At 35.5% G+C, this 576,716-nt stretch overlaps 2 protein-coding genes and 1 non-coding gene across 13 annotated transcripts; 2 read left to right on the plus strand and 1 right to left on the minus strand.

Annotated features, from left to right (window-relative positions):
- The first annotated feature begins 36,603 nt into the window (after positions 1 to 36,603).
- Trnaa-ggc (transfer RNA alanine (anticodon GGC)) lies at positions 36,604 to 36,680 on the plus strand. The gene has a single exon. It is a non-coding gene; the product is annotated as a tRNA-Ala (tRNA).
- Positions 36,681 to 190,414: 153,734 nt separating this feature from the next.
- Tes (testin LIM domain protein) lies at positions 190,415 to 231,446 on the minus strand. Of its 2 annotated transcripts, none has more exons than XM_047560778.1 (7): positions 231,246 to 231,446; positions 208,171 to 208,256; positions 198,914 to 199,166; positions 197,693 to 198,028; positions 196,574 to 196,789; positions 196,037 to 196,195; positions 190,415 to 191,628 (listed from the first exon to the last, which is right to left on the minus strand). In XM_047560778.1, the coding sequence occupies exons 1-7, from the start codon at positions 231,270 to 231,272 to the stop codon at positions 191,440 to 191,442; spliced, it is 1,266 nt and encodes a 421-aa protein (XP_047416734.1). In that variant the 5' UTR covers positions 231,273 to 231,446; the 3' UTR covers positions 190,415 to 191,439. The 2 variants fall into 2 exon arrangements, with proteins under 2 accessions (XP_047416734.1, XP_047416735.1); XM_047560779.1 differs by lacking the exon at positions 231,246 to 231,446 and adding an exon at positions 230,872 to 231,042.
- Tfec (transcription factor EC) lies at positions 231,033 to 438,185 on the plus strand. Of its 10 annotated transcripts, none has more exons than XM_047560781.1 (10): positions 231,033 to 231,209; positions 267,349 to 267,467; positions 311,040 to 311,092; positions 312,036 to 312,275; positions 402,310 to 402,561; positions 423,293 to 423,407; positions 425,495 to 425,551; positions 429,021 to 429,096; positions 431,841 to 431,988; positions 432,869 to 438,185. In XM_047560781.1, the coding sequence occupies exons 4-10, from the start codon at positions 312,087 to 312,089 to the stop codon at positions 433,247 to 433,249; spliced, it is 1,218 nt and encodes a 405-aa protein (XP_047416737.1). In that variant the 5' UTR covers positions 231,033 to 231,209; positions 267,349 to 267,467; positions 311,040 to 311,092; positions 312,036 to 312,086; the 3' UTR covers positions 433,250 to 438,185. The 10 variants fall into 10 exon arrangements, with proteins under 10 accessions (XP_047416737.1, XP_047416740.1, XP_047416736.1 ...); XM_047560784.1 differs by lacking the exon at positions 231,033 to 231,209 and adding an exon at positions 231,252 to 231,562; XM_047560780.1 differs by lacking the exon at positions 231,033 to 231,209 and adding an exon at positions 262,800 to 262,886.
- Positions 438,186 to 576,716: the final 138,531 nt, after the last annotated feature.

Here is a 576,716-nt window from a genome sequence, read left to right on the forward strand (position 1 = left end):
GTAATGTTTGTTTTGGCAGCTGAGAAGCAAGTTAAACTGTGGGTAGGATTTTCATCTTTTCAAGCCAAATATGGTCAGTTTTTAACTCTTAACAATGGCCATCTATATATAGGTTTCTACTTATAGCGTAACTTGAATTTATCACTTGTATAAGTCACTCTACCATGGGACAGAGTCGGGTTTTCTTGCCCTTGACCCTTTCTTGGGCTCAGCGCTTGTCCCTTCCTCTCTGAGACCAGCTCATAACCAGTTAGGCTAATGGATAGGGATCTTTGGTAAGATAGAGAAAGGAGACAGGAAATCTGTGCTCCCAGGGGCCCGGTGGTGTCATTGAGGAGAGTATACCAAGCTACTATTTTCCAGGGTGTGAGATGGGTGAGGAGAAGCACCAACAATAGTGAGGCCATCACTGTCCACAGGCCTGAAGTACAGGGGAAGGGCTGGTGACCAGAACCCAGAAGCTGCCTGACTCTGTACAGCTACTGTAAGGCCCTGGGAGATTCCTTCTCTTTCCATGGACTGATCTAAGGGTGCCTCCAAATGCCAAAGCCATCTAGAAGATGAAGGACTGGGATACCCTAGATGCAGTGCATAATGCCAGCTCTCTGAAGCAAAGAACAGGGTAGGGAAAGATAGAGAATATATCTGAAACACTGCTAGAGAATGCCCAACAGGGTGACTCTTTTGGTTAACTTTTTTGTCACTGTGACCAAAAGATCTGAGAAGAACAATTTTAGAGAAGGAAAAGTTTATTTGGTGATCACAGTTCCAGAGGTCTCATCCACAGATGGCTGGCTCTATTGTTCTGGGCCCCAGGCGACACAGAACATCAAGGCAGAAGAGCATGACAGAGCAAAGCAGCTCAGGACAGGAAAATCAGGAAACAGAGAGAACATCGTGCACCAGGGACAAAATGTATACCCCAGAAGCACAGCACCAGGGATCCACCTTCTCCAGCCACGCCCTACTTACCTACAGTTCCTTCTCAGTTAATCCATTCAAGTGCTTTCAAAACCCTAATCAGTTCACCTCTGTAACTTTCTTGCATTGTCTCACATGTGAGCTTCTGGGGTCACCTCATATCTAAACTATATCTAACAGTGATGACAGCAATACTTATAAGCCATTAAGTATCAAAGAAAATTGTTCTCTTGTTCCTGAATTGTTCCTAAGTTTCTAAGGAGATTAGGGTGTATTTTGGAGTGAATACTTTTATCTCCTCCACATCAGTATATTGAGGCTCCTACCTCCCATACAATAGCATTAGGAGATGGGGACTTTGGGAGGTAATTAGATTTAGATGAGTTCCTGAGGGTAGAGATCCATGATGGACTAGTCCTCTTCTAAAAATAGGAAGGGACACCAAGAATGTCCTCTCTCTTTGCATACGATGACACGGGGGGAAGGTACCACAGGGAGGACCCACAGGAGGGTCTTCACCAAGAGCCTGAATATGACGGAACACTGATCTTGACCTGGAGCCTCTGGAATTGTGAGAAAATGCTCAAGCCCCCTGGTCTGGGGCATCTTGTTGTGACAGCCTGAACAGATGGAGACAAGGATTTTGGAAGTCCTAGAGCTGTCCTCTTCGGGACGACTTACGGTAATCTCTGTCTGAGAGCCAGGGCCGTGGGAAAGCTGAAGGGGCAAAAAGAACTTTGAGACAGACAGTGTAGTCTGATGAGGGAACTGATAGAAAAAGAACTGAACTCTTCATTTTCTCAGGACTCTGCTTCATCACCCAATTCTATCTCATAACAGAATCTTCCTCCTCATCTTTCTAAATAGTACAGGTGTAGCTATAAGATTTCACACACACACACACACACACACACACACACACACACGAATGCATTTTCTGAGTATTGATCATTAACTTTATTGAATTTTCACCTACAAGACAGGCTATACTTCAAAGTGTTTAGAAACCGTTCCTCCATCCATATCACTTTGAAGTCTTATGCCATGGTGTTGAAACTATATAATTCAAGACTCTATTTAATTTTTTTGATTCTATTCATGTAATTCTTCATGTTAAAATTTAATACTGTTTCTTGCAGTGTATGTATTTACAAATAGATGATTTTAGAAGAAATGACAAGCAAGGACATATGATTTCTTGAATAAATACATGACCCTTTATAATGTTTTTCTAGAGAAAAACAGGTTTAATAGAAATGGAATAGAGAAGAAGGGAGAAAGGTATATTTGTGAGGATGTACAAGCAGGACCTCTTGTGCAGTGGAAGGATGTGACTCCGAGGCCAGAGACAGTGGAGTATCAGGAGCTTTGACTGTTAGGCTGTTGGTGGAAGAACTTATTTTGTTTAAAGCAAAGTATCTGGAAATTTTCATTCAGGAGAAGAAAAGTGTATATATTTGGGGAATAACTATTCAGTCTTATTTTAAACTCATAAAAAAGAACAGGTGCAAAACCTGGAAGCAGTGGGAGCCGTAAATGCACATTCTGGAATCATGAAAGCAAAGCCATTGTTTGCTTGGAAAGCATATTACAAGACAGAGAAGCTACATAATGATGAACTGACAGGAAACAGCAAGATGCAAATCATGTTGAAGTGTGAGAGAGAAGCAACCTGAATAAAGAATGTCTCCTGCACATTGAACGATGATATTAAGCTCACAAGGCTGCATTAAAGAAAATAAAAAGAAGGTAACCAAAGACAATGAAAAAAGAGCTAAAAAGACAGAGGTGAAAGCAAAATGAAACTTGAGAAATTAGGGACTGAATTTTAAGAACAGCAAAGAGCAAGAGTGGTTTAAAGCTGAATTTGGTGCAAGATGATCAACAAAAGTTGATCTGTCATTTTGATTGGAGAATGGTGGCAAGTTAGCCAATGCTAAGAGGAAGTTGACCTGCCAGGTCATATCTGTCAGGGAAGAAGAAAAATATGAGGCGATTTAAGCCCTTGACAAATGAAGAGGAAGATAGGGATGAGAGCTAGTGTTTAAAAAACGATTTAGTTTTTGAGCTATAATCACACATAGTAAAGTACACAGATCTCAAGTATAGAGTTTAGTGGATCCCAACTGGGTCTAATCAAGATGCAGAACATTGACATTATTCTAGGTTTCCTGTGCCCCTTTCCCATCTCCATACATTCTCCACTGCTAAGGAAATGATGGTTTGCATGGTGACTCTTATCACACACATTAGGTTGGCTGATTCTTGGACCTTGTACGAACGAAATCCTATGGCACATGCTCTTTTTGTCTGGCTTCTTTTGCTTAACACATTTTTGGGAAGTGTGCCTGTGTTTTTTTAAGAAGAGCTGTGTTTGAGTCCCAGCTCAAATACTTGGGTTGTGTGACTGCCACAAAGAATTCAAACTGGCAGGGATTTTTATCTGTTTTGTTCAGTGTCCCTAATTGCCATTCCTAATTGCCTAACTAGAACCTGATACAAAGTAGGTGCTAATTTCTCAATTACAAAATTAAAATAAAAGGAATAATTTATGTACATGCTCAAAGGAATCAGTGAGGCACAAATAAGGGGAACTATCAGGAATGAGGTGTGGATTCAGAGAACAATAGCCAAGTCCCCCTGACTACATAGGAAATATGAGTAGTGCATTTTCATGGTTGCCCCAGCCCTTTAGAAGCAGTACTCCAAACTGCATTGCCAATGGGATGAGAAAGACCTAATTTAACCTAGCAGCTGGTCCCAAGAAGTGAGGTAGATGAACAGCGAATCCTAAGGAAGAATGGTAATCTGGATGTGTGGGTTGAGGAGAAGCCAGTCTTCTCGGGTTAAAATAGGGAAATAGGAAATGGCTGGAAGAGACTTATGTATGCTTTATATGCTTTGCACTCAGTGAAGCTAATTGAACATTGAATATGCTTAATTATATTGAATTTGAATCTTTTTTTTTTTTTTACAATGTGGCAAAATAACCATACATTTAAAAATACTTGAACGTGCTGTACTAGAATCTGGAGAAAAGGTGTCAAAAAGAATTAAAAGAAAAAAGATCACAGATCCATTTTAGTGGTATGAAAAAAGTGCTCCATGGAACCTTGTTGAATAAGAATCCCTAAACATGTAAGGGAACTATTTGTCATTGTCTTCTCTTTTCCTGGTTTTTTTTTTTTTTTTTGTTGTTGTTGTTGTTTAAGTTCTACAGGCATTCACTTATACCCACCTAGCTGCATTTTCCTAAAGATTGGTTTATATTTTATGTGTTTTGTTGACATGTTTGTTAACCCCCAAAGAATACGTTGAAACTATCTGCAAATACATATTTGATCATGTGCTTTTGGGGGTTATATTTATGTACTTTGGGGTTTTGATAAATGATCTTACAAGGCAAAGTCACCTGATCATGCCCAGGAACAGAGTGTTTCTTACTATGCTCTTGAACTCCCATTACTGGGTGAACTTAGAGTGCTTGTGTTGGTGACCATGTTTTTCTTGTCAATTATTTTGGTTTTTAGTATGATCGTACTATGCTTATTCACATTTGGTGTGGGAGGGAGGTTGCATATGATCAAGCATGATATATGCAAGTATGGAAATGTCACAGAGAAATTCATTAATCTATGCAATTAAGATGCACTAATTATAATAAAATAAATATAAAGAAACATCATAAATGTCTACTTTATTAAATCCTATGATTTTGATTAAGTCATTTACTTGAAAAAAATGACTGCAGTTGTTTTTTAAAAGGAGCAGTTTCTATTTACCATATCATGAACTGGGCATAGTTGGTACATTCCTGTAATCCTAGCTACTTAAGCTGAGGCAGGTAGATCACAAAAACAAAAACAAAATAAAAAAAAAAAGTCAAGACTCTCATTAATAGAAGTGTTATTTTAAAAGATTGTTATGAATTGTAAATATTCTGCAAGTTGTGTAAATACTTTGCAAAATCGATGTTAAATATTCTTCATTTCTTAATATCATGGTAGAGAATAGTGTTTAGCTGCTTTTATTCCTGGAATTGTAGAATTTATTATATGGTTCTCTAAATTTTTTTTGATACATTTTCTTTGATATGTTTCCACCATTACTTTTTTGCCTTCTAACTTGTGTATGCTATAACCAATTACAATTGCTTACTTAACAATAACATCTTACTAAGTATATGAACTGCTTACATTAAGTATCTTAAAATGGTAATCATTTTAGGATATTTTAGAATCTGGAGATTTTGAAAATATAAAAGATTTAAAAGAGAAAAATACTTTAATTATTATATTATGTGAATGCACAGATATTATTTTGATGGCCTCTGAAATTTCAATGAATATTTAATGCCTTATTAAAGGATGTTTTTTCACCATCTGGATTTGGATGTAGGTATTTCTGGAATATGAAACATTCATAACTCTCCTCCCAACTCCTCTTCAAAATATAGAAGTACACACACACACACACACACACACACACACTCACATACACACTTATCCAAGCATGAGCACACACAAACATTTGCTGGTATGCATGAAGCTTCTGTTTGCTATCAAATTCTGAGTTTCATTGAGAGTAATGTCACAGGAAATGGGCCAAGAAGGAGGATGGAATAGGTGTCATGGCACATTTTCCAATCCAGATTTTTGGATTGGAATTAAGCCTTTGGAGTTGGAAGGGAAAAACTAGATGTTGGAAGGACTGCTTATATGAAAGTCTTTGAAAAGTTGTGGATATGTTGGAGCAATGCTGTGTCCTATTCTCCAAGCCTCTTCGTGGAATCTAATCCTGCTTTAACATACTGAAATTTAATGGCTTCAAGAGCTTTAGGCTTCAGTATGTATGGAACAGATTTTGGGTTCCCCATCAGTGAGGGCAGTTGCCAGATTATTCAGTAAGGCTCAATGAAATGGGGACAGTGGATGTTGGATGCTATCAGGCAACTACAGCTTATGGATCTTGGCCAAATGGAAACACTGGGAGTATTAGAATTAATCAAAGAATGCTTTCAATTTGTTAGCATTCTCAATAGAGCCAACACAATTTGGATATGTGTCTATGTATGTATACACACTGGTGAAACAAAGTGACAATTTGGTTGTACTATAATATGTTTATGTGCAAGTATGTAATCTAAAAATTGTGAATTTTTTGGATTAAGACAATTATTGTAAAAAAAGACTCTTAAATTAATTAAATTAATTCCAAATTGTTTCATGAAACTATTGAGCTTGATGTAGTCACAGATGACTGTCTACAACCAATTATAACATGACAGTAAATGCCTGTTGAAAAATTCAAGTTGTAATTACAAACATTGCTTTAGGTAGCAATTTCTGAAAGAAGCTGCCATATAAGCCCCACCTAGTCTAAATCTACACTTAGTATATCGTCCCACTCAGGAGTAAATCCTGTGCCAGAGCTGTCAAAACAAGGTGTCAGAGACCAGCTCTCACCTCCCATAATAAGAAATTAGACAAAATGAACAAAATAATAATGTGGTAACAGTTTTCCTGGAACAAAGACAAGTGACCCACTCAGCACCCATGTGAGCATGTGTAACTCTGTCGCAACTCTATAGTACAGAACACCCAATCAGAATTCATGCTACCATATAGGGGAGACAAAAGGACTAACACATAAAAGGGAAACTAACAAAGGGTATATAAGTCAGTGCCCTTCTGTGCTTGGGGCTCAGCCTTTGGGTGCACATCTGCTGGGTTAGTGCTGGCACTAACACTTCCTAGCTGAAACCCTGGTGTACCATTTCTCTGTGCAAGAATCTGGCATTATTTCTTGGGGGCTCATGTCTGGGATTTGGAGACAGTGATTTCACCTCCCTTGTTGCCAGGGTGTGAGCCCTGGGATGCTGGCAGAGCTGACTTTGTCTGGTGCCAGTGGACCAATTGATCCATAGGGAAATAGCCCTCTTGGTGTGCCTGGGGCAAGGACCCCAGGAGCACAGAACCTGGGGGGACCTAGGAACCAGCGCGCATTCCTCACAAAGTACAAATTGGGATCCAGAGGCACCTGGAGAAACTTCTAAAGTATGGAATCCTCTGACCTTGCCCAGTTGTCCTGGAACATTCCTCTCTTGCCAGTTCGGAAGTCAGAAATAGATGATTATTGACTGGTCCAGGATCCATGAGCAGTAAACCAGGCCACCATTACCCTACACCCAGTTGTCCCTAACCTCTACACGCTCCTGGGTCTCACTCCCCTGAAGCTGCCTTCTTCACATGTTCGAACCTCAAAGATGCCTTCTTCTGTACCTGCCTGTCCCCTTAGAGTCAACCAATCTTCGCCTTCCAGTGGGAAAATTCTGAGAAAAGAGACACAGTCCAGCTGACATGAACTAGATTGCCTCAAGGATTTAAGAATTCTCCATTTTCAGCACGGCATTAGCTTCTGATTTAAAAACCTTCCCAGGGGACCAACATAGCTGTAGGCTGATTCAATATGTGAATGACTTACTGCTGGCTGAACAGACACAGGAGGATTCTATGGAAGGGACACAGTAAATCCTCACCCTCCTATGGGAAGCTGGCTACAAGGCTTCAAGGAAGAATGTCCAAATATGTCAAGAAAAAGTAAAATACCTCAGTTTTCACCTATCCCAAGGGCCACATCAACTCAGTCTGTCTCTTTAATTATGATTCTGTCAACCTGGTGCCAGTTTGGAAAGTTCCTTGGGGTCATGGGTTTCTGTAGAATCTGAATATGTAACTTGGAAAAATCCGTTTATGAGTCCACAGAAGGGGGAAAGCGAGAACCTTTGTTAGGGAATGAGTCCAACAAAAGGCCTTTGAGGGGATTAAGCAGGCCCTCACCAACACATTAGGCTTAGAACCCCCAGACTTGTGGAAGCCTTTCTTCTTGCATGTACAGGAGCGTAATGGTGTTGCAGTGGATCCTGACCCAAATTCTGGGGTCATGGCATTGCCCAGTGGCAACCTCTCTAAACAACTTAACCCTGTTGCCAGAGGTTGACCACCTTGCCTATGAGCACATGTAGCCAAGGCCCTCTTAGTGTCAGAGGCTGACAAACTAAGGCTATGGGCTGACAAACTGACTGGAATGAAGAGTCCAAGTGCCACACTTAGTGCTGACATTAATGGAGTATAAGGGACAATATTGGCTGATGAATGCCCGGATGATCAGATATCAGGGAATGCTGGGTGAAAACCATGCATCCACCTGGAAATAGTATGACCCTTAAATCCTATGCTCCCATGGCCAGGTCAACCAGATCATGACTGCATCCAAGTCATGAACCAGGTATTTTCCAACCAAGCAGATTTCATAGACCAGCCTCTCAAGGATTCCAATGCTGAGTACTTTGCTGATGGTGGAAGTTTTGTGGAAGAGGGAGAACACCTTGTGGGCTACTCTTTGGTGGCGCTAAATTCCACTATGGAAGTGAAACCTCTGCCAAAAGGAACCTCAGCATAAGAAACAGAACTCATCATGCTGACCTGAGGCCTTCAACTGGCAGCAGGGATACTTGTCAATATAGACACAGACTCTAAATATGCCTTCACTACCTTCCACGTGCATGGAGCTTTGTATAAAGAAAAGGACCTAATCAATTCAGGAGGAAAAGACATAAAATATGGCAAAGAAATCCTTGAACTCTTAGATACTATATGGTCTCCTGAAAAGGTGGCCGTCATGCATTGTCAGGACATCAAAGGGAGGGTGCCAAGGTCACTTGGGGAAACCATAAAACAGACCCAAAGGCAAAGCTTTTGGCCTCCAAGATGGCAACAGAACCCACAGCTCTGGCTGCTACCCTATTCCATAGCACATTGGCAGAACGGGACCCCAATTACTCACGACATGAGAATACCTGGTTTAAAACTGAAAATGGGAGCTACCTCCCAGGCAGATGGTGGAGATTTGAAGATGGCTGAATAGCAATTCCAGAGGCCCTAGTCCCAGCCATTATCAAGCAGTTCCATCAGGAGACTCACACCGGCTGGATGGTGCTTGAGGCCACATAGAGTCAACATTTCTACATTCTCCAGCTCTCCAGCTTAGCCTCAGTGGTATAAGAACAGTGTGAAACATGTGTCTGAAATAACCAGCATAAGGGATTTAAGCTCTCCCCTGGGGTGCACAGTGTTCGAGGGGTCCATTTGAAAATATAGCTGTGGATTCACTGAGCTCCCGTGGGTCTGAGGTCATAAGTATTACTAGTCTTTGTGTGTACTTTCTCAGGCTGGATGGAAGCTTTTCCTACTCACTCGGAGAAGGCACATGAAATGGTCCCATCTCTCCTAAAGGAAATCATTACTCAGTTTGGAATCCCAATCACCATGGGATTGAATAATGGGCTGGCACCTATGGCCAAGGTGGTGCAATTGATGGCAAAGGGGCTGAAGATCATCTGGAAGTTACACTCTGCATAATGTCCCCAGAGCTCTGGGAAGGCGAAGCAAATGAACAGAACTTTAAAGTTACAATTAAGCAAACTGTGTCAGGAAACCCACCTACACTGGGACCAGGCATTGCCAATTGCTTTTTTGAGGATTAGGTCTAGCCTTAGTAGACAGGATTCTCCCTTTATGAGATTCTTTATGGATGCCTTCCTTCAATTATAAGGGATATATAAGATCTCAAAGAATTAGGCAACATTACACTGAGGCAGCAGATGCAGGCTCTTGCCTCAACTCTGATCATTATACACCATTGGGTTAGGGGACAACTACCTGTGACCAGAAGATGTCCACCTCTTTAAACTAGAAGATGCTGTATGGATAAAAGAACGGATTGTCTAAGCCCCAAAGCCTCTTTGGAGGGGTCCTTTCACTGTCATTTTATCCATCCCTACTGCAGTGAAGGTGGCCAAGGTGGTCCCCTGAATACATCACAGCAGTGTAAAAACAGCTTCTCATGATGGAGTGCATTCCTGAGCCAACTGTACCTTGTAAGTTGACCATCTGAAACAAGCGAGCCACCCTAAGAGACCCCCGAGAACAGTGGCCCTGCTTTGTCACCCCGGAAGCTGACTAATCTATGCATAGCAAAAGCTTGGGAAATCAACTACCTGCCAGGATCAACAGACTATTCTTGTTTCTGATGTTTGTCTCTTCATTGTAATGCTTTGCCACTGTCAATCCTCACCCTCTCTGTTGCTGCCATTTTAGCTTTAGTTTTCACTGTAGGATTAGCAGAGACTGCTCTGGCAGACCTGCACTGGTTTGAAAAGCTTCTTATTTTACCTCTTTTTGATAGGATGTTTCATTGCTATTGTCTGTGTCTAACCTGGACCCTATTTATAGACTTAAGTCCTTCATCCTGTGACTCATGCCTTTGTGTGATCCAAAGCATCACCACAACCCTACTTTATCATACCATTTCTCCTGTCAAGGAGCAGTTTCAGGGACCTGTAAACATAATAGGACTACCTGTTCTATCTGCCAATAGGGAAATCAATACACACGTTTTGACTCACAGTACTCCCCAAGTGAGGAATGGCCACAGATCTGAAGCAGCATCCAGGTTTATTGTTTTTTAGTACTGTGTTTACCCATGGTGTCTCATGCAGAGCGTGGCTCAGAGATGGAGCTTATCCATTCATCTGTTGAAGGGCATCTAGGTTGGTTCCACAATCTAGCTATTGTGAATTGAACTGCTATAAACATTAATGTGACTGCATCACTGTAGTATGCTAATTTTAGGTCCTTTGGGTATAAACCGAGGAGTGGGATAACTGGGTCAAAAGGTGGGTCTTTTCCAAGTTTTCTGAGGATTCTCTACACTGCTTTCCAGTGGGGCTGCACCAATTTTCAACTACACCAGCAAGGTAAAAGTGTGCCTTTTCCCCCACATCCTCGCCAATATCTATTATTGTTTGTGTTCTTGATAATAGCCATTCTAAATGGAGTAAGATGAAATCTTAGAGTTGTTGTTTTAATTTGCATTTCTCTAATTACTAGAGATTTTGAACACTGTTTCATATATTTATTAATCACCTATATGTCTTCTGTAATGTGTCTGTCCAATTCCTTGGCCCACTTATTGATTGGGTTCTTCTTTGTATTTTTGGTGTAAAGTTTTGTAAGTTCTTTTGAAGAATGGAGGAACTTTAGATTATGTAGAGGGAAATGAGAGGGAGGGGGGTATGAAAAATGGTGGAATGAGACAGACATCATTACCCTATGTACATGTATGATTACATGAATGGTATGAATCTATATCCTGCACAACCATAGAAATGAAAATATGTAACCCATTTGTGTACAATGAATCAAAATGGTCTGCAAAAATTTTTAAAAATTAAAAAAATTAAAATAAAAAAGATGGAGATTAATAAATGTGAACCAAGTTCGTGCCAAGACTAAAAATATGAGACTAGACATAGAGTTATTATAAACATGATCATTGTAAAATGCCAGATTTGGAACCTCTGGAAGGTTATGAGAGCTTCTCTTCTCAAATCCAGAATCTCATGGATCAAACATACATCACTATTAGAACTGCAAATACAAGGACAAAAATTCATCTTTCTGGGAGTGTGTTACTTAGACTTTGGCATTTATTTATATTTAAGCAATTTTTTACTGAGGTTTTACTGCATTATGCTCATGTCCTAGACAAAAAGTCAAACATGTCTTTTGATTTTTCAGTCACCTTAGATCATAGATACTTGATTTTGGTATATAAGTATTTTGTAATGTTCCCTCTCATTGCTTAATTTTGATGAGAGAAAATAGTTTGCTTTTTCTTATTTTTCATTTTGTCTAACAATAACTGTATGAAGTAAATTAAATTGAGTTTTTACATATGGGCGGAGAAAAATTTTAATGAGCAATTTTAAATATGTTTTGCATGTGGCCAACATATTTAAAATCCTCATTTGCTTTTTACTTTAATCTTGGATGTAAGAAAGGCATCATAGAAACAGAATCTTAACAGATGAATGGTCTTCACATGTGGCTTATGAGCACAGATCACTAATACCAACTTGTTTATTATTTCCATCTGTTATGGAAACTTTGATGAATAAAGTGAGAACATGAGACAATTGAAGCTTTCCCCCAAATAAGCAATTTATATCATGGTACAAAAACTAAACATGCAAATATATTTGGGGCATATCACTGTATTAGTCTGGTCTTGAACTTTTTTTTCTACCTACATCAAAATCCTCTGATTAGTTCAATTGCTAAAACTAGTGAAATGGAACTTCTAGAAGGTGTTATTTAGATATTTAATCCTGGTAGAATCATGAAAATTAGATAGGCTTTTTATTCAATACCAGTATGAAACTACAAGTTTTAACTAGTAAATTTAGAAAATGGTAATAATTGAAAATTTTTAATTTTGTATTTTTGTTCTGAATGTATTTATTAATTAAAGAATCTTGGACAAGTTCCACATTGTCTATGAGTTTGAATTTTTGCTTGTGAAATGTAAAAATGTCTGTGAAACATAAAAGCATCTCCCATCTTAACCAATCCAGTTAATAGTTATTGTCTCCTTTGTTCTAGGCATTTGGTTGCATAATGAAGGAGAACTATATCTTCTGAATCACATAATTTCCCTTTTTACCTAATGACATTTGTATTCTCTTCTGTAATAATTGATATCTTTCTAATATGGGGTAAATTAACTCTCTCAGTTTCAGAGTGCTATCCAGGATCTTGACAATCTATTGACATTTATGTTGCCTTAGGGATTATTATTTCCTTTTGGGACCAAACTGAACAGTGCATAGGGTTATTTGTGTGTGTGTTGCGGGGAGGCGTATTTTCTTGATTAACTCAAATTGAAAACAATTGGTCATACAACTCTATGAATCATTGGAACTTTTCTAAATTTTTGGATCTATGAAAACTATTTTTTCTTAAATTAGTAAATGCTATTTTTTGAGTCTATCATGTTCTGGAAAATCAAGCTATTTCTGCTGCTTGTAGTTCCAAAAACATGTCCAAGGCAAACTACTCATCATAGAATCATAAAATTATCCAGAGCCTTCCTGTACAGTAATACTCTGTACCTGGAGGCCTGAAGGGAAGAATTTTAAAGGCCATGTTGAAGTCCACTGCCATCATTTCTATTGCCCAAAGAAAGGAAGAAAGTGAAAAAGAATTCCCAGTGGAGACTCACTATATAGTCTTGTCCACACATCTGTTATGAAAAACAATACATTCTTCCATTACAGACCTTTTAACAGGTTAACAGTTGACCAACTGCCATACTTCATTGGTCAGAATAGAATCAGACATCACTATGTCACAATAGTCCTCAACAGGGGCTCGCTTTACTCTCTCAGGCAGTGTTTTAGAGGTCCTGGACTTCGGGTGAACCTGCCTTCCTTCTTCACCTTGAATAGCAAGCTCAAATTGATAACACTGAGCATACAGAGATAGCTGAAACCTTATATTTTTCTCAAATGCACTTAAAATTCTAATAAACACAGTACATTCCCATGTTCAAAAACACAAACAGAAGAGTTGATAAAATAATCAACTCTTTGCCTCCTTTATTTGTATATGTAATTCTGTTCCCCTGGGGAAACAGTTGTTTTTTTTCCTCTTTTAAATTTTCCATCTTAAACTTCTTTGCTAGTTAATGTGGTCCACCTACATGCTGTCTAACATGTCACTCTTTCTGATTTTCCATTGAGATGTTATTTACTGACTCTGGTATAATAGTCAAGATTTAGCTGGATCACCCCCTGCAAGCCCTTTCCAACCCCACCTCCACCTGCAGGTTTGTGACAGCTCTAATTATGACTTCATTGGGTATTTGGTCATTTACTTATTATAGATGGGATCTCTAGTCTGCTCAGTTCATAAAAGTGCATTATTGTCCCTAGTCTTGCTTTAAGTGCTCTTTCCTGTTTCCATCTCCCAAATTACATCATTAACTTCTCAGTTACACTTGTCAAGGTTAAAAGCATTTGCATTCTGTTCTGTTCCTGTAATTAACACCTTCCTGATATATTTAGATAGGTGGATTATATTGAAAAATGAACATCTGGTCCGTGACAATTTTTCTGGCCAATTTCACTAATTATCCCACCTCATTCCACATTTTGTCTCCTGAAAATTTCATTGAAAACTGTTATTTGCTGATGGTACACCTTTGGTTCCTTTTGTTTTTGTGACTTTTTGTTTTCTTCATTTCTTTACTTTTAGCAAGGTCTAGAAGAAGTAAGAGGATAAACAAATGACCTATGTCTACGCTCTTGCTCAAGAAGTTTCTTTCTAATTTACATTTTCTTTTGTGGTGCATGTGCAATAAAAGTATTGTATGAGCAATAATTTAGCTAGATCTCTGTGTTTCCAGGAATGCACTATGGGAACCATATTTTACACATATAGTATTGTCTTTCTATTTCCATAGTTAACATTTTTATTACTGCTTTAAATTTAGGCAGGACAATGTTCTAATCCAAAACAGAAACAGCAAATTGGAAAGGCAAACATATAAGTTTAAAGAAGCACGTAAAAACTGACCACTGATTTTAATTCAATTTTTCTACCCTGAAACACTTTAAAAATATTGAAACAAAACCATTTTCTCTTAAAGTATTGTCATGATATTTTGATACTTTATTTAGTCTCCTTTTCCATTACAGTTTATGATACTCCTGGCAGGGAATTGTGGGTTTGATATCTTCATCTGCCTGCAGGATAAGATACTAACATGCTTTCCTCTTGCTTCTGCCTTCTGTAAAGCTTGGTTTGCAGTTTTAATAACTCCTTGGAACAAGTTACTATACAACATAAACATATATTCCTGTTTATTCGGAGTGGCAGATTTGTTATTGTTGTATTATAAAAACAATTGTGATTCTAGATAAAATACATTCATAAATTAAGACTAAGGGATCAACTTAACTATAATGTAAGGTCCCAAGAATTGTGCTTCACAAAATTTATATAGCCTAAAACAGTTGTCTCTAATAAAAGCAATGTCTGCTCAATTCCCTTTTATAAGTATGTAAAATTATACCTCCCCCTTTGCTTTCTGAACCCTAACAGTACAAATTTTTTGAGTATTCTCATTATAGATTTGGGAGGTCTAAGTCATCCCTCCATGCATCCTCATGCCGTCATGCCACCTGCCTGGGATTGGATTGAAGGTGGCCTTCTGAAAGGCTGGTTCCAAAATAAGACAGGTAGTGCATTTTAGTGTGAAGGAATCTGTCTTGGAGGTGAGGCAGTGAGACCCAGTCCTGGCTTAGTCCCTCACTGGTTGGGTGAACATTGACCTTGAACACTTGACTTACCTTATTCACTGAATAAGGAATACCTCATTCACTGAAATGGGAATAACAAGACAACCAACTTCACAGAGCTGCCAAGAGGCTAAAATAAATCAATGCACACAAAACTGCAAAACGCTCACCCTTGTTAAGCATACATTAAGTGTTATTTAGTTTTATTCTTACTGACTTGACTTGTTAATGATTCAAAAACATTAATCCTGTCTGAGCACACAGGAATAATTATGCATGAATTTCTCCTTAAAATTTTGAGAGTTTAGAATGCATTTTGAGGATAACTTTTCAATGTGAGAAAGTTTGCCATGTTTTACTTTATAGACATGATTTGTATTTTAGGATTTAGGAATTGTTTACAGATAGAAATGTTAAGTCCAACTTTTTCTTTTCTCTATTAGGCTGTCAAGTTTGTATATAGCTTATTTAGATCTGAGTCCCTGTTTTTGTTACTGTGCCTTCGGTAGCTTAACAGAGATTTGTTTCATAAAACCAGAGACTGCAAGTTAAACCTGTTTAACTCAAACTTGACATAACAAAAAAAAAAAAAAATCCTGAATTTCTAAGAAGGAAGTTTGTGTAACTTTAATTAGGCAAATGAGAGAAGGTAAGTAAGACTTGGGGAAACATTGAAGATGCGATTTTAGTCCTGACTCTTTCACTACCTTTTGTTACAACTTAGGACACTTTATTTATTCATCATTTCATGTGTGTTTATCTATACTATGTTCCAGGAACTAGAGAGAAAAAAATAGAATCTCTTTCCTTAGGAAAGAGATTGGAACATTTTGGAAAGGTTGACCAACCAAAATCCAGTGTCTGTGGCGATATGTATAAAATATGAAATAGGATGCTCACAGGTCTCCTGGTGAAAGGAGTGTTTTCCCCATACATGGGATACCTAGGCAGGGGTGTATTCAAGTTTAGTGGTACCTGAAGTTCAAGCAAATTTTATTTGAGGAGATATGGACTCATTAAGAAAAAATGTTTAATTAAGTACCTGGCTATGGAAGGGAACTGTGAAGGTCCTGCTGTTCCAGCTTCATTGACAACATGTAAAACCACCACTAAGGTCAGGGGGGAAGTGTAGGAAAATATGCTAGGAGTCAGAGACTGAAGAGGTTGTTTTGTGTCCCAGTTAGGGACACAGGCTGTGAGCGGTGGAGGGAGAAGTCATTGGAGGAAGAGGAGACAGGGATGGTATCATGAAGGGTCCTTTGTATTTAGGACCTAGATGTTCTTTCTCTAGGAGTCTGTCTGAATATTATGGGCAATAGCTGAGGTACTTTTTTCCCTTTTAAAAAATGTTCTGATTAAGCTAAAGTGATCATAATAAAGTTTGCCATTTTAGCTGTTTTCAAACTTGCAGTTCAGTAGTGTTAGGTTTATTTACTTTGTTGTGCACTAATCTCTAGCACTCTTTTTTCATCTTGCAAAACTGAAACTCTATAAATAGCTCCCGATTGTCTTGTCCCTCCAGCCTCTGTAGTTGACATAGTACTTTCTATAAACTTGACTACTGAAGGTCCTCATGTAAGTGGAATCATACAGAACTTGTCCCCTGTGACTGGCTTATTTCACTTTGCACATTAATATTGTACCATATGTCAGAATTCTTTCTTTCTAAATGTGAATACTATGCTGCTGTATGTGTGCGCCACATCGTGTTTATCCATTCATCTTTTGATGGACACTTGGGTTCTTCCACCTTTTGACTATTGTGAATAATGCTGATATGAGCAGGGATATACAAAAATGTCTTTGAGATTCTGCTTTCACTTCTTTTGGGTATATACCTGGAAGCAGAATTGCTAAAGTATATGGTAACTATTTTAAATATTTTGAAGAAGTACCACGTTGTTTCTCACCATTTCCATACCATTCTACATTTCCACCAACAGTGCACAAAAGTTCTGATTTCTCTGCATCCTCACCAATACTTGTTAATTTTTTTTTTAATATTAGCCATCCAAATGTGTGCAAAATGATGCAACTGAAAGATTTTAAGTAGTTTAGAGTTCAATAAAATATGTTTTCTTGGGAAGATCATGGAGGTAGCAGTATGGAGAAGGGAGTGGTGGAAATCTAAACTTGAAGCAGGAAGAAGAGCTGGGAAAGGATTTCACCTACTCAGTGTGAAGGAAAAGGAAGGTAGAGAGAGCAGGATGAATTCTTACCTGTTCAATCAATCAGGCAGATGAGAGGGTACTGCCTTTGCTGGGAGGCAATAAAAAATTAAGGGAGATGGGCATGGTGGAAGGGGATACAGAGTATTGATTCAGAAGATGGATTGGAAGAGGCAGGGAAGGTGAGATGGGGCAGATAGGAGAGTAGGATCATGCGTGAGAGAAGACTGTGCTTGCTTTGAAGACTCAAGGCAATCAATACCTTTAGGTTTTAAAATAAATGACAACCCTGTGCAAGCTGACTGATTTCAGTGTCCTCCATATGGACATTTTGAAAGCTTCCATTACTTGATCTATTCTAAATGTAATTGGCATGAAGGAATGTCTGAGTACCATTGACATCCTTTCTATTTCAAATTTTCATAAGAAAATGTTTATGAGTGTTTAAAAAGAATTGATTTGTTCCTAGAATTTTTCATCTTATATTCAAGGACTGGCTTTACTTTTGATCTTGTCTGGTGGCTCCTTTAGTATGGATTAATTTGTCAGTGGGATGTATAAGAAAGGCAGCTGGTGAACAAATTTATCCCTTCTAATGTATTTCCAAATTTTGGATTACTCAATGTCCTTGGAAAAAGGTCCTCATGAGTTCATCTAACACAATGCCAAAAGAAGTCCTCATGTTTTTAGTTTGATTCTTCAAAGACACAGCATTTTTTCATTTAGTATGCATCATCTTAAATATGCTTTTCCCTATTATAAAGAGGGGCACATTATTTTCATATATAAATATGGGCACTGAGATAAAAATTATGTAAGTGTGAGAATATGTCTTTCTGGTGTGTGTTTTCTAGTGGTTCATAACATGAAATTGTAAGACTCATTAAGTTAAGCCTTTTATAATAACACGAATTTTAACTTTATGCTAAACTTGTCTATTTGTGTATTTTTTTATGTCTTAATTTTTTAATGTATGAAGAGGACTGACTGACTATAGGCCAGATTGCAAAATGGAATTCTGGGAAAATTTACTTTCTTTTGGTGTCCTACTCCTCGACTCCCACATTCTTGGTGGCCTTATTCTTTTGCTTCTATCCCAAGCCGAGTCTTTGTACCAGTGCCCCATGCCATACCCCTTGGACCCATGATGGTGCAATGATACTAGGTCTTACTCTTCTAAGAATACTTTCCTCCTGGACATTATCTTATATCAGCAACCTAACAAGAGAAAACAGTTTTATTGAATGTAAAAGACTAAGAGCTGTTAAGTTTGCTCCCGAGATATAATCACATTCTTACATATTAATGCTTGGAAAGAAAATGCTTTCCTCATTCTAGTGAAGAACTTGCTGCCTGAAATGAGGATGTATTTTTAGCTGGAAACACTTCTACTTATAGCATTATATAGCCAACATTGAATTACATGTGTGGGACTGTGTGTGAAGTTTAAATAAACTTAGTTATATGATATTCGGACAGGGGTACAGAGATTGGTGTTAGCACTGCTAATAGTATGTGCCTGGGATTTACAAGGAATCAGAAAGAGAACATTAAGTTATAAGCACTTCCATGTTTTCTCTTTCTGACCACATCTGTAACAGAATTCTGTATTTTCTAACTTGACTTTCTTAATTTCTGGGATATGCATTGTATCTACCATCTCGATTCCTGGCCTTTTGTGGCATGGAATCAGAGAATTGGGAAAGGGAGAAGCAAGGCAGGGGCATTGGTAATGGAAGTATTTATTCAAGGGGAACAAAGAAATAATTGAGGAGAAAGAAAAAGAATAATAGAAAGGTGGGGGCTGGATTTTAGTCAGAGTTGTAAAGAGGAGAGACTGAGAAATCAAGACAGAAAGAAACTGGATATAGAGGACATGGATAAAAAGGGGGCAAATGGAATTTGAAGAAGGTTTGCTGTAGGTAATGATTGAACAACTTTTCTATCTTTGAAAAGATAAAAAAAAGTTGAAATTACCTTGTACAAATGCATTATTATTATTATTGTTATTTTGTATCTGGTATTTTTCTCATGCTAATCTGGAATCAACCATTCCTCCAAGAATTGACATTTACTCTTAATGAAGAATGGTGTTTCAAAACCGATCTGGGTGCCGCATGTGCTTCTGCTAATGTGGTACCTTGTTCCTTGACTCCTTCAGCAGACAGAGCTAGAAGTAGGTCATATACACAGTGCTCCCCCACAGGTACCTATATGTACAGTATACCCTACATCTAATTCTATTTTTATCTATTTATTTATAATTAAAAGCTTGAATTCAACCTGCACCTCTAGTTCCAATCCAAAACCATGGGGTTTGCTCTAGCACTCTCCCTTGCCAAGTTCAATTTCCCTTTTCCAACAGTGAGAAACATGGCTTCCCTTAGGCTCACAGTTTTTGCTTATTGGATCAATCCCCTTGCAAGTAACTAACCTGACTATGTGTGGGCCAATTTGCTATTCTAGGCCCCACTTCACATTGTGGCTGCACAGGCCCTTGCCTAAACAGAAAACTGAAAGATTTCAAGTAAAACCAAGCAAAAGTTTCACAGACCCCTTAAAATTATCCATAAGTGTTGCATTTCCTCCAGTGTCAACATTCCAAGACAAAAAATATTTATTGCCCAGTTTTCCTTGCTGGTTGAAAATCCCATGATGGACAACTTTCTGTTCTTTCCATTACAAATGCATGCAATTCAGATAATTATATAGACCTTTGACATGGCAGGAAATATATAAAGTACACATAACACTGTTGCATGAAGAAATGCTTTCTAAATTTTATGAAATCATTTGAAACATGACTTTTAGATGCCACCTGTTTGTGTGTGGCCACTTTTTCCTTCTGTACATTTTAAAGTCACGTCCTCCAAGTCAGGATTATTTCTGGAGGATGCCAGTTTTGTGTGGTGATCACCTGAATGTAGGAAAACTAGGAGGTTGTGTGTTTTTCTTCAACCCCAAACACCCCAACCACTTCTGAGTTAACTGTATTAGTTAAAGGAATATAAATCTTTACACTCCATTTAGCAATGAACTGAAAGAAGCTGTATAATGTTAATCTAGGGAATTTATTTTCTAATGTATCCAAAATGGACTCTCTGTATAATATACCTAGGTGTAAGGGGACTTCCTGAATTTATAGAATCTTTTTTTTTTTTTTTTTTTTTTTTTGCAGTGCTGGGGATTGAAACCAGGGCCCTGTGCTTGTAAGGCAAGAACTTTACCAATTGAGCTATCTCCCCAGCCCAGAACCTTTATATGTTTGGCAAAAATTTGGGAAATTATCATTCCCTTTACCTCCTCCCTTCTCATATTTTAATTGTATATATCAATCTATTGATCTATTAATTATCTCTTTCCTTTAGCTACTCTCCCACAGACATTTGAGGTGCTGTTAAATATATAAAATATTTTTGTCTGTTTTTCTTCAGACTAGATAACTTTTTTATTATTTTACCTTGAAGTTCACTGACTTCTTTCATGTCTAATCTGCTCATAAACTAATCCTGTGAAGTTTTATTTTAGCTACGTAGTTTACTGTCATAAAATTTCCATGTGGTACTTTTTTATCGTTTCTATTTCTTTGCTGGAATTCTTACTTTTTTTTTTCATTCATCGTGAGCATATTTTACTGTATTAAGGATGGTTATATTACCTGCTTTAAAATTCTTGTCTGCTAACTTCAACATTTGGATCATCTCAGGATCTGTTTCCACTTTTTTTTTTTTTTCTGTTTTGAGTATGCATCATGTTTTCCTGTTTCTTTTCTGAATCCAGGAGTTCTGAATTGCATTCTGAATTTATGAATGATATCTTCTAGAGACTCTGGGATTGTCTCATATTCCTTAGATAAGTGTTGATATTTTTATTTTACTTTTTTTGTACCTTATACCTGCTAGGCAGACACTCTACCACTGAGTTATATCCCTATATCCAGTCCTATTTTTAGTTTTAGCAGGCAATAAATCTACCTAGACTCAGACTCCCGTCTAGGTAACAGCTGAAGTACCTACTCGGTTCTTATAGCCTAAGCATGTTGTTTGGAATCTGTCCTTGCACACATAGTTCAGGATTTGGCCAGAGGTTAGGGTCATTTAGAAACAGAATTTGGAGCTCCAGCCCACTTGCTCTCTCTTCTTTCCAGAATTTCTCATTCCCTTTTCAGCTGCTGTGGTCACTTGAACTCTGTCCTCTGATTCCTTATATCAGAAAGACTGTAGGATTTTATCAGAGTTCTGAGCACCCAGCACTGAGTCAAACTGGGCCCTACTGTCAGGCAAAAAGGCTGTAAAAACTTGGAAACTCACCAAGTGCTAATGCCCTCTGCAGATTCTCCCTCATGACCAGATTCTGCTTGCTATGGATAGTTCTCCAATATATATATATATACACACACATATGTATATATATATATGTATATATTTACATTTTGTTCTGTGTCCAGTTGTTACCTGTAGGAGGATTAATCCAATAGCAGTGCCCCAATACCAGAAAAAGAATCATTGACAGAGCTGGAGGAATTCATTTGCTTCTAGAACTAATATTAGATCCTAAAAGGGCAATAACAAATTTTATGTGTTCAATTTATTCATTTAACAAGGAGTTCATCCTTCATTACCAGCAGTTGCTAAAGTTCTAGGAATTGCAGTTATGCTCAGGTTTAGAGTTAGCTGATTTAACATGTTTGCGTATTTACTCTGGTTGTTGTAGTATTAAAGGGTGATTCGAGGCACTTAAACTTACCTCCTTTTTAATTTAATTTTATTTTTTGAGCAATGTAACATGTTGAAACAAGAAGTTTGGTTTAATATAGGGTTTTTATATGCTATTGATTTGTATCTCCATAACAGTGATGTCCAAAATGATAGCCCAGTCCCATGTAGTTATTTAAATTTAAAATAAAATATCTGTTCCTCAGTTATACTAGCTATATACACAAAATACTCAATAACCACATGAGGCAAGAAGCCACTCCAAAGGATAGAGAAAAATAAAATATTTCCATCATCAGAGAAAGTTCTCCTGGAAAATACTGCTCAACAGAATGTACTTCGTAAAGCAGAGATATGAATTTATCGGGAAATGTGTTGCTTTAGTTTTTCAATGTTTGTTCAGTTTCTGTACCAGAAATCCACAAGTATAGAATTCACTACAAGCCACATCTGGATGAACCAATGTTTACTCTTTTCATCACATTATTTTTTTCCATTCATATGACATACTATGCAGACCACCATTTTGTTCTGCTTGGTTTTAAAGACAGTGATAATTTGAATGGCATCCACTTATTGTGGACTTAGGTATATTACAGACCCTGTGATCAAGTACTTTATCTCACTTGGTCTTTATAACAATTCTGTCATAAATGCTATTTGGATCTCCATTTGATGGGGGCAGGGCGGTGGGAACCAAGACAAAAAGTCTAGGTAGCTGGTTTGCACTCTCACAATAGGTGAGGAGCAAAGCCAGGGCTCACTTGCAAATGAGTAAGGGTAGTAAACAAATATGCACTTTTGTAAAAAAAAATATTCCCTGTGGGAAGCTTTTCAAATACTAAAAGTTGAAAAAGGCATTGTTTTTCTTTCATGAACAGAAATATAGCACAAAAAGAGTTAAACAGGAATTAGTCACATCTTTTTAGATTCATCAAAAACCAGTTATGTATCATGCCTTAGTCATCTAAATTCCTGATCTAGGAGTGTTTGTGGAAAAATATTCGTACTCCTATCCCTCCTTTACCTCTCTCAGATTCCAAGCTTCCTTTCCAATTATCAGCTTCTACAAAACAGAGTATCTTCCTAACACTGGCCAAGGTCTCTTTCCAGGCCTAGCCCACCCCATTTTTTATCTGGTCCCCTGCCCAACACCATTTTTTATTCTTGTAACAGTTTGATTTTTTTGTTTTTATTTACTATTTAAAGGTGATTTGCATTATAAGTCTACACAGAACATGCACGTCTATGGCTTAAACTTCTTAATTCTACATGGAAGCATCTCCTAGACACACTTTTTTTTTTTTTTTTTCATTCACAAGTTGTCATGCTTTTTCTGAACGTGGACTGATTTTACTTTGGACATTGAGTGCTCCTCCATCCTTACACTTCCTTGTTTTCCTTTACGTTTCATGAAAACCTTTTCAATGCTCTTGGAGCTCGTTGATTTAACACTGGAGTGTGTCCTTTTCTAAGGAAGTGACTCAGGAGCAAGGAAGTGCAGCGATCTGGATTCTGACTGGGTGCAGAACCATTTTCTTGCCTTTTTTTACCTTTCAAGTGCTCACCTTTTGCTGTTGTCACTGGCGTAGGCTTCATCAGCCCTTTCTGGAAACAGAACGGACTGACCACCTACACCTTCAGATCTCTAGAGGAACATATAAGAAGAACATGTTTCACCCAGCGAAGGCCAGCAGGACATTATTATTGGGACAGACTTTTTTTCAGACGTGAATAGTGTAAAGAAGTTCTAAAAGAACCACAGAGATATTAATAAAGAGAATTCAGTATGTTTTTTTAGTACCTAAAAAATCTGGTAACAGACATACGAGTAGAACAACAAGGACTTTACAGGGCCCTTTGGCCTCAAGGAAATGAAGTGAACTTGACCCCAAAATGTCCTTTGCTTATAATATAGTTATCATCTAAGAGAGGAAGAGTGCAGGAGATCCTAAAGGTTCGAATCATTGAACTTCATTTGTATTTTGGGACAATAGCAGAGATCCTCCTAAGTCCCTCATGAACCAGAAATACAATAGTTCCAGAAACATGCTAATTTCCTTTGATATACAGCTGCAAGGAGCTCTTTGAAAGAATTTTCCAGCCTTACTTATTTTGGAGAGAAGCAGGATGATTATCCACATGTGGCTGAAACAGGAAAGACTCATTTCCGCAGCATTTTCCCAATCTGCTCTTCAAAGGGAGTGTGAAAATATTTTTGTAAGGGATTCCCTGGGTTTCCTAATAGCTGAAATTAGTTACTCTACATTAAAGTGTTACATTTTTGTCATCCTGGGTGGGGAGCATCTGTGTTTCTGTGAACTTACTTTTTTTATTTAAAGGAATTTTTAATATTTACTTACTGACTGAGCGTTTTAATATGTAAAATCGTAATAGATTTTTGTGAGACTCTCAGTAGATGCATTTGTTGCTTCTTGAAAGATTCAGAGGAAAAGGTCACCTGGAACAGAAAAATTGGGATAACCAAATATTATTTCTGTTTAGAAGTGAATTTCTATGTCAATGTAGCTTCTTTATACTTCAACTTTGTTAGTAATAAACTTTTGTTATTTGTATGATAAGGAAAAAGAACAAGGAAATCAACACCTACCCCATTTTACCCATGAGACAAGAAAGGAGTTAACGACTGAAGGACTTCAACCTTTCCCCTTCTCGGTGGTGTGTTTTCACCATTGTGAGCACCATCTAGATCAGCATTGCCAGCAGAACCTTCTTGGTGGTGAAGACTTGCTCTACCTGGGTGGCCCACTACCCGACTAGCCACACCTGGCCATGGGCTGCTGAGCATCTAGCTATAGTGGATCTAGCATGACTAAGGAATCGGATTTTAAAATTCATTTAATTTTAATGAAAATTTGTCTCACAATGTATGATTTGTGGTTTTCTTAGTGGACAATTCAAACCTTGATATGCTATCATTCAGGATTACACAAGACTGCTTATCTATATATATTCTTTGGATATTTGATTTATCTATACCAGATATGTCTGTCAAATGGAAATTTATACTTGTCAAAAGTAAGGATGTAGGGGGAAAGGCACACTCTTACATTGCTGGTGGAGTTGCAAATTGGTGCAGTCACTCTGGAAAGTAGTATGGAGAATCCTCAGAAAACTTGGAATGGACCCACTTTTTGACCCAGTTATCCCACTCCTCGGTTTATACCCAAAGGACTTAAAATCAGCAAACTACAGTAACACAGCCACATAAATATTTATAGCAGCTCAATTCACAATAGCTAGATTGTGGAACCAACCTAGATGCTCTTCAACAGATGAATGGATAAAGAAACTCTGGTATATATTCACAATGGAATACTATTCAGCCATAAAGAAGAATAATATTATGGCATTTGCAAATAAATGGATGGAATTGGAGAATATCATGCTAAGTGAAATAAGCCAAGCCCAAAAAACCGAAAGCCAAATGTTTTCCCTGATAAGTGGAGAATGATATATAATGGGGGTGGGGAGTGGGGAGTGAGAGAAGAATGGGGGAACTTTAGATTATGTAGAAGGAAATGAGAGGGGGGGGTGTGAAAAATGGTGGAATGAGACAGATATCATTACCCTATGTACATGTATGATTACACAAATGGTATGAATCCACATCATGTACAACCATAGAAACGAAATGATGCACCTCATTTGTGTACAATGAATCAAAATGCAGTCTGTAAAAAATTAAAAGATAAATAAAAAAATAAAATCTGAAAAAGAAACTGCTATATGATAGACATTAAATCGGTTGCAATTATTACTTTAAAAAAAGTAAATTAGAATTTTTCTACATTACTACTAAAGGAGAAATTAAGAACAATGCAGTTAAATATCATGGGAATTTTAACAATCTATGCCACAAGTCATTGTCCTTGATTCTAATATTTCAGGAAAGTTCACGTGCATGTCAGACACGTGAGAGCCTTGGCAACAGTAGCTGGTAGGAGATGGGAATCAGCTAAGAGTAAGCAGGATAGAGACTGGTAACTCCCAGCTGCGGGACCCAACCCTGTATGAGTAGAGAGGGTTTTTGGCAAGATCGACCTTGATTTTAATGGGTGTCATTATGGGAAGGAGTTATAATTAGGAAAGCTATGTGTGACAATTGGAAATAGTAGACATTATTAGGTAGGGAGGTTGGTTGCAGAAGGACATTATGATTTTTATCAGGAGCCCCTAAACCAATGGAAGAGAGTCTGTCTCCTTAGGGAAAGAATCTGGTAAGAACTTCATGACTCTAGCCTTGTCAGGCTGAGTTTTGGGATAGGAAGTGGGTAGTAACCAGAAAACCAGGGTAGGATCCAGTTATATGAACCCAGGAAAGGGTAGGAATGTTAGAATTAATATCCTCAGGAAGCTTCCCATGGGTACAACAGATACCAGAACCATAGCAATAAACAGCCCAAGTTTCCTGATTTCCACAGTGTGCTGGTTGGAATTGGCTGATCTACAGATGGAAGAATTCCCAGTCATGTGATATTGGGAAGACAGCATCAGATGCATAAGGACATTATGATAGTGACTCTTAAGAAGGAATATTATGATTCTTCTTGTTTGGAGTCCAAATGAATTCTCAAAATAACACCAAAAAGACAGCTTTGAAACAAAACTAGTTCTCAAATTCCTAACTATTGCTTCAGACCTTTTTTTTTTTTTCCCTGTAAGTACTTTCTTCTGACATTTAACCTAAAGAAAATGACAAGTTTGTAACAGACAGAGAAAGATTCTAAAGCACTGTGGTGTACCTATGCAAACAAACAAAACAAAACATAAACTCCCCCCAAAACAAAAAAGCACCCTAATAAACATTTCCCAATATCCATAAGAAAAATTAAAAAGACACTTCTCCTTCAAAGGTAAAGTGATAGAACATAATACTAAGAAAAGAACATTCATTGCCCTGAATTTAAAGAAACAAAATCCCAACAGAATTCAGAGCATGCCGGATTCTTCAATAAAAATGACAATAAGAAGAGAGGACCTGTGTTTGTTTAAACAATTGAAATTAATTTCCCAGATTACATTACACGCCATTACACATGCTTTATGTTTCCAGACAGAATAAAATAATGACAATTGGGCACAAAAAACCATAATAACCAGAGCATTCATATTGCTCATGTTCAAATCTGTCTCCAACTATCCGTGCCATTGAGTAATCTGTTATTTAGCCTCAGCATGCCTCAGTTTATTCATTTGTAAAATGGGAATTAAAACACGTGCTTATTTCATAATGTTTTCACAAGGGTTAAAAGAGTTAACATATATCAGCTGCTTAAGAAGTACCTACTATATAGTAAGTACTAGACACGTAAGAACTAGTATCAAAACAACTGGTCATTCGAATTTATAAATAGGAAATCTCAATCATTGTTTCTGGTAGGCGCAAATGTTTTTTTGTAAGTTAAGACAGAGTCAGAGAAAGATAAGGGCTCAACATTAAGGAATAGCAGAGGTCTTGGGGAATAGACTAGGCTATAAATAGAATTCATGCTACTCCCAGAGGCCCACGGACATCGTTCCAGAACATATTTTGACATATTTGGCCAGTACAATGATGCACATTTTTTGGTGTGGAGGGAAGGGAGGTGGTGGCAGTGGGAGAGAAACGCCATCTATATTGCTAACGGCCAGTTCATCAGCGTTTTAAAAATGTAAGTTTCATGAAGAAAGAGACTGTATGCTTGCTTAACTCCTGTATCTCCAGCTCTCACTACAGCACCGTGCACATTGGGTACACTCTGTTAATACCCACTGGGTGAAAGAAATTGGGTGTTGTGGAGAGGGTGGTCTCATGGGTTAATCTGAACGTTGTACTAGATGACCTTTCAGGTCTTCCAACTATGAGAGGATGAGATTTCATGTACGAACAACACTTGATAGTTTAGTTAGGGCCAAAATGTCTGGCTATGAAGCTAATGTGATTTCCTGGGATTCTACACATAGTTTGCTTTACCCACATAAGAAGTACTGTCCACTCTTTTTAAACATTAACATAAATATGCTAGATGACTTTAATATAGCATCATGTTCTCAGGATCAAGGTGAACCGACAGACTGGTTATGTCATTCCATACTCCTCTTTATAATCTTTCAAAACCTTCTAAGAAATGAAGTAGATATATCTAGTGATCTACATCAGTTAAAAAAATTTTGGGCATGGACAGCACTAGGATACATTTCATCTCTTTGTCCTTTTTCCAGTTCAACCTACCTCCCCTGTGGGACCAGCACTAATTTGATAAAATTTCTTCTTATGGCACTTAACACATTAGGTCTGAACTTGCTGACTTTGCTCACTCGGCTTGTGGAGACTGAGGCACCTTGTATTTCTGAGTCAGCGTGCCAGGCTGTGTCCCACCTCTGTGGCTACACATTTTGTAATCCCATTCCTCTTCATTGACAGCCATGGATTCCCCACTGCCTAATACCAATATGCCTGGCAAATTCCATTTCATCCTGGAACACATCCTTCTCTCTAATCCCTGCTTGCTTCCTTGCCTTGATCTACCACATACTTTGCTGCATGATAGCGCTTATCACAGTGCCCTGCAGTTGTAATTTTTTCCTGAATGAGTCCCCAGGTTTCAATGATTTAACTTAATTATGGAACTCAGAAAACCACTCCAATAAGGATGCCTTGAAGAGAGAGATTGGGTCTCTTTTGTTTATTATAACCTAAAAGCTTAGAATAATATGTGGCTTACTGCAGTTATTATTAAATAAATGTATATATCCAATGTCTTTCATATAAAAGGAATTTAATATGGGCTGAATGACTAAATAATACAGAAGTTCTAGGTTCAGGGGCAGAGGATGCCACTCAGTGGTGGACCACTTGCTTAACAAGCATAAGGCCCTGGATTCAATCCCTAGCATCAATCAAGCACGCACACACTGCTTTAGGTGCCATCCTAGATCTACTGGAAGTTCATGTTTCATCTGAGGAGTTAATTTGGCTATAAAGTTCACAGTGAATTTGCAAATGGAAACACTATCGTGTATGTTTTTGATAATATAATATAAATAATTGAATAACAAGATTCTTTAGGTGTAGGAATGAAAGAGGAGTTTTTACAATGTGCTAGGCACTGTTTTAAACAACTGCTACATATTAATTCATTTTATTAATTCATTATTACCAACTCATACCATTGTGAAGTAACCATTATTGTCAGTCCCCATTTTGTAGATGACAAAACTGAGTCACAATGAGTCTTAATGACTTCTTAAAGTCAAACAACTAAGGGGTGCAGATCTGATTGTCAGTCTAGGTAGTGTGGTTCCAAAGTCCCTTTTAAAAATCTAGATATTAACTACTCCTTTCTGTACTTTAGTCATTTTCTCTCTTAACCACTTCTACCTGTGGTGATGGTTTTAGTTGTAAGTTACAGAAAGCCCATTTCAAAATCACTTAAACTACGTAACCAAAATGTCCAGAGAAAGCTCAGACTCTAGGGATAGCTTGGCCTGGCCTCTGATTTGGTTCCTTGTGATTCTCACAGCTCTGCTTTCCTCAAGATGTCTGCCTCACCCTCCAGTAGCTGGGCAACCTGGTGGGAAGTGGGCAATAGTTTTTCCAAGTACTACCATTTAGTGGAAGAATGGTGTCTTCAGTTGTTCCTTGGAGGAGAAATCTTCTTTCACAGAAGCCCCTGAAAATACCTCCCTGGTGTCACAGATGGAAATTAGGTCTTCTTCCCTCTTGTACCAATGGCTGTTGGACAGACTCATGCAGGTGAGTTCAGGCCTGTCCTACCTCCTGGTCCCGTGATCCAATCAGTTTTCCCTGAAGGATGCAAACTCCTTGAAGGACACATGGACAAGCAAACTGAGGTGGTTATCACTATGAGGTAGTGGAATGGGTGCTAGGCAGGGAGCCTGGAGCTCTCTGCACCTCTCCTTTAGAGGCTGTGGGCCCTCAGAGATAAGATAACATCACAATGCTGGCTAGAAACCCATTTTTTTTTTTTTTTAAGTTCTATACTCCTAAATGAAATTCTAGAAGAACCTTTTAAAATCTTATCTTGCCAGGCTCAATGGGATTATGGCACACACGCCCATAATCCCAGTGTCTCAGGAGGCTTGAGGCAGGAAGATTGTGAGTTCAAAACCAGCCTCAGAAAAAGTGAGGTGCTAAGCAACTCAGTGAGACCTTGTCTCTAAATAAAATACAAAATAGAGCTGGGGATGTGGCTCAGTGGTCAAGTGCCCCTGAGTTCAATCCCTGGTACTACCCCCACCCCCCACCTCCCACCACCCAAATAGTCTTTATCTTATTGGAATTCTTCAGGAAAATTATCATTTTTTTTCTAAAGAAGGTTTTACAAAATACAAAATAAGACTACTAAGAAATTGGAATATTGTGGTTTATTGTGAAAGAAAACAGTTTGGAGATAGAACTGATAGCTATCTAATTCTCCATGTATGTTTAATTATATTTTATAAAAAAACAGTATAGAATATTACTGTTTCATGTAATACAATTTGCAACATGGCTACTTTAGATTTTATTTTTATTTTCACTCTGAGTCCACATGCAACTAGGTTTCTGTGAAAAATAAGTGGTTGGGACACATAGCAGAAAGTCTTTTAATTAGTTCATTGCAATCTCAATCCTCTGTTTTACTAAAATTGTGTGTTCCTTCTTTAGCACTGATCTGAGGGTTAACTCCAATAGACATTTACTCATGTGCTTATTCATTCTGTATTATTGAGAGTCAAGGTATAGAATGCACTAGGTTATAGAATGATAGGTACTTACCAGTTCTTGCTGTATGTGAATTTTCTGTGGATTCTTAGGATTTCTTTCCTGAGAGTTTTTCTTCTAATTCTGTTCCTCCCTCTCTGACTGAGCCTTCTTACTCCCTGCCAGTAGAACAAATTTTATAAATCTCAAGTTCAATTATATCTTATTTCTGCTTACATAACTTTAGTAACTCACCCCAACTAGAACGACGATTATCAAGAATACAAACAACAATAGATGTTGACGAGGATGTGGGGAAAAAGGTACACTCACACATTGCTGGTGGGGTTGCAAATTGGTGCAGCCACGCTGGAAAGCAGTGTGGAGATTCCTTAGAAAACTTGGAATGGGACCACCATTTGACCCAGCTATCCCACTCCTTGGCCTATACCCAAAGGACTTAAAATCAGCACAGTACAATGATGCAGCCAGATCAATGTTCATAGCTGCTCAATTCACAATAGCCAGATTGTGGAACCAACCTAGATGCCCCTCAATTGATGAATGGATAAAGAAACTGCTATATATATACAATGGAATATTACTCAGCCATAAAGAATAATAAAATTATGGCATTTGCAGACAAATGGATGAAATTGGAGAATATCATGCTAAGTGAGATGAGCCAATCTCAAAAAAACCAAAGAATGAATGATCCCGCTGATAAACAGATGATGACACATAATGGGGAGTGGGAGGGGGGCAAGAATGGAGGAACGAGGGACTGTATAGAGGGAAAAGAGGGGTGGGAGGGGTGGGGGTGAAGGAAAAAATAACAGAATGAATCAAACACTGTTACCCTATGTAAATGTATGATTACACAAATGGTATGCCTCTACTTCATGTACAGAGAAACAAGTTGTACCCCATTTGTTTACTATAAAAAATGATGAAAAAAAACCTTCCTGAGATCTATAGAAAAATATTCAATATCCTAAAAATGGCTTAAAAATGTTTTCACCAGATGAGTTCCTAGCTTGTCTCAGGACTCACATGGTCACCTCTAAACCTGCCCTATTGAGCTCTACTGAGCTTAGATGGAGAATTTTTCTCAATTCCTTGCCTCTGTACACATGGCCCTTCTTTCTGGGATATCCTTTCTGTTTTCTGTACCTTGCTCATGCCTCAAGAACTAGCTCAGACATTATTCATTTTGTAGCTACTTCTGAAAAACCTCTAGAAAGATCTACTCATCCTTTATTATGGGACTCTAATAACCTACTTAATACATCTCACTGTAATTTTTTTAAGATTTTTTTTTCTCTTGTGGTATAGGGATTGAACTCAGGGTTTACTCATGTGAGACATGGGCTCTGCCACTGAGTCACATCCCTTCACTGTGATTTTTTTACATGCCTCACTCATGAAAAAGGGATGAAACTTACTTTTGTGACCCATGGGCCTGGGCACATGCTATCCAATAAATACTTTGAGTTATCACTTATCAATGTACCAACCTGACCAATATATTGACCAATAAATGTTTTCTTTCATTGTTTAAAAAATAAATAGTTATTTCTCTGGGCCAGGCACTGAGTTTATATTCAGCCCTGAAATGTAACACAAGGGAGTTCACTTATTCTTAATAATTCAGGTGCTTTTTGGGTAGTTGGTGTTTATTTTGGCTTTGGAGACCTTTTATGGCACATCAAAGTAAGAATGGTCATTGCCAGAAGCTGATTGTGTGCTATTAATTTTTCCTGTTTATAGAAATTTCTTGATAGGGCAAGATGATTTGATATTCTTCCAATATTGCTTTTTGAGATTCTGGCAATACAGTGCTAAAATATTTGACATTTCCTTCTTCTCCTTCCAGATAATTCTTATAACTCATGTAGTTGAATATAATAAAATTTTAATTTTTTTCGTGTTTTTCTACACAGATAATTGACTGTAAAAGTCGTAGGATAAAAAAAAAATCTTTATTTTGAATTACTTGACCTTCAGATTATAACATCTTATTAGAAACCTCATGTAATTACCCCAAAGTTCTCTGACATGCAAATCTCAAAAATTCTCTTCTCAAAAGAAAACTCATGGTGCACTTAGTGTTTTTTTTTTTTTTTAAGTTCCATTGGGATACTAAGTCCTAATTCTGAATCCATCAATGCATGATGCCTTTATTCATTAATATTCTTATTTTAAATATGCATGGAAAATGAAAAGGCTTTGTTACTTTCCCTTCATAAAAATAATTCCCTATAAACATTACAGGGAAATATTGTTTGGCGACATTTTGAAGGTGACTCAATCATTTTTTAGTTCCTATGAAATGTATTCCTCTTCCTTCTAATTAATAATTTTGGAAGCAGAATGGGACTTGCTTCACAAAGTTCCATGATGTATTTCATTGTAATAGTTTTCTTTCAAAAAGAATCTTGAAACTTCCTTCTTTACAATTACTGGTTCCACCGAAACATAAAGAAATGCTCTCATAACAAAATTATTATGACATTATCAAGTAAAATTAGGACAACACATAGCATGCTTTTGGAGAAGTTGGAATTTTTAAAACAACCAAAAAGTAGGGCTAATGCTGAGTAGTCACTTCACTCAAGAATATAATTATCCCCTGTTCATCAACGGGAGGTCAAAGCCAGGTGGTCTGAAGTTCGAGGTTAAGAAGAGAGATTAACTTCCACTTCCTTTATGAATAGATTTGAAATTCAGTGCCGGTTGGGTTTTGTGTTTGCTAGTTCTAAATGTTGAACATCTAGAGTGTGACCCTTTGGTGCTCTTCTCTGCCAAACCCAAAGGAATGTGGTTCTGCAGTAAGAAGTGAAGAATGAGACAGTGAAGAACAGAGTGTGACCGACATGATTGCTTTCCATTGTCAGTGGACTTGGTGACAGTCCTTAGACTGCACCTGTGTCTCTGAGAATTGGACTGAGGATCTTAACAGTTCATCCATCAACTTCAGCACAGGCCATGTGAACCTCTCCTGAACTGACCAACTGGCCTACAGAAAGGACTTGCTTTGCTGTTCTGACAGTTGACAAACTAGCAAATCTCACAGATCCAAGTTTATGATTCCAATTGCTTCAGATTCTGAGTAAAGACACGTTCTCACTCAGGTCTCATTGCAGAGACAAGAACCATATGGTAAGATGGCACAAGAAGTATTAATTCATGGGGAGGAATAGTTCAAAACACTTTCTTCCTTGTCCCGTGCACTACCACCCTCTCCCTGGGGGGAAGTTAAGGAAGGGAGTACCCTCTGAAGAGACCACACAGGTGAGAGAAAAAATATCTTCTTAGCTTCTATAACCAAAAGACACCTTAGGGTGAAACCCTAAACATATGATGTAGGACCACTGCCAGAGAGATAGGTCTATCTTTCTGCCCTTCAGAATTTCACAGGAAGTGGAGGGTATAGGAAATAAGTAAGTAAAAAGTACCGTGGGAACAAGTGTTCTACTCCTTCATGTCAGGAGTCTGGAGTGTGTGTGTGTTTGTTTAGTGGGAGGGCAATCACTAAGTAGGAATATGAGAATCAATCTCATGCCCCATTACTCAGCTGGAATTTTGGAAGGCTGCAACGCAGCTTCCTAGTTGGGGCACACACTCCTACAACAAAGGACCCTGGGAGGGTGTATACACATAGGAGAAGTGGCAGGTTGGTCAGGAGGTCTAGGGCCTGGGAAGCCAGTAAACAGAGATTTTAGCGTATCTTGTCAGCAAAGGATGCAAAGGACTGGCAGTGCTAAAATCAGGCGAATGTCAAAAGAGAGCCCACCCACTGGTAACTGCCCTGTTAAGTAGTATATGCTTCATACATACTTTTGGGTCCCACAAGAGTCAAGTCACATTATTACCCAGCATGCCCCCATAAGACAGTGCGAGGGAGCCTGGGAGACTCCACGCCCTGCCACCACCTCAGGGCAGCAGTTCTTTGCTACCCACCCTCTTTACTCCATGAGTGTGAGTTAGGGATGACCCAGGAGTGTATGTACCTTGAATGCAAATGAGCAAAACATTGGGGTTGGTGAACAGGAATTACTGGATTGAACTGAGGAAAATGGAAATGGACTAAATTTGTGTTTGAAAATATGCAGAAAAGGGAGCTCATAATAAATTGTTAGAAAAAACAAAGTTATACTTTTGCACCACTGAGTATTTTGTGGAATGAAAGACTCAAGCACATAGAGAATGATAATTGGCAGAGAGCAAGAAGGCTCTCTTGGATCTTGAATGCGTGTGTGTATGTATACATATGTGTGTGTACTAATATATATACACACATATGTGTCTCCTGTGTGTGTTTATTCTAGAATAATTAGATCTGGGAAGCAAGGGTTTTGTGGAATACATGAATTTATGACAGGAAAGCTGTCAGGATCTGATTAAATCAAGAACATTTTTGTAAAAATATGTGGAAAACTGTATTTACTATAACTGAGCCAGATATTCCCCTTTCCTTTCCAGGGCTTCTGCTGAAACATGACGGGGTTTAGTAGTGTTTTCTTCCCATGACGTAGGCTATTGAGTATATGTGTTGGACCTACTGACACACAGACATACACAGTGAGACAGACTGACTGACACAGAGAGAGATGAGAAACAAAGAGAGGGACAGAGACAGAGAGGTCCTAGGAGCAGCAGAAGCACCCCAACCCCAGAGATAAGCCAACGACATTCTGTATTCTGTACCCTGGTAGCATGCACCACCATTTTTACATGATGACAGATTCAAATGTCCTGTGCCTATAAACACAGAGAAGCATAATAGACAAAAAGTTTTTCAAATATCTCAGGAGTCACTTAATAACTAAGAAAAGGCAAACAGAAGAAATGAAACTAAGAGAAAACACAAAACTTTAAAATATCATTAATATCTTCATAGAGATAGTATTGACACCAAAATAGACAGGCAGACCAATGGTACAGAATAGAAGACACAGAGGCAAACCCACATAAATACAGTTACCTCATACTAGTCAAAGGAGCCAAAAACATACAATGGAGAAAAGATGGCCTGTTCAACAAATGATGCTGGCAAAACTGGAAATCCATATGCAGTAAAATGAAATTAAACCTTTATCTCTCACCCTGCACAAAACTCAACTCAAAATGGATCAAGGACTTCGGAATTAGACCAGAGACCCTGCACCAAATAGAAGACAAAGTAGGCCTGAATGTTCATCATGTTGTCTTAGGATCAAGTTCCTTAACAAGACTCCCAACGCATAAGAAATCAAAGCAAGAATCAATAAGTGGGATGGACTCAAACTAAAAAGCTTTTTCTCAGCAAAGGATACAATCAATAATGTGAAAAGAGAGCCTACAAAGTGGGAGAGAATCTTTTCCACACGCACTTCAGATAGAGCACTTATCTCCAAAATTTATAAAGAACTTACAAAACTTTACACCAAAAATACAAAGAACCCAATCAATAAATGGACCAAGGAACTGGACAGACACTTTACAGAAGAAGACATACAGGTGATTAATAAATATATGAAAAAGTGTTCAACATCGCTAGTAATTAGAGAAATGCAAATTAAAACAACTCTAAGATTTCTTCTTACTCCAATTAGAATGGCTATTATCAGAAATGAGATCTTTAAAAATCACCTTACATTAAAAATCGTTAGGAAATAAATGTAATTCTGGGGTTTCAAACACGGTTTCTTCTCTGCAGAATTTACATGGAAACCAGAAGTCACTGTTATTTCAACAGGATATATTAAGCACAGGATTATATTCTCCATATCATTTTTCTATAGATGTGGGTTTGAATAATGGATTAAATATGAGATTTTTGTAAGGGAAAAAGTACCTAAAATGGAGTCTAATTCAAAATTCAAGATCAAAAGTGGCAAGTAGGGCTGAGGAGATAGCTCAGTTGGCAGAGTGCTTGCCTGGCAAGCAGGAGGTCCTGGGTTCAATCCCCAGCACTGCCAAAAACAAAACAAAACAAAACAAAACAAAAATAGTGGCAAGTACAGGAGGTCCAGAAAGTTGTAGGGGCCCAGGGCAGTTCCCCTAAAGGGAGATTTGTCCCTGGACAGCTCTTGAAGAATCTTGGAGGTGGTTGGGAGGACAACCCTTCCCAAAGGCTGCTACTTCTATGGTTGGAGACTCCTTACCTTTCTTCCTGTTTCTTTAGCTGTTTCTGACAGCTCTGCTTTTTACTGTTTGTTCTTTAGGTCCTACATCTTTTCGTCTCATTTACTCCTTGGCTTCATTTACTGGGCCCCTATCTAGGCACTTTCCAGGCAACACGGTAACTTCATGCCATTTTTCCAGTTCAATGCCTCATCCATATTTATTCATTTTACAGTGTTAGCTACCTCCTGGAATGCTATTTTAAATTTATCTTTATGATTATATTACTGAGTCATACAACTCACAGCTACAGAGTCTCTTAAGGTTATGGTGACATTGGCTTTAAGCCCAGCTAGGGGGAAAAAATGCCTTGACTTCCAGTGAGCGGAATTTCTGAGTCACACATCCTTGACCTGCTTCTCAAATGCAGATGCATCCTCAGATGACGAGAGTCACTCTGAAGAGGCATTTCCCTGTTTTGGTCAAGTATCTGCAAAACAATTAATTGATTATTTAATTTACTCAAAAGGTGTTTTTGTCTTCATGTGGTGTTATAAGAGGCCCATTCTGGGAGGACTTGATGCATTTATCACATAGTATTCTAATGAAAGTTGGAAATACTTGTAAAACTTTTTAAACAACTATTAGCCAGGTTTTCACTTTCTGTTCTCTAAGGAGCAAAGTACTATCAATATACTTAAGGGAGAATCCTCTTGAAGTTGACTACATGATGCTTTCATTGTGACAGTGCTCTGACTTCTCTTGAAAGCCAAAACTCTTCAGTGAAATTACATTATGGACACAAAGAAAAGATGACCGGAAGACACATTAACCAGCGGAAGCAGGCAATTTTTTTTGTAATCTAGGCAAAATTTGAATTTAGAATATACCACATACTACCAAAAATAGGCATCTAATAGCAAATTTGTAGCTTCCTGTTCTATTGGTACATATTTTAGATCTCATATGTATCCCAGAACTTTATGATGAACAGCCCCAGCCCCCCTCACATGAAAGCCCTCAGACTCTGGCATTTCTGTTCATTCAGCCTAGACCCACTAATGTCTGCTGTGCATCAATCATGGTGCTAGGCACTCTGGGTGCAAAGATGAATTGGATGCACCTCTGTCACCAAAAGCTCACATTCTAGACAGAGAAAAACTCACAAACAAAGAACAAACAGATAATTAGGTTATTGGTGTTATGGAAATATTCTTTTGGGAATATGAAAGTACTAAGATAGAAAACTTCATCTGACTTGGGGTTTTAATGAAAATTTTTTGTTGTTCAAAATAATGGAGGTGAGCTAATTAGGTGAAGAGTGGGAGGGGGCTGTTCTGGAGGGTGTGGACTGCATGCATCAATCCACGGAGACAAGATAGTATAGTGTGTGGGGGAATTGCAAAGGGGGTCAGTGCAATAAGGGAAGGTAGGGAGCACTTAGTGATGAACCTGGAAGGATGGAGGGACATCTGTGCAATATTAGCTTTAACCTTTCCCTGGGAGGTGGGTGATTAACATATTCATATTCTATTTCATATTTTCCCCATCTGTATGAATATAGAACATGGGCTGAAGCCTGTCTCTGAAGCCAGGAAATGATAAAATGTTATGGTGAGGATGGAAAAGGGGAGTGGATTGGAAATATCTTTAAGATGTTTTATTTGGAGGCTGTGGTTATGGTTCAGTGGTAGAGCCCTTGCCTAGCACGTGTGAGGCACTGAGTTCAATTTTCAGCACCACATATAAATAAATGAATAAAATAAAGGTCTATCAACCTCTAAAAATATTTAAAACAAAAAAAATGTTATATTGGCAGGACTTGGCATTTATACGTGGATGTAATGCAAAATGTGGAGTCAGTCAAGAATGACTGAGATTTTAGGTCTGGGTGACTGGTAGATAGTAGGTATTTGAATATGGGAGTTTTGAAGAGAAGTATGAAATGGGATATTAGTTTATGTTTCATATATACATTATTTATTTATTTGTTTATTTATTTTGGTAATGGAGATTCAATCCAGGGGCACTTAACAACTGAGCCACATCCCCAGTCCCTTTTATTTTTTATTTTGAGACAGGGTCTCACTTAGTTGCCTAGGGCCTTGCTGAGTTTCTGAGGCTAACTTTGAATTTGCAATTCTCCTGCCTCAGCCTCCCAAGTCCCTAGGATTACAGGTGTGTGCCACCATGCCTGGTTGCATGTATGTTTTAATAGACTTCATCACAAAGAAATTGGACACTTCTACCCTGTGTTCTGATATAATTTCTAGATGATGATCACTTTGTTCTTAATGATCACGATTTGAGGAAAACAAAGTTATTCTTATACCCAACTCTCATACACTTTTGGTGTAAATGTACAATGATTCAACCACTTTGGAAAACAATTTGGCAGTTCTTTTACCATATGGCCTACTCATTCTACTCTTAGATATATCAAAGTGAAATGAAAACACAAATCTAGGCAAAATGTGTATACTTATGTTTGTAGAAGATTTACGGGAGACAGCCTGAATGTTCATCAACTGATGGATGGATGAACAAACTGGTGTATCCAAACAATAGAATACTACACAACAATAAAAGTGAACTATTTATACATACCACAACATAGAGGAATCTTCAATAATTATGCTGAATGAAAGAAGCCAGTTATAAAAGAATATGTACTACATGAGTTTATTTATGTGTATGAAAAGATAACTAATACATAGCAACAGAAATCAGATCACCAGTTGCTTTGCAGGGAGAAGGAAGAGAGTGCAAGATAACAAAAATACATAGGCAAACTTTTGTAAGCATAGAAATATTTATCATTTTGCTTGGGCGATAGCTTCACAGATGTATACAGATGTCAAAAATTTCCAAACCTTAAATTTTAAATATATGTAATTTATTGTGTATCAATTATGCTTCAATTAGACTACTGAAAAAGAAAGAAAAACCCTACTTGGTTTCTAATGAATAACTACTTCAAAAGATACTATATTGAAGTCTAGGAATGAGAGTATGTGAGTTATGTTCCCAAGATGGTTACTTATAAAACCTTGGTCAAAGTAGAAAGACATTACTTTTTGAGAAAAACACAGGCTTTGCTAACAATTTTTTTAAAAGTGAAAATTGTCTTAGGTGTTACAATGAATTTAAGAAAAGCATATTATACTAGTACATTAGTCACTTTCTAATAAATTATAAGTAAGGATCCTTTCCATGTGGGCTGTGGCAGGAGGGTGGCAGGATGACAGCAAGTGTCCTTTGCTTTTATTTTCTCTTTCTTCTCAATTTTCAAAAGAAAATTTGGACCAATGACATTTTCTTAAAGGACCCCAGTTGTGGTTGGAGTGGTGGAAGGTGTGGGTTTTAGAGTGTGTCTCTTAGAACTCATATTCCAGCTCTTTGATTCACTCACCTCTGGCAAGTGAATTAAACTCCACAACCTTCAGTTTCCTCACCTGGCAATAATGGTAGCCTGTGTCTCATTGCTATGGACCACAGAAGATAACGCATAAAAAGCACTCGATATAGTGCCAGGCAGAACACACGAAATGTCAGCCATCATTCAAAAATCCTTGACAAGTTCCCACTGACAGAGGGAAACCTGGAATTGAGCAACCTGAAATGGCAGGGGGCAAAGAAGGGGGTTAGCAAAGACCATTGTAAAATTATACTTTGGCGCATTTCCTTTATTTAGAGAAACAATACCACACTGCTGGTGTAAACTCAGAGAAACAAACATGGAGAGAAGGAACAATGTGAGAAATAATAAAGAGACTAGCTAACACTCTACAAATAAATAAAACATTCAGAAAAAGACATTGGAAACACCATTATCTGTGCCACCAATGAACTACTTACAATGAAGAGGACTTGCTTGGGGATTACAGTTCGAAAATAGACGCGATAGAAAGAGAAAGAAGAGGGTACAGAAGGTGGGCAATTCTTGTTGAGCCCCTGATTCTACCCTTGCCTACTCATTCAATAACAGCCCAGGTAGAATCTGGAAGAAACAAGCAGCCTGTGTTGCAGGCCAATCATTTATGGTGATTCTCCCCACTTCCTTTACTCAGTTACCTTTGAATTTGATTTACCATCTATGTACTCTTGAGTTAAAATAGATGTCCCATATTAATACAAGTATTTTCTTCATGAAGCTGTTTCTCAGAAAAACTTTAAAAGGTGAGGCTGAATTCCTTGCATTTCTTTTGTCTACACCCTGATTTCTTTGGCGTAACATCAGTTCTTAGGTTCTGGACACTAAAACATATGCTAATAATCATTGATTAGACGAATCTGGTGCACATCCCCAAAACTGGCTTACTTCTCTACAAAGGAATGATAAAGAGCAAATATGAAAATGTCGATCATCTTATTTATATTATGAAATGAAATATGTTTGGATAATTGCTCTAATCTTTCTCAGTGATAGAACACTATTTTGGTTTGATATTTCAATTCTTATTATTTCATATTTATATTTTTAAACGCATAAGTTGATTTAAATTTGAGATTTCATTTTGGAAAGTTTTGGGACCCTCTTTATATCCTTCCCTCTTTGGGTGACATTGATCCCTATTGATGGTATTTTTCTTATCTGCCTATGTTATAGTTAAATGTGGATGGTCCAGGTGGAGCTCTTGCTTCAACACAGGAATTATTTCCTTTGTGAGCACCTGTGATGGACTAGTAGCTACTGTGTGAGTTCTGTTTTGTTTTGAATTCTCTTTTTAAATGTCAATATCTTTTCTATGAGCTTGTCTGTTGCATCTGCTTTGGAGGAAATTTTAGAAGATGGATAGGTGCTTCCAGGAATGATGGTTTTTCTAGTTCATTCTGCCCCAATTCCCAGGGATGATAAACTTAGCAGTCCTGTTGTACTCATCTGAAGAAAGAATTTTGGGGGAAAAAATAACCCAATTAATAAATAAGCAAACAAATTATACACTTTTCCAAAGAAGAAATATAAATAGCTGACAAATATATTAAAAAATTTTCAACATCATTAGCAATTAGGGGAATGCAAATCAAAGTACACTTGAGATTTCATTTCACACCAGGTAGAATGTCTGTCATCAAGAATACAAACAATAATAAATGCTGGAGAGAATGTGGAGAGAAAGGAACATTTTTACACTGTTGGGATTGTAAATTAGTATAATCACTATGGAAATCAGTATGGAGTTTCCTTAAAAGACTCAGAATGGAACCACCATTTGATCCAGCTATACCACTCCTCAGTATTTATCATTTATCCTAAAGAATTAAGTCAGCATACTATAGTGATGCATGTGTGCCCACGTTTATAGTAACACAGTAGCCAAACAATGGAACCAGCCTAGGTATCCATCAGCAAATGAATAAAGAAAATGTGGTATAAATACACAATGGAATCTTGTTCAGTCATAAATAAAAATGAAATTATGTCAATTGCAGGAAAATGGATGGGGCTTGAGATTATTAAGAAAAATAAATCAAACTCAGAAGGTCAAGGGTTATATGTTTTCTCTCATATGTGGAAGCTGGAGAGGTAAAAGGGAAAGAAAGGTGGGGGGTTACGGCATGAAAAAGAAAGGGAGATCAATAGAATAGAGGAAAGGGATGGGAGCAGGAGGAGTAGAGGTAGCAGGGAAATGCTGGGGAGTGATATTGACCAAGTTGTATTGTTATATTGTGTGCATGTATGAATATGCACAAACAAATCCCATCATTATGTACAACTACAATGCACCAATAGAAAATGTGAAAAAAAAAAAAAAAGAAATGGTTTTGGAAAAGAAGCATGAAAAGATTTGGCACTAAAATCATCAGGAGAATGTATAAAAATTAATTTTCTTTCCCATGTATTAGGCTTGAGTTATAATTACGATCTTTACTCAGGGCACCTTGGAAGACGAAATGATGCCCCAAATTTGTACTAAATATATTTGTAAATGCATACATAATTTAATTTGTTCAGTTGATTTATGTGTGATCTAAAGATACACCTTTCCTAGAGAGTAAGGCATGATTTTCTTCTCCACTTCCATTCCCCTTCATTTGGTAGGATGGAATATAAACTTTTTTGCATAATATAATAACAATTTGAAATTATGCTATAAGGAAGCAATGTTTAGAAGAGAAAAATCTGTTTCTTGTACATGTTACCATGAAGATCACAGGTTCCTAAGGACTCATGCAAGAATGTGCAGGGCCTGCAGAATATGATTCTAGACAGACCAAGGAACCAGCGGGGAGAGTACAGGAGTTATACAGGCACTGGGACTACTCACAGGATGACTATTATGCATGTAAATGTGTATTTCATGTGTTTCTTACTTCCATTTGTATATAAATTATGCTAACAAAGAATTTTACTCTTTAATCTGTCTTACTGAAGATCAAGGGTAGGATTGGTGTTGGGCAGATAAGAGAAAACCAAGTCTTGTACATAATTAATTGTACATAAAAATATTTATCCAAAAAGATTTTTTTTAATGCTCTAAAATTTAAAAAATGTATTAATGTCATATTTTAACTGTGCAACTCATTTAAGTAGTATCCTTGTTTGTAAATAGATTTTATACAGAATGATACGTGGTTCAAATAGATACAGACGCTCTAGGTTACTTTACCCGGAGTGCACCCCTCTCCTTCACAGTCACCCCTTTGAGGAGTGTTTTGTTTGTTGACCTAAAATTCAATAAGATAAGATTCATTTCTTTTCTAATACAAGATGCTGGAATTGTTTGCTCTGAACACAAACACAATAACTTATATCAAGCAGGCAGAACAAACATTTGCAGACTCTTGAAAAGGATTGCATGGTTCCAAGTCTCTCTGACTTGAAAGAAAAGCTATTTTGTTATTGTAAATATTGACAATAATTAAGTTGTTTGGCATTTGGTAGGTGGTTCTAAATCTGATGACTCTATAGACGAGTCCTTAAGTAAATGAAAGGTTAAGGCACAGACCAAATCAAAAAAGGATTTTCTCTCTGTGTAAGCACGCCTCTGAAAGGAACATGAGTTATGTTGCTGATCTATATCCTTTGAAAATGTTTTTCAGCTCAAGTTGCTGCAAAAATATTTTTTTCCTTCCCACTGCTCCACTCCATTACACTTTTTAATTAAAATTACCTGAAGGTCAATTGATCAACTTATTTGAAACCAATGAATGAGGGAAATAATGCACCAACTACAACAAACCCCTCCCAAGCAATACTTGCTGGATACCATGAGAGCTCTGTCTCTGGAATAAGTCACTTCTACTTTTTTTTGAACCCTCAGCCTTTGCCCAGCACACTTGCCTCCAAATGGTTCAGTGAATGTGGAGAATACATGTGTCCCCCTGTCCCATGGTCAGCAGGACCACTCTCTTGTTCTTTGCCCACCATGCAACATACGGTTCCTGCAAAGCATCCATTTCTGCTCTTTGGGCATCTAACCACATGAGCCCTCAGCCCCGGGTATGCATTTGTAGGTGCCTAGAGTGAGTTCTTGAAGTTTAGGTGTTTGTAAAAATGTCCCTGAATTAGAAATCAGGAAACTGTTTACGACCTTGTCTCTGCCTTTCAGTGGGTCATTCAGCTTCTGGGGCTTCTGGATCCTCATCTGTAAAATGAATTTAATGTGAGGTGAGTATTAAAGTCACTTCTGGATCTAATATTCTTTGTTACATAAAACAGTTATTTCAAGGAAGAGAAACATAATTGAAAAATTTTGATGCCAGGATTATGGAACACTAAATTGCATTCATTTTGCATAAATACTATGAAAATCCTTTTGTATAAAAAATAAGCTCTTGTTAAATAGTACTGATGCCTTGTTTTTAAAAAACTTTAAAGGTTTTTAAAAGAACTCTTTTAATAGACAAAATTGTGCATTTTATCTTTCCCTAATAAATTCTAATATATTTACTGAAAGTAAAGGGGCTTAAAAACTTCATATAATTAATAAATTATTCTAAATTAATGAAAATCTTCCTCAATATAAATTAGCAGAAATGAATGTGCTAATTTATTTTGTTCCAGACTGAAGACTGAAGGCTGAGGAATACATAAATAAGCAAGCAAAATAGAGGCCATTGGAAAAAGCACATCTGTCCACCATCATCACACAAAAAGGCACTTTGTGTGGTCCTGAGAAAGATTACACAGCATCTGAAGGAGGAGGAAGCTCTGAGAGAAAATCAGAGAGAAAGAGATGAATAAATAGGGAAGGAAGGCTTCTGTGAAAAAAATCAAAGACTGGGTAGGTCCAGCTGGAACTAGAGGAAGAATTTAGGCAAGAAGGAAAATCATGGACAAATAGGGTTTTTAACTGGATGTTCAGGCTTCTAGACACCATCTGAAATTGCAGAAGGAAAACATAAAGTGATCATGGGATGTGATCAGGGTAGTGATGTTGTGTATGTTGAAGAAATTATGATGAAGAAATGAACACGATGATTTAGGAAGTAATCGTTTTTTCATTCATTTTTTTAAAACTATGATTTAACATTTGAATTCCTAATTATATGACTATAACTTCTAGTAGCTAGATTATAGCAACAAGAGTGACTGAACAGTCTATTCATAAAAAGTCACCTAGGAATAAAACCGTTGGCCCACAAAACACAGCATGCTCAAATTCTATGAAGTAGGGAAGAACTCCCAGTTTCTAAGTGGACAGTGATACTAGAATTTGGAAGGCTAATAAAATGCATGTGCTTTTCAACAGCTATGACATTTTTCCTGGGTAAAAAAAATAAGAGCAAATGGATAAATTTGAGGATGGGATTCCTTTTGTAGCAGATGGTTGGCTTGCCCAACACTTAATCTAGTCTTTTCTTTTTTTTCCCAACTCTAGTTAAAGAGACTGCAAAGTGAAGTAATCATTTTCTAGCTTTGTTTAGAACTGAGGAAGGATATGAAACTAAGGAGAAGTAAATAGATGTCTGTCTCATTCTCTCTTCTCTAGTGGGGACATGTGCCCTAGAGCTGTGGTGGCTACCTTATGACCATGGGGGAAAGGACAAATTGACTTGACAGTAGTCATTACATTGCTGAGCCACTGAACCAGTCTTCAAACTTTGACTATGTAATAAAAAGAATTCTCCATTTGCTTAAATTTCTGCTAACCAGTATTCTTCTAGAAAATAGATGATGCAGCTCAATACACCTTCCAAAGAAGCAGATTCTGTTCTACATTTCTGCATTAGGCATGAGATCACTTTGTGCGAGATGAGACTTGTTTTGCTTCAGTCTTCTTGTCCTGCTTCCTACGAATGTATACAATCTCCTCCCAGGACATTTTGGGAGATGGATACATGGGTTTGCCGAACTCACTCTGCCAATCTGTGCAATGGAAGGAGGAAGGGTAAAAGCTGGTTTCAGAAACCTAAGCTCTTTTTTCTGAGCCATAGACTAGGGTTATAGAACTTGACTTCTGTGTCTTCCTCCTCTTCTCCCTCATTTGGTAGGACAAGCAGACAAACAAATAACTCAGTGCTTCTCTCTGCCTGAGGATCCCTGCTCTGTATGTGTGTGTGTGTGTGTGTTCATCTCTGTACTTTCTTCCCTCTCATGACATAGAAAGGCAGGGAAGGTGGGAATGGAGCACCATAATTGGAAGGAAGGAAAGTTCTTGAGAGGTCTGCAGTAGGAAAGGGACTCCAAGTTTGCTTCAAACTGAAATAGTAAAGAAAAAGGCTCTGTGTAGAAATAAATGCATAGCAGCCTAATGTCCTGGGGAAGGAAAATGGGAGAGTTCACAAGTAAAGGGAGAAGAAAGTGTGGAAAATTTTTTCTTATGGGTTCATTCTCTCCTCTAGTCACTCAGATTATGTTAGCCACAAAAGTAACTGGGCATGAAATGAAATATGTATACCTCAGATTGTTAATAAGCTCACTACAACAACCTTTTACTCTCTAAAGCAACTTGTGACCTCATACGTATCTTAAATACACACAGTTTAAGAATGAAGGTACAATATACAAAATATCTAATTACCAAAAGAAAGAAAGAAATGTGTACATGAAGGATTTATCAACTTGCTCACTTAGTAACTTTTAAAAAATAACCTATAAAATCTGTATAAATAACCTGTAAAATCATATTATATATCCTCAATATACACAATACAATTTAACTATTTATTTTTGTAGTGCTGGGATTAGAACTCAGGATCTTGTGCATGCTAAGTAGATGGTCTACCACTGAGCTATTCTATGGTTCAAGAATTTATTTATTTATTTATTTTTAAATATTTTATAATTTGTTTAAATAAGTAGTAGGATATCATAGGCATTAATAAATTTTAATACATTATAAAATGTAAAAGAATAAGACAATAACAAATTTCTCTAAAGAATGACAAGCCCCATAAAAAATTAAACTGACATTATATATGACTCAGATTTTGCATTATTCTGTTATGCATAACTAATTAAAACAAATTTTAAAAAATTTTAAAGAATTTTTTTTGATAAAAGTAAGTGTAATATATAACTAGTTAATTAAAAAAAAAGAAAGAAAGAAAAGGAAAGGAGGAAATGTGTGAATGGGACATCATGTAGCTATTCATTCCATGGAGTTAGACATTCTATGAAAGGCAGATTATTGATTCTATACAAGGAATTGAAATTATTAATGGAAAATAGCTGGCCTACTAGTCCACCCCACAAAAGGGAGAATAAGTTATAATGGAAGTGGACATCCATCTTCTGTAACATCTGTGAAGCCTTAGCAGGGGTGTCCACATTGCCACTGTCTTCTGAGGTATTGTTCAATACACATTATGAAATCTGTGACAGAGACTGTGGTTGGCACAGCACAGAGATTTAAGTACGAAGTGATCGAGGATTAATAATATAAATGTTATTAATAATTACATTGTGACCTTACATCTTACTTCTGCTGAGACAAAGTGGCATTGAACTATATTAATGTAAAACAACTGACTTATTTCACTTAACTCCAAAACACACTGAAGGAGGCCTTCCTTACTCATGAAGGCAATGTCACTTCTCTTGCAAAGAGTTAAGTCCCAAAGATCTGAATTGGATATCAGAATTCCTCTATTAATTTTGAAATTTGAAACTACCTAATCCATATAGTCTAGAGAATGGAAACAATTTCTAATTTGAATTTTGGGTTTCTGTCATTGAAGTGTAGCCTCAATGATATTTTGGAAATTATTTATAATTAATTTATTAACTATCAATATCTTTTTAATTTTTTTTGGTACAGAGGATTGAACCCTGAAATGCGTAACCACCAAGTTACAATCCAAGCCCCTCTCCTTTTTTAAATTTTTAAATTTTTTTGAGGCAAGTTGCTAAGGGTCTCATTAAGTTGCTGAGGTTGGCTTTGAACTTATATCCTCTTGCCTCAGTCTTCCAAGCAGCTGGGATCACAGGCATGCACCACCACGCCCGGCTGCCAATATCCCTTTAAGAGAAGATTATGTGGATTATTGTAGTCACTTATATTAGGAGTTAGAGTGAGGCACTCCCTGTTTACACATTGGTTATCTGTCATCTTTAATAGTTCTTCTTGACTATCATTGACTGCAGAGGGAGAGGAGATTTAAAAGAAAATAACCCACAACTTGAAGAACTCTGCTATCAGGATAGCATACGTATTTTCCCAGAATGCAAAATTGAGAAAGGGAAATACAAAGCTTGGTTAGTATTCTGTACAGTTCCATTTAGTGTGATCTAATTGATGGATTTTCCATGGACTCCCCGGAGACTGAAAAAGGTTTGACTCTCAGGAAACTTTTCTTGTGTTTTATTTTTTTTTCTTTCAATTTTTCTTTTCATACTTTCCAATCATCATTCCCTATTAACATCCTCTATGGGACACCTTAAGTGATTCCTGGTTTTATTTTTTTTATAAGTTTTAACAGTAAACTTTTCTAAAATAACAATTTTAAGTTCACTGAAAAATAGCACAGAGGATTCCTCATTCTAATGGCATTTATAATCTTTATACTTCCTCAGTAGTTGCTATCCTGCCAACTACTACACATTTTCTTAATCTTTACTCATAATTTAATTTTACAACATTTTAATTCTCATGAAGCACTTTTTAAAAAATATGTCTCTGTCTTTAAAATACTAGATCTGAATGTGTAGTGTCCTTAGAATTATCTACAGAGTTCAATTTTACAGAAATTGTGCTACCATGATAAAATCTGGAATTTCATGTGACATTTCACAATTATATTTAACCATGGGTTTGTATTTAAGGTCATAAACATTTGTTCTTACATAATTTGCTTCAGCAGAATTCCTCTTGAACCAAGTACTTTGTCTTTATATTCTTTAAAATAACTAGTTTTCCCTGAAGAAAGTCGGAATTGTTCATTTAACCTTGTGCCATGTGCGTCCTCTGTATCCAAAACAGGCAAGTTCACACACCCTGAACCCTCAACATTCTTGACATATTTCATACTGCTGCAGGCACATTATTTCTGGGATTTCCCCCTTGACGTATGCAGGGACAATCCTGGGATGTACTTCAAGGAGTACTTGTTATTCTTTACAGATGACAGCAAGAATCTTGTACACAAGAAAAAACTCTGCTTAAGGAAGATTTGAACTGTTTGCTCTAGTGGTAATTTATCTGAGAAAATATGAGGCTTTTAAAGTATCCAGAAGGGAATCTCTTCAGTCGTCAGTTGTATCAGTAGAATCAGGACTCATTTTTTAAAGGATTGTAGTATGTGCAAGGGGCTTGAATAAAATATACAACTATTAGTGGTCTTTGATCTTCTTATTCTAGTTGGAATAATATTAGTCTTATACTTCAGTGTTCTAGGTTGACGGCCATGAGATTTGGGAAGAAAAAAATTGGATTAAATGGATTTCCCCATTTCAGGAAATGATCAGTGAGTTTTCTTGGTGGGTATTTGTTCCCTCTTCTCCTTAACCCACCAGTGCCATAAAGGAGCCTTGCCATAGGCAGGGTTGAGCCTGTGCCCAGGACCTGCCTCTAGACCTTTGGTAGTAGCTACCAAATGTGAAGGGTTTAAGAGGCCCCTTTGAAGATGTCACCATGGCCTCTTGATCTGAGGCATCTTTTATGATCCCTTTTGAGATATTAATTCATTTGGCTTGCATATGGTGAAAGAAGAGTATATATTTAAAGCAGATAACCCTAAATAACATAACTCCAGAATTCATCAGGAAAAATAAAGTAGCAGAGATCTTAAGAGTCGGACACATGGTTTTAGTGGACTATATCCTTTCATCTGAGATGCTATAATTTAGATCTTAAATGTTCTCCAAAGGCCCACGTGTTAAAGGTCTGGTGCCAACTTATGGTACTATTTGGGGGGTTGGTGGAAAATTCAAGAGGTGGGGCTTTATGTCATTGGGGATGTGCCACTAAAGGGGATAGTAAGATCCTTGTCCCTTGCTCTTCCCCTCTTTCACTTCCCAGTCAAGAAGTGCTGCCTCATTACAGGCCCCAAAGCAGTAGAACCAACTGATAGTGGATGGGGACCTCCAAAACTGTGAACTAAAATAAACCTTTTCTGTCTTATAAGTTGACTATGTCTGGTACTTGTTATAATGAAGAAAGCTAACACATGAGAGTTCCACAGAATTAAGCTTTATTATAAAATGTATAAGTATAAATTAATATGCATAATATAAATATATACAATGTAAACATAAATACATATATAATATACCTACACACATTGTATACATACTGGATAATAAGCCTCATGGAAAGCTTCCTTTGGGCTCTAAGCATTTTAAAAATCTAGTCTCTGTGTAAAATATTACTTGCTTATTCATTGTGTGTTTCCCAAAATGACTACTGTCATCTCCCAGTGGTCATTAATATCCTTCTCCAAAGGTACCATTTGTCAGAAATGGTGAACTGTGACCCAGTATAAATGGGATGAGGTATTTTCATTGGTTCCTGTGGTCAACCATGGCATGTGCTGCTCCCAAGGGGAGGCAGACGTCTATTCAACAGAGTTAGAAAGTTTCTAGGCTCCAAGTGTCAGACCAGGAGCAGAGACACAGCAGTTTCCAAAGGAAAACTAAACAAACCGCTGATACATCAATCTCCTTTTCTCTTCTGGTACATATTCTACCATATCCTTATTTAAATCACAATCTCTCACCTTTGTTTGAACTGAAGCCTGCATTCATTTTGAGCCAATAAAAACTACAAGAAGGAAACATCTGTATTGTTAAGTAAGTAAAACAACCATGATAGTCCGGCAAAGTGACAATCCAAGTTAAGATTATATGGGGAAGGTTTTGTCTGTTAATATTTTCAAGGCAGAATAGAATTTGTTTCTACAACTATTAGTGTTGTTCCTAATTTGTATCTGTACTGCCTTTTTATCTTATGACATTTTAAGTACATAATATTCCATGAAACTTGATCTTTGTAGCAAATTGATGGGTAGACATGCTACATAGATTTGGTTTAAGACATAAATAATTAGTAGAAGAACTGATACAGGATCCTAGAAAATTTCTTATAAAATTTATTTGCTTGTGCTAGAAAATATTGTTAAATTCTGATGAAGTATGTTATTTGGGAAGTTCTTACTGACTTGCTGGTAGGGGTTTTAACTGATACACAAGCTTCCTGGAAATAATAAATAGTAATTAGGTATTTGTACAAAGACCAAGCTACAAAGAACTTCTCTGAAGCATTACTGTTACTTAAATAATAATAGAACTAGCATCTGTAACAAAGAAATCCAAAAGATATCTGACTCTACACAAAGAAAAGTATTTCTTATTCACACAACTTCCCAAATGAAGTCCATGATGAAAGTGTTTTCATGTTATTATTCAGAGACTGAAAGGCTTTTCATCTCATGGATTCCTTTACTTTCTGAGTCCTCAAAGTCCTCTGAAGAAGGACCTCTGCCTTTGGTTGACCTACATGGAAGAGGAAACACGGAGGGCATATGCAAGATGTTTTATGCTGTGTCCTTGTAAGTACACAGGTCACTTCTCATGTTCCATTGATCAAACACAATCATGGCGTCCCAACCACACGAGAAGCTGGGAAATGCACTCCAGCTATGCTCTTAGGCAACAGAGAAGGTAGCATTTGATGAACATAAAATAATCTCTCTACAACTATAATTAGGAATAAATTTAAAAATGAATTATAAAATGTCTATATGGTAGAATACTGAGCAATTATGAAAAAATATTACGATATGATACAATGAAAAGGTATGCTTGAGATACTGAGGAGAATACTTTACAAACTGCTCTTGGCACATGCTTCTTGTTCATAGTTTGCACGGTCATGACTTGTGGTGGCCCTTAAGTAACTGAACCCGACAGAGCAGAACTTAGGAAACACCATCATCTCAGTGAGGTCTACCTCCTGTGCGCCCAAACTTCCTTTCTTTTGTGCGTACCACCTATGTGCTTAGTAAAGGGACCATGGCATATAGAAAGATTTTACACTCAAAAATATATTAGATTTAGGTCTGAATATTGATTTTGTCATTCATTAACTGGATTAACTGAACACAATTAATCAATTTATATAAGTTTCTTTTATTTTTATATGGTAGTAATAGTGGTAGTATTAGTAGAAGTTGTAGTAGTAGTAATAATAATAATCTATTTTATAAGGTCATTGTGAAAAACAAATGAAATTATTTATGTAATAGACTTAGCAAAGTGTTTGACACAGCAGCTATGTTTTAAAAATCTTTCAAATAATACAGTGATATTGTTAATTTTATGATAACATGCAGCAAATCAGGTTACTCCAAGGTACATAGCAGTTTGTTAAAAACATATTCAACTGGATTATAATTTTCACTGCTTTTTCCTTAGCCTCCAATAGTTCAGTATATTTCTTCTGAAAGTTTCTTTGTCTTAAAAGTCACCATATTCTCTCTCTCTCTCTCTCTCTCTCTCTCTCTCTCTCTCTCTCTCTCTCTCTTTGTGGTGCTGGGGATTGAACTCAGGGCCTCACACATGCTAGACAAGTTCTTTACCACTGAGCCATTCCCCAGCTCCAAAGCCACCAGATTCTTACAAACCTTCCAAAGTATATATTATGAGCTAGGAATATTTATTCCTAGTTTTTGAATAAATATTTAATTTTAATTTTAATTCTATCCAACACTGGGCAGTGCTTCTATTCTCAACTGAATTCTGTGAACTGCCTTCTAGAATTTTACATTTTGGCAGGCCCATGGGTTGCCTACAACACAGCCATCCTCTCCTGACTCTTCAACATTGGCAAGGTTTGCTTCCTAGTATGGAACCTGGAGATGTCAGACTCTGGCTGTTACAGTCTTTCTTGCAGCCTGCAGCAGGGACATGTGATTCAATTTTGTCCAGTGGACTAGAGGGAAAAGCCAGTGGGGTAATCTCAGAAAGGTCTCCCTCCTGGTGGTGAATTGACTATGGTCTCAATTGGCTAAACTTCCTCACATCCAAACACTTTACAGAGTGGCATTGTGGTTTTTCTTGTCTGGAGGTAAAGTCTACTTTCCCATTTCTTGATTTTAGGCTGATCTCATGTTCTAATTTGGGCAACAGAATGTAGCAGACATGATGGACACTGTTCTGAAGTCTTGATCCAAGAAACCTTGAGAGATGGTGCTAGGACAACAGAGGAGGGAGCTTAGAAGACACTCTCCCAATACAACAATTCAACTGGTGAAAATTAAAAAAAAAAAAAAAGGAACAATCATTTAGTTTCTTGAAATTGTCCTGAAAACATATAGCACATGGAGGAATGGAGGAACATTTATTTAAAAAAAAAAAAAAATCACTTAATCAACAAAGACAGCAGTCTGTGGAAGTTCAGCCATTGTTTGGAACCATGAAGTTGGAAACACTAATTCTGAGAGGAGAGGTGAGAAATACAGATCCTTGATAACTTAATTGAATGAATTACTTGTCTCTTGGACTACTTACTGATTTCTTGACATGTGAACAATAAATTTCCTATTATTTAAGTAATTTTAGTCTGGACATTTCATTTTTTTCAAAATCATATGTTCGTGAAATAGAATTGATCCATGGCAAAGGCAAATGATGTAAGTTTTGTGCTTGGTGAGTTCTTTCTAGAATGCTATCCTTTGCTTCCCTATGACCTCCGTTGCCTGTAACATGCTTCCTCACCCTATGCCCACCCTCCCTGATGCAGAGGTGCTCTTTCTGAATGTTCCCACCATCAGTATTTATCACACATTAAGACACTGTTGAATAAGTGGTCCTCGATAGCTCAAGCAAAATTACTTGTTCTCAAACATGTTCATTTTAGTTCTTGTCTACTGGGATTTACCAAAGTATATAGCCGGGGATCACAAGGCAAACAAGAAACTTGTCAGGGTCCTTAGATAAGTTCTAAGGACATTAGGGTCCTTAGTATCGGACTCCAAAATTAGCACAATCTGTATTGAATACATTCTAGGTTGTATATTATTCAGCCCACTCAGACTGTTCCTGAGAAGAAATCACTTTCAGGAAACATTTTCCAATTCTTTAAAATTTATTGTTAAGTTTTATTCTGTCTTTTTTTTTTTCTTGCAGAAGCAATCACCATCAAAAGAATGTGGATGATGGTGGGTGAATAAATATTTGGCAATCTTTCGTATTAGAAAATATCAATCTATTTTTGGTATCTGCAATACAGAAAGAAACTGTATTTATGAAATAAAGTAGTTCTTATAACAGACAAACAGCAACCACCTTCTTGTTTCTAGTAAATTGAGTTTTCTAAGGTGCTATTTCAGTTTGCTCTTCAATTAATAAAAAAAATTAATAAAGACTTAAAAAAACCACAAAACTCCTACTAAAATAGTCAAGTAAGTTTGAGAATCCACTTCATTTCTTATTCCTTTTGTGACTTGCTCCTAGTGGTTCTTACCCCGTGTGGAATGCTTTGCAGTATCCGTCTTCAGAATATGCCTCCTGAAAGTTTTGAACTTGGTTGTCAGGCCTTTCATTATGTAACTGTGGGGCAGCTCTCTGCAGTTGGCCCTAGGATTAGGGCAATCTTAAATTTGATCTACTATTGTTTCCTGAGGCCAATTTGCTCTTCACGCGTTGTATTTCACTAACAAATGTATGCTGACAACAAAAATTTTGCAGGGTACAAGAAAAGTAGGAGCCAGGAATTCCACAAGCAACTCAGAAACTGGAGTGAAGGATCTGACCCTTCACATACATCTATTTATTAGAAAATAGGCTATTTGCAGATTTAAAATGCCTAGCATTTGTGCTATATTATCCATCCAGCCATATTTAGGTGGTTGGTGCATAATCTACACCATATCCTAAAAATCAACACTAAACTTGGGTCAGAAAAACTCAAGTTCAGGTCTTTTTTGTATTTGGCATGAGGTAGGAACCAGTTAGAAAAGGCAGGCTAAGTGATGGAAAAATCCCTTTAGAGGTCACAGGAGAGTTTTATTCAATAAAAAGATTTTCATATTTTTTCCTATGATTTTGGAGAAATAACCCTTATTTTGTGAGATTCTACCAATGTGAAGGAGAACCGGGGAACTGATGCACAAAGGTGTTGCTTCATAGTACTAAATTTAACTTTGAAATGACTAGGCTTTTAACCCTGAATCATATACTTTCAATTTTTCACAATACTTAAAAAAAAATAGCGATGTTACTCTTTCACCTAAACTGAATAGCATGGTGCACAGAGGCTGGCCCTGGCCTGAGCAGCCGCTGTGTCTAGAATTGAGCCTTGCCGTAATAGTGTCAGTTCCCAAGAGGTGACAACCATCTGTGACTGAGAAAAGATTTATTTTCCCAGTATCTGGTTTTGCCACAGGGACACAGGAACAAGTTGGAAGAAAAGTACAAATTTCTTTACTCTTGCCCCAATGGAGCCAAAGCATAAACAATCTTGCTTTGTATAATTTTGTCCATAAACCTAATCTCTGTACCTTTATAAAGATCTAAAATTATTATGACTTCATTAATTATGAAAACAATTATAGGCAATGCTAAACTAAAGATATTTGTTAGACTAAACAGAGTAGGCAAATAAGAGGTAATAAACTACGGATAGATAATAAAGATTTGGAGGCCAGTAATAATGAAAGTGAGATTGCCGGTGAGCATTAGATGGCTACATGTATAGGAGAGCAAAGAAAATAACAAGCTGTAATGGAATGGAAATTTGGGTACAGACCAAGCAAAGCGCTCCCAGGACCCAGGATTTTAGAATGTCTTTTCTGGTACTTCTTTGAGAGGCAAAATGATACAGACGTGTATCAGGAGAAGAGTGTCATTCAATGTAATTTATTTTGTTCCCATCTCCGCAAGGGTGAGGTAAGCCCTGAAAATGGTGGGCAAAGGTGATTGAAAGAAGTGTTCTTTAGTAAGAAGAAGGAACATCTGATTATGCAACAAGAACTAACCCAGTTGTCTTTTTGGTTTTTCTCTTATCTATGAGAATCCAAAAGCATTTTTTAAAGAAGAAATATATAATATCTTTTTAGTTCTGGGGAGTGAACTTAGGGCAGTTTACTTCTGAGCTACATCCCCGGTTCTTTTAATTTTTAAGAAAATTTGAGAAAGGAACTTGTTAAGTTGCTGAGGCTGGCCTTGAACTTGCCATCCTCCAGCCTCAACCTTCCAGGTTGCTGTAATTTCAGGTGTGCGCCATTGCGCCTGGCTGCAGCATATTATCTTTGATCAAATCCTTTGATCTGGTATTGAGAGGAGTGCCCCTGAAATTTCTGTGGGAAACTTAAGAGAACACAACATTTGTGGCAACTTGGGAGAACTTCCTCCTATTCTTTAGTGCTGATCTCACAACAAACTATGAAACTATTTATCAGGCATTTTTGAAGGAATTGAAGTCATTTGAAGGCAATATAATGTGAATTTGGGGAATGTAGTATATTTAGCAACACTGGAAATGTACAACTCTAGGGAAAAAATAGGCAAATACAACTAAAGGGTTTCATCTTGTATACCAAAAAGAAGAGAACTTTCTGTTTTTAATTCATTTCCTTTATAGCATGTGACTTCAGACCATTAGAGAGATTATTTATAACAACATCTACCATTTTCCAGCTTATTTCATTAAAGCATTATGTTAATAAGTCCAAGATCAGATTCATCCCTGAGTGAGCCAATAAATTTACTCTGGTTTGGAACCAACAACTCCACCCAGGTTCAGTCAGCTATCTTTCAAAACTGATCCATGGAGACTAGTTAAGTATAGGTGGATGGATCACTTCAAATTCATTCTTATCACCCCTGTGAAATCCACTCATACCCTATGACATGTCAAGAGTGACTCCTTCATAAAAGGATAGCTTCTTAGTGTGAATGTTGCAAAACCCAGTGGTTGAGCACAGATCTTTCAGACAAGTTATCTGAGTTTATATACTGGCTCCAGGCTAGGTAGTCATGTGACTCTGAGCAAATTACTTAAATAACAGGGTGAGGATTAACGGAGATGATATATTTAAAGTTCTTAGGGTAGCCTCTGGCATTTTAATAACTGCTCAGTAAATGTTGCTACATAAGGTCTATTGTGTTAGAAAGCAACTCCTCAACCATCGTGAAGGGTTTGGAATTCAATCACAGTTTTGTTGTGACCCTGTCTGGGCTTGACATGAAAGCTGGTTACTGTGGATTCAACATGGACACTGTCTCTGGCAGGCCTGGCTCTGCATTCCTTATGGAATGTACTAAGTTGGATGTGACTCGCCACCAGCTAATTGCGATTTAAATGAATGCAAATGGAAGCCCAGACTTCTATCCCACAGCTGAGTGAGTCAGGGATTCCAACACAGCACACTGCCTGTTTATGGAATAAATCATTGAAAGCTCTCTCTGTGTGGCATTTCCCAGTTTTACCTGAAATCTGTTCCTGAAGCCAACGGTGCTCTGAGAGAGAGGGTGTATGTATGAAGAATTTAACCATGAAAAATCTTATCTTAATCTTTTTCACAAGCATCCTGTGTCTTGACAATCTCAGGAATTTTACTGGCGGGTTGTCATGAGCCTTCTGTTGTAGGGTTGGAATGCACTAGTGGATGAGGCAAACAGATGTTGGGGATCAAAGATTTTCCACTTTTACTGAGAAATCTGAAAAGATGAAGGAAAATTAGAATCACCATTGAGGGGAGTAACTGTCCAGATTCCTTATCAGTTAAAACTGTTACTTGAAACAAAAGTTTCTCTCCAAATGCACTATTGTGTTTTATGTTTAGAGTTTCAATAGTTCTCAGGATTTTATGGTTTAAGATGCAGCTGCAATTTTGCAACATAGACTATAGTGTCTTAGAATACTGATTTTTCATCATCGGCTTGATTTCTGAACAGTTTGTCTCTGCAAGTTCACCACAGGTGAACCAAATTACACCGAGATGTATCATATTTAATTTTATTTGCAAACATCTCTACGTAGCACTACTAAAGAGACTTGAAACCCAGCCGAGTCCCAGAAATTCCAGGACCTTTTCTTTTTAATTCTGTATCACATAGATAGTGCTTTTGGAGCAAAGATAAAACACAACTGTACACTTACCATTTTATTTGCAGTTTTCTTGCTAGGAGTTCATTGCCACTGTTCTTCAGAATATTATTGTTCAGGTCCTTTCTCTTTTGGTGAGCAGAAGGTTAGAGTACAGGGCAAGGTGCAGGACTTTTCACGATGAATAATTGGTCAGATAATTGGGAACTGATAAGGGTTGATATATGGTGTGATGATGTCTATGACCTTTTCCTGGGAATCCACATGTTACCTTCATGGCAAAAGGGACTTTGCAGATATGGGTTACACAGACGGAACCAATGTAGTCACAGGGTTCCTACAGATGGAAAGCTGAGTGAAAAGAGTGTGAAGGTTAGAGAAGGACACAAACTACCGAAGCAGAAGCTGTGAAGCTGATCGCTGGCCTGATGAAGGAAGGGGGCCACTTGCTATGGAGTGCAGGCAACCTCTAGAGATTGGAGCAGGTAAGAAAAGGTTCTCTGAAATCTCCAGAAAGTAGACAATCCCCTTTATTGATCTATTTTGGACTCCTGACCTCTAGAAGTTAAAGACTTAATTTGTGTTGTTTCATGACACTAAATCTGTGGTAATTCGTTGTAGCAGAAACAAAGAGGTAGAAGCCAGTTCACAAATTGTCCTATTGAGAATCCAGAGTTGAGAACTCAATTACTCTGCTACATGGAGAAGCATCTGGCAGCTATTGCCACTCAGTGGCTAGAAAGGTTTCTAATAAATGAGTCCATTGCCACATGAATCCTCCACCCTTCCTGTCTCTCCCTGGTGTTCTTACTGTTCCCGCCTCCTGAAATGTCTCTCATTATTCTTTTCAGATTCTTTTCAAGCTAGAAACTCACTTATTTTCGATACATGATTATCTCTTGGTTCTGCATTGTAGTCACTTAGTTGAAAGAAAGATCACCTGTCTTGGTTTAGCTAAGGAAAGAAACAGTCTTTAGATCAGAAGCATTTTAAGTGCACACAAGACCCAAATTTAAGTATTGCATAGAGAAATTTCAATTCAATAAATATTTGTGCACCACTGCTGTTTTAAAGATGTGGGATTGTAAGAGGGGATATATAAACAACAAGATCTACTCTCGGAGAGCTCACAATCCTTTGAATATGACAGGCGAGGACGTAGGAAGACAAGGTAGTATATGGTAAGGCCTATAAGTGATAATAAATAGAAAGAATAGAACATTGGCATCAAAAGGACCCAGATTTTTTGTATCACATATGTACTAACATACACGTTTTATTATTTTTTATTTCCTCATAATAATGAGAACTAAATTTTTATCTTAAAAATGTGCAAATTAATATCTACTTAACAGATGACTCAGTGGAAGATTGATTAAGTCAACAAATATATATCAATTATACACTATGTACTGGACATTATTTGTGAATGAAAAAAGTCTCAGTGTTCATACATCTTAAATTGTAGCAAGAAGAAATATACAATAAATAAATAAATCACTTAATGAAATAATGCTACAATTTTTGAAAAACAAGATATAGAATCCCTGGATGCCTGGGGAAGCAAGGGGAAGGGAAGAGACCTATTTCCAACATCAGTGCACAATTCCTGATGTCAAGTGCTTATTATAGAGACAAAAGTCCTATCATTTGTGTGAAGGATTCCATTTTGTGGATTTTACCCAATTGAATGGAGGACTTAGGAGTTGGAAAGATTCAACAGGAAGGGATGGCAAAGAAAGATCAGGAAGCTGAGGGAAGCAAGGCATACAGGCATACAGATCCCAAAGTATGTGTTACTTCTGAGAAAATGCCTAATTTCTGATGGGAAAATCCCATCGCACGCCATGTTTGGGTTCCATTTTACTCACATCACTTGGAGCTTTGACCTGAGGCTGGGAAGCATTCTCTCCTCCAGTGAGTCTGCAAATTGCCTCTGTAGCTTTTCATCCTTTGGCCAGCAGTGAAAGTTTGGGCCAATTTGTTGACCCAGGAAACTGGACCACCAGGCAGGCTCTCAGTAATCAAGTTTTATCTGCATTTCCTTTGTAACTTTCCTTTTCTCTCTTTTTAAAAATCTGACTGTTATTTCCAGCCAAAAGAATCCCTCCTTGATTGCCAGAGATATCTGCTTGTTTTAATAATCTTAATTTGCTAGGTTAGAATTTCCAAGACAAACTCAGCTTGAGAAAAAAAGCAGGGGGTGTGGGGAGAGGAGGGAATCGAGGGCAGGAGAGGGCAGGGATGCCTCTGGCTTACCGCAGGATGTACAGATTCTCTTACCAAAGGAAAAGCAAACAAACAGGCCCATGGCCTGAATCCTGGGTTCAAAGCCAGGGCTGTTTCAGACAGCAGGGAATTCCTAAATGTTGACTGGTGCGGCTACCCTACGTGAGCGTGCTAAATAATTTCCTGAACCTTAATTTTCAGTTTTTCGAATTTTATTTTTTTTCCACAGGCTTTTTTGTTTTTTTCTTCCTTGAGAACCAAGGTAGATTTGCTATCTCAGGAATGACCTTCATATCTGAACAAATGAATTCCCCCCATTTGAGATTTTCCCTTTTCTTGTCCTCCAGCTTTCTCCCCCTTCAAATTTCTGTCTCTTCCTTTCCCTATTAATTTTTTGAAAGGATTAACTGCTCATATTTCCTCCATCGCCTTACCTCTTAATCAACTGTTCTGGCAATCTGACTTTAGCTTTCTGAAGTATACTGAAATTGTTTTCTCAAATATCAAAATGTTACCAATTTTGATGACTTGCTCAAAACTATTTTATTTTATTTACCTCCCAGCATCATCTGAGACCCTGTTCAGCCTGTAGGTTTATTATATTCTTTTGATTTTTCTTTGATCTCGATATGTATCTAGTAAAATTATTTTTCTTCTCTTTTCTTCATCCAAATGTAGACATTCTTTTTGAGACTCCATTTTTGACCTTCTTATCTTTTCTCTTTTTTGGCATTTTTTTTCCTGTTTAAGTAGCTCTCAACTTTCTCCAGGAATCTAAGTCCAAATCCCCAGTGACTTAAGAGACTTTTCTTCTGTGTTGTTCATCAGCTCTTCAATTTTAGCACATCAAAGATGTGGTTCATCCTGTGCCTGTGATGCCTCCAACAGGTATTGAAACAAAAGTCTCATAATTAAGGCATTTCTTTCAAGCAATATAGATGAAACTTGATACATGCAAACAAGGTATTTAGGACACAGCAATTGTAGTACTTTTTCATTTTATCTTCTGTGGTAATGTTTAAGGACATTTGCTACACTTTTTTTTAAAGAGTGATTTGTGATCCAATTCACTCTTCAGTAGATGAATATAAGAATTTAAGATGGTTTGAAACCCACTTCTAGTTTGAAACCAGCTTCTGAAAGGGGTCATCCTTACCATTCTCTTACGGTGCCTCACTGTACTTGTTCACATACCAAGCTTCTAAGTTCCAAGTTATCTTAGCCCAAAAGGTATTTTTATTTTTTTGTTGTAAGTTCTTTCATGAATATCACAATTCTTTTTGCAGCCTGGGCAGGACTATGGTAATAATGAATATTTTAAAAGATTCTCCATTAGCTTCCCCCACTCTCACCACCACCTGGGATTTTATTGCACAAACACCAAGTTCAGTGATTGTTTTTCTTCCCAGGTCTCCAGCTGCTGCCCCAGTGGTGCTGCGTGAGGCTTCAGTGGCTTGTCCCAGGCAGGGTTTCCTGTCAATAGCAGAGAGGAAGCTGTGCTTTTGGATGAACCCTCATTGTCCAGGGCTGGAACAGTGATCAGCAGGCAGTGATAAGGGCTCTTTTCAACCTAGAGATCTGATCTGCGGGAGTCTGACTAACCTTGTTAGGGAGAAGAGGAAAGAAGGGGCGGTCACAGAGTGTTGGGAACATTACTTGCCAGCCTCTCATATCCTAGCAACGGAAAGAATATAAAACACACTGAGTGATCAGAAAGCTTATCTTGCCAAAGCTTTAGATCTTGGTGCTTTGTAAAGTGAATATAAAATTACATCATGATATCAATTCCAAAAAGAGGAGGAATGAATAGACTCTTAATTTTCAATTAAAAATCAGGTAATGCAATGTGTTCTAGATTGTGTTCAACTTATTTTTATTCTTTTATTTTGGATGAATTCATGAGCTTAGAATGTTCCATTTGAGACCATGCCAGAATCTCCTTCTCTTTTACCTTTAGATATTCATCACTCTTTTTTATCTCTCTTTCATTTTCTTCAAGGGGACTTTAACACCTAAAAGGTGCTTCTTGAATATCTGTTGAATAAATACTTGATATAACAAAAATCATATTATCATCTGGTCTTTTGTTTATCTGGAAGTTGGTGTAATTATGATACTTTCTCAGTTATTTTAAAATTTGCTTTTAATATGTAAAACCAAAACCCTTTCCCCATGTTTCAGATGACAAGAATTAATAGATCTGTGTGTGCGTGTGTGTGTTTAGATGGTGAATCAGAGACCTAGGGAGGGAACTGGTTTGAGGATAACAATTGTCTCTGCCTTTGGTTGCTCTTTCCACTGGCCTATGATTCTAAAATAGAATAAAAAGATTCCCACTGTTTAGGCAACTTTCTTTGTATGGAATATTAAATTAGTGATAACACAGAGAGGAAAATTGAAGGGACAACTAAAAAATTATTTGGTTTGTCTTCCCTGCCCAGAGGTTGACAAATAGCATGATTTCCACAGTCAAAAACATTCAGATAGAACTTGCTGACTTGTTGAGTGACATCCAAAATGCTATCACAAAATTTTACTTAAGTTTAATAAGAGCTAGAATGGGTTTTTGAGTTCAGGTGAACAGGGATTGAAAAGTATTTTCTAGACTAGTGTAAGAAAGCAAAATCATTCAAAAGAAAACAAAGTTTTGCCAAACTTGTGGGTGCATGGTTGTAATTCTAGCTACAAAAGGGCTGAGGCAAGAGGATCACAAGTTCAAGACCTGTTTAGGTAACTTAGTGGGACCCTATCTCAAAAAGGACTGGAGATACAGCTCTGTGGTAGAGTACTTACTAAACATGTGTAAGACCTGGTTTTGATTCCCAGCACCACAAAACAAAAAATGAACAGTTTTATTTCTTATAATCAAGACATTTTAAAATGAAATATTTTTAACTCTTTCCATAGATAGTGAAATGTAACTTTTAAGGCTTTGGATTTAGATAATCTGGGTTTGAATTCAAGGTACAATATCTCAAAATTTTATTTAATCATTCTGAGTTAATAGTCATTGCTTTTACAAAGGTCAAAATATAGATGAACTATAATGCATTATAAAGTGTCAAATATAGCAGCTATGGTAGATATTAAAAATCGATAGTGTAATTATTCAAAATTAACTTAATTTTTGCTATCATTATTAATGTAAGTATACATATTCTTGTTTTCAGTCACCAGTTTTACCTTTATTTATGGTGCTACAAATTTAAGTCCTAATATTTTATTGATCAGTGAATATCATCCTTCCTGATATTCTGGCAGTCATTCAAATTGCTTATGTGGGAATACAACATCATTGCAAAAGAATACTTTTCTGTCATGGGAATGGGAAGACCACAGAGATGTGTACTAGTTATGTGATATTATTTATTTCTGTCAGTGGTAGAGCATACTTCACTTGAATCTTCACCACAAAAGAGCATCTTAGCTGTAGAATTCTACACTCACTCTGTGTGTGTGTGTGTGTGTGTGTGTGTGTGTGTGTGTGTGTGTGGTGTGTGTTTTGCAGGTAAACTAAACAGATATATGTCCTGATCAATGAGGGAAACAACAGTACTAAATTGTTTAAGGAAAATGTGTCTAAGTGTTGGCGAGTTCCAGAAATATACCTATAGGATTTAACATGACAAATATGGTGCAATACCAGCATGGCGTGACAGATTCTTTAAAGCCAAAAGCTTTCTGAAATTTTAGTTGCAAATGATTAGTAGAAGGCATCTAAAGCAGAATTTGTAGTATGCATCTGAAGAATATTCTGAATATGTTCTACTGATATTCCACACTTTAGTGGTATGTGTTTTCAAATTCATTTAAACCTGACAAATTAAAAATGTTAAGATCAAATCTATAGCTTTAAAGTGGTGTCATAGGGATGGGGATATAGCTCAGTTGGTAGAGTGTTTGCCTTGCATGCACAAGGCCCTGAGTTGAATCCGTAGCACTGAAAAAAATAAAAATAAAAAAAAATTATGGTGCCATAATAATGTTAACAGAATGTATGCAAAGTGACCAAAATTGGTGAATATGGTCTCTGGGGGGTGACAATTGAACCATATCAGCAATACATCTATCCTGTCGAGGATATATGTAGACACCGAGTAGGGCTGAGATTATGTGCTCAGGTCAGGGGTGTTGGATTGTGTATGTATATTGGTCTCTCTCCTTACAAGATCTCCTGACCTTCCTAACAATCTCTCCCTTTTCCCACTCCCTTACAAATACCATAGGGCTACTATGTTGTGCAACTAATGACACATGTGAACATGCCTTACTTTTTGTTAAAAGTCCAGTTGTCATTTATTAGTTTTTAATTATATACAATTATCTTGTGCTGATATTTATTTTTCAAATTGTATAATCAACGGAGAAAACAGATTCTATAACTATGGGTTATTTTCATAAAGATGACTAATAATACAATCATGTTGTGGGGTAAAAGCTTTCTGGTTTTATTATTCTTACAGTACTAAGACTTATCAGCAGAGTTATTAATTCTTCCAGATGGAAGCAGTCTATTTTTAGGCACTAACTACTTAAGGTCAGGGATTCTGCCTTATTTATCTCAGTTTCCTTAAAACCTATAATGAGTATTTGAAGTATGTTTGTTGAAATTTAATATATTTTTTTGATAAATACTAGCTCCATCATATCTTGGAAGTAGAGCAAGGAGTTGCACAAATAAGTTTTCTGGATTTAGATGTCAATTGTTTCTATTTGTTTTCAGGAGAATGTAAATTCATTTTATGTTATAGTTAGAATACTATTATAAGCTGGCATTTTTAGTTTTTTGAAGCCAAAGAAGGAAATTTGGCTAACTCATTAGTACAAGTATATATTCAAATTTCAAAGGGACAATGTTGTGTTACTACCAAACATATTTGTTATTTGAAAAAACACACATTGAATAGACTTATATGTTAGTTATCCAGAAATTACAATAACAATAATGCTCACTTTTGGCTAGTACTTTACAATTTCATGTCTAGTCTCATTTTATCCAGACAACAACCCTGTGAGATGTGTACTTTTATTTCTCTTTTGCATAAAAATAAACTGAGATGCAGATAGTCATGTCCTGCACTGTGGCCTCTTTCATAATCTGTCTTGGGTTGGGTTTATGAGTCCATCTTGTCTGCATAAAACTTATTGTGTACTCATGACTTGTCTCACTAGTCCTGGGCACAGGTTTTTCTCCAGAGGATGTGGGACCTGCTTGAGTGATTGAATGTGCCTTTGCCTCTCTGGCTTGGGACAATGACACATGACACATGGCCTGGTGTGTGGAGAGTAGCCTTGGGGCCCATGTTTCATTCAGTGTAGGTGGCTTTCATCACAGAATTTGTTCTTGAACCCCTGAAGTAGGTATACACATCTCTCACTAGTCTGGTCCTAGAGAAAATATTTATTTAGTACATTATTTTACTATTAGCCCACTAAGTTACTAATTTCTGCTAATGTGGGCTTAGGACTGGCCAAGACGAAGTCTGAGAATGGTGGGGACATAGAGATGGGGGCTGAAGTTCAAAAGGCTGGAGATGTCACTAAGTTTACTCCGTGGAAATAAAGAGATGAGTTTCTATATTCTCTTTTCCCTCATTATGATCAATCATGAGATACGGGCTTCTTCTCAATTAGAAAAACTATGACTTTTTTGAGTCACTGATTTATAATTGCTAATTAAAACTGGATGAGATTGACAGATGTGGGAGTAGTGAGCCCTCTGTCAACAGAGACATTTAAATGGATTCTCAGAGATGGGAGCCATAATGACATAACGGTTATTTCTAGATTCCTAAGCCAATAATTCTGCTTCTGTGAGTCTAAGCATGGTTTCTCTATGTTTCTATGAAAGAATTGACCTAAAATCTTTATTTAGAATGTTATGAGAAGTTGACCCCAAGAGAAAATCTCATGAGAATTAGAACACTGTTGCTCACATTTTTTTTTAAAAAAAGCCTTGTCAAGATCAGAATGCAGGGGAAAATGAATGCCTGCAATCCGACCTAAGCCAAAATTGGCTCTTCTTCTTGGTGAAATGGGTGGTGCTAATTCTCAGAAACTTAATTTTAATTGAATGTGGCTGGGACGAAGAATTTTTTTTCAAAGGAGTTTTTGAAATGTTTTGCCTTTTTCCCCATTTGGCAAAATAATAGGATTCACATTTAAATTTTTTTTTTTTAAAAAGGAATTTTGGCAGGAGTTAGTTTGTCAGTTTATATTTAGGGTTGGTAATTGGTTGTAGAGATTGCATCAAGAACTTGCCAGAAAGCTGAAGCCATTGTAAAGAATGTATTATTCTTTCTGTCATGGTAAAATGTGACAATTTCATTTAGGATAGGTAAGGTTCTATGACATAGATGACTCGTTGAAGGATGAGTAAAAAGTAAAACATATGGACTGAACCAAAGTACAGAAATTTTTCAAAAGGACAAAATATTTTACTGTGCAAATTTAGTGACTTAACACAACACAAATTTATCATCTCCCAGTTCTTCAGGGCTAGGAGTCCAGGTATGGTTTGCTGGCTCCTTTTCTCAGGGATTCACAACCTACAGGAAGGAGTTGACCAACCTACAATTTCATCAGGGGCTCCAAGTCTCTTCTAAGCTCCCTGATGGTTGGCTGTTCCTTGAGGGCTGAGGCCTTTAGTCCCAGGGAGTGCCCAGTAATTCCTGCTAGATGGTCTTTCCTATCTCATGGCAGTTCTATTTGTCAGGGTCAGCAGGAGAGCTGTCTCTAAAATTTTCTGATTCTTACCTTTAGAATTTCTTAAAATGCTCACCTAGTCAGGTCAGGCCCACTCATGATTAACTTCCTGTTGATTAACTGAAATTCAATTGATGAGAAACTTTAATAACATCTTCAAAATCTCTTCATATAACCTCACCTATTCATAGGAATGACACGCATTCACATCTCGCTCACACTAAAAAGGAGGGAATTACATGGCATGTGCACATGCAGAGGCAGGAATCATGGGGACTGTCTCAGAATTCAGTCTACCTACCACATACTCTCTTTTCTAGGAGTGATGATGGGGTAGATTGCCTTAGACCCTTGGTGGAAAGAAGCAGAAGTCATAATAATCTCATGGAGAAAGACTGAAAGCCAACCATTCTTAAAATGCCTCACTAATAGTATTCTAGTTAAAATAACACAATAATGGTCTCATTTGGTGATTAGCTTAACTCTCAATGGATTCACTCATACCAAAGGAAGCAGTAGACCAGTAATGGCAATTTAGTTTCACCCTGAGGATAAACTGAGCAGATAGAAAGTATCCAGAACTGCTGTTTTGAGATTGAGTGTAGGCTCAGAAGAAGCAATTTCTGATGAGGCAAGAGAAGTACTGCAGCAATGTTTTTGTCATCTCTTATTTACATGATGAGCCATTTTTTCTTGGTATTTTTAACCTTAATTTCAGATCTATAAAGATAATACAAATGATCACTTTCAATTTTGATTGTTTTTTTTAAACATCTTGGAAAAAAGCTTGCAGAGATTAGTTTTCAGGTAAACTTAAGATTAAGCTGATTGTAAAATGTAAATATTGAAGGGATGGATATTTTTGTTTATTTAGTAATTTATGAAACATTTATGGTAGACCTACTTTTGGGCCAGAAACCATTTATGTGCTTTAAGATATAAACAAATAGGTTCAGTGTAAAGAGTTTCATGAAGTAGACATCATCATCTCCATTCTTATATATGTGACAATGGAGGTGATGTGAGGTTAGGTAATTTACCCATGGTCACACAGTAAGGGGAGGAGTTGTAATTCAACCCTAGCCTTACTACAAATATCATGAGGTTAACCAGTGTGCTATGTTGGACAAATATGAGTATTTGGGGAATAATAGAGTTACATTTTATTTCCATAGATAGTACTAATAACAATAACTCCACAATTGTTTTTGAATTAGAGATGAATTGCTTCATGCAATAAATCTTAAATGACTTAACGTGTACCAACCACTATATTTGGTTATGTAATGGGAAAGAGTTGGGAGATACGGAAACATGGAGATAAATTAGACATTTTATAAATAAGTGTATAATCATACCATCTAGATAGATGATAAGTAAATAAATATATACAACAATTGGCAAAATTTAAGTGCCATAAGAAAGTTATAGACCAAGAGCTATGGGAATTCAGATGCATATAGGGCAATTGGAAGAACTGAAGCTCTTTGGAAAGCAATCATTTCTCATGGTGATTCCAAGTGCAGTGCAGCAATACAGAAAGCCTGGGGTAGAAAGTGTGATGGGGTGATGGGGTAATTAAGAAGCACCTCAACTAAGCAAGTGGGAAGAGGGGAGATGCTGGTTGAAGAGTGGCCAAGAAGACAAAGGTGGTCAGTAGAACATCATGGTAATCACCTGAAGGAAGGAGGGGCTGGTTAAAAGGCTGAATACCACAGAAAGCAGAGGCAGAGGTTCTTAGGCATTGGGTGTGAGAGTTATGGTTTGGTTGTGAGATGTCCCCCAAAAGCTCACGTGTGAGATAACGCAGAAATGAGAGTCATAACCCATCAGTGAATTAATCCTCTGAGAGGGATTAACTGAATGGTAACTAAAGTGGTAGAGTGTGGCTGCAAGACGTGGGAACTGGGGATGTGGCTTTGGGGTATATATTTGTATCTGGCAAGTAAAGACCTCTTCCTCTGCTTTCTGATCATCATGTGAGCTGTTTCTCTCTGCTACATTCTTCCATCATGATGTTCTGTCTCACCTCAAGCCCTGAGGAATGAAGCTGGCCTTCTATGGACTAAGACCTCTAAAACTGTGATCTCATAAACTTTTCCTCCCTAAAATTGTTCTGGTTGGGTCTTTTAGTCACAGTGGCTAAAAGACTGACTAAAACAGAAATTGGTACCAGGAGTGGGGTCATTGCTGTGACTAACTTGACCACATGGTTCATAAGTATTTGGTATTGATTGGAGGAATTTTGAGATGCTTAGCAGTGCAAGATGGAAATGCTTTAAATTGTTGTAAGTGGAGCTTAATGGCCAATTCCAGTGGAACCTCAGAAGATCCGAATGCCAATGGAACTGTGGACAGTGAAGACAGGGCTTAAGAGGGTTCAGAGAAGGACTCTACTGGAATTTGGACTAGAGGCCATTATTGTTATGTTCTGGCTGAGAAGTTGTCTGCATTTTGCCTGTGTCCTGAGACTTTCTGTGAGGCTGATTTTAAAATCAATGGACTTCCTAATTTTGCAGAAGAAATTTCTAGATAGGATAGCATTCAGGAAGTGACATGGTATTGCTGGCAGCTTTTAACCAAGTTTATTGTAATATTCAGGTGCAGAAAGCAGAGCACAAAGATTTGAAAAACTTGAACTTAAAAGGCAGGAATAAAACTGAGGCTAAGGAAGTTGCAGTTGTTAAAGACATTATTGCCACTGAAGAAATGCGAAAGACTTTGACCAGAGACATAAGAAAGATGGCTTGAGGGAATCTCAAGCTGAAGGGAGTAAAAGTGAAAATTCTCTTGAGAAAAGATCAGTGGGCAATCCTTCTTATACAAGAGGCCTAGGAAGTTTTCTCGACATGCTCAGACCCCCAAATACTCAGAGCCTGCTGCAATCATGGTCCCTGGAGGCTTGGCCACTGCTCAAGATGGCAATAGACCTTGGCATCAACCACATGGTGCTGGTTCTGCAGGAATGCAGGAAGCCGAAGTTAAGGTGTCATGGAGGCTTCCACCAAGATTTCAAGGGAAGGCCTTGGAAACCAGGCAAAGTGTAGCAGGGTTAGAGTCCCTGCAGGCACTCTCTAAGAAGGCAAGCCAAAGCTGTAGTGGAGACCCCCAAGATTAAGAAATACCAGGATGTGGAACATTGTCCTAGGAAAGCTTCAGGAATTGAGCAGAGACAAACCAACAGAAAGGCCACTTGGGCTACAACCAACAAGGTCACAGGGGCAGAGCTGCATAAGCCCTGTGGAGAGGACATCATACCATATGCTCCAGATGCTGGACACAGAACTACAGGACTGGTTAGCTCAGCTGAATTTCTGTCTTGCTTTGGTTCTATCCCTTCTTTCTATGCCCCTATTTTTGTGAATGGATGTGTTTACTCTGGACCTTTATATATTGGATACTAGTAAATTGTTTTTAATTTTACAATGCAATTGCTTACAATGCAAGATTGCCTTGAACCTCAGAGAAGACTTTGGACTTGAACTTTGAACAATTTCAAAACTATTGAGACTGTGGGGAATCTTGGAAATGGACAGAATGTATTTTGCATTGTGAGATGTTGTGAGTTTTGGGGGGTTTGGGTAGAATGTTATCATTTGGTTGTGAGTGTCCCCCACAAACTCATGTGTGAGACAATGCAAGAAGTTTTAGAGGAGAAATGATTGCTGAGAATCTTAACCCAATCAATGAATTAATCCCCTGATAGGGATTAACTGAGTGGTAACTGAAGTGGCAGGGTGTGACTGGAGGAGGTGGGAATTGGGGGTGTGGCTTTGGGATATATATTTGTATGTGGCAAGTGGAGACCTCTCTCTTTGCTTCCTGATGTCATGTGAGCTTCCTCTCTCTGCCACACTCTTCCACCATCATGTTCAGCCTCACCTTGAACCCTTAGGAATAGAGTCTGTTGTTTGTGGATTGAGACCTCTGCAACTGTGATCCCCTAAATAAGCTTTTCCTCCTGTACAATTGTTATGGTCAGATGTTTTAGTTGCAGCAGTGAGCAGTGAAAAAACTAACTAAAACAGAGAGCTAGGAAATTTCTGAGCCAATTTTGTGTGGGAATGAGGATAGAAAAAGATGAAATTCTTTTCCAAGTACTTTTCTCAATGTATTTGCCACTCCTGTCCCCTTCAGTTCAGAGGGCACGTGCGTGTCCTTGTATGGTATTTTGAGAAGTCACAGCTCACTTTTAGAAAATAGATTTCTCTTTAAATGGAACCCTGTTTTTAGTGCTAAGTTCCCTTTCTAGTGGGCAGATATTTTCAAGTAAACTTGATTTGTATGGCAATTTCTTTCTTGCCAGCTCTATAACTTGGTAAACAAAGGGCTCCTGACCTGTTCCAGGGGTTCAGGTGCACACCTGGTATCCAGGCTTCTGTAGGGAGGGTGCATTTGGTCCTCACTGGTCTCCGACTTGTGCTGGCGTGGGCTGAAAGATGGAAATTATCCACTTGGTTGTTGGTATAGTTCCACTGCATCCACTGGGATGTCAGAGTACTGTGAGCTCCACTATCAGATCCATAAAGTTCAGATCCACACTATGCTTCTCTCTGCTATCCTTCTCCACCCTGGCTACTAGTCCCATTTGCTATCAACAGTTTACTAATAGAACTTTCTATTCCTCCTCTAGGGAGCTCAGAAACTGTCAGAGGCTCACGTGAACTGTTGAGGGCCCAGACATGCTGGGTGGGGATGGTGTTTTCTGTCTCAGTTTCTCATTCCCTGGAACTTCTCTGCTGTGATTTCTACCCTAAGGGTGCCAGATGGCATCTCCAACAGACTCATCAGTTCCTTGGGCTTTACTCTTTCCCCAGAGCCTCAGATGTGTGTGGCTGGAGTGTCCAAAAGCACTTCTCATCACAGCTGGTCCCCAACCCAAGGGCACTGGGAATGGAGCCAATTCTCAGAAGCAGAGGTTTCTAAACTTTCTTCCCCCTCTATAACAGCCCTACACACACACACACACACACACACACACACACACACACACCCCAACCGATCCTTTGTTTGCAGGTGTAGAATTATGCAGATCTTCATATTTTTCCTTTTCACTTTACGTCTAACAAAATTGATGCTAGACTTAGTCACCCATAGAGATTTGTCTTGTGAGTTTCAAATGCTCACATGGTGTGAATTTGAATCCTTGGCTTTCATTATGACCCCTGCCACGAGTTTCAAGAGAATATTTGGTGCTAAAGCCAGAAATTCCCCTTTGATTCTGCAAACATAGTGTTGCCCATGCCTTAAGGCAAGGGTGTCACAGGTTTAACAGGCGAGGGCCAGGGAGAGAGTGTGTAGAGAGGCAGCTGGGAAGTCGGGTGGCAGAGCTGTTGGTGAGGAGGGTGCAATGCCAAGGTTTGCTGGACCTGGGCCACTGTCTCATATTCTCGCCCTTTAACACATTTGTGTCACATATGAAACTGAACTGTTAATCTCTAGCAAAGCTTCCCCTTCACTCCTCCTATGAGGAGTTTTTAAAGGACCCAGGGACTTTTAGCCTAGAGAACATTGGAAATTGCTGACTGGTGTTCCTAAATGCCTATTAAGCATTGTTGGGTAGGGGAGTCACTCAAAGGATAGAGAAAGGGAAATAAAAATGATTAAAAAAAATACAAAGATAAGGGAGAAAATTCAGAAAAGGCTTCCCAACTATGAGAAGCACAGATATTGAAAAAATAATTGTGTGGTGCACACAGTAGATGGTGTGATAAGAACTAAAAGGTCAGCACCTATTCCCACCCCTTTGTCCTTTGCCACTTCTCTATAGACTGATGGGTTAGCTACCTGAGGTGAATTTCCATCCTCTCTTGCAGAAACAGTTGTTGTTCAACCTGATTCCAACCACTGAGATCAGGGGAAGTCTAAGGATCTTCTAAGAAAATTTTTGTTTTCTTGACTAAAAAAAAGTCATAGCTGGAGTCACCTTTTCTGTCTTCTTTCTGGTTTGAGCATAAAAGTGATGCCTGGAACTGTGGCAGCCCCCTTGAAGACAACAAAAATATAAAGAGGTCAAAGCAGAATGACAGTAAGAGCTGCAGCACCACGGGCTGCTGTCTGGGACCCCTCAATTTCCTGTTCCCCTAGAAATAGAGCCCTCCTTGTTTCATTCATGGTGGTAGGGTTTTCTGGGACTTGAAACAAACACAATCTAATGAACACAGCTGCTCATTGCTACCACTCTTTTGTTCTTTAGTTCTTTCTTTACATCTTTTAGGCAATCCTTCTTAGATCCTCTAGGCAATCCTTCAACATTTTAATCCTGTTACAAGTAATAATGATTTATATTAAAGGTTCTTGTTTCAATTACCATGTGATTTTTTTCTTCCTGATTAGACTCAGAGTGAGACAACCTGCTTAAAAAAAAAAAAAAGCAATCATATTGATGATTATATGTTGGATAAAAGGTCAAAGTCAAAACTGGGATGAGAGCAGTAACTTGAAAACCAGGATGGATATTTTTCAAGGTTGTTTTTCTTGGCTGATCTCTTTTTTCTTTCTTCTTTCTCCTTCTCCTCCTTTTCACTGTCTCCTTTTTTCTTTGCTTTTCTAACAACTTATTGAACTTTTTCTATGTGTTACTATGCTAGATAGCATTGAGGAAATAATCAGTACATATAAAAATACATGCTGAACGTTTCTGCATCAAAAAAATTGGCTAGATGGATTGTCTCAACTTTGGAGGCAACTTAATAGATGGGATTCATCAGGGGTCTTGAGAAAATATCTTAAAGTTATTCGGTTCTTCTTCCAAACAGTTGTGACCAGCAGTTGGGAAATATGTACCAGACATTTTTAGAAACTTGGACAAATGATCCTTAATCAAAAGTCACTTAAGGAGCTGGAGTTATGGCTCAGTGGTAGAGCACTTGCCTGGCATGTGCGAGGCCCTGGGTTTGATCCTCAGCACCGCATATAAATAAATAAAATAAAGAGATCCATTGAAAACTAAAAAAAAATATTTTATAAAAGTCACCTAAGTACATCCTCCACAGTGCCAGGGTTGGTTGGTAACAATTTACCTCTTACATGGGTAGTGCTGTATAATTAATAGTATGGATTGGTTTACTTAGTGAGAGTGCCCTAGTATCAAATACACATGCAGTGAAAGTCAGATATACAAGAGAATTATCATTTCTAATCTTCTGTAACTGAGATAATGTTGCCCTATAGCCCCCATCCATGAGTTTAATTGTGGATTGGGTGGAGGATGGAGGAAGTGGATAGGAGACATAAAATTGCTAATTTGCATTATCTTAGTCTCTCCCAGTTTAAAATAATCTTACTTGGGGTTAACATAGTCTCTTTTTGGTAAGTGCTCATCCTTCAGGGTTTATCCATTTCATATAATGGAGTCTTCTTTCAAAGGAAGCCTAGGTGACTTAGGTCATGAAGGCAAGGGCCTCTTGTCCAGGTACTATCTCCTAGGATAACAAATCATTTCCAAGTTATCAAAATAAGAAGGTGCTATGGTTTAAATATTCCCCACCCCCAAATTCACATTGGAAACTTAATCTCCAAGGCAACCATATTGGGAAGTAGGGACTAGTGAGAAGTGAGTGGGGCATGAGGCATGAGATCTCATGACTGGATTAATGGAGCCATCGCAGGAGGGACCAGTTATCTCAAGAGCAGCTTGTCATGAAAGCAAGCCCAGCTCTCCATGCTTTCTCTCTCACACACACTCACTTACCCTTCCACCATGTTCTGAGGTATCATGGAAACCCTTCTCCAGATTCTGGTGCCTCTGCTCTTGGACTTTCCAGCCTTCAGAATCGAGAGCTGAATAAATCTCTTTTTTTTAAAAAAATTTAATCACCTAGTCTGTGGTATTGTTATAGCAAAACAAAATGGATTATATAGGAATATAATGCTGGATGCAATTAAGTTACTATCTAAAATCCCATGTTCATAGGAGCTTTTGAAAATTACAAATACATTGTCCTGACACTTGAGAATTCAAACTGTGGTTATTTCTTTGTTCATAAGGCTCTAGATTATAACAACAACAACAAGATCCTGGTCTATTTTAATAGTACTGGCTGTGAGATTCACTTGTTTATATTCATACTCACATATCTCATTATTTGAAACATGTTATTAAATTTAAATACTTTTTCTTGTTACCTTAATCTATTTTGGGAAAACAAAGAAAGTGTTTACATATTTTATGACCTATAAGAAAAAGTCAAGCCAACACTCACAGCAGGATTTTGCTGATTTTTGGCAATGCTTAGGGCATTTAAATGTGAAACACGATAAAATTAGTAGTTTTTTTCAATCTCTGTTTTTAAATAAGAGATTATGGATACCCAAAAGAATGAGACATCCCATTTGCAAATTACATCATTTTATGGTGAGTGGTGGGAGAAGACATATCAACTCACAGAAAACAAAGAAGATAGAAGCAGCACATAGAAAAAAAAATTAGACAACACTGCCTAATTTTCTTAAATACCTGTAAGACCTAATAAGTTTTAAAGGGGTGTTTTTTAATACGAAAAAAAAGGCTTCTCTTTCTCTTTTGCTTTATATTCGAAGTTGAAATGTATATTATCCATATTATCATCAAATGTTAAATGCTTTATGTAAAAATTTATTTAGACATATTTTTCTTTCATTCTGAATTTAAAAGATGTTATTTGTGAATTATAAAAACTGTAAATGTCCTTTTGAAAAGAAAAGGTTAACTAGACACAACTGAGACTCTGGCCAAGGTTGGCTGGTGGCTGGTGTCAGTCCCAGAGTCTGAGTACTGGGAGCATTCCTGCCAGTTCCTTAACGCATGAAGCTGGTTCACTGCGCCTATGCTGCACAAAAATGAGCTTTGCGCCAAACACTTGCTTTCCTTCTGGGGGCTCTGGAATTTTGGCACAAACCAAGCAAGGGGTGCCAGTACTACGAGCCCCAAACAAAAATCTTGTAGACTGAGTTTAGTGGGCTTCCCTGAGCAGTGATGTTCCACACCTGGTCCTGCACTTTGCCGTGGAGAGCATGCGCAGCGTGCCCTCTCATGGGATGTGGGTGAGCATAAGGAAGCCGGGCACGTCCATTCTTCTGGGCTGGGCGTCTGCCTTTTCTCCTTGTGATCCACTGTATCTCCTAACTGCAGTGCTGTTATATGTCTTAGCTGTGAGGACAACTATGTGCTGTGTTCCATGAATCTGTTTAGTGAATCTCTAAACTTGTGATGTCTTGGAGACCCCCAACACACTTTTGTAACATTTTCCAAGTTTTAAAAGAAACAACAGAGTTAACATAAAAATAGAAAAGTGGAAAATGTGCTATTACTGTGGATTCACAGGTTTTTTTTTTTCAATCGCAAAGACTGAATAAATTTTACCACATCATTCTGATAAGCAAATAGGTCAAACTTTTCTTTCTCTAAGGTTATAACGGTATTATTTCATAGTCACAAAATGTGATAGGACATCAGAGATATCTCATTTCGATATAAATGCTGAATTTAAAAAATGAATGTGCAAAATTTTAAAAAGAAGTTCTCTTGTATGAATGATATAAATTTTAATCCAAATAAGGTTAAGATTGGCCCTTTATAACCATTCAGCCCAGAGGGAGGAAAAATGTAGCTGGGCTGGTAAATGTGCAACAGCTGGCAAGCCTCTGCTGCCAGCTCTTATTTTAGATTACTCATAGTCCTGGCTCTAAGAAATGCAGCTCAGAATCTCAAAGAAGCTTCAGAAGGGATTTTTGAAACTTCATTTCTTTTTCATTTTCTTGGGCTCATTAAGTTCTTGAATGCAAAAGGAAGTGTGACTTAAAAGAACCTACGGTGGATATGAGGATGAATACCAACCTGGAATAGCAGACAGCTGTGCTGCTTGGTGGAATGAGGTCTGAGCTGATGTCTTAACGTTGCCAGTTTCAACTATTGTGAAAACTTGCCATTGACTAATTGAATTCTGGCTGATTTAGAAGGAAAGCCCGAAAGCCAATTAAATAAATCCAAAACAGTTATAGTCCCTGAGCTGTCTCAAAGTACCTATTTATAAGTATGCTGGGGCTTGGAAGACATTTTAAAAATGTTAGTAATTAGATTTCAAAATCCTATGGATTTATTATTATTTCATTGAAAGGAATAAATGCATTATAGATTTTTGCTGTAATAAGAAATGGAAATTAACAATAAAAACTCAGTTTGTGTAAGACATAGGGCTGTCTCTGGCCAGAGACAGTTTACCCTCCCAGGACACATGCCGCCTGTCTCTGTTCCATCCTATGTTGATATGCATTATTAGTATTAAAGGAATGGATGACCATTCTCCATGAAAACCCTACTTGAGTACAAATGGGAAAGTCATTGGCATTCTTAGTATAAAACTTAGGCCTTATCTTTCTTTAGGGTTTGAAGATTTAGGTATAAGAACCTCCTCTAGCACTCTTATTGTACAATTAATTCAATCAAACAAATATGCCCACAATTATCATGGGGGGAAAGGCACCATGGCTCTCTCATGCTAGCCCAGAGAAGGTGCACTTACTTCTCCTCTTTATGAGCTAAGAAGTTTCCTGTTCAATGAATAGAGAAATAGAGCGCTTTTTTTTTTTACCCCTAAAGGAACACATGGCACAATACAATGCTTACACGTTCAATTTCATTCATATTGTTTCTCCCTAGAGAGTTGCAGTTCACATAGCTAATTAAGATTTTTCATAAGATGGTTCAATGACATTGAGGATATGCGCGTGCACACACACACACACACACACACACACACAGAGATATACCTTGAAATATGCTGTTTCCAACAACAACAACAAAAAATAATAAGGACAGATCTTGCTTAAGCCAAATTGTCATGATTTAATGTATAAAACAAAAGGAAATCACTGGGGAAAATGTCTTTTTACAAGTTAAAACCTCTATTTCTCTACTTCCCTTTTTTTTTTTTTCCCTTCCCTCATCTTCTAGGTAAAGGTTTTATGTAATTAAATGTTTAATTATAAAATCATACAACTGGATTCCAGAAACTCATAAGAAAATTAGTCTTTTCTCTCACTCTCCCTCCCTCCTCCGCCTCTGTCTCTCCACACACACACACACACACACACACACACAATTTGAATTCTAATTTTTTTCCTGTTTAGAATTTTGGAGTCCAATCTAATTCAGTTTGTTCTCATTTGAACTAATTATATCTGCAAAGACCCCTATTTATATATAAAGTCACATTCTCAGATTCTGGGTAGAGATGAATTTTGGGGGGACACTGTTCAACCCATTACAGCCATCAAAGATGCATCTGTAAAAAATACTGCAGTGTATTCTAAGGCAAGCGAGTTGCAGATTGCATTTTGGGAACACTGAGCCTACATGCGCTTCTCTGATGCAAAGTTGGGGGTGGGGCACAGGCAGGTGGGCCCAGGGACTCCCTGGAAGCATCAATGCTGCAAAGACTGGTCTTAAGGACCAGCACTGGTAAAGTCATCATTTAATTGAATTTTAAGACAGCATTAGCTCTCTAGTCTCAAGGAATCTTAAGTAAAGAAAGATTTCACCCTGAATTATAGTTCAACAGTGTTGCCAGACTTGAAAACTGATAGGAATAAAATGAGACCTTAGTTGTCCTGGGCCTCAAGAAGGCAGCTGGGCTATAATGCAAAAGAGCAAGCTCATCCAGACTCCTTTAGGGAGAAACTGAAAGGCAATATTGTTAGAAAGTGAAGCTGAAAACCCTGAGATTGCTCCTGACACCTCCATCTAGTCAGAAACCTCTGATGGTCAGGGTAATACATCTTTATTAGAAATTTGGTCATATTTGGAAGATATATGCCAAAATATCTCAGACAAAGCATTAATATTACCAAAAACACCCCTGTTTTTATTGAAGTGCACTGTTGCAGCATTGTACAATAAGTCATTTAATAGTAAACATGGTATCAAAGAACAAAGAATTATGACTGTCTATTCAGAAACTGAGTTATTAAAACAGAAAATAGAAAGGTTACCTACAAAAGATGAATGAAGGTAGATTAGTTAAAAAATAGTCCCTAAAATAGCTTAGATAATGTTTTATAGGTCTTTATTTGGTAAGTACATTGAGAATCTTCTATTTTGAAATATGTGATGTATTACTAACTTTATTCACTCTTCTCTGCTGTAGGCCACCAGAAGTTACTTCTCTTCTCTCACTGTAACATTTTACCTGGAATCAAAACATCACTTTGGCTGGGCACAGTGGCGCACGCCTATAATTCCAGTGGCTTGGGGGAGCCGAGACAGGAGGATCGTAAGTTCAAAGCCAGTTTCAGCAACAGTGAGATACTAAGCAACTCAGTGAGAACCTGTCTCTAAATAAAATAGAAAATAGGACTGGGGATGTGGCTCCGTAACTGAGTGCCCCTGAGTTCAATTCCCCATATGTTGTACCTCATACACAAGTACAAATTTAGGTTTTAATCAAAAATAGAGTTAATTGAAAAGAAGGGTCTTCATTTGGAAAGTCTTTATGCCAAGTTTGTAGACTCCTATGATGAGTCAATAATTTATAGACAACAAATACTTTATTGTTCTGGCAAAAAATCTTACAATGTAAATTGCTTTTTGGAACTATATACAGCTGTAAATAACTTTTAGTAATCATATACATAAATAAAGAGATAGATACCCTTTTAAACTCTCTCCTACACGTGGGCATTTATAATGTTTATAAAAATAATTAGAATAGAGATGACATGGTTGTAGCAGATTATGCTAAAGAAAGAGACTGCAAAGCAGAGGGGCAGGGATGGAGGGAGAAGGCCTAGTGGGATGGTGGTATTTGCTTCTCAGTGTCTTACCCTTGATTCCATCTATCCTTGATCATGTGCTGTCACAGGATGGCGAAGGCAAGGATGAAGTCAAGGACAAAGGAAGCCCTCCTTGGCCAGCAGAATGAGGCTGAAAATAGCAGTGATCTTTCAAACCACAGAATCAAAAAGGGGTCCTTGCTACATCTTTTTGTTTGTTTGTTTTGTTTTTTGCCTAAAGGCAGCCGTTAATTGTTCATGCCACATTCTAAATTGCCAAAGATAAAAGTGTTTTGCTCACAGTTCTTTAGTATCTGACTCAGTATTAGGGTTCAGAATTATCACATGCTGACACAGTTGAATCTATTTAAAATGCTTACTAATGTTTTATTGACTGAAAGCTTGAAAAAGAACAAACTACCGAGGAAAATACAAACTCATTGAACAATTCTCGCGGGTTTTTTTATTACCTTAAGTTGCTCAGCATCTTTGTACCAATAAATATTGTAGGTACTTAATAAATACAACAAGATGGAGCAGTATAACGGGTATAATGAAAACTCATAATTCAGACATCTACCTTATAACTTGCTCAAAAAGTTCTTCATACAGTGTATTTTAAAATGTCCCAGAAAAATTTGAACAGATATTTTCTATTACTTGGCAACTTCTGTAGATCTCAATTTAAAACTTTGCAAAATGAGCAAAAATAAATATTCAGCTGTCTTAAATGATACTAAAATTATTTACATTGTGTACCTTTGTATTCAATCTAATGAAGTCATAAGGTTTCCTTGGAATACTTTCTCCTGGCATCTCAGAGTGCCAATTAGTTCACTCCGAGTGGCAATGTCTGGCTCCCCTATTTGTTCATTTTATGAAGATTAAAAGGTGTCTAGCATGTAGTATGTAGTAGGTTCTCAATAAATATTTTTTTAAATGAATGAAAAAAGGGAAAGAGGAAATGTGGTGAGCAAAGAGGATCAATATTGACTGAGGTTTTACTGAATGCCAAACACCAACACATCCTGAACAATTCAGATTTTAAACTAAAAATTAAAAGAGAAAGCTAAAAAAGTAACAATTTGAATATATTTGTTCTGAGATAAGAATTTAGGGTTACAGAATGAAAACTGAGACTCAAAAAATAAATGCCCATAAATCATTGTAATGCATAACAAGCAACGTGTGAGCAACCAGTCTGTGTTCTTGGGCCCTTAACCTTGCCCACAGCTTGTCGATGGGCTGATGAAAAAAGCAACAAAATAGCCAGATAACCAAAGGCATCTGCAGGCAACCACTCCATTAGGGAGCGGGCGAATTAAAGACTTTGGTTACAGAGATGACTGGTCGGGCACTGGGAACAAATTACGAGTTTGTTTGAATTATCTCAAGGCTCTGAGAACTCTCCGTGGTATCTCTCGGATTTGAGACAGCTCAGTCGTTGGTGACTCCCAAGGAGAATTCTCTGTCTCAGAATTTATTGGTTCAAATAGCCTTAGGTTCCAACGCCAGCTGCCTGGGGGTGGAAGAGATGTGGGTGTGCTCAATAACCTTAGATACCCCCTTCCCGGAGGAGGAAGAGACATCGCGCAAGCTGATAAGCCCCAATTAAGCTGTTCCTGCTCATGACCTCACTTTTATCTCAAAGAAATCCTTTAGATGTTTAAACCTATGTAATGAACATGTGGAGCCTTGTTCTTGGTTCAGCCAGACCCAATCAGGGTGGGCTCTCCCACCAGGACCTGCTCTTATCTAAAGTTGCTTGTTTGTCTTTATTTCCCTTATTTCTTTATTTCTATTCCACTGCTACCTATGTTCAGAGAGCTGTTCACACCCCGCACGAGTGGCAGTATACTCTAGTCCCATTATAACAGTAAAACACACACCCCTGGGTGGAGACTTAAGATGCTAATGAGACATGCACTATAAGAAGTAGCATGATTAACACATGCTAAGGCAATACCGAAGTGCAAGGAACACTGCCGTGAAATGCTTGACCCAACCTGACTGCACCTCTAATCCCACCCCTTAGCTACTGTCCCTCTATGAATGTTAGAACCACAGTCCAAGGTGGGGCGACTCAGCCTTTGAGATCCACACTAACTTTTTCTTGAGTGTACACTTCTTTTTCCAATAAAGCTCTCCCTTCTTCTTGAATGTCCTTGAATTATTTTCTGTAGATGGCATAAGGAACATGGAAGATACAAGTAGAGGTCTCCTCTGCCTCCAGAGAGACTTCTTCCGACCCTCTACAGTCACAGTTCTTGGTATAAAATAAAAAAATACTAATAAAACAAAGCTAATAAAGAGAAAAACAGACCATAAAATTTAAAAAAGCAAAGACAATTCTCTTTGGAGTCACGATTGTTTTAAATTTGCATAATGCTATGCATTTATAGATTATAATACCTAAATTTTCTAGTTTGTGTATTTGATGCTTTGACATCTGGGGATCTTATTGATCCTGGGGAACTTCATGTCCCAGTGCTGAACAATTCTTAAAGCTAGCAAATGACTCCCTTGTAAACTGAATTAGTCTTTAAACACCAACAACTGATCCAGTCCCGGCCACCTTTATCAGATTCTTGCCCTCTGTTTACCCACATAATCACCCAGGGCAGATACCAGACAACTAAGGAAGGTCACACCAGAGCCTACTGATGTTATTCAAATTAGTCGATTTCTTTATCCTGCCATCCCACTGAAACCACAGTAAAAGCACTTCCCACCTTTCCTCAAGGCTCCCTCTGCCTCCTGAGGAACCTGATGTTTCTCTGAGACTTGGCATGTTACTCCCTGTCTTGGAAACTGTGAGTAGCAAGCTACCTTTTCAATGGCAACCACTTCCTGATGTGTTGTTCTTACGTATCTGAATAATAATAAAATTTATGTTTTAAAACATAAATTTGCAAAATAAATAATGTAGAAATTCTATTAAGTATTGAAAAAAAGGATAAGTAGGTCATATTATAATCTGTTAATTGATATTATTTGCCTAATGAATTAATTGAAGTTTTCTAAATAATTGCAATGAGAAAGACCTCTCATTATTATGAAATTTTATTTAATAAGATTATTAGCCAGGTGCAGTGCCTCAGGAGGCTGAGGCAAGAGGATTTCGAGTTCAAAGCCAGCCTCAGCAACAGCAAGATGCTAAGCAACTCAGTGAGATCCTGTCTCTAAATAAAATACAAAATAGGGCTGGAGATGTGGCTCAGTGGTTGAGAGCTCCTGAGTTCCATCCCTGGTACCACCCCCCCCTCCAAAAAGATTATTACATCTAGATTTTCAATAACTCAATTATTTTACTATTATGACTCTCATTTTAAACTTTTCTTTAATTAATTTGAGTGGGTATAATAAAACTACTAAACCAACAGTTTGAGATAGTTGTTGATAATTCCCTGTGGGAGGAGAGGGTTACTGCACTCCAGTGAGGACAGGTGAAAATAATAATGACATAGTGAAATAATAGTGTACTGTGCAACAAATCCTGCCTAAGTGGAATTTGATGGGCTTGTGGATCATAAAGAAGGGGATTACTAATTGCCTGGGGAAGTCAGAGAAGGCTGCAGAGATACGGCATTTATGAGAAGAAAAGCAAGTTTAGAAGGTAATGAAATGGGGAAAAGTCACTCTATCCCAGTGCTATTTAATCTCAAAACAAAAGGGAAATAGTAATGTGATAATTAGTGACATACTGTTGCTTTTGCCAGCAAATTTTTCTCATTAATATTACTTTGCAAAAGACATTCTTAGCTCTTCAGCATCAATAAAAGTTGCTAAGAAAAAAGAACCTTGCTTTTGATATGTCATGCACTGAAGCAGAGTTTCAAGCTATTTGTAGATTTAATAAAATGCCAATGCAGGTTGAATTATCTTCAAGGAGCCATCTTCAATCAAGCAGCTAATATCCTTGTCCCACAAGACAGATCCTTGGACAAAATGACTGTGAGACACTGAATGACATCTTACTCATCCATAAAATCACATTAGTAAGATAAATATAGGAAGCACTTTCAATCTCACAAATGTATACCATTTGCCTACAGTGATGTGGTATTTAAAGCTCAGGTTAGGACTGACAGTGCTGAAGTTCAATGTGGTATTTTAAAATGCTCAGCTACAAGAAATGCCAACAGCAAAGATAGGATCTTCTGGGTCTCTTTCCTGGCATGAGGATGACCATACAGTTTTAAGCAATGTTGCAAAAGGAAAAGGTTACAGGCAAAAAAAAAAAAAAGAAAAAAAAAATCCTACTCCATTTCCATTTTGTGAAGCTGTTATGGGGAAATGTTAATGTTGTTTCTAAGAGCTTCTCTAATTTTGCAGCTGAATTCTTTTTCACTTTGCATTCGGACTCACACAAATCACTGCGATTCTCTGTACAATAAATCATTTGAAAAGTGTAGAAAGTCAATGAACTGAAGGAGATACTCATTTTTATCAGAGGGAATCTAATACTTTTTACCTACCTTGTGCAAAATGAAGCGTATCATTCAATTTCATCACTAGCAATGTTAATTCAGAGGGGGAAATGTTAAATATTGCAACAAGGAGGTGGTTTGGAAGAGTTTAAAAGAAAACTACCAGAAAGAAAGTTTGGGAACTTGGTTTCTTGTTGGAATTCTGTGATTTCACAACTGATTTTCTCCAGTTAATTTATGCTCACTGTAAGGAATCCCATAAGAGTAAAATCATGGAAGTTAGACTACATGGATTCTAAAAATCTCTTTCTTATTGAAAGATCTATGATATCATTTTTACTCGAGGTTATGGCCAGGTAAGAATCTAATACTGTTAATACTTGACCTACGAACTGGATATCTTTGCCTCATAGCTTCCTTTGTTACATAATTGTTAATGAGGTAATAATAGTTAATGTTTCATAAAAAATGCCTTTTAATGCAAGTGACATACATTATCATTCTAAATCTTTTTTCTTATTTTTTACAGACTACATTTTGATTCATTGTACACAAAGGGGGTACATCATTTCGTTTCTATGGCTGTGCACGATGTAGATTCATACCATTCATGTAATCATACATGTACATAGGGTAATGATTTCTGTCTCATTCCACCATTTTTCATACTCCTTCCTTCTCGTTTCCCTCTACGTAAGTTCCTCCATTCTTCTCTCACCCTCATTCTAACTCTTGAAAAATTCTGCAAAATGAGTACCTGGTTTTCCGCTAGATTCAATTATCTAAGGATAACTGGAGAATACATTGGGTATAAAAAAGAAACCATTATATCTGAGAAAAAAATCTAAAGCCCTTATATTGCATGCCATAGTTGAGAAATTATTACAGTGGTTAAAAAAGCATTTGCTAGCAGTCCACTTGTCATGCAGCGTATAACCCTAGCAAACTCTGAGATCAATCTGGTGAAAAGGGAACAGAAGTCAAAATCTGTGTCAGCATCTGATGCAAGACATTACTACACAAAGACAAGATAAATCAAAGATTAGGAACTATTGGCACTATACATCTAGTTTTATCTTTTCCAATCTTAGAAAACAGATCCTATTATTTTATACTTAATTCATGCTCCTAAATACAACTGCCTATTCACCGGACTTTCTGAATTCATATTTTCTTCCTAATTCCTAAGTGATGCTCATTATGTGCTTGAAAATGTTTTAAATACTACTTTGTTTAATTCTCATGTCACGTTCCAAGACAGATACTATGATCACCCTCATTTCATACATGAGGAAACTCAAACCAGAGGTGTTTAACTTATTCTTGGACAGAGTTAGATAATTGTTGAACTGGGATTCAAGTCCTGCATGCATGCAGGAAAACTTTATAAGCTTACCCAGCTTGCTGAACTACTGTGATGAAAAAGAACTGTTCACTTATATTTGTCTGGTTTGGGGGATCTCATGTATAAATATAGCACTGTCATTATTTCCCACACATATCATATCTTTTTTTTTTTTTTTTTTTTGACGGCACTAGAGCTCAAACCCAGCGCCTTGACCATGGTAGGCAAGCGCTCTACCACTAAGCTATCTTCCCAGGACCCTCATATCATATCTTTTGGTGCAGATTATATTAGAGTTTTGGTCATTTTATAAATAAAAATTTATATCAAAATGGAATCAAGGAATTTAAGTCTAAAGTCTTTAAGTCCTACAGTATGCTTTTGTGAAATGTGTTAGAGATCAAAAGCAGCACAAGTTAAAAGAAGCACTGACTTTATAGTCATTCAAAAACATTGTCGCTAATGGATAAATAATAAAATTGTGCTATTGTATCACTTTATTAACTTCAAAACATTGTTATATTTTTTATGTTAATATACTTCAGGGACATAGTAAAATAATAGGTATGACTAAGTATATAATCATCCTAATGAAATATGACAAAGCTTTCAGTCTTTTATAAATATTTGACAAGAGATGGAAAAGATTATTTCTAATAATTCTTTGAATTCATTTTCTAATCTGAGCAGAGGTGTCTTTTGAGAGTCAATAGGTTATGTCTTAGAATGTATTGTTGACTGATGGGAAACAATGATAGGGAAATTACCACAGGAAGACGTGCCCTTAAATTTCATGGAAGCACATTTTTCAGATAACCATTTGATATTGTTTCTAAAAACCTGGAAAAAACTCACTATTCATCTAAATGATTGTTTTGTAGCCCAAATTTCAGTGTGGACTTCTGTAAAGGATACTTTCAGGTATGTCATAATGTCAATCTGTGGAAATGGCTTGGTAAAATGATTCTTAGCTAATTTTCCAAGTAAATTCTCCTTTTTCTGCTTATACAGTACTTCTAATGTAATGGACATGTTGAATCATAGGAGTGGTGGTTAGAAAGGAATGATTTCCTGTCTATAAAAAAGTAAAATATTAGAAATATGTGCATATGGAAAAATAGTCACTTGAGTTTTTATGACATAATATATAAACCATAGCTGACCTATTTTTTTTTTTCAAACTGTAGTCACTACCAGGCTTTCCAGATAATCCGATCCCAAAGAGCAGACTTAAATCTCCAATGCTTAGAAATGCACGTCAATATTTTCTTGACTGTTTTTCAAATATTTTGCAGAGTTTAACTTTTGGGTTTTGATTCTCAAGTACACACACAAAAAACGGATATTTTATAAAAATCAACAATATTAACAATGTATTCTTGGTCCTTAGCCAGCTAGCAATGTTTGAGTTATAAAAATATATTCCTATATTTTGGTCTGAAAATATCTGACTCATACTTTATTGATAACCTCATCTGCCACCCAGATTATACCAAGTCAGATTTTGAGAGAGTTATTAAATACTACTATGACTACTGCTGTTAACAATAAAGAGAAAAATCACAACTTTGATAGTATGTTCCAAATATATGCAGTGAAATAAACTGGTTTAAGCTTTTTTAAGGATAAGGATTGATATATTCTGTGTTCAACATTAAGACTTTGTTAGTGTAAGAGCACTTAACTGTTTAGGTCTCTTTGGTGGGCTAAGTTAAAAAAAAAATTAAATTTGTATGTATCTACAAATGAATAAAATTCCTAAGATTATATAACCAAGCTGGAAATAAAAAGGCAATTCTATTCCAAGATGGCAAATGTTTGTTGGGCATCCCACCACTTTTCCTTTGTGGTGCTCATGGCAGACATTACTCATTCATCATGGCCAGAGGCAGCTTCAGACCTTTCCTCTAAGCAGTGTTCCAGACAGCCACCATCAGCCAGAGATGGCAAAGGGAGAAAACCTACCTCATGGAAAAAAATTGATAGATAGAACATGGAGTCTTATCACCCAGACACCTCTCATTGTACCTATAGCCAAAGCAAAGCCATTCTTAACAAATTAGGTTGAAGGGAATGAGCCCTTCACTTTTAACAAAGAAAACAGAAGGAAAAGATCCCTCAAAAGTTTTTCATCTTAATTTTTCTAAATCATTTGGGATGTAGAGAACCAGAAAAGGCATGTCCCTATGTGAAGCAATTTGTTTTGGAAAGGGAAGTCAGCCCCCGGGAATTCCCTCCCACAGGAAGCATGGCCTTGCAGCTGAAGGGATGGGCCATGCACAGGAAGTCTGCTGCTCCAGTGTTTCCATGGGTCAGGAGGGCCCAGAGGGGGCCCAGAGGGGCCCCAGAGGGTTTCTGCTGTGGACGGTTTAGCCTGGCTAAGAATAGAGATGAACTTGTGGTGGCCACTCTGAAAATGATTTCCCCTGCTCATACTGATTCAGTTTTAGGGATGCCTTCTCTTCATAATTTAGATATTCTTGATTATAAGTTTCACTGGTGGGCACAATAGCAATTGAAAACAGCTATTAAACTTGAGAATTCTTTTTTAATTTTTTTGTATGCACATGAGAGGAATAATATAAACCTACTAAAGAAAGAAAATAGTACTTGACCTATACCAAAATATCCAATCCAGACAAACACTATAAAAAAGTATTAAGTTTACACATTTCATCAACACTGTTGGGGTGCAGTGCAGTAATATTCTTGATATACAATTTAATGTAAGCTTTCAAATGATAGTTGACCTGTTGATTGGTTGACCATAAAAGCTTTAGACTTGAAGTTTACTAAAATCCTCACATGTAACTTGAGAAATACATAAGATTTTCTATCAAGAAAATCAGAGGGTAAGAAAAAAATATTAGGATAAGAGTGTACTTTAACATTATAATAAGGTAATCAGATTCAAAAGTTAATATACAAAAACTAACAGCTCTTTTTTAACTTTAGCAATGATCAACTAGAAAACAAAATAAAAGGATATAATTCATAATAACAATAAAATATATCTAGAAATAGAAAACATGCAAGACTTTCATGAAAGGGTATTTAAAAACCTATATAAATGAAATTCTATTACATATTTTTAAATAGGAAGACTCAGCACTGTAGACATTGACAAGTTGGTTCTCAAATATATGTGAAAAAAACAGCAATGATTAGCAAGTTAATTTTTTAAAAAGAGAATAATAATGAGACTTGATTTACTAATCATCAGAACATAATATACAGCAACTAAACAGTATGTTTTGTCATAGATACAGACAGTACTAGGAAACACATTTCTAGGAAAAGATAGAAAGGCAACCCAGACGTATACTGAAATATAGTTTATAATAAAAGGGGCATATCAAATTAGTAAAGGTATTCTAGATTGCTCAACAAATTTCATTATGACAATTGTCTAGCCTTCTAGGAAAAAAAAAATTAAACTCACAGTTGACATCAAAAGCAAAAAGGACACATCAGAGACCTTAAAGATTAACTGTTAAGAACAAGCTAGGTATGGTGATACACACCTGTAATTCCAGTCATTCAGGAGGCTGAGGCAGGACAATCAGAAGTTTGAGGCCAGCTTCCAACAACTTAGGAAGACCCTGTCTCAAAAGTGAAAGGCAACTGGGGATATAGAGTTCAGTGGTAGAGCATTTGTGCAGCATGCACAGAGACCTGGGTTCAAACCCCAGTGAAGAAAACACATACACCCCCACATACAAAGAAAAATCCTACACAAATTATTAAAGTATTTGGAGAAAATATAAAAACAGTTTATATCTCCAGGGGCAAGGGGTGCTTCCTTAAGTAATACACAAAATTAGCAAATCGTATGAAAAAGTTTAACTTGGACCTCAAAATTTTTCTATGGGACAACCATAAAAATGAACTTTAATGATAAGCTTCAGACTAGGAGAAATGTTTACAACATATATAGAGCACCTACCTAGGAGTAAACAATACACAAAGAACCAAGTAAAAATGAGAAAAAAGACATTAAGGACCATTTACAGAAGAAACACATATGATAAAACATATATAAAATAAGCTTTATTTAACAAAATGTAAAGTAAGCATAATCTTTGACCTTGCCAGTTACTAATAGGAATCTGTGCTACAGAAATATTCATTGCCACTAAGACATATTTACAATGTTTCTCTCTATTTATAATCACAAATAAGTAGAAACAAACAAAATACTGTTAGCAACAGAGAGAGTAAATTTCAGAGTATTCCATTATTACAACCCAAGTAAAAATAAGTTGTAATATAACATAATCACATATAAATATATATGACCCATAGCTGTATGAACTATTTTATTTTTTATACCATTGCTTTTGTGTGGATTATTTTTTCAAAAAACAATACTATATTTATTTAAATTGTACAACCTAATATTTTGATATAAAGAGACATAGTGAAATGATGATGATGATAGAAAGATATTAACACATCCTTCTCACATAGCTTCATTTTTAATGTGCGCAGTGAAAGGACCTGAATTCTACTCTTTAGTCATGTAGCATGAATAAGCCCAGAGACACAATGGACTGTCTCTTTACTGTGAGAAAATAGCCATGTGTTTCTTGTTTGGAAAAGAAAGAAAGAAAGAAAGAAAGAAATAAAGAAAGAAAGAAAGAAAGAAAGAAAGAAAGAAAGAAAGAAAGGAAGGAAGGAAGGAAGGAAGGAAGGAAGGAAGGAAGGAAGGAAGGAAGGAAGGAGAGAGAAAGAGGTAGCAAAAATCACACAAGCATGCACACACACACACACACACACAAAGAGAAGAGTATTTAGAGAAAGTCAGGCATGGGGGCTGAGACCCTTGCTCAGATGATAGAGGACTGTTTCAAGCGGGAGGGACAATCACGTGTTCATTGCTAACTTGATGTGGGTTTCTCTGTATGTACATTTCTCTTGACCTTGGGCTTTGCTGCCAGTTTTTCTTTTCGAGGGGATGTTGAAATGGACATAAAAGGAAATTCTTAGAATATTCAGATCCTTGTTATGTACAAACTGCATTGTTGAAAGGGGTCTTAGATATGACCTAATGCAGCTCCTATACTTCACATGGAATCTGATTCCTGGGAAGGCCAGGAAACTTTAATGGGAATTTCATACTTCTCATGCTTGAGTCACATCCCCTCACCTAGAAACCTGGAAATTCACTACCCCTGAAAACCCAGTGAATAGGGTGGTACTACTTCCCCCATTTTTAAGGCAACAATATGAGAAGACAAAGGCAATTTCATTAAACAAAATAAATAAAAATATTTTACATTTTTCAGCAGATGTTGCCATCTGATGACTCACAAAAAGTGTTTTCCAATGTTTTTTCAATTCTCTATATTAGGATTTTCTCATCCAAAAATGCAGCTGCATTCCCTTCTATTTACTCTATCCAGCCCCACAGTGGTTGGTTTATCTCCCTTGGTCAAATCACTACAGAAGGGTAGTGTTGGTAGTGTTGGGATACTTTAGACAAAGAATTTTCTGCTAGTAAGGTCCTGTGTGTTCCAGGAGTCCTTGAAGAAATTCGCCAGTCTTGCTGGATATTGACAAAGAAAGGTCAGAAGTCCCTCCTTCCGGTTTGGTGATTTCATAAAGAATACACTGCTTTGGCAATAATGTGCCAAATATCTTTGCTCAGAGTACATCTCGATTGCATTCGGCTAAACTGCTTCTTTGTACTCAGACGTGTATCCCCATGAGGGCACCGGCTCACTTTTAGACCCTTCCCTGAGCCTGTTCTGAAATGGACTGTTGCTCTGACCCTGAGTTCTACATTAACCCCCAACAGGCTCTCAAGTGTCTTTTATTTCAACTGACAAATTTACATGGCAGAAAGGCCATTGGTAAGTTGTGACTCTTCTCTCTGTAGCTCCAAGATGGCTGTCCTTGGGGGCCTGTGTTCCATTCTTCTAACTGGGCTTAGCATACTGTAGGTGCCCACTTAAAGTCTAGGCCCCTCAGGACACGTGGAAGATGGAAGAATGACTTTCACCTTCCAAGGTCTCCTCTCATCTAGAAATATCTGCAAAGATCACGAGAGAGCAGGAACCTTCAGCTCTCAGACTCAAGGCCAATGTAACGGCTTTCATTGCTGAAAATTTCATATGAAAATGGAAGCCATGCTGGAAATGATTTATTACTTTCTAAATTCTTTAATGTTCTATTATCTCTACGTATTTATGATGAAAGGAAGGACTCCCACTGGCTACCAGTGAGTGAAAAATATTAATAGAGCTAAAGAAGTCACAGCTAATATTCAGCACCACCATTGACAGTCCTATTTGTTTGATGTTGGGACTCTTGGGCCGCCGGAAATACACCTTCTGTTTATGCTTCCAAATGTTCCTTTTATCTCTAGATAAAAGTGTACAGGGGAAGTTGCCAAAATTAGTGTACCTTTTGAGCCCAGGCCACGGTTGAACTTAGATGTAAAAGAGATCAAAGGTTTCCATTCTGATCCAAATAGCTGCAGCCCAGCAGCATGGCTGATGGCTGCACACTTTCTGATTCCGATCATCTCAGCAATACTTTCTAGGCTGCAAGGCACCAAAAGAGGCAGTGTGTACGTCTGCTTTTGAAATGACTGCCTGCCTTCAGGATGTGACAGAGAAATGCTTGCTAAGACTTCAGTACATAATCTAATGGGCAACTCCCAGGGGCTCCTGAAGGCAGCCTCAGGGTGTCTCTGCGAATGGACAGTTTCTCTACTCTCCCCAGCACAAGCAAAGTTTGTTTTGTTCATGATGCCTCATGTTTACTTTAGGTGAAGCCACACTGTTGAACATTCTTCTGAAATGAAAGCAACTCTCTAGCCCTCCCTTTTTGCTTTCAGGTTCCTAGCTTTGCAGACCCTCCGACTGGTGTTCCTGGGGGAAGTGGTGTTAGGGGGCAGTGGTGTCCCTGGGGGAGTAGACAGAAGACCCTTGGATTCTGGGTATTGATCAGATCCCCAATTATTTGACTATCCAAACCAGAACAATTTTGTGACCGAAAGAGCACTTTTAGTAATTAAACCTGGACTACACTGAGACTGTCCTGGAAAATTAGGGTTTATGGACACCCTGTGTGTAGGGGATCAGGAGATTTCTGACACCTAAAGACTCAAATCTATCATTCTTTTCCTGCACATGATTGGACATTTGTGGTCATTCCCTTAGATTATTATAGATGATCGTTTTTCTGCTCCAGACAGCAAACATAGCAGTAAGAAAAAAAAGGGAATAAAAAATTTCCGTATGACTCAGAACACAGCCCCCTTGTTAAATAATATAGCTCCAGAATAGATTTTGTTGCAAAGAAAATGTTCTGTGCAAATTCTTTAAAGAAGTCTTTCAAATGGGTTATTTTTTTTTTCTAGGATGCCACCACCCACTATTTATAAAGAAAAGTCTTCAAGTGGGAGTGGCAGCCCCTCAGGCCATTTCTACCAAAGAGATGCACATTCAGTACCCACCACACAAAAACGTCCTTGTAACTACACTCCACTATTTTTTGTGTCTAGCATATTTTTGTCTTCAAACTGCAGTTGTATTGCTGTGTTTCCTTTCTGTTTGTTTTACCACTTCCCCTCTAAATATTTTGCATCATCCTGGAGATTTTCCCAAGTTATGGCCTGCTCACTGGAGGGCCACATTCTTCTGATTTGTGGCATTACGTCGTTGCCATGGCAGGGGTTGTTTTCCATGGGGGGACACTTTTCTGACCTCTTTTCCTCCTCTCCTCTGAGCACTCAGATATTCAGAGACAGCAGCCCAGATATGGCTTTCTCTAATCATAAACTACATTCCTGGATTGTGAACTTTACTTTGCTCCACTTTCAAGATAGGGAAATATTTGGCTCTGTTTATTTCTTCTCAAACTGGGTAGTGCCCTCTTGACTGTTATGACTAATCCACTTGTCAGGGCTGGAATCTCCTAACAGTTCTTTCCTCCAGGTAAATCACATCACTCAAACTTGTGAAGTAAAAATGCTGCAGAGGTCAAAGGGTGACCTTGTGGTGGTCAAAGCCTGTCCATTTGACAGACCTCTGTTGACCATGAGGATTTTTTTCCCAAATGAACAGCTTAGTCAGAACCTGACAGGTTTTGCTCCCTCACATTCCTGCAAAGGAACTAGCTTGGGGAGAGATAAGATCCATTGTCGACACCCTGATTATGCCTACCTTTTTATTTGTTAAATGTGGAAATTGACTTCATCCCATTAATAAGAGCAGGAAACAGTTTTTGTTTTCTCTTTGTAGGAAAACATGAAGTAACAGTTTTATCTTAATTTGTCAGGCATTGCCCAAGAGACTACAGCCATGTGGGCTGGTAGCCAAAAAATTGCTCTAAGGCCCAAGTATTAACACCCAGATATAAAAAGAATGCTAATTGGTTTTCCAGCTGAAAAATAATAAGGAACATGGTGCCAAAAATGCTGTATGCCATGGAAACCCCAAGTTTATACAATAGGGCCTGATCGCAATCTGGGGTCTCCATTTGTACCCGTACATAGAACTAAACAAAGGGAGGTGTTTCGCTTGTCTGCCTTTGTAGAGAGCATGCCTCTGCTCCAGATCTCAGCCCGGTGTTGCACCAGGCTTCCCACAGTCCGCCTGCCAAATCTCCAAGTTTTTTCCTGGCTGCCATTCAGGAAAGTACAGCTCCGTCCATCCACAGCATGGAAAGTTAAAAAGGCCTTGCTTGGATACGCTGAAATACATACAAACACCGCTTGACGTATGGAGGGGCTGGTTTTGCACAGACTGCTTCTGCTGAGGAGAAAGAACGTGAGACTTTTAAAAGTCATTTTGGTTAAGTGATTGAGATATTGGCTGGAAGAAAAAAAACCTACTGGAAAAAATTTTTTTGAAAAGCAAATTCAGCACTGTACTTCATCTTAACAATTGTCCGCTTGAGGTTTTTCATCAGTTATCTGTGTGCTAGCCTCCACTATATGGAGCAGGTGGGATGGGGTCGGTCCAGTGTAGAGCCATCTCTAACTTAAAGACTGGGCTCAGGATCTGGAGAAGAGGCTGGATAGCTACTGAAAATCTCCGTGAAGATTCCTGGGAATGAGCTGGAATGAGTTGGTCTCTGGAGTCATTGGCCCTAATGGCCTGGGACTGGTACTCTGATGCGTATTTGCTAGTTAGTAGTTTTGCCTATGGCTTCAAACTGTAACCCTGGAACTATCTTACTGGCAGGAATGTGCCTGAATTGAAAGGATTTTATAATAGTTATAACCCTGCTCTCAATATTTATCATTAATATCACTGCAGAGCTCACAGTATTTAATATTACTGGTAATGCATTTTAATTGTGATTAATACTGAAATACACTAGCTATCTGGGCACCAGTAGTGTCCATAGACTATGACCACTATTCTAGTCACACAGGTAAAGATGCTGCCAAATTAAAAGATAGTTTAAAAACTAAAAGTATTTTGATAAAAGAAATAAAACATATTCTCACAAGAATCTTCTGTTAATTCTCCACCTGATTTGTGAAACCCTTCAGACCCCTCCAGTGCCCCTTCATTTCAATTCTCTGAACTCTGATTGCTCCTGTCATTTTCACGAAACAAGTCACACATATGGAAGGATCACAAGTCAGGTGGGCATCAAGTTGACCCACTCAACTAGCTCAAAAGAAAGAGAAAGTATTATCAACCTTGTGTCCAAGAAAAGGGTTTTGCATAATGTGAACTGGAAACCTTGACTAAAATAGGTTCCATTGATGTGTACAACATAAATTATTTTTTCAGAAGCAAGCAAGCAATTGTCTATTGGTTGATATTATTTTCTTTTGCTTATAGCTTTTTGTTTGTTTTTAGTAGAGCATTTCCCCTATAGCATTGAGGTAATGTGGAATATTTAAGAATTTAGAAGGCATTTATTCCAGAATCCTATGCATCAGGACTTTTTACCTGCAGGAGAAGCCAAGGAGAAGAAGAATACTATTGAGCTAGTATTGGTGGCCTTCCCTCTGGTTCATCCAAACCAAATAATAAGTTTCCCAGCTTTCCACATGTGTCTGGGTCTCCTTGAGGACAATCTTGCCTCTGTGGTTTTGTGTTTGCTTTTCTCACCTGGAGTGAGCTCCTTCCTCCTCTCCATCTTCCAGGATCCTATTTAATCTACATCTGATTCCTGAAGCCTCTCAGACCCCTCCATACCCTTTGGTTTCCGCTTCTCTGAACTTTCACTACTCTGTCATTCAGGAAGCAAGGTACACATATGAAAATTCCTAACTCATGAGAATTGAACTGGAACCCAGAAGAAGAGGAGGACGAGGGAGATGTATCTTTTTCTTTTTTGCAAGGAGCAGAGACCCATTCAGCTAGCTAAAAATAAGGAGGACCTATTGTAAGCCTGAGTCAAAGAAGAAGGTCTTGCATGATGTGAACTGGAAACCTGCCAGAAGCTGAGGCAGATTTCTCAGACTTTTAAGGTTATATGGTACCCCTCTGACTTTCTCAGGAATATCTACTTTCATTCTGCCCTTGTCTCTTGGCCAAGTTTTCCTGCTTTATCATTTCAGATTTTCTTTCAACTATCGGATTTTTAGTTCAACTATCCCCAAATAACTGAATTAGACTTAGGCTCTCAATTCCAAATTTCAAGGACTTTAACTATCTCATTGTGTATTTAATATCCAGCCATTTCTTTAATCAGCATGGTTGGCAAGACAGGGTCTGTGAGGTACCCGTAGCTACCTAAGCCCACTCCTACTGTAGCATGTGGGCAGAGGCTTTCAGAGAAGTCCAATGGGAGTAGGTTGACACTCGAAAAGACAGGCACTATCTGTAGAGATGTGTTATTCACCCAAGGAAAATTCCTTAAGAGTCAGGTGTTGATTTCACTTTACCTGCTTCCATCACTGTGTTTAGGACAGTGCTGGTCAACTTCCACAGTGATCCTTAACCTCAGTTGGACCTTAGATTCCACTGATATATTTTAAAAGCATTTCAGTATCTTGCCCTCCCTGTTACCACCACCAAAGATTCTGGTTTCACTGATTGGGGGATGGCCTAGACACCAGACATCAAGACTGGTTAGCAGTCTTATTCTAACTGAGGTCAGGGCCACTGAGAACCTTACTGCTGTGGGTGAAGAAGTGACTCCCCTTGTAACTGAAAACATGGTGGAACCTGAAGACCTATGAAATAGCTTAAAATGATTGTTTGGCCTTTGTTGTAGGGTAACTGTAGATTACGTTTATACTGTTTAAGGTAGGGTCAATACCAGTAATATTGGTAACTTTAGAAAGAGACATTAAAATGTTTGGTTTACTATTTTTTTATTTTCTCCCATTACTATTACATATTTCATTAAATGTGGAAATCAATATTTATTTATGCAAGACTTTTTTTTTCATCACATAATCAATCAATACATCTTCAAACTATTGTTCTGTTCCTGGATTCTTTGAAACCAGAGTCTTGTATTTCTAGAAACAGTTTTAGATTATACTTATTTTAGTTTTCAGTGATAATTCTAAATGCAGCATTTGAAAAATTAGAACTGAATCAGGTTTACCTTCAGAATGACATGGAACTGATTCATTGCAGACACTAGATAGAGATGCTCTTTCAGTGCATCCTGGTGGCCGAGCTTTGCCTTAGGCCTTAGAACCAATGGACGTCTTTCACTGTTGAATTCCTTGGTGGAACAGTCCTGGAGCTCTTCAATATGTGAAACCAAGGGGATATTTCAAGTTAATTGACTCAATTGCTGGTTCCTGCATGAAAAATACTGTCTTTCTTGTCTGCCTCTGAGACCACCTCAAGATGATTGTTAACAACCTCTGTAAGTCAAGCCACCATGTCTTGTGAACACATTAGGCACTGATTTTTACATAGAATATGAATTATAGGCTTTTATATCTCCTACTTCAGTTTCCTTATATGAGAAGGAGCTATGTTGCCAATTCAGCTTCAGTATGCCTATGGAACGCCTAGTAACATTGACCCCTTTGGCAAAGGGTCTTGAGAAAGAATATTGTGGAAACATTACCAATATTTGACACAGCATAACCAGACTTAATTTACCTCTATTACAAAACAGACCCATTTCAGTACTAACATCTTAGTTATCTCAGAGCATCTTATTGTGAACTCTCTGGACATGAGAATCTATCCTTGCGTTTACCATTGTGTGTGTCCAATCAACACCCAAGATAATGTGAATTGTGATGCAATTTCTTAAGATTCCTTTGAGACTGATGTGAACAGATAATTATTTCTCTAGCAAGATATCAGTTTTACCTAGAAAGAGCAGAGGTATCACTCCTGTAGGCTGAACTGGGGTTGATATAATGGCACTGGCTGGCAAGTAGTCTGGAATATGCCATTCCTGTGTAGCAGACTGCTTTGACAATCTTGGCACAAAGCTGTACTTGCTTGATGGGCCCAGCAGTTTTAAAACAATTCATGTTCTTACATATTCATCTCATTTTTCCCATCTGATTCTAGAACCTTTGCATTTGCCAGACTTATCCAAATCAAACACCTCCAAAAGGAGTGGTAAACTCCTGCTATAACACTATTTTGTACATTGTTGAAAATGCTGAACTTGTTGAGCACACAGAGGGTACAACTCAGCATTGTAAAAATTGCTGTATTGAAAATCTAAATCTGAAAAACTTGACCATCATGGGTGAAAACTGTACTTCTCTCCCGCAAGACCTTCAGGTATGCTCACAGAACTGGAACAAAAGAGCTAAATGAAAGATCCATTGTGGGCACCACATACTTTCAGAAGAATAACATGCTTTTTCTTTCAAAGATTTTTTATTTTGTTGCCTCCAGCTGTAAATTTCCACCACCATATGAATTCTAGGGGGCAAATTTACTGGCAAGCTTTCAAGGTGCCTCCAAAACAGCACCTTAAATGCAGGCTCCACTTAGGTATTAAGGTGGGGGTTGTCCCTAAGGGCTTTCTAGAATTTCTTATTGTTATTCAATTTAACTTTGAAGAGCAGCGTCTCTTCAAAACTCACTTTTGGATTTAATAACTCATTTTTATTTATCTACTTAATTTATATCTTCTACCAAAGATATAAGTACTAAAAATGGTCCTGACTCAGAAAACTTTCCTTTTGTAGAGAGAGAGTAGAGAAGTAAACACATCAAGACCATGCTATCTGGTAAGAATTAGATCCAGAATTTTGTGGGAAAATGGGACATCTAACCTATACTGGATAGGGTGGAAAAACTGTGGTGGCATGGTATAGTGTTGGGAAGGTATCTGGAGGTGATTATCTTGAGTCTTACTGGGCAAGTGGAAGAGAGCCTGATTAAAAATATGGAGATGGAGAAAAGAGGAAGACAAACAACGGGTGTAAAGTCAAAGGAGTATGGGGCATTGAGGAAGGGACCCATAGCTCCATGTTATTGGAATGGAAGGTACATGGGCGGGGGTGTGGTGGGTAAGTGGCTCTAGAGAGTAAGCAGGCTAAGTCAGAAATCAAGTTACATTTACGTTAAGGATGCTGAAGTTCTCAACATTAAAGAATTTTAGTGACCCCTTTTTCCTGTGACCCAGATCATCTAGTTGTGTGTGGAGAATGGACAAGATGGACTATCTGAAGGTGAGGAGACCTATTGCAATTGTCCAACTGATGAAGGTCTGACCTCAGGCACTGACAGTGCAACAGGGAAGAGGGTGTGGACTACAGAGTATTTGGAAAGGTGCAATTGACAGGACTTGTGCTTAAATAGATGTGGTGAGAAAGAAAGCACAAACAAGCCTTTGTGAATGGGGTCTGCATTGCTGTGAAGACCATCTATTCCCATCACATCTAAATTCACTGGAGACCAAAATGGAATGTGTTAGTCAGCCCTGTGTTTCTGTGACCAAATATATGTGACAAAAACAACTTAGAGAAGGAAAAGTTTATTCTAGGATCACAGTTTCAAAAGTTCAGTCCATGGCCAACCAGCTCCATTCCTTTGGGATTGAGGTGAGGCAGAATATCGCGGCAGGAGGACCTGGTGGAAGAAAGCTCAGCTCATGGCAGCCAGGAATGAGAAAGAGGGATGGGGAGAGAGAGAGAAAGAGAAAGGAGCAAGGAAAACATGTAAATCCAAAAAGCATATCTCTAGTGACCTACTTCCTTTATCCTTACTCCACCTGCCTGTAGTTACCCAGCAATCCATTTGAATTATTAATCCCTCAAATAGATTAATCTGGTGAATAGATTATAACTTTCATAATATAATCATTTCACCTCTGAGCATTGCTATAGTGTACAATGCATGAGATTTTGGGGGTACCCCTCATACCCAAACCATAACATGGAGGAAATCAAAGAATAACAACTACAAACCAGTGTAATCACTGAACTCATAACCCCATGGTATGCATATCACACCCCTCTTCTACATCATATGCTTGCAGAGGTCCATGTTTGAGGTTACTTCCAAGTTAATTTTTAATTTTTCTCATGAGAAATCCTCTCTAAATGACTATTGGAATTCCCAAATCTATATTTCATGTGTAGACATAGGGGATTATCCTTCTGATACTTTTTCTTTTGTAGGTAATTTGTTCTTTTCCCAACTCAGAAATCATGACTTTTTAATAACCATCTCCATAGCAAAGACTCATTGAGTATGTCAAGGCAGCCAGCATAATTTTACCTACTTACCAAATTTACCTTTTTTTTTTCTTTTTTGGTTCTTCTGTCAATTCAAACTAATATTAAAATATTATTTGAGTTTCTGAATAGCCATCTTACCTTTAATGAATTTTTCCCCATTCTGCAAGAGCAGATGTCCACATGTTGTGAAGAAGAGTGTCAGTGAGTTGTTAGCTATTCTTTTGTTGAGAATCTGAGATTTTCCTTTGTTGGAGTGAGCAGCTCTGGTGAGCAGGAAGGAAGACAGGCAGAAACATGGCAAATGCTCTAAGTACTATCTATGCAGAAGCTCAGTAAACTTCAAGTCTTACCTTTTATAGATTAAATAGTAACAGTGACTTTACCCCCACTCTATATCCCAAGTTGTAGGTGTCTAAAGAAATGGAACAATCACCCTGATGAAGACTATGGTTTCTTGCTCATTCATTTAGGAGTCAGATTTTACACAACTTCAACGAAGCTCTGAACACAGGTGTAAGAACAAAGACTGCTGCACACCAGAAGCACTGCAGGGAAGCGCAGAGGCTAAGCCTACACCTTTATGCTACATTTTGCTGCTTCATATCTTATGTATCTTACATAAAACTCTTAGCCAGCTCAGTTATCTGGTTTCCAGGCCCAGAGAATTTAGAAGTGCATTAGAGGCAGGCATTCTGGCAGCAGCAGACAGATTTGAGAACTAACAACTTGATAGCAAAGGAAAAGCATACAAATAGATTGTAGATGCTGACTTGTGCTCAGCATTATAGTATGATGCAAGAAAACATAGATAAAGTTCCAGACCACTGTTATCAAGGAAGATTAAATTATGACTTGTATATTTTTATTTAAAACACAGTTATTTTTCCCAGGAAGATTATCATCAAAATTTGTGAAAATAGAGTGTAGGAATTCAAAGATATTCATTACTTGAAAAATAAGTAACATAGAAAATGTTTCCTTCTCCTATAGTTTCTGATACTAAGACTTTCATAGAAGTCATGAAGGGACCATAAAAATGAGTGTCTCTCTCAGATGCACTCCTAAAACTGCCCATCTCACTTTCTAGTTGCCACACGATTTCCTTTCTCATCTGTTAGCCTCATCTTTTTTATTCAAATCATCTTTGCTTTTCCTAATCTTCTGTGTTGATGTTTAAGAACCTATTTATTTTCTCAGTGATCAGAAATTTTAAAAGAAATCATTTCTGCTCTTCCATTTTTAACTAATTTTAAACCATTTGTTATGGTCTGGACCTGGAATAGCCTCCAAAAGTTCATGTGCTGAAGGCTTGGTTCCCAATGCAGCAATGTTCTGAGGTTGGGCTCTTGGAAAGTGATTGGACCATGAAGGGTCTGACGTCATCAATGGATTAATTCATTGAGGGGTTCATAGTGCATGGCATTACTGGAAGGTAGTGGAACCTCTAGGAGGTGGGGCCTACTTGGAAGAAGTATGTTCCTGGGAGAATGCCCTGGAAGAGAAGAAGAGTATATCTCATCTCTCTGTCTCTCTGTCTCTCTGTCTCTCTCTCTCTCCTTCCAAGTCACAATGAGGTGAGTAACTTTGCTTGAGCTGCCACAGTGATGTTCCGTCTTATCTCAGACCTAGAAATAATGGGATCAGCTGACCATGGAATGAAACTCTGAAACTGTGAGCCAAAATAAATCTTCCCTCCTCTAAATTGATTTTCTCAGGTATTTTATTAAAGCAACAGAAAACTAAGTAACACATCTTTGCAATAGTTAACTGGTACAGAGAGAATACTTACCACAAAGATCAAAGAATACAAAACAAACAAGAAATTCCAAAATGTTTACATGTTTTGTATCGATTAAGATATTGAAAAGAAGTCAAGAGACCTGATCACTTGGAAAATGATTTCTATCATAAAGAATAAAGCTTCATTTTAATACTCAAGCAAAGAGAATTTCCCCCAAATTGTCAAATTATATCACCCTACTTTTGTAGTCAATATTTCTACTATAAATATTGTGGATAAAATTTAAGTTGAAATTAACATATCAATTTACTCAAAAGTTATAATTTTACAGAAATGAGACTTAAAGTATAAAATGGTCTTAAAATGACTCCTTTGTCATACATGCAAAGTTTGTATGTGTAACTTTTGTGATAGAAATAGATAATTATTAATTTATATGAATAACTATTGTGTTGGGTTTCTATTTTAAAGTCTGGGGAAAATCTCGTACTGGTAGTCTATTGGCTACCATATTTGGAAGTTTTCCCCAATGTCTCAAAATATCAGAAGGAGCATGTAAGAGAGAAGATGACCACAGTTACTCTTTGGTTACTCCTAAGTGGCCTGAAAAATGTCTTCTGAAATCTTTATTAAAATGCCTTTTTTTTTTTTTTTACCCTAACCCAGGGTGTCTTAACCTCAGCACTCTCCATATGTTGGACTGAAAAACCTTTACACTGCACCTTCTAGTACATTTAGCAACATACTTCTAACCACAGGTGCCAGCACCAAAAATGCCTCTTGGCATGGCCAAATGTGCTATTTACACATGTGGAGGAAGGTGTCCAGAGGTAGAAGAGGAACAAATTAACCCCAGTTGAGACTCCCTCCCTTAAACGTGAACTCAATTCATTGAATTAACATACTATTATCTAATGCTTTTGAGCCATAATATCCTAGAAATATTTCTGCTATTACTTAGATAACAAAAATGGATATTGTTTCCTAACCTGTTTTCTCAGGAGGTCAGTTTGATTCTAACTTCATTACCTATAAAATATCATGGTTGCACTGAGTCCAAAGATAACACTTACGTATTTGATATCCCTTCATAGAACATATACTTCTCCCATCTCATTATCTTTTCTCTTCATGAAACTTAAGCCTTTTCTGTCACTGATCTGTGCCTAGCTGATGTGCATTTACATATGTGATGTGACCATGTATCATGGTTTGTTGAGAGAGGTCCTGGAGTATGCCTGCTAGTCTAGCATAATTATTAATTGTCAGCCCCTAAAGTATCCTAATTTGGATAATCATAGTCATCCTTTTATACTACTCTGGAACAGAAGACATATTCCTTTTAACTTTGGTGGAAAAAAGTGTGGGATACAATTCTATTGAAATAGAATATATTAAAGTGTTCATTTTCTTCTTTCCTACCCCATTTCCCTATGCCATTAACCTGAAGGAGAAAGTCACTTAGAATGGAAGACTACTTGAGAACAGACTAGACATTTGAACATGTTCCTGGAGGGCAAAGAAGCTGGATGCTTTAACAGATGAGCCAGAATGAAGCCAGCAGCAACCCACAGCTTGTGATGGAGAAGGATGCCTCAGGACTATTGCCCTTCTTTCTGACATATCTCTGAGGAGTTTCTGTATCCTTCTTGCAGCAGGTCTGCCAAACAGAATATGGAATAGATTAATTAATTGGGGGACTATCTGTATAACAACTAATTGAATTGCAGTCTTGCCAAATGAAGAATTAATGGTAGTTCGAAACTCATCCCCTCTGGGCTGAAGCTATATAGGAAGACTGATCTCTAAAGTAATGGAACAGTCTTGCAATGAGTAACTTTTCATATGGGTTCTGGTACTCCAGATCAAAAATGAAGGATGATAGGGCCCCCAGTTTGCATAACTTTCTCCTCCTCTCCATCCTAAAGTGAAGACTACCATACACGATGGGGAAGTAGAACTTCAGAAGAAACTCATGCCAGCTACAAATAGCCATCAATTTATTCCTTCATTAGCCATTCTGAATGATCACTAAGGGCCACCACTTATTAAGGAAAATCAATAATGCAACAAGCATGATCAGAGTAAACAGAGTGAGCAGCTTCAAAGGAAGTAGAGAACATAAGTGGAAACATTTTTTAAAAATGCTCTTAATGTCTTCAGAAAGATAGGACTAGATGGTGCAGCCTTAAAGTAAGCCTAGGCTGTTATAGATAATGAGCACTAAGGGAACAAGCAAAAGTTTCTGGAAATTAAAAAATAGTTATTCAAATTTTTTTAAAAATTAAAGGAAATGATAGAAGATAAAGTCTATTAAATATTTCAATATGTACAGCAAAATGTGTGGAAATTAAACAACAAACTCTTGAAAAACCCAATGGATCAAAGAAGAAACCACAAAGGAAAATTTAAAAACTACTTAGAAATTCTTGTAGATGAAAATATAACATATCCAAACTTATGGGACACAGCTCAATCGGTGTTGGAGGGAAATTTATACTTATGTATGTTTGTGTTAAAAAAAAACAAGACATATCTCAAATCCACAACCTAACTTTACAACTTAAGAAATTAGAAATAGGAGAACAAAAAAAAAAAAAAAAAACAAAACAGAAAACCTCGAAGACATCAACAAATTTCTAGAGACATACCCAACTTAAATAAACCAATTTCAAGCAATGAAATAGAAGAGGTCATCAAAAGTCTACCAACAAAGAAAAGTCCAGGACCAGATGGGTTCTCAGCCGAGTTCTACAAAACCTTTAAAGAAGAGCTCATTCCAATACTCCTCAAACTATTCCATGAAATAGAAGAGGAGGGAACCCTCCCAAACTCGTTCTATGAAGCCAATATCACCCTGATACCTAAACCAGACAGAGACACATCGAGGAAAGAAAATTTCAGATCAATATCCTTAATGAACATCAACGCAAAAATTCTCAACAAAATTTTAGCAAATCGCATACAAATATATATTAAAAAGATAGTGCACCACGATCAAGTGGGTTTTATCCCAGGGATGCAAGGTTGGTTCAACATTCGGAAATCAATAAATGTCATTCACCATATCAACAGACTTAAAGTTAAGAATCACATGATTATTTTGATAGATGCAGAAAAAGCATTCGATAAAATACAGCATCCCTTCATGCTCAAAACACTAGAAAAAATTGGGGTAGTGGGAACATTCCTTAACATTATAAAGGCAATCTATGCTAAGCCCATGGCTAATATCATTCTAAATGGTGAAAAACTGAAAGTGTTCCCCCTAAAAACTGGAACAAGGCAGGGATGCCCTCTTTCACCGCTTCTATTCAACATCGTCCTTGAGACTCTAGCCAGAGCAATCAGACAAACCAAAGAAATTAAAGGGATACGAATAGGAAAAGAAGAACTCAAAATATCCCTGTTCGCTGATGACATGATTATATATTTAGAGGAACCTGGAAATTCCACCAGAAAGCTTTTAGAACTCATAAGTGAATTCAGTAAAGTAGCAGGTTGCAAGATCAATGCTCATAAATTCAATGCATTTTTATACATAAGTGATGAATCTTCAGAAAGAGAAATTAGGAAAACTACCCCATTCACAATAGCATCGAAAAAAATAAAATATTTGGGAATTAATCTCACAAAAGAGGTGAAAGACCTCTACAATGAGAACTACAGAACACTAAAGAAAGAAATTCAAGAAAACATTAGAAGATGGAAAGATCTCCCATGTTCCTGGATAGGCAGAATTAATATCGTCAAAATGGCTATACTACCTAAAGTGCTATACAGATTCAATGCAATTCCAATTAAAATCCCAATGATGTACCTTACAGAAATAGAGCAAGCAATTATGAAATTCATCTGGAAGAATAAAAAACCTAGAATAGCTAAAGCAATCCTCAGTAGCAAGAGCGAAGCAGGGGGTATTGCAATACCAGATCTTCAACTCTACTACAAAGCAATAGTAACAAAAACGGCATGGTATTGGTACCAAAATAGACAGGTAGATCAATGGTACAGAATAGAGGACATGGACACAAACCCAAATAAATACAATTTTCTCACACTAGACAAAGGTTCCAAAAATATGCAATGGAGAAAAGATAGCCTCTTCAACAAATGGTGATGGGAAAACTGGAAAACCATATGCAATAGAATGAAATTAAACCCCTATCTCTCACCCTACACAAAACTCAACTCAAAATGGATCAAGGACCTCGGAATCAGACCAGAGACCCTGCATCTTATAGAAGAAAAAGTAGGTCCAAATCTTCAACTTGTTGGCTTAGGATCAGACTTCCTTAACAGGACTCCCATAGCACAAGAAATAAAAGCAAGAATCAACAACTGGGATAGATTCAAACTAAAAAGCTTTCTCTCAGCAAAGGAAACTATCAGAAATGTGAAGAGAGAGCCTACAGAGAGGGAGAATATCTTTGCCAACCATACCTCAGATAGAGCGCTAATTTCCAGAATCTATAAAGAACTCAAAAAACTCTACATGAAGAATACAAATAATCCAATCAACAAATGGGCTAAGGAAATGAACAGACACTTCACAGAAGAAGATGTACAAGTAATCAACAGATATATGAAAAAATGTTCAACATCTCTAGTAATAAGGGAAATGCAAATCAAAACTACCCTAAGATTCCATCTCACCCCAATTAGAATGGCGATTATCAAGAATACAAGCAACAATAGGTGTTGGCGAGGATGTGGTGAAAAAGGAACACTCATACATTGCTGGTGGGGTTGCAAATTAGTGCAGCCACTCTGGAAAGCAGTGTGTGGAGATTCCTCAGAAAGCTTGGAATGGAAACACCATTTGACCCAGCTATCCCACTCCTTGGCCTATACCCAAAGGACTTAAAATCAGCATACTACAGAGATACAGCCACATCAATGTTCATTGCTGCTCAATTCACCATAGCCAGATTGTGGAACCAACCTAGATGCCCTTCAGTTGATGAATGGATAAAGAAACTGTGGCATATTTATACAATGGAATATTACTCCGCAATGAAGAATGATAAAATTATGGCATTTGTAGGCAAATGGACGAAATTGGAGAATATCATGCTAAGTGAGATAAGCCAATCTCAATAAACTAAAGGACGAATGATCTCGCTGATAAGCGGATGAGGACATATAATGGGGGGTGGGAGGGGTTAGCATTAGGTTTAGGGTTAGGTTTAGGGTTAGGGATAAGGAGAGCGGTAAGAATGAAGGAAAGAAGGACTGTATAGAGGGAAAAGAGGGGTGGGAGGGGTGGGGGGAAGGGAAAAAAATAAACATCATTGCCCTATGTAAAAAAAAAAAAAAAAGAAAGAAATTAGAAATAGGAGAACAAAAAAAAAAAAAAAAAAAAAAAAAAAAGAAATAGGAGAACAAACTAAAGCCAAAACTAGCAGAAGGAAGGAAATAACAAAGATTAGAGCAGGGATAAATGAGAATGGAGTGTGGACATAACCTAAGGACAATATATGCTTGTTTGAAAATGTCATAGTGAAATATGTTAATTTGTGCATTAATATGCATTTATAGATATAATAAAGAGAATATATAAATGCAAAAAAAAAAGGGGGACAGGGGAAGAGAAGACAAATGACAAATTCATGGAAATACAAAATCTACCAAGACTAAATCATGAGGAAATTGAAAATATGAATAGACTTATAACTAGAAAGAAGATTGAATCCATATTAAAAAATAGCCCAACAAAGAAATGTCCTGAACCTGATGGCTTCACTGGAAAATTCTATCAAACAGTTAAAGATGACCTAACACTAATTGTTAATCTTTTTTTTTTTCCAAAGAAAAACTGAAGAGAAAGGGCCACTTTGTAACTAACTCTCCAAAGCCAGCATTATCCTGATACCAAAGTCAGACAAAAACACTACAAAAAAGGAAAACTGCAGACCAATATCCCCCTAAACACTGAGGCAATAATTGTTGACAAGATGCTAGCAAACAGAAACCATCAGTGAATTAAAAGTATTATACAACAGGATAAATTGGTAATTATTTCTGGAATGTGAGAATCATAAAAACATAAAATTGATCAATATAATATATCACATTAACACAAAGGGGGAAATCACATGATCATCTCAATTGATGTGGACAAAGCATTTGATAAAATTCAGCACCCTTTCATGATAAAAGCTCTCAACAAATCAGGAATCAAAGAAAGCTACCTCAACATAGTAGAAGCTGTAATTTAATACCCACAGCAATCATCATTCTCAATGGTGAAATACTGAAAGCTTTTGCTCTAAGATCAGGAGCAAGGCAAGGATGCTTGCTTTCAGTTTCTCTTTTACATAGTACTAGAAGTTCTAGCCAGAGCATTAATTAAGAACAGGAAAGAAAAGGTATCCAAATTGGAAAGGAAGAAATACTTTGCTTGTGGATGACATTATTATAATGAAAAATTTTAATGATTACACATACATACACACAAATACAACTGTTAGAACTAATAAATGCTTTCAACAAAGTAGCAGGATATGTAAACTAATAAAAATTAGTTACATTTGAACAATCTGAAAAGGAAAAATCTTCACTTTCATTGGCATCAAAAAGAATAAAGAACTTGGGAATTAACCAAGGTCAAAGACTTGAATTATGAAAACTATAAAACATTGCTTAAATAAATTGAAGAATACATAAATAAATGAAAACACATCCCATGTTCATGGATTGGAAAACTTAATATTATTAATATGTTAATACTATCTAAAGTGATCTACAGATTCAAAGCAATTCCTACCAAAATTCCATTTTTTTTTCAGAATTAGAAATATCCCTCCAAAATTTGTATGAAATATCAAGGGACCCCAAATAGCCAAAACAATCTTGAAAATGAAAAACAAGCTGGAGGTTTCACATTTCCTGATTTCAAAACTTAGTCCAAAACTATAGTAATCAAAACAGTTTGGTATTGGCATAAAGACAGGCATACAGACCAATAGAATGAAAGAGATCTCAGAAACAAATAATCACATATAGAGTTAAATGATTTTTGATAAACAGTGCCAAGACCATTCAATGGGTAAAACTCTTAAACAAATTGTGCGGGAAAACTGGGTTCCAAGTTCAAAAGAATGAAATCAGAACCTTACCTACACCATACACACACACACACACACACACACAAATACTTCAAAATAGGTCAAAGACCTTAAAAAATCTTAAAAGAGGGGGTTTTTCAAGATGGCGGACTAGAGGGCAGCTGCATTTCATGATGCTCCAGGACGCAGGATTCAAAAGAGGAGATAGTGAGAGTCTTGGGACCAACTCAAAGCCGCCGGGTGAGTCTGCCCCATTGGGGAGGCGTCCCGGATAGGGCGGTAGCCCTGGAATGCAGGGAACTTTGTGAAGTAGAGTTGCCCAGCGAGACGCCCCTCCCCCCTGCTGGAGCGGTAAACACGGACAACTGGGAACATCGTAGAGGTGGCTGCTCAGCACAGCGCTTGGACTTGGAGCAACCACTGGGGCTCCGGGCAACTGCCTGAGGAGGAGCTGCGTGGCAAGCTGTTTGGACTCAGAGCGATCGCTTCTGAACACCGGGGGGTTGCCCAGAGGAAGAGGAGGAGGAGCGCGGCGGGTCCCTTGGTCTAGGAGTGACTGCATCAGAGCTACAGGCGGTTGCCAGAGGAGGATTTGCGTGGCGAGTTGTTTAGAGTCAGAACGACCGCTTCTGAACATCGGGGGGCTGCTCGGAGGAAGAGGAGGAATGTGGCAGGTCGCATGGTCTAGGAGTGACTGCATCAGAGCTACAGGCGGTTGCCAGAGGAGGAGGCGAGTGGTGAGTTGTTTGGACTCAAAGCGACTGCTCCTGAACACCAGTGGCCTGCCTGGAGGAGGAGCGCTGTGGGTCGCTTGGTCTCTGAGCGACTGCTCCTGAACACCCGGGGGGCTACCCCGAGGAGGAGGAGGAACAGGGCGGGTCACTTGGACTCAGAGTGACTGCCTAGGGCTACAGGCGGTTGGCGGGAGGAGGAGACGCGAAGTGAGTTGCTTGGACTCCTAGTGACTGCGTCAGACCACCGGGCGGTTGTCCGGAGGAAGAGGTGTGTGGCGGGTCTCTGGGTCTCGGAGCTATTGTATGGGGCTCCAGGTGGCGGCTCAGAGGAGGGGCCGCATAGCCAGGCGATTAGGTGCAGAGCAGGGTCCCAGGACCTAGGTGGCTTCTTGGTGGAAGAGCTGCACAGAGACACGCCTAGGGGTGGAGCGAAGTTTCCAGGACTGTGAGCAAGATTCTCTGAGGAGAGGCAGCCTAAGGAGACTTGCCTGCGAAAGGTGAGACTCCCAGGCCCAGGAGGTAGGTCCGGGCCCCTGGGAACGTTGCAGAGGAAGACAGCCCAGCCCAGGCGGTAGTTGTAGATTGAGGGGAACCTCTAGGAGGGGAACTGACCAGCGAGACGTCCCCACCGAGTGACTCTTCCCGGCCGGGGGAGGTTTTCCCACAAGAACGGTAAAACCAGAGACACAGGCCCAAACAGGCCTTGCCTCAGCCCGCAGCCTACTTCCCCTTTGGATGATCATTGGTCAACAAGTGGAGGCACCTCTGCCCACTATCAGGGAATATACGCCACCTGAGGGTCACCACCCCTAGAGAGGCAGCTTCCTTGTGGAGCACCGCATTTTCAACTTCCTCCAAGACTGCAGGCTACTGAAGGATAAGAGGGGATACACTAGCAATCTTCAGGGACATTATAAGTCTATAGAGGAAATCTGCAATATCTTAATGACCCACTGATTCCTGAACAATATGAGAAAACAAGGGAAGAAAATGCCCCAAACAAATCTAGATGTTACATCAATAAAATCCAACAACAGCATGGCAGAAGAAATGACAGAAAGGGAGTTCAGAATGTACAGGGAAGCAAACGATGAGATGAAAGAGCAAATGCAGGCATTGAATGATGAGATGAAAGAGCAAATGCAGGCATTGAATGATCGCACCAATCGACAGTTAAAAGAGCAAATACAGGAAGCAAAAGATCATTTCAATAAAGAGTTAGAGATATTGAAAAAAAAACAAACAGAAATCCTTGAAATGAAGGAAACAATAAACCAAATTAAGAACTCCATAGAAAGCACAACCAATAGGATAGAACACCTGGAAGACAGAACCTCAGATATTGAAGGCAAAATATTTAACCTTGAAAACAAAGTTGAACAAACAGAGAAGATGGTAAGAGATCATGAACAGAATCTCCAAGAACTATGGGATATCATGAAAAGACCAAATTTGAGAATTATTGGGATTGAGGAAGGCTTAGAGAAACAAACCAAAGGAATGAACAATCTATGCAATGAAATAATATCAGAAAATTTCCCAAATCTGAAGAATGAAATGGAAAATCAAGTTCAAGAGGCTTATAGGACTCCAAATACACAAAATTACAACAGACCCACACCAAGGCACATTATAATGAAAATACCTAACATACAAAATAAAGACAGAATTTTAAAGGTTGTGAGAGAAAAGAACCAAATTACATTCAGGGGGAAACCAATACGGATATCAGCAGATTTTTCAATTCAGACCCTAAAAGCTAGAAGGGCCTAGAACAACATTTTTCAAGCTCTGAAAGAAAATGGATGCCAACCAAGAATCTTATACCCAGCAAAACTTACCTTCAAATTTGACGATGAAATAAAATCATTCCATGATAAGCAAAAGCTAAAAGAATTTACAAAAAGAAAGCCAGCATTACAGAACATTCTCAGCAAAATATTCCATGAGGAACAGATAAAAAACAAAGAAGCAAATCAGCAAAGGGAGGAATTATCCTAAAGGAACTGTCAAATAAAGGAGGAACCAAGGTGTGTCAAAAAATAAATAAATAAATAAAATTTTAAAAATGAACCAAATAACCAGGAATACAAATCATATCTCAATAATAACCCTGAATGTTAATGGCCTGAATTCATCAATCAAAAGACACAGACTGGCAGATTGGATTAAAAAGAAAGATCCAACAATATGTTGCCTGCAAGAGACTCACCTCATAGAAAGAGATACCCATAGACTAAAGGTGAAAGGATGGGGAAAAACATACCATGCACATGGACTCAGCAAAAAAGCTGGGGTATCCATCCTCATTTCAGATAATGTGGACTTCAAGCCAAAGTTAGTCAGAAGGGATAAAGAAGGACATTTCATACTGCTTAAGAGAAGCATAAATCAGCAAGATATAATAATCATAAACATCTATGCCCCAAACAGTGACTCATCCATGTAATTCAAACAAATCCTTCTCAATTTTAGAAACCAAATAGACCATAACACAATAATACTAGGTGATTTTAACACGCCTCTCTCACCACTGGACAGATCTTCCAAACAAAAATTGAACAAAGAAACCATAGATCTTAATAACACAATCAATAATTTAGACTTAACAGACATTTATAGAATATACCATCCAACCAAGAGCGAATACACTTTCTTCTCAGCAGCACATGGATCCTTCTCTAAAATAGACCATATATTATGCCACAAAGCTAATGTTAGCAAATACAAGAAGATAGAGACACTACCTAGTATTCTATCAGATCATAATCGATTGAAGTTAGAAATAAATGAAAGAGTAAAAAACAGAAACTACTCCAACACCTGGAGATTAAACAATATGCTATTATATGATGAATGGATAACAGAAGATATTAGGAAGGAAATTAAAAAATTCTTAGAGATAAATGAGAACAAAGAAACATCATATCAAAATCTCGGGGACACTATGAAAGCAGTATTTAGAGGAAAATTTATTTCATGGAGCGCATTTAATAAAAGAAGTAAAACTCAACAAATAAACGACCTAACACTACAGCTCAAAGCCCTAGAAAAAGAAGAACAGACCTACACCAAAAGTAGTAGAAGACAGTAAATAGTTAAACTCAGAGCTGAAATCAACAAAATTGAAACAAAAGAAACAATACAAAAAATAGACAAAATAAATAGTTGGTTCTTCGAAAAAATAAACAAAATTGATAAACCTTTAGCCACACTAACAAAGAGAAGATGAGAGAAAACCCAAATCACTAAAATTCAGAATGAACAAGGAAATATCACAACAGACATGACTGAAATACAAAACATAATTAGAAGCTATTTTGAAAATCTATACTCCAACAAAATAGAAAATTTCGAAGACATCAACAGGTTTCTAAGGACATATGAACTGCCTAAACTGAATGAGGAGAACATACACAATTTATTTTTTTATTTTTATTTTTTTATTTATTTATTGTTTATTTATTTTTTTATTGTAAACAAATGGGATACATGTTGTTTCTCTGTTTGTATATGGCATAAGGCATACCATTTGTGGAATCATAAATTTATATAGGGTAATGTTGTTTGATTCATTGTTATTTTTTCCCTTTCCCCCACCCCTCCCACCCCTCTTTTCCCTCGGTACAGTCCTTCCTTCCTCCATTCTTGCCCCCCTCCCTAACCCTAACTCTAACTCTAACACTAACCCCTCCCACCCCCCATTATGTGTCATCATCCACTTATTAGCGATATCATTTGTCCTTTGGTTTTCTGAGATTGGCTTATCTCACTTAGCATGATATTCTCCAATTTCATCCATTTGCCTGCAAATGCCATAATTTTATCATTCTTTATGGCTGAGTAATATTCCATTGTATATATATACCACAGTTTCTTTATCCATTCATCAATTGGTTGGTTCCACAATCTGGCTATTGTGAACTGAGCAGCTATGAACATTGATGTGGCTGTATCTCTGTAAAATGCTGATTTTAAGTCCTTTGGGTATAGGCCAAGGAGTGGGATAGCTGGTTCAAATGGTGGTTCCATTCCAAGTTTTCTAAGGAGTCTCCACACTGCTTTCCAGAGTGGCTGCACTAATTTGCAGCCCCACCAGCAATGTATGAGTGTACCTTTCGCCCCACATCCTCACCAACACCTGTTGTTGCTTGTATTCTTAATAATCGCCATTCTAATTGGGATGAGATGGAATCTTAGGGTAGTTTTGATTTGCATTTCTCTTATTACTAGAGATGTTGAACATTTTTCCATATGTTTGTTGATTTCTTGTAGATCTTCTTCTGTGAAGTGTCTATTCATTTCCTTAGCCCATTTGTCAATTGGATTATTTGCATTCTTCTTGTAGAGTTTTTTGAGTTCTTTATAGATTCTGGAGATTAGTGCTCTATCTGAAGTATGATTGGCAAAGATTTTCTCCCACTCTGTAGGCTCTTTCTTCACATTGCTGATAGTTTCCTTTGCTGAGAGAAAGCTTTTTAGTTTGAATCTATCCCAGTTATTGATTCTTGCTTTTATTTCTTGTGCTATGGGAGTCCTGTTGAGGAAGTCTGGTCCTAAGCCTACATGTTGAAGCTCTGAACCTACTTTTTCTTCTATAAGATGCAAGGTCTCTGGTCTGATTCCGAGGTCCTTAATCCATTTTGAGTTTAGTTTCATGCATGGTGAGAGATAGGGGTTTAGTTTCATTCTGTTGCATATGGATTTCCATTTCTCCCAGCACCATTTGTTGAAGAGGTTATCTTTTCTCCATTGCATATTTTTGGAACCTTTGTCTAGTATGAGAAAATTGTATTTATTTGGGTTTGTGTCCATGTCCTCTATTCTGTACCATTGATCCACCTTTCTATTTTGGTACCAATACCATGCCGTTTTTGTTACTATTGCTTTGTAGTAGAGTTGAAGATCTGGTATTGCGATACCCCCTGCCTCACTCTTTCTGCCAAGGATTGCTTTAGCTATTCTGGGTTTTTTTATTCTTCCAGATGAATTTCATAATTGCTTGCTCTATTTCTGTAAGGTACGTCATTGGGATTTTAATTGGAATTGCATTGAATCTGTATAGCACTTTTGGTAGTATGGCCATTTTGACAATATTAATTCTTCCTATCCAAGAACATGGGAGATCTTTCCATCTTCTAAGGTTTTCTTGAATTTCTTTCTTTAGTGTTCTGTAGTTCTCATTGTAGAGGTCTTTCACCTCTTTTGTGAGATTAATTCCCAAGTATTTTATTTTTTTTTGATGCTATTGTGAATGGGGTAGTTTTCCCAATTTCTCTTTCTGAAGATTCATCACTTATGTATAAAAATACCTTAGATTTATGTGCATTGATCTTATATCCCGTTACTTTCCTGAATTCACTTATGAGATCTAAAAGTTTTCTGGTGGAATTTCCTGGTTCCTCTAAGTATATAATCATATCATCAGCAAATAGGGATAGTTTGAGTTCTTCTTTTCCTATTCGTATCCCTTTAATTTCTTTGGTCTGTCTAATTGCTCTGGCTAGAGTTTCAAGGACGATATTGAAAAGAAGTGGTGAAAGAGGGCATCCCTGCCTTGTTCCAGTTTTTAGGGGGAATGCTTTCAGTTTTTCACCATTTAGAATGATATTAGCCATGGGCTTAGCATAAATGGACTTTACATTGTTAAGGAATGTTCCCACTATCCCTATTTTTTCTAGTGTTTTGAGCATGAAGGGATGCTGTATTTTATCAAATACTTTTTCTGCATCTATTGAAATAATCATGTGATTCTTGACTTTAAGTCTATTGATATGGTGAATTACATTTATTGATTTCCTGATGTTGAACCAACCTTGCATCCCTGGGATGAAACCCACTTGATTGTGGTGCACTATCTTTTTAATATTTTTTGTATGCGATTTGCTAAAATTTTGTTGAGAATTTTTGCGTCGATGTTCATTAAGGATATTGGTCTGAAATTTTCTTTCCTCGATGTGTCTCTGTCTGGTTTAGGTATCAGGGTAATGTTGGCTTCATAGAATGAATCAAACAACATTACCCTATGTAAATTTATGATTCCACAAATGGTATGCCTTTATGCCATGTACAAACAGAGAAACAACATGATGTATCCCATTTGTTTACAATTAAAAAAAAATCTTAAAAGAAAACATAGGGCAAAAGCTTTATGACATTGGACTTGACAAAGATTTTTTGGATATAACAGGAAACAAAAGAAAGAATAGACAAATGGATTCATGAAAATCTTAAAATCTTGTGCATCAAAAATCATTTTCAACAGATTAAAAACCCAACTCACAGAATAAGAAGAAATGCGCTAACCATGTGTCTGATAAGAAACTGGTATCTGGACTAAAGAAACATTCTAAAACTTAACAACAACAAAACTTGATTCAAAAATGGGTAAAGCAAGAATATATGTTGGAGAAAAGACAGACTTTTTAACAAATGGTGCAGGGAAAGCTGAATAGCCATGTGTAGAAGAATAAAACTTTATCCTTATCTCTCACCCTGCACAAAAGTCAACTCCGATGGATCAAAGAAATAAGGATTAGACCAGAAATTTTGCAATAGCTAGAAGAAAACAGTGTCAACACTTCAACATATAGGCACAGGCAATGACTTCCTCAATAAGATTATTAAAGATCAGGATATAATACCAAGAATAAATCAATGGGAGGACTTCAACTTAAGAAGCCACTGCATAGCAAAGGAAACTAGAGCGTGAAGAGAGAGAGCACACAGAGTGGGAGAAAATCTTTGGCAGCTGCTCTTCTGACAGAGGATCAATATTCAGAATATATAAAGAACTCAAAAAACTTAATACCCAAAATGTCAAATAATCCAATTAATAAATGGCAAATGAACTAAACAAACTTTTTCAAAAGAAAAACTTAAAATGACCAACAACTAGAAGAGAAAATGTTCAACTTCTTTAGCAATCAGGGAAGTGCAAATCAAAACTATACTGAAATTTAATCTCGGTTCATTTAGAATGGCAATCGTTAAGAATACTAGGAATGATAAGTGCTGGTGAAGATATTGGGAAAAGGAACACTTATACACTGTTGATGGGATGTGCATTAGTTTAACTACTATGCACATCAGCATGGAGGTTCCTCAAAAGATGGAATGAAATCTCCATATATCCCAGCAATACCACTCCTTGATATTTTTCCTGAATATGATAGCGGTTCATGCACAACCATGTTTACAGCAGCACAAGTCACAATAGCCAAATTATGGAATCAGCCTAGGTGTCCATCAACAGATGAATGCCCCCCCCCCCCCAAAAAAAAGTCACAGACACACACACACACACACACACACAATGATGTTTTATTCGGTCACAAAGAAAGAAATTGTCATTTATAGGAAAATGGATAAAATTTATGAGCATCAGGCTGAGCAAAATAAGTCAGATTCAGAAAGTTGAGAGTCATGTTCTCTCTCATATGTGGAAGCTAGAGAGAAAAAAGTAAAAAAAAATTTTAAAAAAGGTCCTTATGAAAATAGAAGGAAGACCAGTAGAGTTGAGGAAGGGGATCAGAGAGAGGGAGGAGGGGGATTGAAATTGATCAAATTACATTACATGTATGTGGCGGGCGAGACCCTGGGCCCAGGGTTACCCACATGCATCCAAGATGGCGACTGGCAGAGAGCCAAAGGGCGTGCTGAATGCGCCTTGAGAAAACCAGGAAGCGTTTACCATTGGCTGTATGATAATTAGTTCAGCCGCCTAGCGCGTGGACAGATATATCTTACATGTATGCTTGAGCTCGTGATCGCTTGACCTTTAATAGGATTGGATTGACATATCTGATTACAATTGCTTATGCATGAGACTGCTTATATATTGAGGGTGTTATCCGAATAAAGCAGGAGCTGCTTCATGAACTTCTGAAGAGTACCTGTTGTTTGTCCCGCTGGTCGGCGGCAAGTGGCAAGCGGCACATGTACTTATGAATATGTCACAATGAATCTCACTACTATGTATAATCATAATGCTTTCATAAAAATAAATAAAAATTTGTAAATAGGCAAATTACATGAATAGACAGTTATCCAAAAAAGCTAAAAATGGCCAATGAGCTCATGAAAAAATCAGTATTTCTAACTGGTAGAGAAATGCAAATCAAAAGTGTAAGGAAACAGCACTTCATACATGACATTGTAAATGTTATTTTCCAGCATCAACAAATCACTTATAGACATGGTTTTAATGATTAATTATAGATATACAATAATAAAATATAAATGTGACCTGAGTCGCTACAACTGTGGGAGACTATTCTCAGTGCAGAGGTCCTGAATGTTAAAATCCTTGCTGATGAAGAAACAAGGATGCCAGAGAGATGGGATGGGAGGAAGGCTGAAGGGGGCGGGTCACTGAGACAATACCTGGGGCCTCAGTTGAAACAAGAAATGAAATTTCAGTGTATTATTGAACAACACAATAACCCATAGATGAGCTAAAAGATTGTGTGTGTGTGTAGTGAAACAAAACTCAAGAGGGACCAGGAGAGACGGAAAGCAAAGTGTTTGCTGAGTACCTTGAACTGGAAATCAAAAGATAGTCCTTAAACTGGATGAATCAGAAAATGTAAGTGTATCAGTCAGTGGAAAACCAAAAGGAAACAACCAGAACTAAAAACAGAAACTGGGAAGAGATGAGTAGCATCGGGTAGGACGGGAAGTGGAACATTTATTATCATTTGATTTTGTTTAATGTGTGTACCTATTATTCTATAGTAATAACAACAACAAAAGTAGGTCATCTATTTTTTTTAACCACATCATGGTTGTGTGGTACTCAGTTGCCCTAGCACATCTCCAGAGGGACATAGGCAAATCACACACAAAGGAAACAGACCTCAAACTATTTCAGGTGGTTATGCTTCATGTTTTCTTTCTCCAAAAGAAGTTGAAAATTATTCAGACATAAAGAAGAATAATATTATGGCATTTGCAAATAAATGAATGGAAATGGAGAATATCATGCTAAGTGAAATAAGCCAATCCCCCAAAACCAAAGGCAGAATGTTTTCCCTGATAAGTGGAGGATGATATATAATGGGGGTCAGGGGGTGGGGAGTGAGAGAAGAATGGGGGATCTTTAGATTATGTAGAAGGAATTGAGAGGGAGGGGGATATGAAAGATGGTGGAATGAGACAGACATCATTACCCCATGTACCTGAATGATTACACAAATGATATGAATCTACATCATGTACAACCATAGAAGAGAAACAATGAACCCCATTTGTGTACAATGAATCAAAATACAGTCTGTAAAAAATTTTTTTAAAAATTAAAAAATAAGAAGTTGAGACATGGATGCTATTTTGTACTATAATTTTGTGGACCAATTATCAATGGACTATAATTCCCATTAGGTACAGAACTCTCTTTTTTTCCCTTTGGATATTGGTGAATTTATTTGTCTCAGAATTTACTGTTAACACTTCAAAATCTTTATCACATTTTACTTCCTAAAATAAACAACATATACATTTCATTTGCACCTCACAAGAATTCTGCGACAATTCAGGGCAGTTTTTACTTTGTCCATTTTGTACATAGAATAAAGCTAGGTTAACTACTCTGTGGTCACTGAGAAAGAGTAAGAGCTGGCCCTAAATTTTGTTTTCCCTACCTTGCCTGTCTTTTAAGTTGTGGGGTGGAGGAATAACATTAAAACACACAGAAGTTTTTAAAAATGTAAAAAACACATTACCAAGGAGGAAAACTAAGCCACCACAAACAGGAAATCCTTGTGAATACCTCACCTATAACCTTCCTCACCCTGAGCACTTGTTCAAACTGAACAATACAGTCGTTAAAAAATGTGTAACTCAGAAAAAAATAAAATAAAATAACTATTCAAGGGAACTTCAGAAGCAAAAAGAAACAAGTTGGCGGGAAGAAAAGCAAAAATACAAAACAAAACAAAAAACAGAATTACATTAAATTGGTGTGTTTGCCTATGTTCTACAGAATCCTATATTCCAAGCCCTGTATTCTGAATACTTGCCTTTGTCCTATGAGATATATTGTGACTTATAATTAAAAAGGATTGTAATGTTTTAAACAACAGGGTATGATTAATTTACTCACCCTACCCTGACATTAATTAGGTGTTTCTTCCTAAACTCAGGATCTTTGTAGAAGTGGGAGTGGGAGGTGGGGAAGTAGGATAAATGGGAAAGAATAGAATAGGAACTAAAATTTATCTTTTAATATTATTCGAGTTAGTTTAATATATGTATATATGGAGAATATTTATTAACTAATAGATGTGAAAGCCCAGGCCAATGGTTTCCTTCCCATAATGCTGTCTGATTTCTTTGAAGTCAAAATTTAATTTTAGATCTGAAGTTCTACTTTCACAGCACAGAATTTCTCTTTCTTTCTTCCTTTCTTCCTCCCTCCCTTTCTCTCTCTCTCTCTCTCTCTCTCTCTCTCTCTCTCCTTTTTTCTTTTCTTCTTTTTATTGGGTGGGGGGGATTGAATTCAGGGTTAAGTTGCCCAGGCTGGCCTTGAGCTTTTGATCTTCCTGTCTCAGCCTCCCCAGTACCTGGGATTACGTGCATGTGCCACTGCATTCTGCTACAGCACAGAATTGACTTAAATTGAACGTGAGTTTTTTTATCAACTCCAGTTGCAGGACTTTCCTTTTTTTCTGGCTCACTTGGCATCAGTGTGGATATTTGATGAAATCTGCCTAAATTCTGGCTCTTCCCACACTGACTCAGTTTCCACTAGAACAAGGTGGCCTGCCAAGCTGGAATGGACAAGATGTGGTGACTCACAGAATTATTTTTCATTTATTTCTAAACAAGTTAAGTGCTAATGCCATTGATAAGAGAGATTTTAGCAGCCTTATCAGTTTAGAGTGAGGCAGTTCCTCTTCCTTCCTCCCCTCTACATCCACCCCCAAATCAAAAGACCTTCACCCAAGAGAAACAATCTATAAAAATTTTAAAGGTCTACTTTCAGTTTGAGTGTTGGTATTTAATCACAGAATAACTTGGGATTTATGGTGCTTAACCACATGTTTACAGAAATACTGTTTTTCTTGACAATAACCATTGCTCACAGTAGGAAGTGCCCCTTTCCTGGGTACCTAGCCATGGACAATTCAGTTGCAATTTAACTTAAAGCCTTCACTGATTGTTTTAATCTCAGTGACATAAGACGTGTGCTAAGAATCAATTTATATCATGCTAGTTAATTGGCATGACAAAATATATGTAACAATTATATGACTATCATTGCATCTACAAATACAAATGCAAATGAACAGTAGTGAAGTTTATTTCTTCCACAGGTCACAGTGCCTTTGGAAAAAAGTGGACCGTCTGCTGTAATAGAGCAGCATGATTCTATTATTTTCAAAACCCTTTAGTGAGACTAGTAGCATTTTTAAAAAAATTCTGAATGCAACTTTATTTGAGTTCAGAAGAGTGTGAATTTAGGGAAAGGGAAGAAAGAAACAGTCCAATATTTTTTCTGTGTTCAATATATCAATACGAACAGTATCATCTTTAAGGTTATTTCTTCTAACAGGTTTCTTTCTTCTGAATTGGTCTATCTTGGTAACTTTGAAATATGTGTTTGAAACACTTAAGCTCATACTTAACTCATTATGCTAGTTGATTTCTGTCTCAAAGTATTTCTCCAAAGATTTTTTTCTTTTAGAAAATGAAAATTGCTGGTGGAGTTGCAAATTGGTGCAGCCACTCTGGAAAACAGTGTGGAGAACCTCAGAAAACTTGGAATGGACCCACCTTTTGATCCCGTTATCCCACTCCTTGGTTTATACCCAAAGGACTTAAAATTAGCATACTATGGTAACGGTCACATCAATGTTTATAGCAACTCAATTCACAATAGCTAGATTGTGAACCCAACCTAGATATCCTTCAATAGATGAATGGATAAAGAAACTGTGGTATATATACACAAAGGAATATTATTCAGCCATAAAGAAGAATAATATTATGGTATTTGCAAATAAATAAATGGAATTGGAGAATATCATGCTAAGTGAAATAAGCCAATCCCCCAAAACCAAAGGCCGAATGTTTTCCCTGATAAGTGGAGAATGATATATAATGGGGGTGGGGGGTGGGGAGTGAGAGAAGAATGGAGGAACTTTAGATTATGTAGAAGGAAATGAGAGGGAGGGGGGTATGAAAAATGGTGGATTGAGACAGACATCATTACCCTATGTACATGTATGATTACATGAATGGTATGAATCTACATTGTACACAACCATAGAAACAAAATGATGCACCCTATTTGTGTACAATGAATCAAAATGCAGTCTGTAAAAAAAAAATAAATAAATAAATAAAAAGAAAATGAAAATTCAATTGAAGTATGCTTAGAACTGAGATAGCTAACAGCACAAAATTAATGCTATGTGTTTTATCTCTGTAGCTTCCCTGTTATCTTAGTATGTTTTGTGTTGTTATAACAAAATACCTGAGGCTGGATAATTTATAAATAGAAGTAGTTTATTTGGGCTCATGGTTCTATCTAAGTTTGGGGGGCCACATCTGATCAGCTTTCAGTGAAAGCCTCATGCTGCATTGTATCGTGGCAGAGAAGGAAGAAGTGGGCACACGCAGAAGCGGAGCAGTGTTTGAGAGATACCAGGTCCACTTTATAACAATGTGGTCTTGCAGTAACTAATGCAGTTCTGCAAGACCTGACTAACTCCTACAGATGTAATCTAGTCTCCAGAGGCCTAACCTGGATTCTCAAGACAGATATCAATCCACTCATGAGAGCCATGTTTCCATGACCTAAGCTCATCCCAACAGCCACTTCCCAACACCACCACACTGAGAATAAAATTTCAACATGAGTTTTGGTAGTGACAAACCATATCAAAATCATAGCACCAGCACAGGCCAATGCTTCCATAGCTTCTGGCAGCTGGGAGAGACCATGTAGATAATTTTACCAATAGACTATGACATCCATCACTTCTGGAACAAGGTACTTCGATAGCAGCTGTCCTGCCTTTTGCTTCATTTGATTGTTGATTCTCATGGCAACCTTGAAATGTCATGTGTTGCTGAGGACAGCCCTGCCCTTGACCTAGCTCTCTGTATGACTACATAAAACAGATACATCTTGGTCCCAACGCAGACCATGAACTCTGCATTGGATTGTACATGGAAAAAATTTTCCATTGTGCTAAGCCCCTGAACAATTAAGATTTTTTTCTCTTAAAAGAGCTAATGTCTCTCTAATATCCTCTCCATTTTTCTTATACTCTTATAAGTAATTTAAGAGAAATATTGTTAATCTCAATATTACCTGCTAAGGTAATTACAGAAAATTTTGACTATGTTTTATATTTATGATAGTTTGGAAGAATTAAATATTGTTATTGCAAAAACTGATATTTAAAAAGAAAATTAAAGAAAATAAAAATAACAGTTAATGAAGTTGTATATATTTGTCTTTCAACATGTGGAGAAAATGTCAAGTTGCAAGTTTCTAGTGTTTTACTCTGATAATACTAGTTAAAATATTGTTTTACCTTTATCACACAGAAGCATGGCATCTTCTTACGAATTCTAGAATAGTGAGTGTGAATTAAATAGCATCTTTCACCATCATTAAATGTTCTTTAAGATTACATTATTCACATTCGATCTAAGAGAATAAATGTATAAAATTGCACTAAAATTTTATTGAGGTAATCTATATGTTTATCTATTAATAGAATTCCAAGAAATACATCCTTCAAACAGAAGTAGGCCCAGGATTCTACATCAACATTCTCTGGTCAGATTTATCTCAAGCAATTTAATTAGTGTGGCTAAAACTATGTCTGATATTCTAGGCAATAGAATTTGACAGATTCCAAGTTGTTTAGAATAAGCAAAATAGAGTTTTTCATTTGCTTTTTAAAAATTTTAAGGATTAATGAAATAATTCGCATTATTTTTTATTAACTGTTTCTCAGTGATACACGTCACTTATATGATGTTGGACCCTCCCATTGGGTAGAATTATGAGTGCTGTCGATCGAGATCTTTCACAAGGAGATGCATGTGTCTTTCAACTAGAAAGAGTTGGTTAGCAGGAACAGTGATCTTGCCCTGTTTGCAAGTTGATGACTCAGTCTATCCCAGTTTCACACAGGTACTGGCAGAAGGAACAAAGCTCCTGGTTCAGAGAAAAAGGACATTATGGTGGCACAATAAGTGGATAAGCTTCACGTTTACATTGATCCTCCTTTGCCTGAAATTCCCTCCAAGTTGCTATGGAGAAGTCCTGGAGGACAATTACAGATGGCAGCATTCTTTTACAGCTGAGAAATCTCAGCCTTGGTGAATCTGTCTTCTGATGGGAAATAAGCAAACTTGCCTGATGTTTGCTCTGGAAGGGGCCATTATCTTTATTATTAAAGATAATGAGCAAAGGTAGCCTCTGACCTAGAAGGAGACCTACCTTTATCTTCCAAGGTTGTTCACTGTACAAACATCCTTGAAAGGATAAAGTCAGGCAGTCCTCTGCTCTGGCTGGGGAAAATGAAAAGGGTCAGAGAGAACTGTCTCCCTAAACTGGTTCGGACTCAGGAGACTGACTGATGTGTGAGTATCTTCCCATGCCGGCTTTATCCTCTCAGGAGATCATCTTTATATGCACCCTATATTTTTCCTTCCTGCACTCTTTCTCTAACACATTACCCAGAGTTGAAACCAGTGTCCCCTAAATCCCTCTTTTCAATAAACCAATGTGATTTGGTCTACTGCAAATTTTAGTTCTTGCCTTTGTTTTTTATCTATTTACTTCATTTCCCAAAATGAAGAAAATGAACTTTGTATTTTGACTCTTTTTCTTCAAGTTTTGTTCTCTCTGAGCATATGGTTTGAGATAGTTGAGGACAGGAGGCATATTAGCCCTCAATTTCTTTTGTTCTCTCCTTAATATATGTATTTTTGATGTAGGGTCTCACTGTGTTGCCCAAGCTGACCTGGAACTCATGATCCTTCTGCCTTGGCCTTTGGAGTAGCTGGAATTATAGTCAGACGACACTGTGCCCAACTCCTATTCTCTGCTTAAACTCCAGCCCCATTTCATTTTCCCTGTTTTCCTGTAACTGGAATGAGGGGATGCAAAGGGTCATGTGGCACCATGACCCTTCTTCTGTGGGTCAGGTGAGGCTGGCAGTGGGTCTCAGAGCAGAGGGAATAGGGCACAGAGTGGGAAATCAGGTCAAAAGCATCTATGGTGGGCGATGACTATACCATAACTTATTTATTAACTCTCTAATGCTGAAAATTTGTTCATCCTTACTTTCCCCTACCATTAGTAAGTTGTGATTCTAAAAAGTCATTGAAGCTAATTCACATTTTTCTCCTTAAGATTAATTCCTAGAAGTGGGATTGTTGGTGCAAAAATTATTACTTTCTAAAACTTCTGATGTATACTGAAATTGTTTCCCAGAAAGTTTGTACAAATTTATGCTATCTCCAGTCACTTAAAAGTACAAAATTTCCTGTACTCTCACCTGGGTCTGCTAATTAAATATATAATAAGAGAGTTTATTGCTTTTGTTTACATGTCTCTAATTCCAAGTAAGATTGAATCTTCTTCAATAGCTATTATCCATTGTGTTTTTTTTCCATGTCTTTCACTATTCTTTTGCTCTTATTGTGTTTATCTTTGTCATTGGTTTTAAAATGGTACCAATCCTTTACCATACATGTCCCAAGTATCTCCTCAGATTATGGTTTGCCTTTTGAGGTTTTATACCTAGATTTTTAAAGCATAGATATGAGGTGATTTTTTCAAACCTGTGATTACAAAGCAACAAAATTTAAATTTGGGCAGGGGACATTCTTCTTTATAGAGTTATTATATTTATTTTTTCTATGCAGAGTATGGTGAACCATATGTTTTATCTTCTGCCTTTAGGAAATAGAGTGACTATTGGTGAAAAGCTATGAAAGCCAAAATACAGGCAGAGCAAGAATGGTACTTTATGCACAGATGATGTTATTGATGTGTCAACAGATTTGTCACCTAAAGTCTAGATAATGTTGATCTAGGATCATTTTATTTTTCCTCATTGGGATAAAATAACAAGGAAACAAAGTCTGCTAATGTAGCATGAATTGCTACCATACTGCCTGTGGGCCTCTGCTTCTGAACCTCCCTGCAATTTTCCAAAGGATATGCAGAGGTCACAATTTCATTGAGAGCTGACCAGAATTAACTTCTGTGTGTTATGTGAAAATTGGCTCAGCAGCTAATGTGTACTGGGAGGTATTATTTCTTCCAAGAGATAGTTGGCTGAGAGGCTGCCAATTTATGTGTTTCTATGAAGCTTTTCAGAAAAATAAATTATTTTATGTTTATCTCCAAGAGATAAACATCCACCTCCCAGCCTTCTAGCCCTGTCTGAGAGATGCCACTGACATATCTTTATCATTTTCACTACCATCTGACAAATATTATTCTGATTTTTGTTGTTGTACTAAAGGTTTACTTCTCTTGATTTTATAGTCTTATCTAGCATAGGATAGATAAGTAAATAAGAGGATGTAGTAGTTTAATTCAATTGCTATTGAAAGCTCACTCGGAAGAATATATTTTAGGTGGACACTGCCCAGTTTATTTCTGTAGATGACTCGTTTACCAGAAACTTCCTCTAAGGCCTCAAGCACAACATATCCAAACTGTGGTGAACTAATTTCCAATGAATTCCCCACTTCTGTTTAGTCTTCTTGTCTTTGGGCAGGCAAAGCCTTTGGCTTGCATCTAACAAATAAAATATGGGAAAAGTGATGGAATTTCACTCTTTTGATTAAGCTGAGTTGCTGGGACAGTATACAAGCCTCTGTCTTGACAAAATGCAATTAGAGATTCTCCCATTGGCCTTGAAGAAACAGATGGCCATATTATGTATGAACTGCCTACAGAGAGGGTTTGGTGGCAAGGAACTATCTCTAAGACCTGAGGGTCAGCCAACAACTGGTGAGAAGCTAAGACCCTCAGGCATACACCCACAAAGACATGAATTCTTCCGGAAATCTGAAAAGACTTGGGAAAGTCAATCTTCCCCAGTCAAACATCCAGATGAGAATACAGACTGGCTGACATTCCTGCTGGTGGCCTTGTGAGCTCCTCAGCATAGGGCCTAGCTGAGTCACCCCCAGGTGACAGAAATCTTAAAGGAGATAGTAAATGTGAATTGCTTTAAACTGCTAAGTTTGTGGCAGTCTGTCACAGAGCATATAAAACTGACCCACAAACCTAAAGTGATTACTACCTTTCTCAAGTCTCTTGTAATTTTCTTTTTTATTAGCACATTTCTTTTTTCAGAGGAATTCATTGTTGATTCCCAAAGTTAAGTGGTTACTGCCAATTTTATATCTAAACCATTTCGGGTATGATTCCATCTTTCCACGTCTTCTTTCATATCTCTGGTTTGTTCTCTCATTCCTTCTCATCTAGACAGCCACAGATCTCTTCCTTCATGTGGCTCTCACTGTGCCCTTGTCCTAGGCAATGGTGACACCTTTCTCTACCCAAAGCTGTGCTTGCCAAATCCTCTCCTGCAGATAGCAGTCCCAGGAAGCATTCAGTATAGCACAAGCTCCATAAGGGAAAGACAGGTGGCTTTTTTGTCCTTGCGTGCACGGCTTGGAAAATAATGAGCACAGATCAGAATGCTGAAAATTGAGAGTATCTAAATAAAAGCCTGATACTTTTTGCTTTAGGTTATAAGAGGAGTATAATTAATTATATTTGTACAGCAAGAGCTTTCAGAGCCCATCAGAATTTCAGAAAAGATGTGGGGTTTAAGCAGAGTGCCTATGATTCTCACTTGAGGTTTCCTTTAAGCACAAAATCACCCTGGCTGAGACTATTCAGGCAAGGTGACAGTTGGTGGATGAGGTCTTGGATCTTGCAGGAAAGTGAAAATCAGATAACCAGCAGTTTCCTCCCTCCTGCCCCTGCACATGCTTCCTTTTTAAATATAATGGATTGGAAGCAAATTTGGAGATAGTGAGGCTGAATATTCTTGATTTTGTTGTTCCTATTGTTAAACCATTGCAGTTTGCCATGTCCTTTAACCCTGATTATAAAATCTCAAAGGGAATTCGATTCCATGTGTTTTTGGTTAGTTTGCATTGAATTATCCAAAAGTTTTGTAAGAACAATTTGGAGTCCAAAAACCTTTAGAAAACTTCTTTTTAAAAATGTTTTAAGCGGTGATGTGTTAAAGAAAGGGAGTTTAGGATAGGTAAAGGAGAGTGAGAAGAGGGAATTTTAAGTTAGAATCAGGATCACGAGAAAACCTCCTCAAAATGGCAAAATTAAAAATATAATCTAATTAAGTTTTAAAACATGGAGTTTATTTTGTTTAAATGTGTTCTAAGTGTAGCACATTATAATTGTCTCATTTCTGAAACTAATCTCTGCTTGTAATAAATATCCACATTTCATAAGTATACTGTTTTTATATATATATAAAATACTAGATTTAAAATGCCTTCTGTTATATTTCTAGATTAGGGTTGAATGCCTGGTCATATCTACTGATTATTAACGGAATCTTTTCTCCATTAAATGAGTCGCAACATCTTCCAAAGACAGACACAGCAAGGAAGCAACAAGTGATAGAGGGGTTACCAGCAAAAGTGCTCTCAAAGGATTCAAAGGTTGTAAGTTGAATTCCATTATGTGTGCACTAATATCTGCTGAGTAAATTTGAAAGCTAATGAGTGCATATAAAAATAAAACAAGTTTATAGCATTGTTACATTTTGAGAAGCACTGCAAGTGAGTTGTTCTATATAGAAATACAGGAGGACTAATGATAATAATTCAGGCTCACAAACTCCTTTTTTGTCCAATTTTGGGCAAATTTGAGCATCTTATATCTGTAGTTGAGAATGCTAGTGTGCATAGAACTCGGAGTGTAGGTTTCCCCCTTACTAGTCCTGGTGATCACAGGTTGTAGTTTTTTGGTCCAAGTTAATCTGCTGCATATCACATCTGAGCATAATGACAGATTTTGTGTACACTGAATATAATAACTTAAAATAATGAAATGAAATTGTCTTATGAAGCATTATTTCACTTTCTGAAAGTTGATGCCAGCATGCATTTAGGATTTGAGTGCACACGTCTCAGTTCACAATCTTCTACCCTTAGTTTCAGCATCACCAACTGCATTCAGCACCTTCCAATCTGAAACAAAAGGCCATATCGCCATCATAATAGAATTAAATTGTAATGGAATTTATGTTTACTACATCCTATGATGGGCCAGGATTTTATAGAACATACTTGATTCCTTTGGGAAGCATGTTTATTTTTGGGTTTCTGAGCAGATGCATTTCTGCAGTTGAAAAGCAGCTTGGCAGGAAGCTAGACTCTGAAATCTAGCCATTTTAATAAGAAAATCTAAAATAGAGTTATAAGTTCTTGACCATCTGTTAGCGCTTTTGTAGAGAACATTATTGCCTAAGGTGGGAAGGAAGAATATAATGAATCCTCAGGTGCCACCCAGTTCTAAGAGTCTGTTGTTGAAGCATATTCATTTACTATTTCATGCAAATTGTAGTTTACTTTGGGACTAGATGTGCATAGCTATGCAAAGATCTGTTATTCGAGCTGCACAATCCCTGATGTTCAAAATGTGGAAGGTGCTATATTCCCCGTGCAGCTTTAGAGTTGATGGTTAAGGTTACCCTAAAATATAAGAGAGCACCCATAAGTAGTTGGGAGTGCTACCTAATTTCTCTCTGCAAACTTGGAATTATTTTCATTTGGTAAAAATGGGCAACGGTTATTTAAATTTAGCACAAATTACATGTTCCAGGGAATGTAAAGAAGTACAAAAGGTAATAGTCACTTTTAAATGACACAGAAAGAAAGGAAAAGCTAATCATAGAAATAAGTTTCCATTTTAATGAATGAAAATTAAAAATGTAATCTTTATCAAACTTTTTTTTTCAGTACTTACATTTATTGATGCAGGTACACTATTGTTGAGTCAGAACGAAATTAAGAGTAGTAAACACTAATTTATCACGTACTAAAACAATATCAGAAGCGTAGAGCAATAGGGTTTCTGTTCTTTTCAACAGGCCATGTATGACCCTATTAGGAGATGTTTTAAAGGCGTTTCTTAGCATTTTGAACAAAATATTTGTACTCCCTACTGAAAATAGCTTAATATGAAGTCCCAGAGGAATCCTGTCTGCCTTTTAAAGTTGCTTTTAGAGTTTGGCTTGTCCCTTCTAAATGCATAGCGAATATATAGTCTAGCCTCAAATTCAATTTTTGGAGAAACAATGTATTTCCCTTCCTAAATAATGGATCTTTGCTAATTCTTTCAGTACAGGGCATTTTGCTACATTGAGACTATTTGTAAATCCATAGTTTTAAGTAATGAATTATAAATATTACTCCTTCTGTGATTTCTATTATATTCACTTTAACTTTCCTTTCATATTAAAGACACATACACTCTCTTGCTGCCTTCCAGTTGCTAGTCTGACCATTGAACGTGTGACCTCAAATTCTAGCTACACCACTTATCAACTCTGTAACTATCAGCAAGTCACTTACCTTCTGTAATAATTCACTTCCTGATTTGTAAAAGAGGATCATAGTGGCAATAACCAGAGAGAATTGCTGAGGACGAAAAAATTTGACAGTGAACAGTTTGCAGCATAGAACCAGGCATGTGGAATGCTCCAAGAAACCATCAGCAATTTTTTTTCTCATTATTTATTAATTCCTTTCCTGGATTCTATTAACTAAGTCATATTTTTCTAAAAGTGATATGCTCTCTTTTTACCTAACAAAACATAAATCTTATGGAAGTAATAATTATAGACAGAATGTTAATTTACCAGCAAATGCAGGATGTGCTGAGGCTATTATCTGGTGAATGCAGTTTGTGTAGATAGTAAATCTAAACAACTTAGAATCTACTGTGAACATTAAAAATAATTTTTTTAAATTCCAAAAATAAAACTGGTTATTACAAGATACAATAGCAAACTTAACCTCTGAAATTTTTGAATAAATGCTTGATTACAGTTCAGCGTAAATGTAAATGCTCATTTCGATAGGATATCAATTTATTGAGGTAAGTAAATATAAATAAAATGAGCACTCTGAGAAAGTGTGTTTCACATATTTTTAAAAAATTCTTAAATAAACTAATTCAAACATGTGGTCCATTATGCATCAAGTCCTGCAAGACCAACCCAAAGAAGATGGGAGAAAAGGGAATTATCATTACTTCAGTTTCTGCTGACCTTTATCATTATACCATATGCAGTATTATCTTTTTTGGGGGGGGGGCAGAGGACCAGGAATTGAACTCAGGGGCACTTAACCACTAAGGCACATCCCCAGCCCTATTTTGTATTTTATTTAGAGACAGGGTCTCACTGAGTTACTTAGTGCCTTGCTGTTGCTGAGGCTGGCTCTGAACTTGTGATCCTTCTACCTCAGCCTCCCAAACCGCTGGGATCACAGGCGTGGGCCACCATACCCAGCATCTTTTGTCTTAAAACTACAAACCGATCTACAAATCTTAATTGACTCTATGCTTTCCTCCAACAACCATCCCTTTTCTGTTTCCTTTTATGTCTAAACTCCTCCCTAAGACTATCCCAACCTAACAGTTTCACTGAAAGCTCTCTTGTTGAGGTCACTAGTAACTCTTACATTGCCAAAGCCAATGCCACTCTTTGACTCGGTTTATTAGTTGGTCTCTAGTCTGCTACTCTGTCTTATCTTTTGATCTCTAAGCAATGGAAAGATGCAGAGTTAGGCTTCAAGTACTCTCTCTTTACTGTCTACCTTCCTTCTCTAACCCCTTCATCCAAGCCCCTGCTTCTAACCATCTCTATCTACAGATGACCCTAAATTAGGCCTCTAACCTCAATCAACCATGAATTACAGATTTGGATTTTCAATGGCTGGCCTCATATCTCCACCTAAATGAAATACAGGAATTTAAGACTTATTTTGTCTCTAAGGACCTTCAAATCTTCTCTTCCTAAAGTTTTCTCCATCTCAGACTGTAATATATTATTATGATCCCTTTGACAAAAAAAAAAAAAAAAAAAAGAAAGAAAGAAAGGAAGGAAGGAAGAAAGAAAAAAAGAAAAAAATTAGCAATCTTGAAGTTAACCCTTGTATTCATTTTTCTCTTGTGTTCTACATCCATTTCCTTAGCAAAGTCTTTGGCCCTACCTTCTAAATATACCAGGGTTAACTATTTCTCACCACCTTCACCACTACCACTTGCGCCTCTTAGCTTAAGTAGTTAGCTAGAGATGAGCAGGAAAGGGAGAAGAGGGTGATTGTAAGAGGGGCATCTATAAAAGAGCCCCTAACTGGCAACTGATCCAGAGGACTCAATACCCATCACACAATGCCATAAAGATGTCAATTCCTCCCTCGCCTCATGTCACTGAGGCTACAGGAAAAATCTCTCTTAGGAAGGTAGGAAGACCATTCAGAGTCATCCAATGGCAACACCAGTCTCTCTTCCCCCACATTCCACCAAGGGGAGCCTTCCTACTCCTCCACAGATTTCCAGACCCATATCATCTTCCCAAGGTTGTGCGTGCACCCACAAGCTGCCCCGAGGATCAATTGACCTTTATATGACCTTCCACCATTAGTGCTAGGCTCCAAAGGGTAAAGTGACTCAAATATGTAGGTACACCCCCTCAGTTTTCACAAATGTGTAGCAGCAGTGCAAGCACCAGGCCCAAAGAGATGTGGCCACCAGCCACTCCAAGATCTCATGCCCCTGCAAACTCCCACCCTTACCTGACAAAAGCCCCAAGTCTAATCATTTCGACCTCCCTCTCTCTCCCAGATAATCTCACATTTTCTTGCCTTTCCCTCACTTTGCAATAACCTGCTGCAGTTACCATCCCTGTCTTTTGCTGTACTTCTGTTTCTACTCCAGGTAATTGCCCCAATCTTAGACATCACACCCAAGGACCGAGGATCACTCCACAGTTGACTCTCAACCTCAGGTAGCAATTCCATACCACCATCATCTCTCACTAGGATTATAAAAATAGCCACCTGCTTGACGTAAATCACACTAAGATACTCATCACTCCTGATTACCATGGTTATATGCTTCTAATTTTAATTACTTTATAATGAAAAAGGTCACATGCAAATAATCAGTAACTGAATAACAGGAAGTTTAGATCACGGTACTTTGGGGAAAAGATAAGGAATAGTTAGAAATGAGTTTCATGCATGGATAAAACATGAGCTCATAAGGCAATGTGGGTTCTTGGTCTTATGATTGATTAAGTGGTGTCCAGAGCAGTACCCAGTCAGGGCTAATTATCTACCACCACTGAGGCTGAATCTTTCTGAACACTCTGTCTAATGATCTGTGAATTAGGAAATTAGCAGTTTTTCCAGTCTGGTTAGTAGGAACAGGTTTTGTTCTGGGCATATCTTTCAATCTATTAGCATGATATATATAGATATATATCTATATATCTATACTCACATATATATGTAATATTATATATATTATATCTTTTATATCTTTTTTGTGTGGTGCTGGGTCTTGAACTCATGTGCTTTATCACTGAGCTGAATTCTTGGCCCCATGACATATCTTTTTATTGTACGTGTCCTCATCAATTTCTATAAAAAGATTTTATATATATCCTTTTTTAAGATTTATCCCTTGGGATTTTACCTTTTTTATATGTTCATATTTTTTCTATATCTGAGAGTTTTATGTTATTAAATGTTTTAAGTCTGAACGTGCTGCTTTTTTTTTTTTTTTTTGTGGTGGTGCTGGGGATTGAACCCAGGGCCTTGTGCATAAAATGTGCTGTTTTAAAATTTCAACTTTAAATTTCTCTTTCCTATGTACTAGAACACGAAAGTTTTGTACATTGACCTTGTATTTTGGAAGTTTGTTTGTAGGTTCCTAGGGATTATTTTTATGTAGACAATCGAGGACGTCTAGTATAACAAGAGGTCAAAAATGATGAAAACAGACACCCTTGTTTTGCTCCTGATCTCAGGGAAAAGCATATTGTCTTTTTAAAATTGTGATTCTACCTATAGATTGTTTGCTTGTTTGTCATAAAGGATGCTTGACCAGGTTAAGAAGTTCCCTTCTGTTCTTAGATTGCTGGGAGGTGCTATTTTTATGATGAATAGATTTTGCATTTTGCCAATTGTTTTTGCCATACCCTTTGAGATGATCTTTTTTTTAGTATGATGAATTTCATTGATTGACTTTTAAATGTTTAATCTTCTCTGCATTTCCATAATGAAACTCATTTATTCATGATGTGCTATTCCTTTTACATATTTAAATTTAATTTTTTTAATAGATGTAGAGCTGTTCTGACTATTTTTCCTCTACCTGGAGTTCCCTCCACTCAATGCCCAAGGTCCTCTCCTACTGCACAAGATGAACTGCTGGAAGTCTTTGAAGATTGGCTCATTACTCATTTGCCCAAACCTTTCCCTGAAATGCTCTCTTTTTCAAGATTTTCTTTCTTGTTCCCATAATACCCTGTGCTTGACCATTGTTTCAGTCAGCTTTTTCACTGCTGTGACTAAAAGACTAACAAGAACAATTTTAGAGGAGGAAAAGTTTATTTGGGGGCTCACAGTTTCAAAGGTTTTAGTCCACAGTCCATTTCTGGAGACTTGAGATGAGGCAGAAGAGTGGCAGAGGAAAGTGTTTCAGTACATGGCCATGAAGTAGAGAGAGACTCCACTTGCCAGATACAAAATGTATACCCCAAAGGCACTGCCCCCAATGACCCACATCCTCCAGCCACACACTATCTGCCTTCAGTTACCATTCAGTTAATCCCATCAGAGGATTTTTCTGGTTGGATTAAGTCTCTCATAAGGCCATTATTTCTCCTCTAAATGTTTTTGCATTGTCTCACACATGAGCTTTTGGGGGACAACTCACATCCAAACCATAACGACAATTACTGATTATATTACACTATGTTAGAATTTTCTCTGTATGTATTTTCTTCCCAGATTATACAATCAAAGACATGGACTATATTTTCTTATTATCATATTCTTGGTACCTATATGAAGAAATCATATACATATATTTATATGCATATACCCATCACACATATATGTGATTCATTTATATATATATATTTACATGTATACATGTTTATGGTGCACATATATGTATATGCATTTATATCTATGTATGCATATTTTGCATATATATGTAAAAGTGACTCTGTTTTTACCAATTTCTTAAAATGAAATGAAAACTGTCAGAATCATTATTAAAGTCACTGTTCGAACTTAACCTTATGAGATTTAGAAAACATTTGGGAAAGTTTTTGAGCCCATGAAGCTAACTCTTGTGAGGAAAGCCAGGTTCAGAGCAAAGCCAATTCCACATTTTCCAGGACTTAATTGAAAGAATATAGAGGGAGATATTTATCAAGTCTGTTATGATTATTGGGTCACCTATATACTCATGCACAAGTATCTAGTTTTCTTCTGTATTTCTTTGGGTATTTTTTAGCACTTTCCTTTCTGAAAAACACTGGGCACATTTTAATACCACAATTAGTCATGGATGTGGTGATTCATCAGGTTGGCTTATAAAGTGAAAGCAACCTTGCCCTTCCTAAGCATTGACTGTTGGCAACACTCTTCCCTCCTCTGAATCAGACATGTATTTGTTTGAGTAATCAAGAAAGAACTGTCTGTCTTATGACCTTAGAGGCTGGTGAAAGGGAGCAACTGAGTGTTTTTGGCATAGGAAAGTTAGCAGAACAATGCAAATCTGTAGACAGAGAGCCTCTTTGCTTGGCTGCTTCCTCTGGGCAGACTTGAATGTCACAGGATTCTCTGATTGTCAACAGGATTTTTCATCCTCTGCAGAAAATATAAGAAAAATGAATTTCAGGTCTTAAAAAAAAATTCTTGAACTCTCTCTGCGTTCATTTTGTTAAATTCTCTACCTTCTATTAAGACCTGCTGTTTTGCCAAAATGAGCATTTTGAATCTTACTGTGATTAGAGCCAGTAAAAGACAATTTTAGTACATGGGTACCACTGGGGGAAAAGCACACCAAATATCCGGCTGGGGAATGAATGAATCAGCTTAATACAAATGAGGTGAGGCAATTAGACCACACAGAGACGATGTTGAAACCTTTTCAAAGATGAGTGAGAGGAGCGATAGCCTGGAAGCCCAAAAGCAAAGTATTCCCTTCTTGTAATGAATTCACTTATCCTATTTGCCTGTTCAACAATGGTTTTTTTTAAAGATACCAGTTGAAGAGAGTGCAAATATTTGATTTTCAGGATGGCTAATAGAGGAGTTACATGAGGGTCTCTTGCTCTCAAGTTCTCAATCTCTCTCTCTCTCTCAATCTCTCTCTCTCTCTCTCTCTCTCTCTCTCTCTCTCTCTCTCTCTTTATTAGGGAAATGTGGGGGATGTCATTAGGTCTGATAGAGGTTTAAACCACAATGCAGAAAAACAAGCATGCAGAACCCTTCCTCTCCTATGTTTGACATCCTTCAAATTTACGCCCTTTATCTTGAAGTCCTCAAACAATCTACAACATTCTTTGGCCCTCCTGGGGAGATCAACTCCATTAGTAGAGCTGAGCTGATGACACGCCTTCTTTGACTCATGTTCCCAAGTGATCTCATTCCAGATATGATTTTGGGGACAGTTATGTGTGCTGTTATGATATCTTCCTAAAAGGAAATTATTTTCAAAGTAAAGTCACTGATAAAATCAACTCAGGAAAATGTACTTTGCAAATATGAAAACATGGACATTATTAGAAGCCATGCTACAATAATACTGATGATTACTTTTACCAAAGAGTAATATTAAATAGAATTTATGGGAGGCTGTTATTGTGAACTAAGCTCCTGCACTAGGCCAAACTAGAATGGAATCACCAGGTGCCATTTAATCAAACTGAAGATGAAAGATGACAAATCTGTCTTTGTTTCTTGTTTCTGTTTTCTTCAACTTTTTCTGCCTAGATAGCCCACCTCTCTTGTCAGCTCATTTCTGTGCCTAATTAATAGATGGGATGATGCCTAATTCAAGAATTGCTATTATAAGCCAAGTAGACCACTCAACTAAATTTGTTGAAATTTTGCCTTTGAATAGTTACAACAGAACAGTGATGTATCTTGAGAATGAAAGAGCCTCAATTTGAGAAATGTAAGACAAAAAATGCTTTATATGACTACAGCCAAGAGTACTGCCTACGTGGTTACTTAAAAGAGAATTCCTTTCATACAATGAAACACAAAAGGGTAATATAAAGAAAACAGGAGTTAATGTTATAAAAGGGGACAAACAAAAATAAGTTTATTATCTTACACCAACAAGGAAGCATCTCTCTTTCCCTGCTGAACATGCCAGCTCCGGCTCTGGCCACCTTTGCTCCCTGCTCCCCAAAGGAGTGCGCCAACCAGGGCCGGCTCTAGGGGGAGCCCTAGGGAAGGTAAGTGACTCTCAGCTCTGCCCGGGACCACTGTTCTGACTAGCTTCTTCAGGGTTTAACTGCAACTCTAAAGCCACATCTTCCATTCACTTTTTATGGGCCATCTTTCAGTGGTTCTGAATTCAGGTAGGAAAGGGAATTGTTGTCTATGGATTCTGTTAAAGCTCCAGGAGCTGATTAAAATAAACAGAATTAGACAGGAATAGTGGTGCACACCTGTAATCCCCGCGGCTCAGGAGGCTGAGGCGGAAGGATCATGAGTTCAAAGTCAGCCTCAGCAAAAGCAAGGCACTAAACAACTCAGTGAGACTCTGTCTCTTAAAAAAAAAATACAAAATAGGACGGGGATGTGGCTTAGTAGTCGAGTGCCCCTGAGTTCAAAATACAAAACAAAACAAAACAGAATTACGTGAGATGCAAGAGGTGTACCTAAGTACCAGAAAAATTAAAGACAATTTACTTTCCAGAGAAGAAACAAAAACCATAGAAAGAATGCAAATTGAATCTCTTCACACTTATTTGCTTACACTGATGTATGACGTAAGAAAGGCCCAGCACAGAGGGAGCACAGGCTCCACCTGAATGAGCATCAATTGACCAGAGAACAACCAGGACTTCAAAAAAGCCTGAAAGAAGAGAATTATGAATTTTGCTCCTCCTTCCTCCTTCTAAAAGAAAGTAACTACGAATGTTCGAGAGGGAGGCCCGACAGTAGACATTGTGAGGCCATGAAGTAAAATCAGATTCCAGACTGTGTGCACTTGATTCCAGAATTTAAATGAGGATCAATTACAAGACAGCATGAGAGGTGCCATAGGCTGTGACAAGTGGTTCAGAAACTTCCCAGTGACCGAGAGAAGGTGCTGTCTTTGGGAAGGAGAGAGTCTCCTTCAGAGATCAGGAGGAGAAACTAAGGTTCGTTAGAGGCTCAGGGAAACCAGGCACAGATACTGGGAGTGGAAAACATTTGGCCAAAGATGGACAAAGCAATGCAAGTTCAGATGTCTGGTGGGTGTTATTTTTATTTAGATCAAGAAAGAACATGATGACTTTATCCTTTTTATAAATTGAGCACTCCTTGTTTGAAAACTGCTGCTTTCAATGTAAAAGGATTCATCAAAGACTTAGAATGAATGAAAAGTTCTTAACTAAAGAACAAGGACGGAGATGCTGATACCTCCAAAGCCACTTTCTCTTCCAAGTGTGACTTCTTCTCCAATCTACACCTTTTCTCCCAACCACTGACCAATTTCTGTCAATTCCTACTGAAGGCTTTCCTCAACTCCTTCAATTTCCATTCTTCAGCAGACTTAAGGCATCTCTTCTCAAATTTAGATGACTGACCCAGTGTTTAAGAACTTAGAGCTCTACAGCCAGAGACCTGTGTTTGAAAGCAATCTCTGCAATTTACCATCTGTACAATCTTGGATCAGTGTTATGGTTTGGATATGAAGAGTCCCCCAAAAGCTCACGTGTGAGACAATGCAAGAAGGTTCAGAGGAGAAATAATTGGGTTGTTAGAGTCTTAATCCAACCAGTGATTTAATTCCCTGATAGGGATTAACAGTGGTAACTGAAGTGGTAGGGCGTGGTTAGAGATTGGAATTGGGGCGTGGCTTTGGGGTATATATTTTGTATCTGAAGAGTGGAGACTCTGCTTTCTGATCACTGTGATGTAAGCTGCCATCCTGCCTGCCAGGATGTTCAGCCTCACCTTGAACCCCAAGGAATGGAGCCGGCCTTCTATGGACTAAGACTAAGACCTCTGAAACCGTGAGAACTCAAGTAAACTTTTTCTCCTCTACAATTGTGCTGGTCAGATCCTTTTAGGCATAGCAGCGAAAAAGTTGACTAAAACAGTCAGTGTTCAAATCTTGCCTAACCTTGGTTTCTTCATAGATAATATTCCACAAATATTAATACATGTTGAACCTACACAGAACACTTAAAAAAATAAAAAGTGGTTATGATTACTCACCACTTTTCTCAGTCTCTAGCATAGTACCCCCACACTACATTCCAACTGTCTCTCTGCATACTATCTGTGTGTCTGTGTGCAGACTAAAATAAACTGGAAGTACAATTTCCAATACCTGCTACATCATGAGGCCCTATAAATGATTGCTGAACACATTCAGAGTGACCATACCTCATTCTCTGATACTGATGACTGTGGTTATATTTTAGAGATGGCATGCTAGGGAAATATCTGTCAAAGTCAAAAGATAACATTGCTTATTCTTTTTAATTGGTTATATTCTCCAGTCAACATTTTCACTAAGTCAGACATACATACTTTAAAAGGAATCAATCAGTTATTATTATTATTATTATTATTATTAGTTTACATCAGGAAATAAAGAAAACAGTTGCCTTCATTCCCTATAAAACAGTCTTTCATACATGTAAACATCCACATTGGCACCCCCTCATCCTCTTCTTCATAAAATAAATCCATTTATTTGACTATTTTAAATTCTCTTTTCTCTTCAGGACTTTTTGTAATTGTGATCCTGAAAAATACCGTGTCATAAAGCATAAAAATAGTGAAAAAAATTGAAAACTTTGAAAGTGACTCATTTAACACCTAAAGAAAGGAAAATTGTTTAAAAACAGACTGATTCTTTGAAGACCCACATTTATTCACAAATAGTGGTCTTCAAAACATTACAAGTGAGTAAGATATTAGTATTTTCAACCAGTTGTACTAATCCTCCTTACTCTTATAAAAAAATCTATGTCCAAAAGGTCAAAATACTAAGTGAATATTTTAAGATCTTTAAAATGTTTTGCCTTTGGCATATTAACTACATTTAAAAAAATCTGACCCAAGAAGAATTAACATTAAGTTCACTATAACACATTTTAACACAGTGAAAGTCACAGACTGCTCAGATTCTAATATTAGGGAAAAGGCTACATAGTATAAAAATAATTTGTTTCAGAAAAATCCATGTACGACACTGCCTTTCCTAAAGAAGAACAATGTCTTTATAAATTCATGCACCTAAACAATATCTTAAATATTATTTTTGACATTGAAAAATATTTGTGATGTAATAGAGAATTGAAAAGTTATTTTTCAAATTGAATGTTCAATATGAAAAAGCTTAAAGCAAGATATAAAGTATATGCTGTCTTGACATCCTATAAAGTCGGGAGAATCTTGAATAGCCTAACTACAAGTTCTCCTCCTCACTCTTCAGACTGATAAGGTCCTGTAGCTAATCAGCCCTCCTTATCAGAGACACCAGGCACAGTTCCTGCTCACCCCTGAACAGTGAGTTTCATTTCTCTGACAGCCCATACTATTATTCAACAAGTCGGTCACATCCTCCTATTAGTACCAGGGTCACCCACCCTTTAGATCTGCAAGACTTGCTTCCCACAGCCCTGGCTTGTTTTGCTGTAGTTCCAAGTGCCACCTTCATGTTACCTTGCATACAGTCCCCTTTCTCCAGGCTATAAGTATATGTGAATAATAAACCACAGTGGATAAACCCAGAGTTGGGTGCAATATAACCATAGGGCAGAATCTTTCTATAACCAATGGAATAAATAAAAGGCAATCCAACACTATCCCAAAACTTTTAAGTAACCCTTTTATAGTAGGTGAAATTCACACCAAAATGTAAGTTGTCACAGTCAGACATCACTTTCTTAGCTTTCCTTCTAACTAGGATGTTCATGGGTGACAAGTTTCCATGCAGGCAGCTTTGTGAGACCTTGACCTGGAACACAGGGGATAAGACATCCAATCACTGCTCTTTGGATGAGGATGGCCATAGTGGTATCTGGAAATTGATGTGCAGCAGTGGTACAGGTTTTTAAATTCAGTCCCAAGCATCTTCATGGAGAGTTGTAGTATTTATGAAGGTTGCAGTGTGGAGTTGAGATGTGGCAAGAGTGGCACCAGTAGATATTTTTCCACCCTGAATTGCTTCTCACATTGGGGATTTTTTTCCACCACCCCAACCCCCCGCAGTGCTGGGGATTGAACCCAGGGCCTTGTGCTTGTAAGGCAAGCACTCTACCAACTGAGCTATCTCCCCAGCCCCCTGCTTCTCACATTGGATCTCTGATCCACAGGTCCTATGAGACCTAGTATTCTGTGATCTATTTCTTATTTACAGTAGTATGAGTTGGCTCTATTTACAACTTAGTATTCTGTCCAAAATAATAAATGGGGATCAGATGAAATTACAAGCATCCAGATTCTTAAGGAAATGGAAATCTGAGATCATTTGACCTGCTTACGTCTGAAGGCCTTCAGGATAAAACTGTCATCAGATAATTGACTTTGCCAACCCATGGCAAGCAGTGGCAAAACAACAAATTAAAATTTCACCCATGTTTGCTTGGAATGATGGACTCTAAGAACTAAATAAATATCCAGTGCCATGAAATAGTAGGATTACCTGAGAAATGCAAGGAGTGTAGTGGAGGTTTCTTGGTGCACTGGAGAACTCAGAAAGATAATCTGCTCAACATGCAAAATCCTAGGCGCCAATCATACAGGAGTAGCTGATTTCCTTGATCATATGAAATGGTCTTCGAAAATTTCCTGTAATGGAATACTAATAACTGAAAATAAAACTAAAAATTTTATCTTCATGGTCACCAGTTACACAATCAGTTTAACTTGCAGTCTTGCTCTCATGTAAAAGTTTGGGCATTTCCTGGGCAAGAGGAGAGACCTATGGAGAGTTAAAATAGAGTTAAATGGGAAGAGTCAGATTTTCAGAGTACATAAATCTTAAATTGCACATAGTTCCTTGGTAAGCAGAGGCACACCTTATTCCCTTGTCATGTGCCTGCTTGGTTTGCTTAGGGCTTGTAACACCCTTGCCTAAGACCTTGCAAAGGAAATCCACCTTTATTCATGTCTGCTTATACCACCTCTCCTGGCTGGCTGTATAATCAGAGTCAAATACCCAGATACCAGCAAGTCTCAGGGGTCAATTTCTAATAAAAGAGGCAGGAAAAAGTTTATGCACTAGATCATTTGAAATGCATTATTAATTTGTCATGGCAAAAATCTAGAGCATCTATGTGTGAAAGAATTTGAAAGAGTTAGACCAAAATGGAGACATAATTTTAGATGATGCTGAATTTGCTGATTTAAAGCCCTTATCAAGATTTCTTTACTCAATATCCTAACTCAAGCAGCTGGTAATGTCATTAATTCTTTTTTTTTATTTTATTTTTTATTGTAAACAAATGGGATACATGTTGTTTCTCTGGTTGTACATGAAGTAAAGGCATACCATTTGTGTAATCATACATTTACATAGGGTAAAGGTGTTTCATTCATTCTGGTTTTTTTTCCTTCACCCCCACCCCTCCCACCCCTTTTTTTCCTCTATACAGTCCCTCCTTCTCCGTTCTTGCCCCCTTCCACCCCCCCATTTTATTATTATATGGCCTGCAAATGCCATAATTTTATTATTCTTTATGGCTGAGTAATATTCCATTGTATATATATACCACAGTTTCTTTATCCATTCATCAATTGAAGGACATCTAGGTTGGTTCCACAATCTGGCTATTGTGAATTGAGCAGCTATGAACATTGATGTGGCTGCATCACTGTAGTATGCTGATTTTAAGTCCTTTGGGTATAGGCCAAGGAGTGGGACAGCTGGGTCAAATGGTGGTTCCATTCCAAGCTTTCTGAGGAATCTCCATACTGCTTTCCAGAGTGGCTGCACTAATTTGCAACCCCACCAGCAATATATGAGTGTACCTAATTTAGCTGTTTTTTTTTTTTGTTTTGTTTCGTTTTTTTGCTTTTTTTTTTTTTTTTTTTTTTTTTGGCTAAAGCTTGGAGTTATCTATAGTCTATATACTAAATTAAAAGGAAAGGCCTTGAATTAACTTCTTGTTTTGTAGATGAAAGGAATCATATAGATCAATTTACAGGATTATTTCCAGTAGAATAAAAGAAGATTCTAATATTTATGCCTATTTTCTCACTTTTTTGTCACATATCCATTAAAACATTTTAGCAAACACCTCCCCACCATCACTCCCATTTTCCTACTATTTTCTGTGGGGAAGTTTTGATGGTACTTAACTTTAGATTACAAAATATCAAGGGAAGAACATGGTGGAATAGAGAAGGAATGAGTATTATGGAGGAATTCTAACTTGGAATCAGTTGTGTTAACTAATGAGATTGGGATTCTTTCAACACAGAATGAGTGTATTTTATTAATATGATAAATAGTTGCATAATATTCAGAAAGAAAATATTGTTTGGAATTCAAATATGAAAGAAGAATCAATATCATTGTTGGGTAGCAAAGAAAAGGGAATGGATGACTTATCTTTTTAAAATTCCTTTTCCACCTTTTTTGTGGTTAACTTATATTTGTAGCTGACCTACATTTTCTGGATACTTTTTATGTATTTTAGGAGGTCATAACTGTTATTTCCATCTTCTTCATTGCTAGAATTAAGGCATGTGATTCAATCAGATATAGCCATGAAAGTTATTAGATGAATTAAAAGTATTGCAGGCAAAGAAATAGAGAATGTGAATCTTTATTTCCTCATGAAATAGATTGTTTCTAATTTGAGAGTGTGGACTGAGATCTTTTTAAACCAAAAGGTAGATACAGAGTAAGGAGGAAAGGAAACTAGATTTTATCCATTTCCAAAGTTGGTACCAGCCTTTAGGAAAATAATTGATAGGAGAGTTAGGGTGATAGGGTGAGAAATATGGATCAGAGATAAGACTGTTTCTGTGTAAGCATAATTTTTTCTTGTTTTTGTTCAGATTTCTACTTCTTTATTCCTTTGTAGAAGAATTTATTTGGAAAACATCAGTTTGTTTTAGCTTTTCTATATAGAAGCAGCAGAAAGAACTGTGTGCTGTAGACAAATGATCAAAAGTGCGGCATAACTCATGTCAACAATCAGTACACTGGACTTTGAAGAGGGAGGCACACCCATAGAAGGGCAGAGGCTGCAGCCTTCTGGAGCTCTCTTCTGCTCAGACCTTGGGAGGAATGGCTTTGTTTTAATGAGGGAAGCCAGCAACCATCAAAGGAGAAAGATTTAATATTTATCAGAGTATTAAGACACAGTAACCCAAAAGTTACTGGAAAGTAATTTGCAGGGAAAAAAAGCAAGATGAAAGCTTTAATAGGGATCAACATAGTGTTCAGATCTGGTTGAACATGCAGCTTTATTGACTTTTGAAAGCTTTTGAAAACAAAATATGCACAAAGGAAAGGACATATATAATAAATGAACCGATCAATGAGTTTTTGCAAAATGAAGACATGAAACTAGCACCCCAAATCAGGAGCAGGGCATTGACTACATCTCAGAGACCTCCTGTTTCCTCTCCCCATTGCTATCCACCCCTCATTCATAGTCACAATTTTTTAATTTAATACATTATCAAATATTATATATTATGTTTTAATCATATCATGTGAATAATCATATTAATTTGACTTTTGGAATTGTATATAAAATGAAATATACAGTATGTATTCTTTTGTATCTGACTTCTTAATGTATTTTGTGAAATTCATCTATAATGTTGTATGAGATTGTAATAACTTATTCTCATTTCTGTAAAACTTTGAAGTGTGCAATATTGAAAGGTATATTCTATTATTAATGATCATTTGGGTCATCTGCAACCAGATACATTATGATGGGCATTCATGAACGCTTATGTATACAAACATGCAAACATTTTTCTATTGGGTATGTATGTGAGAATAGAATTGTTGGGTCATAGCATAATCATAAATTAGCATTATTAATAGCATTATTAAGTGTATATTTCAAATAATATATAAACATGTATTTTTTAAACTTATTGAGGAAATTATTTATTTACTTTTACAAATGAGAGTGATGTCATTCATGTCTAAAATATCTTTTAATAAAATTGGACTTACCCATCTTCTCTGTTACAGTCAATTTAAATTTTGTTTCCTTTGTTTTTCAACTTGCACCACCACTGATAGGCTCAATTACCCTTAGGTGATATGTAAGTCATTACATTATCTTTTTTTTTTTGGACACAATAACTTTATTTCATTTCTTGTGGTGCTGAGGCTCAAACTCAGTGCCTCACAGGTGCAAGGAGAGCATTCTACCACTGAGCTACAACTCCAGTCCAAGTATAATCACTTTATTTATTTTTATTTTTATTTTTACAGATTGCATTTTGATTCATTGTATGCAAATGGGGTACAACTTTACATTATTAATAGATATGAGAATTTTTTCTTCTTAAAAAATATATCTTCTATAATCATTTAATAATTTGTAGATGTCACTCACTTACTTGACAGACATTATTGAGTGTCTACTGTGTACTGGATAGTACACTACTTGCTGGAAATACAGCATCAGACAAAAGAAAGTACCTACATTCATGGGGTCTCCATGCTAGCGGGAGAAGACAGACAATAGTGACTTGAATAGCAATATGAAAAAAACTGAGGTGGGGAATATGTGACTTGGGGAATATGTGACCAGGAGCAATATGAATGTATGCTGTTTTAAATAGTGTGGTCTGAGACAGCCTCCTTGAGAAGGTGACATTAGAGCAGAGACTTGAGAGAGATGCAGAATTTAATACCTGGGAGTAAGTCAATGAGTAGGGAGAACATAGAATTTTACAAAGTGGCCAATGTGTCTGGAGCTGAAGGAATTCAGGCAGAGAAGGGGGATTGAGGTCTGAGTGGCAGCCAAGGGTAAGAGTGTGTCAGGCCTACAAGCTGAAGTACAGCACTTAATTTTGTGGAGATGGAAAATAATTGGAGGATTTTGTGCTGAGGAATAACATGATCTGATTTATGTTTTAGAAGGCTTGTTCTACATTCTCTAGGAAGAGTGGATCCTAAGGAGTAAGGGTGGAAGCAAGGAGATCCATTAGGGAGCTTTTGCAAATGACTCAGGTACAGGATGATTTGCAGGCATTAGGTGGTGGTAACATATTTTAGAAATACTTGGTTGGTGAATTTAGTAGAATTCATAGACAAATTGGATTTATAGTATAAGAGAAAAGCAGAGATTATGAAAGACTTTTGGAAATTTGACCTGAGTAAGAAGAAAAATGAAATTGCAATTTACCAGGAAAAGAAGAGGGGGAACATGGGAGTATAAGGAGGGCTGGGTAACTGGGAAGAACCAAAACATGTTAAACTTGAAATGTCAAATAAGCACTCATGTAGGCACGGTGGGTAGGCAGTTAGGTGTATAGCTTCAGAGACCCATTTTTGCATTGAATAGTAAACTTGTATACATGAACATCTCTGAAATGAAAGGTGAGAATTTGGGGGTTGTTTTTGTCAGGATGCATACATTTTACCTATTCTCTCAATTTTAGAAGCACTTACTGCCCACGTAGTCTAGATAAACTAAGAGAATGTTAACTTACTTTAAGTATTAAGTTCATTCAGAGTCAAACATGAGTGTGATCTTGAGAATCACATAATTCAAATCCATCTTTTGTTGATGAGGTAAAGAACTCCACAGAAAACCTTGATTCTTGAGGTAGATTGATATTGACTGAAACCCATTTCTCTTCTGAGCACACAATTCAGCCATCTTTCTCAGCCTCCCTTGACATGTGACTGAGTTCTAGCCAATTGAATCTGAGATAAAGGGATGTATGCAATTGCCTGTAAAAATCATATAAATAAAATGTACAATCCCATATGCCTCTCATTTCCCCTACACCAACTGAATAAAAAGGAAACTTTGGCCCTGTGGAAGAAGAGAGGTGGAGCCCTGAAAAACCAAAATAAGAATAAACTCCTATTATGTTAAGCCATTGAGGTTTTCTCTATTGTGTGTTATATCATCTTGACTTGAACTAATTCAAGATTTTTGGTTTACACTGAGTAAAGGACATCAATACGATATGATACAAAAGAAATATGTGATCATTTCTACTTGCTTTTAGCAAATTCACTATTTAAAGGAGACTTAAAAAATCCAAATGAAAGAGTAACATATGTAGTAGATATATAACACAATTTGCTGCCAGATTATAACATTTTATTTGGTTATATATAAGAGCTTATCCCTTTTTTCCAGTGGTTATAGCATATGAAATATAATACGTTACTGACCAGGTCATGCAATGACCCAGTTCCTTCAGTTTAAGTTGCCATATATAGTACCATATATCACTGTTACTTTTGTACAGTTAACTTTCTCTCCTGGCAATTTTAATCACTATTATATGCTGAATTTTTCCTCTTTAGGAATAACCTCTTTTTCTTTTAAGTACTACCAATTTTCTCTCCTTATATAGCCACTTGTTGAAAACTCTGAATGAACCCAATTGCTCACCTTTGCTCACCACCATCCAAGTACCACATTCTCCTCTTTACACACGTCTCTGGCAGTTCATATTTAATTCTTTTGCCAACTCCTAACCAGATGTATAAAACCTGGAATTCTAAAATAGCAACCTATGTCCAACATCTTCTCGCTAAATACTTGCCCTAGGCAATGTTATCCATTCCAAGGCTTTAAATACTATCAATACACCCGTGACTAACATATAAACCTTTTATGGCTATTAACTGTTGGACACCTCATTTAGTTACAGGCATCTCCCATATAATATGTCTACAACTGAACTCTGGATTTCTCCCTGAAATCTGTTCTTCAATGTTGTCCTTCCTGTGCAAATGCTCAAGTCAGATATACAGCCAATACAGTAGGTTGAATTGTGGTTCCCTCCGCAAAATAAGCCCACATCTCAGAATCTGTGAATGTGACTTTATTTGGAAAAGGGGTCTTGGCAGATGTATGTAGGAAGAATCTCAAGATGGTATCATCTCAAATTATCTAGGTGGATCCCAAATCCAGTGACAAGTGTCTTTAAAAGAGAAAAGCAGAGAGATAAGAAGTGAGATCGGTAAGAGAAGACCATGTAAAGACGAAGAAAATTGGATTTATACAGCCTCAAGCCAAGGTATGCCTAGAACCATCAGAAGCTCAAAGAGTTGAAGAAGAATTCTTTCCTAGAGCCTTCATCAGGAATAGGGCTTTGTTAACACCTGAATTTTGGATTTCTGCTTTCCAGGACTGTGAGAGAATGAATTTCTGTTGCCATGAACTATCGTGTTTGTGGTAATCTGTTAGCAGCAGACTCGAGAGCCTCAGAGCGATTACCTGGACACTCCTTTTTCTGTCATTGTTCTCACTTACTCTCATCTACTCCATCACTTCCACTTGAAGAACCAGTTGAATAATTAGACTTTTCAAAAATTTCTCTTCAACCAATTTATCACTTGATTTTAGTACATGCCGCCATTACTTCTTGTCTTGTCTACTGTGATGGGCACCTATTTATCTCCCTATTTCTCCTCTTGTCTCCTCCAATCCATTGTCCATATGATAGGCACTTAAAAAATTGTACGAATATGAAACACATTCTTTTGACAATGTAAAATAAATCTTTTCATTTCCCTGTTTAAAACGCTTCCTATTACAACTGAACTAAATCCAATAGCTTCAGCATGGCCTCCAAGCCCACATTATCCATCTCCTGCCTTCCTCTTCAAACTCATACGTCTCACCTCAGCCTCTGTTCCTTCAAACTGCCCATCTGTCTGTTTCAGATCCTTCACCCAGACCATTTCTTATTCTCTCTCTCTCTCTTTTTTTTCTCATTGGCTTCCTTTTTTACACATACCATTTCAACCGCTTAGAACGTCTTTTTTTTCTTTTCTTTGCCTGACAAATTTATATTCTTCTTTCTGTGTAAATGACATTTACTAAGGAAGGTATTCCCCAATTACACCTGATTTGAAACTCATTTTTTACCTATCTTACGTTATATGTAAGTAGTTCCTATCCACATGTCATCCCAATTTCATTGCAAATGCTGGTAAGGCAAAATATTGGCCTGGTGTGTTTCTGTATCCCTTAAAACAGTTATTGATTTCAATTTATCAGAGCACCAAATTTTATTCTGACAATGAATGGGACTTCTTGGGTGCCTTACAGTTTTTCTTTAAAAACCTTCTGCTTTTTAAAATTACATATTTAGGTCCTGTCTTACTCTTATCGCTTCTAATGCAGAATTTGGCTCTAGTGAAACTATTGCTAATGATCCAAAGTCTGTGCCTGCCTGGCAAGAGCCTGTGGAATTTTGAATTCACACTTTAGGAAAATTTCATTTTCCCCTCATATTAATTGTGATGTCAGACTCAAAACATTTCCTAGCTACAGCGCAAGATGTTTCCTTTCCCCCTACATTCCCTCTCCCTACTCTTATGTTATGGAATTAAAATTATGACTGGTGCTAAATCCTTTAATAAGTATGAAATTGTCATGGAGTATCCTCTGACATACTTTAAAAAGAGAATATACCAATTCTCACTGAACCTGTAGAATATGTAAATCAATAAGATTGGCACCTTTTTAAAATAAAATAAAATTAAACATTTGTGAATATCAAACTTAAAAATTGTGTATTCATCTCTCACATTTTTGTGAAGGATGATTTTTTTCTTGACAGTATAGAGATGAGAGAAATGGTAGTTCTTTAAAAAAATGTAAAGAAGAATAGTAGAAAAATTTTAGTTAAAGTCAGTTTAGCCAGGCCAGTGGCACACACCTATAATTCCAGTGGCTCAGGAGGCTGAGGCAGGAGGATCGAGAGTTCAAATCCAGCCTCAGCAACAGCAAGGTGCTAAGCAATTCAGTGAGACCCTGTCTCTAAATAAAATACAAAATAGGGCTAGGGGTGACTCAGTGGTTGAATGCCCCTGAGTTCAATCCCCAGTACCCCCCACACACCAAAAAAGAAAGTCATTTTAAATTAAAATATATGGGGACTGTAACAGAGTGACTTAGCCGTGGTTGCCCTCATTGCCCCAACCCACTTCCTTTCCATGTATTAGTTAGCTAGTAAAAGAGTCTGAAAAAAAGAAAAAAAGAAAAAAGGAAAAACAACAAATCTCCCTTTACAATTTGTTTTGACTTTCCTACAGGTCAAAGGAGACAAAAATTCTGGGAGGCCATTGTCCTGGACTGAACTCCTGCACTGCACCCCAAAACAGACCAGACCAACCCAAAACAGTCATTCATACCAGATACTACCAAAACTTTTGAGGAAGCAGCTAGATCCCCAAACAGAGAAGTTTTTCCTGAAAACAGCAGATTACAGTCTACCTGAGTCAGCAGCATAAAGTCCCTCTGTTTTAATCACTATCAAAAAGTCACCTGAAGTAACCTGATGTTCAAAACTCAGTTTTTTTCTTATTGATTTGTTTTCTTGTTCCATCTAACAAAACTCACCACTCACCTGTTGCCTAGTGGGGGTCTCATTCTGTTTTATAGAATGGAGACTATCCTGATTCCTTAATCTTGCATAAAAGCCGGTTCAAACTATGACTAGATTTCATTGCAATTTTGTCTTTTGACCTTACTATGGATTGGAAGCAAGGCCTTTTATAAAATGGGTTTTAATGGATTCAGGGAACTTGATAGAAAAGATCACTTATTTCTACTTGGTCCATGCAATTCCTTTAATATATTATTGCTTGGTGATTTGCCAAAAGTAGCAGAGAAAAGCCTCTAGCTACACACTTATTCACTATTTTGCCAAAGGAAGTTTCTTAGATGCTCAGTGGTAGAAATACCAAAGGGTGAGGGTCTGAGCAAATTGTCTTCAGGAGAAGAATGTACCGTTTACTATTTGTTGTACTCCCAGACTTCTAGAAAGGCTTAAAGCACCACAAATCCCTTTAGTTTGAGTTGTTGCTGGTAGTATTGGGTCAAACAGTTCTGTTCTATTAGTTGATTATGCTTAGTCCCAGGCACAGTGGGTCTGTCTATTCCCAGGTTGGCCTGCTATTGATGTGTTCAGAAATACTCAAGTCATGTTTACAGTGTTTTTTTTTTTTTTTTTTTTAATCCTTCTGACATTCTCTAGCTGTCTGCCTTGATTGCTCAATCACTTCTGCTGTTGATCTGGTCTATTTCTGCTAACACAACACCTGGTCCCGGGGGTGGTCTGCTTGAAGTCTGAATCATTAAACAAATATTTATTAAGCAGTTGCAAGGAGCCAGACCCTGGACTGGTTGCTAAGGACGCAGAGTTGAATAACATTGTCCCTCCCCTTGAGTTACTCAGAGTCTAGTAGGATGGAAACAGTGATCTATTCCTCTCTTTTGATAAATTTCTTGATAACTAATATTGATAGTTTTAGCAATAAATGAAGTAAACAAATAAAGCATAAGATGCATCCTAAAAGTAACAAATAAGATGGGATGACATGTCTTAATGAGACTTAAAAAAGACATATTTTAACTTAATTTAGATTTGGGTCAAGTTTTAAAATTATAATGAATTATAGTTATACATAATATGGTGGGGGTCATTCTGACATATTCATAAAATGCATATTGTATGATTTTCTTCATTTTAATTCCCAGTACTTCCTTTTCCCCTCTGGTCTCTTTAAAAGACGCTATGGGATTCTCTGTTCCACCCAATATCTGAGTCTGGATTTATCGCTCAGTGCAGATTTCTTACCCAGCACTAAGCAATGTTACCTACCAATTTCCTTTCTTCCTTCCCTTCTTTTTTCTTTTTTGGTACTGGGAATTAAACCCAGGGATGCTCCACCACTAACTGAGCTATACCCTCAGACCTTTTTTATTTTTATTTTTTATTTTTGTTTTGAGATAGGACCCCACTAAGTTGCTGAGGGTCTCACTAAGTTACTGAGGTTGCCTTAAACTGGTGACCCTCCTGCCTCAGCTGCCCAATCACTGGAATCATAGACAAGTGTCACCTGATGTTTACTTCTATTCTCTGTTGGCAGTTGTCCTGGTCCTCAGTACAAGGGAAGCATCATTCTCTTTTGCCTCCAAGCATTTCTCCTTTGAGCTTTATGCCATAATGAAATGACTTTGTGATGTTTTCTCTTCCCTTCCAGTCCCTTCCTGCCACCTGAAGCCCCTAGCTCTTCTGCCTTATTCTTACAGATTGTGTCCTATTTTCTGGTTTCTAACTCTCCTTAAAAAAGACTTGGCTTCTCCACCTACTGCTTCAAGGCTATAGTTATAAAAACACTAATTATTTCTTCCCCATATATACTCTCTCCTGAGGGAGAAAAAACTCAATCAAAAGTTCCCAGAGACAGCAGCTCCATTGTCATAAGGTCTATGACAACAACTGATTGTACCAAGACTTCAAAGCAGGCCAAGTGGTATGTGATATCTTAGGGATTTGACATGGAGACAACCCACATAAAGTAAGAGTGGGGTGCTCATAGGAACACCATAGAGTACAGGCTGGAATCAAAACCACAGTTGACTAAGACCATACTGTATTATTTACTTTGGTGTCACTATAATGAAACACCTGACCACTACTTATGAAGAATAAGAGGTATATTTTGTTCACAGGTTTGCATGTTCAAAGTCCAAATGGCCCCATGCTGGCTGCATGGCTGTGTCACCTCATGACTTGGATAGCAATGGTAGAAGCACTTTGGGAGCAAATAAGTGATGACATCTTAAACCAGAACAGAGGACAGAAGAAGCCAGGCTTGCTCCTTTTATTGCAACTCTCTGATAGGAACTCAAGGGATCACATGAGAACTGCTTGTCAAGAGCGTGGCCTCAATGATAAGGACCTCCTGCTGTACCCCATCTTTAAAGATTCCACATCACTTCTCAACACCATCATCCACGAAACCAAGCCTTTAACCAGAATGGAACATGGGAGACACTCCGGCAACACCCAATCCATAACCGGCGTAAAACTAAAATAGCGAGAGAAACAGAGGAGTCTCAATAAAGGCCGAGAGGGAGATTATTAATCTTTAGAGAGAGGTGAACTAGGAGTGGGGTAGAGTGGGGAGCAGAGGAGGGGGAGAGGAGAGAGACAAGGAGAGATTTTCATATGAAATGTGAAACAATGGGAAGGTATGTGGGTAGGAATCATATGGTTTTGACTGTAAGGTTTTCCTTGACCTACACAGGTCATTTGTTCCCTTTGTGCTGTGAGCCCTTTTAGGGGGACCTAGAATAAAATATAATCGAGCCCTGGAAATCTAACTATAGGTTTCTATTTATATTTCTAAGCACTGAAATAAGTGCCTCATATTTTCCTGCAAGGGTTTTCAATTGCCAGATGGGTGGGAAGGTATTGATACAGAAGAAATGAAACCCAGCACAGTTTGTGCCCACTGCTCTGATTTCCCATTACTTATTAAAAAGTGACAACTTCAGTCATCAGCTCAAATGTCATTTCTCCCACAGACAAACTAAGGTCTTTCTGCTTCTCTCAAAACCCTTATCATCTGATGAGGTAATGGGGAAACCTTCTTCATAACTGGGGGAGGTAAAGGGAGGTGGGGACACAGTGATTGACAGCTTCTCCATTCTCTTTATTCATCAAACTTCTTGCCATTTGCCTTGAGGTGAGAGGTTACTAAAGAATGTAATCTTCAAATGTTTCAACACCGCCTTCTTTCATCACTGGGAGTGTAAGACTTCCAAGAAAACACACTTTCTGTGAGGCTTGAGGCCAATACAGTTTAGGGGGACATGTTAAGAATCCAAATACAATATTAGGAATGAATGTTTACTTAGAAGATGAAGCGAAATCAAAACTAGTTGCGAATTTTGAAAAGTTTACAAACACCATAAACCTTAGAAAATTTAAAAAGCATAATGTTTATATTAATTAACTACCTGACATGTCTCTAAAACACACTTTTCTCTATGATTTTTGAGAAAAGTGTACTCTTCGATCTCTTCATTCACCAGTGATTTAGAAATGTAGAAACCTTGTTTTCAATAGCTAGATTGGAAGATATTTCAATTTTTGTTCTGGCATAGTTAATTAAAATTTTGTTTTTACTATTAGTTTAGAAGTTCTTTCCACCTTCCCACCTCCCTATTGGAACTGCTATGTGAATTTTTGGAATTCTTGTAGAATTTGGGAAAATCATTGTTAAGATTCTTTCATAAATGAGCCGCAAGATTTCATGGTGTTTCAAATTTTCTGGCTCAGAGAATGATGTTAAATACTCTTTTGATTGGCATTATTCATTGTCTGTGGAGGGACCTGTGCAAGTGTTGGGTATTGAAGTTTAATCTTTGTTAATTTGCAATAAATTCACAGTAACTTACTGATATTGGAAGAACTGCCTCTCTTATAGATATGCTTTGTTTTCAAGGTATGCATAAGATTCTTAGGCACTTTGAGAAATCCAGCATCCATTAGCCTGTTTATATGGGAATGTTGGTTCAGACAAGCCCGAAATGAAAATTACTAGAAAATAGCAAGGATGATATTCATATTTTGAATTAGTTTATTAACCATTTCCTTTCATGACTTAGTGGACCTGGCTTATAGTTGTATACTTATACTGAGTAAAACAGATTCACAACTTCAATATGTTTGGCTTACTTTCTACTTTGAGTAGAAAGAATTGGGGAATTTGCAGTTGGACAGAGAATTCTGTGTACCCTTAGGACATGACAGAAATCCTCGTATGGAAATGTTTGCAAAACTTCTTAGTAGAAACTTCAAGTAATATTAACTTGTAAGTGTGCTAAGTGACTTCTTATGGTTATGATATCTTCTTTCTGGTGATTTTGTTTAAAGTTTTATTTAAAAGAGAGACAAGATAGATGACTTTAATCTTACACAAAGGTCTTGAGTGTTTTGTATGAAGACTGTCAACATAGGTCTTTCATAATATGATTCATTTTAATTTGAGGGACTTCATTAGCTCATCACAAAAATATTTTCAATGATAATGACAACTTTCTTTAAATCTAGACACATTGTAGAAACATTAAAATAATTGTGTTTAGAAAAATTGTTAGGCAAATATTAGATTATTTTAACAATGCTTGCCTAGATTTCAGCCACCAGGGAATGGTGATTATGGGTTTTGAAAAGTTCTCATACAGTTGCTGGAGGTGATAATAGGCCCAAACTTTGTGTAGTTGCCAGAATTTCTCTACAGAGCACATTTAATAAAAATATGTCGACAAAAACAACCACAATAACAATACACAATATATAACACAAAAAGCTGATTGATGTGATGTGTAATATGTCACACATGTAAATAAAGGGTTTAGGCTTTTTCTGAGTGTATGTCCTTCAAAAAAATAAGGATTGTCTTAACCTCAGCCAGGAGTATAAATTATATATAAGTATAATTATATGTAAGTATAAATTATAAATTATAAATAAGTATAAATTCAAGGATCACATGAAATCCTTCATTGGTTCTGTGTCATATTTCAGATAATCTATAAAATCATACAGTCTTTAAATCTTGCATAATAGTTAAAATAGTTTGAACTAGAATTTAATAAATCACATGCAGTTGATTCTGCTGTGCTTACATAATTATTTGTACAACTTCAAAGGAAGTAAACATCAGGTCCCAAGACCTGAACATTTTTTTGTGAGAAGAATTTGTAAGTCCTTTTAGCACAAATAAATATGAAACGCTCCAGTAAAAAGAGTAGGATATGGTGAATTTTTATCAGAAATCCTCCTTTTCAGTTATTCAGGAAATTCTGTGTATACATTAGGTATCTAAAATAGTTCATCGATTATTTTAATGGTTTAATAGCTCTTCCTTAATGCCAACGTAACATAATTTTGTAAATTTAGCATTTTTTTAATAAGAAAAAGTAATTTGGAAGCATAATGATGTTTTCATAATCTTTGATTTAAGGTCTCAATGTTTTAAAAATAAATCTACAACAATCTCTTACAAACACTTCAAACTCAGTGAAAGATGAAAGCTAAACAAAGAACAATACTGTTATGAGTCATGTATTCATCAAAATGGAACTGGGAAGCACTCTCGCCCAGGCACGCACTGCTGGGTTGTAGCAGAGGCTCGTGGAAGGAGGCTAAGGCTGGGTATGGGTGCTCCCTGAGCTGTACCTGGGAGCTCCAGGGTACAGCCCTTTGTGACAATGGCCCGAAGAGTGGATGTGAGTGAGGCCCTTCCTGCAAACCTCCCACATCAGAGCACAGTGGAACTAAAATGCTCCATCTGGATAGCAGAGGAGGAGATGGCAGAGTGAGTGGATTCACAGCCTTTCTTTCTCCCAGTACTTCACCTAAAAAGAAAAAAAGAAAATTAAAAATTCACCAGCAGTGGCATAATGAAGAAAGTTTACCCCTCTTTCCACAAAATTTGGAAAACAATGACCTGAGAGAGTTAAAAGAAGAAATACCTTCTTTGAAAAGATCCTGTCTCTCTGCCACCCTAAACTGTGAATGGTTTCTATTCTTTCTCCAAAACCAGAGTCCTTAAAATGTCTTCCTTGGAATGGAACCACCATTTGACCCAGCTATCCCACTCCTTGGCCTATACCCAAAGGACTTAAAATCAGCATACTACAGAGATACAGCCACATCAATGTTCATAGCTGCTCAATTCACAATAGCCAGATTGTGGAACCAACCTAGATGCCCTTCAATTGATGAATGGATAAAGAAACTGTGGTATATACATACAATGGAATATTACTCAGCCATAAAGAATAATAAAATTATGGCATTAGCAGGCAAATGGATGAAATTGGAGAATATCATGCTAAGTGAGATAAGCCAATCTCAAAAAACCAAAGGACAAATGATCTCGCTGATAAGCAGATGATGATACATAATGGGGAGTGGGAGGGGGGCAAGAATGGAGGAAGGAGGGACTGTATAGAAGGAAAAGAGGGGTGGGAGGGGTGGGGGGGGAGAACAGAATGAATCAAAAACTATTACCCTAGGTAAATGTATGATTACAAAAACGGTATACCTCTACTTCATGTACAAACAGAGAAACAAGATGTATCCCATTTGTTTACAATAAAAATGAATTTAAAAAAAAATGTCTTCCTGGGTTCTGTGTGTCCTGGCTTCCGCCACCACTGACCTCCTTGCCCACCATTCTCCTTGCTGACTCCTTGCCAGCCATGTTGGCCTCTTGACCCTGCCTCAAAAATGGGTTTCCATCTGTATTCCTCTGCTGGACAGTTCTTCCCTGGCTATCTATATCATCTACCCTTCTACTTTCTTTAGGTCTGTGCTCCAATATCACCTTTCGGAGGTCATTGCCAGAATAGCAGCCCCTCACTCACTGGGGTACTTAGTGTTTTTTTCTTCAGAATACTTACTTTACCTGACCGATTATGTTTTGTTATTTGTTCAACATTGTCTTGTCCCTAACAGAAGGGAATATCCCCAGGTTGTGCACCTTGTCTGTTTTGCTTACTGCTATAAACTGAAAAGGGTACTTGGTACGGCATTGTTACTCAAAAGACACATGTTGAAGGAGTGAGTGGATTCTGGTGTGGCACAGTGTTCTGGCCCTGATCTAATTTTTCAGGAATAATAATCTCTTAATACTGTGAATCCACAAAGCTGTGATATTCTTCACCAGCAACTTCCATAAGGAGAGAAGTGAACTGAGAAGGTACCCTTGGAAGGTCAAGAGAAAAATACAGGAAAGGCTTTTGTGGGTCTACACTCACTGTGGTCTCACTGTATGAGAACCTGCTCATTTCCAGGGCACTATGACAAGGTGTGTAGAGCAGGAGAAGCCTGCAGGAGTTGCACGTACCCCTGGCTAAGTGCAGTAGGCTCTGACACTGTAACAGTATTTCAGAGCAGAAACAAAATACATGGCTTCATTTACACCTACCAGACAATGTGAAGAATGTGATATCCAGTTTTCAAAATCAGGCCCAAAGGGTCTTACCAAGAGATGGGGAGGAAGAGCTATCAAACAGATTTTACCAAGTTGTCTCAGTAAAAATGACCAAGATATAGAAATGTGACCTGTCAATCAATGGATCTATAGACCTATAGATTGATTAGGAACATGGCAAGCAAAGACAAAAGGGTGAACTCAATCTGAGAGGAAGATAACTTCATGTGTGTAGCTTAGATTTAGTTAATAAGAATTAATAAATATGGAAATTAAAACATAAATATAACTTGCAAGAGGAAAATGGCGCTAAGAGCAAGATTACTGCATTTAACAAGCACATTTTAAATCAGAACACTACTGTATAAGAAATCAAGTAGAAAAAGCAAAAGCAAAGAATACATATGGCTAGAAATCTCACTTCTGATATAGTGGGAGAATTTTAGATGATCACAATGCTCACAAAGATTACACCAAGTAGAGAAAGGATGATGGTATGCGGATGAACAAACAAAATTCAAGGTAAGGATTCTAGGTGTCACCACAGCAAAGCCGCCATCAAAAGGGATAGGAAGTTATTTAAACACATCACAGATGAACATTTCTTCTGAAATGAAGAAAGAATAAAGAATGCAGTTCACAAAAAAGTGATAAAGGATAATTAATGTTTAGACCTAGGTCATCTGAAATACTTGAACTTCAAGAAGAGGAAGAATTCTTTGAACCTCGAGAAAACCAAGGATATTGAGACAACAGCAGGAATTGAGATCGATTTTGACTTCTCTAGATTTAATATTCAATTTCAGGGGGAGAGAAGAAGTCTGCCAAGATCTGATGTCAGGGATTTAACCAGAAATATTATATGCTGCCAAAATGTTATTTGTTTATAGAAGTAACATGCAAATTATCAAACATGGGAGAATTTGGGGAATATAGAACCTACGAATCCTTGAAAAATCCTACATGATATTAATGTTTAATGAAATTGGAAATTATTTTTTGGGACAATTAAAGTTCATTTCTCAAAAGAAAGCTTAAATGGAAGCCTGCTCCAAAACCAGAGAGCAGGCATCTGTAATTGTAGTATGAATGAAATTAAATACCTGGCTTCTATTCCCAGCACTGCCATTGGGCCTTCATGTTATCTTAGCAAGTCACTCTGCTCCCATGGGATATGAAGAGAGGCATTAGTTGACTTCTACAGATGTTCTTAAGGTCAACATTGCTATGAAATAACGAGAACACAATTTGTTTCACATATTGTGCCAATATATTTGCAAATAGAGCAGAATTAAAACTGGTTGTACTCATTTTGAGAGGTTTTCAACATTTTATTTGTGAAACCAAGTTCTAAAAATCTATTCAGATTTCAAGGTGGCAGGGATATTTGCATCAAGCCAGTGGGCACTGTATCTTAATTTCGATTTTCAGAACTCTTACTTTCTAAATTCTAAAATGTACAGATTCTAAGAAAACTGAAAAATGTAAACTAAAATCACGGCAACTTGGAAAAGACAGATTAGTCATTTGGGAAAACAGCTCATAAACAATTTTATCTGCAACTTTAAGTATGTTTTATAATTATTTTCTTTTTTTAAAATTCACCTCCCCCAAATATCATGAACCATTCCACCTCTTTATAAAGAGATGTACGGTTCATGCGTCCATTACCACACATTCTTGACTTCACTCATCCCATCAGCTGGATCTGAACCTTAACAGGCCCAGGAGGCCAGCCTGACCCTCAGCTTAGCTCTAGGCTGTCACTAGCAAGTGGCAACTTGGAACTCAGCTTGGTGGCCTGCATCGCTCACCTGGAAATTGGCTATAAGCCACTTGTATATCAAACTTCCGTCAAGGGCCTCTGAATTAGTCTGACTACAGGTCCACAACTTGAGATTGCTTAACTGGAGGAAAAACAAAAACTGAATTTGTGTGCACATCATTCTCCACATGTATTTTACTGCCAGCTTATTGACTATTGTCACTTTTTTTACCACCTTAAAAAAAAGGATTCTAATTCGTTACACATGACACTAGTTGCCACCTAAAATTGAACTAACAAAGTTAAAGAAAATAAGTCCAACATCTAATACCTCTTGCATTTTATTATGTATCAAATACTTTCAAATATGCCTTATTTAACTTTCTTAATAATTTGGTTGAGCAGATATTATCTTCTCATTTCTAGTTGGAAATTGAGGATAAGAAGGGTTAGAGGACTTGCCTAAGGACACACAGATTTAAATGGGAGTCACACTTCCACCCAAATGATATCTCTTCAGTTTTTGCTCCACAGAAGTGCTAGATAATGACCCCAAAAAAATAACCAACTGCACTGTTTCTCAGTTCTGTCCACTGAGAAATCTCTGTCACCTAAGGAACTTGGCATGTCTATCAACATCTTGACCTCAACACAGAGAGTCTCATCTAATTGGGTGTGGAGCAGACAGATGAAAATAAGTTTTTAAAACTCCTGTGATGAGTCTAACATGTTGCCAGAGTGAAGACTCACTGATCTATTCTTTAAAAAAAAAAAAAAAAATTGGTTCTTTTTAGTTTATACAAAACATTAGGATTCATGTTGACATAATTATAAGAGCATGGAATATAATTTTCTCTAATTTGGTTTCCAGTATTTCTCCTTTCTCTCCCTTCCTCCCTGCCCCTGATTTTTTTTTTAATAGTTAGTGACTTGTGGATATACATAGTTGTGATACTGTGGTATATTCATATATGTACACAGGAAAGTTAAGTCAGATTCATTCCGCTATTCTTCCCTTATCTCGTGCCTTCTCCCTTCCCCTCAGTCCCTTTCCTCTAGTTCACTAACTTTTCTTCTATTTTGATGGAACCTCCCTCCCCCTTCCCTTTCTCTCTTTTTTACTTCCTTATTTTGAACTAGCTTTCACATATCAGAGAAAACATTCAAACTTTGACTTTGTGAGTCTGGCTCATTTCACTTAGCATGATATTCTCCAGTTCCATCCATTCACCACAAATGCCATAATTTCATTATTATTTATGATTCAGTAATACTTTATTGTGCACGTATAGCACATTTTCTTAATCCATTTGTCTGTTCTCTTTTATACTTACTAAACTTAACTGCTTTCAAAACAAATATGTCATGAAGGGATGGGGGCTGTAATCAGCTAATTCAGTGCTATGATAAGCACTTCTGCAGCCCAGACTTGCATGATTTATTCAAAGTCATTATTTGTAAAAATGCAGATTTTTTTTTTTTTGCAACTTACACAGGACCTGCTCTTGGATCGTTAAGTCAGAGTTCCTACCCGTTAATTGCTAGCATATGATCCAGAAATTTTAACACATTATATTAATCATTTATTCTCAGATCAGAAATATTCGCTCTAAAATTTTAGGGACTAGACCAATACAGGGACATTCAAACCCTACAGAACATCAATGTTCATTTCTTCATGGAAAATGTGGCGGTTAGGAGACCCTCCATGGGTTAGGACTCCCTGAGAGCTGAGCAAAGTAATAGCCAAATCCCTATGAATAGAGACAGCAAAGGGGACTTTGGTACTGGGTCATGATGAGTCTCACCATTGCATAGAGTGAAAGGTCCTGGAGGAATTCTCCCAAGTTTCCTGGATGCTATTGCAGTAGGGACAACCCAGAGCAAAGCCACACTAAGTGATACTGAGTCAGACTTTTGAGTCAATTGGAAAGTTGTTCACAGAACATTCATTGAATTAGAGGAGGAAAAACTTCATAGATTACTTAATAAAATCTGCTCACTTCCCAAATGAGAAAAAAAAGGACAATTAGACAAAACAAGTAATTTTAAGTAGGTACAAACTAGTGTAGGGTTCTAATTTCAAAGTCTGGTCAACTTTTACCATCCCACACCATGCCAGTCCCTGGCATTGTTTGTACATTACAAAGTCTTCCACTTGTCCTAATTCTCAAGTTTCCTTTTTCTTCTTCCATTGTTTTTTCACCAGTTGATCCTTTAAGTGTAGAAGCCGAAGTTCTCCCCACCAGGAGCAAAGTACCTTGAATGAAAATATGGCCTCCAGCTAATGACACGAACTGGTGGGTTCACCACCAAGCTGCTCTTGCCTGAGCTCCCAGGTGAACGACCTCTTGGGCTTTACTCTCTCCTCCAGAGAGGTCAACAGACCCTGGGCCATTTCAAAGGAGAGCTGAAGTTCCAGTCCAAGGAAGCACTGGTTCTTCTGCACGTGTTTCTGAGTGCACGGCTTGTTCTTTCAGTGACCTCCCCAAGAGTTTCTGGAATGTGAAGATTGCTTTCCTCTGAAGAAACCACTGGCCTACATACTTTTATTACCAAAAAACAAAACAAAACAAAAAATATTACAAGGGGTACTGCTGTAACTGGCAATATAAGGTCTTGGACTGCTTCTTAGTTATCTTTCTGTCTGTACTTTACCCACATACCTGAGGGGAGTGGTACAGTTTTGGAAGGAAACTGTGGGCACGTTAAAATAAAGAAAGTGAATAAATCAACAAATTAGTAGACTGAAGAATAGACATTAAACTATAAAATGTGTACTTTAAAAAAAAATTTTTTTAGTTGTAGATGGACACAATACCTTTTTTATTTCTTTATATGTGGTACTGAGGATCAAACCCAGTGCCTCACACATGCTAGGTGAGCGCTCTACCACTGAGCCACAACCCCAGCTCCTAAACCAGGTACTTCTATAATGAGCTTTTTTTCAGTTGTAGTCTTATTTTGAAAACACTCTTATTTCTTGAGTATCTGTATTTTCCCATTTCTAACACTCTTGTTTTCTCTTAAACTAAACCATTTTTGTTCACTTTACTCTTTGAGCTTTCAAATTGAGGAGCAGTTTTTATTACCAAATCATACTAATGCTGGTTGTTAACAGTGAACAATCCATATATGGTTTCCAACTTATTTGGGTCTAGATTTTAATTTATTTTAATTTTTTCCCTCAAATTTTCTGATGATGGAATAAGATTTTTTTGATAAGATTAAAATGAATATAGGGAAAGGATGAGAGAAACAGAAAAAATATTTCAGAAAAGTATTATTTTATATTGCTGAGTGATATTTCAAAAAGAAAAGCCCAAAGGACATTAGTAAGATCAAAGCTGTGTGCTAATTAAGTAGACTTCAAAGAAAGCAGCAAAAGATAACAGAAAACAATTTTTTATTTCATATAATTATAAAACATTATAACATTTCTAGTTAATGTTTTAATGTGAATAAGTAGTTATTTCCTTAGATTTCTCTCATCATCTCCTCAGTCGCTGTTACATTTAATCTTCATTCCTAACATGCTAAGAAGAGAGGTAGAAAAGTTATGTTTGTTTCTTAAATACCTCCATACCAAAGTGCCATGTGCCATTTCTACCTGTAATCCATTGATTATGACGGGTCATGTTGCCCATCTCAACCCTGAGCGAGGCGGGGGAGGGAGGGAGCATCAGTGGCCTGCCATATATACACCAGGGAGTTGAAAAACAGATCTCCACAGTCCAACAAATCTGTGTTCCACTCTGCCTCAAACTCAGCAAAGGAGATTAATTTTCATTTATCATCAAAATCAAGTTCTACCATCCCCTATCTCCAATCACATTTATAATCATGTCAAACACCTAGCTTTTAAATGGATCCTTTTGCTAAAGAACTTGGTTTACTGTTTTTTATTTTAGGTGAAAACAGTGGTGTTCAATAAGTAGAACTGAATATTATTCTCTCCCCTCCCCCACCAAAATCAGAAGGAATCACTGGAAAGAAAAATAGGAGAGACATTTATTTTATAATATATTCTCTTCTTTTTAAATTTGATGGAAAAAATACACAGAGAGAAAAGTGCATGTAAGTGTGTAGTCCAGTGAATTTCCACAAACTGATCCCACTTTGTAACCAGTCCCCAGATCAATCTATAAAACATCAACTCATGGACAGCCCAGAACCCTCTTCTAAGTCTAAAACCTCCAGAAGGTCGCACTGTCCTGCTTTCCAACTCCCAAAGCAGATGTGTTCACTGGACAATGGGACCGCACAGCACTTGTGCTTTATGCCAGGCTTCTTTGACATCGTTGTGCTGTTGGGTTGCTTACTCTTAGCGCTAATGTATTCAACCATGTGAATTCAATTATGTGAACATAATCACACTATTAAATCTTTCAAAGTAATTATTAACAATATCTGTAGATTTTGGTTCGTTTTTGACCACCAACCCTTATTGGCTGGAACATTGAAAAATATTTTCCTACTTAACTAACATACTGCTTCCTTTATGTCTTCTTTTTGTCCCTTATGTATGTATTTGCTTCATTTTGTGACTTATTATCATTAAATTTCCATAAAGTTTTTGCAGGCTCTGAGGCAAATCCTTGCTCATTCTCTCTGTCATTGCCCCCCCCCTTTAAACACACACAAAACATACACACCTTTTTTTCCCCGTTCTTATCTCATACAATGATTCTAATTTTTTCACACCAGAGTATACTAGAGGGAATTTGGAAGCATACATATGTCACTTCTTGAAAAAACTATTATGTATTTCTTTATTATACAAAAACATGAAGATACATGTTTTTATACAAAAACATGAAGTATTACTGAAGAAGTTGACACTTGCCTTCTTATAAAACTACTAAATCACTACAACATTTTTTTCAAAAGAGATTTCAGTTTGCTTTGGTGAAACTTTTCTTTTTGGTATCATATTTTTTATGCCTGAAATGGGTCACAGGCTTCCTGTTCAAGTCTTATTAACAATGATCTCTGCAAACTCTAAATAATCATCACTGCCAAGACCCTTTATTTTCATAATAAAAATAAAGCCTCTAAAATACTAAAATAGTTAAAATAATTTTTGAAAAACTCTTGCGGCTCTTGCCTTTTCCTAGCTGACAAGTGTAGCATTGAAATTTCCCTTTTTAGTGCAGAATAATTTTTTAATATCAAATATTTCAAAATAATAACAAAGTTACTTTCTGGAACATGTCTGAGTGTTAGAGAAGAAAACCCAACATATATGATACTTTTAAAAGGCACAGGGACTGAGAACAACAACAACAACAAAACCTTCAATATACAAGAAGTTAGAACTGTGGAGCCACTGCCCGGAACTACCCCATTTCCAGCACTGACCTGGAATGTCTTCCTCTTTCTTCCTCTCTTGGATCCCCTCCACAAAGCTCACCTTAAGTTTTTGAACTTCTTGAATATCATCTCCTCTAGCAGCTTCATGAATCCTATTGTGCAATTGAATGGTGGCCTCCAAAAGGGAGGTCCATATCCTACTCCTAGAACCTGCAAATGTCACTTTACTTGGAAAATATTTGCAGATGTAATTATGTTAAATATTTTGGGATGAAGAGATCATCCTGGATTATCTGTCTTTACAAGAATTACACAGGGCCGATATCTTTGCCCGTTCAGGTTGCATGTAATAAAATGTAGACATCAAGCAGCATATAAACAGCACAAATTTATTTCTCACAGTTCTAGAGGCTGCAAATCTGAGATGAGGACGCCAGCATGGCTGGGTTCTGGTGAGGGCCCACATCCATGTTGCAGAACATTGACTTCTTACATCCTTCCTTTTTGTACCTTCTTATAAGGGCACTAATTTCATTCATGAGGGGCCCAGCCTCAGAACTTAATCACATGCCAAAAGCCCCACTTCTCAGTAACATCACGTGATTTTAACGTGAATTTTAGAGGACACACACAATAAATCCATAATCTCAGGTGACAAAAGAGGAAGAGATGGTGCAGCCTTGGGGACAGATACTTGACAGATGTAGCCACAAGACTACAAATCAAGGAATGCCAAAAGTAGACAGAAACTATTAAAGGCAACAGTAGGTTCTCCTGCAGAACTTCCAGTAGAAATGCAACCTGCTGACAACTTGATATCAGACTTCTGTCCACCAGTACTGCAAGACAATTATGGTTGTAGTTTTAAGTCACTGACTTTGTGGTAATTTGTTACAGCAGCCACAGGAAACTAACACAGGGCCCTCATGAGCAGGGTGGCAGGTGTGGCCTTCACTGGGCTCCCTGCCTGCATTGCCCACAGTGTGCACTGGGATGCGCTCTGCAGAGCCCAGAGGAGGCTCTGCCATCCCTGGTCTTGCAAAGCTCCCCCAGGGCTGAAGGGGTGAGGATATGGTAGCATCTACTGCAGCCCTCTCTCTAGACACACTGTACTGGGGGAGCTCACATTGGGCTACAACTAGAAATAAATTCATCCTCTGGTTGTGATTTCATCTAAGGTTACTGACTCTGGGTTGGAAAGATAAATCACTTTCTATGAAAAATATTTTTCATTTCAGTAGGGAAAAAGTAGGTTTGTGGTGAATCAGTACTAGAAATATCACACTTCAGAGGATATTTCCAACTTTGATCTGGGCCTCTATTGAAAACATTCTATGAGCATGATACAAAAGACCCTGAAGGAGGCGGGGGTTCGGTTTGAGAAACCCTTCACTGCCTTCTCTATTTGGGTTTGGAATTATCCTAAATTCACACATTAGTCTATTTGAGCTTATTTTTTTGTTAAATCTCTGACATAATTGTTTTTGAGGAGGTAACAAAAGTTGTGAGACATTTTCTTCAGTCTACTGAGGTCACAGTCTTCTCCACAACTCCTTCCTCTGCAGTCTTAAGTGCCACTACTCACTCAGTTCGTGTTCCTCTGTGCACAAACTTTCCTGAGCATGGCCTTAGAGTGTCTGTCTTCTAACCGCTGGAAAAAAATAACTGGACATCCAAATGAGATTCAAAGAAATATTTTATTTGATTCAGATAGATTGCATTAACTGTCCAAGAGGGCTGACTTCCTGAACATGCAGCATCAGGAGATGAGTTTAAATCATGGTTAATTTTCTTTTAACAGCTGTTTCTTAAGTGACCTCTGTTCTGTCGAAACTGTTCAGAGGAGTCTATGCTGAACATACTCCACAAAGCATTTTACAAAGTGTGTACATCCTGAGCATTTTAGTGTCTTGTATAAGGTGGAATTATCTCCCCTGTGGAATTGAAACAGGGCTCTATAGTAATATTCAATAATCTGCTTGCTCTGCCATAGCCTTGAACAATGTGGTGATTCCTAACTACAGATGACAATGTTAAGGAACTGCAGTAAGGATTTTTCCCAGGATGACCTATGGGCATTGAAAGATTTTACAAAGAAAATGCTAAAATAGATTGGTTAATTAAAAATTAGTTATTGACTAGCTGCTAGATATGAACTATGGTGATGGACTTCAAGTTTCCATTTGTCTTGGGTAGCCAGGAAAAGAGGGAAGGCAGTTTCCCTTCTTCTAAGGGAGAGCATGGTCATTTTGAACAGAACACAGGCTGAGCCATACTCAGCTTCTGGAAGTTTCCCAGGGTAATGGCAGAGGGAAAGCTGTAGCATCACTGATGGCATCCATCCTGAAGCTGCAAGTGTATAACCTGTGCTGATGGAATCCTCACCTCCAAGAAAAGCTGTCTGGATTGTGGTTAGGAAGCATCAGGACTGACCCATAGGATATAAGTAGGTGCTGGGCAGATTCTTAATGATACCGAAGATCGGCTCTTGAAGGAAGACAGCACTGCTCCTCTGGGTACATAGGATTCACTTTCTTTTGGCCGATGTATGTGACACATAATGTGGTCAACATTCTAAAAACTGTCATTGCTCCATTTTGTAGGTGGAAAAACAAAGCACAGGAAGTCCAGCATTTTCTCCAAAATCCCAGTTCACAAGGAGCAGAGTGGGAGGCAACCAAACCCAGGCAGTCTGTCCTGACACTGGGCTTGATATAGTTTGATTAACATTTAAATCCTGTGATGACAGTGAAAGAATTTCTCTGCTTTTATTCAATGATTGCTCCAAGGAATGCAAATAAATTGCACATGGGATATTTACTTGTTCGAGTCAGCTAGTATCACAGGGTGATGAGAGGGTATCTATGGCATTTTACAACAAACAAGAGTTACCCCAAAATATCCAGCATTTGGCTTTGGAAAGGCTGACACTGCCTATGTACACAAGATTGAGATAATATTTATTTCAGCAAAACATTTGGAGTCTGTTCACTTTTATACACCGAGGTTTGGAAAACCCGACATTTGCTTAGCCGAGCTGGGGTAATCTATTTAGGCCTTAGCGTTCTTCATTTTCTAAATTAGAGTTTTAGAATTGAAAAGAAGTCTTTATTAAAGCAAGTGTTGTTTTTAGGGTACTGTCGTTCGTCTTCACAAAACTGTTATCCCAGTTGACGCCTGGAACACAAACTCTTGTAGATTATGACGTTTAAGGAAGTTTCAAACCATATGACTGATTTTTCTTAAGGAATTTTAGAGCCCCATCTCATAGGTTATCATTTTCAATTAAATTTTGAGACATAATACAAAACTTTCTTCATTACCTTTGATGTCTAGAATACTGTTGTGGTCATTGATCCCTAATATCAATTAAGAATCAATTACTTAGTGTCCATAAATTTTTCCCTTCACCCAAATAGGTGGCCAATTTTAACATTCCTCATATTTGCTTTATCATTCTGTGGATATATCTGTATGTGTGTGATATCTATATTCATATAAAATACATATTGTATGTTCATACATTATATATGTTTTTCTGTTCCTTTTAAGGTTATAGGACTCATGTCAATTTTTCCTTAAATATTTCAGTGTTATTTTCCAATAATAAAATCATTCTCTTACATTAGTAAAAATTTCAGAATTGTAAAAATTAGCATGGATACAGTATTTTCTAATTCATAGTACCTATTCTAATGATTCAATTTTTTCTCTTTAGCATCCTTTATCTTTCCTGTTTTGCTGGTACAGGATGCAATGAAGAATCACACTTGACCTATCTTCTGAGTCTTTCTTAATCTGAGCTAGTTCTTTGACCTTTCTTGGCTTTTCTGACATGGATATTTTTTGAAATCAGTGGAAGTCCATTGATTTCACAGAGAGTTTTTAGATTAGTTTCAGTTTCTGCATCGTTGTTCATGGCAGATAAGTGGTGTCATGTACACATAGTGTCATGTCCCTGCCAGTGTGTAACATCAGGAACCCCGTGATATCTTGTCATTGAGTTACTTTTGATCACTTGGTTAGTTCATCATCTAATTTATCCCCCTTGTTCACGTCTATGCTCTCTGTGTAGACTAACCCTTTGGTGCAGTTAATTCTGAAAATCCATCACATTCAGACTTTCCATTCCCATGAGTTTTCCCTAGATATTAGCTTTGCAATTCTGTCTCACTTCCAACCCCTCTTTCATAACCCTGGCAAAGTTTCATTTCTGAAATATAGATCTGGCCATGAATCTCCCTGAGACCTCCAATTCTACTCTATTGCTTGGAGTAGCATTTCCCAATTGTCTTATGTAGGACACTAGCTCTTCAAAATGTCCTGCGCTGAAAAAGTTTCTTCTGCTCAAAAAAGCATGAGAAATTTTATCTTTTTAAAACTTATTTCTTTCTTTCTTTCTTTTTTTAATTTGAATTTTTATTTTTACAGACTGCATTTTGATTCATTGTACACAAACGGGGTACAACTTTTCATTTCTATGGTTGTACACCATGTATCAACATGTCTGTATGGTCATATATAATAGAATACTGAAGATTGAGAAATTCTGCAGATAAGAATTGCAACATTTCTCTGACATACTTGAACAAGAAAAACATTTGTTTGCCAGTTCACCATAAGCTGCTTAAGAAATAAGTGCTGTATGAAGTTAATATTTAATCACCCTACAGCCATACTCACACCTTCCTCTCTTCTTCACCTGTTCCAGGTCTGTCCCTCTCCCTGCCAATTTGCCCTCTTCCATCAGTCGGGGCTGCTGGTTCCTTATCACACCCCTTACCCATCATGCCTTGCTACTCACAAACCATGCTTCTGTTTGCATGACTGTCATGTGAAGATGTCTGGAATTCTCTTTTCTGTTCCACCTCCCACCCTCTCCTGGGTCACTCTCTTGTTAAAGACCTGGTTCTGATGTTATCTTTCTCCTGGGAGCTGCTCTGCTAGCCTCTACTCTACTGAGGACTTACGTTGTATGTCTTAGTCAACTGGGGGCTCCTATTATAGTTTACAAGCAATAGAAATTTACTTCTCTCAGTTCTGGAAACTGGAAAGTGCAGGATCAAGACTCCAGAAGATTCAGCGTCTGGTGAGGACCCACTGCCTCACAGACCCCCATCTCCTCACATGGTGGAAGGAGTCAGGAATCTCTCTTGGGCTTTCTTTATGAGAGCACTAATCCTCTTCAGGAGGGCTCCACCCCTATAACCTCCTCACCTCCCCAAAGTTCAGCCTCCTAAGACAAGCACCTAGGAGATAAGCTCCTTGGGGTGAGTATTGAAACATGAATTTGGGGAGGATATAAGCATTCAGACCATATCCGGGGTAATTACTTGTTTCTGTGTCTGCTGCTTTCCCCAGATTGAGCATTTGAGCTCAGGAGTTTCTCCTATGCTTTGCAGATATCGTGGTATTTGGTAAACTCTGAGTGGTGACTATTAAAAAATTAACCAACACAGGCTTGATGTTTCTCTACATATTTTCAGACTATTTTACGGTGAATTTGTTTACATCAATTATACTTGGGGACCATATAAGATTACTGATCCTGAAAGAATCCTGTTGTTTTGTATCAAGCAAAATTGTAAATGTCTAAAATAGGCTATTTATTTTTCACATTCTATTTTTTACAACACTCACCTATATTTGGAAATATGTGTTACAAATTATATGAGGGAAATAAATTGACTCTGAATACAATCAAAATCAGCCAATCATAGACATACTTCCATTTTAATTACTCTATAAGAGCTACGAATTAAAAATGTATGATTATTTTATTTTAGTTAATTCATATTTTTGTGATGCAGAGAATTGAACCAAGGGGTGCTTTACCACTGAACTACACCTCTAGTTCTTTTATTTTATTTTGAGATAGGGTCTTGATGAATTGCTGAGGCTGGCCTCAAACTTATGATCCTCCTGCCTCAGCCTCTCAAGTACCTGGAATTACAGGCAAGTGCCACTGTGCCCAGCAATAATGATGCTTATTTTATTGCTTAATAACCAGAGAAAACTTTGTGGCATATATGCATTTTACATTTTTGAAACACAATAAAGTTCTCTATAATTTGGGAGAATATGGGAATTCGATACACTTGGCTTTGGGGCGCAAATTCCCAGCTATGGTTTCTAGTTTTCCTTTTCAGTCAAAATGACTGTATTAACATACTTTTTAAAAATTTCAGGTATCAGAGTATTTCCTCAGACTGAAAAAAAATTTGGTGTCATGTATTGAGTTTCTTTGAAATAAAATTTAAAATTGATAGGTAGTCTTAATTTATTTGCTAGATTAATACAATATTACTGACAAGCAAAAACAGATTTTCAACTTATTGTAAACAGGTAAAGAACATTGTGGGAAACAGTGTTCTCATGTCTTTTCTATGATGTTATTTATTTTATTATTATTGTTGTCGTTCTCATTGTTTGTGTAAGGAAATCCCACGAAACCATGCCAGACATGGGAAATCACATAAGGGAATTTATTAAGCAAACAGAGTGTCTCCCTGCAGGGTAAGAGAGAAAATGAGAGGAAAAGAGAAAGGAAAGAGAAAGGGCACATGCTAGAGAGAGTGGAAAGTGAGGAGGAGGAAAAGCAAGTGTGTAGGAGAGAAAAGCAAGAGAGGAAAGATGGTGGTTGAATTCTGGGGGGGCTAACAGGGGACCAATATCGGAGAAGGATACTTGCAAGCTGAATGATGAACCAATAGCTAGCTAGGATGTTCACAGACTGACAAGTGGTTGGGAGGCGGGGAAAATAGTTGTACCTGATGGGCGGGAGAGCAGCTTTATACATTACAGTTTGGTACTGAGTTTGAACCCAGAAGCACTTTACCACTGAGTTTTAACCCCAGGCCTTTCTTTATTTTGAGATAAGTTCTCACCAAGTTGCCCAGGTTGGCTTTGAATTTGTGATCCTCCTGACCCTGCCTCCCTAGTAGCCTGGACTTATAAACACCTTATCTTGTAATATATTTTTAGCCGTCTTGCAGTTAAGTATGTGAATGGTTCAAGAGAATTGGTGGGAGCCTTTGTTATGATACTGGCGTGTCTTCCACTTCCGCTCACCTGAACCCACCGCCTTTATTATCTTTACAGGAAAGCTGAGTCATCTCAAAGGATCAAGACAAGGACTCTTTCCTAATCAGCAACACCAGAGTTTGAGCCTGTGCAACTTGGTTCCTATCCTTCTGGAGACAGTGTTATGCGACTGAACTTTTCCATAGTAGGAGAGACACAGATTTTTTTCCGTATTGCACTCCAATTTCTTGAGAATGTGTTTGAAGTCAGATGTTGAACTAAACTCTAGATTACTGTCTTCTATTTCAAATACATTCCATACAGATTATGGCACAAGACTAGCATATATCATTCAGTCTCCCTGCCCACTGTGATTCATCAGGAAACCCCTTTTACTGGCTGCCAGCAAATCAAGAGCTTGTGATACCAGGGTTTGGGGGAACAGGGTGGGTTTGGGCCAGGCAGGAACACGGTGTGCATTCCAGGATCCCAGTTTGGCAAAAGTGTGCAGTTTACAATCACAAACAAGGTAGAGCTGCTGAAGCCAAAGAACTGCCAAGAAGGCTGATAACTATTAATAAATGAGGTCAAAAAGTGCATGATTCTCTCCCTCCCTCCCTCTCTGTCTTGTTTCTCTAATGTGTTTTCAAAGCAGAAGCATTAATTGTAAATATTGCAAAGTTGCTCATCCATTGTTAATGGGCAAGCCACTGAAATATCTCTGCAGCCACATTGTTCTGATCCAACCCCCAAATCACAACTAAACTTGTAAAGCTCAAGTATGTGATGACTTGAGTCAGCATTACCATACAAGGCAGCTTTGAATTCCTCGTGGTAACCTTTTTATTGCTGTTTTGAAGTTTCCCAAGCACTGCCAAACTTCTTGAACTTTGTGGAATGATTATAAACTTTACAAAGATAAACCTTGATTCCACTTTGAAATTCTGTTAAAGAATGCCAAAATTATATTAATAATGTGTGTATTTCCAAATCAAAGACCTGGGGGTTGGGCATGTGGCTCAGTGGTAGAGTGCTTGCTGAGCATGCACTAAACCCTGGGATGAGTCCCCAATGCCACCACTAAGGGGCAAAAGAAAAAGAAAAAAAAAAAAAAAAATCAAAGACCTGGAATACCATTTTGATTATTCAGTATTTGTTGTAGTGTCATTGGACAACTGACAAAAGGGATCACTGCAACAGCTGTGCTGGTTTTCAGAAAAAAAAAAAAAAAAAATTATGCAACCCAGAAACAATGTTTGGGCTGCAAAGCTGGTCCCCGTGTCTAGGTTGTTTGTAGATTCCTAGGATATTTAGAAAGCTACCCCTTTAAAACCTCCAAAACATTTGTTAGAAACACTTCATAATGTAAGTATGTTTCCCTTGGCACCCCAGCAGCACGGGTCTTGTTTTCAGCTCACACAGAAGGATTCTGAGGAGACAGAGAAAAGGGCTTCACCTTGACCGCTCTGGCTGGCTGCATGGCCCTGAGTCAGTCCTCCACGGAGCCACGCAGGCAGAGGAGTGCTTCCTGTGAGCGACAGACCAGAGCTTCTGGAAGACAGAAAGCAGGTGGAAGAAATCTCAGGGAACGCGCAAACAAGCAAAAGACACTAGTCTTAATGTGGTGCCGACTTAGTGACCTGGCATTACTCCTGTGCAAGACATGTGTGCCTTGTGGCAGGATGGGGGTGAGGGGGTGAGATGCAAATCGACTTTGGGGCATGAGTGCCAGGGTGGAATTCTTGTCCTTTTGCTTCCCAGTCTTCTGGGCTTTGACCAAATCACATGATCCCACAGTCCTCAGTTACCTTATTTGTAAAAGAAAATAATGTAAGTTCTTACCTGGAAGGGTTGTCCTGAGGATGACATGATGTGTTTATGTATAAAGCAGCTGAAATGAAACAGTGACCTGGCCTACTGTTAAAGAGAACATCAAGAAGAAAGAAAGAAAGAAAAGCCATGACTATAAATGGACTTTATTAAAAAGATAGTTTCAGCCAAATTTACTCTCACATGTTAATGTTTGCCCAATACTCACACACACACACACACACCCGAAGTTATTCTAATGGTTTTTTGTTGTTGTTGTTTTGGGGGTTAGCAGGGATTGACTTCAGGGGCACTCACCCACTGAGCCACACCCCCAGCCCTATTTTGTATCTCACTGAGTAGCTTAACGCCTTGCTTTTGCTGAGGCTGGCTTTGAACTGGCGATCCTCCTGCCTCAGCCTCCTGAGCTTTACAGGATTACAGGCATGCGCTACTTCACTCCGCTATTCTAATGTTATTATTTCTCCATTTGGCAAACTCCATAAGCCCTTATCTCTTGAATGGAGATAAGTAATGGAAATTCCTACTTCATTTTAGTAAAGAACCAAGACTCATTCCCAACCTTGAAGACTGTGGATCTTCATCTGCACATGTGCTGTTTCATGTGGACCATAGAAATGGGAAGGGGGTGTGTTCAATAACAGTTGAGTGTTGATGGTACTTTCACAATAGTGCCTTCCAGAGATCTTGCAAAAGCTGTGAATCCCGTAGGGTATTTCCTGATGGAAAACACTGGGTGGAATGCCATTTGGTGGAAAATACTGTGGGGTGTGGAAAATCAACTCAGAATGAAAGTTCTGGATATCTCTGTGGTCCTATGCTGACCCCCCCCTTCTCTGACCCCATTTAATACCCATTAGCAGAATTTTGGAACAAGGAAATATAAAATATGCATGGGGAAAAAAAAAGTATTATATGCCTTTGTCAAACCGGGCTGGCAGGACTCATTCCTGCAGAACAACCCTTAAGAATCCTTCAGTCCTTTCAAACCACTCCTAAGTTACATGAATTGCAATTAAAAGAAAATAATTCATTTTAAAATTTGATAAAAAATTTGTGGGAAATCATGTAAAGCACTGATTATGATTACTTTCACATACCATGTTTTTATAAACTTGAGGACTAATCATTGGGTTTTTATCTCTATTATTCTGTTTTTTTTACAATGGATTGCTAATTTGTTGATATACCTGTTTTATGAGATATGAGACTGTGGACTTCTTGCGGGCGAGCTCTACAGTACAAAATTTTATACCCACAGTATTTGGGAGCTTATGTGTGATTAATATATATTCATTCATCTTCCTTAAATAAATGTCTTTTGTATCAGAACTTGAAGAATAAACAAGGCCCTGTATTCTAAGTTCTTTCCCACTGAATTTTCAGCAGCCCTACAGGTGTTTCTCTGTCAACTAGAGTGCAGAGGATTCCATTTGTCCAGCACAGGAATTCAGGATCTGAAGACTCCCCAGAGAATACTGGCCTTCTGCTTTCTCCATGACCACAGTGCTTCTGGAACATGCCGTCCTATAAACAGTTCCCCTCAGGTTTTCTGAATCTAGATTATTATACATGTTCCTGCTGTTTGTACACTCTCAAATAGAAGTTATCTTCAGGTTATTAAGACTGTACATCTTAAGAAATTCCTTAAACAAGGGGAGAAGAAAGGTAAATGAGAGAACAAGACAATTAAAATTTAGTATTCTAAAGAATGCATTTGCATGCATAACAAATTGTATGCATTTGTACGAATGTTTCAATGCATATAGAAAAAATTACACATTTTTCAGTAATTCTTTATGCATCAAACAATCACGTTTAGTAGGTGTTACAGACACCGTATATACAAACCAAATGTGCCTAAAATTTAGTATTGTGAAACAGGCTTTCATTTTACTTATGGACTGCAGTCCTGGAACTTGGATGGAACAATTCCTGTTCGGCTATCACTGCTGATATGAAGGGTTTCAGGTGGAAGGCTTGAGGCTTGGAGCTGAAATTGTTTGAAGGATTGATCACATAAACAGTGCTGGTTCTGGGCTGGGAGCCTCAGCTCCTCTTCACATAACATTTCCACATGGACTTTCTGAGGGGATTCTTTTGTGTTTCTTCCACTGTATGATCACTGGGTTCCAAGGACAAGCAGACAGAGAGAGAGAGAGAGAGAGAGAGAGAGAGAGAGAGAGAGAGAGAGAGAGAGAGAGAGAGAGAGAGAAAAGAAGAAGAAGAAGAAGAAGGAGGAGGAGGAGGAGGAGGAGGAGGAGGAGGAGAGTGTTAGTTCATGCCTGTCGAGGTTGTAGTACATTTTTTGACCTTGGCATTTTGTTTGGCCAAGTAGTCACAAAGTCCCACTCAGGTTCAAGGGCAGGGAAAATGAACTCTGGATGTTGAATGGCAAAGTTTCAAAAGAATATGTAAAGCCAGAAATATTTTTACAACCATTTTTTAAATGTATTGTGCCACAAAAGGCTTGATATTCCCATTTCATAGATGAGAACTTGAGGCTGAGAGCTTAAATGGTTGTTCACATTCCCATAACTGGTGAGTGGAGAGTTCATGATCCAACTCTGTGGACTTCTGCCACTACCTGACAACCATGGAGAGCCAAAACTTCATGTCAAACCTCATGACAATTAGTGAAGTATATTTTTCCTTCAGTTGTAATTGTAACTAAAATATTACTGTGAGGCCTCTTGCCAAATACTGTATTTTAAACTGAGAACATCAATAAGAGCAAATTAAAATAAAATTCCAAGTTTCCCCCTGAATAATGAGTTAAGAATTTTTTTAACTTTGTACATTTAAATAGTTTCCGGCTTATGAAAAAATTGCAAATAGTATTACAAAGAATTTCTATTTACTCTTCACTCATCTTCCTCAACTGTGAACATATACCATACTTATTCTATTGTTTTCTCTCTATGGTGTTTTTCCTAAATCATCTATGAATAAGTTGCAGATCTGATGCTCTTTTACCCACAAATACTTTAATACTTTTTCTAAGAAAAGGACCTTCTTTTATATAACCATAACAGAAAAGTAACATGGATATGATGGTGTGATCCAACATATGGACCTTACTTGAGCTATAATTTTAAATAACAATCATGGGAATAGAATAGAATTTTCCTCCAAAAAAACAGCAAGTTCATATACTTCCTTTTATCTTTTCACAAAATGGACAATACTGGTGTTCAAAGGAGTAACTACTACCATGGAGAAGTTCATGCTATTTTGGATACAGTTTTTTTTAATGAATAACAATAACTTATTTTTGATTTTTAAAAAGCTGCATGAGTTTGCTTTCATTAATGGTCCTCTTCTCAATCTATAAGATGAGAATATAAGACTTCTAACCTTTTGTTAGAGTTTAGATGTAGTATCCCCCCAAAAGCTCAAGTGCAAGACGATGCAAGAAGATTTGGAGGAGAAATGGTTGGGTTTTGGGTTATAACCTTAATATAATCAGTGAGTTAATCCCTGATGGGATTGACTGAGTGGTAACTGGTGGCAGGTAAGGTGTGTCTAGAGGAGGTTGTTCATTGGAGGTGTGGCTTTGGGGTATAGATTTCTATCTGGCAAGTGAAGACACCTCTCTCTTTCTCCTTTCTGATCATCATGAGAGACACTTCCCTCTGCCACGCTATTCTGCCATGATGTTCATCCACACCTTGAGTCCAAAGGAATGGAGACCGCTGTCTATGGATTGAGACCTCTGAAACCCTGAACCCCTAAATAAACTATTCCTCCTCTACAGTTGTTCTGCTTGGGTCCTTTAATTATAGCACCAAAAACACTGACCCAAAATCCTTTCTAGGATGCAAGTGAAATTTGACAGAACAGTTCATTATTTTTATTTTTAATTGATTTGCATCTTTTAAAATTTTTTTTTATTTTTACAGACTGCATTTTGATTCATTGTACACAAATGGGGTACATCTTTTCATTTATGTGGTTGTACATGATGTAGATTCATACCATTCATGTAATCATACATGTACATAGGGTAATGATGCCTGTCTCATTCCACCATCTTTCATACATTCCCTCATTTTCCTCTACATGATCTAAAGTTCCTCCATTCTTCTCTCACTGCCACTCCCCCACCCCCATTATTTATCATCTGCCACTTATCAGGGAAAACATCCTGCCTTTCATATTTTGGAATCGGCTTATTTCACTTAGCATGATATTCTCTAATTCCATCCATTTGGCAAATGCCATACTATTATTCTTCTTATGGCTGAATAATATTCCATTGTGTATATATACCACAGTTTCTTTATTCATTCCTCTGTTGAAGGGCATCTAGGTTGGTTCCACAATCTATCTATTGTGAATTGAGCTGCTGTAAACACTGATGTGGCTGCATTACTGTAGTATGCTAATTTTAAATCCTTTGGGTATAAACGGAGGAATGGGATAACTGGATCAAAAGGTGAGTCCATTCCAAGTTTTCTGAGGATTCTCCACACTGCTTTCCAGAGTTACTGCACCAACTCCACCAGCAAGGTAAAAGTATACCTTTTTCCCCACATCCATGCCACCATCTATTATTGTTTGTGTTCTTGTTAATAGCCCTTCTAAATTGGAGTAATATGAAATCTTAGAGTTGTTTTAATTTGTATTTCTGTAATTACTAGAGATGTTGAACACTTTTTCACATATTTATTAATCACCTGTATATCTTCTGTTAAGTGTGTGTTCAGTTCCTTGTCCCATTTATTGATTGAGTTATTTGTATTTTTGGTGTAAAGTTTTGTAAGTTCTTTATGAATTTTGGAGATTAGTGCTCTATCTGAAGTGCATGTGGAAAAGATTTTTTCCTACTCTGTAGGTTCTCTTTTCACATTATTGATTGTTTCCTTTGCTGAGAAAAAACTTTTTAGTTTGAGTCCATCCCTTTTATTGATTCTTGCTTTGATTTCTTGTGCTTTGGGAGTCTTGTTAGGGAAATCTGATCCTAAGCCAGCATGATGAAGACTTAGGCCTACTTTGTCTTCTATTTGGTGCAGGGTGTCTGGTATAATTCCTAAGTCCTTGATCCATTTTGAGTTGAGTTTTGTGCAGGGTGAGATGGTTCTATATTTAGAAGATCCAAAAAACTGCACTAGCAAACTTCTAGAACTAATAAATTAATTCAGCAAAGTAACAGGATATAAATTCAAAATGCAAAAATCTAATGCATTTCTATTCATAAGTGATGAATCCTCTGAAAAAGAAATTCAGAAAATCATTCCATTCACAATAGCCTCAAAAAAAATACTTGAGAATTAATCTAACAAAAGAGGTGAAAACTACAGAACATGAAAGAAAGAAATTGAAGAAAATCTTAGAAGATGGAAAGCTCTCCCATATTCTTGGATAGGCAGAATTAATATTGTCAAAGTGGCCGTTCTACCAAAGGCACTATATAGATTCAATACAATTCCAATTAAAATCCCAATGACGTACCTCATAGAAATAGAGAAAGCAATCATGAACTTCATCTGGAAGAATAAGAGACCTCAAATAGCCAAAACAATCCTGAGCAGAAAAAGTGAAGCAGGAGATATGACAATACCAGATCTTAAACTCTACTATAGAGCAATAGTAACAAAAACAGCATGGTATTGGCACCAAAATAGATAGGCAAACCAATGGTACAAAATAGAAGACACAGAGGCAAACCCACATAAATACATTTACCTCAAACTAGACAAAGGAGCCAAAAACATCCAATGGAGAAAAGATAGTCTGTTCAATAAATGGTGCTGGCAAAACTGGAAATCCATATGCAGTAAAATTAAATTAAACTTCTATCTCTTGACAGTACACTTAATAAAATGGCTATTTCTACAAATGAAACTGTAGCTAATGAAAGTAATGAAAGTAACTAGCTAACAATGTTAATGAGTGTAGAATGAAACCAGCAAATGGAGAAGTTCTTTCAAACCTGCATGATTCCATGTAGTATATTTGGATTTCTCTTTTCTTTTTATCTAGCTCCCTCTGGATTCCTGTAAATGCTTTATTCTTCTTTGATGGATTTAATGAATGAATGAATGAAACTATAAATTGGTAAGTAAGCAATATGTCAAATAGTTAAACAAAGATGAGGAGTAATGGTTGGGAAAGGAAGTTAATGGAACTTCCTTTAATGAAAAGGAGAAAGGAGGAGGGAAGCAGGGAATGGGGGGCATGTTCTGGTCTGTGGCATGGCTTATGTGCAAATGAAGTTAATGGGCACAACAATTTGCAAGGTTGGATGAGGGAGACACAAAAATGACTTTTCTTAGTAGTTGATAAAACCCCAATAACCTGTCAACTAGAACCTGAGACTTTCGAAGCTTGTTCATTGCCTAGGGAGGGAGGAAATAAGGAATTGTGTTGCTCAACTAAACATTGAATAACACAACCATTTTTTTGCAGTGAGTTGTCAGATAAGCAGATCCTTGATATCCTTTGCAGTGTAATGTGTGCAGAGACAGCTTCAATGAGGTGAGCATTAGTAAATTTGGTGCTATGAAATTTTAAAGCTCTCAGACCTTGCAATGTTTATTGTGGAAGTACCAAAGTGACTGGTATAAGTTTTGGTTCTTCAGAAAAGAGAAAATACACTCAACTTGTCTTTATCTGGACCTAGAGTAACATGTAAATTATTTCAAAAGTATCTTTGAAATGTCACATTCCATAAGAGACTGGGATGTTTTATGAAAAGCTAACATGGGATGCTAATATAACTTTTATCTAGTGACTTCTTTGCGTATATCTCCAGCCAGATGTTCTCCTTGAGTATCAGATTTCCAGTCCCAAATTGTCTGCTGTATCTCACCACTTTCCTTAACTTTGACATAATCTAATGCAAGTATCATTTTCCTTTCATCATACCTCCTCCACACAATGGGTTTTCCATTCCTGTTGCTGTCCCCACAGATCTTCCAATTGACTTCTCTGCTCCCTGACTTTCAATCCTACTGTGACCAGATCTCTTAAATTCTATTTTTGCAGCATTTCTATTTATCCATCCACTTACCTAGGAAAACAGTGAAAATAACTTCTCATATTAGAGAAGATATTCCAACATCACAGGATCCCACTTGAGGGATCATTTCCATCATCTTCTGTCTGGGATGGATCTTAATTACTTTTATGTTCTTTCACCTGCCTATCTCCTCCAAGAGACTATGAAGATTAGAGAACAGAGGTCTCTCTTTATTTACCTTCAGTTCCCCAATAACACAATGTAACACATGGCCTAGTTAAGGGATATTTGTGGAATGAATACATGGTCTGCCCTCATTAGAGAAGGTTAATTCCTACAATAGACAACTCTAATATTAGTGGCTTAAAACCAATAAATACACATTTCTTGCTTACATTTTGGTCTAGTAAGAGACATGAGGAAGGTAGAGGCTTCTTTATCTCTTGGCACCACCATTTTGTAGGGACTTTTGAGTTGTAATGGCCTGGAAGGGAACTACATTACATGTGTCCAATAGGACACATGCCCTATTGGCAAAATCCCAATTACAAAGCCCCTCACAACTTCAGGGAACGCTGGAAAATACAGTTCCACTGGAAGTAAGTTTGATGATCATCTGGCCAGTGCATGGCATACTATCCTCCTAACTCTCTACTATTTTCAATGATAGTAGTCATTTTGGAGAGTGTCTTTTTGGTTTTACTTCCCTCATTCCCACTGTGTACCCCAAACCCTGAAAAAAGCAAATAAAATTCATTTGGGAGATTTTGAACTATTGTGCTTAGATTGCACGACTCTACCCTTGGGGTAAAACTGTTTTGTCATGTGTGAAACAATTGGAACCATTTGGTTTTCTTTCTGGAGAATTTTGCAATCCAAGCCAATAGGCTAGTCAGCTTCTCGGTATAATGGGATTTATAACATGTGAGTGCAGAAATTTCAGGGCACCCATCTTTTATTAGGCATGTACACTGAAGACAGAGAAATGTGCCTACAGAGAAAGAAAAATGGAGCCAATGTTCAGAGAGGAATCTGGATGAGAGTAAGATGGAGAGAAGGGTGATGGCTGTACCTTCTTAGGCTGAATACTTCCTATCCACCTCCTGTGTATCTAAAATAAATAACTTTTTTGTTACTTTGGAAAAGGTAAAAAAGTAATCCTAACCATGAAGACCCCTAATTAGGTGAGGATCTAATTCCATAAAGAATTTGAAGCAGACAAAATGAGAACTCATAGAACAAAGTTGTCTGGAAATGTAACGGTTGCTACATTAGCAGAGGGACAGATTCTGCTCACAGCTCCCTGAAAGTCAAAATAAAAAATGAAATACAGTAGTCCTCCTTTGTCCATGGCTTAACTTTCTGTGGTTGCAGTTACTAGTGATCTACCAGGGTCTGAAAATACTAAGTGGAAAATTCTAGAAACAAATCAGCTTTAAATTGCATGCCATTCTGAGATATGTGATGAAGTTTCATGCTGTCCCACCTAGGACATGAATCATCCCTTTGTCCAGCATATCTACACTGTAAATCCCACCTTCCCATTAGTCATTTAGTCTTGGTTATCAGAGTGACTGTCATTGTATCACAGAGCTTATGCTCAAGAGACACTTACTTATTTTACCTAATAATGGCCCCAAAGGACAAGAGCAGTATGCTAGTTTCTTGTCACTGTGACCAAAATGCTTGACAAGAACAACTTAAAGGAGAAAATGTTTATTTTGAACTCACAATTTCAAAAGTTTAATACATAGTGAATTCCATTGCTCTAGGCCCAAGGTGAGACAGAACACCATGATAGAAGGTTGTAGCAGAGGAAAGCTGCTCACCTTATGGTAGCCAGGAAGCAGAGAAAGAGTAAGTGGAGTCAGGGACAAAATATATTTTCTTCAAGGTAAGCACCTCTGTGACCCACTTATTCCAGCCATGCCCTACCTGCCTAGAGTTGCCACCTGGTAATACATTCATACTATTAATCCATAAAAGGATTAATCCATTGACTAGAGTTTAGCTTTCATAATCTCATTATTTCATTTCCTGTGTTAACATAGGCTCTTTTGGGGGACACTTCAAATCCAAAACATTATAAATAGTAATGATGGCAATATGGATATGCTAAGAGAATCCAAAAGTGCTCCCTCTAGAGAAAGGGTGAAAGTTTCCGACTTAGTAAGGAAAGAAAAGCATCCTAAGTTGAGGTTGCTAAGAACTATGGTGAGAACAAATCTATTTGTGACATTGTGTAGAAAGAAAAATAAATTCAGCTTAGTTTTGCTGTCATGCCTCAAACTGCAAAAGTTATGACCACAAAGCATAAAGTGCTTAGTTAGGACAGAAAAGGCAGTGCATTTCTTTCTGTATGTATAGGATAAACACAGTATATGTAGGATTTGTTACTATCCACAGTTTCAGGCATCCACGGAGGTGGGACCCTGGAATGTATCCCCTGCAGATAAAGGGGAGGGGAGCTACTTTGCAGTTGTTTCTCTTACTCTCAATTTCAGATAGAATATCTATGTTTTCCTTTGGGGAGTGAAGCTATGTATTAGCATTAAGATCTGATAGTGATTTCTTGGGCAGTGGGATAAAAATAATTCTTATGAAAGTGTTCCTAGACTAAGACCATCATAAAGGAACCCAATTCGTACATGAAAACATAAAGTAATGCCAGGAAACTTAGAGGAAAATTTTTAAAAATCAAATAACAACAATAGCAGCAACAACAATAATAATGTATTTACAAGGTACAATGGGTTGTTTTTATATACACTGTAGAAAGATTTTATCAAGTTAATTAACATATTCCTCTTCTCATATACTTATCATTTTTGTGGTGAAATGTTTAAAATCTACTCTTTTAGTAATTTTTGAAATACATAATGCATTATTAACTGTGATCACCACACTGTGCAATCACTCAGTCTTATTCCTTCTGTCTACCAAAACTTGGAAATGTGATATGTGCATGTGACAAAATTTTAACTTCATTACATGTACCATGCAGTCCCTTTTGATCTAATATTTTTATGTCCTTCTTTGGTTATTTGTACACCCTCTGTCCTTGAGTCTCTCCCACCTACCATTTGGACTGCTGATTTGTTGAATTCTTTACACCATGTCTCTTTTCTCTAGAAGGTAAAATACCAGGAAGGCAAGGATCTTGTTTTGTTCTCTACCTTGGTCCCAGTTCTCCAACCGTTCCTGACACACAGCAGAAATACTCAATAAATATTGATGGTTTGATTATGAGAATAACGAATAAATGAAGGAACATGGAGAAGTGGAGATGGCTACCTGCAAGATAATAAAAATTGGGTAGGATTGAGTTCTGCAAACTTGGGCAGAGAGCAGCTAGAGGTATGAAGGAGAAAGGCAGAAGAGAAAGGGGAATTTTATTAAGTATTGTTGAGGGTAATATGATTGGTTCCTTGTATTGCCATTTTTTTGTCAATGGAAGTAATTGATTTTTTTTTAAATTGCTATGTCTACAGAGCTATGTTTCTTTGTCTACTCCATGTCTTAGAAAGTTGAACAAATGAGTTTCATCTCAACTAGAAATTGCTAATCTGGATTTCATGGCTTATTTAGGTGTTGCTTAATTCATTTTCTTATTTGCCATTTGTGCAGTGTATATGATGAGGTATGTCCTCATTGGGTGCTAGGGAAATAAAAATGAATACAATTGTAGTCCTTCACTAAGTGGGGCCATGATATTGGAAAGCTAGTAGTATAGGTCAAGACCTTCATGAACATAGGATGGGTCCTAAACCTGGGATAAGACAGGACCATGGATTAACTTTTTGAAGTTACCTACCTTTGCAAAATCACAGAGGTATGAAAGACGCTACTAGCTTCAAGACACGAAACATTTTGGTATGTCTAGATGGCAACGTGTGAATGTGGAAGGGGTATGAAAACAGGCTGGATCACTCAGATGCTTTAAATGGGAATAGAAATGCCACCTTTGTCTGATACTCTGGTAGAAGAATAGAGAATGGATCAGAACAATATTTCTCAAAGTGTAGATTCAGACTTTTAGCATCATCATCTCCTGGAAATTTGTTAGGATGCAAATCCTCGGGCCATTCCCAACACCTGTGCAGTCAGAAACACAGGTGAGGTCTAGTAATCTGTTCTCCAGACCTGGGTGCAGTGATTCATGCATGTAATCCCAGCAACTTGAGAAGCTGAGGTAGGAGGACTACAAGTTGAATGCCAGCTTCAGCAATGTACAGAGACCCTCAGCAATTTAGCAAGACCCTATCTCAAAATTAAAAAAAAAAAAGGACTGGGGATGTAACATAGTGGTGAAGTACCCCAGATACAATCCCCAGCATCAAGAAAAGGGGGTGGGGGAAGATACCCACTGGGTGATTTTAATGCATACTAAAGTTTGAGAACCACTGAATTAGAACAAGGGTGAGACTACAGACAAGAAGACCTTAAAGGAATTTACAGTGTACCTGGTGAGAAATGATAAGGTTATGAAAAGAAGTTTGGGTATGGTAAAGGAGATGCAGAGATAGACTCAAATAAGTGTTTCAAATGGTCAGATAAATCAGCATGGAATAAATTATCACTTGTGTGAGGGTTGTATTTGGTAGAGAAAATAACAATGATTGAAACTTAAAAATGGGAATGAGATGGTGGGAGGAATAACCCAAGATAAATCCTAACCAGTCACCCAAGTCATCACCTTGTCTCTTGCTCTTGAAACCAAAGTTTTAAAACTCGATTCTTTGCTTCTGCTGGCAGGTGAGACTGGAGTTTCCTGGCTTCCGTTGGCGGGAGGGGTTTGCATAAGTCTGCAGACCTCGGCTACCGAGAAATTTGGCAGCTCTCAATTGGCAGCTCTCAATGGTGAGCCATGCCCTCCAGTGTTGCAGAGACTTCAGCAGCTCACCCTCAATTTCTTCTTTCCCTGTTCTTGTCTTATAAATTTGAAGAATGAGATTCATGTATCAGGATGAGTGAGTGTATGAGTAGGATTTGTTGAAGGAAAAAACCAAACAGAACTCTTGCAGTGCGACAGGGGACTGGATAGCAGGTTTTCTCCCTCCCAGTGTGTCAGTCTAGGGGTTTATATGGCACTTGGAGTCACTGCTGTTGGTGCAAACTTACGCTAAATAGGGTTTGGAAAAGAAGTAAGCTGTTGGTTAACTCTTGAGTTCCATCTTCCATTTGGGTCTTCCCCACTTCCATTTTCTCCCAGCAGGTCAGAAAAAAGGAGGTTGAGGTTGGTGGATGCTCTATGCTTGCAGGTTCTGGGCTCCTGCAGCAGGTATCTGCATGGTACTCTGGCCTGGCTGTGGAAGGGTGATAGGTCAGCACACGTTGGCACACAGTGCCTCACAACCTGCATGTCTGCATGGTGGGCTCCATCGGCCTAAGGCTGTGCTTGCCTCCCGTGCTCCAACCCACCCAGGCCCATTCTCCTGCTGCACTGCTCTGCACCCAGGGACCAGTAGGCTGGTTGCACAGCTTGGCAGTCAGGAAACCACGTCATCCTGACTCCACATCATTGCTGGCTCTGAAGTAGATTTCTGCCTAAGATCTCATCTCATCACGAGCCAAAAGAAACCCCAAACTTCAGAACCACACATACGTGCATACTGTGTCTAGGTGTAGACTTCGCTTCTAGACGATTATTCACCATTGCTGTATCTGTCATTTGCCAATCCAGCAGTCATTTATCCTTTTCCATATCAGAAAATAATTCCCCACCCTAGGTAGCTAGATGGCCAGTCCTCAGGGTATGAATGATTGACTAAATCAGTCATGACTACTCTGTTTCCTTTTGCCTTTGATGGGGATGAAAGCATGTGACTTAGCTCTAACCCATGACATGGACGTGTGGGTAAGTCTGCTGGTTCTGGGAAGAGTTTTCCTTCTCATCTAGAGAGTAAACATGTGTTTGCCTCTATTCTCCTCTTACTTTGGTGTTGTCATGTGAAGGAGTGGTGCTTGGATGTTGGACAAACCTTAGAATGGAAGGTCACACAAAGAGGACAGCAGCAAAGAGGGATTCCAACGAACTTGCCAAACTTGGGCTAGCCTGCATTTTGTCTTTAAGCCATTCTTAGTTTTTAGTCACTTATTGCCAAAAGCATTCTGAATTACTGACCTTTCTCTAGGAGACTAATAGGACTAAACTCAGCATACCTCCCAGCCCTGTTTATGTTCTGCTTTAAGAACATCCTCATCCGACCCAATCTCTTCCCACACTCACTTTACCTCTATACCCTTTGAGATCCAACTTCTGTGAACTGCAGACGCCCTTGTATTCAAAATCTCTTTATCTCCTTGCTGCAACAGACACCTGGTAATCACCAAAGTTTTGTTTTTGTTTTCTTTTTGTCGACTTTCAAGTAGAGGTTATTTTTTTTTCTCCCATGTAGGCATTCCACAGCACCTGTGGGGGTTGGTGTCTTTCTCAAGTTTCATTTCTACTATTTTGTTTGTTTGTTTCTAACAATGACAGCTTTTTGAAATATAGTTCATGGTCTCAGATATGTCCACCCATTTCTAACCTTAGTTCCCATCTTTTATAAATTCTAGAACACTCCTTCACATTCTTTGATGTTAAACAACCCCCATTCTTGTTTTCTCTGTTGCGATTCTTGACCTCAACATATTCACTGATGTCCAACACTTGTGTCTATTTTTTCTTAACCCTCTTGTCCTCCATCCTACCCAGCTGTAATTGTGGGGAGGAGGAGAATAGGACTTGACCAGAAGGTATCTGTGTAGACTCCTAAACCCAGTCCTCCTTTGAATCATACCATGGTGCCCTCACAGTCAGTAAGTATGGAGAAATTGGCTTCCACATCTCTGTATTCAATAATGGCTGACTCTAGTAATGATAACTGGGTACAAGTTGCTTTTCTTATTGTCTGAAGGTCAAGATATTCTGGGGAAAAGTATCATGGAAGAAAAATCAATAGCAGCCTTTAAAAATGTCAGCATAAAATGCCATTCAAAACAAGTATAAAAGGTTAATGCCATTTGGTTTTGAGTGTTTCAAAATATATTGTCAGATGAATAGGAACTACAATGACATGTTCCCTATGAAAGGACAAAATAATTAGCCAAAGCTATTTAAACATCTGTTGAAAATATGAGTCTCTTAAGCCAGAATGTCTTTCATGTTTTGTGCTCAAAACACCCATGTCCCCCAGGTGCAGTGGTTCCTTATCATGTATGTGAACATTCAGTAAAAATCGCCAGGTTGGCATCAAGCAGTTAGATAACTGGAGGTCAGTAAAGGACAGAGTGTCTTGTAAGAAATTGGGTAAAGTGTTTTGATTTAGAGACAATGATGGAGTCATAAGTTTTGTAAGGAATTAAATGAATATCCAGAAGACAAGTTCAGATATGCCAGGGCATCTTGAGACAAAGGCTTCATACTGATCTTGGGTGGCGGTGTCATTTTGGTAACCATGGTGAAGTCAGATGAGTTTAAACACTAAGTGTAGGAAATTGCTTAAGGATGAGTCAATAATGAATCTCTGGTAAAATTGGGCTGAAATCCTTCGAAGTCAGACTTGGAAATATATGTTTGAATTCTCAGTCACGTAAGTTTCAGCTAGAGTTGATTAAGGAAAAACAATCCTCAGTCCCTCATTTCTAGGGGAAAAAAAGATAAAAGATAACATAAAACATATGAAGGCCAATAAGTCTCAAGAGCAACTCAGATTTCATAAGAGCAGTAACAAAATCCACTGATTTCTCAGAAATTTATATCCAAGCAAAATTCTTCCACTTAAAGATTAATAGGATAGGTGCAGATTATATGGAGTTCCTGATTAATCTTCTAATGTGGGCTAATTCTTCTAATAAGGATTATAAATGTATTACCACAATAATATGCTTCAGCAATTAATGTGTCAAAATCTTTTGAACTTTCTGGATCTCAGGAGAGAATTATCCCCTTTCCCCAGCCAACCCTTTTCTGTCAAGTACCTACTGCTGTTCAGGGGATAGGAAAAACAGAAGTCATCATTGTATCTTGTAATATCCAAGATGGGACAACTCTTCTCTGTTGTGCCATCAATGGTTCCGCACTGTGGCATTTTCTCCCTTCCAATGTGAAGATCTCTATTGCTTACTGCACAGATGTTGTTAAATGCTCATATTAAACATAAAAATAGAAAATAGAATTTATATGGGGTTCTGATGAAACTTCTATCATTTGATTCATGGGAAATAATTAGAATAAAAGGTTATCCTACATTATCTACATTTGGAGAAATAAAATGCACAGATCCAGATTATCTTCCATGCAGAGCAGTTTATTTCTTCCAGAAATGGCCTAATATACATGCAATCTTTTGGGTAGCAAATGATGGATTTGGTCAAATTTCTTGGGCTTCTATATCCCTAATGCAGCCTGATTCTGTCTCAGCCTCAGGCCTGGGGCCAGGCTGGCCAAGAGTCGTGTCATTTGTGTGAGGGATTTCTTCTTCCGTTTATTCTCACTTAGCCACGTTTGGGAAAGGTAAACTGTTGAACTTCATGCACAAAATGTTGTGAAAAATATATCTATTATTATTTAAGATAAAGGAAAAAAGGTAAGCATCAAGTAATATTTATACACAATGGTGGGTATTTGTAATATTTTTAAAAATTTATTTGTGGATGGACCTTTATTTATATGTGGTGCTGAGGATAAAATTGAAAGCCTCACACATGCTAGGCAAGTGCTCTACCACTGAGCCACAAACCCAGTCCCTTGTAATATTAGCTTTTAAAATTGCATGCGGAATTAGAGTACTTCTTTCTGTGTGGTAACACATATTCAAGTTGCAAAAGAAAACTTTTCCATGGTTGGAGATGGTGCAGAGAGAATGTGTCTATCTGTATGTACACATGTGTATGTGTGAGTACAAGAGATAAAGAGAAGCACTATCTAACGTGAGCTACAAAAAATAAAACCAAATTATTCTGGGATTATGTCAGAGAAAAGTACCACGTCCAGTAAGAGAAATACTTCAGACTGAAGAAAGCAAGCAAGCACTCACCATCTTAGATTATTAGGAAGAGAATACTGTTTCCCATTTACTTTGTTTCTCACAATAGGTTGCCGTAAAAGGATTTCTTAAGAAAGTGAGAGTTACAACTCAAGCATAAGAGTAATATTGTCAGTATTTCCCGGAAAAGTTTCCCCAACTTCAGTTAAAATATTTTTTTCTAGAAGAAAAAAAAAAATAAAACTTTTGCATGACCTGAAAATAACTGAAATGTCCTGATTTAAAATTTCATAAAACTTAACCCTTCCTAAGACTTCTAAAATGAAGTCTGGTTTCTTCTCTTCTGTCAGAACCTTTTATTCTGAATAGTTTTTCTCCTTGGAGACACTGCCCTCTACTGTACCAGACACTTAACTGCAGAAGGATTATTTTATTCAAAAGGATGTGGCCGGGGGAAAAAAAGACAGTTACTCAAGTGCAAAACTTTATTTTGTATAATACACATATAATTCATTACATTTAATTTTCATAGTGAATAACTATGTATGGAACTATACAAGGAAAAATAACATCAGAAATACCTAAGGATGGAAGTATATAGGCAAAGACATTATATCTACGAACAGGTTTAAAAGTATCATAAGACAGTATATCCATTGGATAAGACTGAAAACCATGCAAAACATTTATTCAAACCATGACAGGCAAGTGCAATCATTACAAGTTATAGTTTTCTGTGTACAAAAATGACATATTCTTTGGATTGAAAACAACATAAATGAGTAGCATGGCTTTTATGCCCGAGACAAAAATCTACAAAAGTTAAAAAGTGTGGATATCATTATGTCATATGTGATAATAAAAAGGCCACAGATGGAGAGCTTCAGTTTACAAAGAAAATACTGAGAGGCAGGGCAAATAAAATACACAGAAATGCAATAAAGAAAATGCCATCGCTGCCTGAACCAGGAAAGAGCAAATGCATAGGCATTCAAATACCAGCTCCACATATTGCACTGCATTTCTATTTTCTCTGTCAAAAAGAATCAACTGTGCATCAAATATAGAGCCTTGGCATTAGGGCAAATTTAATTTCCTTTTCACTTCACACATGAAGGAAAGAAGAAGTAGAAAACTATGAATGCTCATCTTTCCATTAAGGAAATTAAGTTTTAAGAGTTTTTAATATACTGCGTTTGGCACCAAGGGTATAGGGATTTGAAGGTTAATTATAGCCAAGCTTCCAACACAAAGATTTTATATTTGGAAAGCTAAAGTTATTTACCATTTTAAAAATCAAATGCTTAAAGCAGGTTTTTAAAGTTGAGACAAAAAATTTAAGGAAAAAACAATACAGAAAGATACTGAACAAAATCTGGTTCTCTTTATAGTTTTGTTTCCCCCTTTATTATTATTTTTTTTTTCAAATTGCATTTTACAGTAGAAATGCAGACCACTTTGGATAGGTATGCTCAATATTGCTTGGCTCTCTCTTCTTAAGACATCATTTTCTTGCATTCTATTGAACAGAAAACCATCCCTTCTACGGGCATGAACTTCTGCCCAATGAGGCTCTTGCTGCAGCAGGAGCACAGAAAGCACTCTGTGGTTGCGTGCCAGCTAAAGCTGTTGTAGGTCACCCGTTGCACTTCTGGATCGATGGCATTGTGGCATCCTTGACACACCTGTTCAGGAAAAATACAAGTGAGGAGAAAAGGGTGAGAGATCAAACTACGACAGTAATATTTTCACACAATGAACATGTTTCTTCAGATGGTAAATTCAAATTGAGAATGACCACCTCCGAAATACACAACTCAGAATGAGTGATCTTCTTGTTAGCCTTTTTAGGTCAATAACCTTTAATGGGGGTATAAATGCTGAGCACTGTGAGAAGTAGAAGATGAAGGCCAGATTCATCATTGTTGCTTGGGAGATGTCCCCATGGTGTTATAGGTGGTAAGTCTTGACAAGTTCTAAAGCAGTACATTTTGACGTATTCTATTAGACTGAACATTAGTAATTATAAAGAAGTTCATGAGATGATATTTCCTCATGCATTAAAAGCTTTGAAATGGTAATTTTACCAGTCTTACTATCACACTGAAGATTAACACCACTAATTCCTAGATAGTGAATTAAAATCATGTTCAAAGTAATTAAGGACTCAATTAAAAATACTGACAGTGTTGAGAATAATGAGTTTGCTTTAAAAATACAACTTGTGGTTAACTAGCTTCTGTTCTGTCATAAGATCAGTTGTAATATATGTAAATCTAATATTGTATTAGATTAATTGTATTGTATTTTACTAATACTTATATCCCCCAAACCGTTCAATATTATGCTATACTCAAATATACATAAGATGTACACATACACATGGCATCCACACAACACATAATTTTCTTAATTGAACATGTATGGGAAGAAAATAAAAACTAACTTATTGATACCTTTAAAGCACTGGAAAGTTCATGTGGCTTTTTATCTGTTTTCAATGAATGTGAAAATATAAAGTCTTTGTGTCAAGAATTTTACAACAAGAACCAACAGGATTGTCCAGTATATGATAGTGACTAATCCTAGTCTCTTAAGGAATTACTGAGTGACAAGGAGTGGGAATGAGTGGATTGAGTAGGGTCATTTAGCCTGAACCTCCTTAGCTGAAAAGATTTTAAAATGTGGCTGCTGCTAAGTGAATAAACAGGTTTAGGCAGGGAAAGGAGGCCTATTACATAGTCACTGCAGACCTGCAATATATTTCCCAGAATTTTTAGGCCTACACTGCTTCTAATTCCAGAGATTAGAGTTCTGTAAATCTACAAATTATATCAACTCAGTCTTCCCTGGAAAACAAGGGAGATTCTTTCTTTGCATGATGGATACACTATTCCTGAATATACTAAAGATCAATACTATAATTACAAGCATACTCCTAATTTGTAGCTGCACTATATAAGTAAATGCTTTTGCATATATTTAATTTTATAGCTTTATAATTCATTCAGAATGTGATCTTATAGTTTTCTATATTTTATATTAATCATTCAATATTTTTAAACTTATTCACACAAGTTTATTTCATACAATGTTTTAATTGCTACTTTTTCTCAGTTGTGTAGTACTATTTTTGGACCTATTTATAATGAAGTAAAACACACATTTTCATTTTGCAGAAAAAAATATACCATTTAATTGTATGTGGAATCAAGGAAATTATTTAGGTAAAAAAATACACAAATGGTATAAAGGATTTAGGGTCTGTGGTTATATAAAACTTAGTTTTACTAACGATTTGATCACTAATAATTTCTTACCAAACTCTTAAATATAATTCCAGACAATATTTGTAGATCCCTACTTGTTCAAAAATCTCAAAGTTGCTATACACCAGGGGCCTTGGTGCTGTAGAAATCTTTGGGGAGATGATGCCCTCCACCACTTTCTTCCTGGCATTATATTTGCTTCTTAAACCTCTCATATTTCAAAGTCTTTATTTTCTTCAATTTCCATTCTTTTGTTTTATGTTTGTATTTTCAGTGCTGAGGATTGAACCCAAGGCCTCCTGCAAGCTAGTCAAGTACTCTACCACTGAGCAATACCACCAGTCCTTTGAGACAGGGTCTCCTTAAATTTCACAAGCTGACCTTGAACTTGTGATCCTCCTGCCTCAGTCTCCTAAGTAGCTGGAATTTCAGGAGTGCACCACCAGGTCCAGCTACTTCTTTTATTTGAATACAGGATGTGAAACTGCTAGTGACACTTGTAATACACTCTGGTAGGAGGGTCCTGTGAAATCTCATAGATGTGAATCCTGGGGTAGCCATGGAATTCTAGTGACTATGCAGAGACAAACTAGGTGCATATCTCATTTTCTTCCTTCCAGGTAATTTTTATCTCAGAAATGTCCTGTTTAGAGTTTAGCACATGTCTTTAGGTCTAAAAATAATGTGTATATTTTTCTTCTCTTTTATTTAAGATTAAAAGACCTAAGCAAATCAATGCTCTGAACTAAACAATCTTCAAAATTTTACATAATACATCAAGATGCATGTACAGCAATCTTTGTTGTTAGATGGAATTTGTTGAGATGATTGATAGATATGCTCATTTTAATATCAGGAAAAGGTCAATGTTATATCTTACTGAGAAAGTAAACCTTCTTAAAGAAATGATGCCTATTATAAAATTAAATAATTTTGGAAATTTAAAAAAATTCTATCTGTAGTATTTTCCTTCCATTGGTTAGATATAATGCTTAAAACAGTTGCATAAAGAACTTTCCTCTATTGAAACATTTATTCAACTCATATTTATCAAGCACCCACTATGTTGTTCTAGTATTTGGAACAGAGAAGAAGCTCTCAGCAAGTTTATGTTCTAGTCTGGAAAACAATATTATACATCTGACAAAAAGAAAAAAAAAATACTATTATGATCTCTCTCTTCCACAGAGAAACAGTTGCAAGAATACTTGTAGATGTTTTTAGCTAAATATATTAAACCTCATAGTGATTTAACATCTTGTTGCCAGGTAAAAGGAAAGTCCATGGTGATGTCAAAGTAAATGAGAAACATTAGAAAACGAGTCAGCTAAACATTTCCCAAGTGTAGACACTGGTGATGTGTAAATAAAAGAGCAATCTCTCGAGCGAGCTACTTACAGTCTAGTGGGGGCAGACAGGTGAGTGAGAAGTATCAACAACCTCACATACCCTCCCCTCTATGGGAACATGGAATCTTGCCAGAGAGAAAGGGGTGGTAGCTTGGAGCAGGCAGTAAGAAAGGTGTTATGAAAAAAGGTAACTCCTCGATTGATTCTAGAGAAATGTGCAGGCACCGTCAGGTAAAACAAGGAACAGGAGGACATACCAGACAAACCAGTAAGAGTGAGCAGAAGACAAAGAACAATGTATGAACTAAAGAAAGCAGATAATAATGTGGAAATATATAATCTGGGCTGGATAACAGTGACAGGAAAGGCAGGACGGAGCCAGATTTAGTAAACAAAAGCATAGTGATCACATTTGCATTGGAAGATTGTTTCCCATAATTATAGAAGACGGCTTTGAAGCAAGATGAATAACAGAAGTGGGGGACAGATTTGAGACCACTGTGATAATCAAAGTGACAAAAAACAAATGTCTGAAATGGAATAGCTGTACCTGCAATGAGCTGAGATACAATGAGGAGGCAGAGCTCACAGAAAACAAATGACTATATCTGGGGCAACAGGTTCAAATTGGCTGAAAATTGGCAGTGACATCAAAACCACTATCTTTTTTCAATTTATAGTTTAAATAAGAACTATATAAATATGTAATTTTATTCCTTAGGCAGGAGTCTCCCCTGCCTGATGACTTACAGGGACATTTAACTATTACATTCTCCTACATATAAAGAAATACAGTCTATTCTGATACTCCTGGCTTATAAGCTCTACCATATATGGTCAACTTTTTACCCTTTATCTACATTGCCTATCTCTTGGCCATTATACAATAGCAACTCTGTGGAAGCAGAGTATATGCAAGAAAAATTATACGCTCACATTAAGTAACAATGTTTGGGTCACAGAAATAAATCTAAATCTAAATTTTGCTATACTAAATCAATTCAAAGAGGGTTAAAAACAAAAACAAAAACAGGCACTGTACAATCTCCAGGTAGCGAAAACAAAGTTTTAGTGGGTGGTCCAATAACAAACAGAAACCACACATGTTCAGAGAGCTCAAGTTATGAACAGCTGCCAGAAACATTTATTTAAGTGTAATCTAACCTGAACCCAGGAGAATAAATCAATCTTATTTCCATTAAGGATTATATTTTTTCCATGAGGGTTTTATTATCTAGCAGCACTTATAAACTACACTGTAAACACACAGGTAGAATGAACTATTTTGAGGTTGTTTGTAGTCAATGCAGGTACTGTTTTGGAACTGCCTGGATTTTAACACCCTGTGATAGGAACCACATGGTTTCTGTACAAGAGGAGTGCTATCTGCCTCCCATTTATGAAAGGCTTTAAGAGAGGCATAAACTCAGGCCCTCAGCAGGCTGAAGCAACCATAGCCCTACAAGGCTTCTCACCACAGCATGATTCTTCACATAGCACGGCTTGCACACAGGCTTGTCATTGACCATTACATATATTTCCCCCGCTAGGATGTTGTCACAGTCAAAGCAGCAGAAGTGTTTCAGATGCCAGTTCTGGTTTTCTGCCTGGGTATACTCATTGCTGAATATAAGCTGGGAAGAAGATTAAAAAATAAGATGAGTCAGGCATTTTTCTTTGTGCTACAGATAACAAACAAAGGTAGGTTCTTTAAACAAGGCATTTAGATCTACAAGCAGATCAAATACTTTCTTGGGACTTAAAGTTTGAAAATAATAAACTTGAATTTGTGCTTCACTTAGTCCAAATCAATTTTTTGTTTCTAAACAGTCTTTCATCAGTAAACACAAGTAAGACAGACATCCAGAATGCATGAAGTCGAAAGTTTCTTTCATTAAACTTCTCTAGATGTAAATGAAGCAATCAATGTTTGGTTAATTTCTGCTGCCTTCTAGTAAAACAGCCACAGGGGGCAAGGGGAGCCTATATGCAGGTGGCCCCATAGAACAAACCTCATCACAGCCAGCACATCGTGGTTTCTCGCTGTCACAGTAATGTCTGCCACAGTATAGCTTCCCATTCTTCCAAAAATAAATCATGTCGACCAGGAGTTCACAGCAGGTGCTGCAGACAAAACAAGCTGGGTGCCACAGTTTGTCGTAGCCAGCCCTTTCAGCATAGATGGCTGGGTCACCTTCCTTCATACTCTGTTTGCAGCAATAGCAGGACTAAAAGAGAAGCATCCAAAACAATCTGGTCATCAAAAGACATAGTTTCCTCATCAGTGTCAGCAGGAATTCAGAGCAACGATTTCAAGAGAAATAATATCTACTGAAATTACTAACTAGTCTTTCTAGATAATAAGGTATTAATATTTCTGTGAAATGGAGTCTTTTAACTTAATTTAGGCTGTTCAAAGCTATGCCTTTTTGCCCTATGTGTAATAGAACATTGTTTCCTGAATTAAAGTCACTTATGGAAAAAAGCTAATAGTAATTTTCACCTCAATTTTATATGAATTCTCTAAAAAATGATTACATTAAGAGTTTATTAGTAATTTTTTTTCAGGACTGAAGCTTATTAGTTGATGTGTCAACTGGATCTATGAAAAATATGTTCCATTAAGTTTGGTTCTAAGGCTTTGCTCATTTGTGTCATACCTGCCTTCTTTCTACCTTCAAGTCATTAGACAAAGACTTCCTTCTCTGGAAGCAACTTAAAATAGAAACGCTTGTTGATACTGCCACATAAATTTAATCACGAATTTTAGGCATGTTCCCACAAGCAAAAGTGAATTAACCTAAGTATGTATTATTCTTATAGGACGAGATAAGCAAATAACATAATTTCACAATTCTGTTTTGGCATATTATATTCAAGCAGACGCCAATGTCAACTACTGTGGATACATAATATTCATGATTATCCTTGGTGACAGATGACCAGAAAACATGGCTTTAGACAGAAGTTTCAAACACAATGACTCTAAAATAAGTCCAAATTGAATTTTCATTTACCATTTATCTATTCCTTTTGGAAACAGAGAAATGGCCCACCAAAAAAAATTCTAAGAAAGGGAAAGGACCTGTAAAATATACTAACCGGGTAATCAATGTGACCATTCTACTTACATATTGTGTTTTTTTGTGCTCTGCAGATTTGTTCTCCATGGGCCCTGCTGCTGCTGGGGTGTTTCTGTCCCCGCCAGGAATGTACATTTTGTCAGGGCCTTGAGTGTCCATTTCACAGGGAAGTTTGACATCTCCTACTCCCAAAGCCTCGTTCTTGTATTTCTTCACAAACTGTTCCATCTCCTTCACCTCTTTGGGAGATAACTCATGGCACTTGGAAGGGTCCTGGTCATGTGCAGGGAGCTGCTTTGCCAGCTGCTTTTTCCGGTACTGTGCCCCCTCCGAGCCTGCCACTGGCTGCTTATCCTTGGGCAGCATCTGCATGTACTGCCTAGCCTGAATGACAGGGACCAATGTTAAAAGGGATAAGTCCTGGTGACTAGGCAGTGCAATCTTCTATAACACATATAAGAAGCAAGTTACTTAAGAAACAAGTGGGTTTTATCCAGTGTTAGCAGTTTACCCTCATAGTACAAGTATCTTGAGATGCTAGCACATTAAAAAAATGGTACGCTAGCTAAATGGTTTTGTTGGGTAATAAATACATTTTTATCAATGAAATTAATTTTTTTTCAGTTTGTAAAAATATTTGGATTACTACTGTTTATGTGTGCTAAATATAATTGAAAAAGAACACAAACTTTAGGCAAACTTGATCAGAATGGTCTAATGGTCAGCAACATTTTTATCACATAAAATGTGATGTTATCATGCGATCCACTTTAATGATATAACTAAATTCCTAAAAGACTTCCAAACGCTTCACCTAATTGTCCTGATAGTAGAAGGAGCTTGATACAAATTCACAATTTTCGGCCTTACACAGTAAAAGAAATATAATGTTGAACATTTTTTGTTCAGTTCTAACAATATCGGAAATTCTATTCTTTAGATATCTTCTATCATCTTACAAGAAATCTTAATTTACTTGAGTGGAGGAGTTACTAGATTGATACAAAACATCTGATTTCATGTAATTATTAAGATTGTTAGACCACTCTTTAAAAGAGAAAACATATCTAGGTAGTCAAAGTAATTGCAAAAGGGGTTTAGTCTTATTTTCAAAAGATTCTAATAGGGGTCAGAAGTCAAAGTAATAAAAGTCACAGAGAAGTAATAGATGTGGGAGTTATGTGAGGCTGATTAGGTCAGTAAAGGAATTGTTCTAAATAATAGTCCCGGAACTTGGATAAAGAGACTCCTCATGCCCCTATTATTTACCAATGCTTGATTCTGGACAGGAGGAGCCCACTCATAGGTAACAGTATTGATGGAGACATTCTTCTTGGCAGCAACTGGATTGGTCAATATCATAACATTGCGTTTATACATGGGAATTCCATCTGATTTTAGCTTTGCAATCAGGGTGGTGTACTTGGTGTCTTCAAAAAGTTTTCCCACTTTTCGGTCCTCTTCATTGCTCAAGAGGACATCATGCTCTTCTTGGCCACACTTGCAATTACGACATATTTTTCTATAATTTAGGAAACAAGTAGGAAGTGTTAAAGTACAACTAGTCAATAATAAAGTATTTGCATACATTTATAGTTCACAAAATACTTTTAAACACATGCAATATAATGGTATGTAAAGGCAAGTCCCTTTTTTACAGGGAAGGGATAAGTATCCATAAATTTAAGAAAGAAGGAAACATGAAAAACCTACTATTGCTTTATAAACTTCAATAAGTGAGGTTATGGCTAAAAAGTGAAAGATCAAGGAGGCAGGTCTGAGGGCAAACTCACTGGGTGCATCCTCACCAAAATAAGTAAATAAATAAAGCCACCAAAAAATTACCACATCAAAGGATTTCAAATTTTACTGCATGTTAATATTTCAAGTTTTTTTTTTTAAGTGAGAGGGAGATTGATAACTTTTTTTTAGCAAAGTCTATAATATTATTTAGGTTTATAGCCTTTCTCATTTCTTTTTCTGTCTTATTTCCAATTTCTTTTCCTCTCCATTCCTTTCCTATCATTTTCCCTTCCATATTTCTTCTTTCCCTTCCTTTTTTCTTTCTTTAAATTCCACAAGGGATACTAGTACACACTGAAAAAAAATGGGCCTAGTTCTGACCTTTGAGAACTTGCTAGTGGGGAAAGAGACATTAATAATCTCTCTTACCCACATACACACACTCCTATAAAGTGCATTTGTGACAGGAAAGATAAATAAAGGTTACCTTGAGACAGTACAATTTTGATTTGAACTAGGTGAGGAAAGGACTCCTTAAGAAAGTGACATCTAGGTAGAGATCTGAAGGATGTGTAAAAACATAGGTGCGAACTTTGTATGCATGTGTGTATTTGGGAAGGGGGAAAGAATGAGAAAGAAAAAACCCACTCCCAACATTCTGGTAGAAAAGAGGAATATCTCCAGTAATCCTGAATTAGAAAGAAAAAACCCTTAGGTCCCACAACCAGAGAAGGCTGGTATGACTATAATGAAATACAATGGCTGATAACAACACCAGAGAAGTAGGCAGGCATGAGCTCATGGAGGGGCTTGTAGGACACATCAAGGAATTTGGCCCTTCATTATACAAGCAATCATAAGAAACTGAAGGCTTTTAGGTGATTCGACAATATTATAACTATAATTTTAAATATTGCAAAGCCTGCCCCATGGAAAATGGGTTTGGATAGAACATATATGGAAGAAGAGAGACCAGGTAACATGATAATTGTGCATGCAATTTGCGAAAATGTGGTTCTTAGTAACAGGTTCTTGGTAACAGCTATTTCAGGAATGGAATTTACATGTCAGATGGGCTAATGTTGTGGTCCAGGTAAGATGGATTATAGCTTGGAATAGGGTATTTGATGGTGGAAATGAATAGATTTTAGATCTTCTTGAATATAAAACTGAACTTTGTGTCAGATTTGGATGTAGTGATGGCTTTTCAAAAAATAAGCACAGATTTTTGAGATAAGTATGTTGATTGAAGGAATATTTAGTTTATGAACATAATAAAAAGAACAAAAGATTTGTGGTAAGGAATGGGGAAGATTGATAAAAATCTTCAAAACTAAATTATTGATAAGTATGAAATGCCTATGAGATTATAAAGATATCAAGCAGACAACAATATGTAAATCCAGTATCCAAAACTAGCCTGGCAGAAAATGCAATTTTGGGCACCAGAGAACAATACATATGCATCTTAGTTAAGCAGATCACCTGTGCCTCCTAGACAAAGTGTAGAAGGAAAAAGTTATTCACAGGTATACTGACTGACTATACATAACTGTAATGCATTAAGCACTAAAAGAGTTTAACTCACTATGTTCTATTGTGTTAGGCAGGATGCCTATACAAATCTTAAATTGAGCAAATATACCGCTTATGATAACTTTGAAAATAAATACTATGTTTCTAGAGTTCTTTTGAGAAAGTAATAGGTGAATATGTAATATAAGAAATTAATTAATTAAACCATTTTCTAGAACAAGGTTATCATTTTATCTTGAGGAATGCACTGTATTTCAAATTATCAATATTCCAAGATAAGACACTGGGACAATATGTACTGCATAGTAATTTGCAGTGCGCTGCACTGTTGCTTGACTTATGTTGTATTTTGGAAAAAGTGCTCGAAAGGCCCAACGAGGATTTTTCAGTTGGGAGGAAGGTAGTTCTACATGTACTTGAAGTGGCAGAGAATCCTAACCACACTGTTTTTTCCTATTTACTGGTTATGACTTATTGGTATACATTCAAAATATTGGATTCCATACTGTAGGTATCATGAGGTTTGAAAATAAAGTACCCTCTTAAACCAGCATTGTTGAATAAAACAAACAAGAGGGTCATAAGATTATAGATTTGGACACAAATGAAATTCTCATTATAAAATGATTAAATAATAGTCATTGTTGGGATGAACTACAGTGGAACCACTTGGCACAGTTCAACAATGGGAAAAAACAAACAATAGAGTCAATGTGTCTCAATAAAGGTAGTAGGTAGCTATATAACAACTTTAATGGTGGGGTGGATCAACACAACTGGTTGATTTTCAAATATTTCACTTCCAATAGAGGTAAAAAATGGCATTGGCTTCTGTTTACTCAAGTAATTGATATGTGTATTGCAAATGCATGGATTATTTATAAGTCTGTGAACAAGGAGAAGATCTTGTAAATTCGTTGGATTTCAAAAGGTATCTGCTTAGCATATTAAAACAATGCAATTCAAGAAATCATCAGGAGGAAGAAAGAGTAGCACTCCTGAACCTGCTGCTGTCCAAGCTGATATCAGATTTGACATGAGAAGCCATGTTATTCTCAAATGTTAAGAATGACAATGTCAAAATCAGTCATGTTGTGCAAAAAGGACAATGTATTGTCAAAAATGTAACCCTGTTTGAAGGGTTTTGTTTCTAGTTATCAAAAATAATTCTTGAACAGGGCAAGAATGTCACTTCTTTGTATACTGTGCAGTATGTGAAAGGATATCATATTGCAAATGTCCTGTTTCTAGGATAGCTTATATATGTAAAAGAACTACAATGTTCTAGTGTCCTATTTATTTTTGATGATAAAAAAAAGAAAAGCCCCAGATGATGATTTCCAATCTATTTTAATACATCTGTGTCAAGTTTGTTAAAATATTCACAGAACTGAAAATTTGGGACATGATGGGTAAGTTTTTTGGATTTAAAATTCATATGAATCATGGGATTTCTCTACATCAAAAACAAGAAAAATGAACAACTAAATACTTAAATAAATCTCTTTGCCAAATAATAAATTATCAAATAATCATATTTTTTGTTTTCTTAGAACTCTTTTCAGTATAGAAATGGAAAATATTAGATCTGACTTGTAAACATAGAGGAGGAAGAGGGAAAGAAGGGAAGAAAGAGAAAGAGAGAAAGAGAGGGAGAGAGGGAGAGAGGGAGAGATGGAGAGATATGGGAACATGGAGAGGCAAACTACTTTCCTTGTACACACAATAGCCAGGAATCTTTATTTGGTAATTTGTTGAAGAATTATCATATTAGTATAGCTGTAAAAAAGTCTTACATTTGGTTATCTAATACTCCCATCTAGTGGAAAGGAGCATATTATACAGTATGGTCTTTATTTTTGTTCAGTTTCCAAAAATAATAGAATTATTTACCAAACTATCACACTGCTTTTGGATCAGTTAAAAAAATTATACCTTCTTGAGGGAAAAGAGGTGGGCGTGGCAATTTAATTCCCAATAGATCCTTAATGGCATGCATGGTGGTAATTAGTAAAGCAACTGCCTAAAGGATCAAGGATATGTGATGAATAATGGACTTAGGGAAGAGTCAGGTTTTAGAATTTTAAAAAACCAACAGTAAAAGACACAGCAAGGAAATAGCCTGCTGGTTTCTAAAACATGAACTATGAAAAACTGTAGCATGTTTAAATAAATTATATTTACTGTGAAAGTGTTAAATATAAAGGGTTCTACTAACCAATGATATAAGATCCATCCCTACAACTGTTTTATTATTTATCTTGGCCATCCTTGGAAGGACTCATATTCTGAAGAAGACTGTTTCCCTACTCACCCCTTTATTCACCCGATATATATTTATTAAGCAGGTAAAACAGATTAAAGCAACAAGTCAACAGCAGCAGAGATGAGGGAAAAAGAAACCACTAAAAAGTCATACCATGCCCAATTATCAGTTTTCTAAGTAGGGAAAACCTATAATAGATTTATTAACAATTTTAAATCTGGACTACAGTGTAGCCTCTTTTGTACCCTCACTTTCATGTGGTGAGCTGTGGAACCAGTGCTGGTAAGAATCTGACTTGGGGTCAAAGGTTTCGTTGAGTTGTAGCCATCCCCACTGCAGCAGCACATCCTTCCACTGCCCTACACCGAAGTTCCAGTTCCACAATGAAAAGAGCCACCTACGAACCACTAAATGAGAAAGAAACCTATAAACTCAGGACCAGGTGTTAAGAGTTATCCACCATGGAAATGTTATTACAATGTATTTAGTCTAAAAAATTTTTTAAAATCTTTTTCTTGTGGCCTTGGTCTACAGTGTCTTGTATGTGGGAGTTGAGAGGTAGCAGAACAAGGGATTCAGAAGTAAGTTATTTTAAAACAGCCCCTTTTTTTGACTTTTCAAAAAGCTGTATAGATAGACGGGGAAGTTCTAAGGTATGGGGGAGGAGAATCTTTATACTAAAAAGTTATTTGTACAGCAAGTTTTGCGCTTAATAAACACATACACACTAACATTAACAGGCATAATAAGCCAAAATTCTATATTCAAAACTTTATGTAACAACTTGAGAGTTCTTGAGTTAAATCTGAGGGAGAGAGAACCAAACTACCCAAAGTACTGCCCCAGAAAAATACAGAGATTTATAGCTTCAAGCTAAAAGAAGTCAAGCAGGTATCCTTCAGCCTTCAGAAAGAGAAATGTTTTTTTTTTTTTTTCCTGGTACCACTATTCATAAAAATTATTATTTTTCCAGGGCTAGTAGCAGAAACCAGAGTGCTCTGACTTGCAGCCAGCAGTCATAGTGATTTAAAGGAAGGCCATGGCACTGTTACAAACCGTAATTTAAGAAGGCTGGAAGCTGCCCTTTTGTAACAGGGATATACATATATGGACTTGAGTGTGGGCCTCTGTTATAGAATTCAACACAAGTATTAATCCATTTATGGTGGGGAATTTTTACTTTTCGGCCAGCACTAAACCAAATAGAAATTCTGAAAAGACATATGCTGTAATCAAGTAATACTTTATTTTGTAAAATGCAACTATTTTATTGGAAGAATGATTAAATACAGGTAAGGTAAAACAATACTTCTATTACTTATAATGATAAATAATCTGTGGTTGCCATTAAACCTTCAATATTAAATAATTGGGTATAAACTCCTTGAAATCTTGGGTTAATAAGACATTTCATAAACAATTATCTTGGAAGCATACCCAATAGAGAGCAGTTCTTACTGGGTAGGAATCAGGCTCCCTTAACATTTTTTTTCCTCTATCTCCTAATCCTGGAATATGGAAGAAGTACAGTTAAAGGACCTCTCTATTGTCCATAAGGATATCTATGTCACAAAAATCACTTCAGAGAAGACAGACTGGTGAAGTTCAAAGTTCATTGGTCATGAAAGTGAAAATGCATTCGTTTCTAATCTGCCATATGGAAAGTTGGTGATAGGGAAGTTTTGCAAGCTTTGGATTCAAATTCAGCTCTGCCATCTATACTATACAATAATACTAAGTCATACATGAAATGTGTATTAGGAGGAATTAGGTATAAACAATACATAAAGTGCTGTGGAAAGCAGAATTCTATGTGGTCCCTGACCTTTGCTCCTGGCATTATTCCCAAGATTATGTTACTTTATATGGTGAATGGGAGATTATTCAGGTGTGCCTAATCAAATCACTCAAACCCTTGAAAAAGCATGACTTCTTTCTCTAGCTGGCGGCAGAAGAGGAAGTCCAGAGAGATTAGAGATACAGAAAGGATTGTAAGCACTGCTGGCTTTGAAGATGGAGGGAACTGTATGTCAAGGAATGTGAGTGATTTATAGAAGCAAACAGGTACCTCAATCCCCCAGACACAAAGCATCAAATGCTACCAACAGCAGGAATTAACTTGGAAGCATGTTCTTCTCTGAGCTTCGAGATAAAAGCCTATCCTGGCCAATACCTTGATTCCAATTTTTTGAGACCCTGGATAAAAAAAAAAAAAATCAAGCTAAACATTCTCTCTATCCCTCAAAGCTTCTAATGTCTCACTTCATCTTGGACTTTTCAGTCTTCAGAATTATGGGAAGACAAATTCAGGTTTAAGCCACCAAATCTATAGTATTTTGTTATGGCAACCCAAGCAGACTAATACAGGGGGCAAGGAATGCTCCTTAGAGGTAGTCCTTGATCTGAGATATTTTTGGATCCTGGTGGTGAGAGGAAGGTTCTGTCTAAGCAAAGCAAACATGCAATAAGGCACAGTAATTTCAGGGAAGAGCAAGCATGAAGCAGTTAAAGCACATGGTGCTTAGAAGAGAAGTGAGAGAGGATGGAAAAGCAAGCAGAGGTGAAATGCTAAGGTCTGCCATCAAGGGGCAAAAACTTTGCCTGAAGGATTAAGATCAGGGGAAACCGAGGGTTCTTAAACTCTTAAATATATAACAATACCCATTTTCAACACATTATCCTTGTAGTTCTGTGGAAGGCCAACTGGTAAAGACATGGAGGCTAATTTAACTCTTATTTTGTAAATATGAAGTTCTAAGAATTTCTAGAAATTAAAGATTATATAATGTTGGAGGAGGAAGGCTACATGGGCAGGGACTCCAGGTTCACCTTAACCAGGGCAGTTCTGTGTGTTCTATATGATTAGTACAGAATATTTTACTTCAAATGACTATTAAAAAATGGCTGCATCTGGAGGTCATCTGGAGGTCAAAGGCATCACCCTCTGGTCTTTCAGTTATGATGAAAAAGTCAGGGAATGATCAAGAATCCTAATGGAAAAATGAGCCTGGAGTCACGCCAGAAAGATGACAGAAACTTAGAACTACTAAGAAACACCATCTGCACAGCCTACATCAATGCCAGTGAGGCTGAGGCCAAGGTCCAGGTGTTTTATGCTCTTAGATTCCCAGACTATACCTAGTTTATTAAGTCTGTGTGATAAAACTAAAATAAAAAGGTGATCTTCATGCCACAGAGAAATGCTCTTTATTGACATTTTTTTAATCTGAAAAATATCAGATTACAGTGATCTGTAATAGCAAAATATATACCAAATGAAAATTACTATAAGCTAAAGTTCTGCTATAGAGGAAAGGCGATTATCTCTTAAGAATGAGCTTAAAAAATCGCATTAGCAGTTTCTAGCGACTGCATAATTGAGCTAAAAAGATTATTTTAAAGTCATAAAGTAAAAATTATGCCCAGCAGAGGGCACTGCAGCCCTCTGCAAAGTTAACTGGTTGGCACAAGAGAAAGTGGTGTGCAGAGTTAAGATGCGAAATACAATCAGCTTTTGTGTCCTATTCTATCTGTGGGTTCCATATCCATGGATTCAACCAACAACAGATGGAAAATATTTTGGGGAAAAAATACATCTGTACTGAAAATGTATAGACTTTTACAAATTGTCATTCTTCCCTAAACAATGTAATATTTACACAGTGATGACACTGCATTAGGTATTACATGTAATCTAAATATATATGGGTGTGTAGATTATATGCAAACACTACACCATTTTAAGTAAAAGACTTGAACATCCATGGATTTTGCTATTTGCAGGGGCTGGACACTAAGGGACAACTGTATTCTAATCCACAAAAACTATTTTGTGTTCAGTGATATTATCTTTTTAGAACATGGCAGATGTATTACAATGCAGCACGTAGGAGAACTACTTAAGTCGTAATTTTAAAAACTTCCTAGAAAACTCTAGCTTTCTAAAAGAAATGTATCATCATTTCTGGGAAGACTGAGATTCCTGTTGCCTTCACTATTTAGAACAATTGTGTTCGCTTCTTAAGACTTATTAATACACTAGCTTTTAAAGAACCTAACATCCCAGATAATAACCTGTTATATTCTCTTTTAACTTACATTGTACATAACTACAATGGCTGATGAAACTATTCTGGAGAGTTCTAAGAAAATTTGTATTACAGAAGTAGTTGTTAAATGTTCATTGTTACAAGGCAGCTGACATTCTAATATTGTATAGTTGATTTTTTTCTCTTTTTCCCTTCTAGTAGGCTGATTCTAACTAACTGCGAGAATACATGTGAATTACAATCATGGTCTTGACAGTTATTAAGAACATTTATGTTCTTCATAAGAACATGTTTCAAATACTGGTTTAGATTTACATGATATACAACACTACTTCAAAAAAAAACATACAAAATTTATTTCACATTCACATTTTTGATCCACTCACCTTATCGTGAGGATACATGCACTTTTTCACACTAAGAGAATGGCAATAAAATGTTTTTATTTTCTTTAAAAAAAAAAAGTGAAGTGCTTGAAAAACAAATTTGCTGCTGGAAATTCTGAAGATACCAAAATTAAACATTTTTTTTTCCTGGTAACTAGGATATGAATGTACAATTCAGTTTTCATATTTATCACTGATTGCAGAGAGATGAGATGTGAAAAGTCAGCAACTGTTAAGAATAATTATTAATAAATAGTCCTAGAGAATCAGCCCAAATTTATTTACCACTCAGAAAAAGCATATTCAGCATTTTAGACTCAGAGAAAATCTGAAAAATAGCAAATAAACAACTTTAAGTATAGTTCTTATGGTTCAATTAACTCAATCAAACATAATGAAATGAAGACATAATCACTGTATTTTTGTTGCCTCAGAAAATAACAGATCTGCAACTTAGTGACTGTGCCTGAGAACATGCAGGCTCACACCATCTGTGGAAGTTCTGCCAGAGTGTACGTTACTAATGCTGTAGCTTCAAAACATTACCTCCAGAAGTGCAGTTCAAATCCTTCACATTTTTCTTTGCATTTTAAACAGGGAGCTCCAAATCCTTGCTCATGACCTAAGCCCATCTATTAAAGAAGAAAAACAACATGGAACTTTTATTATGTTTCTAAAAATCTAAAGAATTCGATAAATTGTGTTTTGATTCCACTTACCATTCCTACTAATATAACTGTCAAACAAATGTTGTATGAATATCACTTTGTTTAGTCAATGATGACACCCAGGTATGTAAATGGCAACTCCAAGTACACACATAACATACTTTATATTCTTATTGCTTTTTATCATGAAGTGAAAGGCATCAAAATACAACTCTTTGAAAGATTACAAATACTCCAAGTCACAAAGTCATAAATTCATGTCTTTGGTCACTATGCACCCTGGATACGGTAAGTACTTGGAATACTCAGAGAGCAGAACTTAGAAACAAGCCTGGGCCCAAATGACACATTTTGCAGTAAACAAGGAATATATTAAAGATTTTAGGAATCATAACTAAAATAATGTTATTTTGTATTGTGACAAATATAATAGCAACAATATTTATTAAGTGACAGGAATACCATATTATTTATCTTATTAAAATCTTGCAAAACCTATTAAAGGAAATGAAGTAGGAAATATTTTTCTCCATTTTAGAGATGATGCAATTGAAGCCCAGAGAGATTACAAAATTTCTTTAAGATCAAAGTGTCAATAAATGGCAAAGAAGAGATTTGAGTCCTGTTCCTTCTGACTTTAAGGCCTGTACTCACATGGGGGAGAAAGAAAGGGGGATATACTGTTGCCCTTATTATAGCAAACCATTATTTTTTTTCTGTGCCATATTAAACAATACCAAGGATTCTTGGTATCCTACTGACACATGCCTAATAAGCAGAAGAGGCTGGGGTACAGATAGAGGAAGGACACACACAACCGCAATGCAAGCATTTCTAGCCAGCTACTCAGAATGAAAAAGATCACTCGGCTTTGCAGCATCACATCAGCAAATCATCAGTGACCAGATTATTCCATATTTTAAATGTCACATCAATGACTGTGACAAATTAGTTACCAGTTTGTGACCTGGAGCAGTAATTCAAGTTTGATAAATACTAGATCTTTCTCAATAGCACCCCCCCCCCCTTTTGTAATTTACCAAGCTGTGATTATCACTATGCAACCTAAACCACATTGTAACTTGTTCCTTGGAAGATCAGCCTGATGTGTCCTGACAGTTAAGAAAGACCTTCCCTGTTTTTCTACAGAAAATGACCACATCCCCTTACTATGTATGGGCACATTCAAAACCAGTGGGGTCCAATGGCTGTTTAGGAGAACGATGTTATTTTTAAGTCACAAGCCCAGTTGTTACAGAGACCATAAGACACTATCTGAAGTCTAAGAAATCAGTCCAACATCCAGCATTAACTAGACCTCAGCACGTTTATCAAGTCTACACTATCAATTTTCAAAAGTATTAAAATTTTCTAAATTATATGTATATTTACTATCAGCACTAAACCTACTTTTTTAAAAAAATAAAACTGTGTCCTATTACTGATGACCACAGTTCATAATACCAAACACAATGAGTTAAAAGACAGAGGGAAACTAGTTAATTGAGTTTTCGGGTCTTTTGTAAGTGAAAACAATTAAGAATTTTCTCCATTAAAATATCTGTAGTGAAATGAAGAGCAAATCTAAAAGGGTGTGTATTCTTTTTCAACTTGTTCTAGTTTTTTATTATAGGAGAGTTAATAACCCTGGATTCACCTGGTGTATGAATTTGTTTCATACTGTGTTCTTTTCATCTCTTAATCCCCAAAGAAAATTAAGATTATATTATGGAAGATTAATCATACAACCACATAACTTAGCTTAAATTAGTGGCTTTTAAATCCTCATGAGTTCCACAATAAGAAATACATTTTATCTCACGACAGGCTTATACACATACAAGACACACACACACACACACACACACACACACACACACACAAATACATTTATGTATGCAAAATACTATGTATGTGTGTGTGTGTGCGTGTGTGCGTGTGTGTAAAATTCTGAGATTTACTGGCTTAGATAATATCTAGAATTAAGTGTACTTTTTCTAGAAATAAAGTTGCCTACCTAAACAAATTATTCCCCTGCTTTCAACCTGAGTCACACACACTATACACATACAGGGCTCCTTCTCTATTTCTCCTACTCTATTTCTGAATACAACTTAAAAGTTCAGCTAATATAACTAGAACCTCCATTACTCAGCAGAGCTTTTACAATAAGGCCTCAGTGTAACTCACTGCAGACTGATGAAGTCAACCCTGCAAAGGAACAGGCTGTTTTTTTCCTACTCACTTTTTATCTTCTTATCAAAGTTACTAGTTTATTTATAAGAACTGGTGGCATTGCATGAGTATCTGCTATTCTTAAATGTTCTATGCATTCTTATTCTGGATAGGACTGAGAATCCTCCTTGTGTGAGAGATCAGGAAACTAAAATTCAGAAAGGAGAGATGATTTGCTCCTGGCTGCATAGCTAGTCAAAGGTAAACCTCGAAAAGTAGACAACTTTCTGAGAGCTTGATAACGGAGTGGCTTGTATAAGTTAGGGAAGTGGAGAAAGTTTTTGAACAAGGGATGCCTGAAATGAGATTCAAAGGATGAGCAGCATCTAACAGCCCAAGAGAATACTGTACATTTGACAGTGAGGGAATATCACACTCAAAGGCCATAGTGGAAGATGACAAGAGGGAAGCACTACAGGTGGAAGGGACAGCCTCTGCAGCAGGAAGCAAGTTTTGTTTTGTTTTCCTTTTTCCAAGGAAGAAAGTAAAACTCCTGATGCATTCCTTATTATGTCTGGGGCTTCCAGGTTCAACAGAAGAAAGATATCCCTAGAGATGGGAGGAGACTGGTAGGGGGGAAGCCCTAGAAAACAGCCATGCAATGCTGCAACTGGTATTGCAGGGTGGGTGGGGAGTAGGGACACTTCCAAGCTCTGCTGGCCTACCTTTACCTTGGCCAGTAGCCCTCAGGGCAGTTGGGTAGGGAGCCTGGGGAGCAGTGACCTGGAGAAAAGCAGTAATCCGAGAAAGTGGCTCTGTAAACTGCCCTTGGATGGTCAGAAAGCATTGTTAAAGGGTTCTTTTACTCGGTCCTGCTTGAAGGCCAACTTAATCTCCATACAGGCTTGGAGGTTTATGCATGCCTGGAGAAAGTGCAACTTTCTACCTTTCCAAACTCACATACTTTTATCTTCCCCACATGCTCAGACATAAGGAATGAGAGGACCCTGGAAATACCACAGATGGCAAGAGAATAAAAGAGAGTGGAAAGAGGTCAGGGCAATATGATATTTCTCTCCTAACCTAATTGAAGTAATCTTGATTAAAAACAAATACATGAACAAGAACACCTAGTTTTCAAAAACACTGTTAGTAACTAAAGCAATTAGAGAGTTTCAGACTGACGAAGGACTTATTTTCCTAGGAAAATTTCAAGAAGAGAAATTATTTTATAACTGTAAGTGCAGAGCTACAAAGTTTAAACCTCATTGACAACCCAGTACTGAAGATCTCTTATGCCACACCAGGAGAAAGCTTTTCTATGCTAATCCTCTTTATTAACCTCTATTAGAATAAAAAAAACACAATGCAACTCCAACAAAAACAACTTGTGATTCAAACTCTACAATCTCCCTGTTCAGTCAATTTTCCAGACTGAATTACAATGTAGAATGCAGAGGCTAAATCCATTATAAACTACATTGTACAGTAGCAGACATACCTGTACAGGTGTGAACAAAAGTTCTACTCAGCTCCCAACTGAGCTTCTCATTGTTTTTTTTTTTTTTTTTTTTTTTTTTTTTTTTGCGGTGCTGGGGATTTGAACTCAGGGCCTTGTGCTAAGCACTCTACAAACTGAGCTATATCCCCAGCCCCTCAGCTCCCAACTGAGATAGTTACATTTCTACTAGTCTCCCCTGGCTTTGCAAATATGTATCAGATGAAGGAAAACACTAATTCTATTCTGTAGTTTCAGAGCCAGATCTGCCCCAGACAGCTTGTTAAATCTTATTCCCAGACTTCTGGGAGCAGTGTTACAGCATCTGGGGTTCCCAAACTCTTTACAGTTTCTTCTTAGTTCAAGGATGTGGAGCCCAATCTGCGTGAAGAGCTCCACCCATTTCTCTCCCTCCTTTACTTTGTGTTCAGGATTCCCTGACCCCAGATTCCAGGATTCTCCTCTCTTCATCCTCAGTACAGACTACATCATCTGGTTAAGGGTCCTTCCTTCCTCAAGAGCGGTAGCTGTTATTCGTGCACATCCATATCTTATTGGTTAGTTCCTGCCCAGGCAGGTGTGTCTGTGTTTGAGAATACATGGTGAGGAATAAGAACTAGGAAGGCATTTGTTTTAGTCAGTTTTTTCGGTACTGTGACTAAAAGATCTGACCAGAACAATTTTAAAGGAGGAAAAGTTTATTTGAGGGCTCATGGTTTCAGAGGTCTTAGTCCACAGAAGGTCGGCTCCATTACTCAGGGCTCCAGGGAAGGCAAACATCATGGCAGAAGAGTATGGCAGAGGGGAGCAGCTTGCATCATCAGTGTCACGAGCACGTCGTAACACTTGCGGCCTGTACTGGATCGGGAACCGGGTAGGAATAAGATAACACTCACGTAGCCGGTCGTTGGTCCTCAGATGAGGTTTTATTGATGCTCGGTTCACAGCAAACGGCAATCAGTCAACGGAGTAACAGCATGCAGCGACCAGGGGCCTTGAGCTGGGGAGCACTATCTTGTCACTTGTCAACGGGACATAGTGACAGACTCTGTCGGTGGAGTAGTGCCCGCTCGCTCCTGATCAGTCTGCAGTTTATATAGTCACATCAAAACAAGTTCACACATTACCTAATTTGTTTTTCAAGTCCTGAATTCTGCAAATTCATCTAGTAAATATTTTTACCAGTTTTACCATTAAAACTAATGTAAATTTGGTGTAAACAAACTGCCAAATGTTTTTCTCAGTGACTGCATAGTCACTGTGTGCGTCACTGCTCGTGACTTTACTTATCTTAACGCTACACACACATTTTGTTTTGATCTATCACAGCAAACAACATGTTTTTTATAAGTTTCACAAAATGGGGTCAGAAAGCAAAATGGGAGTTGTTTGGTTCACTTCAGCAATGTTCCATACAATCAGGAAGGAAAGAGAGAGAGAGAGAGAGAGAGAGAGAGAGAGAGAGAGGGGGGGGGGGGGGGGCGCGCAGAGGCACCACTCTCCAGATACAAAATATATACCCCAAAGCTACACCTCAATGCCAATCTCCTCCAGCTATACCCTATCACTTCAGTTACCACTCAGTTAATCCCTATCAGGGGATTAATTTACTGATTGGGTTAAGACTCTCACAACCCAATCATTTCTCCTCTGAACCTTCTTGCGTTGTCTCACATTTGAGTTTTCAGGGGATACCTCACATCCGAACCACAACAGGGTTGTTTAATGATATCCTGGTGCAAGCGAGGGATTGGGAGGGGATGCAGAAAATGGTGAGCTGAGAAAAGTGTAAGCTACTCCTCAGGTAAGGCAAGCTCGATGTTTAGACAGTGAAGACTAGATCCTTGAACTAGGGTAAACACCAAGATAGTGTGCCTGTATGAAGTACCAATGTTGGAAGAATTAGTTATACAAGGTATTAAGGAAATTATCAAAAATTACATGGTTAGAATACTAGAAAACTAACAAAACAGAAAACTCTGAAAGAGTAGAAAAATCACTAGAAAAGTCAGGAAACTCTGATCTGGTCCCAGAATGCCATGGCCAAGTTCAGTGATTTTAAAATCATTTTTCTTCTCTGGGCTTCATCTAAATAAGGAAGGGATAAATTTGAATTTTAAAAAAAATTTAATTCTAAAATTCTGACTGAATCTTAGATTATCACCCAGCCTGGTCAAATTTAATCACTAGAGAATGATTATTTGAGAAAGCTAATATATTAGCAGCTCTTACAAGTCAGAATCATTTGGAATTCAGTTTGGAGGAGCAGTCTGTAAAGTACACAAAGGAAACAAAAGACGTAAGCTGAGAGGGGTACAACGCAGTTCTGTTGTACATTACTATTCACCAGCAAATGTGATCCGGTATTCCCCACAGCACCAACAGTTGGTGCCTAAAAACACATGTTTTTCATAAGCACACAAGTACCAAAGCTGTCCACCTCATATAATTTTAGTAACACAATCTGGCCAGCATCAATACAAGGATATGACAGATTAATTTTTCTTCTACAGCATGCAAAAGAAAACAGGTCCTTTGGATTGACTATATTCGGAGAAACCATAGTAACCCTTTGTGAATACCTGTTGAGGTCCTCTGCAAAAGCCAAAATGACTCTACATATTTACCCTGAAACACTAGTCAAGACAAACGGAACTTTTAAAGTATCCCTAACTACAAACTTCAGAAACTGAACTTATATCCCCATGATCTGTGTCTCCAAACGCCCCCTTCTCCCTGCTTAATTTAGAGCAAGAAATGGGAATGGAATCAATTTTTCCATATTCATAATTCCAAGCAGTCAAATAAGCTGGCAACATTTCAGGTTACCCTTCTGACCCAGAAGAGGGTATTGTATGTCAGATACTTTAAAGAAAAAGGGAAAAAAGCATTCAGAACATCTGGTATTTCAAACACGGTCTGAGTTGATCTGGAGATAATTTGGATCTGGAAGATATTATGCAGTATTCAGGGTGAGGTCATCTGATTCATGCTGTTTTCATAACCAAATTTCCCTCTGGCGCAAAGAATCATATGTGGTTACTAAATAAGCAAGTGTTACCAAGATTCTTTAATCACCTTGGAATGAAGCTGACTAAGGTAGAATATATGAAATAAACATATTCTTTTTCTCTGGGATTGTGTGTGTCAATGTGCATGCGCACTTATCTACCTATCAAATACACTTGCATATATATAATGCATATATATTCACATTACATTCATAAAGAAGCATTTCAGATCTTGCCCACATAGATTAATATTCTAGACGAAGGATCTGCATTTCTAAATCATTCCTCTTAGCACATGGCTCTTACAAACCTAGTGGTATTGGTGAAGTTCCTCATTCCCTAATCAATATATTTTGATTAATCTGTGACACAAAATTTTAAACTGTTTGAAAATTTTAGTTCATACTTATTGCCCAATCTCTACTAAGATTTTATCAAAAGAAAGAAAGGGGGGCTTAAATTACGCAAGTTAATAAAAGAGACACCCTTCAACTTTTGTAGTTTGCTAACTTTCCCAGATTAAAATTACAAAAAATAATTTATTGGGATTAGGAGGTATAATTAATCATTCCTAATAAAGTTTTCCCTCCCTCTTTTTCCTCCCCTCTGCCTGTTTCTCTCTTTACTTAAAAATCAAAAACTTCCTATTTCTCAATGGAATCTGAAAATAATGAAGAAAAAGTTGCTGCCACTCACCTGGTCACTCAAGTGGGGACCTGATGACCTTATCCATGTGTAGGCATGCTTATTATGCTCTAAATTCTGGAAATTATAGTCTGCTCCCTCATATCCACTCCAGTGCTCATGTTCCATCCAACTCTCACTATGTCATCTATACTCCTGATGGCTCCCTTTGTATAATATCATATTGCTGTTTCCAAAATTATAATAAAGACTAAAGGTGAACATAACATTTCCCTTGTCAGATGTTTTTAATGAATTCAATGAATTCTACTTTTCTCAGCATGGCAGAGAAGGTCCTTTAAAACCTGGTACCACCTCCCTCCAACCACATGCCTTTACCTTCCTCACACCTCACCCCAGCTGCTCTTAGCTTCCAGGGACACTCTTTCCTTTTTCAGGGTCTCAGCTCACTTTTTCCATCTGCCCAGATTCTACTCTTTATTTGGTTTACTGGCCTGATTCAAATGTTAATCACTCTTCAATTATCCTCAGCAAAATTCTTCTGATTTCCACAGATCTTGGTACAAATCCAATGATCTTGTCCTTCTTTACTGCAGTGATCGTTGGCACATCAATTTACCACCAACTGTCTGTTTTTTGTTCATATTTGAATCCCTGATGCCAACTACAGTGCCTTAGATTTACAGCAACTTTAGAAAGTTTTATTTCTTCATTTTAATTATCATGGACTTCACCTCAAGGAACTCCCATTGCTTTTCACAACAAGGACTCTGGAAGGGGTAAGCTGATATTTACTGAGAATTCATATTGCTGCCAGACAGGGTTCTGAGTGTTGTACATGGATCATCTCACTTTATCCTCGTAACAATCCTAAAACAATCCAAGGTACTACTATTGTCTGTATTTTCATTCAGATGGAGGAACTGGAGAGTTGTGCCTGTTCTTAACCACTACTGCCTAATGACAGGTCATAACATGGAAGAACTCTAAACAAATATGATTTAGTGAATCATTTTTAAAAAAAATAGGAATAGAATTCTTAACTGAAGACCAAAGGTTTACAGAATAATCAATTAACAGTCTTTAGTTGTCAATACTACGTATCCAGGAGCAAATGAGAATAAAATCTTCACTGTAGATCCTAGGATTCATTTCCCTCCCTTTAGCTTTTCCATGTAAGAAGTAAAAAGCCGAAAGTCCTATATGAATCTCTATCATGAAATCCTCTGTAAGCCAAGTGGGCTGAAACATTTTTGTTCACACACAGTAATAAATAATCACAGACTTTTCTGTTAGGAGAGAAAAGAAAATCAGTTATCTTTCAGCATAACTATTTTGTAATAAATCCTATTCTGGAGATACTGGGTCAATCTTCCTGAAACTTTAATGAATTAAAGTAAAATGATACCCACCCAATATGCCTCTATTTTTCTTAAGGCAGTACCAGAATGTAGAGAGTGACAGAGGGCCTGCCACCAAGGCAATCTCTGTTGGCCTGTTAAATATATATATATATATAGATATATAGTTGGCTCTTAACTATAATACTACATTCTACATTTCTTTTTTATTTCTCCAAAATGAGACTTTTAAGATATGTAATAATCTTAAGAGTAATATTCCTCATCTATAACTTCTCTGGAACAATGATTTTGATCTGAAAGAATGTCAGTTATTCACTAGCCAGAAGCTCCTCCTTCCCAGACAAACCCGAGGCTGATTAGAAGGCACCCAAATGTCTGCACACCACCTGGCCCCAGTGATTAATTCACACATAAGGATCCTCAAAAGAGTAGGGTGTGAGTCAAGACAACACTCTAGGTTCTGATGAAAAACAGGTCTTCTTAAACGTTATAACAAGAGAAAAGAATTTTTAAATAAGAAGTAAGACTGAAGGAACAAATTATATCTGTTGAAAGATCTTTATTCAAAACATGTAGTCTTACCATTACTACCCTGATTTCTCTGCTGTTATATGGAAAAATCTATATATTATCTGGTAAGTCAGGCTATATGAGGCAAAAATGAAATAGCATTCTTTCATTTTTTCCCAAATCACTGAAGTTTTAGATTTATAATATAAACTTCTTGTGTTAGTTACAAACTACCCCAAAATAAAAACACTTATCATCTCATAGTTTCAGTGGGTAAGGAATTTGGGTGTGGCTTAACTAGATGGGCTGTCTCAGTATTCCTCCAAGTCTGCAAGCAGCAGTCAGCACTGGTTGCAGTCATTTTTAGGCTTATCCAAGGGAAGACCCACTTTTGTGCTTTCTCACATGGGCCCATCCACATGGCTGCCTCAAGACATGGTGGTTGGTTTCCCAGGATGAGTGATCTTCACTAAGAATATGGAAGATGGAAATTGGAGTTATTAATCTTGGAAGTGACATTATCACTTAAAATGTATTTCATTTTTGGCAGCAACTGACCGGGTCCAGACTATACTCAAGGGTAGGGGAAGACACAAGGGTATAAATATTAGTAAGGGGAGACCATCTTTATAGGCTGCCTACTGCATTCTCTTTCTGTTTGGGTTTTAAATACAAAAACTAAGTGCTTTATGGCAAGGCAGACTTGTTATAAATGAAGAAATGCTTATCTACCACCTTGACTTTATTTTTCTGTTTAATATTAAAATGTCTTCACTCAAATGGGCATAAAAAATGAGAAATTTGCTTCTTCCTTGTAAATGCTCTCCTTCACCACAATTTGTTGTTTGTTCACTAAGGACCAAGAAACAGTTTTCCAAAAGTCAAGGGAGAAGATGATTTTCAGTCCCTAAATCTCATTTAATTTCTCAATATATATACATTTATACACACTTATGTATGCACATACATAGACACACGATCACAAACCAGATTATGAAACACTAAAAAATATCAGGGTACATTAGTAAGAAATTTCTAGAAACAAATTTATGAGAAAATTTCCACAATTTTAATATGTTCTCCTTAAAAAACACTAAAATAAATCTTATTACGTAATTCATCTGGAGATGAAATTAAGTAAAAGAAAAAAAATACAGTACTTCTTTATGATAAGGATGCTAACTTCCTGTTTCAAATTACATAGTATTTAAAATCTGCAGTTCTTACCTTCCCAGTACTACTTACTTGCTTACTGAAAACAATGTATTCTCACAATATTAATAAGGGCAATATAATTTATACCTTTTGGCTTTTTTTTTTTAAGGCTTCCACTGTTAAGCAAGATGATGATAGGAAAAAATGTCTTAAGTCTGCTTTGTTTATGCTGGTTTCTCACAGACATTTTTTCAAACTGAATACTATAAAATTAACTTTTATGCTGTTGAATAAAGGAAGTCACTCAAAATATCCACCAATAGAATACCTCTCCTATGAACTCAGAAAAAGCCTCCTAGTAAATCTATTACTGAGAAAGACATCACAATCAACAGGCTCTGACTCTGTCGAAATGGCTTCTTAATTAGGATTGGTTCCACGGAAGGACAGAGCAATGACATTGCTTACACATGCACTCAAAGTCTCCTATGTATTAGCTATAAAAGGGATTTTGAAAATCTGATTCTAATCTGTAGGAGTTCCTTAAAAGAATGTGAATCACAGCAAACATTCCTAATCTGGTCTTGTACCACTACAAGATTCACAGTTGGTTCTCAAGAGTGGTTACACACACACACACACACACACACACACACAGAGTGGGTACACAGATAGTGGTACATAAGAGGCCTTTATTAAGATGCAGTACCCCAAGTATGAATACTGTCATGATTCTTGTTATAATTAAGAACTACAGTATACTTTCTTCAACATTTTAACACACTAGTGGGATCATGAAGAGGGCAACTGCATAAGGTGATTTGTTGCCTCGTATTCCCTATCTCATCAGAGCACATGCAGAAAAGAACAGATTACAGATGTGTTTTCACATCTGTAAAAAATAAATAAAATAAAAATGCAGAAAGTCTTGTGATGTTGGCTGGAAGACTGGAAAGCTAGGCCCAATGGAGAGAAGACACAGAAAATGGGGGAAAAGGAACAAAACGACAATCTGCTCATTCTCTACTTTTGCCCAGGATTGACATGCAGGGGCATTAAGAACAAAAACAAAGTTTTACAGCACAGATGGGGGTCTTGGAGACCAGGAGAGAATGGATGCAGAACTCTAATGCCAGATCCTTGATACAGATCCTTGCTTTATGTATTTACTGTCTAGCCTTTCCACACTATCCCTGGAAAATTGGAACTATGCTGACACCATGTTCTTTAAAAACATAACAGACTTAACTAACTCTTGATTAATTCATCTTCTGATTTTTTTTTTTGAAGGACTGGAGAAGTGATTTGAGGCTGGCTGCGGGTGTGGCTTACTGGCAGAGTGCTCAATTAGAAAGTACCAGACCCTGAGTTCAGCACCACCATAGGGGAAAAAAAAAAAAGAAAGAAAGGGAAGTGGTTTGGATCACTACACATTTTGTCCTATATTTACAGACTACAGTACAAGGACTTCCTCACTAAAGAAGGTACACAAACATCATTTTAGTTTTGTCTAGTGATTCAGGGAAATTGGACAACTTTCAAAACACGCATATACCACTTATTTACAACTAGGGTAAAATCTCAGTTGAATTTAATTTTTATGTTGATGAAACCAACAACAAAGAAATCAAAATTGGATTTACTAGAGTAGAAAGAGGGTCCATTCTCAAGCTACCAATGATGTTAGAGAATCTAAAGTAACCTGAGTCTTGATTCTTTCACATGTAAAGAAGGTAATTCAGAGTGAAAAAAGCCTCCTCTAAGATTTCTTCTATACCTTTCACTATGGGAAGCTGAAAAGACTTAAATTTCAACAATAGAAGGGTATCAGTTACAGTTTGGTACTTAGCAAACCACATGTGTTAGTTACCTTTTTTTCATCACTGTGATCAAAATGCCTGACAAAAAGAACTTAGAGGATGAAAAGTATTAGTTTGGGTTTACAATTTCAGAGGTTCAGTCCATGGTCAGCCAAATCCATTGCTCTGGGTCTGAGATAAGGCAGAACATCATGGAGAAAAGGTGTGACCAAAGAAAGCTACTCACCTCATGGCAGCTGGGAAGCAGAAAGCAAAAGAGAGAGGAATCAGGGACAAGATAAAGTTCAAGGCCACACCCCTAAACTTATTTCCTCTAGTCATGCCTCACCTACCTATAGTTACAACCCAGTAGTCTATTTAAATTATGAATCCACCAAATGAATTAATTCACTGATGAGGTTACAGCTTTTATAATCTAATAATTTCACTTCTGAACATTTCTGCATTACGTAGCACACTAGCTTTTATGTTGACATTAAAGATCCAAACTTTAACACCACACTTAAACAGTGGCTTAAAACAACAACCACTTATTCTATAGTTTCTGATGATGCTATTTTGCTCATACTGTAGTTTGATACTGTTGGCTGGGTTCAACTGGATGCATCTTCTGGACAGTGCTGAGCTGACTGCATCCTTCAGAACCACTGGTTAGGGGAGCCTCTGCTGAGATGTTTCATCTTTGTTCCATGTGCTCTCTCATCCTCCAAGGCTGACCTTCGCTGGTTCACAAGGTAGCAACAGGGTTCCAACAAAGTAGGTAGAAGCAAGCAAGATCTCTCAAGGTCCAAGCTTGGAACTCACACTTGCCACTACATTCTATTGGCTCAGGTATGTCACAAGGAAGTTCATATTAAAAGGGTAGAATAACAGACTCTAGTTTTTAATGGGAGGTACTAAAAAGAACTGTGGTATTTTTGCAGTTTGCAGTAGAAACTCTGAGGAAGATTTTGATTAGAAAACATACCAATTCCCTATAATAAATCACGATAGAGGATAGTGTTCAATTAGTGCTTCATCCAGAGAATGTGATATAGCTTTGACTCCTTTGTATGGCTATTTGCACATGGTATGTACTCAGGTTCAGGAAATGACTTAATTATAATTTTTAATTTCATCATAAAAAATGAAATCAAGTAATCTGCAAATTAGTAAAAGGAAAACAATTAAATCCAATAATATAATACATTCCAAAGTTAATGAACTTGAATTTTAAATGAATATTTCTTTGCCTTAAATTAATATCTCCACCACAGCCTCACAATTACTAGCAGGGATTTCTCTTCCTCTTGACTTAGATATGTGACTACTTTGGCAAAAGAGGCTTATAAGTTGCTCTTCCAGTTGGGCATGCCCTCTACTGCTCCAGGATTTTGCTTTAGGTACTCATTGATCTTAGAAGGTTGACTGTTATGGCAGCAAGGTGATGTCAATGCAAACGTCTGAGCCAAGCCTACACAACAGCAACTAGACTTCAGCATGAAGTTTGTGCTTATCAGCAGATGGATACAAAGCATTAAAAAAGAATCAAAGTTAAAGAGCGAAGATCCTCAGCAGTGGGCTCTATACTAGTGTAGGGGTATGTTTCCTCAATTCAAACCTATGCCTTGGGAAAGGTAAAAATTACTAAATTACTACAACTCTTCTACTTCTTTTTCTTCTTTTTTTAAAGACTCAAATGGAAAATGCCAATGGAAAGCAAGGGTTTATTGACTTTTCACTCATGTACTTTTAGTTCATGGTATGTATTCTTCCTGTGCAATTCCTCCTTTGCCCAAGGAAATCTTATTTATTCTAAAAGAGTTGTTTTCTCAATAAAATACTCTCAGTCTACCCAATTAAAGTTAATTACTTATGCTTCTGAGACTTTATAATAGTTTTTTGTGTTCCAATTGTTGCGGTGCTATTCAAAGGCAGTCCTCAGTGAGTTACCAGTCCATAATGAGACATGTAAAAAAAGCAGAGTAAGCAATTAAGGACTATTAAGCACTTTGATGAAGTAATATTATGTCTGTTGCCTTTAATAACATTTAAAAAAATTGATCCTGTATTTGTCTTAGTAATTCATTTTTCTTGTATTTTTCAAATATCAGGCCATGATGGATTTTTCTTAAAAGGTGACTCCTTATCAAATAGAAAAGAAACACTATATTATACCACTTATTTCATCCTATCCAGCATTGTAATCAATTTACATATCTAGCTTACCTATGTTTTTTTTCCTCCTTCCTACTTTTCCTTCCTTCTTTTTATAACTACTGAAAACCAACATCACAAAGTTTTGAAGAATACAAGCTCATTAGGTGATGCTAATAGGAATGAAGTTTAGATTTCTATAGTCTTAAATTTAATCTACAGTTTAAATATTCTCTATGAAAAACAAAGAGTACCTTTCATTGAGTCCCAGTTATTTTTATTGCAGTTCAACCTCCTATGAAGGCAAAAACAGACCCTTTATCTTTGAGACTTATTCTATCAGGCTGTCATGAAGATATGCTCAGATAAAAACAAAAAATCCACCTTAATGTCTGCATGATCACTTTGCAATACAGCTTATCACTTCCTTATCACACAAAGCAAGGAAAGTTCCTGTGGCTTTGACTTATTAATGAACTCCCTTCCAAGGCATTTAAGCTAGGATTCAGCCCTCTTTTTTGCTAGACTCACTGTTCAAATAAGAAGCTATGCAACAGATACCCTGAAACTCTTCTCACAGTTTTTCTAGGTGGTTAGAATGTCACTATGATAAACATACAATGAATCATTCAGTGTTTGAGGATGAGTCAGAACTTCAGAGACTAAATACACTTATAAAGAAGTAGCATTGCTGTCATTTAGCATATAAGACTGCAGCAATCTCCACCGGCTGACTTCTCATAAAGCTTACTGCCCTGGAATACAGCAGTGTCCCATTCTCAGAAGACTAAGCAAGGATCAGAGAAAACGGCAATTCTAAATTTTATTGTTCTTCTTTTTTGAATATGACCAATATAGAAAATTAAGGTCATACATCACTTATCTCTCTTATTTGCTATTATTTTAGTGGGAAGTGAGGTAGATAGGGCACTTGGGAAAAAAAATACATGAAACTACTCTAAATTTGATTGCAGCTCTTTCATAGGAGAGTCAAATATTATAGCTGGGTAACTGAAAAGTATGATGTCTTTATTTAATTCTCTAATAACAGTGTTTGAGATAACTTTAATTCATGGATACCTAAGGAAAATGGTGAAATTACCAATTACCAAATTATTTTTAAAATCGTGAAAGTATGAGGTTTTGAAACTGCTTTTAATTTCATTAATCTTTTGTTTCTCTACTTTCCTCTCCTTAAAAAAGTTTATTTTGTAACTCATAATTCATACAATATTCCTGAACATTTCACCATCTTGTAGGGCGCAAAATAATTTCCTGTATATACAGCATATTAATGATCTGATAAACAGACTTTAGAATTATATTTTCAGTTACCATGGCAATAGTTACCAAACAAAAATTTGTTATGACTGCAAACAGGAAATCCATGAATGACTCTTATAAGGCATTTGTAATTAGGAAGACTCAGCTTCTATACTTCATAGGTAGTTAGCCGTAGTTATTACAGTTTTATCCATTTGTGATCTTTTTCACATTCTAATACATTCATAGGTAGTTAGCCGTAGTTATTACAGTTTTATCCATTGGTGATCTTTTTCACATTCTAATACATTAATATTGCTTTCTTGTTTCTTTTCCATTGACCATTTGTTTTAGTCAGTTTTTTTATTGCTGCAACTAATATACCTGACATGGACAGCTTAGAGGAGGGAAAGTATTTGGGGCTCATGCTTTCAGAGGTCTATGTCCATACATGGATGACTCTATTGCTCTGGGCTCAATGTGAGGCAGTGCATCATGGGGCAAGGACATGGCAGAGGGAAGCTATTCCCCTCATGCTATGATGTAGAGAGAGAAGAAAGGAAGGTGCCACAGGAAAGATGCACCCTTTCAAGGCATATCCCCAGTGACTCACCTCCTCCGGCTGGCCCCACCTGCCTACAGTTACCACCCAGTCAGACCATTCACCAGGATGATCTAAATTAGGCAACAGTTCACAATCAATCCAATCATTTCACCTCTGAACATTCCTGCATTAACAGGGGAGCTTTGGTAGGACACCATGTATCCATAACAGCATTACTTAAGATAACTGAAATAATTCCTAATTACAAGGTTTGAAAAACCTGGAACGGACGCCCAGGAATCACCACCAAAACTATCCATGGCCTATGTTAGAAAGCTAGTGTACTACTGACCTATAAAGACTTCACTATTAGATATAAATTCAGTTGTGCTTACTTTTAATCATTTATTTTCATTTACTTTTTGTGCTATCATTCCTCAGAAGAGTGAAAATTCTGTCTTTTTTGTTCTTTACTATACTATACCTGTCTAGAACAGTGTTTGATATATTAAAAAGAAAAAAAAAGTATTCACAAAAGTTTTTAGAGAAGAATCTTCTTTGGGGAAGATAACTTTTAAAGACAATAAATGAACCAATGCTCCTTTAGTTTTCATTTTTCCCTAAGTAAATACCAAGGAAAGTAATATATCACTCCTAGGCTTAATTGGTCCCACTACTAGAGTGGTTTATATCTAATTAAACTTAACATATTCAAATACCCTATAAATGTTATGAATTGACATAATTAAGTACAAACCCATTGAAAATTCACTAAGATTTATGGGAAAAACATTAGTATGTTCTGTAGGTTTCCTCATGAAATCTGTTGACATATAACACATACATTAAACCATTTCATTTACATATCTTTGTATTATACACATATTTTAGATGTTTGTGGTTTGTGTGATTTTTAAGCACTGTGGCACTATACTTTGTAGAATACTGATACAATTTTCCACAAAGAGTCACAGGATTTAGAGAAACCGTAGAAATTATCTGATTATCCTGTTGATTTTTATAGATATGAAACTGAGATCCAAATGGCTAACACCACAAGATACAGCAGACTCAGATCTATTAACTGTCATCACAGGGCAATGTTAAAGATATATTGATAAAGGAAGTGAGAAGGCTAAGAACTACAACAGCTAGCTTTTCATACATACAGATGTTTTCATATACTGGGTATTTATTTATCTTTCCTAATTTCTAAACACTGTGATTTGATTTGTAGAAACAAAACAAAAACATATTCAAATTAGCATGTGGCAAAGTTGTAGTCTTAGTTTTCAGAGAAAAAAAACAGGAAATAGCCTTATTTTTCAAAATATCATTCTCTTTCCACTAAGAAAAACCTATTCAATATCCCCTGTTTGTACTCTGATGGTCCATAATATTAACTGCATTGCTCATAACTTCCTTGAGAGCCTCATGAAATAGCTGATCATTCTGGTGTTTTCCAATGCTTCTCAATAAATACTTTTGTATGCAAAATGGCAAATTAAAATAAAATAGTTCTTCCAACACTAAGACTAATTTTAAAAAAGCAACTGGTCTATTCTTAACTCTCTGGTCTACCATTCCAATGACACTGTGAACATTGTGCCATTACAGGGAGGTTTATCCTATCCATGCTATGTTGAGGATTTCTAGCACTGTGGATTTCAGAAAATAGAAGACTCCTCTAAAACTCACCCAGGAGTGCCCTCTACTTCCAGATGCCACTGCCTGAACTCTCAAAACAGTCAAATGCAGGGTTCACTACTGCTTAGGACTATATTAAATAGCTAGAAAAATAGCATAACACTTGCTCCCTACATAAATTGGGGAGGTAAAAGAATCCTAGAAGATACAATCTAGAATATTATTGGAGCTTAAACAATTTCTTTGCCTGTAAAGTTGCCCAAAAATTCTTTTTCACAATACTTTTACTCTTTTATACTTAATCTCTGTCGAAAAGGATCAATGGCAACTTACACTAAAAGGGTATACATATGACATAAAGTATAAATAAAACAGAACACTAACAGGATAGTAATTTTATTGGAATAGAAATCAGTTCCTCAAATACAATTCCTTTAAACAAGTGAAAATGTTGAAATGTACCATACTTTATTTCTCTTTATATAATAGTTATATTTAACATATTTAGTGAGAAAAATGGAGGATATATAAGACTCAGAGGCTAGGTGGCATGACAGAGGGAACATCGATTCTGCAAATTGTATTTCAAGTTCATAACGAGGTTCTCCACTTTCAAATTAAGCTAACTGAACCTCAGTTTCTTCATTCTAAAAAGGTGCCTAAATTCTATTTCATATAAGATTGTTTTGAACAGTAAACAAAATAACTATGTAAGTACTGGAAGATAAAAATTTATCTCTCGGAAAGTTTGCAATCTAGGTAAAAAGGTGAACTACAAAGGTAACTACAACCTAAAGATGAAGAGTAATGAGCATCCTAGGAGTCACAAATAAAATGCTTTGGGAATTTAGGGAATAAGATTTGCCTTTAAGGTGGGAATTTGAAGGAACATTTCCTAGAGAAAGGTGTGGTGTCATGCATGAGACCTTGAAGAACAGGTAAGATTTGATATTGGAGATGGAGTATGAGCACAAGCAATGTAACAGGGTGACATGATGTTACACAGTTATTAGCCAGTGGAGCTAGAAAATTCTATGTCTACTCCATTGGATGGCATAAGGGAACAAAATCACTAGAAAACTTACTAGTTTTATTCAAAATAATCAGATTAAGTAAGAGAAAGTGACTTAATATTTAATCGATGTAATGTATCACACCATGAGTTAAGAGAGATAAAAGTCCAGCTAAGGACCACTGTACTTTCTTCTGCACTTGAGAGTCAGAGCACTCATTCAAACACAAAGCCATGAGTATGCTCTGTCCTCACTTGGTTCTCAGTCTTGCCAATGACTCTTGCTGCAAAAATGGCTTCAGGCAGAGAAATCAACTATAGATTTCAGCATCTAGGTCATCATGTATGTGCCTTTTCCACTTTAATCAGAGGCTGCCTAAGAGAAAAGACTCATTCTAATTTCTAATAGAAAGACTCTTTGTGGTTCAGTACTTTTTCCAAATGTAATCACTTGAATTCACTATGCTTTTTTGGCTAATGACTAAAACTTTTAAAACATACTTGGATGTGGAAAGTGGGAATTTCTAGTGACCTTTAATCTTTAAAATGCATTTATTTTTAAAAAAGTAAAATCAATGAAAGAACGGTTCTAAGAAAAGTATGCAAGATGTTAGGAAGTATCAAATAAAAAAGGTCACAAAAGAGGCAAAAAAAAATCAGTATGGTAAAATTTAAAGCCCTGCAGCAATTCCAGGCAGTATAAGGGAAATTACTGGAGTTCTCTTTCTCTCTGGTATGTTTTTAAAGGAAAAAAGTGATTCTCACGGGAGAGTAACACAGAAAGGAAAGAGGAAAACAGCTGGCTGTGGGCCATGATTTACCATTCACCACAAAATGAGACTCTCTTTCTGTTTTTCAAAAGCCATTGTTATGTTTTCTTTTTCCAAACAGACAGATTCTACTTACACAAAGTCAATTAGATGAGAGATGAGAGAAATAAGGAAGAGATCGAGAAGAATAAATCAGAAGACAGGGCACAGATGTAATAGTCAAATGCTGTTCTAAAATAATACTAAAACAAAAACTTCGTATAATCAAACTAGCTCTTACATCCTAGCAACAGCTCACTTACTTCAAATAAAATATAGCAAAATCTAATTATAAAATTATCTTTTTGAAGGTGGTGTTTAATGGTAATTAATCCAAATTTGTAAGGAAGATATGGACAAGTTCTCTTTTCATAAACTTAAAATCCTATAATAGTATCATCCACCTAGGTCATCATGTGATAAAAATAACCATCTTTAATTTTTTTTTACAGAAAATGTTAATGAAAAAAAAATAAAATTTTTCATCTGCCTGAGGAAAATTCTTTATGAAACCAACAGTGTAATATAAGGGCTTTAGAAGGAAAAATGCCACCTCTTAAAACACAAGTCAAATTTAGTTTCATTTAAATGACTATACTTTGTTTCCAATCTGCCTTTCTTCAGTGTACCAGTATTTTTCTTGTATACTCAAGTCAAAAAGGGAGAGCTGAAATCTATATAGGTACAAAAATAGGGTAAATCAATGATAATTTTATAATGTGGCTTTTTTCAGGTGTGTTAGAGAACAGTTTCTAAAAAAATATAGGTTGATTTTTGATATTATGGTTAAGACTGTGAAATATATTCATGGAATCTCCAAACTGTTTTGTACTGGGAAACTTTCTGTCCCATCCACTGAAAGTCAAGTGTATCATGAGTCCTATGAAGGAAGAGAGAGCATACATTTGGCAGTCAAACTGGACACCTTTGGGGCAATTCAGTTGTTTCTAATTAACTGGTTGAGGACTCTGTTCTAAGAATCACTAGCAATGACAAGGTTGTGAAAGGGATTTGTTAATGGCATGGAATTCTCTCTAAAGGTTATATTTAAATCTGTGAAATCCTGGGCTGGGGTTGTGGCTCAGTGGCAAAGCGCTTGCCTAGCGTGTGTGAGACACTGGGTTTGATCCTCAGGACCATATATAAATAAATGAATAAAATAAAGGCCCATCAACACCCCCCAAAAATCTGTGACACCCTCCTTCTTGGGACAGGAGTGGAGAGAAGGAAGATTACAGAGAGGGTTAAGATTCTTGGTCAAAAAGATATTCTTTTAAATTAAACAGGGAATGGAGAAGGAAAATTACATCATAAGTCACATTTTGAAACTTTGAAAACTATAATAAATAGTATCTGGATTTTTCCTTTGAAAGAATAGATAGAGATCAAATTATTCCCACCCCACCCCAGCGGTGGAGATCAAACCCAGGGCCTTGCACATGCTAGGCAACTATTCTATCACTGAGTTAAATGCCAAGTCACATATAATTCTTAGCTCTGGACCTCTCAAAAATTATTCTTTGTCTCGAAGAGTCTTTAAAATACTTTTGAGTGCTTTTTTTTTTTTTTAAATATAGCATTTTAGGTTCACAGAAATATTGAGCAGAAAGTATAAAAATTTCTATATTCCCTCTTTCTCACACAAGCACAGCCTCCCCCACTACCAACCATACATTAAAGTAGTATATTTAAGAAAACTGATGAAACACACACATCACTATCTACTGAGTCCATAGTCTACATTAGGGTTCATTCTTGGTAAATTATACATTTTGTGGATTTTGACAAACATTAAAGACATGTATCTACCATTATAGTATACAAAATAGTGTCACTGCTGTAAAAATCCTATGCTTTGCCTATTCATCCCCAGGATGTTGACTTTACAAAGTAGTTTTTGAATCAATATTTACAAGCAAGGCAAGGCACCCCAAATTTTAGACAAGAACTAAATCAAGTAGTTTTTACACACATAAAATCAAAATAAGTGCACTGATCAACAGAAGGCTAATGGCACATTAAACACATGCTTTCAAGTGGAAATCAAATTAGTCAAAAAAATGTTATCTAAAAGATATCAAATAGGAAGAGAATAAAAAACAATCACACTATTCTTAAAATTTGTTTTCCTATTCTTGGATTCTCTGTGGAGTGCTTATTTTAGTCACAAGGGACCAAAAAATTTATGCTCAATGTAAGTTTTTACTGGTCAACAACTTCCTAAACTAAAATCTTGCTCTTACATAGTTTCAAAAATTCTGACCATAAAATAGAATTAATGCTCTGGTCAAAAACTTTGTCTTTTATAAGTCAAAATAATGCAACCATAATTGAGCAAGAAAATAAAATTAGGGTTTGTTTTCTTTTTTTTTTTTTTTTTCTACTTTTCCCTTTCTCACTCTGCACAACTTCCTTCCCTATTTGATAAGGGACAGCTAACTTAAATTCACTGCAGGATAAATATGAACTTTTTACACCGAATGTTACACTCGAATATGACATCAGCATTCTTTTTGAGTCAAAGTCTGGTCCCCACCCTTTCTCCCAGGCTACCTAGGGCACTCCATACTCTGGGAGCTGCTCAGGTAAGATTCTGAAGACCGGAATCATCCAGCTGGAAGCCTTCCCCAGAACTGAGCACTGATGACAATCGCCCTTTGCGGCTAGCTGCAAACCAGGGGAAAAGTTTTCTTTGAGAGATAACTTCGCTAAGAAGGAGGCACTGTGCTTTGGTAATGAAATAACCAAAAAAAAAAAAAAAAAGAAAAAAGAAAAAAAATCATCACTTTATAAGTTATCAGCAGTGGCGGCTGCTAAGGAAGTGCATTAAATCAACACTCGCTCACTTTAGAGAGCCTCGGGCAGCCAAGTTGGAAAGGGAGGAGGTCAGGTAGTCAAAGGCGCATCAACACTCCTAAACCACAAAGGCTTGATAAAGTTCAATTTCCTGAGACAGGAAGAAGAAGTGTCACGGTCTCCCCAGAACTTACCCTAACCCCATCTTTTCCTTTTTGGGGAGGTACAGGCGTGGCTGAAACATTTTCAGGAAAAGTTTCAGACACCTCCAACCGTTGGGCGTGGTGAGACCTGGGAGCAATATCCCGCGCCCGCCCGCGCTCGCGCTCCGACTCGCTGTCGCTCCCGGGTTTCGGGAGTTAGCGAGGCTGCCTGGCACCTCTACCCAGAGGGCCCTGTACCTGGACCCGAGGTCCTGGGGCCGCCGTAGACAGGGAGCGGGCTCGCGCCGGGCGGGCCGCGCGCCCCACCGCCGGCGACGGCCAGGGGGCGGCGCCGCCCGGGGTTCCGGGACGCGGCACCGGCGGCGCAGGTAAGGCGACCGCTGTCGCCGCCGGCGCCTTCTTACCTTCTTCATTTTGGTTTCCAGGTCCATGTTGGTGTGTCAGACGGGTTCCTTCCTCCTGTCCGGGATCTCACGCCCAGGCTTGGCTGGCCTCCGCTATACTGCGGGCCCTGGGGGGATGTGCCGGGACTCCGGCGCCGCTACCGCAGCCACTCACCCGGCGCCGTCGAACTTCCGCCGCCCAGTCCGCTGCAGTCGGCCTGCGGCGGGGACCGGGAACAAAGAGGAGCAGGCAGCCAATGGCAACGGGGCAGCGCCGGGCCGCCGCCAATCACCGAGCGCCGCACGCACCTTCGCGGCCCGAGCGCAGTGCGGGCAAGGTGAGGGGCGGGGCCGCGTCCGGGGCGGCGCCCTGCGGGTGAGCTCAGTAACCCGCACCGGGTCTCCCCTGACCTGCCACGCACGTGTGCAGACCCGGGGCCCTCCTGCCGCTGGCTGCAGATGAGCGCTTTCCATTTTGGCAGTTTGTACCTGTTTGTAGGGGACCCTTGACTTGTGTCAAAAGGAGCAGTTACCCCTATACTAATTTGGTTTATTTTCAGGGGAGAGAGGAAAACGAGATTGCGGAGATATTAGGGATTCCAGTGATGGGATTTAGGCTCCGATTTCACTGTTGAGTTGTGGAAATGACCTTTTCTCAAATGCTTTTCTCCAAAGTCCCAAACACTGGCAAGGGACCTTATCTTGAATCTTTGATGCCAATGAAGATGGTTAATAAGATTCGTTTTCTTAGCATCCGATTATTCCAAAGTGAGGATGATGTGAATCACTTCAGAAGCAGGTTGCGTCATACCTTTGAGAGTAGAGGCTTGTCCTTTGTCCTACTATGTGAAATACTGCAAGGGGGCTCTCATTTCCCTTGCTTCTCTGAAACCGAGTTTCACAGGTATCGCAGCAACATTGGAGTCCCAGAGCTGGACCTATTCTATACCCTCTTCAGGAGCAGTTGCAATAAATATCATCAGATTGTTGAGTCTGGAATGAAACTCAGACATTATTTCGTCCAACAAAGCATTGATTTATAATACTCAAGTTTTTCTTATCCTATTATTAACTAAAAATTGAATTACCAAAATGGATAGTGATTTTTTTTTCTTTTCATTAAGTTGAAGTAAAATTTTCTTATCTCTTTCCCAAATCATCCAGAGAAGTTTGAGCCCTTGCATATTTTGCCTAGCTCTCATGAACATGAGGTCTGACTATGACAAGGCAATTCTCTTCATTCAGGGAGGCTTAACAGATAGAAAGTGTCCAGTAAAGCAGTTTAAATAAGATATCAAACAAATATTGTAACATAAATTTTGTGTCGTTTCATGGAGTAGCACAGATGACCGGGAAACCCTTTTTTCTAATCATCAAATTCTGCTTCTCTCCCTGTCTTCCTTCCCAGCCCTCCCAGCATCCGTTGTGTGGGTAGCATTGTCAAGGGCAGATGCTGAAATTTAGTGATTTCCATCTGGAGTCAATCTGTCAATTATGGGAAATTATTTATGTATTATTTATAAATAACTTACAAGAAACAACATTGAGGTACGTAAGTGTTGACTAGGAAAATTAGATTACAAGTCCTAATTCAGTTATTCAAGTGTTAGGATGTAGAGATATTAAGGAGGTAGAACTGGCACAGTTTGATGACTGGATGTAGCTGATGACAGGAATGAATAAAAGAAGTGCAAATGGTTTTAGCATGATCATCTTTGTGGAGGGCTCAAGAATAGAGAAACTGTAGGATGAAGGAAAGGGTTTTGTTTAGTCATGCTTTGTGTGTGTGTAAGACAAAGGGTGTTAAGATAAAAGGTATGATTTGGAAATTGGGATATTAAAATGAAGTAACCAAATATAAACCTAAGAGATGAAATATGTACTGAAATGGTGGTTTAGGAGTCAACATTATTTACATAAATAAATAATTAAAAGCTATGGATAGAAAGAAGCACAGCTTGGGAGGTAGAAAAACAAAGAGAAAAATATCAAAGACAACAATTGAACAATGTAGAACAAGAAAGGCACAAACAAGAGATGAAGGCTAGTCAAAAGGAAAGAGGAAAAAGAGGAGTCAAATTCCAATAAGCAGAAATGGAATTCAAGGAATTAGCAAACAGTGTGAATTGTAGAAAAGGATCAAATGTGCACTGGATTTAACAAGAAGATCATCGATGTGTTTGGAAAGCATATCATTGGTGGAGCTGTGGAGACTGATATTACTTCGTATTTCTCCCTTGGTGCCTACCAGAGTGCTTTGGTCAAAGTTGAATTTGGCTCCTCCACAAAAATAGAAGCATCAGCCTAATAAATAACCAACTCTGATGTTCCTATCACGTAGAGAGGAAATCAAAAATATCAGATAATACTAAGGAATGTTCTTAAGATCTTCATCTTTAAAAAGTAAGTAAAAATACTAGATTTTACACACATGGACACACACTAAAAAGATCTTTATATGGGCCAAACATAATATTTATTCAGGTTAAATTCAGTCTGTAGGTTATCAAATTACAGTCTCTGATGAAGGAAATGTGTTAAACATATACGTACCCTGCACTGTAATGAACATTAGAGAGATAAAAACATATGTAAGACATTTCCTTCATTCTTCGGTTGCTTACAGATTAGTTTGGGGTGGCAGGCATGTAAAAGTAATGAAGTGTTACAGGTAGATGAATGTGCCAGTGGAGGCAGGGAGAGGGTGGTGTTGGGGTTTGTAAAATCTTTAGAGAAGGGTATCTCTTGGCTGAGTATTGGAAGATGAACAGTGTCTTAATTAAAACTCACTTGATTGTAAGAAGTAAGAACCCTCTTCACCTAATTTAATAGTAACATAAAACATGGTATTTCATTTTAAGAATACATAGATGCCTTGCAAAATTCAAGACTCAGGCAGCTGAGTTCATTTGTGACTAGAACCAGGCACTTCATAACATCTGGAGCCAAGAGAACAACTCTTTCTCTGATATCATGCGGACTCTCATCTTGATATTCTGCCAACATCAGCTTTAGTTATTCCCCTTTGCAAACTCATTTTTGTTTGTTTTTCTGCACTCACAGACATCTCATAAAAGCAGTTTCAGCTCATGAGTTGATATCCCCTTAGTTTAAGCCAAAGGTCTAGAATGGGTTTCCAACCCCTCCAAAAGAAGGACTGTTTTCGTCTTAGCTTGGTAAATGTGAACCTCTGACCCAGTCAGTCGGAGCTTGTGCCATTTCAGAAACATGGAGAACAACACAGAATGAAGCTTAAGCTGACAGGTAGGGCATCTCACAGAGAGGGAGTGACGAGAGTATTCTAAAAATCCCAAAAAGACATTTGCTTCTGTTTCCAATATTATAAAGAAATAAAAAAGAAGCTTAGTAAATAAGGGGAAAAAATTCTGGGCACCGGAGAACTACTGAACATTTTCAAAATAATTTACACTTTAGAAAGCTTACTTGTGCAAAAATTTGTACGTGTTCTTTTGTTGGGAGGAGTAGGAACAACAGATAAATAGGACAGATCTAAAGAAGAGAAGATTGATTAGGTGATTATGGCCCAAAACCATGTGAAATATGATGAGGGCCAAGTTAAGGCAGTGGCAATGGGTATGGAGTGTGAGGGCGTTACCTATGATACCAAAGAAGTAGGAAATATTGAACTTGATTGATTCTGGAAGAGAGGGAGGATAAGAAATCTATTAGGATTCCATTCTCCTATCTTTTAGGAATCTGGTGGTAAATATGGTAGGTGTAACTCACACCCTACACCTGTTTTCTAAAGGAAACAGAAGAGGAGAATGACCTCTCATTGAGAAACCTCATGGGTTTAGTTTCATATGTACTACTGATTTTGCAAGGTCATTTGGTTTGAGTTTGGTGACCAAAAGAAACACCTCGATTGAAGATAACAGATGATTATAAATACATATAAATATATATCTCCACACACAGAGTGAAGATACTATGAATACCAAAAAAAGAGTGTTATTGAAAAATTTTCTACATTAGTTGAAGTAAGATTTCAGGAAAAAGATGATGACGCCTTTCTCTTCAATTACTAATGTGGTCCCACGAGGCCTCTCTGTGTTGTTCCCTGTCGGGCAACAAGGTCCAATGTACCTCCTCAGGGCCCGCCTGAGGAGAATACGGGGCCGAGCAGGATGATGAGTGTCGGCTGCAAAGGAAACACACCAGGGCCGGGAGGTCTGTCAGCGCACGAGGCACAACAGGAACCTCATTTATTGAGGAAATCACACAGCTTTTATGTAGGGTGGGGGCTAGGCGGGAACCAATCAGCTTAAAGGTCAGCAAGGCATGGGGGGTTCATGCAGGCGAGAGTCCCATAGGACTATATGGCAAGCACGAGCTGATCACATTGGCGGAACTATTGTTAACCAATCCCTGACGGTGGTCCAATTTATCATCATTAACTATTGAAACTGCCTTTGAGGCTTGATCTAGCTCGCTCGCCAGGGAGTAAGGAGTTAGCCTGAGTTAGTTAACGTGTCATTAGTCCCAACATCTTTGGAGAGGCAATCACTTATTAACACTTGTCATGGGATCTCCTATGTGAGCCTGGTACAGCTATTATTACACATTAGCAGCTTGGATAAAACCACAGGTTGTCCTATAGGGATATTTCAATGGAAAACAGGTACCAAACATATCTCAGAGTAAACCAGTAGTTATCATTTTGACCAAATTGAGGTTTGACTAAGTAAATAATGGATAAGCCACATGATAGAATTAGCAGAGCTACTGAACAATACTTTAGAATTTTTGTAATAGCAAACAATTATAATGTTATAGGAACAAATCGGAACACAGAATTGTATATACAGCAGGCTTACAAACTATGCAAAATGCCATGTATAGGAAACAAACATGGGGGAAATACACTAAAATGTCAGGAGTAGTCTTTGATCGGTATATTCATGCCGATTTCTTCTTTTTAAAAATATTCCATGATGTTATGATTTAGATATTGAGTGTCCACCAAAAACTTATGTGTGAGACAGTATAAGAAAGCTTACAGGTGAAGTTATTGGATTATGAGTGCCTTAATCTAATCAGTTTGTTAATCTTTAATCCACTTATAGAGATTAACTGGGTGGTAAACTATAGGCGGGTGGGGTGTGGCTGGAGGAGATGGGCCACTTCGGACTTTACTTTGGGGTTTACATTTTGTCCTTGTTGAAGCAGAGCTGTCTCTGCTTTTTGGTGGCCATGTCCTGATCTGCTTTTCTCCACCACACTCTTCCATGATGTCCTGCATCATCTCAGGCCTAGAGCAATGGAGTCAGCCATCTAAGGTCTGAAACTTCTGAACTATGAATCACAAATAAACTTCTCCTCCTCTAAAATTGTTCTTGAGAGGTCTTTTGGTCACAGCATTGAAATGGTTAACAAAAACACATCATTAGTATGATATTTTCCTTAATGTAAAAACTTATTTTAAGAATTTGTTATTCAAAGCATTTCGAGGAGACAGGAAAAGGGCAGTGTAATTTTCAATCCTTCTGAATATCTACACTCAAAATTAAAAAAGATCAACTACTTAGCAAAACCAAAAAATGTTCCGGGACAACTTTTACAAGAAAACTAGGTGACAAGCTCTTCCATAAATGCCAAAACACAGAGTTGAGGACAAACCACCAACAGGCACAAGACACACATGTATACCAAAACAAAACAAAACAAAATTTGTGGCAGGGAGGAAAAGAAGTAAGGGTGGTGTCTGAGGAACAGGAGAACTGAAATGTTCTCTTCCAGGCATTTACTAGAAAGCATTTCAGGCCATTTTTATGATGGCAGTTGACCACATAAGAAATGAAGGGCTGCAGATTTAAATTGTTAATACTAACCACCTTTGAATGGAATTTGTGCCGTCTCAGAACTGACCTTTGGGTCCCAAAGTAAGAAACTGCTTCCAGAGAAATCAACATTGAGTATGAGGGGGAGAAAAGGCAATGGAAAATGGTAGTCTAGAGAAGCAGCATCCAAGAATGATAGCCATGGACTGATGTGGTTAATTTTTAACTAGAATATTTAAATAAAATTAATAATTTAAACTTCTCCTCAGTCACACTGACCACACTTCACATGTTCCACAGCTAGATGGGATTTGCATCAGGAAATCCCCAAAGTGCTGCTATATTTTTTAACGCTTCCTAAGAACAAGGGAGATTGAGCTCTCTAAAGTTGCATGACATTTTCTAAACCTTATCTCATTGCAAAAGTTTACAGAAACTTTTCAGGGTCAAATTCCATTCAAAGTTACCATAAGAAAAAAGGAGAAAAGGAACAGAAAAACATCACTACACAGAGAGAGCATCAGAATGATATCTCCAAAAGAACAAAACTGTGAGCTATTATTTTAAAACAAGAAACATGAAAACATTATAACAAACCACACACATCAGAATTAGAAGAACTCAAAATTGTGGTGATAGAACACAGGAAAGAATTCAAAATGAAGAGGAAAAGGAGATAAATGAAGAATAAAGTAAAAAAATGCAAGAGTCAAAAACTGATAATGCTTAAGAGTAACAGAGGATAAAAAAAATTTTTTAAAGAAAAAAAAGTATTCCAGAGAAATTAACAAATATTGAAGACAGACTATAAAGCTGGAGCTTGTGGATTTTAGGAGACCCAGAAGAATATCAAACCAAAAGAACAAGAACAAAAATATATCCCAAACCATAATCTACCAAAACTTACCTGCATTTTAAAAAATTTAAAACTAGATATTGAAAGTTACATTCCATACCTGAAAATATCAACTCAGAAAATCAACATAGTTTATTACAGTTTAATAAAATTATGGGACATTGAAGAATAGGGGAGAGAACCCCTTTTGTTATCTAGATTTTTTAAAGCATATGATTTATAAAAAAGAAAATTACCAAAATTTTCTATAGCAGTTCTCTAGATCGGAAGAAAATAGGGTAAAATAAGACATTCAGGAAAGATAGATACTCTGAACCAAGCATTATATGTGAAGTGACTTTTGAGTATAAGACACACGTTTTATCAACATGTAAAGACTTGGGAAATATTATTCCCATGAACTCCTTCTGAAGAATAAAGAATGATCTTCAGACAACCAAGAGATATTAATACGAAGAGGTAAGCATTAAATTATACTAATTTCCATGGAACTAAGATGGAGCAAGAACTAATACAGAACATGGAGTGAGCGTAATGTATATTAACTCTATAACCTGATACTATAGAGCTAATATAAACAAAGTGGGAGAAAAGCATATAAAAATTGAATATATTTCTTATGTTCATATTGGTGGTTAATATTAACATTTTAAATCTGCTGTTATGCATGTAATATGAAATAAAATAGAGTATAGTCTAATTTTATCATTTCCTGTAACTTTTCAAAACTGAACCCTATATATAGAGAAAAGTATAAGAGGTAAAACTAAAACCCTAAAACTGAAATAGTTCTCAATTTGATTCTGTCTAAATTGGTACCTCCTCACTCTATTTATCTATCTATCTGAATTTACTAACTCTATTCCCAGAAAAGGGATACAGTGACTAATCCAGTAGTGATAAATATCTCTGGTGTCTTAGTGTGATCTTGAAATAGCATTTCTCAGTAAAAGAAACTCGGAGCTTCTTAAGAAAATGGCTGATCACAGGTCTAGAATAAGAAATGTTTAAAATGGGCCTAGGATATTTGTGACAAGAACAAAAAAGCTATTAAAAACTACTGGTATCATGTCAAAAGTAATATAACAAATATGGTGGATTGAAATTTATGAAATATGTTTAAATCTATGAATTCATAATAATATTAAAATAAACTACATGGACCATCTTCAGAGAATGATAGGGAACCAACAAATTAAAAAACTTAGCTGGGTGCAGTGGTACACACCTGTAATTTCAGCTACTGGAGATGCTGAGGCAGGAGGAAGGCAAGTTTGAGGCCCATCTGGGCAAATTAACAAGACTTTGTGTCAAATTTTTAAAAAATAAAAATAATAAAGAAAGAAAGAAAAGGATGGAGGAGGTATCCCGGGGTAGAGCAACCCTGTGCTCAATCCCCAATACCACACACACACATACACACACACACACACACACACACACACACACACACACAAAGTACATGTAAAATAGAGGAAAAGAATCAAGGATTAACCATTTATCCTGCCTTTCTGATCTGAACTGTATTACATATAATGGAATATTAGAAATAAAATGTGTCTGAAGTATTCCAACCAATAAATAAGTGATAAATATTAGCATTTCATAATTCTTAATGAGTTAAAAAAAACTATCACTGGCTATTGGTATCATAAAAAAGAGAGACAACCAGACATTATGTGCCAAATACCTCTTGAAGGGCTACCAAAGGGATAACACCTGACTCTCTTCCAATCTTCATATCCAACTGCCGGTTGGCAGGAAATATCATGGATGGGAGAACATATTGAACTGCACCAAAAATGCCTAATCAGCAAAATTCAGACTGTTTCCATTATTTAAGATGAGTAAGAATAAGACCAAATCATAGTATCCAGGGATGCACATTTGAATGATGAAACTCAAAAAAAAAATATGTTATAGTTACCATAAAAATCAGGATAATTGTTACTTGTGGGGTCAGAAGTTATGATTGGAATGGAGTACCTTGATTTCTTAGGTACTTGTCCAATTTCCTAGAATAAGGAGTCCACAGAAGGGCTAATGGTTAGATTATTATAAACAGAAAATAATAAGTGTCAATTATGTCCATTATTTGGCTATTTATGAGTTTCTTATGTATTAGTGTATAAACCATTCTTTTAGATGGAAGGCAACCCCACAAATCTCTGTGAGAATATCCTTTTTAATCTTGTGTTTCCAGTGTGAGAGTTTCATGGCTACCACATTTAATATTCTTAGAAATGCTTTCTTTTAAACATGGATTTCTATGTGGCACACTAGTGGTTAGACTATTTTAAACAGAAAATAATAAGTGTCAATTATGTTCATTATTTGGCTTCTTATGAGTTTCTTACGTATTAATATATAAACCATTCTATTAGATTGAAGGCAACCCCACAAATCTCTTTGAGATTATCCTTTTTTATATTGTGTTTCCTGTGTGAGACTTTCATGTCTACCACATTTAATATTCTTAGAAATGCTTTCTTTTAAACACGAATTTTCTATGTGGTACACTTAAGATCTATAAGGGGTCCTTTATTCAAAATGTTACAAATGAGTCACTATGTTAGATATTGCTGAGTTCTTAACATAAGCTTTTAACTATCGTCTTGGGTTTAGTCTTTATCAGGAGTCATTTCTTAATTCTTAATTTAAAAATCTTTGGCCATATTGTAATGTTGGGCAAGAGAAACAGGTTTATCTCAGAACCTTCATTTTTAACAGTTCATCTCTCCTTTCACATTTTACTATAGACAAGAAAAATAAACCATCTGACACTTCCAGTAGTCTGCAATACCATGTTTTAAGCACATTTTCTATTTTCTAGATCACTACAGACAACAGTTATGGCAAACTTCATGCCACCATATAACTAACAATTGCTTCTTTTCCTAGCTTCCAGTAGCATGTCCATACTTTCCTTTAAGCCTTCACTGATAGTCTCCTGGAGTCCTTTTGGCTTCAGATAACTCTCTGCTAGAAATCACTTAGCTTCTTCTCACTTCTGTCAAATTCCTCATAGGGTGGCAGCTGGGTTCCAGGAGTGGACCTCCCAGGAAAGTAAGATAGGTGTGCATGGCATTTTTCTGAACTAGCCTCATAAATCTCATGGCATCACTTTCTTTAAATGCTTTTGGTTAAAGCATTAACAAAGTTCCACTTAGGACCAAGGGACATAGACCTTGCTATGCAATAGGAAGAGTGTTAATACCATATAGTAAGTAAGAATGTAGTATAGGAGACATTTTTGTGGCCATATTTAGAAAATACAGTCTACCACACTTGTTAGTTGAATCTTGGCATCTCTATCCTGTAGCCTCATTTTTTATTAGCAACAAGTTCAGTCTCTGTGTTTATCTTCTGTCTTCAATTTAAATACCTATTTAAGGCTATTTAAGGGACTCTGAACTGGTTTAAGCCAGTTGAGAATTCTTTTTTTTTTTTGGCTTCATGTGACAATGAGAGAAGGTTGGAATTTCCTTTAAGGATTACTGAAGAGAGATTTGAACTCTCTCTCTCTCTCTCTCTCTCTCTCTCTCACTCTCTCTCTCTCATTTTCTCAGCATTCCAGATTTATTATCTCAGAGTAGTTTCTCCCATGTCATGGAAGACATGGTTACATATCTTCCATAACTAGACAAATGAGGCTTCTTTTTTTGCAAATTCAAGTTTGAAAAAAGTGCTGGGAATGATCTGTGATTAACCAAGTTTGCTCATTAAACTAAGGAGTCATGTGGTGTTTGATCCTTTACAATCAGGCAAATAGTGGCACAAAATACTCATTTTCTACTCTAGATGCAAAATTTTATGTTTGTTTTGATCAACAAACTATAGCACAATAATAAATCTATTAAGATTTATTTTTAACTTAAATCCAGAGCACAACATAAATCATTTAGAAATGATTTAAATAGCAGGAAGAAAGGAGGAAGTCTGTTTTTCCCATAAGTAGATGATAAATATTAGCAATGATGTTGAGTATGTACTTAATACTCTTTCTGACAAAATGTGATGAAAAAACAAGATTATAAAATAAAAGTATGAGACATTATAGCATTCAAATTTATCAAGGTAATTGGCTGGGAATTTCTGTGTATTTTGGAATGGAGAATTTCACATCATCTTAAAGCAAACATTTCATTTGTGGACAAATGCAGTGTTGAATGGTATTTGTGAAATTACCGTCTATGGCAGTATGTTCCCTAGGTAGAATGATACCTTTTAGAAATAAGTAATAGACTTGAATGTTTACTCAGAAATCAAAATGACTGTGGAAATGTTCTGTGAATAAAGAACCATGAGAACCCTGCAGATTAAATAAATTATTTATTAATAAAATAAATAACATTGAATCTTAGAGTACTTTAACTATTATAGAAATTGATTTTCTGAATAATGTATAATTATATTATACATGATTTTTTCAGTAGGGAATCGGTACAGTGCATTAGTACAGAAAACAAATGTTGACTTGAATGTGCTATTTCTACAAGACGCAGAGCTCACAAACATTTAAATCCTTTATTAATTATATCACAAAACCTTGTCTTAAAGGGATGTACTACTTATAGTAAAATAGTAATTTTACTTGGTAACAAAATCATTCTTCTAGTTCACTAAATTATCAACATAATTTTTTTTTTACTTTAAAAATTAGAGAGATCTCATTTTTAAAACTGCCTTTCCATGTTGTCCCATTTCCTGGGAGCTCAATATGTTATGGTTAATGAAAATGTTGTACTTTTAAGATTGCCTCTTAACTGTAATATAAATACGAGTCTCTGGTAAGCCTCAGTGTGATCAAAAGCTACTAATTTATTTTTCAAAAGTTGAATCAGTCCTAAAAAGGGATGGCATCAGCCTACTGGTGACTATTTTTGTGTAGCTCTTGCTGTGATAGTTGGGTAAGAAGGAAAATCAATTATAGTTCTGAAAGAGATGTAGATTCCATTCACTTAAAACTCAGGCTTTTAATCCCTGGATAAAATCCTAGCCAGGAATGCATTTTTAAAGACAAAACATTTGCTTCTGCCGCTAAGAGGATGTAGCAACTTCTAGAAGCCTATCATTTAAACACATGGATTAGTCAAAATAATGATGTGAAAGATATGCCAAATAAGGCCAACATGTTCTCTTTGGATCTGTGAAAAACTAAATTGTGCAACAAATTTTCCATTATATTTCATCTGGTTCTGATGGATCACAGAAGTAGTATCAATGTTCCTATGTACATGAAAAAGTCCAAGAGTGTTAAAGGCAGATGAATTAATTGATTTGCTTGCTTTGGTTAAGATTTTGTCCCTCTGTGACCTTAGAAAATAAAGACCTATGCATATGGTCTAAGACATGTAGAATTTTTTTTCATCTTATTGATTCTGATTTTGGTGAGTCAACAGGAAATAATTTGTTATTTTCAGGTTACATTTCTCTGTCATCATCAAGACACTAATTCCATTCAAGTTAATTCAACCTCATTTCCTCTCCTAGTCAATGTGGCAAGTAGTACGATGTATCTCCTTTTGCTCAAGTCTTAGTGGGAAAAGAATAGGTAAGAAATAGAACACAGTTAAATACTAATTAATTATTTAATTAATGCAAGTGCTATAGACATTAAAAAATAGGGCACATACAGAATGTTTATATCAACTCTACTCATTATAGCAAAACACTTGAAATAACCAAAATTCCCATTATCAATGGAGAAGATAAATAACTTACTATATTCTCATATTGGAATTCAACATTCAAAATGATTATACAGCTCTGTGTACCAACATTGATTAAATTATATATAATGTTTGATTGGGGCCATTAGGTAGCTCCATGTAGAAAATTATCCATTCCTTTTACCCTACACTGATATAAACTCAAAGATTAAAATGAAATCATTTAAGTACAAAAAGAAAACACATGAATGAATCTCTTTGTAAATTTGGATTAGGAGAATCTTTTCTAACTGCTTCAAAATGCAGAAGTTACTCTAGAAGTGGTAAAACCAATTACTTTAAAAATTTTTTTTGTGTTGCAACTATCACAAACAACGTCAAAAGACAAATGTCAAATCAGAAGAGAAAATACTCAGAATTAGTAAGCTAAGATTGATTTTTAAAAGTATCAATAATCCAAGAGAAAAATGTGCAAAGAACACAAACATCTGTGTTCCACAGAAAAGCTAGACAAATATCTGTAAACATGGGGAAAAAAATGTATTGTACCAATATCAGAATTGCAAATTAGAGTGACTTATTTTTTTCTCCTAATTATCCTATAGTTTATCCTACAGAAATAGAGGAACACATTAGCAAGGACTATGATATTACTTGAACAATGTGTTAATCAAAGAGGAGAGCATTTCCAAATGTTCCTTAATAGAGGACTACTCATAGAAACTACAGTAAATGCACACCAAGGGATGCTATGCAGTTATGAGAAAGGATGAGAAGGTGCTTTCTGTGAGGATGTAGGTAGACCTATATGTGATAGGATATGTACCCTTTTAAAAAAATGAGGGAAGAAAGAATACAGTTGTGTTCATTTATGTTCAAAAGATTCAAGAAAACTAATAAGAGTGACTACCTATGGGGAGAATTCAGAGGAATACATAGGGAAGCTGTAATAAGGGAGAAAGAAAAGCTTTTCAGTTTATTACATATTGATTTTTATTGTTTGGGTTTTGAAGCATACATATAACATCTGTTCAAATTAACAGACCCTTGATGTTAAGAAGAAAGAGCAAAGTACTATAGAAGAATAAATACATATGATTTCTCTTATGTGAAGTTAAAAATACACAACATAACAATTTATTATTTCAGGATATATACGTGGATGATAAATTCTCTAAAAAAACACTGAATGATTAACACAAAATTCAGAATAACTGAAGGAACACAGGCAGGTAAAAAATACAGAAAAGTGAAGAATAAGCAAATCGGTAAATCTTCCTTGAAAAAAGTGAGAATTCCAGTAAGTATAATTCATATTTCATAAAACATTGCATACATATTTTTATTGTTTTATGGTGTGCAAAAACATCACATATGCATGAAGTCATATGAAATTCAGGTAGGCAGAGAAATATGACAATAGGCAATCAAAATGATAAAAACAGCATAGCCAAGGCAGAGGGTGTGAACACATTCTCTTACAAGACCTTGAGAGATCTGCCTTACTGGACAGTTGCATAGGGTAGTAATGATTACTAGACCTAGAGATTCATAAGGTTTGATTATAATAGGATTAAAAGCTTATCTAAAAGGTCAATAAACATTTGTCTACTAAGACAGGTCTAAGAAATATCAGAATTGAACACAGCTACACTTCCTTGGTCTTGCCTAATATTGACCCTGACCTTCAACTCATCACTAGCAGTCAGCTGTAGGCCTAAACAGCCCCATGCCCAGTCAGGTAAATTCTTTGATTATTCACAAATGTATTGTTTAATTTCTACGTATTTGTGGATTTTCCAAATTCCTTTCTGTAACTGATTTTTAATTTCATTCACTGCAGTTGAAGAACACACTTTGTGTGATTTCAGTACTTTTACATATGTTGAGACTTGTTTGATGGAGGAACAGATGGTCTATTCTGAAGAATGCAGCATGTTTATGTTTATATGTATGCATGATGGTGCACTGAAGGTCTTTGTGTCTCTGTTCATTTTTTTCATTCCTTTTTCTTTATGTAACCCCAGACTACATAATCTTGAATTACCTATCCTCATGTTCTCTGACTCCTTCTACCTCCTTAAATCTACTGTTCAATCCCTCTAGTGAATTCTCCTTTTTGATCATTGTATTTGCCAATCCCGGAATTTCTCTCATTAATAATTTCTACTTCTTTTTTTATATTCTCTACTTGGTGATACATTGTTTTTTTTTTCTTTTTGTTCCTTCTTTAGATATATTATGCTTTCTCTTTAACATCTTTAAAGTGTACAATTTAAAATTTTTGCCCAATAATGTTCAACTATATCAGGACTTCCCCAGGACAATTTTTTCATGACTTCCCCCACACCCCACCCATATATTGGTTATTACTGTTTGATTCTTTCCATGTATCATAATTTTAGATGAGAACTGGGCATTTTAAATAATGTGGCAGATCCAGAAATCATATCTCCCCCTCCCACAAAGGTTTTTGCTTTTGCTGTTTGTGGTTATTGATGTTTGTTTAATGCCCTTTCTGACTCAATTCTGTAATACCTATATTCTTAGTAATATGTGAACATTGATGTCTATACTTGGTTATCTTTTAGAGATCAGCTGATCACTGAGCAGAGATTTTCTTAAATTCCTGAAAGCAGTATATCCCCCAGTCTGCTGAGGAGTTGTGTGACAGAGCATGTCTTACCACAGAGACAATCTTCAACTCTGCTATAGCTTTCACTTCCCACTTGCACAGAGCCTCGAGGTTAGGTGGTAGTGAAAACTTAGAGCTTACTCAGGTCTGTCCTGAGTATTCACATAGAACCATGCTTGCATGTGACCTTCTAGAGTACCAGAAATATGGCAGAGCTTTTCAGAGCCAACAGTGAACATCTTATTCTCAAGATTTTCTTTTAAGCTTTTTTGTTAGCTTATTGTTTTTACCAACTGTCTTTTCCCACTGCAGGCAGCCATCATGTTGAACAATTGTGTCTGATTATTTTCAACAGATCCTCTGGGAGCAAGGTTGTTCACAATGGGTTGACTTTGAGTCCCATTAAATAAAGACAGCCTTGTGAGTGGATACTCCAGGTTACCACCAGAGAGTTCTGCTAGTTAGTTCTCTAGGAATGGAACTTAAAAGGATGTACAGTTCCATTTCCTCTTCTAATGCTTTCCAGGTTACAGATTTTCACTGTTATTGCAGGCTGTTGATATTTAAGGTTATCACGGAGCTAGGTTTGAGAGGAGGACAAGTTAGAACACCACACAACTTGTTGTTCACATCAAGATTCAGCTGCTTTTGTTCAGTATGTTTCCCCTGGAAAAATTAATCCTACACTTGATTAATTTCTACAGTTCAAGAAGAGTTGACTGTGATAATTTTTTGCTCTTATGGAGAATGGGATCTTCAGAAGTCCTTACTCCATCACAGTTGTTGATATCAACTTATCAGGTTACCTTAATAATATAAAGAAAGATAGGAAGTAGTTTGGGGAGGGAATGCCAATGAAATTAGTTGTTGGGAAATTCATTATTTAGAAAATGCAACATTTCTACAATGATGTAATAAACTTACATAGTGTGATAATACTGAAAGCTTTGAAGGGGATACTAGCCATAGTGCTTTTATTTAATATTTTTAATACCCCATCATTTGTCTACCCCTTATTTTGTCTTCTGAAACAAAGTAAGGAATTGAAAGGAAGAAAACAGCATTCAGAAAGTTTCTAAATGTTCTGTTCTATGATGGGAATTTTCCAAATAACCCATTTTCTTTTACTGAAAATGATAATACTTTCCAGAAAGGAAAACTTTCTGGGAAACCTTTTGTTTCTGTTTTCATATGACAAAGCCCTATTGATAGACAAGGCAAAGAGTACTTAAAAAACCAGAAAATACCATTTTATTACATCTAAACTAGTAGAAATAATCCCACAGTGACTACTGAGTTACTGATGGGACATAATTTTGTTCATACTTCAATACAATAGGCCAGGCATAGCCTCAAGACCACCTGGTTGATTTATGAGCAATGTAAAACACACACATGCACACACGTTTACATTCCGTGATAATTGATTACGGTAGGCATATTTGTTTTCTGTTGCTACTATAATAAATGACTTCAAGTTTGATGGCTTGAATAAATGCAAATATATTATATTATGATTTGGTAGGTCAGAAGTCATAGAGGGGTTTCAATGGGTTAAAATCCAGGCATCAGCAACAAGTATTCCTTTCTGAAGTTCCCAGGGGAGAATATGTTTCTTTACCTTCTCCAGCTCCTGCAGACTTCTTGACTTCTTTGGCTTATGTATTCCTTGCTCTATATCCAAAGTCAGCAGCTTAACATCTCTCTGACCCTGATTCCACCATCACAGAGCTTTTTCTAACTACAGCTGGGAAGGTTCTCTGCTTTTCGGGGATCTGCCAGGATAATCCAGGATAACTTCCCCACCTCAAGGTCATTAATCTTAATCATATCTGCAATCTCCCTTTTTTCATGTCAGGTGACATGTACACAGGGGCTGGGTATTGGGACATGGGTACATTGAGGGGACATTATTCTGTCAATGGCTGTAGATATAATCTGTAAATTCTAAAATTTTAAAGTACATTATATGCAGATTCCAAAGAAGAAAACTGTAACTTCTAACAGATTAATTCATCTCCCTTTTAACCCTGTAATCATACTGTCTGTAACTAAGAATGTTATCAGACATTAAATGCTTTCCAATATGATGCCATATGTCACATACAGTATCACCTATGAAGTAGCCCTGTTAAAAGTGTTTAAATCTAATTCAGTCAATAGTTTTAACCTTCAGTTTAGAGAAAAACAGGTGATAGAGGATCAATTTAAAGACTACCACAAAGAAATGAATAGAAAAATCAAGGGTATGTAATATTGTACATGAAAAAATATCTCTTTGACATATCTCTACCATAGAGGAAGAGGAAGAGTGAACATAATTTGCTTTAGATTAAAGGACACAGAACAAACAAAGGTAATGAATGGTTCTTGATTAAACCTTGGTTTGAAAATTAAAGACATAAAACCTAGAAAACATGTTTTGGAGGCAAGTGACAGTCTTTAAACATGAACAATGAAGTAGATAACATTAAGAAATTCTCTGTTAGGTGAGTGACAGTACTGTAAATATGTAGGAAAGTGCTCTTATTTTCTGGAAATGCATGCTAAAGTAAATCGACACACCATCCTTTGTAATTTATTTTATAATGGTTCAGAATAAAACATATATAGAAGAAATAAATATGACAAAATGTGACTGAGGCAGGATATGTGGATGACATTTTGCTAGTTTTACTTTTTCTGTATTATTAAGCATTTTCATGTTAGTACAGATTTTTAAAATCTAACCTCAAACAACGCACATATAAAACATGCTCAACAGCATTATAACTACTAGAAGGCAATTAAGTTGTAATTACAGAAGTATTACTTCAGGAATAATTAAGATAAGCAAAAAGTCATTCAGCCCAATCATTTCTCATTCTAGCAGTGGATTCCTTAGAAAACCAGCTTTCTTCTTATTTTCTTTTAGAAAGTATAAAGATAATTTCTAGAATGACAAAAATAGAACTATGATAACATGATTTTATTTTATTTTTAGAAAATCAATATGTTCTCAGTGCCTAATACAATACCTGATACATGGCTTTTTATAAATGTATTAAGGGAAAAATTTTGTGCAATGTCTATTTACTTTCAACAATCTATTGATCAACAGATCTTTGGGGTGTCATTAAACTTTACACAATCTATACATCAGACTCCAGTATGTCCTTGGCAGACATCCAATTCCAATTCTTGAGGTATGGAGAGTATATTTTATTCACAAATCATGTGAGAAGATACTACCTGGAGATCAGTAAACCACAGACTATGAGTTACTTGAAGAAGTCACTTGAAGTCACTCATCTGAACTTCAACTTAATCAAGATCATCAGGCATTCAATAAACTACTCTCATGGGATGCCTGTTTTTGCTCAACAGATGTCACTGCGGGAGAGCCCTTATAATGACAGCTAAGAAATCCTAGGTGAGCCCACTAGGAAGTTTTTGGAAGACCCCTGGTGGCAGTATAGAGGAAAAACAACTCACCACAAAATTTTTGTTTGTTCTAATTATACATGACAATAGAATGCATTTTGACACATTATACATAAATGGAGTATAACTTCTCATTCTTCTGGTCATACATGACATAGAATTACACTGATGGTAATAATGTCTGATTTATTCTACCATTCTTCTTACCCCATGCCCCCTCCCCCTCCTATCACTCCCCTCTGTTTAATCCAAAGTACCTCTATTCTTCCCTAGCCCCTCCTCTTATTGTGAATTAGCACCTGCATATCAGAGAAAACATTCAGCCTTTGGTTCTTTGGGATTGACTTATTTAGCTTAGCATGATATTCTCCAGCTCCATCCATTTACCAGCAAATGCCATAATTTCATTATTTTTTAAGGTTGAGTAATATTTTGTTGTGCATAAATACCACATTTTCTTGATCCATTCATCTATTGAAGGGTACCTAGGTTGGTTCCATAGTTTAGCTATTATGAATTGAACTTCTGTAAACATTGATGAACTCACCACAAAATTTGAGTCCAGTGTGGAAAAGCATAAATGGAAACTGAAACCATTCCCTCTGAATCTCCTTTCACATCTGTGACATTTGATTACATTCTTTCTCTCTTTGAAAAGTTTGTATTTTCTTAGAGGTTTTTTTATGCCATTCTTCTCATTTATATGACCTCCTTGAATAATCATGTACAGTCACCAAATCATATTTTCTCTAAGTTTCTCTATTGAGCCCCATGTCTGTATTTCCAATTTTCTGCTAGATATTTCCATTTAGAACCATGAAAAATGAAAATTTGATGCCCAAACTTGCTAATCATGCATTCCCTATCTTGTGAAATGGTACTGCAATATAGCCAAGCTAATTGGCATATACTTTGATAGAACCTCAAGGTTCAAAGAGTCTGCACATTTGCTATGTACCAGACACAGTGGTAGGTACTGAGAAAAGGAAAAGAAAGAGTAACGAAACAGATCCTTTAATATGACAGAGTAATGTATATACTACTTTGGGAGTTCTGAGTTCTGAGGAAGGAGATCTAACTTAACTGATAAGGAAAGATTCAAGATGGAGGATTCTTAGAAGAAAGTACTATCAGACTATTTTTAAGAGACAGTAAGACTGTGCCTGTGTTATGTCTGAAGTGTGTCTCCTCCACCAATTAATATGTTTAAGGTTTGACTAATAATTCTATTATGTTCTTAGCACAATGACATTCTTTTGGAGTGTTTTCTTGAGCCCTCTTGCTTCAGAGGCACACATGGGGGCAGCTAATCTTGGTTAGAGTTGGAGTCAGGGCATCCATGGAAGTTGGTTCCTTGTAAAAGCATAAGTCTTTGGGTTTCTTCCTCTGTGATATTCAAGGGAGGACCTACTGTTCTAACTGTCCAAGGCTTATGGTGCTCCTCTGTTTTGACTAACTTGGAACTCACTTGGGGTAAAGTGGTGGGTGTGTTCCTCTCTTGTGCCTGACAGTGGTACATGGACATAGGTATTGGTCAGTGCTCCTTTGTATACAATATGTTAACTATTCTGTTTGTCATGTGCAAATATCAGACTTTTTTTCTTCTTTTGCATTCAAAAGCCAAGAGTGGTTCTCAGGGTGGGAAGGTGGGAATAGGATGGTGAGGAGAAATGCTTTGGATGTAGAGTTTGCACACCAGAGCTTCAGCTATGGTGTGGAAAATCCTCTTGGAATTGGACTAAGAGAAGAACTTTTATGAAGTACATCATCTCAGAGCCGAGGAGCTGTGTTGGTCCAGGACCCACCTAGACACCTGGGTGGGGCCACTTGTTCCTCTGGTCTAACTATCCTTTGAGTGGGAAACCCTTATATTTTCTGTGCATTCAGTCCAACTGCCATAAAAGGGAGATCATACTGCCTGTGTTTGAGGATTTCTTCCCCTGTGCAGGCAGCAATAACTCTATAGGCGCTTTGGGTCCTTGCACTTTTCTTTTGCCATTTGGATCCCTTTCTGCTACAAGTCAGTATATTGATGAAGATGGGGTCAAGTGGAAGATTTCATACCTAAACTTTGGGGATGGACTCAGGGCCTCTAAACTCCTAAAACTGGAGATGAAGGAAGTGGGTATCTTTGCTTTGTTTATGAACTTTTAGACAATAGAGTAATATTGATGATACTTTATGGTGATATACATGCTTTAATTTCTAGTCCAGAAGAAACTTTGTAGACAGAACAGAGGATTTTTGCTCAGATAACAGGAGATTGGCAAGAGAGATGAAGGCTACGGCTTGATATTTTTGGTGTTGCAGATGTTTATTGATTCCAGGTCAATTCTACCTATTGGAGCCAAATTCATAAAAACGGAAAATGTCCAACTTAGCATCAACACATGTAATTGACCCTAAATCTTTGGATTGAATTGAGAATTAATAGTTTGCTTTTTTTTTTTTTTTAAACTCAGAAGATAGTTTCTTCTACTAATCACTAAGTCTTGAAATTCAATATAACACTAGTCTCAGTGTGTATGGAGCCTCCTCTGTTAGAGACAGTTGAATGTTATTTCTGTATGTGAGGTATAAGTTGTTAAACTTGACATAAAGTTCAAAGACTTTTAAAACTTAACAATATGGAAGAACTTTGCTGCCACCTAATGGACAAATAAAATATCTTTATTCTGAATAAACAATTCCTTTTTACCACCCTGAGCATTTATATACAACTGCAACAATTATTTTAACAAACATGAATTGAAAATATTCATTTCTCTCAATTTTAATGTTCTTGGAGTGTGCTTTGTATATATGTGTTGTGGTGATGGTACACTACACACAATAAGTGAATATGATAGAATATGAAATTCATGTGATTAGTTATTTGTTTTCTATGATTTTATTTCAGTTAAATTTAACAAAGCCAATGACTTAACACATGAGTTTAATACTGAGCCTTTTTGTTTAAAAACTTAGGAAAATTCTAATAAACTTGAGTGAAATGAAGAATAAGTCATAATAAGAGGGGATGTTGGGGAAAATAAATGGGTTGAATATTATATGAATAAAAGCACACTGTGTGTGTGTGTGTTTATGTGTGTATATGTGCGTGTGAATGCTGGTGATGTGTGTATATCTTGAGAGAAATATTTGGCCACAGAGCTAAAAATATTCAAGGTTCTTTTTTTCCTGCCTTTACATGGTAGTTATTTAAAACACAGGCAGGGATTAAATTTTGCCTCTTTTGTTCCCTGATGAAGAAAGCCTAGCACTTGGTCAGTGTTAATAAATATGTTAATAAGTATTGTTGGATGAAAAGAATGTATGTGCCTGCATGACTCTAGAAAACAGGAAAAGGAACAAAATTACTTGTAATCCTACTCATAACATAAACCACATTAGTTTTGGGATACCATGTCATTTTGTAGCTTTCAGATGTTAGGCCCCTTCCTGCCTTTCCATCCCTCAGTCACCTGTGAGGGTTGCTAGCAGTTCGATTGCAGAGTCCCCTCATCTACTTGTCTTCTAGATTATTTTTTTTCACATCTCAGGGACCCTCTCCCACACTGTTCTCTCTGTAAGCACTTCTGTCACCTGTGGGATCCTGGAGGTATAGTTGTCTCCATCTGTTACATTCTTATTTCACTGAATCCTTGCAACCTCTTGGCCCTTATATTGCTTCATTCTCCACAAAGTTATCATACCTGTTGTTCTAAGACTATGTGGCTATTTTAGACTACTTTAGGGCCATTTTAGAAAGAAATTACAAGACTAAAAAGATTAAGGTTAAAGTTCTAGTTAACCAGGTGTTTTGCTTTAATCTCTCAGATTAAGGAACATAGATATGTAGGGTTTTCCAGGGATGGAAATTCACAGATGACCGTTCTCTACCTTCTAGAAATGGCCAGCCATTTCTACCCTTTGAACGCCCATCTCATGTCTAGTTCCGTACATTCCCTCAGCACTCTCCATTCAAAAATTCACTCTCTTCCCTTGAAAACTCTCCCACTTCCCACAGGAAATGACAATACTCCCTGGATTCATCCAAGTCTGATGTTCCGGGCTTCTGTCTAGTGAACATACATGTTCATTTATAGCCCTCTACTGATAGGAGGTAGATATATGTACATTAACATGCAAATGTGTGAGAAAATAAAAGTAACTTGTCTGTTCTTATTTTGAAAATATCTAGTTTACATGCACCCAGTTTTGCTATGGGGAGATTGTGAGAATGGGCTTAAATTGATCAACTGTTTTAAAAAGACTTTTTCTTATTAAGCTCAGTCTTTCATACATACTCTTCACTCGCCTTTTAAAAAACTCATAGCAGGACCAATGAGGAACATCTACTTTGTGCTTTGTCTCTATCGGCAGTTCCCAAGCAATTTGTTGTGTTCATGGGATATCAAATCACACTGTCTTATTAGTCAGTTTTTTCACTGCTATGACTAAAAGATCTGACCAGAACAATATTAGGGGAGGAAGTTTATTTGGGGGCTCAAGGTTTCAGAAATCTCAGTCCATGGACAGCAGGCTCCATTCCTCAGGCTTGTTTGAGGCTGAACATCATGGTGGAGTGTATGGCAGAGGGAAGTAGCTCACATGATGATCAGAAAGAAGAGAGATCTCCCCTTGCCAAATACAATATATACCCCAAAGCCATGCCCCCAATGACCCACCTCTTCTAGCCACACCCTCCCTGCCTCCAATTGCCTGTCAATCCCATCAGGGATTAATTCATTGATCAGTTTAAGGCTCTTATAACCCAATCATTTTCACTCTGAACCTTCTTGCATTGTCTCACACGTGAGTTTTTTGGGGACACCTCACGTGTAAACCATAATACCTTCCCATAACATAAACCATGTTAATCTTTTGATGACACGTAACTATGTAATTTTCACTTCACTTGGGTCATCATTGAGGATTTCATGTCCTTTGCTGCAACTTCTCATGTGCCTAAGCTGGTCCAATTTTGGTCTGTTCTCCTGGCATTGATGTGGTGAGGAGATTGCTGCCAAGGTACTTGGTTATCACCCAGACTGGTCAAGTCCTGTATCAAATGTATCTAACTTAGGAGACCTTCCCTAAGGTCCATTTGTGACTCTAATTCCATGTCTGACATTGGAAGTTGACCCCAGACATCTGTGCTGTAAATTAACTTCCTATTTATCCAGATCACTCAGGTAAGTTCACTTACCTGAAGTGAACTTACATCTACCTTATTATGTGTCCCCATTTTCTCTGTCAAATCTAAATTTGGATAAGAAGAAAAGGAGTAAAGAAATTCGAAAGGAAGGTGATCTCCAAAGAGGGTTCAAGGGTCACCAATGAGGGAATAAGAGGTTTAGGAATGTGTAGAACCAGTAAGTTGAATCTTAGTCCTACTTTGAAGGCATTTCTACTTTACTTGGAGTTATCAATCTTTGCTTTTTACCTTCCAAGTCAAGTGGAATGTAGGCTTACAGAGTCGGCAGTAAATCACAAAGTTTAAACTGTTCAATGCAAAAATTTCATAGTAGTGACTATCACCAGCAGTGTGATAGTCAATGTTTAATTATCAGGTCTCCAGGGAAGACAAAGGCCCTTGTTTGTAGTGTTTGCTGGTTTCTGTGGTGTATGTGCTCCCATGATGGCCAATTTTACCATACTGAAACTTTATCAATGAAAGTGGAATCTGGGAGAGATGCTAACAGATGACAGCTGTGAGCTGGAATAAGCCAGCTTTAAGAAATCTGAATTCAAGTCTGAATTCAAGATATTGATAGACATGGTTCCTTCTGAAGGCTTCGAGTAAAATGCTGGTCGTGTCCCTCTCCTGCTTCTGATGTCTTCTGGCCTCCTTGGCATTCAATGACTTGTAGAGGCATCACTTCAATTTTTGGCTCCATCTTCATGTGGCTTTCTTCATGTGTCTCTCTGTGTCCTCCCTTCTTATGAGAACTTCAATCATTGTATTCATGGCCTACCCCTAAATACAAGAGGGTTTCATCTCAAGACCCTTAGTTACATCTGCAAAAATCCTATTTCCAAATATGGTCATGTTCTGAGGTTCTGGGTGGACATGCATTTTGGGGGGGTACTGACTGCTGCAAGTACCTTCTATGGAATGGTGGGTAGAGAAAGATGACAAAGAATGGGAAGGATGTCCTTACCAGCTGTAGGCTTGAAGGAGCAAAGAGGAAATTGTGTCTCAGGATTCCAGGGAGACCTAATGCAGTGGAGGAGGAATTCTAGCTGTAGAGGTAAGAATTCCAGATGTTAGAGATGCTAACTCTGCAATGACAGTAGGTTCAGAGCAGGTAGAAAGCCAGTTTAAAAAAAAAATGTTCTGACCACTATCTGCTCTAAGGCTCTGCTCTCCTTCAGTTGATTTCTTAACTAAATCCAACCAGAAGCCAGGTTTATTAATTTCTGTTACTGCTGTAGCAAATGATTTTGAACTGGGTGACATATATATTTATTATGTTTTTAAATTTTACATCAGATTGATTAAGATATAATTTATATACAGTAAAATCTATTCCTTCGAATGCACAAATCTGAGTTTTGACAATGGGTAATCAATGTCTCCACAGCCAATACATAGAATAGTTGCACCCCCCCCAAACCCAAACTTCTCACATGAGATTACAGTTGATAGAACAGAGACCTACTATTTAAGAGAGATGAATCCAGATTAATTCAAGGACCCTTAGCATGATATGGAAATTACCTGATTAGGGAATTTAAGGAAAATGATGAGTAAATTGGTGAGATCTGACTTGCTGAAGTGGGTGTCTGCTAATGGTAAGAGGAAATTTATGAAGAATTTACCAAGCAATTGTATATTTTGAATATTCTAGCTATTTAAGGGTCTAAAACTTTCTGAAGTATCAGTGTTGTTTTTCATTCAGAATCATACCAGTTCTATGGAATTTACTTCTGATTGTCACTTCCAAAATTACTTCCTTCTGTGTAGTTAGAACAAAGTGTCATAAGAGAAGAGCCATGTGGATAGAACACACACACACACACACACACACCACACACACACACACACACACACACACACACACACACAATGTGTCATAGCTTAAGGTGATGCTTCTACATGGAACAAACAAATTTATTAACTTTTGGTTCTATAGGTTCCTTCATCTTCAAAGGCAGAAATGACAGATGAGTCCTCACATGGCATCCCTCTGACCTCTTCTGACATGTCAGGTAACTTATCTATAGGTCATGTGTGAGGATGCGGACATTTTTGGAGGGGCTGTTATTCTGTTACCACATCAGTTAATGATCTATAGGATTCAGTCTATTTGGCAAGACTGACTCCAGGTTATGTGGGGAAAAACTTTATATGTTATGGAGCTCTCCACAAAAAATAGTTCAAAATTACATTGCATAAGATTTGGAAGGGGCAATACTTGAGGGGTCATGAGCTGAAGCTTCATTCATTCCAGGAAACTAGCCTCTGTTCCTGGCACAGAGTAGGGCATAACCGAACAGAGAGTGCTAATGGGGCTTTAGGGAGTGGGGAAAAAGTGGATGAAGACCAGAACAACGTGCCTTACAACTTCCTCCAGATAGCTGATAAAATGGTAGACTTACTGGAGTGAGTTGACATTTTACCATGCCTGTCTATCAGGGTGATATCAATCTTTTTCAAACATCCTAAAGCAGTTGATATTCAATCATCTTGTTAATGAGGCTAGCATAAGGGTGACCTAGAGCTTAGAACCTGATCTACGCCATGCTTTCATAGACCTGGACTTCACCCACTGTTTCCTCTTACTGCACTTAGACCAGTCTACAGTCTTGTTGGGTTGGGTGTAGATCTGCCCAGTATCATTCCTTAGCTTTGTAAGGCAACATGGAATATGGCGCCTTTCTCCCTCTTCTCAAATGGTCTATAATAAGTTGTTCACTCAACGAAGATATAACAGAGCCTTAGCTGTTACAATCAGAAATTCAGGGGTCCTGTATAGCTGTGGAAATTCCATCAAGACACAGTCCATTTGACTCGAAGTCTGCTTCTTTCTTGTGACCATGTATTATATTTGATACAAAATTTCTAAACACCTAAATTCTAGGAATTTCAATACAGTCATATGAGAGCAAGTCAGCAGTTTAATTCCAATATCTGCCTCCACTAGGGACTTTCTAACAAGAACCAAGACTGCTATTAGTTTTATTATTACACAACCAGAATAAAGAGGAACTATATTAAAAATAGAGAAGTGAAGAACACCAATGCCCATGTCTTCATAGTAAAGAAAATAAAAGAGACTAAACTTCACTGTGGATTTACATTATGAAAATAGATCTATTTCCTGAAGAAAGTTTTATTTTCAGGGTGTTTGTTTAATTAGTTCTGTTTCTATATGTTACATGAATTCTTCTATTAGCATGATATCACCAAATTTCCTAATAGGAATTACAATGAAAACAGAAAAGACAAGAGAATTGATTATACTGACAGAATGAAAAGGTTAGCATACATAACCTAATGTGGACATTTTTTCTAATGTCATTTTCTTTTCTCAAATATGTCTACTGGATGAACAAGTCAAAAATAATGGTTATGAAATAAGATGTGAGTCATTTCTAAATTCATAGTGTAGGTTCAAGTCCTTGTAATCATTTAGCCAAGGTCATCACTTGATATGAACATTTTCAAAAAAAAAATTCTAATTCTGTAGTGAACATTCTTGTTTTGTTTCCTTTACCGATATTTAAACAAAATATGAAAAGAAAATGACTCGCAATGAGGTAAAAATCAAAGACAGGGAAAGGGACCGCAGAATGAAAGTAGCAATTATTGCAAGTGGGAGCAGCTTCCAGAAGCTTGCTGTCTGACATAGCTCATGAGCATATCTTAATCTATGATGCACAGTAGCACCAGCTCCCAGGGCTACTTTAACTTAACATGTCCCATGCAGATCTCAAAGGGGAAAGATCTTGATCGGCCTTCTTCCTCTGTTGGTTACTAGCTATGCGATTTTGGGAAAAATACTTAAATTCTTTAAACTTATACTTTCTAGATTTGAAAGTGGAGAATCGTAATATCTCTTCCCTGAAGTACTGTCAGAGCTACTGTATAGGAAATGCTTATCACCTCCTCAGGCCACTATGATGCAGCATTACTAATATTTGTCACATTGCAGAGAAATTCATAATAATTTTCTTACTCATTTTTATATATTTACTTTTGCTTAAGAATTAGGACTTAGTCTTTAGTTTAGAGATTGCATGCATTCCTTGGTTAGTGGGAGTGATGATCTTGGATGAAAGGGCAGCAAACATCTTTCTCAATCTTTCTCAGTCAAAGGGGTTTTCCTTTGAGGATATGGTCTGCAGATGTTTGCCACAACATGTCTCTTCATGAACAAAAGAAATGGAGAGCTCAGTTATAGTGGTCATGCTATAATTTGTCTTTGAACTCTGGATCACTGGAAGTTTTAAAAGTAGTAGGTAGAAACATAAAGTTATAACCAGCAATATTTTGTGTAAATACACAGACACAAATAGAAAAGCATATGAACATGGCAACTTTATAATAAGTGAGGAAAGTCACTCACTTATTTTTCCTGATTTTTCTGAATAACATTAAATATGTTATAAAACTGATTTTAGTTTATTCATCTATAAATATAGGGGGAAAATGTGTAATTCTCTTGCTTTCCACACAAACATTTGTGATGCTGTCAAGGTCCCTAAAGCAGTCTCTAAGATTTCACTAAGTTTCATCCTCCTTTCTTTTTATAAGTTCTGGATTTCAACAGGATTTATAGTTTTGAGCTGTCCTTTGGAACAATGATTCATCTTTGGAATGGTGGTCCCTGCCTGGATCCTTTGGCATTGAATATGACAATATTTTAAGGGGATTGCCTTTCTACTGGGTCGAATTTGATTGAAACAGGAAAATGAGTTTGTGATTTGTAAACCCAAGCACTGCTAATCTTGTGAATCATGTGTAACAAAGGGAAATTTTGTTGAAAAGAGAGAAACCAATAATTATTGAATATTGTCCAAAATGGTATGTCACAGTAATCCTAAGATGCCTCACAGGGTATTTTTGTTCCTATTAGTCATGTCTATGGAAGATTTGATTGATTTAGGGGTTCCTCTTTGATGAAGCTGATGTGCCTGTTGTACTTCCTAAGCCTACATTGCCCCCAGCTGTCTGTTCTTAATAACGCTTCTGATGTCTTCAGGAATAGCTCCACACATTGTTTTTGCCATATATATTGCTTCCACGTTTTTTCTTTATGTAGTCTGTCCTAATTTCCAACCTTTCCCATTGTCCCACTGAAGAGTGCTTCTTGAAAACAATGAATGTTTAGCAAATTAAAATCTCTTCTTTCCCTCCTATTCCCTCTTCCCTTCTCCTCCTCTTCCCCCTTCTCTCTTCCTTTTTTTTTTTTTTTTTACACAGACTCTGTTTTGTGCATCTGTTAAAGAAAAGCCCTTCTTTTCTTTACTTCTGTATCACAAGGTTTTTTCTAACTAGGTATGTAATCCTGCATATGCAGACAGATTCCTTGGCCCTGCAGACTCTTCCTTGGTGTCACAGGCCCTGTGAATGGCTGTAGTTAGGAAACACACACCCAAACACTCTCTCTCTCTCTCTCTCTCTCTCTGTTTCTCTCTCTCTCTCTCACATGCACACACACACACACACGCACACACACACATTCAATTACACCTCTCCAATCTATTCTCTATAATGGCTTAGGTGATCCTTTGACAATGAAAGTTAAATCATGTCCTCTGCTTAAAAGCTTCTAGTGCTCTTTAACTTACTCAGAATAAGCTCATCACCCTCATCATGGTCTATGAGGGACTTGGTTTCTCCTCTACTTCTTTGACCTCATTCTTAATATTCTCCCTCTTGCTCACATTGCTTCCATCTAAATGCTTTCATTTTATTCTTTAAGCAAAAGAACACTCTCACCTCTGGGTCCTTGCACCTGCTATGCCCACTGCCTGGAATGCTAAAGTTGCTATCTGGTTTACTTCCTTCATATAATTCTCTGCTCCAATGCCTACTTAACAAGAATGCCTTTTCTGATCACCAAATTCATCCTCCCACTCCTTGCTAATTGCTATTATTTTCCCTATGTAATAGAAGAGAATTTGTCTAATCTGTTTGTGGATCTACCCCGCCAGTGCCTAGAACAGTGCCTGACATATGGTAGATGATCAATAAGTATCAAAAGCATTAAAAAATAATCACTTGACTAGCAAGGTACATCATGAAGAACACATTTTCAATATTCTCTAAAATGGAGTTAAGACATTAAAGGCTTAAATAATTGCTGGAATAGAATGTCTTTAAAAATCTATTTAGAATCTATTGTAATAGGATACTTTACTAGGTGACTGGGAATTTAGAGAGGAATAGAATATATTTTTATCCTCTAGCAAATGGCAACACATAAAAACTCCTTTGATGCTCAACTTTCTTATTTAGACAGAGAAACTATTATTGACCTCATTTACAAACAAGAAAAATAACATTGGAGTGCTTAAATGACTTGTTTACTGTGCTATGAGTAGGTTAGTGAGAGGTCCACGTTCTGTTGCTAGCTCCTTGCATTATTTGGACAAGTATCTAAAGCTCCCAGGCTTGTTCTCTTTCTGTTCTATCACAATGTGAACCGTATATCCACTGTGGAAGGAAGATAGTCATGTGCTACCCAGGGGAGAGCAGAGAATATTGTTATTCTACATATGGGTATTGTTTTAGTCAGCTTTTCAAATGCTGTGACTAAAAGACCCAAACAGAACAACTTTAGGGGAGGAAAAGTTTATTTGAGAGCTCATGATTTTAGAGATCTCAGTCCCTAGAAAGTTGGCTCCATTCCTCCAGGTTGGAGGTTGAAGCTGAGCATCATGGCAAAAGAGCGTGGCAGAGAAAAGCAGCTCTCATGATGATTAGGAAGCAGAGAGAGGTCTCCACTTGCCAGATACAAACATATACCCCCAAGTCACACCTTCAATTCCCACCTCCTCCAGCCACATCCTACCATTTCAGTTATCACTCAGTTAATCCCTATTAGGGGATTAATTCACTGATTGGGTTAATACTCTCACAACCCAGTCATTTCTCCTCTGAACCTTCTTGCATTTTCTCACATGTGAGCTTTTGGGGGACACCTCACATCCAAACCATAATACTGCTGGTGTTTGATTATCACACTTAATAGGTATTAGATGGCTTGCTACTTTAAAAAATAGAGTAATTATAATCCCATACCTTGAGTGAGTCAGAATTCGTTAGGTTGTGGCACATAACCTTCAGATTTCTGTAGTTTTAACACAATATTTAATTTTTTTGTTGATGCTACAAGTCCAACATGGCTTAATGGCTAATGGGTAGTGGGGGTGTTGTTCACCAGAATCACTTGGAGCCTGGTTTGATGAAATCTCCATTTGGATACATGCTTCAATGATCACCAAGGCAGCTGGAAATGATGGAACCCCACTTCATTGACTGGAACTACTCCCATGGCTACTTTGAACTTCAAGGGAACTAGAAATACAGGATGACTGAGTATGGGGAAAACTGGTCAACATTGGTAATGATCATTATACCCACTCTTTGACATACATGTTTCTTCCTTCTCTCTTTCCTTTTTCTCCTCCTTCTCTCCTCCTCCTCCTCTTCTCTTACTCATTCCTTCATTTATTCCTCCTCTCCCCTTCCTTCTCCTTTTTCTCATCTCTCTTCCATGGGAAAGCAACCCACTTGTCCTGCAAGACCTTTGGGCTATGGGGATCCCAGTGTTTCCCACTTGGTTTCACTTACTGATATCTTTAGACGGTTTTTGTAAAATCCAGGGAAACTGAAACCAGATTATAATGACTGACAATTTACCTTTTCCTGAGATCTTTCACCTAACAGTGGCAATATTGTTCTCTTATTATACATTTAAGTTTGTGCTTGCTATTCAGCTTTGTATTAAATCAGTTCCAACCTGTATTTGTATTTTGATATTGTTGATAAAATAATAAATAGTTTATAGAAGAAAAAAAAGAATAAGATTGGTCTTTGTAATCTCAAATTTTTCAAATCATGGTCTGTTATGTATTACTCATTCTCTTTAACAATAGAGACAGGAATATATGAAATGTCAAAAAGAGGAACTATATCATGGTTTATATAACTTGGCCTCCCTTACCAACAGAGAAAGTAGAGAAGTAGGAGTAAGCAGGAAGATAATGTTCACAGTACATAAAAAGCAGTCGAAGGGACTAACTCTCACTGACTATGTTCCTGAGCCAATGTTGAAGGTAATGTCTTCTCTGAATTATTCAGTTAGAACTATAAAGTATAAAATTACTCTTATTCAGGGTTTTAAAGTCATAAAACTATGTATTTCAACTTATTAAATGTTTCATTATTACTAACTTTTAATGTACTTTTGCTCAATAAGTTAGAAATAGATCATATTTTAATGCTCCTATTAGTTCATTACTGTTGGTGTTTGATTATCACACTTTTAGTGATGGATTTGATCAAAGAAAGAGGAAATGATGAATTGAATAACTGATGCTTGAGACTTCTAAATATTCTCATTTTACAATGAAGACATTGCTTAAAATTTTGCCAAAGTTTATGGAGAATTGGCATGAAGAGGTCTATCTCATTTTATGCCATATATGTGTTTCTGAAGAATTGATTGAAGATCAAATTATTATATTTGATGTAAGAAGTGTTATATATCATCTATCAATCTAATTAAAAAAGCACAAGGCAAGAGGGTTGGTCTATAAAATATATTTTTGAAAAAAATATGCTTAAGAAATTGGAAATATTGAAAATTATAATTTACTTAAGTATAGTATAAATAGATTTGATTTCATAGTTTAAGAACAAGAAATTTATTTCTAATTATTTATCAATATAAATACATTTGCAACTTATTGCTTACTTCTCTTATCATGTTGAATACTACTTTAGATAGCCTATGAGTCAAAATTAATTATTTAAATATGAACATTATTAAATAAATCAATCATTTGAATTTGATATGAGTGGTATGAAACAAGTTATTCAAATTTCTTTTGTAAGATCAAATTTCAATATTATTTAAAATGTGATAAATTTTACAATTAATAAGTTAGTAGATCTATAATCACCTAAGAACAAAAATTAAAGAATATTTGTTTATAACTTTGCTACTTCATATTTTTTTCTATGAGCAACTATCTATAATAACAAGCAAGTATCATAAGCAGATGTTCTCTCCAGTTTACATAATATTAATGGGAGTTTGTTAAGTACCATAAAGTAGAACTTATATTATTGTAGTAGGACTTATTGTTATATTTTATAGTAGTATACTCTAATAGGAGAAAGGACAAACTAACTTTTTAATCTGTTATTGCCCACTTTAAGGAAGCACAACCAGAACTTCAAAAAATATTTTTGCAATTTAAAACTTAAAAAAAGTTTCCCATTGCATATCATTAAAATTGCTATTATCATACCTTTCACTTTTTTGGATGTCGTGTCAGAATTAAAAAAAAAAAACTGAAAAACAGTTGTTTAGAGAGCACAATTAAGATGTGAGCTTGTTAAAGTTGGCTAGAGATATATTTAGATGCTTAAATGATATGAAGTCAACAAGGAAAGGGAATGCATGCTTAATTTTTTACACAAATAAGTCATTTAACTTTCTCTTTAGATTTTTTTTCCTTGTGCAAATGCTTATTTAAAGCTATAAAGTTCTAACAGATATTCCTTGAGGATGAGGAAGAAAGTAAAGAAATAATCATGAAAAATAATCGATAAGCTATAAAAAAGCTATAAAATATTTTTTCATAGTATTATACTGAAGAAGTTCAGGCAAAAAATTTGAGATTGGATTTTAGAAATTTTTATATTGATTTTCTTATTACCTTTACCCATTCATAGGGTTTTTTTGTTTGTTCGTTTCTGCATTTGTAGTCAAATCGGTGCTCAAATGGTATTATTTTTTAAAAGAATTTCATGACACAGAGGAAAAATGGTAATGAATGTGAGTCCCATGGTGTATCAGGAAGATAAATGTGGAAAACAGAAGTGTTTTTTAAATGTGTGTGGAGACATGTAAGGTAGTGGAATGCTTAAATAATTTAAATGGTTGAATAATGAGTTTGAGGCCTCCTCTGAGTGGTGTAACTTGTAGAGAAGGTGCTTTAAAAATCTTAGTAATTTCTGATATGTGACTTTATAATATCTAAAATCTTCCCTAAATTGCCTTCCAGTGAGATTCACGTATACTTCCTCAGCTCACACCAGAAATTAGTTCTTTTTCTAGCTAGAACAGGCAGTTCTTTGGAAAAAGTACCTCACATTTGCTTCACCCAAACAACCAACGACTCTGTTTTGTATCACCAAAACTTAGGATGACTAGAAACCAGAGATCGCCAGACTATGTGAGACATGCTGAACAGACAAGAGTTGTCATACTTTCTCCTGAGGGAAAAGTGAAACCAAATATTCCCCTGTTCACCACTCCAGGTACCAGTTATGTTGTGGCTCCTCATCTCGGGTTGTTCTTGGATGAGGATCTGCACAGTTCTGGGACGATCTTGTGGAACACTATTGCAGTTGTGTGATCTAGTCCATAAAGCTGCCCCCGAACTCTGCTGTTCCTGGTCCCCACGGGAGGCCTGCCACAACAGAGACAGAGGTCTCAGATACCAAAGAACTTACCATGCTCTTGTCCCACTGGATCTTAAGATTAGGCTTTTTGTTTCTTCATCAACCTTCCAAGGCCTTTCTTTCTCACAGAATCCAGTTTTGTACCCTCTGAAATGGTAGGCTTTCAAAAACAAAATTTTGATTTGTTCCCCAGTACTCAGGGAAAGCTCAAACCTAGATTTCTCATTTTAATCCTCAGACAGTGTTTTCCTGACTTTACAAATGAAGCAATTGTGGTTCAGAAAGCTGACCAAAAAATTGTGGATGTCCACATGCCTAATAAGTAATGGGCATACCATTTAAAAATGGTACTGTATGTATTAGATGATAATTTCAGAGTTGAATGATATTCAGGCATCTTTAAGGAGACTGATATTTAGTGGGAAGCAGGACAATAGATATTCAGGTGAATAAGTACCTTTCAGTGCGATAGACATTGCAAGTGTATAAGAGAGTTCATCTCCTAACACTTCCCTGTCCCACACTGGGCACATTACATTCTGTTTTCCCTTAGTGTCCTCATTTTCCCCCATGCTGACTGTTCCTTCCCTACTAAATTTATTTTCAGTCAGTCACTGCATACTATTTTACTATCACTGACCCATTTCAGTTATGTAACCTCCTTTCCTGGCTTGTATTATTCCATATGCATGGAGTTTCATATGTACAGTTTAACTGTTGAATAAAATGCAATTTGTCATATTAGTGCTTGCTTACTTATTTGTTCTGAGCATCTAGGATAACATCAACTATCATAAGGGCAAAGAAGGACAGAAAAAAATTAGAAAAGTGAGTCAAAGAAAGAAAAAAGAGAAGAGAATGGAGAAAAATTGGGTGTAAGGGGGAAAGGAAAAATAAATATTTGTTATTAATGTGAGCAGTACTATGCTTTCACATGCTTGTGAATCTTTTGTAAGTGAAAGGAAAGCATTCTGAGACGGGGAAATTTTAGGGAATATTATAAAAGAAAACAGTTTTAAGTACGGAACATAAGAGAGTGTGGAAAATATCATTTGAGACATGTTGAGGACCTAATGAATGAAATCAAAACTCTTGCTGTTATTGGAAGTACCCAAATTATTTTCTGAGTAACCAACTTTAATTGTAGATACTTCAAAATAAAATCTAGTATTAGAAAAAAGCTGAGATGATATAAGACTACTGATAACACCAACTTAGGTTAATCCTTTCTTATTGCCTAAAATGTGTTGGTAGATCAGAAATAGCTGATCATAGGTTATGAAAGTGGCAAAGTATGTCATTTATTTCAAAATCTTCATTTAGGAGGTGATGACATGGAAACCAAAATTCCTTTTCCAAATACAAATGAGCAACCATTTGGAGACCAGCCTGGATTCTACATCCTGGGCTCTTTTCCCATTAAGTAGGAGCATATAATCGGGGTGCAGTGGCACAGGCCTGTAATCCCAGCAACTTGGGAGGCTGAGGCAGGAGGATCTTGAGTTCAAAGCCAGACTTTGCAACTTAGTGAGGCCCTGAGCAACTCATTGAGACTCTCTAAATAAAATTTAAAAAGAGACTGGCGATGTGGTTCAGTGGTTAAGTGCCCCTGGGTTCAATCCTCTCTACCAAAAGAAAAAAGTTAGGGGCATATGGAAAATGACCCATTTGTGGCTACCCTCAGGAAATGAAAAAGCAAGTCTTTGAGAACTGAAGCAGAAATTCTAGAGAATCACAAAATGGAGAACTTAAAATACACACGAGCCATTTCTATGTGGCTAAAGTGTTAAAAAGAATCAAGGATGAGGACAGGTGTAGTTATCAAGAAACCCACATGAAATAATTCTCTGATTTGTAATATCTCATTTTCCTGTTTTAATTTTTTTATTAATTGTGGTTTGATCAAAGGACTGATATAAAATTTAAATAATTTTTCAAACAGGTTTTCCCTATGTAAATCTCTTTGATACAGTATATTTTTGTAGACAAATAATGAGTTTCAGGAATGATAGAATCTAGTATTCAAATTTGTTTATGCAAATGTTCTGGGTGTCCTGTTTTTAAAGTACTTAAGAGAATGAAATATCTCTCTCCCTTCTGCAGTTCCTATGATTCCAATGGCTGGGGTCCTCTGGAGCCATATAGACACAGATGTCCCACTCTGCTCCAATATAGATTGATTTCTTCAGGGAGTAACAAGACTCCTTCAGGGCTGGGATAAGGTGAGGATACTAAGGCACTTGCCTCAGGATAACATGTATGTTCATGCAGTATTTTTTTTAATCAAAATTTATGCATAAAACTACGTGTGATGAACAAAATATCAAAAGTTCAGTAATGATGCTGTGTTGAGCCATATTGAAGCCTGAGGCAAAATGGGGAAAACCAACAAACCTCAGTAATGTTGATCTGAGAACTGGGGAAGAACAGGGATTTGTATTTTACTGGTAGGTTAAATTTTATAATTAGGCAGCTATGTCACAAGGATTGTAATGAAAAAGGTAGAAAGATAGAAGCAGTTGTTCAGACAGCTGCCATAAACTTTTTGACATTTTCACACTCCTGATTAAATGTGTGGCCTGAGGGTGGCCAGGTGGAGACAGTGTTTTGGAGGTGTTGCCAAAAGCAAGTGCATAAGCTGCCTGGAAATGTTTATCTGGTCCTGCAAGACATTAGGGTTTGTGAAAAGCAAAATTTCCCTAAGCATAACAGAATTATTATTAAAAACCCAAAATAGAAACACCTTTGGGTTGGCCTTCTGAGGTGCACCCTGCAGGCTTGCTGTGGTCTGATGGACCTGTAGGATGTACAATATGGACATATGTCAACTGTGGTACAGAATGAGTTGCCTTTTGTAAAGTAGTCCTTTGATATCTTAAATAAATATAATGTTGGACCATGTGGCTATTGTCATTTCCCTACCCTGCCTGATATCTATTTATTCTCTGGTTTTTGTTTTAACATAAATTCCTCCAGGAAACTGTTTCTAATTCCCTTGAATAGATTAGCTCTTATATTATAAATGTTCATTGGACCATGAATGTTCATATATCTATTACTCATCAAAATTATATGTATTATGGACATGGAACTCCTACTAGGTATTTTAAGAACAGTGAATATAATAAAAGGAATTAGTTTATACAATTGGTAAATTGAATGAACAATAACTGGAAGATGTGGTAACCCATATACTTAGAGTGTATTTGATACTTCTAGGGGTGTCTAGCAGGATGCTAGATCTATCAATAAGGACAGTTTCATAAGGGATAGTATAGCTAAAGTGAAGAAATCATGGCCAGGACTGGGAGCCCTGTAGAGTTACAGCCACTTCCAGAGATTACACTTCAGATGGAGGAATAAGTACCCCACAGAGAGGAAGATTTAAGGCTTCCCTTCTAGTGCCTTCTAATCTTACACCAGTGACTCTTGTTGGTCAAACTTAATCGGAAATGAGTTGGCAAAGGATTCTGGGGCAAATAGTTTATAGAGGTGTAGGACTTCCTGCACCAATGGAACAGAACATGGAAGAAAGGAATTGAGCCAAGACACTCAATGTTAGATTACTAAATAATTATGTGTGTTAATGGCATGAATACAATGCCTATCTCTCTAGGTAGTCTGTAATTTCCATGGATTACAAATGCATCTGCCTTGTTCACTAATATATTTTCAGCATATTTCTTAGTGCATGCCCCATAGAAGATTTTGAATGAACAGATATATATATAAATGAATAGCCTCATTTCCTCATACACTCAAGAGTCAAGGTCTCCATCATAGGGTTAATGATGTGCTCTTTACAGTGTAAGTGTGAGTAGGAACTCTATGATACACCAAGAGATAGTGAAGCCTCCATCTAAAAAGAATGGGGCAAGGAGATGAAAGAAAGAAACACATCAGTAAGGGACAATTTCAGAGACTAGAAAAGTTCTCTTCTTTTTGAGCCTCAACTGCCTTTCCATCTCTCCCTCTCAACTGAGTACCAATATCAACTTGGGAGGACATTTAGAGCCAGTTGGAAGACAGGCATCACATGAAGAACGGCCACAGTAGCTTAATACAACTAAAACTAAAGAAAGCTCCTCCTAACATCTGTTGCTAGATGGCGTGTCATGGAACCTGCACTTTATCATCACCACTCAAGTATTTTTATGGTTTTTATCTAAGCCCCTGCTCCAAGGAATGGGCCACAGACACAAGATGTCAAACCCTGGGACATTTTTGTGTTTCTTTCTTCTTCTGTGATTCCAATTACATGATCTCAACTATTTTTTTTTTTTTTTTTTTTTTTTTTGGTGCTGGGGATCGAACCCAGGGCCTTGTGCTTACGAGGTAAGCACTCTACCGACTGAGTTATCTCCCCAGCCCCCAATTACATGAATATGAGGTCATGTAATTGGAATTGAACTAGAAATGTGGTTATTTCACATTTCAATAATGTCCTTTCAGTCTTTTTCTTTAATTTTTGAACAGTTTCTACTGTTGTATTTTGTTAAATTTGCTGAACTTTTCTTATGAAATGTCAATTTTGCTATTGATATTATCTATCTATAATGATACTACCTCATTATAAATTATATTTGGTTTACTAAATAAATAAATAGAAAATATATAAATAAATAAAATAGAAAATATATAAATAAATAAAATAGAAAGAAAAGGAGAGCTTTCTTTTTTCTTTGTTCAATTATTGCTAATTATTATTGCAAAGTGAATGATCAAAGGCGGAATGTAAAACATAAAACAACAGAGAAATAGAAAATAACCATATTATGATCACTGCTTAATCTGCTCAAAGTATGAGTGCTTTTTGTCCAGTCTGTTGGTATTTGATAGTTATAAATTTCCCTAGTCTCTAGGTTGTGGTTTAATTGTCCAGTGCAATTTTTGTTTTAGAATCATATTTTCCATCTCTAGAACTTTGATTTAGGTTTTAAAGTATCTTTCATGTACATGTTTGTACTTTCCCACCTTCTTGAATATAGGGAGTGAAGTTATAGCAGCTATTTTAATATAATTTTAGTATTTCTGTTACCTGTGTTATTTGTTGGTCACTTATTATGAGTGATTTTTCTCCTTGTTGTTGATCATTGGTCATCCTTACTTTGAAAACCTGGTGATTTTTGATCGGATACCAAGTGCTGTGAATATTGGAACTGTTTAGGATTTAAACATATACTTGGGAGCTTTGTTCTGAGATGTGGTTAAGTTGCTTGGTAATATTTTGATCCTTTCACATCTATCTTTAATCTTTGCGAGGTGGGACCTGAGCAGTCTGGCTTGTCCCTAGTTTTCTTCATGGATGTCCTGTGTGATAATGACATTTTTTCCCTCTAGCTCTTGGGAATGTGAGCCATTTATGTGAGCCAGCTTTGTGCTCTCTCTGGAATTTTTCCTTTCCAGTTGTTGCCTGGTCATATGTAGTTTGCTCAATACATGTTCTGATCAGTACTCAGTGGAAGATTCTAGGGGACTATCTGTGGATCTCAGGATCTCCCTTTCTTTGGAGCTCTGGTTCTCTGCCTGTAAATTCTACCACCTGTACCTCTGTAAATTCTTCTGTCTCTTCAATGCAGAGAGAACTCTGGACTTTGCTTGATTTTTGGCTTCTGTGCTGCATTTTGGAAACTGTCTCCAAGCAGTAAAATGAGAGATTACATAATTTAGTTCCCTTCTCTGTTGATAACGGCTCTGTATTGCCTTTTGTTCAATGTCTGAAAATTGTTGTGGTAACTTGGTTGGATAATGGAAGGCCTTGTCCATTTTATTGAGTTAAACCTCTTGTACAAATAGCTCTGGAATGTCTGCCGGTTTTTTTTTTTGTTGTTGTTGTTATTTCATTTTTTTTAAATTTAAAGTTCAATCTAGGTTTACTTGGCGAGATCTAAGTACACTATCATGTAGAAAGGGTTTAATGCATATTTTTGAGAAATTGACCGTAGAGAATTTAACATTTATGTTTAAGGTATTGCATTTCCTACATTGGGAAGGAATGAAGACTCTTCCAGAAATTTCATCTTTGTTTAAATCCAAAGTGTTTACTGAATTAGTGTAGATGTTTGTGAACAATAATTTTAAAACTCAGCACAAAAGTTCAGTTTAGATTTTATTATTTTTTCAAGATAAGGAACTAATTAAATCTTACCTCATATTATGTGACAGCGCAGGTATTCATTTACTATTTCTCCTTTCAAAAATGCAAACCTTCCAATTATGAAAATTTGTATAATGATACAAAGAGATAAGTATATTTGGCTTGCTGAATTAAAGTAGATTCCATTATAATAAGTTTTCATTAAAAAAAAGTATAGGTATTAGGAAAAGGAAAAAATCAAATTGGATATGAAACATTTCAAAAACTACTATCAAATAAAATATTCTGTGTTCATGTTAAGAAGAAATCTATTTTTATTTAACTAAGATTGACAATTATCCTTTCAAAATAAATTCAGACTTACTCACATATTTATTCTTTTACATATGCTATTGATTTAGCATATGAAATCCTACAGCAACTAAGACTTCAATACATACTTGTTAAAGGAGATCAGTGAAAATGTAATTTGAATAAAATTGTTAAAATATACTTCTAAAAATTTCAAACTGATTTTATATTAATTATAGTACTTAAGACTGATAAAATGTAAGTTTGAGTTGTATTCGTAGGACTTCCAATCACCCTTACTTTACCTCTGAATGCTAATGTAAGAACACTAAAATGTCTTCAGAATTTTAAATGCTAGTTTCACTTCCAGTTAACACAGCATTAAAATAGTATTCCCCTAACTATATACTTTGCAGGAAACTATGTGACAACAGTAAAATGCAAATGTAGGTGTCATAGCTGTTGTTGAGTTTCCTTAAGATCCCCCATGTAACATATAAACACGTGACTCTGATGATTTAGCTCTATCAGGAAGGTAGGCATTGGTCCCCAGCTCCTTAGGCCATTGAGAACATCCATTGTTATCATTGGTCATGTTAATCAGCTTTTGGTCACTGTGACCAAAATACCTGATACGAACAACTTAGAAGAGGGAAGATTTATTATGATTCATGGTTTCAGAGGTTTCAGTCTATTGTTGGTTGATTGGTTCCTTTGCTTTGGGCCTGGGGCAAGGCAGAACATCACAGTGGAAGGGTGTTCTGGAGGAACATTGCCATATTTTGAAATGTTATAAATATGATACATACATAATCAAATCATGATTACAAAGACTGTGCAGTTTATTAGGAAAACGATCCAAGTTAACAACAACAACAAAACATCTCACCAAATTACTTCTTTGGGCAGTGGAAACTCTGAGTGAGCTTCCTGAACTTACATTTTAACCTTTTCTGTGATATGCATGAATTACTGTGATGTGCATGCATTTTTATAACAAAAATTCTTTTTTTTTTTTATCAGAAGGCAGGACTGAATTGTATTGTGGTGACTAGAACCTTAAATACAGTCATGAGTAGAAATAGTAAGACTTCCAGGTAGGCATCCTTGCAATGACCTTAAAAGGAATAATTTTATTATTTCCATATTAAGCATCATGTTTATTATAAATTTTTATCTACTGTCAGGTTAATTAACTTCCTTTTCAGTTTTATCATGAAAGAGTGCTGAATTTAATAAGAGGCCTGGGACTGGGGATGTGACTCCAAAGTAGAGCACTTGCCTTGTATGGGTGATGCCGTAAGTTTAATCTCTAGTATCACCGATAAAATAAAATAAAATAATCTTTATTAACTAAGATTATTCTATGATTTTTCTTATTTCACCTATTTATTGTGTGTATGACATTAACTGATTTCCTAATTTTAGGCCAGAAACGAGTCCTACTTTTTCATAAGACATAGTCTTATTTTTTACATTGCCGATATTAGTGTGCTAATACTATCAACCCTTTATATCCATGCATTCTTCATCCTTGGATTTAACCAACTGTGGATCAAAAGTATTCAAAAAATACGTCTGTACTGAACACTTTTTTTCTTGTAATTATTCTTTAAACAATATAGGATAACCCTTTATATAGCATTATGTGTATTAGTTATCATAAGCAATTTCAAGATGATTTAAAGTATATAAGAGGACATGTGCTGATTATATGCAAATATTACACTATTTTATATAAGAGATTTGAGTACCTGTGCATTTTAGTGTTTGCAGGAGTCTTGGAACCAACATCCTGAGGATACCAAGGGACAAATACCAAGGAACTGTAAATGTTTTAGGATATTTGTATCTATGCTTATGAATGAGATTGTAATTTTCTTCATTATAGTATAATTTCTGATTAAACTATGTATCTTGGTAATACATATATTGAGGAATATTCTCTCCCCTTCCCCAAACCTTGAAAGCGTTTGTATAATATTAGAATGATCTTTTGCCTTAGGTTTTGAGAAATTTTCTTTATCAAACTACATAAACCTTTGTTCTCTTTTAAGGAGATTTTGTTTAATAGTTAAATTTCTGTAATAAGACTTTTTATAATTGGGTTTATAGCTTCTAATAATTTCATATTTTGCTTGTATTCTCAAACTTATTGATGTAAACTTGCTCATTGTACTTTTCAACCTTTCATCAGCATCTAGAGTTACATCTCATCCTGCCACAGTTTATATTATGCATTTGTGACTTACCTTTTTTCTTTGATCAATTTTTCCAGAAGTTATTTTTATTACTTTATTCCAGGTTACAATTTTTTATGCTTTTAATCATATATTTGCCTTCTTTTCCCTTGAACTCAGTTCTATTAATATGTTTTCACTTCTGTGCTTTTCAGACATTCTTCTGATATTCCATTTTTAAGTTCTTAAAGTTGGATGCTTAGTAACTTTTGTCAGTTTCAAAAATTTTGCCTCTGCACTCATTTATCTTTTTGCTTTCTTTCCACCACACTAATCACTCTTTCTTGATCCTTGTGTCCATTTTCTTTTATTTCTCTTTCATCACTTGAAGTTTTTTTGGTCCATTTTTGTTCAATATCCACAGTCCTTCTTTTGAACTTATTCAGATTGTACCTTTAATTATCATCCATAAGCCAATGGCTCCCTAGTCAAGAGCCAATGAAGACCTTTTGCTTGAGCTCTACCCTAAACTACCCTTGCTAAAGTCAAATTGACACTTCACATTCAACATGTCCAAATTAAATTTCTGATGTCCTCCTCCAACCCATCAAAGTTACCTACTCATGACCTACAGTGGAAATTAGTGGTCCTTTCCTTTTTTTCTAGTAGATTGAGCAAGAAATCTTGAGTTGCTTTGATTCTTTTCTTGTTCATTCTATCAGAAAAATTTGTTCCATACCCCAAATAAATACAGAATCCAACTACCTCTTATCACTTACTGCTCTCATCCTGGCATGAACCATGCTCATGGATGACTTCAAAGTCTCCTAATTCACTTTCCTTCTTGCCCCCATTCTCCTCTCCTACCCTACGCATCGTATATCTTCATGTATCCGTTATTGTGATTCTCTTCTTCATTTGCTATTTCACTGAGTAGAAATGAAAGCCCTTAGGGGTTCTCACTCACCTGGTCTCAGGCACAGTGGCCTCTTGTTCTGTAATATTCTGATCACCTGAACTTTTAATGGATATTCTCTCTGTCTGGCACTCTCTCCTCTGCCAGAGATCCCTTATCAGCTTCAAGTATGCTTAAATCTCACCTGCTTCATGGATTCTCTTCCAACAACCCTATTTAAATTTGTAAACCTCTGCTTCTTCTCAATCCAAGTTCTTCTTACCTTGGTTCATCTTTTCATATCTGTGTTAGTCAAGTTTTTATCCCTGTGACCAAAATACCCATCCAGCACAACCCCAAGGAGGAAATTTATTGTGGCTCACAGTTTCAGAGTTTTAATCTATGTTGGGCTGCTCCATTGCTCTGGACCCAAGATGAGGAGGGACATCATGGTGAAGGGGTGCTGCTCCTCCATTCATGGCTGCTGGGAAGTAGCAGGCAAGGGTCTATAATGAAGATGAACTCTTCCAGGGCATGCCCTGCATGACCTACCTTCTCCAGCTATACCCCATCTGCCTATAGTTACCACCCAGTCAGTCCATTCAAACTAGGATGGACTGATTAGACCCAGCTTTCATAATCTAATCATTTTACCTCTGAATATTCTTGCATGAACACAGAAGCTTTGGAGAAACACCTCATATCCAAACCATAACAATAGTACGTCTTACTTACGTCTTACAGTTATTTATTGGCTGTTAATCCCATTGGAAAGTAAATTCCAGAAGAACATGAATACATTTTGTTCATTTGTTTCACTGATATACTCTAATCACCATGCAGTAAGTGCACAATGCATTTTTATTGCATGAAGGAAGGATGGAACGAGACATAATTTCACAAGGTGTAGTATTCTAAGTTGACAGCTATCCTAGTCTACTTGCTGTTGCTATAAAAAATGTCCAAGACTGGGCAATTTATAAAAGAAAGTTTATTTAGCTCATGGTTCTGGAAAGTGGAAGTCCTAGAGCAGGCAGCTATATCTGGTGAGGGCCTCATGCTGTGTCATAACATAGTGTAAAAGAGGAAGGGGGAGAAGTCACATGCAGAAGAGCAGGAAAGAGGGGCAGCCTCACCTTAGGACTCCCTGTTCTCCAGGTATTAATCCAGTCCTGTGAGAAATGAATTAATAGAGCTTAACAACCTAATTACCTCTTAAAATGCCGCCACCTCTCAAAACTGTTATATGGGAACCATATTTCAACATTAATTTGGAGGGAGAAAAACCATATTGGAACCATAGCAACAACTCTTCTTTCTCCACATTTTGGAGTTACCATTTTCCAATCTTTTGGCCTCCATTACTGTCATTAAAAAATCAGACCAAATTGTTGTTCCTTTTAGCTAATCTGTCTTTTCTTTCTGTTTTAAGAACTTCTTGTGTCTTTTGTATTCTTCAGTTTCACTATGATATATCTAGGTATAAATGTCTCTTTATTAATTCTGAATGAGATTTATGGAGCTTCCCAAATTTGTGAATTTGTGTTTTTCAGATCAAGAGAGATCTCAGTCATCATATTTACAAACATTTTCTTTTACATCTTTTCTCACATTCGTTTATGGAAATATAATTGTGTTTAAATCTCTCTAATGTCTCTCTACTTCTAAATTTTCCTCTTTTTTGACTCTCTGTACTATTTAGAAATAGTAACCTATTTAGAAATGTCTCAAAATGTACAAACTTCACTGTTGTCTAATCTGTTTAATGCAAACTTTGAATTCCTAATTCTTATTACATTATTTGTATCTGAAAGTTTTACTGTGTTCATTTTCAAATATGTCTGGTCATATCCCCTAAATTTTTCTCCCTTTGTTGTTCTTTTAATAGTTTCTTTTATTTAAGTTTATGAAGTAGACTCATTTCATGAGGATTCTTTTGCTGTTAGATGAGAAGTCATTGTTTGAACCTCATTTGGAAGTTTTTGATTTAAATCTTGAGTCTCACTTATGCTGACTTTTCACTGTGAGCCAGTTTGAAGCATTGACTATGAACTTGTTTGAGGTTTGTGTTGAAGTGAGTTTATCTATAGAAAATTAGTGTTTGTTTTGGCTAGAAACTTGTGTTTATTACCAACCCTGGATTGCTTTAATCTACATTTTCCAATTTAGTCATTTTGAGCCATATGGATGGTGTAAATTCTTGCTTTAAACACTTGAGACAGGGACTTCTGGATGGGAGTGGGAGACCATTTATATTCTCTAGCCTCTCCCTGTCTTTTTCTCAGAGGTAAAATTATAACAAGCCTCTGGGCAGGGCTATTTCTTTTAGCTACCGATGATAGTGCACTTTCTTCAGGAGTCCTGCTTGGTGAATTTCCTTTGAAATATTGAGGTCACAGACTTTGTCTCTCAAAACAAAACTGTGAGCCTATTAAATCTTGGTGTCTAGTTTGTCAGGGATTGGCACACAGTCTCAGGCAAATTCTGGTCCTTACTTGTCCTTGTGGATCAGCAATTTCTTATGTTTCTGGTGGTTGAAGAATTCCTTTGTGGCCTTCCCTTGCCAAGACAGGTGTTAAAATGACTTTTAGAAATGTTATTCAGCTTTATTAGGTATATTATACTGGTGGGTTTTTCATTTACTTTCTTGTCTTTCATAATTGCTAGAAACAGAATTCAAGCTTTTTCATTTCCTGTCAGTGTTTGTTTTACCTTTGTCTACGATTTTAAGTTTGTCTGTCTCGGTTTTGCTTTGGGTTTAAAAATATAAAGGAAGTGATGATGTCTGAATTTTTAATATGTACTATACTTGAATCTTAAAGTCTTACTTTTATTGGTTGTCAGAGGAATTGTGGTATTTTAATGTTTAAGCAATTTGAGAAGTTTTGCTGCTCTAGAATTACCTTGATTTATTGGATGTCATGGATATTCCTGAGTCAGTGACAGGAACTCAGGTCCATTTGGGTGTGGATTTAATTCAGTCTGGCACCTGGTCCTATGTTAATCCAAAATAACGTGATTTCCTGAAAGTATTTCTGAAACTGAAACTATTTGAAAATTGATTAGGTCTCTTAGGCCCCTTAACAAATCACAACTTTCTTTTTCTCTTCTGTAATGTTGATACTGAAGTGGAAGAACTCTGGCTTCTAAAAAGTGCCTGTAGTTCCATGAGTTCAAAGCTTCTGCTGGATCTGAGTCTAGCAGTTATGGTCCTACATACACATGCAGAAAAGGAAGTGACCTCTGTGGTATGATTTGATAGGAAACATCAGAACCTTTTGACCCATTTACTTTCTCCTCTATTTAGTCATGACTTAGAGATCACTGCTGCAACTACTTCATATTGGACAGCAAAAGCAGGGGTCATTGACTTTGGATAGCTTCTGGGAGGGGTGGCATTTGTGGATGTCAGCCTGCTCTTATTATCATGGACTTGGTTATCAGACAAAGTAACCGTCATTTAGGAAGTGAAGGAAAATTTAGGACAGATAAATTTCCAGAAAGAAAAGAGCATGTTATTTGGATATTTTTCTCCCATGAAAAACAATAAAGAGCGTTGATTATTATTAAGATAGAACTTCTATGTATTTATTTTTACTTTTTTATTGCAGTTAGCTAGGATTATGCTCTTCCTAGGAATACAATCTACATTTGTCAGGAATCTTCAGAGAAACAGAACCAATCATATCTATATCCATATTTGTATCTATATCTATATCCATATCTATATCCATGGAAAGAGATCTAGAATAGACTTCCATTCAATATCTTGATTCAAAGATCTAGATAACTCTCTCTCCATCTATCATGAAAGAGAGAGAGACAGAAAAAGACAGAGAATGAGAGATATATAGATTGAGATTTATTTATCTTAAGAAATTGGCTCACTTGGTCATAATGGGCTGGCAATATGAATGTTTAGGTAAGGGTTGATGTTGCAGTCTTGAATCTAAAATCTGCTCGGATGGCTAACAGGTGGGAGACTGAAGCAGGTTTTCTATATTGCACTCCTGAGGCAGAATTGCTTCTTCAGGGAACATCTCTCTTTGTTTTTCAAAGTTATGGAGGCTAATTTTTCCTTAAGTGTTAATCACATCTAAAAAAAAAAAAAACCCTGTATAGCACTATCTGTATTGGTGTTTGACCAAACAAAGCAGGCAGCATAGCCTAGTCAAGGTGAAAAGAAAAAAAAAAATTAACCATAATGCAATCCTATAAAATCTTAGTGGGTTGCCTGGCAAATTTCACTTATAATTTGATTTGCATTTGCTGAAACACATAACTTTTGAGCATAAGTATGCCTAATGGAATGTATAGGCATATATCGTATCCTAGACAAACCCAAGTTTAATACCCTACTCAGACGAGCGATATTCATGAAGACTTTGTGCTGGGGCTCAACTATTTCCTAACCTGAGTATCAGTGAATCAGAAAATGCTTATAAAATGCTAGGTTGAGGAGAATGCTGGCATTTCTTCCCTAGCTCTGGCATTTCTTCCCTTCTCCTCATAGTCTAAACATTGTAATCTGTGCCATTGTGATACAATTACAGATGAGGAGAGATGGAGACAGATTGGCAGAAACTGGAAGGTCAATTTCCTCACTTCTCTGACTCCTCCTAATCCCATTCCAAGTGCCAAGATCCTGCAGTTCCCTAATAGAAGCATCAATCATATCCCCAGCAAGGGGTGATGTGCAGAATTCAATTTGGCAAGACATCTATTCAATTTCTTGATTTAGACTTCAGCAATTTCTGTTCACTAAACATGTTTTCTCTATCTGCTTCCAGCTGGGAAACCCTGGGTTGATGCTTGTCTGTTTCATGTTGCACTTTATTCAGCTTTTCATCTTGGAATGAGAATTATTACTCATATATATTTTCCTCAGAGCTGTGCTTTTTCTCTGAAGGTCTGTTATGACAACCTCTCTGTATTGATGAGGGGGTCTAATACTTTTCTGTGTCAAAATGCCTCATGTACAATTTGAAAGAGGTTAACTGTTTTCTTATGTTGGGAGTCTGAAGTCAGGCAGGTAGAATATTTTCTCCTTAAAGTCAGTCAGGTACATTTATATTGGCTCTGTCATCTCCAATGTGTGTGTGTGTGTGTCTCTGGTTCCAGTAGTCACCATTTTCCAGCCAGTGAGAAGCTGAAAAAGAAAGTTGGGGGCAGGCTGCTTGTCACAAGAAGATAATCTCAAAGTTGCATCTACCAATTTCACGCATCTTATCAGATTGAACTGATTCATGTGGTCACAACTAGCTGCAAAGGAGGCTGGGAATGAAACGTAGCCTTTCATTCAACAACCAACTAAAACTCAAAGGGTTCTAAAAAAGAAAAAAATGGAGAGCAAATAATGGGCAGCAATCAGTGGTCTATGCTACAACTATATAGGCATTAAATTTATTGATGAGAGTGAAACTTTACTTTTTATAAGTAACAAAAATATTTTCAAACTGGATTAAACCAAAGGAAATTTGTCATAAGAACGTAGGGAACTTGAGGGTAAGAAAGCAGCTGATGACAGGAAGAGATTGAAAAAAGAAACTGAAAATTTTCAGGACACTCCCTCTGTCTACATCTCTGCTTCTCTTTCATTTATCATTCATTTGCTCTACACAACCTGGAGATGATCAGGCACTTGAAAAAAGTAGCATCTTAAGAGCCCCTGAGTTCACCTACAGCTATTCCAGCTCTATGCAGAGCTCATTTGGCTCCTCTGAAACTCAATTTCAAATTTCTGGTTGGAGGAAGCTGACTGGTCCAGCTAATGTCAGTGTCCACCTCTGGTCCACTTAATTGTGGCACAGGGCATAGGGGTCATAGGGTGCAATCACAGTGGTAGGGTCCAGGGATGTGTGGGAGAACATTCTAAACAATAAGGAGAACTTCCATACAGTGTTTCTATCTCCTCTAGATTTACCAGTAGTCTTAGAAATCTATCACTTCATGTATGATCCTTGTCTTTTGTTTCTAAATCTCCTAGTTTGCTACTAAAGCATGTATTTATAGAGACCAGTGGAATTTGTAGCAAAGTCTCATTTGTTGGGAAATATGAAGAAGATGGAAAATCCCCTGAGCTTTTGAAGATTCTCATTCTTTTCCCTATTCTGGCATCAACAGTCAAGTCCTGGTGTTCTGTTTAACCTAAGTGGCACTAACACCTTACAAGGTCACTCTGTGACCATAATGTAAAGAGGTAAACCAAAAATCATTCCTTTTATTATTTTCCTTCCCCTGGTGCTGAAGATTGAATTTAGGGCTTCATGCAAGTTAGGCAAGAGCTCTGCTACTGAGGTATATCCTTAACTCTCAAACCCACTTCTTGGTCCTATCTGAATGAGTCCTGTGGAAACCGCAAACAGGACCAAATTTCTCCCTTTCCTGATTAGCATGAGTGACAGTGACCTGTTTACCAAGCATGTCATTCACATACTCTCTAAGGGATCCCACTAAAAAGCAAAACAAAGAAGAAAAACAAAACAAAAATGTCTATACACACAGAGCACTGCTGCCCATTACCCCATTATTTTGAGCATGTGTTTAGAACAGTGAATCAGTTTGTATAAAAAAATGCTTAAAGACACCTTTTTTAACTTGAAGAGTTTCATAGTTCATTGCAAGAGAATGTTGCTGTAGACTTAACTCTTAAAAATTATTAAACACTTGGAAATTTCCCATGAAAGATTATTTATTAATCATTACACAAATATAATGAGAATATATGAATTTAAATTGTCACAGCAACTTTTCACTGTTTTTGATATTTAAAATTGCTTAAGCAATTTAAATTGGGAAATGGCAATTGACCTTTTAACTTTTACTTTTATTGCTTGCATCCTGCCCTACTGAAGTATTCCTCCTGTGAACTCCTGAATCAACTCCTGCAGCACTTAGTGAGCACATATTATTCATTACATTGTAATATGTATACATCTGTTTATATAACTGTAATTTACATTGATTGTAAATTTCATGTAAAAGACATTTTTCTCCAATTCTCCTACAGGGCTTGATACTCTATATAAAATAATTATTTTATAAATAAGTGACTGATATCGGGATAGTGGGGGACATTTGTTTACAGCCTAGAAAGGACATTAGATTACAAGTTCCTTGAAGAAACATAGCTTGTGTCATAGTCAACATTGTATCTCTAGTGACTAGAATTATATCTGTAGTGGATGTGCCAGCACATCATAGATGCCCTCCAAATATTTGCTGAATGATGAAAAGGCTATAATGCTGTCGCCTCCAGGTAGTGGGGCATTGGGTGAATGTCCCCAATAGAAGGGCAGAACTGGAAGATAGTTTTCACCTGGCCTCATTTTGCTTCTGACGGTGGGCCTGTGAACTATCATGTCCTTTTAAACAACACATTGAGCATGGTCCCTGGTATGCCTATGTTGCATGACACTGTTGATATATTGCTTTAGTTTATACTGCATGTTCCTTCTTCTACTATTCTTAGTTTTAATAATGTAATACTTTGAATTTAAATGCAAGTGGTCCTTAACAGAAATTCAGGATTTGGGGGAGGGTCTACTACTTATCCCAGGCATTTTCTGAGGATGCTAATGTAGTCTTTTGAGATTTAAAATACCTCCTCATGGGATGGAGTCACTAAAAAAGGCAAATCAATTGAACTGTGTTATGGGTTCTGTGGGATACTAAGGGAACACAGTGATTAAATGGACTCTGCTCTCTTACGTGAAGAATGTTGAATTATAGGCTCTAAGCAAGAGTGGGTCCTTGACCTGCTTGAACCACAACAGTCTTTCATTTATCTCATGTTCCACCATGCCTTATTTCTCAGATTTTCCACTTTTTCTGTATCCCAACTACCAACCTCTAGTCTTAGCCCTTATTACCGAACATTTAGATTGTCTTGTTAGACAGTGAATGGGTTTCCTGTCAGTCCTTTACCTCTTCAGGTAGCATTATCCACTACTGCTTTATACCTTATCTGCTACAATGATTTTCTAGAACCTTCCTTCCATTTCTTCATGCTCCAGTGTAAGACACAATAATGGCTCCCTTCTGCTCTTTAAAACCTTGGATGGGTTTCTCTTGCACCTCTACAATGCAGCCTACTGGATGTCATGCCCATTTCTGTCTAGGTGCCTCTAGGTACCTAACCCCAGTCCAGAGGACCTCTCTCTGTTTTCTGACTATACTCTGCTCAGGTGTGTATATGCATCCTTTAACCTGGTGAGGTCTCTGCTTTAGCCTCCCTTCCTTCTAATTCTTGAACATTTACTTCAGGATCCCTCTCTATAAGCCGTCTCCAGGATACAAATGTCATCTCTGAACTACCAGAGCGATTCTTTCCAGGATTCCTTAGTTTATCACGAAGCCGTTTTCTAGTTGTTTCTTAGGACTGCGCTGATTTTTTTGAACCCTGACTATAACCTAAATAAATCTAAGTTTCAACAATTTAAACCTTTTTTTGGTAAGAAACATTGCCTCCTTTTGTGACATACTTAGTAAATAATAATAATAAAATACTGGTGAGATGAAAGTGAGCTTTAATCAAAGAAAGTGTGATAAAGAAGAGGCTCTTGAATGGAGAAGGTCTGTTGAAAGGCTGAGGACAGGCTGAGAAGCAGTGAGAATGGACCATTGTTCCGACACTGTGCAGGGTGGAGTGCAGGGCAGTGAATGGAGGCTGTCAAGTCTGGTTAGACTTGGCCATTGTTCCTGGGATGCCCGTGTTAGCTCCGAGTAAGAGATAATTCATCAGAACGCTCTTGTACTTTTTTCCTCGCTTGCTCCGGGGCAGAAACTGTTCTACTTCACAGGTTGAACTTTTTACCTCTTGCCCTGAGAGGTAGAAACACGCTGCCTGAGTGCTTCCATTTTGAGACACCTTGTAGGAATCCTTATTGAATTGCTTTAGAAGAGTAGAATCTCAGCCCTCTAGTGCATCAATCTGCCACAGCAACCCCAGAGGGTGTTATTTTTCAGTCAGAGGTAGAAGCCTCCCATAATATGGTCTCATTGGGTTTTGGGGGGAAAAAGACAGCATTTTGCAAGCATAGTTCTAACTGGACATCCCCATGTTGCAATTATGATTGTATTTCAGTTTCATAGCCTTTGTTATAGAGGGTTTTGTGTGAATTAGGAAGAGACGCTTTGGGTGACTGTTCAAGCTTTTACTTTTTTTCTTTAATTTATTAAAGTTCAAATTAAACAAGGCTCCTGCTGTTACCAAAGTTTTCTGAACTATTTTGTGTAAATGTTATTCATCCTTTGAAATCAATACAATTAAAAGTTGTGTTAAGAGTCCTCCTTTTCAAGGCTGTGAACTTTTTCTCTAAGGATTTTTAACTTGTTTCAGGTCTTTGATTTCTTAAATGCAGTTCAGAGAAGAAGATATACATGTTCTTTAATTGCTTCTTAAATTGGCAGAGTTATATTGTCTCTTAGACAAAAAATCTTTAAATGATTGCATTTCTCTGTAGATTAGTAGCTTGTTAATTTTGAGGATGAAATGAACTCAGAAATAAAAATCATTTGACAAGGTATCTCAGGATTCACTTCAAAAAGATGCAGATTCTCCCTAACAAGGACCTTTCTGAGATCAGAGCTCCTGTGCGACGTACTGGGGACATCTAGCGGACAAATGTAAGAATAAAACATAAAACTACACTCAACAGAATCCCAACTTTCAGATAATGTGATGCATGAAAAAAGAATCAGAAAACCAATGCACTTTATGTGAAGAAGATCATGTACATTTTAAACATTGTTTATGACTTTATTATTTTAATTATGCATTTAATGTCCTATCTAATTTGGTTATGCTAAGTATAGTTTATTGCAGTGTCACATTTTAATTTAGCACATCCAGTATGTAACAGGAGATACCATCAACCTTTGAGAGTCATTTTACATAACACAAATGAATGCTGTATTTGGTTACTTATATGACCTTGAGAAAGCCTGTCTGAATCCCTTTCTTTCACATGTAAAGTACACAGTTAAACAAATGACAGTTAATGTTTCTTCTGGTTTGGAAATCTAGAATATAATTTGTATGATATTATTTTTTATTTTCTATATTGTCTTACACTATTCAAAGGTCTTTTTTTTTACAAACATCATCTAAATTCATTCTCAAAAAATGTCCTCAGTATTTAATTCACATGTAAGATGACTGTGAATTGAAGAGTTACTCCAGGTTCTTGACATTTGCTGCTTTTTAGTAGAATACCACCTAGTCCTTACCATATTCTTTACATATTTTATTTCTAATCATTTTAATAATTTTACAGAAGAGGATCTTTAAACTTAGTACTTATTTGAGAAAGTTAAGGCTCAACGATGTGAAATAACTTGCTCTAGTCTGTCAGAGTGTCCCAGACATGGCCTGTGTTCACATCTAGGTCTCTGAATTTATTATGTGAGGCTGAAAATTATCACTTGCATAAGCAAAGGACTCCAGAAAGCCAGAACTGTGTGTTTATTTACCCTGAAGATTGAGGATCCTGTAGGTAGGTGCTTTGAAATTCTCAAACTAGAGCTGCCTATGAAATATAAAGACACAGAGACATAACTTAGAGTTGAATATCTCAGAAGCTTTTTTAAAAAATCATTTTAAAAGACAAATTAAAACCACTTGGTGAGCCCTTTATCTTGGAGAAAAAAGATCATCAAGAAAACTTAGAAAGATTGCTGGTCACTATGAAGTCTATATATATGAAGAAATGATGTTCGAGGTATCAGAGAGACACAACAGGATCTGTAGCTAAATTTTAAGACTAAATTAGCCAAAGATAAATGTATTGAAAACAGCAAAACTGATTAAATTTGCAGGGATAATAGACAAAATTAAACATTTCTACATATTGTAAGTATTTTGCCCTTGGAATGGACAATGCAATGAAAACAGATTCATCAGGAAGCAATTTGAAATAGAAAGAAGGATCAATTAATTAGATGTAGTGATTTGAAAAAGTCCACATAATTTATTTTGATGACATTGATTTGACTAACTTTACCTTGGAAAAATGTTAAATGTCACTATCACTAAATAGTGATCATTTTTAATTATAAAAAATACCTTTTTGGTACTCCAGTTATTTTTATAAAATGTTTAGTTTTATAAATAAATTGAGAAACTATTAGAATAAATTTGCATCTTAGTATTAAACAGTACTCAAGACTCAATTGATTTTTGAATATGTGAAAGTTAATGAGTTAACTAACACTTTAAATAACTTCATATTAATATTCAAATTTCTATTGAGATTAAAAACATACTATGATTTATTAATGGTGAAATGTTTACATTATTATCTTCAGTCCGTTTAAGAGAAAGTCAATGTGTTCAGTAAATACATTTTGTAAGAATAAATCTTTCATGGAGAAGAAATAATTCATTTATTAGCATGTAATTATAGATTTCTCCTTAACTAGGCCTATAATCCCAGCAGTGTATTCTATTTACCACTGTATGATGACTCGATGAAATCCACCATAATTCATTCAGATGTTAGCATATACTCATATCTGAGTTTTATGTAACTCCAATTAATACACATTTAAAACAATACTTTTGAATTATTAAATTGTTCGAACTTGTTTCCATTAATGGGTTCATAACATTACTGCCTAAAAAGTCATATCCACTATCAATGTCATTTTATTATGGTCCCCCTCCTTTTTTTCTGAGTAAATTTAATATATGTCTTATAATAAGACAAAATTCCTACACACTGAATACAATAATCTTTAGACCTCTTGGTGATACAGGAAAACCGATAGAAAGGATTGATATAACTGAGCCAAAGAAAGTACAACAGTATGGAAAATAAACGAATGAGTTATATGCATACTAATGCTTTTTAAGTGACGTCTTCTAATATTCACTGTGAGAAACCAGTCTTTGCAGAGAACCCAAAGCAATATTTTTTCTTGTTCGTTTTGGCGATCATGCACATTATGGAAAGGTAGTAACTAAATCAATATTATTTTAGTTTAATTGGATTAAAAATTAGAAATGCAAATTCTCCTCATAGTCTATCTATAAGCCCTCATCTCTGTTTTTATGGTAATACCCTTTTAATGGTTTAAGCCTATGAAGAAAAAACACTGAAGATTTTTAACTAGCAGCTTTGCAGGGGGCAGAAAGGAGCAAAGAAGATTTAGTGGTGAAAAGAGCAAATAAATAGGTGCTCCAAGATTAAAAAGAGGGTAGAAGTGCATGCTGAGCTGTTGAAAGACCTCTCTGTGTTTAAAGAAAAATATTGTTTGGTGCTTTCACCAGTGCATGATCAAAATAAGAGGTACAAATTAGTTCATGGCTGCTGAAACTACAAAACATCATGCAGAGCGCTGTCTTTGGGAACGTTTTAATGAGGAGAAGAGGTCATCAGAGTGTGACATTGCTTTTCAGAATTCTTCAAGAACAACACAGACTTCCTGTTCCAAATGTGGTAGAGAATAAAACAACCTTAGTAGTAATCGTACAACTTTTGAACCATGTTCCTTGGAAATGCTGTACCGTGCTCATTTTGTAGCTTTAGTTAGCTATCTCAAAGGAAACGCTTCCATATTTTCCATGTGCCCTTATTTCAAAAGTACAGTGAAACGGTGGAGCTTTAACATGGATTATATTTATAAAATAAAGTTTTATTCAGGCTTCTAAAGAGATTTTAATGTTTTCATTGCTCCAGGTGAAATGGTACACGGTGGCTCTGTTCATTAACATTTAGCATCAGTGCAAAAAAATCAAGGATTACCACATACAGCATAAAAGGAGGGATAGTATGACTTTGAAATTAAATTCACTACAATCTTAGTTTGGCCTCACTTCGAAACGTGATTTTAAAATGTATAAGTTGTTAATGACATTCTAGGTCAAATATTCATAGTCCAATATCAAGTCCTACAGAGACTGGCATTATTCAAATGTGCAACGTATTTGAGCAGCAGCTGAAGAGGTTTTCCTGATGCTTAATAAATAAGACATTTATTTTGGATTCAAAGGCTAGCATTATAGTGCTATTTAATATTTTTAGTATAGATTGGTGTATTTATTGCCACTCTACTGCAAAACTATAGCATTCCTTCTGGTTTCCATTAGTATGACTGCATTTATAGAAATGTGTATAGACAAATATTTATGTTCATATACTTAATGCGAAAATAAAAAATCAGGACTTCTAATTTTTCATTTAATAATGACTACAATCTTATTAATCTTAAAGTTAACTCTTGATTTTTTTCTTCCTAAGTAAGTGATTCACAAATAATCACATTTTTCTCTTGATGTGGAAAATTAATTGTCAAATGCATGAAAATAATTTCAGAGACCCACTGGGAGAGTTTGAACTTGAATTGAGACGGAAGACAGATCACTTCTGTGCATAGTAATGTTCCTGATTAACTTGTAAGGAAAAGGTGATTCAATCTGTATACAGTTAATTGACTTAGAGGTAGCAGGACATAGTGTACATCTTTCCCTCCTTCTTTCTTTTAAAATCTTGCCTTATTTTTTTTTTTTTTTATTTCTAGAGTAAGAAGAGAAGTCAAGCAGAGGCTTCCTGTTTTAAGTATGATAAAGGATAAAAGCTGTCATTCTCGTTTTACAGCTTTTCAACTATTTAATCAAAAACTTTCTGAACTTCCAGAGATCATTTACTTAACTCAGTCTTTTGTATTAATTGTATTTCTTTTAATGTATGCAGTCTTTGTTCTTAAATATTCTTATTCATAAACCAGACATATTTAAGTTGCCATCCTTCGTATGTAGAATTTTTCTACAAAGACCTAGTGAGGTAGTTATATTTAGCTTCTGCTTTTAGTCTGGTGTGACTGGTCTGCTATTTTTTGACTTGGTTTCAAGTCTTTTCCTGTCAATGATTACACATTAGGAGCTTGTGTTGATTTAAATTTTTTTGGCATTATTATTGTTCAGGTCCTGGTCTTCTCTTGTACAACTTCAACAGTGTTCTCTTTCATAGACATTACTCTCAAATCTTCAAGAGGTTTTAGCATTTAAAAAGCTGCACTAGGGCTCAACATTTATTACTGTAGCACAAGATAAGCCTTGAAAATTAATGCAAGAACATGAGAAATGAAGGGATAAAAAAAATCTAAAATTTTCTTTGGATTATTTCAAAGTGCCTTCAGTCAGAAAAAAAGGCGGATTTTTTTGAGCAATCAACAAAAGTGGCTTGAAAAACTGATAAGATTGTATTTTCAAGAAAACATTTATTAGCAAAGGAACTTTTCTATTTAAAGAAAGAATTATTTTTGTTTGTTAAATAGCAAATGTTTGTAGTTATTGTTACCAACAATCTAAATATGAGGCATTATGATTCAAATAACAACAAAAAAAATCACTGCATGTAATGTTTGAAAGCTGACAAAAACTTAAGATTATAAATACCTTAAAATGTTATAACTTATTATGAAAATATATTTATCTTTTAATTAATATAATAATACATTGCTTTATCTCCTAATCTATTTGATAGACTATTATGAAGAAAAATTTAAAAATTGGGCATAGCTATATAATTAACATAGAGGACAGATAGAAAATGATTTTAAAGTAGACATATCATATCGGCCAAATACCTACTTGAATATTCATTAAAACATTTGTTATGAACATTAACAATAAAATTTAAAATTTAGCGATGTTTTGCCATTTAAATGCTTTTTCACTTTTTTTCTAGCTACTAATATTCTATAGTTTGATTACATGTTAATGCAATTTTATTGTTCTGAAAGAAAGTTCATGACCTTGAGGTGTCTTCAAAAACCTCTCAGAAGGTCTGCAGTATTGAAATTATTTCTATATTTATTCTAAAATGCTATTAGCTATTTTCCCAGGTTTTGTATCTGTACTGACTGTGCAAAAGCAATGGTGAGTTGAGCTGCTCCTGCTTCTTCATGAATCAAGGTTGAACTGCTGGCAGTCATTGTATTGTTCACTGCTGTGCATACTCAAACAAATGAACAAATTCAGATTTGCTTCAGATTGTCCTGATAAAGCAGTAAAAATCACCTTTATTAAATTTTAACTCTTGAGCACATTCAGTTTTGAGATGTGTTCTTAAATGGCGATGTTACAACTAACCCCTCCAAAATGTCCTGAGTTTGATCTTTTTAGTGTAGACCTAAATGGTCAACTACTTCATCGGATGCCCAATCCAAAAAGCAGCAATTTATTCATATCCTTAAGAAGACATTGCAAAGTAGCAGTTTTGCATAGAGCTGTATAAACAAAATGAAAGAATATGACTTATGGTTGAGTAATTTTGATTACATACAGAGTTTTGACTCATGGAACAAGTTTAGGCACTAACTCCTAAAATAATGCCTCTGGCTGCTCCACAGTGCATCATATCACTGGCAGGCATGTTCTGCTGATCTGGAAAGAACAACCTAATTCCTGATTAAAAAAAAAATGCGACCATTTCGACCTCTCCATCAAGTTTTCTCTACAGATTTTTGGAGCATAAAATGAAGCATAATGACCTAATATGATTATAGGCAAGAGTGAAACTTCAAAGGAGAATTTTTAGGAGTGCAGAAAGTGACAACAATAATTAAGTACCTGGATCCTACCATTTATTGTGCCCATGTAGAAAAAACTTGTTTCAACCCACTTTATATTTAGTGTGTTTTAACCTGTCAAGGAAACTAAATCCTGCAAATCATTATATACAGTAAAGATTTCTTAGGGCAGAAACTCAACCTATGTAAATTTTTTTATGGTATTGAAGGTGATGTTAGAGAAAGACAGGAAACAATAGTTGAAGAAACTTTTTTTTTCCAGTACTCTTGTATTTGCTACAAGAATAACTCTATAAACCTGAACTTTGCTAATTAAAACAGTTTCTTTTTTCCTATTTATTTTTGAAGACTTCAGGAAACTGTTTTGTATGCAACTAGTTAAAAACGATAACAAATAAAATGATTATGCTTGCTTTCATGGTATGTATAAGGTTACTAAACTGCTAAATGAGGAATCAGTTCTGGATTGTATTGAAGGTAGTGTTGTGGTATTTGCATTCTAGATGGTAGAATTGTTGATTAATAGATCAATGCTGAAACATGGGTCCATCTTTGTCCCAGAGGAAGTCTAAATTGACTGATCTTTGCATTTTGTTCTTGTTTTTTGCTGTCCAAGATATTTATTAACTGTTACATGAGGGTACAAAGGACACTGATCATATGTTGGCCCAATTTCCAGATGGTATGAAAACATAGCCATAGAGGTTTAACATCTATATTGTATATTTAATAGTTATTTTATAAATTAACATTTAAAAATTTTCAGTACATAAGTAAATTATAAACAAGATCTAAATCAATGTGCTGAGTAAAATTTTATATGAATATACATTAATGTGAATTATTTATTATATATTAAAGTAAACGGAAAGTTCATTCATTTAATGTCATATAAATAAATAGGTATGAATACAAGTTGAGCGTCCTATAATTTCAAAATCTGAAATCTGGAAAGCTTCAAAACCTTGAACTTTTGAATACTAACATAATATCAAAAGTGGAAAATTTCCTAACTGACCTCATGTGACAGGTCACAGCAAAACATGGGATGCATTAAAAATATTGTATAAATTACATGTGTAAGGTGTATGTGAAATATAAGTGCATTTTGTGTTTAGATTTCGGTCCTGTTTTAGTTAGCTTCTGTGTCACTGTGACCAAAATACACAACAAGGATAATTTAGAAGAGGGAACGTTTATTTGGAGCTCATGGTTTCATAGGTCTCAGTTCATAGACTTGGGTCATTGCTCTGGGCCCAAAGTGATGCAGAACATGATGAGGGAAGAACCCAGTGGAGGGAAGCTCTTGCTTCACAGCATCAGGGAAGTGGAGGGATGGGGCACAGGGGAGATTCATCATTCCAGGGCATGTCCACAGTGACCCACCTCCTCCAGTCATGCCCCACCTGCCTTCAGTTATCATCCAGTCAGTCCATTCACAGTAGGATGGACTGATAAGGTTGTAGCCTCATAATGTCATCATTTACCTCTGAATATTCCTGCTTTAACGAGTATTTGGGGCACCTCATATCCAAACCACAACAGGTCTCTTCCCTAAGATTTCTCTTTACACGTCTGCAAATACTCAAAAATTATTGAAATCTGAAATACTTTTGGTCCCAAGTATTTTGTGTAAGGGGTACCTTTACTACATTTTGCAAAACTCTGATCTAGGCAACGACTGGGAAATGGAATGAGGATGAAGGACCATCTTTGAGAAATAATGTGCAGAGTAAAGACAGCAGGACTGAAGACACATTATCTCTAAATGACTGGTTTTAGAAATGTCAAATTTGATGTGTATACATTACCTAAGCAGAGTTACCCACTAGTTTGCTGGAATATGGCTTTGAAGAGTCATTTATCACTGAATTGCAATATATTTTGCAGTATGTTTGCATACATTACTTAATTTGATCCTGTAAGTATCCCTGTGATTAACTCACCATTCTCATTTTACAGGTTTATTTATTCCCTCATTCATTTATGTGAGAAATAGTTATTAAGTACCTATTATAACTGTGTTAAGTGCTGGGATTTGACACTTAACAAAATTTGCAAAATTTTCTGCATTACCAAATATTACATCTAAGATGAGAAAAGAAAAGAAATTTAAAGGAAGATTGATGTAATATTAATGTAAACTAGTAAGAGATTGAATCTGAATTGATACCCAGGTTGCTGTTTTTAAATCTCAACTGTGTGGCCTTTTCTCTTTAAAGGATATAAACCTTTGATATAAACCAACCATATCATGCTGCATGAGAGGGAGAAATACAGAGTGAGAGTGACAGAGAGAAAAAGAAAGACATTAAAACCATTAATAGTGGTTATATTAATATACGTAGTGTGCAGAATGAGGAGATGTGCATGTCTACCACAATTAAATTGCTCATCTTACATTTAGGTAGTGCATTAAGTTTTCAGCACTACTATAATTCCTATGAAGTAGAATTTTCTGGAAGAGACACGATGAGAAACTGTGCCATATGATGAACTAGATAATTTACATGGAGACCAAAGACTTAGAGAAGACTTGGTGACTTCTTTTTAATTATGAAAGACGGTTAATCATAGATACTTAAATGTTCGGAGTATAGACAAGGTTTCCTAATCATGACAGTTTGTAAGCAGTTTGTAAAAACGTTTTATTGTGTTAAATACTCAAAGGCCCTTCCAACATATGGGATATTAGATGGACAGCATAGGAATATGTGATTGTATTCTGTTTTCCGTAATTTTCTTCCAAATTAGTGAATTTTACCGTAAATTAAAATAAAGACAATATGGATTTTCCATAAAAAAGATTTTTTAGTATCTCTCTATTTGCTTTTGCTTGCTAAAAGTTATATAAAGTTTCTATAACTTGTTTCCTGTTCTAGTGTCCTGTCTTCAGGTGCTTATTGCTAATTTGTTTATTTAAATTGACAAATGAAAGCTATCTATATATACACACATACATATATATTATATGAGTTGTACAACATGATCATAGAAGATACATTGCAGAATGATTAACCCAAGTTACCTTATATATTTTTTTGTGGTGAGAAATTTAAAATCTGCACCATTAGCAATAGCAAGTATAGATTATGTTGTTATTAACTATAATTATCATATTACTTAATGAATCTCCTGATACTAGTCTGCTTATGTAATTGAAATTTTGTGTCCTTTGACTAACGTCTCCCAATACCCATCCTTCCACCAACACTTGGTAACTGCCATGGTACTCTGCTTCTATGCATTTAACTCTTGGATTCCATATATATTGTAGATCATTTGGTACTTGTCTTTCTGTGCTTGACTTATTGTTTTTCTCTCCCATCTGGGATTCTGACCACTTTTCTCTTCCCTGCTTCTTCCTCAGACTTTCATGAAGGTGTGGCATGAATTTTCTTGCAGCTTAGCACATGAGTACTTTCACTTCCTTCTCTATACATTTGATGAAATTCCTTCCATTTGCTTACATGTTAGCTTCCATAGTTGTCATGCTCTCTTAGGCATCAGTGAAAAAGACAGATTAGGCCTCACCTCTCATGGAACTCATAGTTTAGCTAGTGAATGGGTAAGAAAAGAAACTGCCAGCCCCCTGTGGTCAGTGACAGTTCCCATCAGTAAAGCTCATAGGGAACTTACAAAAGAAACCTACCCCACACTTAAGTTACTCAAATGAGGTTTCTAGGACTTAAAATATGCAAGAGTGAGCGAGGATATTGTTAAGTAGATGAGCATGTGTGTGTTGCATGTGTGGTATCAGGAATGTAGCAATAAAAAGAAAAATGCAGGGAAAAAAATGACTGAATCACGAACTGACTGTGAGGAGGACAAAGAGCAGTTGGGGTTGAAGGTGTTACAGAGCAACCTGGAAGGGAAACGCACACTGGGAAAGCCATCTGGGGAGAATTTGGCTAAGAGCTAGCCTCAGAATTGATAGATTGTAAGGATACTGGCAGCCACAATGGGAGCAAGAAAGATACCACACAAGGACGGTTGTACTCCAGATCTTGTTCTTTTACCACTTTATTGGCGAACCTTTGAGTGAATTTTATTATCTTCTTGTTGAGGGAGGAGTGACTGCATTTTATTTTATTTTGTTTTATTTTTACAGAGCGCATATTGATTCAGTGTACACAAATGGGGTACATCTTTTCGCTTCTATGGTTGTGCATGATGTAGATTCATACCATTTGTGTAATCATACATGTACATATGGTAATGATGTCTGTCTCATTCCTCCATCTTTCATACAACCTCCTCCCTCTCGTTTCCCTCTATGTAATCTAAAGTTCTTCCATTCTTCTTTCACCCCCACCCCCAACCCCTTTAAATATCATATATCATATATCATATATCATCACTCACTTATCAGGGAAAACATTCGGACTTTGATTTTTTGGGATTGGCTTATTTCACTTAGTATGCACAAATTGAATTTAGTGTTCTCTGTATGTTTATTGAAATATTATGTGTCAAAGCAAAAACAAACTTAGAAAATATAAATTGTGTTTGTTCCACCAGTACTTCTCAGTAGCAACTCTCCTTCACTTTTATACTTCCACATCAGGCTGTGGCTTGTCTCCATTGCCTTCTCTAACCCAGTCACACTTACATACTACTTTAATATTATTTTTTTGTCCACTTGCCTTTAAACAACATTTTGGACAATCTACTCTTTTATATCTATTTGAATATTTGGATAGTTTTTGGGTTTACAAGGCTTTTCTAAATATAAAGAAAAGCCATCCAGAAACCACAAAGAAAATAGTAGATCAGTAGATCAATTGGTAAAACAGAGGAAGCACAAAAGAGATAACTTTTCTAAGGCACAAAGTATACAACTCTGATGTAATATGCAAAACAGTAAACAAAGAAACAAAACAAAACAATACTGAAGCAGAATCTTGCCAATTTTAGGTCACATTCCAAATTCCACATACCCAGGAAGTTAAACCATGTTAAATTCACATCCAGGATAACATCATGAAGCAAAGATATTTAAAGCTAATTAAGAGAAAAGGATAATGGGCTTAAAAGGGATGAGAGTGAAAATAATCAAAAACATCTCATCAGCAACAATAGAGATAATGGAGTAGTGAAAGGAAAATAATAATTAATCTAAAATTTTATACCTAGCTAAACAATTACTTAAGGGATAAGACAAAGTAAATCCATTTTTAGACATACAAATATTAAAAAAAATATTCAGCAAAAATAAAATTGATGCCAGATAGAAGGTAAGGTTTACAAGAAATAATAATGAGCACAGAAAGAACTTGTCAATAAACCTATTATTTGTATGTAAATAACTAATCCTTACATACATAAATCTAAATTAAACTAAAACTTTAAACCAGTGCTCTTCAAAGTATAATCAACTGAGGTATAACTGTGCACAAACTACTTGTGATTTATTCATTGTATGTACAGAAGTAGAGAGTAATAGTTTGAGACTTTTGTAGACATTTGACTTTACTGATGGCAAAAAAGCAAAGTTATACTGCTGATTGTTAGAGAAGTACTTCTCTGGGTGGGAGTAGCAAAACAGAAGGAAGGGTGAAGTTTAATGAGTAATTGAATGTGCTACAGTCTTGTACAGGAGGAAAAAAGGGAATTAGAGATTTTTCAGAAAATATATATATTGGTTAAACACAAAACATAGAAATGGATTATTTAGTCTCCAATTCAGTAGAAGAAAAGAATGTTGGAGCAAAGAAAATAATATTAACAATGGAAGAAAGTAGAAGAAAAAGAAATGGAGGAAGTGTTACAAGGGAACAGGAAAGAGATAATAGAAGTAAGTCCAAATTTATCAGTACTTTTAATAAAAGCAAAAAGTTTTCTCTCACTTACTAAAAGACAGAAATTATTACACTGAACAAAATAACCCAAAGTCCAGACATGTGCTGTTTTGAAGAGTTGCATTAAAAAAAAAAAAAAAAAAAAGACAAAGAAACAAAAGAGCACTCAGGAAAGTTGAAACTAAAGATTAAAAACCCCAAATTTACTAACATAAAATAACCTGATTCAGTAATACTTACTTTTCATTTTTGTTTTGGCCAAGAATTTCCCTCAAAGCAGAAAGTGTATTTCCATAATGCTCTAGTCTCACTGACATTAATGGCACCTAGGGTTTTGATTTGGTGTTTTCTTTCAGTAACATCTCTTGCTAATGTGCCTTTTGTCATTTCTTGGGCATCTTCTTGGTACCTTTTTAATGTGAAAACTAATGAACTTCAGTTCTGGGAAATTTTTTTTTTTTTTTATTAATTCTTTGATCATCCCTTCCCCTCTTTTTTCTTTTTTTCTGGAACTCTTAGTAGTTTGCTTAATGTTGTACTTCATGGTTTGCTTAATGTACCTCCACGATTAAATGTCTTTCTACTTGCCCTCTCTCCCATTTCCATCACTCTTTTATATTTTTGCATTTTGAGATAGCTCCCTTATATTTACCTATTTAGTTAAAATAGATTTTTCCTAATCTTAATGTATCTTGAGTTTTATTTCAGCATATATATTCTTTTATTGGATACTTCAATCTTTATTTTTTCTTTTACCCTTACCCTCTGCAAACATTGTTTGATTTACTTCTAAGTTTTTTTCCCCTATGCCTACATATTGGAGGTTTTCATGCTGTCTGGCTGAATTTCTCTGTTGTAAAAACCCCTATCTTGAGGAAGAGGACCAAATGCTGGGTAGGGACATGGGAAGCTGACTGCTCCCAGTCAAGCTTTCTCATATTGTCCCATTTTACTAGGAGGTCTCTGTGGTATCAGAATTGCTCTCCCCACTATACTGTATAGTCCTGAGACTTTGCTTCGTTCGGTCCTTTCATGTTTACTCTAGATGGTTTCCAAATCTACAACTTCAGCTTTGATCTCAATTGTCCTACATTGATAATTCCCAACTGGATATTTTCTTCCTAAAGACATTTCAAACTAAAAATATATCTTAATGGGGTCATCAGTTCCCTAAGACATCTCTTACATTCTTAGCCCCCCTAAATAGTATCATTCTTGGGTTCATCCTCTTAGTTATCCTTCATGTTCAGTCTAATTAACCAAGTCTCAGTAAATTCTTTCTGGTGGATTTTCCTGGAATTGTCTCTTCCATTTTGTTCTGGCCATTGCATGCGCTCCACCAATTTTGTTTCTTCTCTAAACTAATGTACCCCTGAATGAATTCCCCATGTCTTTATAATCAAGACCATGTCATGCATTGCCATCTGATCAATTGTCTTAAAGCACAGATGTGACTGTGTTTCTTAGAAGCTCAAAAATTTCAACAAGTTCTTGTCATTTGCTAAATTGAAGTCAAATTCTTCAGCTTGGAATTTCATATCTTCCATATTCTAGTTCCAACTTAGCTTTCTGATATTTTCTATGGATTCACATCATGTTTTCTATACATACAGTAAAAGGAATAAACTAACGTTCTCATATCCAATCTTGCTTTACTAACCCTGTGTATTTGGATATGGTAAATCCTCTGCCTGATTATCTTTGTAATAACCCTCAATCCTGAATATTTAAATCATACTTGAATTATAATATGAATCAAAAATGACACTTCTTTCATCAAATAATCTCTTGCGTCTGTTGAATGTACCTGCTACACATTTCTTATTAGACAGGTTGCTTCTGAGGGTCAGTTAAGCAATTGATTTACTATATACTTCCAAAATGTCTAGTATAACATCTTTCTAATTGTAGGACTTCAGTATTTATTGAGGTATGAAAATATATATTATTTGCATAATATATAATGTATTCACTTAAGAGTTATCATGGAATTATTTACTATCTGTTGGGTATATGTGAACTTTCTCACCCCATTAAGATAACTTGAGGATAAGATCTGTTACTTCAGTTCTTCGTTTACCTCGACAATAGCTCATGTAATGTCTTGCTCCTGTGCTGTTCTTTTGTGGCAAAATAGCATTATATGTAGCATATAAATAATTGTCCTGTGATGTCTTTGAAAATGTCAGTTTGAAAAATTGGGGGGAAAATTTACATTGGAGAGGTTTTTTCCCCTCTCCTCAAGATAGAGTCAGTTCCTACCCCTTAAAATAGTCTAATTATTTTACTGGAGACCTAGTTATAAAACTACTTGCGGTTGCACTAGAAATAGAATTCTGGTGTCACTTAATGAGATTTTTCAAGTTCACATTACTTATTCTGGAGACTGCTTCATTTGGGTAGATTATTTAATATTTTATTTGTTTTATTATTCACATTTTGGGGGTAAAATATTTCCATTCACATTCAGAGTTAGTTGAATTATGTTCCAGAGTTCGAGTGCATGGAACTTTCTCCCAGCTTTGTTATTTCCAAGTGTGCATATAGATGCTTGCTGTGTCTGTGAGTCACACCCCTGGAGCAGGGTTTCTGCAGTTGCCCAAGAAGTAAAACTTTGTCCTACCTTAGAATGTAAGTTAACAATTCACTACCTGTTCAGTAATTATTTCTTTCCCTTCCCTGATTTTCCTTCTTTTACTGCCTGCACACAAAGCAACTATATTCAATTGAAAACTTGTATAATTATATTCTACAATATATTTTGAAATATATTTAAATGTATCCTAGGATTTCAGGAGACACTTTTATATTTAATTTTTGATTGGCATTTTATATAATAAAGGTACTTAAGATAAATCCTTTTACATTGATGGACTATAATTCCAGTAATCTTTCTCTACTGTAGTTCTCTTCCTCTTTCTTTGCCAACTACCAACAGACCACTAGATATACTTCAATTACAAGGATTCTTCTCTACTCACTTTTAGTGATTTATGTATTGAGATCTCATGATATGCTTAATACCATACTAAGATTTATGGAACACGTAGACATATTTAAACCATAGGAATTCCATCATAGATATAAAACTCATAAAATGATTTGAAAATAATTAAATAATAAACTGGTGGTAATAAACACAAAGCTTATTAAGCTAGAGAAGAAAGAAGGGAGGTTGGCAACAGTAGTAGGGGGGGGACACTTATGGTACTCAGAGGTGGATAAAAAAAAAGAGTGGTTATACTTGAGATTTGGGAATAGTGAAGTATCAGGGAAAAAGATGGCCCGAGGGTGGTCAGGATATGAGCTAAGTTGAAGTGTGGGTTTTTGTGAGTTAGACGGGACTTCATAACAATACAAAGAGATCTACTTATGCTTTCAACCTTTTGGTAGTGAAGGGGTATGATAAAAATGTTTAAGTACACTGGCTTCAGATAAGACTCATAAGGGTTATGGTGTATCATACAAGATGGCAAAGGGTGACAGCTAATTGGCTAAAATAAAGGCACCTGCAAATAGAATACTTTTGGAGACAATTTGGAATTATGAACTAAGTGAAACTAGGCTCAGAATGGAAGGAAAAGAAGAAGTTTGATCCAAAGGAGAAGCTTTAAAGTCACCTTGCATTTTTTGTAGTAAACCCCCAATGTTTTTGAATTTCAGTACTTTGTTCACATGCAGTTCCCCAGCTTAGGCCACTAGGTGGTGATCTTTGTTAGTTGGTAACTTGTTTTTTAAAAGATGAGTTCAGCAGTTGTACAAAAAACTGTCCTATTACATATAATATTTGACATATAACCTTCAGAGCTATGGATATATGTCCATGAATGCTTCTCTTTCTCTTTTATTACTTATGGTCTTAGGTAAAAGAGAGGAAATGGGAAGAAGATAAATATTTAGATCTCAGTTCTCAAGCTTGCTTGACTCATTGTCATTTCCCAATCTGGTCACTGCTGTATAGGAGCATGCAGCAGGAAAAGGCATCCTCTCTCTTGTGGGCTTGATAGGTATTGTCTACTAGGGGTTTCCTACACTAAAGCCAGTGTTGACCATGATGAGAAGAATGGGAGAGAGGGACATAGGGGATTTGGCTAAAGGATCATTCTCACATTATCTTGTTTTTACTGGTCTCCAACCCTCATTTCTTCTTCTTGTCCCAGAACCTCACCTTTGACTTCTCATCTTGCTGGAGTTTATAAGCTATGCAGTCACTTCCTTTAAGTTGAAGAAAACATACTACCTGGCAAGTGAAACAAACGAGAGACAACTTGAGAGAGGACCACTCGGGTAGGCATCGTGACTGCTTGTTGAAGTAGTGATTGAACGATGGATTTGAATGAATGAGCATCAGTAATGTAGTGAAGAAATGGTCTTAGTCCCAGAATGCTCAGTGACTGTTTCCATGGAAACATTTTTTAATGTGTAGTGGACTATTTGTTGTGTGTGCCTTAACTAGTTCTTTGTACCCTGTGGACATGAGAACCCAACCACCATGGCTAACATAGTTCTGCGGGGAAATGCTTTTTGAGTTGCAAACAGTCAACTCACTAATGAACTTTTGTTAACCTGAGATTTTATAACAAGTTCTTATTAAATGAACTAATAGCACAGTTCATAAAAGTCACTTTTGAAGTGCTTAGTCACAGCAACATGTAATTAACAGTAAAGACTTAAAGTGCAAACAGGGGTCTTATCTATCCAAACAGTTTTTTAATGCCAAGTTTCTTGATGATCTTTAATAAACCCTTGCAACTGCAACAACAATTACAACTTCAGTGACTTTAGTAAGTCTGAAGGCTCCTCCTTAATTTATTTCTAACATATCCCTGTAGAGAAGAAATTCTGGGCACCGAGCTACAGCTATACATTTGTTACCTGTTCTGAAAATTAGGTTGTCAATTTTCTCTTTAGTAGAAGAAAGGAAGGTTATTTCCTTTTCTCCCAATAGCTACATTTTAATGAATTTTTTATTTTACTGATTTATTCTTGACTGCTTTTTCCTTTCCATTTGACCTTTTGGGCCAATCAGGGCTTTTAGCCAAGGATCAAAGAAATCTGAGTCCCGGCTTAGGCAAATCCCAGACTCATTTCTTTTACCTTATTTCACTGCCTCATCTCTGTCTGACAAAGATAATCATCACATAATATTAATCACTTGGAACCCTGACCTCTGAAATAGTGAATCGGTAGAACAAAATTTCTTGACAGCAAGTCAATACATTTTAATGCCACTACATTTTAAAATAGTGGTATGCTTTTATTTATCTACTTTTTCTGAAGTGAAATTCACATAACATAAAATTCACCATCTTAACTATTTTTAATTGTACAATTCTGTGATTTCCAGCACAGTCATAATGAACTGTAGCCATCACCGCTGTCTATAGTCATGCATCAATTAAAGATAGGGATAAGTTCTGCAAAATGTATTCTTAGGTAATTTTGTCATTGAGTGAACATCATCAAATGCAGTTACCCAGATTAAGATGGCTATGATGTCAGCAGGTCGTATTATCTCATGGGAACTGTTGCATATGTGATTCATCACTGATGGAAATGTCATGATATGGTGCAGGAGTAATTTCAGAACATTTTCCTCACCTCCCCAAAAAACTGCATGCCCATTTGGCAGCACTTCTCATTTCTTTCTCTTCCTATTTCTGACAACCACCAATTGCTTCCTCCCCTTTGGATTTGCCTATTCTGAATATTTCATGTAGGTGGGGTTTTTTTTTTTTTCATTTCATTTTATTTTTTTCCATATATTTTATTGGTTCATTGTAATCATATACAAGGATGGAATCTGTTATTACATATTCCTACATGCACCCAATAACATAATTTGGTCAATATAATTCCCAATCATATATGTGGTTTTTGTAATATGTGATAATGTGTGACTGCTTCTGTCTGGCTTTTTTCACTTAATGTATGCAGTGTTTTCAAGTTTTCCCCAGGTTGTAACATACATTATTACTTTACTAATTTTAATGACCAAATTATATTCTTTCATATACGCACTACATTTTGCTTATCCATTCATATGTTGATGAACTTCTGGAATTGTTTCCACTTTTGGAATGCAATGAACATTTGTGTGAGTTTTCGTTTAAACACCTGTTTTCACTTTTCTTGGATGTATACTAAAAGGTAAATTGATGGGTAATATGGTAGCTCTCTAATTTTTTGAGAAATTTAATTTTGTTTTTATTTGTGCTAGTATTGAAACATTGTTATATAGTTATTAGGTAGGATTTATTATCAACCAGTAAATATTATTCATATGCGATACATTAGGCTGGAACATTAACCTGTTAGTTTTTGTCCTTTAATTCAATAGTTGGACTTCAAATAAGTTATTTAAACAGGGAAGGTGACTCAAAGTGGTATTTCTGCAAGCAAAATTGCTGAAGCATATGTATCTCTATTCTGTGCTTTTATCCACAAATACTCAGTGGGTTCCAATAGTGAAACAAGAAATATTTTAGGAATTGCTAATACTGGCAAAAAGACAAAAAAGTTTCCCACCCCTATGGAAATACAGTTAGGAAAGCAGGAAAAATGGATAATGCTATGGAAAAATGATGCAAGGGATTGGTATGGAGTCCCTATCTAGACTATAAAGGCAGTGCTTCTCAAATATTAGTGTGCATAGGAATCATCTGGAGGTGTTTCTAAAAGGCAGATTTGAACTCAGAAAGTTTGAATGGACCACGAGATTCTCTCCAGCAAATTCCCATGAGGCCCATGCTGCTATGGATGGGGAGAGAAAACCTTCCTGAGCCAGTGCCTTTCCAGTCTGAGTACAGATATGGAACATGTATCAGGAGCCAGCCGAGTAAAATTCCAGGGTGAGAAAGTTCCTCAGAGAGAAAACAATTGTTGCCCAGGTTCTGTGGCTTGGCGTGCCTGAGGGAGTGATGTGACTCTGTCTCAGTCCCTGTCACATAGGGTTTATGCAAAGACAAAATGAGGCACAGTTTCTTTGACTCCTTGTCACACCACTCACAGTATTTTCCCCACTAAAAAGATGTGAGAATTCATTTCAAGACCCAGGAACACTTTTGAATCAGCTTCCTTCAGCTTAACAAATATAATTTTGCAAACATATTCTCTTCTCTCATACAATTCATTACAGCTCTAATTTCTTTTTAACCTTTAATTTCTTTTTTTGTGTGCACCTTGCCCTTTTTACTTAACATGTTGAGCATTTCCAATGTAATTAACCATTCTGAAACATGATTTTCTATGGCTATCTCAAAGTATATTTAGAAATTTCTGGATTTACATAATGTCCACTGTTAAATTACTTTTGGGAGGTCTATTATAACCAAGGTTATGATTAATATTATTATTTATACATCCAATGCCACATCACTTATTAGTTTATCAGAATTATTTTTTAGAAAAATAATACCTAGTATCTTGATGACCAAAGTTTAATTACTGTCCATAAAAATTATTCTCATTTACATTCATATTATCAGGAAATAGTCCACATTTGCATCCCTGTTCACCCCATATTAACTAGTACCATAATCATCATTTTTTTTTACTTTTTAATGAGATACAATATATGTATCATAGAATTCATTCATTTAAAGTGCACGATTTAGTGTTTTTAGAAATATATTCAAAAGATCATTTGTTGAATTAGTTTCAATTATTGCTATTTTCATTTTTTTGTTGTTTCTCTCAGTTTTTTATATAATTATTCATATGATTTACAATTAATAATTATCAACTTATATTTCTCTTTCTTGACCTAGTGCATCAACTGGATCCACATTTTTCTCAAGTATTGCTAATTCTATTTTGTTATATAATTCAGGGATTAGGAGCATTGTTTTTTCAGTTGTGGGCATTGAATCCAGGGTGCTGAGATATAGTCCCAGTTCTTTTTCCTTTGAGACATGGTCTTGCTAAGTTACCCAGGTAGGCCTCAAACTTGGGATTCCCCTGCCTCAGCTACCTGAGTAGCTAAAATTACAGACATGCACTATCATTCTTGGCTGAGAAGCATGTTTTGAAGTCAAACTTATCTAGATTTAATATTGTACTTGCTAAAGGTGTGGCATGGGGAAAATTTACTTATTATTGCTGAGTTTGGGCTTCTCTTTTTGATAGAAATGCAGAACATTGATAAATAAGCTTATCAAGGGAGATAACAGATAAAGTGCTTAGTACAGTGCTTAGTGTCTGGCAGATGTTTATTCCTTCTCTTTGACTTTCTAAAGATCAATGGTGTTCAAGAAATAAAGTGACACACAATAGAATACTTGTTCTATTACTAAATTATGTTCTTATAATGCAGTTGTCATTGGAAAGTCTTTTCCAGAAATTCTTGAACTAGTCTATATCTAACTTTTCTACAGGTATTTTATTTTTTATGATGCCTACCTGTACCCAGGATCCTATTTATGCCAGCCCAGAAATACAGCTGTATGTAGCATTAAAAACACCCAGAGAATCTCCCTTATTCTCCTTTGGTTTTCTCTCAGATGTGCCTCTTACTACTTATGTCCATAAATTCTAACCTCTAAATTAAGTACCTCCTACTGTACCTTTGGAATTTTCTCTTTGACATTGTAATCTTTCACAATATGCAACTCTTGAGTTTGGCATTGCTGGAGAATGAGTGTTAAACTTTACTAATCATATCTAAATCTTTTAGACCTACATAATTTATTACATTCAAAATAGTGGGAGGGCTCCAAACAATTGTGTTTAGGCGCAGAACTTATCTTGGGGATAAAAGAGGCACCACAGTCACTTAAAATTAATTTCCCTATTAGGAAAAGATGCCAGCATGAAGTTAGTTGATCAGAAGAGACTCTTTATGATAGAGACACAATCAACTTGTTATTTTTTATATGTAACCAAGCACAAGCATTTTATTGAAGAACTTAAAAGTAACTTGAATAATTTTGATTATTTTGGAATTTGCAAACAATTTATAATTCTGAATATATTTGAGATGGAAGGAAGAAATAATTCAAAATAAAGTTTCGGTGCTTTTTTAAATGCCAAAAAATGTTTTTTCTTTGTTAGACTGACCATCAGTAGTGCTATGAAATGATGATTCAGGAACGGGTGACTGAGATGTCTATTCTTGTCCTAAGTCAAGGCATTCACTGAAAAAATATTGCTTCAGGCCATAACTTTGGCATGCCGTGGGTTAAATAAAGGTCAATTCCAAGTGAAAAATAAAAATCAGTTGCTCTTTTGGTGTTAAAGGGGCAAAATAGTTATCATTTTAGATGCTTTTAGTGCTCTTATAATTCAAGGATTTTGTATTTCTTTTTCCTTCAACTGAGAATTTTCAGGCCAGTGGTGTCCATAATGTATACGAGTGCCTTGGGGCATTTTGAAGGGGAAAAGAAGAAAATTTACCATATTTTAAAAATATTCTTGCCTATACAGACTTTTGCATGATATTTAACAACTCAGTGATGTGGCAAGCCCACAGAACTGAGAATACAGTCCACATATCATTTTATCAATTAGTTATTTGGAACATGAATTCCTGCAGAACTGGGTTCTAGTCCAATCTTTGACTCGCTGTTTATATCTGTAAAACATGTTTAGACACAAACCTGTAATTACTATTCAGTATTTCTTCTGACATATTTGTCTTTGATAGGAAAGGAGTTAAAGGCTGTGGAGGCAATTTTATCAATTAATGGGACAGAGCTCCACATTGCTTTGGGTTTTAATCTTGGTTCCATCACACTTTTAGATAGCATAAAAGGGGAATCTGCATGATAGGGTTGATGAAAGCATCAACTGTGAAGGTACCATCACACAGCAAGAGCTCATCAAGTCACCCTGCATTTGTGCTATCATTCTTCCTGCTCTGTATCTTCTGCACAGAAATTTCTGTAAGCAGCAACAGTCAAATACAGGGCTCTAATTAATTCTGACAAATACTAACAGCTGTATAATAAATGCCATTGGCTACTTTGTGATGAGGTGTCATATGGATGGCTTAGAAACCAGGCACATTTAGTAAAAAGTCTCAGTAGTTGGACTTTCTTGGACTATCTGTATAATTCAAAAACCATCTCTCTTGGTCAAGGAAGTTAGGTGAGAGATAGATACTTTCAAAGATCTCTGCCATGATTGATCTATTTGTGGGTCTAAAAGAGTGAGCAAAATTTCTGCAAGCCTTCACTGGAGACAATGACAAAGCATGGATTCTTCCAATAGTGGTAAATGCTCCTGATTAAATGAGAAGGGTCATATTTACCATCCCCTTCTTTTTGGTGAAAATATATTGATTGTTATATTTGTTTGCCTAGGCCAAAAGAAAAAAAGCAACTAACCATCATAGGACAAAATTCTGTTCTGTCTTTTCAAGAAAAGCCTCTCTTATTAAGAATATAAAAGTGAGTTGATTTTCCCATTATATACTGACTACTGTAGAGTCTTTCTGGGATTTGCAATAAATGATTGTGAAAATAAAAACTTATTTCTTGCTGATCATGCCAGCCAAGCCAGAGAGCCTGGAAGTTGAAGAATCAGTAGATCATTCCATTGAGACTCAGCCTGAAATAGCATACATTTTGGGGACATGTGTTCTTATTTGCTCATTCCTACAAGAGTAGATTCTATTATTTTTAGAGGTATAAGGGGCCTTACAGGCACAGCACGTGGAATACAGTCAGTAAATATTTGCTGAGTAAATGTACGAATGTATTTTAATGTTCCTCTCATTGTTGAATTCCTTTCTATATTTTATATACTAGAGAGTCAGTTATCTTGTGCTTGAATATTTTAACTTACTGAAAGCTTACAAAACTCTGAGTCAGCCTTTTCCATTGGTGGATTACTCTAATTATTAGATCTTTCTCTTTTCTCTTGAGTCAGATTTTATCACCATGTAATTTCCACCCTTAGGTTTTAGTTTGGTTTTATGGGGGAACATTAAAATAAATCTACTTCCCTTTCCCATGAAAGTTCATCACATATTTCAAGACAGCTATCATGTCCCCCATATAATTCTTTTCCTCTGTAAGCTAAACTATCATTTTCCCATGATAGTGCTTCCAGTTTCCTGAACATCTTTGTTCTTTTTCATTTTGTTTGGTTGATGTCTTTAATGTATTAATTTTATCATCCTACCATATATTGAGTAAACTTTGACCAAGGAACTGTGATAACATTTTAACACATGCTATTTTATTTAAATCCTCACACCAACATGCAAAATACATTTTTCTTATTGAAAACACTGTGTGAAGGACACTAAGATAATAGGTGTGATTTAGATTCATACTGGCTCTAAATACCTATAATGTCATGTCCAGTCACCTATCCTTCCTGTGTTGCAGTTTCCTTATCAGCAGGATGGGGGATTAAAAAGACTCCTACCTCCTGAGATTGTTGTATGCATTAAATGAGTTCATGTTTGTAACACACCTAGAAAGGCGTCTGGTTCTGGAAAAACATTATGTGTGTTATGGTTTGGATGTGAAATGTCCCCCGAAAGCTCATGTGTGAGACAGTGCAAGAATGTACAGAGGAGAAATGATTGGGTAATGAGAACCTTAACCCAATCAGTGAATTAATTCCACGACAGGGTTAACTGAGTGGTAACTGAAGGCAGGTAGGGTGTGGATGGAGGAAGTGGGCATTGGAAGGGTGCCTTTGGGGTCTACGTTCAGTATCTATTGAATGGAGTCTGTCTCTGCTTCCTGATATGTGAGCCATTTCCTTCTACCACACTCTTCTGCCATGATGTTCAGCCTCACCTTCGTCTCTGAGGAACGGAGCGGACTGTCTATGAACTGAGACCTCTAAAACCGTGAGCCTCAAAAGAAACTTTACCTCCTCTAAAATTGTTCTTGTTGCGTTTTTTAGTCACAGTAGTGAAAAAGCTGACTAAATGTGTGAAGCAAAAAAGATAGTTTGTGCTTTTTCTCTGTATTCTACCCACTTCCTCTGGTCTTGGTTTTAAAGTGAGTGTATGGAATGATGGTTCCCTGAACTTGTCTACATCCTAACCCCTGGATCCCCAGCAGATGTTACCTTATATGGCAAAAGGTACTTGACAGTTGTGACTAAGTTAAGGATTGTGGGATTGAGAGACTCTTCTGGATTATATGGATGGCTCAATGTCATCACATGTTCCCTCATAGGGACACCAAAGTCAAAGAGAAGAACACATGAGCAGGGAGGCAGAGCTTGCAGTGATACACTTCAAAGATGGAGGAGGGCGGCTGCAAGCCGGTTTCCAGAATCTGAAAAAAGAAAGAAAACGGATTCTCCACTAAAGTCTTTATAAAGAGCTAACCCTGCCAACGTCTTGAATTTAGGAAAGGGAATCTGACTTCGAACTTCTTTCCTACAGAACTATGAGAGAAAAATGAGTATTGTTTTAAATCACCATTTTTTTTTAACAGCAGCCACATAAAATTAATATAACAGTGTCAAAATTTGGAAACCTTGCATTAGAAGGAACTCGGGTCCAAAAAGTCTAAATTATTTCTGTGATGATTATCATAGGCATTGGGTTTTGGGTCGACATGTAGAAAAATACATCTCACAAACAGAAGATTCCCAGTTGGAACATGTGATTGTCCTAATAGCATTCGTAAAGAGACTTCAGCAAAAAAAGCTACTTTAACAAAGTTAGATCTCTTCTACTTTTCTTGGGTCTCACTGACACTCAGAACAATCAGGTGTGTGAAGAGATTTCTCTTTCCTGATGCCTTTGATTTTCTGCTGTGTCAAATGTTTTCCCCCTCATTACCTTCAGGGCCTCCTTTCAATTATTGAGAGATTATCTTCTCTTGGCTTCCCATTATTCTACTTATCACCCTAGTAAAAAGAATAACAATTTATTGAGTATATATTATGTGTCAAGTACTGTTTGGGGTTAAGAGTGTCAAAATGTTATCACAGTGACCATTACACTGTATTGTTAGAATAATAATTATTAAGATAATAATAAGAATTTTTAGTTTTAATTGTGTGAATTTTATTTTTTCCCAACTTTGTTTCGCTCCCATATTTGGAAAGCATCTATTTTATGAATTTCTCTAAGTCCTGTCAAACATGTTGAGTAGAAAATGGTGAATGAAGGATTCTCAGTCTACCGCTAGCAGTATTATTTCACATCAGTTTCCAAAACTTGCTCCTATCTGTCTCCAAAAGGCCTTGAAATATAGAACTCTGAGACCTTAGAGTTACTTTCAATTTATCAATAAGTGAATATTTTGTGAAAGATTAAGTTTGTGTTGAGTTATTAATCATCTCTCTGGATGGGACTTATTGCTACTTTGAACATAACTAATAATTAGATTCACATAGATTTAACATTGAACATATTATAAGAATCTTTGTGAAATGCTTTGCTGAAATTAATATTTACTTATATTGTATTAAAATACTCCTGACAACCTCTTGAGGAAGATATATAATTTATTCTTTTTTGTAGAATGAGGTTTTATTGTCCTAGGACTCTCATAGAAAATTAGTAAAACTGCGTGGTATGGCTTCAAACAACAAAAACTGACTCTCATAGTCCTGGAGGCCAGAAATCCAAAATCAAAGTTGTTGGCAGGGTTGATTCCTCTTTGGGGGCTTAGAGAGAGACTTTTCTTTTTGTTTGTGTTCTCTGAGTCTCTTTTCCTCTTCCTGTAACACCAGTCATTTTGTATTACCTTATTGTAATATAACCTTATCTTAATTTTGATCTTAGATATGTCTGTAAAGATCTGATTTCCAAAAAAGGTCAAAGGAGTTAGAGTTTCAACATATTTTTTAGGGGGAAAGAGGATACAATTCAACCCACAAAAATAGGGACAAGGAGGTATCACTAAAATGACTGGAAATATACATTTAGAACATGAACCTAGATTTTTTTATCAGTATAAAATACTCTTTGACTTCAGTTCCATCTTTTCTATTAAATTCCACATTATTTTTCATGATTCACAGAGTAATTATTTGATAATATGCTTTAGAATTTTATGGGGCCTAAAATCAATCACACTAGTTCTTAGTTTCTAAAATCTATCGTTTTCCCATTTTCAGTAAGTTTTCTCACCAATAATGTTAGATTCCTTTTTTTTTTTTTGCGGTACTGGGGATTGAACACAGGGCCTTGTGCTTGCAAGGCAAGCACTCTACCAACTAAGCTATCTCCCCAGCCCAATAATGTTAGATTCTTAAATACTTTTCTTGTTTTCATTCTTATATAATTGTTCTGGGTCTTGACATTTCCATTTGTTTACGTGGACTTGCTGGTCCCTTATTACCTACACTGCTATATTGAGTTTCAATTTCATTTTGTGATTGTTTTGTATATTCTAGTTTAAGGCATAATTCAGAGATGAGTGGCTCTTCATTTCCATGCACGTATCTTGCATACATTGCTCCTGGGCTGCAGTTTGTCATGGAAAGCCTGGTCTTTTCGTAAGAATGACCTTCCCTTTCTAGTTCTTCAGCTGCCTACAGTATAAGGATGGAAATTCCAAGTAGGGCACAAATTATCAAGTCTATCAGTTAACCAACCAACCAATCAATAATTATTGAATTCCTATTATGTACCAGGGGCTGTACAAGATGGGAGTTCCAGCAACATAAGAAACAATGTATAAGAAATGTCCTGAGGATCTTGCATTCAACTCAGGGGGAACAAAAGCATAAACAGATAATTGGAAGCAATGCTAATTGCTTTGAAAACAGTTGATCTTTTGTGGCAGGAGAAATGCATTAGCTAGCCGTGGCATATTCGTTACTACCAAACTTTGATACCTGCTTACATTCTCTCAAACGCTGTTCTCTTATTATTCCAGATAGTGTTTACCCACGTCTGAAGGCATGAGCTCCTTTCACAAACCCTACTGTGACTAGGTACAAACCTTCCACTTTGAGTGTCCAATACATATTTTAGCCTGGTGATAATGCACAACACATGAATCAAATAAGAACACTTATTAGTGTTGAGCAACAATAACCTCTTTTATTTTTTCCTTTTGTCTTTGCAGAGTCCTAACAATGGTGTAGTTCTTTAGAGAAGAGTCAGAAAAGAAAAGACAAGGTTGGTATGACATCTTATAAATGCTTAAACGGGAATTTATGCAAGAAGGGTTATTTAAATACAGAATTGACAGCATTAATTCTAAGTTCCCTGGGATGTGTTTATTTTATCCAGCCACTTCACCTCATTACAGTGTCTTACGTGGTATGAGATTTTATAGACTAGGAGGAAAAAGATGTTTTTTCAGATACATTGAACAAGAACCTGGTTGGCTGCTCTCTAGACATCAGTTCCTCCAGCAGCTTCCTTATTCTACTTTCACTGCCTGTTAAGAGGTTACTTGCAGGACAGCTCTGCTCTTTAGTCTGTGATAGCTCAAGTCAGAAACCGAGGGGGGAAACGCGCTGTCTATTGTGGTCTGTTTTCCTGTGTGACAGTCGTTCCTATTTTGTGTTTGTTTCTCCTTTAATGAGGATACAACTTTCATCCAGGGAGATGTACGGGTCACTTGTTAGTGTACTCGCAAACACCAAGGCACTCCACCAGCTGGAAATGGTGACTTGTAGTTGAATTATTTTTGCACAGCGACTGGTTTTCCTTTTGACATATTTTAATATACTTGCACACTGAGAGCAAGAGTGGGTGAACAGAAAGCAGACGGTTTTATTAACCCAGCAGTCACCTTTGAGGTTTGTACATGTCCACTTTTTTTCTTGCCTTTGTACATAATCCCAAGAGACTGGTACCTGGCTTTGCTCAGAATAACAAAGTCAGGCACAAATCTCCAAACACAATTGTTAGCTGAATGCCAACTGTTTCTTCTCATCTTATTTTTTTTTCAACTTGAGCATTAAGAATTGTATCTTTATGGGTGAACCATAACCATTAAAAAAATGAGTTTGTTTTTCTCTTTCAGATGCTTTCCCTATCATTTACTAGACTTATTTTATAACATGTAACTTTGGGTGATAAAAGAATATATTTTCTTCATGTGTTTTTGCAGAACTCCTTTTTATTTTTTTCCACATTCCCTAACACTGAGAAGAAGAAAAATATGTTACAAGCTTTAACCGGACTCCAGTTTCAGCTGGAATCACAAATAGGAGAAAAAGAGAGGAGACTTCAACTTGGCCCTGAGTCCAGGACACACTTCCACATGCAGTTTTCATACAAACCTGTGTTTCATAGTCTTTTCCCAGCAAGACCAGAAATTTTGTCAAGTCAATTACCATCCTTTTCCAAGGTACCTATTTACATATAGAATTATAATTTCTAAGCAAATATAGTGGGTAAGTATCTCTGAAAATCCACACATTTTAATTGTATTAAAAGTTAAAGAAAAAAGAAAGAATAAAACTCAGGGCCTTCTTTCAATTCCCAGTAAGTGACTACAGCTTACAAGATGTGGCTCATTTAGCAGCATGGAAATATTATAGCAATAAAACATTCAAAGTGTGAAATTTTTCTCTTTTCTAGCATCATCATTATCTTCTGCACCATCATCATGATAATAATACTACTGGCTGTTTTGGAGCTCTATATACTTTACAAAAAAGCTTCACATCATCTCATTTGGCTATCCAAATCAGTCAATGAAATTTACCATATGAGTGGGAAGATTATTAATGGTGATTTATTTTTTATAAGCCCTCTAAGACTCATAAAACACAAATAGGTGGTGTGTAGAAAGGATATGTTCTTTAAGTTAGAATTCTGGGTCTCTATTGCTGACTCAGTGATATTGGGCCTTATAAAGCATTGCTTTGTTGCGTTATTTAATGGGAAAGATAGTGATTTTGCCAAAATTGCTTATGAGGTTCGATTGAATGTTACTATTTGTAGAGGGTCTATCACAGTGTGTACAGGTCATAAACATATTTTAAATGGAATTTCTGTACTAGGGGAGGCAGAGTAGATAAGTTTGTAGGCAAACACTGTGAGGACATGATTCTATGCTTAGTGACTTATTCTTGATAGGGTACTCAGTAAAGAGTAGAAGCAAGAAGGAACTCATGTCCTCTGACTTTAAGTAGATTTGCAGAATTCAGTTTAATTTAAATACTGTATTTTGAGGATCTGCTTTTTACCAAGTTTTTGAGCTAAATTTCTAGAATATAATATGGAGATATACCTTGCTATGAAGGTTTTATAATGTAGGGGGAGAAATAAATAATGACAATGAAAGAGAGTCTATGTACCATAGGTACAGCACCTAGTATTGTATGTAGGTTTGTGTGTAAATGAAATCTTTTACTGTGGGTGTATTTTTGTATCCATTCTCTGGAAATAACTAGATCAATCATATTTGCTTTGGCTTTAAATTTTCATCTATTCTTAAGAGTAAGTCTATTCCATTAACTTCTAATGAATTTTCAATTGCAAATATTTATTGTAAATCAAGCATTAGAAAAATCACTGTTTATTAAAGTAACTGATAATGCTTTGTTTATTATTATTTATGACTTTATTACATTTTTCTTTTTAGTCATTAAAATTTTCTCAAAATGTATTGTAAATAGACAAGCTTCTAATGGAAAAATTCCATAAGATTCTGAGCTCTATATTCTTTGTCATTTTAGGACCTCATCATCATTATCCTTACAACTTCATTAGCAAAACAATACATTTTTTAGCACTTATTAAGCAAGGGCTATGGGACAGGCATCATGCTAAGCACTTTATTAGCATTATTTTAATTCTTGAAGTACCTACTATGATAGTTTTAAGTCCCATTTTGTAGATAATGAACTGAGGTTCAAAGATTTTAAGAAATTATCTTGAAATTGCATAACTAGCAAAAATGTTCTATGACTATGACAATGATGACAGTTGTCATTTGCCCACCTTGTTTGGTTTTACCTTTCTCATTTGCTTTATTAGTGAACTCTCTAATGATTCTTCCAGAAGAATAGCCCAATTTGAAGGAGATTAAACAACAGACATAATAGGTTGGTTCTCATTACCAGAAAGGAGAGCTGGTATCAGGGGTTACTGGAACCATAACTTCAAGTATTTTTTAGAACCTCTTTCTTTTTTCATCTGTGTATTGTCTTTATTCTCTGATCAGTTCTTCCTGTAGGCTTCAGTTCCTTTAGGCTTACATTCTCACAGTTTGCCACCAAAAAAACTGAGGACGTAGGTTACTCAGCTCCAGTGTGAACAACTGTGGGAAAGAATTGCTGGCATCATGGGCCCAGCTCTTGATCTGGCCATTATGATCAAGACAGTGAATGCTGTGTTAGTGTTTGGATCTGGATGGCTCTCATGTTGAAGGCTTGGTTCCTAGCTAATGGCACTTTTAGGAGGTGGTAGAAACTTCAGGAAACCATTATGATACCAGTTCTCATTGCCTTAGTTAATTCTCCACTGTTGAACAACCTAGGTAATTCCATCTCTTAAATCACATCTGCAGGATGGAGTAGTTTAGGGTATCTTTGTCCATTAAGCTCAGCTCTATCAAGTTTTGATTATTTGAAGTTTATTTAACCCAGATATATTCTCTAGATCTGAAACTTTTCATTTTTGTTATCTAAGGTAGAAAACTGTGTTTCTGATAGGGCACAGGATGATGAGTCTCTAAAATTAAAACAAATAAAAATTAGCACTAATGGATAGTTGTCAGACTCTATAGATGTGTCATGTGGATAGACACACTAGGCACATTTGGTCAATTCTGCCTTTTATTAGCATGTGCCAGCATCTTAGAGCCTGATTAAAACTATATGATGTGCTAGGAATTAAGTGTCTGGGTTTAAAAAACTGAGGACCACTCTTTTTTTAGGAACTATGAAGGTACTTCCCACTTTGAAGTTCTGTTTGAAGTCATTAATAGCTCACGCTTTTGACTTTTTAAATGTTGAGGCACACACTACTGTGAACCTAGAGACTTGTGTTGTGATTAAGCACATTAGATGCCTTGAGGCTTCCCTGATGGTACGCTGTAATGTATTTCAATAAACATGTATTAATGTATTTTAAATAAAGAATTAGACTATCTTGGAGTGTATAAAATGGAGGTATTCTTCAATCAATGGAACAATATTTCTAAACATATCATGTGCTGGCCTGTTGTTGAATGTGAATAAAGTCACTCTGTAGGAATCTCTATCTACTTGGAGTATCTAATTTAATTTTGCTGATTACATGTAGAAAGGTAAAAAATTATGAGGAAAATGTGGCCTCTTTCTTTTCTATAACAATTTCTAACTTTTCTTGAATTCCCACCGCCATCCCAGAACTTATATCTTACTGGGGGATGGAGCATGGTAAGAGAGGGGGAAGAGATGTTTAATTAGAGCGGATAATGGGATGAAAATTTAACTTCCCAGTTAAAGGAGTCTCAAAGCTGTTCTAGTTCAAGTGGCTTCTTTAAGGTTTAATCTGTTTCTTTTTGGCAGACACTCAGACTCTTGTGGATATGAGGCAAAATTCACATGCCCTTATGTCCTCTGACCTGGATGGCTTTCTCTAAGGAGTTCCTTTCTCCGCCTGACCACTACTAACTGGAACTTCCTGCCAGGGTCTGTTGCTGAGTCTCCCACTATGGGACACATAGTCTGTTTCCCTGGTAGTGTCACTGTCAGTGGCAAATGTCAATGAACCTACAGCTTCACTTGTGGACCCCAGTCTGGACCCTTGTTGCCCACTAGGGACCTGTAGGAATACTTGTATGTCAGTATTTCTGATATGATGAGGTCCCTCAACATTATCAGAGTTCTCAATGGGAAAAGCAACAAAAACTCTTTTGTTTTTATTTCTTCTTTCTATTGGGTTTTCTGTCCTTTGCAAATTCTCCACTGGGTATACACCGTTTAATGATTCTGTCCTGGAGTAGGGAATTAGAACCTTCTTGTCTGGCCTCTAGTCTCCCTTTGTCCTCTTTCTGTAATTTTTTTTTAAAGTAAAACATTTTCTTTCTCCTTGGTATACTAGAAACTTGCCAAAACTTCCCTTTTCTGGTATTAGCATTCATTTTGCTTTCTTTGGGACCATAGGACAGGAAGGGATACAGGAAATAGAGCTGGGATACAAAAAAGAAAAAAAAATGCGAAGAGGCATATATCAAAGTATATTAATCTTGATAAAGAGGTAAAACTTACAAAATAAGGGAATACAATAAAGGAAAATTGCAATCATAGATTCAATGGCTCAATTTTCCATCTTAGACCTCATTTTCTAGTTGCACTTTGGGTGTTCTAAATTTGCTAAATACCTTGTAGAATTTGATCATCTTCTCCAGTTAGAAATCTCATTTACATATATCCCGGACACCCTTTTGAAGTTATTTTTCAAAGAACCCTTAAAACTTTATTTTTTTAAATAAAGCTCAGATTTTTTTTTAAAAAAGGAAATTATGTCAAGTTGGTCAATATACTCTGCCTTACATACTTAGAAAGTTTCTCTACCTTTAGTGTTGATGGAAAGGACAGGAATTATGGAAGATATAAAACTGGAAAACAAAGTGACAACTAAGTATTTTCTGTGAAATTTGGGGGGGAGGTTATGTTTCTCTTTCGTGTAAGTATGGGTAATACGTAGTTCAGACCTGAGCAAATGTAGTTACTGCTATGTGATGATGAGTAATGGAGGAGCTGAAATGGCCGTTGTGCTTATGCTCAGTTCATCCAGCTAATGATGAGCACCATAATCAAGAAACCTACAAAAGTCACCTAAACCCCATTGTGTAGTCTGAATAACATGTATTATGCACCTGAGACTCAAAGCATCTAATACCCAGTAAAATAGATTTATAGCCAAGAGCTTACTAATGGAGGAAAATGGCCCACTGAAGCAGAGGAAGATGAGTGGGAGTCACTTGTTCTTGTGGAGTCCCCAAGCACAAGACATTCTGGCACTGTGATTCTTACTCATCAATAGTTACATCTCAGGGTCTCTCTTGATTTTAGGTAATAATGCAAGGAGAATTACACAACCTTTGGGGTAATACATTGCAGCATCCAAAGAAGTTAGAATATCAATGTTCTCCCTCTTCTTCGCTATTATTGAACTATAATTTTAGTCTAATTTCCTTTTACTTATCTTGAAACATAGAAAATTGGTCGCCTTTAACTTCATAATCTTCCTCCATAAATGTAAAGACTCATGTCCATTTTCAACTTTTCCTTGAATGTCTCATTTTTTGAGACTTACTAATTTATTATGACTACTAATCTCTTTATACTTCTCATATTGACTTGAAAATGCTTCACTGATTGAACAAAAACTATTTCTTTAGATTTTTAAAATAATATTTACTCAATTATTTCACTAATTTTCAGTGGCAACACTGTTCTTGTTTACAATTATTTTTTCATACACACTTTATATGTCTATTTGTCTCACTTCACACTTTTATATTTTGAATGATTTCACTTATTATATTTTGAATGATGTTTTGAAAACTCCAGTGGTTCTTCCACTGCCAAAAATACCTAGATGCTAATTATTTCTAGTAACTTCCACAAATTGAATAATGATGTTGATACTGTTAACTGACCCTGAGAGTGAAATTTCAGACATAGATAATTGAGAAAAGCAGGATATGTATACATTTTAACTCCACATTTTATTTTTAATGTTAGTATATAACTATATTAAAAAATTCAGTGTGAGATTTAGGGAGATTTCATATCTTGGTTATTTGTTAATTATTTTTGCTCACTTGATTCAAGAAATACCAACTCTTTCCATTGTCTTTTCAACTTTCTAGAGATTAGGTTCCATTAATTGTCTTTCCACTAATTTTTCAAGACCTGTTCATTCTGATTATTCTGTATACAGTGTAAGCAGTAACTCTGGAAGAAACACTTTTGTTACTTCATGGAGGTCTTATTATAGGGGAGACAAACTTCTCATGTCCTGTGTCTTGGTTGGCTCCAAGTTATAGCAGGCCCCCATCCCCCTGCTGTTGGACATTAGGAGACATATTCTCATTCTCTGCTTCGCCTTCTCAGGATCCAGGTGTCTCCTTCTGCATCCCTTCACCTGTTCTACCTCTTACTCCTTCCTCAAAGTGCTCTACCACATTTTAGGTGCTCATGATCTGGAACCACATGCCATTTTATTTTCTACAAATTTCTTCAATGTATCTGAAAATATCTAACCAACCGTGTTAGGGTTTGTGTTGTATTCTGCTCACTGGCTAATTGATTGGCTCATCCACTGAAAAGGGAAATCTAATGGGAGCAGGAACTTTTCTTATTACTGGAACTCTGGGAAATACAATACAATAAGTACTTATTAAATTTTTAGTTAATAAATGGTTTTTCTTTGCACTCTGTCCTTAGTATTGTTTGCTCTCCTGACTTTTCACACTATCCCAGGTTAACTATCTACTACTATGGCTTAAATGTAAATGCTAACAACCTACAAATGTTTGCCTTTTGTTTAGAGCCTTTTTCTGAGCTACTCATCCAAGTATCCAACTACTTCTGCCAAAATGCAAACTCAATATGGCCTGAACTGGATTAGTAATCTAATGTCTCCTAATGACTTCCCCAAATAAAACAAAGACCCCACTTATTCTTCTTAAGATTATACATCTTAACTGAAATACCCAATATGCTTGTTCAAGCTTTAAAATTGGGATGACTCTTACATCTTGTTTCTCTTTCATTCCTGTTTTTGCAGAGTCCTTTTGAATCTCCCTCATAGATCATTCTCAGATATAACCACATATCTCCATTGCTGTTGTCACTACCCCAGTCAAGGTAATCATTACTTCTTGTCTGTATTACCCTGGTGCTCCACATTGGTGTCTTTGCTTTCAGTCTTGATCCCATCCAATTTGTTCCACCATGTGTCCCCAGAAATCAATCACCATGTAAATGTGACTGTGGTATCCTTCTCCCCAAAGAACAAATACACCAACAGAAGTTTTCCAGTGACTTCTCATTCCCATTAAGATGAGGTCGAACTCTATAAACTGACTGGAGTATGGTTGTGAATCTTTACCCCCTTATCATTCTTGGTTTGAATTTTGGGCAGAGTGAAGAGATTGCATAGTAGATCCTTTCGCATTATACTTTCTCAGCTGGATAATAGCTGGAAGTTATAGAAAAAAGTGAGATTGTGTTCTCCAATAAGGACCTTGTATCTTGTTTTTCCATATTAGTAAGTAAGGATGGATTGCTAAACTTTTGAAAACAGACAAACATGTGGTAGGATTAATATGATAAAAATTAAAGCACACCTCTAGTGTTTAAGATTGAAAGACCATATAGAGGGAGACTAGCAAGCCAAATGTAGAGTTTTCCTTGAGAATAATTTTGAATCTGCTCCAAAATATGAACAAATGTTCAGTTGAATCACACTTTTCAGACATTACCAAATGGCAAAATTATTTGTGTCTAGAAAACTTCCAAAGCATTTATTACTTGTGTCCCATTATGGACACAGACATGTAGCAGGTATTTTCTAATTCTGAGATATGGTTTAATGCTTTTTAATAATTTACATTATATTCATTTTTGCCCCTCCCCACTAGTCCCGAGCTCTTTCTGCAATCAGTGCTATTTTTAATGTGAAAATTCATATTCTGATTCTTACGAACAAAAACACCCTGCCTCTTTCTCCAACTAATTACTTGAATAGCTAACTGGTCTGCTATTGGGGCAATAGTTTAAATGTTTCTTAAAACTTTAATCCACAACTGCAAAAAGTGTGCAAGCAATGTATATGTTAAACATTTAAAATTGTTACTTTCCAATTCTACCTTTATCTTCTTTTCTTCCATTACAGTGGGAGCACATTGCAATTGCCTTCTCTTTCTTCACTGTTATTAACTTTTCCCCTTTTATCAGAAAAAGGATCTTGCCTTCTTTGATTCTCTTATTGATATTTTAAAAGGACATTTTTTCTCTCTTGCTGTCTCTCTCAGGCAAGTCCCATCTCAATTGTCCTTTGTCATTCATTGTCAGTCTTTGTGTCCATCCTCTTATCCCAGCCTAGTTTTTTTTCCCTTTTTCTTTTTCTTGGGGGGTGGTGTGTGGAAGTGGAGGGCATTGGTGTTGGGAGTCTTATGTCAGTTTCAGGCCTTGAGTAAAATGCATCATTTTCTAATGGAAATTGCAGGATATACCAAAAGAGCAAGGCTTCTGTTTTTTTAGTAAATTGGAGACTTGTGCAACTCATACTCATTTAACAAAATTTTGAAATAGAACTTCTAAATAACTAATAACTGGGAAATCCTGTTTGGGGGCTTTAGTCAAGGAAAGACATCTGCTTCAGTGTTCCCATCTGGCTTTTGCACATGCATTTCAGGCTCAGTATGCTCTGGCTCCTTCTTTTTTTCTGTGCCCATCTGCTTGTATGGTGTGTTCTCACCCTAACATATTTTCAGACCCTTGCCATAGGGCAGAAGTGCCAAGCAATTATTTGTTGAGATAGATAGCCCACATAATACTGTAAGTGACATCTGTTCCATAGGAAATCCCTCCCTTGTGGCAGCAGTGTCATACTGGCAGCTCATAGGAATATCGGAATTGACATACAGGGACAATTGCATGTTTCATCTTACCCTGAATTCTTGCTCTGAAAGCATCTGATACCAGATGCTTTAGAGGGCCATGTAACCCCCTGACTCTTTCCCTTGTTCGCTCCACACCTAGAGTAATTGGCAATACCACACTATGGGGAAAATTCTATCCTGACCCCAGCTGGTAGCCAAATTATGCCCTAAAGCATTAAGATTGACATACTTTAAATTTTATGATAGCTAAGATGGTGAAAAATGAAATGTTTTTCATATTAGTGTGCTTACTGGATTGCTTTACCTAAATAATGGCTCAAATAATAATTCCACAAATTACTCTAAATAACTTACTATTTGGCAAAATCACAATGACAGATGAGCATTTTATTTTTTTAAGAATGCTGATCCCCATGTTTGGCAATTAGGTTTTCTTTAAAGTTATTTTAAGTAGACAATAAGAAAAATAGTTCAGTCTATAATGGTCTATGCTTGAAGATTTGTATTAAAATATATTTAGTACAATATTAATTGATTCTAAATAAATTTTGAAATTATTGATTTCTAGCCATTTGATGTTATGAAAACAGGTAGAATTTGAATGTATAATTATTATTGTTAACTTGAACATGCAATATGAAAGATAGTTTCTATATAAATTTAAACTTAAATCAGTTTCCTATACTATCTACATTGACACTGTTAATCTCTTCAATGATTCTTAGTATCTAAGAACTTCAAAACTTACCATTAAAAAATGTTAGAAGGGTTTAATTATGAAAAGCTTTTAAATTAAGGGTTGAAGTGAAAATACTCAACTGTCAATTGAATCAATCCATTTATTTAGGTGTATATTAAAGTTAAAATTTAAACACATACTACTAATGAGATGGATTAGTAGCATGTTGTTATGCTACCAATTACAATGAAAATCAGTGACCTCAAACAACTCTTTTACCTCTTTATGATTCTCTGGGTTTGTAATATGGGATGGGTTCATTTCCTTGGTTCTTTTGCTGCCCATTCTGCATCTTGTTGGGTGGTTATCCTGGAGATTGATAGTTTTAAGTCGACCTCACTTGAAAGTCTGGTTGGTGATGTTGGCTGCTGGCTGGGTTGTGTGTCTATAGCAGAATACTTGACCTCACGTGTAGCAGGGATCTAAAAGCAGGAATGGAAGGTATCAGCACTAATATGGACATCATTTTAAATCTGTGCTTACGTCATGTCCCATTGGCCAAAACAACATGGCTCAACCCAGAGTCAGTGTGGGAGAAGACTACACAATGGATTGGCAGCAAGGAGGTGCAATTTATCAACTCTTTAGGTACTTTAATTGTAGCCTATCATGTGTTGCTATCCAGGATTGTGTTGACAGAATCTTACTTTTTTGATTACTTAATATGGTATGGCCATTATTAGAATATAATGGTAAATTCTATAAATGTATAGGAGAAGAGAATTGTGTGAACAACATAAAGACCAGTGAAGCTAGTTCCTTACTTTATTGGTCCCTCTCTATATTTTGGACACAATTTTTTGTAGGGTACATGATTTTTAAATATTTTCTCCCAGAGTATATTTTCCTTTTGACAGGACCATTAACAAAACAAATATTTTAAGATTTGATAAAGTTCAATTTGCCCATTATTTCCTTTATAAATAATGCTTTTGGTGTCATGTCTAGAACTGTTGATACTTTGCTACATTCAGTTTACTAAGATACTTTTGAGGACTTCTGCATCTAAAGCTATGAAAAGGAGTGGTTTGTTGTTTCCTCACTTCCTTTCTTCATTTTTTTTTTTTTTGTATATTTTGTCTGGTTTTGGTATCAGGGTGATACTGGCCCACAATGAATCAGAAAATATTATTTCCTCTTCTACTTTTTGGAAGAGATAGTGTACAGTTCTTGCCAATTTTTAATGTTTGGTAGATTTCTCTATTGAAGCTTCCTGGGCCAAGAGATTTCTTTTTTATTATGTTTTTAAAAGTAAAAATTCAATTACTTTAATAGTATTAGGGTGCTGAAATACTGTATTTAAACTGTGGATTTAAAAAAAAATTTCCTTTCAGTTCTGTCATTTCTTGCTTTATGTATTTTGATGAATTGTAGTTGGATGCATATACATGTAGAATTACTGTTTTCTTGGATTCACTTTTTTGTCTGTAATGTAAACCCCTTCTTTATTTATACTGTTTCATTAATTAGAAGTCTGCTTTATATGGTATCAACATAACCACTTATGCTTTGTTAAAAAAATAATGACTGCATGGTGTATCTTTTTTCTGCCCATCCAACCTGCTTATATTATTATGTTTGAAGTAAATTCCTTCTATAGTTTGATCATGCTTTTATACAACTAGATAACTTCTGCTTTTATTCAATATATATAGAATAGTTATGATTAATGAAAATTTTGATTTATTATATTATTTGTTGTCTACCACTTTATTCTTTGTTTTCTGTTTCTTTTGTTTGTCATTCTTATTTCTCTTTTCTTTATGTGAATTATTGATTGGTTTTAAGAATTTCATTTTGATTTATTTACATTATTTCTTTTTTTTTTTTTTTTTTTTTTTTTTTTTTTGGTGGTGCTGCAGATTGAACCCATGGCCTTGTGTTTGGGAAACAAACACTCTACCAACTGAGTTAATATCCCTAGCCCTATTTATATTATTTCTGAATGTACATCATTATGTAGTTTTTATGGTGATTTCTCTAGGTGTACAGTATATGTATATCTACTGTCATGGACCACACACTTGACAGTCTACTGGTATTAACATTTTATCTCTTTGACTAAAGTGTCAGAAAATTGACTTCCATCTAGGTTCCTCTACCCTATTTTAAAATACAATTTTCTTCATTTTTCTTCATACTTCGAGCACATATCAGAAATCATCATAGGTTTTTGCATAAACTATCAAGCACTATCAAAAAACCTATGAGAAAAGAACTCTCACAACTCAACAATAGGAAAAGAAACAATCCAATTTAGAAAAAAAAATGACTGAAATATCTGATTCATTCCCAAAGAAGATATACAAATAGAAAAAAAGCATATGAAAAGAAGTTCAATGTCACGTGTCATGAGGAAATTGTAAAGTAAAATAACAATGAGATATCACTACACAGCTATAAAAATGGCTAAAATACAAAGCATGGAAAATACCAAATACTGGTGAGAATGTAGAGCAACAGGAACTCTCATTCATTGCTGATGAGAATGCAAAATGCTATCAGTTAGAAGGACAGTCTGGTGGTGAAGAGCCAGACATTGTCTTACTATGTGATTTAGCAATTACATTCCTTGGAATTTAGTCAAATGAAAACATCTCCACACAAAAACCTATACATAGTATTTTATCACCCTCAGTTACAAAGCAACCAAGATGATAGGAAAATTGGTAAGCAAACTATACTATATCCATATAATGGAATATTATTCAACTACATAAAGAAATCAAGTCACATGAAGATATGGAGAAAACTTAAAATGCATATTACTAAGTGAAAGATGCCAATCTGCAAAAGTTGCGTACTTTACCATCTGAACTATATGATATTATGTAAAGTCAAAACTATAGAGACCTAGTAAAATTATTCTCTTGTCATAGGTACTCCAAGGGAGGTCTAGAGGGAGGGAAGAATTGGTGGATCCAAGAGAAATTTTAGAGCTGCCAAACTTCTGTAGGATGCATGACACAATGCATTTGCAAAAATCTGAAAATCGATAAAATACAAAAAGTGAAACTCAATGTAAAATGTGAACTTCGGTTAGTTAATAATAATGTTTCAATATTGATTCATCAACTAGAACAATTGAACCCTATAAGTGCAAGATGTTAATAATAGGGAAACTGTGGAAGACAGTGAGTGAGGACATATATGAGAAAATGTGTGAGAATTTGTACTATTTGTGTAAGTTTTCTGTAAAATCTAAGACTGCTTTAAAAATGCCTACATTAAAAAAAGACCTCAAGAGGAAAATGATCTATCTTATGTATCTCCATTTTTAGCAATTCAATTTCTCTCTCTTTCCTTTAACTGTTTAATGAAAAAAAATTCTTTGTTTTCCTTTATCTGAGAATACTTCTTATTTCTCTTCCCTATTGGAAAGATATTTTCACCAGCTATGAAAGTTGGAGGGTTTTCTGTTTTATTTTTGTTTTTACAGCTTTTGAAGCTGTTTCTTTCTGAGTCTCCATGGTTTATCATGGTAAGCAAAATAAGCCAGCCCAGAAAAGCCAAAGGTCAAATGTTTTCCCTGATTTGTACTGTACGATAGAGGGAGAGATAAAGGGAAAAATAGATATTCAGTAGATTAGGCCAAGGAGAATGAAGAGAGTGGGGAAAGGAGATGGAAAGACATGGAATGAATCTGAAATAATTTTCCTATGTATTTATATAAATACACCAGCCTGTACATCCGTAAGAGTGGGGTCCTAAATAAACTAACATACATTTCATGCTTATACAATTATATCAGAATGATACTGTCATGTATATCAGAATTCTACTGTCATGTATAACTAAAAAGAACCAATAAAAAAGAGAAAAAGAAAAAATAACTGGCATTTGAATCAGTTTCTTTAAAGACAATAAGTCATTTCTCTCTAGTTATTTTCAAGCTTTTTTCCCCAATAGTTTTTATTTATCTTTGTTTTAAAAAAATGATTATGATGTTTCTTGGAATGAATTTCTGGGATGTATTTGATTTTCAGTTTGCCAAGATTCTTGAACCTGTAGCTTTATATCTTTCACCAAATTTGAGGAAATTTCAGTCATTATATATTTGATTTTTATTTCAGTTTCCCCCATATTCTTTCCCTCTGAAACTCTACTAGCACAAATGTTAAATGTTAGTGTACCACAGGCTTCTGAAATTCTGTTTTTTTTTTAACCTAAATTTTCTTTGTTGTTCAAAATGGAAAAAGTCTATTGATCTGTGCTTAAGTTTTCTGATTCTGTCCCCTGTCATCTCTAATTTACTGTTGAGTTCATCCAGTAAGGTTTTAAAATTTTACTTATTGTATTTTTCAGTTCCATGATTTCCATTTGCTTCATGTTTACATCTATTTTCTATTTTTCATTAGTTTTAAGATAATTTCATATTGCCAATGAAACATTTATGATTGCTACTTTACATTTTTATTAAGTCATCTCAGTATTGGTATTTATTGACTGTCTTTTCTCAATTTGTGACTTTCTTGACTCAATGTATGATGAATGATTTTTAGTTGTGTCTTTAACATTTTGGATTTTAAATTAGGAAACATTTAGATCTTATTTAAATCTTCTATTTAAGGCGATTTCCATATTTTGATTTAGCATGATAGCAATATCAGTACAAAAATGAAGCAGCATTAAGAAACTTCATAAAGAAACAATGTAAAATGTGATTAGTTATGGGTGTGTGTCCAGTCGGGGGGGCTGATGTTGACTGAGTCCCTAAGAGTAAGCACTTTAATCAAGGAGTTGCAAGTAATAGAGAGAAGTGCAAGATTCTGAGTTTGAACTCAAGATGGGGCCAAGGAGGGAGTAATTAGTATTTGGATTAGATTTTAAAATTTAAATTAGATTTTAAATGCATCCAATGCATAGATTTGGCAGTTTGTTGTAGAGGCAATAGAAAAAGTCAAGAGAAATGGTTGAAGGGTTGAATCTTAGAATCCACTTATGTTTACCAGTGTAAGACAATAAGGAGAAAAGGAAAAGTTGAGAGTGATAGATGAGAAGGAAAATAGTGAAGCATAATGCAAGTCAAAACAAGAAATTTTCAGGCAAAAGGAGTTAATCCAAATGTATTGAAAAAAGTAAAAGGAGCTGTGGAATTTTTAGAGGCCATTGGACTGAGGTGATTATAATTGACCTTTGAAAGTGTCAAAGTTTCAAAAAAATATTTAGGGACAGAAGCCAGGTTAAAATTATTATTCAGGGTAAAAAAGTCTCCTTTGGCAGTGAAAGGATAAAAGGAGTGAAAGTAATGAAAGTTTCAGGGCACATCATCATTAAATCTTAGAGACAGGGCAATATAAAATTTGCATGAGTCATATGTGTTAGATGTGATTAGGTATTACATGTAAAGTCTTGGAGTTGGGCACTGGGCATACGTCTGTGTGGTGTGTGTACACATGTGCATCTATACACATAGGCTACAATGTCACCTTTCAGCCTTGCATATATTTACCTTCAAACACACTTTGTTTTGGTTTAGCATTGGTACAATTGTATTAGTAGAAATATTTTTCATTTGCAAGAAAACAGAAAAACTTCACAGGAAAAAATAAGTTTTAAGGTTAGTCAAGGCAACAAAGTTTTGAAAATTCAGTGGTTTTATGGCCAAATATTAGACTGCATTTTGAAAAGGTCAAACTCTGAAAGGGATATTAAGTAACCAACTCTGTATTATAAATTCTGTAAATCTTGGATACCATTTTAATGATGCCTTTTCAAGTGGGTATTACACCTGTTAATTAAAGTTGAAAAAATAACCAACATCCTCATTATTAATATCTATAAGTAGTAATTCATCTGCTGGGTATCCCAGGCATATATATTTAAAGCACAATGTGCTACATAAAATCAGTGATCTTAAGTTTAATTAGCATCTGATGGGAGTCAGCAATTTAAATTCAATTTATAGCATAAAGGTTAGGTGTGGTGAGCTCATTCCACAATGCTAGTGCTATTATAATAATGAATGCTAAATTGACCACTGAATAAAAAATAATAGTGGAGGAAATCCATCCATAAGTTGGCTAATCTGTAAGGCCACTACATTCCAATGAAAATGTACTCTTATTTAAAAATTTTAAATACATTTGTGATTACATGCTAGTGCTTATGGGAAGCCAAAACTTGAAGTCTAGTCTAGACCTAGGCATAATGAGAAAAAAGTAATTACATTAACAGCAGTTGGTCTTATACATCTGACTTCAAACCAATTCTGACATTTTATAAAACTGTTCAGGTTACTAGATGCTGGGGGCAAATTCTCTGTAGTGTTTATGATCTCACACTTGGGAATTAAGATTATTTATGTCCTTTCCTATCTCCTTAATGTACTTAAAACTACCTGGTATGTTATTTTCTTGGTATCCAACCTCTCAGTGGTTTCTATGCTTGTCTTGTATATTTTCAAATCTTTCTTATGGGTTTTGTTTTTGTAAATTCAAATAGCTTTTTCAGTAAAATCCGTTATATTTGCATAACCTTGGAAAAATGAACAATAAAGCAAAACAACAATAAAACTCTATGTGCAAAAGTTTTGCAAACTACTTTAGGAAGGCAATACAAGTGAACTGACCAAATTTCTGTTAACTGACTTTTTTCATGAGTTGGGTTATGTCTATACAAAATTTCTAGGTCTTATATTTCTTCCAAGGAATGTCTGTCTATATTTTCCTATTTTTTTTTTTTTTTATTTATTTAGGTACTGGGGATTGAACCTAGGGGCACTCTACCACTGAGCTACATCCCTAGTCCTTTTAAAATTATTTAAATTTTCTTATGATGAGACAGGGACTCCCTAAGTTCCTGAGGGTCTCACAAGTTGCTGAGGCTGGTCTTGAACTTGAGATCTTCCTGACTGAACCTCTGGAGTTGCTGGGATTATAGGCATGTACTACTGAGCTTGACTGACTATATTTTCTTAATATGCACATAAATACTTTTTTCCCTAGCCGAGTTTTGGAAATCAATGATGTTGTAGTTGGGAAGAAGTTAGTTATTTTTCCTTATAAAGAAAAGAATTATTTTAGGCATAACAAATCTGAAAAAAAAAAATGCATGGAATGTGAGGTTCCAAAGAGAACATGCATTTGGTCCGAATGCAGTGAAAAAGTGATAAACAAAGAAGGAAAACAAAAGAAAACCCACTTGAAAACCAATTAACATGGTAAGGTTATATATAAAGTTGCAGATCAGGTAAATTTAATTTTTAGAATTCACAGCCTCCAATTCTACATTTTTAATTTTTCTTCCTATTATGTGTTCTTGCCCATTCTATTGCCTTATGATCCCTCTTTCTTATGTGTGCCCTTGAAATGTATGCTTTTGTTTTAAAAAAATTAGAAAGAAGACTTTTTCCATGAATCACAGCAGGGGAGAGTTTTCTTTTACTTTCCATTTTTTCCTGCCTATGTGTACTGTGGGTCATCCTGCACAGTTCAGGTATTGCCTTACTGTGGTTTTTACAAATGTCACTTCTCGCTGCTTATTAGGAAATTTTTCCTTGAGGATAAGGTCCAAGTCTACTGTTTTCTTTGAAACTTCAAAGAACTCAGTCTGTTGATGTGTTAACTCAATAGGTACTTAGTAAATGTTAATTGGTTGAATAAATGAACCAATGAAAGGGATGCAAATTCTTTCACTTTTGTTAAGAACCATTAATCTATTTTTCCTTAGGACTGGTTTAAATGGTAGTATACACATTTATTTTCTGGGACCTGAGTTAATTTAAATTGCATTTTGTTGTTGAGTCTATGGAAAATGGCTAGTTTTCCAGTAATGATCATACTCACTTCTGCACTATGTTGTTTGGACATAGGATTAGTGATCTGATCTGACAAGTGGTCAGTTACTTGGTGTCTATTAAGGTGACCCACCTTCTCTACATTTTTTAAAAATATGATTAAAGGGACAGGTAATGACCTTTACAGAAATATGCCCTCTTCACTTGATGGATTGTCCCACTCATACAAGAATTAATTAAATTTATTAATGTGGCAAGCATCTTCTTTAGCCAAGGCCCTGATTTTAAGACAATTAGAATACTACTACTAGAGGGCATATTGAATAAAATTTTAATTTACACACAGATATCACTCTTTAAACTCTGGCTGATAAAAATTCACCAAAATGGGAAAAAAGGCTAGTTGAAAAGTAAAATGCTAAAATATCTGATTATACTTATTTTGCCTTAGTAACATATTTATTTTAGAATTAATGGGATACATGAAAGTGTTTGCCAAGATTTTGTCTATTTAAGTCTGCCATTCCAAAGCAGAGTTTTAATCCTATTAAAGCTAATTGAATGGATAGTCTGCTGGCTTTGTCAGTTAGATGAAGTTCAAGTTGTAACTAGTACTAAAGGAATCAAAATATAAGAACCAAACACAACACCTAACTTCTATCATTTATTCTTTACCCTTGAATCTTGGGGCACTATGAAGAGCGCTGCGTTCACAGGGCAATTCATTGGAGATGTTAGGAGAACATCTGATCTCCGAAAAGGTGACCAGTAGGTTAATAATAAATAAGGCCCCCATGATCTTAATCTATGTGTTTATGGGAGATCTAGTAGCTCTACTGGAGACAAAGGTCTGAGGGTCATTTCCATGAAACATCACTTTCCTGAACAAACATCTTCACTGTAAAAATTTGCTCTGGGCCAAAGTTGGCATCAAGGGTCTAACCTGGAAGCTATTTTGTTTTAGAGATTCAATTTGACCAGTTTAACTTAATGATTAAAGGGGATGAAAAATATGTGTGTCCTGTGATTCCCCTCTTCCCTTTTCTTAGTGTATTTATCAAATTGTTTTTGATATGGAATTTGCAATTGGACATTTTCCCTGTACATCTAAAAGAACTCATGATTACATAGAGTAGTTTGGAACAATGTATATATTTTCAGTGTCGGACAATTTTGTAAATTGGGTTAAAAGGTTTGAGTTTTTGCTCATTTTAATTTGTTTTTAAAATAAATATTCATGTTGAAGGTGTTTCTCCATTGTTGAGTACAAATGACTCAATTTGACATCTGTCGGAAGCCAAATATCTTTATTCATACAGGATCCTGTCTATTCTTATTCTCCTATGGAAGGGTTTATTAAATAATACATGTAGCTTTTCTAATGTCAGAGACATTACAAAAGCTTATGAATTGCTTGTAGTAAGACTTTCCTATTAGTGATAACTTAACTGGGGGAAAAAGAAATTGGAGGCAAGTATGATTCTAAACTTTTAACTAAAGGGTAGGCAAATTGTTTCACCATTTATACAATATTTGCCTTTATTAAGGATCTTGTATTATATATTGAAGGCTCTGTATAGTCTAATCTATGATATTTCTGAAAGGTAACCTTACTCTTGATGCTATCAAGAATTTTTTTTTTTTAGTGCATAAGAAATTGGAAGAAAAAATATCTCTTGCATATTGTCTTTTATGTCTATTATATATCTATATATCTATCATATCTCTATATATATAGTTCAGATCTCTAGACTGGTATCTCTAATCTTTTATCATCATGTGATTCTATTGGTTAAAACATTATCGAACACTGGCAAATTATGTATATCATTACATTATAAAATGTATCCTTTTAAGATTGTACTAATATAGATTTTAGACAAAAATAGTTTGACATTTTATCTTTAGAAAATAATCAATGGTAAAATTTCTAGCATTTTCTACTTTCACTCCAGTCATGAGAGTTCATTTTGAAACTTGCACCATAGATATCAGTTGCCAGTCTACATGATAGTTTGTCACATATGGGTGAAGCCATGCTGGTCGACTGGAGTTAGGAATCTATCCACAGAGGACTAGATTTATGTGGCACCCTGAGCTTGTGGACAGAAGAGAAGTTCCAGGGACACTGGCTAAAGTGACAGAGAGAGAAACATAACTTCCTTGTTTTAAAATTGGCTTCACCATACATTTCCATTTGTATTCATCCTTGTCCTACAATTAAAATTAACTCTTCTAAATCATTATTTTAAAATTTCTATTTTAAGATTGGCCATAAACTGCCTTATATCAGAATTTTTCTTGTGTATTTGCATTCCTCAATTCATTTGCTTATGTGTTTCTAGCTCATCAATGCTAATGGCTATGCTTTGTACTCAGCAGTCATTCAGCACATACTCTTGGGCAAACTCTTGCTCAGGTCACTACAAAACATTTTCAATGGTCTCTTGCACTATTTCCATCATCTCTCATAATGTGGCACATTTCATTCCCAAGGTAGAGCTACAATTTTATCATTCTTCCTCTAAAAACTTTCATTGACTACCCTTTTGGTTTAAGTATACAATCTTCATCCTTGTACTCAATGCTTAAATTATCTGATTCCTTCATACTTTTTCAGGGTTAGTTGTTTACTATTATTTATGAACCATATTTTCAAGTCAAGATATGATTTTCACAATTCATCTAAAATGTTTCATACTTCTTTGTGAAAAATACTGCAGTGTAAGAATAGATTCAGCAAATGGAATTGCTTCCAGTTGTTATGGATTTAAATAAGTACTCATCAAAGTAATGGTGAAATACTGGTATGCTGATGATGTACTATAATGAATTTATAGTTGAGTGAACATACATACACAGAGATTAATAACAGAAGAAAGAAAACAACTTTTTCATGTTTTCCCAGTAATTAAGTTTAAGAACTAAGACTTGGACCCAAGGTCAACTGTGTCCAAAGTGCTTATACTTAACTAATAAAAGTAAATTTCCCTCTCTGTCTCATTTTCTTCCTCCCTCCTTACCCACATCTCTGTGAGAGAATGTGTGTATGTATGTGTGTATGCATACACATGTATTATGCATGTCATAGTGATATTAGACACATACCTCTGTCAGTTATCTGCAGCCATTGACTAAGATGAAAAGTGACAAATGTAAATGACAAATGTGATTTATATTAAAAAAATCTATACTATAAGTACAAAATCAAATGCATGTAGTTTGATATTAACTTACATGAAAAAGAAATCAGGTTTAGTTGATCACAAATAAATCACCAAAATTTGCTGAAACTTTTCTATTTACTAATTACTTTTCAGGAAACACAGACATACATTCACACACATAAACTCAATGAACATTTAAAATAATATTGAGAGGTAAATACTATTATTTTTCATTTTGTATGTAAACATGCTGAGGAACACAGATGATCGCCTTCTTGTCTCATTCTTTAGTTTCCTAATGATTCCACAATTATTTAGTTGACTTGTACCATGTATGCACACAGTTTTGCAAATACATTAGTGATTAAAATACAAAGCTCTTTAGCAATAGGGAGGACAGAGACAGAGTTGTTGTCTAATCCACTCTTTGAGGAGGTTATAGAATGCTTTCCAATGAAGTTATCCCTAGGTTGAGATCTGATATATGGAAAACAAAGTAGAATAGCAGGGGCCAGGGAAAGCACTCCAGGTGTAGGGAACAGTAGTAGGTTCAGTAACAAGTAATAGGAATGGCAGCAAGGATTCTGAAATGAGAGGTCATGAAGAACTGGACAACAAAGAACATGGAGAATAGTGAAGGAATAAATTATAATTTTATCTCAGAGATAAGACCCAAAGGAAATTATGACAGGAAGCATTTTTGAAGAATTATTATATAGAGAGAATAATCTCATTCCACATTATTCCAGAAGAAAGAATGACTAACAAAAAATGAACACATGGGAGTTAGAATGTGGTTCTTTGCAGTTTTACATTAAAAATAAGCCTTTCAGCTATAAGATTGATCCAATCACAGAATGGTATGAGATCCCAGTTACTGGAGGCATTTAATTACAGGCTGGAATATTTTCCTTTTCTTGTGAATACTAGAAGCCTATTTTTCTCTTTCTCCCATTGGAAGGAATTTAAATTATTCTTCAAGTTACCTTCCACTTTACCTACTCCTGAAACCATTACCAGATTGGCAAGGATAATGTGAAGAAAAGATGAACAATAGAATGTAGTGCTTTATTTTGCTGAGTACAGAATTTGTAGAAAAGGACTGATAAAATTTAAAATTAAATTTGTGAGCAATCTTATAGTTCATGGATGAAGAGCCTATGTGCTTTGGAGAAATAGTAAAATAATATAAATTCATTGTCTTTGATCATATACATTTTCAGTTTAGATATAGGAGAAGAGATGTATCACTGGCAATTCTACACAATATTTCACAGTAGAGCATTCTTATTTTTTATTGTTACATATTAATTATACAGAATTGTGTGGTTAATTGTGGCAGACTGATATATACCTATAACATAGTTTGATCAAATTCATTCCCCATTAGGCCCTCTCTCCTTTCCCTTCTCCCTGACCTCCTTCCCTTCCCCTTTTACATTCTTGACATCCTCCCTCCTTTTTATGTGTTTCCAGCTTCCACATATGACAGAAAAACTAGACATTCTATTTTGATAAGACACATACTTTGGAGAACCCAAACATTAAATCTAATCATTTTTATTTCTCAATTTTTATCTGAAACAGTTCCTTAAAAGTGAAAATTTTTGTTTGATATATGAAATGCTCTAGTAAAATGCTTAGCACCTTTTTTTAAAACATAGTTTATCCTGAATAAATATATTTTAAGCACAGTTTCATTGGAATATAATCCTAGGCCCAACAGTATGATTTGTTAGCATATAGGCTCAATGTGAAGTTTTGAACATTGATTGAGAGAGATATCTTTCTTCCACTGAACTTTAATTGAATATGGCTCATGTACCACATGGTTTTCCTATAAAATTTCCAGTAATGGTTCAAATAATTAAAGATTAATTCAGAATATTAATGATTGCCACCAATAGAACAAAGCTCAGTTATTAGTGTTGCTGGTAAAAAGATGTTTCTTTACTTTTTTTTTTAACAACATTTTATGAATTTTGAATTATCTTTTCTATAGGCCTAGGAAGGAATATGTTGAGAGGATAATCTTGTGAGGTATTGAAAGCAAATAGAGCAGAAATCAAATAATTACATAACTTCCATTCTGTTTCAGTGCAAGAAGTTAACTAGTACTTTACAAATAGAGGTTGTAGTCAAGACTTGGTGGAATATTCCACTGTCTTTTTTGTCAAGCCCAGAATTACCACTCTTCTAGAATCCCTGTAGGTAATATCCAATTTTCCTCAAATATTCATGTTGTCATTTTGCATTTATTAACTGTTCTTTTGGAGGAATATGGTGTTTTACAGCATTACAACTTGGAAAATAGTGGGGAGGGTACTTGTAAAGAAACATTCAAGATCTAAAAACATTAGGACAAGAACCCTTGAATGGTCATTTAAAGTTGACAGTTCTCAAATTCCCTGGCACTAAATATGGTAACATTATTTTAGGAAAGTGCCCATTATGTGACTAACCAGAAATAAGGAGAGATGAATATTTAGTTTGAGAAACCAGGTATGGGAAAGGAAGGGAATTGAAAAGAATTCTGGGTACTAAATGTCAGTCCAAAGTACTCCTTATTTCAAATATGGAAGTTTGGGTTAAGAAAGGAAAATTATTAGAATAAAAATACTTAAACACTATCATTTATCTTTGATTAGGAAAAGTAGCATCTTAATAAATCATGTGTGAAAGTAGTTAAATTTAAAAGAGAATAATTGACATTCTAAAAATGAGGAACTCACAAACTTTGAAAGATGTATTTTGCAGTGGTTACATAAGAGTCAATTAATTCATGGGACTATTTTTTGCCACCCTAATGTTAATGTTAGAGCATCTTATGAAAGAGAGGGTAAAAGGATACATTTAATAACTTGGAATCACAGATGGTTATTTTATCAGAGTGACATAGATTTATCAAAAGGTCAATTTGAAAAGTTCTGTCACTGATAACACTGTGAATGAACTAACCAAATATATTTTACATATAGTTCCAGTTAAAGGTGAGATTTGTGTAACTTTGAATGAATGATTGGTCTGGTCTTGGTGGAGCTAATAATTTCATCTTAGATTCATTTTGGACCTATTTTATTCATGTGACATTTAATGAAATCTATAAACAAACTTAAAAAATCATATTCAACTATTTTATACTTTGCGCTTTTAAACATATCTTTAACCATTAAATTATTGGCCTGTTCTTTTGACACAGTTGCTTAGTGGATTATGGAATTCGATCATCTGTTTAAGGGAAATTAACAAATGCAATCCATTAGATCAAACTAGTTCTGCAAATTAGACTTTTAAGCAAAGTTTTATGGGTATGTGCAAAGAACTCTCTCTACCATAGACAATATTGTGAGATTTATGGAACTTCTGTTTAAAAACTGATCCTTTGCTTCACTTCTCTTAACATTTTTTGAAGTATTCTCAGCAATACAAAAATCATTCAAGTCATATGCATTGTTCCTTAAATGAAATATAATACTGTCTCATAGTCTACAACATTCTGCATGATCTGGTTTCTATCTTACCAGTCTCTTCCCAAGTCATTCTTTTCTTTTTCACTGTATTGAAATTGTACTTAATTCAATTCCTCAAGCCCAGCACACTTCTAATAAGTCTTTGCATATGCTGTTCCCTCTGACCTAATCTTTGCATGGCTATTTTATTCTTCAAGCTGATGATCTTATTTTCTCTTTTACAAATTATCCTCTGTTTTCAGTGTTTATATTAATGTGTGTATATTTGTTGATATTCTGAAAAATTCATTAGCCTCAATTTGACTGACTCGCTCTTTATCTACAGCAGCCTTTAAATTCTAGATGTGCAATAGTTGCTCAATAATTACAATTAGTACAATAATTAAGAACAGTCTAGTAATTAATTCTTGCATAGCCCTGAAACAAGCACCTTTAAACAATCTCTAGATACTTAATTGAAAATGAAATACAGGGAAAGCAATGAATTTTTGAAGATATTGAAAGATATAAAGAAATATAATGGTATGATACATCCTAGGGAGTGTTATAAGGCATAATTATTTATTTATGGAATTTTATTTCAGAATTTAAAAAATGTTCAAATAATTGAAAATTTTTTTCAGAAGCCATGTAGATTTACAAGTTGATTCCTTTAAATATCCTGATCATATTGGGGTTGTTCATATATTATGAAAACCTGACCAATATGTCATATGAAAATTGAATTTTCTCACTTTAGATCTTGGACTGACAAATGTGGAATAAGTAATTTTATTAGAATGCTCTGTGACTTCGTGTGGGAGAGTAGAATGAACAACTCCATGTTGCTAAATATTCAGGATTTAGTTAAACTATTTTATTTGTTGTTAATAATGTGATGTTTGTTACATAATTGGTGCAGAAAAAATTATACCATTAGTAGTTTAGAAAAGATTATATCATGAAATAAGTTCTAATAGAATCTTAAAGTTGCCTTGGTTTATTCTCTAGGCAATACAGTGTAAATATTTTAGGCAAAGCTTGAAAAGATGCTGGAAACCCAAGCAAAAATGCCAAGAATTGGGCTAATTGGCATAATACAAGGTGGCTGGGCACAGTTGGGGAAAGTGTCAGAGTAGGGAGAATCCCTACCAAGAAAGACGGTTTGTGCAATTAGCTCTCTGAACTTTAACCCTTCCAGAATAATTAATGAGTAACAGAGGGGATCAAGACAAAGACACAAAGTGATATGGTGGGTGCTAGCAAGTAATACATCAAAGAATGCTCGTAATTGGCCCTGTGGCTTTCATTCTTTGCCCTATTTCTTTCAATTCATTGACTCAAAATAATGGGTTCAGGTTCATTATCAACAGGTTTTAGCTGTAAGAGCACAACATTACAACAAAGCTTGGATTGTGGCAGAGTTGATGGTTAAGTAAGAAGTTGCAGTTGGTAACCACTCTTTGAAGAAGGAAAATAACAGATTCCTTCTGAATGAATCAACAGCTTTTACACTCATATTCAGAATCTTGAAAGCCTTATATTCCCCAAATCTACAATGCTGGAATATGGTTGGTGTGGGCAGGTATGTATATTTCCATTTCAGTGATGTTTGAAACCATTGTGAGAGTGTTTATACTCTTTGTGTTATTTTAAATGAAGTTGAATCATTGACATATGACGTGTAGACATCAAGGGTTTTGTCATTCCAAGCATATGATTGTATATTATTTCTTTGATTTTTAAATTACATAATTTGCAAAAGTTTGGATTGCCTTTGTTTATTTTGTAATTATAATGGAAGAAAAAGAGGAAAGTTTCCTAAGAAATTTTTCAGAAAAGTATTCTGAATTCTTCTAATATAGTAAGCTGAATTTGTTTTATGTATAGATAAGTTCTAGTAACAATTTTTATTATTGTGCACAAAATACGCAAATAGTTTTCAAGATTTGTTATTTAATTTAATTTTGTGTGGCTATTACATAAGTCAGGGTAAATTTTATTTTTGCACTTGAATACATGAAAATATTTTTTATTAATCACACCAAAGTCTTTAGAAGTTAGGACTGCATTAATTTCCATTATCATTCTATCATGTCTATTTTCAATTTTTAGAAAATTAGATACTACTAAGCAATTCCAAATATCAGTTTAAAGTATTTAAAGCATCTGAGGTTTATCATTTAAAATTTAAAATATTTTCATGGTATCTAATATCATTTATTCTAACTAAAAATAGATGCATATTTTGAACTACAATGTTATTGAAAAGCTTTTATATTTTTATTTATTTATTACATTTTCTTTCTCAATAGCATACTGTATATTGGTTAGAATCCATCTATTTGTTGTTGACATGTCAATCACATTTTTCTATAACTTGAAAGACAAATTGGATTAAAATATCAAATGTGAGTTTGGTATAGTTATTTAGTTTTGTGACTCCTATTAAATATCTACTGATATGCACTGAAAATGATAACCAGAGTTGAGAGTGTCTAGAAATACTTAACTAGAGCCTTGTTGTGGGCACTATATTCATGTGTGTGTGTGTGTGTGTGTGTGTGTGTGTGTGTATTAATGAAATTTCTACAAATTACATAGAATGTACCTGTTAAACATTTAATATTTGGTAACAAAACTTTTGTGACCTTCATTACTAGTTCAATGAGCATATTGTTAGAAAATCATTGATTCTCTCTAAAAAAATTCATAAAACTCCAAACTTAGCTTTTACATTTCTTGCTGGACAGTGTTTAACATGGCATATATTCTTTGTCTTCGATCATAATTTGCATGAGATTTTAAATGAAAAAGATAAATATTTTTTGAAGGAGTAATAAAAATCACCTTTTCATTTTGGTGACAAATGGTTTACTTACTACTTAATGACCAAATATTTCATCTAGTGAGTTAAAATCTTTTTAGACTTACTTATAATTTGAGTTTAGGAGTTCTTAAGACCATCTTTTTATTATCCTTTATGAAATTAATTTAATAGAGGTCCTCCTAGCTCTAATAAACTATGCTAAATCTGGAAGTGGTGAATTTGGGAGTGAGGCATTGGGAGAATTTGCCTCTCTGAAAGCTCCCAACTCACCCTGTGCATATGTGTGTATACATACATTTATTACTTCTGTATACTTTCTATGCTTGTATAAACAGTAGTTAAGCATTTCCTGACATAGCCAGCACTGTAATAGATGGGCTGGAAAATCATTGGTGAATTAATTAGCATGTCAGTGCTAAGCTTACATCCTAGTTGGGGAAATAAATATAAACAAAAATTAAAATATAATAGTATTAAAATATAAAGAAGCTTTTCCTGAGCAGAAGGAACCTTTAAATGCACAAGAGGAGGCACCAAGATGACTTCGTAGAAGAGGTGGCATTTAAATATTAAACATTAATAAGGTAGGAAAGGCACATTAATAAAGTAGGAAAGTTAAAAGGTGGAGGAAATGCAGTATTTGAAGTTGCAAGGCATAGAGCAAGTACAACGTTCAAAAAGCTGCAAATTCTGTTGTTGAAAACCTTGAGCACAGACTACTGGTTGAAAAGTTGCTGGGATATTAGGGAAATATATTGTGTAGAATCAGTACCTTGTATCTCTGCTAAAGATTTTGAACTCAATCCTGCAACCTGTAGAAGGAATTTTGAAACATCTATCTAAGCATATGCTTTAGAAAGACAAGGCAGTGTGTAGTTGGTCTGGATAGTTTGGTGGCTGCAGCAAAAACTTCTGGGAAGTTGTAATTATTGTGACAATAAGACATGACCTACTCAAATGTGGCAGGGGCAGTGGCCATAGGGAAGAGTGGGCTATTTTTAAAAAGATTGCTGAGATAGATTTCACAGGAGTCCAGTAAAATCCCGAAGATGTATACTTTTGGTGTCTGAGACATCATGGGTACATCATTTCTTTGTGGAAGGATAAGGAAATGGACATTAAAAAAAAAAAAAAAAAAAAAAAAAAACAGCTTCCACTGTGATACAATTCATAGAACATGAAGTTCAACTAAGTAAATTATATAATTCAGTGGTTTCTAGTATATCCACAGAGTTGTGAAAATATTACCACAATCTAACTTTAGAACATTTTTATCTCTGTCTGAAAGAAAACCCCACCATACCCATCTGCAGTCACTTTGCATTACTCCTTTTCTCTAAATCTGGTCAACGACCACTTTGCTTTCTTTCTTGCCATTTTTTTTTTCTATTCTGACCAATTTCATATAAATAGAATCATGTAATATGTGTGACCTTTTGTAACTAACTTTTAAAAATTATGTTTTCAGGGTTCACCCATGATGCAGTATTTATCAGAACTCCATTCTTCATTATTTTTATTTTGACAAATAATATGTCACTGATGGACATAACACATTTTATTTACCTATTAATCAGTTGATGGACATTTGAATTGCTTCCTCTTTTAACTGTTATGAATAATACTTTTATAACATACATGTTGTGTGGACATGTTTCATTTTAATTATATTTATCTTTAGTGTACAATTACTAGCTCATATAGTAACCCTAAGTTTAACTTTTTAAGAAACTGCCAAATTATTTTTTAAAGTGGCTACACATTTTTACATTTTTATTAGAAATGTGTGAAAGTTCTAGTTCATCCATATCATCATCAAAACTTGTTATCACCTTTTGCTTATAGCCATCCCAGTGCATGTGAGGAGGATTCTCATTGTGGTTTTGATTCACATTCTCCCAGTGAATAATGACACTTAGAATCTTTTCATATATTGATTGCCTATTTGTCTATCTTCTTTGGAGAAAAGTCTATTTAGATCCTTTGCCCATTTTTAAATTGGATTTTTAAATATCTTTTATAACTCTGATTTAAAGAAATCTTCAGATATTTTGGCAAAGTCTCTTGTCATGTATGTGATTCACTAATACATTTCATTTTCATTTTCTTGATGATTTCCTTTAAAGACAAACATTTTTAAGTACATAAGTGTGTGTGTGTGTTTATATTATTTCTTTTTCTTGTCTAATTGCCCCCATGCATGAATACATATGTGTGTGTGTGTGTGTCTGTGTGTATACACACACATACATTTCTAAATTATAATTTCAACTCTTGTATTTAGGTATGTATTATTTCAAATCTTTTTTTTTTTTGTATTGGGTGTGAAGAAGGCGTTCAGCTTTATTCTTTTGCATGTAAATATTCAATAGATCAAGGATTATTTATTGGAGAGGTTATTCTTTCCTGTTATATTGTGTGAGCCACTTGTTAAAAATCAATTGACTCTAAATGTAAGGGTTTATTTCTGGACTCTTATTCTATTTTCTTTCATCTATGTTTGTCCTTGGCCAGTTCCACATAGTCTTAATTACTATAGCTTTGTTGTAAGTTTTGAAATTAGAAATCCTGTCTTCCAATTTAGTTCTTTATTTTTCTTTTTGAAGACTTGTTGGTTATTCTGGGTCTATTGAATTTCCATATGAATATTAGGATCAGCTTGTCAATTTCTACAAAAAATCCTGCTGGGATTCTGGTAGAGATTTCATTGAATCTTTAGATCAACTTGCAGGGGATTGAAATCTCAACAGAATTATACATTTCTATCTCTAACCATGTCTCTTCAGTTATTTAGATATTTACTTTCTTTCAATGCATTTGGTGTTTTAGGATACAAGGCTTATACTATTTAATCCTAAGTATTTTGTTTTTCTTTATTTTTTGATGTGTCAGAGATTGAATTGTTTTTTGAATTTCTGTTTTGACCATTTTTGGCACATATATATATATATGTGTATACACATATATATATCTTTTTTGGTTTACATATTTATTATAGCTTATATATACATATATATCTACTTATAGATTTATAGATATTTAGTTATATCTATATCTTATGTAGTTTATTAATCTCATATTCTACAAACTTGCTGAACTTGTCTTTTTGCTGTATTAGATTTCTAGTGGATTCTTCAAGATGTTATATATACAAGATCATGTCATCTGAAAAATAAGGATAGTTTTATGTTTTCCTATCTAATTGGGTACTATTCATTTATTTATTACTGCCTAATTACCCTGGCCGGACTGTCTAGTATAATGCCAAATAGAAGAGGTGAAAGTGGGCATCCTAGTCTTATTTTTGGTCATAGGGAGTGTGTATACAGTTTTTCACCATTAATTTTGATCTTAGTTGTGTTCTTCATAGTTACTCTTAATCAGATTGATCCTTTCTACTCCTTTTTTTTGAGATTTTCTTTGTTTTAATCATGAAGATGTATTTTCTCTGCATTTATTGAGATGGTTGTATGGTTTCGATAAGATGAAATTTTTAAAATTTCAAATTTCAGATTCCATGGATACATCAATACATGCTATATAATTACTTTAATATTGAACTTAAACACTTTTGTAATAAATCTTTATTTTTAAGAATATTTATTGGCTAGGCCAGGTGTGGTGGCACATGACTATAATTCTGGGAGGCTGAGGAAGGAGGATTACAATTTGAGACCACTCTTGGCAACCTAGTGAGATCCTGCCAAAAAAAAAAAAGAAAATATGTGTGTGTGTGTGTGTGTGTGTGTGTATGTGTGTGTGTGTGTGTATACATATTAGTATATATACTTAATGTGTATATATACATTTAAAATATTAAAAAATAATCCCAACTGTAAAAGTATGATCTGTGTATCCTATACTTCAGTATCCCATACTAAATGTATAATTTTGTATATGATTTAAATACATTATTTTTATTTATAAGATAAAAATTTACTTATTTAATAAAAATAAGTATGCAGTTGAAGCTAAAACTTTTATTTTCAGAATGGCTCTAATCTTTGGGAAAGAAATGAGCAATGAGAATATTTACTTCTTTGGCTCCTATATATATTTCTGTTATGAGAAATGAAAAATTTTCTAGTTTAAATAATACAGTGTATACTTAAATTTATGACATACTCAAATAACTGAAAATGAGTTTCTCCTTTGGTATTTAAACTTGAGAAAATCTATTGTTATAGATAGTGAAGCATTCTAATGAAAGCAGATGTTTGGGTCAGAACAGGATGTTATTAGCATTCATAAGAGAATTATTTAAAATAAGACTTGTTCATTATGTGGCAACTACAGAATTTTCTTCACCCTATCTTTCATATAAATATAGCAATTATTATAAATCACTAAAGAAATCTCTTTAGATCTAGTCAAGTATGATTTTAGGAAAAAGGAATATGGATACTTTTCAAATTTAGTGGTTCTTAAAATAATAATTCATGTCTTCAAAATACTTTTGATTATACAATATATTAAAATGTCAGCTCAAGATAAATATTTCTGCATTGCTATATACCTGAGTTGCCCTTTAAACACCTAATACCTTGATCCATATTCAGTTTTTTTAAACTCCAGTCTGCCTGCTGTGATGAAAGAGTCATCTCATCTTGTATTAATTTCATTTGATATATAGAATATCATTATGTCATAGCTGTTGGGGTAAGCTTAAATTCAGAGAATTGCTAAACTTTAAAAGTAATATTTAAAAGTTCTTTTGTATCAGCAATATTTTTATTTTCATTTAATTGTCTATTTTAGCATCATCTAATTGTATTAAAATGTTAACTTTTTGATTATCAAGATATTTTATTCCAAAAATTCTCTTCCTTGCAGAATAACCAAATAACAGCATAAAACGTGAGATGCATATATTTTATTTTTTGAAACTTTGCTCCTCTTTCCTTTAATCATTCTGCATAAAGAACACAGACTGTGGAATATTTTAAGTGAATGTCATTCTACACTATTTGAATGTGTGTGTGTGTGTGTGTGTGTGTGTGTGTTTTGCGTTTGGGTTTTTGCCCTTATTTTTTCATTTTGGCTCATACTTCTTATGGAATTATTCTTTGAAATCCATTTTGAAAAAATACTATTTTCATTCTTCCATGATAAAAGTAAAAGAGCAGCATGGTCAAATTTGACAACTACATAATATAGATATCTAAAAGTGTTTTATAACTGGTCTTCAAAGAATTTTATGACTTTAAAACTAACTTTTGACAATGAAACCTCAATTCAGTGCTAATAAACCTTAAAGTTTATGGTTGTATACATTTAAAAATGACATTTCTGTGCTAAAGTCAAAAAAGATTTGTATATCAAATTGTGTTTCTTTTTATTTCCAGTGAGGTTAAATTTATTTTCTTCTTCAGGTTTATCTTATAACCCAAGGCTATTCATTTTAGAGGGCATAACCCTAGGTTATTTAGCATCAAAATACTAAAGCATCTGAGAGTATAAATTTTTCCTTAGGCAATTTGAAAGTTTATATGTTCATTATTTCTTCAAAATCATTAGATTTACTTATGAGTTATTTTCAGTTTTGCTATCTTCCTGTCTCAGACTACTGAATTTCTGGGATTACAGGTGTGTACCAGAACACTTGGCTAGAAATGATTTTATCCTCTTGTATACATGTATGTGTTCATCTACTTTTACCTTTACATTGTTTTAAAAGGAGTACACCTGAAAGAATCAGAGTGCATTCTAACTGGTGACTAAAAATGGCCATATGTCTTGTTAGATCATTACCTTAGAACAGTAATTTGAGGTAAATATCTAAGTATTTTAAAGTTAATTAGTAGAAAGATTAGGTAATTATTCTTGACAAAAGAGCATGTAGGATGATTTTGTAATTTTTCAGGCAGAAAAACCATGAATCCATCAACTAAGGAAGGTGCAATGGGAAGAAAAGAAGTAGGAAGATTTTTTTAAATGCTGATTATATATTCCTGCTGTAGGATTAGCCATTAATTATAACTGCTTTGGGAAAGGAAGCAGTGCTTATTCAAAGTCTATGTAACACATCATGTCGATCTAAAATTATTGCTAAAATCATGACAGCATACTGTTATGCTGTTGATTAATAGTATTCTATAACCCTGGAGATATGGCTTCAGGAACATTTCATAGGATACGTAGCCTTTGAACTTTCCCTCTTTGATGCTTTTATCATCAACATGCAGGGTGAATATTTATCAAACATCTGCATAGGATTACTCAAGCTCTTTATTTCTTGTTGAGTCAATTCTGATGAGACATTTTCAGAATTAAAAAATTTATTTTCCAAATCATAACCATATGGGTTTTGACAATATTGTCTTTATCTATTTAGTCTCTTCTTTATCTGTGGTTCTCTCTTTTAATTAATTATATTTTTATGTCTTCTCTGCTAATGATATGTCTATTTATTAGTCTTTTGCCCCTAAAGAACCAATTTCAACCTTGTTGATCTTTGAGTACTGTTGGTTTCTACTTCATTAAATTTGCAAAATAATCACCCTTCCTATCTGACAATCCAGCATGCTATCCCAAAATTGGAGTATAGAAAAATATAAAGGTTACAAAAGCAAATTTAAAAAATCTTGAAGAATTATAATTATGTATTTTTTCTATTTCCTTAAAGTTGCATTCTCATATCCATTATTTCATTGTTTCCAGGGTTCATATTCATTTATAGTATTTCAGTGTGTTCAGGTTCAGTATATTCTATTCTTAGAAATATTCTTGGAAAATATAAGTAAAACAATGAGAAGAAGCAACTCTTTGTTAGTCTTTTTTTTAAATTAAATAAGTAAATATATCGATAGGTTTTCTGCAGCTCCTTTCTGTCTTTGGGATATATTTTTTGCTTTTTCCTTTAGATTTCTTTTTTATTTATTATTGAAACATGAAGATAAAGCATTTTTTTCTGATATTGTTAAAATAATCATTAATATTTTATTTCACAGGTAATCTGTAATACAAGTAGACTTTTCTCCCTCTCTTTTTACTTACTCCTAAAATCTCCAATCAAATTATTTAAAAATTATAGTTATAATATATTGTAATATGTTATAATATATTGTCCATATTACTTGGAATATTAGAACATTTTATCATCAGGAATTCAGCTTAATTATGTTGTAGACATAGATGTGTATTTTCTGGCTTTTTCTTTTCTCATTTACTTACACATTCACACTATACCCTATACACATTAATAGGTCAAAGAAAAATATAAAATAAGTGTGATAAAGACTTGAGTTTAGGATATGGTCCATTTTTCTAAAGTATATTAAGAGTGAGTTTGGGAGTAATAATTAAAATTAGCACAAAGTAGATTACAAGACATATTTGCTCAATTAACAAATAAATGTATGCTTAAGATGGTAGAAGCAGCTGTCATTATTCACAGGAATTAAGACTTGACAATGCAACTCCCGATTAAACTGTATGACAGAAAATTTCCATGTATACCTTATCTAAGCAAAAGAAAGTAAAAACCATTCAAGATGAAATGCTATGTAGTCATGGATATCCAAAATACTTGGTTGAATAACTACAAACATTTCTGTATTGTTATTGTTGTATTCATTTCTTTTTAAAATTGTTTAAAAAATTGTAGATGGACACAATACCTTTATTTAATTTATTTATTTTGGTGCCATCCTGAGGATGGAACCCAGTGTCTCACACATGCTAGGCACGTGCTCTACCACTGAGCCACAACCCCAGCCCTGTATTCATTTCTTGTTTCACCTTTTGTTTTTGTTTCATAATTCAGAATGAAGAATGGACATCTCACTTGGGGCAGGGGACTGTGTTTTTACAGATATCAGATGCATAGCAGTTTTTCAAATTAGAGCTCATTTATGCTTTATATCTGAAAAAATAATTATCAAAATTAGGTCTTGTTTAATCATCTGAAATGAGTAAATCAAAGCCTGTGTGAAACCAGAGCATCCTGAGCAGGATAAACTATGAAAGATGAAAAGCGTTTCCCTGGACCTGCCCTATCTTGGATGACCTGTGCTTCTGGCCTAGAGGGGGTATCCCAGGGATCCCCCAACTCTCCCCTTTATGAGATGCCACATGCAGCAACTGAAATCCAAGAAATGTTAATGGAAAACTCTGAAATTAAATGTTTATTAAAACATGTGTTTACTTTTATAAAAATGTATCTGAAAGTTTATATCATTTAATTTTTTTAAATACGAATATTTCTTAGGTGAATGAATGAATGAATTTCCAATATATCATTTGGAATTATCCCTTGGTCAAAACAAGTTATGACCTTTTCATGAGGTGTACCTCAGCTTTAAAAGGCCATATATTCCCAGTATTGTAAACTGAGATTAAGAAACAACCTCAATCTTTTGTAAATTTTATTATTCTCTCAAGATCATCAGAATTTTATTATTCTCTCAAGATCATCATCATTCAGCTCATTGAAGTATTTAGTAGACTTAATCTGTGTTTTGCATTCAGGTCCGAAGTTTTTTAATATATATATATATATATATATATATATATATATATATATAAGTTCCCTTTATAAAAAATCATACAAAACAATTGCAATTAGGTTAAATTGCTTCACCTGAACTAGTTTATACTTCCCCAGTGAAGTTCAAAGCTCTTAAGCATTTTACATTTTTCCCAGGCTCATTACTACTCAGAGAAAGAAAATTTTTATTCCCAAATGTACTTTGACATTTAAAAATTAGAAAATATATTGCTCTTCAGATTTATCTCATACACATATTCCCTGATAGTTTTAAAAACATGATCCCCTATTGCATCTCCACTAACCCATAATTACAAACAAAAAAAATCTTATTCTCTAGCATATTAAAAGTTGATTAATCTCTTAGGGATGAGCGTACATTAACCTAGATCAAAGGAAATGTGTAAATTATATTAATTTCCAATGAGAAACGCAACTACCAAGGGAAGTACACATTTGTGTCCTCTGATGAGTACATTTGATCTTTATAGGTCATCTCTGTGATGGGCCTGGAATCAGAATACAGGGGACTTGGCTAAGTGACTCAAATTTTTAAGGCAGCAGCAAATGTCAGATAGGTAAATTCATGTCCTCATCAGGAATAGAAGAACCACTGGGGTCACGATGCTGTAAGCAGAGCATATTCATCCTTGGGCAGGTCTTGAAGGAACATTGCCAGCATTTGAGGCTAGATTCTAATTTTACTTTGTTTCCTTTGCTTTCTGTTTGATACACTCTTTCGCGGCATAAGTTCAATAACCTCAATAAGGTTGCTTTTCATTTTTTAGGCAAGTGGGTAGCCATTTTTCTCTCTTTAAGATGTTGTTGTGGGGGCTGGGGAGATAGCTCAGTCGGAAGAGTGCTTGCCTTATAACCAAGGCCCTGGGTTCGATCCCCAGCACCCAAAAAAAAAAAAAAAAAAAAGATGATGTTGTGTAACTTCAGTGTGAGATTTTATATTTCAGTTCTGCTGCAGAGGGTTATCTAATCCTCCTATGGGGATACCAGGGGATATTATTCTTATGTATCCTCCTCATTAAATCCATGCATAGTACACATGTATTCAAAGACATCTTTAAATTAACCACTATATATAATGAAGAAAGTGGCAACTTACAATGGTCAAATATTCTTCATTTATAAATAATTATTAATTCTTGGTATAGTGCATGTATGTGTTATATTTAAATGTGCTGACTGTAAATCTTTTTGTTGGTTTCCATTTTTATCAAAGCTATGCATACTCAAATAGTTCATCAAGACTTGTAGAAAAACCAATAGTCCAGTATCCGTACCCCTGGCACCCTCTTATTTTCTCTGCCACAGAAGCCATTCCAATCATACAACTTCAGCTAATTTGTCTGTCACTAGTCAAGTGTAGAGACAATGTGATTGAAAACCATACCTTTTGGTTTGTCACTTTTGAGTATTATTCATCAGTTTCCCAGGTCAAAGGATGAGGAATTATGTCTCTCCTCCATTCATCTCCAAAATCCATTTTCCCACTTCCCAATATAGTTATGTCGTTATTTGGTTAGATTAATATTTTTGTGTTTACATTATTTTGACCACTTAAGCATTATTCAAAATTGAATGCAATGATAAACCTTGATTGATTTCCCTTACTGCTCCAGGTCTTATTTTTCCTGGAGTTATGAGTTTTTGTCACCTCCCATTTAAAATCAGTTTTCTAGGTATTTATAACTGATTTAGTGTTGACGTTTCCTGGAATCTTGTCCACTTCTTTTCTCAGGTTTTTCAGATATACCCATTTGCTATAAATCTTTTTTGGAGGAAAGCTTGACTCTCTACCATATAGACTGACTGCACTTCAGCCCTGATGCAGAGATGTCACACGGGATCTCCCTTCTCCTCCACAGTTGTGATACAATGCCCTATTTCGCATCTTTGTTTTGCTTAGTTCTTTGTCTTATGCAGGAAAATGGTGAATTTTTGCATGCATGCAGGTTCAGGTATCTTATTTTCTTTCAGAATTATCATTTTTTAAAACTCATTTCAGTTTTGGTGATGGTTATTGGAAAGACAGAGGCCATGACTTTTGTATGTGCCTAGCGCCATCCCCACCATCTCTAGAAGCTTGTGGGATCTGCTTGTAGTCCCATTTTCCTAAATTGGGCTAGGTATGTTTTTAAGCATTGTCCTTCTTGGATCATTTTAGTAATTAAACTTATGTCCTTAAATTCTAGAAATCTCCTGAATATTTTGTTGATCATTTCCTCTTGTCTCCTTCTGTTTCCCTTTACTTTTTGAAACTCCTTTTGTCTATTTTTCAAATAGTGATTTTGGAGCCGATGCTCTTATTTTTTAAATCTTTCCCAATTATTTTTTATTTACTTGTTCTTTTAGTCCTTTTATCCCCCTGGGAGATGGTCTAAGTTTTATATTCTAACATTTTTATTAAATACAATTATAATCTTAATTTCCAATTCACTTTCGGTTTTGTGGAATGTGGCTTTACTATAGAACTTCCCTTTCCTGTTTTATGTTTTGGAGAAGAGGACTGGTAGGCATATGCTCATTTCACCCTCTTGATTTCAGGGGAACATTCCATTCTTAACTGGTTCTTGTACCTAAGATGTAGAATCTGTTTTACTCTCTTTAATTCAGTTGTAGTACATCAGATAATATTAGGATCTAACAATTTCTTATATGTCTTTTTTTTTTTTTTTGCAGCAGAATGAGCTGGGCTTTATTGGATGAGCAAACAGTTTCCTCATAATGAGAACTTAAGGAGGACTGCATTTTCTTTTTAATTTTTTTTTAAAAAAATTTGAAATATTTTTATTTTTATTTTTATTGCATTTTAATTCATTGTATACAAATGGGGTACAACTTTTTGTTTCTGACTAACTTCTTTATAGGAGTATTTCCTTTTTCACCTAATTTTTAGATTTACATTGGGCCAAAAATTTCAGAGTTTTTGGTTTAACATCAAGAACTCCTTAACATACCTTGATGGTTCCTTTGGGTCTAGTTTTCTCAGATCTTTTGTAAGTTGCCATTTATTCAGTTGTTTTTCATTTTTTCGTGACTTTAGTTGTTTTTCTCTTTCCTTTCTCCTTGTTCTTGTGGGTTGTTTTCTTTATAACAATTTTATCCATGTATAATTCACATTAGAATAATTTGCAAACATCTAATGTGATACATTTTAAAATGACATTTTAATTGAAAAATAAAAATTTATATATTGTGTAGAACATGATATTTTGAAATATATGTACATAGTGGAATGACTCCACGAAGCTAATTATGTATGTATTACTTTATATACTTTTTTTGGGAGATGATAATATTTATAATCTACTCTCCTAGAATTTTTGAAGAAAACCATACATTGTTATTAACAATAGTCACTATGCTGTATATTAGGTCTCTTGAACTTACTGCTTTTATCTGACTAAAACTTTGTATCCTTTGATCAACATCTCTTTACACCCTTTCTTCTCCTCAACCCCACCCTGATAATGGCCATTCTGCTCTCTAGTTTATTGAGTTGAATGTTTTTGGATTCCATGTATAAGCGAAATCATTCCTGTATTTGTTGTTCTGTGCCTAGCTTATTTTGCTTTTATTTCATATCCAAAGGAAATGAAATCATTGTGTTGAAGAAAGATTTGCACTTCCATGCTTCTTGCAGCATTATTCTCACTAGCCTCCAAATGGAATCAATCTTTTGTACATTAAAAGATAAATGGATAAAGGAAATGTGATGTCCATATCTAAGGGGATACTTAAAAAAGAAGGAAGCCCTGTCATTTTCAACAACATGGATGAACCTGAAGGACATAATGTAAAGGATGTATCTTGATAACTTTTTATATGTGTACAACTGGGAAATTCACCATAAATCAAGATAAAGTGTGTTTCTATCATTCCCTAAATGTTTCCTCTTGGTTCTTCATAGTCTGTCCCTGCCACTTCCATCCTCAGGCAATCTACTACTTTCTGTAACTGTGCATTAGTTTGTGTTTTCTAAAGTTCTTATAAATGGAATCATAAAGTGTGTACTCTTTTCCTGTTGGGTTTCTTTCACTCTATATAATGTGGAAAAATACCAAGGTTTGGAGAGGTTTTTAACTTCCTTTATTTTGATTTCATTATTTTTTCACATTTATCTTGTTTCCTTATATTTGGTTTGGGTTTAATATGCTTTTTTTTTTTTTTCTATATTCTTAGGTTAGAAGCTGAAGTCCTTGATACAAGACCTTTTTATTATTTAATATGGACATTTAGTGCTAAAAATTGCTCCTCAAGTGTTGCTTTACCAGAACTTCACATATTTAGCTGTTTTACTTTTGCTTTCATTTAGTTCAAAGTACTTTCTAATTTCCTTTTTGATATCATTTTTGACCCATGGGTTATGTAAAAGTGTGTTATTTTGTTCCAACCATGTAGGGATTTTCCAAAGATATGTTTTTTCATTTTTCAATTTAACTACACAATGCATGACATGATTTCTTTAAATTTATTTATTTATTGATATATATTTTATGTACATAATACTGTCTATCTTGGCCAAATCTTCATGTGTTCATAAAAAAAATGTGTATTTGTTGTTGGGTGGAATGTTCTGTAAAGACCAACATTTTTCTGATGATTGAGATGAGATTAGTAAAATTTCCATTGTGGTTTGTGAGAAATGGCACTACTCTTGGTCCTGTGAGAGAACTGTACACTGTACTTTTAGTCCTTTCACATGGCTCTTTTTCTGGCCATGGGTGTTTTCCTCACATGAGTGTGCTGATCAGTATTTAGCTGAATACTTTGACATCTACAGCTCTCTAGAGCTCTCTGTCTGTAGCTCATTCCCTCTTGGTATACTGTCATGACAACACTGAACTTTTAGCTATCAGACCTGTTTCCACAATGCAGGGAGTCTGCCTGGATTTACTTCCTTTGTAACATAGTCTGGAAGCTCTCCCAAGATGGTAAGCTAGGACAATCATTGAGATCCCCTTTTTAGCTTGATTCCTGTCTCTTGGGGATTTTTGTTCACCAATGTCCAGTCTCTTAAAAACTGGTGTGTCAAGTATTTTGCCTGGGTTTTGGTTGTTTCAGTAGGATAAATCTGGTCCCTGGTATTTTATCCTGGTTGAATAAAGTAGCAAATTTTGTATTCTTTATAATTTAGTGGGATTTCATCAACATCCTAGCAACATTTATAAAATGATTTTTAAGCACTAATTATAACTTCGATATAAGCAGAAAGAGTATGGTATAGCTTGTACCAGGTCTGAGTATCTGAGCATATAGTTATCATAGTGAAAAGGTCATAAAGGCATAGCGGGCCTATCTGGTTCTTAAACCCAAAGTCCCACTGATTAACTTGTGACCTTTTAAACTTTCTTTTCATCTTTAATTTTCTTATTTACACAATCATAAGTTATTATTTAATTAATGTTATTATTATACCTATACTATTTTGTTCACAGAATTGTGACAATCATTGTACCAATATGTTAAATTACTTTGAAATGTCAATATATTATGCAGTATGAAATTTCCTTAAAAAGTTTTTAAGTTTAATTTTATAAAATATTTAGTAAAAGATTTTTTCAGGATATGTATATTTCCATCTGTTATTTCCTATATCACTTACATGTTTCACAGGAAAAGCCCATAATATGAAAATGCAAAAAAATCCTAATATATTATAAATCATCATGTAATTGTAGAAAATATTTGTGTTCAATTAATTTGAAATTACATAGATTTCTTTTTTACACATATATTGTCCTATTTCAGGATTTTGTCTACAAAATTCAATAAGGATTAAATTAAAGATGAAATAGCTTGAAATAGCATTAGAAAAAGCAAAATAATGTTATATTTAAATGACATACATTTTTATGGTATTGATTCCAAATTGTGGAGCCTATTGCTTTTAAAAGCATAACTTCAAACACAATGCTAAATTTATTTTAACTATAACTATAGAATTACTGAGAGGAATCTTTTCCCATTTATATCAAAGATGAAAGATGATTTGTGATAATGCATAGGCTATTTTCCTGTCATCATAATTGGACTTATTCACTAAACTGAATTAACAACAGAGAGATGATCAGGGAGCCTACCCATTGATATCTTATTATACATATTATTAGGGATAAAAATTTTAGATTTCAGTTTATGCTGTTAAAGTACATTTTGCTTTCATAAAATGCCATATGCATATTTATTTTTATGTGAATATATTATTGTAAGATAATGGAATACATTTACTTTAATTTAGCAAACTAAGAGCAGAATTTTGACTTGGAAAGAATTATTCATCACTTTATTTGCTTAAATTAATGCTTGTGGTAAGATCTATCAACAGTTTAGGAATTCTGTCTGTTTAAGTGAGGCAAATCTGAATTGAGATGCTGGTTCTATTAGTAGGGTTTCCAGATAAAATACAAGATGCTCAGCTATATTTGAAATTCAGATGAACAATAAATAATTTTGGGCATGTGTATGTTCCATGCAATATGTTAATCAGACTAACAATTAATCACATTTTAAAATTTGAAACTCAAACGTATCAAGGCATCCTACAATTTTATTTATTAAATCTAGTAATCTTATCATTTATCAGTCACCAACTGAATGTCAATCACTTTTGTTCATTGACTGTTTTAGTCACTGGATTTAAGTTATGCCCCATCTTTCCCAAACTGGTTCTGTCTGGGTAATTTCAAGATTTCTAATGATAATATTTCCAATACATTGTTCTCTTACTTCCTTCATGTCTTTTCTGCTAGTGATCCTGGATTCTCTTACACTAGCTACACTTTTTATAGGATTATATTCTAGACTTCAGCATTCTGAATTTACAGATCTCTTCCATAATCTTTAATTTCAAGAAATGTCTGCTCTCCAGCTAACACATCCTATTTTTCTAGTTTACCTCTTTGAAGATTTGTAGGAAGACAACTCCGACATTTGTTCTTTTTTATTTCACTGGATCCACCATTCCTTACTTCATTTACCATTTCATTACCTTTTTTCTTCGTGCTCTTAATTCTCTCATTATTTAAAGGGTATCACAGTCCTTTATGGCTATATAGAATTATGTTAGATCTATATAGATTTATATATATATGGATGTAAAGAATTATTGTTATGTAGAGTCAGACTACTCAGACTTAAAGAGCCTTTTCTACTTTCACCATTTATTAGCTGTGATCTTCAATATTTACTCAGTATTTCAGTTTCAGTTTACTGTAAAAATGACAAAATTACAATAAGAATGTTTAGGTGTACCACATTGGGTTATTTTGTAAGTTAATAATTAACGTGAAGTGATTAAAATAGTTCCTTCCTGGTACATAATATGCAGTATAAAGTCAGCTTTTGTCATTATCATCTTCATCAATGTCCAAATGCCCTTGCTCACACTTTAAAGTCATTTGTCCATCAAATCTTTTGAATCCAACTCTACTTTGTGTATACACATAGAAAATAGAGGAGTTTCACCTCATTTGTCCAAGATTCATTTTATCTTTCTTCACATCTTTTCCTTTCTCATCCACCTCAAATATTGCTCCCCACTCTTAGATTCTACTTCCATGAGGCAAAGGAAGTAGAAGAGAGCCTCCACAGACTTGCAGCCAAAACTCCCAGCCTTGGATCCTGCCTCCTTCCCCTCTCCAGCTCTCTTCCTGTTACTCTGAATGGACTCTCAGTGCCCCTTTCCTGACCACTCCCTCCATTGTGCCTTGCAACTCCTCCCCCATGTATGTTGGTTATCTGATAGACACTTGGAAGTGAAGCATCCAAACACCATGCTCCTGATTTCTCTAGCACATGTGGGCCTATCAGGAAATGCCAACCTCATCCTTACAATTCCTTAGGAGAAAGTTTTCAGTGCCTACTTTCCTTTTGAACTGCATATCTTTTGCATGAAGGTTTGAAGATACATAAACATAAAAAAGTTAATTTACCTAATCCTTAGTTTTGTAATCTGGAATATATAGATGATAACAAATAATAGTGTTTACATTTATCAAATCAATAAGCCATGAAAAAGGCTGACCACAGAGAGAGATGTAAATATTAATAATTATTTGCAGCTGTTTTACTCTTAATGCACCTCTTTACTCTTTCTCCATGGAATAGATTCAGACTATGGTAATGCAGTAGGCACACACGCACCCAAATATAAAATACAATGGGTTTACATGTCATCCGTGTACGTTAATGCAAATATGCTATTTGTTCTTGTTCTGTTGAAGAGCAATTCTTGTTGAGCTCCTCATGTAGATTCATTTGAGAGGGACCCTTATAGAATGGTGCTAAGAGCTCAAATTGAGCCAGACTTTTAGAATGTGAATTTGACCTCCAGCACTACTTTGGCAACTTACTTGAACCCTATGCCTCTCTTTTCTCATCTGGAACATGGCAATTACAATAGTATCGCCTCACAAGATGGTTCATTTATTTCATACCTGAGTAAGTACTATGTCATGCAGTGATGGACATATAGTGAGTACTTTATAAGTGTTACCATTTATGTTTCTATTATAACAAAGGGATCTTCTCGGAGAAGTTTCCAAGGATTAAATTCAAAAGATTGTATCATAGCTCACCCAGTATAATGATTAATGCATATAGGAATAGTTTTTATAACTTCAAAAATATAAATCACAGTATGATTTTGCCCCATTTTTTAGTGTATATCTCTTTAAAAAAAAGTGAATTTATCAGTGCTTGAGGTGTGGGGCATATAATAACTAACCATTGCTACTTCCATTCATCCAAAAAAAAGGTGTTAAACACTATTCATGTGCTGTGCACTGAATTTGGGTGGGGCACAATGGCCATAAGCTGTAGTACTTCTTCCTTTTGATGATGGTATTGCTGTCAGCTCGGCCATTTCTTTTCTCTATGTTATCCATGTTGGATTCATGCTTGGACAATTTTGTGGCACTGTGGGATGTCAGGTTTTAGGAGGCCCTGCAACAACACTGGAAGACATGGGATAAACATGAGAGTTTGCTCAAGTTTCCTCATGTAATTCTTTAAATAACTGATCAAATCTCATTTGATCTTCCTTCCACTGAGGTGGACAGTGCTGAAGAGTGGAAATAAATCTGGGAGAAATAAACCTCTTTTCTATGCTGTCCCAGTTGAATATTTTGCATCACACATAGGCAGGTTTCAGGTGGAACTGCAGATGGTGTGTCTGAACCCAAGACCAGGCAGCTCTCAGATACCTGAGTTCAGGTGTAGGCAGTCAAATGCTGAAGGAAAATGACCTCTGGCTGTTGACCAGGTACCAGTGATTCACTCTTTTAGGTAACTGTGAAACTCTTACGTATGCCTTCTAAACTATACTGAGGACCAAACAACAAATAAAGAAATGGAAGAATAGTTTGATGATAAGTAGCTGGAAGAAAATTATTTCCATTTTGTTAAGTATGTTTAACAAATAAGTGAAAGTTAGTTAACATCTATTCCTGTGTCTATAACACTGTGAATTGAAACAATATGCTGAATGTTCTCTTCAGAACATATAGTACATGTTTCATTTTTTATTTTTAATATAAAGAGACATTATTAGTAGTAGTAGTTGTATCAATTAAGAGCAAATTCCCCCCTCATCAAATACATGTTTTAGAAATACCTTAAAATATCAATCAAACTTCAGAACACTAAATGAATTCCACTCTGCCTTCTTTAGAGCAAGACATCTTCATGTTTAACATTTTGAGGTCCAAGTTCACAATTGTAAGGTATAAGTTTACATCTTTCACATTGGAAAATTTAGATTCTAAACTTGCCATAAATTTAGATGATATGATTTTGGAGGTCTTAGATCATTTTTTTTATTTTTGAGAAAACAAATGTATTATGTGACAATGAAGAACTCCAGAAATTGAATCCTAGTGGTTTTGTAGTTCAAGTTCACAGGGAAGCCTGTGGTAGCACCTAGGAGAGTTTCACATTGCCTTGTGTGTTGTTACTCATTCAGACATTCTGTCTCCTTCATCAAAGAGCTGGGTGGTACCTGCTTCACTTCATGACCTCAGGTAGACAGAATACACTTAAGAGGTTGGCCTCAGACTCCTCATATTTGTGACCACATTGGTAATCTTCCATGATGTTTCTTGGTAGGAGAGTCTCAAATAGTCATGCTCTGTTAAATACTTAACCATGTATTTTCACATAAATTTCATTTCATTTTCTTCCTATTATTTGCAGATAAAGCTATATTGTTTTTAGTATGTTTTCTTTGAGAATAAGAAATGTTTTATGTTTAACATCTTTTGATAAATGTAAATAGATATTTCAAATTTGATCACAGCTTTTTACTGAGATTTCTAAGATGAGAGCCCCTTATTTTTACTTAAATCTTTATGTACTCTGCCCAAGTTTAAAAATTCATGTTTTAGCACACATTTTTTTCTGACAGAAATTTGATGCATAATATTTGTAAGGACTTTTTTCCATTCATAAGCTTATTCCCACTTGTTATAACCTTCACTTAGAGTGAATATGGTTTTTCAAAAACTTTGGTCCTCTGTTTGTAGAGTGTGAGACATCTATTATTTATGAAATATTGGTGTTTTTTTCCCCTGAATTGTCTTGAGAGAATAATGTTCTCTTACTCAGAAAAAAAAAGTCCTTTAGAGTGGAGTATTCTTACAGAAAAATCATTATATCCACATATGTTCATAAGATACACTATTAAATTGAGCAGTCCCATCACATGTAAGCTTCAGATATTGTTGCTTTAATGCATTCCCTCACTACTTTGATAAAAGCCTTAAGATGTTGCCACTAGTTCTTTGATGATTTTCTCTGATGTTACAGTACCTCTCTTTTTTTTCTCCAAAAAAATCTGTTTTGCATAAACATGAGAAGTCAAGGCAGTTTGAATTAAAGAGTAAAGAGATTCAAGTTTTAGCAACAAAAGTACATATATTTGTGAACAATTCTCCTACACATTATAGTCATTGCTCTCTCAATGTAAGGAAAGTTTACTTTGGATTTCTAGAAAATATGAACCATTAGCTTTAAAAGAAGTCCAAATATGCCATTCAACTTTATAATTTTGAGATTTATTCAGCAATGTCCCCATTGAATTAATGAGATTTGTTAATGGAATTTAGAGAGAGAGGAGTCATATTGACTTAGATATTGACTTATTCTGATTCATTTTCTCCATTGTCCCTGTCTGACTTTTGAATGATTCTTTCATTGTGTTGGATGAATGCTTTTTAAATGTTTAGTTCTAACTTATAAATACTTTTGTGGCAATTATGTTTGATGAAAAGCCATTGTAGATTATTTATAAGTCCAAAGTAAAGTTTAATATTCCCGTGGGGGTAAAGTCTTAACAAATTAATCATGAACTCAGATTTGTCCATTGTGACTATGAAGTTCTGCTTTCAACTAAACACATATAAATCAGGATTAAATAATACCAGCTGAACCACTCTAAACTTACTTGTGATATAGGGTGGTTCACATTAGTTCTCTTTGTATCAATATCTAGTTAAAGTCATCTATACTGTTTTTCATTTAATTGTTTCATCTTCATGTACAATGCAATCCTTCTAACGCTTGTATTGTATTATATATTTTTTAAAGCCAAGAATGTTCTTACATGGCTCTATTCTAGAAAAGAATGTCATTCTACCAATTCTCAGTGGTACCTGTGGGATTGCCTTTATCCCATTGTGCTAAAATGTCATTTTCACTTTGCTACCTATACTCTGAATTGATAATATAGACATCTAAAATCAAACTGTGTCTGATATTTTCACCTGTGTTTTTCTTTAAGGTTAGTAGGCATCACTTCTACTATTGTTCCTCCCCTGTCACACCTGTTGTGTTTCTCTAATTCCAGATTTGCAGTTTCGTGTTAGGTTGCAGTAGAAGGTGCACAGTTGTAGGTCTGTGTACTATGTGAAAGAGAGATATGTCTCGCCCTTTTAGTTTTGGAAACTGGCTGAGCTTGCAGCGCTGTCTGGGAGGAGTTATAGTCACCAACAGCCAAATTGTGCAAATTGTGTGTGTGTACGTGTGTGTATGCATGCACATGTGCCCTTTAAGAACTGTCATTCAAAATAGAATATAACAAGGTCTATAGAACCTGTGAGATCTTTGGGTTTTTCAAAGCTTGCCTGCTTTGAGTTGAATCCAGACAATGAAGTACAGTTTTCTACATGATTAGGAAGGTCTGCACACAGTGGAAAAGAATCATTTCTGAGCGCACCATTACTTGCCATACATTTTCAGGTGTACCACCATGGTCACTGCTAGCCAGCTCTCATTTTCTCTCGTTTAAAATGGAAACCTTTCAGGGAGTTGAATTTTCCAGTATTCTATAATTTCTGAAGTTCATTACCTGATTTTTATTTTGTGTTTTTAAGTCACTGCATTCCATAACATATGTAAGTGAAAGTTCCTACTACTTAATACATGCCCCAAATTACTTGAATGTGCAGTTGATACTTGAATGGAGCTATGCTTATTTTCTATGATAGTTGACTTGATTTCTCTCACATTTTTGTGGGATATATGTATTTTTTTAATGCCTTCTTCCCTTTTCTTCATTAGTTGTCCTCAGCAAAATGAAGGAAAATATTATTGTGTCAGAAATGTAGTACATACAAGTGTATGTTAAAGAATAAGGCAACTCACAGCTCACACCCAGTGTAATCAGTATGCTTACTACAACTAGTCTGGACACACACATATATTTACATTTTGGGAAATACTTCAGTTAGCAAGTTTCATGGATCTTTTATATCTCAGTGTCAGGACAAGAGATAGATACTGGAGACACATGAAATAACTATCCTGGGAAATTAAGTATTAACATTCCCTTGGTAGAAACCTCCACCTAATATGAATGAATTCCATTTTAAATTTCCTAAGCCATGACAGTATATCTAATCTATTTTGCTATTTGAACTCGGTCAAAATAAAAGTGAATACTACAATGTTAATTCTTTTATGAAAGCAGAGGCCATATATGGAGTATGAAAAATCAGAGTTAAACCACATGAGATGAGTCCCAAGTGGTGGAGTGGGGTTGGGAAAGTGGTTCAGAACGTATGAGGTGGTTTTCAATAGCCATGATGTTAGCAGCCAGGCATTGTGAGTGTGTGTCTGCACATTTGCACTTGCCACATTGTACATGTCTTTGATCCAGACACTCAAAGTTGACCATTGCAGCACTGTACAATTCAGGCATTACTATACATTCTGAATCTGGGGAAAGAATAAATAAAAATGGAGCACATAAAACACAATCATAGAAAAGAAATAATATTTAAAAAATCAAGATTTTATAATTTCTATTTTTAGGCATCCCCATAAAAGTTTAAGGGAAAGCATATCTCAAATGCCGATATGAGTTTTTATTTTGGCTGCTCTTTTCAGAGTTCAAATATTACATATTATGGGATAAAAATCTTGTTAATAGAAAATATTTCTCTCTATTGCTGTCTCTCTATTCACTTTTCAAATTAGGATTATGAACAAATTATTCTTTAGATACTATCCATAAAAGAACAAAAATACTATTCCTTCCAGTACACTCATTTTCTTCAGATTTGTTGACAAGCTTCATTGATGTTCTGTGAACATTTTATTCTGCTTTAATCCCACGCAATGAGTCAAAAGTTTTTCACTTCCATTGATACATGTGGTCACTGGGAGTATGAGTTATCCTGAAGAAAACATTTCAATGTTGTTTTAGTCTATTCTTTGTGCAGGTCACATCTAGATTTTTTTTTTTTTTTAGATTACTACAAATTACATCTATCTTACTCAAGTAACAAAGGAATCTTATTCCCATTCTCCTTTTCCTTCTAATTTTACTTGTCAGATTGCAGTTTTATTATGGTTAAAAATATCAACCAAAATTACAAAGTAAAATGAGAATTGAGCATTGATGATTCATATGCAAGGGCATTTTTAACCTCTAAAGAAATAAAACACTCAAAAATGAGAAACATGGAAAAATACTGCTGAATATTTCTTCTTTCTCTTTCTCTGATCTTATTGCCCTTTCCACATTTTCTCTTTTCTAAATAATTGTATGCTATCATTATCATAGTTTCTGTAGAAAAACTTCATATTTTCTTGTAGCAAAAGTTGAATTTGGCATCCAATGTTATCTCATATTTCTATACTTCTCTGAAAGATGACTATTTCCCTCTTTCAGATAGATTCTGGAATGAGTTTTGGTACAGATCTTAAAGAAAAAGTCATAATACTCACATATACTCAGAATTTTTCTTTTATTTTAGTTTTATCTGTAATTCATTCATGACTACCAAAGTGATTGTTATTCTTAACTGTTTATCTACCTGCTCCCTCCCCTCTTCCTGGAACTCCTGTCTAATCTCTTCTTTATTCTTATTTTTATTTATAGTAAAATGCTTAAGAATAAAGCTGATAGCTTATTCAAAGGACCAAATTTGTTTATTAGATAACACTATGGAAGAGCTTATCTTTACTAAAGAATGAATCCCTGGGAAGTTAGGTTGGAGACTATTAGCAGAGTGGCATAGTCATTGGTCCTAAATAAAAAAAAAAAAAAAAAAATCAAGTTCTTTCTTCTTAACACAAGGTAGAATTGCATGTTAATTTTCTTTGAAGTAGTCATAGCCAATAAATGATGTACAGAAGTGAGGGATGCACTTCCTGCAGGAGCTTTGAGAACCCATTTGTGTTTCTCCACATCCTTTCCTACTCAGTTATGTTGAAAGCTTATTTGGAGATAGATCCTCCATCATCCTGGATCCTTGAGTAGCAATGTGGGATAGAACTCCCCCACCAGTTCACATCAGATATGTTGAGTATGAAATATCATTTTATTTTTAAGTTCTTGGTGTTTTTTGGAGTTGTTTCTTATGATAGCATATCATATCCTACCCTGTACAGAGAACAACTGTACAAATTCAGCAGATTATAGAAGGACTTGTCATTTTTCTAATCTCTAGGAAGCTACAGTGTCAATCATAAGAGATGCCACCTCATTTAAATATCTTAACATTACAAAGGAAGAAACTTTGCTTTTATTTGTTATATGAATAACATGTTGTCAAGTCTGAATATAGCATGCTCAGATTAGATATGAGTCCATTAAATATTTTTGACTTCTGGAATTTTGCATATAATCTTCCCTTTCCAACCTTTAATATTATCTCACCTTAAGATTACCTTCCAAATATAAATGCCTTTGGGAGGGAGACTATTTTAAGATTTACCAATCATTTATACCTTAGTGAATAAGGCATGTGATAAATTAGAGTTTTTTTCCTAAAAAATAGTTATTAATAGTGACAGAAATGGGGAGATGACAAAGGAACCAGAGAAACTGTCTGGCAAAAGGGAAATGACACAGAGAATGCATGTTAAAGACAAATTTTGTCTATTTCAAAAGTTTTAGATGGACTAGTTCTTTGTTTAATATTCTAGTGCATATCAGAATTAAATAGAAGCTCTAGAGAAATCTTAAAGTCCTTGGTATCATAGAAGTATTAAATTATATTAATGCCTTAAACATTTCTAGACTCCTTATTCTTCAAAACAGAGTCATTGGGGGACAGAAAACTCGGGAAAGTCATTTGATTATTTTGATTGATTTTACCTTTTTTCTCATAGAGCAATAATAAGCACATGTACTTCTGCTAAAACAGGTGAGAGATTGACGAGTTGATGTTTCCGAAGTTCACTAAGGTGGATGAAAAGCATTTAGAAGTGAAAAAAAAAAAAAAAAACTACCATTATTATACTTGTATAGTGATATACACATTTAAAAGGTGTTCCCTAGCAGTTCTGCCTGGTGTCCTTCTAGGACATCACAGCTTTGGTATATCCACCAAAGTGCAGTTTTAAAAAGACATTTTAAAAGTTTACAAATAGCATACTTAACTAATATGCTAGTGAAATAGTAGAAATTTAGAGAGGTTTCAGTTGGAATGTTTTAGAGGGATGATTTCCTATATGTTAGATGGTATGTAGTTTTTAAATGATATTGGAATCCAAGGTTGGATTTGACCTTGTTTGTCTTATCCAGGCACAGTTTCATCTAATCACATAAAATCAGGGAACCTTCACTTTCTAACTTCTGCACTTGTTAAAACTGGTTTTATTACCAGTTTTATCATCAATTATTATAATTATAATACTAATCTTAATTATAATACTAATCTCTCTAAACTTATAACTTCTACTCATGAATAACATAAAAATTCTGTTCTATATATCCACATCTGATTTTGTTTGCTTGCTTTCTGTTATACTGGTTCCGAAGTTTCTATGTCAATTCTCGTGAGATAGCTTTTCCTTTGATTTGGCTTTTTAATAGAAAATGTAGGTTTCTTTAGTGTTTAATATTGGAGATTTTTTCCCAAGTGAATGATTGTCTTTAACTGAGCAAATTGTTGGTTAAAAAAGGGCATTCATTTGAACCTAAGACCCTCAACATCCCATGAACAAAATTGGTTGCCATTAAAAGGATTTTTACCAGTGACATTTTATTTTGAAACTTCTGTGAAAGCGATCTAAAGTAACAAGGAATATGCTGGTTTTCCTTGAAGGGTTAATATAAGATCTTCTCATCTACTTTTTACTTATAGAACTACATTCTGAGTCCATTTCTAAAAGTGCATTAGCTGCAGAATTTTCCTGTACAATTCATTAGTACTTTTAATTTAAACATTATTGATGGTTGCCATAGTGGTCAAAAATATGTTTGGCCTTGGAAATCAAACAGTCCTTATTTTAACAGCATTTCTTATTTCAATATCCTATGCCTTTCCAAAAGCCAGTTTCAAAAAAGGCAATTCTGTTGTCCTAACCTAGCCTTTGGTCACTAATTTACATATTACCCCATTAAATTACCGTCTTCCTAACATAAACTAATTTAAAACATGGATAATTTATCTTTAAAAAATGTCTTAGATTTTAATCTCCTTGAGGGTAAGACTGTCTTTATATACCTAGTGCCTAATTCATGGCATGTTTTTAATGAAATATTATTTCAAAAAGTGAACAAATAAATATGGTATTAGTTTGATAGTGAGGTTTGTGTAAAAGGACATTAAAGCATAATATATACAGTTCAATGTGTGATATGACTGATTCTAAATAACTGAAGTATATGCCATTTGTTTTTGGTCTGTATTTTCATATCGCCCAATATGAGTTAGCTTTCTGCCACTATAATAGATACCAGAGATAATAAAATTATAAGGAGAAAAGATTTATTTTGACTCTGAGTTTTGTAAGTTTCGGTTCATGATTGATTGGCAGTGTGAGGTATTTCATGACAGGAATGGTTGGCAGAGCAAAACTGCTCTTCTCATGACTGGAAGTGATAGAGAAGAGAAAGGAACAATCCTCTTCCATGGTACACCCTCAGTGCACAAAAGAACTTCCACTGAGCCTCACCTTTCAAAGTTTCCACCACCTCCTGAAAGGGTCAGACTCAGGACCTGAAAATTAGTGTTCTCCTCTCCTGGAAGCAGTCTGCAGGCAGTGACTAAGAGCTTTTAGGGAATGTAGGTACCCTAACTCCTTTGCTTTTTGTCTGAGACATGTCTGAAGTATGTATTTTACATGATTTTAGGTGTGATAACACTAGGATAGAACTACTAATCCACAGAAGGAAATGTTATGGTTCAATTCAGCCATAGGCATTTTTTCAGGTAAGAAGACAAACGAATAAGGAAAAATGTAATACAGTATAATAATCATCAACATATGTTTTAAAGCTGCTGAAAAACCTAATTCCCCAGTTTTTGTTTTGTCATATTAAAAAAAAGATAGTTCTTTTCTTAGAAAGGCTTAATATTGACTCAGAAGACTGAGACGGAATTACATGTATGATGTCAGTCTGGGCAAACTTAGTAAGACCCTGTTTCAAAATAAAAAATAAAAAGGGCTGAGGATGCAACTCAGTGGTAGAGTGTCCCCCGGTACCACACGTAACACAAAAAGAGGTTTAATATTTAGGTGACCAAATTTTTTTCTTCAGTGATATTTTCTCTACTCTGTGGATTACAAATTAGACAATCAAATATTTTCCTGAGTAATGTTTTTAAATATTCATATTTAAATAAATCTATAAGATTTTTTTCAGTGCTGTGTAACATAATTTATTTTTTTAAATTAATTTTTATTGTAAACAAATGGGATACATCTTGTTTGTTTGTACATGAAGTAGAAGCATACCATTTGTGTAATCATACATTTACCTAGGGTAATAGTTTTTGATTCATTCTGTTATTTTTTACTCCCCCCACCCCTCCCACTCCTCTTATCCCTCTATAGAGTCCCTCCTTCCTCCATTCCTGCCCCCTTCCCACCCCCTATATGTGTCATCATTCACTTATCAGTGAGAGCATTTGTCCTTTGGTTTTTTGAGATTGGCTTATCTCACTTAGCATGATATTCTCCAACTACATCCATTTGCCTGCAAATGCCATAATTTTATTATTCTTTATGGCTGAGTAATATTCCATGGTATATATATATATATACCACGGTTTCTTTATCCATTCATCAACTGAGGAGCATCTAGATTGGTTCCACAATCTGGCTATTGTGAATTGAGCAGCTACGAACATTGTTGTGGCTGTATCTCTGTAGTACGCTGATTTTAAGTCCTTTGGGTATAGGCCAAGGAGTGGGGTAGCTGGGTCAAATGGTGGTTCCATTCCAAGTTTTCTAAGGAATCTCCAGGATCAAGGACCTTGAAATCAGACCAGAGACCCTGCATCTTATAGAAGAAAAAGTAGGTCCAAATCTTCAACTTGTTTACTTAGGATCAGACTTCCTTAACAGGACTCCCATAGCTCAAGAAATAAAAGCAAGAATCAATAACTGGGACAGATTCAAACTAAATAACTTTCTCTTAGCAAAGGAAACTATCAGTAATGCAAAGAGAGAGCCTACAGAGTGGGAGAAAATCTTTGCCACTCATACTTCAGATAGAGCACTAATTTCCAGAATATATAAAGAACTCAAAAAGCCCTACACGAAGAATACAAATAACCCAATCAACAAATGGGCTAAGGATATGAACAAGAAGATCTACAAGCAATCAACAAACATAAGAAAAAATGTTCAACATCTATAAGATTTTTGAAATTGAATTTTTTATATAGTATAGCTACAATCTCATCCTCTCTCACACACATCGAATTATTAGCCACTTGACCTAAACTGTATATTAAGGAATACATCAATCTCTGGATACTATAAAATACAAGCTTGAACATGTAATGAATTTCTAAAATTGTGAAAGGTTTAATTTTTCTATTTTATGTCAGTAGTGAGCTGTTTTAATTAATGTAGTTTTACAAAGTATGTAGCATCTCATTGCTCAAGTCTTTCCTATTATTTATTTTCAAAATATTTTGACTTGACCTTTCATTTATTCTTCTCAGTAAATATTAATAAGCATAGAGTTTTGATGAATATTATGTTGAATTTATAATATTTTGTGGGTTAAAATATATTGACATTTGTAATAAAAATATGGCAAAGTATCATTAGTTCACACATAGCATACACACACAAAAGCATTTGACTCTGTATTTTCATGCAAAGTTCTAGACAGGGGATCAGATATGATCTAGGCTTTGAAAAGCAGAGAGTCCCGAATAAAGACATTCTGGACAGAATGAAGGAAGGATCAGTTTGATGAAGAAACTTGAAATCCAGACTCAGATTTAGTTGTGAAGACTTTTACAAGTTTTTCTAGGGAATTTGGAATCAAAGTTTTGGGAGTAGGATATTTCTAACGGTTATAAATAAAAGGAATAAAACGATTAAATGTGTGATTGAGAAAGATGAATTGGAAGTAAGATCAGGACAGGAAATGACTTAGAAGGAGATGGGTCCACAAGATCAGCTAGGAGGTTACTCTGATGCTTGCATTTATTCACTTATTCACACATGCATTGAGCAGCAACTGTAGTCGCGCTGCTGAGTGGGTAGGATATACCAACTATCAGAAAAATGAGGAATCTTTGGGAAGCCTGTTTTCCAGTAGGTAATAAAAAGTAAATAGTAAACCCAGGAGGGAATGGAGTCTCTGGAAGAAAGAATAAGAAGAGCAGGGTGAAGGGGATGGTGCATGGCAGAAGAGGCTGATGAGAGGGAGGAGAAAAAGGCAAATTTTTACACACTGTAAACTTCACTGAGAAATTGATACTTCCCAAAGACTTAAAGGATGTGTGTAGCATTAGGATCTTAGAAGTTGTTTTAAGGAATTGGAATTGCTTCAATTTTTGCTCTGAGTATAGAGGGATGCTGTGAGAGAGTGTTGAACACAAAAGCTACAGAATTAACTTTGGGGCTTTCAAAGAACTATTCTGGTTGCCTTTTGAGAACAAACTATGCTTGCTGGTGGGTGGAGGGGTAGCAAAGAAGAAGCAAGGAGGGCAGCTGGAAGGTTTTTGCAGATATCCAGGTGAGAGATGGACTTAGCTTTGTCCAGAATGAGAGCAATGGGAGTTGAAGCAGAGAGATGCTATATGTTTTTGAAGGTAAATCTCCCCAGAGTTAGAGGTGGAGAGTTCAATGATATGAGAGAAAGAGAGGAGGCAAGAATAACTATAGGGTTTTGAACCTGAGAAACTGGAGGGATGAAGTTGCCAGAAGGGCAGTTAGGGAGAGCTTTAAGTGATGTGTGTGTGACTGGAAGACAGATTTGAGTTTTCTGCTATACAGGTAAAGGCAGATGTCGAGTAGGTAGATGGATATATAGGTATGGAATACAGGAGAGAGATCAGGTGTGATATATGACCATGAGAGTCATCGGTCTATAGATGATATACTCATGAGAACAAATGAGGTAGCAAGGTAAAGAGTAACACTAGAGAAGAAGAGAAAACAGATGGAGACTTCGGACACTTCAGTAGTATTGCCTTAGGGAAGAAAGGAAACGGCATAGGAGACAGGGAAGGAACCATGAGCTAGGGGAAAATCTGAGTCTGTGGGGTGATCTAAAAACCAATGAAGAAAAGACACTAAAGGGGGAGGAAACTATGAAACACATGCTGTTGGTGGAGAAAATAAATTGGTATGGAAAATTGACCACTTTATTGTCAAGATAGAAGTTATTGGTAATGATATTGAGAAGATGTTTTGTTGCTCTTACAAGAGTTTTTAAAAAGGCCGAGTAGAATGAACTTAAGAGAGAATGGGAAGAAAGGAATCCAAGACAGTGAATACTGACAGTTCTTTTGAGTTTATCCAAAAGAAAACAAAGAAATGGAGTGATCGGGAGTGAAGACAAGAGAAAGTTTTGTTTTGTTTTGTTTTGTTTTGTTTTCTTTTCTTTTAGGTGAGAGAAAGGACCCTTGTTTATATTCTAATGGAAATAGCTTTGAAGAGAATTGATAATTGATGTTTGCCATTGTAGATTATAGATATGAGGGAAAACATTCTGGGCAATGCTCTTGGGTAAGGGAGGAGGATAAGATCTGGTATAAACATGGGGAGTTATTCTCTGGATGTGACCTATAGTCATCTCGGAAAACAAGTGGAGAGCTAGAGTGTTTGGATAAAGGAACTGGCAGTGGGTAGACATGGCAGATGGTGGAAGATGACAGAGACAGTATAAATAATGTGACAGAGACAATTAAGAAAAGGAGGAAAAGTCACATAGCATTTACTTACTTCCTGGTGCCATGTAAGCAATTTAAATTGACTAACCATTTAATCCCCATGAAAGCCTGGCCCTAGGTACTATTATTATCCTTATTTTATAGATGAGGAGACTGAGGCAAAGGGATATTGAGTATTTTCCAAGCTAAGAAGGGGCAGAGATGGAATTTGAACCAAAGAACTCAAAGGAATGCTTTAGTCTGCTTTTCATCACTGTGACCAAAGCCGTTGACATATACAACCTAGAGGAGGAAAGATTTATTTCAGCTTACAGTTTCAGACATTTCAGTCCATGGTCATCTGCCTCCATTGCTTTGGAGCTGAGGTGAAGTAGAACATCATGGCAGAGGAAAGCCACTCAGTTCATGACAGCCAGGAAGCAGAGAAAAAATAGAGGCTGGGGACAAGATTAATCCTGTAATGTACACATATAAAGGGAGTGACTTACTTCCTCCAACCTCCCCAAAATCCATTCAAATTAATAACCCATCAAATGGATTAATCCTCTGATGAAGTTAGAGCTCACATGATCCAATCATTTCCTAAAAGCTTTTCCTCTGGACATTGCTGCATTATGACCAAGTCTTTACATACATGAGCCTTTGAGGGACATTCCAAATCTAAATCATAACAGGAGATTTTGTCCCTAAGCATTTTGGCATATTTTTCTTTGTGAGAACTACTTCAAATATAGTGCTAATGAGACTTGATGATCATTCGAACATGATAAGTGAAAATGCTCCCTGGCACAATAGGAATTTTTGGTGAATTACAAGAAAATGGCTTGTCTTTTTCTTTGTCACATGATTAACTACCTGAAATGTTTCTTTCAGGGACTCTGTAAACATCAGTCAGGTAAAAACCAAGAAGAATTAAATTAGGATGCATTATCTACATGGTCTCTGTTATTCTTGTTATAGGGGAAGCAAAAAGACGATTTGTGGTAAAATTATTTTGTGGCAAATAGCATACTATAACTAAAAGTTTTGATGTATAAATGATGCTTAAAATTTAATAGCACCTAGCTTGTACAAGGCCATGGGGTCAATCCCCACTACCACAGAGCAAAAGAAATGGAAAAGAAAAACCCCTTAAAACTGTATTTTGTTATGAGTAATATACCTGCTTGTTATGTAAAATATAGAAGCAATAGATAACAAAACTTTTAAAAGTCATAACTATCCCATTGGAAACTCATTAAGAGATAACTGCTGTTAATTCATACATTTCTGGTTCTTCAGGTGTGAATATATAAGCATGCACACAGCTTCAACTTTTGAAAGTCAAACATAGGCCCCTAGAGTAATATAGCTTTAAAACTTACCTTCTGAATTAAACAAATGTATTTTACATAGAGCTATTAAATGTTAAATGTATAATATCACACAAATATATTAGATTCTAATTTAATCCTGTTTCTAATATGAATTAAAATCACAAATATATTCTTTTCCTAAAATATTTCTGATGAATCTTCTTTAATATTAAGCTAAATCAATCAATTTTACACTAAATTAAATATTCACTACTTTCAAACATCTTAGAAGGCTTAGATGTATGATAAAATAACATGAAACATGAGAACATGAGAAAACATGAGAAAACTTGAAAATCTTCTATTGATAATGTCTGAACCTTTTTTTAAAGCACTTTTGAAGTACTTAAAACAAGATAGAAAGTTCCAAGATATTTTCATATAATTCTATTCTTGATAAACGTAAATGTCAGTTTAATTGTACAACTTTTAAAACTCAAAGGCAAGAAAATTTTGTGCATAACCTTTACATGAAAATTCAGTAATTTACCTGAACATCTTGCTTTGTATATTTTTAAAGATAAAGGTAAAAAAAGCAAACAGTGTAACTGTTATGAATATAGTTTCACACCAAAACTTACCTGGTGAGAATAAAGTCATATCTTTTAATTGTATGTTTCTACAGATAACTAATACATGAAATAGATCTTTTCAGTAGTTTCATTTATAAAGGCAGTAACAGGTGCTCATCTCATGTCTTTTAAAAATACAGGTCAAACTAGGACATAAATAATAATAAAAATTAGAAATCTCAAAAGTTGAATCGTGTATCTTCCTTCTACATGGGAAGACAAAATATTCTTGGGTAAGATAAAAATTATCCTGGAGTCTTTTTGAGAGCAAAATCAAATGCTTTTATTATCTGAATATTGAAGATTTGATTGCATTAAACAGAAGATCAAAATATGTTAATGATTCACACAAAGTACAATTCTTAAAAACTAAAACATGGTGCAGGTCAGTTTGTTGAGGAAATGTTACTCGTGAAACATAGCATGTTGCAATGAATGTGGGATCTTAGTTCATTTTGATAACAACCATGAACTGCTTGTGTATATTCTGGGGAAAAAAATGTTAATTATGGGGCAATAATGGTATCAACGGGAGTTTCTACAGTGGCCACACCACTGTGGAGTAGTTTTGTTGGAGTGCTATTTCTCAAATTAGCAGCATTTTTCAGATAAAGAAAGGAAGTCGCCCTAACTTGAAACTGCTGTGTCATTTCTTCTTCCTTAACTGAAATTCCAACCAGGGTTCAGGAAGTGCCCTAATGAGCCACTTCTCTTTTCTCTTTCCTCAACTAAGTGGATTCCAACCAGCCCAAACTATTCATTACTCATGATCAGATCTTTTACTCCGGGTGTCTCTTTGGGCACTGTGCTTGTGTTATGGGAAGAGGGATTGTAATTTGATGCTGTTTGTAGAGGTGATTACACTGATAGAATCCAATCAGTGCTGGTAGGTAACTAAACTGGCAGGTTAATTTTCTGTACTTTAAACAAACTATGAAGACAAGTCTAATCAATACCTATTTTACTTTGCTGTGTGGAGCTTGCTAATAATTATGATTTCATCTTGTGTGATGAGTAGGTATCAGGATGTTAGAGTAGTCAAGCTGTGATTTGCTATAATTTGAGTAAAGTATAACAGAAAGTCTATTAATGTCTTATTTTAATCAAGATGTAGAAATCACTGTTTTAGTTCATGGTAACCAAAGGAATTTCTTCTGATGGTTTAATATTCTCAGATATTTACTAGATTGAAATATGATTTAACATCTTATTGCCTCATGTTATTTTATGAGTAAATGTTAATTTCTATTTACATTCTAGAAATATATATTTTATTGGCTTTTCAAGGTAAGAAAATATAAGTTCTGTTCATAGAAGTATGAAATAACACCAGTGTGTTAGCATATGTTCTTTTTCCAGGGATCAAAAATTATTCTTGTCTTTCATAATATATAGATTCTAACTGTTTAGGAGATTTGAAGTAAATTAAAGCAATAACTTTTTAAACATATGTTTCATTATAATAATTAAAAGAATTAGAGTTTAAAGATGTTTGTATATCTGTATACACATATATACATTCATATATGTTATACATATATATTTTTATATCAATTATTACTACATGCTTTCAATATTATCTTAGGATGCTTTACTAGGAATAGAAATTTTGAGAAAAATAATAAACCTGGGGTAATCTTTAATTCATCTTGAGTAGCAATTAATAACTTATTTACTGGAAACTTCATTTAACATTAAACTTGATGACTCTTCTTTGTTCAGACTGTCAGCAAAGCAAAGTGAAACAGAATGTAGAGTTTATTATCAAGATTATTCAGACAATTGTGTTTCACTTGTATTTTAAATGAATCTGAATATAGTTATATGCTTTTAAGTAGTTTTGGAATTAATATTAAATATTTTACATTTTTTGGTGAAAACTACCTTAAATAGGTCAGATTTCATGGTTTCCACCTTGAGAAATGAATGGAGTATGTTTAATTTTCATATTGTCTATTTTATTGGCTTTGATTATTCTTATAGTTTTTCAAATTTTAATTTTATTGCAAAGCTGTAGAATAGTGCAATGTATGGGTACATTTTGTTGAACTGAAACTTTGAGTTGATGTCAAAAATGAAACATGTTTCTTCAAAGTCAGCTCAATTTTGGTGATTGAGGCACAAGTGTTCAACTTGTAGATAGCCAAAATGATTATAAGATGTTTAAATATAATACAAAGTTTTATTATATATAAACTTTTCAGAAATTGTAGGAATTAGTATAGTGAAAGTACAAAATAATTTTGAAAAAGGTTGGATATTTAGAAAGGAGAAATAAGGAAAGGAAAAACTGAAAGAAACAAAATGTTCTTATACCATGGTTTCAACTAAACTCAATGGAATCTGATTCAAATGGAATTATGACTTATTATTGACATATTAAATGTGGAAAAGTCATCATTTAATCTTTATATGTCATTATACAAATAAAGCTTCTGAAATCAGTTAAACATTACAGATTCTTAGTGGAGATAACCTTTATAGTCAAAAACACTGAATTAAGAAATGGAGCAGATCTAGAAAGGCAATGTTTACAAACAGCTGATGCTATTTTGAACTATTTGGCAACAAAGCAAAACAGATATAGAGTATAAAATATAGTTGCTGCTAAGGTTTTGCTGGTGATATTTACCAGATCATGGAGACATCAAGCAGTAGCAATGACAAACATCTGCAAAGATACAACCTTTGGGTAGAGGGAGGTTAACAGTGGCTTTGTAGGAAAGGAAAAAAGAGCAGTAAAAAATTAACATGCAAAACTATATTTTATAGAATTGTGAATCACCAATCAAGGAATCTGTGGAGTTGGGTTGTGAATGTTTGTAGAAGTGTCAAAATTTGGTAGACTCATGTAAGCATAGTTGATAATAGAAGGTTTTGTGATTTCATTCAATTGGAATCATTGGGACATGCCATGGTCATTTCCCAACAACAACAACAACAAAGACAATAATAATAATGAGGTAGTTTATGTTAAACATTAAGAACATTGAGGGAATCCATATAATGAAAAAGTAAACTTATGAAACATCATTGGGTAATCAGTTTTAAAAATGAACTCGTCAAGTAGAGAAAATTCTTATTCCTAATTTATTAATTGCTTTCAGGATCGAGGGACATTGAGCCTGATGATATTAAACACTATCTGGTTGCATTTTTCTTTTATCTTTTCAGGTTTGAAAGAATAGGTAAAAGTTTGATCTCAAAAAGATCTTTTTGATCTATTTTTAGAGAATGTATCTAAGAGAGGTAATGGAAGGAAATAAGTCTAGGAAGTAGAGGTGGACTTTTGACAAGGATTCATATGCCCCTATTTGTTCTCAAGAGTTACTATGAAAGAGTGTTTCAAAATCATCTCTCACCTTTTCTGAAATATTTTCTGCCTGCCTGTTTACTGAAACAGACTGTATTCATCCTTCTTTCATTGACCCAGTCTTCTTCCATCATCCCTTCTTTCTTTTTCTATTTCTTCTTCACAATAATGTTCCAAATGCAGAAGACTGGATGCACTTGAATAAATTAAGTTCTGGTAGACATTTGTCTTCCTTTAGATGTATTTCTACCCAAGTAAGAATGGAAGCCAGGTTATCTGATTAATCAGTTATTTAATTTTATACTTTCTTTCCCTCTTTGCTAAGACTCATTTTATCAAGCATCTTTCCTGACTCTTTGAAAACCTCAGTCAATACTTACTACCCTGACAATTGATCTACAGCAGGTGATGATCTCTGCTAGTTTCAAAAGGGAACTTCTCAGCAGTTAAGATGTTTACCATCTGTGCTCCCTCTGAGCCTGTGTAGATGCAAAAACATTTAAATTTATTGAACTTTTCGCAACAGAAGTTTTGTTGGCAGCATTTTCACTAATAGACTTTACATTTTGATAAAATTCTGAGTTTTCCTTAATTAATCTCAAGAGACATCCATTCCTTTACTCACACTCTTAAATATTTCTCTCCACTTAGCCAATCACTTTCTCTCTTCTATAGATATGATTGCCCTTAAAAAACTGCAAGGTAGTTTTTCACATGAAGGATGATTTGCCCTTTCCATAAAAATTGCACCTGCCATTAAAGACGGTTTCAGTAAGCATATTCAACTTCTTTTTAATTTTCTCAAAATTTAAAACATCTGTTGTTTTGATGGCATTTTTATTAGTCTTTTGAATACTTCTTGTGAATACTTGATGATAGAATGTTTGGAAAACCCTGAGCCTATCTACCCTTAAGCTAAGTAGGAAAAAAACCAGTGGATGTGTTAAATTATGACACCATTTTCTAAAGAAGGCAGAGAATATATCATTTTATCTTATTAATATGTGTACGAATTTGGTTATATTGAAGAATATAAATAAAGGAGTGCACCTTGTGCTATGCTAGGTCCTGAGGATGCTCAGATGCCTAAGATATGGTATCTGCCAATGAGCAGTTCAGGGATTTCAACAATTAATTGTAGAGATCAGTACATAATAAAAGTATATGTGAATTCTCTTGAGTTTGCGTGTATGGGAAGGATTCAGAGAGATGATGGTTAAAGCATGTCTTGAAAATAGTTACCTCTTCTCTAGACAGGAAAATGGTGGGAGAAAGGCTTTAGACCAAAAGAGTAAGCATGTGCAGAGTTATGAAGGGCACATTCAATGGCCCTTGAGCAGAGCTTGGGTCATTGTGGGAATAACATAAAGTAAGCCCAGAGAGATAAGGTTGGGGACAGACCGAGAAGCACTATGCTTTTAAAAGTGGTAGGACTTTAACAAGAACAATAACTTGATCTGTTCATGTGTTAGCAGGATCTCTCTGACCTTAGCCATTTGGAAGATTAATTGGAAGATGAAAGACTGGAGTTATTAGTTTTAGATTTTTGTTGCTAGAGTGCTTTTGAATCTACTTTAAAGGAGCAAAGGTGTGTGTGTGTGTGTGTGTGTGTGTGGTGTGTTGTCTCTGGGTAATACCTTACATAGTAGGTGTACATTTGGCAAGAACAGGGTGCATTTGCTAAAAATATGATAGAACCTACTTCACAAGAGAATCAAAGGTGACAAACAGTGACATTTTCCACCAGAGAAATAATCATTTAAAGAGAACATGGATTAATTCCAAAACTAGTGACCCATGCTATTATGTGCAAATGATTCAGTGATTTCTCTGTGGTTATTTGGCTTGGTGTTGATGGAACACTCTGAAATAGGAAGTCAGAAATTCAGCACTTTCAGCTTGCTACCAACTTGTCATGTGACTTTGAATAATTCTGTCTGTGTTTATAAGCATGTTTCCTGAGGATTTTAAGTTGAGTTAATCTCTAGTAGGGAGAATAAAGTTTTGAGGCTCAACCTGAGGTTAAAGGATGAGGAATCTGGTGGTGCTAAATTTTGCTCCTGTTCCAAAGAGAAGAGTTGCTCTGAATCTGTCCCTAGGAGATCAGACTTATGTTAGACATAGGAGCTCTAGGATTGAAAATCTAGCTCACAGCAAGGAACTTCTCTTGTCCTCCCTATGAAGGCTGGACCCCTTGTTTCTGACAAATGTTATTAACAAGAAAGTTAACCATGAACCAATATCTCATACATCTAGCCTTTTCCCCCTCAATATCATCTCCTATTCAAATTGTCTTAGAATACTCTGCCTTAGGAAAGAGTTTTCAGAGAAAAAGGAAATAGAGAAAGAAGCAACTCTCCATAATTTGCGAAGTAACTGTTAATTTGCATTTTTCTTCATAGGACATTTTATCTTTCCATATTTTCTCTAAATGTATGGTCGATTCCTTTGCATTTTCATCAGTTTGCATTTGAAACCCTGTTGTACTAAGTTGTCTCCAAATACCTTGGATTCCTCCCGCTGAATACACCCTGTGAGATGTATGACAAAGCTTTCCATCATTTTCTAAAGGTGAAACAAAGAGCAACATCAACAAAACTAGCAAGCAACGTTATTCCAGAATGTACTAATTATAAAACAAGTAGATAGGCTAAAATAATAAATCTTGTACCATAATATAAAAGGGAGACCCAGAACGCTAACTACTTCTGCTTGCATGGCAGTTTTTTTAGAAGGATTTTAGTGAGTATCAAAATCAGCTACATTTCATGAAAGCCTTGTCTTCCCTCCACTCTCTTCTCAGGTGATAATAGGTAACATTGATTAGACTCTATTCCTGTTCTAAAGTTTATGTGTATCACTTCATTTGAATCTGACAATACCTTTGAGGAAAATGCTGAGATCTCCATTGTTCAGAAGAGAGAAGTGAGGGTTGTGAAGGGCAGGTAACTTTCCCAAGGAGACCAGGAAGAAAGTGGAGTGGCAGGGACTTGGATCTAGGTTATATATGGCCCTCAGACCTAGATAAATTATGCAAACTTTTCTGGGACACTTAAATTTAAACTTTATCTTTGTTGTTCTTTTTCATGCATTTTGAACAAGATCTGGTTTCTATAGAAGAGAAGGGGAAACAGTTTGAGGGGGAAGCATTGGGGGACATCAGAAACCATGCTTATGCTAAAAATGTTTCCTGGCTTACACATGGATAACGAGGTCTTTGACTGTATTCGATTTGCAAAAATAGCAGATGCAGAGGTAACGGGGGACCAGAAGTGATGGCTCTATTTCATAAAAGGAAGGGGCACAGTGAAGAGACTCATTAATGTTGAAGCAGTAGATGGATAACCAGTGACAAATATCAAGTAGATTTGCTTCAGTTTGGGCAGAGAAAGGTCATTGATTATTTTTGGTTAAACTGGTTCACAGAGGCCAGGTCTCCACTAAAAAAAGGGAATTAATTGCTTCCATTTCCCACTAATTGCCTCAACATTTCCCTTTGCTTTGTCATTGAGATTTGGTCAGAGAGGCGAAAAGTCAAAGTCAGAGTTTGATGGAATCTACATAAAAAGGGAATCTGAGGAGACCAAATTATGGCATTTGGTGTAATAATGATAATGATATTTAGCATTTTTCCCTGGGAGTGCTGTGGATTTTTAGAGCCCTTTTCAATCTTTAATCAGACCATAGGGCACATTTAAAAGAGTTCACTGTTTTTATTTCCATCTAGAGGATAGGCATCACAAAGAGATGAGCTGACCCAGGGCAGGACTCCTGAGATGTTAATCCTGTATGTTAGATTACACCCTCCGATGTTGAGTTTTAGCTGGAAGCCTGGGCTCTTCCCAGCGGTACCATTCATTCACGCTCCTTCAGAGTCTTAGGCTTTTTGTACATCACTGTCTGAGATTGCTACCTCTATCAACGACTAAAAAATCACCCCCCAAAACATTATACCATTTTGATGTCACAACAATTTCTTAGGTTTCAGGCTTTTAATTCATGTTTGAGTTTTCCTCATGTAACAAGGCTTTCTACCCTGTGTTTGCTGAATTAACCAACCAGTTTTTGAATCCTGTGTATCCCCAGTTTCTTTGGAGCCTGTTAGTTTTACCTGTCGGACATTTATTGTTTTAGAATCCAAAGATTCAATTAGAAAATAGAAACAACACAGGAAAGATTCTGGATACAATATAGAGCAGGTTTGAATCATCCTGGCCCCTCTGATTTACCTTTTTGTGTGTGTGTCGGGGGGTCTGGGGATTGAATTCAGGGGCAGTGGACTACTTTACATCTCTAGCCCTATTTAGTATTTTATTAGAGACAGGTCTCACTGAGTTGCTTAATGCCTCACTTTTGCTGAGGCTGGCTTTGAACTCAGATTCTCCTGCATCGGCCTCTTAAGGGTCTGGGATTACAGGCTTGCACTACTTGGTTCAACTCTGATTTACTCTTAATGCCTTTGGAAACTCAATAGATGAATACTGGCTTTCTTTCTTTCTTTCTTTTCTTTCTTTCTTTCTTTCTTTCTTTCTTCCTTCCTTCCTTCCTTCCTTTCTTTCTTTCTTTCTTTTTTTTTTTTTTTTTGAAGACAAAGCCTGCCGTATCAGCCATTCTTTGCTATACTACCCAGAAATATGGGTAGGTATTTTTTGCATTATGATGAATTAGAATGTGCATAAGTTTTTAAAACCAGCTTTAACCAGTATCTGTTTGATCCAAGACAAGTTATGCCCTTTAATTGGCATTTGCTTTCTTGTCTGTGAGTCTGATCTACTTTCTAGAATTTTCATGGTTCTTAAAGAAGAAAGTGAGGGGGAAGCACCTGGTTAATGTCTGCACAGAATGGGAATCTTGTACCATGAGCCATGCTTATTGATGCTGTTATCAGAGATTATGAAGATATGGAATGATAAAACTTGGATATGACTTCAAAGAAACATAAGATGCTGATACAAAAAAAGTCCAATACTTTTTAAAATGCTTTACTTGGACAAGATGCTCTCATGGTTAACACTGATTTGAGATGAACCACCTTGTTCTGGTCCACCGTAAGTCTTCCTTACCCCATTTGATATACTGTACCCACATTAAGTCATCTAGGATTTACAACAACCCTGACAATTGAGTACTATTGTTGCATCCATTGTAAGGTTAAGAGTACTGCATATGGCTAGGGAAATATCTAGCTCAGAGTTATACAACCTGTGTGTGGGGAGCTCAGGTTTGAAGTCAGGTTGATTGATTCCAAAGCTTGTGATCTTAACTGCTACTCTCACAAATCTTTTGAAATATCAGATTGCATTTCAGTGTTGGTGTTTGTTCCTGCTAAGAAATTAAATTGCCTTCACCCCATTTTTAAATGTATTAAGGAGATTTTTCAAGCTTATCTTTCTTCTGACAAAATGGTTATTCACACTAGGAATAAATAATTCTTGTTAACATGACATCAATATTACCAAACCCTCCACCGTATTCTTTCCATGCGTTTTTATTTAATTCCAGAAAGTGCGGGAAGCCCATTTCCCTATCAGGACACATCTTAGTTCCCTAACCAGAAAAATGTTAGCAGCAGGTCATGTGAATGTCCTCCACCACTAACTTTTATTCATGACTCTTGGGCAGGGCCATGAGGCTTTTTCTCCCTGGTGTGGAAGCTGGGGACCAACTCTGAGGGGATCCTAATTGTCAAACTAGTTGCTCACAACTTTTTCAACTTGTTTCTCTTCAACACTGTAGCTCAGTAATCCTTCCTTCAAACACATAAACAGGACACGGAAACAGTAAGTGCTGAGACTGTATTTGGGAAATGTGGTTTGACTGTTTTGATGAACTTGACTGCTCCAGTCAGTCAAAAAGTAATCACCAGTGAAGCCGACCATTTTGACAGTTTTTTGGCCCACAAACTGCTTATTTGACTGGTTCGCCTGTCAGGTTGAAGTGGTCAGATTGACTGGAGACAATCTAAGAGAAAAAAATTTAACTTGGGAAGGCGTGGGTGTCTGTGTATCAGACTCTACCTTAAATAGCTTTATTTGAATCTGTATCTAATTTCTTGGGACCAGGGAGAGAACTTTGAAAGACACATTGCAGCATTTGGCTTTCTAGAGTGAGATGTCTTGCCACTCATTAGAGGTGGCAATGTATTTATAGGCTGCAACATGGTCCCATTTTCCTGTACAAGCAGTCATTTCAAAATGATGGAGTCTCTACCCCAACTCAGGTAGCACCCTAATAAGGCATCATATTCTCTTGCTTTTCTGAAGGGTTGTTGATAGATATGTGACAGCAAATGACTTCTTAGATATTGTCACTCGTGGTAAGCATAGTTGACCTTGCCATTAATAGTTAGTCCTTGTAAGAAGAATTTGAGAGAAAACAAAAGCAAAATATCAAAGAAAACCTTTTATGAGAGACAAGAGAATTTGGTTGAAATTATTTTAGCTATGTTTTAGAAGCAAGCCTCTTTATGTGTCCATTATTGTGTTCCTTTAGAAAACTCAATTTGAGATGAGTTCCTGGATTTGGACAAGAGAAAAATAATACTGATTAGGATAGAGAGAATGATTTATGCTCACATTATAGTCTTGGAGTTTATGGGACGAACACAACAAGGTTATTGTGTAATGTAAGAACAGTTTTATAAGGTCTGGCTTGTGTTGGTGGAGTATCCAATATGTTTACGTTGAGAATTTGAAATATCCTGTTATGGTTTGAAACACTTATTCATGTGCTGCTCCTTACCTTTCCTAAAGTTCTAACTTCTCCTGTGAAAATGTTTTGTAAATGTTCAGAACTTAGAAGCTATCTCATGTGCTTTTTAAAAGTCAATTCAATGGTAACAGGAATTGAATAATTAGGAATACGTTGTCAAGAATGACTTAAAAAATGATGACACATTTCTTAAAATAGCTTAACAGTCTTACTTTCTCTGTTCGAGTCACTTTTTGTATCATTCTATATTTTAAAAAAAATTTGTGATTAGTAGAGGGAAAGGAGCTTCCTTTAGCTTTGCTTTCCAACTTTATGCTTTCTAGTCATTCTATGAGCAAGTGTTCCTATCACTAGAATCCTTTGACCTGAGGAAATGAGAACAAAATCAAATCCCACATTTTAAAGAATGCTATAAGAGGTCATTGGAGTGTATATTTAAATGTTATGTGTTCTTGACATTTTGGAATCACTGTTCATATGGTATCAACGATCATATCAATGCTTCAAATCTTCTACATATTTAGGATAACTTACTCAAGCTATGTAAACATATTGTACAAATTCATGTCCTGCATGGCATTTCCAGGGGTGTCTTACATTGCTCCATCTCAGCACTAGGTATTTCATTAAAAATATTTATTCATTTAGCTGGGCGTGGTGGCACATGCTTATGGATCATCAGTTTAAGGCCAGCCTCAGTACAAGCGAGGCGCTAAGCCAACTTCGTGAGACCCTGTCTCTAAATAGAATACAAAATAGTGCTGGGGATGTGGCTCAGTGTTTCAAGTGCCCCTGAGTTCAATCCCTGGTACCAAAAAAAAAAAAAAAAAAAAGTTTATTTAAAAGACAAAACTTTAACAGTTGATACTGATTCAAACCAAAAATTCAGTAGTGAAACCAGCGTGGATCTGAGTTCTTGCTTTGCTCTAGAGCTCTTTACTGTCCTTTAGCTCTGCCTTCTCATGGCTGTGTACACACAGCACAGGGCTGCTGGCTTTCCTGGCCTTAATGTGATGATGACAAGACCCAAGCAGGGTAAGAGCTCCAAGCAATGGGCCTGATTCAAAGCAAGCTTTCGGTACCTAGTAATTTATGTGATGCTGATGATGGATACTATAATTTATTATGTTAATAGGATTAATGTAATTTAAACTTTTGTTTTCATCATTTATTAATATATTTATTAATTATAATATAATAATATATTTATTATAATCCCCATTGAAATATAATAGTAATAGTTTCTACCTCATAGAGTTATTGTGAAGATTGAAGGATTAGTACATGGAAAATGCTTAGAATAGTTCTTAACATATTGTGAGCATTCAATGCATGGTAGTTATTACTGTCAGTAATTTTTTCCTCATTCACTTATTTGCTTATCATCTACCATTTACCAAGCACAGTGCACATTACTGAATTTCCAATAATAAACAAAGAGACAAATTTCTTGTCCTAAAGCAGCTTAGAATCTTATTACCATAAGATAGATGATAAATGTAAAAAACAACATGAATTGCTCATTACAAAATGCCAACATTATGAAAGCTTCAGAAATGGAAAATATTAGAGAAGCACCTATTGAAATAGTGATCAGTAGACACTATAACCAAGTCCTGAGAGGAGAGGTACCAGTCCTCTGCAGAACTCAGGATAGAGCATTCTATTCTCCTTCAGGCATAAAAGGAAATTCTGAGGGTGAGATGGTGCCTGGTTTACTGCAGAAACTGAGCAAAAAAATTGTGTGGCCAGACCATAATGAGCTCAGGGAAAGCGTATGAAATGAAGCTGGGTAGGTAGTTGGGGTACCACCTACTCAACTTTTAGGCCATGATAAGGAAACCGGGTTCTATTCTAGATGGAAATGGAAAGCATCTGAAAATTTGAGACAGGAGAGAGGGTAATACAGTTCGTGATTTTAAAGGTTCATTCTGAAGGCTTCATGAATCATGGTTGCAGTGAGCAATCGAGGGAACTAGAAGCTATGTGTGGAAGGATTATAGTTGAAATGATGGTGCCTTGAATTAGAGCTTTGGTAGTAGAGGTAAAGCTGGATCTATGTGGGATCCATTTGTGAGCTAGAAAGGATGGAGGATTGTATGTTGAGGGTAAGGAAAATAAAGGAATAAAGGGAGACTACCCAGTTTCTGAAAGGAAGATATTAGAAAGGGGATAATAATGAATATTTTGGGCATGTAAATTTTAAATTCTGAGATGTTTGTGATTATAAAACGGTTTTCTATGAATAATATACTGCACATATATAGTATATACTATAATAATTTATGTAATTGATATATGATGCACTATATATCTAGCTTATATATGATATATATTGCATATATGTAAAGCCGTACTTCCCAAAAAGAATGAGAAAATTCTGGAGCAGAAACATAACCTTGGGATTTATGGTTTGGGATTTATATTTTATTAGCATGTAAATGGTATTTCTACCTCTGGGAGTAGATGCTGTTATTGACATAGAAAGTAAATAGAGAAGAGGGCATCTCCAATTCACTTCTCAAATCATTGCATTCTAGCTTCTACCCCACACAGATCTGGAACAGAAATGCAAATTGGAGAGTCATTAGCATGGTGGTGGCATTGCAAGCCAGGAGGACAGATGTGCTCCTCCCTGGGAGTGTGGAGAGAAGAGCTGGAGCCTCTGGGCCCTTAGGTTGCCTCACCCAAATTCTGAGTCACTCCAGTCCCTGCAGGCTGCCTGCGATTCTCCAACATCCCTGAAATGGTACTCCTGAGGATTGCCAGTGACCCAGTTTTCCCCAGTCTGCTGGCAGTACCTTCTGCTCTTTCTTGTCCCTCATCTGTGGCATTTGGCTTTGATAGTCACTTTTTTATTGAAACTCTGTTTGACACTGGCTTTGTGATAGTGTGCTGTACTCATTTTCCTTGTGCTTTTTTGAGATTTTTTTCAGTTTCTTCCACCCGTTAGATGTTGAAGCACCTCAGAGTTCCTGACTTAATGCTCTCTCCTTCTAATTCTAATTCTTCAACTTGTGCGGTTTTATCTCAAACCCTAATTCAGTGACTTCTGAACTGGCCCACCAAGTCTGTGTCCCTGACTCTACACATCCAGCTGTGCACTAGGTCTCCCTCCTGGATGTTCCATAAGCACTCAGATTTGGTTATGTCAATGCTGAATTCATCAGTTTTCCTTCAAAATTTTTGCTTTTACTTTTATCCCTTATTTTGATAACTTAATCTTTTCCCTTTCATAATACAGTATTGTACATGAATCTTCCTTCCCCTTTGCCACCTGCATAAATCAATCAAATTCCTGCATGTACTTTTTCTTTAACTCCTCTCTTGTGAATAATATTTGGCCTAATTTTTGTTTTACAATTCCAGATACTATATTATCATTGCTTTAGCTTAAGCCATCTATTATCCTCTCCCAGAATATTACCAAAACATGTATATATATATATATACATATATACAACACTTATTTATATATGTGTATTTTTGTACCTAGGATGGTCTTTCAATAACTCAGTCTCCACATGATTGTGTGAGGGATATTTTTGAGATTCTGATTGAGCATGTTAGTATCATGCTAACAACTGTAAATGACTTAAAAGAGCTTCAGGAACAAAGCTTAAACCAGGATTTGCACATACTTAGCAGCTATCTTCTGCTAAATTGTATTTTCATTTGTTTTCATCTACATTTTGTGGAGATAAAACTTAGAGGAGAGAGGTGGAAACAGGAAAAGAGAGAGACAGAGGGAGAGGGAATATTTTGCTTTTGTAACTTCTGCTACTGGGTCATCTTAGTAAGATTTACGAGTTAGTTAAACATTAGATTTGGGGAACTGACCTTTGTTTGAGTGTTCCTCAAATAGTTTCAGTTATGAATTGGGAAGTCTATATTACCAGCATTTCTAGGCAGGCTGTTTCTTAGAAGTCATGAGCAACATTTGTAATGTTATAAGAAGGAGAAAATAAAACCTCAGAATTAAAAACTACATATTCATTTGTTTCCTCTTGCTGCTATAGCACATTTACCATATAGGAGAGAAATTTATTAGCGTTCAGTTCTGGAGGACAGAATTGCAAAGTGAGTTGCATGGGGCTGTAGTCCGTGCTGGCAAGGTTTAGTCCCCTATGTGGAGAGTCCAGGGAGGATCTGTTTTCTGTCTTTTCCAGTTTCTAAGGAAGCCTACATTCTTGGGCTCTGTGCTCCATACCATCCTGACATCTGCTTCCACAGTCACATCTCCTGTGAGACTCTGTGATGCCTTTCTGTTAAGAGCCCTTGAGATTGCACTGGCTATACCAGGATCATCACTCTATCTCATTATCCTTCATTTACTGGTAAATACAAAATCCCTTGTATAATGTAAGCTACAAATCCAGAGGTTATGGGGATTAAACTGAGGACATCTTTGGTGGGGGAAGGATTCTTATACCTTCAACAGAGTCATTGCAAATAATTGGAAAGAATTTTAAAGGCTAATACAACATATTTTTTAATGCATTTTCATTGTATCCTTTTAATTTCAATGAAAAAGTTTTTTTTCCTTTTATTAAGTTGGTTTGTCTGCTCAAGTCAGTGTAGAAAAAGGATCCTGAGTCATCCTACCTGAAATAATAGTAAAATACTTTTCACATATTCCCAAACTACAATATTACCCAGCATTTGATTTTTAATTTCTCAAAAGCAATTGACATAAAACAAAGATCTTATGGAGAACTTTTCTGTCACTTTAATTCTTGCCAACTTCTTATATGCATTTGTTCATATCTTACCTTTATTCCTCAGAGAAGAAGTTAAAAGATACTATGTGGAATAGTATAATATTTGGTTAGAATAAGTCAAACTGAAAACAAAATTAATTTTTTCCTCCTACTGCTTACTCCCCACCCATACTTTCTCTCTTGTGAAAAGGAATTATGAGATTTGGGGGTAGTGAAACATTAAGATAACAGCAAAGATGGTATAAGGAAACAAAATTCTCTTGGGAAAGAGGGTTGGGACCTCAGTGTGCTTTTTATTACATAAATCTTGAGACTGAAGTGGAACAAAACAACTTCAAGAAAGGAACACTTCTCTAGAGTTATTATTTCTTGGTGGTAGATTGTAGTTATAGCATTGTCCCATACTGTGTGGAGAACCCCGATTTTGCAGTATGCAGTGGCCACAAAATAGACAAGAAAACATTAAGCGAAACAAAATCAGAATAGTGAGCCAATTAAGACAAATTCTACTAATATTGAGAAATAAACTGCAACTGTTTTACATCAGAGAGTGAAGTACTTTGTCTTGTATTGTATATCTCTATAGGATACACTATTTTTTTTTCACTTTAATAATAAAGCCCAGAGATTAATGTGATTGTCTTAGTGCACTAATAACAAAGAGCCTACAGTTTGGAAGGATATCCTACTTAGAGTCAAAAGATGAGAAACTGAATTTACTCTTTGCCTGTGTTGATTGTAGCAAATATGATAACCTGCTTGTACTTTAGTTTCTTAATGAAAGGAGGTAGGGGGGCATTTTACTCAAATCACTAGAGTATTCGTTTCAACTTAGGATGACTACTACTTTTATTTTGCATTCTGGAGCTTTGGACTAGTGTATGGGTCCTGTGATTCTTCTTAATCAATTAATGTTTCATGGCAATGTACTTTTATAACCATAAAAATTTAATGCAGAAGTATGTTTCTTTGATTCTAAAGGAACATTGTTCTTGAGTTATAAGGGAAGGATGAAACTATGACAACTGTATAACTGAAGATCTTTCCTACAGAGAAGCACAATACTTGAGAAATTTGATTAAATGTAGATATTTTAATAACAGGTGCCTGTAAAGCATGCAAAGCAAAACCAGCCATATTTACTAGTTAAGTAAAAAAAAAAAAAAAAAAAAAAGCCAAGATACATTTTTTCCTTTCTCAGAAATGCTAGTAATATCCCAAAATTTGAGTGATTGAAATGTACTTATGAAACAAAGCCGTTTTGTGCAGTTTGTCAATCAAATGAATAATCTAAAAGTCTCATTTTCAATTAGATTATTTTAATATTTAACTACTTAAAATGCCCAATCATATTCTTTAGAAAATGGTTAGACTAGAATACTGCAGTTCTAATGATGACATTTTATTATGATAGAAATGACTTTATTAATTGATGATAATATATCAACCCACAAAGTAAGTGGATAAAGGATATAAAAGTTTTACAGCTGAAAATATTATAAAATCATATTAATTGTTTAGAATTTTTTCAGGAGCAAACCTTTATGATCTTTATTCTTGTAGAAAAGTGTAAATTTCTTTATCATATACTCAATTACATTAAGTAGCCTATGAATTTCTTTTATAAGGTCTGAAGAGTTGGTGTCATCCCAAATCCAACCATTAGGATGTAATAAAATGATAAATATAGTGCATTTGTAACAGAATGATATGACAGATGGCAAACATAGGAAGGTTTGGATATTTATCACAGATGTTCCCATTTATGGCTTTAGATCTATTTTTGAACATGTAGTTTTTTTTTAAATGCATTGATGAGTTTCTAAGATATTTGAAATATGACCTTTTAAAGAAGTCAGTCTTGTTTCTCCTTTTCTCTCTGCATCCTTGAAAGAGCGGTTCACAACTTCATAATGAAAATGATATCGAAAGGTCACTGTACCAAGGATGAAAAATAGTACCTTTAAGCATTACGGTAGAGCTTTGTTTTAAGTTGAAAGTGACTGTGAAGTGTGAAGCATCAGCTAAACATAGTTGTTGATTTCTGAAGCAAAATGTCTTTTTGCTTTATAAAAATCTTCTTAATAAATACTAATCATTAACCTCTAATGCAATAAGATAAACTTTTTGAAAAGAAAATGAAGACACATTACTAAATCTAACTTAAGTAACAAGCCTGCTTATTTCTACACTTATGGCAAATTATTGAATTGTAGGGGAACTTAAACTACTAAAAAGCATATAACTATTTTAGTTTAGCTTTATAAATCCTAAATACAAATATCTTTAACGATACCAAATAAACTGTTGTTATACTTGGACAATACATTCTTTTTTTTTAACTTTATTTTTTTTAAATATTTTTTTAGTTGTCAATGGATTTTAATTTTTTTATATGCAGTGCTGAGAATTGAACCCAGTGCCTCATGCATCCTAGGCAAGCGCTCTACCACTGAGCCACAACTCCAGCCCTGAAAATGCATTCTTATTAAACAAAGAATAATTATTTGTTCATTCATTTGGTTTGTTGGATTGAAAAGGACAGTTCTTCATTTCAGTTTTTTTCTCCAAGGCAGCATATGCTCAATTTGGGTTTTAATTTCTGATATATTATAATTTTAAAAAATAATAAGAAATTTAATATTGTACTGACATTACAATTTTTATTTATATTCTGCTTTTTTAAGAGACAGGATCTCACTAGGCTGTCCAGGTTGGCCTTGAACTTCTGAGCTCAGGCAAGCCTCTGCCTCAGTCCACCAGTGCAAGCCCATTGGATTTTTATGATATTGTAAAATTTTATGATACCATGAAATTAAAGAAGTTAATATATATAAAGCTTGTAGCATAGTTTTTTCACATGTTGTTCATGCAATAAACAATAAAAAAGATACAAATATATTATCCAAAAGTATACAGCTAAATGTGTTTTAGAATTCTTAATGTTTCAGATCCAGAATGGTAATATAGTCCACATATTATTTATCATTTGACATCCCCTGGGGGCTCAGACAGCATTTTATAATTAAACACATTACTATAACTGCAGTAACTCATATGAATATTTTCTCTAAGTGTGATAAAGAAAACCATATAGCAACCTCATTATATTTCATTATATATATATAATGATTTTGTTAATAAATGAGATTATGTGAATCTTAAAAAAAGAAAGAAAAAAACCTGTCTGATCTTTTCCATATTTTTTATTGGTGCACTATAGTGGTTTAGTCCCTCTGATTTAAAAAAAAAAAACTTTGCATTTTGGAATTGCAGTCTTGAGGACTGGTAATATGAATGTTATAAAACAGCTGTACTAAGAAGGTTCTTATGTATCAAAGAATTGAGTGCAGAATTTTGGAAATGAAGCAAACTAATATAGTTATCTAATTAAGGAAACCTACCCGACAATGTAACACACATAAATTTCAAATAAGTTTTAAAAAAATACGTGCACACACGCACACACACACACCCCACATCAGTTGAACTGAGGAAAAAGGGTTTATTATCAGAATAGATTTTCCTATGTGCAGTTAGAAGTTGGAAGTCAGTCTACCATGTTTATTTCAAGGCCTCTTATCTTCTTTCTTCTGTGTTCATCTCAGCAATCTAAGTTTAGGTAGTATGTAAATCCATCCTTGAAATAATTAAGCCCAGAACTTACTTCTGAGTTTCATACACATAGACCTACTACTGACTCCATATCCTTCCTGAACACCTTTAAGTCCTCAAAAATGTAATAAATTCAAAACTAAATTCACAATGCCTTATCATATCAAAACCCCCGTCTTCTCAATGAAGAACATCACTATTCATCCAGTCGCAGAAGCTGAGAACCCTAGTATACAACATGTCACATCTCTTTAATTTCTTACTTGTGTCTACCTGACCACCTTGCCCTCTTCACAAGGGTTTAAGCAACACTTTCTTCTTTCTTTAATTCCTCATTTACCCCTTGAGAATTCATCTGACTAAACTGTAATCATGTCATCCCTGTGATAAAGAACATTTTGAAATCTAAAAAATTGCATGAGCTGGTGCTACTGACCTGTGCAGGCTCTGGCCCTGCCATAATCTCTCTGTTCTAGCTTGATTATCTCTTTTCAGTACATTTGTCTCATCTCCTTCCTCTGGGAAGTCCTTTACCTTTGCCTAGATAATATCCTTTTCCCACATGCTCACAGTCATGTTTATTTATCTTTCCACCACTTATAGCACTTGAAAACATGTCGTCATTCGTGTGATTGTTGGATTAAAATTTGTGTCTTTCACCTGCCACAAGCTACCTGAGGATAGGGACCATATTTGACTTTGCTGACCATTGTTACCCACTGAAGTTCCTGTAGTAATAGATATTCATGCATTTGCTAATGAATGAGTCAGTGCAATTAGTAGCAGAAACTGACTTTCATTCAAATGACATGTTCACATTTTATCTAGGTCTCTCTGGTTGATTTTATGGCACCTTTTTCTTTCACAGGACTTGTCACATTGTATTATAATTATATGTTTTAAATATTGATCTCTCCTAATAGACTGTGAACTCTTTGAAAAATGTGTTATGTCTGATTTGTTATCATTATATCCCCAGAACCCGTTACAGTAGCATAAAACCCGAAGCGTAGTAGGCATTCAAAACTATTCACAGAAGTGTTAAATGCTAAAACCTGCAAACACAATCACAAATATATTTTAAAGTCCCATGGCTTAAGTTTTCTGAATGTTTCATATCAACTTATTTTGGTTATTGATGTGATCATTTGGTCATAGTGAGTGCATGATGGTTGTATTGTTTTGAAGTCCCCGGAAAGTAGTGAGTCTCTGATGTGATTTTTGATTCATGTTTACAGCTCAAAAAATTTCAAATATACAAAAATTTCAAATACACAGGTCACACTAAGACAGTCAGTTATTTCTGACATTTGTTCTATTTTTTTGATGGTATGAAATGGTAAGTTTACCAAGGAACCAGTATAAACAAAACAAATAAGCACACACACAAATGGAGTTAGATGGAGTTGTAAGAGAAGCTAGACTTTAGAGTCTAAATGCAAGTGCTTGTTGAATGCAAGAATTTTGCTGCTAGAACACTATTAAATTAGCAAAACTTGGCTTAATAACATTCACATCTTTCTAAAGTCTTTTAAGTGTGGATCTCATCTCAATGACACACCATTGGAATTATCCAAATTCAAATGATTGAGACTGAAGGAATATGTTACAATCACATTTTATATTATTATCAATTAATAGCTTTGGATTATATAATACTCAACTGAAATATGCTGACAGTTATTCAGAAAACTAAGTAAAACTTTTGATGAACTGAGTCCTACTTTAGTTCAGTAGTTATATCTCAATCAGACAAGCTCGACTGTATAATTTTAGGTTTAGTCAAAATGAGATTTATGGATATCATATCCACAGACTGCTGTGAGGAAAGTAAGATTTGAAGAAATGAGTTATTAATCTTTACTGCAGAACATTAACAAATGTCATGTGGCTTTATGAGTTGGTACCTAGGAGGTAGTACATTCATAAGCCCCCCAAAATAGATTTCCCCTTATATACCTCTGATACAGGAACATAATTATAGTTACCTATTATTCACTTGTGAAGTCCAAACTTTTTACTTCATTTATTAAATTCAATCTTAGTATAAAATGAACAAAATTAAATAAGGGCTGTCATATTGTAGTGAACAGAATTGTGTGTCTTGGTTTTTGATATGTGTGTGTGTACATGCATATGTATGTATTTGGTGGTGGTCTGTGAGTTTTTAATATTATTACCAGGTAATATATTCAAATAAATCTATTTCTGATTGAAGATATTTTTATTCCAGTTCCTACCTCAATAGTTAGGTGTTCATTTATTTGTTTTGTGAATTGGATTTACTTGTCAAAATAATGCTGATAAAAGGTATTGTTACAGAGGTAATTGCTTGTGTGATGTTTGTCATCACTTTTTAGTTCTGTGTTTCTAAGGCCAATACACTGAAGCTGATTCATCTCCTCACAGGTCTTTGCCCTCTGTTTAGATAGTGGTCTCTAGGTGAACATGACACATGAGTCACATCTGTGCTTCTGGAGATGACTGAATCCCTGGGAATTGAATTTACCAAAAAGCAAACTGTCATTAAATGTTTGCTGAGTAAATGCTGAAGAATTAAGTAAGAACTTGACCATTATCTTATGCTTTCTCTATAAAGAGATAAAATTTTTAAAGAAACTAAATAAATGTAAACCTACCTAAATATGAATTATATTTAAAATAATTTATATGACATCTAACAATACTTGGGGAGTTTTAATACAGATAGATAGTGTTATAGAGTAGAAAATCATGGGGTTTGTGGAGCTTTTCAAAGTTTTCTGACATAACTACCATTTGTTTCTTAGATTTCCTTATAGAATATAATCTGATATCCATTTGGTAGGATCTAAAATCCATATAAGCACTAGGTCAAAAGACTACATTGTAGAATATTGCAAAGTAAATTGGAGGAATGGAAGCATTAATCTAGAAGAGCAATTTGAAACCTACTATGTGAAAATAAGCATATTTCCACACAGGGAAGAGAATCTTTCAACAGTATTGCATGGCTGACCTGTTACTCCACAACTCTTCTATCTACCAGGCAATGTTAAATCCAAGTGCAAGCAGGTCAGTTGATGACATTTAGTCAATCTTAATTAATTTCTAACTAAATCTTTGGTGATTTATAAACCTGAACCCTCCCAAAACTGATCCAAACTCTGGAATTTTAAATCAGGTACCATATATCCTAAAATTGTTTTTTCACCTGTTAGTATCCAAGAAAGATACCTGACTTCTCTGTGTCCCTATGCTATTTTCCTCTTGGATTTCCATTAATTCCTTTGTACACAGAATTCCTGCACTTATTTACTCTAAAAACAAATAGGAAAAAGGGAAACAGATTGAACTCATAGATACATACATTTTGTATTTCTTTTTTTTTTGGGGGGGGGGTGCTGGGGATCGAACCCAGGGCCTTGTGCTTACAAGGCAAGCACTCTACCAAGTGAGCTATCTCCCAGTCCCTACATTTTGTATTTCCTGATTATAATTTCCTAAAGATTATGCTTCCTGCAATTCAGAGATGACTTTTTCCTTTCTGACCAACTCTTTTTAGGTATTGTTCTTACAGGAATTTGTGTGATTCTATATTTCTTAAATACTTTGTTTACTCATTAATCCCATTGTCCCTGGTTCTCTTAGTGAATCTAACCCTCTGTTAAAGTTTTAACAAAGACTTCATGTTTTAGACAAGTTTTATGTTCACAGCAAGATTGTTGCAGGTACTGAGATTTCCCATATATTCCCTACCCTGCACTTGTACAAACTTCACCACTGTCAACATCTCACCAGAGTGGTGCATTTGTTAGAACTGGTGAACCTGCACTGGTATCTCACTATCACCTGAAGTCCATAGTTTACATTAAGGGTTTGCTGTTGGTATTTTACACTCCATTATTTTGGGGAAAAAAGTATAATTATGTTATCCACCACTATAGTATTATACACACAAGTTTAATTGCTTTGGAAATCCAATCATCTTTGGTCTTCCTAAGCATCCCTCCCATCTTTTAGTCTATGACAAACACTGGTCTTCATAATTTTGCATTTCCCAGAGTGTTATATAGTTCACATTGTAGGATATAGTCTTTTTAGATTGGCTTCTTTTACTTAGAAACATGAACTTCACTTTCCTCCACATCTTTTGGTAGAGTCACAACTCATTTCTTTTTGGTGCATAATCCAGTTCCATTGTTTGGATGTATCATAGGTGGTTTATCCACTTGCTAGGAAGAATATCATGATTGCTTCCAAGATTTTGAATAAAGTTGATATATAAATATCCATGTGTGGATATTTGAGTGGACATGTTTCCAGTTATTTGTGTAAATAACAAGGGTGCAACTAGTGGATTATATGGTAAAAGAATGGTTAGTTCAATTTAAAAATGCAAAACTGTTTTCCAAAATACCTGTACTGTTTTGCATTCTGACCAGCAATGAATGAGAATTCTTGTTGCTTCATATTCTTGCCAGCATTTGATGATGTCAGTATTCCAGATTTTGGTCATTCTAATAAGTGTATAGTGGTATATTATTGTTTTAATTTTCATTTCCATGATGACATATGATGTAGAACATCTTTTCATATGCTTATTTATCAATTGTGTATCCTATTTCCTGAGATGTCTGATAAGGCCTTTGGTCATCTTTTTTGTGTGGCTGCTGATCTTTTTATTGTTGAGTTTTGAGAATTCTTTAAATATTTAAAATCATAGTTTTTTATCACATGCATATTTTCTTCTAGTCTACGGCTTCCCTTTTTATTCTTTGGAGAGGAACTTTTACAGAGCAGAAAATTTTAATTTTAATGCAGACCAGTTTAATAAACTTATCATTGTTTTTTAAAAATGTTTACACCACAAAAAAGGTCATTTATGTTTTCTACTATGTTATTTCAAAGGAGTTTTATAACTTTTATTTTACATGTAGTTTTGTAATTCATTTTAAGTTAATTTTTGTTAAGGGCTTAGAATATGTATTTTAGTTAACTTTCCATTGATGTGATTGAAGGTCCAAGAGAAATCAATTTAAAGGATGAAAACTTTATTTTGTCTCACAGTTCCACAGGTTTCTGTCCATGGTCACTTGACTCAGTTGCTTTTGGGTCTATGGTGAGAAAGTACATCATTGCAGAAGTGTATGACAGAGGAAATCTGTTTACTTGTGGTGACCAGGAAACAAAGATCACTTTTAAAATAAACCCTTCCCTCAAGACCCATTAAGCTATGCATTCATTAATGGATAAATCCATTCATAATATCAACACTTTCATGATCCAATCATTTTCCTAAAATCCCATCTCTGAATACTGTGCACTGGGAATAAAGTCTTCAACACATAACCTTCGGGGGGACATTTAAGTCCAAACCATAACAGTATGTGCCTAGACTCACTTATTTTTGTATGTGGATGTCCCTATTGTTCCTTAACCATGTTTTCTCCATTGTACTGACTTTGTTCCCTTGTCAAAGATCAGTTACTATATCTATTTGTCTCTATTATGGACTCTCTATTCTATTTTACTGACCAATTTGTCTCTTTTGCTATACCACATTGTCATGATTACTGTAGTTTCATAGTAAGTTTTAATGTCAGTGTCAGCTCTTTAACTTCATTCTCCTTTAATACCATGTTCGTTATTCTGAGTCTTTTACCTCTGGTATAAACTTTAGTCGATGTGTTGATAACCACAAAATAATTTTGCTGTGATTTTGATTGGATTACATTAAAACTGTTGATAAAGTTGGGAAGAACTGGCATCTTGACAAAGATGAGTCTTCCCGTTTTTGAAAGAGTATCTGTCCAGCTATTCTTTGATTTCTTTCATCAGAGTTTTGTAATTTTCCTCATCTTGTATATATTTTGTTAGATTTATACCTTGGTATTTCACTTCTCAGGGTGCTAGTATAAATGACTTTGTATTTTTAATTTCAAACTTCATGTGTTCATTGTTACTATGTAGGAAAGAAATTGACTTTTGCATATTAACCTTATAATCCATAAACATTCTATACTTACTAATTAGATCTAAGAGTTTTCTTTTTTGTTGTTGTTAATAGTTTCGACTTTTCACATCAATGATCATGTCATCTATGAACAAGACAGTTCTATTTCCTCCTTCCTACATATATGTGTTTTATTTACTTTTCTTGTATTACTGCTTTAGTTATTACTTCAGGTACAATGTTTAAAAGAAATGGTGAGAGGGAACATTCTGACTTTAATGGAAAGTTTCTAGCTTTTCACCAAAAAGTATGGTGCTAGCTGCAGTGTTTTTATAAATATTCCCTATCAAGTTAGATAAGATATCCTTAATTCTTAGTTTCCTGGTAGTGTTGAGTTTTGTCAAATGCTTATTCTGCATCTACTGTATCTCTGTTTGATTTTGACATTAAGATAATGCTGATCTCATAGAATGAAGTATTCCCTGTTTCTAATTTCAAAAAACATAGAGAATAAGTATTATGTCTTCCTAAAAGTTTGTTAGCATTCTCCTGTGAATGCATCTGAGTTTAGTAATTTCTGTTTGGGAAATGTATTGGAAACAAATTAAATTTGCTTAATATATATATAGGCCTAACAGTTTTCTCTTTTTTGAGTGTTGGCATGTATGTCTTTCAAGGAATAGATCCATTTCATCTAGATTATCAAACCAGTGGGCATAGAGTTATTCACTGTAGTAATTTATTATCTTTTTAATATCTGTAGACTCTGAAATGAAGTCCCTTCATTTATTTTCTTTTTTTCCTTCCTGTCTTTTATTTATTTTTTAATGTGTGTTGCTCAAGCTTGTTTTGATCCTCCCACCTCAGTCAAGTAGCTGGGACTACAGCAGTATATGTATCACCATGCATGTCTGGCTACCATTTTTGATATTTGTAATTTGTATTTTTTTTTTTTTTTGGCTTACCTAGTTTGAGACTTATTGATTTTTACTGATATTTAAAAAAAAACAAAACAAAACAAAACAGGCTTTGTTTTTTTTTCTTTACTGATTTTTTTTTGTTTTCAATACTGACTTCTGCTTTATATTATTATTTTCTCCTTTATTTTTTTCTTTTTCTTTTTTTTTTAAAGACTGCATTTTAATTCATTTTACATAAATGGGGCACAACTTTACATTTCTATGGTTGTACACAATGTAGATTCATACCATTTGTGTAATCATACATGTATATAGGGTATGATGTCTGTCTCAGTCCCATATTTTCCTTCCCCTGCCCCCCTGCCCCCATTTCCCTGTACACAATCCAACGTTTCTCACATTCTTCTCTTACCCTCCCCGCCACCTGCACTGTTAGGTATCATCATCCACTTATAAGGGAAACATTCTGTCTTTGGTTTTTGGAGATTGGTTTATTTCATTTCACTTACCATGTTATTCTCCACTGAATGACATAATTTTTATCATTCTTATGGTTGAGTAATATTCCATTGTGTATATATACCACAGTTTCTTATCCATTCTCCTATTGAAGGGCATCTAGGTTGGTTCCAAAATCTAGCTATTGTGAATTGAGCAACTATAAACATTGATGTGGCTGTGTTACTATAATATGCTAATTTTAGGTCCTTGGGTATAAACTGAGGAATGGGATAACTGGGTCAAACAGTGGGTCCATTCCAAGTTTTCTGAGGAATCTCCATACTGTGTTCCAGAGTGGCAGAACTTCTTTTTTTAGGTGAGTCTTACTGTCACCTAGGCTAGTCTCAAACTAATGAGTTCAAGTGGTCCTCCAGAACTTCCATAGTCACCTGAATATCTGAAACTACAGGCAGATAGGCATAGTTGGAACTTAGATTTTTAAAATGTAAAATTTAATTTTTTCTTCTTTTTAAATATATGCATCAAATATTATAAACTTCCTTCTAAGCATTCCTTACACTGTACACCATACACTTTGAGAAGTTGTGCTTTTAATTGTTATTTAGTTCAAACTCTTTCAGAATTCTTGACATTTCTTTGACTCATGTAGTTTAGAAATGTGTTTCTCTAATATTGTTGGATTTTCTAGCTATTGGTGTTATGGGATTTCTAGTGTGATTCCATCAACTTAGAGTAGACATTTAATGATTTCTATTCTTTTAAACTTGTTAATGCATTCTGTAGCCCAGAAAATGATCTATTTTGGTGTTTCATGTGAACTTGAAAGACATGTGCATTATGTTTTTGTTGGATGAGGTAGTCTATAGGTCTCAATTACATCCCGTTTTGTTGACATTATTGAGTTATTATATTCTTACTGATTTTCTCCATGCTGCATCCATGTATTTTGATAGAGACTGTTGAAGTCTCCAAACTATAACAGTGGACTCATCTCCTCCTGGCATTCTCTGTTTTTACCTTAAGTAACTTGTCATTTCTGTTGTTAGTATACATACATTAAGGATGGTTAATACCTTCTTAGAGAATTGGCCCTTATCATTCTGTAATGTTTCACTTATTCCTGATAACTTTCCTTGCCATGAGATCTTCCCTGTCTGAAATTATTATAGCTCTTCCTGCATTTTTTTGGGTTAATGTTAATATATCTTTCTACATACATTTACTTTTAATCCACATGTGCCTTTATATTGAAAGTAGATTTCTTATTCTTTTTTCATTAGCACATTTAGATAATTGATTTTCAAAGTAGTTATTGTATAGTTGAATAAATATCTATCACCATTTTTATTTGTTATCCTTATTTTTTGTTCATATTTTTGCTTTCTATGCTTTTTTCAATCCTTTTAGTTTTAATTGAGGTTTTTATGATGATGACATCTTCTCTCCTTTCTTAGCAAATCAGTTGTAATTATTTTTTAAACCTTTTTTTAGTGGTTGCCTTAGGGTTTTCATTATACTTTTACAAATACTAAACGTCCACTTTCTAAAAAAGCAATTCATGGGTGCTACAGATACCTTATAATAACAAAAGAATACTGATATCCTTCTTCCTAATTCTTGTATCATTGCTTTTGTTCACTTATTCATAAGAATACATAAGTGTATGCATATATGTTATTATGCATATATATATAAATACATTACTACTATCATTTTGAAAATGTTATGTATTAGATCAATTAAAAATAAGAAAAAGAAAAGATTTTATTTCTTCTTCATTCATTCCTTTTCTGATGCTCTTTCTTTATGTAGAACTGATTTTTTAACCGACATCATTTACATTCCTGCTAAATTAATAACTTCTCTTAACACTTCTAGTTAGACAGATCTACTAGCAATAAATTCTCTCAATTATTGTTTCCTTGAGAAAATCCTTATTTTTCCTTCACTTTTGGGGGGAAATTTCACAGGATAAAGAATTTAGATTGGTATCTCTCAACATTTTATTTATTTCACTCTACTCTCTTCTTGCTAGCATGGTTTCTGAGAAATTCAGCTATAAATTTTATCTTTGCTCTTCTATAAGTGAATTATTTCCCTTCTCCTTCCCCTAGCTTTTTTCATGATTTTTTCCTTTATCTTTGATTTTTTTTTTGTACTTTGAATATCATTCACACAGCATAACTTACTTGCTTCTTCCTTTCTCTTCTTTTTCCTTTCCTTTCCTTCTCCCTTTCTCTTTTCTTATGTTTATCCTTCTTGGTATTCTCTGAAATTTCTGGATCTGTGCTTTTATTTCTGACATTAATTTGGACAAATTCTCAGTCATTACTGTTTTAAATTTATCTCTCTTCATTTCTCTTTATTTTAATCCTTTGATATTTTCATTATGTGTAAGATAAGCCTTTGGTAACTGTCCCACAGTTCTTCAATATTCTCATTTTTTCAAGCTTTTATTTCTATTTGCATTTCAATTTTTCTCACTTTCTCCACCCCACCTCCTCCTCAGGGACGAGGACCAAACTCAGGGCCATGTGCATGCTAGGCAAGCACTGTGACACTGAGCCAAATTCCCAACCCCTGCATATCAATTTTCAATGTTCAGTTTAGAATCCCCAAGTTCTTATTTTTTTATTCAGTTGTTTTCAATCTATGGATAAACTGATCGAAGACATTCTTCTTTTCTGTTACTAATTTCGATCTCTAGCATTTCCTTTTAATTCTTTATTGGAATTTCCATTGCTCTGTTTACATTGCCCATGTATTCTTGAATGTGTTCTACTCTATCCATTAGTACCATTGGCTTATTAGTCATAGTCTTTTTAAATTCCCAATATGATAATCTCAATTTTATGCTATATCTGAGTCTGGGTCTGATGATTTCTTTGTGTCTTCAGTGTTATTTGCCTTCTAGTATGCCTTGTAATTTTTTGTCTTAGTAGATATGATGTGATTAGTAAAAACCAAAAAAGTAAAAGAAAAGTGCTATAAATAGGCCTTTAGTAATGTGATGGTAAGGTGTCAGGGAAGTGGAAGCATTACGTATATTTTTAGTTTGTAGCATTAAGGGACTAATTGTTGAAACATAATTCAGATTTCTGGATATTTGATTTGCTTACTATTTTCAATAGCAAAATTTCCCTTTATTTCAATGGTCTTAATCTTTTTGGCAGTTCAACGAGATACATCATAACCTGCAGCAGCCCTAGCCTTCTAGGTGAAGACTTTGATATTCTGAATATGATTAATTGACTCTTTTAGTAAATTCCCAAAGCTCTCCATGGTCACCATAGTACTCTCCCACTGCATTCTAATGACTCCATATTTCATTCATGAATTTCACACATAGATGAGCACATAATTTTTAAATTCCTGCTGTGTAGCATTCTCTGGACTATGTACAGAAGTATGGCAGTAGAGCAGCCATTAAGATAAATATAGTTCTTGCCCTTGGAGAGTACAGTTTCTTCATCCCTGTTCTGACTGTGGCTTGACTGTCAGTCATTTGAGAGTGGGGTGTTTTGGTCATCTCCCTTCTCCCTTCAGAGCTGCTCAGTGCCCACATGTTTGACAATCAAAAGAGGTTTCTTGATTAGTTGAATAAATGATTAACAGCAACCTATAATTTAATTTACTTCATCCTATGAAATATGGGGATATTCAGTAAAAGTAATGCAACTGATCTTTTTACATCTTCAGAACCTATGCAGTGTAAAATTATTTTAAAATGAGGAGTGCAGGGTTTAACTGGGTTTCACACTAAGTTGTGCCATTGTTCTCGTATTAGTCTGTGAGAGCAAAGGTCAGAGATTTTCTGGGGAGTAGTGTTATCACATTTCTGTGAATCTTCCCCTGTTCCATGAAGCTTTTAGAATCTTCTGCTCAGTTTTCAAATGCTACACAGACAGGATCCAGACAGCTCTTATTTTTGCCTGTTAGGTCTTGTAATTCTCCATACGCAGCTAATAATGCAGTTAGGATTGGTCCCATTTATATTGTATCCTATCTCTGTACTGAATGATCTGAACAGGAGATGGTAGTCTTGCTTTAAAAAGGGAAAGTACCTATGTGAGTTCTTTATCATGAGTGAGATTTGTGACTATCTTCCAACTTCTTGTCTCATTTCATCTTGAGAGTTCCATTCCTTTGCTTCCTGGTCAGGACCATCTCTCCTTCCAACACCTGGCTTATCATTTTCTCTTCTAATATGTGATTTAAAAAGCAATACTTTTGTAGCATTTAAGCTCATTGCATATTCTACTGGACCTTTCCTTTGTACTTCAATTATTTTAGTTATTGTAGGGCTTAGGAAGGCAGGTTCTGTATCACAGTTCCTCCCCACTGGCTGAGTAATAATAGGCACATCATTTAACATTTCTGAATCTCAGTGGGTATACTAATAAATCCTATCTCCTAAGTTCATAAAAAAGATTAAATAAAATAATATATGTAACTTGCTTAGCACAGTACCTAGTATAATTGTTTATTATTGTTGTTGCTGTAATTGATATTAATAGTGTCTAATAGGTTGTAAACTCCTTGAATCCTGATTCATCTCACAATTTTTCTTGTGCTCCTCATAGAGCAGGAGAGTATGCACTCCAACAAATGCTTTCAGAGTCAATAGCTCTAGAGCGAAAAAAGAATAAACTAATGAATGTTGTAAATTCTGATTAAGCATGCTTTTCTTACAATTAAAGATATTTTCTATTTGTCAGTGTACAACGTCTTTAAGCATTCAGTTACATAATGTAAAAGATCATTCAGTTTCATGAAACTCTGAAAATGTTATCTATAATGTATATTTGTAAATGTATACAGATTAAGATGGATTAACTTAAAACTGTAGGATAATCTAAATGGCTACCCTTAAAAAATTACCACTGGCATTTTAATGAAATGTTATTTTACAACTTTAAAGCTCATAGCAATATAATTAGTAATATGTGTAATCTTTATTACCAATCTTAATCTTTTTTATATGACTGAAAAATTATTTTATGGTAGTACAATTAAAATAATGCTAAAAAATGTCAGCATAACAGAATTAAACTAAAGTAACTACGACAATATTGTACCCCAAACCAGCTAATTTAAATGCAAAATACTTTGTAAAGGCTATTTATCTGGGCTAATGCATGTTAAGGGATTTAAGAAGTAGTTTGTATAACTGAAATAAAAAGAAAATAAGCACTGTACAGCAATCTTTGCTATTGTTTAACATGAGGGAAATATTAAATAGGTTTATATAGACCACTTGAGGAAAATATATTAGAAGCCATATCACTACACAGTAAATCTAAAGGCAACTGGCAAGCAATGCTGCATTCATAGGCTTTTAAAGGGAAAGCTTGAGATGCTTAAAAATGTCCTTTTACTATCGATGGTACAACATTTATTAGTACAACTAGACTGAAGATGTCCAGAATTTTGCTGGTATGTTCTGTGGGAAGGAATTTCCAAAGACAGGACATTGATGATTGGTTAGCACATGGCAGTGGTTCGTTTTTTTTCCCTGAATCCTTTTATCTGTCAATTCATAATAATGACTCTGCCAATTCATTGGTATTATAGGTTAGAATACAGAAAGGTTTAAAAATTGATATTTTTACAAATAAATCTTCGCTCAGTATACAAACTTGAGAAAGGAAAACAATAGAAAAAAATCACCTAGACTTTTGCCTTTCATCGAGTATCATACTTAATACCTTGCACATGCATTCTAGTTTCTACTACCTGATAAGCAATTTGGAATTTTCTTAATGAAAGATGTTATTATAGTCAACAGAATTTTATGTGTAATGTAAAGGACACCAGGAATATATATTATATATAAATCACTTATAATAGTGAATCAACTACAGTTTTCTTGAATCATTTTAGGCCTTCTTTTTATATCCTCAAAAAGAATTGCTGCTTTTATAATTATTCCTAATTATTAGTCATGTGTATACAAAAAAACTGGTAAGCATCGAAGATATTTTAGTAAAGCTTAAAAATTTATGGTTCTTAAAACCGTAATCCATTCAAATTGTGTGTAACTTGGAACAGAAGCACAGATCACAGATCTGAGAGAAACTAGATGTTGCAGTATTTATTGTTAGAACTCCACTGCTGGAAGGAGGCCTCTGATTTACCAGATGATGTACCACATTGTATTTGTTTTCGTTTTGATTCTGTAGGTCCCAGCACACCTGGAAAGTCCTGCAAGACCTCAGCTACAGAGATCCCAGAAACAGCAAGTAAAACCCTTCATGACCCTTGACCACCAAATCGTCCACCAGACTCTCAAACAGTCACACCCTCCAGGGCCAAGCTGTGCGCTTCTGACACAACATGGACTCACAAGTCCTGACAATGATGCTGGCCTCCCAGGAACCCCACTCACCAAGTCACTAGCTCTTGGGAAAGAAGATGGCAGTGAGGAATGGCATGTATGTCTAATGGCTGGTTGTGAAAACTATGTCACCAGTGTTTGAGAAAAACACTTAAAGAAATTGAAATTAACATGCTTATAGTAAACATTCCAAATGAAAAATAACCTAGTGAAAGAAATGTTCTAATTAATCTGTAATCATGAATTATATACATATTAGTTATTGTGCAGAGTAAATTCCTATGATTCATTTTTAATACTCACTTCAATTAGATACCCTATAAGAGTCAAAATAGGCCCTAACAGTAAATATGTTTACAAGATTTAACTTTAATTTTATAGATTTCCTTAGTAACTCTAGTTGAAATATTTATCAATAGTCTTAAGTAACCAGTATTATAAAACAGGGCCAACTTATTTAAATAGCAGTAAATTCTAATTTTTCATTAGAATAAAATTAATAGTTTTACTGTGCTTACTATTTCATGAAATTATATCTGGATTTATTTTTTATTTTCAATATATCAGTGTCTGTTTTTGGACATTTTCTTGCCTACCACTTGCTAAATAATATGAATTTAGTGGGACTGAGGATAGAATATTCATAAGGTTTTTACGAAGTTTATTGTGACTTGCTTTTAAATGAACCTTCAAAAAACACTTAGGAAGGAATGGAAATGGAACACAACTAGAACTTGAGAAAGTACTTTAATATCTCAATGTAGAAAAACTACAATAACTGAGCTCTCTTTTCTTTTTCTTTTTTCTGCTTTGATTTGTTAGATGGAGCCATGTTCCTATGATCTCCCAGGCTTAATCTCACAATCTAAATTCCTGGTGATTACTGCCGATATCAGGTTGATACTTTTCAGCTATTAAGTCTATGGCCTCCACGCACAAAAGAGCAGTGCTCAGAATCCCATTATTTGAATCCAAATGATAGAGGAAGTTTTTTTAGACAAATTTTTATAGCAATCTGAAAAAGAGGAAAATAAGGATCTGGTAGGTGGTTTAATGAAATATGAAACAACCACGTGTTAGGACACTCAAAGTCAAAAATGGAATGTAAATTTCTCCACGGTTTTACTTGAAAATTTTCAATAGTGTGCATATAAAGAACTCTCAAAAAAAAAAAAAAAACAACAGATAGAACCAGATTTTCTATTCACTCTGCAGAGATCATAAAAATGTGTGTGGGATGAAAATCATCTCTACATTAATTATTAGAACTATGCCCATTACAATATATCTTAGAACCACCTTTTATACAGTTAATTTTCTTTTGTGGAAGATGTATTTTTACAGGAAAAAATATTCCCAAATAAATGTATATACCAGTCAATTGTAGGCAAAATCCAGAAAATGTTCATGTATCTTATAAATATGCCTTATAAATTTAGATGGATAAGCAGCATATATGCCTTCTGAGGTTTTCTTAACATGTTTTGTTGTTGTTGTTGTTTGGTACCAGGGATTGAATCCAGGGGTGCTTAATCACTCAGCCACATCCCCAGCCCTTTTAAAAAATATTTTATTTAGAGACAGGGTCTCACTAAGTTGCTTACTGCCTGCCTAAATGGCTGATGCTGGTTTTTGAACTTGCCATCCTCCTGCCTCAGCCTCATGAGCAGCTGAGATTACTCTCAGCATGTTTTTTATTTCATAGGCACACATCTCAGTTTTGTTTTTATGATGTTTGTACGTATACAGGAAATTTGTGTCCTCAGTGGTCTATTAGGTGTTTCCAGGGAAGGGTTGAAAGTCCTAAGGAAGGATTGCATTTGCCTAGGGGCAATGTGAACAAGGGCTTCAAAGAACAATTTTCTATTTTTCAAATAATTGTACTTTAAACCATGTCCACAAAAGTGCATTCTAACCACCATTAATGTTTCATTTGATCATAGTTTTATTTGGTCTTTAATCACTTTAATCAGTGTGTGATCTCTTTAGCTTATCATGTACACATAGTTCTACCCAGCCATCACCCACAGGCTTACTATCTTTATAGTTAGGAGGAATCCTGTGTGGTTGCAATTTCCTAATATCCTTTGATTGGTGCCAGGAGTCTATGTCTCAAAGCAGAAATTCTCTTTACACAGAAATTTTAATACAGAACCACAACCTATTAGTTGTGGGGCCTCAGTCCTCAACCTTTCACACCCACATTTCTAAACCTTGAAGAGTTGTATTGAAGCTAGTGTTCAAGAGTTCCAAACACAAGGGCAGAGTGGGAGCTGTTACCACTTTTAGGTGTTCTTTCTCCTAAGCCTTGTCCTCCTATGACACCAGGGAGGATTTCATTATTTCAAAGACTTCAGAAATCATAGGTGCCACAGGACAAGTCTGGAAAAGCATCCTTGGATTCAGGATTTGGTGACTGAAATTAGTAATAAGTTGGTTATTAATGGCTCCAAAAGACATATAAAATCAAAAGAATCATTTTTTAATCTCATGTCTTTCCAGGATAGAATTCAAATTTGTACAGAGAGTACATATAACCTTCCACACTTGACCCTTACACTTGTCAGTCAGCATCCCCACGGTGCTCTGTACTTAGCCATATGGGCTGACTAGTGGTTCTCATGGTGGCCAGGTTCTCCTTCTTTCTTTCTTTCCCTCCTTTTCATTCAGTCTCACCCATTTGTCTGATACTTCCCCTCACCCTGAAAATGGATTTCAAGTTTCTCCTCTAAGGCGCTTTCCCTGGTGATTCTCTATCTGGGTTTGGTGCCTATTCTTTCAGTTTTCCTGGCAACATTTATATCACATGGGAAAAATGAACCAATTTATGTCATTTTCACTGCACATCTGCCTTCTATATATTCAGTTAATTTTCTTATTCTCTAGTTTGTTAATTGCTTGAATAAAATAGCATGCCTTTTTCATATTTATATACCCAGCTCCTAAGATGATTTTCTGTAAAATAATAGTACAAATTTTGGGCAGATTGATGAGTCAATGAATAATTCCGTCAGCCACACTTGGTATCCATGGGTTCTGCCATTCATGCAGAGTTTGAGCTCCACCAGAGCAGGAACTTTATGCTCGTGACCACTGTGTCCCAGTTCTTACAACAAAGTCTCTCAATGGGCCTCATTTAATAGATATTTTTAAAATTAATGTATGAATAGTGTTTTGATTTATTGGAAAATCATCTGAGAGTATCTCAACACTTGATTAAAATTTGCCAAAAATCTTGCTTAGAAGATAACATGGATGGAATCATAAGGTATTTTTTCAAATCTACCAGAGTTTATGCCTGGTTGTTTCTGCAGACGTTGCAAAGATTGACAATAGTACATTCATGTAAGTTCAGCCTTCACAGGATTTTTAAGTGCATATTTTAAAATTTTACTAAAGAGAATATAATTGGATAGAAAAGAGCTCGAGCAATAGTGGAGAAAGAGCGAGAGGGAGAGAGGAAGGGAGAGAAGGAGAGAAAGAAAGAGAGGCAAGTATGTTTTTTTAAAAATATAAGCTTTTAAGATCTTCAATTTAAGTCTTCTCTGCAGTGGAAGGAATGAGAATAGTAAATTGACTGAAGTTAGGACTACTGAGCCCGCGTTAGGAGTCCAATCCTGCCTCTGCCACTCACTAACCATATGAATTGGGATAAGCTATTGGAACATCTATCGGTTTCCTCATGTGTTTAATTCTATAATAATAGGACCCACCTCATAGATTGTTGTGAAGATTAAATGGCCCGATGCATGCAAAACACTTAAAAAAGTGCCTCGCACATTTCAAGCACATGTCGGTGTTTTATGTTATTTCTGTTTAATGAATAGCTTTATTGTTGTTATTGCTATTACTATTATTATTGGTTATTAAAGAAGGTGGGGTTTGTCTCCATGTATTCTACATCCATGTGCTCTAGTCAGCTAAAAATTACCACTGATGTTGGACATCTGTCAGAAGCAATCAAAACATTTTAAAAGAAAATGATGCTTGTAGGAAATCATCTCTCTATACATTAACTTGTGGGCTCTGGGATGAAATACTTCATGTGAAACACTATTTTTATTTTGATTTCCAAGGGAGTAGCTTTCTCCATTATCACCTGAGAATCCACCTAAGCAAATGGACCAGAGTGTCAAGGTGACCTCATTTTCAGTTTATAGTATTCTGGGTTTTGACATCCATATAAATTCAATTTAAACAGACTAAAAAAATCTTACAGATTACAAGAATTACTTTGGTAATCTCAGATTGAAGCTCCAATTTTATTATTATGCACGTTATTTTAAACATATTTATTTTGCTAGATGGAAAACATTTTTGAGAATATAATTGGTATGGAATCAAGTTTTAAAGAGAAAAGAACAGACTCCCCTCCTTCTAGTGCAAAATAACAGTAAGTGTTTCCAGACCTGAGGAGGGCAATGAGACTGAAATAATGAAATAAATAATCTGATGATTTAAAAAAGGAAATTACTTTGATTATAAAATGATGTTTTCTTCTGCACTTTTGAAGTAGACAGAGATAACAGAGGAATATTTGGAAGCATTTGTTGGTGCAGACCAAAGCTTATATAATGTCATTGAGAAGATTATAGAGTTCATTCTAGTCTTTCTGTCTTCACCTATCTGCCTCTCTAGATATTTGATCTCCAAAATACATGTATGTAATTATATATCTAATCCATGACAGCATTTTCCTTGAGTGATTTAATCTTCAGAATTTCTATTTGAAGCCTCGCATGTAATCAGACATCTTCATAAGGTCATGACTCAGTTTTGACTATTTTACCATGACTAATAACTATGAGATGCAGAGGCTCTGAACCTTTGTACAGGACAGAAAAAGAACACAACAATAGAACATAGAAATATATTTCTTAGCCAATAACTGGAGGTTAAAGATGAACTTAAAAAAAAATAAAAGGTAGAACAGGCCTCACCCTACTTTCAAGTACGTGGAAAAACTTCTGTGTTGAAATCAGTCCAAATTCCTAGAATAATATTCAATGAAGGCATGTTATCTTATCTCCTATTCAATTGCTGTTGCTGCCTCGTTCATTTATTAATCAGAAAAAAATGTTATCACTGGTGTGTTTAAGGTTTTCCCACACATTTTGAAGAGTATTGTTGGTTTGTTTATTTATAGTTAAGACCTTTTAGAAAACATAAGAAAATAATAAAATGATATCTTTTAATAGAGTTACTACTTTCAGGATTTAATTTAAGGAAAATGAATGACTTATTTTTTAGACTGACCAAGGCTCTTCATCAGTAAATTAATGGACTGAACTATGTCACAGTGGATGTTTTAAATTTAGGGCCTAAGAAACAGTTCAGGAAAGCATCCCTTTCTTTATTAATTGCTAAACAGACTAATATAAGAAGTATCTCTACCTTCATTTCCTTCGGCATGCAGGACTACTTCTATAACAAGTCATTAATACTAATATTACCTACCAAAGTTCAGATGAAATTAAATCTAGTTTTTGTTGAAGGAATTTTTAGTATGGAGACATATCCTTCTACCTTTCTTCCTTCAGATTTTCTAGTATCATAGTTGCATGAGAACCTCTTTTATACATAAATGTATTTACTAATGCATGCTAATTTTTCCCTAATTTCACAGCATGCAGATAATGTTTTCTTTACCAGTATTCAATTTTTGCATTTGAGGAAATAATATTAATTTCCAACAGTTTTCTTTTCCTTTCATGTGGTACTTACTTCACTGAAATTAGATTTTGAAACATTCTTAGTCAAATTACCTTAACTGTTTTCTAAAGATTGTATACAATGGCTTACTCAGGGCAAACTGGTAGTAATGACTATCAGGATTTTTTGGTTTTTTTTGATCTACAGAACATACCTTTACAAAGATAGATACTACTTGCCTATTTGTATTATATAAAAATATCTATTGCCCAATGATCATTGATAATTCTAGATCTACATATTAAACTAAGTAGTTCAATTAGCCAAATATTCATTGAATACATATGATACACAAAGCATACTACTCAGCTACATGAGTCTAAACATTGAATGAGACACATCAAGAGATGTCCCACAGTGAGTTATACCTGGGAGTCAGGGTGGGAATTGATGTGGATCTTGGGGTGAGGATCCACCAAGATCCAATCTAATCTAGTTCTAATCTAGATATTGCACACATCACTTATTCTAACTTCACTTTATTTTCTATTTCTGCATTACAGGAATAGTTAAAAATAATGACCTCTGTGACTGTTCTAAATCTATGCCCTAGTGGGCAACACATGTGTATTTTGAGTGCCAGTCAGAGTGCTGTTTTGGAGCACAAATGAATGAGAAATCATGTAAAACCAAGAATTCTAAAGACATACTTTAGGAAGAGATGATATTTGGAATATGAACTATGGTCAGATTTTAAGAGATAAACATTAAAAAAGCAGAAAAGTAATGAGTTAGGAGAACAACGTAATGCAAGAAGTGAGGAAAAAAATATAAGAATAGCTGGTAGAGGGCTGGGGTTGTGACTCAGTGGTAGGGCAATTGCCTAGCATGTGTGATGCACTGGGTTTGATTCTTAGCACTGCATATAAATAAATCAAATAAAGATCCAGTAATTAAATTTAAAAAAATAACTTATAGAATAGAGGTAGAAAACAGAAGAAGTTTTTATAGTTCATATAGGTAAATATAAAGGTTTGTTTGACTCAGAGGAATTCTTCAAGTAGTGTATTAGTCAGTGAACTTTTGGTTGCAGGACCTAGAACCTAATTCATATGAGGCTTAAACATGAAAGGAATTTACTGGCTCATGCCACCAAAAAATCCCTAAATAATATGGCAAGTGATCACCCCTCCATAAACTTGCCTCTTTTCTTTATTCTCAGCTGTTGCACATACTCTCTCACAGCCTATTCCAGTCATGCATATAACTTTTTCTTGCTAATCCAGATTTTTTACCCCCAACACCTACTTGTTCATAAAAAGGAAGATGTTTCTGATTAATTTAAGTCATCCTGGTTTTCCATTACCTTTTCCAGAAATTGTTTTAAGAATGGGCTTAGGTTGCATTTTTGGCATAGCCAAGAACTGCTAGGAAGTTTCTTTCAGTATGTAAAGTAGTCTCAAGACAGAAAGGGCCTTTTGCCTCTCCACGATGTTTTGGGTCAGTGTGACTTTCAGAGTGCCTATAGCCATGTAATTGCCAACGGGTAGATAAACTGAGGAAAATCAAACAAATAAAAGACATGCAAAGAAATATTATTTCTATTCCCCTAGAGAATGGTTTGCCTTTCGATTTCACATTATGTAAGTTTTAAATTATTATTGGATAAGCTATTACTGTCAGGGTTTTCTGATCCTCATAACCAACATGGTTCCTGGAAGGTATAGTCAGGGTGACAATCTCTGAGAAGTGCTTCTTTTTGCTCTTAGTTACAGTTAAAGCCCTGGGATAATTCTTAATGAAGCAACTTCTGTCAATATCTATCCATAAGCTAATTTCTCTATCCACCCTGGCGCTGTGGGTTGAACAGCCCTACATAACAAATTACTTAGACTGAGAATCAGGGAAACAGGATTTGTGACCAAAGTAAATGTGAATGGATTTTAATTGGGCTAAATCAACAGACATTATAGCAAGTTTCAAAATGGAAGCTAGTTTTCAATAGTAATAATTATTCATTGTTTGCCTACTATATGACCAATAGTTTTTTGAATGTATTTTTCAGAGTTATCACAAAATATGCAAGGTCTTGAGCAACCTGTTGAGTATACTGTTAGTCACTTTGGGGATCCTATGCTGTGGTCCGAGCAGAAAAGTCTGGAGGTTACTAAGCTAAGATTTAACCCAAGAGCAGAACTACCCATAGGCTTAACTTGGAGGCTGTTGATGAAGAGTGGGACTGGTGGTGGTCCTTCAAATTTATCATGTTGGAGGAAGTATTGAAGATTTTATGGATCCATTTAACCCAGGTATTTCTGAACTGTCAATCAATGTGGAGCAACTAGCATTTGAATAATTTTCTCTCAATTTCTATTGGGTCAAAAGAATTAGCCCCTTATCCAAGCAATTAGTTCCACTGTAACATCTGTGTAAACTGAACTGCACATAGTCAAAGTGCAAGAAGCATCCATCCAAATCTCTGCTTTGATCGACGCAACCTCTCAGTCTCTCCTTCTCCTTAGGATGGATGGTATTTTTCTTTTCCATTTAACCATCCCCTCACATGTTCATATCCTAGATCTTATTGCTAATTTCTCTATGTCTGTAACATTTTTATTACATCCTATTTTTTCAGAGGACTTCTAGTGTTCCTAGTTCACTAATTGTTTAAGCCCCTTGAGATGCCAAATCATTTGACTCTATTACTATTTTCAATTGTTATTTCCCTCTGGCAATATTTTAAAAATTTCTTCTTTAAACTGTCTGGAGTTCTTGGTCTGCCACTATAATCAGTTCTCTTATAAACACCGAATATAATACTCCTCATTATCTCCTCTCCTAAAACAGTGGCCTGTTCATTATTTTATTCTTACCACTTAGCACAGTACTTAGCACATCATAGGTGCTCAGCAAATACATATTAACTTAAATTACTCCAAAATTCACAAATATATTGAAAAGCACTGTTTCCATCATAATTTCTATGTAGGAATACTGTTGATGGATAAAAGACAGCAGCAACAAAGATAAGAACAACAATTATAATAGCTACTACACACTTGTTACTATGTGACATTTGGCAAAACATTTTTAATGAAAAATGCTTTCAATCTTTACAACAAATCTATGAGGTGGAGACATCATTTTACAAAGGAGGAAAAAGGTTTAGAGAAATTCAGAAACTTGTTTGTATGTTTAGTAAAGAGCAGAACAGAGGCTGAATCAAGTCTTTTTATTTTTATTTTTATTTTTTTATTATTATTGTATACAAATGGGATACATGTTCTTTCTCTATTTGTACATGGAGTCAAGGCATACCATTTGTGTAATCATACGTTTACATAGGGCAATGATGTTTGATTCATTATTTTTTTTTCCCTTCCCCCCCCTCCTACCCCTCTTTTCCCTCTATACAGTCCTTCTTTCCTTCATTCTTACCACACTCCTTATCCCTAACCCTAAACCTAACTCTAAACCTAATGCTAACCCTTCCCACCCCCCAATATATGTCCTCATCCGCTTATCAGCGAGATCATTGTCCTTTAGTTTTTTGAGATTGGCTTATCTCACTTAGCATGATATTCTCCAATTTCATCCATTTGCCTGCAAATGCCATAATTTTATCATTCTTCATTGCGGAGTAATATTCCATTGTATATATATGCCACAGTTTCTTTATCCATTCATCAACTGATGGGCATCTAGGTTGGTTCCACAATCTGGCTATGGTGAATTGAGCAGCAATGAACATTGATGTGGCTGTATCTCTGTAGTATGCTGATTTTAAGTCCTTTGGGTGTAGGCCAAGGAGTGGGATAGCTGGGTCAAATGGCGTTTCCATTCCAAGCTTTCTGAGGAATCTCCATACTGCTTTCCAGAGTGGCTGCACTAATTTGCAACCCCACCAGCAATGTATGAGTGTTCCTTTTTCACCACATCCTCGCCAACACCTATTGTTGCTTGTGTTCTTGATAATCGCCATTCTAATTGGGGTGAGATGAAATCTTAGGGTAGTTTTGATTTGCATTTCCCTTATTACTAGGGATGTTGAACATTTTTTCATATATCTGTTGATTGCTTGTACATCTTCTTCTGTGAAGTGTCTGTTCATTTCCTTAGCCCATTTGTTGATTGGATTATTTGTATTCTTCGTGTGGAATCAGACCAGAGACCCTGCATCTTATAGAAGAAAAGTAGGTCCAAATCTTCAACTTGTTGGCTTAGGATCAGACTTCCTTAACAGGACTCCCATAGCACAAGAAATAAAAGCAAGAATCAACAACTGGGATAGATTCAAACTAAAAAGCTTTCTCTCAGCAAAGGAAACTATCAGCAATGTGAAGAGAGAGCCTACAGAGTGGGAGAATATCTTTGCCAACCATACTTCAGATAGAGCGCTAATTTCCAGAATCTATAAAGAACTGAATCAAGTCTTATATAAAAATCAAATGCAGTGATCTTACCCACTGTGCTGTGCCAGCAGATGCAAGAATGTAGCCCTTTCATAGAACTATAGAATTATAAAATCTGAAAGGACCTGAGCCAGATCTGATCCTCTGACACACTGCAACTGAATTGTTTAGCCTCTGAGTTTAGACCTGTCTCTCTGTAATTTCCACTCATTGATCTGTTTCACCCCTTTTTTTCAGAGATGGAGTTGTACAGAGTAATTTAGTTCTTTTAACATATATAGGTATTTTTCAATCAAGTGTCTGTAAATGCTGGTGGCTTTTGGCAATCTAAGTTAACTGTTATAGTTCAAGACCATTCCAGAGATGAGAACTGAGTAAATATTAACAACTTCCCCCCACCCCATGCTTAGTTGGAACTTGAAAGGACTACATAACATCAATGAGCAAGCTTCTGTCAATCACAATCTAGACCAGATTAGTCTTAAAGTCCAAGAAGGAAGCAAAGTTCACCTTAGTGCTGAAATTTCTGCACACTTCTCCTGGTCAGTGTTTGCAAGTTTAAGGAAAAGAAAATGATGAAGGAGAAAGAGAAAACCATTGCTATTGTGAAGGTTATAGACCCTTCAAAGTTAAAACTGGTGAGCAAGTGCATTTTGGAATTCTTTCAGTGTTTGGAGATGAATCCAGCTTAAATACTGAATTCAAATTTTATAAATTTATACTCGATAAAATAAGGTATGTAGAAGTTGAGCTTCGGAATATGTAAACTATTACATACTCTATTAACAGGCTTGTTTATTTATAAGATTGTTTTTAGTGCTGTGTGCTACATTAAAAATATTGCTATAGTCTATTTGGTTAAATATTACTAAAGTAATGTTTTATTATGACTTTTACATAAAAAAAGATGAGGGTTCCAGTACTTGTCTGTTGAAATATTTCTATTAATTCAATTAATAACAATTTTATTAATTTCTATTACAATGTGCATGTAAACATATGATGCAAAAACACTTATAAGTTACCATTTTTTGTTTTTTATTTTCATTTTTAAATTTTTGTTATAAATCAGTTTGCCAAAGACAAGGGGTCTCCCTCTCTGGTCCCACTCATTATTTTTTCTTTACTCATAAGAAAGAAAAACTAATGAGCAATAAAAACACTGTGGAATTTCTCTGGTCAATGTTTGTCATTGATGCCTTATAGTGATATTTAAACAAATAAAATAAAGTTAGGGGAAAATCAGTGATATAGGGATTAAACTGGAAAAAGTGAGTTTAGTATAATTAAATAAACAAGCACCCAAAGGAAGGAAATTAATCTTTCTTCATATTACTTTTTCATATGTGCAAACATCACAGTATATACTGCCTTACAGTGCTTCTCTTTTACCTGAATTTTATCTTTTTGTTATGTCTACAGTTGCTCTATGTAATAGTCTCCTGCTTATTTTTGCAGTTTTCAGTTCACTATAAATGTCTTCACAGAAAGCAAAACAGAGGATCTAAAAACTTGAAATTTTCCATCAGCTTTCCCTGACACTCTCAACTAAGTATGTGATATATTACAAATATACATACACACTTGTATAAAAATTTGGTTTCTTTTCCCTTGCTACTTATCCTGAGAATTTGAGAATATAATATGTAACTATATAAAATGATTTTTCCTTTTTTGTATTTATAATAAAATTATCTAGGAGAGTACATTTATGTGTATATACACATATATACTTCTAGAATATTCTCAGATAGGAAAACTTCCCTTTAGGACACTATTTCTGTGGCAGAGTTTTGGTAGGAAAAAAATATTATGTTAAACTATTTATTTGTCTTATTTTAAAAGTCTATGAAATGTGTACTTTATGGTAGAAATATTTTATATTAAATTATGTTAAAAGTCAATCAAATTTACTTGCAACTGTAAAGAAGACTCTGGTTGGATACTTTTTCCTTCTTTCTAAAATATTACACACCTTTAAGTTGTCATTTCTACATTTATTGTCACATTGATAGCATTGACTTCTCTGTTTTTTTAATTTTTGATGCTTTAGAATTATACATAATAGTGGAATTCATTGTTACATATTTTCACAAGTACAAACTAGAACAATATAATTAGAAAGATTTTGATTCCTGCTCTATTTGTTTGCTACTCTACCATTTTTTAGCTAGGAAACATAGCAAACTTACTTTAGTTGCTTTTAATTTTTAAAAATTTTTTTATTGTAAACAAATGGGGTACAACTTGTTTCTCTGTTTGTACATGAAGTAGAGGCATACCACTTGTGTAATTATACATTTACATAGAGTAATGGTGATTTTTTGGTAAATGTGAAGTACATGAAGATGTATATCGCATATTATAACTTGCATGTTTTTTTTACTATAATATTTTTCATGAAGAGGTAGACTTATTTCTGTGAACACATCACTTTTCTTCTCTTACCTTATTATTTTGACTGGAGTTTTATTCACAAGGTTGACTATCAAAAGGAATGATGTCAAAGGGATGAATTCAAATGTTTTCTCAATTAGGGTCCAATTTGCTATAGTGTTTGGATGTTTTTCACCAAATTAGGGAAACTCCCTTGTCTTCCTAATAAAGTAAGAGTCTTATCATAATGGGATTAACTTTTATCAAATTCTTTTTCTAAATTTATGGAAATGGTCATAGATTTCTGTTTTAATATTGTAAAGTTCACCTATGGGAAATCCAACTTGATTATGGAATATTACCTTGTTTATGTTCTCTTGAATTCAATTTGTTATTAATATTTTGCTTAAGATTTATAATCATGAGTGAAATGGGCCTATAATTTTTCTTCCTCATAATGTCATTTTATGATTCTGTTCTCAATGAATTGGTTCACATTCCATCTTGCCTCTATTTTTGGAAAGTTTTAGTACAAAAGTGGCAAGATATATTTCTTGAAAATATGACATTTCCCCCCATAAATCTACCTAGTCCAGATATTTTCCTTGTGAAATATGTTTAGTTTATTTTTATTTCTTCAGTAGTCATAAGACCGTTGAAGCTATTAATTACTTTTTTTGTTCAGCTTTATCAAATAATATTTTTCTAAAAACTCATGCATTTTGTCTAAGCACAATCATAGACAAATTATCATTGGTAGCATCTCATCATTTTTTACTATGGTAAAATAAACATAACAAAAAATTTATCATTTTAACCATAGTTAAGTGTATAATTCTGTGGCACTAAATATATTCACAATGTTATGGAACCATCACCACAGTATATTTTGTGACTCTTTTCATCATCCCAAATAGAAACTCTGCCCTTTTGATGGTAGCCCTCCTTTCCTCCAATTCCTAGTCTCTGGTAATATTTATTCTACTTTCAGTCTCCATGAATGTACTTATTCTAGGTATCTCACATAAGTGTAATCATACAATTTTTTGTTCATTTGTGTCTGGTTTGTGTAATTTAACATCATGTTTACAAGATTTATGCATGCTGTAGAATGTATCAAAATTTCACTCACTTTTTTAAAAATATTTTTTTAGTTGTCAATGGACTTTTATTTTACTTATTTATATGGGTGCTGAGTATTGAACCCAGTGCCCCACACATGCTAAGCAAGCGCTTTACCACTGAGCTACAACTCCAGCCCAAAATTTCACTCACTTTTAGGGCTGATTAATATTCTGTTATGTGTTTATACTACATTTTCTTTATCCATTCATCTGTTGATGGACTTTTGAATTTCTATTTTTTTGGCTATTGTAGATGTGAAAATTGGTGTACGGTATCTGTTTAAGTCCTTGGTTTCAGTTATTTTGGGTACTAAATTAGAAGTGAAATTGCTGGATCATATGTTACTTCTAGAACTTTTTGAGGCTCCACCATGCTGCTTTCCACAATGGTAATATACTTTTACATTCCTACCAGCAATGGACCAGTGTTCTACTTTCTTCGCATCCTTTCCAACACTTGCTATTTTCTGCCTTTTTTTTCTTTAGAAAATAGTCATTTTAATAAGTGAAAAGTGATATTACATTTTGGTTTTGATTTTCATGACCCTAATGACTTGTGCTGTTTGGCATCTTCATGTGTTTACTGGCTGTTTGTATATCTACTTGGGAGAAACATTTATTCAAGTCCTTTACTTACTTTTAAAATTGGTAAAATTGGGTTGGTTTTTGTGTTCTTTTTGAGTTGTAGAAGGTGTGTGTGTGTGTGTGTATAAAATATATATGAATGTCATATATACATGGCATCATATGATACCCAAATCATGGGCAACAAAAGAAAAAAAAGATAAATACAGATAATATATATGCATATATACATATATATATATACACACAGAGAAAGAGAGACTGGCTATTAATTTTTTTATCAGGTTCTATTTGCAAATAGCTTTTCTTATGTGGATTGTCTTTTCACACTCTTGATAGTGTTCTTACTTATATAAAATTTTAATTCTGATAAATTCTAATCATCTAGATTTTCTTTTGTTGTCTGTGATTTTGGTATCATATCCACAAAATCATGGCCAAATCCAATGACAGGAATCTTTCACTCTATGTTTTAAGAGTTTTATAATTTTGTCTCTTATACTTAATTTTTGTATGTGGGGAAAGATAAGAACCCAACTTCATTCTTTTTCCTAGCTATCTGCCCTTTGCCTGCTGTATCTGCCCTTTTTCCATTGGATCTAGTCTTGGCACTCATGTCAAAAATTATTTGAACATATATCAGAGGGTTTATTTTTGCTATTGCCATTATGTTCCATAGGTCTGTATATTTGTTTTCCTGACAGAATCTCACTATTTAGGTTACTATAGCAATGTAATAAATTTTGAAATTCAGAAGTGTAAGTCCTCCAACTCTTTTCTCTTTGTTTTAGGAATTCTTCAGATCCATATGAATTCTTGTATGCATTTTTATTTTATTTTTCCTGGTTTGTTTTTTGGTCCTTTTAATTTATTTTTACTTTTTATTGGTTGTTTTTAGTTATACATGACAGTATAATCCATCTTGATGTAATATAAAAGCATGGAATATATCTTGTTCAAGTAGATATACTCAATGGTGAGGTTCACTGTGTTATATTCATGTATGTACATGGGGAAGTTATATCAGATACATTCCACTGTTGTTCCTTTTCCCATTCTCCCTTCCTTTCCTTCAATCTCCATAGCCTACTCCACTGAACTTCTCTATTTCTTAAAAAATGCAGTTGAGTTTTGATATGGATTGCATGAATATATAGATTGTTTGGGTAGTATTACCATTAATAGTATTAAGTCTTTCCATCTATGAATATGGAATTCTTTTCATTTATTGATATTTTCTTTAATTTATTTTAGTTGTATTTTTTAGTTTTTGGTGTACAAGTATTTCATTTCTTGGCTAAGTATATTCCTAAGTACATCATTTTTTGATGTTATTTAATTTCAATTGCTTTCTTAATTTCTTTTTCAGAATGTTCCTGTTATTGTAATAACAATAACAATGTTATTGTAATAACAATAACAATGTTATTGAAATGTTATTGAAATGCAACTGAGTTTGGTGTATTGATTTTATGTACTGCAACTTTACTGAATTCAGGGTCCCCCACCTTGGTAGAATCTTTGGATTTTCTAAATATATCAAGCCATCAATGAACAGAAATCATTTTGTTTATTCTTTTCCAATCGTGTGACTTTTGTTTCTTTTTCTTGCCTAATTGCTCTGGCTAGAACATCTAAAACAATGTTGAATAGAAGTGATGAAAACCAGCATCATTTTCTTACTCCAGAACCTACAAGTAAAATTGTTAAATCTCAATTTGTACTGTAGTTATGATTTCTTTTGATTTGAAATATTGTTTATTTAGTCTTCTCTCTTTTTTAATCAGTCTTGCCATAAGTGCATTTATCTAAATCTAAAAATAACCTATTTTTCTCATATTATTAAAACTACAAATTTTCTTTAAACATTGTTTTGCCATATTCCAGACATTTCTTTATGTGTATTTTAAAATTCCAGTGTGATTTTATCTTTATCCTTCAGTTAACAACTTTTAAAAATTTGCCAATATTTTGCAATCTAATGTTCTATGAAATATGTTGAGCATTTCTTTTGACTGAGTACATAAACACTTTTTAAATGTTTCATGTGTACTTGAGAAAGCTGTGTATTCTTATGTATTCCTGTGTATATACATATATATATATATATATATGACCATGAATTTACTTTTTTTGTCAAGTTTTCTGTAACATTACTAATTATTTTTGTCTGCTAAACTTTTGAAAAACAAGAAATGCATTGAATATTCCACTATAATGATTGGTTATTCATTTCTCCTTACATTCCTCACCATTTTTTTCATGCATTCATGCTAGTTATTGTAAGACCTTTTTTAAAAAAGGAATTAATCTTTCCATTTTATATTGACTCTCTCCCTTAATGATGTTTCTAATTTTAAAGTCCATTTTCTCTAATGTTAATTTCATTTTAGTTAATATAAATCTTCCTATGGTTTTTAGCTGCTGAATATATCTGATTTCATTCTTTTATTCCCAGCTTTTGTATATCCTTTCACTAGGCCTATTTTTATCTTGTAAGCTATTTACATTTAATTACTATCTTCTTACTCAAATATGTTAACCCTTCAGCTGGGAGTTTGAGCAATTTACTTTGATTATTATTATTGATATATTTCAGCTGCTTCTCTGACTTTGTTATTTGTGTTTCATGGTAAATATATTTATCTTTGATACTTTCTTATTACTTCCATGTCTTTTTGTTCCCATGCTACCTTAATCCACTGATACTGAAGATATCCATGCTATCATACTGAGTTATAGGGTTATAGATTTTACTTTATCTTTGTTCTTGTTCCTCATTGCCACTTTTGAAATTTATGATTACTGTGTGAAGATATTTGATCAATTTTATTTTACTTTTTTGAGTCATATCTTTTAAATATCTCCTCTTATTTAGGTATATTTCTTCTAAAACTCTTCTCAATTTTAGCCTTTGTGGGCATAAACCTCCTTAGACATTTTGTTTATTTAACATTGTATGTTTAATAATATTTTTACCATGGGCTTATTTGTAAATAACATTTGAGTTTGATATAAAATTGTGCTTTTTTTCTTTCAATGTAATGTTCTAAAAATATTTATTTATTTTCTCTTTCCATTTAATTTTCTATTGAAAAATTTTATCAGTCTGATTCCTGAATCCTCATAAATAAACTTTTTTCCTTTCTTTAGGCATTTAGATTTTTCTCTTTACTCTTCAATTTAGTATAATATATCTGGATATGTTTTCCCTACTATCTGTTCATTGGCATCATAGAGACACTTTGATTTTTAAATTGAAATAAACTAATAATAAAATAAAAAATTGTAGTCTTTTACTTAGTGTTAATTCTTGGAAATATATCTCCATTATTTATTACATTTCAGTTCTTCAAGTTTTATTTTTTCCCTTTCTTTATTTCTTTCTTTCCTTCCCATCTGTGTTTTGATTTTAATACATTCATCCTTCATATTGTTTTACTTTACTTTCATATGTCCTATCTCTTGGTCTTTTATTTCTCTCTCTTAGTACATTAAGAAATGCTATTTTGGATTATTCTTCACGGTTTTTTTTTTTTCCTAAGTAAAATTTTTCATACTTCCTGTTTCTACTTGGTTCTTACTGGTCTCATTGGTCATCGCTACATTTACTTATTATCATTTTCTGTTGTAAACTATTACAAATTCCTCCTCATTTCTCTAAGGCTAATTTAAGAAATTTGGTTTTCTTTTCTTTCTTTTTTTCTTTTCATGGTATTTATAATGCTACATATTACTTTGCTTTTGAAATAGTCATTTTCCTAGATGTTTTGCAGTTTTGCTCATGAGCTCATTTTCTTCAGGAACTATTGGCTATTGTTAATGGAAGTATGTATGCAGAAAGGTCAGACCCAGTCCATTTCAATTGCTATGATTTCAATAAAGGAGATATGAATATAATCTAGATACCAGGGAGTCACTCTCAATCACTCATCACCTCAGAGTAATTTCTCAGATCAGAAGTTCACATTTTTCTACAAGAGAGAAATATTGTCTTATAGAGAAATGTGTTCCACCTTGTTGAATAGATTTCATAACATATTCCTTATTTCATGTCTTTCAAATGTGTTTCTTGTTAATAAAAATGTTCATCTACTGTCATGCCAAAGGTTTTGCCTTACTGAGAAATTAATCTGTTTTTTCAATCAAAATAAATATTTCTTCATGAAATACTTATGCTCTTGCCTAATGATCTTCAAAATGAAGTTAAGATTTAGACCTTATTGCCTAAGTAACTTACACCTTTGATAACTGTAGATAAAAATTTGCTTTGTAAGCTCTTCCAGATGTGTATATAATTGTTAAATTTTCACTAATATTGTACTCTTACATCTTTTAATAGAGAAAAGGTACTTTAGATTACATGAAGTGTATTATATGCTTGGAAATTGAAACCCAATAGTGTAATGATAATCAAAAAGTGATTAGCCATTTACATGAAATAGAATGGTACCTATAGCATTAAATTAAATAGGTTATTAATCATCTTGCTTTACGGCATAAATTAGACAATAACCAAGGTCAAGAGAAGATGTAGTATAGCTATAGTTAAGCAGGATTAGGTTCATTATCAGAATTCCTGCCACATTTCTAAGGAACAATTCATTGGCTACTGTCTAACCAGGTAATAGGGACCCAAGAAGTGCTATAGTTAGAAACCTCTGTCATTACACTATCATTACAGCATATATGTAGTATATAGCTCCTTCTCTTCTGAAACATTTCTGCAATTGCTACTTCAGTATTGACATCCATCAGAACTCAAGTTCTTCAGAGAAAAGTGCTCTTTCCCTGGATCCTTCCCCCTCACTCCCTGTCCTTTTGTTCAGTGTGTCTATTATGTTTATCCAAACACAGTGGAAATGTACAACTCAGGTTGGTGATTCCTTATCTCATAACCAGCACATTTTTCAAAAACAATTTTGGAATGTAGTACTTTTAAAACTATGACTAAATAACTCACAACATAGGGAAAGCTCTGCTTTTTAAAAAATTCCTCCTAATTGTATTTATCTGATACTTCTAATTGTATTTGTACATCTTTCCAATTTGATCAACTTTGTCCTCATTTTGCACTTAAGGAAATTCAGAAGGAATAAATACTTGATTTAATAGCTCCCTTCCAAGTTCCATAAATAGAAACACATTTTGAAGCATTAAGTTTGAATAAAATAAAGGTGAAGAGGCTTAATAGAGTTAGGTGTGTGAAGCAAAGCCTATGATCACAGCTATGTGGGAAGCTAAGGAAGGAGGATTGTAAGTTTAAGGTCAACCTGGGCATATTAGCAAGACCTCGCCTCAAAATAAATTATTATTTTAAAAGGATGGGAACCTAACTCAGTGATAGAGTTTTTGTCTGCCATTTGTGAGGCCCTGAGTTCAATCCCAGTACCACCAACAAAACAAAACAAAACAAAACAGAAAAAGGAAATAAAGAAGTATTATATGCAATAGAGTGATCTTCATTGACATGTACATTAATTTACATATTAGGTAATTTCCACCACATTTTCAAAATTCTTTTTCCTTCGAAATATACAACATTTATTACACACACTATAGTGGTTTATTACCTCAAAAGCTAATTTTGTTCTTAAAATGACCTTTGTTCATATTTATTTCCAGTCTGATTTTATAAGTATCAAAAAGTTCTCTCAGGCTGAATGTAATTTTGCAAAAAGTGGGAACTTGGAGTTAGATTTTCCATAATAATCTTGTTAAAGGAATGCGTGATTATATGTATTGTTTCTAGTCCTTGAGGAAAGAAAAAGTGTTGCTTCTTAGTTAGTTTTTGGTTAACTGCTTAAAACTGGAATGAAAACCCTTAGAATGAAAATATTTTAAAATTTAAGATCCTACATTATAAATGTAGCTTGTTGTGGAGTAACAGATATTCACTTGAAATATGAATATTATTTAAATTTAATTTTCTTGGAAGATCGAGTCCATAAGCACATTTTGAATAATGAATTGGTAGTTTTGAATTGTGTATAAAAGGCTTAGCTTTTCTAAAAATCTCTTCCTAAGAAGCACTTTACGAATTGCAGTGTTGCTATAATTGGATGTACCCTATAGTCACTAGAGGCAAAAGTAGTTTTAGAGTACTTTTGGTTACCAACTGGCATATTTATAATAATCTAGAACATTAAGTGTGCAATGAGAAAAAGTATGCCTTCCAGGAAGGAGAGTTCCTCCCTTAATTAGCAGTCTAAAATGCCTCTTGACTGAGAGTTGCTGGTAGCACTGATGGCATTCAGAAGACTCTCAGATATTCAACCATTATACCTAATTTGTGGTGCAGAGGGAACTTTCCAGCTTTACTCAGATGTGTATTGATTTTTGTCCAAAATGATAATTTTAATTGTATTCATTTATAACCATGTCCTATGCTGGCTCAAACTTCCATAGCTTTGTAAATATTAATCAGAATTTCCCTTCATGCATGAACTGATTTATCTTTTTGTTTAAATATGAATAGAATTTTTAGCATATCTTATCCACAAGCATTTTATAATGTATTTAAAATAGTCATACTCACCTCTTGTTTAAAATTAAAACACTATATATTCCCATTATTATTAACAAACCAACAAACTTAAAGTGAAGATTTTAAAGTCTACAACTAAATATATCCATGTGTGCAGGAGGTTTGATTGATCTTTTCCTTATTCCTCTAAAGTTATCTGGAAGCATTTTGGATGTCTATAGTGGCGAACCGGGGATTTCACCAGTTAATATGGGGCTTACAAATGCTTCCTGTCCAAGTGGTTTACCAATGAAAAGAGAAATTACAGGTAATGTTACTTTTATATTTTTATGCTGTTTAACTTTTATTAGCTCCTTAAAATATGAGAGATACACTGTATCATACCAAATAAATTTTTTTTAAAAAATCAAGATTTTAGTTAAAAAGGAAACACATGAGAGTAAATTCATTATTTTTAGAGTACCTACACTGTAAGTTAATTTAATTCACAGTTTAACTGAATTGATTAATTAGCAATTGTATATATGTTTTTAGCAATTGTACACACACTTGCACATACCACACACCTTTCATTTAAATAGGTTCATTTTGCTGTTGAATAGATTGGAATTTATTAATTTAGTTGCAAAATGATATATGAAATTAGGGAAATTGTTTTTGTATGTAGAATTTGATATAAGACAAAAGCTTAATTCAATTTTTCTTGTTTTATGGATTTCATGAAAGACTTGCATTTAACTTTCTCAATTAGGAAAACCAGCTAAATATTTTACAGTTCATTTAAAAAAATGTTACAGCTCAGAGGAGTTATAGGGACATAGTCAAATTATTCAAAATATATAGATGCAGCATAAGGACCAGAGTAATTATTTTCTCAAAGTTACACATCTGGGAAGAAGCAGAAATGATTTAACGTAGGAATTTTCCTGACATACAAATCCAGTGTCAGATCTTCTACAATAATAAACATAAAATTTATTTTCAAATTTTTATAACAGATTTGGAGCTCCAAAACTGGTTTTTAGGACTGAGGACGTATCTCAGTAGGTAGGGTGCTTCCCTCACAAGCACAAGGCCATGGGTTCAATCCCCAGCACCACACACACACACACACAAAAATTGGTTTTCAGTAGTTTTTACATAGTTAATACTAACATTTTAAGTAAATACAATAGGGACTTTCTTGGAGCTTAATCAATTACTCAAAAATGTTTAAGCATTTAAATTATTTAGATTAAAACTAATGACCATAGCTTTGAATGCATTTAAAGAGAATATATTATTTTATTACCTATTTTGATATTATGATAATTCTAAGAATACTTTACTAATTATCTGTTGTTATATCAAGTTAACCCCCCAAATTTAGCAGCTTGAAGGAAGCATTTGTGATCTCATCCAATATCTAAGGGTCAGGAAACCAGGAGAGACTTAGCAAATTGGTGCTGAATCAGAGTCTATTATGAAGCTATAATTCAGCTGTCAGTCAGAGGTCTGCAATCTGACCCTTGACTCGGGCTGGAAGTCGCACTGTCAAGGTGGCTCATTCATGGTTCTTGGATCTTAGAGCTGTTTGTTGACAAATAGTCTTGGTTGTTGTTATCTGTGTGGATCTTTCTCTCAGTGGGTTGCTTGAGTGTCCTCATGGCATGACAACTGGTGATCCAAGAGACACCAAAGTGGAAGCTGAAAATGCCTTGAAAGTCACGGTAAACATTTCCACAACATTCTATTGGTCTCACAGGTCAGCCCCATTCAGTGCTGGAGAGAATCCCCAAGGGTGTGAATGCTAGGAAGTGAGAATCATCGTGGGCCATGTTGAAGGCTGATGGCCACGAACACAAACACATAGCACATGGAGGGTAATGTTATTTACTGGAAGAAAGTGTGGAGTTCAATACAGACATCAGAAAAATGTAGTTAGTTCCAACTCTTGGGATATACAAAATCACATTTATTTATGACGAATTCAGATTGGAACAATTTTTTTTTTTGAAACTCAAAATTTCGAAAATAATAGGAACAATAGTGATTGAATAGTTTAATATTCTATATGCTATACCTTTTTCATATCATCACAGTGATTTTCAGGTAGGTATTACAATTGTATTCATTTTATAGTTGAGGAACCTGAGATAAAGAGAAGTCTGGTAATCAACCAGATGACTAATGGAGAGCCAGAAAACAAATTCAGGCTATATAACCCCAGCCTTTGCCATGGACTTTTACTAAAGAGTTCCCTATTTCAAATTTCTGAATATTTGTATCATAAATATTATTGTAGCATTTTGCAGGAAGGGGTATTATATTTCTATTTAATATTTCTGAATTTTGTTGCCTAGAAAAGTTTTGATGTATAACTAGCACTGTTTTAACCATTTTTCTTTTGATTAGAAACTGACACTAAAGCTTTGGCAAAAGAAAGACAAAAAAAGGACAATCACAACCTCAGTGAGTAGTTTTTCTTTTTTTCCCAAACAAAATTAATTCAAAAGGAAATGCATGGAGATTAAAGTGTATGGGCTTTCATTATCACTGTACAAGTACTTGAAGTCAGATGACCAAAATTAATTGTATACAGTCACAGATGAGCTATTTTGGGAAATGGGAACCATGTGAACTCTCAAAAAAAAAAGTACATATTTTCACAAAGTGAAACCTCCCAAATTCTCTCCTTGATCATTTATTCTCAAGGAGGCTGCGGGGCTCAAAATAAATGCATTTGGTTACATTGGCACTGTGCTGTTACTCATTGACTCAAAGATTTAAAAAAGAGAGAAAATGACTTTAGAAAATGTAGACCATTTAAATATCAGAAGCACAAGTTCAGATTCTCATTTTTCTGTGTCAATTTGCTCCTTCCTTCCTAATGATATGTTATCTGAAAGGTATTGCTTATGTGGTAATGCTGAATTCCACCTCTGGGAAAAAAAGAACTCTCATGCCTTCCTCAGGGTCAATTTGACTCTGATAACGAGTCACATGAGATGGAGAAATTCGGGTGAAAGAAGTAGATTAGCAGTAAGGCCAAGCTTTAGTGTGCTTGGTCATGTCTAAAGTGCTTAACTGTCTCAAGTGAGCTTGATCAATTCAGTGTGAAGTCAAATCAAAAACTGAGAAAAGAGTAAAACTGAACAAAAATAAATAAAAACATAAAGCCCTACAATGCAATTTCTTTACTTGCAATTAGTTGAAATTGATTCTCCACGTATCTATGAAACCTACATCTTTGCAGAATGCATTTACTGCATCCCAAGGTGATAGTTAGCTGATGGTGGGACTGTGGGGAAGAAGCTGACACATGGTTAGAGCTGTCCTCAGGGAACTGATCTAACTCCCAAAACCCTTAGTAGGAGAGGGACAAGGTGACTATGAGTGGGGAGAGCTAATGGCTGTAGGGGAAATTAGTACATTGAAGAACTATGGAGTTCTCTCATAGTAAACCTGTTAATGATTATTGTCCTTGCTTTTCCCTTTATCTCCTGTATGTCTGCAATTTATGTGACAGGTCATTTAATATAGAGTATGGTAGGTATCTGGTACGTGCCTTATCAAAGTGTTCTCTAATCTGAATTCTCTTACTAATTCACCTTGCTTTTGAGGGAAAAAAATCAATGTTAAAAAATTAATACCATATATGTTAAATAAAATGGATCTAGATCAACTTTTAAAAATGATAAAACTAATGGGATTGTGGCACAAGTACAGAGGTCCCATTTACCAGAGATCTAAATATATAAAAGGTATAAATCAAGCAGGAAAGTGCTAAATTCAGTATGTTTCCTGAAAGACGAGGAGTGAATTTGGAATTTTCAGGTTGTTGGAGTCTGGTGTGGGAATGTCATTGCAGGGCAGTGCCAGCCCTTAGCTTGCAGCTCACTCCACTTCCTTTCCCACCCTCTATTCCATTCTGTGCCGCAAATGGCTTCAAATGTGTGTGAACACCCCACCCTGTGCATTCAAGTTCTATACACACCCTAAACATTTTGACCACATCCTGAACGTGGGGGGTCAATACGCAGGTGCCATTTTCCAAGAGGCTAGACCCAGGGATATGATCTATACAGACTTGTAAGAGGACCAGGGAAGTAGAGAGGAAATTTCTGGTGCAAATTACCCAGAGCGCAGTTTAGAAGGATTCCCTTGGTCTTGTGGCTGTCTGGTTTAGTGGGGAGAGGTGGAGCCCGGGCAGGAATGAGTGTGTCCTCTAAGTATGGGTTGGAGAGGGGCCTCTTTTGTCTGCATCTGGGGACAGGATTGAGTGAATATGTCAAGAGTGAAGCCACAAGCATGAAATAATTTAGTAATTTCTTAAAACATGACTCTTTTACAAATGAACAGCATTGAGAAACCAAAGATATAATTAGCCATTTAAAAATTGATACATATAATCAAATAAGAGTAGAGAAGTAGCATGTTTAAAAGTCTGATTTATAATAGAAGGAAAACATGTGAAAATAGAATTATTAACAAATTCTAACTGTAAAATAAAAACAAATATGTATTTCTATCAGCTTTACCTTTATTTATTTTTTTCTTTAGTGTTTTTATGTGGTATCATTCCTGATGTTTGAATCACTTGCACAGAAGAAACAGGATTGATACAGAGGGAAACTAAACCCTCGCAAGGATCAATTATTTTCTAATTTTAAAAGAAATCCCATGTTCTCTATCTGAAGACTAAATCCATTCATATAATTTGCTTCATGGAGTAGGTTCACCAAGCAATGGATGTTCTTTGATGACTTCCATTATTTCCAGTTGTATATTTTCCTTCTCAAGTAGATACTCTTCAAGTATTTTGATAATAGGAATATACAGTAAATGCTCATAATTAAAATGAGACTCATGTCTGGTATTTATGAAACTGTATATAAAAAAAATTGCCCCAAGTAATGAATGTATGGAAATGAAAATAAAGGAAATAGTCTCTGGGTAAGAGCCTATATCAGCCTGGTGTAATAGGCATGCCTGTAATCCCAGCGGCTTGGGAGACTGAGGCAGGAGGATCCCTAGTTCAAAGCCAGCCTCAGCAAAAGCAAGGTACTAAGCAACTCAGTGAGACACTGTCTCTAAATATACAAAATAGGGCTGGGGATGTGGCTCAGTGGCTGAGTACCCCTGAGTTCAATCGCTTGTACCCTCTCCCCATCACTCCCTGCTCCCGCAACAAAAGAGCCTATATCAGTAGTTCTCAAATCGTGGGCCTTCTACAGACAGCATCGGCATCACCTGAGAACTCATCAGAAATGGATATTCTTGAACCCCCCTCCAGGTCTAATAAAAGTAGAATCTGAGTATGGTGTAAAAATCCATTTTAAAATTCCTCCAGGTATGTCTGATGTTTGCCAATATTTGAAAAAAATTATTGATCTTATATGTTGTTAAAAACTTTAATTGGAAAATAAATTGATAGTCTAATCAATATACATTTATTTAGCACTTCTTACATAGGCCAAATTCTCTAGAGATACAAAAATGAGGAAGAGATGACCCTCCATCAAGGTAGTCTTGGTTAGCTGTGCATACACACCTATGATGTGCTAAACATTGAGGAGAACAGGTGGGAAGGGTAAAGTATGGTGCAAACCCTCAAAAGATCACAACCTTGATGGTCCGATAAAATATGTGTGTGTAAAATAACAAAGGATAGACACATATGTGATAAATATAGCAATGAAAAATATTGTTTTAAGACAAAAAAGTTTTTAAAATATTGTAAATCATATATATTCAATACTAATATTGTAACAGAATAAGATCCATTTGAATTCCTACTTATTATTGAGAAGTGCTATCTCTTGACTAAATGGCAATATTTTTGCCCACTGTTTTTAAAAGATTATTAAGAAAGTTTACAGCTGACCAAAAATGAACTGTGTTTTAATGAGAATAATCAATAATATTTCTTCTTTAATAGTTGAAAGAAGAAGAAGGTATAATATTAATTACCGAATCAAGGAGCTTGGCACACTTATTCCAAAGTCTAATGATCCGTGAGTTTGAAATCATTTCTATAATAATGTTATGGTTTCAATGCCCCCCAGAACGGGTGGGAGGGGATAGGGGAGGACAGAAGCAATGATTAGGAAACTTAGCAGCTTACGGCAAAGCTAAGGCCGAAAGTCCTCCATTGTAATATATCTAGTCTGCAGTGGTAATTATTAAGCATCAACTCTGTTCCCAGAGTTGTCCTTCTGAGCATAGGAAATAAGTTAATTATTTCTCCTCAGTTCATATTAGGTTTCTCAGTATAATAACACTGGCAGATTTAGTGGTCTGAAGAGCTATTTATGATGCTGACTGGGATACTGAGTTTATGGTTATAGTATCTTTTACAACTTAGGATTTATGTGTACCTAATAATGTAATTGTTGGATTCTTCAGAGGTCTTCAATTAGTGGAGACACAAAAGTAAAAATTGGAGTTATAAAAACCTGTCGATTGATGCCGACCAGGTTTTTGTGGCAAACACACAGAATCAAATACATTGTTTGTTGTTGCAAGTCTCAAGATATAATTAATCAAACTGTTGAGTTAGAATGTTGAATGTTTATACAAAAACATAAAAACATGGTTTCCATAATTAACAGTGATTTGAAAATGACCTCTGCAAATGCTGGCATTTTTCCAGAAATAATGATGTTTGATGAAGTGGTATTTGTGAGTTGAATACACTCTTTCCCTAAATCCAGATTTTTTAATTAACAGGGTTAATTGAATAACGTGTGAGGTACATGCCTAAGATGACAATAAATTGTACAGACATTTCCATAGCTTTTCCTTGTGGCAACTCCTGCCACAATGGACACATTCGTGTTACCTGATTTGGCCCTAATAGTTTTCAAGTTTGACACCTACTCCCCCCCCTCCAGAAATGTATGTTCTTCAAAGAAAACTATATTACAAAAACCAAAAGACCAATATCAATATTCTTTCTTTAGTCCTGCCTTTATGGAAGTTTATGGAGTACAGAAGTAATTTTTTAAAATTTTTTTGATATTTTTAAATTCTAATCTGTTTGAAATCTTGGGGAGAGCGGCAAAATCCCTGTTATATGCAAGAACAACTTCAAAATTTTAAAGAAAAAACATCTCATACATTCAAATGGCTTTAGAGTGAAAGTTTGAAAACTTAGTAAATGACATCAAATACAAATTGAAGAAAGACTCAATAGGTGTTCCCATCACCATTTTGAAGGTTCAATTCTAGGTCTAATTAAACAATACTTTAAACTTCAAAGTTGGATAGGGTCATAGTTTTCATTCTTTTCTTCCTCCTTCTTCAATTTTTGTCTTCCCATGAGAAGAAATGAAACAAAACTAAGGATCCAGAAGACTCCTGCCATTGCTTGGAGTTTTGTTTCATGAGATTGCACATTGCTCAGTTAGATACTGTCTCAGTTTAATGCTGAAAGTAACCTGTCATCACACCTATCCCACCATGAGATAAATCCCAGTGAGCAGAATGTCCCAATAGCTACTTTGGTTCTTGAAAACTGATAAAGCATTTCCAAACTTGAGAGACCCTGACAATAGTTTTGTGTATTTCACTGAAGATGATCACCCAGACCCCAATAGACATTCTCACTTGGTGAAAGAAAAATGGATCTTCCTTTAGTTCATTACTGCTAATGACATTGTCCCTTAATCTGGACTCCCGATGAGACCCACTCTAATCAGATCTGTCATAAGCTATATTTTCCCACTTTGGACTCTTAATAAATACAACATAATTCACATAGATCACATAAACCAAAAATAGGTGCATGTAAAACAAAAACATTTGGAAAATATAAAATTTATTTACACTTACTTTACATTGTATTCAAAACATCTCATGATGCTAATTTGAAAATTCATCAAAGTTTTTTAGGCATTCTTCTTTAACAACTAGTTTGATTTTATTCTCAGCACATTTCAGTTCTCATTCATACAGAATTGCACTTATGTATATGTGCTTTCAGGCATTAAAATGAGACTGTTCTACAGTTCCATGTTTAAAATTTCTCCTATATTAAAAATGTTTTGATAAAACATTTCCTATGCAATAGCTCAAAAGATTATCCAGTAATTTTTAACTACATTTTCTCATCTTAAATTTATTTTAAAATAGCTATCTTTATCCAGCTTTTTAAAAAAAGGCTTAATGCTGTTTGTGCAGAAAAAATGGCCAAATGGTTTTAGAAAGTTTGCCCTATTGCACAGTGATGTTACTAAACTCAGACGTGTTTCACAATCTCTGAGGATCAGCATTCAGGGGAGACTTTATTTATTTTTTTCTTAGAAACACAAATAGCCTTATTAGGAAGAAGGTTAAAAGATTGGTACATTTGAAATGATCTTTAAAAATTTAGGCTTAAGTCGTTGGTAATGTACATTTCCTAGTTCATTAATGCAGAAATACTGCACATAGATTTTAATCTTGGAGTTAATAATAAAAGCAATTTTCACTAAAAATATAAAAACTGTAATGGTAGAATCATGATATTGCATTTAGCTCTCCCACAAAAAGTCACTTTATTACTTTCTTTTGACACTTATTTTCATTCTGGGATTAATTTTACTATATAAGGGCTTCTTAACTATTCTATTAAAATTTCTATTCAGAAGCAATAATATCTAAGAGTGAATAATAGTCATGTAAATCATTATTTCATATTAATGTAAAAGATTTTGTAAGTTCTTATGAATTCTGCTGACATGCACAATTGTGAAAAGGTTATCTCTCCGTTCTACAGTGATATGCGCTGGAACAAAGGAACCATCCTAAAAGCATCAGTGGAGTACATCAAGTGGCTACAAAAAGAACAACAAAGAGCCCGGGAGTTAGAACACAGACAGAAGAAATTAGAGCAGGCTAACAGGCGACTTCTACTCCGGATTCAGGTTTTTATAAGAATGAGGCCAGGAACTGTGCAGCTAACACATGACTAACTTGTCATCTGTTTTATTCACTGGTGTCATTTATTCTTTTTTCTTATTAACGGTTATTTTTCCTACTGAAAGATCATTTTATTGCCTTTTAGAAGTTCATGAACCGGTTTCTTTCAATTTAGGTTTTGATTACAAATTCAGGATCAAGATGACCTAAAATATGCATACAATGAATGACAACAACTAATCACAAAATGCAGAAAATAGAAGTCATTTCATAACTACACAGTATTATTTCACCAAAAAAAACCCAAGTAGAACATTTGTTTCTCTGGATAATATTAGACACTAAATTCTCCCCTCCCCCTTGCCTTTCTTTAGTAACATGGCTATAGATTTCATTGCCACAGAGCATATTGTCACATTACATTATCAGTTTATGTCATCTGTTCATGTGACCCAAAATACCCAAATATGGGCTTTCATAACTCTCTCTTTTTAATATGAGCATGCTTGTATCCAGGTAGAGCATTTACTCTGTTTCCATGAGATGGTCCTGAATTATGGTGAGAAATTAATCAGAGAGAATAAATGGAAGGTTTGCTACTATTTCCAAATGGCTATATTGTAGTCTGAGTCACTAAGGGACCATAATTTGTCATGAATTCCTTTACAGAACAATGAGAGAAGGATTTTTTTAAAATCTGAGTCATTTTCTAGGGTTAATTTTCAAGCATCAGAAATGTATCACATTTTTTATTTGGGAAAAAGCACGTGTAATTTATATTACTCTTTTTAAAGCTAGTAAATATTTTTGTTTCATTTCTGGTTTATTTGCTAGCATTGTGTCCATTTTAAAGGGATTTTAAATGATTTTTGTTTGAAATTGCAGGAACTAGAAATACAGGCTCGAGCTCATGGTCTGCCAACCCTGGCTTCACATGGCACCGTTGATTTAGGTGCCCACGTCACCAAACAGCAGTCCCATCCTGAGCAGAATTCAGTAGACTATTGCCAACAACTGACTCTGTCTCAGGGGCCAAGCCCTGAGCTCTGTGATCAAGCTATGGCCTTTTCTGATCCTTTGTCACACTTCACAGATTTATCATTTAGTGCCGCTTTGAAAGAGGAACAAAGATTGGATGACATGCTACTGGACGACACAATATCCCCCTTTGGAACAGATCCTCTGCTATCCGCTGCTTCCCCTGCAGTTTCCAAAGCAAGCAGTAGGAGAAGTAGCTTTAGCTCAGAGGATGGTGATGAGTTATAAGAAATAAACATGCTCAATTCATCAACTGGAAAAAAACTGTGTGCTGGTGCTATGCAGTTATGTTCTGTGTATTGCTTTGGCTTAATTTTTCTGATAGGCATTTGTTACCAATGAAAAGTTGATTAGAAGCAACAGAAGAATTCACAGGAAGTAAACACATGGTGTTGAAGAATTATTCAGGGCTAAATAATTTTCTTACTTTTCTAAAGAGTCTAGTTAAATTTTGTTTTCCTAGAAAGAGGCGCATCATAAGAAATAGCTCTGTGTTGATGTGTAGTATTGGAACTAACAACTTGTGAAGAGTAAACTGACTGAAATATACAACACTTCTCGGCTATTCACTTCCTTGTCTGCTATTCATGTATTACAGCATCAGTTTCCAAGAATCAAGATCAACAAGTCCCATGGTCGTGGTTTCTTTCTATGTTGTTTAAAGTACAAACCTTATAGGGGAAATAAGTATAAAATAGATTAACTGAAAAGTGAATCTATAATAAATATGAGAATTTTCCACAATAAACTATAGGAAATTTATAAAAACATTGGTTATCAAAATTAGATCCTAATTTCCTAGTCAGTTCAATTATATGAAATCCAAAAGCATTCTTGTATATTTATGTCTCCATGGTCTGTTCAGAAAAATGAATGAATTGAATAACTTTCCTCTGAAACATGGTCTAGAATTTTATCATTTCACACAGACACCCCCACAAATGCACAATACAAATAGTACATATTCTTTTATTTTCATTCATTTTTCTGATTATCTAATTTGGGATTAGAAATCACATTTCAAATTCTGTTTTCTTCTTTGAGAGAGATTAAATAATCAATTTCAGTAAATAAAAAATAAAAAGTACCCCTACTAGGAAATTTTGTGAGGTATGTAAAATTTATCATCATGTCCAATGTTGGATATAGATTAATTTTTGATACAGTTTTTGCTCTAAATTGAAAAAATATTGAAAATTGTATTGGTACCTAATAAAATAATTAACAAAACAGAAATGATATCTTATTACATTCAGTTCTGAGTGGAGGATAGAGTTCTAATTCCCTTAAATAGAGTGCCCTATGATCTTTGGTTGCTTTGTTACCATTTATTACACATATTTGTATTTACCCAATACTTGAGTCATTTTATTTCTTGAGCTTGGTTTAGGTTTTGATATTGTGTAACCAAGCAAGTTGTGCTATGCTGAATCTCTATGTGTGATCATCCAATCAATCATGTGTTAAGGAATTCTTGGAAGTAGATCCTGGGAAAATATTAAACAAATGAGGAAGATGGTTTTACTATTGGGTAGGGAGATTAATAAGACTAAATGAAAGACAACCAAAAAAGATAGAAAATATATAGAATAAAAATCTAAGCATAAGCCGTGACATAGAGACATTCAAAAAATGAAAATGAATGACAATGTGTAGGGAAAACATGGAATTTGACTTCTCTTTTAAAGGCATACGTTGGGTGAAAGGGAGGTAATATAGAGGAATAATATCAACCAAGTGATTAAAAATAAGGATAAATTGGGGAGGTACCTTCTTGAGACATTCATTAGAGGGATCTGGGAATTCTACTAACATGCTTATTGGAGAGTTCTGGAAAATGAAATTGGCAAAAAGTTGTGGAGGTCCTTGAAAACAAAGATGAACGGATAATGTAGTAATGAAAGTTTTTAGTTGAAAGGAGCAACCGAGAATTAAAATATGTGTTGCTAACCTAAGACATAATTTATCACTAATATTAAACTTTGAGATAATTTTTTGTTTCTTTTTTAATTTTTACAGACTGCATTTTGATTCATTGTACACAAATGGGGTACACCATTTCATTTCTATAAATTTTTGAAAGGGTCTTAAGTTGTTTTTTTCACATGGAAAATATGTCATCACAAAATTCAAGATTCTAATGCTGATAAAAGTGGGGGAATATGAAATCCTATAATATAATGATTACCTCGTGCTTGGCTTACATCAATAGCTAATATTTTGAGAATTAAAATAATTTTAATTGGCATAAAAATAAGTATTAATTTCTCAGAACAGTCATTAGAAGCAGGTAGATTAGTTTATATAAAATGGTTGTTGTAAAAGAGAACAATTAGATATACTTTCTCCATAATTTTCAAGAGGATATTAAATATGTACAGCTATATGATGAAGTTCTACTTTATTATCTGAGTTGATAATTTATTCAACTTTGCAAATTATAGAGAAATAAATATGTTTTGGAGTTCATGAAAAACTCACCATTCTAGGTAGAAGCTGGTTTCTGTTCTACTCACTGTTCTCCCTTCCTCACATTCTTAGATGGCTTGCCCTGATGTTGCTGTCACTCTGACATCATTGTCCGTTCAGTTGAAGTTCTACTTGTCCTTGACCCTATTTCATATTTGGTTGACATAAAAACTTGGCACAGGATGGTAGAGCCTGTACACAAGAGATCTGGAGACAGGACTAATATTTGCTGCTCTATTCTAATTATGAGATGTCAGGGAATTGTAAAATGGGTAATGGACTTTTAAAGTCAGAGTAAAGAGCATTACTGTGCCTGTTAATGGAAATAGGCTACAAATGAATTAGACAGTAGTTTTTAAATTTTTGTGTCATGAATCCCTTGAGAATCTTGTGGAATAAGTAGACCAGTTCCCCAGATAAAATGTAGATCTGTATATTGTTCATATAGGATAATAAATTGCATGCTTCAGAAGGCTTTAGGAACCTACTGAATGTCTCCTTGAATCCAAGATAAAAAATTTCTGCATCATTCCTGTCTTCCTAGAGAGCTACTCAACTGTATATCAAGATACAGATGTGTAGTTATTATCACATATAATGAGGATGAAACATACCTGAATATCATTATTGTAATTCTAATGATATTGAAGCTGAATAGGGTGGTAAGTGTGTGCCAAATACTAGATTATTTGCTAATTAATTTGTTAATTTATAAAGTAGTCCACTTTCAAACATCCTCTCCAGTATGTTACATATTTGTGGATCTGTTCTCTATCATTATTAGATGTTGCACACATCCCACTATGACATTGGAAATGATCAAAATATATTTCAAAGTAAAAATAAGGTAAATTCAAAAGTAAATAATTTGAGTATCTAAGAATCAAGAGAGACCTTTAGGAAACTGATAATTATCTAGAATATTATTGTAGAAATGAGACTTCTCATAACAGCAAAAGAGGCAAATGGTTTATCAAGCAATTTGCTCATAATATCAGTTATCACAAGACTCTTAATAATTAACCAGGTCTTGTTCATTCAAAGAATTAATGCATAATTGTAATTAAGATTTTTCTTATTTTAGTAAGATAATAATATTAAATAATTTTTTATCTTAGTTATATTTTCAAGATAATGTCCCATCTAATCTTCTTTCTGTTTACTATAAAATGTTGGCTGCATTTTAGTGTATTCTCATTATACAGCTTTTTCCAATCCCTAAATATTTTGGAAATTTCCTATTAATAGATATATCTGTTTATAATTTTTTCTTTTAGTTTTTCCTCCTGAATTTTTCTGTAAGAATTTTAGGACATATATACCAACCATATTTCCTCAGTTTTCAATCATTTTGATGATCATAGCTTTCTTAATATAGGATAAAAAAATCAACTGAAAATAATTAATAATGAAATGAGTTAGCAACACTGAGAAGTAGCTCCCCCTCCTTTTAAAAATATGTTTTCCCCACTCACATGACTGTACATGAGATACTTAATAGTTCTTATTTTAAAGAAATAGACATAACTCATTTTCTTGATTCATTATGCTCATTTATCTGATGTCAGGGGAGAAGTTTAATTTCACAAATTAAGAGAAGGTATATTTTTCTTCTGTTTGAATTGAGGCATATTGGAATTTTCTTGTACTTCAAGGTATCAGTAAAATATTTTTTGTTTTTCTGGTGTTGTGGGATTTAAATACATAAATGTATTAACTAAATGTTCCAATATATTTTTAATCAATATCTAATATTCATATTGAGGTAAATGTAATTAACAATTATCTATTATATAATCTCAAAATAGAAGAGAGGAATTTGAATGAACTCTCCAAAATTTTCTATAATGCTTCTAGATGGGTATTTACTTTTATTTTGGTATCTGTGATGTTGATAAAATTGGAATCAATTAATCACTTCACTGTTATTAGTATTAGATCAATCACCTAAGTTTCTTGAAAACACCTGAAGGGTGGAATTTTGATTCCATATTGATAATGGCATGCCTGTATATGCTACATGAATCATGTCCTTGCCTCTCCAGTGATCTGAATGCCAATAAGTAGAAGATGCCAATTTGAGTTACTATACACTATGTGTACAGGGATTTCATTGCATTCATTTAATAAATACTAAACACAATGGGCGTGCTGATGATCTAATGTGTCATATGACCCTCCTGCCATCATTATTCATTGATGTACCGGTATTTTAGTTCTTGTATGATTTTTAATTTGATAGCAAGGAAACTATTCAAAAATTGAAAAAAAAATTCCAGATTTCCTGAAAATTGTCTGTGCCACATATTTCCCTGTGAGCTTCATAGAGAATTTGAGTGTATAAGAAATTCTCAGAAAACAGTTATTTTGATTTTTAAAAAACCTTTTCCAGTATCCAATCAATTCAAGGATAAAATACTGCTGCCTACTGCTTTATACATAAAAGGGAACTTTTTATCTTCTTGTAAGGGATTTGTAAGTGTATTGCTATATGATCAAATAATTTCTGTTGTTTTCTGCTGATGAAATCCTCTGTAAAATGTCTCTTTCCTACATTATACAACAGGATTAAAGAATAAAATTAAAGACTTTTGTGTTTGCAGCACTACCTCTTCCATTTCTGCACTACCTTTTGATTTCAAAAATTGTTTTTTCCAGAGAAATAAATTTTGTTTGTATTATTTAAAATGTGTTGTTATATATAACAAATAAAATGTACAAAAGAAAGGGGAGATTATTATTCTTCTGAAAGAATTATAAAATCAGTAACTTACACATTGCATTATTCTTTAAAATATGACTTACTAAAGTTTAAAAGCAAAGTAAGTTCAAGAATCTTGTGTAGCAGCATAGCAGTTGCTTATGGCATGCTAGGCTAAAATTAATTCAGCTATTTAATCTTAATAATAACAATGTAGTTAAAAATCTTTGACTTTAATAGCATTTTATATATATGAATAGCTGAAGTAACAATTCCTATAATTTTAATCTAACATTGGTTAGATCAGGAAAACAATGTTAATGTAATAAGACTGTAGACTTTGTAATTATTGCTATTTTTCATTTTTAATAACAAAGTAATATGTCTTATTTTCTAAGAAAATGAAGAACATTGGTGTATTTTAATACATACATGAATCTTTGTACAAGTACTTTTAAAATGCACCAATATTTTCTTTGCACATATTAAATGAAAGACTATAATTATTAAAGGTTTTAATATACTTTTTCTTTTGCCTCTGTATATAGACTGCACTGGAAAATACTGAGTGTGGGTTAATCATTTGAAAGGATATTTAACAGCCATGAGACTTCACAACTGACAATTGCTTACTACAGAGTCCATGCTGAAAACCATGATCCAATATTTCCCTATTATTGAAAGTAATTGTTACATTCAATATGGTCTCCTGCCATCTGCTTCTTCATGCTGTTATGGCTTTGATTTATGGAAAATATTTATCAGGATGTTGCAAAATTGCTAACAGCCATAATGGTAGCAGGGAAATCACTAAGAAATTCTGAAATACTTTTTAATATATTAGATGTTCCCCAGACAATCCAGGATAAATAGAATACTGTATTTTAATATGTAAAACTTTTAAAACTGCTAATTGGTATTGACTAGACCTATCCCTTGGTAATGAAATTAATAAGAATTTCAGCAGTATTAAGACTTTCTAATATTTTATACTATGTTTATGGATTTCTTTTGTATATTTCTGCTTCATAAATGATGACACAGAACTGCTTACTGAGTTACCTATAAAGAATGATGTTCTATGTCTAAATATAAGCTCATTGGTTTTTTGAAAATTATTTCTACATAAATAGATATTGCAAAAGACTATCAAAGCCAAAAATATTGGTCAATATAATCATTGATCAGATATTGGAAAGAATACCCAATCTAATACAGACAAACTCAAATCAGAATTTTTTAACACTTTAAAGACTGAAAAATGGAAGACTGAATGGATTTTATATTTGATTGGTGTTGTATGCATATGTACATGTATGGTGTGTTTAAAGGAGAGAACATTGAAAAATGTTCTAATCTATGTTGGAAAAGATAATGTACATAAAATGTTATTTTATGTTATTCTTTATTAGATCATACGGGTAAGAAACATTTTAAACTATCGTCAAATCTCTTCTGTCAGGACATGTGCATGCACACACACACAAACACACACACACACACACACACACACACATACACCTTACTTTAAGTCAAAAAGAGGAAGAAAGCTGTAATGCACTTTAATATTTCTTTGCTAAAACATGATATTTGCAGTTCTACAACATTAAAATGTAAGACAAGCAATAATTTTATTGACCACCAAAAGGAAGAGTAAAACCTATCTCAAGGAGGTTGTTGTTGTTGTTGTTATTGTTGTTGTTATCGCCTGCAGAGTTCAATAAGTTACATAATGGATACCCATCATTTCAGATAGATACCAGTTTCATTAATTGGCAACCATAAGACAAAAGTACAATGTTCTCAATGGTGATGATTTAGATGGGATCGACCACATTGTGGTTAAGTATATGATTCACATAATAAGAAAAAGTTGCCTTCAGGCTATTGTTCCTAGCATGGATTAAAATTTACATATTGCTTCTCCTTATGTCAAAACATCTGGTGCCTGCAAATGCTAGCATTTCGTTAAAAAGTTTCACAAGCCAGGAAAAGTGAATTGAAAACATTGCATGTGAATCATTCAAGCATTATAATAGAATAAGAGCTATGTTCAGAAAAAACTAAATTGCTGCAAACAATACTATAGTCAAGATCATAATTTATTTGCTTACACAAATGAAAAATAATGTGTGTAAGTGTAGAGGAAAATAATGTTTGAGTTTTATGGTTCTCTTTTCAAAAATATTTATTTCCAGAAATTATAGGGAATAAGTAGATTACCAAGTCCTTCAAGATTTGCAATCACTCTAAAGGTGTTAGAAGTAGTATGTAATCATATACAAACCATTCTGATATTACTAAGGACAGGAAGTAGGAGATACCTGAAACATTATTCATTCTAGCATTAAATTTCTATTAATTCACTAATAAATATAAAAAGACAATTTGAGACGTGAATAGATGACCTTTTCTATAAAAGATCCCCAATTCAATCAATCCATTTTTGCAATTGTGTTAGTCAGCTTTTCATCACTGTGACAAAATACCTGGCATAAACAACTTAAAAAGAAGTATTTATTTGGGCTCATGGTCAGTTTCAGTCTTTGGTCACTTGGTTCTGTTCTTTCTTGGCCTGTGGTGAGGCAACTCATGATGGCAGGGAGGACATGGGAGAACTAAGCTGCTCACCACAGGATGGAAGGAGAGAAAGAAAGAGAGAGAGAGAGAGAGAGAGAGAGAGAGAGAGAGAGAGAGAGAGAGAGAGAGAGAGAGAAACACTCAGGGAACTTGAGGAAGTGTAATGGCACAGGATACACATTTCCATTCCAAAAGAGAGGAATGGAAGGAATAGGAGGAATAGGAGAATATCAGGGAAGGGAAGGATGGGGCCAAAGCAAGACCAAAACTCAGTGGAGCGAACAATAAATCCTGTAGTTCCATGTCTAGCATCAGGACACACAAATTGGGATGTGACTTCTAAAGGACTTGGGTAAAAACTTACATCCTAGTCTGGTCTTTGGTTCTTTAGTCTAACAAGGATATTCAAGATTTTCCTATCTTAAAGCTTTTCTTCACCACCATTGCCAGTGGTTACACTCATTATAGTCTTTTATGGATGTATTAGCCAGCTACTTCTTAAATTCTAACTTTGTATTTTTGTCTAATGCACAGATTACCTTGTCACTAGTGGGATGGGCATTGGATGCAAGATATATATATATATATATATATATATATATATATATATATATTCATATATGATTTCTCTCTATTCTACATTACCTAATATAGCATTTTGCTAACAAATGGTTAAATGATACATAGGTAAGGGAAGGTATATATGTGTTAGATTCTTCAGATAATGGAATAGTACTCACTCAAAGCTATAACCATTCATTTAAATATTTGCCTTTCAGTCTTGCTTTGTATTTCTTTCACATGGTGTGAAATAAGTATTTTGGTCTTCTTTGGGCTTATCTAAAATATGACTTAGAAATTAAAATAATGTCAGTTTTTTAAAGAATGGTTCTAAATAAACCTATTTTAGAGTCTTGTTTATTTATTCCTTCAATTTTCTTTTAATAAGCCTCTCCCAAATGATAATATAGAAGATGGAGGTCACTGAAATTCTCAATAAAGTGTGGTAAACGCTATACTAGTGGAATTAAGGATGTTCTGGAAGGCACATGAGGGTAACTGAACCAATCTCAAGCAAACAGAGAACTGAAGGAAGAATGGGAGCTAGCCTAGTGAAGAGGGGAGGCCAGAAGGAGACCCTTAAGTACAGGCAACCAGGCAGATTACCATCACTCATCAGGGGACTTTTCATCGGTGCTTTGGACACCCTAGGACATAACTCTTGAGGGATTTATTAGATTTGGGTTTATTTGGAGTAATAAATCTTGAAAACTTCTCCTTTCACTTATCACACATGATCCAGGTTGTTCAGGAAATGGACAGTTAGCCACAAGATCCCTGTGTTACTTCTCCTGGGTACAGAGTAAGAAAACACGTTTCTCTCTCTCTCTCTCTCTCTCTCTCTCTCTCTCTCTCTCTCTCTATCTGTGTGTGTGTGTGTGTGTGTGTGTGTGTGTGTGTAAAGATGCTGACATGGCAAACCAGCGAATACTGTTTTCAAACAGCTCTATCACTACTCACTTCCCTTTTTTTTCTCTTTTTTATTATATTTACAGTCAGCCGTGCCCCCTTTTAAGTTCATCTCCCATACTAAGAATGCCCAAAGCAACCAATAGCACCTTGCGTCTATTCATGAACAAATATCATTTAAGAAATCTGGTGTTAAAAGTTATTGCCTAAATAGGATGGGATACAATATCCCTAAATGGGATGACTCAAAGCAATAAAGGTATCAATGCTCCTCAAGTTCATTTATAATCTTTATGGATAGCAATAAAAATATCACTGTTTTATAAACCAGACCAGTTGCTATTAAACATTATAAGGAAAGATAAACAACTAAGAAAGGAAATATCTGAGCAAGAGGAGTTATGAGGAAAGACAAGGGTTCTGATATTAACACACATCCTAAAGTCACTAATTGTAACTCTGAGGTATAGGACATAAACAGTCCAAAGGACAGATATGCCTAAAGACATTGAAACAAACATGAAAGAAACATTGCAAATCAGGATAGAAGAATCTATTCCAGAAATGTTGGAATTTCACCGAATGTACATTAATATGAGATTTAGGAAGTAACTATGAAAAGAAATACTATGCCTCTGTGTCCTGTGTTCTGCTATGGAAAGTTACCTAGCACCATATGGTACAGATCTGCATGTAGGATATATTCTTCTGAGTGATGGGTAAAGTGAGGACTATTTATTCATATTTGTTATATATGTAGTAATAAGATGTGGAAGGATATACAAAAACCTAACAACTGTGTTATTGGAGCAAATGTGGGAACATTTTTACTAGGTACCTTTACTCTTATTCATTAATTACTTACAATATTTTATATTTCTTTAAAGCATATAAATAAGCTATTTTTTCAAAGAAAAATAAGGATTCATAGTATGTTTACATAATGGTTTATTGCTTTAGTTGGTTCCTTTTTCATTTTCCTTTTTACCTGTAGTAATGTTGACTTTCAAGTCCCTTTATCCTGTGACAGTTGTAACTTTTTCATTTAAACAAAAGAAAGGCAGTGGGAACAAGATGGATAGGGTATTTGCACTTATTTTGTGGGGGCAGGTCTTAGAAGTAACTAGATCTCCATCCTAATATAAACATTAGCTTTAAGAGCCCTGTGGTAAGCAAAATAATGACCTCCAAAGATGTTCACATCCCTTATCTAGAGCCTCTTGGATGTATTATCTGACAAGAAGGTCTACACAAGTATGCTTAAGTTCAGGATTTTAAAATGTGAGATTATCCCAGTTTATCAAGGTGGGCCCAATCTAATCTCAAGGAACCTAAAAGCAATTGTGGTCACTGTGGTCAGAAGCATCAAGTAACTCAATTCTCAGCTGAGATGGGAATAGTGATATGACTTGTTGCCTGACAGAAATAGACCTAGGACTAGAATTCCAGATTACTGGTATTAAGTCTAACGTACCTTCATGCAAATTGTAGGGTCCCTGTCTGACTACGAAAGCAGCTGATTGTGCTTGCAGTGCGATGATCTTTCTCAATGGGTGAACAGGATTTAGAATTTATCAGTGAATGGAGGAGTACAAAATAAAGAATGAGTTCAAGATTTTCAATTGTAAACATGAGGAAAACCAGAATGCCTAAAAAGACTTGAGGCTTTTAAAACATCCAATTTGGAATGATATGGTTAATATGTACAGTTTATTTGAAGGTACACTGGGGTAGCGTTAGTTTTGTAGATCACTGAAGAATCACTAAAGAGAATTTCAAGGAGTTGGTGTCTCAGTCCACCCAGACTGCTATAACAAAAGTATCATGGATAGGGTGGCTTATCAACAACAGAACTTAATTTCTTACAGTTCTGGAAACTGGAAGAGTCTAAGATTGAGGCACTGGAAGATTTGGTGTCTGGTAAGGACTTGCTTCTTGGTTCAGACACATCCTCTTATGGGTGTGTTCCGACATGGCAGCCAGGCCAAACATGTTCTCTGTGGTGTCTTATGAGGGCTGCTAATTCCATCTGGAAGGGCTTTGTTTTCATGACTTATCTTCCAAAGTCCCCATCTCCTAATACGAGCAGCTTGAGAGCTACTGCTTCAACACATATTTGAGAGCAGGAGATACAAACATTTTTTTCTGTAATGGAGATTTGTCATGGTAGATTTGGGGTTCAAAACCATGGGAATAAGAAGGATCCTTGAAAAGTCAAACGCAGAAAAAAAGAGTAATCAAGAATAAGAGGGGAGTAAGAGGAGAAAGGAAGAAGAAAGGAAAAAGAACAGAAGAAGAAAAGGCAAAATGTGAGGAAGAAACAAAGGATGAAGAAGAAGAGGAGACAAAAATTAAATAAATTGAATGAATAGCCTAACTGGTTGCATTATTATTCAAAGAAGAAGGGAGGAAAGTTGAGGTTTTGGATGATTATTTGCTTTTCAAATGGTATTGTTCACTCTAGTTCCTATTATCTTCAGCAATTTTTTGTTGACTAACCCATTCACTTTAGGTAATTTTCCAGACAGGGCACATTCATTGATGAGGTAAGGAAATGCAGGAGTCTCCTGTGATGAATTCCTGGGAGACTTCATAATGATTCTGAGGCTGTAGGGAATATTTGAGAGCCCTGAAGTCCTTTTAGTCAGACAAGTTGGTTCACATTTCTACTCTGCAATTTAAGAGCTTGTGAACTTACATTTATAACTAAAAAGAACAGAAATAAATAAAATAAATAAATATAAAATATTTGTCACATTGAAAATTCATTGTATCTCTGTGCATTAGTCTCCTCATGTGTGAAGGGGGAACAAATTTAATAATCACATATTATTCTTGCTGGGGCTTAAGTGAAGTAGGTGCATAAAGAATTTAGCACAATCTTTTCCATACAGTTTAACACCCAGTAAATAAGAGATATGGTAACTACTATCAAAGATGATGTTCTTCTCTCAATTGTTGTTTCCCTCAGAAATATTTATTTACATTTTGGTCACATGATATTACCATGGTTTTTATTACATACTCCAGAATTTCCTCCCATCTGCCAATGTATCTACCAATCTATCAAACAACTTCTTTATTACACAAAGAATTTGAATTGCATGTAACCTAATAATTTTCAAGATGTTTTCCCATGTAATAGCTCATTTATATACCATCAATATCCAAAATCTCAGCACAAAAGTGATGAATGGCCAGTCTCAGATCACATGACCCAGATGACAGCTCCTAAGATCTAAATTTTGTGTGTACTTTTCACCACAAAAGCATGGTGAAAGGCATTGTTATAGACACAGGGTAAAGGTGTAAAAAAGATCAAGATCCAGCTCTCATTTTGCTTACATTTAAAGAGGGAAGATAGGCAATCAACAAACAAAAATAGGAAACACTAGTAAAAATAATTTAGTGGTCTTGAATGCTGTGAATTTCCTGAAGAAAATGAAGGAGGGCAAAATAAAGGGCAGTGACAACAGTGACATCACATATCAGATGACAATGAAACAGATCACAAAGTTGTGCCAGTATAGCCATGTAAAGGATCAGAACAGGATGAAGAAAGCAAATGTTCAGAAAGACTCCATGTGGATACAACTTAGCTTTTGTGAGGAATAACAAGAATGCCAGTATGCTGCATCACAGAGGAAGAGGAAGAATGTAGGCGAGACATGGGTACAGAGACAAGTGAACCCTTCAAGATAGGCAGATTTCACCTGCATTTGTTTCTGCAATCAGTTGTTCTTCCAAACTTGTCACATAGTAGGACAGGTCTGTTTGGATTAACTAGTGGACTAGAATTATGGCCACATGTGTCTGATAATATTAAGTTGTTTTTCCCCAATTGCACCATTTCCAGATACTATTTTTTAGAACTGAAATTATCCCAAAGACTCATGTGTTAAATGCTTGGTCCCCAGCTTGACACTGTTGAGAGGTGGCAGAACCTTTAAGAGGAGGGGGCCTACTGAGAAATTTTAGGTCATTGGAGGCGGGACTCTTCTCAATCATTGGGTAGAGCTTTGCTCCATCACATGCTTCCCAGTTTGATACACTGCCTTGTCTCATATCCAAAAGTAATAGGGCCCACCAGTCATAGATCTGAAACTTGCAAAATTGTGAGCCAAAATGAACCTTTCATGTTTTCTTTTTTTTAAAGTTGATTAACTTGGGTATTTTCTTCCAGTATCATAAAGCAGACTAACATACTAAGTTATTAACAGGATATAAACAAATTATTTATCATAACCTCTCACTAATATAAGTAAGTAGAACTTGGAATTGTGTAGAGGGAAATGGGGTGGGAGTGGGTGGGGGAAGGAAAAATAGTGGACTGAGACAGACATCATTACATGAACATGTATGATTACACAAAATCTACATTGTGTACAACCAAAGAAATGAAAAGTTGTACTCCATTTGTGTACAATGAATCAAAACGTAGTCTGTAAAAATAAAAATATAGATTAATTAATTAAAAAAATATATAAGTAAGTTGTTTATACTAATCAAAGTAGTGTGGTTAGCACTGTGATAGCTAGAGTATTTCCTGAGTGTTGCTTTGGTGGGCTTGATTTCATCCTGAGTTTCAGGTATGGGTTCTTGCCGTATAAATTGGTTCAGATAACTCAGGCAAACAACAATTGGTTCGTGGATTTTCCTTTGCAAAATCATTGGTTCAGTGGGGTTTCTTTTGCAACATAATTGGTTCCAGGGTGACTCAATGCTCAGGAAGCTTAGAAATTTTGTTTGATGCTGTTGCAAAGTGATTTGCTTGCTATCTCTCCATGTTTATAAACAATGTAATATGTTGAACCAGCAAATGCTGACATCCATCTTTCCATATGGAGAAAGTCAGTCTGAGGAAAAGCTGACCTACATAGGGAAGGAGGAGCTTAAAGAATTCTAGAGGAACAGGACTGGGGTACTACCTGAATCATGTCTAAATCCTGTCCTATTACATGTCTTCTAAAGTTCCACGTCTGTGGTTAGGGAAAAAAGTATTGTCTAACTTTTCAGTCAGTTTGGGTGGGAATTTCTACTGACTAGTGAAACTATGTTAATGGACATCCCAGAACTAAGAAATCATCCCTAATCTTTTGATAGACTTGGTTTTATGTGTGAGATATGGTCATCTGCAGAGCAGCAGAGCATGGCTCCCACATGTTGATTTTTAAGATGAGAGCAACAACTCAAGATTCTCCATCTGAAATGTTTTAGGCAGCATGGAATCATTCAAACGTTGAAACTCCTAATTCCCATGTCTTAGGGACACATGTCCAATGTGTTAAGTTCCTTAATTGACATCTGTGTATGAGGAAATTTAGATGTCAAAAAGATATTTTTCCTTTTCAAACAACACAAGTTAATCACAATTAGTTTTTGCTTAGCCTTGAACATAACTGGATTCATTCTCCTACTAGTGAAAATAACCTCATTTATATATCTAAAAAATTTCACTTGATATTCACAGAAATGCAAGTAATTATCGCTATGAAATAAAGTAACCATCACTGTGAAAATGTGACTTCTTCCATTCAATCATTTATCTATATATCAAACATCTACTGATTATCCTGCTTAGGGGTCTGGGATTTTACATTCTCTCAGTGGGTAGACAGAAATAAGATTCTGTAGCTCCCATCCTTAAGGAACATAGTGGTGGAAAAGATGGATTAGCACACTCATGATCAAACACAGGATCACATAGGAGGCCTAAGTAACCCAGAGTCACAGGGGTCACGACATCTCAAGAGAGTGTCATCCATGCTGAGTTCATGGGAAGTGTCACTATAAGCAGGGTTTTTGCATTTTTAAAATATTTCTTTTATTTTTTCAAAATGAAATTAATACATGTTTTCAAAGAAGTATCCTTTAGTCTAAATGTGTACAATTTTAGAAACAATATTATAAATAAGATGAATTATTTAATTCTATGTAATAGTTGAAATTTCTAAAATAATTTGCAATTAAGATGGGTCAAAATACATAAAATAAAGTTCAGATAAATATACTCATATTCTCACCAAATAGAGTGCCTATGACTTTGATACTGACTTTCTATTGACCAAATTGTTTTACAACTCTAAAGAGGTAGACATGAACATGTAGAAAATTGATTGCATGTAAATTATTTTTGTGTTGAGCAAGAAATTGATCCTTGTCTATACCTATGCAAAGTAATTTTGTCTAATAATTATGCAATTGATTTAATGCAAGTTTATTGTATATCTGTAAGACAATTATGTTTTAACTTTAAAAAAATATGCTCTATTTTACGAGAATGTTTGTATACCTTTTATCAATGAATATGAATGAATATGACTCATGATAAGCTCAGGAGATTTTTAAGCAGGCTAAGGAAGTTCAATACTCATATTTGTGTGTATGGAGAGAGGAGTGCTCTATGTCTTCAATGGAGAGTTTTTTCTTTCTGTGTACATGGGTATTCAGTTTTACAGTATCATTTATTTAAAAGACTGTTCTTTCTCCATGAAAATAACTATAGACCTTTACTGAAAACCAATTGTCCATGTAGTTGTGGGTCTTCTTTTGAACTCTATTATGTTTATTGCTTTCTTTGACTAATTTATGTTAATATAACACTGTCTTGATTGGGACATCATTATCACAGTGTGAGTTCTAGAATATTCTTATTTTTCAAGGTCAAATGAATTTTAGAATCAGTCTGTCAAATTTTGTAAATAGACAACTAATCTTAATTGGGATTCTTTGAATCCATAAATGAATTTGGGGAGAAATGCAATTTTAACAATATTGAGCCTTTCCACCAATGAAAACAGTATCTCTTTCCATTTATGTAGGCCCTCTTTGATTTCTGTCAGTTTTATAGTTTTGTAGTATAAATCTTACACATCTTTTGTCTATTTTTCTTAAATATTTCATTTTTTTGATGCCATTTTGAATAGCATTTTTTATTTGAACGTCTGAAATTTTTGTTTCCAGAGTATGGGAATAGAATTAATTTTTATGAATTTGTCTTGTATTGTTCAAACTTTCTAATTTCACTTGTTAGTCCTAGTAGTTCATTTTAGAGTCCATCAGCTGTTTTACATAGCAATCATGTTGTCTATGAGTAAAGACAATTTTACACATTTCTTTTCAATTTGGAACCTTTTATTCCTTTTTCTTGCCAAGCTGTCTCATTGGCTAGAACCCACAATACAGAATGAATAAAAGAAGTGAGAGAAGACATCTTTGTCTTTTCCTGATCTTTGGAGAGGAAAGCTTTCCATTAATTTTTTCATAATTAAATGTTTGCTATAGGTGTTTCATAAATGCCCTTTATCAAGTTAAGAAAATTTCTTTCTGGATTAGCTATCATTGTTACACAAATATTACGCCAAAACTTAATAGCTTAAAACAACAGTATGTATAACCCTGCAGTCTCTGTGGGTCAGGAATTCAGATATGATTTAGCCTATCTTGACTTAGAGTCTTTACAAGCCTGGTATCAAGGTTCAACCGAGAAAGAGTCAATTCTTGGTTCATTCCCATGGATGTTTTATTCTGGAATTCAGTTAAGTTACTTGGAAACAGGTTGATCCTTTTGGATCTTGCTTTATAATTTTGGGGGGAATCTAGAGAAGTACTCACTGTAGGTTAGTTATTACACACCACTAAGGCATGATCTTCCTTAGCACACTAAACAAACCCTATAAAACTCTGTGTATGTGTGTGTGTGTGCTTCCCCAATTTGACTATTGAGAAAAAGGTACTCTTTTAATGGTTCTTTTTTTAGCTTTGCATAGTTCCCTGCAAGCACATACACAAATCAGGACTCTTCTGAATATGCAAGGGGAACACTGTGATATCTCTGGGTGTCTCTGTCTTCCCTCTCTAAAACTCTGCAAACTCCACCTGCCTTTATCTCTCCAGATTCTTTAGTTTTGTCTCCTTAGCTCTGGAATCTCCTGGATTCAACCTGGTTTGCATTTTTTATACCATGGTCTTAAAGCGATGTTAGGATAGTGAGCAGTCATGATGTTTGCTTTATTTGTATTATCTGTCTTTTGAGTGACAATTTTGCTTCCTGATGTTCAGGTCCTTCTAAACTTTTGCTCATATCCAGTTTTATCCTTAGAAAATACCATTATTATTTCAAGTGGAAGCATAAATCCATTTCTTAAATTGTTTCTTGTCTAGAAGCTTGTTACTTGTTTTTTTAAAAATATTATCTGAGATAGAACCTTAACACACTTCATTTAAAAATAAAGAAATACAAAAGTGGAAAACAATCAGTCTCTCAAATAATTCTAAAAACATGCAATATGGTTAAAATATAATTTATATCATTTCAGTTGTACAGATAATATATACTTTTTTTATTTTGTAAAAGTGCTTTTAATTTCCCATAAGCCTCCCCCAGACATACAAATGAACAATCTTTGAAATTTTTAAAGTTGCATATACACATTCTGTCTTTTGAATTTTATTTCATGATACCTGGCCCTGGACATGATAAGGCAACCAGTATCAGATTTAGCATGCCATTACAATAACAATAAAACTTAGATAAATGAAGCAATCTTTTGCAGCATTGACTAGCATTTAAGGTAGGGTTATAATTTCTGAAAAGAAAAAAGTCCAAATAATGATTCTTCATATTCAGGAATTAAGGAAATAGAACTCAAATAGACATAGATGGATGCTTCTGTTGGGGAAGCAGAAACTGGCATTTGGGGATGCCTGACAGGTAGAATTTGGAGGATGGGGTACCAGTGGAGAAAAATAACATTGAAGGATGCTGAAACAAAACGTGCATAAAATCTCTCTCAGGTCTCAGCCATTGCTTATGCTGTTCATGTACAGGACAAAACTCTGGGAATTGTAGCATGAAACATTTGCAGGGAGGCTGAAAAGTTGAGCATATATTTCCGAAAGCAGAACACGCCATAGCAAAATTAAAGATCAGGCCCAGATAAAGTGGAGAATCCTTAGTAAATATCTTAGGCTTTTTGTCAAGAAAGCCTATGCCCTAAGAGTAAGGATCATACCTAAGAGTTGTGATGGATCTTTTCTGGGAGTAATAGCAAAGCTGAATCATACCCACTTTAACAAAGCCTAAAGCCAAGTCTTGACAGCTCCAAATCACTCTCCAATTATTTAACATTTTACCAAAAGTAAATTTTACACTACTCAGAGGAAAATAATGTAGAGTTCCTCTAATATATTTTACACAATACTTGGGATATAGTGCAATATCACAAGACCTGTGAAGAAGGAGGAATTTGTTACTGCCAATGAAGAGATCCTTTAAAAACCAATAGGAGCAAATCCATGGATAATCCAGATGTTAGATCTAGCAGAAAATAACATCAAAACAGTCATGGTTCCTACTTCAAAGAAAACAGAGAAAAATACAGAAAATTATTTTTAAAAGATGAAATTTCAATAAAAAATAAAAATCTATAAATAAATATCAAATGAAAACTGTAAAATACAACATATGATTTTAAAGCATGTTCAATAGGTGAAACAGATTACTGAAAATAGCAGACTATGGGATAGCAAATTTAAAGACATGTCAATAGAAGAATGTTAAATTGAAACCAGAGAGAAAGAACAGTTAGAAAATTCCAAAAAATGCATGTGGGATGAGGAAAACTATAAAAATGCCTAATAATTATTATTGGAGTCATAGATGGAGAGAAAAAGAGATTGTGGAACCAAAGCAAAGTTTAAAGAAATAAAGGCCAAGATCTTTCTAAACTGTATGGAAGCTATCAACTTATTTAATACACTGGACTCCAAGCAGTATGAATATAAAAGAAAAATTTTATGTCCACTCTGTGATCTTTCATTTTCAATTTGACCCTTCATTTTTTGAGTATTTTGAAAAGGATTCTTTCTTTTTCAGCAAATCTAACTTTCTAAATATGTTTGCTTCTGTAAAAAATGCTATTTTGCTTAGACAGTAAATAAACACCTTCGTTTCTTTTTCTATTTCTGTGTTAATAATTCTAACATTCTCTTAGGTATTGAATGACCCTCTAAAAGTACAGAGGAGATCAGAGTGAGGAAATACAAAGAGGAAACATGATTAATAAGGTTCAATGAGGTACCATCCTTGTTGAAACTGCAAAGTTAAAGATAAATGAAAGCTTCAAATAGATATTAAGGTAGCACTCTTTATTATGACTTGGAGAGTGTAACTTTCCTGTTCTCAAACAACACAATATCTATCTCAAAGTTTTAAGTCTTTAACATATTTGACACTAATTTCCTTTCTAGGAATATACCTTAGGGAAACAACTCCAAATGCAGAAAAAGATTTACATGTAAGCATAAATTCTACCTTATGAACAATAGCAAAAATGTTAGGAATGATATAAATTTCCTATAGGGTTGATTATAGGTAGGATATGATAGAATAGAATAGGGATAATAATTAATCATCCTTATGAAAGTGTATGCATTTTGTTAAAAGTTATTTTAAAATGCAGAATATATAATTATGTGCATATTATAAATGTATGTTACAGAAACTTACAGATGCATATGTATATGTATATGTATATGCATATACTTAGTATATTATCGGTTATTTAATTAACATTATATGCATAAAACAACTGAAAATATAAGAACACTAATATTGATTTTGGGGGACTGAAAAACTATAATATAAATTGCTGTCTTCTCAACATGCTTCTGTATTTTCCAAGTATCACACAATGATAGTGTCTCAAAGTCCTCTCTTTTATGCACCCAGAATTTCTCACTGTCCTACTCCTAAGCCTTGATTAAGCTCCTCTAGTATGGCCGCCTTTCTTATCTCTAAATGCTGATTAACCTTCATGATTCTGTTCAAATTTTGCTTCCTCCCAGGAACTTTCCATAGAACCTCTGGCGGGAAGTCATCTTTATCATGTCTAAACTGTCATAGCTCATTATTTCTGCCTTTTATAATCTTTGGATTAATCAACTCTCAAGTCATTCCCAGTGAGTTACTTTAAAATAATCTATATAGTATCGTAATAACTGCCTTTACAAATGAATGCAGAAAGTTTATTAGTTGGTTAATTATTATCCTTGTTCTAAAGGAATGATATTGGAATAAATCTCTTTCTGTGGAAAGGAAAATGTGGCAGCAAAAGTCTAAAATGATAGGACGTGGTTCTGACAGGTGATCATTCAAGTAAATGATTCTGGAATTATCTGTTTTATTCTTGGGAAACTAGAAGTAGTCTTGGCGGTTGATGGCCATTGCTGGTCCATGTCTTGAAGAGACAGATGCATACTCAAGTCTTAACATATTTAAGGCTTTAATCTGGACCAACCTCATTTTAGGAAATTAATCTGAAGAAAATAAAGGTTCACCTAAAGTATTCTGAAATTACTTGCAATATTCTAAAGTATTCTGAAATTACTTGCAATATTCTACTATATGTTATTTTATTTTACTTTCTTTGAGGAAAAAATTAAATAGCAGATGAAAGAACTGTCTTGGCTTTAAGCCAGGCCATCTGGTTTAGTTACATAAGCAGATCCACTAGGACAGTTTACTCACAATAACAGAAGGATATAGGCAAAAGAGACAGAAGACTGGAATTCCTCCTCATCATCAAAGATGTGCTGAAATCGTTGAAGAATTGCTATTGTCATTTTATCCTGCCAGAAATTTTTTTTTTTTTTTTTAAGTGCAGACTATTTCAAAGTTTCAGAATAGCCATGTGTGGGGCTGGGATGTAGCTCAGTGGTAGAGTGCTTGTCTAGTATGTGTGCAGGCCTGTACCACAAGAACAGAAGAATAGAATAGCTGTGTGTGTCCAAGATACAATCAGTTCAGTGAAAACCAAAGTTCATTAGAGTTGCGTTTTTTTTTTTTTTTTTTTTTTGGTTGTTGTTTTTTCTTTTTTGAGAGCATTAACAGGTTGGCTGACCTTTCAAACTCTTCAACTTATTTTTAAAGCGTCATTCTGTCATAGTCATTGTGTTTTAATTTCTCTTTAAATGAGTACTAACAAACCTTCACAAGATTGCTAGTAGTCCACATGCAGATGATCTTGTGTGCTTCTAACATGTAGGTTATGTGTGACCCGTCAGAATATGTTCTAACTATTATGGTCTACTCACAGAACACACAAATCTTTTCTCTAGAATGACAGATATTTTACAATCCTGAATTTCTTATTTGTTTCCCAGAATACAGCATTTATTTTTTTCCCCCAGAATATAGCTTCTTGCAGAAAAGAAGCTTATAAATACCAAGAAAAATGACATTTCCATAGATATGCTTAGTAATAGTTTATCCCTAATTACAAATAACAATACCTGCATGCAGTACATAATTCTAATGATATAATCCAGTCTTAGTGTTTTACTGCCATGCATAAACTGCTGCAGCAGAACTACTTGTGATTTATGGCATCAATAGAACTCTTTAAATTACATCCTATATTATGTCGCAGGGCATGTATTGCCCTATGGTCTTGTGTGCAATGTCAGAGACAGAGAGAACAAGAAATGGAGAATTGTGATTTCATTGTAAATCAGAAGCTAAGTGTTGTTTATGAGCACTGAGGGTTTTAGCACATAATATCATTTCACTCCACCCTGTATACCTGATGTAGGACAAAACTTAATTCTATGAATAGTTACTTATATTTTAATGTCTTAGGTATCAATAAATAAAGTCAGGTACTAAACATACACCTACTTTTCTTAAAAATTAGTCTTTTGTCTTAAAATTGGCTGATATTTTACTGTGTAAATGGAAAACTATTAAAGATGCATGTCTATCTTAATATTATGTATACATTATGTAAATATTGATTGAATCTCTATTAGTTTTAAAAATATTTCCAAATTAAACTAATTTTTCTACTGATATTTAATGAAGAAAAAATGAAAGTTGCACTCTAGAAGCCATTTATAGTCACCAATGGTTCTTTTTAATTTTTAATTTGAATTATATATTTTAATAAGAGAAGTCACAGACATCAAATGCAGAAGTTGGAGTCACAGGAGACACTAAATTCATGTCATGAACAAATACTCAAAACAGTAGTATCATTTCTAGGGGTATATTTTAGACTTAGGATGACTACTATCATTTCTCAAAACATTTTATGGTAGTTTGATCTTGATATTTCACAGAATAAATGTCTTTTGATTTCAGATTCCTTCACTCCTTCCAAGTCTGAGCCTAGTCATGACCCTAAGTACTTAGAGATCAGAGCAACAATTTGAGATTCAAATGCAAGTATTTCATCTGAGCATAACCAGATAACTTGACTTGAGCGAAATAGTATAAGAGGCAGGCAAAATCAGGGTGAAACAGTAGAGGAAACCAGACATTTGGGGTCTTGTAATCATGACTTATTCTGAGCACACACGTAGAGAAGGATTTCTGCTTCTTAATGAATATTAGCTTATCTCTTCCTTTTGTGATAGTTTACGTGTACCAGGAGGGGACTTGAGGTCTCTAATCCCCGTTCATACCACATCACTGCAGCAACTCTGCAATTTCTGTCAACAAAAGATATGTATATAGATAAAAAAGGATCATGCTTAAAAAAATCCTCAGACCCATTTGGATTCAGTTAATCTCTAAAGAGGTTGGTTAAGAAAATCAAAGACATAGATGGGGTTATTTCTACATTCTATGTGTCTAATATTTACCTGCAGGCATATATGAAATAATTCTTAAATAACTGTGGCGACTTAAAATTTACAGATTTGAACCTATGCAGAGAGTAGTTGATCTTAAACTGACACAAACCAGATAGTCTCTTAATGTTACTCTAAGGAGTTTTAAACTGACTCTGTTAAAGCTGAGGTTATTTGCCTTGGGATGCCTAATGGAAGGGTTATTATAACACTGTCCACAAATAGGGGCCTTGAGAGAGTCAGGCTATTGCACTCCATTGACAGCTAATAGATTGGGCCATTGCCATGTCACAGTGATCTCCAAGGTCAAAGGTCATATCTCTCCCTTAATATTTAAATAAAGATACTTGACAAGAGCAAGAAACACCCTATTGCTAGTGATGGCTGCTGCTCAATTTATAAGAACCTTTACAAAGTCATGCTAATTCTCGGCCTTCTTAGAATGCATGGTAACCTTTCATAAATCCATCTTTTCCAGATGTCCTTGGAAATGACAGTTATAAAACTACAAATGATTTGTAATGCAAAATGGGACTGACAGACTTGAAGATTAGGGCTGGATGTACTAAAATGACTAAGATTATAGCTAACAAAAGGCATAAAATGCATTGATAAATAGCTGCTGAAGTAACTCAAGATTATTTTAAATATCCTTAGTAAATTGTAGAACAAAAAAATAAAAAATAAAAAATAAAAAAAGAAAGAAAGAAAGAGAGAAAAACTTACCCTCACATTAGCCCAGGTAGCAATTTACTTTTACTTTCTGAAACTAGTGGAACAGAATTTCCCTCTTTGGATCAGTTGGATAAGAAATAACAAACCAGTTATGCTTTCATCATCCCCCAGACCAGTACATTGTTTTTCCTTTTATGTTATTTTTTTACATGTAAAACTTCATTCTTTAAACATTTGAGGAATATTGGACTAATTGAATTGAACTATATTTTTTTCCTTAACTTTTAAAAATGAATCAATCAAGCACCTTATTCTATTAACATGTCTAAGAGATATTCCACATTAAAACAATGAAAGAGATGACTTAACTTTCACAGGGTAAGTTGGGACTGGGTGTTAAAGCAGTATGTCCAAAAGCATGTTTTCAAAAAGCCTATTTACAGGGAAAGTGAAACTAAGAAATAATTTGTGGCAATATTAGAGTAATGCAACCTGAGCTTTTGAGAAACACTTTAACAATTGACTAAATGTTACTCTTTTGCATAATTTTGAATATTTACATGGTGAGCCACCTGCCCTGTGGCACATTCAAGTATCAGGTATCTGATCTTCTTCTCAAACCACTGGAATATACTGGGAACATGGAAACCCCCTAGGCCTTCTGCCTTGCTAGAGAGGAAGCTCATAGTTGAGCCTATTTCTGTTTCTGTTCTCTGAGACGTCTGTTCCTTGCTTCCCTGTACATCATCTACCGAATTTAATTCTTTCCATTTTATTCTCATTTCTTCCCTTCCTGTGACCCTTAAACAAAATGAGACTGAGCTAATAACTGTGACTGCTCTGCCAAGTTTGGGCATGGGGGAGAAAAAAAATTAAAGTCAATAGAAACCTTCAGATTTAAGTACTTTATTTGCATTCAGGAGCTTGAAAGTGAGCCATAAGTCTATCAATATTAGTGACCTAGAACTAGAATTGTAGTAAGGACTTTTTATAGAGGATATAATACAGCTTTGAAACAGGAAATAATACATTCTCAAGGAATCTAAGTTTTTTCTGTGAATAGTTGCATTCATTAGATCCAATTTACTCAAAGTAGAAAGTTCCTTTATGCACATTTCTGAAAATCCTGTGTGTGCTAAGTTTAGTTAACTATAAAATATATTTGACCAAAGCATGAAGGAAAGATGTTTCCTTTTCTTGCTTATTTTTCCATCACCATAAAATCTGCTATCATGTTTACAGTATGCCTGAATGATGTCATATGCAGAACACTAAAACAGATGATGTTTTCAGTATGTGGGTTTAAAAAAAAAAAAAAAAAAAAAACAGCAAAAACCCAACTTGGAGCACATGACGAGCCCTATAAAACCAAAATATTATCCTGAGACTGGGTAGATTTTCCTGGGTAGGTGAGGCCCCTATGGAAACCAAGGCTGCCTGTCTCTTGCCCACTCAGTCTGTCTTATGAAATGATTAGGTGGTGGGATGAGGAAAGCAATACAATGCCAGTTGGCACTGTACAGACTACTGAACCAAGAAAACTGGCCCTGGCTAGACGTTTTGAGCACCAGACCTAAGATATTTATTTGATTCATTTATCATTAGCTTAACATTTATTTAATTATCAGAACCGAAAAAATAAATCTTTGCTGGATTCTTGGAGAATTTAATCTGCAATGTTCATTTCATTTATTCATTTATTCCCTCAGCATTTATTGTCTTCCACATGCCAGCAATTCTTTTTGGCATTGTACATGATGACGATTAACCATACACTACCTCTGTCTTTGAGGACCTGGTAATCATCTCACTATGATACACTCATCAGGCGATTTGACCTTCCTCATCTTCATTTTGATTCTCATCTTCTTCATTAGTAACTGATAGGATTTCACTGAAAGAGATAACTGCATTTGTCTTTCTTATTTCACTAAGCTATAGAATCCTACAGGGAAAGAACTATTCTTCATCATTTTAATAACCCCAGGGCAAGTGTTGAACAAAAATTGGTAGAAGGAATAAATTAGCAAAAGAATGAATAAACTAATAAACAAGATACATAACAGCAGTACTATAATCTGCAGCTTTCTTGTGTTCAACCTGACATATACAAACACCCCCATCGCGCAGGATTTTCCATCGTCTTAAAAACTATTTGCTCCCCAAATCTTGGATGGGGGAAATTTAAAATAAAAAGGCAAAAAAGGAAGCTTATGATTCAATGTGAGCCACAGATGTCCCTTATAGTGTGGCTATGCCTAAGAATAAAATAGATGCAAAGTCAGGATGAGATCCGCAGAACTTTCTACAAGTGCTACCAAACAAGATCTGCCATGTTGACTTTTAAAATTAAACACTTAGTTCAAATGATTCTTCAAATTGAAAATTCCTCATGCAATTTTTATTTGGCTTGATCCATTGTTTATTCTAATTTACACGCATATCATGTAGTCTGATGCTCTTAAATGATTCTGTAAGATATTTCTTAGTGTATCCAGGATGCCATCAATGCCCCATCCCCCTCCACAATCCCCCTCTGGTTGCAACACAGAAGCCTTTGAGTAACATATTATTCTTTTTTCTCTTTTAATACAAATCCTGCCTGGCAGGCACAGTGCAATGTGTAGACTGGATTGAATCAAAGCAGCATTCTCCTCCCTTCTCTGTGTATAGATGTGATACTAACAAGAATCAGATTTTCCTGGACCTATAACAGAGGAAACAACTTCTGGCACAGTAATTCTTTGAACTGGAACCATGAGGGCAAGTACTAACGTATCCTTCTATTGCATGAAATGCCTACGTAGCAAAAGCAGTTTTTCTGGCTGTTGAAATGGACTGACTCAGATTTGTGGTACTAAATTTTCAGGGTATGAGAATATTTTGATTTATTTTGAAAAGATTCTGTGTTCACAATTCATCTGGTAAGATCAGGAATTTCAGTTTTGATTCCATGTAATTTACTTATGGAATGGATTTAGGACAGATGTTTAGGGAGATGCTTTATAAATATTTTCATTTGATCAGAAGAAAAAATGCAGGACAACTAATAATCCAACAGTACTAATAATCCCACAGTGTAAAACTGTATGGTTGGATTAGTTGTGATCTTTATTTCACACCCACAGGATTTGAAGTAGAAGGCTGGCACATATGACCTGATATTGATTAGTTGAGCAACAAAACTAAACTCTGAAACCCACTTTCCTCATCAATAAAAATGGGGACAAGTATGCCAAACTCACATGGTTATGAAGGTTCAAAAGATATCATGGGAATAAATGTGCTTTTCAAAGGACATAGTTGCTAAAATTAATAAAATATTATTTTATTCTCATTAGGCTGTGAGGTCTTTTAGGACTAGGATCATGTTATTTTCATCTTTATAAAAATGTCTTCACCTAACATTGTTGGTACATACCAATTGCTCAGCAAATGTTGAATGGGTGTATAAGTGAATAAATTCAGGGTACTGGAGTTACAAAAGATTAATATGATCATGCTGTCAGAAAACTCGAAATAGAAGAGACAGACACATGTATGGTGTACTATAACATAGTTCTAACACATACCTGGACAATCTTAGCAGTGCTATTATTAATCATCTTCTGATAATTTCTATAGTTTTCTTTTCTGTGTGCAAATGTACATATAACTATGCAATACAAATTCAAGTTCACACGAATAAATTGTATTTTCAACTTCCTATGAATTTGCCATATGAAACAAAGAAGAAACTCAGTTTTATTCTTTAGAAATCAAAGTTAGGAGAAGTTTTTTTTTTTTTTTTTAATATGATATCTCTAATGAGAAAGGTCAGTTCATACTGTGTGTGTGCTTTTAAAGGAGATTGGTGAATGACTCCGATTTCCTATCTTCCTACACTTGATGTAGAAACAATGACAGTCCTTGATGCCTGCACTGACTGATCTTTGTGATATCTCATGAGAAAGGGAAAATAAGCCTAATGTTGAACTATAACTAAAAAAAATTAAGTTGGTAAAGATAATAACTTACATCACAAGAAATTTTTTTCTTTTTTTCTTTTCTTTTTCTTCTTCCTCATTTTTTAAAAATTCCCTTTAGTTCTCTCTGCTTCCTGAATGGTCATGAACTGAGTTGCTCTCCTCTGCCACAACCTTCAACGTGATGTTATGTCTCACCTAAGGCCCAGAGCTATGGAACCAATTGACTATAGACTGAACCTCTGAAACCATGAGCCAAAATAAACTCTTACTTCTCTAAGTTGTACTTGTTGGATATATTGGGTCATAGCAACAACAACAACCACCAAGATGAAGAAGAGAGGAAAAAGAAAAGAAAAAGAAAAACGAAATGTAGAAAATGTTCTACTTACTTTGTAGGTGCTTAAATAATTTGTGTTGTGGGAGCGAATGAAAAGCCTAAAATAATCAGGAGTTAGAAGCCCTTACCATCCTTGCAATTGCATTTGTACATAAAACCATTTATCTGCTGAAAGTTGGTATTAACACTAATAGCCCACAGATGCTTTATCAGTGAAGGGAAGAGAGTATGACCAAGTCAATTGAAAGTCTTCTGCTTAGTCTCACCCACAATTCAATGTCTGTCATTTATGTGACTATAGTAAAGGTCCCAGGCAATGGACATAGGATAAAAGGTAGGAGGTTTTCAAATACAGCATCAATTTTATTAGCAAAGGAATTCTCCACCCAGTATCCCACAGCTGCTCTCTTCATATTCGAAGCAATGTTACTTATATTTGTATTTTTTCAAGGAACTTTACATCAATATTTGATAGATTAAATACTGATATTTTCACATTGCAGACAAACAAAAGCACAGAAGTATTAGGGACTGCTAAGGTGACTAAGTAGTTTACATGGCGGCATGAGAGAAACTACCCGGATCCAGATATGAGCACTCAGGTCCACTGAGGGCTGTGCGGGTGGGTTTTGTTTTCAGTAGATCACATTTTTGTGTTAGTACATCTCATGCCCACTAGGCAATTCACAGATTTTAAAATGGGAATAAGGGTAATGATAACATTGAATGGAGGGGAAATTATAAATTTTGAAGTAACTTGTTTAAAACTATAGAGCAAGCAAATATACAGCCCAAACTAAAAAAAAAAAAAAAAAAAATTAAATATAATACACATGTTTAGTGCAAAAAAGGACTAGATTCTCTTTTGGTATTTCCCCCTAGATCTTGTGCACCCAAAAGAGAAACAAAAACCGTCAATAGTGGATATATAAATATTAATAATTAAAGCAAGAAGAGTCTGCGGTATCCCTAAAATGAGAGTGTAATTGTATTTGCGGCATTCTTTCCTTTGCTAGTGTGTGTGTGTGTGTGTGTGTGTGTGTGCGCGCGCGCGCAGCGGTGCGTGCATGCGCACATCCTTCAAACATGGCAAAATGTTGTGACTGGGAAACTATTGTATTTCAGCTGCCTTGGCAAACCAGAGTGTGACTTTTACGTTCCCATGGGCATTCTAGGAAACTCTGAAGACGTTTTTTTTCCCTTTCATTCTTTCTTGCACCGTGTGAGGCTTGGAAAACTGTAGAGCAAAGGGTGAGACCTATTAAGACTAGGAAGTGGGCAAAGAAGCGCTTCAGGAGCTGCACATACGAGTAGAATCAGTGTTCCAACATGGTTAGAGGACACAGCTATGAACTGAAACGTGTGGTTTTATCTGAAGAACACAGGGCAACATAGGAATGTGACTCACTTTTATTTAAAAGAAAAGGTCACCAGAAAAGAGACTAGATAAATCTATTTCCCTATGCTTTTCTAACTTGGGAAATTTTTTTAGCCATTATAATTTTTTAGGAGTTTAGATTGAGAATCCATTTTATTGTCACCAACATTTAGGGGAATTATGAGTCCACAGATGTTCTTTAAAAGCAGTTGAATTGAATACAATTAAAGTTTCCTTTTAATATACGTGATTGAAATCAAACAAGTTAGTATCCATTTCACAAAACAGGAAACATAATGATTATATTAGACCAGATATATCTATTACCTCAACATGGATTATAAATAATTAAGAACAAATAGTTAAACATTTTTCTTGAATAGAATGGCATAAATGTGCTCCAAATTAAATCAATATAGGTCCAGATAAACACATGTGCACAGTGAGAGACTATTAAAATAGCAAAACAATCAGAATTGTATAATTATTTTTAATATAAACAACAAATCTCATCTCAAACTTCCAAAATTGAAGTCGTTTTTTTCTTTCTCTGAAAAAGCTCCATTCTAAGCTGGAAACAAAGTCAGAGAAATAAAATTTGTGTGACACTCTCTCCTCCCTTCTCTCACATTTCTTCCACCCCACTACCAATTCTCATTTAAGTGGCTGCCAACCACCTGTCCAAATTTGAAGAGATTCACGAACAACACCTCCTTGGAATAATGATGTCCTTTTTATGGGATGCTCCAACTTTGGTAGAAGAGGAAAATAACATTTCTTCTGAATTAACTGAGATATATCCCCATGATACACATAAGGGCTGTAGAATGACCTGCCTTGTAAATGGGCTCTAAAATTTCACCACCCTAAAGAGAAATGGAAGAGTATTAGTAAAGATAACCGTCAAAATGGATAGGAAAGCTAGGTGTTTACATTGAAAGTAAAGATTTACAAAACACCTTTCCCCTAAATTTGGATGAACAATAACTAAATTCTAAATCTTCATTGGGCTTGTATTTTTTAAAAAGAAAGATGCTTCATTTGTCATTATTATAGAAGAGAATTTCAGGAATTGTTATTATAAGCAACTAGTTCCCACAGCTATATTACTGTTCATAAAAACTGTGACAACATTCAGGACTGAGTTAACACTCTAGGTATGGATTCCTAGCTTTCACTTTTTTCTTCTTGCCAGAATGCTTTCTTAAGATATGTATCGCTGGGTCACAGTGTCCCCCTGAACTAAAGTGGATGTCCTAAAATTAAATTAGAGGTTATATTACTACCTAGTAGGTAAACACAGAAAAAGGCACATTTTCTCTGGGATTTAATGCTAGATTTCTAGCCAGAAAACATACCCTAATTTTCATATTTACCATTAACATTGTTTAAAGTGGAAAAACTTAATAAGTAGTTACAATTAGATTATACATCAGAGGATAATTAAATGCAATTGTGTGGAGAACAAAGAAGGAATAATCTTCTAAAGAGCATTAAAATGAAATACTCTAATCCAGAGATGATGGTTTTCTTTACATAACCTGTACTTGGGCACATCTCTACTCCACGTATCACAGACCTTTGCCATTTGTCTTTATAAAATAATTTTGAATTGATATTTAATGTGTTTCTTTTTATTTTTTTAAACTGGAGAATCTTCCTAATCCCTGCCTCATGCTCAGAAAAAGTGCTTTGATATTTTCATACGTAAAAATTCCTACAATTAAAATATTGGTTCAATAAACAAATAAAAGGTTATGGCTCTGGAAACCAGATTCTGGTTGTTCCTCTTAAGAAAAATCTTCTTGTCTTTCTTCTTCGATATCTGTAACTTGTTTTTCAAAATCTGATGCCTAAGAAGTTAAGCCTTCCTGAAGCATTTGTTGGCTCCGCTCTAAAAAACATTATTTGCTTGGACAAATACCATGTACTAAGCATTAAAGAGGAATTTAGTTGGCTGCTTTATTGACGCAGCCTTAAATAGCTGTGCAAGTTTCGTTTTTTAGATGAAGCATAAACAATAAAACCCTTTTCCAAGACACTTGCAGCTTTTCCCACTAGAGGTCTCTCTCGTAACGGCTTTCCTTTTGTTGGGATCATTAATTATTTTACTCAAAGGAACACTTCTGCCTTTTAGATTGGAATGCTGTACTTAACATGTTATCCTAGAGAAAGATATAATGCTCCTTAGCTTGTTCTCCTCTTTGATGAGTAGATATTAGGTTGACTGAATGAATCATCTTGGGTATTTTTATTACACAATGGCTACACTTTAGTAAAGAAGTTTGAACTTTCACCTACGCTTCCAAAAGTCTCAAAATTTGACCAGTTAAAAACAATATGCTAAAATAAATGTGCTTTATCAAGGAGCACTAAAAGGTGGGGCTTTGAATTCTCTGGAGAACACCTGAGATCTTGTACTAACTTAGATCGTATTATCTCAACCCTGAATCATTTTTTATGTTCATTTGTTTCATTTTTTCAGAGGAAAGAAAGCATATTTTCTTATTTGTGTGCAGGTATTTAGAATTTTTTGCTATTTCCTGTTCTGTTCCTTGAATAGAAAATAAACTATCAGGAAATCCATATGATGTTATAAAGGTTTTGGGGGGGTGGTTAGTACATGCTTTTTGAAAGGTATACTAATTAAAAACTTTGCTCTTTTACCAAAAGTCTTCTGCCATTAATTCAGGTGAAAGAACCAACATGTTTCAATAATTTTCCAACACAAAGAATGTAAAATGAAAATAAGGCCAGAATGGTCTCAAAGCATAATCCAAAATTGCACTGAACAAAGTACTATAGAATGAAACACACCGACATCAGTCACAAAGCTATTTAAATATTCAGAAAACCCAAAGAATGTTCAGATTTCTGAGGATGGAAGTAGAAAGACAGAGCTGTGTTCTTGACACAAGAAATTCAATGGGAAGATGTGAAATGTGAAGAAGCAAAGGAGCGCCAGCAAATCAATTTTAGTGTTATACTGAAGGTAGAGTATGTCTGCAGGAACGGATACAGTGGCTAAGCACAGAGCAATACTGTATAATGAAAAAGGGTGCGAGGAAGCGAGGAAATTTGACAAGCTGCAAAATGTACCACAACCTGGCCAGGAGAACACAGACCTGTCAGACAACAGTTTTGAGAATCAGAAACCTTACTACAATGGAAGCAGAAAATAGATAATGCATTATTTACATTATTGAAATTTTATTCTCCTACTGAAAGTATTTATGCAATACTTCCTCCACCAACTGTAAATTATTAAGCAATGAAGGACCTGTTTCCATTCAACTCCAGTTCAGACATATCAACATGTTTAGAGATGGAAGCTCAATCTACATAGGCAGCCACTTCCACTATTTTAACTGAATTATTGTTCGATTAATGAATAAAAATCATCAGTGACAGCAAATATGGAACTGATTGGAATTTAAAAAAAAAAAAAAACTCGTGGACTAAATTGAACAGGTATTTTTACAAAATTCTGGTCTCTCTGTGTTAGCGACAGGCTCCCCACAAAGCACACATGGGTGACCTGTTTGAGCAGCACCTTGTCTGGTAGGAAAGCATAGGCATTATAGACGCAAAGTTCACCTCAGGAAGGAGGTCTGAGACTAATTTATTCATTTTACCATTAAAGACACCGGTTAGCAAGGTTAAATTAGCACTGTAGGACCCCTACATGACTGTAATATTCTATTAGTTGTGAAAAAGTCCCAATTGTTTAAAAAGCACCAAACAAGCAGCAGTTTGGTAGAATCATAGGACAGAATGTATACACCCCGAAATATTGCAGATTCTAAATGCTGAGGGTTACGGACATGGTAATGGCATTTTATTATGGAAACAGTTATTTTTACAGAATATTAATTGGCTCATTTTAGTGAAATGTAAAATAAGTGCTATCTTTAAGAAAGATCAGTTTTCAGGGTAGGCATTCAAAGCAGGCGGGCTTTTTAATCTATCAGTGGACACTATGCCCCTAAAGGTATGTTTCCTTCATGTTTCCGACTTATGAACTAATATCTATTCCTTCAGGCAATTATTATTATTTTTAGTTAACTCAGAATATTTTACTTATTAAGAGGATAGATTAACCGAATCACTAACACCCTCTCAGACCAACAACAATGTAAAATTAGAGCAACAAAAAATGGTTCTATGAAGTGGACAGTTTTTCTTTTTCTTTCCTTTCCTTGTCAAGTAAGTTTTTTGTTAAATCAGTTCACAAACTTGTACCTTTCAAAGTATAATTTTGAAAAGGGAATGGTACAATGTATTGTCATTAAAATATGGAAACTAAAAACTTCTTTGAGAGGAAATTAGAAGTAAAGGAAAATAGCTGGCTTTTTCCTTGAACAAATGTGACTTTGCATCTTTATGAGATCTCTTTCTATGGATTCCTTAAGTAGGGTAGTTGATGCTGACGTCCCTCTGTGTTTAGCAGATCACTTTAATTCAGACAATTATAAACATTCTTATATCGAAAATATTATGGGGAAAAACTAGTATAAATAACATCCACGTAACCTTTTAAGGAATCTTTACTGTTGTCTTAATAATTTAAAAATTTTGTTTTTAATATGCTTTAGAGTGAAGTAAAAACAAACTGTAGAAATCCAAGAAAACTTTTCTCCTTTCTTCCCCCTTTACTATTTCTCCTCTATCCTTTAATCCTTTTTTATTCTTTTCTCTTTCATTCTTCTGTGACATTTTAGAAAATTACTTGCTTAGTTTTGTTCCATTTTTAAATAGTGTGGGGTTTCATTAGGTCAATAAAAACCACTTGGAAAACAATGCAAATATGTATTAATGATTTTTAAACTATGTGTTTCTTAACTCATGTGTATATACGTGTATGTATGTATGCGTATATACAATATGTATATGCGTATATACATTATATCTACCTATACCTACACCTACATCTACATCTTCATCTTATATCCCTCCAATGGAATAGAATTATTCACGTGTTCCCTCCCATTATTAAATTGTGGACTATAGTAATCTCTAATCAGAAATAAATAATATATGCAAACTTCCAGGAAAATACGAATCAACAATGGGTTTCCCTGTAAGAAAAAGGTTTGGTTTGTTGTCTAGGCAATGAGCTATGCCTCTGACTATGTGACCAATCAGGATGTGGGTGCAATTTATGAGACAAACCCAGAAATGGATACTTATTGCTCTTTTGGAAATTTGCATGTTTTTTCCTCTGGCCATTAAGCTTTTAACAAGTGTTTCCTCTATGGAGTGATTTACAACCGGTTGTTAAGGTAAAATGGCACACATCATGCTGCCTGGTCAGTGACAGTTCAGGGCTCAGATCAAACTGAAGTTAGAACATCGACCAGCAATAGGCAAGTAGATGTTAGGTCTGAATTGAGTGAACTTAAAAGAAGAATGTGGCGTTTTGTTCTGCAAAGGACCTTTTCTTAGTTGACAAAGATTGTTTTCCTGAAGCAGATGTTTGGATTCATCTTGTTGAAGTTTCTCTCATTTTGGCAGCTGACTAAAATGGCATAGAAAACATACAGTAGAGAGTCATTGGCTTATTTTACTTTTAAAACAACCTACTTTATTTTCATAGGATTTTGACATGTTTATGTGATTTTTTATTCTTTAAAGTACACGTGAATATTTTAAAAAACTCTTGTCAGTAGCCATCTGATACATCATTTATACAACTAAATTTTGACTTAAATAAATATGAATATTGAACCAATACAAATGCCTTGAACATTCAGTGCAGTAAATCATACATCAGCTGTCATCATGAGTTGAAACACGTCTACATATCGAGTAGCATGTTTAGTGTGTCTAATCAGAACAGTATGTAATCTGTTAGTGCATACAAGGCATTGCCAATCCAAAATTATTTACAAGTTGAATTTTTGTGTCCTGGAAAATTTCATAAATGGAGAAAAATATCTGAGGAAAAAAAGAAGAAAACATCATATTGGTCTCAAATATACACAAAGTTTTAAAAAATTGAATTAAAAGAAAAATTGTGAGCACTATGTTCAATAAATGCTACCAAAGAGCTGCTGCCAATTTAGAGCTCAATTTTTATTTTTTTGGTTAAAATTGCTTGTTTGCACTATTATTTATACTGATCTATCCTGGTTCCCTAGAGATCAGGAGTCAAAAAAATCTCTTTTCTAGTTCATCTTCTCTTTTTCAATTCTCAGTTCAAATATGCCACCAAGATGATTGGCTGACAACTTACCTGTGTAACCATGTGTGAAAGAATGCCTGTGTTTGTGTATTCCCTGTGTGTTGAGATAAACCAGGAATGCAGAAGGTAAACTGACAACTGCAGGGTCAGCTTGCAATCCCGAATAAGGCAGAGATGCGTTCTCCGGGAAGAAGGTAGGAGGCAGTCAAGCTTAGAAAGAGCTTGGGAAAAGAAAAGTTGATTTCCAAGGACTTCAGATTTCTCTTATAATCCCTAAACCTTCTTATGTTTTCTCTCTACACAATTCCCCCCACCCACTTGCTTTTTCTACCCTGTGCAGGGAGAATCTTAAAGCTACACTGACACTTGAGAAAAAAATTTACCTAGAATTCCTAAATTAACACCACAGATTACCTGCCCCTACATTAACCTGGTTTTTATCCCACTTTGCATACACATTTGAGGGCAGAGTGTTCCTTCCAATAAACTCAGTATAAGATTTTTTACATGAAGATTTTTACATTATATTTTTTTCTTTAGGTCTCTAGATTTTTAATCCTAGAGTAATTAAATTCTATGAGTTTGAATAATCAATAGTAATTATAAATATGATGTAAGTATAGTATTTTTAAATACTACTTTGAAAGTAAACACTGATATAACTGATAACTAGATAATAATTCCATAATGAGAGTGCAAATCCCTTCTTTTCTGTTAATATCTGAAGACAGCTAACGTATTTGGGTACCAAAGTATTGCAATGTGTTTTGAACTTCTCCTTAGATGTGACAAACTTCCACCAAGTCTCCTATTTTCTCTTGTCTTTTCCTTTCTGTGATAAATTGGGTTCACACAGGGCACAACTAGGAGTAGGGATGAGGATGTTTTGTGGTAAAAGACATTATTGGTTATTTATCATATGTGCCTGACATTTTTACTTAAATAGCATATTGGAACAGTGTTTTTTAAAAAAGATGTGTTATTTTATAAGTCTATACTATTTCATTGTTTTTAAAAGTCAATTAATATGTCTACATTAACTTATTTAAACTTACTTTGGCTATTAGTTCTTTCTTAACTACTGACATTTTACTCTGTTAAATCACGTTTTTTTTAAATAAGTTAATGCTGCCAAATCACTGTAAGAAATAATCACTAGAACTTAGCATGAAAATATGGCATTGACCAAACTTAATAAAAAAAAAGTTATTTCTTTTTTTCCCCCACAAAATCCAAAGATTTGTACGTAACTGTTTAAGAAAGTTTTAAAACCGGTATTTGTGGAGCAGGGGATGGGTAGGAAACAGAACTCCATCTCTTTCCTACACAGTAGAAAATTAATTTACTAAAGCAGGGTGGAAATACTGAACAGTATTGTTCTTTGCAGTAAATTATTATCTAACAGACTGCTGAATCTGATTACATTTAATGGTATTAATAAAAAAAAAAACCTGAATAATTATGAAGTTCGAGATGTTCAACCGTTGTGTAAGAAACAGTGTGGATTTGGGAATGTTTTTGATTTGTTTTGTTTTATCTAAGTGTTTACTTTTCTATGTATTTTGACCATAATATTCAAGTCTGTTTTAGTAGTAATAGGTGGATAGATCTGATCAGTTCCGTTCCTCACTTTTTGCCTTTGAAGGTAGCTGAAGTTTAAATTTTTATATAATTAGTGGCTGCATTTAAAGGCATGACTGTACAATGACATACAATTTTTTATAATTCAATATGTTCAAACAATAAGAAAGCTATTTCTTGAGTTCTTGTTTTTAAGTACTCCCAATATTCCACAACTTTCCTTACATAGGATCCTATCCTAGGAAAATATACAGTAAAATTTATTTTGGAAATGAACATATTAATCTTCCAGGTTTAAAATATCTGTTATACCAGAAATATTGTGGTTTATTAAAGATGCATAGAACTTAAAACATATAAATCTAGTAAGTGGAAATTACTATGTGTGTCTCTCCATTGAAATAAATACAAATAAATTTTTAAAAGTAACATGAGTTTAATTATGGCATTTGGGGGATGAGTTTTTCTTGTCCCAGTCTATTCTAATGGTCATTGAGACTGTAAATTCATCAGATCTAATCAGTCCTTTTAACAGTGTTAAACACTCTGGTTTTTCTATTTCTCAGTCAGAATTGGTGCCATAAGACTAAGAGCATTATTTTGAATGCTGCAAAGGAAAAAAAATGTTTTTTAAGGTATTTAAATGTGCTAATATTCTTTATCCTATTTACATTGGAAAGATAAACAACTACATGTTTATAATTTTATTTTGTATTAAAAACTCCTTTAATCTGCTGGGAGAGAAATTTCTCAGGCAACAAATTCAGCTGTTATACAGTTGGGGTATACAATGTATAAGCAACACATGAGTAAACAATGCATCATTCTGTTCTCTTTGGTGGGTCTCAATGTGGAAAAGATAGAACATTCCTGTGCACTATGGACCGAGTTTCCTAATTGTAAGGATTCAATTAGAGTCAAAGAGGCTTTATACCTTCACAGTGGCAATTGAAAAAATAAAAGGCAATACCTGCCTTTCCACAGATGTGCACTGAGTCTGGGGACCATGATAAGATTGTCAGGTGTGCAGCAGTCCCCAACTGTGGAATGGTGAAGAAGGGGACAATGCTATGGAAGAAGCAGGAACCTTATGACATATTCATAGGTAGAGTGATGCTCTACAAAGTGAAATATTTTTGGTGCTCATTATCACTGATAGACATTTTATTTACGTTTTCAAAACACTTACTGTCAGTTATATGAAATATTTCTCTTTACTCATTGAAATAGTGTCCTTACGAATCAGGTAAGAATATCAAAAGACTGATGATGTCTCCTTTTTTTTTCTTCTTTCCACATTTTTATTTGTGCATTAGAATTGTACATAATGATGAGATTTGTTGTTATGATGATGACTCTTGAGAAAGGAATTTACCATGATTTTAAATTGGAAGATATATGAAGTTTGAACTGTGCAATGATAAATCCATAACCACTAATAATTCTGATGACTGAATAAAAAATACAGAAAGGAAGTAAGCAAGTGAGATTTAATTTTAAAATACACTTTGTATAAATTTTTACTTTTAACCCAGATATTCTGGTGTTGCTAAGCACAGCCTACATGTGCTTTGTGAGCTATAAATTTAGTTCATCACGTATTGATATTATGAAAGATTTCAACTAGGTGGATTTTTTTTAGCTGCAATAGATCTCATTTCACCATATTTGGAATATGATTTATGGTTTTTAAAAAAGTTTCCAAATGAACTGATTCACAAAATTATCCTGGACATATGCATATATTATGAGCCTGAGTGCATGAATTTGGAAATCAGGGTTCAGAGAGATGAAGTGACTTTTCCAAGGTCAAATTCCCATTTAGAAACAGAAGTAGGATTAGAGTTTTGGATTATTTGAACCAGAGTCCTTTTTCTCTTATCAACACTATCTTTTATGTAAGAGGTATACATTTGAATTGTCCATAGTCCCTTCATTTAAATATATATAGTTAAAATTAAGTCATAGAAAATAATAAACTCTGTACTTTTAGGGAAGCAGAGAATATGAAATGCATTGACTCCTAGCAGGAGGTAGCCCCAACTAATACAGCCAGGGTACACATTCTATCAGAACTCCATATTTATAAAATTAGTCACAGGAAAAACAGTGCTTTCAGATAACATACTCAACTCTAATCCAGAATTCATTCATAGAAAAGCAAAAATTAATAGGAGAAAAATAAAGCCCATCTGTCTATATGCTTATGACAGACTGTGTTGGTCTTAAAGAGACCTATTTGATTCCTTTAGAGTGAAGTTACTCCAAGTTTCCAACTCATAGTTATAATGCAACCCTGTAGGAACTTCCATCAATGCTTATTTAAGAGTACTCATTAAACCCTTGAAATTTCAAAAATAGAGAAAATCTAAAATTATTCTTTGAAACACTAAATGGATGCTAAAAATTCAAGGATCCTAAAACTTAAAATATAAAAACATACTCTAAGAGAGATTGGTCTTCACCCATTTGTTTTTAGAGATCCCAAGTTTCCATTAGACCCTGTGCCTATATATGTATCTGTGAGGTCTTGGTTTCCATGGTGACACAAGTATTTTTTTCATACATATTTATCATTGAAATGCCAGAAACCCACCCCTTTCTATCAAAGAATGCTACTTTAGCTCTTAATAATTGAAGTTAAAGCTGATTTATTTTTTTATGTCAGAGTGTTTTAAAGAGATCCCTCTATCACTGAAACTGAGGCAGCATTACAATCATTTGCTCATAAGCAGTTTATTTGATACATGACTTCTGAAAATATTTCTGGTTCTCAAAAACTGAAGAAGACTTTGCTTGCCTTTTCCTTCAGTCAGCACCACAGGGATTCCCAGCTAGCTTTCAAAATGTTGCAGAACATGCACAGCATAAGGCCCAAACCTTCAATTTCATTAATACACTATTCAAAGAAAAACATGCACATCTTGCCTTTGCCAATAATCAGAGAGGAAAAAAAGTTATTTTATATGACTAAATTAATATTTTGAGAAGTAAAATGCTTAACATTCACTCTTTCTTGCTTAATTTTACCTGTGGTCTGAAGAGAGACTTTTCTTGTACCAAAGTCCTTTTTCTTAAAAATAGAGCCTATAATTGGATATGTATACTTGTACCAGGAAAGCACCCCAATTCTTGCTATATCATGTTTAGCCTTTAATTAACAAGGCTCTCATTTTGAGGTCTAAGTATCGCTTATTATTTAACTCATTTTGCATATTAAAACCATGAAAAGGAGAAGAAATATAATTGAGACAGTTAATAGCTATTAACCTGTCTTTGTTTGAAAGACACTGAAGTAAGATATTTAGGAAGGGAATAAAAACATGGTGAGTTAAAGACGGTTCATCCTCATATCAAACCCATTTAAAAGCCTTAGATTACATCAAAACAATATGGATAAAATGTATTGAAACTTCAAAGAAAGGAAGTTGAATGAAAGGTGAAGGTCTAAGGTGTCACTTAGAAAAATAATTTAGACATGAGTGGATCAAATGTTTCTATCCCTTATTAAGATAACATGCTCAATTGCATTTTTTAAAACTTCCTGTGAAAAGTAAGGGGACTCTTTATGTTGACAGTTTGAAGTGTTGATGATCATTTTTTCTAGGGTCACCTGGGGCATTTATCTGTGGGATTACCAGCTTAGTTCTCCTCACTAATTAACATGTTTTGATTTTTGTTTTAGACAAATAAGCTCTGTTTGTGACTGAAAATTCAAGAGCAAGAAGGAAAAATTTCAATATTCTGCTTACATATGGAGTTCTATTATCCTGTTCCATTTCTACACTTTTTGGAGGAGTTTTTCTTCTGGATGAGAAAAGCCTTGGTTACAAGCTTATAAATGATGAGATTTTTGTGGCATCTTAAAGACATTACAGGATGGCACAGATATTGTGACCTTCATCAAGGCTCCAGAAGTTGAGTAAGTAGAATGGGACATTCAGAGAAAACTTAAAAGACTTGAAGAAACAGAATGTGCCACCTTAGAATCTGTATTTTAAAGCACAGTTCTTTATTGCAAAATAACATATATTCATGGTAAATAAATTGGAAAAATATTAATTTTGAAAAATGATGATATAAAACTTGAAATTGAGGCAAATCTTGAACAATGATTGACATGGTACTTTTTATTTTCAAATTGTCTTTTTACAAAAGCAAATTAGTGTATATTCTAAATAGTGTTACAGTTTCCTATGTAATAATATACTTTTTTACTTAATAACCTATTAGATCCACACATACACAAAGAATTTCAGTAAAGGTAAATATTTAGGTCATTTAAAAAATAGTATACATACATATTTCTTATTTTAACTCTTTTGAAACCTACTTAAAATAGTACATATTAAATTCTGTCAGTGAAACTAAAACACATAGACATGAAACAGAACTTCACAAACATACAAAATAACATCACACACACAAAATAGGAATGAGGACAGAAAAGTATTAAAATAAGAAAGTTAGATTGTAACTCAGATCCACAGGAACAAGTGCCAAGAACCAGAATTCACGTAACAAGTTTTGCAAGTATATACTTGTTTTCCTGCCTTCTGTCTGCTTTTTAAGAGATAAAAATTACATAAAGTAATAGTGTATATTTTGATTTGTAATATATATAAATGTAAAATGATAATACTAACATGAAAAGGGGGAAGAAGGAAGTACAGTCAAATAGGAGTAACATTCTATGTCACACTAGAAACTCTAGAATTGTTAGTATAAAGAAAAGTCTAATAACTTAAATATGTTGAAAATCCTAAATGATCCTCTAATCAAACTGAAAATACACTAAAAAATTTTGCTAAATGAACTAAAATATTTTCTCAAGGAAATATCCCATTAATGCAAACTAAGATTATAAGGGAGAAGTAAAGAAACTGAAAAAAGACATGAGACAAAAGAAAACAAATAGCAAAATGCCAAAAGGAAAGCCAACCATACCTATAATGACAATTAAACAATCTAACTAAAAGGCAGATGTTGTCAGACAGGATAAAAATAAAACTAACCATTTCCAATGACATTCAGTCTACATTTGATATCCTTTAGTTTAGAAAAGACTAACTGATTAAATATAAAATGATGGAAATACATATGCCCTGCCAACAACTACCTCAAGGGACTAAAGTTGCTCTACTAATATCAAATAAATAGATTTAAAATAAGAGACAAGTTTACTAGAGATGAAGAGGGACATTTTATAATCATAAGTGGATCAATCTATCAAGAAGATATAACACTTATGCACATATATGCACCTAACAACAATGTTCCGGATTACAGGAAGCAAATGGTGATGTTTGTGCAAATATGTGAATGTAATAAGATATTTAATTGTGCATTCTAAATTTCATTGAATGTGAACTAGATGTCAATAAAACTGTTTAATATAATACATTGAGTGATTTCTTTTAATATTAATAACATGTTGGTATACTTTAGAATTTAATTGTTTTGTACATTTGCCTTATTTTCATTCCCCAGTTTTATAAATAACTTTGAAGTGAATCTTGAACTATAGAAATGTTGCACAGACATCTGATCATTTATTAAGTTTTATTTCTACACATATATTTGCTAAATGAAAGTATATTTATAGGTGTACACTTTTGATTAATTATGCTAAATTGCAGTTCAAAATACCTTACTATGCTAGTAAATAATGTTTAAGGATACTTGATTCTGATAATCATGGAAACTCTCTGGTCTGGGCGTTCTATTCTGTGAATTGATCTATTTATATACAAGTAAAAGAATTTTTTTAAAATCATAGTTTCATATTAAATATTTATTTAAAGATATTGGTTTAAAATTTTTAATATGCAAACCATACATATGCTTGAGATACCAGACAGTAGCTACTATCATATCTCACTCACAAGAGGCATTAATGACTCGCTTTTCATTCTAATAAACTTTCATGTCTAGGTTGTATCTATATAATAGGTATATATTGCTTTTAAATATGAACATAAAACATATACATACAGAAAAATAATAATATGTAACATTAAACACCATTTGATAAATGAAGAAATTGATAAAAATAGTTAACAATACACTTAATTCTATTAGTATTTATATGTTTCTATTCACAAATTATATTAGTCCAGTTTTTATTGTATGTGTTTTTTCATGTTCTGATACAAGAGTATATTAGGTTGGTATATTTCATTGACATGTTTCTATTGGACAGTGGTTTTGAAGTAATTAATGTAGTTATGGAATTTGTTGTCCATTCTTTTTTTTTTTTTTTTTGAATTGTGTTGCCCATTCTTAAGAAAATCCAACCTTACAATTTTATAACATTTCCAGAGTTTTTCTTTTTTAAGTATACCTTTATATTCATTTACTTGCCCAAATTTTGTGTAATGTTGTAGGGCTTTTTTCTTGGAAATCATTCATTTAGACTCTCCCACATCTGTTAGAATAGAATTATACTTTGATTATCTCGGGTTTTTATTTTTCTAATCACTAGAATTATGATTCACATTTTCCTATACTGTCATCATCTTGTTTCATGAAAACAAACACAATTTACTCGAGCATGCATTATTTTGAGAGCCTCCTTGTAGATATTAATCTCACTGGTTTTTCACATGTGAATTGACAACTTTTGCTTTTCTACTTTTAGCTCAATTCTTTTGTTCTCTTTAGTTTTGCAGTTTTAGTACAACCTCTGTAAATGCAGTTTATGTATTTTAATTTTTTCTGAAGTAATAAAAGCTTTTAAATGTATTTAGTTTGCAGGGCTTTCATTTCTATTTTTCTGAATATTATGCAATTAAAGTTTTCATTTTCTCTCTATGGAGTGAGTAGTTACTTTTAAACTTATGTCAGTACAGTCTATTAAGGTGTTTTTGGAACATATAGAGCCAAACTGTATGTCCTAATATATGATCTAATTAATAAATGCTCTGTAGATATATCAAAACCAAATTTATTAAAATTAAGGTTATTTAATGATTTAACAATTAAAAATTAAAATTAAATAATGAAAATTTGTTTTTTATTCATCTTTCTTTGAAGAAGTATTTACAACATTAATTTCTATTTCAAATTTAATTTTTATTTCACCCCCGAGTTCCCCATCCTGTTGTGTTATACCTACTGTTATCTTCACTTATTTCTTTGGTTCATCTTTGTTGCTAACATTGGTTATTACATAGTTATTTTCAGGGGACATTTGTGAGTGCAACAGTAGTGAGTTCTTATATTTCACAGGTTTTTAAAATTGCATTCACAAATTCTCTTTTATAGTTCTTAGCTCATACGACATTTTTCCCTCAAAGGTTTGTACACATTATTTTATCATGCTTGGTCATTATTATTGAACAAAACTTCTGTTTCTCTTTTCTTTTGTAGTCTAGAGTTTTGGAGATTGTGTTTTGGTCCTGCATATTTGTCTGAATTTTTTTTTTTTTTATCTTTCAATGTGAACATGTCATCAAAAAATTTTACCTGAACCTTTAGAGAAGACTGTGTTCTCCACATCTACACCTATTGTTTTCTGAACTGAGATTGCTGTGGGATTTTTTGTTGTTTATTTCATCCTTCTCATCCCAGTTATAACTACTGAATCTCATTAATTCTGACTTCTCTTAATGTAACATCAATTATCCTTACATTTAATATCTCCTGACATCCACGTTTGCTACATATTTTTATTATTTTCATGCATTGGTTTTTTCCCTATTTTTAAAAGAGTCACCTAAATTCGTCTGTCACAACCCAATGAATTTTCTACAATATCAATTCTAATTTCTGCAGAATTTTATGTGAATTTAATTTATTTAAATTTCACTTTTTAACTTTGCAATCTTAATTTCATGTATATGTATTTTTTTTCTGAGCCTGTTATTGGGCTTCCTTACTTCTCATCTCAATCTCTGTGATCAAGTGATCTGTATGTTTAGGATTTTGTCAGAAGTAGAATTCACTATACCTAGCTTAGGATGAAATGGATGTATCACAGGGAGCTTGCCTATAGTACTGTCAGAAATTCTGAAGGAACAAATTCCAGGAATAATGCTCCACAGAACCAGGTGGTCATCAGAGGTGATGCTTCTTCTATAGTGAGAAAATCAGTTCCCACTATGAAACACATCAGCTCCAGTCTTCAGAACCATGTTTCCACTACCACAATACAGAAACCACACTGATCAATCAGTAAAGTAACATCATCGAAAATTGTTTTGGTCATGGTATCCGTTCCAAACCAATGCTATTCCTGATGCAATATGTACAAAATCCTTTCTTGATATCCATAATTCTGGTGACCAGGGACCTGGAACTCTGCTAATGAACAGCAGAAAGGAAAGCACAATGATTCTTTGATCATAAATGCCAGTAGAAATTGAAAAATTTGTGCTTAACCTCCATCTTCTAAATTTCATCAGAGCTCAGCACAGTGTGCATAGCTGTAATCCTAACTACTCAGGAGGCTGATGCAGGAGGATTGCAAGTTGAGGCGGGACTGGGCAACTTTATAAGACCCTGTCTTCAAAGAAAGCATAAAAAAGGGTAGCTCCGTGATAGAGCATCCCTGGGTTCAATCACCAGTACTGCAAACAAACACCAAATTTCATCAAAGTATATCTGAGCAATAGACCATATCATGTCCGAACCTTTGTGGGATCTGGGTAAAAATTGTGTTTTGTTGTTTTCTGGCAGGTACAATATTGGAAGCACCCTTGAAAGGATTTAGATGGATATTGGGTACTGAGCCATCTACCTTAGTCTGTGCCTTTGGATACTCACTTCATAACATGTCCTTCTTTCTGATCTTAAACTTTCAGATTCCTACAATAGAGCCGTAAAATACAGACTGCAAGAATTCAGGTTTCAATGTAGTAATGAAACTGATTTCATCTTCTCTTTATCAATGGTCATGACACCCTCAAGCAGGTGATATTCTCCCTACATTCAATCATTATCATCTTGATATTCTTTAACAGAAGGAAAAAAATTAAGTAGACTGTCACTAACCCTATATAAGATGACAGGACAAAGTGAGAAAGAAAAGAAAGTCATTTAACAAAACTTTTGTAATCACACAAAGAAGAAAATGAGTAGCTGTTTTAACCCTTATTTTTGCACTTGATCATAAAGTCATAATTATTATGTATAACTTCCTTCATTCTAAAACCCTTTCTTAGGTTACTTTCCCCTGGGCAACATATTAACCTGAGATTTTTTTTTTTTCCTGGTGGAGTGGCCCAAACTTTCATACTTGAGTGTCTTAACCTGTTGCTCTTGCAGCTATTCCTTTGAGTACTACGGTAAACGTGGCCGAGCCAGGTTGCATGCAAAAGATTTCCTGAGCTGTGATTTGCCTTTCCCTACCAACATGTTAGCATCAGACCTATTTCCTCTTAATAATCAGGATCAATCACCCTAGAAAACCCTACAATTCTCTTTTCTGTCCATTGGTTCATTGTTACAAGTATCCCAATATTAAAAGGTGGCAGCGTCAACTTGAGGTTCAAAGAACCAATGACTTGATGTGTTCCTTGTGGACTGCCTTCCTCATTCTAGTACTGAAACCTCTTCATTTACAGAAGCAAAATCACAGAAATAAGGAACAAAAATGTAGTGCATGGCTCATTATATGTACTAAAGCAGAGTGTATTTGCACTTAGCTTCTTGGTACCTAGACCCATGTGTTCCAGTTATGAAAGGAAAAGGTCCACAGACCATGTGTTGACTCAAAGCATACACCATCCTGTAGGCAAACATTATTACTCAGTAAGGTTCTTGACTTACATTCTTCAATAGTCTATTCTATCATTACAAAAGGTTCACTTGTTTCTGAGTATATATTAAGAATCGTTTGGGAGTCAGCCTACTTTCCTCACCTTTTTCTTCTATGTAATGAATTTTGTGGTTGGTCAGGTGTTGTGTCATGTAGTTATACCTAATAAAAAATAAAGTACTCAATAAGTCAAAAGTAGTAGGCAGTCAAGGCAAAATCATACCCAAAATAAATATCTGTTCCAGTCACTATACTTACCTTCTCTTTATTGATAGAATGGATCCAGTGGAATCAACCTGCCTTAAGTTGCTGACTGGACCATCTGGGAATATTGCCATACATTCCCACGTGCCTACAACTGGCAGTTGAGACATATGTTTTTCCCTTCATGATGGTGAGTATTAAGTAACTCTCTGTCACTGCAGTTCCACATTCTAAACTATGATCATTGCTGTCTTCGAATTCAACTAATTCAGAATTGCACATGTTTTCCCATCTTCTCAGACTGTTTCCTGAATTAGTGACCAAAACTAACACAGTATAGTCTGGATACTGAAATGGTACTGCAGGCAGTTAAAGTTAAAGGAATAGTATAAGGTTTCAAACAGTTCATAGAACTAAGGAAGACCTAAAGAAATGAATGCATCACACTTTGCCTGTCAACATCCACAGAGCTTTATCTAGACACTAGGACATCTACTAATGCTGCTACCAGAAGACCAAATGTCTCCCTTGTAGTCTTGTCTGCAGTAGAAATGAGGTAATGCCCAAATATTTGCCTTTCAATCTTACCCAAATCATGCAATTGGTAAAAGCTAAATCACCTCCAAAATTTAAGGTGCAAAAATCTAAACCAGAATGAAGGTTGGAATGGAGTTAGCAATTCTCCTACCCACAAGCCCATTCCCACATATAGAATTACTCTTTCTCCCTTCCCCTAGGTGAGATTCATTCATTCATTCATTTTCCATATCACAACAGTTGTCATTGCTTACCATTTCATTCGTTTTTCTAGAATTCATTTTACAAAGATTTCTTGAATGGCAAGATCTTTGTTTCAGGCTATGTGTCATGCTCGTAAGAAGTTATCAATTAATACTGGGTTTTATTGGATTTTTTTGATGGCTCAAAGCAGATACTGCCAAACATTTACTTCTGCTTTCTCTAGATTAAAAAATAAATAGAGTAGGTACTACCTAATGGATGCTTTCTTTCATATTGTAGACTCTCTTCGCAATCTTCACTTGGGTTTTTATTAAGTCACTTGTTCTTAAAGGAAAAGTGAGAAATTTCCATTGGAAATTTGTTTATAGACACAAATTTTTGTTTTAGGTCCCCACATTGTTTCCTCAGTTGGTCTCAGATTTCTGATTTGAGACATTCAGTTGGCGAGCTGGTAAAGGCTTCCTTACATGACTGGGTAGAAAACCAGCTTCCCAAAAGAAGCAAAGACAGACTCAAATGCAGAACTTTTCCAGCAGAGAAAGCAGCTCTTCACCCAGTTTCTTCTGCTGTCTGGTAAAGTTGGTGCACAGGATAAAGTGCGTGGGATTTCTGCCTAGCCTGCAGGCCAGGTGAGTTATGGAACCCTTCCTGTGCCTCGTACCGGCATGGCTGCCTCCTTGTCATTAAGGAGCCCTACTAGGGTGCATGGTTGAAATAAAGAATATCAGATATGTTTTAATTTCAGATAAGTGAAACATTTATTTTGAGTATCTACTAAATATGGAACAATTAAATTACAGTAAAATTTTTTCAATGATTTGCTTCAAATTCAAATTTTACTGTGCAATCTGTATTTTCATTGGCTACATTTGGTAACCAAAGCATGCCATACCCAGTGGAATTCCTTGTGTGTACGGTTAAGAACTGGCTGCACTCCTGAATTTCAAGGGAGACATAGCTTCTAAGGGTATGAACCCTGGGTCCTTCACTTACTGTTGACCTTGGATAAGTTGCTTAAGTTGTCTGCGCCCTTGTTTTCTTTCCTATGAAATTTATCTAATAACTGTACTTGTCTATAGTAGGAACATTAAGAGGACAATCCATATTATGCATTTTGAAAAGGCCCATCATAAACTTTTATAAATCTTAACTATTGATTATTGTTTCTGATGGGAAAATAAAGAAATGTTGGATCTCCATTGAACAACTGATTAGAAAGGCTCTTTATCTTCAACAGCAAAAGTAATATCAAATTTAAAGTCCCCATTTGCCCCCTAGAATCTTCTTGACTTCCTCGTTCATGGTTCCAATTTAAAAGGTGTCAGTGGTCTGCCAAACCATCCCCTGATTACTTCCTGAGAGTCTGAAGCACTTACTCCAGAGAGAATTTCGAAACATTTTTAGTGCTTTGTCATTCTATGGACATTAAATCTAGCAGAAATACTTTGCTATTTCTGACAATGGAAATGATACCCTTCTCTGGTCCTTTAACTGATGCAGATTAGTGTCTATTTTTATATGCCGTTTGGTCATTTCAGGAAATCTGTAACAGGATGGAAATTAGACCCCTGGACTCAAATGATCTGCTTCCTTAGTATTCCAGAGCATAAGCAAAACCTTCATTTTGTTTTAATCACTTGACTGTATTGATAGTTAATAACTAGTATGCCACTTAAAATTCAGAGAGACCACAGTGGAGAAAAGATCTTTCAACATGAGCTTCATTGACTGGCTCATATCTGTGTTGTTTATAAATTTTAGGCTCAGCCTCCTCACTAGCACTTTACATGTTAATAGATGAAATTCCCTCTTTCTGCAGTTAATGTAATACAGATCTATCCTTATGCAATGATTCTAGCGTAGGCCTCTTTCCAGTCCTCTGGAGTTATTTATATGCAATTTTCAAACAGAGGTGATCTTTCCTATATGCACTAATAATATTTACATTTTTAAATGGAACACAGACTGAAAGTTGAGGTAGAAGGTTAGGAGGTCAAAGAAACATAGAGATTAGATCTTTAACCATAGCAGACTGTTACATATTAAAAATATCAATATCATAGTATTACAACTTTAATGTTCTCATTGAAGATATAGATGCCTAATAGAAGGAGGATTTCTTTTTTAAAAGAACAACTGTGTTTGTCAACAGCTATTAAGTGGACCATATGAAGATCAGTCACTATCAGTACAAAAATAATATTTACCAACAACAAAGTCCAAATAATGGAAGGAAAGGAGATGGAAATACCAAGTGGTTATATTTCAAACAACCAATGATACAAAAGCAAATGTGAAATTATAAATAACAAGACCAATTTTTCAAGGGGAAAGGCACTATATGCAGGAATACTAAGTAAGAGATTTTTTTAATGGCACCATACACAATTCTTGATGAATTAAAAAATTTGAACAAATGTTATGAAACGAATCCAGAATCCAAACAAGTTCTTACAGCGTGAACTACCTGCTAACTAAAAATATCCTCACATTTCCATTTCTCTGGATTCATCCCTCCAGAGGATGATTGAGTTTTATTGAAGAGCAGTTTATAGACCTCATGTTAGCTTGCACAGATCTTATTGTCATTTTACATTAGAAAAAAGGTGTGTGTGGTTTAGTGTAATGGCTGACACTTTCTGTTCTCTGGGAAGTTAGATCTTTTGCAGAGAAGATGAATGGCTCCTTCAGTGACTGATAGAAAGTTCCCTATAGCATAGCTGAGTGGTGGAGGTTTATGCTGCTGATGCAAAGTCTTTTGAAATAAAACTTTCTTTTCTTTGTATATGTTGGCTGTAGTTGCTAAGTGTCATGCGTGGTTATCTGAAAATAAAATACATTTATTATTTACCTTAGAGAATGTGATAACTTCTGTATTAAACCTCTAAATTTGGAGACTACCAGCTTATCAATAAAACTTTTTCTTTAAATGGCCAGAAAGTAAATACTTCAGTCTCTGGGGGCTGCAGTTTTTGTTACAGCTTTGCAAATTCTGCTATTGTAGGTGAACACAGTATAGACAACATGTAAGGAATTGGGCATGGTTGTGTTTCAATAAAATTGTGCTTACAAAAATGGATAGCATACTCTGGGCCTTAGCACACCAATCCCTGTACTAGATAACACCATTTTTATGAAAGGAAGGGACAGCTTATTCTTTTTGCTTTTGCAAAAAATGTTAAAAGAGTTCATTATTTTGTTTTCCATGTCTTTAAAGTATATATAATTCATATACCTTTATTATGCATATGTGTTATCAATGTGTTATAAAGCTAAAAATACATTAAAGCTTCATAAATAAATTCTTGAATCAAAGGAATACTCTATAAATATGTTTTCTAACATTGCAACTATTTTAAACTATCCATATCTGTATTTCTTTCATTTTTATTGAACTTACATAAATAAACAACATACAGGGAAAACCAAACACTTTTGAAAATTTATTTATTTTTAGTTGTAGATAGACACAATACTTTTATTATTTATTCATTTTATATGGTGCTGAGGATCTAATCCAGTGCCTCATATGTGCTAGGCAAGCCACTCTACACTGAACTACAACCCCAGCACCCCCAAACCCTTTTTCTTACATTAAAAAGAGTGGACAGCAATAAAATAAAGGTAAGTGATACTGACATTAGCCCCAATGGGAGAAAAGAAACAGCAAGATCTGAATTAAAACTACACCTTTAGTACCACCCATTACAGCTGCAACCACACACCAGTTAAAGTTCTGAAAATGGGCAAAAGCCTAATGAAGAATACATAACTTTTCAAAATGGGGACAATCCAATCCCATGCATCTGTCATATGAATAAATTCCATTGAAATCCTCAATAGAAGTACTGTATGTTAAAGAACAAAAGAGGCAGCTTCAGGCTGTTTTTCATAATTTTCTAATTCTTTGTTTAATGGAATAGAAGAGTTTTGTGGGACTGAAAGAAAAAAAAAAAGCCCCTCTGATAAGCTCTGCATTTGCAAATAGTAACCTGCCACCTGAATAAAGTACAGTACTTGAATGATGGTGATATTGTCAATGATGCATTTTAAATCAATGTAGCTCTAAAAGAAGGCAAGATCTTTTCTTTCGTTTCACATTACTGTATTACCATTTTTTTCTGGTCTTTTCCTATGTCATAATGATATAAAGAACTTATTTGAGAAAAGAAGTGAAGGAAATTCTGAATTCCGTTTGTACTAATAATTATTATATTAATATATAACAAAAAAGTAATAAGATTTATAGTTTTCCCTGTAAACACTGTTTTTAAAATCCTGGTTTACAACTGTAAGAAATAGTTTGGAAATTGTAGTAATCCATAAAGGGAAAGAACAAGGGCAAGGTGATTGGAAGCACTATTTGTTTTACAGATGTAAAGCTCCTACGGATTTCAAAAGGAGCAACCCGTATGCAAGAAATGTATAGTTACGAATTTGGAGAAATATATTCTATAAGCTCAATGAGCTGAATCCTGTGAAGGAGAGAACATGTTAGTTGAGTTGCCCAGTGCCTCTTTGTGGCATCTTTGTCACAAAATACCAGATAATAGCCTTGGAACATGGTGGCAAAGGGTGACATTCTCAGATTTCCAAGACACATAACTGAGCTACTCTGCATCATGATATAGAAAAAGACTGCCATAAGACAAATAGAGCATCTTTGTGTCTGGAATGGTATAGTAACAAGCAGAGCTGAAGCTCAAATTGTGGGATCCAGGAAGAAAAGCAGTGGAATAGATGCATGTAGAGCCTGGCAAATGTCTTTTTTCCTGGCTGCAGCGAACCCTCACCCTCAGACCTCTAGTGCTGCATCAGCTGTGCAATGTCATTGTCAACCCTGGGCTCTGTGTTCTAATAATTAAAAGAGACCAGAAAGCATTACCTATCCTGGATTCACTCACTTTTCTGTTATAAAAGTAGAGAAATAAGCCTTTTGGGGGAGCTCAGTGTGTTTCTTGATGAACCAGAAACCACAATGGGATTTTGATACTCAATTTTAGCCCTAGGTTAAGTCAGGGAGAGCTGTGTCTCAAAATTAGAATAAAATAAAAGAACTCATTAAAGACCATGTTATAACAGGAGCATTAGTCTTAGTTAGATAAGACTTTGAAAGAAGGTTATAATAAATAACCCTTCCATAGTGTCAAGAAATATATTAGGATTGCTGTTGAAGATACTATCACTTAAGTAAACCTGGTGACCATCTTTGTGAATAAATTAAAAATCACTCCCCCCCCTTTTTTTTCTACCAGAACTAGAAAGTTTATTTCTCTTGTAAGAATTCTAAATTCTGTTATCTAAGTCTTGGTAACTACAATAGCATGTGTCTTGATGATATTAGAGTCTCATGCTTATGAAGATATTAGTCATAGAGTTTAAAATGGGCAGTAAATAAGGATTGAGTAAAAACCATTATTGCCTTTAAAAAAGGCAAGAAAAGGTACTATTAAAATCAGGACCAATGAAATTTCATTTAAAATGTACTTCATAGATCAAAACATTCAGAAGTCATCTATTTCTGACTCTAGGTGAGATAGCAAAAGTAAGATAATTTTGACATCAGTGCTGTGAATTTTTACATCAATGTCAATATCATTTTCTAAATGCTCTCCTTGTTTCTTGGGTGCCCAAAGCCTAAGAAGATTTCTGTATTTATATAAAATGTCAAACATCAAAGAGTGCATAAACAACCACCAGTCTATTCATTCATGGTAAGTAAGGTTATAAAAGAAATATGGGAAACAAATTTCTAGGGTTTTTCAAATTTCTGAATTTTTTTTCCTTCTTCTTTTCTCTCTCTTTCTCAATCCCTCCCTCTATCCAACTCCCCACCCTCATTTCATGGAGACAAATGTCCAGTTGGCATTAAGATTAAGGTAATCACGAAGTATAGACCTCCATCCTCTCTTCCCACATTAAGACTGGCCCTACTAGATCTCTAATCACAATGACACAAAGAAGGCTTGTTTTGCTTCTCCCTCACATGGATGGTCACTATTCACTATGATGTGATTATATCTTAGAAGGGAAGGAAGACTGAAGGGAGAAAGGGACAAAGAAGAGAGAGAAATACTTTACATAACAAAGTTGATTCATAGTCGCTGACCTCTCCTAGCACCCACCAAAAGAAACAGCTATTCATTTCATTCTTGGGGAAACACAGATTTGTTGAGCTTAACATTTTTCAAAGAAGTGCCTGCCTATGGAACTGTAAGGTAATTCCAAACATATATGATTTTAAACTTAAGTGCTGACTTTAGAATAAATAGTAAATTTCCAATTCCTCATATACTTTCTTGGTAATTCCTAATACATGTAAGCATAATACAATTTTGAGAAGTTCTGTAATAAGGAAATCCGTTCAATCTCATTTAAATAACATTTCTTATTAAGTTTGGCTATTATTTTATAGAACAACCACCCTCTTTTTTTAATGTGGCAAGAATAGAGAAGAAATCCCAGGTCAAAGGAATAAAACATGCATATCTGTAGGAGGTCACAGCTGCAAAAATAGGAAGACAATTGATAAATGAATAAATAATAAAAAATTGATTATCTTTCTATCATCCAAGGTTCTTAGTTAAAGGAAATAGAAATCAACTGCAGAGTATTTAAAAAGGAAAATCTTGATTTGGATGGTTCTCAACATCTCTGGGGTGATCTGGAGCCACACCAACCCTGAACCTGAGATACTGCTGTCAGCAGTGCTATCCACTGCCCCTGCTTCCACTAACTTCATTCAAAGAGCTTCCACATGGGTTATGCTCCTTCATGTTCTTAATTGTATTAAAAATCTGGGGAAGCATATAACTGACATTCCCATGCCCATACTGCAAGGGAAAATTGGAAAAGCATCTAGAACTGAGAGCTGACTCTACTTAATAGGGAGGAGGATGTCTTAGTGTAGAAAGGGGATTGAATTGTTAGATAATCAAAAAGGAAGATAGGTGTTCATTGCACCCACAGAATCAAAAACCCAGAGCTTCAGCAGTTTCAGGTTGATCACTACTTAACCCAGTGCTGTCAGCAAGAATCCAGCATCTTCCCATCACTTCCTTTTGCTAATTCATTCAGTTGACCTTTGGCCCTGGCTTGACTTTTCATTGTGGTGTGATGGTGAAAGTATCTCCCAGTATGAACCACATGCCCATACAATATCCAGGACTTGGATGGGGAACAGAGCATGTGTCCTCTCCTTTCTGGGTTAAGAACCAAGAGGACTTAGAAATTTCTCAAGACTCTTCTCTCTTATTATGATGGTCATAATTTCATCATATTCCCATTTCTCAACTCATTATTATGAAAGAAATGAAAGTTCAGGGCTTGCTTTATGATAACCTTTCTGTGCTATGAGAAGGCACAGCTTCCATTGAAGCAAGTGGCTGACTGGTGTCTATTAACAAGAGAATGCAGATGACCACCAACTGTGTTTAGCTTAACAAGCTTAAGACTTGAGGCTTTGCAAGTGCATGGCATGTGGAATGAGAAAAACATATTTAAATGGCAGAAAAATATGTATAAGGAAATATTCATGATGCTGACAAAGTACCTTAGGATGATATTGGAATGAAAATTGTATATCATCCTAAAATGTTGAGCATGCTACTAAAAGAATCACACATCTGAGATACAGAAAGAATTGTACTACCCTAACTCTTACCTTAATGTTAATCTTAACCTTGACTTAAAATAATCTTTTAATTGCATTTTGCTAATAGAAAGTACTATTTAAACCAGTCTCTCAGGGATTGGTCCTTTTGTTCAGCATTCCCTAGGTGGGAAGCAATTTCTCACTGTGTATTATTTTCATTTTACTTTTGGTTCTTTATATTTTGACTTGGGTCATTATGTAACTTCTATGTATCCAGATGACTGAGGTTTTGCCTTAAGAGGTAGTGAATTGCCTAGTTCCTGAAGGTACTGTTAGACATATATATGGTAACACAATGCAAATGTCATTATGTCAGAGAGACCAGGCATAATGCTCTGATAAGTGAAGTCAGTAAAAGGACAGAAGTGGGGTAAGATGCTAAGACATTTGAAGTGGTGACACCAAACGTCTTTGGCAGAACCCTGACAATTTGCCATGTGCAAAAAAATCACTATTGATATGTTTTGTGGACTTTCCTCTATAATATGACTAACAAGATCAGAGTTTCCAAACCTCTGTTATTGGACTCCTGACTTGTTTTTCTGCATCTGCCCATGTATATCCTGAAACAACTGTATGATTTCTAAGTCATCCTGTACTTCAGGTACAGGCAATACAGCCAGGAAAAAAAAAATTGTCTGGATTCAAAAGCATGACGTTTTTTAGATAATGGGTGGGCTGTAGCATCAAGAGGAACATTTACTATACTTGAATGATATTCACCTACAAGTGTCAGCCCTGGGAGTGAGTAGGATATAAAAATCTCCAAGGATAAAAGCGTTCTTCTCTTATTCCCACTGAACCCAGGGGAACAATTGCAAGAAGCCCCTAGGACTACTTACAGAGATGAAGAAATTCTTGAAAAGGGTTCTGGTTAAAAGGTTGGTGAAGGGAGGGATCAATAATTTCATTACCTATTATTGCTTCCTGCACACTGATCCTATAGTACTTCAACTTATACCTCATCCAAACTATCCAAAGCCATTGCTGATATAACAATGATATAACTTCGTTTTAAGTCATAAAGAATATTTTAATATGTAAAGAAATAGTCTCAACTCAAACTCTTTGGGAGTTTTGTTGGGGAGAGAAAGAAACATTAACTCAATTGTTTTATGTGACAGGATAACTTTTATCACATAATGGAAATGTCTATAGAACTGACACCAGTACAGTTTGAAGCAGAAACTTAAGTGACTCCACCAGGACCCAGTGTAGCCACCTCTACTTCCAGGTGGTCTAAGAAAGGCACATCTCTGATGCACACACAATGGCTGAACATTTCCAGGATTTATATCCTGACAATTTCAAGGCCAACCAAACAGAAAAACAAGATAGTGTGTCTGCTCTGAAATGTCACATAGTCACTCCTGGAGTTGTAAGAGGAGTTGATCCCACCATAGGAACCCAGAGACTAGGAGAATGGGAGACAGTGTTGACTAGGAAGGAAGTTTGGTGATGGTTTCCACAACCAAAGTGAATAAATAAAAAAATTAGCTGGTATCTAGCCAAAGGAAGAGACTAGGAAAAATGGTAGGTGTTTAGAGGAGAAAGAAAGAAATAAGTAAGGAAGGAGTAATGGTTGCTGATGAAAGATGAAAAAGAGCATCAAAATGGAACTTGTAAACATTGAAGGAGAGAAGTCTTTGGTTTTAATTCCATAGAAAAGAAAAAGCTGGGGCTGGGGTTGTAGCTCGTGGCAGAGTGGTTGCCTAGCACTTGGGAGGTACTGGGTTCGATCCTTAGCACCACATAAAAAGAAAACAATACATAAAGGCATGCTGTCCATCTACAACTACCAAAAAAAAAAAAAAAATTAAAAAAAAAGAAAAGAAATAAGCTGTTGCTTTAAGTCTAGACATTCTATTTTTCTTTATATCTAAAATATGGAATCGTTCCTGGTATTTATTACTTGTATTAATTAACTTTCAATATGATTCATTTAGCACTTACTGTGTGCCCGTTTTTAAAAATTATATGTATATATGCATATATATATTAGTTGTTGGTGAACCTTTATTTTATTCATTTATTTATATGTGGTGCTGAGAATTGAATCCAGTGCCTCACACATGCTAGGCAAACACTCTACCACTGAAACACAACACCAGTCCATGTGCCCGTTTCTAAGTGGAAGGTTTTATGCATGTCTAGCAGTGGTTAGGAAGTCAGGCTCTGAAATAAGACTATTTATATTTTGGTATTTACTCAAACATTTATTAGTTTATGACTATGGTAGATAACATTTTGTTTGCAGTTCTGGGAATCAAATTCAGGGTCTTGTGCATACTAGGCAAGGACTCTATCATTGAGCTACATTCCTAGTCCATTGGCAAATAACTTTAAACTGTTTAAAATCTTTTCATCTGTAAATGGGAGATAAAGAATATTAAATTCAAAGGACTGTTGTAAAGATTTAATAATTTAAAGGATTCAGAGCATTACTTATCATACAGTAATATCTGAATAAATAAGGATTATTATTATTATTGTTATAAAGTATTAATTTATTTAAGCCTCACAACCTAAGAAGTAGGTTTATTAGTACACAGGGAAAAAAAATCTAGAGAGAAAAAAGATTAGATGATTTTCATATCTAGAAAATTCACATATCTAGAAATTTGTAGAACTGGGCTCTGAATCCAGAGCCCTCTACCCCATAATCTTTGCTGTAAATCATAATTTAAACAACTTTTGGAACTGTAGATCCTCCACCAAAATTCAGGGTTCCCTGGATATTGAAAAGAGATAGAGAAATAAAAACACAGCTGGGTCTCCTTCAGTATATATAATGATTCTTGGTCTTTAGAAGTGGTACAGACTATTGTATATTAAGTAATATAGATTGCATTCTGGAGAATAATTCATCTCACAGAGCCAAGGATCCATCTACATTTTCATTTCTAATTTAAATGTGGTCATGGCCTGAAAATAATAATAACTAGAAATTTCACTAGAAAATGTAATCGATCAATCAACCAGGTAGCCTGCATACTATTAAAGACCTAATTTTCTAGGACCAGGAGTCCACCTTTTTCAGTTAAAATAAGACTAATGCTTAGCATATCAATATTTAAGCTGAATCTATTTTTATTAATTAGGATTTGAAGGTTGTCAGAAACTCACTGCAAATCGTCAATTACCTTGTACCTGGGATGTCCCTTATAAGAATATCACATTACGCAGCCATAAAAAATTCAGAGGTAAAGTAGAATGTGCAAGAAAATCTTCATTTAAAATTGAAAGAATGAAAATTAACCCTTATTCTTTGAAGCCTTATATTTAACTTTGTAACTTTGTGGGTTTTCAAACTATTAAAGAATACTGTGGATACCAGTTCTTTTTTTGTTCTTTCTAATCCAATTGAATCTACTTTAAATAGCCATAATTGGTGATTTTCCAGATCAAAGGTCTTCCTCAGATCAATGAGCAGAGCTTGTCTATATTGATTACCAGCCATGCCTATGAAAATATCATTCGTTACCTCGGGAATGATAGTGGAATGAAGAGGCTAACACCAAATTGGAAGGAGATCAATGAGTTTCATGTAGATAAAAATAAGCATGTTACCTGAGAAGAGAACATCAATTTTTTATGGACCTTGGACCAAACAGCAAGGAAAAAAATTATCTAGCAGGTCAGTCCTCTGTATGCTCAGAATATCTTATTCATAATGGAACTTCTTCCAACCTCACAGAATTTCATCAAAGAGAAGAGGAAATAAAGGGTTGAGAATTCTTAATTTCTATTGATTGCCATAAACACATCTATGTTTTATTTTTTAAAGTCTAAGCCTCCCTTTCTCTACATATTTATGAAAAACAATCAAAATATCAGATTTTTCTGCCGAGTTAAGTTTTGCAAAGCTATTCCATATTCTGACAGCTATGACTTCTGCTGCATTAACATTAATATGGTTGAATAAGAGAATTATTAATTTGGACCAAGCTAAAATAAGAAATCATCTATACAACATTCTAGCTTTAAAAAAATACTGGGATTTTTGACAGAATTTTATTTTCCCTTCAATAAGTTTATTTCCATCAGTAGGTTAAATTACCTCCAAATATAGACAGTAAGGACTATGAAGGCTTCGCTGATCTCTGAAAGCCTAGAGAATCTTAGCCAAGTCAGAGTGGATATGAGGGGCCTGCTTGCAGGTATTACAACCCATGTGGTCAGATGCAGAGGGTTAGGTTGAGATGTGCAGGACAAGCAGAAGCAGAATTGACATTTCTAGTTATTTGTGGCTAGGCAGAGCTTACTCACAATAAAAGAGGTAATAACAGAATTTATCTAAAAGAGAAAAATAGAAAATCAGAGTTAGAATAAAAAATACAGGGATGTTGGTCTTACAGGAAAAAGATGAGAATAAAAGCATAGAACCAAAGAAGCAAGGTTGACAGTTCCCAGTGAGTTCAGTGATAACAGAGGGGTTGTGCCTAAAGAATTTTCAGCAAGATGTTTGAGGAATTCCTCTAGCAACTACGTAACGGTCCTCGAGTTTGTCCATTCTGTTCTTACAGAGATCCATCATGTATCTTCTTCAGTCCAGGAATTTTACAGTTCTGCCTCCAGAAATCATTCTATTTCCTTGCAAACCAGGAAATTTCCTAGGAGTTAACTTCTCACACTTTGAAATTGCCCCTTGGAAGTGAGATATTTGCATGATTTAGGAATCTTCCACAGTAAGCTCCAAATCGGAATTATTAGCTTCCTGAATAGAATAAACAGACCAACTGGATGCATATATGCAGTATTTAATTTCTAGGATAGAGTGTATTCCATTCCTTATCTGTGTGGTTGTCTATGGGCCACATCTTTGAATACCTAGGAAGGGAACATGATGCTATTATTTTCTACTTCCACGGCCACCAGGCTTCTTAGGAGCTCCTGTTCAAAGAGAAGGTGCCTGAGGCTTTTAAAACCAGTCACTGGGAAAACTCAACACACAGAGCTTGAGACGAAATAAGCCAAAAGTAAAAAATTAGTATGGAAAAAAATCCAGTTTCAAAATGGTCTAGCATCAATGATTCTTACCAGTTCAAGTTCGGTTGGAAGGGAATGAAAATGTGGTTTCTAGGCAGTGACAAGAAGTCTCAGCATTAGATGAGTGAAGGAATCACACAACCAAGAAGTCCATCCAGGGTTATATAAAGAATTTCAGAGATAGGGTCCTGACTCAGAATTGAAAGATATTGACAAGGACTTCAGGTCCTGCTGAAGGAGCAGCAGTCCCAGCAGACAATTGGAATGGAGGTAAAACCAGGGACAAGGTTAGGAGGACAAGTTTCCTGTGGTTCTAGAGCAGCAGGCAAAATACAGATCACAATTTGGATGTCTTCCATACAAGCTTTGGTCCCTTACAAGAGTGCAGAAGTTGCATGGTCCATTCTGGGTACCTGGCAGAGAAAGGGTGCCGGATTGAGCTTTCTCATGACAAGTCTTTGTTGCTGAGAGCTAAGGTAGAGCAGGCGGAAGTGAAGGTGATGAGTTAGAGATTTCATTGCACTTGTCAAAGACTTTGATGCAGTATTTACTTAGGGTAAAAGGAGCAAGACCAATCCCTTCTCCACCAAGTAAATAGCCAAGAACCAGAAATGTACCATGATGTTCACAGACCATGCAGCTCCACATATGTTGGAGAGGTCACATGGGATTTGTATTTTCTTCATTCATGTCCATTTTTCTTAAAATATCTGCAGTGAACAGTTATTACTACTGTAATTTATAAGTTGCTGATTTCAAAGTAAATGTTTTGTGATTGTATCTTATAGTACTCATCAATAAATAATTTTCAAATGATAAAAGACACCTAATCAAATGCTAGTTTTAATTTGTCCATTGAATCAACAAATATGGACAATATATTTTCAAAAATATAACTGTCGATATGGAGCTAAAGTAATATTTATAGCAGGAAGAATTATCAGAAAATCCATTGTTTCAAATTTTATTCATACTTTTTTGGGGATTTTGTTTTGTTTTGTTTTGTTTTGTTTTGGTACTGGGGGTTGAACCCAGGGTCACTTAAACACTAAGCCACATCTGAAGCGCTTTTTTAAAATTTTGAGATAGGGTCTCACTAAATTGCTTGGGGCCTTGCTAAGTTTCTGAGACTGGTCTCTAACTTGTGATCCTCCTGTCTCAGCATATAGGTATGCATTGCTGCTCCTGGCTCATTTATATTTTTCTTGGAAATAGAATAGTAATTGTGTAAGTTTCTATTGCTTAATTGTAGTTGTCAATGTATACCAATATATGAGCTGTGGTAATACACTATAATATTCATGTATGCATAAAATATCTTTGGAATGATGTACAAAGATTGACAACATTGGCTGCTTTCTGGACAGGGAATTGTGATAAAAGGCAGATGGCATAAGATGGAAACTTCTCACTATATATTTCCAATGCCTTTTTAAAATATTGAATATAAGAATATATTACCTATTTAATAAATTGATACACATATTGAAATAAAAATTGAGGTCAATTATCTTGATAGAAATTAAAAGGCTAAAGTAAAACGTGGGTAATTAAATGACTTAAAAGAAGAAAGTTCTGTACATGCCTGAATATAACAGGAGGTTCCTGTCTCCCCATTATCTTTCCAAAGGGGAGAATTAGTAACTTTACATTTGAACCTTTACAAAATAGCTCCAGTTACAGGTGCTCTCCCAATTACCTTATTTTGAACATCAGTGTGCTGTTCAGCAAGTCATTTTATTAGTGTTAAAAATCAATGCTAGCTTGGCATGACCTTAGAGGTTAACTGATGGGATTTTTACAAAGCAAAACCAGAAATTTAACAGAGCTTTATTTCTCAATAGATGTTGGACTCTGTGATAAATAATCCTGTTAAACATCACTTAAAAATAATGTTGAACTGTATGGTTTAGAGATCGAAATAACAATGAAAAATATGTCCTAATGTTAAACTCTTGGGTTCTAGTCTTTTGGGATATAATTTCCAAGGATAGTTCATCAAAAGAATGAAGAAGTCCTGTGTTGCAGACAGCCATCATGAAAAATAAAAATTATATTCTCTGGAAAAACTGTTAAATAACTTTAAAAGTTTGTGTAATAATGATTAAAAGACTGGGATTGATGATATATATGAAGAATAGGATAAGATTTGTCATGAATTTAGAGATTAGAGAAAAACCAATTCATAATTACTCTATTAGATTACATAATATACAACTTAAAATGTGTATAATTAAGGTAATTATTTTAAATATTTCAGTAAAAATTTGAGCACTTCATCTGTATTACTCTGTTTGTAATACAACAGTAATTGGCTAAAAACAATCTTTGGATCTTCTCACTGAAAAAGAGTTGCTTTGTTTAATGGTGATGTTATATTTGTTACTGTGAGATGTTTTAAAACTTTCCCAAATAAATTTACTTTCAACATTTTCCCAAGCTGAAAGTGAGATTTCTTTTACTTTGAGTTTTTTCTAACCAGATGGTCTTTTTCATGTATTGTTTAGTAAGGCTTTCAGATTCGGACAACTTTTATTCCAAAGCACTGTAAAGTACCTCATGTAACTGCAGAGATGGCATAAAAACAGATAAAATTACCTGTGAATAGCATTATGTTAGATACATTACAACCCAAGCAGTAGATATAATCCAAAACTAAAATCATTTTAATAAAAGCTTAGGTCTCTTTGAGATTTATTTCCCACAGTGTCAGGGAGACTACAGAATAAAAGCCCCTCTGTTTCATTAGTAAAGACCACTGCATCATCATAGAGTTTGCAAATTATCCACAGCTACTTCAAATAAATACTTCTCCACAGTGCATTACTTTTAAAATATTTTGGGTAGTCGAAAACAAATCAAATGAACTCATGCACTCATAAAAAAATGCATGAAAGTTGAAAACACAAACACTACTGTGGCTTATGGAATTTGTAGTTTAATGTAAACAGGGTGGCTGAAATGCTAATCTTTTATTTATTTAAAACAAAGAGGAAGGTCATGAAAATAATTCACCGTACTGATTCTGGTATGTAAAGGGAATATGAAGGCCCTGTCAGTAAGGAAAGGAATGTTAATACAAAATTAGTGTGCTGGTTCCAACTCATGCTGTTTACTATAGTTTTGACATGAGATCACTCTTTTCCACTAAGGACAAAACGTGGTTGGTAAGCTTTGTTTCATGAGAGGTGCCTACATAAAGTATAAGGGCTTCATATAATTTTTTAGTCCTAGAATTAAAATTCACCATAAGCTAAAGCTATAAATCTTAATAAATATTTTAAAAGCACTCATCTTTCCTGTAGACAAGACAGTCATTTACATGTAAATAAACAAAGATTAAATTTAGCCCATTCATTAATTTGATTAGGAATTTTCAACAAAATTTCTCTATTGCTTTGGTGGAATTCTCTTGCTTAAGGTTTCCAAATGAAGGTCATGTGAGCAACTCTTGTTTTGTCAGGTGGACAGTCTGTAGTATACAGAGCTTTGATAAAAACCAGCTGCTATGCCCTGATACTGGTTAAGGCTGAAAAACCAGACAGTGCAAACAAATACTATATCTTGGCTCAAAATACTTCCCACATCTGCCAACAATTAGTTCTATATCGGACCTAAAAAGGGGTGCTGAAAAACAGGATCGGATTTCAGAGCAAGCAAATAAACAAGAGGCCTTGCATCATTGTCCTCAAATGGATGCAGAGGCACCCAACTTCTAGACAAGCTCCCAGGGTCAGTCCTATGGTTCAACAGATAGCATTGGTTAAAAGGGCTGCAGGCACATTTCGAGTTGATAGTATAATCAGATCACAGACTTAAGGGTGCCACCCAACAACTGTTTGTTATTCTAGATAGGGAAGGCTATTCAGGGAAGTTAGGGCACTAACTGTCAGAAATGGAAGATTTTAAGAGTATTCAGATGTCATCTATTGACACTTCTGGTCAAGATTTATGGCACAGTTCAAGGTGGTAATAGATAAGAAAGAACAAAGACTGGTCTTTCCTGTTATTTTCTTTCTTTCAGAAATTCACTTTTCCAACCTCCATTTAGCAGTCCTTCAAGGCTTATTCAACTTTCCTAAGATAATGGGTCTGTCTGATGGTTTTCAACTCCTTGGTCCTGAAATTTAACCTTGTGGATGGATTATTCCTGGTATCGTGTTTCCCTTTTGGGGTTCACTTTTAAACCTGAGAATTGCCATTTTCCTCTGGCTCAGGCATGGCTTCTTGGGCTCCTGGTGTGCTGGGGTAATCTCCCTGGTTATAAGCCACCGGGCCTGGAAATATTGCCATAGCCTAGAAACACTCCCTGCCCTGTCTACTTGCTGGTGAGTGTTGGCTCCAAACCTTAGCACTGTGATCTGCAGATTCTCCTCCAGGGCCCAAGTTTAGACCCTCCTTCCAGCCAGTCAGTGGCTCTCTCACCTGCTCCCCCCTTAGGGGATGCTCATCCTACAGTGTTGAACTATCCAGGACAGAGGGCCTTTCCTCAGAGAGCTCCCAGTACTCTGCTCCTTCCCTTTTCCTTAGACTTTTGATTACCCTATTTCCCCTTCAGGAGTATTAAGAGTCATCATCAAACTTATATTCCTGTTCTTAACTGTCATAACTCCACAACTCAATCTCTTTTGGTTCACTTTCTTTTTTTTAACTGTGTATCGGAGATGTCTGAAAATCAAGGATGAGACAAAGGAAAAATATATGTCATTTATTGAATTGCATTATCTGTAGAATATGGGTAATTGAATTGGGTGGGGAAAAGATATATTAAACAAATAATTCTTTTAGACACAATCCACGTTTATTTAAGAACATTATTTTAAACATTCATTAGTAATAAAGCAGAAAAGTTTGGCTATAGAGCCTCTTCAATATAAAAAGAAGATGGACTTTTCTACTCCTATATTCTACTTGAAAGAATAATTTAATTAAAAGGCAAAGCCGGCAGGAACTTTATAATCTGCATGCAATGCAGGATATTATATAATGACCTTCATTTAAAACTCAAATCATTAAAACTAGTAAGTCTAACTAGTGACAAGGGAGATTTCAACATCAGACCCAACAGCTTAAAAATATGAATAAAAATCATAGCTTAAATGAATCAGTCCATTGAGAACTTATCGCAAAGTAAAAATGAGAGAAGAAAAAAGTTACCTTGGCAATGAATCCTTCTGCTGCACTATTTTATCTTTTGACATGTGCTCTTCCCCTACTCTTTTTTTTTCCCCCAGAATTTCCTTTCTATATGAAATAAATTCAAATCTATTTCCTGGGGGGAGGGGAACATTTAGGGCAATTGGGATGCAACAGAAAAAATAATCTTTAAAGGTGGCTAAATTACTTCTCATCCACCCCCATCTCATTTGTCACATCATCTCCAGAGAAGTGAGTATTTAAAATGGAGCAGGGAGTGGAGACCATCAGAGGAGTACTATGAACTGACTACTCATATCCATTGTATCCATTTCTGAACCTTTTCCAGTAAAATACTAGTTGGAAATTATATGTTTAGTTTCTGTCACACATCTTTGCTTGGGGAAGGACTTCTTCATATGATAGTCACCATTAACACATATGCCATTAGATCAACCATCAGGTCAACGTCTAAATAGGAGTACGTTCTCTTCTAGTCGTTGAAGATGTTTCCAAATCTTGGAGTATAGCAGCACAACCAAGTCAGATTTTTGTTATAATTAGATAATGGTGATACTTCACATTGGCCAACTTCTCATTTCTTCCTTTTTTTCCTCTTACTCTTGGTGTCCTTTGTTTTCTTTTTCACATGAGCTATTATTATCCTAGATTCCCTCTGTTTCCTCTAGGCCTGCATTTCCAGGCTGAAGAGACCATCAACTTTCCTTTCTGTTCATGACTTCCAGAAGGGTCAAAGGAAATCCAGAAAACATTGTCTTCTTTGGCAACATGATGCCAGAGTTACTAGGACAAAGATGAAAATCAAGGCAAAGTGGTCATTTGATGTCATGTGGAAAAAATGTTATCAGTTCATTGAAATCATGTTAGCAACTGATGATAGCTTCATTCAGAAGCTGAGTTTGGACCCAATGGAACAAAGAATAAAATATTTCCTCAAGGAATGCATGTGTTTACTTATATACTAACAACTAGATTAACTAGTTATTTAAAAGTGAATTGATGAGTCACTCTCGTTAACCAATAAGTTACTCACATAATTAGCCAAAATAATTGCTTAAGCAAATATGACTAAATCTATTTGTAGAAATATATGCAACCATCAGTGTAATAAAGGTTAATAAGCAGCTTCAGCAAAAAGGGAGGAATCCAGATCTTTTATCTGAGAAAGAGTGATATATCTTTATTAAGTAATTGTTCTATGATTTTATTATTGAAAATAGACATCAATTTTAGTAGAAAAAAATATGTATTGGCTCAGGGGTGGTGAGACTGAATTCTGCTCCTTTATCATCATCCTGGTTTTTCATGTAGGACAAACGGAGCAGGTACTTTCTGGTCCTCATTTCCTTTTTCATAAGTGTAAAGTGATAGCTAGATGATCTCAAAGGTCTGTTTTTATTCCATCTGTAGCTGAATATTATGTTGGATTTGGAATACGTGTCCCAAAGGACAATACAAATATGAAGCTAGATAGGTCCATAAGTCACTATATTTCAATGAATATGTATTACCAATTAATGGTATTGCTATTAGCATTTCATAATGTAGCTAAAAAGGGAACGTGTTTGTAACTATGTGAAATACGAAATGATTACCAAAACAAATTTGAAACTATATAGTACAATAATGAACTTTCTCTTGTTAAAAGTAACCTCCATAAAATATTTTTTTAATAATTGCTTTTTCAGTGATTTACAACAGAATAATTAAAAACTAGATTAATCTCATAACAATACAATAACTTTAAAAAACAAAAAATGATAAGCAGAAACCCTTATTTTAGTTGTTATTAATTTAAAATTTTAGTTTCATGGTATATTAAAATATATACATATGAAACTTTGAATGTTTTTTGAAGAAATAAGATGAAATATGTTGCTTAGTAAGTAAACCAGATTACTTTTTGGGTATTATTATTTAATATCAGAAAATACAGAAAAATGAATTTAATTAGATATAGTAGTACATTAATGTGAAAATATCTTAATCTTTTGAGGAGTTTTACAGTACTTACTGTTCAAATAGTTAACCAAGTGAAAATTGGCAGCACCTTGAATTTGTTTAATGAATCATTCACTAACTCAACAAAGATTTATTGAAGAAATTATGAGGTGTGTGTTTTAGATAAAGCATGGATTTTAGAGGTTAACATCACAGTTCTGCCATCTTCAAAATTTAACCAATAATTTCATTAAATCTTATTTTTCTGGTACTTTAGTTAATAATTCCTAAAACATGACTGTTGGGATTGGGAGGAGTCACATGGTAAAGTCAGGTATAAATATATTTTGATTGAACTGAATTATAATTACCCCTATCCTACCACAGGATAGCTATTGCAGCTGGTATTTAGAATTCACGAATGCAATACTATCATTGCCCTTAAGGAATCTCAAAATCTAGTAGATGGGTGTTTATTTTTCATGTGGGAGAAGAGGGGGGCAGTATAGTAAACTAAAGAAATTGATAATTTGAGAATCCAGAGACCTGAACTGTATCAATTATAGAAATGAAGAAGTTTCCATACTAAATCACATTTGACCTTGATCTTAAAAAAGAAGGCGTATGTTTCTTTATCAGAGGCAGAGGAAGACATTATATACCAGGAAGAAAGAATGGCATCTGAAAGATACATTGGAAGTCTAAGTCCCAAGTGGTCATATCTTTAGATTTTTTAAGACAGGGTAGAAATTCTGTTTTTAATACAAAATCTAATTTTAAAATATTGCCCTGAAACAAATAAACAAGCAAATCACTGCTTAATGAACAACCCACTGCCCACTGGTGGTATCTGTTCTAAGTGATTCTCCCTGGGGATTAGTAAAGTCTACTTAATTATATCTGAAAGTAAATGGTGGTTTATAATTTCATATAATGCATTCAGATGTACATCCTACTAAAATAAACCATCACCCAAGATTTGGAGGCCACTCAGAAATTATTTAAGGAAGGTTGGCTGAGTACTTGGGAGATGTAACCACACCTAAATCCAGAGACCCTTGGGGGCTTGAGCTATCATCTTAGTGTCTGTTATATTCCCCTATTGTGGTAAATCACATTGAAATGGAAATGCATAACTAGTTGAAGCTCTTCCATCCTCTGCACAGTGACACACTTCTGGGATGCCTAGGGAAAAACGTATTTTAAAACAATTGAAATATTAGCTTGACATTTCTCAAAACTTTTTCCTATATGGATAATAAAAAGCTACCTTCTGAATATATTATACTAGATAACACTGGAAAAAGATTAATAAAATGTTTTTCTCATCTTCTATATGCGTGCCATGTGGTATACGCTGGAAACACGAGGGTTCAAACAACTATCATCTTTCCCTGGTACTTAAAATAGTAGAAAAAGCATAGATCAGAACTGCACATTCCCCGGCGCTTGTCGCTTGCATACAAATGTATTCGGATGACATAGCACTACTTAGAGTAAATCTGGAGCAGAAATAACTCTGGTTTCTGACTGATTTCAGTTTCACTTGTTCCTGGTTTAGAGATAATAGATTAGTATTAAATGGAAATAAGTCAAGGTCATGGTTTTTGGTCATAAGTGAAATTCATCAGCCTCAGCCTTTTTTCCTATATCTCCTCTGACTTGTGCTGAAACTTTTCCTATTCAGATGACTTATGTTGGAGAATTTGAGTAGTATTTCTGTAGTAGGTTTCAATATGATATTCACGGTCCTTAGTAAGAAAATTACACTACCTGTCAAATTGATGTTCAAATGCTACCATGCCTTTATGGGACAGCTTTCCTCTCCTTTGATATTATATGTTTCCAATAGAGCAGACAGATTTGTTTCAAGTTGAGATGAGACATTCATTATTAACTCAAAAGGGTTTCATTGGCTGATCAGTTTGCTCTCTAGTCAAGTTCTGAACACTCACATTTCTTTTAACTATTTTTGATCCACTAATAATTTCTTTTCTAATAGCCTCAATTTTTTCATCGCTCATGTCTGGAAAGCATTTATTATTTCCTAATTTAGCAGAGAGAAAATAGCACTTCCTGACCTTCATCTTCCCTTTATCTATGTGGTGATAAGAATTATAGATTGGGAGGTTTGTTTTGATTTCTAAGCTATATAGGTTTCTGGCCAAAGACACCATTTATGCTCACAATAAAATACAATTGTTTCTTTTCAAAACCTGGAGAAAGAGACTGGCATAGGTGGGGGAAGACTGTTCCCAGAGCCACTGGACAACACAATGCTGTGCTGTCAGACAGGATAGCTCAGCAGTCCTTACATAGTGATAATGCTGGGGTAGTCAACAGAGCTATGGCCATCTGAATAAACCGGTGTTAAGTCACAGAGACAGTGAAGAAAAGCAAAACTGAGGTGGTCTGACCTGAATCTGAGCACATATTTTAAATAATTCAAATGAAACTGTTATTTTCAAGTCAAATGAAATTGACTGGAACCCTAGCCAAACATGGCTGAGAAAACCAAAGCCCTCCAAATTGCACACATGCTCTCTCTCTCTCTCTCTCTCATTTTAATTGACTGATAGTCCTTCCATATATCCCCCCATCTCTACCCCAATTGCTGGAACTCCCAGGTCCCTCTGTTTCTCCAAGAAATTTAAAACTTGTTATGTTATCAGTTCATTAGTTTCTCCATACCTTGTTTGCTCCCTCTATTAAATGAAGATGTTCATAGAAACTACTTCATAGAATTGTTGTTAGAATTAATGAATTGAGAGTTAAAGGCTTGAGAACTGTACCTGGCATCTGGCATTGGAATTATCATGTGGGATAGCTTCCCAAGCCCTAAATTGTTAAATTTAGAATGATAAAATGGTGATCAAAGTGGGAAAGGGGATGATAGTAAAGTATAATGCAAGAGAGGATTTTGACAACGTAGTCTGGGGAATCGACCAATCCAGGCTGGATGAACTCAAAGTCCTATGTTATTTCTTATCATCTGGACAGTAGTAACTGTACTATACCTATATCCCAACAACAAAAATTGTCAGAGACAATGTAGTCTGACTCAAAATCAGCACTGTTCAGTAGAAACAATTTGAACCACATATGTTCATTTTAATCTTTTGAATAGTCAGAGTATAAAAAGAAACAGGTAATACTACTTTTAATAATATATCTTATTTAACTAACATGTCTAAAATTTATTCTTTCAACATATGTGCAATATAAAATCATGAATGGTATAATTTATATTCCTTTAGAAAAAATATACCTGATCTTCCAAATCTGAGGTGTGTTTTACATCTACAGCTTACCTCAATTTGGTTTAGGAGTACTTCAAGGGGTCAGTAACTACAAGTGGTTATTGGCTGCTGTACTGGACAATGCAGAGCAAGATTAAGGGAGAGATATTGATACAGATGTCTTCAGGTTCATAAAAGATCTACTACTGTCAGTCCTTTCCAGTTAACAAAGTTTTCAGCCTGGCATGCCCATCTCTGGATACAGAAAGACCCAAAGCACTTTTAAATGACTGCTTTTCTCTTCTTTGGGTCAGATAAAATTTGAAGGTAATCCCACCATCCCACTCTATTCCTTCCAGTTGCATTTACATATGACTGAGTTGAAGGTATTTAAAAAAAGGGGAAAAGCCCATGTTATTTTCAAGGTCAGATCACATCTAAATATGCCTGCACTACTCCAGAATTATGATAACATTGGTCAAGTAAAATTAGAAGGGTTCTGCTTGCCCAAACATGTTCACTCAGAAAGAGAAAAATACAACATTCTCCTCATAAATTGTATACATTGAAGAAGTGAGTATTTGATAAAACTGTGAATTGCTATAAGTAAATATGAAAAAGAATCCATGTAATAAAGTATTACAAAAATATTTAGGTTTGCTTAAGATTTTGTCTTGAGCAAAACCAAGATCAATATACATCATTCTCAATTACTTGTTTAAAGATTTCTTTGTAAATCTTTATATTCAGATGAAGCCCCAATCTTTGAGTCTCTCTAAATTTACCTAAATATAATCTAAGAGTTTTTGTGAATTTGTTATTTTACACAATTAGCATCATAATCTGTTCCCAACTGTCGATTTTAACTTTTAATTCACATTTTCAATTGTGCATATAGGCAAATTAATTACAAGGAATTTGTAAAAATAATATGTATGCTTCGGATGCTTACTTAGCAGAAAAGACAGGTTGAAATTAAAAAATACAGTGTACTTGTTGTCAGAAAGTTTCCGAAGTTTGCTGATAACTCCATCAGTGCCCTTGTTACTTTTGTTTCAATTTTGGATACACAGCCAATCCAGCTTCTGAGAAAATGTCCTTTCTTGGGTAAGGCATTTGTGAGATAGCATGTAACTCTTCAGTGACTGAAAGATGAGTAGAATGTTTTTAAATAGTTTAGGCAGAAATTATATTTTAAGGGAACATTGAAGTACACACGTAGGTTACACTATAGAAGGTCTGACAGCACCCCAAGTAGCTAATCAATCAAAATGAGAGATAGCAATACACAGTGAAATACATTATTTCAGAGCCACAGGAGTCCTTTCAGGAAAGCTGATTGAGATCCAAAGGTTAAGCAACTGGATTAAGGTCTCACAATTACTGATGGAATCAAAAGTGAATCTAGATTTCTTTCCCAACCTGTCTAGAGATTTTCCTGTACATTATTACAGTTCAAAGTAGACTGACTAACTTTTGAGTTAAGGAAGCAGCAATCTATAAATTAAGGAGAAACAATTGTAAACCCTCTTTCTGAACAAATGTGATTCTGTGGACAGCAGTTGTTTCTTTTTTTTTTTTTTTTATGAAAATGCTTTTTAAATGAGATGATGCATATAAAGTCCTTAGAAAAATACCTGGTACCTAGTTCTCACTTGATAAACTATTATTTTTTATCATTGTTAGTCCTGCACTTCCCTTCTTTTTTTTTCCATCAGAGAAGTATGAATGATAACACTCATATGCATGGATCTTCAGTCTTGAAGGACAACAGCATATCTATTTGTGAAATAATCTAAAGCGCTGTAATGGGTGTCATTAAATCGTGCCTACCTGAGGCAGTATAAATCATTCGGGTAAATGAACCAATTAAAAACCAATTACCAACACTGTCTGACAATGGAAGATTGAGGAATGGAAGGAAAGGCTGATATGGGCTCGGTGAAAGTGGTAGGAAGGCTCTACCCCTGAGGTTCCAGGGAATGGATTTGACAAGATGGTTAGATTGTGACTATTCTTCTCAGAGGCATTAAATCCTGCATTTCTCATAAAAACCAATGCTTGGGGTCTAGATGCACAATTGAACTGTGTTGAGCAAATGGTCATTTATAATGGCTCTTCATTTGATATTTTATTCATTTATTTTAAAGTTTACTTGGAGCAAATAGTTTTCTTCTGCCAACTGGCTAAATCTGGGTCTCTGAATTAAGCTTCTCCATATCATTAGAAACCATACAATTAGGACTGTTAACAAGAAAATTTTGTTGAATCAGATGCACAGTTTTAATGGAAGCAGAAATCACCATTTCAGTGACAAATTTATTTGATGCAGTTTAGGGGAAATTGAATAGTCATTTTGGGGTGGTTACAATAGGCCACTAATTCATTAATTCAAGTGGATTTTTCATTTTTCCTGTATATGTTGGCTATTTGCAATGACATAAAACACATTCATATTCCAGTAACAAGCCTATATAGAAATCATCTTTGTTATCATCTATAAGAAATTCAGAAGGATATTTTCCCTTTAAAGAAAAAAAAAAAAAAAAAACCTTATGGTGCTTTACTAGTGATGCATGGTTTCAAGGCCTTGTCTTACTCCATCCTTGCTGCTATAACAAAATGACTGAGGTTAAGTAATTTATAAACAACAGAAATTTACTTCTCTCAGTTCTAGAGACTGGGATTCCAAGATCAAGGTGCTGACCAGTTTGGCATCTAAGCTCAGCTTCCAAGATGAGAATTTGAAATCTGTATCATCTGGAGGGAGCAAATGCTGTGCCCTCACATAGTAGAAGAGATGGAAAGGCCAAAAGGGGCCTCACCCACTCTCTCAGGTCCTCTGATAATATGATAATCTACTTATGAGAGTGGATTCTGAATGACCTAATCACCTCCTTTTAAAATTCTCACTTGCGGATCAAATTTCAACAAGAAAGCTGGAGAGGACACAGATGTGCAAACTGTTATCAGGCCCTATGCTTCTATCTGCACTTTCTCTATTTCCAGGTAATGTGCCTAAATAGAATAGGAAAATGCTCTCTGTAGCTTTCTGCTATATTGTTTTTCTGCATTCTACATAAGTGGAACCCTAATATGCATGTATTGCCTCTCAAAGCTAATTTAACAGCATCTTATTAGTGGTGACCATTCCTTTTAGCTAGTGGCTCTCAACTTGTAACCCACATTAAAATCACCTGGTGTGCCATTTAGAATTCATATCTGCTTGTCCCGTCCACCTTCCCAGAGATTCTGATGTCCTATGTTGCCTATGATCCAGGAATGCAAATATTAGCAATGCCTCTAAGTGATTAGGCTTCAGGTCTCTGATGGTTGCATATTGATAAATATTGCACATAAGGATTCCATCCTGACTTTATTTCCATTAAATGCTAATAAAAAACACTAAGTGTCCCTGCCCCCAATCATATAGTACTAGGAATTTAAAGGTAATCAAGACACCATTTTTGTCCTTATATTTAGTAAGGGAAGCTCCTCCCCAATTTTTTGCATATACCTCAATAAATAGGACTAAGTCTCAAGCCCATTGCCAGATTCAAGAGGGGATGGGATGTAAAGCATCAAGAGCAAAAGAAGGCAGGGAGACAGAAGTTGAAATGGACATTTAGTGAGCCTTTCCATGAAGTCTACTTTGTGGAGTTTACCTAGATAGATTTCCCATTTACAGACATAGACTTTCTAATTAGTGTTACTTCAGTTCCTCTGCTAACTTCCTTGGAGGTACATAAAAATCCTAGGAATGGTATTGAATTTGTTCTCCATATCAGTCATTTACATTACTTTCTCTTCTATTCCTTTACTTGTTCTCTGCATTTTGGTAGTTTTTTTTTTTTTTTTTTAATTGCATTTTGCATCCATCCATTTTAAAATTTTTGCAGCATTACTATGCATGTCAGTTCTGGTCATGCATGATCTGTCAACACAGAGTCTTCTAGTTACTGGTCAAATTAGTGGTTTAGGTGAATAGTTTCAATCCCCAGGATGTAGTTGTGTTAGTCAGCTTTCCAACACTATAACAAAATCCCTAAGATAAGCAACTTTTGGAGAAGAGAAAAGGTTTATCCTTGTTCATGGTTTCAGAGGTTCCAGTCCATGATCGATTGTCCCTGTTTCTTTTGGGCCTGTGCAACGTAGGATAAAGCAAAACTGCTCACCTCATGGCTAGTAAGAGAGAAAGGAAGAGATCAGGGTTCCACCATCCCCTTTAAAGGGCACCTCCACAATGACCTACAGAGCCCCCTCTAGGCTTCACCTCTTAAAGTTTCTTACAAGCCTCTTTAGTTCCAAGCTGGAGACCAAGTCTTAACACATGGTCCTTTGAGAAAAATTCAAGATCTGACTATACCAGTAACATAGCAAGATTTTTTTTCAGTTTCGTAATTCTTCAACAATACTTTGCTCATGGGGAGTTAAATGCACTCTGCTTCTACTTCTATTCTATCCTCCCTGCTGTGGTTTATATATGGTTTGTCTCTTCCTTTTGAAACTCACATTGAAATTTAATCCCCATTATGAGATAGCAAGAGGTGGGCCAGATAAGGTCTCTCAGAGATGTTTAGGGGTATCGCTTGTAAATGGATTAATGAATTAATTGGTTAATGGGTTATCTTGAGACTGGTACTGTTAGAAAAGTCAGTTTATCTAATGACTTCTGCCATCTGATGTCCTCTGCTGCCTAGGATCTCAACCAGCAAAAAGGCTATTCCCAGATGTGGACCCTGGACCTTCAACCAGAACTCTGAGCCAAAATAAAACTTTTTCTTTGTAACTTACCCAGTCTGTGGTATTGTGTTATGAGTGAGAGAAAATGGATTAAGACATTCCTCTTCTATTCTTGTTCTGTGATCTCCCAAGGCTTCCTTTTCATTTCTGAATGAATATAAACTAGGGAATGGAAAGCAAGCATAGAAGTTGCTGTTGCTGTTTTCACCCACAAAGAATTGAATAGATAGAGAATGGTGGGTGTAGGCTATGGTTTATGGAGAGATAATGCAAAAGTACAAAACATGTTTCTACCATTTACATAAATATGTTCCACTTCATAAGGTACCCATGCTCCAAAGTCTAGATGGTAATTCGCAACAATTCTGGCAGAATTTGTTAATCGGTTTTAGTTTTCAAGGTGGTGAGTTTTCAATATTTTCTGACTTTCCTGGATATTTAGGTATATGTCCAGAATGGACTGTAATGGAAAATGCTAGTCAAATGATACTTGATGCTGGAAATCTCTCAAAAGATGATCAGACAGAAACTCAACTAAGAGCAAAGGCAAGCAAGAGAGATATGGACTGATTGTACAGCTCCTATGAAATCCTTCTCGAATAATGCATATTTTACAGTATGATTTACTTGTTTTTAGAATTTCATAGTTAATTACATCCAAGGCATTGTTCATATATTTGACTGTATTTGTTGTAGTCTTTTTCATAGGAATCGTATAACCCTACTTAAAATCCTCTGAGTCACTGTTTTAAAATGTGTTCTACATTTTCCTTCTCAACATTTTTTATTAGTAATTTTCATTGTCTTCATTAGTTCCTCCTTATTTAAATTTTTCTTCTTCATTCTTTCTAAAAGACATTTTTAAAATGAGCTCAATATATCAGCCTTCTTAGTGTAATAATTAATTCTTTGCTTTCTCTCATTTTTTAGTTGCTCTATTTTTCTTCTGATTCTGTCTTCTTCCTAATACATCTGTTATACCCTTTTATATTCTTTTTCTTCTCATAATATATGAAGTCAGAGTTTTTATTTGCTTATTTCTATTTGGTTTTGTTCTTCTATTTATAAATATATATCTTTTATTCTTGGAAGTGTGAAGAGTGGAAACTTATGGTAAAATTGACTACTATATTCTTATTTGACTTGGTGTTCTATTATTTTGTTTAATGCCTATTATTATAGAAGTGGTTCCTCAATTCTTTTAATTCTGTGATTTTTCTCCGAGACCTCCAGGATGCCTCAGGACACCAATTAACCCTATCTATAACTACAGAAAAGAGACTCATTGATATATGAAGAAAGGTTAAGTATTAATTAAAGATAATGTTCTTTTTTAAAAAGAAGCTTGTCTCCCCACTGCCGTCCCAATACACAACTTTGCATTTGTTCTTTCCTCGTTAAGGCCTTACTTTAATCTTGGAAGACTTAGTGGGTAACACAAACATTTCTAAGTATGCATAGTAATACAAACAAATGGCGAAATACTGTGGAATAGAGGCTTATAGCAGATCTTCTTTGGATCATTTAAAATAAGCTCATGCATTCTTGATTTGGAAATACATCTTTGAACCCGCTGGAATGTGTTCTTATGAATGGAAATCACCAGTCCTAATGGAATCAAAATAACACTAGGGGGCAGCATGGTACAGTAGAAAGAGCACAGAGCTCTGCTTCAAGGAGCCTGGGTTCTAGTCTCCACCTACCCATTGACAAGGGGAAAGGGAATAACCTCAAGATCACTCGCTTTCTTTCTTTCTTTCTTTCTTTCTTTCTTTCTTTCTTTCTTTCTTTCTTTCTTTCTTCCTTTCTTTCTTTTTCTTTTTATTCACCTCTAAATGAATATTGAGTACAGAATCCAAAAGAGTTCTTCACACTTTATGCAACTATGTCTAATAAGATTGAGTCTAATAAATAATTTTTACAAGGGTAGAATTAAAGCCAGGTCCAAATTTACCATACTACAATTTAAACTAAACCAACATGTTTTCATCCTTTACAAGTTGTGTGAGATAGCCCCAAATTGCAATACCCTTCCCCTCCCCCTGGAGGCACATTCTACATTGTGACAGTTAAGCTGGCTCTAAGTCAAAGAGGATTTGGTAAAAAGTCACAGGAGCAAATGCAGTATCAGGTGATTATGAAAAGAACTTTTGAAAAAGCTGTGCCTCAGCAATGGCTCAGTTGTGCATTCAGCTGAAGAGCAATTGTGAACTCTTCTTTCTCCAAGGGGCTTGCAGGTAAGGCACATGGGACACTGTAGAGGAACAGGGGAGACTCTTATCACTCTTCATCAGCATAGTCAAGCCAAGTCACTAAGGGTACTGACATACAGTGACAAAAGCCACTGTTGTGAATGAGTTATTGGAACTTCTTTGGAGAACTCTCTTTAATCAGTACTTTTAGATTGAATGTTGTACTGGGGAAGATCATTGAAAAGTTTCTGGTCTGCTTCATCGTTAAAATATAACACTCTCATGTGGATCATCCTTTGCTAATGAAAGCAACTGTCTTCAAATTCTAACACACGTGTTGACCATATTCTCTGCCATATGAACTTATACTACTGATGACAGCTAATCATCTATATATATATCATATATATATATGATATATATATATATATATATACCAGAGGTGATTTTGTATACAATATGTATTATGTATGTATGTGTGTGTGTGTGTGTGTATATATATATGTATGTATATATATATATATATATATATATACCAGAGGTTGACAGTTCAATGAGAGTTAGTCCATAGAAAGGCTAGGGACTTATGAGATGACTTTAAATTTAGTCACTTTCAAGAAGAATTATTAATTGGTCAAGCAAATAAAAATCTATTTCTTTGAAACATGAGCTAGTGATGTGGAGGAAAACATCGACATGGAAGTAGCAAAAACACAAGCTAAAAGACCCACAGAGAAGAAACAACTTGCAGATGCCAGGAAGGAGAAGTTATACTTACTCTCTGCTATGAAGTAGAAAAATTGACAGAGTAAAAGTAAGGTACTTGGTTGGCAGGTGCGGAAAGAAAGATAAACATCAGCTGAGACTGCACTCTGGCAGGATGATTAATTTACTCCTGCTGGGCATACAACAAGGTAATGCAGTCACTGGTCTGACTCTGGAGTCTTCTACTACCTGAAATATGTTCTGAATTCAATGAAAATTAACTATATGCATGATGAGTCTTTTTTTCTTATGCTCTTATTAAAACTGATCCTATTGCTGAAATTCCTATTCCTTCTTGATGGTTCTCATGTACTTCCTAGAAATGAATTCCTTGATAACTGAGCTAAGAAAAGTTAATCTGCACCATGTAGCATGATTCTAAACTGATCCTATAAAGTGCAAAAACAACTTATACAAAGTCATGTAAGGTAACCAAAATTCACTCAAGTCACTCAAATAGCATTTTAAATGTCAATGTTGTATGGTATGAGAAATCAATTGCACAGAATTCTGTCAAGTTCAATGGTCTTTAAGATTTAAGCTTGGCAGGCTTACAAAGAGCTAAAGAATGCAAAATACAATCAAGGATTAACCCAGCGTGTCAATAATCAAGTTATTTTCTTTCAGCTCCAAATCCATCCCTTTCTCACACTTTGTGATGATGAAACTGAACCCTGTTATTTTTACTTTGCCAACTGGCAAAATACTAGGCATCATCAACAGGGGGTAACGGAAAGATATTGCAAGAATGTAATAGCAGAAGATAACTCCTTTTGTGGTTCTGGGCTTCCATTATTATTATTCAATGTCAGAGCCCAGAGGCCTCCGGCAGAAGCAGCTAAGCTGTGCCCTCATGTCATGATCTCCTTACCAGGAGGCCCTGCTGAGCAGCTCTGATCTGCAGACTACTTCTACAGGCTACCTCCCATCACAGACTCTGGGAATCTATTTGCAACCACAAATCTTCATGGTCACCCCATTGGAAGAAATCTGAATCTCAAACTTAGCTGCCAACTCCTTGCTTTATTTTATTTATCTTTTGCTTCATTTTTTTGTTCCTTTTTAAAATCATCTATCTATTGAACAACTCACCCATTTAAAGTATATATCCCAATGGTTCTGTGTATGTTCACAGAATCATGCAACCCTCAACACAATCAGATTTAAAACATTTTCAGGGCTGGGATATAGCTTAGTTGGTAGAGTGGAAAAAAAACATTTTCACATAAAAAAAGAAATTTTATAATAATTAGTAATAACTTGTGCCCCTTTTAGTCCCTTGCTTACCATACATCCTTCCTCTTCTTACCCCCAGCCCTAGGAAATTAGTGATCAACTCTGTCTGTATATATTTGCCTATTCTGAACACATTTTAAAAAATATTCCTATCAAACTGTCATTATAAATCCTTTGGCCAAAACGTCCCCACTCCCTCTCTCCTAACCAGACAACTCTGGTAGCCACCATTCATTCTACTATCTATCTACTTCTATGTGATCTAGTTGTTTAGATTTCACATGAATAAGATATGCCTCATTGGTCTTTCTGTGTCTGGCTTATTTCACTTAGCAGATAATTAATTCTTTCCATTAAGGTCAAATAACCACAATGATTACTATCTCCTGATTGGGCCCTAAATGATGACCTGTGTAGGTTTTGAAAACATCTATGAATACTGGATCAAAGGATGTGTGGATCATCTCTTTTAAGAATGAAATTATTGATACAAAAAAACATCAATAGCAAGCAGTATGTCCCATTAGGATGGCCAACAAGAATCCTGACGGCATCCCATTCAAAAGCTTAACAAATTGTCTTCATTAGTCAGTATGCATTTTTTGACCCTAGGAAGATTTTTAATGAAGTATTCAAAACATTGGATTCCAGTACAACAGTCTGAGATGGGGATTTGTATAAGGGAACTCTTTAAAGGGATACTCTCTTCAGAGAAAGAGGTGATGTGTGATCCATCCCAATGAAGATTTCACAGTATCTCCAAGGGAGCTCAGGGTCTCAGATTTCCATTTAGTGTTTTTCTTGATGTTTAGGGAAGAGGATGTTAGTTTGCACTTTTAATCAACCAGTCATTTGATACAGACAGACTCTGGGAAGGCAGGTTACCTGGAGACGTTGCTTGGAAAATCCTTTAGCTGAGGACTATTTTCTGGAGAGTTGTGTTGGTTTACAGCTTTCCCATCAGCTCCCACACTCCTGCTAGCTGCAGAAATGGGTACCATAGTTCTGAAAGGCATTTCTGAACAGCTGTGTTAGTTACATACTGCTACTCAACAAACCCCCCCCCACCAATTCAGTGGCTTCAAATAATGACAACATGGAGTTGGAGATTACTCACAAATTTCAATTTGGACAAGACTCAGTGGAGTAACTATGTTCTGTTCCACTCAACCTCAATGGTAGTGGCTCAAAGGCCAGGAGATGAAATTATCTGAAGACTTGTGACTCACATGTTTGCTGTCATCTAAGCCCTGAGCTGTTTAGACCTCTCTACATGACTTGAGCTTCCTCAGATGGAGGCAGTATCATTTTCTCTGCGTTTCATCTTTCAAGAGAATGGCAAAATCCTGCCCAGATTTAAGAGGTAGGGAAATAGACATTCTTGCTTGATGGAAAGTGAGGTGTCACCATTTATGGAAAATATAATCAGTCACAGCAATAAATCCCAGAATCTACAAAAGAAGAAATGAAGAAACAGGGCAAATACCTCCTTAAAAAAATTGTATATAACTGACATTTTATTTACTATTATATTTAAGAGACTTTTGACTTTTAAGTAAAATCTTAGACTCCAATTTCAAATGTGTAATTTGAGCAATTTGTTTGGAAAAGAATTTAAGTTGAAAACTGTTTTTTTTTAAATAGAACTTGAACTTTACAAAATATAAACCTCACTATATTTGGATGCTTCATTTTTACATTAACAAAATCCTCTTGGTATTTGGAAATATCTGGTTTATTAACTGAGTAAAATTATTTAACAAAGGAAAAATTTATAAATCCCATTTAAAATGTGTGAAAATATTTGCTAGTGAAACTAACATTATTCATTTTTTTAAAGTTGATTAAAACCTGCACAATCACAAATGCAATATTTAGTTGGAAAACTGAACTTAAAGATTACAGGAAAACTGAAATTTGTAAAGTGTAACTTTTAAAATGGAATAACAGCTCTTAGTCCTCAAATAAAATTCTAAAATTTTTTTATGGATATAAAACCCAATTTCTGAATAAATCTTGTCCTTCATCAAAAGCTCTCATCAGTATAACCAAGAGGGTCAACTAGCGTAGAGATATTGATCATATCACACAACTTTTAATCATAGGATTTTGCCTTAATATGTTAGCATAAATTTCAGTTTCAGCACAAATCAAGTCAGCTGCATATACAGTGTAACTTGAAGAGGAAAATGGGGTGCAGTCTCCTCCTTTGCCCACTAGGTCATCTTGCAAAGATATTCTTTTTCAGGGGTCTACAATGGGAAGCAGAGAAAATCAGAGTTGCTTTGTTTATAGAGGCTGGAACTGAGTTGATATTGAATTTGACAAATTTACTTTCACTTCCCTTGTATAGGATATTTTGAAAACCACTGGTTGGTTCAGTAGGTGAAGTAATCCAAATTCAGAGCTCCAGGTATCTATTAGTAAGGTACTGGTTACTGGAAGAGGAATTTTTCTTTTTTTCCCTGAACTAAGAACCTTCACAGGTTGGTTAGAGCTCGTATGACTTTCTTTTAGAAATAGCATGCTTTAAACCGTGTCTTGAAATTACATTATGTTCTAAAGATAATATAATTAAGCTTTCAAAGCCTATTTCTTTCTGTAAATATTTTATAGTATTGCTAAATAAATTGACTTAAGATGCAATTAAAGATTGTTAGTTTTCTATCCAGAAAAGATACAAAGCATATTAAAGTTGAGGGTCCACTTTCTAGAACATTCTTTCTACACTGTCCAGATAGAGAGTCTAGATTTATGTAGTTTAAAAAGGGAAAGGTTGATTCAATCCTATACTTACATGTTAGCATATTTTAGCTTATCAGAACTTAATGTGATAAAATACCTTAAAACTGACTGTTGTGTTCCTAAGATGAGTTATTCTAACAAATTATTAAGATTCACCATTGTCATTTGTCAGAATGAACTATCTACTCCTACTCTTAATGTATCAATGAAGGCTCAGTGTGTGATCTTCTGAAAAAGAATAGCAGGTTAAAACTATTATAGTTAGGTCACATTATATTCATTTTTTATTTGATTTCATAAGTTATTTCAACTTTTGTCTAGTCTTCATTATGTAAAGGAAATAATGGTTTTATTGTAGTGTATCTATTACTTTAAAACTTGTTTAAAGATGAAAGATAGTGGAGGCCTGTTGCACTAGGGCTCTTCAGGAAGCAGCCTCTGAGATGAGGATTAAAGACTCTGATTTTAGATATACCTGTGGTTGAAAAAGAAACCATGCAGAATTTATGGAAAGCCCCAGGAGGATCATGATAACATAGAGACCTTGATTTATGGAGCATGTCTTTAGTATAAATTTATACACCCCTGGGAGGAAAAAACAACTGCAACACTTCTGTACTTCCCTGGAGAATGGACATCTACCCATGGGACATGAATTGACCACACAGCCTGAGCTGACCATCATGAGCTGGGCTCTGTAGGTCTTGCAAAACACAAGGTATAGGAGACTCCACAATCCATTATAAGAGAGAAGTGGTACATCTTGGATCAAGCAAGAGCAAGGTCAAACAGCAGACTCATGTCATCTACCACTGTTGTACTGGTGTCTCTGCTTTATATCTACTGCTCATACCCACGGCTGCATAAGGCCTACATTGGCCAGCTGATAGAGGAACAAAAGGCTTAGGCTTAATTTATGAATGGATCTGCTGACCCATGGTTGCCTCTCAACGCAGGAGGAACCTTGAAAGTCAGTGATGGTAAGAACTTCTCCCAATGGAAATCTCTGTGGGGATGATGCATCTGATTGTCCACTTAGTGTGATAAATAAAGTGTTCTAGGTGACAAAATATATGGACTCATAGGCTGTGGTGACTGCCTGGTCTGTGCAGGGATCTGGAAGGGGAATCATTCATATATTATGAACAGCAATTCTAGGAAAGGGTAGTGTGGATAAATGTATAGGGTGAATAAAAAGTGTGAATATAATTCCAGTAAAATTAATAAAATTTGTGTGCATTTTTTATCTTCATTTCTTCACCTTCCATGTTGTCCTAAATGATTTCACTCAGATTTTCAAACTCACCATGTTAGGGTCCCTAGTGCTCTCCATGTCACCCAATCCCAAGTCTACTTGCTTGATCTCAACAGCATTGGTCATTGATGTTTACTTCCTTACTCTTGAGACAAGTGTGTTCACATGTCTTCCAAGACATCACACTCCACTGCTTTTCCCTTATCACATCAGCTGCTTATTTTCAGACTTTTCTCATCTTTTATTTGTCCTTTAAATGGAATGTCCCAGTGCTACATTCTTCACATGAGTGAGGAATTTTGTTACTTGGTGAAAATCACGGTTCTTTCTTTCACTGGTCCTAATGAGCAGTATCTTTTAGACTTTAGCATTAGGGGAGAACTTGCTTACTTGTGAATATAATGAAGGAAAGCACCAGGGTCTCTTCTTGAACTTGACTTCTAGGAAAGTATAGTCAGGTTTCTAATTAAAGGATTGCACTCTGTTGTCGATCCTTATGCTTTACATAACTCCTTTCACATTTTTTCATATTTATCACAGAAGTCTTAACTCATTTGGCTTATGGTTAAAGTTTGTTTGGTTTTATTTTAATTTTAAGGTTAAATGTTCAAGTGAACAATTTGAGTTGATTTGTTCAACTCCCGGCCAAAATGGTAAGAAAGAATAAACTGCAAAGATTATGTTTGTTGTAGTTTTGGGTAACAGTAGAGTCAAATTAAAGTGAGAGCAAAATGATTTTTAACAGTCTCTGAGAGGCTTTACAGATTTATCAGGGAAAGAAGAGCTCAGGGAAAAAAAAAGACCAAATAATAAATGAGGTTATTCATATTATTAATAATTCTGCTAAAAGGGCTGATATATTGAGCTCATTTTAAAAATCTCTCTTTAACAAGAAAAATGAAGAAAGTAACGTGGGCAATTAGCTACTGACATGACCACTGCATATGTAGGTAATGATCAAAAGCGTGTGGGTGGTATGACCAGCCGAACCTCAAAGGAGGATGTGCTGCCTGGCATAAGGCAGAGTCTTGGGCATTATTAACTATTTAAGGTTCATGGGGAATGCCACTGAATTATCCATTTGTCTTAATAGTTTTATATTCATTTTCTGTAGTCATCTGACTATACAACCCACTACTATGCTTTAAGTTTACACTGAAAGAACTTAAGTGAATACAGATAATATTTATACAGTTTAGTCTTTTAAAAAGGGCAATAAATCATTTGTAATCAGCAATGGGAAAACACTTTTGACACTGGACTCACAGGTACATTCACATGCCACCTGATATTATGGTGTGTTACATTTTTGCTATTGTGTTAACACACATCATGTCCCATTGGGTCATATATCTTACTAGATCACATTGCTTCATATTTTATCTTTATATTTTATTTGTTTATATTAGAATGGAAGAACATAAGCTCCATGAGGCCAAGGGTAGGTCTTTCTTCCCTCACCCTTTTTTATGGTTATATGTCTGGAGTATACGTAGTTCTTGAAGTATGAAGGAATGATTCATAGTTTACAGTTTAATGAGAGAGTACTGAGCATTTCATGATTTTCCATTTGTCTCTAAAGTTCCCCATGCCTTACAAGTTGAAGCATCTCATCAAAGATGTTTATTATACAACCTTAGAAGATAGAGAAATTATTCCTCACTGGAGAAAATGGCAGGTTTGTTTTCTGGACAATATAACAAAAGTAATATTGCTCTCCAGGGCACAAACTGAACAAATTTGCTTATTGCCATTTTAGGTCAGACTTCTTTAAACTTGGTGTCCCTAGCCTGTAGCACATTCTGCCACTGCCTGTAGGCCTCATCTGGCCTGGGTGCATCTCCCTGTGGAGGTTGGAGCTGCAAACATCAGTATAAGAAAACAGAGATACTCTGGATTCTGCTGCTGCTTTGAGTAATAAACTGACCTTTGTTTCTGACCCATGTCTCTTGCTTTTCTGCCCGCACCTAGAAAACTGGAATGTTAACTGGTTCATTGCGTGTAGAATGAAAGCTCATGCCCCTCACAGTTTCTGACATTCTGTTTTCAGATAAATGGTTTCCTTTGAACAGAGTTGTCTTGATATACAAAGATACATAGAAAACATCTCACTATAAAAATTACCATTTTGAAAATAACTTCTAGAACAAGGTGGAAAGAAAAATATCCTGATATGTGGGATGAATAAAATAGAAAAAGAGGAAGAACCATTAGAAAGACATCAAAAAAAAGGAAAGAATAAAGACTCACTTGAAAACGAGATGAATAATTTTTGAAAGAAACAATTACTTTGCACTTTTATGTTGTAAAAATGCATTACTTTCAGGAAGATAGAGTTAGTATTTAGGAAATTTTTCCTTATTTACTCTTCTTCATTTTTTTCAATGAATACTAAATACTGATTGTTTCCCACTGAACTTGGTACTAACTTTTCAGTATTGAACACCCCAGACTAAGTTGCTTCTTTTCCTTGCAGAAGAATGGCAGAAGATGTCTGATAAATAGGTACAATCCCCAAATAAGGGAAGTGAAAGTAGTCAGCATTTCCTAAGGTAGAGAACAAAGGACTTGACTATTTTAGTTAAAGCATCCAGAGTCCTCTTGAACTCAGGAGAAAATGAAATTTTTTTTCAAGGAAGAAATGAGATTGTTTGGGTCAGTTTTTCACTGCTGTGACCAAAAGACCTGACAAGAAAAACATAGAGGAAGAAAAGTTTATTTTGAGACTCACAGTTTCAGAGGTCTCAGTCCATAGATGGCTGAGTGCATTCCTCAGGGCAGGAGGTAAAGCAGGACATCATAGTGGAAGGATGTGACAGAGGAAAACAGCTGGAACATCATCAGAAAGCAGGAGAGAGGGAGAGAGAGAGAGAGAGAGAGAGAGAGAGAGAGAGAGAGAGAGAGAGAGAGAGGGAGAGAGAGAGAAAGAGAGAGAGAGAGAGAGACTGACTCACCAAGACAAAATATACACTCAAAGGCCTGCCCCCAGGGACCCACCTCCCCCAGTCACACCCTGTCTGCCTACAGCTACCACCAAGTTAATCTCTATAAGGGGATTAATTCACTGATTAGATCAAACCTTCTATCACCCAATAATTTTACCTCTAAATTTTCTTGCATTGCCTCACACATAAGCTTTTGGGGGACAACTAATCTAAACCATACCATGAATGATACCAAAGGATATAAATAAACCAGTCATGCAAAATAAAGAAATCCAATAAAGCATGTGAAAAAGTTCTTGGGTGTGGAAGAGTTTGATCTGCTTGAAATTGAGAAAAAGATTCAAGAAGTAAAGTAGTTTCAAATAAGATGGGTGGTGGTGGATAATTGAAAAGTTCTACTTTGTTTAGTTAAGTTTAAGGATCCTGGAGAGCCATATTGGGTAAGAAATTAGTTGTTCTAAAATAGAGATCCAATGGCATTTTGATGTAGAATGAAGGAATTGTTATAAGCAAATTAAATTATCTGGTGAAAGAGAAGAAGTTGTGGGCTGAGACACAGGACTTGAACTTCCAATATTTACTAATAAATAAGGAAAAGTTAGACAGCAGGAGAGGATAAAGAAGATGTATTCACAAGGTGAGAGGAAGCCTGAAAGAATAGTACACAGAAAGCAAGAAACTACAGTGTATTGGGAAGAAGGTGTGATGTTCAATATCAAACACTGAGGAAGACAGGAAGGCGCTTGTAGAAATATGTTAGATAGACTCACTCAGCATCTAGTATGTCCTTTGTTCAGGAGAAACAGTGATGATTCAGAAGGCATTTTCTGAAATCTCAGGCAGATTGATTTCTGGATGTGACCTGATTTTCCTTCTCATGTGCTATGACATTGACATGGATATTTTCCCCTTTTTTCTATTGGTTCTTTTTGGTTGTACATGACAGTAGAGTCCATTTGACATAATTATGCAAGCATGGAGTACTTCCTATTCTAATAAGGACCCCATTCTTTAGATGCACACCATGGTGGGATTCATATATGTACATAGGACAATTATTTCAGATTCATTCTAATGTCTTTCCTTTTCATATCCCCCTCTCTTCCCTTTATTCCCCTTTGTCTAATCTACTGAATTTCTATCCCCCAATCCTACCCTATTGTGAGTTAGCTTCCATATATCAGCAAAAACACTAGAACTTTCAACATTTGACTTTTTGGGACTGACTTATTTCACTTAGCACAATAGTCTCCAGATCCATTCATTTACTGTCAAATGTCATAAAGTCACTCTTTTTTTGTTGTTGTTGTAGATGAATGTAATATCTTTATTTTTTAATTTTTTATGTGGTGCTAAGGATCAAACCAAGTGCCTCATATGTGCTTTACCACTGAGCAAGTGCTCTACCATTGAACCCAACCCCAGCCCATAAAGTCACTCTTAATAACTGCATAATACTCCATTGTGTGTGTGTGTGTGTGTGTGTGTGTGTGTGTGTGTGTAGGCCACATTTTCTTTATCCATTCATCTGTTGAAGGGAATCTAGGTTGGCTCCATATTTTAGCTATTGTGAATTGAGCTGCTGTAAACATTGATGTGGCTGCCTCACTGTAGTATGCTGATTTTAAAACCTTTGGATTTTAAACCAAGATTAGAGGTTTAAAAGATCAGTGGGAAAGAGAGAGCAGCAAGGACGACATCATCTTTTCTTGTGAAAATGTAGAAGATGTGGTACAGTTTTGGAGGCTAAAATTTTATCAACAACTTCCTGATGAACTCAATGATTTCATCCAAGTTATTATTGTCATCCTCTGAAAGACTGGGCAACTGTTTCAAGGATTGGATTTAATGCAGTAACATCTTAAAGCCGATAGTGGCTAGAGTAGATTTCTGCTACTTCAACTTCCATGTAGTGACATAGGTAAAATTTCTTGGTTTCATTCATTCTGTGATATTTTTAAAGTAATAATTCTTGGAGATCTAGTCTAGAGGTTTCTGTTTTAATACCATTGTACAGTTCTAATTTCTTGCAAATTTCTTATGAGTTAAAAATATTAACTAGTTTTGTGTCTGAATCTTGCAAGTGGACTCTGAATGATAGAGTTTTTCATATATTAGACTTTGAAGAAATGAGACTCAGAAGAATATGCCAGGTGATGTGGTTCAATGATACCTGGTCACCACAATAGTGAAACTGTTAGAACAGGAGTGATAATTGCTTCATCCATGGGGATCTTTGCTAGTGGTGGATGAGCCATTGATTCCTAAGATCGAAATAGATTAAAAAGTACACTGAAGAACTACTTGCTTTCTTTAATGAATAAAATTTTAGGTCTGGGGAAAAATAAAGGGTTGACCTAAGTTCCATAAGGTAATTCCATCACCCATGCAATTACTGAGAATATGAATGTCCGTGGGAAAAGGTTTTATAAAGATATTTTAAAATTTTAATTAATTAATTAATTTTGGTACCAAGGATTGAATCCACTGAGCCACATCCTCAGCCCTTTTTATTTTTTGTGACAGGGCCTCCCTAAATTACTGAGGCTGACTTTGAAATTGAAATCCTCTAACCTCAGCCTCCTGAGTCACTGGAATGACAGGTGTGTGCCACTGTGCCCAGCATATTTGTAAAAAAATGAACATACACTACAACTATTTCTCCACTGGCAGCTGTTTACCAAAGCACTGGTAGTAGTGGAATAGGAATATACCCAACTCTTTCAGGATTATGGGATGTTGGCTCTGAACCAGTACTACTTCCTAGAGATTTAAAATATCAGTGGTCAGAACAGAAGGTTATGGGGTCAAATGGAAAAAGGCATTTTTCCCTGAGTTTGCTTCACAATGCTCTCTTGTGGGTCTGTAACAGCATTCTGTGATTACTTTTGAACTCTTGAGTATAAGACTGAATAAGACTGAAATAAGTACAATTAGAAATGGGCAGAAGTGCCACCATGGTAATCATCATCCTAGGAAGTGGAAGCTGTTGGAACTTCTCAATCCTGCTGAAATGGTAAACCACAAAGGGTAGCAACCCTGGTAAATCCAAGTCATCAGTACTGCCCTCAATAGCTAGAATGATACAGAGGTGATAATCTTTATCATTTGTTTAATTTAGAATAAGAAAGGGAAAGGGTACTAGAAATATATGAGTACATATAAAATATATTATTCATTTATTTAAAGGGATATTAACTCTTGAAAATAAAATACCTACTTGGTGGCGTTCATAACATAAAAAGAAGTAAATACACGATGACTGTAGTACAAACTGCAGGGGGCTTTATAAATGCCTTACATCGTATGTGAATTTTAGTACAAAAGTAATTCAAGTTAGACTGCAATAAATTAAGAATGTATATTTGTATCCCCAGAGACTAAAAACAATGAGTCAGATTTATTGCTAAAAATCCCAAACAGGAGATAAATGGAATACTAAAATATACTCAATTAAATGATAAGCAAAGAAGTAACAAAGAAGATAGACAAAAAGAAATATGAAAATAATAACTGCCAGAGAGAAAAGAAGAAATGGATAAATCTAAAACTATACATGGAGAACTTACTCCATTTTCAGTGATTTATTGAAAAAGTAGAAAAAGTCAATAAGAATGTAGAATGAACCCACAAGGATCTAAAGGTGAGGAGTTGAGTGTGGAGGATTTGTAAAACCTCTGGGATTGTATTTATTATTTTGTGTTAGAAATATTTTGCTGTATTAGTAAGCAAGATTGGAACCAAGATCCACCAAAATGATTTCTACCTACTTCTACTTATTTTTACCTATAAAACATATAGTCAATCCTGTCTCAAAATTTACAAAATTCCTCACCTGTCAGAAAGTGACATTCTTAATTCTTTGAGACTATGAATTTTTAGTCAGAGAACAAGAACTGACCATTTTCCTGGGAGGAGTGTATATACACAATTTTGATTTATAAAATATAGTCATTATTTCTTAATATTGTCATATCTAATTAAACAAGATTTTTTCTATGGTTGAAAAATTTTAGCAGGTAATTAAGAGAAAATATGTCTTTTTGAACCATAAAGAGACTAATCTAATTTTTTTTGCCACTTTAAACAGCCCTTGTGTTTTTTATTTCACAAAATGGACTTTTTCAAGTCTTTAAAACCAATTTGTTTACTTTTCCTTTTGATATTGTCTATAAATCGTCCTTTCACAAAACTGATATATTCATATCATCATTATCTGCCTTCAAAACATTGCATGGAGACAGCATTGTACAGGCAGTTGTGATTCATATACAACAGAGAACATGAGTTAATATAAATGTACTCACAAAATAGCTGATATCTCTCTTTTTTAAAAATATTTTGTTCCAACTTTATTTTTTGTACCTTACAAGTTTGCCATTATAATTATTTTATGAAACCTGATCTCTTTCAACAGCAGTCGTTAAAAACATCAGTTTTACTAAGAAATATTATTTCAATAAGCAAAAAGTCAGCTTTCATACTCTGTGGTTACATCTTAATTAAGCATTTTATGTTACATGCTGACCATAACTTAGCTATCATAATATATGCATTTAAGAAACAATGTATTTTGGCTTTATTCTTTTACAATGGAATCTCTAATGATTCACATATTCTTCTGTAGGGTTATGGAACCATGTGAATTTTAGAAACTAATGCCTATTTGAGCAGGGTGTGACAGAAATCCATAAAATCTGTGGACAGTTTAGTGATTTAGGAGTCAGACAATATTTAAAGACTCCTGGGAAATAGTTCAAGCTTTAACAAACAAAATCAGAACACTTAGAGCTTTCTGTAATCCCCAAATCAGAAAATCGCATCTCTTAACCAAAGAAGAAAGTTTCAACTATTAAACAGTGCTCCTGAAAGTTCTGAAACATGATATAATCATCCTAATTGGCATGGTCTGGTTGAAATAGAAATGTGCCAATTAAAAAATCATAATGCTAATTGGTGGTTCAAAAAAACACATCGTTTTCATTAATCTCACTTTTATTACATTATTTTATTTGTAAGACATTGCATTTTGAAATTTCAACCTTCATAAACTAAAGCAGGTATGGAACAAAAAGGAGAGACAGGCAGCCGAAGAAAGCAACCTAAACCACGCCAGCAGGGCAGAGGAGAATAAGATTTCTAATGAGCCCTGTGATGCGTCTGCAGTGATACGTTTTTGTAGTTCAGGCGGCAGGATCTAGCCTACGCTAGTGTCAGGGTTTATGTGTAATCTTCAGGTGTCATTGAATATAAATCTCAGTGAAAATCTGGCAATAGTCAAGAAATGAGCCCTTTCTTCAATTCTGAGCAACATACTGGAAAACATCACAAGAGTTTGAAAAGCAGAGTTTCTCCCCTCCTTCGCTAGATGGAGAGATTTTTTTTCTTTTTTCCCTCTTCGCTCTTACCAATCTGACAATGAAATAAAATTTTCAAACTTAAAAGAGTTCTCTTTCATTTTAAGCCAGCTTACTTGATCTGGGCGTTAAGAATAGCTTCCCCTAATGGTGTCAATGTGGAAGAAGAGAAAGACTTTCTTAAAGGAAGTAGCTAGTCAGTTGTTGCTTGGGCAAAGTGTGATGTAAAGAGAGTGGGACCATCCAGAACACTCCTCCTCTGTCTCCTGCCTCTTCCACCACATCCAGTTGCTTTTTCCTCAAACTATGGCTTGAGACTGAGGAAAAAAGGAACGGACCTGGTAGAAGCATGTGACAAAAGCTCGATGGAAAAGTACCTTTACTACAACACCGACTCAGTAGCTCACAGCTAATTAATCCCACAATAGAATGTGACTTGGCTAGTTGTATTTTGAATGTCCTCATGTGGCCTCTCTTGACGGGACTTGCCACCAAGGGTTTTAAGCTTTCACCCTATTTAATATTCATGTCTAAAGAAGCAAGGTGCCTTGGGATATTAAGAATTTTTAAAAAATCCGTCCTTTAGGTTTAGATTATAATGGAAAATTCAACAGCTATAGCTGCTGGAGACAAAAGGTGAACAATTCACATTCTGAGAGTAAACTATCAACTATGTGCTGAATAAGAAAAGGCATAATTATTGGAGAGGGAAGTGACAGTTTTGCAATTGAAAAACTAAGCAAATGGTATAAACAAGAAGTTAATATCCCATACAGTGTGGCTCCTGAGAGCAAAGTTCTTCACAATAGCAACAGCATTTTAATGAAAGATTTAGTTTGGATGGAGAGGGTAGTATTAGACTTTTGAATGTTTAAAAGGTTTATGATACTCCATTTAATGAAACATTGATCTATATGTATATATATATAGACACACACACACCTCATTTCTGTTAGTCATCAGGCCTTTGTATCATATTTAATCCATGGGAAAAAGGTGTAAAATTTGCTATGAATTTTCCTCACTGATATTCCACAGGTGCTATTAATATTGCTCTAGATGTCTTTAGCTATACATATCCTCACGGTGTGTATGTGCAGCATGAGAAAGTACAGCCGAAGACAGACAGGTCTTGTCTGACACACCTGAAGATTACTCACATGGACACACACCCACACACACATACATACATACATGTACATATAAAATATATTTTATTTTTTCATAATAATCTTTATTCTTTTTTTCATGACCATCTTCATCAGGGTGAAGTTTTGGAAAAACTCCTGAGTAATACTGAGGGATACTCTTGGTTAAGAAACACCATAATAAGAAGTTAGAATGGGAAAGTGGATGTTTCCTGACTCTTTAACTCTAGGAAGAAAAATTTGGAACACATTGTTTCCTTATTTCTCAGTTGTTCTTTCTTGTCTTTTTACTATATTCTACATTTTCATCTTCTAAATTTCCTCTCCTTTGTGTAATAGTCACTAATCTATATCCATCAACTTTTATATGATGTACATGATTATTATATTTGGGTCACATAGTAGGAAAAATATTATTTCTTTCTAGATTTAACTGATGGGAAAAAATGGAAAGAAGTGTTAAACAAAATAAGATTTAAGACACACTGAGAGTGCATGCTGGTTATTGATCTTGTCATTGTTGTTATTTTTTCCAATTCCATGTTCTTTCTACTATAGCACATTGCCTGAATTGATTACCTATATTAAATAAGATTCATTCCACTTAAAAGGAATTCTAACTGCCAGAAAATTTGCCTTCGTCTTTATCACAGGATGATTCCACCCTGACCATAAAACTGTCTGTATGTTGTGAAAACCAAACGCATCCTGCCTTGTTACATTAGAACTTTTTAAAAGTTTCCTTTATGTTAAGATAGATGATAATAATGAACAAAATAACCCAAATTCCTTTGGAAATAGAAAGTATATTTCCAGGAATCTGCTGTTAAAATAAAAATTCCTCTGGGAAGTTTAATACATAAGTTCAATAGTAGGTATTAAAACTTACAGCTGGACTAATTCCCCTCATAATCTTTCATCATCTTGGCAAATAGAAGAGAGAATACTCAATGTCTAAGAAAATGTAGACTTTAACATTGTAATAGCCTAATGGATCTGGAAAAGTCTGGAAATGAGAAGGGTTGTAAACTTACAATGGAATAGGGAAACAGAGAAATATAGAACCCCCTAGATGATATATTGGCCTTAGGCTTCTGATGGAAGGAACTGGATACTTCAAATGTAGAGGATAAGTGTGTGATAGGTAAAAGGTTCTAAATACAGATGCTCATGATAGACTAATATGGAACATAAACTCCAGCCAAGTATGTGTCTGATACACAGGACCTTCAATCTGGAAGAACTGTAACATCATTCATTCTGATTTTTAACTTTACAGATTAGAAAACTGAATCTTACGCTTCACTTCATATCACTAAGTGTTACGTTTTAGATGTGGTGTCCCCCAAAAGCTCACGTGTGAGACAATGCAAGAAGGATTAAAGGAGAAATGATTGGGATATATCCTTAACCTAATCAGTGAATTAATCCCTAATGGGATTAACTGAGTGGCAACTAGAGGCAGATGGGGTGTGTCTGGAGGAAGTGGTTCATTGGGGGCATGGCTTTGGAGTATATATTTGGTATCCGGAGAGTGAAGTTTTTCTCTGTGCTTCCTGATCTCCATGTGAACTGCTTCCCTCTGCCACACTCTTCCACCATGATGTTCTGCCTCATCTCAAGCCCCAAGGAATGGAGCCAGCCTTCTATGGACTAAGACTCTGAAACTGTGAGCCCCCAAATAAACCCTTCCTCCTCTAAAGTTGTTCTGTTCAGGTCCTTTAGTTACAGCAGCAAAATAGTTGACTAAACCACTAAAATTCGGTTGCCTTAGCAATAAAGTACACAAATCAGAATAAGTGATGATTCTTTTAGCTCAAAGGTTCTTTGTATCAGGTGATTTCTTTTCTCTGTATTGGTATCAAATCATTGGGAACCTGCATGTGACTGCATGACTTGTGAACACAGACACCAACAACCTTTGGTGCAGAGTATCCTTTCCAAGGATGTATATATAATGAACACTCTGGAAGAATAACAATAGTGCCTATCAGAGCAAAGGGCAGAGTTTTTTTTTACTGTCCAGTAAATTAAGACTATAGCTCCCTCTGGGTAAAGGTCAAGCATGTTTCTTTGCAGACTGCTATAAAAGACTCTGATTCCTTGAACTCTGATTTCTTCACTGTAACATAAACTCTCTGCATGTGCAGTACCCACTTGGATGCCTTTGCTTTGCTCCTGTGAGATTTGGGAGGAAGGAAAGCTGATGCAAACATGATAATGGTCATGCTACTTGCTATGCCTGGAATAGCAACATCTTTTTTTCTGTGACTTGGAAGTCTTGTATCTTCTATTGGTACCAATAAAACTATTGCAGGCTAACTTGTTAACTTGCAAGTAGAGCATAAATTCAGATCTTTCACAGTTCTTGGCAATACTTACCAGAATCTTATATCTTATAGATACTGTGTTTGATGATATACAAAAATGAACTGTACAAGTGTTGGAAGCTAGCCTTAAGTACCTTCTCAGATGTCCCCTGCTGCTTCTTTCTTTCTCTTGGGTAGCACCTCACCTAGACTGGGTGGCCCCTGCACACCACAGAATGTGACATACAGCTTTCTAAGAATCTGCCAAGAGGCAGGACCACTAAGTTCTCAAGCTAGTCTGAGTTAGCACCCATTTAATGGAAGAGCTTCAACCATACTTCTTTAAGTACATCTTGTGCCTTGTTCTCTTTGTCTTCTGGTATTCCTGTTACACTACTTGACAGTGTGCCACAGTTTTTAAAGGTTTTGTTCTTTTGCTGTTGCTTTTAACATTGTTTTTGTTTTATTTTTTATCTTTGCATTTCATTTTGGGTAATTTCTATTGACCTATCTTAAAGTTTACCATTCCTTTCCTTAATTGTGTCAAGTCTCTGTTGTGCAAATCAAAGGCATCTCTTATTTCTGTTAATGTCACTAGGAGGTTCCTAGCAGGGAACTCAACCCAGGACAACTAGGTCCTTGATGTTCCCTGTGCATAATGGTTAATTTGAATTGTCAACTTGATTGGATTAATAGATGCTGATGATTAAGAGGCTTCTGGGTGTATCAATGAGGGTGTGACTAGGAATAATTGGCATGTAGGATAATAAACTGAAGTGGAGACCCTCCCTAAGCATGGACAGCACCATCCAATAGGATGGTGGTTTGAATGGTATAAAAGGTGGAAGAACACAGAAGCAGCAGCAGATGCAAGCTCCATTCTTCTTGAACAGGTTCTTGATTACTGCTGCGATCACCTGAGGATACCAGACTCTCTTTCCTTCTCTCTTCCAAAGCGGACTCTGCCAGTGATTCTCCAGGGAGTTTTCAGAAGTCTTGGACTAGGGATTCCTCTTGTTTAGAGGCTTCAGTCTCTTTGACTGGGCAGCTACTGGTTCCTCCAGCTGTCCAACCTGCAGACAGTCATTGTGAACTATTCAGCTTCTGCTCATGTAAGCCAATCTAATAAATCCCTTTTTATAATAATACTTCCTGTTGATTCTCTTCCTCTAGAGAACCCTGACTAATATACTGTGAAAAGAATTTGAGGACATGTCAGTAAGAGGCACAGGCTGGTTTATGAAGCAGAGTCAAAGTAGTACATGCTCAGAGAGAATTGACCACAGGTGCCCAAAGGAGGAAGACATGCTGTGGTCCAGAGATTAGAGAATATTTGGGATTTTTCAGATATTCTCAAATAGATGACCTAAAATACTTGTCTCAAGCTAGACTTGGAATCATTTAGTATCAACTAGTAAGCTTATCTAATGACTATCTGGAAAGGATTGTTCTTATATTTTGAAGTCAGGTAATTTTCACTGGAGTTAAACAAAAACTTAGTCTCTCTATACACTTACTGTGCCATCTATGTGTGATTTAGTGTCAGAACTTAACAACTGTGCCAGAATGTTGTCCATCTTGTGCTCAGGAGCCTAGTAACCAGGATCTAGTAACCATTTAACACCTGTTTGTTCACGGCTTCCTTTGAAAGTGGGGTCTTTGAAGTGAGGGACAACCTTCATAGCTCTGTGTGCTTATAGTCTGTTCCATCTCCCTCTCCTTATCTCATTACTATATTGTTGGTTTTTAAAAAATGTTTGGCATTTACTTTTGATAATTTTCAGTCTCCATCTCTTTATTGACCTTATCCAACCAGTCTTATTTCCTATCTACCTTTTTCCTTTAGAAACTTCCTCATAGTACTCACAAGTATTTTGAAAGCCCTGTCTGATTATTCTAACATCTGTCATGTCCTCTTCAGCTTGTGTTTTTGCTTGTTTCAATCCTGTCTTTTAATATTTTTTGAAAGTCAAAAGCCTTGTATAGGGCAGTAGGAGCTGAGGTAAGCTGGTCTTCTGTGTGTAGATTTATGTAAACCTAGCCAATAATTGGACTGTGGTCAACATTGTTGAGGGTCCTCCTAATTACCTTTTTATATCTCCCCTCTTGGTTTCGGTTCTTCCTTTTGTCTCTCCCAGTTGGACTTCTCTGTTCTTGTTCCTGAAATCTTATTAGATTCATGGTAGGATGGGAAGAGATATGCTAATGAGTTCTCAGTCTTTGCTCTGCACACATGGTATTTATCTTCAGGGTGTGGCTTTTTCCGCTAACCCTAACCCCTTTTTCAGCTACAGCAGTTATTTTCCAGTTTTACAGTCCTTAAAACTCTCTTCTTTGTAGGTTTTTTGTTTACTTTTCTCCCTTTTAGGTGAACAAGGAAACTGCAAGGGTTGGAGATGGGCTAGCTCTGCTCCCCTAGCCAGAATGAGATTGATTGCGGTCCTCTGGCTGCCACTTCCCCTGTAGATTAAGGGTTTTGTTCTGTAAAAGAGAAGGGTTTAAAAATTAAAATAATAATAATAATAATAAAAAGGAGAAGGATTTCGACAATTTTCACAACTGCTGCACTTCCTTACCCCTGCTGGGGTTTATGAGAGAAGCTTTCTCCACATCTTAGATCTGCCCTGTGAAAGCTTGGGGGAGGTTCTTACAAGTCAACCCAAACATGAGCACCTCCTAGAGTGTGTTCTCAGGAGCATCTTGCTCTCCTGCTGGGAACTAAAGCCATTCATCAAAAATTCTAGTTTAATGTTTCCACTGGTTGGTGGCACCTGCTAACTTCTATTCCAGGTAAGAAAATCTTGGATACAATGTCTCCCTGGAGGCATTCCTTTTCCAGATTTTGGGTCAGTGATTTGTTCTACAACTGACTTTCCGGGGGGTCCAAGATAAGCTGATAATTTTCTGTTTGTCCTTATTTTGGTGTTGTTGTGAGATTAGGTATGACAATTTTTATCCTCATATATCTGAACTGAAATCAGAAGTCTTGCAGTGGGAACGAAAACAGAACAAATGCTACAGTCCTCCTTTCTTCTGCAGACTACTAGGATATTTCCTCTACAATCCTGTGAGGAAGTTATATTGGCAAAGTGAACGCAAGTTCTTAGCAACATCTGGTGTCTCTGTGACACCGTGCAAGGAGGTAACCAACTCAGCAAACATCTTACCTTCTTGCTTTCCATTTGTACCACATCATTTCCACCTTTCCCTTTTCTCTGCCTCCCTAGACTAGCATCCTTAAGCAACCAGCACCTTAATCCTAGTCTCATGCTTTGATCTCTAGATGGACTTAGGTTGAAACACAAGCAGAAATATATCCATCTCATTACAAAGTATTAATATGTCATAGTCACACACACACACACACATATATATATTTAAGTCATTTTATTGCTCTAAAATCCCTATTATTTTTATGTCTACCCTTCGATTCCTTTTTCTATTTCTGTGCATACTTATCTTCATATTTATTTCACATAAATACTATAACATTCCCCAAATTACATTTTTATCTTTAGAATATTTCTGTGTTTGTATATACACACCTATTTCATTCATTTTAATAATCACAAAATATTTTATTGTCTAGTTCCACAATTTAAGCATTCCCATATTTGTAGTAATTTATATCCTTTCTAGATCATTGCAAAATAATTAAAGCTGCAACAAACACCCTTTTGTATATATCTTTGTGCATATAGGCTAGATTCCTATAGGTGGAGTATATCAGGCAATGCATCTGAATATTTTAGACACATTCGATTATATAATCACAACAGTGTGAGTTAAGTGCTAATATTTCTATTTTTAAATTAGAAATTAAGGAGTAAGTAACTTGCCCAAAGTAAAACAACTATAAACTGGTGAAGATGAGACTGCACACAGATAATCTAAGAACCTTCCACTTGGACACACTACAACATATTATCTCCTCCAAAGTAGGTTCATTTTAAATTTTGATTAAAAGTGATATATTGCCCCAAAATAAGGCTTTTCTGATTAAGTTCTCAGTAAACACTTATTCCCATTTATTTCCATTAATACTAGGTAGCTATTTTTTTTAAAGTTTTTGTTTATCTTATGGGGAAAGAAGAGGCTCTGGAACTGTCTTCAATGTCCATAAATGGTGTCTGCATTTTTTTATTGTGGTATAATGTCATTGCCACTGTATACCTCTTTTTCATATTTAATAAAATAGTTTAGTGATTCCCCCCCCCCACCAACTTGAAAATCTTTTTAAAGAGAAAATCTATTATTCAGGGTAGTTTCTCTTAAAAAAAAAAGAAAACACCAAACTTTAATCCCATAGCTTTAAGATAACAAAAACATATTTGAACATGTTTCTAAGTGTATTTGGTACCTGATTAAACTTTTCCTACTGATAAATTGATTATTATTGGGCTGACTTAGCTTCATTTTCTTTGCTTAGTTCATTGTTCAGAGAACATCTGATCTATCTCCAGATTTTCATTTGTTTTGAATGTTACACTTTCTTTAAATTTTAATTAATTAATTACAGCATATATACTGTCAGTTTTATGTATTCATATATGTTGAAAATTTAGTTTAGAGATACTCAACCTTTTTTTTTTTTAACTTGGGATTGAACCCAGGGGCACTTAGCCACTAAGCCACATCTCTAGCCTTTTTTGTTTTGAGACAGGTTCTCACTAAGTTGCCTAGAGACTTGCTAAGTTGCTAAGGTTGGCTTTGATCTTGCCATCCTCCTGCCTCAGCCTCCTCAGGAGCTGCTGGGATCACAGGTGTGCACCACGGCAGTAGGCAAGACATTCAAATCTTTTATAGGTCAAATAAATTTTAACAAAAGTATGCTGTATAAACAGAATCATTGGCATTGTTAAAATTGTGTGAAATTTGGATACTTTACTCCTAAGAGTTCAGAACAACTTGACCGAAATCAAATTCATTTTAGAGAGACAATGATTGTGTGTGTGTGTGTGTGTGTGTGTGTGTGTGTGCAAATAAACAAAATGACTTAGTAAAACTACTGGTAACTAACTAGCTGCTCAGACTAGTCTCATTCCTTGCTGCTTTGCTGACCTGGAGAAGCAGACAGCAACATGGTAGAATTTGCCTATATTTTGATGCCTCTTTTTTTTTAAAGTGACTACAATACATTGTCATTGTTTTCTACCACAGTAGATCATTCCCTTTACACAGGATATTTTAGAATTTATTATTTTACTAAAATTCCTAAGACTGGTCTACATAACTGGGAGTTACTCATTTTGCTTTTGTGAAAATGTGATAACTGCTTTCAAACACACACACACACACAATCCTATTGCCAAATAATTGATAAAACTGATTTCCTAGAAGGCTCAGCATGAGCTTAACCCCAAGGAAAGGTAAATGTATAATTTTTGGAAAGACAGGTCTAGGAATCTTTCAGGGGTTTACTGCTAGAAGTCCAGGAAAATCCAATCCCTGAGAGAGGGACATGTGTAAAGATGTGTGAAATAAAAAATAAGTCTGAATTTAGTATGGAGACTTTATTCAAAGAGTTATTGTAAGAGGTGGGAAAGGGAGGATGGTGATAGGGGGAGAACTATTGCCACAAGACCACTGACCCTGAGATCTGCAAGCTGCTTTAGAGTTCAGCAGAATGAATTTTTCTTTCACGTGGAGAGGGACCACAAAGCTAGAAAGAACCAAGCATGAGAAAGTGAAATCAAATAATGACACCATCTGAGAGCAGGTCAGAGAATGTGCTTCTAGAGGTCCACCTGTCCTCATGAGGGGCTGTGTGCTGGCTCTGACAGGAGAGGGTCAAATTCAGGGCCTAGAAAGGAGACAAGCTTAACCAAAATCTAGTTAACAAGAATTTTGTCCAGATTGATGGGGGGAATGGCAGTTCAGCTAATCACTGGTAAGGCCAAGAATTGGAATGTGGAGAGCCTGTGTCATAAATAGAGAGGGCTGAGGATGTAGGTCAGTGGTAAAGTGCTTGCCTGGAATGCACAAGGCCCTGAGCTCAATCCCAAGTACTGCAAAAGCGAACAAGCAACAAATTACCCATAACTAAACAAAGAAGGGGCATCAGGCAGTCTGATTTAAGTCTTTAGGGGAAGAATTTTATCTACCTTTATTATTTGAAACGAGTCTTTTTCCAGAAAGCAAATGAGGAGGAGAATTTCTTAAACTTCACTCTTCTCCAGAAGTCCAGGGCTGGGTCAAGTTCACACTATCAGATTAAAGGTTGTTTTCTTTATGTTGCTCTGAGGCCTTTGTACTGAGGCACTTGTATCCTGTAAGCCTCCTAGGCCTTCTGGTCCTGTAGCGTGGTGTGTCGCTGCCCTGGACTGTGTGGAGGCAAAGAGGAACAGGACTGGAACTACAAGAGAAGTAAAAGGGGCACTGGGTGTGCTGGCCTGACTGCCAGGTCAGAAGTCGCAGGGTCTCCTTTAGCACTTTCTCTCCCAGGTAAGGGCTTCGGAAACCACGAATTGCTTTCCCTTAAAGACAGTCCTCTGACCCTATGAGGTTTGAGATGTTTAGACATAGGGAGCTAAGGCCTCCTTCTACTTTGTTGTGAATTGAATATTCAGTTTGAATGGTTTGCTATTTTTTTAACTGACTTTTAAATCCTTCTATCATTCTAATTAAGCTCATCTTCATCTCCCGAGCTTGGCTAGCTCTAAGGCAAGAAATAAAGGAAGCTTGCTCGCCAGGCCAGACTTCCTAAGCTCTCACATCTCTACTTGAATTGATTTGCATTATAATGCACATGGGCAGGAAGATAGGTAAATTGAATGTGTGATTAACTGAGCAAAGAATAAAGCCCATATAGAGTTAACATTATTGCTAGGCTACTTGCAGGTCATTTCTGAAGGATAGAAACAGGCACTCTGTAAGAAGGAATGTATGAAATATGATGATTATCTTATTGAATATAAAACATTTATTACATCATCCAGTTCCTTTTTATTTAACATGAAATGTGTTAAACAATTTCTAAGATGAGAGCTAATCATGCTCTGTGGAAGTAACCCAGTGCTTGCAAGCTGGGAAACCCACTGGATCTGCAAATGATCCTTTAGTGCTAACTGGGAGATATGAGAAAATAATAATAGGACCCTGCCCAGTACTCTAGGATTTTTACATAGCTCTTCAAAAACTGAATTAATGGGTTTTTCTAATATTTGGTAGAAATATATAGCTTACCTTTAATTGACTTTTGGGAAGTATTAGTGCAACCTCAAACATCTGTCTTTTAGAAAGAAAAAAGAACCCTAGGGAACTTAAGATATAGCTTTGTGTTTTCAAACATGACCCTGTACGTAGGCAGGTTTTTCTTTTTAGATTTGATAACCATCCACATGACCTCACTGCATCCCGGGTAAACATGCCTTTCGCTATTCATCATGAACTCTGGTTCTCTAATTCTTGATGTTTTGTGTAATGCTTTGATAATTTAAATATCACTTTTAGACTTTTACAATACAATCGCTCAGGTAAAGTCTATATTGACTGCAACAGCACATATATATAAACACTGATATTTCATTGTCTTTTCTGCAAGGATGTCTATGAACAGATTTTGCATAATCAAGTTAATAGTATTCGTGAAGCTGCATGATACCTCTGGTTTATTCTCAGTCTTGATTCTTTCCACTTTGTTAAAACCAATTATACTAAGAAAATGTTTATTTAAAAGGGAAAAAAATTCCTATTTGTAATTATTAGCATGGTATATAGCACAAGATTAAGTAGTGTTTTATAATCGAATTATGTACAATGAAGATATTCTAAAATAATGTGTCCATTTCATGAAATCATATAATTAAAAATAGGATACTTTAAATAAATAAGTCAATGTTATTTTATTTCTGAAAATTATTATTATTAATTTAATACATACTATCAACAACACATGTACAAGCAAATTCTTTCCCTATAAGGATTTCTAGGCAAATACATATAATTTTTTGAAATGAAAATTTGTAAAAATGGAGAACATTCACCTATAATATTGGGACACAAAATTAATAAATGAAATTAAAAACATCAAGGTTGCTACTTATTCCTTTTTTTTGCAAAAGTAGCTTTTAATTACTTGCTAGAGATCTCAAAATATTAACTTTAATATGGAAGTACAAACTTACATGATGGCATATGATTTGCCACCTTTACTTTCTAGGATTTTAATTGGATGTCAATTCTACCTTTCTTAGCAATCAAAATATAGCATATACAAATGTCAAGAGTTAGGTGCAGTGACAATTCACAAGATTCCATGAACAATCCTACTCATCTGTAAATAAGGATTTAGAAAACAAGAGAATGAATTCAATCACACAGTAACGATTCTAACCAGAATTTGAAATTAACCAACAAAACTACTAAACCAAGGCCTTAAGAACTTTTCCATTCAATTTACAGTGTCCATGTCCTCTTGCTTTAGACTTACAAAATATTAATCTTAGTCATTCATTTTCATTGCAAAAATGGTCAATGTGTTCCCCTTGCTAAAGAGGATTTTCCAAAACATTGGAAATAAAATAAAAATCATTGCATTTTCTTCATGGGAGACAAGAGAATTATCCAGCAAGTTTGCCTGAGGCTGAGTCTTTGGGAATGTAATTTTGTTTGTATTGAGAATTTACACTAGAGCAGGGATCAGGCATGTTACAACTCTGAAAAGTCAGAAGTCAACTTTTAGGAAACTTTAGGTGTGGTGATTTTCTTTTTTGTTAGGTAGAAAATGTAATTCTAAATGACATACATCCATTGATCCTTAATCTTGCTTTTGTAATTTCATAACCTTGTTATTTTCATAACCTTGTTTTACCAGTTCTGGTTCCAATGGTTGTACATAAGCCCAGTTCCTCAAATTCTCTTTGAACCAATTTTGCCGTTCTACTGGTTTCCCCACTGTGGTATGCAGAGAAACTGATTTATTTGTGAAAATCATTTTCTACAATATAGAGCATTACGCCTTTATAACCTAAAGTCTTTTAAGAAGAAGACAAAGAAGTAAAAGAAGTAGAAATATAAGCAGGGAAGAAGCAGAAAAAGGAGATGAGGTTATAGGAGAGCCAGAAGGAATTAGTTGCTGATCTCCAGGATCCATTTATTCCAGTTGTTGTGGTTCAATATTATAAATGTTTTAAATATTTTAATCAATAAAGTGAAATTATGCTGTCCCAATTAAGTGCCTTCTCTTTTTATTAAAAATACATAATCCACAATTGGAGAAGATAATTATACAGAGAATAGATATGTTGAATCAAGTCTGTCTGGTGTAAAAGTTAATGAAAAAGAGGGCTTTTATTCCTTATTCAATCTAGTTATTAATATATTGGACATTTCCTGTCATAATGGTCAATGAGCTTTATCTGGTTATGTATATTTGTATTTGTATTAAATTTAAGATGTTGATGTATGTATAAAAGCTTTATGGATGAAGAAAAAAGTTTTCAAATGATGGTTAAGACTAGATTGCTCATGAAATCAAGAGAAAAAAGACACCAAATACTGGACTTTAAAGACAGGAATATTTTGACATTAAATTGAGAGAATTTCAGTTAAATTCTTTCTCCACTAGATATGAATGATATCATATCTCCCTGAAATTAGTATTTAAAAAAAACGTCAAACACAGACACACATATATATTTCCTCATTGAGGATCTCTTATATAAAAAAGGTCTGCATATAAAAGACAGTCCAGAGACATCTTTGAAGGTTCTCTTTCAAAGCAGCTCCACTTTCCGGTGTGTCTGGGGATTTCTGTTATTAATTGAAGTTAATTTTCTAGGATATCAGTTTGCCGTGCACGTGGGAAAGATTGATAGCCTCTTCGATTCTCGAGAGTGTTGAAAATGACACTGTTCCATCACCGGGTGCCTTCACTTTTATCATCACAAATCAAATTATAAACATCGGGGCAACCTTGCTGGAATCTGGCTTCGGGAGATTTCCATAAGATTAATTAGGCGGCCAAAGCAAAGATGGTAAAATAGAAAGGGGGAGGGGGTCGAGGGAGGAGGGAGAGTGGAACCATTCATTCCTCACAGAATGGAAAGTCAATTCAACAATGGGTAATTAGCGTGGGCCACGGATTCTCAAAGGCACTGAGGACACTGGACTCTTTCTCGCACTCTGATGTTTAGTGCCGTATTGTGGACCCCTCATTTAATTAGTGCACTTTGATACCCACAGGAGTTTGAGGCTCCAGGGCATGCTAAACACAGACTGACACCAGCAAGCTTCTGCCTCCTTCCACTCTAATTAGAGACACAATGAGCTGCAAAGACAATGTTTTACTCCAAGATTTCTTCTGCAGATACCTCTGGCAGGAAACAATCGTTTATTTTGTGTCTATATTGGTATTCAGATTAAATTGTTAGCATGCAAAAGATGAGCTAAGGGCACATATCTACTAAAAATGCTTAGCAGGGTTCAAAAATGATGGAAGCAATTCGTGAAAAAAAAAAATTCCCCTTTTGGAAACTATTTATTTTGCTCTGGTCTAATTAGAAACAAACTTTAAATTGCAGTGTACATTGCATTCTAAAGTAAATATCCATACAGTTTTGCAATATCCATAAGTTCTATGCCTTAAACAAATGACTCTAAAATTATCTAACAGAGAAAGAAAGAATATGAGGGAAGCCCCTCTCCTCTGAATTCAACTGCATTGAAATAACTAGCCAGCACTAGGGAGAATGACAGAGGTCATTTTTACAGGAAGATTGCTAATCTGTCTAGAGCTCTTTAAAGAAAGCCCTGAAACATTTGCAGTGCCAAGTTAAAAAAAATTTTTATAGTATTAGTTTTGATGGACAGTTCCTTGCTGATTGGAAGAATATAAATATCCCATGGGAGATTGCATATTGAAAATTAATCTCAGCATCCAGAAAATACTAGTGTGTGTTACTTTAACTTTACACTGAAAAGCTTTTGCCCCTAAAATTTAAACACAGGACAAATGTTTCTCTATTGTATTATTATCTATGCATTTTTATAATATACAATCAGCTTGCAAAATAAAATTCTCAACTCTTTGCCAACCAAAATGAATGAATGCTATTATTTCCTGTGTACCTATTTGTTCTCCTAGCTCTCCTAGCTCTCTGCTTATCAATCTGTATCAAACTTTTGGGAAAAGAAGATCAAAAAACTCCAAAGGAAAACAATCCACTCTGAGACTATGTCTCCACAAAAATAAGAACAACCTAACTAACATTTGGCGCTCCTTGATACAGAAAATCTCTATCTCCCTCCCCTTTATTACTTATTATGCAATGGATCAGAAAGGAAAGACATTGTGCAGTAAAGTGGTTTGTTTTGTTGCTCAAAATTGCCCTGAGTTTTTCATACATATTTTTCTCCAGCCCTGTTCTGAATTTATATCTGTGCAAGGATTGTTAAATAGGTTTCATCTCTTGTGCAAAACCCAATAGATTGCTAGGATCTCCTGGGAGAGCAGTTTTAAGAAAGACTGTTAATTCATTGGAAAAGAATGCCATGTTATTTAGCAATACCTTTCTTTGGCTTTGCTCAGGGCGAGGTGAGAGCTGGGGAACAAGAGGGGTGGCCATATAGTTTTGTCATGCTCTAGTCTCATGACCTAGAAGTTGAGGCCTTACCCTTTGTGCCAGTGTTGACCACTTTTTCACAGTTTGGGAATCCACAGCAGTCAAGGAAGAGTGGAGCCTCTTCTACCTATTTACTTATTTTTATCTCTCTGCATAGGCATATTATGGCATTTTGGACTCTTTCTGAGAACTAGACTCATGCATTTTAGCAGACTACTATCTTTGATTAATTTCCTTTACACTAATGTTGTTTGTGAACAATGTACACGTCCCACGTCAGACCTCCAGGCCAACAAACCCCTTGATAATGAACTAGCATAACTGATGCTGGAAATGTCCCCTTATGATTGAGCAATCCAAAAAGTTCTGGATTAGTCATTAATAATTCATCGTCCTACTTTCAGTACTTTTTGTTGTCATTCAACTCCTGTCCAAGAGTCTGGAAGAGGCTAGACCCATAAAAGGATAAAACTCACCACTAAACCTAACTTAAAGAAAACTCTCTTCTTATATGTGTGAAACAGGTAGGTAGTTTCTAAGTGTTTGATGAGTATTTCTATATTTAGCACTTTATATTTTAGATCAGGAAACCAGTGTCTCTTCCTTTTGGGAGAGTTAGCAGTACTATGTATCATATAACTTCTAGTAATGATACTTTAGTTAGCACGACTTAAAAGCACAATCCTCTGTCCCAAAGGTAACCTATTCCCCATCTAAGTCACTGGAGTAACTGCTGAATAATTAGCAAGCAATACCTTACATATTAATGTTTCAAATCATCCATCATTTGAAATCCTGAATTCAGCCTCAACACTCTTTTTTGCTCCCAGCAAAAAAAGTCAGAGGACTCTTTTCCAAGGTGCCCAAAGGAGAGGCAATCAGTCCCATTATGAATAGTTTACAATTGGTTAATATGCCTTCATATTTTCTGCCTGTCCTATTGAAAATCATCTCATCTATTATTAAGACATGCACTAGATTATAGGTACTTATGGGCAATTCTTGATTTATTTTTTAAAGCAGCAGACTAAGGAAAAATTATTTGAATATGCAACATTCACCAGAAAGTTGAACATCATTGGTCACAAAGGTGGGCAGTGCTCCCAAATCACCTCTTTGCAGAGTAGAATTATATTGCATAGATCTGTATTTAGACATCCCTAAAGATAGAAGAATGTTAAGTGCCATGTAGCATTTGGGTAAATGTGACAGCATGGAGCACCACACTATGACATTATTTTAGATTAGAGGCTATGCCAAAAGCCATTTAACAGCACTATCAGAAAGAAGCAAAGGAATCCCAAAGAAAGGCTTCTCTGCTCATCACACCTGCTTTTAAAGTTTCCCTTATTTCCATTAGCCTATTTTCTTCCCGTTCTACTCTATCTTCCCTTTTCATTTAGAAATTCATTTCATTCCCTCCTGTATTCAATGATGCTCCTTGCTTCAGGGGCCCTTTATAGTAATTTATTCCATATGCTTATTATCCTTTGTGTAAAAGAGTTTTGCCTTCATTTTTTTCCCCTTGTTCCCAACTTTCTAATTTTCAGATCGTATCTACTCACTTCTCTGGTCTTGAAGCATAAAGAGTTTACTTGAATCGATTTTTATCAATCCACCTTACAATTTTTAAAACTTCAATTGGGCTACATGAAGTCTCTTCTTTTCCACTGAGAATTTAGTCAACTTTTCCTGTCTTTATCATAACTTAATCATTAAGATCTGCTACCATTCATATAATTGCTCCACATCCTTCCCCTGAAGAGCAATTAAACCCTGCAAAGGTTTAGTGACCAGTATTATTTAAATTATATACAGGTTATGTGTATAAAAGTTCTATCCATAGTGATATTACAATGTCTTCCATTGATAACAGAAATGAGTATCCAAAATTACATTTACTAGAACCAAAAAACCTTTTATTGCACACTTCAATAGGCATTTATTATCTATTATTGGATAGTTGGAGCAGGGGACTTTGTGTGTGCTTTGATAATCCAAGTAAATCAGGAAAGACTCTTTGTAAAACACCCTGATACACAGATTTCTAATGTGTTCATGACCACACAGCTGTCTTAATAACATTACATTTAGTCATCTCCCAGAGACTTATTCAAGCTCCCTCTGCCCCATTAGATAATATTAGTAGGTTTTAAGTAAATAAGTATTTTCTTTCTGTTTAAAACCTCCTGCCTAAACCTATAAGTTTCCTTATTTCCAAATGGTAAAAACAGTGGGTTATTCATATATAAGACAGTCAAGTAAACCAGAAATATGACCTTGAAATGCTGCACTTAGGTAAGACATTAATAATTTTTAAAAATCTTTTACTACTTATCAATTTGATAACATTTAATTGAATGCCAATTTCAATCTATATAAATATTAAAGTGAAGTCTTAAAGGTACTAAATGATGAAAACTTTGAAAACATCTGTGTTAATGGTAAATTCTTCTTCAAAAAGAAGAATAATGCTTATTTTTAAAAAGCCTTGTTCTGACCTTTACTTAGTATGAATTAGGTGACTTGGGAAAAAACTAGTTCTCTGGTAACTGCATTTACGTAAAAATTGTTCAATGAAGTTAAATTATAAAATGATTATTTTTAAAGACAATGAAAAAGCCTTTTAGAGGTTTCTGTACACCCAGATGTCTACAAATTGCTTGTATGTAATATCCAGTATTAAAGCTCTGAATGAATATGGATGGAGGGCAGTGTGCAAACCGCCCAGATCCTCATTTTATCTTAATGACTAGGAGCAGCAATTCTCAACTGACTTACTGTCCTCTATTTTCTGAAATACCACTTTGATGTTCACTGGTACTCCTTATAGAGACAGTGCCCTTAAATGGAAAATTTCAGCATAGACATTCTTTTGACTAACCCATCCCCAAAATTACTTTTTTTTTTTTTTTAATTGAAGAGCAAGATGATGGGTAGTTTTGGCAATGCGGGTCATTGGAACTCTAATTGCTCTTTTTCCTAGACTCCTGGCTCTCAACTAATGCTGCACATTCCAAATGCCTGGGAAACTTTAAAACACACTGATATCCAAGTCTAATCCCAAAACTTTTAAATCAGTCTTTAGGCATGAGTTTTGAGAACTGGTGTTTTGAAGCCTCAATGATACTAATGTACAATCGGATTTGAGATGCATTTATTTAAGGTTCTTACCTGGGCTGAGAGTGGATATCGTAATCACAATATGATTACGATAGAGTCAGAGATCGTATTTTCAAAAGTTCCTATGGATTATCTTGCTGTATATGTTCTCCTCCTCCAGAGACGTTTCTGAATGGAACCTCAGTGTGTATTTATACAAAACTCACAAGGTAATACTAATAGACCCTTTACCCACATTTGAGAATCACTTAATCAGATTATCTGTTGGAGAACATATTCATTTATGAGACCAAAGCAACAAATTGATATACTCCAAGAGTAACAGTCGGCCTGGCACAGTGGTTCTTGCCTGTAATCCCAGGGACTCTGTAGTTTGAGGAAGGAGGATTGCAAATTTGAGGTCTGCCTGGCCAACTTAGTGAAATTGTCTCAAAATTAAAAAAAAAAAAAGGGTTAGAGGTCTAGCTCAGTAGTAGAGCACAACTGGGTTAAATCCCCAATACCCCTTCTACCACACACATACACACACATACACACAGAGCTTTATCTGTATTGCACAGACTCAACCTGTACTTAACATTTTAATATTTCTGGGATGTACCATATGTGTCCTAAAATAATATTCAGAGTTGGGGAGTTGTGCTACTTTTATCTATTTCTCAAATTGTTTTTTTTTTTTTAGAACAAAATCCTGTGATGAGATAATAGTTCCTCTTTCACCCCAAAATTACATGCTCAGAGGGACAGTTCTTTGGTCTAATAAGATTAGGAGATGCTGTTTCAAGTGATTCCAAGAAATGTATTTATTGCATAATTTATCAGAGCTCTGGAAGTGCTGAAATACACCAAGAATCTTCCAGAAGAGTGTACTTCTCAAACTTTCATGCACATACAACTCAATTTCATGGAATAGGAGAAAGAATCCTGGGTGGTTAGCAAGAATAGTAAAGCAGGAGGCATCACAACACCAGAACTTAAACTATACTGCAAAGCTATAGTAACAAAAATGGCATGGTAATGGAACCAAAAGACCAATGATACAGAATACAAGACATGGAGACATACCCACATAAATACAGTTCTCTTATACTAGACAAAGTTGCCAAAAACATACATTGAAGAAAAGAGAGCCTGTTCAACAAATGGTGCTTGGAAAACTGGAAATTCATATGCAGCAAAATGAAATTAAATCCCTATCTATCACTCTGCACAAAACTCAACTCAAAGTGAATCAAGGACCTAGGAATTAGACTAGAGACCCTGAACTTAATAGAAGAAAAAGTAGGCCCAAATCTTCATCATTTTGGCTTAGAATCTGACTTCCTTGACAGGACTCTTAAAGCACAATAAAGACAATCAAGAATCAATAAATGGGTTGGATTCAAACTAAAAGTTTCTTTTCAGAAAAGGAAACAATCAATAACATGAAGAGAGAGCCTACAGAATGGGAAAAAATCTTTACCACATGCACATGAGATAGAGTACTAATCTCCAGGATATATAAAGAACTCAAAAACTTAACACCAAAACACCAAATAACCCAATCAATAAATGGACTAAGGAACTGAACAACCACTTCACAGAAAAAGATATACAATCTATCAACAAATATATGAAAAAGTGTTCAACATCTCTAGCAATTAGAGAAATGCAAATCAAAACTAATATTCCATCTCACTCCAGTCAGAATGGCAATTATCAAGAATACAAGCAAGAATAAGAGTTGACGAGGATGTGGGGGGAAAAGATACACTAATCCATTGCTGGAGGGACTACAGATTGGTTCAACCACCCTGGAAAACAGTATGGAGATTCCTTAGAAAACCTGGAATGGAAACACCATTTGACCCAGTTATCCCACTCCTTGGTCTATACCTAAAGGACTTAAAATCAGCATACTATGGTGTTGCAGCCACATCAATAGTAATAGCAGCTCAATTCACAATAGCTAAACTGTGGAACCAACCTAGATGCCCTTCAAGAGATGAATGGATAAAGAAATTACAGTATTTATACACAATGGAATATTATTCAGCCTTTAAGGAGAATGAAATTATGGCATTTGCAGGTAAATGAATGGAGTTGGAGAATATCATGCTAAGCTAAGTAAGCCAATCCCCAAAACCCAAAGGTCAAATGTTTTCTCTGATAAGTGGATTCTGATCCATAGTCAGGGCGGGGGAGTGGAGGAACTCTGGATTTGGCAAAGGGGACTGAGGAGGAGAGAGGGAGATAAGGGGGAGATGGTGGAATGAGATGGACATTATTATCTCATGTATGTGTATGATTGTGTGAATGGTATGACTCTGCATTGTGTACAATCAGAGAAATGAAAAGTTGTGTTCCATTTGTGTACAATGAGTTGAAATGCATTCTGTTGTCAAGTGTAACTAATTAGAACAACAACAAAAAGAATCCTGGGTGGGAATCATGTTTGCTAATAATTTGTCAAAGTAGGGAAGAAAGGAAACATGAAAAGACTATTATTACTACAGCTATGAGTTAGGTGATATTTCCCTATTTTGCAGATGCAAAATAAAGTTGAAAGAGATTAAGTAACTCACTCAAAACTATAGAATTGTTAGCTGAGACCTATGATTCTGAATCCAGGTCCTTCTTGTTTTTAAATCTCTGCTCTCTTCACAATATCTTTTTTTATTCTTTCCTTTTTCCTTTTAAAATAAGATTTACTTTCCATACAGTAAAATGCATAAATCTTAACTGTAAAACTTGGAAATTTTCAATGAATATTTACAGACAAGTAACCACCACCCAGAACAAGACAAATATATTTTTATACCCCAAGACATTCCAATATCTTCTTTCCCAGCTAACAATCCTTCTCCAAGAGCAGGATTTATCTTGACTTCTACCATCATCAATTCATTTAGCCAATTTTTGAACTTCATACAAGTGGAAATATACTTTAGGTACTCACTGATATCTGACTTATTTAACGAATTATAATTTGAGATACATGCATATTTTCTTATGAATCTACCATTTGGATTTTCCTTATACAACTTGTACCATTTAGGTTATTCTATTTTTTTCTATGGTTAATAAAGCTACCATAAAATTTCTTGTACATGTACAATTTTTTGGTGTGGACATAAACCTTTCTTTTAGGATATATCCCCAAATGAAGTTACTATTGTAGAGTAGGCATATATGCAACTTCAGTGAAAACCATTAGCAGTTTTCCAAAGTAGTGGTACCATTTTATAAAGTGTTTATAATGCCAACAATGAATAATGTTCTAGTTGCTCTACAATGATGCTCCAGTGACCCCCATGCCCCATTTATTTCTTACTTTTTGATATTAATATCTTCCTAGTTATAAAAATCCAGAAAAAGAAAAGTGTGACCCTTTTAATATACCATCTTGGAATAGTATACAGAATTATTGGAAAAAATTCCTGTAACGGTTAGATGTGTGTCCACCCTAACCAATTCTAAAAAGGTGATTTTTCCAAATCTACTTAAAAACACAAAAGAAAAATGGTCATCAAAGGGCTCAGAATAAGGCTGAGTGCAGCTACTAGTCAGGAAGAGACAAACAGGAATATAAACAGGCAAGAGACCTTACAAGGAAAAGCAGGGAAAATCCTGGGGGAACAAGAAGCACCAAAACCAAGTAAGAGGCCAGAAGTGATGGTGCACACCTGTAATTCTAGTGGTTCAGGAGGTTGAGGCAGGAGAGGAGGATGGCAAATTCAAAGACAGTCTTAGCTACTTAGGGAGTCCCTAACCAATTTAGCAAGACCTTGTCTCAGATGGAAAAAAAAAAAAAAAAAAGAGCTGGGGCTGTGGTTCAGTGTTTAAGCATCCTGGGTTCAATCCCTGGTACCAAAACCAACCAACTAGACAAACCCAAATATGAATGTGGAGAGAACGGTGAAGGCATGTTGCAAGGTGACTGACATATGGAATAAGTGAATGTCCAAAAGGCTCAGCTAGCAGGACACTCTTCCTTAGTTAGCAGCCAGAAATTGGACTCTAAATGGATTCCACGGTTTAGAATTCTAGCATGGAGTCATACTTTTAACACAGACTTCCAAACAAGTCAAATAAGGGTCCCTATGCCCAACCCTTGTTTGACAACAGAATTGCGGCACTGACTTGGTTATCAATCTCTCTTTCAATTCACCAACCTGGTCTTGGTTCAGATGCTCAATCAGCTCTGTCCTTTCCACCCATGTGTGCCTAGCAGGTGCAGTCTCAAGTTGGTTTTGCCTTCTGCAATGTGGCCTCAGTGTCCTGGGCTCCCTTTATGTAACTGGCTTCCATTTCTAGGCCAAACATTCAGCAACTTCCCTCAATTTCAAGAGCTCAGCAGTATCATCTAAATCTGGAACTCTAAATCAGTCTCCCTAGGCTAAAATTAATCATGAATCCCCAAAAACGTATTTAAAGACACTCACAGCATGAGTTTAAAAGTCACTGTTTGAACACAATGAAAAATAAATAATAGAAGCACTTCCTGACTTACCTATCCTTCCCTCTTGGCTCAATTTGGATATTATTTCATTGTGTGGAGAGTTTGCCTTGTACAGCAATATGAAATTTAGAACCAGTTTCTTATGATTAGCTTTCCCACTTGCCCCAAGAAATATCTTAAAACCAGTTGTGGGACTGCAACATAATGAGCAGCAAAGGTACCAAACTTTTCTTTACATAGCACCACTTTATAAAGAATTATTCACGTGAAGTACCTGGAAGGAAAATAGGCCTTGCCACCTGAAGAGCTATCTTGCAATAGTTGCCCTTTGGTACACATGGCTATGAAACACAATCATTTGCAAATAGTAGGCTAATTTTTAAAATTTGTTCATCTCTTTTATGTATCATGCATTGCTGACCAACAAACTTCAGATTGATATGTTTGAATACAGGAAATACTTTAAGTCAATGGCCCAGAGTATGTCTTTGTTCAGTTCTAGGTTACTGTTAAGGCCAGAAGGCTTATATTCTCTTGGAAATCACATTTTGGAAGCTAATGCCCATTCTGATGGTATTAGAGGTGGGCCCTGGGAGGTGATGTAGTGCCCTTACAAAAGAGGCATTAGAGACCTCTCACTTCTGTCACAGGTAGTGACAGCAACCCTCATCTAGGAAGTGCGTCCTCACCAGACAACAAATGTGCTTGATCTTGAACTTCCCAGCCTCTAGAACAATGAGAAATTCATTTCTATTACTTATAAATCATTCAGCTCATAGTATTTTTAATAGTAGCCTGAACAGAATTAAGACAGTTGCTATCCACTGCTCATAATTACAATTTCTTTTCCAAGTATTAGATTTTGAAAACTATGTTTAGTGCAGCAGTCTATAGGGTTGGAACATTCTAAACTTTGCCATGTTTATTTTCATTAGAAGTTATACAGAGTTTGCATATTCTAGATACTGGGTAACACTAAAAAGCTACTATATAGATAGTATTGTTTAAAGTCAACACAATAAGATGAGAATGCAGTTGACAGTGTGCACTAGCTCTTTGGGCAATACAACAAGAACTTCATCAATCCTGTTTTTTTTTTTTTTTTTTTTTCTTTTTTTCCCAAAGGTCAACCATAGGACAATCAAACAGGGAGTAACCTGCAAAAGCTGTATGTGGAATACAATTATATGACACAGACTATCAACAAAATTGTAGAAAATTCTCAGATACGTGAGTTTAAAAAAAAGCAACAATTTTTAAAGGGAAAAATTGTAAGGACATTAAAGGAGAAGTCAGGGTCTGCCTTTTACATATGAACTAATTTCCACAGTATCATAAAATATGCACTGAAGTCAAAATCCCTGCACACCATTTATTTTAGTCTTATATTTAAATGCTCACATAAGAATGAAGAAAAGATCAATTATTGCCTACTGCATATTACTTCAAATTTCCTCCATACATATTTTTTCCTTTATCCATTGCATTGTAGGTCTACTTTCCACAATTTATGACTGTCAATGAATATATGATGCAAGAAACTCACACACTGTCAAAATCACTGACTTTGGAACTTTATTCTCTCCAATTTTCTACTTGAAATAAGTGAATTAAAGACCTTTTTTTCACCCTATTGTTTTTACTTTAAAAGCCACTCAGCTTTTAATAGAAAAGAATAATAAGTACCAGTTGTAAAATAATCTGTCAGTCAATCAGGTACTTACACTTTGGGTAGACCACTCATCGAGCTTTAGAAAGATTTTTTTTTTTTAAACACAAATAAAAGAAAATCACAATTAAATGCAGATTGGAAAATTCCATTTTGTATTGATTTTATTACTAGAATTCATAAAGAATCATTGTAAATGTATTAAGCTGAGGTTCAAGTGGATACATTGAAAACCTGAATAGGAGCTTGACCAGTCAGAACACTGAAGTATTCCCCTCAGTCCTCCATTCAAGCAAAAGGAAGAAGTGCATCCTGTCCTACTTGTTCAATCCCCAGGGGCCTCTTGGTTAGTTGATAGGGTTTCATTTTATTATATACTGGGAAATATGAGATGAGGAAGTCAAAATGTCCAGGAATTAAAAGGAAAACTATATGGCACCTGCCTTCTTTTGTTGTTTGCAAATAATAGCAATTTAAGATTTGAATTCATCTGATAGATATAATAAACTTTTCATTCATTAATTCTTTGCTTTTTAATTTTTAAGCAATATTGAATCTAAAGGTGCTCTACCACTGGGCTATATCTCTGGCCCTTTTTGTTTTTTATTTTGAGACAGGGTCTCACTTGGATGGCCAGACTGGCCTTGAACTTGTGATTCTCCTGCCTCCGTCTCTGAATAGCTGGGACTACAGGTGTGTACCACCATAACCAGTATAAACTATTTTTATATTTCATTCTGCCTTTTCACCTTTTGTATTAAAAATTTTGTGGTTATGACTGAACTTCCAGGTTTTTAAGTATTTATTTTGGGGGTTGTATCTACTTTACCTTCTTCTGGCATGGTTTCTAAAATTATTTGCATCAAATAATATTCTTAAACATTGCATTTTTATCTAACTACCAGAAGTATTTGCTCAAAGAATTTTTTTTTTTTTTTTTTTTTTTTGGTAAATTAGGAGACTGGGTTAAAACCATTTACAGAAATTGGCCCTGAAAATGTCAGTTATATATAGCCTTGATTTAGCATCATAAATATTAAAGGGCACAAAACCCAGATCATTATGTCCCTAAGAAATTATACACCAAATATAGTCACTGGACTTTCCAAAGAACAGCAACTTCAAATTTTTCTTTTGGGTACTTGGAACTTCAACTTTATTCCCTACTTTAAACATAATTTACAACATACAATCACACATTTCTGGGAGTAAACTTATATCCACAGTGAACTTTTCTGCAATAACAGTGTACTCTTTTTTAACTGCACTTATCTTGAAGGGTGAGGTTAATCTTCAAAGATCCTTGCTTTGACTTCTGTGACCTGGGTATCGCTAACACCTACATGCAGTATAATACTGGGTGGAGCAAGCCTGAATCATCATTGCTTTCTCTTACTACTAGAAAAATATACAGTGAGGAGTGAAACATGGACAGTTTGGGTGTTACAAATAAAGAAATTTTGATTTCATGTAATGAACTGTAATTGGATCATAAGGTGGCAAAAGTTGTTTCTTGTGAGAAAGGTTTTGCTAAGAATTTCAGAAGGAAAAAATCCTTGGGGCTATTTTTCTCTTTTATTTACTCAAGCATAAATAAAAATAATGATAGCAAGAATAGTCCACCAAATAACAAACATTGGGATTCACAAAGCAGCTTCAAATAACCTCCCTGATTTGATCTTTGTAATGTCATAATGTCATGGATGGTTTACAGTATCATTCTGTTTTGGGGGTGGTATAAGTATATATATAAGTATATATATATACTTATATTTATTATACTTATATATATATGCACATACACACACATATATATGTCCATATATATATAATATGTGAATAATATAATTATATAGTTATATATAAAATATGTATATAAAGTTAAATATATTTAACTTTAATGTTTCTGATCAAGTTACAAAGATTGCTTTTGAACTTTGAATTTACTTTTCTAATCACTTCATATTTCTCTGTGACAACAAGAAGGGATGATTTTCAGGTCTCATATTCTTCAAATTGAGTATTTAATAATTATCAGTGCTTTTATTATTTGGGCTACACTATTACCTGGGTACAACAAACCATTCCTGGTACACCAAATTACAAAACATATCTGAATATAATTCAAGACTGAGACAGAGCAAGGGATAATTTTTCAGTATGATGGAGAGTGTGGTTTTGTAGTGACTCCTTTTTGAGTAATTTAGGGTCAAATTCTCTGATCTCATCTGAATCTCTGATTTTGATCTCTGCTCTGACCAGGGGTTTGGTTGCAATTCTCTATCACATTTTAAATGAAGAAGGAAGTAAATAAAAGGGTTTGGACATCTAGAGAGGGAGTGAGTTCAGAATTCCATCCTTTCATCCAATGCTCTATCAGCTTGCTAGGGTTGTCTAATGAAGCACCACAGGCTGGGTGGCTTCAACAACAGAAATTTATTTTCTCATAATTGGAAAGGCTAGAAATCTGTGACTATGGTGGCAGCAGGGTTGAGTTCTTATGTGGCTTCTCTCCTTGCCTTGCAGAGGGTGTGTATCTTCTTCCTGTGTCTTCAGTATTCTCCCTCTGTGCCGGTTTCCTTACATCTTCCTGTATAGACACCAGTCACACTGGTTCAAGGCACATTCTCATGAACTCGTTGTATCTTCATCACCTATTTAAAGGCCTTATTTTCAAATACAGTCACCTTCGGAGGTACTCAGGGTTAGAGCTTCAATGTCTGAGCTTTGGAGGGACACAGTTCTGCCCCTAATAGCCTCTTGCTTACTTCGTCACCCTCACCTTCCTCAACAGAGTTGCTGCTCATCCTGGCCAGCTCCCAGAACTCTGACAGGCCACTTTACTAGGTGACATGGCATTGTAGTGGGAAGCCAGGTGTGTGGACCTGAATCAATGACTTCAACCTTCTCTTTGCCCTCACCTAAGCAGCACATGACCTGAGGTCTGAGCCTAAAGGGTCTTTGTTCTCTGATTCCCTCATCTCTGTAAATGGAGGGGGAAAAAAATGAAGAAAGTAAAGCAGCTTTGCAATTTACCTACTGCCAAGTAAGTATGGCAAAATCTATGTTTTTGTTGAAAGATGTCTAATTTTTAAAAGGAAAAAGTAGCAGCTCCCTGGGCCCCTATTCCCTTCTGGTTTCTGTAAACAGCTCCCCTTTCACTTCCCAGACACTGTAAAGACTTCTCTCCTTTCTCCCCACTTTCTCATCTTCCTTCTATTGCAACCTGCTTTACTCCTCAATCTGTTCACTACTGCTCTCTTTAACCTTAGTGTCCAATCTCTACTATCTCATCCAACAGACAATTTTCTTTCTTTATCTTTCTCTTCAAATTTCCCACTGAACTCTTTGCCTTTTCTGTCTGCTCTCAAATCTACTTTATTAGTTTTATACAACTTTGATATTAGCTTATCTTCTTGGTAGATTTTTTACATTATGTATTGACATTATTTGTCTCCTTCGTCCTTCAGTTCTATTTGTCTGATATTAACAGTATAACTGGGTGAGGTCCCAGTTACTCAGGAGGCTGATGCAGGAGGACTGCAAGTTCCAGGCCAGTTTCAGATTCTGGAGAGACTCTGTCTAAAAATTAAAAAAAAAAAAAATAATAAAAGGCACTGAGTGTATAATTTCATAGTACAACATCCCTGGGTTCAGTCTCTAGTACCATAAAGAATATATAAATAAACTAAACAAATAAATAACCAGTTTATTTAGTTTTTGGTTGGTATACATTTTTGCACAACCTTAATATAAATGGTTCTGTTTGATTTTGTTTGCCATTAAGTTGAAGATAATCTGTCTTGTGGGAAGCGATCCATGACTAGCAGAATCAGGCTTGGGGTGGGTACAAGGGCTTGAACTCAGGGGCACTGGTAGTCATGAGAGACTTTCCTATGTGATTTCTGTGCACAGTGTCTCACTGCCTGAGAATTTACAGGTTTTACTGGCATGACCTGCTGGAGCAAATGGCTTCCTCAACCCTACCCCATCCTGTTCCTCACAGAACAAGCGCTTCCTGGCTCCCGCTTTACCTGTATAACTATAAGTAATGGGAAAGTGTGCTCCTCCATGATTGTTAGAAGTCAAATCTTAGCATGGCTCAATCTGTCATGCCCCCTTTGATTTAAAAAGATAATTGTCTCCTGTGATTATTAAATATGTTTCCTAGTAATTAATCTCTAGCCAGCTCATCCCTCTGTCAGAAACCCTTTCCCTCACCCAGGCTGGAGATGGAAGAAGCCCTATACAGTCTTTTCTATGCAGCTGATCTTTGTGGCATTGTTTTCTTTGATTTCATTATGATGAATCATGATTTCTATTTTTCTTTTCAGTTTACCCTCTTTGGAATTTGTTGGGGGTATCTGCAACTCTACACATATGAATGTGTGGATAACCACAGAGTCATGCATTGCTTAGCACAGGTTACATTCTGAGAGCTATACTATCACCTGATTTTGTCATTGTGCAAACATTTTAAAGTGCGTAGAGTGTGCTTGTACAAATCTAGGGGGCATAGTCTACTACAAATGTAGGCTATTTGGTTTAACATGCTGTTCCTAGGCTGCAAACCTGTGCAGTATGTTCCTGTACCAAATACCAGTAGGCAATTAGAACACAACAGTGTTTAAATATGTACACCTAGACAAGATAAAAATATAGTATGAAAGATAAAAATGGTACAACTGCATAGGGCACCTACCATAAATGGAGCTTGCAAGACTGGAAGCTGCTCTGAAGGAGGCAGAGCGTGCGTGTGCGGTGAAGGTGAAGGCCCAGGCATCACTGTGCCCTGCTGCAGTCATATGACACTGTAAACTTCTAGGCTACACTAAATTTATAAAAACATTTTTTCTTTCTTCTATAATAAATGAACCTTAAATTATTGCTTTACTTTATAAACTTTTAAATTTCTTAAAAGTTTATGATTCTTTTGTAATAACAATTTAAAACACAGAATATTGAATAACTGTACAAATATATTTTCTTTATATCTTTATTCTATAAACTTTCTTCTTCTTCTTTTTTTTTTTTTGTTAATTCTAAAATTTCTTTGTTAAGAGCTAAGGCACAAACATGCACATACATCAGCCTTGGCCTCCCAGGGTCAGGATCATCCATATCCCTGTTGTCCTGCATTTCTTGTCCTAGTAAAAGGTCTTCAGAGGTCTCAGCTCCTGCAAGAACAGTGTTTTTTTCTGAATTACTCCCTGAAGGGTATCTCCATGATGCATTTCTTGCTTTTTTCCCCCTCATCCTTTATTTTCTTGTAATCAGATAGTATACCATAAATATTTTCTCTATGAATGAAAACCTTTTGGCATTATCATCCATGTTTTTGAACTATTCTAAGGAACTCACTGATGTTTGTGAAAGCTTCTTTAAATCCCTTCACATGGATTCTCCTGGAAGTTCTTCTTTATCTTCTTCTGCAGTTTTCTTTGCTCTCTTCTCTTCTTCAGCTATCTATTCATTAGAGGATAGGGATTTTTCAGTTGCATTTTAATTTTGTAGGACCTCTGTCATACATGTGATTCACATTGATCAAAAAGTCGTTATGCGGTGCATGACTGTACACACAATTTATCTTACTATATAAAAAGTAAAATTAAAATTTAAAAGCCCCTCTATGACATATATTCTACTATTAACCCTACTTTGTGATGAAAATCTTGACACTTAGGTATTAAGTAACATATTGAAGTTCTCACAGCTAGTATAAAGTGAACTTCAACTTTATGCACCCATTCCTACCATAATAACAGTGTACATTCTTTACTGGTGGCATTCTGTATAGAGGCGTCTCCCAGAGAATCTTAAAAAAATGGAAAAATAAAAATTCCACAGAAAACTTTGATTACACTCATGACACTTAGAATCAGATTCAGTGGTATTTTCTTCAATAATTAATAACAACTTCTTAAGGTAATTGTCATTCAGCCCACTCAGGCACTGGTTCATGGGATCAAAGTTTGGAAATGGCTATGTATGCATCTCTACATTGCCTTAAAGTGATCCACACTGTCTATCTTGGTATTTCCATTTCTAGACTTTTAACGTAGGAAATTATTAGAGGTACACATAGATTTCAATATAAATATCAGCTATGTACATGTTTACATGACTGTAAATATTTTTCTTTATAATTATGGGAATAGAAAGAAATCATTTAATAATTGAAGTTACATGCATTTTAGCATATATATGCATTATTTCATAGATATTATAGATCCTTTGTCCAAAGTTTTTTTTTTACATTCAAATACTCACTTAGAAGTTGAGTGAAAATAGCAAGATCCAAGCATGTGTATAAAACATAATCCCACATTGGTTTTATATATTTATATGTAAAGGGGGAAAAAGCTAGGAAGGAAATACATCAAAATGTTAACAAGATTATTTTAAATGTCTTCCTTCCATTTTCCCCTATATTCAAAATTATCTGCAAAACCAGGCATTACTTTTATAATCAAAAAGAAATAATAACTGTTATTTTAAATTAAATCTCATTATCTAAAATTGAATTCATCTTCCTTCCCAAATGCTCTTCATTTACTGACATTTCTATCAGTACAAATGGAATCATTTTTCTGGTTACCCAGACTTAAAACTGTAGAGAGTGATTTTTTTCCTCTCTAGTTTGTTCCACCTACAGAGAAAATACCACAAATACTACAGAAAAAGCCTGGCTATATATACTCTTTTTGCAGCAGTTGAGGTGGATATAGAGGGAAGGATTGAACACTGGAAAAAAATAGGAGGGTCTATTCCATGTGCATTGAGTGGCCACATCTGGATCTCACGCTGCTTCCCTGGAGCACTGTAGTTCACCTTGATCACCTGCATGGAAAATCAGGGAGAACTGGCCTCTCAAAGGGAATCATAATACTGTTCATAGCAGGAGAATGTATGCTGGAAAACGTTTTACAAAATAAAAATTAAAACAATACCACTGTGAATCTTCTCCCTGATTTGGGGGTATGTATTTACCAACAATTTTCACAAAACCATACCCCTTGTTTGGTTTCTCTTATTTAAGTTCGAGAGATGCTTTAGATCAAGTGTTTCCCAACAGCAAGGATTATGTCATTCATATTTTTAGTCCTGCCAATGAGGAGTTGCTTTTGTTTGTTGTCAACATCCCTTTCATGGGATGTTGACTTCATTGTCTTCTTAAACAATTGTTTTAACATATTTTGTTCTAAAGCCTGTACATTTATTTCCTCATCCTATAGAATTACTGAGCTCAGAATTCAAATGTTAATGTTCTTTATAGTTTTCATACTTTATAATCCAAAAATATTTACCATAGTAAAAAAAAAGAGTTTATAAATATATTTATGCTTCTTCCATTTGAAAACTACCCCTTCTGTGTTGATGAACTTGCATTAAGCAACAAGTACTAGAAAACCCAATGGAAAATGCATTTTCCTTAAGAACTTAGTAAGTTTTCAGTTTATTTTCTCCTGGTCAGTTCTATGTGCCTATACCTGCATTCAAAATTTTTGTGTTGAAAAATTCTCAAATTTTAATGGGCTTATGCATCACTTGGGAGTCTTGCTAAAATGCAGATTCTGATTAAATAGATCTGTGCAAAGCTCAAGAATCAGCAATTGTAATAAACTCTCAGATGATTCCAATGTTGTACTAAGAGTGAGAATGTACAGTTACTCTTACATTTAGTGAATTCTTGGCACTTAGACTTGGTGTTCTGCTCGACCTCCAAGTTCTCAGCTTTAGTGACCTCTACAAAAGGGTTTTAACACATGACCCAGCAACTTCACTCCTAGGTCTATACCCAGAATGCAATGAAGATATATATCTTCATAAAAACTGGTACCCAAATTTGTAGTAGCGTGATTCATAATAGACACATCATGAAAACAATGGATGAATGCATGAACAAAATGAGGACTAGGGAGTGACCACTAATGAGGGTGGGGTTTCCTTATGGCATAACAAAAACATTCGCACGTTAGATTGTGGTGAGGTTTGTATAAGTCTGTGAAAATATTTTTTAAAAAGCATTGAATTGTTAAAAAAAAAAAAAAGTGAACTTGGGTAGAAGGAACCATCTATAATCGTGCGTTTGTTTGGGCTTGACCTCTTGGTCTTTTGGAGAGCATTCAGTGAAAGACTTCATTTTATTAGTCATGCCTTAATTATTTTCCCTTCCTACTTCTGCAAAGCTTCTGAAATTCTAAACAGGAAAACAAAATTCTCACCTTTACCCTTTGTTCTGCTTCCTTCTCTCAGTTATTTTCACATTTTGGAATGAGCTAACTTATAAACAAGAAGCCTAGAGGCAAAGCGATTCTGAGATTGGTTAACTCAGTGGCTCCAAGGCCTGACTAGGGAATTAGTTTCTTTCTGTCTTCCCACTGCCTTGTCCCTGGTATGCCATCTGGTTCTCTTAGGTGAGTGTTCTTCATCTTCTCAAGACCTTTGCTTTATATTCATGTGTCACATGTTCACAACAATAGCCAGAGGCCAAAAACGTCTGCTCCTTTTACACAAAATTTTAGGAGAAAGACTTGTTTCCAAGAAATACCACAGCATAATTCTCCTAAGTCTCATTAGATAAAATTTTATGACTTGTCTAGCAAGAAAAACACATTTCCATGACTGACTTAGAATAGTCTCATGTTCTAGTAGTTAATTAGTAATTGTCTTCTCTAATGACTGCTTAATGGTTACCCTACTTGCTGTGATGCATAGAACACCATTTTCCAGAAGAAAATTAGAATTCCAGTGGCAGAAAGAAGGAAGTAAGTATATGAACATCATACCACAGTTTCCGTCATGGGTAACCCTGAATGATGAGGTAAAGGGAAAATGTCCATATATGTTCATCTAGTTCTTCACTGAAATGGAAGGAGAGGTGATGAAGTACAAATTGACACTGGTAGTGTTGGTAGTAGTTTGCAAGTTACCTGTCTTGTTTGTGACTTTGAAAAAAAACATGTTTTAAATTGAAAATTTAAAAAAGTAGGTCTGGAGAAGGGATGTATGGGATGATAATTCTGGAAAAGCTCAGAGCATGACAATATTTGTATTTCACTTAAATGCTTCCCAGAGGTGTAATTATTACAGATGAATTTCTCAATAATCAGACAAAGGAACTGTGTAGTGGATGCCAATCATCTTTCTTTAGATATCCAGGACTTGTTCAATGTATCCATTCATAAAATGGGGTAGAAGCTACCCGTGTGTTTTCAGCCCAGGCTTATTTGGCTACTGACTTGCTGAATGTTCAACCTGCCAGTATACAAAACATGGATATAGTAGGAGAGACTGGGGAAAGTATACAGCTAACTACTTGATGACAGACAGGGGACAGAATAGAGGCATGTCCTCACAGGTACAGCTATGTGTTCTGGCAAGGAAATTTCCTTCTCTGCCTGCAATATTTCTTCAAGTAGTGCTATTCATGAACCTGTCATATACATCTTTTCTGATGAGGGCCACATTTAATAGCAATCGGCCTGTGACTATAGTTGGCTAGTATGACCACATGCCTCATGATCCTGAAGCAGCTGGCTTGATGGGCAGTAGAATGGTCTGCTAAAGGCTCAGGTCTGGTGTGAACAAGGAGAAAAATGCCTTGAGGGATGAGGATGCTGTTCGTGTAGGATGAGGTTTATGCCCTCAACCAGCAGCCAATTTAGGCCCCATGAATAGAATATATAAGTCTGTTAAGGCATAGAAGTGGGAGTGGCTCCTCTTTCAAGTATTCTTAATAATAAACTAGAAGAATGTTTTTTTTCTTCCTGCTCTGGAGAATATGATCCAATGTTTTTGAAGATACTGTGTCTAAGGGAAGTGTGCTTCCATAAGGAAACATCAACTTCTTCCAATGAACTGGAAGCTGAAACTTCTTCCTGAACACTTCGTGTTTCTTATGCTGTTGGACCATCAGGTGGACATGGAGGCCATTATGCTATCCCAGGAAATTTATCACAATTATCAAGAAATAATTGGTTTTCTATCATGTAACAGGAAGCTGGACTGTGTTTGGAACTTAGGGGAATCACAGGAGTGTGACCTGATACCCATTCTCTTGCCACCAGTCATTAAAAAAGAGTGTTAAGCAAATGAAGACATGACCACCAATAGGTCAGAATCAAGGAGAATGAAGGTATGAGTCACCCACCTCGACCCCAAACTCTGTCTAGGTTAAGGTGCTGACAGAGGGAGAGGAGAGCACAAATTGTAGCAGAGTTGCTATGATTGTCAGCATGGGCTTTGTAACCTTCTGCAGAAACCAAGAGTGTAGCACCTACAGTTTATATTATTAGTGGAGGATTTTTTTCCTCATTTTAATACCATTACATTAACTGCAGAATGTCAGTTGTGGCTAACATTTTAGATTTTCAATTAATAATTGACCAATTAAAATCTCAAGTTACCTTTAGATTCCTGTTGGGATTCTCACTGGTTCATATGACTTAGGAAATCTCATCTCTTCCCATGGGTTTATTTTTCACCTGCATAGAGAGGTATGATATTGTGATATAAGAAATACATATTTTGTCTCTGTTGCCAGTTCCTGAAACAGTTTCTAAAACCTGTTTGCATAGTGGTGCTAGGAGAATCTTTTGTTCTTACAGTTGGTTCTGACAGAGTCCTAAATCTTTGCAATGTCCCAAATGATAGAAACATCTGACTAAAGCTATAAATTCCTTGGAATTTCAGGGGAGATAGAAGCATTTTTTTTTTTCCAATGAGGTGACCTTCAGAATGTGGGTTGTTTGCGGGAAACTAATTATGTGGTTAGAGAATTGATATTTTCAGTCCCTCCGCATGAGCTGGCCAGGGTAGGAAGAGAGACTGAGAGTTAAGTTGTTTGCTGGTGGTTAATGATGGAATCAATAGTTCCTATAAAAACTGGGAAGGACAGGTTTCAGGGAGCTTCTCAATGATTCTGGAGGGTGGTGCTCCTAGTGTGAAACCGCTTCCTCCATTTCTTGCCTAATGGGTCTCTTCCATCTTGAAGTTCCTTTATAGTGCTTTTTATAAAAAAACTGGTAAACATATGTAAACTGCTTCCCTGAGTTCTCTGAGCTGTTCTATCAAGTTAATTGAACCAGAGGAAGGCATCATGAGAACGCCAAGTTATAACCAGTCAGTCTGAAGTAGCCCATAATATGGAGTTTGAGATTAGCATCAGAAGTAGAGGCAGTCTTGTGATTGTGAACCCTTAAACTTGACACTATCTTTAGGTAGATAATATCAGAATTGAATTAAGTTATGGGACAACAAATATGTGTGTCTACTAGAGAATTGCTTACTATGTAGAAAAAGCCCACACATATTTTAGTGACTAGAAGGGAAATATTTTGTGTTGAACATTGTATTGAGAGTGTGAGACTAGGAAAGAAGAGGTTTTTTGTTTGCTTTTGTTTTTCTATCTCAAACAAGGGGAATCTCTGCCTCTAACACTGCCGCAAGCTCCAAACATTGATATCCCTTTGCCTATTGATTAGCTCTTACTGGAGTTAATGTTTTTAATTCCCAAATTTGAATAGTTGTTGGCATTTTTACTGATCCAACCAACTAAGCCTGGTAAACGTCCTAGACTATTTCTTCCTCTTCTCCTTGATATTGAAGTCAATTTCTTATCCTGTGATTCTATATTCTAAATATTTATCCTTATTACCCTATGACCACAGCCTAGTTTAAGACTTTGTCTTGTTTGGATTGTCAATAATATAACCCAAATGCAAGTAGAGCCTTAGTCCCCACATGTAACCAAATATGAGAAAAAACAGCAGAGAAAAATTAGAATCAAAATAAATTCTGATCTAATTGAATGTAATTCAATATGCCTCTTGTAAAATTCCTAAAGACAAACCTGACCCTCTGTGTGGATGAGATCTTCTTCCAAGCACAGTATGATCAAAGCTCAAGTCTAGTATATCCTTTCTCTTGCCTTTGATTTCTACTTTTTCTAATTTTAGCCCTGTAAGCACTCAGTTTCTTTTACTGAGACAGACTTTTTTCCTGATTATCCTTATTGTTCCTCAGAATGTCTTGATGCTATGCAGGAAGATCCAGAGTCCTCATTGAGAGTTGGAGAAAAACAGGAGAAAGCAAGCAGGTGGGACAGAACAAAGGAATTAGTTTGATAAATCTCCAACATTTTCCTCTAGAGAACTAACAAATACCCACACACCTATTCCTGCTGTATAGAAACTCTTCCTCCTTATACACCAACCACCAACCCTTTCACTCACTCCCTACACAACCTGTAACTTCTCTGTCCTACTGGATCAAATAGCATTTATTTTGGTATTTATAAGACTACTATCTGTTATTGACTGGTTGTACCATTCCGCTTTCTCATTAGCACACTTGCAGGTTAACAGGCCAGAGTTTTGGCTTAATAGCCTCTACCAGTGATAGGGTGATGGCACATTCATTGAGTTATTCTCTCTAGAAGTTCAATTAACCATACCATGTGCCTCTACCACAATTGTTGTAAATATGGACCAACTTACCCTTCTGCTGTCTGCAAAGGACCAGAAATCCATTTTTGGTCATGGTCTCTTATTTGTGACCTACCCTGCCATACTAGAAAAATAAAACCGAGTTCATTTTCCAAACTAGATACAGATTGACTTGGAGGGATTTTCTGGAAGAAAATTAGAAACTTGATTGTTTTCCTTACCAGCAAATCTTTTAAGGAGTCTGATTTATACCTGTGGCACACCATGGGCTGTACTAGTTCTTGAGAGCTCCCATGAGTGTTTTTCTCCCTTCTTAGTGTAGATTACCGATTTCACCAATGCTGAGAACTATGGCTCTCTCAATAGTAAGATGACAGACAAAACTGCTCAATATTTTACCACAAATCCTCACAAAAGGAATGACTTCAAATTATTCTGATTTCTTGGCATCTGGGCCACAATGGGTACCTCACAGATCTGATTTTTTTTAATAGGCAGAACATTTTTCCTTATTAGTTTGAGCATGATTAGGTTTCACAAAGATTTTAGAGTTTTTCTCCTCTGCCTTACAATCAACATAGGATAGTCAACTGCCATATTGGACAGCCTGGGGCTGTGAGTACATGAATTTTCTCTAGTACTGGATCCTTTGGATGCTTACTTCAGATGCCAGTATTTCTCTTTCTCTGGTGCTTGCCATTTCTGTAGAATTTCAGCAGCATTTTCTGATCCAGAAATAAATAGATTCTTCTCTGGTCTATTTTTGGTTACCCCTGTGAATTCCCGATCTCATATTCACACTGCCAGTTAATGTTTTCCAATTGTTCTGTAGCCTACTTGAGCCAAAGGTGGACATAAAACCACCAGAGGATCATGTTGTGGCCCACTTTCAAGGGATGACTACAATTTCTTGATAAATTTGATACAAGATAAAAATCAAGTTGTAATTTGATAAGAAGGAAAGTAGAAAATTGGGACAATAGTTGCAATGAAGAGGTAAGATTAAGGCAAATATTTTAAGATGGGTAAAGAGTAAGTCATATTACATGGACATAATTAGGAAGGTTTAATTGCAATGGGAAACTAAAATTATAGGAGTGAAAGGGGTATAATAAAATAAAAGGGAATTTCAAGAGAATCTGAGAGAGGATGACATTCAGTGCATAAAGAAGTGGAAAAATTTCCCTTAGGATAGTGGAAAACACATTTTTTGAAAGAATGGCAAGTAAGGAATCAATATCAATTGCTCCTTCTTCTTCTGTCTCTAACCCTCTTCCGTCGTCCCTGTCACAGTAGTAAATGAGTTTTGTCAAAGTCACTAAATTTCTTCATCTTGTCAAGGCAGTGATCATTTTTTTTGTTTTGTTTTTATTTTCTTTGATCTTTCACCAGCATATAAATATTTTATTTTTCTCTTAATATATTTTATTCTTTTTATTCTCTTAATATATTTTCTACTTGACATGGCTTTTCCTCAATTTCCTTTCCTTTTTTTCCATTTCTTTATCAATTTATAAGTCAGAATTTTCCAGGGCTTCTCCTTTCTCTTTTTATAGTCTTAGCTTCACATAACATTTCTGTCTTGATGATATTCACATATATATCTCTCATCTAGACCTTTTCTCCGAGTAGATATTTTGATCTCATACAAATGTCTAATGGTACCTGATCAATTTATCATGACAAATACAAATTTTTTTATTCCTACCTCATGCTCATCTTTTCCATTTTAAACATATTTTCCTACCCCAGCTGACAACACACTGGATAACCCCAGTGTCCTCCCTTAATCTTCATAATATCTTCCCTAATTGCTCACCAAATGACTACCCACTTAGCAGCCAGAGGCATCACCTGACTGCTAGGATAATACCTATTATCCAAAAATAAAAGATAGAAAGATTTGGTGAGAACGCAGAGAAAATAGAATCTTTATATCCTCAGTAGGAATGTAAATTAGTGAAGCCATAATGGAAAACAGTAACAAAAAATCAAAACTAGGTTTACCATATGATCCAGCAAACCCACTACCAGGTAAATAGTCATTCGAAATGAAATCAGTCAGAATTATCTCTAGTCCCATGTTCATTGCCATATATTTTTTTACAGTAGTCAAATATGGAATCAACAGATGAATGGATAAAGAAAATCTGGCATCTATATACAATGGAATCCTCATTTATGACAATATGAATGAACATGGAGGACATTATTTTATTTGAAATAAGCCAGGCACAGGAAGACAAATGTATAATTTTATTTATGTGAAATCTATAAAACCATATTCATAGAAATAGGGAGTACAACTGTAGTTGCAGGAATTGGATGTTGGGGGTGGATGAGGAGATATTGGTCAATGGGTATGAAGTTTCAGTTAGGATGAATAAATTCAGGATAACTAATGTACAGCATAGTGAATATATTAGTAATATACGTGGAAAGCTGCTAAGAATATATTCTAAATGTTGTCACCACAAAAATAATAAATATGTAAGGTAAAAGATCTGTCAATTAGCTTGATTTAATCATGTCACAATGTATGCATATAGCAAAACATCATGTTTTATGGTATAAAATATACAATTTTTATTTGTCTTTCATTATATTTTGATATATCTATTTATTGGCAAAGATTGTATATGTTTATCACATATAATATTTTGTTTCAAAATGTATGTGTATGAACATTATATCTTCTCCTCTAGCCATGCCCCACCTGCCTATAGCTACCTCCCATTTAGTCCATTCGTACTAGGATGGACTAACTAGTTGTGGCTCTCATGATGTAATCATTTCACCTTTAAACATTTCTGCCTTAATACAGAAGCTTTGGTGGGGAGGGTACCTCATATTCAATCAAAGCATGGAATGACCAAATTTAGTTAGTACTTTAATTGTACATCAATTTTATTTAAAAAATGTTATTTTGTTTTATCTATTAATCCTACTAAAATGAAGACTCCTTGAGGTAAGACCTATCTTTGAAGTTTCTTAGTATTTGTTCACTGGTATAAATTCCCAAGGACAATTTTTATAGTTTTTATTTCACAAATGCATTTGTCTAGGTCTCGGTCTGAAACACAGATTTCTGAACTGTGCACTCTTCCTCAAATGAAAGTTCAACACCCACCTAAATATTGTCTTCACTATGATTTTCTGTTTTTCTGGTATAATTTCAAGAATAACCAATGACAGTATTCAAATTTATTTATACCATTTAACTAATTTTTTTTCATCTCTGCCATTTTCAATATTTTTTAGCATGGTCAACAATCTTAATTATATCTCAAACTTAATTATATCTCAATTTCTAAGCTAAATTCTTCTCAAAATAGAACCCAGGTGTTCTTTATTCCTTTACTTCTCCCCTTCCCTGATGTGGAACTGCCTCATAGTTCTGCCCATTTCCGAAATCCTCTTAATCTTCTTATCACATCCAGCTCGGCACATTTTCTCCCTATTGTTTTTTAATCAACATAGAACAAGGCTAAGTAACTCGTAGCAAGGGGGCAGGAAAGAACCCAGAAGTAGTGGGAAGGAAGTTCCATGTACTAAGTTAGGTCTTCATTTCTCATTCTCTGAAACAGCCCTACACTGATATCAGAGTAGACTTCATTGGACATGAACTACTCTTCTAATGCTCTACTTAGTAAGGTCAAAATCTCTAACACTGAACCGTAAGGACAACAAGGTCATGGACTGGGTCTGTTTTACCTGTTTATTGACTGCTTAGTGCAGTTTTGGCTCTTAATAGGCTCTCAGTAAATACTTGAATAAATAAATGAATGGCATACTTTTGCAATGTTCTCTAACAGGTTGTAAGTCAGGCATATCTGCCCCTGCCTATCAATCTGTGTCCGTATAGCAATGCTGCATCATTTGAGGTTTTAGAAACACTGCTATGGTGTAGATCTAGGAAAGACCCCCCAAAGTTTCATGTGTTAGGCAATGCAGCCTTGTTCAGAGGTGAAAACATTGGATTATGAGAGCTGCAACCTTGTCAGTGGATTCATTAACTTGATGAATTAATAAATTGACTGGACTCTTGGTTCATAACTGCAAGCAGGTGGGGTTTGGCTGGAGGAAGTAGGTCTCTGAGGGAGTGGTCTTAGACTATATCTGTCCATGGCCCGTGGTGTCTCTCTTTTTCTCCATTCCAGATTCTGTGAGCTCAACAACTTCACACCCTTCTGCCATGTTTCTGCTGTAAAGTCAGCTGAGCAGAGATTCTCTGAAACCATGAGCCAAAATAAATCTTTCTTCCTCTAAGTTGTTATCAGGTATTTTGGTCACAGCAATGAAAAGCTGAATAACACAGGCACTGTGCTATTTCCTGCCCTCATTTCTCTTCTTCAGTTGTTTTCTGCAAACCAAAGAACTCTCTTGAAACCAGTTCCATCCCATTTTCTACCTTAATTCAATTCATTCTTTAAAATTTCCACAAGGGTAAGACGTCTAATGTTAATTTTCATTTGCTCTTTCCTATGCACCATGGATGAGAGATGATAGGTACTTGTTGAAGTAATGCTGCTGAATACTTTGCTTCTATTACAAAGATTTTTTCACATACTGTATTGGTGAGCTTGTTCCAATAGTCATTTTACTTTGACAGAGTAAGCACTTCTGTTCCCACGTTGCAGATAAGTGAGTTGAGGCACAGAAATTTAAGTGATTTGCTGTATGCAATATGATTTTGGTACTGAAGTTCACGTGTGAGATTCATTTTTTCCCAGTTCCTATTAGAGAACTTAGTACACGTTCATATTCTTATGGAATCCAGTTGGATTTAGTAGTTATTTAGAATCCTTGTGGCAGAAGGTGGCATTTTTTTGGTTTTTGTCTCATTTTCTATTCTTTTCCAAACTGGAAATTGTGAAAGTTTCATAGAGAATCTGAGGATGAATGAAGAGGAAATTTTTCTCCCTGTGAGCTTCAGAAGTTTCTCTAGAGACATGGAGGAAAGAATCAGGGTTGTTTGTTATAAAAATTTTTTTAAAATAATAAAAACAGCATATTACATTTGCAATTTTATCCCACTTCACAGTATTAAGTACAATTTCTAAAAAACTTAAAACATGCCATTTTTATTAATGGTCCATTTAAAACCACCAAACATTTTGATGTCAATTACTAAAACAAGGTTTAACGCTGTCAAAAAGCATTAGTGCTAAAAACAGTCATCCTCTCTGTATTTTCATCTGCAAAGCATTACGGTTTATAAAACAATTTTAACTCTGAATACGTAAGGCCTTATATGAAGGTTTCCATATGTTAAGAATTTTATTTGTGTGTTTGATTTTAAATTGCTTTGAAAAACAGACAGTTGAGGTTTATAGAAAGGAATCTTTCTTTTAGGAAATAAATGTCTCAAAAGTGCAGGGCACCAGCAGTAAAAACATTCTGACCACAAATCAGAAACACATTGGGAAGTGTTTGTGGAGTACACCTCCTGAAACCAGTATTTTGTTTCTATTTGCTGGAAAATTGAAAAATCTGTTGTATCTTGGCATGGCTCGTTGGCCCAGACCCGGATTCCTTGTGCCGTAGATGGCATTACTGTATACACAGTGAGGTTGCCAAACCCTCTGTCTTCATCACAGAGATTTGAAATATAAAATGTACCTGCTAACAGTACCATTATTCAGCTATAGTTGTTCTCCATGTCCAATTAGTTTGCATATTCTTTTTTCCCCCTAAAAATTGTGTCTGGGATGGGAAGAAAAAGAGAGAAAGACAGAGAGAGAGAGAGAGAGAGAGAGAGAGAGAGAGAGAGAGAGAGAGAGAGAGAGAGGGAGAGAGAGAGAGAGAAAGAGATGAGAATTAATCAGTGTTTCAGCTGCTGAGTGGCATCTGGCCAAAAGCCACCAGACTGACAACTGGAGTTTGGAGTGTGTTTTTGCAAGGCTAATTTAAGGTGAACTTAGATGGATTCAAGATTTATAAGCCTTAAAATGTCCCGACTGGAGCGAAGTTCAAGTCAAGTAATCCGCTGCTCACCGTGCAGACGGGGCTCAGCCCACTCTGCCCTGTGATTTAGTCTATAGTCAAGGAGAATTTTAAAAACAGGCAGAAGGGCTGAGTTTCTGTGTTTCACTTCAAAGGTCTTCTAATAACTGAGAGGATTAAACTCTTTTAACCAGCTAAGAAGGTTAGGTGGTTTTGAGCGAGTGCTTTTATAGCTATCAGTGATTCTAAGTTTAAACTTTAAGGCTCACCTCTAGTATATGTCTGTTTTAACACATTAATGACTGTGAGAAACTCACACTCCCACCTTTTGATTCATAAGGATTTCAGACTAAATAGCAAAAGTGTTCAAGGGATTGAAAATACCTCTAGGGCTACACAGACTGGTGGAATTGGGACTGAGAAACAATTTACAGAACCATTTAATGAAACCTATGTATTGCATTTGGAATCTTTTTTTTTTTTTTTAACTGCCCTGAAAATAATATGCTCATTCAGAATAGTTGCCAACTAAAGTAGAAAATAGGCTTCAATGTTAGTTTGCTATATATGAGCATGCTATAGCCAACATTATCAAATCAAGAGCAAGTTCATATGCTGGCTCCCTAATGACAACAAAAGAAACCTTTCTCTATGAAACGTTAAGGATTGTTTGATTGAAATAAGAAGGAACAAACAGAAAAAGGCTATTGTTTTTAGCAAGGGAAGAAAATATTAATCATAATTGTGTACAGATGCCCTTTATCAAAGGAGTTTCGTGTTTTTGTTCTGTTTATTATTACCAGCAGAGAGCTAACATATTCTACAGTGCAGTTGCTTTAAGACATACATAAAAGGTAAACAATCAAAAGGTTAAAGTGCAACATAGGTTGGTTAAAAATAAATGAAATCGTCACATAAAAACATACACTGTATTATTATTTCATGAATTTCCTTTTTAAAGGGGCTCAGAGATACCTATGAATGGTATAGGGAATTGCAAATTACCTCATTTAAAAATAATAAAATGGCATTCTGAAAGTAATAAGTCATATTTGGTAAACAATAGTTGATGTTTACGGTGTCTCTGAGGGCAAGTAAGAAAAGGACTTTGGGAATTTGAGGTAGCATCAGCTTTTATAAAAAAAAGCAAAATAATTAGTTGCTTCTTTCACTTTTAAATATCATTCATAAGCTCTGCTAGTACATTTTTTTTCTGCCAGCAGCAGACAGAAATATAGATTCTTGTGCTACAGATGAAAAGCGAATTGTGCAGGGCCTTGTAAATTGCCGGACATCAAGCGCCGGGTCACTCATTCCTGCAGAACTCTCGACTTAGCCTCAATTTCCCTTAAACACACCTTTTATTTTCCACAGATATGCCCCATGAGGAAGGTTGGCCAGTTCCTTGTCGGCTTCTGGTATTTTGAAGGTTTGCCTTCCACCTGTGGTGGGATGGGGGCACAGAGACATGAAACAGTCCAGCCAGGCAGTGGGGAGTGCCCTGCCTAGGACCGAAGTCTGATCTATGTTTTCTTCTGTCAAATGAAAGAGGCTCTGATGAACATAGAATCTTATCTTTTACCATGAAACTTACTCCTCACAAATGCAGCTCCATCTTTGAAATGGGATTTGTGTGGATCTTTATTTTACTGACTCAGGAACTAAACATACCCAGATACTCTGATAAGTTATATACTGGTTTCAACCACATGTAAGTTTGTTTGTTTTGATCAGACTCATTTGATTACGTTTAAATTCTCTAGTTTTACTCACATCAAAAAAAAAAATTTTTTTTTTTCACCCATCAATGTAGCCTCTTGCTCTGAGGACCTTTAATCCTGGAGTTATAGTTGAGCGTGATCCTTAGCGAAGTCTTCACTTCATACAATCTAGGAACCCAAATCCCTGTGAGTGGAGCTGCACTCATAACAAAGCCCATCAGAAGAATGGATTAATGTAGGTAGGTATTTCCCTGACATGTCATATGCATTGTAAAGGATGGATTTATTCATTTATTTATTTGCCACCAGGAAGTATTGAATTCCATCAGAAGACACCAGGGGTTTCATTAACAATCTCTAACCAGATTACAGTGGGACTTCTCTTCTAGAAAGAAGTACAAACAGTGTGGCTGATTCGAAAGAAAGTTTTAACCTTTTCACTCCTCTTTCCAATAAAGCAGGGATTAGAGTCTGAATGACTCCAAGACCACACCTTAAGCTTCACCTCTGGCTGATCAGAGATATATTTTAAGATTGGACTTTCCATTGATGTAATAATCTTAAACTAATCAAAATGAGTAGGAGTTAAATCTCTCCCTATACATGCCTCTACTGAATTAATAACATTCTATTTCTCTGATTCATCTTTCTTGTTAGTGTATTATGAACTGACATTTATTCTGTAGTCTTCAAAAATATGAAGACATTGAATTTTAAAATGTGTAGATTTATCATTGATTCTAAAGATATTCAGCTAATGTTAATATGGCAACATTAGAAGACATTTCTCCCCTGAAGATATAACAAACCTACTGTGTTTGGTGTAATTCCATGTTGAAATTTCTTCTCTATTACTTTCTTCATTGCAGCAATTGCAGAACAATTTCTTCTCCAATTTTAGGTACAATAGCAGTTATCATAAAAACAATAGTGGGAGAGGAATGTAGTGTTTTTTGCCCAGAGGTATTTCCTGCTATCTTCAAAGATAGAGCCCTGAATCATAAACTATTAACTTATGCTGTCTGCAAGGCTGATGTTTTGAGATGGAGCTGGAAATCAAAAAGATTTCATTAATCTTTTTGTCAACTCCATATTTGATACAACGATATGAAGACTTTCAGTCCCTCTGCTATGTGGAGCTGAGTGTGAGAGAAGACTTGCACTTTTACACATGTGCAAAGACACACCCCCACCCTTAGCAAAGTAAGAAACCATGTCTCCAGCTATGTTTCATATACACTAGAGGTCGAAATCAAGCCAAGGCAATTCCAAAAAAATGAACAAAAATGAAAGTTAGCTCATCTTCACAGATGCCCTCCCTAATTTTCTTCCCTGCAACTGGAGTCAGGGAGAGTGAAGATTCTGAGTTTGTTGTGTTAGGTTAGTTAGAATATGAACTAACTATTTATCTTCAGCAGGTTTACTTATATTCTGTAGAACCATTGAGACTTCTAGAGTATATATTACATATTACTAGTCTATCAATTTACCTTCTTGGTGGATACCTTCTTGGGGTAGTATTTGGAGATATGGGGACTGCTAGTTAGTATAGCTCATTTTTAGACATGACTACCAAAGGCACACAGGGCCTGAAACTATTGCTCTCTTCCAAGCATTAGTCTGTTGGAAGAAATAGAAGTATGTCAAAAGAATGGAAGATTCTCTTATCATTTGAATTTCTCCTACTGACACTTAGCACTTTTTTTTTTTTTTCCGTGATGTGAAAGAAAACAGAAAAAATTCATAAGGAACTCTTGGGAAGTTTGCTTGCCTCATCAGAAATTAGTCAAGGTTTTGGGTGATGCATGCGTGCATCTGAAAGCTTTATACAGGTCACCAAATCTCATATGACATTTCTTCCACTTTCAGTAATCATTTGACCTTTTCCTTTGGTTTTTCTGGCCCAAGGTAAGTCTGAGAGCACAATGAAAGCCAAGTGCGATGGAGATTGGTAGACTATTGTATAGTTACCCATCTCTAAAAACAATCCACACAAATTTAAAACAGAAATGAAACCTTTTGCTGCTGTTAAGCTAAAAGTCTATTCAGAATCCCTAGGTGGCATTGAAAGCATTTAGACTCATTTCATTCACATGTCAGGTAAAGACTTTCATTTAGCAGTGAGATGAATGCTGAATAATGGATCTTTTGAATAATGTAATTAAGAATTCATTAGGGGGGACTTAAAAAAAATGACAGAATGCAATGTGTGTGTACTCCCTACACTAAACTCCCAAAATGTATCATAGAGTTGATGATTAAAAAAAACCTGCAGAGAACCAATTAGAAAAATACTGGCATTTCATTTACAAAATACTGACATTAAAATTCAATGAGGAACAAATATATGTTTGAATTTATTAGAAATTATGTTAAATCAGGATTAAAGATCATTTTTATTATTTTAAAATGTGCTCATAATATGACAAAGGACTTAACCAACACTCTGTTTTCCTGAAAAGATCGCTTAGCGTTCGCTGTGTGAACCTTACAATATTGAAGAAATTCACTTTGTTCTTGGATAACTGATTTAAATGAGAAATGGCAAACTTCTCTTTCTATTCTTTGCTTTATTTTAATTTAAATGATGAAAAGCTTTAAAAGAGACCCAAACGTGGCAACAGCAGGTTAGGGATTTGCTGTAACAAAAGCAGGTATTGCTGTTACCTTGTGTTTCTGTTATCTACACAAGAGGAAAAAGGTGAAGAATCATGGTGTTCTCAGAGATCAGACCATTAATGGTCCTCTGGTCCTCCTGTTCCCATGGTCTTCCTTCTGTCCTCAGTCTTCATAACAATGGGAAGAAATCTCCTAATAGAAAGACTCAGAGATTAGTAACTGAGGACCTAGGAGAATCTTCTACAGAAGAAATGCTAATTTGTACAGTTTTTCTTGGTAAAGTAATCATTGAAACCTCAGCAATATATTCCAATTCATTTGTAGTCATTTATCTTTGCCCAGAGAAAGGGACTAGATTCGGCAAATTGCTCTTATATTTTTTCCTTTGGCAAGTTACAAACCATGACAAGTTGTGGAATAAAGTTTATTCTTTTTGTCTGTTAACTTTCTTCAATAATATGAAAGAAAAATGTCCAGAAAATTTATGGAACAGAACTAATTCATTTACGTTTATTGCCCCCAAATTGGGTTATGTTTGATTAATTAGAAATCAAATTGCATTAATATATAATCTAAAAGTATTTTTTTAACTTGTTGAAACTAGGTTGAACTTAAAACAAAAATTAAAAGAAGTTGCTTCTGAGAGTTAAGCAACTGCACAAAACAGACTAGTAAACTGAGCTTTATTTCCTATTCTTAAGAATTCTGACCTAGGAGACCTTAACTCTTTAATGCATGGTTATAAGGAGGCAAATGATCTAATGACCATCCCTGAAAATTTAAATATAAAAATAGCCCCACTTTCCAGATGGAATTATTCATCCAGATGGTAACACTGAAAACATTTAGTGGTGACTGCATTCTTAAGGCTTTCATTTTTATTTTAAAGATCATTTCTTCTTTTAAAGATTTCTCCTAGTTAATTGGAAACAGTATGAACTAATGGAATGAACAAAGGATAAAGGATTGCAAATGTTGAGGTCTGTTCAACCCCAGGCTGCCAAGGCCCCAAGTGTACAGTTTACCCATCCCAAAGAAAGAATTTGCAGGAATCAATAGAGAGGTTTTGCATATTTTATTGCTTACATAGTCTTTGGTGGGGGAGACCAGTATACAATGGAACACCACACTGTACCTACAAGTAGAGTGCATTGTATAGGTTAGGTTGCAAGCTCACTGCACAGGTGAATATCTTCAGAAGTTTTAGGAACACATTCTTTTACTTGACAAGCAATGTCACTCTGCTTTGATCCTCACCTAAAGATGGGAGATCAGGAAGTGGCCAGCTCCTCTCTTCATTTCCTTGTTATCACATGTTTTAGAGAACTTTTTAATCTCACTGCAAGCTTTCCCCGGCACTGGTGAGTGTTTACCCCAACAAGGTATAATCCCTCCTTCGCCAGTTACTATTGCTTTGTTTTTTAATTGCATTGCATTGTGTCTCTGTTCCATTCTGCTTTATGTGAGATGTGGAATTTCCATTTTTAGACTGAAAGTATGTTAGTAAGCGAAGCACAGGAGGATGCAAAAGATTGCCTGGTTTGACAATATTATTATAATAGTATTATTATTCAGAAGAGAAATAGACATTTGAGTCCTTAGAGGGTACGTGTATTAGACTTCAAAATACTTCATCTACCCACTCGTTAGCATCTACTGAGAAGTACAACTGAGAACAGTTCGAATTTAGGACAGAATTGCTCAAAGAAATCCAATGCAGGAAGTGATTAGAGTTGAAGTGAGTTGATTTTACACATTTTCCAGGAGAAAAGGCATATTTTAGCTAGGTTTTAGAAGAATTAAAATTCTTCTGAAGCTGGAAAGACATCTAATGGTGGTCTTTTAAGAAACGGTGTTTGAGGAAGATACCCAAAGGTGATTGCAATTCTCACCCTTGTACAACTCCCTTTCCTTGAGTGCAGGTGGAGTCAGTGACCTTCCCTAAATGATAGAATACGCAAAGGTGATGGGATTTTCTTCCTATGATTGTGTTTTGTAGTGACAGACTTTGCCTGCAGACACTGGGGTCAGAGAGGTTCTCCAGTCATTTGTGAAGAAGCAATCAGCCATGTTGTGCACTGCCTGTGGAGGGGGCCTCATAGAGGGGAGTCTTCAAGGGTCTGAGTGCCTGACTCTGATGATACTGCAAAAAAATAAATCTTCCAACAACTTTGAGTGAACTTGGAAGCAGATTTTTCTCCATTTGAGCCTCCAGATAAGGGCACACTTAGGACCCCATGACCCATGTTACTGTGTAATAATAAGTGCATATGAATTTAAGCCATTAAGTTTTTGGTAATTTTTTACTTAGGAAAAGAAATTCAGTACAAGTTGATATGTTCTGATCACGGAATAGTATCAACAAAACAAAGTTATCTTATACCCCATGTATTTGTCTTATTTATGCTACATATTCATCTACTATAAACCAGGAGTAATTATCACTGAAGCTTCATTTCATTTTTATTTTATTAGACAAAAATAAAAAGATAGAGTAGTTCTAATATTTTCCTTTTGTCCCCCCCAAAGAAATCGTTTTGCTATATTTAGAAATAGTGAATACACTATTGAGACCTTGAATCTGGGGATTTCCTGTTACAGTTCAGTATAGTTCAGTTTTAGTATAAAATAAATTTAATTTTAATTCAGGAATTCCTTGCCCATTACAATCTAAATATTGTTATTATTTCTATAATGTGCCACATGTCTATCTACCATTGGTCTTAACTTAATCCCACTAAAGACTCAATGGTGTGAATATGGAAAGAAATGGAACACTGAAAGAGGGAACAGAAGGGAAGACAACATCATTTTGACTCTGAACACTCTGTTTGACCTTCAAATCAGGACAAGGCATTCTGAAAATTTTTGTTCAATTAGAGAGCGACCCAAACTTGGTAGATTCTACCTACATTCTATCCTTATACAAAATACATGGGATTGTCTTTCTGTGTTCTATCTTGATATAAAGTGGATACAAGTGTGACTATATGTATGCTATAAGATATAACAGACAAAAACCTCATTTTACTTAAATGTTCAGGATAGGTAGATCACTTTTTCCCTATTCTAACAAATATCAAGTAGATTTCAAGATGTATGTTTACACTATCAAACATAAGGTGACTTGAGGAAGTCCTGGGGAATAAATAGCTTTTTGCCATTTATTCAGTAATTAACATGTATCCAGTGTGAGGGTAGAAATTGACTTAAGCTTGCAAAAACCCCCAGGGTTAATAAGAAAAAGTCGTTTGAAGCCAGATCTAGTATCAAAGTTGGGTTTTCCTTTCCCACTTTATGATTTGATGTGATTTGAAGCAGAGATCATTTTCAGGATCATATATCATTCATTCATTCAATTTCCATTCATTCATTCAGTCATTCAACAAATAACACATTAGCTCATTCTGTAGCCAATCATTCTTCTGGGCACTGGGTTCTCAGTTGTGAACAAAATAGGTTAAATCTCTCATGAAACTTGGGTTCTAATTGGGGGACAAATGTGATAGCAAAATAAATAAATAGTGACAAAGTATGTATGTAAAGTATTAGTAGCAAATGCTCTTAAGAAAAGTAAAGGAGAATAATTTGGAGAAAAACAAGAGGGTGCTATTTCTGCAGAATGACCAGGAATAGTCTCTCTGAAAAGAAATATGTCCCTTGAGCAGAGATTGGAAGAAAGTACAGAAGCATCATACATATATCTCTGGGAATAAATTCCATAGAAAGTGAAGATATAAGTTCTAAGGTCCTATAGGGGACAGGGGGATGTGTTTTTTTTTTTTTTATTTTTTTTTTTACATTTACATAGGGTAATGATGTTTATTTTATTTTTCCCCTTCCCCCACCCCTCCCACCCCTCTTTTCCCTCTATACAGTCCTTCTTTCCTTCATTCTTGCCGCTCTCCTTAGCCTAACTCTAAACCTAACCCTAAACCTAATGCTAGCCCCTCCCACCCCCCATTATATGTCCTCATCCGCTTATCAGCGAGATCATTCGTCCTTTAGTTTTTTGAGATTGGCTTATCTCACTTAGCATGATATTCTCCAATTTCGACCATTTGCCTACAAATGCCATAATTTTATCATTCTTCATTGCGGAGTAATATTCCATTGTATAAATATGCCACAGTTTCTTTATCCATTCATCAACTGAAGGGCATCTAGGTTGGTTCCACAATCTGGCTATGGTGAATTGAGTAGCAATGAACATTGATGTGGCTGTATCTCTGTAGTATGCTGATTTTAAGTCCTTTGGGTATAGGCCAAGGAGTGGGATAGCTGTGTCAAATGGTGTTTCCATTCCAAGCTTTCTGAGGAATCTCCACACTGCTTTCCAGAGTGGCTGTACTAATTTGCAACCCCACCAGCAATGTATGAGTGTTCCTTTTTCACCACATCCTCGCCAACACCTATTGTTGCTTGTATTCTTGATAATCGCCATTCTAATTGGGGTGAGATGAAATCTTAGGGTAGTTTTGATTTGCATTTCCCTTATTACTAGGGATGTTGAACATTTTTTCATATATCTGTTGATTACTTGTACATCTTCTTCTGTGAAGTGTCTGTTCATTTCCTTAGCCCATTTGTTGATTGGATTATTTGTATTCTTCGTGTAGAGTTTTTTTGAGTTCTTTATAGATTCTGGAAATTAGCGCTCTATCTGAGGTATGGTTGGCAAAGATATTCTCCCACTCTGTAGGCTCTCTCTTCACATTTTCGATAGTTTCCTTTGCTGAGAGAAAGCTTTTAAGTTTGAATCTATCCCAGTTGTTGATTCTTGCTTTTATTTCTTGTGCTATGGGAGT

The sequence above is a fragment of the Sciurus carolinensis genome, chromosome 8 (genome assembly GCF_902686445.1).
Source record: "Sciurus carolinensis chromosome 8, mSciCar1.2, whole genome shotgun sequence".
Lineage (NCBI taxonomy): Eukaryota > Metazoa > Chordata > Mammalia > Rodentia > Sciuridae > Sciurus > Sciurus carolinensis.

Bases quoted from the DNA above. Each gene is read 5' to 3' on its own strand.
- Tfec (XM_047560781.1), top strand. From the start codon at position 312,087: ATGTTACAAGCTTTAACCGGACTCCAGTTTCAGCTGGAATCACAAATA. The intron at 423,408-425,494 runs GTAATGTTACTT...TCTTTTGATTAG, and splicing joins AATGAAAAGAGAAATTACAG to AAACTGACACTAAAGCTTTG. The intron at 425,552-429,020 runs GTGAGTAGTTTT...CTTCTTTAATAG, and splicing joins AAAGGACAATCACAACCTCA to TTGAAAGAAGAAGAAGGTAT.
- Tes (XM_047560778.1), bottom strand. From the start codon at position 231,272: ATGGACCTGGAAACCAAAATGAAGAAG. The intron at 198,029-198,913 runs GTAAATAATAGG...CCTGTCATTCAG, and splicing joins CTGTCCAGAATCAAGCATTG to GCTAGGCAGTACATGCAGAT. The intron at 196,196-196,573 runs GTTTGTTCTATG...TCTTCTTCCCAG, and splicing joins GATGTGCTGGCTGTGATGAG to CTTATATTCAGCAATGAGTA.